This window comes from Falco biarmicus, chromosome 3 (assembly GCF_023638135.1).
Source record: "Falco biarmicus isolate bFalBia1 chromosome 3, bFalBia1.pri, whole genome shotgun sequence".
In the NCBI taxonomy this organism is placed as follows: domain Eukaryota; kingdom Metazoa; phylum Chordata; class Aves; order Falconiformes; family Falconidae; genus Falco; species Falco biarmicus.
Genome location: NC_079290.1, coordinates 117297104 through 117868577, shown reverse-complemented (window position 1 = coordinate 117868577; position 571474 = coordinate 117297104). Strand labels below are relative to the sequence as shown.

The 571474-nt window shown below is 47.6% G+C and overlaps 4 protein-coding genes across 5 annotated transcripts; 2 read left to right on the top strand and 2 right to left on the bottom strand.

Annotated features, from left to right (window-relative positions):
• Positions 1-158172: 158172 nt before the first annotated feature.
• C3H1orf94 (chromosome 3 C1orf94 homolog) lies at positions 158173-162648 on the bottom strand. The gene is made up of 5 exons (XM_056333080.1): positions 162195-162648; positions 161112-161278; positions 159981-160055; positions 159401-159585; positions 158173-158707 (listed from the first exon to the last, which is right to left on the bottom strand). Exons 1-5 carry the CDS (start codon positions 162607-162609, stop codon positions 158680-158682), a joined length of 870 nt encoding a protein of 289 aa, XP_056189055.1. The 5' UTR covers positions 162610-162648; the 3' UTR covers positions 158173-158679.
• An 8693-nt stretch (positions 162649-171341) lies between these two features.
• On the top strand, positions 171342-477297 carry CSMD2 (CUB and Sushi multiple domains 2). The gene is made up of 71 exons (XM_056332990.1): positions 171342-171721; positions 200175-200391; positions 217484-217596; positions 250013-250207; positions 256986-257193; positions 305565-305677; positions 311956-312033; positions 319140-319227; positions 320435-320559; positions 323165-323286; positions 329270-329373; positions 334537-334649; positions 342507-342689; positions 354572-354898; positions 357099-357293; positions 359908-360046; positions 360751-360938; positions 361303-361491; positions 361749-361865; positions 367712-367927; positions 370249-370437; positions 374861-375030; positions 376675-376831; positions 377207-377398; positions 378723-378849; positions 384682-384884; positions 386757-386948; positions 389579-389717; positions 390183-390370; positions 397558-397752; positions 398631-398747; positions 401499-401612; positions 401754-401849; positions 403937-404140; positions 404738-404862; positions 409023-409119; positions 410109-410213; positions 413985-414103; positions 414196-414265; positions 416564-416680; positions 417623-417832; positions 419485-419673; positions 422345-422522; positions 424243-424388; positions 428198-428278; positions 429078-429191; positions 430987-431175; positions 432223-432369; positions 433302-433490; positions 438840-439025; positions 439555-439749; positions 441119-441292; positions 442307-442480; positions 445155-445328; positions 446135-446323; positions 448895-449068; positions 451304-451486; positions 457783-457959; positions 458787-458966; positions 460194-460367; positions 461520-461693; positions 464752-464825; positions 466652-466763; positions 468693-468872; positions 469429-469494; positions 470083-470244; positions 470795-470907; positions 471645-471732; positions 472776-472914; positions 473473-473649; positions 474162-477297. Exons 1-70 carry the CDS (start codon positions 171565-171567, stop codon positions 473630-473632), a joined length of 10794 nt encoding a protein of 3597 aa, XP_056188965.1. The 5' UTR covers positions 171342-171564; the 3' UTR covers positions 473633-473649; positions 474162-477297.
• A 55444-nt stretch (positions 477298-532741) lies between these two features.
• Positions 532742-547378, bottom strand: COL9A2 (collagen type IX alpha 2 chain). The gene is made up of 32 exons (XM_056332094.1): positions 547200-547378; positions 545255-545329; positions 544390-544425; positions 544233-544295; positions 542808-542861; positions 542522-542557; positions 542269-542292; positions 542069-542122; positions 541683-541736; positions 541428-541475; positions 541073-541129; positions 540531-540584; positions 540169-540222; positions 539418-539471; positions 539147-539200; positions 539006-539059; positions 538767-538820; positions 538501-538554; positions 538170-538223; positions 537945-537989; positions 537717-537770; positions 537287-537340; positions 537155-537208; positions 536439-536510; positions 536310-536345; positions 536062-536106; positions 535805-535837; positions 535341-535487; positions 534706-534760; positions 534440-534628; positions 534169-534246; positions 532742-533542 (listed from the first exon to the last, which is right to left on the bottom strand). Exons 1-32 carry the CDS (start codon positions 547269-547271, stop codon positions 533337-533339), a joined length of 2073 nt encoding a protein of 690 aa, XP_056188069.1. The 5' UTR covers positions 547272-547378; the 3' UTR covers positions 532742-533336.
• A 3284-nt stretch (positions 547379-550662) lies between these two features.
• On the top strand, positions 550663-569890 carry SMAP2 (small ArfGAP2). Of its 2 annotated transcripts, none has more exons than XM_056332098.1 (10): positions 550663-550843; positions 564169-564302; positions 564875-564960; positions 565826-565904; positions 566275-566361; positions 566821-566902; positions 567398-567498; positions 567616-567781; positions 568043-568365; positions 568752-569890. In XM_056332098.1, the coding sequence occupies exons 1-10, from the start codon at positions 550741-550743 to the stop codon at positions 568875-568877; spliced, it is 1287 nt and encodes a 428-aa protein (XP_056188073.1). In that variant the 5' UTR covers positions 550663-550740; the 3' UTR covers positions 568878-569890. The 2 variants fall into 2 exon arrangements, with proteins under 2 accessions (XP_056188073.1, XP_056188074.1); XM_056332099.1 differs by lacking the exon at positions 550663-550843 and adding an exon at positions 558156-558178.
• Positions 569891-571474: the final 1584 nt, after the last annotated feature.

Genomic DNA, 571474 nt, shown 5'->3' with positions numbered 1-571474 from the left:
TGCACATCCGATGGGAAGAGCTGAGCAGGACCCTCCTCTCCCCCGCTGCAAGAGCTTTGTGCCTCCGGAACGGGGGCTTTGCTGTGTCCACACCAGCCAAGAAAAGCCTTTCCCAGAGCTACGTAAGAGGTTGTACCCAGTGCCCCACCAGTTCCCTGTGTCGCGGGGACGGGACCTGAGCTGGGGTCCCATCCCCATTTCGCCACCATCACCCCCCGCAGCAACCACGGCTCATCTCCTGGATGTTGCCTCTCTCTCCCACTGCCTTCTCCAAACCCCAGGGTGATCCTCCTGCAACACGAGCCATGGGTCGCCCTCGGAGGTAACGACTGCTACTGCTTCTCGTCACGGGCTCGTGCTTTGCAGGTTTTCTGCTTTGGTGCATAACCACCCGTGTGGACACAATGCCAACTAGAACTGCTTACAGACAGGATGATGCCAATTAGAACTACTTACAAACAGGACGGGGGGATTTCTAATTATTAAAAAGCTTTAGCGCTTTAAAAAAGCTACAACAAGAGAGTGAAAAAGACTTAATCAGTTTTACTTTGGAGTTGCCTCAAATTTGTAATTCAATCAAACCTCCCATAGCAGTAAGGATGTCTCTCTGATACTCACAGGAGCTTTCCAGGGGCTATAATCTCTGAGAGATTTATTCATACTCTCTGTATTAGCTTAAGACTATTTTGGAAGAAACATCTCTCCCTCCCTCCCATCAGCAGAGCTCCAGAGAAGATATTAATATTGAAGATATTAATACTGAAACAATTCAATTACCATGACTTGGGGAGAACACGGGTCCTGGGGAAAGGGCTGCGCCGTGCCAGCCCTCTCCTGCCCTGACAGCTCCAAGCTGTTGTTCTGCGACAGTTTACTGAAAAATTGAACAAAGCCATTGAAGACCACTAGAGGAGGGAGCCCGCCTCCCTCTCCTTAAAAAATACCAGCTTGGGGTATTGCGCTGCTATTTGTAAGACTTGAGGTCCCGGTGAGAGCCCAGGTAAGATCAGGGCTTCCCAGTGCCAGCTCCACAGCATCCTGCCCCCCGAAGAGCCCTGCCGACCCCTGCTCACTGCCCTGCCCCTTCCCCCAGCCCCTGCCCCCTCCCCGCTCAAGCTCTTCCTCCTGCTCCTGTAACCCCAAGCTCCCAACACCAAATCTAGGCAGCACTCTCATCTGTCAGGGCTGTCTGAATAGGCACATGGCTTTGAAGGTGCTTAGAAAAGCCAGTCTTGAAATCCTGCTTCCCAGCCCTGGCTTGCAGCCCCCCGTAAGGACAGCTCCAGCACCTCAGCCATCAGCAGCACTTTGCAGAAAGCAGTTGGACCAAGGCTGGGAGGAGGAGGAGGAGGAGGAGCAGGAGACCACTTCAGGGAGAAGGATGGGGAGTACTTTGCACTTCAAAGGACACATCATCTCCTTGCTTCACAAGATCACAAGGAAGAAGGAATAGCAAGGCTGGAGGATAGATTAACCTTCCTTCTCCCTCCTGCTTCCTTGTTCTACCCAATCCATCCTTCACACAGCAGCTAATTAAACACGAAACAAGAAGCGAGGGTGCTGAGCCTCATCAGCTCCAGCTGTACGTGCCGTAATTCTGCTTCTCCAGCCTTGCAGCAGGAAATACTTCGGTGCCGATGGTGCCGCAGAGAGAACCACAGCCTGGTCCACAGAGGGGCCGGCACAGGCCTGCCCACGCACCCTCGCAGGCAGCGGTGTGAGCCCACCAAACCGCTCTGCCCTCCCTTCCTTCGGTGATGCCAAGCTGAGAATCCCTCCCGTTGGGTTCAGCGCTGTTATCTGTGATTGCACCAAGCATAAGAACACAGTCACGGCAATCGAATTAAAGCCCATCACCCCTGCCTGACGCTAGTGCAAGAGATGAATGTGGAGCTGCCTTCTGGATAAGAGGCTTGCTCAGGACCTGAGCTGGATCCCAGCGGGGTCTCTCACTGCTACATGACACAGTGTAATTCCCCACTGCCAGGCAGCGTCAACATGATAAGCCCAACAAATGACCCCGCATCGCCGAGGAGAAAAGCCTCTGGCAGCGGGAGGGCAGCTCAGTCCCTAAGACACACCACGTGCTGACATCTTCTGTAATCAAGGGATGTTCGCCAGTGTTGATTTTTGCTAATGAGTTCACTGCTGCAGGCTGAGACCCGACAAGCTCATTGGAAAAGAATCCTGAAATTCTATATAGCTCCCAGCTCCACTGAAAAAGGAGTCAGAAGGGGCATGAAATCAAACTGATGGCAGAGAAGAGGGATCAGATTTTGAAATGGGAAGGAGTCAGACACCCAGCTGTCACACTCAGCTGTAGGTCTCTATCCATATATCCAGATCTGTGACATCTATAGCTCTCGATATCAACAACCGTATATGAAAGCGCGAGAGAACTTTGAAAGAAAAATAACATCGCTGTGACGAGAACGTTTTATCTGGCTCTCTGGCTCTCAGGGGCAGCAGGCTGAAAGCTGTGATATGTGCAGAGAAACTGCCAGCAGAGGGGAGGAAGGCACCAACAAGGGAGTATGTATTTTCCCTGAGGACACTTATATTTCCAGCTTGCCAGTTCCAGCGAACGCCTGCTGCATGCATGTGCATATGCACAGGTTAAAATGTACCTTCGGAACAATCCCCTCGCAGAGGGGCAAACCCACCTTGCCAACGCAGCCAGGCTCAAGGTGCCCCCAAAACACAGCTCAGGGTGGGCACAGCCTGGCGAGAAAACGAGCTGGGAGCCTGCTGCAAGCTGCTGCTCTGCCCCGTGCCTGCGGTGGAACCGGCGCCTTCCTCCCACCGCGCTGCATGTCACTGAGACATGCAACGCTTCTGTTGCAAAAAGGGGCTGCTCCTTCCAGCCTCGCAGGCAGCAACAGAAGCTGCACGCTTGGGGAAGGGCCAAGACGCCATTTACTGCCAGGCAATACAGACTTTGTGACTGTCAATATCTATTTTTAACCTAATGATACATCCGTTCCATTCATTTCACTGATGGGACCTCATCAGGGGATTATTGCAGCAAATTCAAACCCGAACGCACACCGCTGGCTTGAGCTGGCCAGGGATGCTCTCCGCGTTCTCTGCAACACTAGCCCGGAGGGCCTGACCTCCCCTCTCACTTTGTGACTCAGAGAAAGTGGAATAAAAAGACTTGGCAAAGTGGGACAAAAACCTTCAGAAGAGGAACAGTTCCCTTTTGAACGTGTGTGAAGCACAATGCATTGTTACTTATCAGAGAGACTCAAGAATACAACTTGCTGCTCCCCACACCGACACTTCAAGGTGTTTATTGTCAGAGGCAGCTCTGCAGAAACGAGCCGCCTCTACCACGCCGGATTTCACTTGCTTATAAGAAAAGCAGAAGGTTTTTTTCTATTACTGCCATCCGGCCCATTTGCTCCAATTCGAAGCCTTGCTCTCCCTCCCTTCAACACCAATTCTCACACATTTATGAAACAGCAGCTCCTGGATGAGGCAGCTGCTCCTCGCCTGTTGAACCACCCCCCTCCTTGCCTAAACAGGCAGGAGAGAGGCAAAGGGTGCCGGAGCGCCTTGTCCCCAGACCACAGACAACCATTATACAAAGATGCTACAGCCCTTCCTACCCAGCCCTGGTTCCTTGATAGCCCTGCAAGTGTTAGTGCGCCGAAAGGAGTGCAGGGAATCCACCTGCACCCTCGGGAGCAAGCAGGAACGCGCAGTTTCCCTGCTGGAGCTTTTCCCAGTTGTCGGCTGGGCTGCAATGGCCAGGGCTGGCTCCCGGCCGCACGCATCCCTTCCCCGTGCTGGCCCCGCTGCTGGACCCTGTGCCCCGACTCCCAGCACCCCGGGGGAGGACCAGCCTCCCGGCTTCCACCTGCACCTCGTGCTCGTTTTCTGCGCAGTTTTGCTCAGAAACCAGAAATCAGAGGCCAGGGGAGAGCAGAGCTCCAACAGCTGGAACTCACCACCCGCATTTGGGAACCAGTGCCGTCATCTGTGAAGGGACTGAGGTGATGAGCAGCTCCTGTGAGACAGGTCAGTGTCTGCATGCATCTGAACACTGCTCTGTCACCCCCAAAAAAGACACTTGCACGGGAACAAACTTAAGCAGAAGGTGCAAAGCAATTGGTTCGCCTGTTTTGCTCTTTTAGCTACTGGCCCAGCAGTACCTGGATTTTAATTCACCCAAGAAAGCATCCCTCGGGGGCGTTCCTCTTGTTCTTTCTTTGTTAGCTTTTAATATAACACTTCCACACCGAAGTCCTAGCTTTTTATTACAGTTCCTATGTGCCATTCACAAGGAAATATTTCCATACCTACATGTACCAAGGCGGCGGATAAATGCAGGTACAGATAGGGAGGCAGATGGACAATCTGCTCAGCTCATGCAGGTTGCAGGAAGGCTGCTGACGGGGTACCAAGGTAAGGGGAAGGATGCCAGTAGGAACTCGGAGGGTAGATGCCTCCCTCTGTTGCCAGGTTTGGAAGAAAGGGGCTAAAGCCGAAGCTGAACACCAGAAACACAAGAGACGTTCACCTCTTGGCACTGCCTAAGCTTTACGGCGTGCTGAGGTGAGCCCTCCAAACAGGTCACATCCCCTCGGAGGTCTGGCACATCTGATCACTGCCTAATGAATGTCACACCACATGATGGCTAAAAATCAAAAATTAAGAACAATACTTTTTTCCAGCCGATGTGGCATTTGTACTGACAGAGGCTTCCATAACCAATGTCAACTTTTCTAGGAAATACCTAAGTAAGAATTTGCGACACATGAAAATCTCAAAAATGCACTTGCTATTGCTAAGGTTTCCCAGCTTTTGTCCACTTCACAGGAATAACCAGGTTTTCTTTTTTGTATGCTAAAAACTTGTTACAACGCTGAGCGGGGCTTTCTAAGGGCTATCTAGATACGAAGAGTACATGAAGTCTGACTACACATCCGTCCTGTCTGAAGCCGAGCGTGCTCGTGCTCAGAGCAGCAGGACTGGCAGCTGATCGAGGGACGGAAAAGCCCCTTGGGTCCACGCTTGCTTGGCCATGGCTCTGCAGCTCCTTAGGGAGAGCTCTTTATTCACCAGCTTTGCAAACACAGAGGTGGGGGTAATTTTAAGGCAGTAGAATGACCTCGGAAAAGACAACTGGCGTGACTTGACTGGCACAGGAACGAGGGACCGAGCGGCATTAACAACAGGAAATTGCACAGAGAACAAGCCTGCAGAAACAGGCAATCCTCGTGTCCCATTGCAACGGGGGATTAAGCGTGCACGTAGATAGGGGATAAATATGCAGATCTGATCCCAAAACCAAAAATTTACTTAAAATCAGTCTCACTGTCTTCACTCCTCCTGTATGTGCATTGCTTCTTGCAGCCACCTTGAAGGCATCCGCTCCTACCTGCAAGGTGCTTGCTGCTTTCCACCCAGCACACGTGGAGAATCCCCGCCAGGAGGAAGGGCAGCACTGTCATCATCAGCCTCTCCAGCACTGCAGTGCTTTCTGTGCGCCCCGCTGGAAAGGAGCACTGGCACCCTCTGGGAGCTTCCCAGGCAGGGCAAAGCTTCCTCAGGAACAAAGCGTTTTGTGTCTTACCTGCAAGTTAGAGCCCTCTCCCTGAGCTTCTCCAACACGAAGCAGTGGGGCATTGCCAGCAAACACCCCAAACCATGTGGAACCGTACTCCACCGATGGTGCCCAGTTTTCCCCTGGAGAAACCCTTGATGAACCACAGGCCCAGCCGTACTCCTGAAAGATGCCCTGACATCGCAGTGATGAAAGTGCATCCCCTGCAGGGAACAGACCTTTCTGTTTTGCAGAAAATAGCTGTTGTCAGCCTTGAACACCCACAAGGCCGGTGTCTTCAGTTCACAAAGTCCTCCCAAGGTTTTCACTAAAACTGTTTCAAAGAGAAAAATCTGATATTGTTCTCAGGTTGGTTTGATCTTGTCCTTCATGGGCCTTGAAGGTGAATTCACCCTACCTGAGTCTGTCTTTACAACGCAATTATCAGCCCATTCTAATGAAATTCACCCCAAGCCGAGAGCCAGCGTGAAGCTTCTCATCCACAGCCAGGTTGTTCAGTTCTGTGCAGGGGCCGTGAGTGAAATTCAGCCTTTTCACCACTTCACAGGTCAATTCAAGCTATGGATGTGAAATCCTTTTGTGAACATCAGTAAACATTTGCCTGCTCAATTAGACAACTCTGTAGTCATCCCCTTGTTCATAGGGGGGCAAAGTTTCCTGTGGTGACTAACAAATAGCTCGCCTTGTTTTCCCTGTGCCTCCCGGCTGTTAATGGTCCGAAGCCTCCCCAGCCAAGCAACAACCCAGAATTACGGGGAGAGAGCTGGTTTTTCTGAAAGTCCTGGCTCTGGACAGCTGTCCACTTCTGACTGTGATCAATCGCTTTACTCTCTGGTGAGGTTTCCTCTCCTTTCCAGGGGTACTGAGTAAACAAAGCTCTAACCAGCTAACACTTTGAAAACGCATGCCCCAAATTTTTAACTTCTCGCTGTTCAAAAAACTGGCTCTGGGGATGTATGTGAACTTGCCCCTCGCTGTCCTGCAATGCCTTGAAGATGCCAAGCATTGCTTCTGAGCTGGAAGGAAATTAATTACCGAATAATTGACACTATGTGGCCGCCCTGCCGCAGCACTGGCTGTTTGGGAGGTGCTCGCAGCAGCCCGCGAGGTGTGCTGGTGGTGGACCACCCTTCCCTGCCCCTGGCTGACCACAGTGGGGGGCTTCAGTGGAGGCTGGAAGAGATAACAGCAGCGAGATAAAGCTGGCACTGCCTGAGAAACAATAGCTCAAAACCAGCCCTTGATTGAGGAACAATGTACATTGCAATCCGCGTGGCAGGCAGCCACATCTCTATTTCGCTCAGCATCTCCATACAGCCCATTTCACTTGGACAGCATGGAGAAATAAGCAATTAGAGCCCTAATCAATAACATCCACAGCCCTCCCTGCTTCCAGCTACTTAATTGGCATCCCAGAGTCAAGGGGAAGGTGAAACTAGGTCTTTGAAAGCAAACGGAGGAAGAATCCCAGGGTGCTGGATTTAACAAAGCACAAACAAATCCCAGAGCAGGATGTTCTGCTTCAAACCTGAGGTCTGTTCGATACCAGCAGACGGGGGAGCGATGGGAGGGAGGTACAGCACAGTGCTTCTGGTGAGGATAAATGCTCCCCATCCAAAGCTGGCCAAGTGTGCTACACCTGAAGTACCCTCCCCTCCACGGGTGCCCACAAATACAATTTTGTAGCATTCCCTGGGGATGCTTCCAGGCCCTACAGCACCTCCTGTCAACCGGCTGCAACCTTGGCCCTTGTAAAAGCGCAGAATGCATCTGCCTGCAAGGATGCAGCTGGCTGCTGCAACCGGACGCATCTGCCAGGCCGGTCTGAGCTCTGTCATCAGCCTCCCCCTGGTGCTGTGCATCCCCTGACATCTGAGCACCTACGTACTCTCGTGCCATCATTACAGAAGGGCCGTGTCATATCCACTCTGACGTTCGCCCGGACATGCGGCACGCAGGCTCCTTCCCTCGCCTACCATCAGCAATAGCTGAAACTGGGGAAGAGTCCAGGCAGGATTGAATCCACACCCACTCACTAACCATTCCCAGCGCTGCTCTCCTCTCCTCAGTCACCGTCATCAGAGAAGGCAACTAGGGGACCCCCATGCCAAGCCACCTCACCCCCCTTCAAACGCCCCTCAGCTCCTCCCAGCCCCAGATAACCATGCTGACTCCTGACCCAAATTTTCCAAAATAGTCTGCATATGGAAGCGAAAACAAGTCTGGAAGGTTTCGCCTTTGAGGTCGTTTACTAAATCGTAATAGTCCATAAATGACTGATTTAACAAGAGCTATACTGCCTTGAAACCATTACCTGTAGAGTTCAAGAGCGTATTTTTCTTCTCTTGACAGAAGAGATAGAAAAAGAAACACTGCACCACCCCTAAAAGCTACAGTTCTCTCCAGAATTGTTGTGGATTCATACCAAGAGACCTAGGTCTTTTACCAGGATTGCATTTTTCCCATGAAGATGACAATTGGACTGAATTGTCTGTAGAGAAAACAGGGCGTGGAAAAATCTGGCTTGACACTCGGCTATGCAAGATGTGTTTCTGTAAAGCATTTAATGCTTCATCCTAATGTGTGCTCCAGCCTGCTCCGGCTCCGCGCGTTAGGTATGCACTCACGTGGAGCATAACAGATGAGCTTGAAGACTTTAACGACCAACGGGTCAGATCCCCATCCTCCATAAACCGCCTGATTTCCACGGAAAGCCAGGCCAGCTTGTTCCAGCTGAGGATACATCCCCAGCTTTCCTAGCGAAGCATTAAATCGCAGCAGTGTCCTCAGGCACCCCGAACCAGCGCTCTTCCCAGTAGCAGCAGTGGGATGGAGATGCCACGTTGATCGGTGATGTCTTGCTTTGCCCCTTCCCTTGCCTTCAATTGTCCCATCATCGAGTGCCCAGGGCTGACGTTAAGCAACAGCATAACCCTCCCTACCCCCCCTGCTCCCCCCGCCCCCGCCATGCTGCAGCCTCAGCTCGAGTGCGAACGGGTCAGGGTCAGATGCATCGCTCTGCTTAGCTTGTCACCGTAGACTCCACCTGGGAGATAAACAGGCAGAAATTAGAGGCAGATAGGAAAAAAAAATCTTAATATATCAAGTTGCTAGAGGGAGGCAGCTTCAGAGGGCCCGTGAGACAGAACGTCAGCAGCAGCCCCTGGGTACACACTCAACCCGTGCGTGGCAGAGCCTGAGTGGGCTTAGCTCTGCTGGAGGCACCTCGACAGCTGGGTCTGACATAGCTCCACAAGCTCCTCCAGGACGAGGGTAGACCAAAGTCCATGAAGCGGACTGAGGGTGGCAGGGGTCACTCACACCAGTGCTTTTGGAGCTGACGGCAGCACAAGGAGGTTTGCTGTTGCACAGGGAGGTTTGCTTTGCACGAGGAGGTTTGCTTTGCATGAGGAGGTTTGCTGTTCCATGATTGCACGAGGAGGTTTGCTGTTCCATGAGGTTTTCTGTTGCACAAGGAGGTTTTCTGTTGCACGAGGAGGTTTGCTGTTGCACGAGGAGGTTTGCTTTGCACGAGGAGGTTTGCTGTTGCATGAGGAGGTTTGCTTTGCACAAGGAGGTTCGCTTTGCATGAAGGGGTTTGCTGTTGCACAAGAAGGTTTACTGTTGCGCTAGGAGGTTTGCTGTTGCACAAGGAGGTTTGTTTTGCACGAGGAGGTTTGCTTTGCATGAGGGGGTTTGCTGTTCCATGATTGCATGAGGTTTGCTGTCCCATGAGGAGGTTTGCTGTTGCATGAGGAGGTTTGCTGTTGCACGAGGAGGTTTGCTGTTGCACAAGAAGGTTTGCTGTTGCATGAGGAGGTTTGTTTTGCACGAGGAGGTTTGCTTTGCACGAGGAGGTTTGCTGTCACTGGGCTGAACACAGAGGGTGAGAAACTGCCAGGGTGCCGAGCAGCACAGTGTGGGAAACGGGAGCCACGCTACGAGGTGCTGCTGGAGGAGGAGTTTCCTCCATCAAGGCTGCAAACTGTCTGAAGCAGCTAATGGGTTATTTTAATACAATATGGGAGGCAAGACGAGATTAATCCACGTCCTGCCATGGTCACACAGTGAGACACTGGCAGACTGGGAAGAGAACAAAGTTTTCCAAATCCTTACAGCTCCCCTAAGCCTTAAACTACAATCCCGGCTAACCAGGTACCACAAAACCTGCCCGTCCCCACCACTCTCCCTCCTGCAAAACTTCACATTTCGGAAGAAGAAATTGTTTATCGTTGCGCTTATTGTACAAACCAGTATGATTTATTTAAACATTTGCCAATAAACGCCAGAATGGAAGGCTGTTTTTCCAGCTTCCCCGCAGTGGAGTACTAGAGGAAACAATAACAGGTCCTGTGATGGTTACTGCGGGACTTCTCCTGCCAATTACACTGAGTTACAAGTTTCAGTTACAGGATATAAAATAATTAATTTCATAAGGTCCAAAAAGAATTGCTTGCTCTGTATGAAGAATCTTCTTCCTCTGGCTTTCTACGCTAACATGAGCTATAATGATTGGAGTTTAAAAAAATGCTATGCAGCCTCCACGTAGCAGAGTATTTAATTGCTTTCCCTGCTTGCCACAATATTAATAACAAAGACGGGTCAGCAGGGTCATAAAAACCAGGTGAACCCTGTGGCAGGAACAGGACTTTTGTTCAGAAGAGCACTGCATGAAAACAAAGTGCATTTAGCAAAAGCTTTGGGAAACTTGTCATATAAGCTTTAGCTTAATGAAAATAAAAATCAAATTAAAAATCTGCAAATTCTTCCTTGGGATTTTCCAAGTGATGAGATTTAATTAAAAGCAAACAAGGGAAAAAAAAAAAAAAAAAAGCACGTAGCATTGTATGGACTAGAAGAATAATTTTTTATTATTTTAAAATTGCATTTTATAATTTTTAATTGCATTCAGGTCAGTGTGCAGAGACTGGAAGGAAAAAAAGGAGCAGGGTGCCCTGGTGGGGTAACACAGGGTGCTCTGGCGGGGTAACTTTTCTCTCAGAGCATCATCCGCAAGCCTGGCTGGAACAGTTTGAGGTATCACTTCAGACTGGAGTAGCCCCCTCCTGCCCCTCAGGTGTAACTGGGCTGGAAGGGGGATGAGGGCTGGGACCCAGGGAGACAAGCCACTGGGAGGAACAGGGGACATGGTCCTCCCCGCTGACACGGTTCCAGCCGGCCGCCACACCGGCCAGAGGGTTTGGGCATCACCTGATGGAGCACAGCAGCGTCCCCGTGCAGCAGGGAGGTGCTTCAGCCCCAGCACACGCTTGTGCAGTTGAAGGCTGTATCACAAAGCACAAGCACAAGCAGGAAGAAATAAAATTGCCTGATTGTTGAATGACGCCCCACCACCACCACCACTGGATGCGTACTCTTTATACATATATGCACTGCAAAAGCAACTCCTACAGAAACAAATAAAAGAACCCCCAGAACCCCAGCTGAGTACTTTCAGCCCTCGATAAAGATCTGAACTGCGTAGATGAAGGACCAGATTACATTTTGGGTCCAAGCTAGGTTGCATTTGCTTCTAAAGCCAAAAAATAAGCTCTTATTCCAAAACCACAGGATAAACAGAAGCCTTTCCATCATCATGGAGCATTCTTCAGTTTGATGTTCCTTTCAGAGCACAGTCCCTCTCATGCATAAATGCCATGGTAGGATAAGGATTCAGGAGTGGCGGGTTAATGTAATAATGTTTTGCAAAATGAGAAAAATAATCAAATAAACCCTCGAATGGAAATGCTGGCATTCATTCCCAACAGTGCAGTGTCAAATAAGGAGATTATAATTACCTCTAAGCCTCACAACAGCAAATGCACTTTCCTGGGGGAGTTTTACCTCCATAAATTAAAAATATCCTAATTTACAAGTATTGGCTCCATTAAAACCTACAGAACTACTGCCACAATCCTGCACACCGTAAAGCCCTATAATCCCACACCCAGACCTCGCAGCGCTTGCGTGTGGTCCTTCCAGCTGATGAGAAGTACGAGCTCTGTACTCAAGTGCAATTAATTCTCCCACCTCCAGCCCAGGCGGGGTACGCTAGGCAGGAATGAGAGATGACCACAGGTATTACGCAAACCCTCCAACGGAGGGTCTCCAAGCATATTTCAGAAAACAAGATAATAACCCCCCTCGCAACAGACACCCACAATCCCCCCTGAAGACGAGACACGTTATTTTCTGCAGGGTTCTGCATCTCAGCTCAGCTGCTGGTTTTGCTCCTTAGTGAGACACAACGGAACGGTGACAATACATGTCAGTGCTATTTTTTGATTGCTTCATTTCTTTTGTGCAACCAAAGGTGCAGGATCCCAGCCTGCCCCTTGTCCCCCACCGTGTGTGGTGACAGCCCGGAGCCAGCGGGGAGCTCGGCACTCTCATGGATTGCTGACCCTGTGCTTTGACTGTCGGAAAAAGCTGATGGGTCCAGAATCCTTCTGGACAGGTTGCACATGGATCTAGATACCACTTTTGGCATTGAGGCTTTCCAGCAACAGTTCCCACCCTGCCGCTGCCCTGTAGTGCTCAGCAATCCCCCAAACAAGTGATTTCCTTTCTAAAAAATAACAAACAACTATATCACGTGCCTTTAAAATCGGGGCTGTGGAATTAAACAACAGAACCCCAGCAAAACAGAACCATCTGCCTGTTCCTTGCTCCTTCCCCAGAAAGAAGCCACTTCTGCCGTGCTGTCCCCAAAATGGGAAGTTTAGAAGAGGCAGAACGAGGGGTGCAACACGGACCCCTGGAGAGGTTCAGCATCCTGCCTCCGACCGCATCCTGCCGTCTGGGAGGAGCTGCTTTGGATTACCTTACCATCCACCCATCAGACCTTGGCACTAGCAGAAAGGATCTCCAGATAGCTCAGCTGATTCACACGATGGTATTTTCCTAAGAAACCATTCGATGAATATTTTATTTTGCTGGGCCCTGAGGGAAGACACTGGGATCTACCTACAGACTCCAGAACTTCAGGAAGAACTTGCAAATAATTGAGTGGCTCCTCCTTCTCCTTTGACTCAGCCGCGCTAATATATTTGCATTTACAATGGCTTTTTGCTAATTCCATTTAATGACAGTGCCAGGGTGTGCTTCCAGGCCCTGACACCCCTTCAGCCTCCGGAGTTTCCAAGAGGGGCTGGCTCTTTTATTTGCAAAACTGCAAACGCCCCTGAAGAGGTTTGAGTCATCTGTTAGTCAGCTCCTTGCCGCACACGCCAGGTGCAGCGCAGCATGCGAGCCAGGAGGTCAGCAGCCTGCAGAAAATGAGATGTTCTGTAGGAAAGAGAATACACTGCCATAGCAGGAAGGGCTGAGACTCAAGGCACGAAGAGCCCTTGCAGAGGTTACTTCGTTTAAAGGCAGAGCGCACCAGCCATCAGCAACGTGTGCGGGGAGGCAAGGCTTGCTACCTCGGCTGGCAACGGGCTTGCACAGCCCCGAGGAAGGGGCTCAACATTGTGCCCCCACCTCCAGAAGCCCCAGTGGGAAGCCCTGATGGTGTTGGGCAGCTGATGGTGCAGCAGGACCCCACGGGATCCCTCCTCTTGCTGCTGCGCCAGAAAACCGTTGCAGCTGCCTCGCTGCGCTTACAGATGCTAGGAGACGAGAAAGGCTGAAACGGGGGAGTGGGAAAGATCCACAAGTTTTCAGGCTCAAAATGAGTACTTTTTACAAAAGCCTATGGGAAGGTGCTCCAGGTGGAAGGAGCGGCAGAGCAGAAAGGTCTTGCAACCGGGAACAAGTGGAAACCAGCCTTAGAGAGACAGCATGGAGATAAGAGCCCAGCACAGGCTTCGTTACTGGCATTGATTTTACATGGAAAGTGTTTAGCTATGATTGCAGCAGGTGTCGGAACAAACCCCTTCAATTAGATCAAGGCCTTGAGAGACTTTACAGAGGGGATGATAAAATCAAGAGAGCCATTTCATGCCAGACCCGTTTGAATCTGGCTCTGCTGGGCCCCGAGCCCTCACAGATCTCGGCTCATCCAACCTGTGCTGTGTTTTATTCAAGGTCAATGTGCTCGTTCCTACTGCGTTTCTCCTTTGCCGCAGAATTTCCACCATTTAGAAAATAATCAGCTGTAGCAACACTTCTATTGCCCCAGCTTTCTTCCTTATTACTGCTTCTTCATTTCTTTAAGTCTTCAGGCATCTGACAAATAAAAATACTGCCTTTTTCCACAGATCTCTGTGTCCTACACCCACCAACAAGCTAAAATAACCATTTTTTTAAACATTAAAACAAAAGTTTAAGCAAATAGCATTTTTCTAGATGCCTGTTCACACTCCACAGTATGAAATTAATTCCAGAGAGAGTCTTGCTGAACTCCAAGGCCTGACAAACTTTTCATTCTGTAATCATTTTTCAGAGGAAGGCAAAACAAAATACATAAAACAGACAAATGGAAATATCACTAATCCCATCATGGCCGCAGAGGAAAGGGTAATAAAGAGAAATATGACAGAGTGGAATTTTTCGGCAATGACTCTGCTCAAGTTCTTTATCTCCTGAGCTTTCCAGATTACTTCCAGACCCTGGGGGAAGGCCAGGCAGCCCCCCCGATGGCAGGGGAAGATCCGGTTGGGTTTTTTTTCCCCCCACCCATTGCACTTTGCATTTCAGAAGCCGAGCAACGAAAGCATGGAGCAGTGGCAGGAGCTGTCAACACCACCAACACGTGCAGGTTTTTTTAATTGCAGGAAGGTTTTTGTTAATATAGGCGAAGGATGGTCAACTTCAACGGGCAAGGAAAATTTGACGAGCATCAAAAGCCACCATGCTGAGTATCCGGGCTTGCTCGGCAGGCCAGGTCTGTGTGACACTGACCTGCCACCAAACCGTGCACCGTACTACTGGACGTAAACATATGCTTAACTGTAAGCAAAATGCTGAAACGCTTTGACAAATTGAGGCTCTGCAGAAAGAATATAATCTATCCTTTCCTAACACAGACTCATTAAACATTATCGATTCAACAACCATGAACCACCAATAAATCAGTCCTGCAATTATGCCGTGCCCATCTCTACAGTGAAGCGACTGGATTTTCTCGCTCAAGTCTGTGGCCAGCAGATGCACTAAGTTGCAAAACACCGACAGGCCCCAGCACCCCCCAGAAAACCAAACCCCAACCCCACAAGCTAGTTTTATGAGTCCCAACCCTGCCAGCAAACCTCCCATATCCACCAGTTATAGCGAGGGGGGAAAAAAAGGAAAAACATTCTTCTCTATGCCCCCCACCCTGCCACCCAGGCATCACCTACAAGATCAACCAGACCTTTATCTGAGTGTTTGGTATCTTTCTTCGGGGAAGAACTCAAGGGATCCAGCAAAGAAAAGCCATTTTTAATTTTATTTCTTTGTTTTAAGTCATGTTTATTTAAAAATATTTGTCTCAGTGGTTAAAACCCAACTGTTTCACCTGTTGCAAAGGAGAAAAAGTAGTAACACTTGCTCTGGAAAGTAGCTAAAAACCTCCCGTGAGTCCAAATGATTTATTCTCTCTGTGGTCCCTCAGACTCCTCTTCTATTAAAAAATGGGTGAAGTTTAGCCCTCTGAAAATTAATTGCTGACAACTTTCTCCTATGATGTATATCTCCAGAGGTTTTGTTGGCAACTGATAGTTGCTGCTCCGCACATCTGTACTAAATACTGTCTGCTGGCCATAAATCCCGCCTGCTCCCTTGAGTCATGTATGCCTCTCGTCCCATATATATTCCGAATGGAAATGAAAGCCAGCTGGAGAGACGGGGGGAGAGGGGAATTAACCAGGCAGGCAGCCATCTCACAGCCAGCTACAGAAACCCAGCGCTCTGCCGTGCCTTCAGCTAACAAGCAAGGCTAAGCAGAGAGACAGCAAGAGCTTATTGATGGTGTGGGATGACCGTCAGAAAGCCCAAACAATAAAATCACTTCAATTACTGCTTCATGCACGCAGGTTAAACCTCCCCCAGCTTTCACCACCACCGTTTCAGTTCTTCCCCTCTTCTCCCCTCCCCTTCATGCTAATAGCCAAAAGGAAAAGCTATTTTTGATGCAGAAGGGAAGGAAAAAATCAGCAATGCCATCACCAAGCAAAAGCTCTTAAATTCCAAGCTCAGAAAGCTCAAAACTCCTTTTGTTCTTTTGAACAAGACAGGAAAAGGAGTCATGCATGAAAAATGGAACAAGGAATCCGTATTTATATCCACAAAGCCAAGGCAAAGGCGCAGCTACTTGATAATGGCTTTCCTGCCACCAGTCATGGAGATCGCAAAGGGAAGGATAAAAGCAGGGCATGACCTAACCAGCTCAGCTCATGCAGAGTAAGCATCTTGCACCTCTCATCTGAGATGTGTTATTTGGCAAGCACAGTCCTTGTTGGCTTGATGGGAATCTCATGAGCTTGAAAGAAACCTAGGGTCTAAAGATCTTTGGCATCTGGGAGTGGGAACAGCATCCATCACACCTATAGATTTTTAGCTAGCCCACAACTATCATTCCAATTTTCTTTCTTGTTAACAGTCGATACGATACTTCTGCAAGTAAGGAGAAACCAGCAAGGTGCACATCAGAATGCCTGGCTATGCTTCAGATTGTCATTTTTGACACGGCTAGTCTGAGTTGTTAGTTTTGATCTTCTCGTTCCACCTCCAGGAGAGCTGGCAGCTTCACTGCAGTCACCCATTTCAGAAGGGAAGCGCTGCTCTCATTTCGCTGCGGAGCAGCCAGCACTAACTTGCACGTCCACCGTGTTACAATTCCTTCTCCATCACCCATCCTGCAGATGCAAACCAGGACTAAACAGTTTTCATCGCTGAGTTTATTTTAAGGATAATATTTTGCTCTCAAGTAGGATTCTTCTTCCAGAAAGCAGACGCAATGAGGACATGAAACAGCAGGGAAGAAGAGTTGCTTAGTGTATGAACAGGAATAATAATATTAAAATGAGTAATGGAAAACTTAAGCAGAATATTAGGGTAAATATCTACCATGGAGCATCACTGTGCTCTGTCAGTTTCTTATGCGGAAAAACCTCCTCGGCACGGCAAAAGCATCAGTCCTGTGCTGCTCTGGAGAGCGTCAAGTCCCACCCAAAGCCAGTGGGTTTGGTCAATCCAACAGCCATGACCAGTAGCTATGGATGACTTGCAGCCACTCCACCATCTCCCCAGCCCACGGGTCAACCCATGACGTCCCTGTTTTCAGGGCTGAGGGGACAGAGGGAGTCCAAGTCTCATTTTCCCGTTCCCTCTCCACGGACAATCAGTGGCCCTGGTTTGTAAGGTGAACAGCTCCTTGCTTCTCACCCACAAACTCCACAATGTTTTTTCCAGTAACAGTTGCCCCGGGAATAGAAACCAGACACATTTGTGCAGAAAGAATGACAAGGATTAAGTTTTGTTTTATGTTTCCTTCCTCTCAGGTAATCTTTATGCCAGGAAGAGATGCAGATCCATAAGGAGCGGAATACGACTCCACAATAAAACAACAATAGGTAGGATCAAGCCGTTTTAGAAGCAATAGCAATTTTACAAAGAAAAAAAACAACTTAAGATATAAATAGTTATAGCAGGAGCACATACCAAGGAAGCATATGGTACAGTCTATTTTACTAATTAGTTTTCAGACCCAGTTGTGGAAATTAGAGGTGATAAACAGCACTTCTCTTTTAGGACCTAAAAATGTTTGAAAAACTATAAGAGAGTTGAGTAATTGCAGGAGAATATTCATAAAGAGATGTAAAGTCACTAACTATTTCAGTACGGTATACTTTTTACTCCTTTAAGGAGTAAGAAGCAATAGCCTACATTCCTTCACATATGAACGATTATAATTCATCTCATCCTGATTTTAAAATAGCAATTTTAGCGGTTTGGTTTTTTTTAATAAAATATTTATTGTCTTCTTTTGTCCCCACATGCTGCCCAGCGATGTTCTCTGACGTATGCTCTCACACTGGCCAGGCATGAGCTTGGGAGGTTCACAGCCATCCTGTCCCCCCCAGACAAGACACCCAATTCCCAATCATCCGTATCTGGAGGCACACAGCACATTTCATCCCGTCTCTGATCGCCTCACAAGTATTAATCAATCCCCAGCTCCCGTTTTGGTAGAGCAGATAAAACAAGACGTTAGTCTTCCCATTTGTATCTAGGATCACAGATGGGATGTGACCGAGCAGTAGAGCTCACAACCCAACCCGGTCTCCCGACCATCCATTATTCGGCGAGGGTAAGCGATAGGCGGTGTCAAAGCTCTCTCCCCCAAATTCATTGCTGTGCCTGGTAGCTTAACTCTGCAAAAAGGCAAGAGGGAACAGAATTGTTCAGAACGCTCCTTTTCCAGCCGGAATGCGCACAGCTCTTCGTGGGTTTAGTGCCCACCGACAGAACTTCCTGCAACCTGCCCAAAATGACCAAAACAGCATTTTCAGGGCAAAAGTCTGCAGCTGTGCATGGAGAGAATTTATTTCCTTTTATATTGGAATAGGCAGCATAAAAAGAACTGGTTTGGCATTAGCAAAGAAAGGCATTTAGAGTAACTCCGAAACAAAGAATGGGTTTCTTTCCTGGTGGATCACGAAACACTACAGGGAAAATAGGACTGCCACGAGGAACAAAGCTAAATCTAAAGACTCTTCATAAAAATGGCAGCTCCGTCCCCCCCGCAGTGCTAGCATTAAGCCATCTCCAGCCCCTCTGGCTGCAAACCGCCCAGCAAAGCTCTGCAGCACATGTCACAGCAGCCTTGGCGCTCGGGGCACGAGAGGGGAATGGCCTTGGATCCCTTCAGGCAATTTGTTGCATTTCAAAGAGAAGAAACTGTACAAAAAATAAAGAAAAAAAAATCAATGATCCTAACTTGAAAAATGGTCACAAGTCACAAATCCCACCACAGAAGCTGGGCTCAGTCTCCCCTCCCTCTCCCCACTGACAGGGGTGCTGAGCTCCCCTGATCCAAACCTGTTTTAAAGAAACCCAGAGTAAACCCGGCTGGCTTCAGCACGCAGCACCCTGCTTTTGCCATGCTTAAGACTAGGAAAACACAGACGGACCAGGACTGCCATCTCCTCTCTCTGGAGCCCTGGGCAGAGCATCCACACCAGGATGCCCACGGGGCAGCAGCACAGGGGATGCTCTTTGCCCAGCTGAGTCACTACACCAGAGACTTAAGAAACAGGCTGTCCCTCTGCTACCCAAAGCGGCTGCAGCTCTCAGCCCGTATTACTCTGCATTACCCTGTGCAGAGACGCTCCTTCCCTGCAGCAATATTCCCTAGACCAAGAGGAACATCTGCCAAAATATTTCCACAGCCCTTCCAACAAGCATTCATGAGCCATTCTGGCACAAACGTGCACCTGGATTTGTTTCTGTGAAACCATTTCTTTTTAAACCCAGCAGGACTGAACAGCTGTATTTTATAGGGTTTAAGCTTTATTGGTAGTAGTGGATTTATTTAATTGCACCGTGGCAAGAGCACAGTTATGTTTCTCACCTCACGCTAAGAAAGGGCCAGAACTGTCCTGGTGTCACTGGGCATATGCCCCAGTCCATAGGCAGAGCTGGTGACCTTACACACGTGCTCTCCTTTATTAATTACCCACAGTAAGTAGGGGATTAACCCCAGCTGCTTCTCCCACTCTCTTCCCCCGGGTGCTCCTGCAGATTAAGGAGAAAGGTACAGCTGGTTTATGGCCACCCAGCCAGGGTGCTGTGCCTACACCAGCACCGAGGGACCGGGCAGGACCACAGCGGGTCACAGGGAGAGATGCCACCTCTCTAGTTAGAAGTTAAACATTGCAACTATGGAGCAAGAGTAATAAAATACCAGATGGAAGCGAGAGATTAAAGGGGCAATATTGCAGACAGCTGTTTCCAGCAAGCACAGCACCAGGAGAAGTTACTCAGCACCTTTGGTCTGGGTCAGGAGGGACCTGTAATTTCACTGGAAGCCCAGTGCCCCCCCTGCTGCAGTCCTGCGATGAAGGTACCTAGGCAACACCCATGTGTTAGCAGAGCAGCCCAGCTTCACTCTTTCGGATGCTCCTGGGAAGCCCACCTGGCCCACCAAACACAGCACAGCCCTCTGAACTGCCGGGCCTCCAGCTGAGAGAGAGACGGCACGTGAAAGCAAAGCGTCTTACTGTGGCAGAAGTGCTGCAGCCCCAAGGACAGCACCGGCCAGGAGGCTCCAGCTGGGTGGCAGTGCCAGGGATTTGAAGTGGTGGTGGGCAGTCACCCCGTGGGCTTCAGTCTCAGCCCCTGCCCGTGTTCCCCTTACCTTCAGTCTTGCTGCAGACTCTGGTCCACCACACAGGCAGCTCTTCCAGCCTCACCGACCCCTCCGCTACCTGGTGGCAAGAGCCCAAACCAGCCTCTTGCCCCATCCGTGGAGAGGACAGCAGGTCTATTTACAGAATAACTGATTGCATCTGTCTTCATACCCCCCTTTCCTATTACATCATGTCTAGGGCTTGATTTCAATCACAGACCTATTTTCACACACAGCTCTGGCTATTTTTAGGGCTAAGTAAGTAAATGGCTCATAAATAGCTTCTTGATTCATAACAGTTGATATTGCTATTACATGCCTCACTTCTCTGAAACTTTTCTACTCCCCTGGTGTCTGTGTCACACCACAGTTTGCCCCGAAGTGGTTTATAACGAGGGAAGTCTAGTTCTAGTGAAAGGGATAAAGAAGAACAGGTTTCTGCAAATTGCCTCAGCAAACAGTCTAACATGCACTTAGACATGCACATTAGGGGTACTGGGTGACAACTTAATTTCACACTGGTCATGATTAGACCCAGTAGGAAAATTGATTTCTCTTACTCCATTGCCCATATTCCAGTTCAGAGCAAACCACCAAAACTTTTCACAAGAGCAAAATTTTAGAGAGAAATTAAATTCAATTGACACAGCTTTTTCCCCCCCTTCTTTCTTTTTCTTTAGCTAATCAAAAACATCCTCCTAATTATAAGAGTATGCAAATAGGAGAGTGAAAATACAACTGCTGCCTTCTCTTTATGCTTCCCACCTGGACAGCTTTACAGCACCGCTCAGCCCAGGAGAGGATGTTCTGCTCGATAAAGGGGTGTGGAATAATCTCCTGCAGGGTTATGAACCGAGAGCAGCATGAAACAGGGGTGGGGGAAGGAAGGAGCTGTGGGCAGCCCTCACAAATATGAATAAAAATCACAAACAAACGCTTCGTGCAAGGCAAGCAGCACGAGGGCTGGCTGGGAGCCAGCACGCTTAACGCTGGCTCGTGCTGCACGAGTTCCCACCTGGGAAACAGGGATAACCAGCCTGACCCCCAAAACAGGGTGAGATCTGCCTCCTGTAACCCCAAGACTTTCAGGGGACTTTAAAAAAGCTTTAAACACTGAAAAAGACAACAAGCAGCGGCCAGGCCGGGAAAACAAACTTATTAATAATGGGGACAGAAAGAATCCTGCAGCATGATTTTGCTGCTCCGCGCCACACATTTGTTTTGAGTTAATCTTATTTGCTTTCTGAGGGTTTCTTCAGGCATTCAATAAACGGAACATAAAAGCGGTGACAGGTTCATCAGGTGCCTTGTACCAGCAGGAAAATCCTGGTCTGTCAATAAAACGATCAAATGCTCCCACCGCAAGAATATTTTGTGCAAACTCCCCAGTGCAAGCCGCTTCCACCTTTCAGGGTGCTTTCCGTCTCATCGCTAGCAGAGGGGGTCCCCTGGGTGCCCCCCCCCCCCCCCCACAAGCTGGGTACACTTTGTGGGGGGCTGAGTCCTCCCCACCTGCGGGGGTCTGCTGGCGTGGGGTGCTGCAGCAGAGCAAAGCTCAGGACCCCTCAGCTGCCCCATGATTTTTCATAATTCACCAGATCAGACTGACATTGTGTCACAAGTCGCGCTTAATGTGGGACAGTGCACCACAGAGAAAATAAAAAATAAAAAAATGTCGAGGACACGAAGTTTCTAGCAACATTTTCGGGACTGCATGAAGTACACAGACAACTGCTATTATGTCTCACCTAAGCTCCCTGTCCCAGAAAAAGAAGTTATCGACAACTTCCCAGATGACAACTTTATTTGTGTGTTTATTATTAAATATAGAGAGCTCTCCCAGAGAGGTGGCAAGTGGCACTTTATTTGGCATCCTTCTTAAGCTGAGAAGGATTGCTCTATAGTTTGCAACTTACTGTAGATGTTTGCTTGTCAGTGAGGGCTACAGACCTATTTCAATTAGAAGTGGAGCGAGGCGCTGACAGCTGAAGTGAGCTGCTTTAAAAAGAAGTGCTGAGAAGAGCCTGGAATGGGGTTTAAGTTTCTAAAATAGTCCCATGTTTTATATCAAAGGGAAATAGGAACATCCTTCAATTGCATTTTACACAGTTACCAAAGGACAATGGACTAAAAGCCAGAAGGTTTAGAATAACTCCACTTTGTATTAACTCTCCTCCAGGATGTTTGTTTTATCAGCGAGACGCCTAAGGCTCCTCACACTCACGTCTTCAAGGAGCACAGATCCCCGTCCTCCCCTCCAACTTCCAGAACCACAGCACAGGGAAAGGGGAGAAGAAAATTCTTTTGATTTAATACACTTAAAACTAAATTTAGCATTTGGAGGAACAGCTGCTCTTTTGAGTGGACAAGAAGGTAAAAATTGAGCCCTGGGCTTCCCTGCCCAGCATCCTAAGTGGAACGGGAGGAATGTCATCTAGTGCTCTCATTGCTGCACAATCCACTGACCACAAGCAAGGTCAGCACCCCAGCAGCAGATCCCGGGCTGTGGACCACAGCTGAGTTTGTGCCTGCCAGTTTGGTCACAGCTGCTTCTGCAAAAGCATTTTGCCACAGCTCTCCAAGTACAATCTAATTGAAACATAAAACCACACTTCCTTTTTTTTTTTTTTATAGCATATACAAATATTGTTTCTCCTACTGGAACATTTGAACATTTGGTGGATCAATAATTCTTCTATCAGATAATTGAAACATGCCTCTTGATTTACACTAATGCACTTGTTAAGCAATAAGTAATCAGGCTGTGGGCAGGTCTGCATTGCTGAAGCACGGATTTGATTAATGGTCTTGCAAGAAGGTGAGGGGCAGCTGGGTCCAGTTCAGCCCTGCTGGGCTCTGCTGGGATGGCTGTACCTACCCGTGCATCAGGGCTCGTTGGGGCAACAAGGTAAAGTGGGTTTAAAGGGTTATTTATTTAAAAGGTTATTCTCTCAAACACTTCAGGCATCCCCCAGTGACCCAAGCACCCCAAAGGAGTGTCCTTCAGGCAGGGGTCCTGCTGAGCCCCCCTTGGTGGTGGCAGCTGCTGAGGAGCGACTCTGGTGACAGAGATGGGGCAGGTCCCGTGCCAGGGGTGCCAGTGGGCACCCGCAGCCTGCGAGCTCCTGCCCCAGCTGGGGGTCCTCACCCAGAGCCACAGCGCGAAGGCAGCCCAGGCACAGCAGCAAGGACAGCCCGGGGGAGGCGTTTTACAGGCACGAACCGCGTGTGCTGCCAAGTCCCAGCGCTAAGCCAAACTATTTGGTTCATCAAAGAGAAATACTTTGGCATTGATTTGAGGTGAATTAGGCTGTGAATGCCAGGCTCCCTGAGTCTCCGTGCTACCGCACACATCTCCAGCGTTGCATCGGGGGGGTGTGTGGGGGTGTGTGCTCTGCAGCACAAATGCTGTTCCAGGTGTAGCAGCTTAGCCCTAGCTCAGTTCTTGTGCACGGGAGGGATCTTGGTGCAGTTCTCATCGACCGATACGTCATTCCTGGCTCAAACTTTATTGAAAAGTTCAGCTCGATTGTACTTTCTTGAAACTTAAGCCCCAATCAATGCATGAGAAGTCAGCCAGCCTTCAGCCTAGTTTTGTTCCAGCACAAGCAGGATTAATTCCCATCGGATGGGAAGCAGCAGGATCTGTCTGGCACTCATTAGTGCATTACTCAGCTCCTCGAGGAGCAAACCTCATGTGCCATTTTTGGTCAGAACTGCCTGACAAGTCATCCCAAGTTCCTCCGGGGAAGTCATAAAGGTAGGATTTTTGCTCACTAGAAGAGGTGGTTGGGAACCCGATGCTCCGAGGAGTGCCCGATTTGCCGCAACAGGAAACCAAACCTGCCAGATAAGTTCAGGAAAGGGAGCTGGCTGGCTGAGTCACTTGCAGCGTGAGCAAGAGACTTCAAAGGCTGTGCCTGGGAGGCTCTGGCAAGCACATCTACATAAACAAGGTTGCTAAGATCAGCTCCAAAGAGCCACTCGGGCTGTGCGGTTTCATACAAGCCTTCCCTTTCCCTTGTTTTACCCAGCAGCTCGCCTGTAATCAAATTGGATAATGGAGTAAATCCCTTCAATGATGCTTGTTAGAGCAGAGGACTGGTGACCTGCAGCACGCAGCTCGCCCCTCTGCCTGCGAGCACTGCCTCTCCTCCAGCAGAACACACACAACCTCGCCAACGCCGCCACGCAACCCCGTACGGAGCACAGGCTGGCAGCTGGGGGAAAAGGGAGGACAGGGACATCATTTTCCTGCCCTCTGACTAATGATGCGCTAACGCGCCGAAGCGTTCAGGTGAAGCTGCCGAGCGGTCATGGGAAGCATAATTAATCCCTTGCTTATTAAAGCCTGTGGCATCTTAAAGATCTGCTGACAACATTCCGTAAGCAGCGCTGGCGAGTTGTGCCCCCAGCCCCTCATCACAGCTTACCCCATGGAGAAGGCAGCAAAGAGCCTGACCCGTGAGCCGTGTTTTTTTTAATAAAAACAGCGCGGGTTTGAGAGAGGCGGCAGAGATGGCGAGTAACACCAGCGGAGGGGCCAGCCACCCCACCTGAGGGAGAGAACCGAAAAACGCATCCCTCAGATATCATTTGGGCCAGCTTAGTTTAAAGGCTTTTCAGTACTTCATACTCCCCTCCCCTCCTTTTCTTTCTAAGCGAGGAAAGGAAGGGGATTCACCTTTTTGCTTTCTGGTCAGCTCTGCCAGAAGCCCAGTGCTCCCTTCTCCCCCATCCCCGCAGGGACCTCAGCCCAGTGCAGCAGCAGGTCGCATAGCCCCGAGGGTCGTTGTCAGAGCAGCACAGATCTCCTCCGCTCATCCACTTGTCTAGAAGCCCTTGAAGAAGCATCTGTGCGCTCACAACTCGGTATAAGAAGGTGGGAGAAAACACCTCAAGCGAAGCTGGATAAATAGAGCCGGGGGAGAGTCAGAGCAAGCCACACGGCAAGCCCCGCGTGCAGCCACCAGCATCATGCAGGCAGCCTCCGTACACCCACAGCACGAAAAGCCCACCCCAGCATCCACCTCACCTCCAGGCATTTCTCTCTCTTTTCTGTTCAACAAACTCAAAGTGCCTTTTTATTTTTCTTAAACCCTGCTCAAGCCACATTAAGTCCTCTGTACCATTTCCAGAGCACATGGAACAGGAGCCTTACCCCCCGCCTGCCCAGCTCCACAGCTCTCCCTCAAGGATAGGGCTGCCCACCCATCCCAGGGTGCCCCAGCATCAGCCCCCCTGGGCACAGAGAGCCCCAGCTCTGCTGGGCATCCCTGGAAGAACCCAGATCTTCCCAGCACAGCAGGGACTGAGCAACTGCACCAGCTTAGAGAGTCTTCACCTGATGCTAAAGCTCAGCTGGACACATTTATTTCAGTCTAGGTCAACCGATTTAGAATATTCTTAAGCCTAATTGTGCAAAAAAAAAATCTAAAAAGAGAAAGTTTGCTTGTGCTTCAGTGACCAGCTACTGTGAGTAGACAGGGCCAGGGGATCTCTTTACGTTACTTGCTTCACATCAACTGCAAGTAAATGCATCGACATTTCCTCAAGAGTAGACCAGAAGTCAGGAAAACCCCCACAGCCACAGAAAAAGGTGGGAAGATCCTGGCTAGGGGTGCAGGCTTTATGGCTCAGCAAGGAATGAGGGAGGGTATTGTGACAATTAAAAATGGAGAGAGCTGGAAAGGCCACACTAGGGCACAGGTCCCGGAGTTAACCACACATCTTTTAACGCAGAAATCTGCATGCATAAGTGAGCTACTCTCAGGAATCACTGGGAGTGTGGCACGGCCAGCCACAGCCTTCCCGGGAGCATCCTTCGGTGCTCTGCCAGCGGGGAGAGGTGGCTGCTGGAGAGGGGAGGAGACAGCAAAGTCCCTCCCCCTTAATGAAGAACCATCAACATTAATTGATGCTAATCTCAGTCGAGACCTGCAAGTGGATCAGCTGAGCTGGAACACGCTGACTTGAAATGATCCCACACTGATGCACCCTCTCACAGGGTGGCCCCAAACCAGTGGTGACACTGTGGTGGCAAAGGCACCCACTGCACGTGCCACCTGGGCAGCCACCCACAGCCGGGACCGATCCGGCAGGCACAGGGGGATCAAACGAAGCAGATGGGCTGTACTGGGCTGGGAAGCAGCCCACGTGCCACCAGTTCCTGCCATGACTTGTTTTTTTAAAACCAGCTGCCCTCAGGCATGTCCTTGACTCATTAAAACGCCTCTCCAGTGAGCAAACGCCAGGCAGTGATTAACACCCTCCAGCTGCAGCAGGGGCCGCACCTTGCCCTCCGGGACCCTCAGTGATTTTCCTTTGGGGTCTCTAAACATGGCCACTTCTCTTGGCATTCGTCCCTGGTGATGGCATGGGTGAGCTTCCTCTTGCCCGTCTCCCAGATGCTCCACACTGATCCGAAGCCTCCGAATGTCAGGGCCGGTCTCTGGCAGAGCTCGAGAGGAGGCTGATTGTGCTTCAGCTGCTCAAATCTTGCAGAAGGCTAAATGAACTCCAGTTACATCTCACCTTAATGGCTCCTGCAGAGCTTTGCAGGGATGCAGAACAGCTGGAAATGAAGAACGTGCTGTTACTGCCCTGCTTCCACATCTCTGTGCTGTAAAAAGTCACAGAGAGAACAAAAGAAGCTGCAAAAGTGGCTCTGCGCCAGGCACAGGGCTCCAGTGCCCGCTCCACAATCCCTAAGCACCAGCCCACCTGGATGAGTTTACAAAAATACCCCCAGGCATCCAACTTGCAGATAGAACTTGGTGTCCCTTTTTTTCTGGATGTTCTGTGTCTGTCCCTTCCTCTTTACTTCGCTGACTAAGTTTCTGAAGTGATACTTACAGGAGTTACTCATAAAATGAACAAGGGGTTTCAGAGTATAACACAAAATTGCTTTTATCTACTGCACGCAATGATAAATCAGGCAGCTGCGCTGCTGACTCTCTGGGAAAATCCACCTCCAGAAAGTCTCCACTAAGTTTCCTAACGCATTCAGAGAAAGCTGCTGGGAGGGAGGGAGATGAGAGCGGGGTCAGGAAGAGCTGCCTGATTTCAAATATGTCCCAGAGCAACTGTTCTCAGCTTGTTTGCTAATCTCTTGTGACCAATCGTTGAACCAAATCTTGTTTCCTGGACAGAGAAGCAAGAAATAGAGAAGGCAAAAAAGAAAAGGGCAACACTTCACCAATAAATAGGACATCAATTAAACAAAAGAGCATTCACCTGCACAAACAGCTCAGGGAAGAGCCATCGATTCTTCCACCTGACAGTCTGGACTTGGTTAGCACATGCCCGGTTTTACTGTGATCCCCTGGGAGATAAAAGTGTCTGAAATCCTCAGCAAGAAAAGGACAGGTTTCCTGATGTGGTCACAGTGTGTCTCCTTTTAATTTTATCTATTTATTTATTTATTTAGATAAAGAGAAAACAACTGTCACTGAGGCTTGAAAATGTATTTGATGAGAAAAATCTAAGGGACGACTGCAGCAGCTAGCAGACCAGATCCCAAGTCTCCGTTCCTGCCTCATCTTGTCTGGCTTCGAGAAGCTAGCACAGATCACCTGGAAATTTAGCAACTTCCAGGATTTCAAAGCACTTAGTGCTTGTGGGAGAACTATTACTCCTCCGATTTTTATTGAAAAAGAGAAATTGTGACTTTCTTAAAGGAGATGACTTGCCCAAGAACAAGTGGAGAGCCTGTCCCCTCCGCCCTCCCGCTGTCCGACAGCTAACGCCCCAGCATGCCGGCGCGATGCTCGGCAGCTCTTGCCAGCTTTGCCCGGCCGCATTGCCGAGATGGGTGCTGGGAGTGCCAAGCAGGAGCAGCTCCCTGCTCCAGAGCTCCCGCTCCTACCTGCTCCAGCTAAGCAAAAATTCATCCATCTTTGAGCGTGGGCTTTTGGAGCTTTCACAGGAGAGAGTGACACAGTTTAAATGAAGAGTAAGTGCCTGGCTGCAGACAGACCCTTGCTGAAACTGGCTGTAGCTGCTGATGGCAGGCTCTGATCCCAGCTGCTGTGCGACCTTCATTCTGGACCATAAACCACTCTGGGGCAAGCCTGTCTCTCTCTACATGCCTACAGCAACACTCACAGCACATGTCATCCCATTCCCAGCATGCGATGATACGAATAGCAAATTGACAGATAGGCGCATAATCAGTACGCGTGGATTTAAATTGTATTCCTGGGCCGGTTCCAAAACACAGGTGGTGATTTCTGGACACTGGATACATTATCTGTAGAAAAGCAAAAATTACAGTGATCAGGAAGAAAGGAGTATTATCATCCTTCCATCATTCCCACTCCGAAAAAACTCAACAGGTCAGCTGCTTCTAAGCCCGCCCTGATCAATCACTGCAAATGCTAAAAGCATTTATAAGATGTCCTCCTTTGAGCCATTTGTCAAGTGGAATCTGGCAGGTTTTAGTCCTTTTATTAGTTCTGCTTGTGAAAGAAATTCACTCGAAGCCAATGCTTAATGCAGTGAGAAAGCAGTACATATTTCTACGGGAGGGAGAGCCATTACTCAGCCGAGTGCGGAGATACCAAGGGGCTTTAGCAAAGTACTGGGCTGGAAAAGAGAGGGTCCCCCACGCCTCGCCGTGCCATCCTGAGCGCACATTCCTTTATGTCTGCACTTCAGTCTCAGCCTGAAACATATGGGAAGTGGAAAGAAATAAAAAGCCTGGGTGTGTGGTGGAAGGGAGCCCAGAGCAAGCCCAGCACACCCGCCTGCGAGCTGGACCGGCTGGGGAACCCAACAGGCAGGAGCAAACCTGGATGGAGAGGGGTGACACGGGGGCACTGCCCAGCGCCCAGCTCTGTGCGATGGGGTAGCGCAGCACAGAGACGGCGTCTCGTCGTGCTGAACGCTGCACGCAAGGATGGAAGAGTCTCGGGCACCTCACGGGTTTTTTAGCGGGGTATGAGCCCCCGCAGACTGCCTGCCCCGCTGGTGCGGCTGCTCCCACCGAGTGCTGTGCCCAGCCACAGCCCCCTAGTGCAGGATCAGCCGTACCTAAACCACCTCTAATGTGCTTTTAGCCTGGAGAGCTAAGGCACGAAAGGATTAAGAGAACTGTCCAGAGACCACACAGAGGAGTGCATGTTAAATTTGGGAACTGAACTTTCATCTCCTAAAAATCTTTCTGGATCAGCGCTCGGTGCCTTGCGTTGAGCCTTTGCCAGTCGCGCAGCAGCTGCTTTAGGGCCGGTGCTTTCTACTCCCAGGTATTTATACAGTGCCTGGCTCAGAGGAGCACTAGTGCTCCTGCAAAACTAGCTTTTTATAACCTCCAAAATTAGTATCACCGGACAAACAGTGGGAGAGGAGGAATACAAATTGGACACAACCCGCCCGGGACTGTTCTCTGCTCCCTCCCTCCTTGCAGCACTCTCATTATTTTCCAGCAAGGGCAGTCGTCTTTTTCTCTCTCTCGCTTGTCAGGATCAGATGACATTTGAGTTGTGCTGATGAGACCTACCAGGGTGAGACACATGTTTGTGGTCGCTTTGGGCAGCCAGCTGCCAAGGCCTTTAACTGTTCCCTTTTGATTTTCCTCCGGAGTCAGCCTCTCTGCCTCCCTGGCAATTTGAGTCACGCTACCCGGTGCTGTGCCTTTCAGGATCCGTGTGAGAGCGTAGGCTGCTCTCTCCTCAGCCCGTCTCTCTTCCTTGAAGGAAAGGGGCTGATGTTTTTTTCTGGGGGAACAGAGGTGCCGGGTAAGGGATGGCTGTGGGTGGCATTGCTTCGAGGAGAGCTGCTCTGCCGGGTTCCTGCTGTCCTGCCGCACAGTGCATCTCTTTGGAAGACAGCCATCCTCAGCTGGCTCTGTCCCATCGGTTCCATTTCCAGCTGTGGAGCTCTCCTGATTAACGCCAGCCAGGGATGTGGCCCACAATATCTCTTTCTGACCTAACGTACATGAGAACATTGTTGAGATGAGCTTCAGGCACAGAAGCCGTGACTCGCGGTGTCACCCTTGCGAAGCGCCGCTTGCCCCGGTAGCGCTTTCTGCGGTGATTAACTGGGCAGGTCCCGTGGGGCTGAGCGAGCATGGCGAAGGACACTGCACAGGAGCAAGGCTGCAAAAATCAGCTCCCTGGCTCTGGTCCAGCAAAGCACTTGGAACAGTGCTTAAAATCAAATGCCTTCCAAGCTGCCATCAATCACCAAATTCACAGTTCTTAAGTGAGCCGCTTGCTCACGCATCCCGGATCACTGCGACATCCCAGTGGTGCTTCTGTAATGTGGGAATCCGCAGCCACAAACGCTTTGGGCCTGGTTTTGTTCCGCTTTGTGTGTTCCCCAACAATTTATATCAGTGCATAAATCAGAAATAAACTCTCAAGAAAAAAATTCTCATTTGACAGAAACGGTTCATATTCGTTTTGCAGGAGCATAAATGACGACACAAGATGTAGGATGGAGGAAGTTTGATGAGCATCCTTAGGGGAGAGATCCTAGATTGCTTAATCAAATGGATCTGGATACACTGTCTTTGCTGGAAGTGTGACCAGGTCACATACCCTGTGACCCAAGAGAGAGGTGAACATTAAAATAAAAAAGATAAACCCACAACATTTGGGCACAGCGAGCAGGCAGACCTAGCAGGCAGGCACACACACCCCATAGAGGGCAGGCAGCATCTTGCAGTGACCACAGACGTGTCAGCACCTGAAGCGTTTTGAAAGGGAAGCCCCTCTAGGCAGCACAGAGGATGCAGCAGGCTCCCAGCTCAACCCTCTCCCAGGGCTGGCTCCGACACCCAGCACTGACCACCTCTGCCACCCCTCTCCCAGCTCGTCCCTCTCCCCGGCCAGCTCCGACACCCAGCACTGACCACCTCTGCCACCCCTCTCCCAGCTCGTCCCTCTCCCCGGCCAGCTCCGACACCCAGCACTGACCACCTCTGCCACCCCTCTCCCAGCTCATCCCTTCCCAGAGCTGAGAACAGAGCGCAGTTAACCCCTTGCTATGACCCCACAACATTTTCCTTATGTCCACCCAGCTCTGTACTTCCCAGAAAATGCAAAGAAATTTAACGATAAAATAAAATCCACTCTTGGACATTGCTATGTCAACACTGATGTGTGTCACAGACTGAGGCCAGCTTGTTTTTTCCAATATAAAGCACCGCTCCCAGCCTGCGAATGATTTCTGAACTGTAGTTGTTCTCATTAGTAAGAAACATTTAGGTCAATTACAACAGCGTGCTGGTTACTACAGTTACTATTATTAATCGTATTCGATTACACATTTGCAGCTATTAAATACAGTATCTCCAGAGTGCCGGTGTAGCCTTTTAACTCAGCAGAAAACAATGAAAAATATTTAATGCAGAGAAATGGCCAGGTGATGCAAGGCTAAAATCCATGCTAGCCCCATGCATCATTTATCTTCTCTCTGCATGTGCCTGGCTGATCCAGCACACAAGAGACACAAAGGATTTGTTTTCCTTCATCATCTTTTCTCTCTGGACCAAAGTCCTCTTTCCTCAGTGGTCCTGTGCCCGCCGTGGCTGCTCGACTCCCCATGTTCACCATTATCACAAGCACATGGTCAACATCTCAGGAGGGCAGGACAGGTGATTATCTTGGTCAGAGCTGTCCAGAGAAGGAAAATGCTGCTTTGTGGAGGCTTCTGGCATTCTGCAGCGTGGCTCCATCCCCATTAGGAATGAAAACTCAGACTTTCAAAAAAATCAAAAAACTCAGAAAAATAAAGCCCAGGGATAGCTTGTTTAGGGAAGGCTCCAGTGCCTGCTTTCCCATGGCTGCAAGGGCTCTTGCATTCACTCCCACAGAGCCAGGGCATTACAAAAAATAATAAAAAAAAAAAAAATTCAATTTGAAGAAGTATTTCCGTGTCCTACAATGTTGAATTGCTATTGGCAAAGGAAATGTTTTCATGATTCAACATGTAAAAGTAGCCTTGGAGGAATGCAGATTGTCTTTTCCCTCTGCAAACGTTTGATCATCCCAATAAACCAGCAGCCCCACCTTTTCCACCAGCTCCGTAAATCACAGAGAATGGAAACAACAGGTTTATAGTTGTCATGATGATCGTTACTGAAGGATTTTATAGTGTACTGGAGAGATGGGGGTGCTTGTTTATAGGCACGAGGTGCCTTCTGAAGGACTGTGGGACTCTGTAAAACTCAACTTGCTGCTTAAGTTTCTGGTTTAAAAAGGAAATTATTCCTCTGATTCAGCCTCCACCTCGGTGATGATTACGTTCGCTGATGCTCCAGCCTTCCCAGGCAGCTCTGCTCAGCGAGAGGCTGAGCCAGCGGCTCTCGGGACGAGCACAGTGGTCACGGCAGGCACTGCTTTGCAGTCCTCACGCTAATAACTGCACGAGTATTGCATGGGCTGGCGCTCCTAAAGCACCCCCAAGCCCCCATGGGTCACATCCCCGTAAGGCTCTGATCTCTGCTTCTGCATTTGGTACTGCTAATTATTACTACTGATTAGGATTTGAGCTTACAGCAAAGATCCAGGCTATGTTATACAAGTCCTGGATCATACTCAGACTAGGAGGGACCTTTTGGCCAGAAGCATTTATCTACCACGTACCATTCCTGGGAGAGCCAGACAGTCATCTGCCACGTGCTCTATGTCCCCAGGACCACCTGAGACACCAGTGACCCTTGGCAAGACGATGACCCCTTCCCAGGCTGGTACCCCTGGCAGTGGCCGCCCCCCTCACGTTTGCATCGCCTTATGTATGCTGCAATATCATGTACCTACGGTTTACGTTCAGCTTTAAAACCTCCAAGGAGATGCTGTCTGCTGCCCTGTATTGTAAATAAGGCCAGGGAACGTTGGGCCAGAATGCATGGCAGTAATTTTGAGTCTAAATGCTCTTTCAAAAGCCTCTTTTCTCCCAGACCGATGCTGACACAACCCACCGGAGTCTGTGTTCACGGGACAGCAACGAGCGAGCGGAGCCGGAGCAGCAAGCAGGGGACATTTCATGGGTGCATCTCTTTGAGCTAACGCTATTCCCACCACCATTTCTCACCCTTCTGGGCATAGGAGCTCTGTATTCCTCTACCGTAACATCTAAGGGGTTGATGACTAATTAGCATTTCACCCTCTGGAATGACTCTGTACAGTGAAGTATCCATATCTTAACGCTTGGACATGACTTTCCTTTTATTGGAAATCTCCTGTTCTGTTTTATGGCCAGCTCTGCAGGCTAACTGACAATAAAGCAAGAGGAGGAGGAATGTTTCGAGAGGTGCTGAGCAGCTCTGACTTCTGCCAACTCAGCACTACACAAGAAAGCACTCAGCATCTGGCAGGATTGAGCTTCTGCGTATTTTTTTCAAAACCCTCCCCTTTTTTTTTTTTTTTTACAGTATAAATTAAGTTTAATACCAGAGCAAGTGTGGAAGGCTGCTCAAGGCAGAGCGAGCTAATGAGCTGAGCACTGTACTGCAAGAGCAACTTCCCTGTCCACCTCGTCTCTTTCCTTTCTTGCATTTTAATACTTGATCTTTTCTAAAAATAGCCACAATTCTTAGCCCTTTTAATATGGTCTTCATAAGAAGAAGTTCTTAAAAGATCTTTGAAAGCTTTGCTTTGGATTTAATAAGCTGGACAAAATGGTCATCCCAGCAACTAGGCTGGGAACAGAAACAGCCAGCTCCTGGTACAGGACCGATTGCATAGCACTGGGCTGAATACAAACATGTCCCAACTGCCTAGAGGATAATACCAAACACAGCTGCTTCAGTAAAATAATGAAGATAATAAATCAGGTGCCTATTTAGCACCTTTTTCACAGTAGCTGTTCTCCATCTTCCACCAGAAAGGAAAGAAATAGGGGAGGAAAAACAAACAAAAAAAGATAGATTGAAGTTGAACTGAGACATAGGAACAGTGCAAAAGCATTTCAAACCGAGACTTATGAGAAGCACGCTGGCTGGTTTCCCCCTGATTCATTAATAACAGCTTTGCATTAGGAAGGTGTCGCTGCAAATGTGATTTGGTTTCACACATTACAGGTTCTCCTCCCAGTAGCCAGATGCAGGCAGTTGGGTTCTCTGACTGGTTTCGCACTGGTGTGATGTCCCAGGCTTGTGGCTGGGCTGCCTGGGGGAACCAGCACGGTACCTGAACCAACACCCTGGGCTAGTTCTGAGCTCGGTTTAACAGCATTACACCTATTTGCAGTATCTGTGTATTGTTGCGAGACACAAATCCGGAGATAGGGTGCTGAGAAGGCATACAAGTGACTCAGGCTCATGGAAACAAATGCCTTAGAAAGAAGACTGCGAAAAGATTAATCTCTCTAAGTTATCAGGAGGAAATTCAAAAGATAATTTGATTATAGTGCACAAGCACTTTCTCAGGAAGAAACCAGCAGATACCGAGGGCTCTTTAATCTAGCAGAAATGAGTGTAGAGAGAATCTCTTCGTGGAAATTAAAGGCAGCCAAATTTGCATTCAAAATAATGCTTGTGTTTTTTTAAATGGGGTAATGAATCACTGGAACAACCTGGGAGTGGTAGACTCTCCATCAGCTGGTGCCTCTCAGCCTAGACTTGGGTCTCTTTGAAAGATACTTTTTTGCAGGGAAAAACAATTTTCACAGCTTTGCCTGTGAGAGAAACCAGATAAGAGATCTCCAATCCACTGCCAACAGCAAGGATTACCTTAACCTAGGTGTTGGGGTGCTCTGGACCCACCTGGCTGTATCTGGGGCAGAGGAGACGTTCACACAGTTCTTTCTGTCCGCAGAGCTGTGGGAAACTACTCACAGCTGGGGAGCAAAGAAAAAAAAATAAAAATCACCGCTGCTCCCTCCAGACGAGGAGAGCTCATGGAAAGTAGTTCCCATTTTTTGTGGGTATTGTTTTGGTGCATTGTTAAAAGCAGTCCTGTTCATGATGCTCGTACTTGGTACGGTATTGCTCAGGAATGGAGGCAGCTTTCCAACAGATTATTGCTCTCCGCAGCAAATTAGCAGCTTGAGTTTGGATGTTCACTGACAGGAATATCTTTGCATCCTTTATGTACTCCCTGAGTGGCTTCCCCCTGAATCCAGATATCACATCATTTGTTTAACTTACTGAATGAAGTAATTAATACTAGGGAGTTCTGACTGCTTGGCAGAATATACTGTTACAGCTAACAAATTTTACGTCTTTAGGCTTCACAGCAGAATTTGATTTAATTTGTCCCAAGGTTAAGAAAGACAGAGGAAATGTGATGGCTCCAGATCACAAATTCACTGCAATTTATCATCTTCGCCATGTGGCATGGACAGACACCACTTCCAGGTTAAGATGGTAGAAGTTTACTCAATCGTTTTTGCTTTAAACTTGCATTCATCCATTATCAGACACTGTACGTCCAAAACACACTGTGTCTCCCAGCCACTGGCAAAGGGAGCAAACACTGCATGCAATTATCCCCAGAACTGGCACGTCTTCCCTGCCTTTCGGATGACTGTTCCCAAAATTTTGGGATTAACTAGTTAAGCCATACACAATCACAAGGAAAAGTAGGGGAACATCTTAACCAGCCTTTTCCCCTAAAGAGTTCTGTTTAAACTGCATTTTAAAAAGTTAGGAAATTCAATAAAATGTTTTGATTTTTTTTTTCTTCTGCTGCTGAAAGCTAAGATAGGGAACATGTAGCACAGTGGCTGTTTCTTAATCACACCTAGGTTGTTGGTGTGGATAACACACTTCTGTGGTCAGAGTTCCTTTCTTAAATAACAAAACCAATGGAATAATTTCTCCACTTCACTATAAGCTGATGTTTGCAATGGAGAAAATACAGCTATACAGAGGAGCTTCCCCCGATTCCCAGTGTCACAGCCTTGCAGAGCACGACACGTTTGGTCTCACCACAGAATTATCTTTAGGACTTAAACAGTGCCCTTCCCTCAGCAATGGATTTGGGAGCAACGAGGCTTTTAGAGCCTGAAAAAACTAGCACAGCAGCGGCCTGGACAAGATCTCATGGAGCAAAGAGAAGGAACCAAGAGGTTTCTACCTGGTGAGCTGAATCCCTGCGCAATGGGTCGCACTCCGTTCCCGAAGCATGGACTACGGCAGTGGAACAACAGCTTCCACGAGAACACGTATGAGGCTGCAGCTCGTGAATGGCATTATGCAGCAATTATGTCCCCAAAGAGCTCCCAGATGTGCTGTGAATGTGGTAACAAAATGTCCCAGTTTATGGCATTTTCTCCCTTTCTCTCTCTTTCTTCTGTCATTGTCCTTTAGGAAGTGAACATGAAGAATAAAGCTTTATTTTTAGAAACAAGTCTAGGCCCTAAAAAGAGAGAAAATTAAGTGCAGAGATTTCCTAGCCATCAGGAAATTGCATACTGCAGGCCAGCTCAAGCATCCCTGCTGGCACAGACCCACTGCCCCCGTCTCGGAGGAGCTGGGGCTGTCCCCATCGGAGCAGCAGTGTGAAATCCAGGGAAGTGGACACGACGGGAGGGCAGCCCTTCCGCACGTTTACCCTCCTCTCCGCTCATATGACTGAGAGCTGAATGTGACTCTTCCTTATCTATATGACAAACGCTTAAATTAGCCTAGTTGTCTTGTCAGTGATGCACAGAATACCTTGAAGGGTACCAACCACTGACGAGATCTTCCTAAAGGTTAATTCCATTTTGAGGGCTGATTTCTGTTTCGGGTTTCCACTGTGGTTTCCCCAAATGGTTCCGTACATGAATCTCTGAATCAGACAGAGGCATTTGTTGTTATTCTAGGTCAGCAAGAAGGCGGGGGAGAAAACGAGATGAAAGTATTATTATATGTATGACAAAGTCATGTGAAGTTGTTTAAGAAGCTGGGAGAACTTGGATTATGGAGATCACAGATTCTAATGCAAAACCTAGGCTAATGTCACTGGTCTTGAAAATATTCTAAGACATGGGGCTGGACTCTTCACTTTCTCTTCTCTCTCCTGGTCAAGTTGTCTGGGACTCACTTTGATCTTGCCTGGATGCCCTCAGTGAGGTACCAAAGCACCATGTTTATGTCACCGTTAGTGGTCCCCCAACCTGGCCACTCCGGATTTTGCAACAAAAGAACAGGCATATTTCATCAGGAATAGCAGCTCTGTAATTCATAAGTCGTACTGGAGCCAGCGAGGGCATGTGTCCAGGATTCTGACTCTAATTACTTATGCTGTCCTGCTCAGGCAGTTCCTAACACGATTTATGTTAAAGATGACAAAAATTGATTATTGTTGATCACTTAAAATAACTGTCTTTGTAAGCCCCTAACAGTTTAAATCTAAGAGCATACAAGGGAGGGTCCAAGTCCTCAGCAGAAACACAAGCCCTTTGGTCGAGTTGGGGACACAGCAGACCATTTACTGCATCTTTGTATCGATGTGGTATTTTATTTTAAACTGTGTAAAAAAAAATAAAAATAACGAAACCCAACAGGGCAGGAACCTAAATTCTGAAACCCAATGTAAAAGTCAGATTCGGTGGTTCTCAGGGTGACGCTGAGGGGTTTTGTGGGGAGGGGAAGGGTGGTCAGAGATGGGTTCTCTTGCTGGCCTTTGTGTCTCACTGGTTTTCATCTTCCACATCCTGCAGCGCTTCTTTAGTCTGTCCTTCACCATCACCCTGCATGTCTGAAGTCCATAGTGTCAGATTATCACCTAACAACTGGATGGGAAGTATAGAGTCCTTATAGCTTTCCTCACTCAGTGTATCCAGTTCTGCAACAGCATCATCGCCAGCTGCTTTTGCCACCCTGCAGGCACGATGTCGTAATGCCAACACTCCGTAATGCCTACGGGTAAGGCTCTTCCCCATCGTGGCTGAGGCTGATGCTCACGGTGGCTGTGTGTGCTGTTCCCCATCATGTCTTGCACAAATTGCCTCCCTGCTTCTTGATCTTTTTATCTTACTTAGTTCTTGTGTCTCATAATATTTAGAGGCTCTTTGGGATACAAATAGTTTTGAATTGTGGATACAACCACCTAGAACAAGGAGGGCTTGGGTCCTCAGTCCAAATAATAAATGATAGTTAATATAGTCCAGGCATGACTAGCCAGTTTCTACCTAAAAATGTCAATAAAGCAGGGCCATATTGATGCAAAGAAACATAAAATGTGAACTCCTTCAACACATGCACTTATTTGTCTCAGTTTGTGAGGCTAGGAAGGAAAGAGCTGTTAGCAGTGAATAGTATTTTATTAGCATCATAAACCCCAAGAGCAAAGTTTGTGTCACACAGAACTGCACATGCATTTGAAGGCTTAATTTATGTTCCTGACTCCTCTTTTTTTTTTTTCTTTTTTTTTTTCTTTCCTCCTTCTCGTTTTTCAAAGAGGGGCATAACATAATTTAAAATAAAGACTAAAAGACTCCGAAGACACTTTTGGGTGAAAAGGATGTTTATGCAAAAGGTAAACCTACATCCTACTGAAATCCTGTCAGTTAGAAAGGGTTCGGTAGCAACAGTATATTAATCTATACTGCAGAGGTACATGGAAGCTTCAGAAAAAATACAGTTTCGCATACACCAAGTTCTGAGCAAACAGCATCCTGAAATGCCAGCAACCTTGAAAGGCAAAGCCCAGAAGGAAGAGACAGATGGAGGTGAAGTGACTCGCTGAGGAACTCCAACAAATTAGCAGCAGAAAATGAGTGAGAATAGAGAAGAAAGCACGGCTTTTGTCGGCTTTCCCCGACGGTGGGTTTCAGCGATAAAGAAGCAGATCTGCAGCTGGTGCAAAGCCGCACTGGCAGGAGACACACACTGACCTTCAGCAGCTCTGGCCAGATCCCACTCGCAGCGCTGCAAAGACCCATCTCCACTGAAAAGAACCCAACATTAACGGTCAAAAGTCCTTTGTTCTTACAGTCCCACAGTGTTTCCCTTCCATTTGGCCCTTTCAGAGATGGGTCAGGTTTCTGGTGATGCTAGGAAAGAGTTACTGCAAGACAATTGCAATCAACTATTGTTAATCAGCAAGTTACAGCTTTCCACACATTACAAAGCTTTTAACTACCAGCTGCTTATTCTGGTATATTTATGTGGTAACAATTCTGCAGAGCAAGTTCTATGCTTATTACAGAGCTGTTAAGTCCCTGTAAATATGGCTTTAATGACCAACAGGCGTTTATTTAAGATTCTGTAGCCTGCCTGTTAAGGTGAAGTGAAATTAGACATGTAGGTGAGTGCTGTAGGCACAGCACTAGAAGTTTTATGACAAAAGAAATAGGCTGCACAAGTAGCTGTGAAAAAGCTGTTCTGCAGGGTACAGGATAAAACCAAGCAGCATGGTGCGAGTTTTGCAGCAGACTGTGACTTGCTACCTATTGAGCAGTAAAAGTATTTGTGGCTCTGAACAGTGAGGTGAGGTGAGGTAAATCTCGTATGTCACAGCATAAACACAAAGGCTTTGGGAGCCCAGGAACAGCCTTTGCTGGTAAAAATATTCCCCTGCTCTGGAGGAAGGTCTGTGTAAGCACACACAGCTGGAGCTCTGCGTTGGTGTGGAGCAAGGGGGGAAGGTGTGGAACAAGGTTTGGGGAGCAGACCCAACGCAGCGTGACTCTTCGGGGTTCCCTAAGCAGAGCCAAGTGATGGCTGACTGCAGGGCAAAACCACCCTGAAGAACAGGCTGAAGCCCCCATTAAGGCTTCATGATGCTCTTAATTACTGGCTTCGTGTTGGTGCCTAGGGAATCCCCTGCCCTTTCCACCAAGCTCTTGAAGCCCCCGTGCTGTGCCGTTGGCGCATGACAGTTGCGGCCACAGAGATTTTACTTTTGAGGGCAGCACGGCAAAGACGGTTTTAAGATGTGATGTGCGGAACGCCACAGGTGGCTTCCCGAAAGTTAATGGTAGACACCTTCAAGGCACAGTGAGTTGCACATCATTTGCATGGCCACCAAACTGGGCGGAAATAAAACTAGCGGATTCACCAGTTCATAGACTGGCTTGGGTTGGGGGGGATCTTAAAGCCCACCCAGTTCCAGCCCCCTGCCCCGGGCAGGGACACCTTCCACTGGACCAGGCTGCTCCAAGTCCCGTCCAACCTGGCCTTGGACACTGCCAGGGATGGGGCACCCACAGCAGCTCCTGTCTCTCCTTCTGAAGGAGAAAATTGAAATTTACTTGTCCTGGAAGGGTTGCAGGAAAAGGAAATGAAAAAGGATTATTCTACTTTTCTTCCACCTTGAAACTGCAACTATTGCTCCATATAAATACCGCGCTGTAGGAAAGGATCACCTCTTTCATTGCCCCCCATCTTGGCAATTTCAACTTTTTATTTTTTCCTCTCTTTTACTTCACAGCTTTTAACCTTGCCCAATTGTCCCTTTAAATAATAATTAACTCCCTTGTTCAGCCAGGGAAGTGTTTTAAAGCTCTAGCAATTTTATTTTCTTTATGACGGCACAGGAGATGATGGGAGGGAAAAATTAAATCAGAAGGTTGCTCAAGAGTTGCCCCTCTAGAAAATCCATTCGCTGCCTCTCCCTGGTGAGAGTGCCGCTGCCAGATCCATAGGGCAATCCTGCAGTAACCAGCAGTGTTTACACAATAATTAACTGAAAGAGAGGAGAAAGAAGAAAATAAACAAGTAGGCAAGGCTGTTAGGCTGCACACTCCAAGAACACTTTCTCCCAACAGACCCACGTCTTGAGTCGTGAAAGTACACAGTGCTTCAGCGCAACAAAACGACACCCGCCACTGGGTGACCCAGAAAAAATGACAAATAATGAAGTTGTCTCCCCAGCGCATCGGGGCTGAATTGAACGCAGAGTGCTCTGCAGCCTCAAATGCAGGACAAGGGTGGAAAAACCCAAGAGCCACGTAGAACAATAAGTGAAAGAGTACTTATTTTAATTATAAACTGGACCAAATAAATCGGAAATTCAATTACAGTGCCATTCACCAACAAGAAATTCAAAATGCTTAGGGTATTAGTTGCACAAATTAAGTGTAGGAGATAACAGGATTTGTGGGGAGCAATCCTGTACCCTACTTGTAATGAAAACATTGAGGTCTGAAGTGAGGCAGAGTGCATTGGGTATGGTCTGAGATATTCTCATGCTCATTGAGCTTGTGAGAAACAGAAGTAGCAAAATATTCTTGCAGAGCATTTTTCTCATTAAAAATTGCTCACTAAAATATCTGAATTCTGGAAAAGGCAGACCTGCTCTACTATAAAAGTACTTCTGTGGTTGACAATTAGTATTGACAGAAAACAAAATAGCCTCACCTTCAACGGCCAAGGGACCGCAGCTTGTTTTAGGCACTCCTGTCCCTAGGGAACGTAGATTCTGCCCACCTACATTACATGGATGGAAACCCCTGGGCTAGGAAAGGATGTCTCGGGTTTGGCATGACTGAAACTAAGAGTAAGATCTAAACTCCTGAGCTCCTGCTGGTTCATAGCTCACTGCCTCCAGATAACCCCATGAGCCACAGGTTATTAAATCACATCCCTTCACGCTTCTCCTAAAGGGTCAATATCCTGAGTCTCATCTTTCTGACCTAACCTCATATGAATAATGCACAAGCTACCGGTGGGTCAGTTGCTTACTGGACTGTGGCCAGCCAGAGGGCTCTTTCTGCAGATCAAAAGCCAATCAAGTTCATTTCAATATTTATTTTTAATCCTCTATTCTGAAATTATAAATATGTAATGCTACGCCCTTACCAGAAAAGCAAAGCAAAGCAAAAGCAGAGCAGGGACTGGACCAGACAGACTGACTCTTTCGCACTAATTTGTGCCCAGGCGTACGCAGCTCCTTCACCCTCATTAATATGCGTCAATGAACACAGCTTATTTATTCGAGTCCTCCCAGCGCCTGCAAGGACAGAGGTCAGCGCCCAGGAGCACAAAGCAGACACAAAGGCAGGTTTCATTCCCGAAGGCTTTTCACTGAGGTTAAATCTTCTGGCCATATACAAATATTCAGTAGTAACATCATGGCTCTGACGATGCCCAATTACCGTGAGGCCTCTCCAGCTCAGACCCGGCCTTCCCCACACCCCGCGATCCTGACCTGCAGGACCACATACACCCCCGACGTACCCATCAAATGCTGGAGGATTCCCAGCAGCTCCATCCTACCGAAGATTTTGGTGGTTTAATACCCATTTACCGCAGCAAAGCCTCTCAGCCTTCTTTGCAGTGAACCCCCACCCACCTGCCCATTTTCCACACGCCTGAAGATGAGAGGTGGGAACAAAGCCAAACAGGGATGCTCACGGATGCAGCACCATAGGGCTGCACGGCCCCGGAGGTTTGCTGGCAATCAGATCCTGCCTACCTGGGAAGGAGCGAGGAGGAGAGCGATGGATTAAAGAGATATAAATGATTTAAAGACGTGTAAGATTGAGCTGAATGGTAACTTAAGAGTTTTCCTAAAACCCACCTGCTGGCTTCCCTAATCATGATTTAAAGACAGGCACCCGATTCCTAACGAACAATGTGAGGAAGAAAGGCTTTTTGATGGAGATTCTGTTTTCCAGGGAGAACCATTTAATAAGTTTCACTCAGGAAGTCTCTGTTCCCAATAAAGACTTAACAAAGTTAATTAGACTAAACAGTAATTATCGTGTCTCTTCATTGTTCAATTATCTTGCTGAACTGGTGTTTCCTGATTAATTTTCTGATTAAAATGTATTAAACTGAAAAGCACTCGCAAACACGAGATGACAGGCTCTCTGCCGCGCGGCAGGATCTCCGGAGGTCAGGAAGGCAGGACCAGCCAGCACCCACCCCATGCAGCATCCCGGCTCCGCGTGCCGAGGGGCCCCATCCAGCACGCTCCTCACGTGCCACGTGCTCCCTCCTCCGCTTTGGGATCCACCAGCGCTTTGCTGCTGCGTTCCTCCTTGACGTGTCTCCCAGTTGCCGTCCTACCCCTCCACCACTTTACCTTTCCCCGAGGTTTCCCCAGCACGAGCAAGGCACGGTGGTTTCACGAGCTACCGTGCGCACGCAGAACCATGGCGCAGCCCAGCACCGCTCTGGATCTGTGCGGCTTCTTGGCAGCAGCTGTAAGGCAGTGCCACGCAGCCTGGGCTGCAGCACGGGATGGAGGTCTCGTAGCCACGCAAATGGTTTCAAAGTCCAATTCATCCCTTCCATCAGCTCCTGGAGTTTGGGCTCCCTGAGCTGCCTCGTCGCTGGCTGGCTCAGGCGGCTGCCTTTGCTCTGCAGAAGGCGCCAGGGGCACACGCCGTGCTCTCCTCTCGAGCCAAGTCTTTGGGTCTGGTACTGCATCCCCTCTTCCTTCAACCATTGCTCTGCACGTCTCTGGAGGAGCTCAGCTCGCCTCTCACCCACCACATTCAGCATCCCAGTCTGCCTAAACTTGTCCTAAGCAAGGTCACACCCTGCATCCCTCCATCAAATTCTCCTGATGGGACCAACTTACTTCCAACAATGACCTCAAAGATAATTCCAACCCACCGCATTTTACCAACAGCAGAAGACATCTTCACAACTGGCACTTATAAGCCACAACAGCATTGTCGTCCAGAGGGACTGCTTTAGTATTCACTCTCAGCAATCCAGTAATCACTGGCATTTTCAGCCCCTAATACTATTTGCATATCTTTCATAAGACAAATCAGAAAGGGGGATTAATTTTTCTTTCTTCACTTTAATATCACCTGTGGCTGGGAGGAAACAAATTCATTGCCTCCTTCCCCAAATCCTTGTGATTAGGTTATTAGAGCCCAAGACTTATTATAAATTATTGAAAGGACACAGCTGAGCCCAAATCCCACAGAGGGCTCTTTTTGTCTTCCATAATGCCGGCAATTCTTGATTAACTCCCATCTAGCACGAGGCAGGAAAGATGAGAGACATCTCAGAAGCTCTGAGTAGTTCAGCTCTGAATGACATAGGCGCTGTGATGCACAGTTGTGCATGGGAATCGGTGGGCTCCCAGCAGACGATCCAGGAGGCACAAAGGAAGTTTCTTCCCTTCCTGCTTGTCCTTTTGGAACTGGAACACAAGGCTCGTCGCTGCTGCTGGGACCGACTCGGCTGCTGACGGAGCATGCGCAGGGCCAGCAGCCATCCCTGCTCCCCTCGTCCTGAACAGCTTTCACTTGGACGTTCATTCTTAGTCCTAAGAAAGCCATTTATATGGATACGGAATAACAGCACTGGTGTTTCATGTTTTCCCCTGCACGATGCCTTGTTTGGTCTATTTTAAGTCATACTGATAAAGACTAAAGATTAGATTCTGATCAGGAGTTAACTTTGTTTATGATGTACTAAGCCTCTGAAAAGAGCTGCAGCTCCGCTAAGAATAAGTATCTATCTGAGAGCTAACAGCTTACACCCCCAGATAAAACCCAGTCAGAAAAAGCATTTACAACAGCTTCATCAAACACAATTATGCTGAAGCCGTTTTTACAAACATCTGACATCCGCCACTGGTTTAGATTCATTCCAAAGGCCAAGACAAAAAAATTGAACTCTAATAGCCCAAGTAGTTTTGTTAGTTTGTTTGTTGTTGTTTTGTTTGGTGGTTGTTTTTTTTTCCCCCAAAAAATAATCGTATAATCACAGGTAATGAATCAAAGTGCTCCCTGGCTCCTAAGCTATGATTTGGCAAACAACTACAATTATAAACCCCAAACCTAATGACTGCATTTTAACGTAGCCCTGCGCTTAGTAGCTTACAGTAACATTTATCCTGTATCAGGCTGAAAGGAGATGTCCACAGGGAGTTAGCTGTGAAATGTTTGATTTCAAAAGCCTGCGGCAAGTTGATTCATGTCTATTTAATTTTTCCTGGCAGTTTCACTGGAATATTGTATATAAATCAAATAAAAGGCTAGCAGCAGAGACATACCAAGTTGTGGAAATACTGTATGATTTTAATTAAACTACATACACAAATCAGGCAGTAGTGAAGGTGGGAGAGGGAAGAGAGAGAATTGTATCATCTTGGATAAACCAATATTTTTGTGCAGAAAAACAAATAAGCATTTACTGTGAAAACTCTGATTTCAAAAGCAGCATTTTGTCATTGTGCTGGTATTCATAATCAGTTTAAATCTGGAAGAAACCACGCTTGAGCACAGAAAAAAATGCAGCCTGGAACCGAAGTTAATTAGACTGTATGAGCTCTGCCTTGCTCGCCCTTTACTTACTGTTCAACTTTACGGGCTCTATCGGGCAGAGTTTACTCTCTGACGGTCCTGCTGTAAAGCCGTTAGCAGTAACCAGCATCCTGCTGACGGTCACAAGGCCACCTTCTGCACTGTCCTTCACAGCCATCAGCCATCTAGGGGAGAACCTGCAGACCCCCCTGTGCAAAGAACTGATCCACCCACGGCCACCTTCTGCGCCCGTGGTGGGTCACGCTGACGTCGGTGGCATCCAACAGCACGGCTGGACGCAGCCGCAAAGCAGACAGCCTAGCAAATGGGACAATAATACGGAAGGCATATTATTTCTGCTAAAGGGCAGGATTTCTGGAAGAAAGCCCTAGTAAAACTATTTTTGCTCTTTGCAGCCATGGGACTTGCACCTGAAGATTCAGTGGCAGCACTGAAGCTTTAGTGATTTCCATACAGATGGAGGATGATCCATTAACCAGAGGGCTCTAGAAAATGCAGGAGTGTTGCTCCACCTTAAGTTCCTAATTGCGGAAGCCATTAAGCAGTCGACATTTACTTTCCCCTCTCTCCACACCCTGCAAAGCGGAGAAACAGCTACGCCTAATAAACAACAGGCAGTGCAAGGATAAACACATGCGATATCAGGCACTGAGATAATGGAGTCTATAAATACCTTGGATAGATAGGCATCTCCTTCCCATCTAAAGACCAGGGAAAGACAAAAGTTGTCTGCTTTGACAAATGAAGTAACGCAGCAAATAGCGTTGAACAATTAAATCATTGCCTTGAATTGATAAGTTGCGCTCAGGCTTAAAATATGTCGGTGCTAAACCGGGTTACAATAATTCCTTTGTGTTTCCACCTAAGTACTGCGGCAACCGCTGACATCAGAGGCGAGCTGTGCCAGGCCCTGCAGGAGGCAGTGGGTAGGAAAGCTGCCGTCCCACCTTCTCTAGCCTCAACAGACAAGACAGAACAAGCATCGGCTGATGCTGAGGCCGCGAGAGCAGAAGCCGTGTGTCACCGCGTAGGTCACAGCTGTAGCTCCCTCCTGGGGCTTCCCTGGTGACTCACGCCGTCTCCTTCGGAGACCTGCACCCAGCCCCTTGGATCCTGACCACTCCAGGCAGGGATCCGCAGCCATTCCGCACATCCACTCAAAGACATCTCTCGTGGAACAGGGGCCCATTAGCTCCAATTAAAGCTACAATCTCCCAAATCCCAGGAGGTTCTGCGGTGTTGAAGCTGTAATGAATTTTGCAGAGTTTTTTCTCCTTTTCCCCACCTCAATCACTCTCAACTCCAGGGCATGAATAAAACAACGGCGTGTTGCCTGGTGATCGCTGTTGTGTTTTCCTTTAACAAATGCAGTTGGGGAAGGAATCGGTTGTTTAAAGAAGACTGCCAAGGGGCTGAGGTTCTGCAAATGCAAGACACTCCAGAGGCTGCGTGCAGCCTGTCCTAGGAACGTGTCTGTGAGGGTCCTCGGAGCCCACCAGCTCCATCCCACGGCACAGCACACTTTGCAACCCCGGTGCACGTCTCCCCATGTACTGTGGCACGGGAAGGGAGCAGAGGCCATGGCTGTGCTGTGCAAGGTGCTTCACCACCTTTTACAGCAAAAAAAAATAGGACTGTAAAAAAGGAAAAGGCTCTCAATAAAAAGCATGCTGTTTGGAGCTGAGAAGGTTTTTTTCTTACTCTAAGTGAAGCAAGCCCATCCCCCAGAACGCTTCTAGTTGGTGATATGAAGTGGAGTCAAGGTTATCTTCCAGGATAGGTTTGCTTCTGTCAGAAAGAGAAACTCTTCCAGCTTTTCCTTCTCTGCAGCACTATGGATACAGGCAGGCATTTTTAAAAGAATGCAGAAGCTCCTGCCCTGCCTTTGAAAGCCCACTCGAGTCTTCTCCTGTGGAAGCACGCAGGCCCAGAAGGAATGCATGAAAGTATTCAAAGACACAGTCCATTCAGAACCCAACGCAGCATGGGTTTCTGGAGCGGCTGAGCACCTCTCACATTCTCTTCTTGGGCCAATTACATGCTGGTCTGAAAGTAGCAACTCCAGCACCGCTACTCCAGATGTAGAGCGAAGGCGATAAGCAAGAAATTGGACTTGGATTCTATTCCTTGTGCCTTCTGAAGTGAGTCATGCTGTGAACTGCCTTGAATGAAAGGGTCTTGCTTCCTGACCCGCATTTGGGCTATGCCCTGCCACTTCTCTTAATTGCCTACTTAGTTTGCAAACTGCACTTTGGGAGGCTGTCTCTGCCTTCACACGATGCAAAGAGCAGTCTCGGCTCTAGCCTTTAGATAATGCAGCAATACAGAAAAATAGCAGAACTAAATACTCTCAGAAGGTATTTACTCTGCCAGTCTAATGACGCTGCTTTGTATAGGGACGATGGACTTAAATACAGATACTGGGACACCGTACTGTTGTGCTTTGGTGAGGAAGGGAAAAACCAGGACAAGTTGCACTACTCCAGGTCCAACCTGATCCCAGCCAGAGGAGCCATTAACAACTGGAATACTTCAGTAAGAAACAAAACCTCAAGGAATAAAAGTTCTTGGTGTATTTAACGATGCACCAGCCTCCGGTGTATGTAAAGAGCAAGGCAATTAATAAGGTATATTTAGCATGCTAAGCCGAGGTGTGCTGCTCCCACAGCTGCTGAAATACAGCAATTTAAATAACATTTATTTTAAAGATCAGCCTGGCTGTGACTACAGCTGGTGAGTTCTGTTTGCCGCTCTGCAAATACCAGGGGCACTTGCTGGCTGCTGCATGGGTCCCGCAGACAGCTGCAGCTCTGGGCTGGGGGGCGGCTGCAGCACAGAGAGGAGGGTTGGGATGCTGTTGAACCAGCCCGTGCCTTGGGAGAAACCGTTGAGACCTCAGGGGCTGTTACCTGGTTTGTGCAGCCTGAAAACATGAAGGGAGCAAATGGTGCCCACTGCTCAGTTCCCATCCTGATTCAAAACCAAGAAAAGGAGATGCCTTTTCAAAAGAAAAAAAAATAATAATTAAACTGAGGTTCTCCAAGCCATAGGATGCCATGGATGCTAAAGTTTTCATGGTTTCATAAAACAACTTGTTAAACTTTGTGGAACAGAAAGCCTACCAAGAACACAGACTTGCAAAGCAATATTGTAATTCAGATGTTCAATGCCAGATACCTGAATAAAGAATAAAAAAACCCCAACAACCAAAGCATTTAAAGACCTGTGAAACTCTCTGATTAAATCCTTCTATTGCCACACCAATTGTGTCACAGCATCCCAGAAAGCATTAGACACCCTGTGCAGAGACTGCTCTGTAATGCAAAGCCCTGACTTCTAGTATGAGTATGACCTTTCCAAGCATAAATAATTTAAATGGTGGGGAATATTGATACAGAGAACAAGAATAGCCAGAATTATAATTAAGCAACAATAAAAGTTTGGGACAGGATAGCAAACTTCATATTTTAGCATTGAAAAGATGCTCTAATTACGAAGGCTTAAAGCAAAACCTCCTTGAGCGAGATACTCCACTAGCCCCGACTCCCACACCCCCGGCAAGCAGCCGAGTTGGGGCCAAGAGACGAGCATGCTTCTGCCTGAAAAGTCCCACTTTTTACCTCTGAAGCAACGATACCACTTGGCCCACAGAGAAAGCAAACACCCTGACCGCTGCTCTGAGTCAGTGCAGAAATACCACATCCATAACGTTTTCCAGTATGTACCGCTAGGGAGGGACCACAGAGACATTTACCTCTTCAGCAGCTTGAGCCAAACCTCTTCAGATGCTGTTTATAAAAGAGTTATTTTTTAACTTTTATTAATTAAGTATTATTAGTTTTTATGAGAACCACTAAAAAAATCAGTAGTTGGGACTATGGCTGTCTTTGAACAGATAAAATGTTTTTACTGCCTTTGAACTCACTCCCTGACTATTCCCAGCCTGTGGCCACCCAGTTTGCCCCAAGGTGCCTGGCATTCAAGTCTCAGGGATAAAAGAAGCTGGTTAAAAAACAAAATTAACATCCTGCATAGAAGGCTGGATTGCAAACTGAATCAAAGGAGAAAATAAAGACCTGAGCTAAGCAAAATCTGTATGCAGATGATTAGTTAAACTTCCAAGACCTGACATTAAGGTTTTGGAAGGAAAACATTTGGGAATCACGTAGAGAGCCTGACTCCAAAGCCACAGAAAGGTTTGGAAAATGCATCTCGTGTGGGGTTTTTATTACAATTTTAGAAGTGTCAGTTTACTGCAGGACCTTGGGTGTAACTGAGGGGCGACCTGTCCTTCAGTTAGTCCTAAAAGCAAAGGAGGGGGACCCACTCTTGATGGAAATGGTGAAAATCCCTGAATGCTCGTTTTTTTTCCTGTTGGCACTTACACAGCCCGGCGCCTGCAGCCGGCGGGACGGGGTTTGACGAGCCTGGCTCCCAGTGACACCCTCCAAAACACGATCCCCAGTGACCCAGAGGAAGCCGTGGTCCCACCATCCCTGCTCTGCCAAGGGCAAGTGGATCTCTTTCTAAGCAACTTCTGGAAACCAACATTCGTTGCTCTCAGGCTTCACGGGCAGCTGACAACAGGGAGGTACAGACCCAGCCAAGCGTGCGCACGGCTTTCACAGCAAGCCAACACTCACAAATACTTCCCCCCCCTTCCCCTGGAAATATTTTTCCCAACTCTCCCCTGCGCTAATAAACAGTTATTTTTCTCGTGATAAAATCAGCCCTGCAGCACCGGCTATGGCAACTCACTGCTGACCTCGGCCCTCTGCTCCCTAAGATCTAACAAAACTGTCAGAGGGCCTTAGAAATGGTAACAAAACATCTGTTTCCTTTATAGCAGCTGCCACCTGGGTAACGCAGCCAAAGCCAAAGCTCCCCTGACCCGAACGCTACCGGCCTGCGGGAACCGCAGCCCTTCTAATGGCAGCTGGAAGGACTTGGCACTTCTACAGCTTCCAAAGTGCCCTGCAACCCCACAGCGGCCCCACAACCCCAGCACGTAGAGATGTTCCTTTTGGAGGAAGGGATGCTGTGGGGATGGCTTCTCCTGGCCTGGGGAGGGCCTGCAGGCGCCCCGGCCCCGCCGCAGCCTTCCTCCCGCTGCCATGGTCTCCAGGGCTGATGGGTTCCTGGGCGCCTTCCTCATGCTGCCAGCCCTGGGGCAACTCACAAGATGGCTTCACCTAGCCATGCCCCTTCGTTCTGCCATCCCTTACACCCTCAGACCCTTACACCCGGCAGGATGCAGCCCTCTCCCCAGAGGGGAGACACCGAGGCCACGGTGCCCGATCCTGCCCACGGGCACAGAGCCAGGCTGTAGCCAGCCGAAAGACAGACAGACAGTGACTCAGGGCTGAATCACACCTGAAGGTCTTTATTCACTGACTCAGGCGACAGCGAGTCCAGCTCACTCCCTGTGAGCACAATCTCTGTTCAGGGCTTAGGAAGAGCCAGGATGAGCCCGGGCACCAAGTGACGGCGGTGACACACTTTGCCTCCCAGCCCCGGCTGACTGCTGCTGCTGTCACCAGCTCTGCGGCTGCTGGGCACTTGCTGCTGCCCTTCCATCTGAGATAATTTAATCTCTGGTGGATAACTGATCAGCAGCAAGGAGAGAAAAGAGACCATTTGGATTATAGGAATTAAAGCTTTAGAAAGGGGTAAGATAAGAAAAAGGAAAAAAAAAGGAAAGAGACGCACCATTCTGAGGCAAACAAAAGACATGAGATTAAACAAACAATGCATCCCAAAACTTTTCTTTGCAGTGCTCTGACAGATACAGACAGCAGACTCAATTAATTAATTGTGTCCCGGTACAGCCGCATGAGTCACCATATGCGAGTGTTGACAAAACAATCTTTTTTTTTTGGTTTTTTTTTTGTTGTGTGGCAAGTTGCAAACTGCACAAATCATCAGCTCTGTCTAAAGCTGAAACCCAACATGTTTTACTTCCTTCTCCTGCTCCTGTAATAGAGCAGACAAACGTGCGAGGTGTAAGGCTATTGGGGGGAGCAGATCTGACAGCAGCTTGGGTCTGGAGCCACTGGAAATCACTCTTTGCAGAATTTAGGGTTTGATGTAGGTGAGAATCCACAAGATCAAAGAGGCATTTGAGAGGAAGCTGCTGTGGGAAGCTCATGAGATATGGTCACCTCCCTCTTCCTCATTCAGCATGAGGCTGTAGCGGTGGCTTTGTCACCCTCATAGCCAAGGAGAGGCTGGCAGAATGGCCACAGGCTTGAGGACCACAGCAAAGCATCCTTGGGACTGGACTCCGCAGGGCTGGTGGCCTGGCACAAACCTGGCAGAGCAGGAGCTGCACTCAGGAGAGAGGGAATGCCAGCCCAGCTGCACCGGGGAATGCACACTCAGTCCTTCCTTGTGTTGGCTTTCTGATTTTCCACAAACACTGAATTTACTCATTGTATTTTCTATATTGATATCCATTAACAATTGCACTTGAAATGGATGAAAAAAAAAATAATTCTACAGCAAAGCCAAGGAAGCCTCTTGGAGATAGTCCAGACCGGCAGAGCTGAGTTAAAAATGCAAATGCAGAGTGACTCTTCTGGGGTTAGGCCAGACATAAATCCATGATAGCTCTATTAAAGTTGCTCCCAGTTCCCACTACAGACAAGGAGACTTGCTTCATTTCTGGGGCTGATCCAGAATTTACTCCAGCTGAATAGAAAACCGTCCCCTCCAGACCAAAGTCCTCTGAAGTCTTTGCACACCGTCTCTGTGCATCACGTGTGCAGCTCTCCCCCTTCCTTTGTATTTTTTGTTTCAAATGAAAGAAACGGTCAATTTGACACCCAGTCAAGCCATTAGCCTCACCTGGCAGGGACCACAGAAGCCAGCTCGAACACCCGTCAGGACCACACAAACACCTTTAACTGCAATTAGACGGGTGGTGGCAGGAGAAGTGCTGGAGCTGTAAATACTCATCTTGCCTCCAGAGCCTCCTTTACTAAAGGTCATTTGAGATTAGATAAACAGGCTGTCACTGACACCGAATGATCCCGCCTGCGTTTTGAGGGTATTGTAAGACACGGGTTTAATGGACCCAGACTGTACAGGTGATTCACCGGCACAGTCAGTCTCTCCGTAATGAATTCCCTTCCAACTCCTGGCCTCTTCCCTCCAGGAATCCCCCGAACATCTTTAATTTAAAACTGCCATAATCTATTCCCCTTCTGCTACCTCTTGAAGTTGATTTCCTCCTTGGCACTTTGCAGTCATGACATCTTCACTGCACTAGCTGCTTCTTTTGTTTAGCTGGCTTTTGGATGAGGAGCCGCAGGCCTCCGTTACTGCTCTGTTCCTCCCTCCTGTCAAGGTACTTACCGGGATTGCTTTGGAATTTTCTGCCTCTTCCCTAACTCAATGACACAGAAACTGCTGCTAGAGACCAGCACGTTCCCATCTAGCCCAAGCATTGCTGAGTGTAGGGTCTCGCCGTACAACGGGAAATTAAGCAATAATAAAAAATACCCGCCAAAAATACTCAGCTACAAGAAAAATCACTCCTGTCCTATGGGATATTTTAGTGCCTAATTATGGTACCCAGACTTCACAGTGTTGGCTTCAATGACGGGCACATAAACCTTAAACAGACCGGTGGAGACTCTCCCTTACAGGCACCAGGCCCATGAATCCCGGTCTCACCACCGACTTCCAGTCCCGCTTCCACACCATGCTAAGCAGCCCTTCCTTCTGCAAAGGTGTTTCCCATCCCACAGGAACTTCCAAAATCAGGAAAATAAAATGTTTTCTTTGGTCTTTCTTTTGACAGGGTCAGGGAGAGGATGACAGAAGACAGTCGTGAATCCAGTGCAACTGGAAATGTTTAAACACGATTTGGGAAGAGAAATGGATGGCTTCCAGGTCACGGAGGAGGACTTGGGACTAACGCTGAATTTTAGCCCTTACATTGTTAGTCCTTCCATTCAGGTCAGTCACTGCCATGCCAAATTGCAGCTCTTTTTTGGCACAGTCCACTTTTCCTTCCTCATGTCTTTAATGACAACATACTCACAGGACTCTTGAACTTCAGCTCTCCAGCAGACGAGCAGCACGCCAGAACTGCAGCTCCCCATCCATGTCCCAGCAGGGGCCCAGGGCTCTTGTTTTGCTCCGATAATCCAAGGTGCCTACTCCAGCTCTATACCTAATGTGGCGTGTGTCTTCAGGAGATTATTTGAAGTGGTTATTTTTATGCCTAGAACCTTCAAAGGCAGACTTATTAAGTGTATTTAAAAGGAAGAACTGGTCCAGATAAAGCTGGGATGTAATTAGTTACAAGCTACTGTACTTTGATGACAAAGCAGCATTTAGCATGTGGACTGTTCGGCAGCAGGCTCTGTAGGGTGTGCTAATTACTGATAGCAGCCACAGCGAGGGGAAGCCTGACACTTCTCTGATAAAGCAGAGCCTTCTATAGCTCGACGGCTTGGGTTTAGCTCGTGGTGTTTAACTCTCAGCCAAAGCCTGGACTTTGGCACGCGGCTCCCCACAATTAACCGTGTTCTTGAAAGCGCGGAGAGAGGGAACAAAACCCGAAACTTATCAAGTAGGTCGAGGGAGGTCAGCTTACACCCTGGGATCCTGGCTGGTAGCAGCAGCACGGTGGGGAAAAGAAATTCATTTTGTTCTCCCAAGGAACCTGCTCTCTTTCTTGATGTAGCATCTTTCTGGCTCAGAGCGTTCACCTAGCTAAGCACTCGCAAGGGCTGGAGATTCGTCACCAGCCTGTGAAGTTACATTAGATTTGTCTCAGCCTCACTGACATCAGGAGGAGACTTTCAGAGGCTTGAAATGGGTTTGGCTCTGGCCATAAACAAGACAATGTTCCCTGGCCCAAGGGAAGATAGATCACAAATTGCAGACAAGTGGGAAGGAGAAGAGGGATGGATCTGCAAGGCAGAGAGATGGGCTTCTGGTAGGAAGCACAGAAGGCTTTTGGGGTGGGGGAGGATTCAAAAGCAAGTAACTGGAGTCACTGTAAAAGTGGTTTGATAAAGACTGCAGAAGTGCTGAACATCTGGGGGACACCGAGCTGTCTGGAGAGGGAGACAGCGCGAGCTGAGAGCCACAAAACCAAAGGCAGTAACCACGCAGAAGTGTCTCAGCGCTGCTCCTCGACCTCTCAGAAACACTGCAAAGGAGCGTGGCAACAGCAAAACTAGTGTGTCTGTCACCACGTCAGCTGCCAGCCTGCTCCTGACAGATGGGCAGCTCATAGCAAATGAGCCCTCACCATCCTCTGCGCCTCCTCAACCCAGCATCCGTGTCAGCGCCGCCACTGCCACCAGCCACCTCCCTCCCTGCCGCAGGCTCCAGCCTGCCCTGGTCCTGCCTCGCTGATCTGCAGGTAAGGCAGCAGGAGCCAGAGCCCCCAGCAGGAGATGCAAGGTGACCTGGAAAGGGAAGAGAAGAGCACAACCTCCTGAAACCCCTTCACTTTCAGAAGGACCCCGCAAACATCATGCAATCATGTGGAAATGGATCCACCGCTCACCTTACAAAATGCAGGTGTGTATTAAATGGGAGGAAAACTATGTCAGGTAGACAAAAGAGCATTTCATGAACCAAGAAATCAAAATCCCCCAAGCTCCGCTAAAAACAAAAAATTAAGGCACCCCTGTCAGGATCGATGGGACTGCAGTGAGTTCCCAGGCAGGGCAAATGGCATCCCAAGCTCAGAGCTCTGCTCTCCAGGCTAATGACAGCGGGGTGATAAAACAAAATTATATTTCTATTCTGATGCTAGGGTGATTTTTTTCCATTTATCAAAGTGATGGGCTTTCATTACATTTTTGATAGTTTTGAGCTTGTTTGGTCCCCCTGGGAGGACCTGAGGGTCTAAGGCATCTCTTATTACTCAGCTTTATGTCTTCAGAGCGTGCCTTCTCCCTGTCTCTCTCAAAGTTGCTATCTCTTAAATCCAACTTTCCATACGAGCAGGTAGCACCTGGACAGACTGCCTTGCAGACACTGACATGCCAGCTTTTCATCCAAGAGACAAGGCCAAAACCATGAGCTGAAAGAACACAGGATAGATCCAGGGACCCCAGTGTCACTGTGCTGGTTTAGACTGGGCAAGGAACTGAATCGTGCAGGGGGCGGATGTCCATGTGCAGACAGGAGAATCCAAAACCACAATTCTCCTCTATCACATCCACCTTGTGGCAACACAAGGGCAGGGTAACACTATTTACACACAGTGGCCCTTCAGAAGAGAAGCTCAAGAGTGGGGCTGAGAGACCAGCAGGGCTGGAATGGGAACTTTCTGACTAAGCAGCAGAACACGGAATTTCACCTGAGGCTCATTTTTCATAGGAGCACTTGTGTGGACCAACGCCTGGTGTTTCTGTGTTGCTTACTCCATCGCTCGCACATTTCTAAGAAGATACGTTGTCCATAATGTCTTTTTGAGTTCCTTAAAACCAATTACCTTCTTTCAGACTCTGTTCCTAAAGAATCTGTATTGTTGCTATCACTGATGAATGTACAATTAACTCACTGACCTAAAGCTGGGACAACAGATCTCTCAACACCGGGAGCCTGTCAGCCACAGACAGGGCAGGAGCCGGTAATTTCTCTTGCCACGCTAGGGATGTGGTACCAGAACGACCAATCTCAGCAGCACAGGGTGGAAGAGGTAAATGAAAACCATTTCCATATTTATTGACAAATTTAATTTACAATCTGAGTTTCCACTTTGGAGAGAATATGTTTTCTCTGCAAACGTATCAGTCTTTAGCAGTCAGCCCAGCAATAATGATCTCTGCGCCTGCTGACACTTTGACACGGGTACGGCAAATTTATATGTAACACTTCTGAAAGAAAATGTTATTAAAATTCACCGTTTAGGAGTAAGCTGTAAATTAACTGTTACTGAGCAGACATATGTGTGCATATGTATGTTTTTTTCCATCAGTGTTTGGTTAAACGCCTGTCCGGCTGAGCCCTGCATTCTCCCTTGGAGTCTGACAGGCATTTGACTCCCTCACTCTCCTGGTGTTGAAGTGAGTGAGAAAAAAAAAAGGGGGGGGGGGGGGGGGAGAAGAACGTTCTAGCAGGTTTCATCTGACAATATTAAAGCTCTTGAAAAGTAACAATTAATTCTAAGACAAAAGCCCCTTGGTGAAAGGCGGGAGAATTATTGCTTCCATCTCACAACTGCCCAAGGGTTGGAGCCCAGAGGCAATTAGTGAGATGGAAGATCCCGCAGGAACAAAACGCTCCGAGAAAGAAGCAGCCTGGGAAAACACAATCCCAGCAGTCGTGTTAAACCCTATGCTGTTCTAGATGACTCTGCCATGCCATCACATTACATCCTTATGATGCACCCTAGAAAAACAAAGCAACGCCCTTCTGAACCAACCTACAACCATCCCAGCACGCCCAGGCACAGGGCAGCAAGTGAACTGTCACCGCCAGTAAGTCATTTTAAATGACCCACGGCCAGAAATTCTCTTAATGCTGTAAGGCAAAATATTTGTGAGCAACCTTGTGAACACGCCAGTGCCTGGTGTAAGCTGTCCCACACCAACAAAACGCCAGGAGCACAAGTCTGTGGTCAGGATGTGACAGACTGGGGGGAAGCGGGAGAAAGGGCTGCCAGGCAAGTTCTGCTCCTGCCTCATTCCCTGTGAAAACAGCATTCCAGATGTCACAATGGGATGCTTTTTTTTCAGAAAGCCTTTCCTCTCCACCTACTTTTGGACTCCTGCAGTAAAAAACCACTTTCACCCTTGTGCTTACAAAGAAAACACAGGAACAGAACTCCTCAAGGCAAAAGAAAAAAAAAAAACACAAAAAGAAAACAAAGAATCCCTTTTGTTCAGTTTAACTGTCTTGATGTATGCTTGCTTCACGATTGCAGGACTGGTCCGTTATGTTTTCATTTTTTTTAATAGTTGAATTGTGATGCCAACAAGGACACAGGATAAATGAGGTTTGTTTTTTCTTAATATCATAGATGGGTCTTCAGCTGTATAAACTGGCACTGTTCCTCTGAAGTTGTCAGAGCCAAATGACGCTTACTCAGGGTCTGGCTTTGTGACAAAAATATCTTTTTAATTTCCATCTTACTTCAGGAAGAGCCTTAAAAATGCCCCTTTCTACCCATATGCTGCAGTCCCAGCAGAATGTTTACAGCTTTGCTTGCAGCCCTGGCTAATAGCCATCACATTTCTAGGAGATGAATACAATACTCCAGGTTGTAACGATAGCTGGAAAAGCTGGGGCTACGTGGGGCAAACCCCCGTGGGTCTGTTCTCCAGGCACACAGCCCACTGCACCCTCCTGACACGCAGGGGGACCATAACTGCTCCTCTCCAAGCTCTGTACTCTGATGGGGCTGGAGGGACCTACCCACACACTCAATCTATTATTTCCCTTAACTGAGAAAAAGATGCATCATATGTATTTTAGCAAGAAAACAATTATCAGGTAACCCTGGAACCTATTATTTGTTTTGTATCAGTATTCATTTAGTTGTCTCTTTGATGACTGGCCATGCAGCAAATGTAAGAGGCAAAACTTAAACCTATCAGGAGATTAATGACAGGCTCCAGTGGAACAGATGTATATGAATAGCAAATTAGGCCACTGAAAGCTTCCTATAAAAGTAATGACAAGGGGCTTTGCAGCAGCAGAATATACTAGCAGAGAGGGAAAGGCTGCAAGTTACACGGCTGAGGCCCTCATCTCCCTTTGGCTGGAGCTGCCCTGCCGTATCTGAGGCAGCAAGATTTTACAGGTGATCAGTTCCAAAATCTGCTAAAATGGTCACAAGAAACAGCTGTTTGGGGAGGGGGAGAGGAGGGTGCACCCTAGGGGAAGCCAGGAGCACCCAGGGGCCCATAAGCTGGTCGCTCCTGCTTACCAGCAGCCCCCCCCCCACCTTCAAAGCAGGGAGCTCCTGGCAGCAGGGAGCACATCCCAGCTGAGCTCAGCCTTGCTCTTCCCTCAGCTGAGGCACAGAAGTTGCCTCCCCACGGACTGGAAGCGTTGTACTCATCTGTTGCAGTGGAAAAAGTGGTTTTCCCTACAACCGATGCAGCACATGGATAGAAATCTGATTTTGATGGGTTTTGTTGTGCAAAAGTCCTGAAATGAAGCATATTGATCACAGACGCCTTTTGGAACCAGAAGTTTCTTCTCCACCTCATCCCCATTAAAAAGTAAAGTTATTTGGTATTTTTTTTATCTCCACAGAGGATCTAAAATTGCAAAAAAAAATAGAAAAAAATCTGTGCTCTAGTAAGAGGAAGGAGACCACAGCAAGCTCTTGGTCTGGGGAGGGATGGAGGGAGGCACACATTCCATAAATAAAGAGGAAAGGGAAAAAGCACTTCAGGTGAGCAAAGAGGTACAAGCAGCTTCCAGCTTGTAGAATACACTCAGCCTGCAATAGCTACAAGATAAGCTATCCGGAGTGTCAGAAGGCAACTTTAAATGTATTTCAGGGAACTCATGGGAAATGCACTGTGGGTAATCACACTGTCCAGAGAAGATGAAATTGGTAGGAGCAGGGATGTCCAAATCTCTGCCTTTTCAGCTCATTGCTAGAGGCATTGACTGCATGAAACCAAGCAGATGAATTTTAACAGCCTCCCTAAATCCACACGCACACTATGTCCATCTCTGAGCGCTGCCTACAGAAAGTACAAACCTTCCTGGGAGATGAACTAGCCAATATTCTGTACCTCGGTCTAGACAAGTTAATATTTCCCCTCGGAGGATATGGTTTAGAAAGGCATGAACCAAAATGGCAGGACTAAACAAAATTGTTGCTGCCTGGTAGACTACCACAGTTAAGTGATTTGATCTCCACAAAGGCAGCAAATCAAAGCACAAAATACCAGAAATCACTTCCGAGAGCCCTCCCTCAAGTCTTTTTGTGTCTCAGAAAGGATAAGACTCTTCCCTTTTCTTCTGGAGCATTGCCTGTAGGGTAAGTGCTCCCACAGACTTGTACCATCGCAATTTCCTTTGTGTGTAAACATTCACAAGCATGTGCAACGCTTCAAAGCCCTGGTACACCCACTGAGCACAGCTTGAGATTCAAATCCACAGACCTTATATATAAGGGTTTTAATATAGATGTGTATACACATATGTATATGGCTCAGAGGTGCAAAAACAGGCAAACGCCCTCTTTTGCCCTGTATCTCTCAGGCAGGGGTGTGAATTTATCGCACGAGTCAGACGTTATCACACCCCACTGCCACTAGCCAGCACCTCCAAGGGCGCTGGGGCAGCCTGCCATACGAGCAGAGTTTTTTTCTTTTCTTTCTCCTTCTTAGACTGAGTCTTCAGAAACTGAATGTTGACAGCGTGGAAAGTGAGTGAGCATGGGAAGAAGAAAATAGCGAGTCCTCGCTTCACCCGTAAATATGACATCAGAGGCTTTATTTGCAGGCCCAGTAACTTCAGCCCCACGTGTCCCAAACGCACACAGAATGCGACAGCATCAATACCCTCACAGCCCGAGCATCTCTGCAGCAAAGGCAGAGGCACAGGACAGATGTTTGTACATCCTTCCATTCCCTCTCTGCTTAATTCACACATTAAGAGAACGGGTTTACATCTCCCTTCTTGTGCTAGGAATGAGAGGAGAAAAAGAGACTTCTCAGTCTGGCAACACAGCTCTCAGAGAGATGAGCTGTCAGGATGGGAAATGTCACCAGGTGCTAGGCTGCCTTTACCAAGCCATGACACGGGGGAGAAGGGACATCTCTGCTCTCTGATCTGCCATCGTAGATCTGGAGCAACTCTTCTGAAGCCACAGCGGTGCAGGGCATGGCCAGTCCCGGCAGTCCCAGCACAAATCCCCGCTGACTTGCAGAGCCATTGAAGAGTTTTCACCCTTAGCCCCCAGGGATTAGGGAGGGAGGAGAGTCCATGAGCACTTCTACTTTTGCTACAAACAAAGCCACAACCTTTTTAGCCCCAGCGGATGAAAACAAAGGCTACAGACATCTTCATCGCTGCTGTGCTTCCTCAGTCATTTACAACCCAGAAAACAAAAAAGCAAATCTAAAGTTTTTACTGACAGTTTAAAACCAGAAGTGTTATCTCCTCTGTTCGACCTCGCAGGTCTCTGCTAACAGCCAGAACCCACCTACCGTGCAGCCACCAGTGGCTGATAACGCTGCAACTGGAAGAGCTGAAACCAGAGCCGGGGAGAGGGGGACGCCACAGGGAAGGCATCACGCCTCCATCACACCTTCAGCCAGAGTGGGACAAGCACCGGCATGTGCAGGATGGGCAGCACCAGGCCTGGAGATGCCCAGTTCCCCTCCTCCACGTGTTCTCATCCAGCTAGAGCCCAGCCCCTGGCCTTGCTGCCCGCACCCCCAGCCCCACAATGCGCTGGGGTCTGTGCACCGCAGCTGCACCGGGCCATGCTCCAGGAGGAGGGTGTATATGCTCCAGCACCATCTGCTGGTTTTTTTTCTATTAACAAGTAAATGACACATAGATGACATCCTTGCACCAGCCAGCCCACTCTGAGTGATGTACATGTGCCTGTCTGTCCCGGAACCGGGCAGGTATTTTCCTGTGAAAAACAAGGGGGTTTGATAAATAAGGTATTTTACATAGGCAAATGTCACTGCTCATCTGTATTTTTCAGCGTGGGGTACTCCCAAGTGAAAAGCAACTGCTCATTCTGAATTGTATTTTTACTTCGCTGCTGCTTGAGAAATATAAAATGAAATATTTTGATTATCTGGAAAAGCAATAAAGGGAGAGTGTTTGGCAGGAAGCGTTTACTGAATCTGACCCAAATTCACAAACAGCTTTGCCTCCTCCCACTCAGAAACTGCATTTCTCAGTGAGTAAACTCTTTGTTACACAAATTACCCAGGTTTGCTGGTGACACTGCAGAAACACATGCTCCAAGCAAGAGTTCAGCCTGCTGGCTCTTGCTAGGCAAAACAAAGGTTTTCATTTGGGATTAATTCTCCTGGAGCTAAAGAGGGGGAGGGGAGGAAGGAAACATTTTTCAGTCATTTCTTGTTCGGCATCAGGAGGTCTGCCTGCAGCTAAACATATAGGTTTGTGCTTGTTCTCCTTCCCTGAGGGTCACTGACCGTGGCTAAGCCAATGCATCACACCAAACCACATTCTTTTCCCTCAATCCTTCTTAGTGGATGAATTAAAAAAAAAAAAAAAATCCAGAACCCAGATGTTGAAACTGAAGAGAAAGTTCAATTTACATTTCAGTGCATCTCCTGAATGCTGCCACAGGCTGAACCTGCGTACGATACCGCAGTCTCCAGTCAGGAGATTTATGGTTAGACTGGAGGTAAAACTTTGCAACTCTCAGGATACTCGAGCACAGTAACAAATCACTGAGGGACAGCCCAGCCCAGAGGCTGAGAATCATTCAGGTAACAAAGTCTACCCGCTTCCCTCTGGGGCAACATCATATGAACCCTTTTCTCTTCAAGCATGCCCATATTTTATTTACCATTTCACCTTTACACAGGGAGGTCCTACATTTTCCACAACAGGAAATTTTTAAGAATACGTTAGACGAGGAACCATCGAAAATGACCTGTGATCCCTGGAGCTTCACTGGTTTACACTGACTGAAGGTCCAATTCTGAACCTCCGTTCTCCGCTACTCCGCACAGTGTTCATTATACCCAGCTGGAGAAACTAGAATAGCAGTGTTTTCACACGCTTAGATGTCAGTGACCACAGGAGATACTGTGGAGTAGAAAATCAGGTCAAGAGCCAGGACTCTGGATAAATAAAGTCACTCCGTAGGAGGATACCTCAAAAGAAAACCTAGTGTGCTGTCACCGCAGGAACCAACCGTTCTATACGTGGTACCCATTCCTTCTTCCCTTTATTCGCTGGTAGGAAACACTGCCCATAGAGAAGTCTTGCCTTTCATCTGAGGCGAAACTGAGATCTTCACACATCACAGGAGACTTCACATGCAAGAGGGATGAATGAGATAAGAAAAAAAGTAGATGGACCTAAACAGATAGATTCTATATTGGCATTAAAAGTCACACCTCGTTTTTCATCCAGTCCTACCTGTAAAGTACTTCTGACGAAATCTGTTAAATGCGAGTTGTTCCTATGTTAACCCATGTTAGTAAAATTTTCTTTTGTAGACAAGACTGCAGATAGCAATCAGTAACCTCTCTGCTCAATTCTTCCTTCACAGCCCTTCTTTTTAGAATGAATAAAGAAGAGCTAGTAGGAACAGGAAAAAAATGGGTTGATATATTTTGCCATTAAACCAGAGCCAGGCTTCAGGTTATCGTAAAAGATGTTACCCGGTGAAAAGCGCATCTCACTACTACACATTTATAGCGCTGCTGCTGTATATAAAATCCACTAGGTTTAAAAGGCAAAACTAGATTACTCTGTCCTAATAAATATTGATCACCTTACAAGTCCTTGTTTTAAAGTCCTTAATTAAACACAATACCCAACTTTGCCTGTTTCCCAGTAGATTAGAATCGATAGTTTATCATTAATGCAGTCCAGCAAAAAGAGCGCGGTCCTCAGCTGCTGTAAATTGTCCACACTGGGCTGTCACCCTGTTACATCTGCATGACAGGGGATCTAACAAGCCCAAGTGAGATCAAGACCCCGCTGTGCCCGGCACCGAGCAGTGCCATAGAGCTGTGTCTGCTCCAACAAGCAGAGGGAGGAGGAGGAGGAAAACACCAAGGGCTGTTCAAGAAGGCAGTTGCAGAACCAGACCTTTGGGTACCCGACCAGGGCACTTGCCACTACGCAGATGAATCCTTGGCAGCTGGCTTGGTAAGCTCCCAAGGACAGAGGCAGGACAGCAAGCAGGGAGGGAGATTTTTCCACAGCCCCGTCCCACTGCTCCTTTGTCACTAGGAACAGGTCCAGGCACTTGTTTCACCCGCATCTGTATCTCTTTAGCCTTTTGTCTGAGTGGAAGGAATCAGCGCTTCGGCGCTGTTTGACAGTATATATTACAGGTGTTGTCATGGCAATGATTTATGCAAGAATTAGTCACTGCAGCACTTCTACAATAGACTGAAGAACAATAGGAAAACCTGTACATTTTGAAGTTCCTGTAGCACGCAGGTTGAGGGTTGGGGAAAAGAGATTAGATTCCTTGCACCCCTCTGATTCCAGCAATGACATTTAAACAGCTCAGGGAAAAGTCAGTGCCTAATCACAGGTGTTATTAATAGCAATCTGACAATAACCCAAACTTCATATTAAACTCTGCTAGGCGTTGCAATTGTATATTCACTGCTGGCCCATTTCTGAATTAATCGGGGATTGAGTAACAACTGGAGCAGAGAAGAAATTATTACATTTGCATTGTTACATAATGAGGAAAGAATCGCAGTTTACTGACAGTGGGGTGGTTTATCCCACGGGCCCCGCTGCTGTCAAAAGTTCTGCCGACTGTTACAAGCCATGGATCCATTGCTAGGTTACTAAGCTCTAGCAAAACCAAAATAAACCCCACCAAAACCCAAACACTCAAAACTATAAGAAAGGAAAAGGTTCCAAAAAATGAGCACTCGGAAGCTAGGAAACTCCAGTGCTGAAACTGAACCTGAATTCCCACTTTGTTATCAATTATTAGAATATGATTGTTTAATTGAAGGATCGTGTATTGGCTCATATATCTAAGTTTTGGCAAAGGCATGGAGGAAGTTCAAGCAGGGCTGTCACTCAACTTTAATAAGAAGCAGGGCTTCTGCTTCTCACTGCAATAAAGAGAGTCATTCCTCTCTCTCCTGCGCTAATATACCTCCATCCCCACCAAGGCTCCCTGAATTAAGGGCAATTATCCTCATTGTTCCCATCTCTTCAGAATCAGCTCTGAGATTTACAATTGCCCAGGTCAGACCAGAAGTAAGCTTGACTGAAGAAATGAAAAGGTTGTTTGGAGCAGAGTTGGAACATCTGCATCTCTCAGTCTTTCTGCTCTGGTCTCAGGGACTTAAGGTCATCTTGTCCTCTTAATACCTGGAGCCTCAAATGCAATTTTCCTGTTTTCCTTACAGGTTTTGAATGGAGCCTCATGGCCCTGTCAACAGTGTTACTTTCAAGCTCACTTTACTGATTAACAACCGCTTTGGCCAAAAGGGAGAGTAAGCCCAAGAGATCCAACTGTCATTTTCCTGCCCACCGTCACCCACACTTCTACCTATCACCGTCACTTCACAAGACCACGTAATGCAATTACTTCCATGCTTTTCCTTCTTCAATTTCATGTGCTGGCTGGCAGTAAATCTTCACTAATTTCTTATTCGTTTTTAACATATGCATCGTCACATGGTTTTACCATCAAACTCAGCAGTTAAGCCCAGTGAAAGCATCAGAGTCACAGAATGGATCTGTCCAAATTATATCCGTTTGTGTGGATGGGTTTAGAGGATAAGAGATCCATACTGCCCACTACGGCTTCAGTAAAAGGTATTTTTCTCTGGTTGCTTTTAACTTGTTTCCCTTGGATCTTTCTGAAATAAAAGTGCAATTGCTAGCATGAGGAACCAGGCAGGGAGTGGCCAAGCTTTGCCAAGTTAAAGCTCTGAGCAAGGGAAAGCGAACAGGGTCTGTCCTTATTCTCCTTTACTCTTCAAGCCTTCCGTACCATTCCACATTTACAGGAGTGCTTCATGGCCTCCCAATTTAACTCCAGACAGGAGGAAAAAAAATAATAGGAACAGCAAAGCAGCTGCTGGGACTTCAGGGATCTTGATGTTTCATGGTAAACGTGACAAGCATTGAAGATGGGTGGAATGCCCTTTCTCTAGGAAGTCCCCAGCTCCAGGCATTTCACACTTGCAAGAAGAAAAAAACCACAAGGATTTTGGAAGAAATATTTTGATATGTGGCACATGGAGATCTAAGCTTGGAAGAATTTAAACCAGCACTTAGCATCCCTGCATTCTGACAGGCTTCCCAGTTCTGGTCATTTAGTTCAACTTTACTATCTAACACATCTCTTGAGCATGTAAATACTTGAGCTGCACCGAATGCTGCTGTGCTGGAGCTGTACAATAACCAGCAGTAAGAACCCTATGCAGCACGAAGGAATTCACATTAGAGCTGGATGGAGAATGACTATTGCATTTAGCAGAGAAAATGTTTTTACTTCTGCGTGAAATGGAGCAGGCACTGCCATCCTGAGGAGCACCATATGGGACACGAGAGCTGGAAGCCAGAACTCATGCGCTTCCAGGCTTTCAGCAAGTTGAGTTGCTGGGCAGGTGCTCCAGCTCTAAAGCAGATCTAGGTAGGATAAAACTGCCAAGCAGGCTGCATTCGATAACTGCCTTAATTCCTCCAGAATCAAAATCACACTGTTTCTGCAAACAAATTTGACAAATTGGCAAATTCTGAGGGAAAACAGAACAGCATCACTTTGCAGAAAAGTTACTGCTGAGCTCTACTCACAGCCTAGAATCCAGCTCCAGTAAAAAACCAAACATATCAGCGCCACTTCAACTCCAAAGTCAAATCAGCTGTAAAAAACACTGCAAAAAAAAAAAATAGCAGGCAAGATTTTATTCAGTGGAAGGTATAATTCCACCCATGTCAAAAAATGCTATGCTAATTTGTGCCAGCTGAGATCTAGCTCCCTATATTTTCCATTTTTTACACATTTTATTTTGCCTTTCTAACCCCAGCTCTCCTGCCAGCAGTGACTGTAGGCAGCACGGACTGGGCAGCCAGAACTGCCAGCCTGACCTGTGGCAAACCTGCCTGAACGAGCCTGGCAGCAAACCTGATGGGCCATGCTAATTGCAGCTAATTGTTAAGACTGGATGTTCCCAGGTTTTCCCCCTGACTAACTGTTTAACATCTTGTATTTGCTCAGGATGGATTTGAATTTGGAAAGTAGATACTTATGGAATCCTCCACTTCCCTGCAGCTGTCACGCTTACAGTCACCCGCCTCAGAATTTGTCCTCTTCCACTCGGAGGGAATGGCCTTTTTCCAGAAAACTAGTCCCATTCCTGCCAAACAAATTGAAATTTTAGCCTTCTGGACCACAAATTCCTTTCTCAGCCTTATTCTGCCCCAGTGGGGAGCACGGAAACCTCCCACCCTGCTCCACAGCTTAGCAGTCATCATTTTCCCCACCTGCAGCAATGCAGCACCTGCCAGCGAGCCCCTCTCCGGCACCTGGGAAGGGACTCGTACTCCAGAGTGGATGCAGCAGCTGCTGCCCAGCAGGCTGGGCTAGTGATGCCCTGGCAGCACCTGATCACTTGGCTAAGCACAGCGCTCCGAGCTCCCTCCCTGCAAAGCTTTTCTCTTCCATGGCTGCTACGGAAGAGGCTGGACATGGCTCCGAGGTCTCTACCAGGCTCGCACAGCCAAATGTAACTGCTCCCAGCTCAGTTGTGCCCATAGCTGTCGATGCATTGCTAACCAACAGCTGATCTCAGGAGGCAATGCTTCAGAGATTTCCCTGCATTCCACCTGCACAGCTGGCATGTAACAGCTTTTTACTTGCCTGGGCTGACTGCAAAAAAACCCTGACAGCCCATGGAATAGCACCAGTACAGCTCTGTGCACCAGTACAGTCTTTACTCAGCCCTTCCTGCACTGCACTGCCAGCTCTTTTCCGCAGAAAGAAGAAAGCAGTTGTTTGCTCTTGCATGTTCGGACCTAAAACCTGGGACAGCCCTGTCCTGTGTGGCTGTATCCTTCCTCTTGTAATCTGCTCGAGAGTTATGTCCTGCAATGCTCAATTAACGGCTTTGCTCTTCCTCCTTTCTGCTGCATGACTACTCATCTGAAACACTGCTAACCTTTAATTTATTGGAGTGGATGCTTCCAGACCTGCAGTTCAAGGACTTGTGTCAAGGTACTCAACTTTTTAACTGATAACGCAGTTTTGCTCATACAAATATCTCGGCTGGGCGAATGAAGGGTAAGCACCCAAGGAGAAAAGCGTTCCCCAGATACCGGCCCGGATCTGAGGAACATACTTGCTGCAAAGTTAACATGTGCGCCTGGGCTATGGATGTATAACAGCTTTTCTAACAGTACTGCTCTGAATTACCTCAGCAACTCCTGCCCCTTCCAAAAAACCCAGCCTCCTTCTGCAGCTACACCCCGAGAAATGCACCCTTTCCCCCTGCACACATGCTCACTGACACAAAACAGCAATCAGTTGATTAGCTCCAACACAGCCTGGACTCGATGATCTAAACGATTCTGTATTTCTCAGGAGGGAATAAAGAGAGCACTTGATATCACAGCCCAGTTCCTGACCTTCGCAAAGCTACATCAGGCTGAAGAGCTGGCTCTGCAACCCCGAGCACACCAACTGCTGCAGAGCAGGGACACAAACACCATCTGACAAACACAGCTGTGCTCAGCTGCAGAAAGGAAGGAACTTCAGCATCAGCCTCTTCCGTAACTGTCTCTTTCCTACCAATAGCCCCTGCAACCAGCTGGGTAGACATTTGTTCATCTACGCAAACAAGTAGCCAAGCAGTCGGGAAGCAGCCACTGGAAAGCAGAAGAAAGGCAGGTTTGGCTGAAAAGTCTGGAGGCTGGTGGAGTTTCATCTCGTGCCTGGAAACCTGCAGCCCTGGACATGCCTAAGCACACAGACGCGGCACAGCTGCAAGCAGCACAGCTGGGGGAGAAGATTTAACATGCACAAATAAGAAGTTCTATTATTTTTTTTTTTCTCCTGGGCAGCTTTGAGAGAAGGCTTGTGGCAACACCTCGATGTGGTAATTGTGATGCAAGAAACAAAAGGAACTTAGTATAGAAACAAGACAAACTTAAATCCCTTCATACAATGACTAGGAAGCTGCTTCCAGGGAGCTTCAGTCCCCCTTGTTCTCTCATTTTGACACTGTCGCATCCACATTACGTGACAAAGCGACAGCTTTGAAAAAAGGCTGGCAAAAAGAGAGCCCTCATGCAGCAATTTCCTGATGAAAACGCTGTGTCTCTAGATCACTGATTAACTCAAGCCAAAGGCTGTAGAGACAAATATCAAAGGGCAGAAATGGTGAAAAGTTCTCTCCAGAGCTCACGAGAGCTGCCGCCGTGGGTACCTGCCTCTGGGCACAGGCGGCTCGGAGCCAGCCGACACACAGCAGTGCTGCCGAGCTCGTATACTCTGCTTGCAGAAGGGCTTATTCCATAAAGCCTCGCCTTGCACTAACACAGCTACATGCAGCTGGTTCAGAGCTGGTTCACGGCATCCAGGTCGCTGCATAAGAGGGTTCACCACTGTGGGACACACAGGTCGCTCCCCTGTCTTGGAGTGAGAAAGACAGCTGTCGGCATGAAAAAAGCAGGGCTACTTGCAGGGGGAAAATGTATTTACCTTTCCTTCTCCAAGAAGTCTGTCTAATGTAATCTGTATAGAGGATTCAAAATTACACATGCAATAGAGAGATAATTACATTCATCCTAATGGCTTCAACTGGTCTGGCAACACATGCTGGCATAAGACCAGAAAGTTACAGCAGCAAGGTGATTAGGGACAGGTAACAGCTAAAAATATAGCGTGAGATTAATTAATAATTGATGGTGTAGGTAGAACACTGCAGAAAGTATAATTAATGCTGAACAAACTTGATATAACTCTGTCTTGTTAAAAGGCTAATAAAATGTTTCAGTGCTCTCCAGAATCTGTGCTTTAAAAACTCATGGGATCAGACCATCCGATAATGTACATCTGGATAGCTCTGCTGACTTCAGCAGAGAGACGCTGGTTTGTCACCTCAGGTTTGACACCTAAGTCACGCTGTGGCAGTTCCTGACCACATTTCACATGGAAGCCTGTACGTATGTTTGCACACAGGTATGCGCACACGCTCACAGTGTACCTACGGGTGGCCCTTCATTCTCAGAGTACGGTTTCATCCAGGTAGTCTTTTGCAAACCTTCCAAACTGCAACGTACTGTAGAAATACACATATTAAAGTCATGAAACTTACTACTTAATGACTGGAGCTGCTGCTAAGTGATTCGAGTTGTCCAAAAATAGCCATTGTAACAAGTTACAGAACCTGAGCCCTGAATCCCCAGGTGAGTAAGGAGCAACTCACTGACTGTAATCGCTGGATGCTGGATAGTCAGAACCAGTGTTCACAGCTGCCTGTAGCAGGATCTCCAAAGTTCACAAGAACCATCAGGCAGAAGACTACTCCATTTGCCTATGAACTTTTTTCAGTGCCAGGAATCCTCTTATCCCCACATCATTTGCAGCGTTGGTCATGCTGGCTAATATCCCCAAGCTGCAACAAATACCTGAACAGCAGTAAAATCTAAAGTCCCAAGAATCAACATCATCCCATTGAGATCAAAGAGGCTGAGCTGTTTTGTTCAGATCACACAATGGAAGAAAAAAGAGCATCTATGACTAATGTTCAATATGAAGCTCTTATTCAAATACTAGACCAGCATAAAACCGCTGAAGAGCTGCCATGATCCAGAAAACAGCTGTGAAGCACTCACCTTTACGTGTGAATGCACTTACGTAGGTGCGGTGCATAGAGCTTGTCTTTCAAGGAGGTGACACACACAGAAGAATCACAAGGAGAGAGAACCAGGCCCCCACCCTCAGCATCAATACCAGGAGCTCTTCCCTCTCTGTGTTAATCCCAAGACTAATAACCAGGTTGATCGCCTGCCCTGGCTCCTGCCTGTGCCATCACTCAGGAATCAGAACTGCCATGATCACTCCCCAACTCCAAATCTTGTTAAAAATTATTCCAGACCCCAAGTCTGGGCTTTTAAGAATCTTCAAAGAGTGAGCCTGATAGTTTAATTTTCTAAAGCCTGTTCCTAGCCCTAACAAGTTCAACAGAAGCCCAGCTTAGTCCTGAACTCTCTCCCTGCCTTGGCTTTAAAGGGAGCCCAGAGCCACCAGGTGACACATTGCCCAGCTACACGGGCTGCCCAAAGCCAGCTGCAATTAATATTAACTAATTTACTGCGGTAGCTCAAGACAACTGGCACACAGGACTCCTTAGTCCTTCCCACCAGTGACTTTGCTCTGCCCTTGAAGGGACCAACACACACCTCACAAGGCCAGCATGAGGATTAATTAGGTAGTATTTGCAAAGTGCTTTGAACATGAAAAACTCAAGCTCCTGTGTCTCTGTTTACACATCTGTAAAGTAAGTATCATAATACCTACCCTAGAGGGTTGATAGTAAGCTTATTTATTTTGTTTGCAAAGCACTCTGAGATCCCAGATGAAAAATACTGCTGCAACATCGAGTGTTATTGTGATTAGACAGGCACACACTAGAAACTTCTTGGCCAGCTCTAGATTCCAGGAATAAAAGCGGGGAAAATCAAGGGCCAGCTCTCAATCCAAGGCTGGCTTCTTTGGGCTCTCTGTGTTTTATCCGTGAATCAGTGAAGGAAGAAGTGATGAAGTAGATTTGTTTTAACCGTGGTGGCGGAGGAGGGTTCCAGCCAGCACCGGTGACGGGTTACTTGTACCGCTGTAGCACCAAGGCTGATTAAACTGGCACCCACACATGTGTTTTGGAGGACTCCTAGCAAAACAGCAAGGAAAGCATTTTCAAACCCCATTTGCAGTTACTTCCTGGGAACAGTGCAGCATGTGAACCACAAGGCTTTATTTTAATCACCATAAACTAATGGATGTTTGAAGGTGTTTGCTTTCATCACGGGCATTGCCATGCGCCTTCAAGCTCCCAAGGCAATCAGTGATAAAGCTAACCGCGGGAGGGCAATGGCTGCCTCTTGTTCTTGCTTAGAAGTGAAATGCATCTTCTTTCTGGAGACATCTCGCCCCACCAAATTCTCCTCTGCTCGGCATAATGAGGGCATCACTCTTTGCAGGTAGTTTTTGAAGTAGCTAATTATGCTGTGCTGTGGGAAGCTGCTGCACATTCCTCATGTTCTGGGTGATCCAAGAGAGTTTAACTAGGAATAATGGGACAAAACTGTGCACAGAATATATTAGGCTGAGCATCAGGCAAAACCTTCTAGCAGGGATGCATACGCATTAGGTGGCATCTGATGAGAAACAGGAAAGGCATCATTTTAAACTGGACAGGGGACAGCAGCAGTAAGTGAACAATCCCCCATGGGTGTAATAGCTCTTACTAATCTCTTACGGGACCTAATACTGGGACATCTCTCTCTCTGAAGAGAGAGGAGAGAAAACAAAGAAATAAGGAGCCCTTTACCAAACTGAAAATGTGCAAGCAGTACAGCTAGTTGCTAGGAGTAAGAGGCAAACTAATCATGAAATGACAGCCTGGAATGGAAGAGTTTAACCACGCTTGGAAATAGAAGACAACGAACACGCCACGTGTTAACTAGCTAGGGCAGAGGACCAAGAAATGGCCTTGCCTCATCTTACTCCAAAAGCCCCAGGGGCAGAGAAGGAGCAGGCACATGGAAGAATTGACCTGAACTCCCCACCTCCTGCTCCACAGGGAGGAACCTTGTTGCGCCCTCACAGGAGGACTCCTTTTCACATTACTGTAAGGTCTTGTAACCTAGGGCTTGGAAAAGGCACTAGGAGCAATCCAGTTAAATTAAGAGAAAGTGAGACACACTGTCTTTCAAGTCCTAACAAGCGTAGATAGCAAAGCATGCAGAAGAGTTCATGAGTTTGTGTCCAAGCTTCATGCTCCACCCCTTTCCCAATGCAGACACACCTGCAGAACAAGGCCAGTGAGGAAGGAACATCCATCTACCTGTTGATATCTTTTCCACATTCTCCTGATTATGTATGGAAGAAAACCTTTTTTTTCCCGCCCTGAACTTTTTTCTCCTTCAGGTCGTAACACTTTATTCCAAGCTAAACACTAAAAACTGTCAGGAATTCACCACTGTTTTAACTGCTAATAAGCAGAAAATATATTCTAGCATATGTGCTCCTCTTCTCCCCTGCACTAATACCCTCGACAGTCTCTTTTACAGCCTTTTAACACTTAACAGAGCCAAGTCATGCCTCAGACAACTTGACCTGTGCTTGTTTTTTGCAGGTCGTTCTGATCTGCACTTGAATGCAACTGTTTTTCAAGTCAGTCCTTCAAGTCTCAAAATAATGCAGTTCTCCAGGGCAGCCCACCAGACGCAGTCAGATGAATTTTACGATGAGATTCCAGCAGGGCTGGGTCTAATCAGCAAATCAGGACTTTGCTTCCTAAGGCTTTTCGGTTGTCTGTTTGTTTAACATGAAAGAGAGAACAACCCACTTGAATAACACAGGGTTAGGAAGGATAAACCTGACCAGCGCATTTTAACAATCTCAGAGCCATAAACCAGTATCAAGAACATCAGTGAGCTCCAGGCAAGTACCGCACCATCAAAGCCTGGGGATCCCTGCTCACAGGCTGAGGATGCAGCAGGAAGGGAGCCCGAGGTGCCCTGCCTTCCTGCATCCCTGGGAGGCCCACCAAGAAACGGGGAGCTGTGGGTTCAGTGCTGTACACAGCTACACAAAAAGCTCTGCCACAAAGAAATACCACCGTTCAGGGTCTCCCTCCTCTGACTGAGCTGCCTGACAGTGTGACGCTTACGTATTCCCCGGGACTTTTAATACCTGTTCTCGTTCTCTATCATACATGATGGTTCACAAGTGAAAGACACACGTAATAGAGTAGGATCACATCAGCTTTGCTCCCTTTTGAGGCCAAGCTAAAAACACGAGGGCACGAACAGGCTGAACCATGCTCTGTGCAGTGGGTCACTTCCCCACAGCAGGGCCTACAAGGCTCCCTAATGAGTAACCACAGCAGGAATAAAAAAAGATACATCCCCACGCTGAATCCCAGTACCCTGCAGCATATGACCACCCCTACCTACTTGATCTGAGCATCACCTATCACTCCCTACCCCAGGGAGGAAGGAGGGTATGAGTCTGTGAGCGAACAGAATAGGTTATTTTCATGTTGTATGCGTTTCAGGCTTTGCCTGAGGCACTCAAAGACAGTCTGCAAAGCTGTCTGGAATCCCTTGGTGTTTGTTAGCAGCTGTCGGTCCCAGCAAGTGGCAGTGATAATGAAGAATTTAAGTGGAAGAGCAAATTTAAAAAAAAACACCCAAAACACAAAAACCCACGCGCGCACACACACCCCCCCCACCCCCCAAACCTGGCAGGAAGTTTCCCAGCAGTAGAGCTAGCTCCACAAAACTTCAGGTAGCACTGGGTTTTGAATCCCCATCCTCCAGGGTCGTGGTCCCAGCACAGAATAGAGCTGCATCCAGATCCTCGGCTCTAGCAGCTCCCAGCTTTGCAGGAAGGTAGAAGCGTCAGTTTTCAGCAAAGGAAGGCTGAAGGTGCCTGACCTCAACCCCAGAGCCTCTTGCCCCAGCTGGACCCAGATGGGAGAGGTCCCCTCTTAGATTAAGAACTGCTGCAAGAGCAGCATGACTTGTCTCTATAGAAAAAGAGCTGTGTTTAAAGGCTAGAGGGGAATACAAAAAAAAAATATAAATCAAAGACAGTGACGTTGTTCTTCCCCTATTACATCTGACCAGTCTATTGGTCATTCTTGGTATTTCTTGGTCATGTATGGTATTTCTTCTCACAACACCCTCAGCGAGAGGAGATGACAATAGGAAACGGATACTCGGAACGTCTTGTATTACTTAACAGCAATATTCAGGCAGCCTAAATCCCCACATGCTCATGCCGCGTCTTCTGTCAGCTGTCCCCAGTTTTCATGAGCACCTTCCCCAGAGGAACCCGAACCTGGTGCTCTGGCTTGAGCCCAGGACACACCAGCGACCAGGGGCAGGGCATGGCACACCAGCCACTAGCCTCTCCTTCCCCACGAGCCTCTCAGTGCATTTTCAAGATACCACTTTGGATAAACTTCCTTGGACAGGATCATAAATTCTGTCCAAATAAAAATTAATGATACTAATAATGAAAAGAACCCACAAATCTTCAGTGAAACCAATGAGTATTTTGGGAGACAAATGACTCTATTACCAAGGCTATCGGAGAAGCCCTGAACCATAGCCACAGCAAGTACAAAGCAGTGGTGCTCCCTGAAGCTAAGGGAACAGTGCCAGTTTGCTTCCCCAGAAGACCTAAGCCCCTTTTGAGTTTTTTTTAAAAAGAAGCCTTCGGTGCCTGTACATGGTCTTTGCTTGTCCCCTGTCATTATAAACGACAATAAGTAATCACTGCTGTTACAGACAAGGCAACCAACGTTATATGATTTGCTTCATATTGTACAATCAACAGGAGATAAACAGAATCCGAATCTGCCTTGCAAGGCTGCGCTAGGGCCAGTTGCCCTAATGTGTACTCTCCAGTCTTCACTGTGCAGGGACCAGGACCACCACACAGCAACAACTTTTATTGCAGAACACAACATCTGGCTGCAGCTGCATCTCCATCGCAGCATGCACTGTAGCTCCAAAAGCTTCCTCTGAAGTGGGGGGAAGGCAGGGGAGAGAGCCAGAGAAATCACCATCCCTTTCTCCTCATTGCCCTTTCTCCAAATAAAGTCACTAGAGTGACACGTGAGACACAAAAGCAATTTCTATCGTTACAAATAAAATCTTCCCTATGTGCAACGTCCCAGTAACTTAATACATCAATGGCCTCACCTGCTTGCTTGTAGTCTGCCATGGAAATAGGGCTCTGGATCCAACCTCCCCGCTCTGCTCCCTGGTGCACAGAATTATGTAAAACGGCCTCTTTGAGATACCTGTAGCTGCCACTTTTGGCTACTCTGAAGTGAACCCCTTGATTGTACAGAAATTGACAGGCAGGCTGAGTGACAGGTGATTGGCAGAGTAATTGAAGCAATGTCCCTTCGGTGATGAAGGGATCCTGTAGCATCTGTATTATCTTGAAGGTCTCTGCTATCCAATCTTCTCTCTTGCTCGCTGGCTGGATACAGCTCTTCAGCGCCCAAACAACCCAAATAGGAAGACAAGTGACGAGCAAAACCCTAAAGCCCCATCACACAGCAGGGGTGCGAGCAGCTATCCCAGCATGGCAGACCCGGGCAGCGCTGCAGCGTGATGTAAAAATACGTATGTTAAAGTATGGTCTCAAAAATAACCTGTTGAGCACACGCTTATAAATCTAAGTAAACCAAGAGAGATAAAATCTGTACATATTTGCACATATACTTACGCACAGCATACGTGGCTGTGCAGAGCTCAGCATCCCGATGCAGCAGAGCTGTGCATTCCTATGGTAGATATGATTCCTATGGACGGATAGCCTTTAATCCGGTGAGGATCCAGCTCTCCCCAGGAGAAGAGTCAGCCCTTGTTTCTAACGGTGAGGTCTCTCGTCTGAGAAGCCCCAAAGGCTTTCTCACACCAGACCACACACACTTTGCAGGAGCCCGCAGGCTCATGCTGTATGCCATGGTGGATTCAGAGGCACTAAGGGGCTTTTGAGTGCAGCCCCCTGCCAAGCCAGCAGCAGAAGACGAAAGCCACGTCCCCTCCCCAGCGGAGCTTTCAAAGCCTTCCTCCATCTACCCCAGCTGGAGGGAGGGCTGCAGGACTGAGGGCTTCTGTGACACTATTAAAAATATAAATGAAAATAGCCCCTGAGCTCATCCATTTTCAGACTAGCTAATTTGTCCCCAGGGACTGGCTGGAGGGGAAGGGGGGAAGGAATCAGCACTCTCTCTTCTGTTATAAAAATAACAAAAAGTGATGAATGACCCTCACCGCTCAGGATGGGAAGAAGCAGCTTTTTTCAGCCTGAGATAAATTACTCCTGTCACAGCAGGTAGCGTAGCGATTTACCCACAATATACCCAGGCCAGCTCCTCGACGACCTGGCTTTACCAGCCTCGCTTATCTCATCTCCAAAGATTTTGTCTTGTTTAAAATCAAAATGAGACCAATTGGGGAACAAGAGGCGAGGCTGCATCTGCTCACAGTGGCAGGCAGGCCGGCCAGGGGTGCGTTTACATCATCAGCCTGTGCTTTCCGTTAAGAGTAGACATAGGGAGCTTGTAAAGGAACCTATTCGCAGCGCACAAAGACAACAGACTCCATCACTCCTACCAAACCTTCGCCCCTCCACACATTCCTAAGCGCCATCTATTGGCATTTCTTCCTGTTAACTTTCTGCTAACCCGTACGCAGACAGAAGCGTTCTCTTTACAGGCAGTAACTAGAAAATTGTGACTCAGATGGAAAACCTAACAGCACACAGGAGACACACAAGCCCAACAGCACTCAGTGCTGGGTTTGAAAAGGGCTGGCTGTTGTTTTTTTATTATTATTATTTAATTTTGTATTTCTGATTGCCCGTGGAATGCCCGTTACCTGCCAGGCATCTAACCCCACACAGAAGCTAATAGATTCATTTATTCAGGACAGGGAATTGATAGATTTAGTTTGATTTTCTTTTCATAAGCCTTCCTCCCTGAGCTCCATTTCTCTTTTCATTAATGTGCTGATGGAGGAATAAACTTTTGACTCTGAGGATCAGACCTGTCAAACAGAATCTCCTCTGCTCCCCAGGAAGGGAAGGTAGCTGGGGTGGAGGGGGGCTCCTGCTTAAGGAAGGAGGCTCGGCTGGTAATTTTAAGGAAAATTGCTGCAGCCAATACTAAGCATGCTGAGTATCATTTCCTTAGTTCTCCAGCCACTTCTTCCATGGGAGGTTTAGTTGTTCATCTGCAGCGTCTAACACAACACGCCGCAAAATCCCTCTCAGGAACAGAAACGCGCCCTAAGGGAGTGAGAGGACAGACACAGAGTGGGGAAAAAAGGCATGAAAAAAATAGAGATTCAGGCAAATATATATGTGAGAAGGGGAAGCCAAGCCTTATAGGAAGAAAAATTGCAAGAAAATGTAACTAAAGAATTGAAAGTATCTTGTGATATGGTTAGTAACACCCTAAAAGAGACTAACCTGGACCCGAGTCCACCCTCGGTCACTCCTTTGTGATTGTGCTTGCTGGGCATGGGTGAGCTTTCCTTGGGCCTTATATATGTGAGCAACAAAAAGCACAGTCTAATTCTTCCATTTTGTATAAAAGCATAGCGTTTCCCCATACTTACGCCTGCACACAGCCCCTGCTTCTGCACACATTCATAGATCCATTCAACACAAAGCTGTTTTCTTTGCATGCATATATGCATGTTACGTCGACATAAACACAAAACACACGTACATTATATCTCTAGATCTTCCTTACCCACAAATACACCGTGCAGGTGAGGCATATATCTAAGGGAGATTATTCATACACATGAAGTCATTCCCATCCCCCCTCTACCCATCTTCCACCATGCCTCATCACGGAGGTGGAAGACCCCTAGCAGAAAACCCACTCAGCTCACCCTTAAGAAACCAGCTCTTCCCCCTTGGTCCCCTTTCTTGTTCCAGTTTAACAACTTTAAGGCCAGATGACAAACACGATGCAAGCAGAGGCCAAGCTCTGATCCGTAGCATTTGCCAATGGAGTAACCTGCCCTTTTTCACTCTTCAATTTAACTTTGGGTCTTCCCATCGCTGTGCTGTAAAGGGAAAGGATTCAAAGCACCCCCCCGAAGGGTACAGGCTGGATAGCACCTGGCACTGTAGTCCTGCAAATGAGAGCAGCACTGGGTTTATCCACACAAATAAGAAAAATCCCTAGAAAGTCTGGAGTTCAGTCCTGAGTCACTGCCGTAAATCTAGGCAACTAATGCAAGGCTGAACCAAATCACTAACAAAATAATAATTTGGGGGCTGGAGACTACTCCTGCACAGGAGCTGCAAGACCCAAGCAGGGAGGACAACAGAACCCCACAGACGCACCAAGGAGCTCGTGGAAGGATGCGCATGTGATTTGAAATCACATTTCTAGTGAAGACAAATCCTTCTGACCAGAGTGAAACGTAATGCCCCAAGCATGACAGGGAAGGTGTTAAATCCTGTGTAAATATGGTGTGTGAAATGCCACAACATCAGATGGGGTTTCAATCACTTTGCTAATTACGTTCTCTGCCAGTTTGCTCTTTGTCATATTCCATGTTGGTGCAGACTAGGACAGAGCTGTGCTTCAGAAAGCAATGCAGAATTTTTAGACTTGAGTGGAAAATTTGCCAGAAGCTGTACTGTCAGAAGGAGGGGGGAATAGCATATTATATACCACCATTACTATAAGTAGTTATTTTTCATAGTCATAAATCATAAATCCTACTTGGGGCTTATGGAGATGGACAAGCAGCAGAAAGCAAAGAACAAGTTTGTTGTGTCAATGAGCTGTTAAGTAACAATGGATGGAGCACACTGACATTTTACTGACAAAACCTTGCAGTATTTCCCCCAGCGCTAAATTTTTTTGTGTAAATTTGACTTCTTAGCTGGCCCTGCTTTATGAGCACACCAGTGCAGCTGCTTCATCTTGGAGCTCGCTTGTGTGTAAGGGGGTTACGGTCCCAGTGTACGCTTTGCAAGCCTCAGCGAGCTGCGTTGGTTTGATGCCAGTTTTAGCTGTACTTGGAATGGGCAACGCTGAAAGTAGCTCAGATCCAACTGCACCACGATGAAGCTACTTGCATGAAGCGTTATATGCAGGAGTGGCAGGCGTGAATTAATCCCTTGATTTCCTACACCAGCTTTTCCCTCTGAGCAAGACCATGGCTACAGCGATCACAGGAACCAAGAGAGACATGATAATCATTTCACGGCCCATCTACTGCCTCCTTGGTTCACCACAAGGAGACTTGTCTGGAACTTTAAAAATAGAGGTGTGCTTCTGACTTTCCCAGGGTCTTCCAGGGTTTGCATGCAAGGAGTAAATATGCTCATATAGCGTGATACTCTGTCTATCACATACCAGAGACCTTCCTCCATACTAACGCCTGTTTGAACAAGAGCAGTCTCTCCAAAAATTATTTGAACTTGACAGAAAAAGTCTGTACTCACAGAGTCCATTACGGTCCTTGGTCAGTTGTTCTAGTAGTTAATTATCCTCAGAAGCAAAAATATGTACTTTCTTGGTTTCAATTTCTCTCAGCTGAGCTCCTTACCGCTGGACTTACTCTTGTTTTATCCCAGGAAAGTAGAAAGAAAATTAGCTTTATTGACTTACAGCAAGTTACTCTTCATTTATTCCAGGTATACACAAAGAGAATCAGCCCCACTGGAGTTACTGCTGATTTACAATAGGTAAGTAGGTACACAATTACTTCTGGTGATTTACAGCCGAGTTACCTGTTATTTATTCTAGGTATTTAAGGGTATATCCACATGGGGGCCCTAAGGAAAATTAAACCAAATTAATTTTAAAGTAGATTAGTTAAACTGTGTTAGACCATGACACAAACTCTCCTCTTCAGAATTAAAGAGGCCTTAATTCATTTTAGTTCATCTTAACTCTTTCCCCAGCGAGAAGGAACTCAGCCCAAGTGGTGGTACTGGGGAATTACAATGACCGAGAAGGAGGAAAATTAGCCCCACGCATCTGAGAAGCGATCACTGCTGCTTTACACCAGGAATGTGAGAGTAAGTCTCACTGACCTCAGCGGTACAAAACCTCTGACTTGCACTAGAGAGTCCGTACGCACGGAACAGGTTGAAAGAGCACAGAAAGTAATCACGATCTTTATTAATTCTACTCGGCTCATTCCCAGTGCCCCTTGCCAGCCCTTCTGCTGCCCCAGCCTGCTCCAAAGCGGCTATTCCAGAGATGGGAAAAGATGGGACACTTTAGATAAAGTTTGTTGAAAAAGTTCTCTGATTTAGCTGCTTGTTCTCTCCTCCCACAGCTTGAGCTTTTATCAGAGGGAGCACAAAGCCGAAGAAGAGACCCTGCACAAGCATTTTGGTACAGTGCGGGCTAGAGCAGCAGCTGCGGGGCTGGGGGCTCCAGGAGAGGCAGCTACGAGCCTCCCACACCCGCACAGACTCCCAGCCACGGACCAGTCCTTAACTCTGGTGGCCCTGGGAAAGGACGCGATGTCTCAGGCAGGCCCCTTGCAGAAGGGACTAGGTGGGCTACAAGGGCTCTCCAGCAACACCCCAGCGGAGAACAAGCCCGTCTGATGTGCCCAGGTTTCCTCGCAGAGGCTTGCTCTCCATAGCAAAGGCTCGTCTCCCAGCCCTTTGCAGGAAGGCAGTGCCACCCTAGGGATGAAGGCAGAGATGGGACATCCAGGAGAGACAGCCTTAGCTTCCAGCTGAGTCAGAAGCAGCACAGAATTGACCATGGAAAACCTCTGTTCTCTTTGATCTTTCCCTCTCCCACACCCTCTTTACTCCTTTAATCTTCCTTGCTCCATGTCCTCCTCTGTCCTTCCTTTTTACTCCCATACAATGCTCCTCTTCAAGCTCTCTGCCACCTCAGCTCACACATGTTCTCCCTTGCACAAGACAGCAACATCTCTCCCTTTCTCCTTCACTTACTCTGCTTTTCTCTTACATCCCATCTTTTCTCTGTGACCTTTTCCCTCTCGCTGGTGCTCTCCCAAGCATGCCCAGGAAGACAGCTAGCAGTGCAAAAAGCTGGAGGAGGTGCCCACAGTTTTCAAGCAAAAATACTTAGGCTGGTTCCCAGCCACAGGACCAGCCTGCCTAGATGAAAGATGAAGGGAGACAGAGAAGCACACACGAATGCATCCCCAATAAAGCCACAGTTACTGCCAAACAGGGAAGCAACCTTTTCCAGAATAAAAAGAGCAAAGCATCCAGCTGTCATTAGCTATAGGCATTTAAAGCATTTATGAACTTCTCTATCAATCACCAGGCTGGAATGTGACTTTTGGAAAGGGACTGACTATTTACAGGTGACAAAAAGCTTTCTCATGGCCTTTTCTTCCCTTTGTTTGATGAGCAGTCGCCTCGTGGCTGAAGGGGCTCGGTTTCCTACACCAATTATGTTTGCAAGCTCGTAACCGGCGTGCTCGGCTGGGCTACGCTGGGGCTACCAGCGATGACCCGTGTGGGTGCTACAAGACAAGACATCAGAGCTCCTCATCAGAGCTGATCAGTTATGGCTTTATGGGAGCCTCATTAATGGCTTGTGGGTTTCACAGACTCACTATAATTGTTCAATCATTGTAAAGTTATGAATTCCAAATGATCAGGTATTAATTAAAGTTTCTCTTTTGATTTCATGGCAAGAATCCATCTGGGAGCTTGGCAGGTCTGATGAGGGAACACTGACATACCAAAGCAAGGGCAGACTACCTACGGCTACGCAGAAGATGGGCACCCAGGGATGCTTAGCACAGCTGTTTGCATAAGACTTCAGTTTGGTACGTACTCATACAGTCCACTTGGGACGGTACTCTGAAAAAAAAGAGGAGGTTTAAAGACTGCAAGAAGGTTTGGGTTGGTTGGTTTTTTTTTTTGCCTTTTACAATAACCTGCAAGTGTACATTGCTCACACAAAGTCAAGCAAAGCAAAGCTCTCAAGTGCGTGCAATTCTAAGGACACAGCAGTGCAATCACTGCTATAGATAAAAATCAAACAAGGTATTCCCAAATCTAAGACTATCGCAACTTTGATGATACACGTTAATTTTTTGCTTTCAGATACTGGTATAACATTATTTTATGAGAAACTCAGCCCTCAAAAGAACAAAAATTCAGCTTCCCATCCTTTGGCCTTTGAAGAAAATCTTGTAAATGTGACTCTAGTGTAAATGTTCAAAATTCAGTAGTTGAAAGAGGAGAGGTCCCTGTTGGAGGCAGGATGACCTGCATTTTAAAGGGTGCTGTCTAGCTGGGACAAACTTTGAATGTAAGGACTAGTCCAGTCACACTGCGTATAAGACCTGAATTTAAATTCAACTCAAGCGCTTGGAGTTCAAGGAACTTGTCAACTTCATATTAAGTCGAGACTGCAGTTCAGGACATTTGGATACAAAGGGTAACCATGCAGTGCTGTCATACCCTCTATCTGCACAGCAGCTACACAAGGCATCCACAGCTCTTCCCGATGCTTCCAGCAGTATAAATAATAACACAAAACTCCATTGCCCTCAAACACAAGAGGTCTGGCTGAAATGCAGCCTCTGTAGTCAAAACCTGGTGTTCCAAGTGCTTGCCTTGAGACAAGTGGAGGCCAAGCAGACTAAAGGAGAGTGTCAATATTACAAAGACCATGAAAAAAATAGGTAGAAAAATTCAACAATAGGTAGGTCTTGGTCTGCACTGTTGAACAGGGGTGAATTTCACCTTCAGTGAATTACAGCACAGCTGAACTGTGTTGGTTTTTTTTTTTTTTTTAATATACAGCTTAATTGCAATCTAAATGCAGTAGAGCCCAGCAGAAACAGAGCAGCCCGGCAGTATCTCTTCACATTAGCTACTGGGTTATGAGCAAGGGAGACATTTATTGCCCCATACATTCCCAGGATAATCACTTAACTGACTCAGCCCATGCACCATACTTCCTAGATAATGTGCTACAGCATCACTTATTAGCCCAGCTGTACCTTGGGAGCAGCTTTGAAACTGTAGAGGCAAGTAGTACATGGAGTCCTAGGTGCTGCAGCCTGCTCAGTGCAGGCCATCCAGAGGAGGAGGAGGAGCAAAAACTCCTTAAACAGAAAGAATATAAAGTTTGGGGTTTTTTTTCGAAGGCGCAAATGAGATTGGCAAGGCCCAATTCCTGCTACATTTTAATGAGACTTAAGTACTTAAGCTGCTCAGGAAATTGCTACTGACAATAGATGCACCATAGGTTTCACGTGTACCCAGTGGCACGGATGTTTGCAAACCAGAAAAAGCAGCAGCTGCCCTGGCTCAATAAATACTCTTTTCTTTCACACCCCACCATGGACTGCATGCCTCCAAGGATTCTCAGGACTTGTTGGATGCAAATCTCTGAACTACCCACCAAAACTCTTAGATTTACCTTCTGCTCTGCTGCCAGCTCACTAGAGACCCGGTTGAACTGTATTCACCACGCTCAACCAGTTTTCCCCATGAGGACAACAGTCTAGGCTCTGGAAGCACCGTTCTGCTGTTATAGGCGGCTGCAGATCATTGTCAATCTCTAAAGAGCTGATAACCTAAATACTGTTAGCTTCCACAGGAGGAACACACAGGCCTAACCCTTAGCTTGGATGAGACTACATCTTAACCAGGTCCCAGAGAGCACCATAGATGGTCATCAGCAAGTAGAAATAAGACAGTCAACGGTGGACACAACTAAAGCGGCCAAACAGGCATCAACACGAGCGTCCTGGAAGCGTTCACCACTGATACTCCATGGCACTACTCAGGTGCACAACAAAACCGAGCCCTTGCTTGGGGGGCATCAGTCTGCGTAGACCTGAGAGCCAAAAGGAGAAGAGACAAAACCAATCACCCAACATCATAAAGGTCAGACAGATGCAAGAGGGCAGGTATCTTCCCCGCTGGTCCAGGCTCCTCTGATCAGAGTAAAAACAAAGCATTCCAAACATGACACGCACCAACATGACATGGTATTTACATCATGCAGAGGATTGATTATATTCTTCCCCCTCATCCTAAAAGCATTTGGCATCCTCCCTCCAGGACACTTTCCTCCAAGCTCCAGAAACCTGTTCCTCATTCAGTACTTCTGGAAATCGATCATCCCACTGTCCCATGCTCCACTCATCACGTGTTGGTTGTGACCAGCTTCCTCGTCTCTGTCTGGTGTCTCTCCCCAGCACGAAGAGGATGCTCTTTGCCTGGCATTAGGAGGTATCCATTCAGCCACACTCAGACATAATTAATCCGGGTGAGTATCAAGAGAAAAGGCAGACATAATTACACAGCCATGCTTGAGAGTTAACCCTGTGTTAATTGATTACACAAAGCTTCCTCTGTGAAGAGCATGGCTGCAGAGTTTGCTGCCACCTCCACCTTTTACAGAGCTGCTGTTGTGATTCCTTTCACCTTGAGAGGGGATTATGACAAGGATTGTCTTTGGCACAAGTCTTGTTAAGAAATAGGAAATAAACGGGGGAAAATTAATCTCAAAAGCCTAATGAATATTATCAGCATGATTCCCTAGTAAGGGTCAACAGAAAAGCTGGATACACTTACCCTGCTACCCCTGTTAGAAGGCGACAGTGCTGGGAGAGCCTGGATTCTGCGGCGCTGGGGGCTGCGCAGCCTGGGACCGCATGGCAGCCCCTGCCCTCGGCTGCCTGTTGTGATGCACTGGCTCAGCACCTGAAGTCCTGGGTACCACTGGCTGCGGGCAGCGCTGAGTACCAGCACGGAACCAGCCCTGTAAGGCACCCGGGTGTGTAAGTGGAGCTGGGGAGCAGAGAAGGTCACAGGCTACTGGCTGAATAGCTCAGAGCACAAGGCTGGACCCAGGTTGTATCGGGGAAGGACAAGCCACCCTGCCACCTGCTTAACAGAAAGGCTGAGGGGTACCAGGGGATTCAAACTGTGTTTCTTATGGGGCAGACACATCACAGGCAGATGCCACTCGCACTCGTGCCCCCCGCCGTCCCAAGCAGTCGCAGGGATGTGATGCAGGAGCTCACGCAAGGTGGGTCTGGTCCCACCTGCAGCCCTGCAGGGTCTGTCCAAGCAGAACACCGTGCACAGAGGGGTCAGTCCCAAGGCCTGGGCAACCCCCACGGGCTACGTGAGCCCTCCAGAGGAGACTTCTGTTCAGGGTAGCTGGTCGTTATTTTCTTTCAATTTCTAGGAGAGGGAAGGCTGCCATACCAGTGGAAAACAACCCCATCTTTTCCTCCTGAGTTTGCTGCTGTAAGGAGCTCTCCAGGAGAGGCAGTGTGTGCTGCTGTTTCACCTGGCAGCTCTCCATCCTGGCCCGACCTGCCCCCCTAGGGCTATCTCCCAGGCCCATTACTGTCCTGGCAAATCTGACGGCTCTTCAATGAGGAAACCTTTGTTCTGCCACCAGAATTGTTTATTTTCTCCAGAAGCTGTGTGATAAATCAACCTGACATCCCAGCCACCACGAAGCCTCCTCAGCTATAAGTAGTTTTGCGCAAAGTTTTGTCTGCACTGCTTGGTACATTCTCAACATTTAACTCCTATTTACAATAGTGACTTGAGCAAGATGAGATTGAGGAGGGTGACACTAACATCTCCCACCTTCTCCCCATTCACTTAAAGCCGGGAAATCCATCCTGTCTGTAACATCACAGCCCTTCACAGTACCTTCCAGGATCACACCAGAAGCACAGCCAACACAAGATGCATGTTTGAACTCCGAGATCCTAATTACAAATCTCAGCCACCCCCGTGCCCCCAGGAACTCCGAGCAACATTCCCAACTGACACAGGTCGATGCGGGACTGCAAGGAAAGCGCTCTGACTGGAGCTGGAGAGAAATCCAGACCACTAACCACAGCTTCTTGGTTCCCACTTTGGACAAGAGCTGTAAGGTAACTGCTCGTGTCCCGTGTGGAGATAAACATCAGAGAATTTCTAAAGAGGATCACACTAGAACATAAAGGCTGTCCAAGCTCTGCACGCTGCAAACACCATGAGCTACAGCTAGAAATGCTTATATACTTTATTTCTTGTTGGATTTTCTTCCATTATAACACGGGGGAGCAAGCTAAATTATACCAGCAACCTGAATTTAAACCACCCTAAATATATCACAAGAACACAAAGAGCCCAATCCATGCTTCAGGGCCCCAGACACTGTCCTGGTACAAATAGCCATAACCAAAAGGTTGTTGCATCACCATCCCTTGCTCAGAGATGCTAAGCTCTCAATGTTCTAAGAGACACTTGTGCAAATTTTAAAATCTAGGCTAGGCACAAGATGGAAGTGTCTTGGTATAGGTGTTAGTACTTACATGGTTCCACCTGCAATTTCAAAAAAGTACATATTTTCTCAGTAAATCAGCAGCTCTGAGTTCGCACAATCCCTTAATCCCTGGGTGGAAGATCCCCATTATCTGTCCAGTACAAGGCACATTATTAACGGATTATGTTTGCAGCAGGTAAAGGTCATTTTTAATGCTTTTAATGATTTTAAAATGGATTTTCCTTTCAGATTTACTATTTTCAAGAAGCTTGGCTGTGAAAACGCTACCCAGTAAGTAATATGCATTAAAAGGGAGAGATTCAACTTGTTCCGTTCTCCAAAACAGAGCTTAGAAGGGATAAATTGTAATGTATGGTTGCCCGGTGGAGATTTAGAAGCCAGTCTGGGCAGAAAATACAGGCCAGATATTCTAAGAACCTCCAAAATTAAAAACTTACCTTTAAAGAGCAAGATTATATACTTTAACTGTCCTCTGAGTACGTAACAACTGGCTTTGGATGGACAAATACCATCTTTGGCTACACAAATATCACAGGGCATCATTTATTTGGTCTCTTTGCATAAATTTCGCTGGAAAGTACAAACACCTTCCTGCCCAGCCGTGTGATTCAATTACATGGTGTTTGTTCATGCCGTGGACAGGAAAATACTTCTTAAACCTCCCTACACATAGATATTCTCAAAGCATGATCCATGCACAAAGTTTTCTGATAGAGTCTCTTTTGAAACGTGGCTCCGCTCTGCCAACGCAAGAGTTGACACTGACCAAAGTGATACAGGAATTCTTCCCCAGCTTCTTCCCATTTTTACCTCCTTTGTTCTCCTCTATTTTTGGACCACTGCATGGCACAGCCTTCTCTCAGCAACCCAGAACGGTGGCAGGACAGGAAAATCAACAGGAATCTAGGCTGAAAAGGAAGCTAGGGTTGCAAAGATCTGCTACTGTCACCGCTGATTCTGAACTTGCCACCTTGAGAGGTGACACCCTGTGGGTCCAGTGCAATCGGTGAAAGAAGCCTGGAAGGCACGAGAGCTCCACGAGGCAGTGCCAGGTGCCTTACGATACGTTTGGTCAGATAATTTCTGGGCACCAAACAGGGCTGGCTGGCCACGGGTCCCTCTCCCTTTCCGGACACACATCACAGCAGCACGCTGTGGAACATCAGGTGTCCCAGGTCCGATCTGAAATCCCTATGAGCACACAGGTAGCTCCAGTGCTGACCTTGGGGGAATCTGGTCCGCCCCTCCTAGGAGCTGTCCCCAGCTACCGACTGCTCTGGCTTTGAAGATTCCCTCAAGAGCAGAAGTGACAAACAGCAGCTCTTCATCAACAGTCACTGAGATGAAATGTCTCATTATCAAATATGATCCTTTTCAGGTTCTCACACGAGCCGTTAAATTGGAAGCACTGAAGCACTTTGCTTCATATGATATTTGATTTCTGTTTTCATTCTTTAATATTATTATTTAAACTTTAAGCCCAGCAATGGCACTTCTAAATAAAAGAGAGACAATCACAGCTTTATTATCAGGCTCCATACAGCTCCCCCAAATTGCATTTGTTCTTTCAAGTGTCCCCAGTCTTTTTCCCTGTATTGTATAGCATCCCTGCCTCTCCAACGTGATAATAGGAACTGCATCGTTGATGAGGAACCCTTCGGCTCCTCATTAATGCTGAGAAGCCAGAGAGGCATTAGATGTGCAGCCAGAGTGACCCAGCTCTCGACGACAAGGAACAGCCAGGTACTTGTTTAGACTCATAACGTTGCACTTCAGCTCATCTCCTGTCACACCCACACAGCAAAAATCTCAGCAGGGACTTTATACCCAAGAGCCAGCATTTCCCTCCTCCTAAAGAGTCTAAGCTTGACAGGCCAGGCCATCGCAGCCAGTCACGGCAGGCACACCGCAAACATCTTTCAAGAAACATCACATTCTGTCCTGAGACCTCAGCTAAGGTCAGAGCAAGCTCAGCCACCCCGAATGCACAGGCTGTAAAAATACTGCTTACCATATGGTTACACACACAGACCTTCATGCAAATGCAAATACTTGTCATTTTAAGAAGTCACGCTAATGCAACACACTGTCTAAGAAAAAAACCTCGGGGAAGTAACAGGTGTCTCCACTAAACCCAAAATCAAGTGTCAGTTCCTCAGTGGGATGGTGCTGTCATTCTCTCCATAGCTTTACCTTCCAGGTAGATCACAGCAGCCGCCGCACCGCATTGCCTTCCCACTCGGTGGGGAAAATGGCAGGTTGCCGCAGTCCATAGCTATTCTGCACGGTCTTGTCTGTCCTAGAGAATCAACTTGTCTGATCTGACCAAAGGCAAAACTCTTTGGCCAGAAGCCAGTCTCCAGTGCAAAGCCAGAATAATCCACTGAAAGAAGTGAAAATACACCGGAGGAGCTGACATCAGCATCTGGCCCAGGCCACTCAGCAGTTACTCGGCACATGATGATTTTATGAACGTGGCATTTTATCTTAGCAATCACGTTTGCCCGGCACTCGGACGTTTCAGTTGCAAGCCATAGTTTCCAGCAGCACAGCATCGTGGGACATGTTACAGGGTTGATATATGAGCAGTTGGAAGATTTTTCACTCCAAAACAAATGCAGCTGTTTAGGGCTCCTCAGCAGATGATGCTCGAAGTTGTCTGTGTCACCTAGCATCTTTCTTTGCAAATCACCTATTGCACAGACGTATGTGTGCAAACATGCGCGCACACATCACATGCAAGCCCGCAGAGCACAGAGCGGATGTTCTAAGAGCTTGTCAAGATCTGAGAATTTTTTGTAACCACTTAGGTGTAGTGGTGTAAGCAGCTAGCACATGACAGCTGTCATTGTGATCAACACCAAGAACAGGAGACAGACCTTCACAGCCAGCGGCATGAGTCGGTACTCATCATGCACAGCCACGTGCATAAAATCAGATTCAGAGGAGATCAGGCCAGAAAGCTGCTGAGGCAAGCTACACCGGTGTTAAAACGTGCACTGCGTTAGCATGGGATTTTCTACAGCTTCTGCAGTGGAGGTCTGCACCAGCACAGCAAATAGAGGTGCAATTCCAGGTCTGCCCTGAAGCTCACAGCGGGCCAACGCGAAGCATCCCAACAGCAGAGCTCTTACACAGACTGCCCTGCGAGGCCATCACGAAACCAGTTCCAGGTTTTTTGACCTTGGGCCCAGCTCTTTGCAAGACTCTGCTGCCAATCTTCCAAACACAAGGTTTGCATCAAGAGAGCAATGCGGTTCCATTGATTCCACCCAACCTCCCACAGCCTGAGCAGGTATTCTGCACGGGGTGTGTGCTTTCTGTGGTTCTACATGCAATTAGTGACTTGTACAAAAGGCTGAAGCTGGCTTTGCTATGATTAGTCTAAGGAGGAGCTGCAGGTGAAGGACTAGACCGTCATGCAGCATGAGCTTATGTACCTTAAACTTGTGACTGACTAATATTAATTCCTGGGGACCTGGCCAAGCACAGTACTAAAGATCCAAGTTTTGCAGAACTCAGGACAGTTTAGATTGCATTTTTCCCAAGCTCACACCAAGCCACACTCTCAGATCATGAGAAAACCATGCCATTGCTAAGTTGCCAGACTTCCTTATCCCCCAGAAAAGAAGCTTCCCAATTTCATGGTCTTTCAAGGAAAGAGAAAGTAACCTTGGAATGGCAGGGAATGAATTAGAACACCAGCATCCACAGCCTGAGCACAGGATCATTAGTCATTGTTTTTCCTTCTGATTTTCCCCAAGCTATTTTGTTTGTATATATCAAAACATGACTGATTACACTCTGGAAAAGCAAAGATTCTATTCAACTTTCCCAACATAAATTACAATTAATAGCCAGTTTTACTTTAAGGCAGTTGTTTCTAAAGATTCTTTCAAATACTATTTGAATGCTGTGCAATAAGGAAGCGTCTGACCCTGCAGCAACGTTGTCTGCCCTTGGCTCTCACAGATGGCCAGCAGGAAACCAAAGTAGTCAGCACCTTGCAGAAAAAGCCCAGAAAAACATCAGTGGACTTCATCGAGCGGCATGGTAACCTCCCTTCTGCTGCTTGACTGATTCACTTTGTCCCAGGCATGCAACACCATATGCTGCTGAGCTCCACAAGCACCTTCACAGGGTTTCGCCAGCGTATTTTATACCAGCACTTGCGTTTCAGCTGATCCCTCTCTTACTTCAGGGCAAGATGGACAAATCAGCCCAGGATGAGGCCCATAGCATTCAACTGGGTGGTTAACATAATCGCTGCATTACCACTATCATTTAATCATTAATTCAAAATACTTCATAATAGCTTTGATAAGTGCTTTGAAATAGGGGAACTTCAAAATGTGGAGAAGTCACATCCTACTATTCACTTATTTTCTATTATTCATAACTAAATCATCCAGTATCAGGGGTAGCTGTACGCCTTTTAAGTGGCAAGTGTTTTAAAGCAAGTAACCCCTTCCATTTGTTTTGATTATTTTTTTTCAAACAGTACATAAAAATACCATAATGCATCAAGTCTGCACAACTGTTCTATGGACTATTACACACTTTAAACTACCCCTGAGATGAGGCATAATTTGAACAAAAAGAGCTTTCTAAAATAAAATCATTCTGCGTCTAGATAGCATCTTCTTGCTCTCCCTGTGCTTCACAAACTCAAATAACTTTCTGTAATATTCCTTTTGATTGCAAACTAAATGAAGAACAGCCTTTAATGACCACCAGACGCTGAAGCACTGGGACTGCCTGACTAGTACAGTGCAGCCAGTCAGGAAAAGATTCTTTAAAGTTCTTCATCTCCCCCGTGGTGACATCCACCTCCCACAGGACAGTCACACGCAGAAACCTGGACATTTGGAAACCTGGACAAGGCTCTCTTGTAAGGCTGGTCCCTGCATGCGCTGAACAAAAATTCAGTGTCCATGGTGCCTGTAACTAGAAATCCAGCCACAGGATGCAGAATTTAAAAAAAGGCCACTAGTGCTGCTGCTCAGAACCATTATCTGTTGTTAATGAACATGTTGGGGTGGTAGGTTTCTCAGATAGGTCCTAAAGGACGTTTGTGAATAATGCATGGTGGCTTCTCTCTGTCCTAGCCAGATAGCTCAGGGCATTACACATAGCAATTATTAAGCAGTTTGCTGTAACAATTTAAGTTATAATGGTAAATAAACATTAGCAATGTTACAGGCCAGATCAGAGAGTCACAGTTATTTACCCCTAACTGCAGATTTTGGCCTTTTAAGTTTATTTACAATGTCAACTGTGTCCTGAAACAAATGACAGCCACTCAGTTCTGCAGGCACCCTCTCTATCCTGAATCCATTACTCAAGTCAGACAGCAGGAGTCAAAAATCATCACATTTCCTGGCAATTGAAAAGTTACATAACAAATTTGTTTATCTCCAACTCCTATATTTGGCAAACAACCCCTGCTTCGTAGATGCCAGGCAGTAAGGTTAGAGCAGAGAGAGAGGCACCCTTGTGCAGCGAGTGACAGGCGACGTTACGACACTGAGAACGGGACCGATCCTGCTGCCTCATAACCAGGCTTCACCCCGCTGCGGGTACGTCACCGCCGCACATATATTATTTCTTTACTTGGAAGCTGTAAGATAGGGATGTCTGGGTGGGCAAGGGGCTGACTCCTTCAGCAAGGTTGCTGGGAATGACACACTGGACACAGCAAGCGCAGACCCCCAAGTCAGCTTTCTCATGTTTCCTTTCCAAAACCTGAGGATTTTCAGCGGGCTGGGAACAGCTGCGGACTCACTGCCTGTGTTCACCTGACCTGATTACTTTTTTGTTTTTCCCCTCTTGTTTTTTGTTTTTTTTTTTTTCTTTCCCCCAGATTGCTGTTGCAGCAAAGCGTAAGGGGAAAAAATAAAGCTGTTAGGGTTCTGGTTTCTCAGCAGCCCCCTCCTGACTGGAGATACCTGTTCCTATGCCGGTTGGGTTTACTGGATAGAAGAATCTTCCCTGTAGAAAAGGAGATCTCCCATCTCCAATTGTGACCTCCTGAAACAGCATGATCGCCCTTTTCACCAACAATCACAGACACCCCTCAAGTCTGAACCTCAGACCTAGCTGTAGAAGGCATCACGGTGAGATAAAGGACATTAAAGGCAGGTGAACATCCTCTTGCTTCCCTGAGCAGCACAGCCAGAGAGAGGCAGGAGTCAGACTGGTGGTCACTGCTGGTCAGCAAAAGGCTTGGCGGCACATAAAAACATAGGGGAAAACAGGAGGAGTCTCAACAATATTTCACTTGGAGACACAAAGTACTCCCAGCAGCCCTGCCTTCATCCCATCCGCGCCATAGGAAGAGAAATAAAGCAGGATGCATCTCCATTCATCCAAGGCAGGCAGACACAGGCACAGTGCAGAGAGGTCTCTCAAAATGATCCCTTCTGTTTGGAGAGCAGCCTTAAAGAGATTTTTCTAACCCAGGGATAGTGAACAAATCTGTATTTGTACATTGCAGAGCCAAAGAACCAACCCTAGATGCTATCTATAACAAACACTGCCAAACAACATTCAAAGCCTATCAGTTGCTGCAGCCAAGATGTGCTGGCTGGGTCCACCGTGTCACACTCAGGCCCATCTGAATTGGCTTGAATAACCCTCTTGATAGACAAGAGCAGGAGAAGGAAAAGGAGAAACTGCCTCACAGTTTGGCCTGAAACAGCAATGGATCTACAGCCTTATTATGCAAAACACAAGCAGAGAAAAAAATTAAGTCAAAAGGGGAAGAAAATTGTTTCTGTTGGTGCCAGCATCATTCAATAAAAGCAGCTTTTTCCTTCCCTGCAGCAGTCATTTTGCTGTTGAGCTGTGTTTTGTCTCTTCCCCTGACCAGTTGCCCCCCTCTGCATTTTGCTTTGGATAAAAACTTAGAAAAGAAAGTTCAGCCAGCAAGCACCAGCACAGTCCATCACCTCGCAGCATCCCATTCACACATCTCGCTGCTCACTGGGGCAGCTCATGGACTACCTAATGAGAACGAAGCCTTGCTCTGCTGTGCGCTCGACCAAAGTCTTCTTCCCCAGGCTTTTTTCCCCCTACTGGTTTTCAGGGGCTGGAAAGTTTGTTGTGATGCTGCTGCTGTTTAAAGGACAAGGAACACAAGAAACTGAAGGGGAATATCATTTGCTGCCGAGTCGTATTTAACGCTCGACTAACAGTCCACGCTGTCTTTGCAGAGCTGGATCTGACCTGCTCAGAATATTCTTTCAGGGGTTCAGAAAGAAGGAAGCAAGCTCCCCGTTTTTCCCCAGCAGCCTTCCCTAATTGCTTAAACACTCAGCCTGAATCATTTGCTCTTCTTTTGCATCTCCAAACCATCCAAAGAACCTGGATGCTTCACAAGAGATTTTATCACCACCATACCTGAACAGAACATCAGGCTGCGTGAGAAATCCTTTGGAGTATTTTAGGTTAGTGAAGACCAGAATGAATTGAACTGTAGAGATCTATACTTAGATTAGGTATATACGGACTAGGTCCATAACCTGTGCAGGTTTAGTGAACATATCCCACCTGTGAAGTTAGCTTTGTACCTCCAGTGGGAGGCTTTTTGGATCCTATGTTACATTTTGGCCAGCATTTTCCTGCCCTTCAGGCAAAGCTGTTAAGGTCTGGGCACTCAAAGGACTGTCAACAAGCATTACCATCAGTGTTACGTAGGTGAGAACTGAAATATCTTTTCCCTATACCTTAGAGTTTATCAACTTCTTTTTTTGCAAGACTTGCAAGTTTCTCTTCCTATTTATCATTTCAACCTCACAGACCCTTCAGCCCTGTTTCCCCTACATATTTACTTTGAAATAAACAATACTGAGCAATAATGCAACATCTCAAGCTCAATGTTTCATGACCAACCATCACATGGCATGCACATATTTGGTGGCAGTAAGAGATGCTCATGTAATGCCGTCGCTTTCCCGACAGCTCTGTATTTAAAAATGGTTTTATGCCTAGGCAGATGTAAATTTGGCAGAAGTCAGTTCTCCATCATATGTTGATGAAACTGAAAGAGATGTTTCACATATAAACACAGCACAGCTTACTATGAACGCTTCTTTCCTATAAAAACATAGGGTAGCTATTTGTCTGTGTAGTCTTCCTTTCTTTACTCACCTGGTAACTTTGCTTGACACAAACCGACTTAAACCAGAGCTATTTTTGGAGGATGTTATAATAAGTACTGGTTTCTGCAGCACCAGCTCATTTGCTGTTTCACTAATTGTATCTGTTTAGACCTCTGGTTCAGGAAGCCTGGCCAGTCTATGCAGTACTAATACTCTTCCTCATGCCCAACACCAGTAGTCCCTGCAGTTTGAGGAATTTATCAACAACCCAGTATTGCCTTTTTGTTCCTCTGCTGCTTGCTGTGCTCTCTTCTTTATGGCCACTTTCATCCCATTTCTCTGCCAGCTGTGATCCTCTCCCCAGATGAAAAAACGGAGAATGAATTTGCTGTCCATAGGACTGTTGTGACTCCCCATTAGACATCTTTGAATGCGACTTCCATTCACGCATTTAACGCCCACCATAAGTAAAGCTTAATGACTTGCTGCAGTTGCATTAATAAACTTCCCGGGTTGGTGCGTGTCAAGTTTTCAGAATAATGCATGGGATTGGCATAGGAGGTATAATCCTAGCACAGCATGTGATTAACAACTGTTATCACTGCTACGAAAACAGGAACTTTGGTGAGTAATTATCGAGCTAATAGAGACACTGGGTGTCTCAGCAGGAGAAGATAAAGTGCTACACTGGCACTTCGAAAGTAGAAGCCTATCTAAAAGCAGCACATGCTGGAGCCCTGCACCCACGGGGAGCACGTAGAGACCCACTTCACCACCACAGCGGACCATCTAACGCCTGTGCACGCAGCTAGGATTCAGCTATCTAGTGCTGGTTAGTGGTGCGCCCACTGATAGCTCGGTACCAGCAGTCATAGAGTCTAGTTCTCAGCCCGAAGGTCATCTGCAGTCTTAATTATGCTTAGCGGTTCCTGGCTGATCCTCCACAGCCCCAGCCTTCCCTGTCTCCATCCCCAAGAGCCATTCTAGCCTTTCACATCCTGCTCTGAGTTGTTATTCCAAACCCTTCTGGTTCCAGCCCATTGAAGTAAAGATTTAGTGATTTATAACAGTTAAAGTCTAGCCCCCAAGGCTCAGGCCACTGTTAATTACAAATCTCTTCCTGGGATTAGCCATGTCTATACAAACGGACACACTTTTACTGATGATCCCCGAGCGACATTGCCCAGGTGCTGCAGGTAAGGCTGCAGTTTGGGAAAGAGCATCCCTTGGGTGCAGGGGGCTCATTTACAGGGCTGCAGCATGAAACCTTCCAGACACCTTCGGTCATTCTACAATTTTTTGATTTACCACTTAAAAATGGTGATACCTTTTCTTTTTTGAAGCACAAGGAGAAGGGAAAGCTAGAATAAGACATGCACCAACACATGGGAAAAGAGAGCCTCTGGGTTAGGGAAAAAATAATTTTTTAAAAAATAATCAATAATTGCCATGTCAGTATGACCCGTTCTCTAAGAATGAATGTTCAGTGACCTTAATGTCATTTAAAAACGTATGTGTACTGTCTCTGCCACCGATTCAATGTTCAAAAGCTTGAAATCTTGTTTTCCTTGTGTGTTCAAGTCCTAAGAGAGGAAGGACAGATTGAGCTACTCCTTACCCTGACCACGGTACATAATTTATCAAAAATAATTACTCCTTTTTCCTTACAACTGCTTTGAAGGTTCTCTACATCATGTCACAATGAGCACAAAAAGAGACCATTTTTAAACACAACCTTGATGAGAGTTGCACCAAGATGCGAGAAATCAAAGCCTAAATCAAACCGAAATGCTCTCATTATGTAACTTTTGATTGGCAGCAGCGGCAGGGAGGCAGTTTTGGTTGATTTTTGTTTCGTTTGGGTCGGGGGTGGGGAGTGGGGGTTGAGTTTGAGGGCTCGTGGTTATTTTGCATGTGATTTGGATTAGTTACTACCTTGCTCAGGTCCATTTATTTTCTTGGGTTTTGTTGTATGCCAGCCTCTAAGAGCCAGTTTGATTATTGTTTGTTTGGGAGGGGAGGGGTAAAGCTGGATGATTACATTTGCATTTCTTGCACTGCAAGGAAGTGTCTCATTGCAAAGAAAAACCTCTATCCGCATCTCCTGGATTCATACCAGCTTAACGAAGATCACACCCTACCCAGATTTTTCAGAGGTAATAAAGATGCCTGCCAAAAATCTAGAGATCAGACTGTGTTATTCCCTGCAACACTGACCACTAAAACCATTCCAGCAGCAAAATTCTAGTTTTTACCATAAAGCTGGAGGGAAAATTTTCAATCTCTGCTTGTGCTTTTGTGAAAATGAAAGTGTCAAAAGAGAAATCTCCTAAAATCTAAGCACTCCATTTTAAGTTTTGACATAAAACTTTGCTGGCACTTACCTCTGCCTCCTGTGATCAGCTGGTGTAGGAAGCAACATGGTATGACTTCAAGGTAATAAATACTATTTCAGCTGTTTTCATGCTTGACCTAACTACCCTTCTCTCTACTACTGCAATCATACTAATAAAGAACAAAAAGGGTTATGCAATCAAGGCATCTTTTACCTTCTCCAGACTTGCAGGACAATTAAATTGGAGCAAAAACAAACAAGGAGAAGCTGCTCTCCTCACTTGCACGATTTCCTGCACCTTGGTCCCATGAGAGCAGCACATCCAGCCATTCCTTCACAGACACAAGGCTTCTGCTTTCCTTGCACTCACAAAACGCACAACCTGTTCAATAAACTCCAACTCAGGCTGCAGATGCCAGCTGTATATTAACCACCATCAGCCTGCAGTATCGCTAACACCGCCATAGATTTGCTTCCCCTTAACCAGCCACTTTATCACCCAGCTTGAACAGTGCTATTCAAACTGCGCTGATAGCATTACTGGACTGGTAATACACAACTGGACAATTTCAACCTGTTCTTTGATGTGTAATGCTATGATACTTCCTGAACTTTGCAGAATGCACGGGGAGTATAACGTATTGCTCTCCAATTGTATGATAATAATATAAAACATCCTATTTTTACATTTATTTCAAACAGCTGCTGAATTGTAGAGGCAACAATATTTATGAAAGCAACCCAAGGAGATGAAATAATTTTATCATCTGTCTTTTGAAGAGCAGATTTTTTTGGTGGGTTTTCCCCCCCCTCAAATATCTAGACAGTTCCTGCAGACTGCAAAATACTCTGTTTCTGTCAAGTTTTCGACAAACCTCTTGATGACACCCTCCCCCCTGCCAAAAGCCATTCTCCCTCCTTTATTTTCTCCCCTCTTTTATAGCGTTTGCTGAAGTAAAAGCACATTATCAGTAATAGGGATTGCACATGATGGAATCTGATTGATAGGCTGTAATAAACAATATTATAATTCAACCAGTGGCTCCGATAAGGTAATCTGATATATCAGAAGTGCAAGAAAGAAGAGGAAATATCTGCAGTAAATGATTGTAGCTTTTGGCTATATTGCTTTTTTCTTCCACGCATCTAGCATAGAGATTGTGGCAGAGAACTGAGGTACAAAGCTACTTACATTTGAAGGATATACACATCCATCACACATACATTTTGAAGAAGCTACAGTAATATTTTTAATACGTCCATCACCATTAAAGTGCATCACGAATGGAGGCTGGAGTGCTTCTAAAGTTTGGTAAGGGACAGCGATGATGGTCAGTGTTAGGATGGCACATGGTGGCTCCGCTGTGGGGACCGCCAAGGCTACAGGAGATGGGGCTGTGCCACTGTCACCCCCTCCGGAGCGCAGCCCCAGAAGGACCCAACCAGCACCCCCCCTCAAAGGGTCCCCTTCCAGCAGGATGATAGGAATAATAAACTGCTTTCACTTGAAGCCTTTTCATGTTTCTCAAAAATATTCAAACCAGACATGACTTTTCAGTGGTGAAGTAATTTCTTAATGGAAAAAGCAGGTAATTAGCACAGCTGGAGCCTTTCTATCCTGTAGACAGTACAGTGGTAACAGAACCTCCATTTTGAACTTCAGGGAAAGCAAAGTCAGCTCAGCTCTCCACTAAGTCATGCCTTCTCATTCTGCCGCTCCTCTTCAGGTGAAATAAATACAAAGCTCTCACTATCAAATCCTGTTGGATGTTTTAAAAATAAACCTTCTCCCTACTCCGTTCTGACTGAAATCAGCAGTGGCACATAACACTCAATTTTTGCAAAGCAACATTAGCTTCAAATATGTTAGTGAATATTAAAACAAAAAAATACACCTAATTTGAGCAAGGACAGAACACACTATTCCCCTTGTCACAAAGAACAGTAAAGATGCTTTCTCCCTCCTTCTTACGTGTCTACTGTTTCCGCTTGACTTGTCCCTTTTCTGTAGTCACTCAAGATATCTGCACAGTTCATTCTTCCCTCAAGCACAAGTGCTTTTTGACTTCAGGCATCCTGAGTGCAGTAGGCAAACACCTTTGCCTTCACAAATACAGAGCAAGCCTCTGCTCCGAGGCTACGGTCCCAACAAATACCCAGCAAGGCAGAAGACCTGTTCTTGCCCCTCAGAGGGGCATTGGAAAGACTAACTTCAAAGCCTTGTTCGAGTCCATGCTCACCCAGAAATTTCACTAGCCAAATCCTCCGTCTCTTCTCTCTCTGTTTACTGTTCTCCCATTTCAGCTCTTCCTGAGGTTCAGGACCTGACACGGTTGTGAGCAGGGGAAGAAGCCAGTGGTGCTACACAACTGCACGATCTGGCAGATGTGGGAAGAAAACATCTTTTGCCCAGGCTTGACTGCACTGCAGGTCAAATGTATGTACAGTTGGTGTAATTTAAAGACCGACCCTGAATCCAAGCTTCTCGCACACTGCTGCCTCACACTGCAGCTGTAGCCCAAATCTCATGATGCTTTTTTTGAGAACAAAACAGTAACATTTCATCAAATTATACCACTTATCAAACTGCCTTGGTAAATGGTCCTTACCACCCAGAGGTGTTGAGATGATCATCCAAAGTTACTGGAGAAGCTCAAACCCCACAGCTGTAGAACGCAGCGTTCTCCTCTTTTAGGGAATGTGTTCCTTCAGCATGTAACTCTGCACACAACAGTTTGCCTGCAACCCCCCCTCCATGCATTGGCATGTATTTTATTTACTACACAGGCACATTTTGATCTGCTTGCTTATTATAAATTCTAAAACCATCAGACCCAGCTGGACATCCTAGTGTCTTCTGCCAAGACAGTAATATGCTGGCCTCCCATGTTCCCTAATTGGGGAGGCACAGCTATCCTTATTAACCTCATTATTTCGCTCAGGAGGGATTTCATCCATGTTCTTTTCTTCAGAGACTACAGTATAGCACATGTTCCTTATTCCCAATGCAGTTGCTGAAAACGAACTTAGGGTTTCTGGTAATAAAGAAGTCTCTTTTCATTGCTCCTCCATTTTCACTACTTGCTTGATTTATATTGGATTCCTCTGGAAATTCAGTTTACTGTCCTGTCTGCACTCCCACTCCTGCTGTACTGGGCTGTAGGGATTTTTCCATTCTACTTTGGAAGTCAAATGGCAGAATCAGTTTCATGGGGGAGCCCCATAAATACATGCCCTGTGCTTGAAAATCAGTTCAAAGCGCATGGAAAAAGAACTGGACGGGAAGGGCAGGATGAAGAAGCAGAAGGTGGGAAGAGCATTGTGGCTCACAGCTGCACAAAGGCAACGGCAGAGCCAGGGTCCCACACTGGTTGACTGCACGACTGGAAACGCCTCGCACCAAACCTGCTCATGGTAAAGGGAAAGCAGCAAAACCAAAATGACTTCTTTGTCAAACCTACCCCATTAGTCAAATCAGTACTTTGCTTCCCTCGTGTTTTCCTAAACCATTCATCACAGCGCCTTTATACTGCGGCTGCTGGGTTACTGACTGCCCTCAGCTGCCAAACTTGAGGAAACTTCATTATGAACGAAGCAGAGCTCACAAAACAAGATAGCACACAAATACAAAAAACAAGGTGGAAGGAAAGCAGATCCTAAAAATCACCGATTCTTCTCATCTAATATCTTCCTTTATTTCTTTTCGAAGACATTTTCTGCCAAAAAGTAATAATGAAAGCAAATATATACTCCAGACCAGATGCATCCATTCTATTTCTCTGGGAGATTTCTTGGGTGAATCTCAAAAATAAATAACCATATATACATTGTTCTGCTATAATGACTCTGTAGAACACAACTACTCCTTTTAATTCATCGGCTTTTCTTATGCTTTGATATTCTGCAGTCTGATCAAGCAGCTAAAGACAAAGCTACATAGTGTCTGCTACTTCAATACTCATAGTTACCTCTTTTCACTGCAGCACCAAGATAATTTCAGAAACAAAACCATACTGATCTGGATACTTTGCAGGACCTGCGAGCTTCATTAGGAGCTGCCATTGGGAACAGAACAGTATTATCCTCATTTTACAGATGGAAAACAGAAGCAAAGGGATACTTGTCACATGCATATTTTAGGTTCAAAAGTAGATTAGAATTTAACCTGCTTCTGAGCTAGACAAGCACATGTCAGCTAGATATATTTTAGCTGAACATGGGGAGGAAGATGAGGGTGGACCTCTCTGAAGCATTCTGCTTCACGCTAAGTCCATCTTTACAAGAAAGATGTCCATGAATGCTTTTGTGTACCTTAAGTCTGGGAAGGCAGAAACACCGTGAGACTCTCAAAGATGGAGCTGTCCAGTTCCGAACATTGGGGGCAGGTGGACACGCTGCCTGAGTGACCACTTTCAGGCTCAGGCTGTCTTTCTACAGTGCAGACTCCCACAGTCTGGGCCACAGCGTGTGGCAGTGGCAACGAGCACACAGGGCCAGCTGAGGAGCCACTTGGATCTTTAGTGATACTTCTTCTGCCCTAAACCTGCGCATCTCTAGAAAACAAAAGGCAAAAGACTGTGGTCCAGATGCAACATCTTAAAGAGAAAATAGCTACAGTTGTGTGGAATAGGATGGCTGTTTGAAAGACATCTGTTTTTTGAATATAAACCCGATCTTTATTTCTGCTTTAAAGTGCCCATAAAACCTTAAGGATCCATGAAAGGCTAGAATAAATGCAACAGACCCTTCTATAGCGTATGCAGAAGGATTTTTTCAAAGTGCATTTTTAATTATTAAAGTCATGAAAGTAGCGTATTTATCACTGCAGCAACATCCTCTCACCACAAGGATGTTTTGGGGTATGTAGCAAAAGGCCATTTTAGGTGCAACCTAATTTTCCTCCTTGAAGGAGGCAAGCCCTTTCACTGAAAGGAAAGAAATTCCACCAGTGAATCAGCTCATTATGTTGTGCAATTTAAAAAGGTTTCCTAAAGGGTGAACCAGGGCAGTAAAGGACTCATGATAACAACAACAAAAAAACCCACAAAACAGACTTTTCCAGAAAGCAGCAGTAGCCTTAAGGAAAGGTTTGCATCCCTGAAAACGATTAAGCATCACAGAGGACAGCTAGCACTCACCAAATTACTCAGCTGCACATCTGGGGCTGGCAGGAGACTTGCACTCAGAGCAAGCTGTTCCCATAAGCAGAGGAAAAACACAACCTGGTTTCTTACAGGTCCGTCTCATTTCCCCTAATCTTCCCACTGCAGCAATCACAACTTAATGACACCTAATCAAGCAAAAGCCAGTGTCCTGGTTAGACTGGAGCAGCCTTGCAGGTCTGGACACCACTGGTCTGTCATCCCACAGTAGCTCAGCCAGCTCAGCAGCAGAGAATGCAATGTAGCAACCACAAAAAAAGGCAACCTATAATAATTTAAGAATCAGTAGCAAGTCTCACCTCTTATTCAATAAATTTAGACCAAACAACACCCGGCAGAGCCTTATCACCTGTGTCAGCAAGACTGAGGCCGGCACAGGAACCTTCACCTTTGCGGTACGGGTACTTCCATAGCCTTGTGTAGGTGGGCCCTTAAGCCTCTTGGTTCCTCTAACTATAAAATAAGAACAACAACAGTTTTCATCTACAGGAGGTAGAGTGAGTATAATTTAATTGAACTCTAGAAGATGTTCACATCTGCTGATAATGAAATTCAGCTGAGTTTCAGTAAGCAGCTAGATGTGCCCAAGGAAGCCCAGGGATTCCACGGCAAAGAAGCCAGAATTTCAAAGCCTGACTGCCCAGTTCAAGACTTTAAATGGAATATTAGTTTTCCTCTCTTTTAATAAAAGAGAGGAAAAAAATACATTTACCAGGCTGAAAAAACACATAGAAAACTAAAGCCAAAATGACACAGACTTCCCAAACAGGCAAGAAATAAAAAATTTAAACCACCATTCCCTGAAATGCAACTTGTTCCTGGACAGACAGAATAAGGGAGGGGGCGCATACTCAACCCCCAGAACACCAAACATAGCAAAGCACTTCCCTGCTCAAAAGGGTTCATTGAACTCATTTATGCATAATGCAAGTTACAGCTTCCAAATGAATTTGGTATAAATATTTCACATGACACTACAACAAGCTTTGTGCAGAGAGCCTAGAAGATGTGGGGGGGGTTTGTTTGCCATGGTTTTGGGAGAATCAATTTGAATTGATCAGTTTCCACAGTCAAAGTGGCCGTGCTGTTTGTGTGCACCTGTTGTTGATAGAGCCACTGCTGTTGCTTTAGTTGAGCTGTTAAACTGTGGAAATGGAAATGGCTTGTTTTTCGCCTGCACAAGTCACAGAGAGCAGTCACTTTCTTCACATCATCTAAAGGAACATGCATACAATTTTGTAGAACGTTAAGCGCTGGAGAAGCTTCTGAAGTAACTGAGGACTTGATCTGAAACACCGCTGAGAAGTCTCAGGACCATAAGGAACGAGACCACGAGTGCTTTTATTTATTTTGTAGGATGTTCTTTACCCAGGAGGCCCTGAAAGCCCCTGCCAAGATCTGACTCTCCCCTACGGCTGTGTACTAGTGGTCTCCCTCAGATGGTGCCAGACCCCCTCCCATTACGTGTATTACAGTAATGACTAGAAACTGCAACAGAAATCAGGTCCTGCTACACTTCGTACAGGCTTCCAGTGACAATCCTGGTCCTCTGGACGTTACAGTCTTAGTGATACAGATGAGAGCAGGATGAAGAGACCTTCAGTTACCCAGCTACAGCAGCTAGAGGACCAAAGCATTCAGACCTGCTGCTGCCACTTGTTCCATCCAAGCACAACCTGTTAAAATTAAAAGCTGTTGTCTCTGCAACTTACATAGAACTTAATAAACCACCTATTTCTAAACTAACAGTTCAGCTCTCTTTGCTACGTGCTCAGAGTCTGGGAGTGTCACTGGAGATACCAACTGATCTTCAGGGTCTTCACTGGGCTGGAAGGGCTCACACACAGAGCATAGGTGCACACACAAGTACAGACCAGTGACAAATTCCTTGCTTCTGCCATTGAGCCAGAGCCAAGCAACAAATCAGCAACAAAGCCAGGACAAAAGTCACAAGAGTCCTTCAGTTCTCATCCTCTTGTATTTCCTAGAACACACTTCCCTCCAAGCCTTATTAAATATAATTGCTTAAACAAGGACAGCTATTTTTACATTTCAATTTGTCTTGGCAAGAGTCTAAGCAAAGAAACACGAACAAAAGGAACCTGTCTTCAGCTGATCATAATGCTATCAAATTAAAAGTTTATGTTCTTTAAACACAGCAATGCCTGTCTTTGATGACTCCAAAAAAACGTGGTTTGACAAGGGAAAACGCAGAGTGTGTTAGCAGGAGTGGAGGTGGAAGCCAGGTGCATCAAAAGTAGTGAAACAAGCAGGAAGCTAATGAATATGAAGGCTTTGACTTCGTTGAGTGGGATGTGATTTGTCATACTCAAAAGCATTGTTTCCATATGGGAACAACAGAATCTTTCAAGGGTGATGAAAAGATGAGATTCACCACAGACTATCAACCTGAACCAGGAGTTGCAACTAAACTCATCATACGGCTATTATTTCAAATAATAAGTTTCCTCTGGATTTCTTGTCACTTTTCTACCTGTCCATTACACAGCAAAAACTACTACAATTTGTTCCCAACAGATAACTGCGTCCCAAAGCCTTTGGAAAAGAGTGAGGAGTGGTTAACTACTGGAAACAACTCAGCTAGGAGCGCGGCTGACTTGCCCTCACATGAAGTCTCTCAATCACTGCCTGCATCAGCGAGAGATTTACTGGATGGGGCAGCAGACACCATCCTGATGCAGTAATTGCTGAATGCTGCATTATGCTAGCTGTCAGATGAGACGATCTTGTAGTTCATTCTGGCCCTAAAATTCTCAGACTCCTACACACTCTGTGGCATCATTTCCCAAGATGCATGTGCTAAAATTAGGAAAAAAAGGTGTTCTGATACGAATACACCCTCAAGGCAGGCTAATTTCAGAAACCGTAGCAACTTACTATGAAAACATTTTGGTCCGGAAATTTTATGAGATTCCAAACATCTTACACATTTGTTACTGTATGGGCAAGAAATACAGACTTGTCCTTTCAGTTTCATCAGCTGATGCTACAAATGGTAGAGAACAGTGAGAGCTGTAGCAGGGAGGCAGTTCAAACCTTGCTACAATTTTGGAAGTACTGGGGTTCCTGTCATGCCCCTACTAGAGGTTTAGGTCTACTCATATTCCAGGTGAACCACCTTTACCAAGCTATACTTCATGCATTCCACAGCTCGTTTGAATTGTCTCCCCCTAACAGCCAAAGAAATAAATAAAACCAAGACTGACAAAATAGAAACCACCTCAAAAGACAAGCACCCTTCCCTGGAAACAACCTCATTTCCTTCTCCTCTCATTTATTACAAACTTTTTTTTTATTGCAGCACCACACTTAGAAGAGAAAAGAAAAGGCTTTTTTTATGTTGCTGCCGAGTTCCTCTGCTGCCCACAGGCTCTCTCCATATGCAAATAATTGAGAAAGAGCCTACAGACATCGTAATTAATGGCGCTAAGGACTCCTTCCAGTATACACGTAGTCACACCAGTTCTTGCAGCAGCTCTCAGGGCTCCAGCAGCCTTCATAAAACCAAACCACACATGGATTATGCCAATAAATCATAAGCCTGGCTTGCGCTCTACACTGCTGTGATGCAACATCTCCAGCAGCAACGCCTGGAGAATACTTCGACAGGGCATGCATCATCTCCCAGAGGTGTTGGGTTTGCCAGGGCATCTCCCTTAAGCTCTTCTCAGGGAAAGAGACACCCCACTGCATCCCAGGAGGGAGAACAACAGCTCAAGAACATCACGATACCCACACAGACTGCCTGACCAGTTCAGGCACACAACAGAAGGAGCACAGCTTGTCTCTAGGATGCCTGTTTGAAAGTAGTCTCTCAATTAAACCAATTTTGGTTTCTGCCTGTAAAGTGAACAAAATTGCTAAGATGAAATCAAAGAAGAATTAACATGAAGCACACAGAAGAAATTTCCATCCATAACATACCTCTTTCATTCTCTGTATCTGCCTAATTAAGGAAGCGCCAACGAAATCTTTTCAAAAAACACAGCACAAAAACAATGAAGTGATTTCAGTTTGTAAGGAAGTGGGATGCAATTAGCATATGAACATCAAAATGTTTCTGCAATCTCCATTAGCTATGTGTTGTCTATATCTGCTTAGATTCCTACTTTTTTTTCCCCTTCTCTTTTTTTCCAATTCTATTTATTTCCTACCCTTCAACTAAAGGCCAGTGTTCAAATAATCAACAGCAGGAAAACTGTTCAAGGGGGTACTCCCAAGCAGTACAAAACCATACTGGATGGTACATGAGAGTTACTGGCCACTGCCTCAGTGTCACCAAAGACAGATGCACTTTCATCAGGTCCATTTTCAACATAATCCTCCTCTCGCTGTCTCAGGTCTGACTTCAGCCTTTGCAGCCACAATTCAGGTGAGGACAAACCACCGACGATGAGCGTTTAGAACTGCAGTGCTCTGGTTAAAGGGACAGAACATGAACATCACACAGACATATGACTGTACCCCTGGTAACGCAACCCTAGTCATAGCAATAACGAGGCCATTTCAACAACCTCAGCTCTACGGTCTACTCTCTTCATGTCTCTAGGATTTCTAAAGCAATATTACTCCCAAGCTCCCGCTTATGTACCACATTAGCGGGCAATGTGGGAGATGTTCTGAAGATAGAACTGGGGCCCCATGATTTAGCGCCATTGAAACTGGTGCGCAGAAACCCTGGAGCACAGAGTACGGTTCAGGTAACAGCCAGAACAGGGAGAGGCGAATAAATATGTCACTATAAAGGCCTAGAAATACTGTCAACAGAAACAGACCCAGAGTTCAATGTAGGGTTGAGAAATGGCTATTTCTACTGAAACCTGTTAAAGACAACAGCTCAATGGGGTTTTGGTTTTCATGCCCTGGGACGAGTGACCTTCTGATGCAGCGTGACAGATACGAAGGGGCTCTCCTGGGAACGGCCTCCGGCTGGGTGACTGGGGGTTGCACACAACCCGTTCGCTCAGCCCGTGGCTGCAGTCCTGTGCCTGCTTTGAGAAAGAGTGGCCGGCTCAGGCCGAAGAAGCTCAAATGTGCAATTATGCTGTAGCCTGTTATTTATCAGCTCATTAAATAATCAATAGTTGCCTTGTGAGGCAGCTTCCTGTTTCCTCTCTATCTCATTCTGCACTATCTTTGCTACTCTAAAGCAAAGGAGGACACTTCTTTTAGTTTAATTTGGCACATGTGCCCCCCCAGGCCCCGATGTTTTAACTCGGGACACGCCAGATGGAAGGATGCTGACTGCTATGCTGAGAAGTTAATAAACATTTCCCTCCAGACACCTGGGTTAATTTCTCTTTTCTCTACAAATTAAGAACATTTCTTCTGCCCTGTCCACCACATCCCCTGGTCAATTCACTGACTCATTCGGATCCTCTCAGGTCACGTTTAAACAGTTCCTTTGTGCAGCTAGACTCCCTTGCCGCCTCCTACATGCCTCAGTGCCAGTGGCCGGGACATAATTTCTCATGCACGTGCTTTGCATGGTGCCTGGACCACCCAGTCTTGATAGCCCACGTGCCCCCACATCTGCCCAACTTACATTTTAACGTCAATAACTGCTTACTTCAGACAAAGGAAATAATGCTGCGCAGACGTCCAGGAGGTTTAAAAAAAAAGGTCTTTTAGTGTTAAAACGATGTAGCTGAAACTAAAGAAACAACTCCATTAGTACCAGCAGCTGGCTAATACAATTCTTATAAAGGTGAAGTGAATAGAGTTTCTCCCGCTCTCTGAAGGCTGCAAAGACAATCCACCTTAATGAAGAGGCACTGGAAAGCAATTCAAAGCCCACGCAGCCCTGAAGTGGCAGAACTCTGCAAGTGAGTTTCAGCCTGGGTGTGCTGCCATCTGAGCTCAGAACTATTCCTGCTCTCAGCAACCCCTCATCTCTCATTTTCTGACCCTTGCTGTTTCCTCTAGCTCTCTTCTGCTCCACAGCATGTTGCTAAAGTGTCAGGGGCTGTGAATCTGTGCCTTTACAGCTCTTTCATGGAAGGGGTTTCCCCTCTTCCCCAGTCATAGCCATAGGGAAGGTCATTTCTGCCTTAGCTGTGGTACATGTCTGAAAGAAGGTTAATAAATATTTATAGGCCTAAATGCTCAGAGGTGCAAACAATAAAGTCTTTTGCAAATGTCACAGAATGTGGTAGAGTCTATGCAGATCTCTGAATGCTACCCAACAGCGTGGGCAGATTCTGCTTTTGCCAACGCAAAGAAAGAACATTAACTGCGCTGACTTGCACGGGCTCCTTACCTGCTTCATAGGAAAGTATCTTCCATAGACCAAGCTCCTACTCTAAACATCAAAGGAACAGTCTCTTACAAGCCCTTTGGCCAATTCAGCTACCACTGTTACTTGTAACAGAGCAGCTCCAAAGGAATATGAACAACTCCAGCAGGACGCCACTGCGCACTGCGTGCACGTAACCAGGCAAGTCTCAGTCCCAATCAGCTTGCAAACTACAGAAGCAAAAAGGCTGGCGCTGCTTCATTTTGCTAACAAGGCAAGTGACTCGCCCAAAGTCACACAGGGCCTTGTACCTGGGCTGTATCTCAATCACAGTATTTCACACACATATTCACATTTAAGCAGATTTGATAACACACCAACTGCCACATCTATTGCTTAAGTTTTGGCTACTGAAATATCGTTCTGTATCTCCTGTTAAGCATCGCACTGTGCAATCCATGCATGCTCAAAAGCACTTTGTACTGCTGGAGAAGGTACTGTGGAATCAAGAAGGCACTGTTCCTTCCATCTATCAGAGAACTGAAACAGCACATCCCCAAAATTGCAGGGTGTGGCATTAACTTTATTTGAACTTGTCATTTGGGGAATGGAGGTCTCAATTCAAATATGGAAAATCACAGACACTGCAAAGGACAATGGTGGCTGTACAAACAGAAATAAATAATAAAAAAAAAGAGACAGAGAAATTGCAGTTATTCAGTGAACAAGCCAAAAAGAAAAATCTGTGACCTGACAAGCGACCTCTTTCAGGCTATTGTGTTCTCCGAGAGCTTCAAGTGTTTGCGCTAAGGCTTAAATAGTTACTAGATTCATGGCCCACTTTGCACAGAAAAAAAATACAGTAATTTCTTGTTTTGTGCATTAATGAAAAAGGGAGAAATCAATCCGATCAGCTTTGGGAAGGAATTTTTAATGCAACATACAATAATGTGCTGTCACTTTGTGAAGACGAGCCATAAATAACATGGGAAAATATGCAAAATCCTATTCGCACTTGTTTGCATCTTAGTCCATGTGCAGAACCATTGTTGACATTAAGAGATTCATTGTTTCCAAACTGTATGTCCTGGGGCTTTTGAAATGGAGGACTTCTAAATTACTGCCAATTAATTGCACTATTTGCATTCCTGGTAGATCTGAAATGAGATTTAGTTACTGTGCTTTTAAATGAAGAGAACAAGTGTTGCAGCCTCTTTTTGTCCCCCATCCCCCCCCAACTTATGCATGCCATTTATTTTAATTATTTAAACTCATTTGAAGCTCACGCTAAACAACATACTTCTCAATAAATGACATAAGTGCTCAGAAACTGCTTACAGTGTTGGCCTCCCGTGCCAAATGGTGCTGTCCTGACTGCAGTCCAAGAAGCCCTACTAGTAAAATATAATTTCAGCAAGCATATTAAGTTTTTTCTGTGAATTTCCAGGAGCTGTCCCCAGTGCCAGAAGGGGCTAAAAGGGGTGGGGAGTGGGTGAGAGTGCCATTTACACGAAACAGAGTTGCCTCAATTACTCGTGCTAAGCATTAGTTAATAAACCACTTGTGATGACTCCCTGACATTTGAGAGGTACCCTCAGATCTGAGTATGTGCCACAGAGCCTGCAACAATCCCTGTCGGCAGCGCATGGTACAGCCACACCAGGTCTGCGTGGCAGGCAGCTCAGGGGGGTGGGGGGGGGTGTCTGCCCCGAAACATGCAGATGTAAACTTGATCTACAACCACAAATACAGGAGATCCGCATGCTGCACTGGGCTCTATCGATTTGGGTGTGACATCTGTGGGAACTGATCACTGAAATGGTACCCAGGGAAGATTTGGCATCCTGGATCCTGATCATCAGCCACATTCACCATCCTGCCTCTTGATCACTGCCAATACCTAGAGGCCAACCTCCCTCATGTAATTCCCATGTCCCAGAGAACAGGCCCCATGCTAAAAACTAGCATCCCATGCAGCAGCCTGACCCAGGGGAAGTGGATGCAGAACGTACCCCATATTGCAGAACATTAAGAGACACAAAAGTGGTGATGGACACGGGGATGCATCTGACATTTGGACTATGGTCCAGAGCTCCATGAAGCCCAACAAAGAGTTCCTGTTGCACTGAGGAGCTAGAGAGAGCCCAGGCAACATAATCCCAAAAGCCATAATCCTCTATAAAAACCAGACAGAAACATTCAGAATTCCGTTAGGTCATTACCCCCCTCCTCAAAGTCAATTCCAGAATTTGCCGTAGAAGTTCCTTCCGAACACACAGGTCCTACACTCTCTACCTTTGGCACGGCATTCGGAGCAGTGGCAGACCAGGGGTCCTTGCTGTAGTACTACAGTGGTGTTGCTTGTTTTGAGGCTTCTTTTGTTGTTCTTTCTAAGCTCACTTTTGGAAAAAAGCCAGCACGATTTGCTTCTTGGGCAGAGAATATAGAATTACCGTAAATTATATTGAAAAATTAGATTCATTCACCGCTGTGATAATTGATCTCCCAATCTGTCTCGGAGAGTTAGCAGCTGGTAAGAAAATAAAATGCAATTTAAATTTTTATTTATTTTAAAAAACCCACTTTAATCCCAAGTGGGATGACAAATAAGGGGAAGAGGAGAGAGCAAGTTTTTTATTTGCCAGTCCTAATATTAAATACTGATGTTAAGAAAAAGCCAGAGATGATTGTACAGGTATTTGAGAAATTCACAGTACATTGGCATTAAGCACCACATGCACTGCAGGTGGGTTTTATACCCTCACAAATAATTATGTGCAATTGTACCTCAGCACTACAAAAAAGGGATTATGGACAAGGACTTGCATTGTGTAGAAGCTCTCGGGCTGTCACACTGTTAGAATAACTGGTGTTGATGTTGCCAAACAAGTATCCCACGAATGGCTCCAGGAATTCAACTCCTCTATAACTGGGCCCATCAAATTACTGGCAAGTTTTGACTGTTCCATTCAGGCCCCCCTAAAGAGAAGAATCAGACCCAAAACCTGGCATTCACGGATGTTGTTCTCATTAGCCTCTACTATGTCAGTGCGTGTTTAGATCACATCACACATCACAGATGGAGACAGGATTTGATTTCTACATTAAGATTAGCTTCAAGGAAATGCATTTTTATCTGCTGGGAGTAGAAGGAAAGAACTCCATAATTCACAATAACCCAATAACTTACAAAGTGATCAGCCAAACAGTGTTTTCAGGTGGTTGAAAAATGTCATGCTGTCATCAGTAATAAAATAAGAATGATAATCCTCTTCCCTGGCTAAAGTGGACCATCAGGAGCGAAGGAATGGACATGTCATTAGAAATCCAAGATAATGGTGTAAGGATGATGGGAAGATCATGGCTGGAGCCAGCTCAGTCTGGCAGCCCCATTTGAAAACAACAGATAAGCACAATAAGCTCTTAATAGTTGTCAGCCCTTGAACATACAATATGGAGCATCTTTTACATTATTCTCCTCAGTCCCTCATGGGGATAAGTAGCAGTGACATGTGGAAGAATCTGGCACTTAAAGGAAGGTTTTGGAGAGACACGGTTCTCCACTCAGCACATCAGCGGAGAAAACAGAAGGCCTGACCCTGACATTCAGTTCAGTAAGTTAGACTGAAATGATTTCACCCATAATTCATGACTATTAGAGGAGTATAATTCATCCCTGCTGTACTAGAGGCTTTGATACACCATGAAGCAAATTATTAGCTAGAAAGCTTATCTTTTCCTTATTACAAGTGTAAATAACATCATAGAAATCAAAAAGGGCACACAGACCCCCAACTTAATCAGCAGTATCATTAAAATTAAACCTAACTGTGCTGCTGGAAAGGTTTAATCAGTTTCAGAATTTTTGTTTTTTCTTTTTTTTTTTTTTTCCCCACAGTTGTCCCAGTGCTGAGGCATTTGCACAGACTATCAGTGGGGTAGAGCAACAAGAAGCATTCACATAGCTTGTAAAACACCCACAGCACACCAAGGCAAGCCAAGTGTATTTCTCTGTTCTCTACCAATCTTCATCTCCAGAACGAAACTGCCACCTTACTTGCATGATCATCCCTTTCTGGTTACAGTATTGTTACTGTAGTTCGGTAGGTTAAGATAATTTTTATTATTATTCCCATTATTTCTGATTTGCATACTAATAGTATCTAGGAGTTTAAGTCTCAATTAGGAACCCACACAGCCAAGAGATACACAATTCATTCAGAGGTTGTAAATGTGTTGAAGTACTTAAGATTCACAATGAAGGGCAACTCATCATACGACAATATATTTTCTTCTTATTAGTTTTATGTCATTGAAAGGCTCCATAGCGGTTGGTTAAGTTGATGCACGTTACTTGATAGGTTGACTGCTTTTTATTGTTACGGGTTTTATACTTCAATCATACAAAGTTGCCCAGGGCCTTATGGCAAGCCCTTTTTCTTCTATAAAAATCAAGTAAAATTAAATAATAAAGGTTGGTCCATCAACACCTCTCCAACAAGCTGTTCTTCACCATCACTTTGGATGGAACGAGCCCTGCAAAACTGCTACAATAACACTGAATTAATCAAGCCAGTCCTGAGCAAGAGCAGCAATGAGTGGGCTAAACAGGGGAATTAATTACTGCCTGAAAAAACTCACATCGCTTGAAACCACGCCATCACCATCGCACATCCTGCGTTCTTATCCTAAAGTTCCCAGTTCCACTCTGCACCTTCTCTGTACCTTTGGAAAAATCCTGTTGTGCCTCCAACCCACAGTTTTCCCTTTGCCTGTGAGGCTTCTCAGAACGCAAGGCTGTGACTGCCAGTGCAAATGTGGCCATGAAAACAGGACCCTCATATCCAAAGACAACACTAAGGTCTTAACAACAGACACTACAAATACTAACAGTAAAGAGGAGCTCTGCCTGGGTAAGGACAGAGATCTTGTTCTGCTTATTTATGAGGTTTTATTAATGGTGTCACCAGGTTATTCAGACATGATTTCAGTGCTCATGCTTTGTCTCCCAGTACACTGACACTCACCACCTAAGCAGCATCTGACATGCACGAGGTTTTCTCCTCTCCCTTACTGTACTCAAGGTGGCTGCAGCAACAGCCTGAGGGTAATTATCCAGCAAGGTCACTGCACCATGGAGTGCAGGAAAAAAAGTAGTAATTTCTCACTCTACTATTGCTATAAGGCCACAGGGTTAAACAATTGATGAAAAGCCTCTGTGAGCTGTTTCCCCCTTTCCCCTTGCAGACCCTCATGCATTTATGGATTCTGTATCCTTCACAAGCTGGAGAGCGTTTGGATAATGTGTATTACATCTTGGGGAGGTAATAAATTGGCAGCATAATACAAGATGCATCAGCATGACTACAGCTCACCATCATATGACAGATGTGAAGAAGGAAGAAACGGAGTAAGAAAGCTTCTGAAAATTTATGTGTAACGGCCACTAAGCAAAGAAACCAGGCTTCAGGTGAAATCATACTGCAATTTATCTCTAACTAGCATTACAGCACAAGGAGGCTCCAATACCGGAAAGCATTTAAGTACCACCTTCACTGTACACAACCACTGCTTCCAAAGGCATCGGAGTGAGCCACATCCCTGGGACCAGGGGCTCCACTTTATTTGCAGATAGAAGAGCTGTTGCCTCCTCCCACCAACCATCTCTGAAGCACTTTAAAAATGCTGACAAACAGCACACCTCCGGCTAAGCAAGAAGTAGGTATGGCTGGCCTGGAGCAGCACAGACATGTCATAACAGCAGCTCCTCTGAGGTTTCTGGTTGGATTTTGGCACCCTACATGCTGTGGGCAAAGAAAATGATCCAAGCATTGGTGTGCTTACCCACACCCCTCTGATCATTAGCTCTGAACAGAATTCAAAGAAGGTTTCTTAATCATTACTTATTACTATGGTAACATCAGGCAGTCAAACAGGATTATGCAAAGTCCTACATATGGGTGAGGGAGAGACATCTCCTGTCACTGAACCCCTCAAGGCTGAACAGGTAAGTCAGGAAGTCAGGGAAGGGGAGAGGAAAGAAAATCTAGCCCAGGCTTTTTCCCCGGTAATTAGCAACTCAACAATTAATATTGCAGAACCACCTAGAAGCCAAAAAAATCTTTCAGTGAACTCCTGGGCTTGGTGCTGTAAAAAACACAGGGGAGGAAGACAGCTTTGATGAATAAATTTAATTGCAAATAAACCACAGAGCAAGAAAGTTCAAAGTCATCTATTTAAGGTACGCGTAAGTAGCACAAACTACCATAACCAAAGCAAGATGTGTGAGCACGTGGAATGTGAGTGGTGCCACAGTAACCACTCACACTTAAGACCTCATCTTAAAATAAATGTTCGTTTACTCATTCCTGAAATAAAAGAGAAGGAAGTTACCCCAAATCACACATCACGCCAGCTGACACCACTGATTTCGCCACATGGGTGAGCCCTTAAAACCTAACCTCAGGGAGGGTACTCTCCCTGGGGTGTACATTTATGTAAGCACAAAAGTCAATCTACTGCTGTTATTTCCGGGCCCTGTTTTACACCACAGCCTCCAGGCAGCACTTACTTGTTGCACTTGGGGGGGGGGGGGGAAGGGGAAATAAAAATCCTTTTATATCATTACAAGAAAATGAGATAATTACTCAGCAGGTAAAACAGAACATATAGGAAAGGACTGTTCTCATCATCACTCCTTGAAGCATCTTGTCTATATTATTAGGAAATGATGTATTTGTGCCAGGCTAATTCACACGGACTGTAATTTCAGGACATAAATTACCCCATCACATGTACTCAGTACAGAGGAACAGCAGCAGAGGTGTTAAATGTTTAAATAAATTCTGTTAACATTGTTGGAAGCACACCCCAGCAGCAGGGGAGACAGCGGCTTATGAAGGGAGACAGCCTGGGCACAGAAAGTGGGAAGCGCAGGGCTTTGAGGTGGAACACCCAGCTGAGAATTGCTCATTTGCAAAGCACCTGTAAAAACACAAGGGCTCGGAGACCAGAGCCCCTTTGTCAAATTTGGCCACAATCATTCACAGGTTTCAAAGCAATTGGGAACGCAGCAGAGCTGCTCCTACAAACACATTCTGCCTTTGGACAAACCTCCTGTTACACAGCGATAATGAGCCCATAAGTCTCATTAATTTCCACGAGTCATACTGACCCACAAACCAGGGCCAAGGGGTTCTAAGCAACACGTGCTCCCACCCTACTGTGAAGGCAGGCTCTGGCAAAGCAAGACTGTTAGGTATAGGCACCCCTTTATTACCACTAATTTATAAGTCTACATTTATTTACTGGGTTGCATACTAAGGAGTTGCCAAGTGCAGATATACATATCTATTTATTACAGAAAGCTATACCCTAAAACATTCCAGGTTACCTCTTGGAACTTATTCATAGGTCCTGTCATAGGGAGAATAGTTTAATGGTGCAAGAAATACGTATATAAAAAGCTGTATACATTCTGCTTTCCTGGTGACAGAGATATTATGGTCCATCAAGTAAGAAAATTAATTTAGTGTATGTGAAGGAGGAGAGAAGCAAAGGAGAATTCCCCTTGTGAAACTCAGTATCCAAGCACCAAGCCCCTCTTATCTACTACCATTGCACAGCTTCCAAGAGTTTTCTAGAGTGGCCAAAACATCTACACAAAGTGTGTAAAAGGCCCTGGGAAGGATGGGACAGCATCTCTTCTCCCTCAGGGTGGAAAGTCAAATAGGTTTTTTTTCCTTGCATACCTGCTACCCACCCCAACATAATTAAGTGCAGGGACTTCATTTTCATCTGCCTAAAATAAAAAAAAAAAAAAAAAAAAAAGACAACAAATGTTGCATTCCTCCCTGCTACTTCACCATCAGAACACAGGCTTTGTACTCATGCTCTAAACACACAGGGATTATCTCCATCTGCCTTGGATCTTTATTTTGAAGATGGTTCACTTCCTTCAGCTATTTCTCACTATCCCCTTCAAAGCACATTTGGATGCCACGAACCCTTATCAAACAGCTCTGTCACTAGTGGTGCTTTAACAGTCCCAAGCCAGAAAGAACATCTGTAGACTGCAATCTAAATCATAGACGGCACGAAGACTAAGGGGGTGGGTCTGCATTCTCCCTTGCCTCAGACATCATCTCCTAGGACCCTCTCAGATTACCCATGTGGGCATGCCACAGTATTCCTGTACTCAGCATCACCCGTTCCTAAATTCTGAGGCACAGCATCAGTATAAGAATCCTCTGGATCCAATATCAAAAGCCCTTTGCCATTGGGTACAGTGATACCTGGCTTTGTTCAGCAGCGGAATGGCACGAAGAGGGGGTACTGCTGCATTTCAAGTGTCCCATTCACCATGGCAAGGGTCATCATCAGAGAAATTCAGAGGCACCAAAGAGGACAGCTCTGTCAGCAGCTTCTTTAAGCAGCCTTCCTGGCCTTCATGGATAGCTTTGGAACAAGATATAATATCGAAGCAGCACCGAGGGTGAACAGCAGCAATTTTTAAACAAACCCTCAGCTGCCCCTACGTTGCCTTTAGCATTTCTTAGACCCATTCTAACTCTGTTCAAACATCAGTACTTTGAGCAGGGAGCATAACAGGGGATGACAATCTGTGGCTTTGCATAACAAAAACATCACTTACTTGAGCAGTGGGGGAGGGAATCTCTTTAGGAAACCAGATAATCCAGAAACTAGTGCTAATAAGTTATTGACTTTCCTACAGTTCTTCCAGTACCAGCTGATGGCTTCCGGTAATCACTTTGCTTCCATATTCACAGAGTCCAGCTGTGTCTCTTCGAGGAGCTCATTTATGGCAGCTTACGATAATGTGATATTTTAGCAGTGTCAGCTTTTGCGCAAGATATAAAAATCCTTCGATTTATTGCCCCTTACTCCCAGCGCACACAAAAAAGGGAAAGAAACCCATAAAAGTGTGTCTCATTCACATTTAGGTTGAACATGGCTCCTCTTTCCTGTTCTCCCTGCGTCTGTATCAAGTTCCCTGCCAAGCACAGAGGAACCACATGCCCTTTCTGCTCTGTTAGAACCGTTTAGCTTTTGTAATGCTCTGCCAGGAAGCATAGCTGAAGTACGGATGCAGCAGGCAGGATGCTAGCCTAAGAGCTGTGAAGCGTTACTTCTGCTCCTGTCTCTGACACCAACCTGCTCTCCGTCCTGGTCAAGTCACATCCCTGAATTTATGATTCTGAGCACAAATGGTCAGATCTACATGGCACTACACCACACAACTGCAGCTGGAGCTGACATACCACAGAGGCTTTAAATTAGCTAGCTTGAGCACAGCTAGCACATTAGTGTTTGGAAGCATCGGTTCTAAGATTTACTTGGGTGATATTCAGGGCAATTATCCAAGCTGCACTCCACTTTAGCATAACAACTGTTAGCAGGTGAGATTCAAGCAGCAGTCGCCTAATTGCACTGCAGACTGCAAATTTTTCAGGACCTGAAGTCTCTCTTACACTGCGTTTCCAAAGCACCTGGCATAACAACATGTTGATCCAAAAAGGATTTTCAGGCAAATATCTGATACTAATTAAAAAGATGAGCAAGACAGACCTTCAGCTCTATAAATCAACATCCCCTGCCACTACCATACAGTCAACTTACACCAGCTGAGTATCTATTCCTTACTAGTGACACTTCTAACACCAGAGAGACCTGCTCACAGGTAAAAAAAAAACCCACATGCACTCCTTGCACCAGCTAAAACAAGTTTTGTAAGCATGGCTAGTGGAGAACACACTGAGCATTCTTTGGGCTAGTGACACTCGTGCCACATGCACTAGTGGCACTTGGAAAGCACCTGTGTAACTTCAGAAAATCAAGAAAGATTTTATAAGCACCAAAGAGGTTCAGAGAGCATGACATCTGCCCTGCTAACTTCAGCACATTCATCTCCACCCAGTTTAAGTCCAATGTTTTTCTGCCTTTGGCACAGCTGATTTAGGAAAACAGAAAGACTTGTACATCAGTGCTTTCCATAAATCCTGCCTAAACAATCAAAGCTAGGCCCTTTTGCTCTTAAAAGCCCAAATTTTCTGAAGTAGTGAAGGAAGTTTCTTGATACAATGGTAATAGAGAAAAGGGGGACAGGGAAGATTTTCTGGAGTTGGGAGGGGAAGAAGAGAATATTTTTTTCCCCCCTTAACTGAAGCAGCTTTGATTGCTAAGCTAAAACACTGCAGGGACTCCAGGAGGATCAGATCCTGTCAAAGGTTCGTATTTCATGGCTGATCTTTCAAAGGTTAGGGCAGCACATTTACTAAGAGATAGAATGATAACTTTGTCCTTCAGACTAAAATAACAGAGCTGAACATATTTTCATTCAAACAAGAGAAGAATTTATATGATAAAGGGTAAGTGGCTGTGGATGTGTGCATTGGAGGAGAAGCAGAATACAAAATCCACAAAACATCCCTACAAGGATCACAGAAGATATTCTGCGCCCCAGAGTATGTACTCAGGAGCTGGGCACTGTTTAACCTACTGGGATAAGGGATACAAAAAGCTAGAGCAGGGAGAGCTGTACCCGGTTCTGAGACATGGCAACTACTACACTGCAGTGCAGGGGAAGGGGCTTCAAAGTACGGTGTATGCAGGACAAGCTGGAGGAGGAAGAACTGATCTACCCAAAACCTCAAATCATTCCATCTCAGTGAGAACAGCAGGGGAGAAATCAATAACCCGAGCAAGAAACTGTAATAACAACTGACATTTATACAGCATCAGATACCCAGGTGTCCCCAAACACTTGACAGATATTACAAGCTGAACTGATTTACAAGCAGGGGATCTGGCTCCTTGCAGAACATCGATTGCCACACCAAAGTGAAGGAACTCCTGTGGATTTTGTGGCAAGCTTCACCCATCACTCCATTACAGGGCATATATGGAAGGTCAGAGCATCCGGACATCTCACACAATTTAGCATGGAAATTCCCATCACCATAGAGAAGGCATCTCACATTCAGGGGAGGCAAATGTTTGTTTAGTATGGTTGGACAGAAAGCATCCAAATATTGCAAGGATAAGACTCATAGGCATCTTTGCGGTGTTCTACTCACCTTGTAATCTCCTCAGTCCTTCACATCAGGAGTCCACGTTACACATCACTCTGCTTTATATTAGACAGGAAACTATTTCAAGCGGCCCCTAGCCATGGATTTGTCTTTGGCACAGATGCTCAGCAGAGGCAAGAATGACATTTCAAACAGGGAGTTTCCTTGTCTTTGCCTCAGCCTTGCTTTTTTTTTTTTTTCTTTTTTTACACAAAGAGGAAAAATGTAAGTGGGAGAGGACGTGAGAGTGCGATTCAAAGGCCCAGTCTACAAAAAACCTCAACACTTTTTGTAGCTAAAAAGGAAAGCAAAGGTCCAATGGCACTAACAGCTCTAGGGTCCCGAATGCCTGTTAGGCTTGAGGCACTCTGACTTTTCACAGCTTCTGCAAATTCACATGACATTGTCTGCCTGCAGCAGGCAATGACTTGCTTACACTGGAGTCCAAACGGGTCCAGCAATAACAAGGAACTGTTAGAAGCCTTTATAATGCAGAAAGATCTGATGAGCGAGACATGAATCGGGCTCAATGTCAAGAGGAAAGGGCTGCTACTAAGGATACTCAGCCTGCTTCACATCTCACTTCCTCAAGGGTTAATTCACTTCAGAGCAGAAGGTTTATTACAGGAGCTCACAGAAGACAGAGCCGCTGTGCCAGGTGCTGTAAGTTACACATAGGGAGAGGCTCATACCCAACGTATGGAGTCCCACGCCTCTAAGACATTGCACCACTCCCTTCTCTCCCCTTGCACTGCACAGGCACTGCTTTACAGAGGGACTTCAATTTAATATCTAACATACAAACACTACATTTCTACCTTTTCTTCAAACCCAAGCTGATGCAACTATTCAGTTCTAATAACAATGTAAACATATGGGGATTTTTCTATTATTATTATTATTAAAAAATTCCTTGAATTTTTCATGTGTTTTCCATCTTGTGTTTTCCTCCTCAAGGCATCCTACCGTACTGCACAACGAGCGTAGGAGGAAGAAAATGAAGCCAGTGCAATGAGCGAGCTGGGCTGTGAATACCAGCAGAATCACTCTCTGCACTCAGAAGCAGCACAACTGCCTTATGCAACACAGAGCCCCAGGAAAGACAGCGGTGTCTGCAACTTTTCACTACTTTTCCCTTCCCTGAATGGATACTCTTTTTGAATCCCCAAGTTTATCTTCCTCCCTGACCCTTAAGACATCCCATATTGTAGCTTAAGTTAGCACAGCACCAATTTCATTTGACACCAGCTGTAGAATCAGTTCTTTCGACAGTTACCTGTCAACTTCTTTCGGCAGAGGCAACTGCTCCTTCTATAGATTGCTGATTTTCAAATTAAATATGGAGAAAGGTGGGAAGTATTGTGTGGGGAGGCCAAAAGAAAAGCAAACCCAACAGACATCCAAACTTTTTAAAGGACTTCCTGAATTCCCACTTCACATTTCTCCCTCTGAACATCAGCGGTGATGATCATTTCTGCCACTCTGGAATGCGTGACAATTCCTCTGCTATTTCGATAAGCCCCAGGAGAAGAGCGGAGGATGGATTTGCATGCAACCGCTGCAAAGTTTCTCCTTTCACTACAGCTTGCAAATCACAAAAAAGCAGCTCAATGGGAGGTTGTTGAGACTGATACGACAGAAAACACTCCTCCTTTCAGGCAATGGATATGCTTTCAGGCCTTAGGTAGTTTCAAATAAAGAGAAAAATTCTTCTAAAGTCTTCAGTAATACTTCTTTCAGAGTCAGTTTCAATCCATTAACGTAATCACTTTGGGTTTCCAACTGCAACTAAGAGTTTGCAGCAAATGAAAACACTGGGAACAACCCTGAGGAAATCGGAGTGGGAAAATACTGTGCAAAGAATGTAATCTACCAGGGGCTTGCAGCTAGCCCCTGCAAAGTCTGAAGGATATCGGAGTGGAACTTTTTCGGCTATACCTGCTGCTGGTTTTCCGATTACTGTTTATGTTCTTGCCATACTTGAGCTCCCTGGATATAAACAAACCTGGATTAAGTTTTCTAGTATCATATACAAGTAATTGTGGGAGGAAATTAAAATCTCACTGGTATATGTTCAGCATTGCGAAAGTGACTTTGCCAGGCCTAACAAGTATAATTAGTTCCACTGAGAAGCTTCTCAGTTCTACATGGGAACGCTAGAGCTTGGTTAAACACCTATCACGACATTGTTTCCCTACCCAGATTTTTTGGTTGCACAGCCTGGGTCACTCAACAGGCTTTTTCCAACTTGCCAGTCACACAGTAGCAGCCCCTAAACCCCGAAGAGCACACAGAACCATTTTTGCCTGCTCCCAGTACCCAGAACAGGGTCGGGGTGATGGCACATGCTCTCATATTAAAAGCTCTGAACACAAGAGACATTATAAAGAAAATGCAGCGTGGAACCTGATGAAGAGCCACATAAAGGCACATAGATGGCAAGCATTATGCAGTCTTGTCCCACGTGCTAACTTTACACAGCATTAACTGCAGGACTTAGGGGCGAGGTGGTGGCAGTGACCGTATGCACTCTCCATCTGCTCCAGATAGCCTGAATTCTGGGTTATTTGCTCCTCAGTAGTGTGGTCTCTCCAGTTGCTACATGAGACCAAGAGAGCTGCTATCACTCACGCTCCCCAAAGCCCTGGCAGTAAACACTGCCACTCTGAGAGGATTTACTAGAAACACACCAGTCCCCAAATCCCACTTGTTAAAGTTTATTGATATGGCAAATCTCTTGTGCAAAGGTAACTTGTTGTAGCAACAGTTTGTCAAGCTTTTATCTTCACAAGTTTTATATTCTCCTACCCCCAGACCTGTCATCTCCCATAATGGAGCTGCTTAGCGAGATGTCAGAGGCAAGCGGCCTCCGCCAAGGTTATCTACAGAGCTCCAATAACACACCAACCTCCTTCTCCTGTTCTCGCCAAGCACCTAGCCTGCTTCCCTCCAACGTTGTGCATACATTGCAGATAGTTTTGTATCTTATTTTAAAATGAACCGAAAACATGTTACAAACAAATCTACTGCCAAACAAACTCCATAGTCTGTGGCACAGACTGCGCGTGACATATCTATCCTTGGCAGAAAGTTAGGATGCAATCTTCAACAGTTTTGATCAAGCCTTCTTTTTCTTACATGTTATGAATTTAGTTTCAGAAGACGACAGTTCATGGACACTTGCCTAAATCCAAGTGTATTTTGACTGCACCGCATTTACGACAATTGTTCAGCTTCTGGTACCCAAAGACAGCACTGCAGCGGGCAGTGGCATCCACTTATGAGCAACTGGTACAAAGAGATTATGAACCAAATAACCCATGCAAACACCCCAGGAACATAACCCATCCAGATGATGATGAGTTCCTGTGAAGCCCCATTACCACCAGTTACTCATGCTAAAAGGGCAAAGCCACACACCTTCCTGTGCACTTTATTCACCTTGCCAGGCAAAAAAGACATTAGAAACATCTTACCTTTGGTGCACCTGCTTTGCCCCCATCCACTGAGCTTGGAGTAGTATTATAGCAACACTGCACCAAGCACTGAAAAATCTGAAGCACTCAAACCTTTTCAAGGCTCAAAACCTTTTCAAAGCTTCAACAGAGAGTTTAATAGCCCAGAGTAACACTTTAAGCCAAGGCTGCTGTGTGAACTGCAGGAACCAGAGCAATTCTTAAAATTCTGAAGTGCTACTGACAACACTGCAGTTCTAACAGCACAAGTGACCTTGTCACAGCACACACCCTCTCATCTCACAATGGTGGAACCAAGTAGAAGACAAAGGAGATGCATTACTTGCTGAACATGTGCTCCAACAATCCTTTCTCCGAAGTTTTTCTACTTATCACAGAATAAGAAAACCATTCATATAAACCAAGGTCCTTCTCAAGCAGTAACGTTAAAATGACCTATTCTGAATAAGCCCAAGCAAGATCTAAATTTAGATTCAAATTTGGGCTTCTCCAGTAACTTCAGGCACTTCAGTGCCAGTTCTGTCTTGCCCTCATATTATTTTTTCATCTGAGAGGTAGCTCCTCTGCAGTATTTCCTGACTTGTACTCAGTGAAAGGCATAAGTTTTATTGCCTCTAGAAACACATTACTACATTGCTAAGTTAAAAGCATCCAGCATTAAACCAAAAATCCCAATCAAAAAGTGCACATACAAGGCACCTTGTAATCCACTGTCCTATACCTTGCATCTCCACTTCTTTACCTCAATAAAAGCCTGAAGACAGCAGAGCATCTGTCAGAACTCCAGCATTTAAGTCCCTTTTCCCCCAGCTTTCCTTATACAGTTCAGCATCAATCCACAACGGCAAAACAGAAATCATTACCTTATCCTTCAACATATCTGTTTCCTAGACTTCTACAACTGCCTTCACTTACAGAGAGCTGCAAATTTTGTATGGAGTCTCTCTCCATCCTCTTTCCTAGTGAAAAGACTCCATAGTTTTCAATCCCAGATAAGCTGCTTCATTACTTTCACAAGGAACAGGTGATCTTCACCCTGTCACCTGGCCCTACTTCTCACAGCCTCTTATTTCAGCAGAAGCACCTTGGGTTAATTACGAACAGAGTGACAGTAAAGACAGAGAAATAATCTAAGCCCAAGGTCAAAGAGGCTTTTTGTGCTACAGACCTTGTTGATAACACAGTAATACTATCCTGCTTTGCTAGTAATTCACACAAGTATGGACTATGGGAGGTTTTAGGCCAAGAAAGAAGCCAATGCTAAGTTTCCTGATACTGCAAACTGTTTAGGAAGTGTAATTGTGCTAAACCTAGAAGCTCAGGAAGGATGAGATTCACTGCAACCTAACACTAGTGTTTTTCTGAACACAGTATGCATTTTCAATCTGGCTTCTGGTTCCAACTCCTTGCCCTGCCCAGGGCACAACAAAGCCCTGCTTACCCACCTTGGCAGAGAGGCTAAGAAGCCCAGTGATGGCTGAACTAGCATAAAATTATCCTATAGTCCTTCCTAAAGCTTTAGCCTTGCTATCACTTTTCTGTGGAATTGCATCAGGAAAAAAATAATTCCCCATTCCACAGTTCAGCTATTTACTGTGTGTTCAACCAACTTTTAATCAGAATACCATACAGCTTGCAGCTAAACACCTGAAAACAGCTGAAGCTTTTTATAGCTCTGCTGTTACCATTGTCAACCAAATTTGTAACCTCAAACAACTAAACCAGGTCATTTTGACAAGAACTATTTCCCATGAAACTACATGGACTGTCATTTGCTATATTCAATACATGTGAAAGGTACAACGTCTCAGTCCTGTTTTAGAGAGAAGAAAGCTGGGCACAGACATTAAACAATACAGAATAATGTTTCCCAGGAAAGAGGCAGCAGATCTGGAAATTGAATCTTGGTTCTGTTTCTGCCCAGCTCTGTGCTTAAGCAGCAATATCTCTGGCCTTCCAATGCACTCGTCTCTATGTATTTTAAAGCAACCACATTTAAGACCATATGTATGGCAAAAGACCAATCTTTGTTTTCTTGTGTGTTGTAATAATAATGTAACAGACACATGATACAGTGAAATGGTTGCTCTGTTGTAAATCAGTCTACTGTAACTGTGAGCCAGTCAATATTTATCTGCTACTTTATTCTACACCAGTCCACAACTCAAAATTCCCCAGCACAAAAGCAGACAGAGTGGTTAATACCAAACACCAAGAAAACAGAAATGGTTATATGCAAAACACCTCCCATAAAGTTTGATACTGCTGGAGTGGCAACAGGAGCAGTTCGCTGTGTAAAGCGCAGGGAAATTAGAAACAGAGCTGCCTAGTTACAAAAATCTGATTAGACTACCATCCGTCTTAATGCTACGCTCCTTAAGGTAGGAAATTTTATTTGCTATGGAACTATGCAATGTATTCAGACAGTGCAGCTGTTTAGTACTGCTTAAAGCCATCAAGAGAACAACAGAGGACTTGAGCGGGTCTCCCAGAGGTTTCTCTTGGGTGGTCAAGGCCTGAGGAAGCTTACAGTAGAGCTGGTAACTACCATTTTAACCAGAGCTTCTACATGCAGAAAGCGCTAGTGCCTCCCACATAGCTTGTTACGGACATACCGATTTTGCATCGCACCTGTATGTACTACCCCTCCCAGAGGGGAAATGCATTCCCTGCTCACTATAACAGCCTGTAGCTTTGACATAAACCTCCCAGCTGCTGGACGCAAGCTGTTAGGAAAAGCAAGACATTCTTGTAAGCAGGAGAACCAGTAAGATCTGTACCTACATCTCATGGCTGACTACTCCTTTTGCCCATGGCAGGCTTGTCCACGAGGTCTTTCTCCCACGAGGGATCCCCCCCAAAAGGGGGAGCTCCATATCAGGGGATACAGATGCCTGCTCTCTTCTACCACACCTGTTTCCAGGGTCCTGTTAGCAAGAGGATTCTCTTCCGTACTTCCACTCTTCAGAGGAATTTCAACAGAAGTAGCCATACAAGCACACAGACACCTTTTGTTTCACAAACGTATTTACACCTAATTCAATTGTAACCTCTAACAGGCATGTGTTCCTGGCACAAGAGATCAGAACTAGAATCTTAACACAGGGTCTAACTTAATACCTTTCCTTCCTTTTCTTTCTCTCTGTTTTTTTAATCTTTTCTAGCTCCACACTATATTTCTTTCCTGCAAACACCCAATTTAGACCACATCAGGAGGAGCTAACAAAAAGGGCTTCACAGTCTTGTCAGCAAATTACAGAAAACCCTCTCATTCAAGTTTATCCAGTTGGAAACGGAAGTAATTGATGTGAACTTGAAAAACATATGATGTGGAGGGGGAGGGGGGACCAGGGAAGCTTCTCACCAGCATTGTTGTTCCACCCAGCTTGCACCTCAGCCAGCCACACAGGGCTCGTTAATCAGTAGCTCTATTATCACCTTCCTTTCCTGCGTTTACTTCAGGCACAAAAGCCACCAAGAGGGTAGCTGAAACAAGAACAAGGTGTAAATATGCACGTGCTGCCATCTCTTGTTTGCACTGGTACCTGAAATGAAGCTGCAGTGAACGGAAAACAAAATATTCAATTAGGACAGTGGATGGTGACTCTGCTTGCCCGAGCATGGCTGTTGTCTGGGGAGGACTGGAATGAGGTACATGTTCTCCCTCTCTAGTTCACAGCCTTCTCTTTTGACAGCCAGAGCTTCATTTTGAAAGGCAGGAGCAGCAGGGAAGACAGATGTGCAAGGGGGCACCTCTGTTTAGCAGTGGCAGCTCTTGAGGGCTGAGATGCACTACTACATGTTGATCATCAGAGCTTGAAGCACGAAACGTGTCTAAGTAAGGGTATCCAGCCTGTAGCTGCATCGTTAACATCTGCTACGTTGCAGTCAGGAGATGCTAGCAAGAAGTCACAGCACAGGAGTCTTGACATTCCCTCCAGATCTCCCAGGTCAAAACCTGATTCTGAGCCATAGCAGCAAATCTGAGCCCATTTGCTCAAGATGTACAAAAGCCTGAACACGTGGGATAACGTTCTGACATTTCCTTCATGCAGTTTTCTGCCATCTTATTAAAACCGGAATTAACCTGCACAATTGCCATTTTTTGTACCCGAAAACCAACCTATATACAGCCCTGATCAATTAAACAGTGTTACAGATGTGTAAAGCAAATTATTAAAAAATATAGTTGGATGCTATTATTTATGTTGTGGCAGAGACCCCAGGTGAGTTCAGAGTCCAAACATAACTGGTGTTGCACATGTTCCATTTCAATTAAATACTGTAATAGGGAGACCAGCCTAAAGCTAGAGGGAGCCAAATTAAGAAACTGCAAGAAAAATACAAATAAAATGCATCACACATTCATTTAAGTGAGGTTCAGAGGAACTTGGCTGGCTGGTCCTCTGGGCAGTGCTCTCTGTTATCAAGGAATGAGGCAATCTATCCTCACCAGAGAAAGACCCTCTGAAATTGACATTTTCTCCTGACACCATGGCCAGCCATGACTTTTGCTGAGGGGGAGGGAACAAATCCTGGAGCTCTACCACCACCATCTCCAATGAACCCTCACAGGTTTGTCTGAAACTGTATAGAAGAGCTGAGAACTGAACTCAAGCAACTGCTCTTCAACCCGAAGAATGTACAACTTGTCTGCAACAGCAAGGTGACGGGTCACATGAAGCCATCAGTAGAAACTCTTTGGCAAGGACATTTTCCAGGTAGATTTTTAATTTCGGAAAGGAAAAAAAAAAAAGGAAGGCACTAGAAGCTCTCTGTTGCCTGGCCAATGCAATTACTGGACATCACTTTCTAAAGGCAGCTCATTTAAGAGTCCAAGAAACCAGTCTCTCAGACTTGGAAATAATTGCTTTTCCTCCCCAGCTCCGGATTATGGAGTCCTGCATCAAATCAGATAAATAAAACAACACAGTTCAAACTCCACACCCACAGTGCCAATAAAGCTGCAATGTTTTGCCTTGGGATCGAGCCATTCAGCATGGGAAGCTATATCTACAAAAGATGACATTGATTTGGGGAGAAATATATTTGGAACAGTGGAAACATGACACTATAATATCCGCCTCTCCTTTTCTTTTAAATTAAAAAAAACCCCAAAACCCACAACCCTTTCCTTAGATTCCTCTCCCTGCCAAAAGATGAGACAAGTTGAAGCCAATTTTATAGCATCCCAGTGAATATTTCCAAGATGAGTGTTTCCATAAGCTAATTGGTGCCCCTTATCATGGAATTAAAAGGCAAATGGATTAAAGGCGATTGAGCATCATCACTTTCATTATCACCCTTTCCCTAAAGATATCTCAGACTTCTAACTCCTTTGACACTTAGGCTTTTAGACAGGTTGCCTGCTGGCCCTGACGCATTTTCATCACAGGAAGAGACCTCAAAGAAAGGTCCAAAGAATGGAAGAGGGCAGAAGGGACAGCTGGAAAGGCAGTACCTGTGATGAATGGGTCCAGAGGTAGTCAGCAATGCAGCATTAAAGCACCCTTGGAGCATGCTCCCACCAGCCTGCACCCAGCCTCCATCCCCTGCCTCCCCCCATCTTTGTAACCCAGAACATGGGTCTATTGAGCCCACAGCCTCGGTCCACTTGTACTTGCCACACACTTCACCGCTGCTTTCTGGCTGGTTCGTTGCTAAATCCCATGCTACGATTTCTGTTAGCTTCCAAGCCAACATACTGGATGCTGAACAGACCAGCATCTCTGCTACCCAAAAAACATGACTGGCTGAACATTGTTTAAGTAGGACAGACACAATCATCTGACGCAAACTATGTAAGCTTCACTTTGCAATAATCTCCAAAATATAGCTGAAGGATCCCTGGGGTTTTTTTCGTTTAAAACCTGAAAAGTTTCAGTTTAAAAACTGAAGAGACTGACATATGCAGAAGATGAAAAATTAATCTGCCCTTTCCTTTTGTCACAGCTATTCCACCTATCTAGAGTCACCAAGATTTTTTTTCCTTCAGGTCCCCCCTGCCCCCATTTGTATTCTGCCTTTTTTCTGTGGCTGACTTTTCATTCCAAGCAAAACCAAAGCCACCCAAGATACCAGCACTGAACAGCTGCTTGCTTGCTTACTTAACAGCCCAAGTGTGGATTGGCACCTCTTACAAACACTGCCAAAGAGAACAATTTGTTACTCATCTGTAAGGTTCCCAAGGAAGCCTTCCTGACCGACATGTAACTTTCCCCCTTTACCTTCCACAGAGGAAAAAAACAAGACAAAACAACTACTGCAGACACCTTCCCATTTATTGTCACTTCCTCTAGCAGTGTGCAGGGCGCACTGAGGACTGCTGTGAATAATTACGTGCATTGGGAAGAATTTTCTGCCTTTGCTACCCAGACTCAGGCACCAGCCACTGCACAACAAACTAAATGGGATTGTTGGTCTGTTCTGGTAATGGCATCTCCTTTGGGAAGGCTGTCAGTGCTAATAAGAGTCCATAATGAACACACAAGTCTTTGAAGCAGGCTTGACTAGTGATCGCAAGGAATGGCAGTCATCCTGAGCTCAGGTTTAATTCCCTCCCACACATGGCTTTTGTTAGCTTGCTGTTTACAGCTTAACATTATTGACATCATAAATGTTGAATCATGAGGCTGAAATGAAAAGAAAGGATTTCTGCTTTGCTTGTGGTTCCCTCCTTTGCTGCATACCTCTCTCCTCCCCTGCTTTGGTTGCATACCTCATTCAGCTTATGTGACACGTTTAAGTCTCAGAGGGATGAAAGCTATGGCAACAGGAGTTGTGCATCTAATCCCTGATGCAGAGTGCTAAAAACATAACATGCAGCATCACATTTCCTATTCACAAGATCGTTCATGTTTTCATTCACGTTAAACTTGGGAGAGAAGTTACAGAAATTCTGTATAAGGGGAAAAACTCAGGGCAGCAGGTCCCTCATGGGATCAGGGCACTTGGTTTATAATGCTGAAGCAGGTTCATGGGGGCAGGTGGAAACGGGGCTCATGCCTGGAAGCACGGTAGCAGCCTGGAAGCATAACAAGAAACGGCATAGCCAGTAGAAGTGTCTGGAAGTTGCTAAGGTCTTGCTTATTGTATTTTTGTTCTAAATCACTATTTCTGCTCATGTGTAGAGGTTGCCAATTCAGTATCACACACCTGGCCAACACTCTCTAAAATGTTACTTGCTTCAGCTGCTCTCACATGCTAGCTACCACCTGAAGCAACACCCTCAGGTGACAATGCCACCAGCTGCCACAGCTGGGACAGACGCCCTCACCCACAGCTAAGAAACAGCTGCTCCACCAAGGACCAGACCCAAAGAGCTTGCTGGGCACAGAGCACTGGCCACCAAGCCCCAGCTCAGTACTGCTACCACCACCAGGAGCCGGGCAGGAACTCCACAGAACACTTACAGTTTCTGGAGAGCCCCTCTGTTCTCTTTCCACTTGGCAGAAGTGGTGTGGGCCCACCTCTCCTGTCTTCAGTAACCAGGATGGTTCCACCTGCCCCATGTGAGCTCTCGCTTCGTGCGCCCGGTGAAAGCACAGCACAGGCTGCCAGCTAGCTGTGGAACACCAGAAGCCCACTCTGGCCAGACCAGGAGAATCCTGCCAACAAAAAATGATGAATTAGACAAGCAGTTTGAAATACCTGAACACTACAAGCATTTAAAAAAAAAACAAACCACCACCACCAACAAAAAATAACAACAAAAAACCCAAACCTTGAGCATGCTCACCATTCAGCTCTGTACTGGGAATTAATAGATTCACAGTTTCCAATCTGTGGGCTGAAAAGCTGCTACTGATGAATGAATTTTTGCAGCTTAAAGGAAGTGCAGGGCCTGCTCTGGGAGCGCACCCAGGCCAGGACCCCCCCCAGCCTGCAGCACAGCCATAATGGTGACGCACAGGCCCAACCTCGGCACCCACCTGAGGGAGCTTCTCCCTGAGGGAGGCTCAGCCGCCCCGGGAGGGCAGAGCCAGCACCCCGGGCCTACAGGATGAGTGATAACATGGAGGCCTTGCGGGGCTGCCAGCTCTAAAAGGCCCCCTGCCCTTCCCCCCGGCCTCACTTCCCGGCCACGGATCCAGGCCTCGGTGCCAGCCAGGTGCCGGCAGGCCGCGGGGGGCGGGATTAAAGCACAAGCCTTTTGTAATTAGAGACAGGTTTGAGTAGAGGGCAGCTAAGGAGGAAAATATCAGAACAGCTGTGCTAATAAATAATTTTTAAAAAGTTTTCCTGTTAAGGAAAGAAGTAAAGCTTTGAGGCGGCAGCGTCAGGGGCCGCCTCAGTGAGGCCCCCCCGCCCCACCTCCGCGGCTGCCCCGGCCCACCTGCGGGGGGCGGCTGGACCCTGGGTGGGCTGGGCCGGGCCCTGAGTGACTGGGGTGGGCCGGGCCGGGCCGGGCCTGGGCACCTCGGGTGGGCCGCGGCCGGGCCCTGACTGTCTGGGTGGGCCGGGCCGGGCCCTGAGTGACTCGGGTGGGCCGCGGCCGGGCTTGAGTGACTGCGGTGGGCCAGGGCGGGCCGAGCCTGAGTGACTGGGAGGGCCCTCCCGCCTAAAGGAGAGACGGGAAGGGAGAGGAAGAAGCTCTGTGGTGGTGGGTGCTGGGGGGCTGCTAGTCACACCCCTGCTAGTAGGTGGGGTAACTCCAGAAGAGTTGGAGTGTTGAGCTGGTATGAAGCAACACTGTAAGCTTAGCAGGGGATAGTCCCAGCAGTTCTTCTGAAGCTTAAAGGTATGTTTTATGCACTATTTTTACTTTGGCGTAGTTGGTTGTTGTTTTTTTTTTATTATTATTATTTTTTTCTCTGGTGCTGGTCCCTGTGGTAGCTGCTTGTAGCAGCCCTGTTGTCCTACAGTGCCATTCCTGTGAGCAGGTTCCTCGCCTCTTGCTTGAGGTTGTTATACCTCGTGGGGAGGTCTGTAGTCATTTATGTATGCGGTGTGTTTTCTTTGGAAAACCAGTAACTTAATAATGAAAATCATCCGTGTCACCTCAAGCTGTGCAGTCACATCTTCTGGCCTCGGGTGTGTTCGTGATGCAGGAGCGAATTCAGAGCAGTGGGGGACTCCTGAGGAGCCTGGTCTGCTCCTGGCCTTGCTGAGCAAGTACCTGCTTGCGCAGCCCCGGCCCTGGCCAGCCTCCCGGCTCTGCTGGAAGGCGCTTCTTTTCTCTGCTGCTCTTGAACGGTGGCCAGGGATGCCTCACTCACTAGAGTAGATTACAGGGTTGTTAGTATGCATGCACCGTGGCACCCTCTCCAAACATGCACCCCAAGTGTTAATAAGCAAAGTAAACAGCACAAGCCTCCACGTCGAGCTGCTGAAACTCTTAATAACCAAAACCTTTCCGAGTTAATGTTTGCCATCAAAACAATGTGCTGACTGTGGCTCTTACTCTTTCTTTCTCCCCCTGCCCCCCTCCAGTCTAATTGATGAACCGGTGATGCTGTTATTTGCTTACAGCCAATATTCCAGTGCTGTTCATTCATCGTACATAGTTTTAACTTGATAAATGCTGTATCTTTTTGCTTACAGTGTGAGTCTTGTCTCAGCCTGCAGGGCAAATGCCTGTCTGTTGGTGGCAAAAGTTAATAAAGAGTTAACGAGGAAGAACAATAGACTTGTCTCATCTCTTGGAGGGGAGCACAAAGACAGGCCCTCTAAAAATCCCCTGGATGCATAATGGGGTCATTGCAGTTTTTCTGAGGACATCTTTTCTGTGCCCTGAATGAGGAGCACAATCGTTCACCATTAAAATTAGTGAGAGGTGAGGGTATTGATGTGGGCTCTAAATCAATGCTGAGCAAACACAACACACAGAGCAAATCTTCTCTTAGCTGTGTGAAGTGCTTCCTGGCAGTGCAAGGGAAACAGGACAGAAGTGGCCATGCTGGTACTATTTGGTAATAAACGTTAAACTGGAGTTGGATGTGAAAAAAACACCTAATGCTGATATAGTCTTTATAATTTTCTGTATTGAGATGTTGCTTGCCTTAATTCCAGTTTTGACTGGACAGCTGGAAGAGAAGGGAAGTTCTTCCACTTTAAATGGGAAATAAAGCCAGCAGTGCAGTTTGTCTTACTCCGGTGGTAGAAACTTGGGGGGAGGAAATTGTGAACATCTGAAAGAATCCCTGATGAACATTTCAGTTTGCGTAGAAACATGCAAATAAGATGGGTTTTGAAGCCATATGGAGAATCCCACTTTGTTCAAGCTGCATCTGAACATCTGCTGGTCACCTTTTATGGCTAAAATCATAGATTACCAGCATCATGTTTCTTTTGTGTATTTTGCAGTCTTGCTGTTCTCTATGTAAGTGGTGTATTTCTGTTTATATCCAGTGCACCACAGGCACTCCTGGAATAAATAGGTTTACAAATATATATGAAAATTTTCAAAAGAACTGGTGTCACATAGAAATACATTCCAATAAAGATCATAATGGCATCTTCAAAGAAAGCTTAAACAATTCATTTGTGAACAGAAATCAGACTTGGGAGAAGTGTAGGCACTCGTGCATGTTTCAAAGGCACTTAAAACAAGGACAGTTATGATTAAGGTGAATGATGAGGGACAAGGCTCTCTTCCTGAGGCAGTCTCTGTTACAAAGCTGACTTGGGCTGTAAGCAAAGTAAGCAATGGCTAGGGCTTGTGGGGTGGTCCCTTGCAGGAGTGGTTTGTCTTGCCTGGCCCTTAGTCTTTGGGTCAGGAAAACAAAATTTTACTTATGCTACTGATAAGCTTTGAATTAGCTCTGTATGGTCATTTAACAAGTGTCAGGATTTGTCTGGGTAGGGATTATTGCAGGTACTGCATGGCAAGGTACTCTAGACTGTATATTTGCAAACAGCTCTGTGTGGGCTGTCTTTCGGAGTAGGGTGGAAATAATTTGGTTAGTTTACCTGTGTAGGTGAGGCCAAAAATGTGCAACTTGCTTCCTGCTGATGGCAGAGAAGTGCTCTGTGTAATTCAGACTGTAGTATGTTTGACAGCTTGCATACATTGTGAAGACCTCTCCCAAATTTTCAGGTGATGAGGCTGTAGTGAGCAAAATGGGCTGGCTTCCTTTACGCGGACTGTTTGAACCTTTTGTTAGATGAAGTCTATACTTGTGACTGAGATGTTTGTAGCTGCACAAACCTGGCAATGCATCTGTAGACAATGAAAGTACTAAATACAGAAAAGCATCTCTTCTTCCTGGTACATGTTGGTCCTGGGAGAATCCATTCGAGGAAGCTTCATTAATCAAGAGAACCCCCAACCAGTCTGAAGATACTTTAATGGAATACTTACAGCTAATGTAACAAGACATATTCAACCCAGAAAATATGAACTAAATCCAGACATGGGAATTAACTGAGAGTATATGAGGTAACTTAATTATTTACCTAATTCTGTGCTTTGGATGTACCTGGGGGCTCTCACTGTTTCCCCATAAGCAAAGAGCAGCTTTGAGTCTGCGTAGCATTTACTTTAGTTTGAGTGAAATGAGAATAAATATAGCAACAGAATTAAAAGCTTTACTAGAGAGCAGGTGTGCTGATGTCCTCTTTAACATGCCACGTTAATTTGGCCTGCAGCAATTGCAGCTGCCCTCGCTGAAGTGGAGAATCTTGAAAATATAAAGGTGCAAGAGCAAGAAGGCAGTCTCTGGGAGGTATTTCCCATTAGTATTTTTTAGCGGTTTGGTTATTTTGATGCAGTTTTGATTTTAAAGGGGTTGCTGAACAGTTGTACTCAGGCTACTTCAAAGCAACACTCAGAAAAGGAAGGTTCTTTCTTCTCATGTCCTAGAGGAGGTGAGGGAGAGGCTGTTTGGGCAGTGATCATGATCTACAGCTGAGTGTCTCCTCATGTGTCTGCTATTGCCAGCACTGCTGTGATACAGGATGATTTTTATTCTATGTTGGGAGTCTCTGAGCAAATTAAGCTTAGGAAACCTCAGTCCACCCCTAACATCTGTTGTGGGGCAGTCCTGTTTATTGACTCTTATGAGGACTTTGTCCAGCACTGTGGTCCCTGGTTCTGATTTACACTTTGAAAATCAGTAGAAAACTGTGTAAGTACTGAAGTGCAGCTTTTGAGGGAAGCCAGACCAGTTGTGCTTGCAGGAAAAAGAGGGTGATGAAGGATACTTTCTTATCTTCTGGTAGGAACCAAAACTACTGGTCAAAATCTTGTTGAAACCTAATAAAAGATCGCTTATTTTATTAAGATACTTTATTAAGGTGTTTTAAGAAACCTTTTACTGTTCCAAGACGAATTATTTAAGCTGGAATCTGGCACTGGGGAGAGGTGTTGGTTGTTTTTTGGCTTTGTTCTTCCTGACCGTGTCTGTTATCTACACTGGTCAGTGAAAGAGACCTTTATTTCTGTTGCATGTTATTCCTTGCGTTGTAGCTCTTTAGGCTAGAGTTTATTTCCAAAGAGCATTGTTCTGGATAAAGGTGCAGAAGGGCTTTTGTCTCTTTTGTTGTGATGAGTAATTAGAGCAGTAATACACCGTGAGAAGGGGTTTCTTGGGAAGTGCAAAGGGTAGGAGAAGCATTTCTGCTTAAGCAGAGAAGAGGAGGGGTATCAGAAAAGAGGTAAGCTTTGTTTACCGGCTCCTGAGCAGAGGTGATGGATATGAGTAGTGAAAAGTTCAGCAATGATAGACTTGTTAAAAGTTGCCCTTGACTGCTTACAGGCATAATTTTAATTTAAATGTAATAAAAACCTAAAAGGGAAAATTAAGATGCGGAAAGCAGTTAAAAACCCTGTCTGAAGACATCTGCAAAATGGTTTTATTCCAAGCAAATACAAGAAAACTGTTTGGGTTTTTTATTGTCAAAACAATAATAGTGCCTCCATTTATACAATGCATTTACAACCAAATCTTTTTCATAGATTACTTCCAAAACAGCACAAAAGTTGATTTATTTTTAAACCCTGTCCTCATAACCCTTTTCTTCCCAGCGGCATAGTGTCTCTTCATCGTGGCAGTGAGCTATCAGAGCTGAGCACAAGGTTATGTAGCAAGTGGGGGGCCTGTTTGGTTGGGTCAAAAGAAAGCAGGGACTCCACTTCTGCTCATTAGCCGGTTTCCCTTTGTGCTGAGCCCAGTGGCAATGCTCTGATGTGAAACCATTCACTCCGTGGGGCCCAGTGTAACACAAGTTAGATTAAGGGTGAGGGAGGCTTGTTCTGCTCAAGGTACCCTTTATGTCGGTTGGTGTGTTTTTCTTTTTTTCTAGGCAGCTCCTTTTCCAGCTGTTTTAGTCTTTTCCCAATCCATGTTACATCCAGATGCTATGTGCTCTTGGCGTTCACAACTCCTGTAGTCATTTCAGCATAGATGGATCATTAGGAGGTCTCTGGATTCCACTTCACTTGACTTCCCTAGCAGGCCTGAAAATGATCTGCTTGCTGCTGTTGCAGTGGAGACAAAAGCAGAGGTATCTGTTTCCCATAGTAAACCCTCTAAAAATCCCACTGCTCTCTCCAGCGGGTAAAGAATACTTCTGCTGTGACAAAAGTCACATAGACACAACCCTATTCAGATCTTAGGATCTGGCAATATTTTGAAAGGTTAGCTGGCATAATCATTGGGGTGGGGAAATTGAAGCATATGAGCTCTCTCAGCTGTGCATGGGTAAATCCTGTTGACTTCAGCTGGAGATGTAAGGCCACAGGCTCAGCTGTGCACAGTAGAAAGGATTTTGTGTGTAGCTGTGAAATGGCCACTGCTCTAAGGATCTGGATTTTTCTGTCCTCTTCTGTGATGGGAGGTCAGAGCACTGTGAAATAAGGTTTTTCTGTTCTGTTTGTTTGGACTGTCTTGGCTTTCTGCTCAGATTTGTAAATGGGAATGAACGAGAAGGTTCTTGATGTGGGGAGGAGCAAAAGAAGCATAAAAGGTACAGGTGGGAGTCGGAGATAAAGTCAGTGTAGTTGCAATACATCAGGGAGCCTGATCTTCCTTGGCCCTCGCTTGTGCTAAGTCTTGTACAGTAGGTCAAGCCTGACTCCTGGGGACTCATCAGATGGCATCAGGGGACTGGACTGGACCGAGAGGCTTTATAGTATCGGTGTCTTGTAGCTCGGAACATAAGGACAAATAACCTTCCAGCTGTGTGATCACCTTGTAGACAAATCAAGACAAGAAGGGCAAGTTGAAGGTTGCCAGCACAATGAGAAACAAAGCAGTTGTGGTGTGTCAGACCACGCAAACAAAAAGTTAGTCCTGAACGATTCAGACATGAGAGGCTATAGCAGGTATGCTGCCAGTTCTTGGGTACCTGTTTTAATTCCTTGGGTGTCTGCTGTACATCTCTGCCAGCCCGAGGGAACAGCTGGCTGGATGAGCAGTGGTTGTATGCCTAATGTCAGGAAAGCAAATCAATGGCAGAACCTAAAACTAGAATCCCCAAGAATCCTGACTTCAAGCTTTGTGCTTGAAAGGCAGGAGTTGCATCTTTCCCTGGGTGAGGAACTTGAAACCTACAGCTAATTAATAACTGCTATAAAATAGTGCTTTAGTCTAAAAATGCTGACAGAGAATTTAATGCACCTTATGGAGGGCAGGGGGTTACAGCTTAATTAATAAGTTTTAGAATGTCTGTAATCCTTGGACAAAGGGCTCTGTGTAGATGTAATATGCAACGACTACTACTAATGAAAGCTGTTCTAGTTTTGTATGGACTGGGGACATGAGGTCCTTCTTAAAAGAGAATTGCTGTGGTGATGCTTTTTTAAAAGGGAGGGACTAGGAACCTGGCTTATGATGTGGTCACAGTCAAGCCAAAAGACTCAAAGACCTCTGCCGCCTCCGGCGTATGTGAGACTTGGGCTTTTGAGCCTCTTTCCCTGCTGCTTGAGAGTGATCAAACTACTATAGCTGTCAGCCTGTGTCTGTTATTTTCAGCCCCTCAGTTAACTGCCAGTTGGTTGATGTGCATTTGTTACTAAATAGTATGAGCTTAATCTGTGAGAGTGGCTTTACTGCACTAGTGCAACGTGCTAGCAGCATATGCGCGGTTAAAACTTCAGCTGATCAAGCAGTACCTCATCCGTGGCTGTCCACATACAGCTTTGTCATCTGGTGGCCTGATGGCAATGACAGGTTTGAGTTACAGGAGGCCTCCTGTGGCCTGCTGTGACATCAGCAAGGATGTTGTGGAGACCTGATGCTTCATAACCTTGTGTTGGGCAAGTGTGAAGGACGTGAGCTGCTGCTGACCTGGCTGGGGAGCTGCCTTCCTCCTTGGGCAGCTACCTCTCTGCGCTGAGGTGCGGTGATTTGGGTCACCAAGAGATGTCTGTTGGTGCTGGCATAAACAGCGCAGGGGCTTAGGACCTCTCTGCAGAGGAGCTCTTCTGCAGCACCATTGATGTTAACATCTGTGCTGCTCAAGGAGCTCTCATGCTGCACATCATAAAGGCTGCTTTTTATCCTCTCTGTTCCCTGGCTGGGGGGTATTAAGTCATGTCACTTCACCCCAGCATGGTGGCCTATTTGTCCCAGCTGAGGCTGGCTGCCCTGCTGCCTGGATTTGAAGGAAGCTGGCTCTGAGCATCGTTCGCTTAACTCTGAGTACATCTTCCCCACTGAGCTAGAGCAGAGAGAGATCACGCAAACCTGAAGCTTTATATCCCTGCTGCCTCCTGCAAGTGACGCTTGGCAGCTACTTTGAAAGCTAGAGGGACAGAAAGATTTGGGGGTGGCTGTCTTCCCGAGATCCCCGTCCTCTGCAGGGTTAGTGCTGTGAGCATGGGGTGCCTCTTGGAGCTGCTTGGAGAACAGTGGGAAGTGACAGAACTTCCCAGAGCTCCTCGCTGGGGCTAGGCAGGAGCATATGGGCCTCGCATGCATGGGTTGTCTCTGTCTGTTGTTGGAGTAATTGCTCATCTGGCTAAAAGCCATTCCAATTCAGATGTTGAAAAGAAGCTGCTGGTGACACTTTCCAGGTTTCAGTCCTCCCTCTCTCACCACCTCCTTGCTGTCCTAATTAAATTTAATATTAAAGTAAAACATTAAAGTCATTATCATAGAGCTTTAATCTGACACACAAGCCTCCTTCTAATTTGTGAGCTTATTAGCAAGGCAAAACAAATAGAAATGAGTTTATGGAGGCTAGAGTGTTTGAGGAATCAGCATTTTGAGGATGGGGCTATTCTTTAAGTGAGCGCGTGCTCCGCTGAGTGGACTTGGCAGCATGATGATGTCTAAAACTGGCATTTTAACAGCATCGCGCATAGCAGTGCCAAATGTGGCAGTTGTACTCGTTTGTGCTCTGGGAGTGTGCAATGCCAATCCAAGAGCTGGGATTCCCTGTTATCCTTCCAACATCTGAGATTTTCTTAATGTATATTTGAATTTGACTTGTGGGTTTTTTGAGCCTTTTAACTCTTTGCATCTCTTCCCTGCAATTGTGAGGATTTTAGTCTGTCCTGCTCAATGAAAGCAGTAATCATTTGATTAGAGGAACTGAGGCTTCCAATAAAACAGAAGGAGCACAGTCAGCTGTAGGGATAGTTGTCTTTCTCCTGCACACATCTTGTATAGTCACTCTGCCACCAACTCCTCAAAAAGACCTTTCAAATGGCACTGAGGCTTATCAGAAAAAAAGGACTGCACAACCTGTGAGGTCGGAATTGCTCTGTTTTTGTCAGTGGTGTAGGAGTAAGCTGCTCCCTTCAAAGCAGCAGTCAAGCCAAAGGCTTTATCAGGATATTGGGTGATCCTTCAGGAAAGCATTTCGCTGTGTGCTAACTTTGAGCCTTCCTGACTGTCTCTCAAAGAATTGTAGAGACAAGACTACTGTCATGTTAATTCCAGGTACTGCTGCCTGCCCTTCAAATGCAGGGAGGAAGCCTGGGGGAGTAAAGGAATGAGGACCCTGCCACGACTCCCTGAAGTCTTGAACAAATGGCGTGTTCTGTGCTGTTTGGTGTTTAATTTTAGAGTGGAGGTGATGGTGCTTTTCCTGTCTCAGAGGGTTAAACGCTTGCGGTGATTAACGGTTTGAGTACCACACGATTTACATGATTCAAAGGAAGGCTTGTACCTTGTTTTACCTACATAACATTTAACTCTTGTGTAAAACCGCTCTGATTATTGGCTGTAAAGGTGCTAATGCTATGAATGACTTGGTACTACTAGTTTTGATTCATGCCATTCTACCTGACTTGTATATTAGACTGAGAATAACTAAAGGGTGGAAGAATTGCTGTGTATTTTACAGGAGCATGCAGCATTCCTGCAGTCAGAACAGTTATAAGGACTAAGGAACTGCAAATCACTTCCAGCTTAATTTACAAAATAAGGCCTTGCTGTGTAGGTTTCGCTGGCTTGAGAGCTATTTTAAGACCTGAAGTTTGGAGTAGAAGTTCAGTTGCAGGTGTGTTGAGAGGTTCACTAGATCTTTGGACAGGCTGGGGACCAGTAGGTCTAACTTTCTGGTTCAGGGGAGTCTAAAATGTTTGGCTCTGAATTTTCATAGGTTTGTCCTTCTGTATCACAATCCAGAAAAGATGAAATACTGAGGTTTTATATGGAATAGATGTTGTTATTTAGCCTTATGTTGCAGTGGGCATGTAGTGGAACTGAGCTACGGTGTTCACAGGGTACTGCAGTAGCTGGTGTGAATCTAAACATCATACTGTCTTGTAAAGAAAAAATGAACTCTCCAGGAAAGTGGATTTTTTTTCTTTTTGAAAACTTTGATAACAATTCCTGCTGAAAATAATGAAAAAAAAAAAAAAAAGCCCACCCAAACCACCCCAGAACGAGTAGCAAACCTATTTTTGGGGTGAATATCTGCTTCACCAGCCCCTCTGACTCTATGAAGACTTGGCCATGCTATCACTCAGGTTCAGGCAAGAAAAGGTAACACTTTTTTAGAAGGCAAAAACTTGAGCAGTAGTTTTGCATTTGCTTGATGAATCTTCTCAGCATATGTTCAATGCTTGGATGAATGAGTTATTTAAGTGTATTTGAAGGTTATGACAGACACCTGTAAACAGACAGATATTGATAAAATGTCATTTGGAACCAGCTATCTGCCTTTCTTGCAATCCAATTACTACTGATGGCGAACAGCCCAGAACTAGCAGCAAAGTGCATTAACCAAACCGTGATGGGCAGGCTGTCCTTAGAGGGAACATGATGAGGGCCTTATTTACCTCTTGCTTTGATGTAACTCCAGGAGTTAATAGAGTTATTTGCAATTTACACCAGAGCAAAACAGGACTGACTCCAGATGTGTATCTATAGGCTTATTGTGGACTTATTAATGTACAATATATCAGCTAAATGGTGCTAAGGCTGGTAGCTGAAGGGTCCGGTCTTACCTGCTCCTGCAATCATCCTTCTGTAAGGCTTGCTCCAAACAAGGCAGTTCACCATGGAAGAAAATTCCTTGGTTTTTGCTGCACTGTAAGTCATGCAGAGAGAGCAGAAGTGCCTATAGCTGTGTGTTCTTCACTATATACACATGAAAAAAACCTGTGAGACTGTGCTCTTGATCAGGGTGCTGCCGCCTTTGAGTGAAGTCAAACATAAACAGATGTGGTCATTAACAACTGAATTCTTCTGCTTACTAGCTCTCAAAGATCTCCTCAAAGCTTGTGGATAGGGTTGTTTTCTGCTGTGGTGTGAATCGCTTGTGGTGACTGTAGTGTTTAGATACACTGGAACTACTAACATACTTCTTAATAGGAAACAGACGTTGGAAGTTTTCTCAAAAAACTCTTCTTAACCTCTTAGTATTCTTGGAGGAAGCTCTCATTCTGGTTATCTTTCTCCAAGCTGGAGAGTAATATAACATGAATGGAAGTGGTACTGTTGTACAATTCTCTAGTTAGGTTGAAGTCCAGAGCTGTCCGCAAAGAAATAATTATCTGGTGGTAGTCTTAGCTTTCAGAGAAGTGAAACAAAAAAGACAAGGTTAATGGAAGTTGCGTTGCATCTGGATTGCTCTTATTTCCTATTTTATAAGCTTCTGTTCCATGCAGGTGCTTGGCTTATATCTTCATGCTGTCAATAAACCCAATGTGTTTGAGCAGACAGGATTAATGCAGATTTTATGGCTATATTTAGAAGTAATTAAGCTATCATCAGTTAGAAGGGTGGGGAGAGATGTGATGGTTATTCATACTGATTGAATATTCTATTGATAGAGATACTTATTAACCCTAAACATGTCTTTCCATCATACTGCAGGTCTCAAATAAGAAAAAAGGAACCCTTGAAATTCAGACAGAGGGAGACAGAATTCAAGTGGAGAAATGAGCTGGGTGGGGAGTAGCAAGCTGGCCAGTAAGACAGACTGCTGATGTTGGCTGACTGGCACTGCAACAGGAGCTACACAACATGAGATGCAGAAGTGCTAGTGGAGTGGAGTAGGCAGCTCGGTGACGGGTTTCTTTTGCTGATGGCATACGTGTTCAGTGTGTCTAGAACTGGGGGTGCACGTTAACTTTCCTTCCTGAGCAAGCAATGAACGTACCCGCTCAGAGCTAACTTCTGGGTTTTTTTGTCAGAGACATGAAGGGGAGGGAATAGCCTGTTAGTGAGTGATCTCTGCCTTATAAGCATGCAAGATCAAAATGCTCCCTCTCTGATTGATGGTAATTAGGCTAAGGAGCCATGAGGCAGGAGGAGCCCAGTGAAGAGCGAAGTGCTGGTCACAGTACAATTTCATCTCATCTTTTAAAGACTCTGCCCTGCACTCTCTGCTCTTATTGCATTTCCTGAACAGAGATTTCATTTCAGATAGTGCACCCAGTGCTTCACACTTTTAGGAGCATTTATAAAATGGAATTACCAGAAATAATCATGGTAATTAACATATAGAGTTATAAGGAGGAAGATTAATTACAAAGCTGTAATTCATCTGCAAAATATAAACCATGAGGAAAACTTGAATAGGTTAGCAGCAGTGAGGTACACTTAGGAGAACTGTGCACCGAAGGAATTCAGCCTGTGCTGCTGCACGGACTGAGCTGCCTGGGGAGAAGAAACTGAGGCACTGAGAGGGAAAGTGACTGTTCTTTGTTAAACAGAAAATCAGACAGATGGAAATGGGACTGGAAAGATGTGACTCTACTCCTTGCTGTGAACAGGGGACAGAAATCCTTTTTCATTATACTGAGTGTTTTCTGCTTGAGAATTTTTAAAAGTTGCACAGGAAATCAGTGGCGTTGCTGAGAAGTGAATGTTTCCTGGACTCGTGTCTGGAGCAGTGTACTCCATCGTGACTTTCAGCACTGCCCATCAGTTTACACCAGCAGAGAAGCTGCCTGGTTTGATACAAGTCTACTGAATAGCTCTATGATATTTTTATGAAGGAAGGAGGGTCTGGGAGGTGATGGTAGACTATGGAATGCTGTTCACTTCAGGGCAGGGGTTTCTGGTTTATTACAATGATTGTAGGGGAGGGCTGATTCCTACAACTAATTGCCTTTTTTTTTTCTGGAGATGCAAGCAGTTGATAATGACAGTAATTAACACTGTAGAAACAAGGTCAAACCCAAGAACATTACCCACTAAAAGTCACTTTCCCGAAAGTCATGTCAAAATTGTTGCCTTGGAGTAGCTTTAAAAAAAAAAAAAAAAAAAAAAAAAGAAAAAAAAGAGGCAACTGATGATGAGCTGTTTGAATTATGTAAATGCTCAGATATCCATGGGGTTTGACCTTTTTGCAGATGTAATTTAGCATTCAAGACACTGTCATCTTGCTGCCAAAGTCAAATTAGATGCTTGCTACTGCAATTGATAGCTGATAGCCGATCTCCTTCAAGAACAGGCAGTACAGAAAGGCAGCCGATGCTATTTGCTACAGGAATGGGAAGCTGAATTTTTAAATATAAAGTGGTTGAAGAGTTTTGGATCCAATTCAGATGAGCAATATGCTTTTATAAATCCATGCACCTGGTTCTTCAGGTCATTATACCCAGTTTTATGCATCTGCAGTCCTCTAAGATGGCTCTGGGCTTAGTAGCTATCCAGGATTGTCTCACCTTGGGCTTGCTTCATAGCAGCAGAATGGCTCTGGGTCAGACCTCCTAGCTACAGGAATAAGAGACAGTGACAGCATAGCCACACTGTTGTTTCTAACTAGCAGTCAGAGATGGAAGGAGTCCTAACCCAAGTGAGAGCTTTCTGTAAGATGCTTTTGGCATCACATCACGTGATGCCAAAGACTGTCCGGCTCCCAGCACAGGTGCAAAAATGGCTTCTGTGCCTGAAGCACAGGGGAGTGATACAGATGAAGTGCTAAGCTCTGTGCAGTCCAAAATCTATACAAACTACTGATGTCCATAGCATGCGGGTTAATGTACCTGTGTAAACCTCGCCATCTCCATTTGTCAACCTGGTCCCATCCACGCTAGCAATAAAAAAAACAAGCAAAAAAACCTCCCTTCTGTTCTGCTGAGCGTTTGGCTGCTTGCCGGAGGTTGCTCCTGTTCCCAGTGTGCCAGGTGGCTGAGCCAATTGCCTTCCCACCAGGTTTGATCCAAATAGCCTCATCGGCCTCCCTTCATACTGAATCAGTGTCTGCTATAGCAAGTAGAAATGACTCTGAAGAAACACCTGTTCTTTCTGGCCCTCATTTAACCACAGCAGCTGAAAAAAAACCCCTCCTTTGGAGCTGGAGGCAGGTAGTTCACTTTAACTCTTTCAAATTGGCCTGGTCTGCAGCCCTGCTAAGGCATTTTTCTTTTTGCTAATATCGAAAAGGCTTCACTGAGGTTGTGGTTGCACAGTAATGCTTCCTGGCTGGAACAAAGCTGTCCCAAGACTTGTGATCCTTCCCTAGCTTCTGTGCAGTAGCTGAGAGCAGTTTGGGTTTAGATGTACATCTGTCCTTTGTATCAGTAAAGCTCTGCTGCTTGCACAGAAAAATACAGGCAGCAGAGAAAATAGAGGCAGCAGAAGCTGGCTCCTAGCTGCCTGTCGTGCATGATTGGAAATGCGCTTGCTACTGTTTGTCATAGGTATACAAAGGACAACCAAAATGCCGATCTTCAACAGAGCAGTTGCAGTGGTTTCCTGTGAGCCTGTGCAAATTAGCAAATGACTCTAAAAGAGCAGCAATGAAAAATTAGGGTGACTGTTTCTCTGTGACTAGGCTGAGAAGAACACTGCAGGCTGCTGTTAGCATTTCTCTTCAGCCTTAGCCCAGTAATTTCCCTGAAGTTGCTTGGTATTTCCACAGGAACAAATGAGAGCAAAAGCTGGCTGCAGATTCCTGCTTGTAATTGCTCCTCTGTTGTTGCCAAGAGTTAACTTCTAATCTGGTGCAAATTGTTACTGTTCAAGTGCTTTCCACCTTGTGCCTTCAGTGCAGCTTTCTACCCAAAACCGGCAGGGAATTTGGCTGGCGTGTTTTATTACACTAAATCCTCTTCCGTTTCTGAAGGGTTGTTTTTTGGGGTGGGGGGTGCTGTAGCCTTACCTTCTAAATTTGGCTCATGTACTCTGAATAAGAGCACTTCACTGGATCAGCTGTGTTGCCTTTACTGTTTAATGGTTCACTTCAAATGCAGGTTTTGTATTTCATGCTTCATTATTTTTTCTTTCCCATTGTGTGACCATTTGTAAACTGAAGGTGAGTTGCATGATGTATTTTGCCCAGGCACGCAAAGAGGACAAATATTGATGATAACTTGAAAACTCCTTTCCCCCCTTTGATACGTTTGTAATGTTTGAGTGGCTTTTACATACCAAGATCTGACACTCCTTGCAGCTGAGCTAATCTCACTGCATTTCAAAGTGGAGTTTGGGGAATTTTACCCTGTGTCCCTGTCCTCTGGCACAGGAGTCCCGGAGTGGCAGCTTTAGTGGAGGGATGTTTTCAGAGAGGCATCCCTCTGGTAAATGATTCTGCCCATCCCTGCTGCTGTGATCAGAGGAGGGAAGGAGCATGTGAGCTGTCCTGAAGCTGGAGGTGACTGTCCTAGCTGAATGAATCTTTGATGTTGGGACTGCAAGAGTTTCGTGTATGTCTTGAGAATGTGTAGGAAGTGGAGGGTCTAAAACTGCCGGTGTGTGAGCTTCACTGTAGGAAGGCAGTGTCGTACCACAACTGCCGTCTCCTGAAGGACTGTATTTGAGTTGTTGAGAAATCTGCTGATTTTTTTTGGGTGAACATTTGCATTTCTTTCTTAGCAGTAATGGCTGCTGAGGCACCATGAACCTCTCCAGCTGACGTTAAGTAGGATAGTACAATAATCATCAATATTTAACTATTAATAAAGGGACTTTCGTGTTTGGGGAGTGTTTCAAATGAGCCAGGCTTCAAAGGTGTAAACTCTTGTGTCATCTTTCATGCTTTCTGGTGTTTTTCACTCATTGTGGATTTAAAGAGACTCATGTTCAAGGCTCTTTCCCACGTGCTGGATTTCAATAAATACTTTTTTGAAAGTTAAATTGAAACTGTGCCTCCACTTTTAAAAGCAAGAAGCCTGTCTTCCTAGAGGGAGGGAAAGAGTAATTTCCGTATACATAAGCTGTTGATATCAATGATGTGCTCAAGAGAATAGATGGTCCTTGTGTGCATACAATCACGGATAGAAATGGGCTTTAAAAGGGAGATGATTGCATCCATAACTCCATGTGTGAATTAGTTTGTCCCTTGGCAAGAAGTTACGCAGTGCTGCCAAGTTACAGCTTGCATGGTGAGCATAATGACAGTCTGTGCTGTTTGAGGGATCCCAGCTCCCGGGGAGGTTTTCCAGAAAGGCCAGTAAGCCTTCAGCCTGGCAATGCTGCAGGAAGGTACTGGCAGAGCTGGGGTGGGGGGCAGGTTAACGCTGCTGTACTGGCCAGATACCGTTCTTCAGCTACCCAAGAAAGAATCTACGTACCCTCCCTGCTCGTGAACCCAGAAGTCTCAAGGCACGCACTCTCATAGATGCTGTGATAACACAGTGTTCTTGGAACGTATTAACTTGTCCTGACAAAAAGCCATTAGCCAGACAGGCAAGACTGTGTCTTACCCTGTAGCTGTGCCTGCAAAGCAGAGGCAGAATAATTTTTGCTCATTAAAAACAAACATTCGAGAGCAGCGCTGCCTCCCCTCTGCTCAGATGGTCTGTCCAGCACGGAGAGAAAGAAAATGCTAACCCACTGGAAAAAACAAATGTGCATTTGGGTTTTTTCTCTCTCTGCCAGAGTAAGCAAATTAAGGATGCTCCTAGCTTGACATCTACACTACATCTACTCACGTATCTGGAGGTCTGAAGCCTTATTTATGGATAAAATAATTTTGTATATATTAGATTTTGCTGTTGTTAGCTGGCCCAGTCAGATGGGCCTTTGGAAAAGAATGTTCTGGAGGGGACAAGAAGCTTTTTTCCCCACTCCTTGGTGACTGGCCACCCTGCGCTCTGTGGCAGTAGATCAGTGTGCCAGTAAATTTCTGTTTATTAGCTTAGCTGCAAAGAACTTGTGTGACTTCAAACGAACCAAGCGCCTCTCGGCGAGTCTGCTTCTCCCTGCTGTAGGAACAGGGAGGTACGCTTGTTTCTGAGGTCTGTGAAGGCTGAGCTCTGGACAGTCTTGGTCACTGCCCTTTAATTGATATCAGAGCAGTGTCCTGTCGTCTTTAAACTGCATTGTAACACTCTGGTAGATTGGCCAGAAGCTAGAAAGGACTGCTTTAATCTAGACTCTTCATTCTTCCACAGTCTCATGTTGATCAAGCGGCGAGTGTCTCTTGAGTTTGCTTTTTGATGAAGATTCAAGTGGTGGCATGTTTCTGGAGCAAATAACTGGGAAAGAGCAGACTGAAAGCCTAAATAGCCACAGGAGGCAAATGATGAATTTGATCATGATAAATTCCAGCTTGCATTGTATTGGGTAGCTTGGTATCTCTCCAGTGAGGGTGGAGAAATGAAATTCTGTCAGTCAGCCACGCTGTAGTGATGCTTGTGACTTGCGTATACTGTGAGCGGAGAGTAAAGGTCAAACAGGTGAAGAACAGTTTCATCTATTTGCAAAATGTCTGTGAAGAGAATCTGAGGGGAAGTATGCCATGTGCTTTCCCAAGTTTATTCACCTACTTCTAATAACTAATGGGTGAGATTTACCGATGTGTAAATTTAACGGCGTAGACACTTAAATTAGTAATTTGCTTTCTTTTAATCCAAGTCATCTTGTTAGTGCAGCTTTTGTTGCAGAACATATTTTATGAAAATTTGTGGTCATAGTACTCCTTCAGTCCGAAAAACCTCTGCTTTGGAGATGGATTTAATGTGGACCTGAGCCTGTGCTTGGTCAGACGTCCAAGGTGAGTCTCTTCCATCGGAGTCCCTGCAGAATGGTCCCAGCCTGATGATGAGACATGAATTCTCCCACCACGTGCTGCCTGTGTGATACCTCTTCTCAGCCCTTCTCACAGCTCCCGGCCCTTCCCCTCTGCAGCGCACTGCGTGGTGCTGCTCAGAATGTGGCCTCTCTGCGTATAGCTGGGGATGCTGAAGTGTTTGGGGGCTGTGGTGTTTTTTTCTTGCTGTGGTAATTATAACTGTCAGGAGTGACAGTTAGCTTCGCATTGGCTTTCTCCCCACTAAGTCAATTCTCTCTGATGCAATCAGTTGCTTACTACACTGTAATAACCTACTTTGTTTCCTGTGGATTTGCAGCTGAATTGCTTGCAAACAATGACACGGAAAAATGTGATCGTCTTCATCTACTGTTGTTTGTCTTGCCCCCTTTTCCCATAGACATGGCCCTTGGTTTTGTAATTTAAGAGCAAGACATCTTTGAAAACAGTTGGTCAGAAGATCTATTGGCATTTAAAATATATACATTCCTTATCACTGCTGTTACTGATACTGTTAGTAATTTGTATAGAATAATTATCAGGACCTCAAAGTCCTGAGAAAAAGCCCTTTTTATTTTAAGTACTGGGTAAATGTACTGAAAACATGCCTGCCTCTGCCAATAGCCGGCATCCAGTGACTGGGGGAGAAAGTACAAAATTTGCTGTGCAGAGCACAGGAGTCCCCGAGTGGCAGCTTTAGTGGAGGGATGTTTTCAGAGAGGCATCCCTCTGGTAAATGATTCTGCCCATCCCTGCTGCTGTGGTCAGAGGAGGGAAGGAGCATGTGAGCTGTCCTGAAGCTGGAGGTGACTGTCCTAGCTGAATGAATCCTATGTTGGGACTGCAAGAGTTTCGTGTATGTCTTGAGAACGTATAGGAGGTGTAGAGTCTAAAATTGCCGCTGTGTGAGCTGACTTACACCACACCTACGTTTTTCCTGTTACCCTCCTAGCTTTTTCTAAGAGTATCAGGCTCCATGAGTGGTAATTTCAGTGAAATATCTTTTGGAAGTGATTTCCCCACTCCCCCCCCCCCATTTTTACAAGATGCTTCTATCTCAGTGAATGGCTCGACTTCAGCTTGCAGAATATGGAAGGGAAAGTACTAAAGTCAATAAATTCTTCATTTGCACACAATTTAGTCCCAAGTTGATAACTGGCATGCTTCTGAGAGTGAGGCAAAGAATGGCTGTAGCAGAGAAGTCATTTAAAAAAAGAAAAGCTCACAAAAATGAAATGCTATTTACAGGACTCTGTGCCTGTGGTTAATAAATAGTCATTCATGAAATCGCACAATAAAATCTAACTGCATTGTCAGCTCTGTCAGAATGACATTGAAATGTGCAAGTGATGTACAGCAGGTTCAGGTTACACCTTGGGACTTAACAATATTTTAGGTAAAATTAGGCTTTGTTTTTCCTCTTTTAAACAGAAGGTAAATACAGGCTGGAGCAAAGGAAAGATTGTAGCAGTATTTCTTATACTGACAAAATCAAGTTAATTAAGACTCTAACTATTCTGTTCTTTCTGGCAGAAGGATCTAGCCAGTTATCATGATTTCTTTTTACTAGTATAAGCTGTATCTCTGTTAGGCGGGTTCACTAAGAGGTTGTTTCAGCAAGCCTGTAAACCGAAGACCACAGCTAGCCCAAACCTGAAATTCAGAAGTGTCCTGACACTTTATGGCAATTGTGCTGTAGGATACCTGTACGGCTTTGTAGCTCTTGTTTGTCCCTAGCTTTTGTGGGATGATGTAAATGCTACTCAAAGTCAGTGTGAATCGAAGGGGGCTTTGGTGGTTGTAAATGAAGCCAGTGTCACCACTTGGCCCTAAACTGGCAGCAATACCCTTCAGTGTTCAGCTTGGTAAGTGGGTGCTGGCACAGGGACCTGAGGAGTTCCTGTATGCTAAATAAGTGCTCAGGAAATTATTTCTTTCACGCTTTCTTGTGTTCGCATTTACTAGGTTTTGGCCAAACACCACTTTTAGTAAATTAACATTTTAATCAAAGGTAAAATTGAACGGAGTGACTCTAATTGTCTTAGTGTGGGGCATCTTGATCACAAAGGCTTTTCCTCACTTGATGAGGTGGATGACTCTTGCGTTTTTGGCTTTGGTATTCTTGGTTTTCTCAGCCCACTCTATAAAACATTTCTACACTTTCACTTTGTAAAAGGGTATTACAGTTTGTTCTTGCCATAATGTGTTTATTTTTTGCTTCCTTCTAGCAGATGTTAAGCAATTAGAAAACATGGCAGAACAACATATTTATACAAATGAAAGGAAGTAAGGAATAAATGCTCTGAATATTATACTTCCTAATAGGATTAATTCAGTAGCGTACAAATGGTGAAGCACAGCCAGAGCAGCAAGTGAGCATTTATCAGTTGCTTGTGTAATGTGTAAGAAATCTTACTGAGGTAGGGAAGTAACTGAACGCACCCACCTCCTGAATCTCAATTTTAAGCACATACAAGTGAGTGGCAGAACGCATCCATTGGAAAAGGATGAGTGGGTAACAGATTGTATAGAATGGTTAAAAAAAGCCCACAGAGGTAAAGTGGTAAGACCAGCTGACCTGTTTTTTTTCTGAGCTTACCTTTCCATTGCCTACAGTGATGTCACACTGTCTCGTGAAGCTTTTTTGCTCCTCGAGGCTTGTGCCTATTCAGATGTGCTTTACTGTAAAACTAATATCTTACTGATGTGTACGTTAAGAGTTATTAGCAGTCTGAGCTAGTTCTTTTTCACGTGTAGCCAAACTTTTCAATCTTTCAATTCTAGGCCCTGGAAGGGAAGTCTTAGAGCAGGCGTGGATCCTGTGCTGAGCACAATGGAGGGGTGAGCTGGGGGAGGGAAGCTGAGACAGTCAGCCCTTCAGCCTCCTACTGCTACAAAAGGTGTGATGCAGTCTGTTGCAATCTGTTTACAATGTGTTAGAACTCATGGGTGTTACAGTGAGCTGCTGGAGTAAACCTGTGTATGAGCAATTTTAGCAAGGAAAGAGGTCATTCAGTTAAAGAGCTCTGGAGAGAAACCTAAAGAGCAGAGAGGGTTTGGAAGAGTGTCTGCAGCCTGTATAGGTTTGTGTCACTTCAGAGTTGTGTGTTTGCGTTAGTGTTGTGTGCTAGCTGAAGTCTTGGGAAAGACTTTGTGACAAAGGCAGTTTCCTGGCTTGGGAAGAGTAACGTAGCAGTTGCTGCCAGAACAAATCCGGGAATACTGCAGTCCATCTCCCTATCCCAGAGCTGTGCCAGTGTCTGTGAAGATGTGCAGAGAACTGGAATGCTTAAGTGCCCATGATTAAAAAACCGCTCTTCATTTTTTGGAATCCATGTCAGGTTCTTCATAACCAGTGGCAAGAAAGTTCTAACAGTTTCTCATTAATGCAAGAAACAGGCATCAAAATCTTTCTTTATGGGCCAGGAGTTTGAAGTGAAGCCGGTAGTAAGCTTTCAACTGAAATTCATCTGCTTCCATTTGAACAAATGAACTAGAGAAAATAAGAGCATTAGAGTTGTATTGATAGCACTGAATTCTGCATGAAAAGTAGGGCTTGAATTAGAAACCTACTATTTCTATTACAGAAGATGCTATAGGAAATAGGTGGACAAACCACTGAACTATTAATCCCTAACTGATTTGCCTTTAAGAAAAATACCTAGTCTTGTTTTAATTTTAAAAAGCCCCCAAACCAAGCCAGTGTTCCCCAATTAATTGCAGCCTTTGGTAAAATGCTTGTGGGAGAATGTGTGCCTAGTTTAGTTAACTGTTCCCTAAACAGGCAGATTGCAAGACCTGTGGGGGGAAATTGCACAGAGAGGGTAGAAGTTGGTCTGAACAGTCACATGGGCAATGAAGTCTAATAGCAATGGCAGTGAATGTTTGGAAAGGGATGCTTTGGTGAACAGTTGGTCTCCTTTTTGTTAAGAAAACATGCCATATAAACATGAATAACTTCTATGTGCAATAAACTATCTAGTCAATCCCTTTGCCCAAGGCAGGGTCAGCTCTACCTGTGTCAACCATGTATACATCATCTAGGCAGATGTTTCATGTAACATTGATCCCGCCTTAGGGTAGGAGATGGACTAAGTGACCTTTGTAGTTTTCTTCTAGCCTTATATTCTGTGTCTGTCCGAATGCTGAAGCAGAGAGCTCCATAGATCATGCCAAAAAGAACAGGAAAGCACAGTGTGAAACATTAAAATATATATAGACTGCTTCCTGCTGTTCGCTTCCTCAGCAGGGTACTTCCCTCATCCCAGGAGACAAAATCTGCTCTCAGAGGTGAGAGAGGAGTGCGTGTTCAATAAGACACTTCATTCCTGATGAGCTCTGCTTTTGCAGAAGCATCTGTGAAAGATTAACAGGGGCATGTTTCTGAGAGGTGAATATGAAAAGGAGATTAAAGTCACATGCCAGCACATTGGATTTGTTCCTAAGTATGTTTCTACTAACCTTGGGCTGTGCCTAACCATAGCGTTCTGCCAGATGGATTTACCTGGTAAATAGCATAGACACCCCCCATGCAATTGCTGTTAAATTGATAAATACAGACTTCATGTAGTCTACTCCCTACTAAGAGATCCTAATAGTACAATGTACTTATCAATGTCTATCTTTGCAAGACAGTTTTTTTTGAGCATAGTATATAAAGCACAGCTGAGAGACTGAAGGAATTTGACGTGGAAACTGGCTTCTGGTTCATCAACATAAATGAGCCATCTCAAACACGTAAGCCTTACCACTTGTGGCATTCTTAAGGATACGGGTTCAGAATTTCATGTTTATTTGTTATATGCTAGACCTGCCACATGTTAAATCGCAGCACAATATCTCTTGGTAGCGTTCTTGAGTCTTGTTCCCAGAGGAAAGAAATTCAGTTCATCAACAGTAGTTGGGCATTTTCTTTGGAAGCTTTCCATCCAGATAACACGACTCAATTGGCAGCTTGCAAAAGCTGGGATGGGTGTGCTTATGCTGAATCACAGGGAAGTCTTGGAGATTGAGAGGAAGTAGGATGGTGGGAGAATAATAAAAAATGAGGTAGTGTTGGATTTTGGTGGGCCTGGGGCTATGCAGAGGGATGCTTCTTGAACTGTTAATTAAGAGGTAGAAACAGTTGAAGAGGCTAAGCAGAGGAAGGCTGTCCCTGTTGAAGGGTGAATAGTGAGCAGCGATGTTCTTCACGTAAAGTTTCACACAAGTTGTCTGGCCTTGGAGATGCTAGTAATGCATCTCCTAGTTCTTGGGATGGGCTGCATCTTAGTGCAGAGCAGGGGTTTCTGGCCAAGTCCCCCCCTCCTCTAGACACCGCTGCTGCAGTCCATAGGCTGCCTGGTACTCTGCTGCTTTAGTAGCATCTGCTGGACTTGGGTGCTGCGGTGAGCCCAGGCTGTGAGGGTGGTGGTGGAGCACTGACAAGGTGTGCTAGCCGGAGAGCTTTCTCCCTCAAAGACAGGCCTGCCTGTATGAGACATCTGGGTTTTTTATATTCTTTCTTAGCTAGTTCATTTGAGCTTTTAAGCTTAGAGACGGTTTCTTATCTTGGAATTATCCCCCCTCCGCTCCTGTAGGCTCTGAACTACGGTAATCTCACACGTTAGCAAAAGAATAAACTTTTTAGCCTAGAATAATTGTATTCTCTATCAGTGACAGAATCTATTTTGGTTTTTTCTCCTTTTAAATAGAAATTTTATACGGTAGAAAACTTTTTAATTCTCTTCTGCAAGCTACATATAAAATATAACAGATAGGCAAAAATGTATTATTAAAGCTATCTATTTTTCTTGGCATTCCTGTAATTTAATAAACTGCTTGAGCTCTATTTCTACAGTTTATGACATCACAAGAATAAAACCCATCCTTTGATTAATAGCTATTCAATCAATCCCCCTTCCTCACATTATCTTAAGTTTAATGGACTTGGGAACCATGCAAGCTAATTTTGTAAAAGTTTGTTTTGGGTAGCTGGACTAAATTACTTGGGTAAAACTGCAGTGGTAGCAACACAAGCTGTGTGAGACTTTTGGAAGAAAGCAAGAGAGAGGCTGTTTTTGTGCCTGCAGATGAAGATGGTTCTCCCTCCAAAATAGTATTGCAGCTCTGGGTATCTGCAGCTCCTACAAATGTCTGTTGCATCCTCCAGTTGATTCTGTCTTTAGCAGAGCAGCAAGGGTAGGATTTTTACCCGGGAGGGAGGTGATCTTCAGCACACCTTTTTATTAGTCAGTGAGGCGTTCTGCAAATCTGATCAGCAGGGCAATACAAGGGCATATTTGAAAGGGGAAAAACTGTGTCTAAAGTCAGTAATGGCAATGGCTTCTGGCCCATTCTGGCAGGTAATGAACACAACCAGCCGTTCTAGAGAACCTGATAATGCTGATGTGGTTTTGCATACTAAAAATCAATGCCAGTTATTGTATGTGTAAACAAATACTTTCATGATACAGAGTTTTTGTAAAGTAATATAAATTGCAAAAATGGTTCACTTCCTCCTTTACAGTGAGGGAAGATGACCTAGGGCAAAAGAGAGGAATTATATTTTGCTATGATTAAGCAAAACAATAGCAGCAGATAGATAAGGAGTTTTTAGAACCCCAGATACAAGGTTTCCATTTTCACTGTCATCCCATCTGTAAGTAATTGGGATCAATAGAACTTGAACATGAATCTTCAGATTTTTAAAGGACGTCAGGTAAGCTTAGACTATTTGAAAACACTTTTGAGGAGACTGATGCTAAAGAAGGAGAAGGAGGGGAAACAGCATGCTCAGCTAGGCCCTGGGTTTCTGACTCTTATAAGCATGATCAGTCTTGAAATAGGGCAGCATTTGCCTGTATGTGTCAGTCCTTTGAAAAGCTGTATGACGCTTGTGTTGGGACTTGGGTCAAAAGCAGTAAGTCTGGCTTAGGACATGGGAGCAGCTCCTGATAATAATCCAGGTAGGAGTTCGGTATGGTGGTGGCAGATCGATGCTCACTGCACTTTCAGGTTTGGTAAAGCTCTGAAGGTCTGCCTGGACCAGAGGTGCGGCTAGGCGGACTCCACCATCACCACTGCCATGCTGGGCCTGGAGTTTCCATCCTCGCTGTGTTGCAATATGAGGCTTTCAAAGACAGAACAGTGTAACAGATTATTTTTGACATTCATAACTAGTTTTGGTTGGTTGATTGCCTGAGAAGGGTCCAGTTGAGTATAGGCCACAATAGGGCTTCTACATCTATTCTTTTCTGAGATTTATTAAAGCACTGTGTAAATCTGCTGTCTACAACTTTTGTGGATATGTGGAAGAATAGGACCATTAAGAATGTGTCTTGGACTAAATCTGTAAATGGTGAAGAATCAGCAAGATTAAAATTGAACTGACCCTTTTTAAGAGGGGTTGCTCTTCTGAGACTTGTGTTAAACACATGCAAGAAGGGCACCGTAGGTTCATAGCCATGCTGTGTCATGGATGACCTTTACTCCCAACAAGCTCTCTCTGTGGCACTGAATGTTACCTGGAGTAATCTTACAGTAAGTGCCATGTTACGAGACTTCAAGGATCTTGGAACAAATCCCTTGAGCCAAGGCAGCACAGATGTTTTGCCTGGGTTTTGGTTACTCAGCAAGTGAGCTGAATGCAGAAAGGGAGGCAAATTTTCTGTCAGGAGCCAATGCGGCTTGTTTAGAGCAAAGGACTAACACTGATCCTTCTGCTCTTTCTTCCCAGACTTGCTGCTGAGAGCACAGACTCTGCAAGTCAGAAGAGCCTTTATATTTGAGATTCCTGGTTGGCGAGGCTGGGAGCAGTGATGCTCCTCCGCTAGGATATAGTAGTGCTGCTTCAGCCTTGTGCATGGAAGCCGGGGGCAGAAAATGCAGCCCCGCTCCCATCATCATCATGGACCATTTGATATGCCGGAGTGAGATGGATATTCAGGTCCCCTGATGATACTCTGGCTGCTGAAGCATCTCATGGTCTGTCCCACCCTTAGCCTCATAATCCTTTTCCTGGGAAAAGAGCTATTGCAACCACTATAATGAGGGAGAAATCGGGGTACTGTAGGCATAATCTTACTTCGGTCATGCTACAACTGCGTATAAGACAAGGGTCTTGAAACTGGCTTAGCATGCTGGTATCTGAAATGTTCCTAATTTCCCCTTTTCTCAGTTCTTCTCCTTGCTCATATTGACCGTTTGAGCTATAGAGTGCTCTAGAAAATAACCAGCTGTTTCGTTAAGTGGATTTGGTCTATCCTTCAAGCTGACAGGCGATTTTTATTATGTACTATTACTTAATGAACTCTTTTGTGGCAAATGTAATTCAATACAGATTCTGATTCCCAGTTTGTCATTAGTCCTTTTATAAAGGAAGAAAAATGGAAAAGGACTTGATTCCTTTATCTTGTTATGCTAATTGCATTAGGAATATTGGAGAAAAACAGCCAGTGGATTTAACTGTAGGAAAATCTAAGCTTCTATTTTACTTAAGAAAATGGGAATTTACTGGGGCAGAACATACCTGACTTTAGCCAAAGCAAATTCTGATCCAAGTTTAGGGTTTGAAAAACCTAAGTAAATAATTATATTGTTCTGTAAAATTCTTTTTGAAAGGAAGCCTGTAACAGCTATGGTAGAAGATATGTAGTGTTGCAACAGCAACTCGGGACAAACTCAGGACTAAGTTATGGAAGAAATAAGGGTTTGGCTGGAAAGTTGCGTATGACATCCAGTAGTAGTGGTATGTCCTGGAAAGGTGTTGCAAAAAGGGTCAAGCTAGAGGGAAAGTATACGTGAATTTTGTACCCTCTAGATTCTGGTTTGTGTTCCTGAGTATTTGTTTGACTGCCTGTAGCTAGTGGTCCTTAAACTGCATGGATGAAATCTTTGAGCACTTACTTCCTAGAATTCAGCTTTTTAATTTGTAAAATGGGGATAACTTCCTTTCCTACCTCTTACAGAGGTTTGGGAGAAGTGTGCTGTGAAAGGGGCTGGAACAGTGGATTTCCAAGTAGGAGCAAAAAGCTCTTGAAAACTGGAATACTTCTGCAGCTATACATGGGGCCCACACCCACATCTTGCATAATGAGAAAGAAATAGAAATATTGACAAGCATCTTCGTTGGGTATCTTTGATTTTGTGCTGAAAACAAGCATTTTGGGTAGAAAAACGATGCCATCTGCCTTAGTGTGCTAGTGTTCCTGACAGAGGGATACAGCTGTGGTTTACACCGCTTGTGCCTTAATGATCTTTCAGCCCCATTCCTGACAGGACTCTGGAGGTAGCTCATCTTTGCATCTTGGCTAATCTTCAGTTCCCTGATTTCTAGCCTGAACTGTGGTACAATAGTGGTATGTCTGGCTCAGGTTGCTTATCTCCAACAAATCGAGTGTTGGTGGAATGATATAGGTGGTCTCTGTACTAGTGTCCCCTTTTCTTCGGATATGAGATGCATTGGAACTGTGAGATCGTTGTTGCCGATAGTGCTGGGAGTTCGTAAACAGTACATGGGCTTTGGCTTTGATTTCTTCTGGCTGCCTTGGTATTACTTTAACAGTCTTTCAGATTGTGTTATGTTGTCAGCCTGTCACCTTACCCACAAGGCAAGGAGAGTGAAGAACGTTGATGCTTTGTGGAAACACTAGAGGTTCCTAATTGCTTGTCTGGCTTTTCTTAGTTGAAATTTTGGCCTACAGCGGTATGTAGAGAAAACAGGGCTAGTTGGCACATCTTGCCAAAGCATGGATTTCTTATTATAAATTGTCCTAGATCACCTCGGCCATCTGGGTAACCCAAAATAGATGTTGATGCAGTGTGGAAAGAGGAACACTGAGGAGCAGACTAGTTATAATGTGCAAAATGTTACCTGAAGCATCGCTGTAAAATTGTTTATCAACCTTAAGGGAGTAAACATACCCTGTGAATTCTTTACTAGCTACAGCTAAGTCTATACAACTAGGTTGTATTATTTACATTAAATACAATTAAAGGGAAGGAGGAGCTAATTTTTTAAAAGTGACAGGATTATTGTTGTTTACCAGGAGAGAAAAAAAAGCTGGTATTTATGTACCTGGGGCCAAGTCTAAAGCTCGGTTAATGGAAGAGTGCTCCATTTTTTGCTTGTACTGTGAGCTGCTATTCAAGCCTGTCCTCTTAGAAAGAGCTTTGCCCACAGAGGTTAAGCATATTTGGTGCTTTCGGCTCCTCCAGGAATGCGTGGTGCTTTATATTTCTTAGGACCTATAACTATTTGTGAAATACACAGGCTTTTGTTAAACAGTGTAAAAGAGTTAGTTTCAAATCTTGACTTGTATGGGTGCAATATCCTTCTTAAGTGAAGTATAAGTACGTCTCCTTGAATGTAAAAGCAGACTGACTTGCATACTACTGGGTATAGGGCTGGATGATTGCAAACTGTCAGATCTTTGTGACTGACACCTTATTCACTAGTTTTAAGGCTGGGAGAGACTTTTGTGATAATTTGTTCTGACGTGTATCATGCAGGCTGTAGAATCCTATCTAATCACTCTTCTACTTCCAAACCAGCAAAGTGTGGCTGAAATGGAGCAGACAGATTGCCACAGCCATTCTCTAGAGATGCCTTGCTGCTCTCCCTTTGCAGGAATGGTGCCGGCTCCAGACAAAGCAGAAGGTATTTTGCAGGGGCAAAGGCTCATTGTCAAAAGTTAGACACTTGAAATTCCTGAGTTAAATAACCAAGGGAATATAGTTAAGCAGGATTCTCCATACAAGCTATATGGCTTGATCTTCTTTACTATTAAGAGTCAAATTAGCATCTGGATTAGCATTTGAGGTAATAAGACAGGAACATGTCATGCATGGAGCTGCACCACTCAGCTGTTGAATGTGTTTGTCTTAATCTCACTTTGAATATACAGCTGAAGTTACTATCTCTGAAATTTGTGGCCAGGACTCTTCTATCAACCATCTTTATTGCACCAACACTCAACTCTAAGCAGCTCAGGCATCTGTCATATATAAACATTTTTTATTATTTGTCTCAGTCTTCCAAAACAAAAAATGCCCCTTCTTATTCTGTCATCCTAAAAAAAAGTATTTCAGTTGAATTGTCATGCAGCTGTTTCTTACCCTATAAATCATAGGGGATTGTTCTAGATGGGAATGTTCACATTGGGGAAAACATGAAATCTGTATAGGACCATAGAACCTATAATAAATAGACAGTAGGTTTTCCTTTGAATGCTAGGATAGGAAAACTTGGTTCACTTAAAATTTTACATAGCACTTGCTGGAAGGTAGTTGAGGTTAGTTGTCACAGATCTCCAGGTACAGAACTAAACCTAAAACAGAAAATGTAAGTTAGTCAAGCTTTAGGAGATTACATCTAACTTCAAATTAATTGTTCTTCCTAATAATGGAGCTCTTGGAAGCATTTATATGTGCTTTTTTTTTTTTTTTTTAATGTGTAATCTGGTTTCTGGGAAGGTGATCTGGGGGGGGGGGGGGGGGAAGTATATGCTATTCCTGTCTGTCCCATAAGCATTGAACAGAAGATGATATATAGAACTTGAATCTCCAGAGATCATTTTACCAGATTTTGCCATTATTTTAGCAACCTCGGAATATGTTGATTTTAACTACAGTTTTCATAAGAAGGTATCACAATGAATCCTTTAATTTCATTCTGACAGTGTTAAAATATTTTTGGTTTCTAGCCTGTTGAAGCATTTTCTTTTTAAGTTAAAGGTGTTTATACTTTTGATCCGTAATATTGATTGGAAGTTGTAGGTGGCATCTTGTATAGCACAGTGTTTCAGCTTCATTCACCCAAAACTAATTACTTTGGTTTTGTGTAAAAGTTTTAGAATTTAGGCCTTATAGTAAAATCTTGTATTTTGTTCAGGTTTGGAATTTAGTGAGACTGTAACTGGGAAACCCACTGTGGATTAAGTCTTTAGCTCTGCGCAGGTTCACTGTCCTTAACTCTCCTTAAAGTACTGAAAAAAATAGAAAGCAAATCTGCATCGCCATACCCATAGGAAAGAGAAAATGGATTCTGGATCCCATCGCCTGCCATTGGTGGTAGCTCCTGGATGTTGCTGGATGTTGGCGGTAGGGTCATCTGCTGGTATGGATAACCAGGCTGAACCAGAGGGATGTAGTTCAACACTGGACTGTAAGGTGGCTGGAAAACGTGCTGTGGGCTGTATAGAGCTACCTGGGGAGGAAAAAGAAAGAACATAGATTAAACAAAAAAAAAAAAGTGGGACGGGAATACTGACAAGGTAGTAGCCCCATAAATGGAAATTGGAGTTGTTGAAAATATTTTTTTCAGACACACATAGTGGTCTCTGCCAATTTCGTACAAAACTAGAGTGCAAGCAATAAATGTTTTCAGTTAGAGGCTCAAGGCCATCTCCTGAGCTCTTGGGAGTGCACGGTGCTCCAGCACACTGTATGAACTTTATACCGGTTCAGCATCTTGTCCCCAAATCTATTTTTGCAGTGGCACCAATGTCAATCTGGGCACTTGACAAAGTGCTCTGACTTATCTATTGTGCTTAGCATCTGTGTTCTGCAAATTAAAGCATATTCATAACCATTTAAACACACCTGTCTTGAATACCATCCAAGGAAAGGGTGCAGAGCTTGCTGATACGGCATCCTTGCGCTCTGGTGATGTGGACCCTGTTAAGCATACGTAAAGCATGATTTTTTTTAAAACAATCTGAATTGGTCCATTAATTACTTTTGTATAAGCTTCTTAGGGGTATTTTATGCTCAAAGAAACCAGGTTGGGATAAGTATTTTTTAGCTTTGGGCAAACTTCTCTTTGTCTCCTTAATCTGAGACCTCTGGAATAGGAATCTGCTTTCCACTCTGTAGCTCTGTTCTGCCTGGGGAAAAATTCATGTGTTTCTGCTATGCTAAGTAAGTATCTGTTGTGCTAACTAATCATTGACTTAATGGAAAAAGGGAAAATTCTTGGACTGTAAACTTCTGAGGGAGCTCAGTCTGGCAAAACACGTGTGCTCTGGGTTGTGTGTCTTCACCCTCTTTCTTTTTTATAGCAGGCTGCTGACAACTTTTGACAGCTTGTAGGATGAACTGAGTCCTGCTATAGAACCATAGCTTTGTTTCTGGTATTATTTTTGTGGATTGCTTTTTTTAGTGGACTCAAAGGAAACTAGGGGAGCATAGCCCATAGAAAACCATGGCTACATGGCTTTCCCAGTATTCGTTCTTTTATTTCTTTCAACTTGAGTATTGGACTTCTTCCTAATCTTAGTTGGCTTTTTTACTTTGCTGTGAGGTCCTGTTAGACTAGACTAAGTGGTATCCCAGTCTGTAAACAGGGAGTTACATTAAGTATTTGTAATAAATTATTATGTCAAAGTATTTGTAAATACAAGATAAAATATTTGTAAGTACAAGATAAAAATGGAAACTAATGAAGCCTGAGAGAGGTCAGCATTCAGTATCTGTGTCAATAATACATCATCCTTTGATATCATCACAACCATCTCGGAGGACTACATTATGTGTCCTGTTAAAGCTTTGTTTGTGACCCCAAAGCCACTTCGTGTAACTTACTGTAGTAGAATAGCAATCTGGTTTCTTGCTTTACCCTACAAATCAGAAAGCAGCTGTCAAAATAGCAGCAGGTGGTGCCCTGTGTCTGTCAATATAGACCTGGGGATGTTCTACTATCTTCTCACAAAATGAGGGTCTAGTTTATGTTACCTGAAACTGTGGAAAAAAGTTTGAGCGGTTGGTAAAGATGGAAAATGGAGGGAAGCTCGGGCTCTGCCGCACTGGCTGATGTAACGCTGTGGTCAGTGAAGTAGTAGAAAAGCCTGAAGTACTTGCATTGTATTCAGCTTTTTTTTTATCCAGTGCTGTAGTAGTTACTGCAAAACAAAACAAGGTTAAAGATATTAAGAAACATGCACTCTGTGGAACATTTACAATTAAGAGGACATGATTTGCCTGTAAAGCAAAATCTGTTTAAGATATCAGTTACTTTTGCAGGCTGTAGTTCTGTACCACAGCAACCCAAACTCAACAATTAGCAGTTCAAATTCACTTGTAGGGCCGTTAAACTCTGACCCACAGGACCTGGAATAAAGCTAATGACCTGAGCCATAAGAATGAATGAAATTGTAAGACCAGAACAAGAACCTTTACCCAAAGTTCAAAACTCTGAGATAACAATCAGCTTCTCTGTTGTAGTAGCCTTAAGTCTCCAGACAGATAAATCTAATCTAGAAATTTAAACAGTAGATCTGAATATACCATTGTTTTTGTCTATTCTAAGATCCTTAAAGGAACATAGTTATGAATACTCTGTGAAAATCAGGTTCTTTTTAAATGTCTCACAAACAGAACCCCAAAATCATGACGCTATAAAAAACCCCACCACCCTGCCAAAAACTCCAACTACTCAAAACCTAAAGAACCCCCAAAACCCCAACAACACAAAACCCCTCCACCCCAAACCCAAAAAACCAGCTCCTAGAAAATACTGACCAAACAGAAATGGTCATGACCTTCCTATATGTACTGTATTCCAGCGTGTGAGAAGGACATTGGGTAGGTGCTAGTTAGAGGGGAGATACCAACATCCTAGTGTAGCACGAGAATTCTTGAATGGAAATGATTAGTTCAGTCTCTTACACAGGGCTTGGAAAGGACATCACCATGGAGCAAACGATGCAGTGATGCCAGACCAGCTCCTGCCACGTGCTTTTCAACAGCTTTGAGTTTTACACTTTGGTTTTCCCGTGATTCCCAGCTGATGTTCAAGGACCATGCCCAGCTCCATACCTGGATTCTTTGTGACTGCATCAGAATAGGTTTTGGGGCAAATCTCAGTGGATGGTAGGAGCTGCTGCTTCTGTCCTGGAGCTTGACTTTCTGCTGTTGTTGTTAATGACACAGTTGTACTACTGTTGGCAGAGCTGGACGTGCTGTTCTGTATTAACTCCTTCACTTCCTTTGTTTCCTCGGCTGTTACCTGATTGTCTGCACCTTTGGCAGGGTCTGTGTGTTTCAGCAGAAATGGCAACTCCAGCTTGCTGCCCTCCACGCTGTGAGCGCCTGTCATGCTGCCACCCTCCAGCCCCTTGGAATTCTTCTGGGAATTTACTGAATACAGAAGGCTGGGGATCGTGGGTTTAGCAGAAAGCTGAGCATTACAGAGAGCTCTTAATTTCATCTCCCTTTCTCTGTTTCCAATCATTGCTTTGTATATACTTTCGAGTCCCTCTGGTTCATCTAGCAAGTAGTTGCTGTAAGAAAATAGAATATGGCTGCTGTTAAAAGAGGTTTGACTTAAGATTGAGCTCTGCTTGACTCCTCCTAAACCCTGCATTTCTATCTCATTAGTGTTCTATGTAAAACTCAAGCATTCCTTCTTAACCAGAATAAAATTTCATAATTTCATCTTTGATACTGTTCTTTTCCAAGAACCACATAAAGGGGGGAGGGGAAATATCTTAACTTAGTTAATGCATTTATCCAAGAATGACTAAAGCAAAGTTGGATGATAGCATTATAGGTGTGAAAAGAATCATTATAGAATATATGCTTAAAAATATTTGTGGGTCAAAATATATTTTGATTGTAAACAAAAATCTAAGGGTTTTTTGTGTCAAACAAGGTGATTCTTTGCAGGCACTGGGTGTGAATGAGGTAAACAAGCTTCGAGGTGGGTTACACTTGCCACGAGGAAGAACTAAATGGCCCCCTGTGCCATTGCATTAGAGCAGTTGGTAATAATTAAGTTCCCTCACAACAGTTTGTGGAGGAGCCTTACCCGCACAGTTAAGCCCTGTGGTGGTTTTCATCTTGTTTGTCAAAAATTGTAAAATTAACTCAATGATTCTGGATGTGAAAAATAGTTTTCTGGTTTGTGCCTTGAATCCCAGTGTCCCTAATGGGAGAGACCTTGTTTGTTCTCCAGGCTCCAGCTTTGCATGGTTTCAACCTTCAAGACTCAGTGGACCCTTAAATCTTTGCAGGGTGAGGGCCTGAGTTTCCTTGGACTGACTGGTCATTACGATTCCCTTATCCCCTCTAGGGCTTTAACAGAGCTGGGTGTTGTATTTGTAACTCATCAACCATTTCTGATATAGGGAGATAAGACTGTCAGATTATTTAATTGTAGGGTGCATCACAAGGCACCTCTATAGCCCCCCAAGGTCTTCTGGGACCTTACTGTGGGGCTGCTGTCAAAGCTGAACAATTTTGTCTTTTAAGGCACACCTAAGTACCTATAATGGTTACCTGCCCAAAATACTGATTAGTGCCGATTGTGGTCACCTACTCAAAACTCTGATTTAAATTCCAGTTTGCTCTTTCACATCCAGATATGTTCGATCACTTTATTATCACTTTACTCCTCTTAGTTTGATAAAAGACTGATGCTTTGTGCAGACACTATTTCGATACATATATGGTTCATAAACAGCTAAAATTAGGAAATTCTAAATTGTAAATGTATCTAATTATCTCTAATCATAGGATTACTATAATTAGTATGGTGCTGCTTCCCTCCTATTTTTAAAGAACATAGATATTCTCTTTACCAAAAACCTCAACAGATTTATACTGTAGATATGAAAATAGAAAATCGTTAGGCTATTTCTGACTACGGCTTATTTCACACAAGTTTTTGCCTCCCCTTTCAGTGGGATTCCTGTCTCTGGTGGCTTCACAGGCTGCAGCCTTGGTTCTGCAACTTCTCACTCAAATCTTGTACTGCTCAAATCTTGCAGGTTTTTTGGCTCCACTCTTGCTACCTTGCAGAACCTGTTGATATTTGTGCTCTGACTGTAGTTGGAGAGACTTAAAAGTTGAGGTGGCTACTATGCTGCTTGTCTCTTTCTTGGACTTAAATGTTAGGTTACTGGAATCCCTGTATTTGGATGTGTTTGAAGATGCTGCATGTCGTGTTGCTAGCTCTGATGCTTGCCTGTGAAGCTTTGTCCTCTTCTCCTGGAAGATTGTAAGCTCCTTGTGTGGTAAATAGTGACCCCCTCAACAAACGAGGTTCCTCCTGTCACCACCTGCTCTGGGTGTTCTTAATAACTTGCTCTTCTCTATCCAGATGCTCCAGAATGAAACGAGGAAGGTGAAACTTGTTGTTTGTTCAAAAGATTCCAGGTGCGTTTTCAAATGAGCATACTAGCAATTTGCATAAGTCAGTATTTTAAAATAATTAAGGATTGCTAAACTGAGCAAGGTCATGTGGTATCATTTTGGCCACTTGATGCTATGGCAGCTGGTGAATTGGGTAACACCTTTATTGACAGTTGGTATATACTGAAAGGCTTTTCTTAATCGGTCTTTCTGTAAGTCTTTCAGGAGTAATAGAGGTGGCCGAGGTAGGGTATGGAAGCTTCTACCTCAGAGGTAAAAACCAGACCTAGGGCTGTCTCACCTGAACTGCTTCCATTTTAAAGCAGTTCATTGAGTTCTGTACAGTAATTTGGTTTTAGCACTTCAGTTTGGCTGTTGTTGGAAGGTTCAATGACTCTGATCCCAGTTGCTCGAAGACCCCAATGTACTCTGCTGTACAAGTGTGTGTGCAGAGAGCACTTCTGTTCTGAAGAGCCTGCTAGCTAATTACGGGAAAACGTTGCTGAGAAATGGCCAGATGAATTGCCAAAGGTAACTCAGCTCAGTAGTTGAACAAGGAGTAGAGGATCGTTATTTTGAACCCAGTGATAGTCCTTTAGCCACTGGACTTTGCAGCCTTTATAATTTCATCTAAACTGAAGTTGCTGAGCTTGTCTAAGGTCCTTGTGGTTGTGTCTTGGCTGCTGCCTTCATTCCAGGGGTCCTAAAGTTCACAACCTCCCACTAAAGCAGCAAAAAGGAAACTATTTTCATCTGCTGGCTCTGCCCAGTTGCACTGGCTTCAGGGTAATTGCAGGTTGAGTGGGCTAGAAATCATGTCTGTTAGGCTGGCCTTGCTGCAGTAGACTTATTGCTGAAGACCAGATCTATATTCCTGTAAGAGTAAAATACGTTGCTGAAGAATGTAGTTAAGATTGTTAGTGGTTCATAGTTCTTCACTGGTGTGTGTAGTGCCTTTTTTCCTAAGACTTCTTAGCAACTGGCAGGACCAAAATATGTGGTTAACTGAGCATGTGCTAATTGTAAAGATATTTCAGCTGTATAATTTAATCTACTGCTATAGGCAACTCCTTGGGCTTCACTGGTTATTCTTGATTTAGCTGGTTTTCCTCTTCCTGCATTTATTCTGGAGACTCTTATGGTTTTAGCTTCTTTAGGACATGGAGGAGAAAGGAAAGGAGCCAGGAGTCCAAGATGTAATTCCTAGGTTTCTACCTGACATAGTGTTAGGTAATTCCCCTTCTGTGCCTCAGTGTCTTCATCTGTAAAATCATCAGTTTCCTCAAGTGTGAAGTTATTTTTTCAAAAAGGTGAAATAACTGTTTACGCTTTTGTGTACTAGGCAAGATGGGCCATGTTTGCATGATGTTTTGTTTGGACTTTAAGAGCTGGACGTGTACTAATGCTTGCTGATTGTTTGCTGGTTTTATAAATTTTACTTTTTCTCTTTTGGGAGCATAGAGTAAATATTATCCTATTAATCTGAAGAGCCTGCTTCCTTCTCTGACTGTTATTTGTCCTGTGAAACATGATTTGGCATAAATTTTTCTGTGCTAAATCCAGCCTTTCTTTGTAAAGATCAGCTGTTTACAGTAGCTTCCTTATAACACTTTAATTTTCGATTTTGCTCCTTTTGAATGCTGCTTTCACTTCCCTGTAAATATTTTGATGTGTGTACGGTTGTTTTTTCTTTTAAATGTTGTGGGGAAGCAAATGCAGCAGCTGCTTATGGTGCTTCAGAATTTGAAGTAGCTAGACTTCATGGGACAGGAAATTTTCTTTGGGGAAAAAAAAAAAAAAAGAATATCGTGGAAAAAGTGGGAATAGTTTGCCTCAACGGGAGGCTGTCAGACAGCAGTTGGTGTACACTGTGCCCCGGGCTTTCAATTTGATGGGTTACAGGAGTCTGGTTTGGGAAGGTGTGAAAAGGGAAGCAGCAGCCGCCTTCGCTGGAGCTTGGGCGATGCTCGAAGGTCCCTTACCTGCTCGGGGAGTCGATGCGGTGTTTTTGAAAGGTCGTGGACAGCTCGGAGCAGAGGGTGTGCTGCAGTGGCGGCACCAGCACCACCGGCGTGTGCAGCCTGTCAGAGAGCACTTGAACCCGTTTCCAGATCTCGTGGCAGGCCTTGTCCAGGCTGTCCTGGGGAGTGTCCTCATGGATCCAGGTGTGCCTAGGGAAAGGGCCCAGGGGGAACTGACCCTCAGATATGACGACAGGAGTTGGAGCCATGTTCGTACCAGGGAGCATCTTGCGGGCTCTGGGCGCTCACCGATGGACTGTCTCCCTGGAGGAGGCGGTTTGTGTTGGTAACGCAGAGCCATGGCAACCGCGCGGCCTGGCAGCTGGGCAGGGTGACGACTGGCAACGGCCACTGGGCTCCCAGCAGCAGCCATGGAAATGGCAGCGGTGCGGCCTTGTCCAGGCCTGGAAAGGTTGGGTCTGGGGAGATTCTTTGTGATTCCCAGAGTGAGATTAAGACACAAACGAGGTCAAATGCCGTAAAGGAAAGAAGTTTAATGGTACTCGCATAGAGGCAGGAAATGTAGAGAAAGAGAGGAAAAATAAAGTAAAGAAAGGTGCAGTAGCTACCACCGCACGGAGCTGGGGGTCCCGTCAGCCCGGATCGACTTCACGTCAGGTGTGGAATTCCACCCGGTGCTGGTTGTCACAGTTCTTTTACAGATGTTTGAGAGCTGTTCACCCAAAAGTCTGTGCTCCTTCCAAGGACTGTTTTGCATAGCCTCACCCCTCACTCAGTACGGGTGCTTGCACCACTGCTGTCTTTTCAGAGAATTTTTCATCCTCTGAGGTCTGGGCGTACTTGCTGGGGTGAGGGTACAAAACAGGAGATGCGTGGGTTTTGTGGTCGAACAGATGCAGCGGTGTCTGGGTAAACATCTGTGGTTCACCGAAGCAAGATGTAGACAAGCTCTCTACAGGGTCTCAGTGTTGGTTTGCAGTCAGCCAGCAATGTTGAGACAGATAGCACAGTCCCAATGACGTCCTTCACAGGCCTTCCACAGGGTTGGGAGTGTTCCCCAGCGTAAAACTCTAAAGAACTCGGGTCGTCGCCAGGCAGCGGTCCCTGCCTCCCCGTGGCTGGGCTCTGTGCCGCTTCCCGGGTGTCTGCCGGCGGCCGAGCCCCGTGGAGTGCACCCAGCACTGTCCCTCCGGGCCTCCTGCCTCCTCCTGCCCTCGGTCCCTCATCTTTCAGTGACGCCAGATGAGGGGCAGGGGCTTTGTGTGTGGGAGGTAGTACAGGCAGGAGGGGCGCCCCTGCCCATTTACTCTTACTTTTCCACAGCCCCAAAAGGAGAAGCTACATCCCTGTCCGAGGCCCATCTAGCGACACGTTCCATGTCTGCTCGAGCGATCTGTGTCCCTGAAACTCTTCGTGGCCCACTCCAGATCCCCCATCGCGGCGAGTGGCACAAAGCCTGCTTAGCTGGGCCCGCAGCGCTGCTGCTGCAGTGTTTCTAGTCGTGAGCACTTCCATGCTTCCAGAAGCACGGTGGTGCTTCTGCCCCGCTGTCATGGAGGGCAAAAATACTTCTTGCCACTTTGTAAGCCCTGCCACTGCCGTGGAAAAAGAACTCATTTTCAGTTTTGGAGCTTGCATATTTTTTCAGCATCAGGGCTATAGAATTTTGCTCTGTGTACTGTTTCTTTTCAGCATCCTCTGTGGCATTTTGGGTGCTGGGCTATAAAACTCGATTCAGTTATGAAAATATAAGACATATTAAATATAAGGGAGGTGCAAACCTTCAGATATAACAGCTGTGTATTGAATTCTTTGCTACCAAAATCATTACTCTGTACACTAAGATCTTGGCTCTGTACTGATCTCCTTTCAGATAATCCAGAGCTGGACTCTCCTGTCATGTAAGTTAAATAGTGACTGCAGTTTCTTGCTGATAGAGGTATTATTCATAGCTACCTCTCTCTCAACTCATGGTTATGCCTGGGTAAATGCTCTTTTCCCCCCAATAGTGATAATACATGATTAAGAGAATAAACCAAATAAATTGTGGGGCATTTAGAAGGATGTTTTGGGGTTTTTTTTCCCCCATACCAAAGTACTAATTATGGTACTTAAAATTTTAGGGAATGTGATGGTGCTCCTAGTGTGAATACCTTCTGTGGTTCCTCCTATCACCAGAGTGGTTGTATTTGCGAGCAGCCAGGGTACTGTCTGCATTCTTTGGAGCATGATGCATGTAGGAGAGAGGAGGGAGAGACAAAGAACCCTGTGGATGTGGCTTTGTGTCAAAACCTGAGGGAAAACCAGGTTTTGGCACTCTGTTTAATAAGTCCTTGATTTTTGTCAGAGTCTGTTTCCCTTCCTCCAGGGAGGTACTGTGACGACTTGGTTCAAACCTGTGAATTGCTCTGGGCTCCATGGATTAAACTGAAACTCAGGGATGCTGCAATCGCTGTTGTTTTGTTTTGGAGGAATCACAAAACAGATCAGACTCTTTTGGCATGGAGGGTGAGGTACTGTGTGATAAGTGGAGTATCAAAATGTTGGCTAAGTGTCTGCAGAGAGGTGGAAGGGCGTGAAGTCTGAAGGCAACGGACTCCTTTCAGCCCGGGCTCTGACTGCGGGTGGCAGTGCAGAGCAGAATTTGTCTCCTGGTGGGTGCTTGCACTGAAGAGAAGATTTTTAGTAGAGAGGCAATTTTGCAAGGTGAGAAGCGAAGTGAGTGGTAGGGGTTAGAAATGGCCTGTTAACCAGAACCCGCACACGCTTCCCCATTGGAGATGGGTTGTAATCAAAGAAGCAGGCGTTTGCAGTGATGGTTTCTGCTGTATTCATCGGTCTTGTCCATTTAACAAATAAATGCAGTATTTTTTGGAGGGAGTTAGACCCCAAAACTTAGTGGTTTTGAGAAGGAAACTTACTTGGGAGGAAACCCTTGATTTGAAATAGATACGATTTTATTAACCAGGAATAAAGTGAGTTTATATCTCCTCAATGACTTTATTATGCCTGTGGATTGTTCTTGATGCAGGGCTAGCTGACTTTGGCTCAGCCGATACCGTGCGGGTGTGCAGCAACCAAGTCACATCTTCAGCTGAATGCAATATTGGGATGGGGGGGATGCTTGGAGGTGAATAGCTGTATAAGGGAAAGCCAATGTATGGAGCCGTGAAGTGTGGTACCCTGTTCTCTGATCCTTTTATATTTGGATCTGTGCCTTTGAACAATAAGGTCTCTTTGAATAGGATACTGCAGTTTAAACAGACATAAAGCAACTCTTTCATGTAACAGCCCGGGTTGCCTTGGCTCTTGGCATCGGTTCACAATGTAGGCAGTGGAAGGATTGAAATGCAGAGGGGACACAGGGAAAGTGAGTGAGAAAGAGGATTGATTTGAGGGTGGAGGGACAGATTTGCAAGCCCTCGATATAATTTGTTTTTGAGCTGTCAAATAAGCTCATTCAAGGCAACCGGAACAAGACTGAAGAAGGGGGTTTTGCAGCAAGAAACTGCAGCAAATGCAAAACGCTCGGGCAGGGGGATGGGTGGCGAGTGGAGCCGCCCGCCTTGGCTAGTGCACGGCTGGGCGAGCCGGGCTGCTGGAGCGGCCCCGGCCCCCCCGGGCTGCCCCCGCCCGCGCGGGGAGCGAAGGGGGGGTGGGGTAGGGCTGGAGGGGGGGCTCGGGCGGCTGAGCACCCCCAGCTCCGCAGGCAGGACGGCGGGTCGGGGCGAGGGGCTGCTCCTTGGCTGTCAAAAGGGAAACGGCGAAGTAGGTTCTGGCCGAGAAGGCGGGGGGGGGGGGGGGGGGGGGGGGGCGGAATAGTCGAGGTTTTTTTGTGGTTTTTTTTTTTTTTTTTAAAGCTTTGCTGTCATATTCGAGGTTTTTTTTTTTCTTGTCCATAGGATCTGAGCATCATTACCAAGATAATTAAGTTCCTGAATGTGGTTTTAGCGGACTGCATTTTTCCCCCCATCTTGCACGCAGCTACAGGGACAAATGTACTAATAGATGGTTTTTTTGTTTTTTTTTTTTTTTTAAAAAAAAGGGGGGGGGGGGCGTGGAGAAATACTGCTCTCGCCAGCCCTGCGAAGGGGTAACAACACTACAGCCAAGCGTGCCTGGTGGCTTGGAGGGGGCACAGCCATCCCCACCTTCACCCGAACCAGTCCCACCAGTGCCAGGGTATCGCTCTTGCTGGGGATCCGACAAGTCACAGGCTGGGGAAGGGGAGGGTGGCTGTTTTGTGATCTCTCGGATTTGTAACCATTTCCTTCATCACAAAAATTGTGTCAATATCATCAAGTTGTTTACAGAGGCGGGGGGGGGGGGGCACTCTGGGAGGCTGCATTGCTCTGGCAGATGTCTTAATAGCAGAGATGCTACGGGTGTGCGTATGTATGCACACTGTGCTGTGGTCCATGCACAACAGGGGGCTGTGGGACTTATTCCTGTACAAGAAACGTGTAGTGTGCATTAAAAAGAAATACAATGCTAAAGCGTAATTTGTGGTTTGTAGGTTCTGGTGGGGTGGGTGCTGGTGGGAGGATTGTGCTGGGTTTGGGGAAGCAAAACTGAGGCAGATCTATTCGGTGGCTGCACAGTAGCCCCTCACCACACCGCCTGTACCCTCTCCCCTCCGCAGCGTTCAGTGAAGAGGAGGACAAAGATATGGGAACGATTAATCAACTGGCTAATAAAAAAGTATAAATCCCTGAGGACTGTGTGCTGCTAATGCCGAGGAGCTGGCTCTGAGACAGCCACCGGGAGGGACGAGCCAGCCCTCCTCTCCTTTCCTTGCCTCTCCTCTCCCCGAGCTGCTGCCACACTTGGTTCATTCCAGCTGCAGAAGCTCAGAGCCTTCCATGCGGTGGGATTTTTTTCTGAGCTGAAAAAATAAAATAAAATAAAAAATAAATCACAAGCCTGACCTGCTTTTTTCCCTCCCTCTTTCCTTTCTCCTCTTCATCCAGCCAAGCTGAGGACTATCCCAATTGCTAAGGGGAAGAAAAAGGGGGCAAAACCCACCACCACCAACCAACCCCCAGCACGCCCCATTCCTGCTGCCCTTTGACATGCAACCTTCCTTGAGATGGGACAAGCCGGGATGCAGCTGTGGCTTTGGAAGGAACTGGGGAAAATTTGGGATCTTTGCTCTCATGATGGTGGAAGTGAGCTCCTGGAGCCGGGTGCTGCTGCTCTCCGTGGGGCTGCTGGCTGTCTCGGTGACTGGTAAGTGTAATGGAGAAAGCTGGCAACTTTAGGAGGATTTTTTGTCCTACTCCTTAGATCAAAGGACCACTGTTAATCTCCTCGGGGTGGGGTGGGGGGGGGTGGGGGGGATATGACACTCTGTGTGTGTGCATGCACTTCTGTGTCAGCACATGCTTCCCTGTAGTGTTCAATAAGGAGTATATTTTCTTCAGACCTTTGTAGCTTCGTACAAGATAGTTTTCCTCTGTATCCTCTGGGAGCAACAATTTTAAGCAATGGGGTGATAAAAGGTGGCTTTATTTGATCTCCTTCCCCTTCTTTCGTGGGTCAAATCATTTGGGCACAGTTGCTGTATAATATGCAAGATGACTCTGAAAAATGCCATCACGGTTTCCCCTTCTGTCTTTGCCTTGCATCTTAACTCAATATTTCAGTACCCCGGTATCTGCCCATAGCTGATGAAATAGATGTAGGGTACCTTGCCTGAAGATGGAAGCACTTTTCTCTTATTTCTCCTACCTTTCAAGTTGATTATCTCTTCATACGAGCTCTTTGGCCTCAGCATCATTTTTTTTGTGAAATACGTGCTTATTGACTTGAAAGATAGCAAAAGATAACTAGAATTTGGGGGGAGTTTGCCTATGTCTCCTCCCTAGTTTCCACAACTGCCCTTGTGGCAAAATCATATCTATGGACTGAAGTTTATTTCTGGTGTAAACAGCAAATATTTAGGGACTGTCCTTATGTGTGTGTAGGAGGGGAAAGAGTGGGAGAGCTGTGTTTGGCTGTGTCTTCTTTCAGCACTGTGCAGTGCCCTGATTTCCAAGAGTTTCTAAGTAACGTTTGTCTTGTCTGCTGTATCTTAGGCTAGAGGAATGCGTGTGTGTGTGTTGATGTGCATGAGAGCTTCTTGGGGTTTGGATTTTTTTTTTAAACTTTTGTTATCTGCAACACAACACTGATTTTATTATGTAAGGCAAATTTCCTCTAAGGAGATTCAGAGTAAGTATTAACTGTTCCTCCTGAGTACTCTTGCAGTGGACCCGAAGAGTTTTGCCAACTGGAAGTATCTCTTAGAAGAGGGTATAAAACCACCCAAACAAGCTACAAGTCCTAGTTAAGGATGAATATTTGATGAATATTTTTCCTTTCTTCAGCAAGAGCATTTAGCCTGTACACAAGAGAGAACCGTTCCAGCAGCTTCTGTTGCGTTTTTCTTACACACGTAGACCAATGTAGAGATACCTAAATAGATGATTTACTATAGCAGGGTTTACAGATTCTTTTTTTTTTTCTTTTAAGCTCTCTGTAGCTTGTTCATGCTAGATCTTCCAGGCTTCTCTTTATCTGCTTGTTCAGTATATAAGCCTTTCTTCTCAGGCCCCTAGGTCCCTTTTCTCTGCATGTAGAGTGCTGTCTGTTCTGGATCCTTCACCCAGACGTTGGTGCTCTATATTGTTTTTCTTTTTTGCAGGTGATCTGCTCACAGCTTTTTAGACCAGACCTCAGGTGTGTGTTATTTGCATCAGAGCTAGAGGCATTGGTCAATAGCTCCTCTTTCCTAGCTTTTTTTTAAAAAAAAAAAAAACAAAAAAAAAAACCAAAACCCCAACCAAAATAACGCAACCCAAACCAAATTCTGAAATCCCAGTAATGATCTTTTTTGTCAAAGCAAGACAACAACTTTGAAATCGGTGGCATACTGCTGGATATCCAGAACGGAATGCGTGTATACAGAGTGAGTGCACCCACCCTTTGCAGAGTTCATGGTGGTTTTGGGGTGTAATCCCGGAAAGTCAGTGTAGTCGGGGCTGGGACTTCTAGTACCTTCGCTGAGCAAATCATGAACCTCCGTAGAACAAAGTTCCTGAAGAGGCTTCAGTTCTAACCTCGCCTGTTCCGAGGGTTTGTGCAGGTAGTAATAACCAGGAGTACCCATAGTGTGGCAGTAGAGCTGTACATGTAAAACTATCAGTTAGTAGTTCTGGCCGTCTTAAAAATAAAAAGGGAAAGAAAACCTACTGGTATCACATCAGCTGTGCTATGTCAGTAGTCCTGTTGCCCAATAATGTCCTTCTGAAAAAAAAACCTGGCACAAAGCATGTGCTTCCTTCAGATGCTACTGTGAAGGCAGGAGAATGTAGCTTCTGTTTGTGCAAAGAACTGACAGAGCTGTAGGGAAGGTGGTGCTTTGTGATCTGCTGAAGCTTATTGTGTATGTGGGGAGTAGGGGGAGAGGAAGCGGTTCGTGTAGTTTCCCCTTTCGGTTTTAAGGGTGCAGTAATGATGTGACAGTGTTTTAAGATAGGCAGAGGGCACTAAATTGGTCTTAGCAAGTTAATTGTGATCCGTGAGTGGCCTCTCAGAGTATGTGTGGTGATTCTGAAATTGTATTTCTTGGTTGTCAAAACAGGTGGGAACAGGAATGGTATTCCTGGGTAATTAGCTATGCATGAGCACCAGAAGGTGCATTTGGGGAATGTATTGGATATACACATGTGCACTTTTTTTGGAAGGCCTGTTATAAAGGGTGTCTTGACACCATTATTTACACACTGCTTTGCCAGTCAGCATCTTGTTTTGTCCTGGATTATAGAAAGATACATTTTTGAAACGTAGTCTAATCAATTTAGACCATTGTAATTTTCTTTCCTTCTTTTTTTTTTTTTATGGAAAATAGTTTTTGGCAGAATCTTCCTCTGAAGAGTGGAGGAGGGGGAAGCTGTTTATGAATTTTGATGTATGTGTATGTATTTATGTTGTAAATCATCCTTTTATTTTGTTCTGTTGTCTTAAATCTCTACAGGATGAAGAATGATTCAGGGGTACTTACTGTGCCAGGGAAGGAATGTCAGTGTGAAATACTCAGTGATTTGAGTATGGTTTTTTTAAGGGGTAAGGGTGCAAGATATTAACTCTCTGAAGTGGTAGATAGATGAGTGTGGTTTTGTTTTTTGGGTTGTTGTGTGTGTGTGTGTGTGTGTTTTTTTTTTTTTTTTGAAATAGGAGGAAGGTAATAGTCACCAGCTAGATTACATTTGATTGTGGCATACGATGAAACTACAGTATTTTATGGCAATAGCTGAGCATATCGTTTTGATCTGAGTCCTACTATTACTGAAGCAGTGGGGATATGGGTGCTAAATGGAATGAATGATTCTTATGTACTCATTCATGTCTTGCTATTGCCTTTTGTTACTGGAAAGGAGTTATTTATGGAAAACATCTAGAGGGTGCGGATGTTTAGAGGGTACGGCTCTTCTGCTTAGGCTTAGTCTGGCTTCTTGGCCCTTAGGTTGGGAACACAGGAAGGCAGCAATTTGCTGTACCTGCCTCACTGTCCTTGTTACTGGGAGAGAGAGTACGTGACCTAGTCCATAGGTTTTCAGCACTTCACAGTGGGGTAACGTAGGTGATGCTCAGATGGATGGGAATAAGGCCAATCCTTCCCCCTCCATGTGTCTCTACATAATGAATCTGGGCTACCACGTGGCCCTTAGGTCTGTCTGGAGTGTAGTGCATGTACGTACTTACCTCCTCCCACGGGTGTGCACACTTGTAAGTTCTCAGTGAAGAACATTCAAATTCAGCATGCTTTCCTCCGTGGAAGTATAAGGCTATAATGATGGGTAGAGAAGGGTGGGGGAAGAGGAGCTCTTACTAGAAAGAACTTGCTAGGAAGACCGCTGCGCAGTAGTTGGGACTCTGCTTGGAGCCTTGGATGTTTGGGTCACAGTTCATAGAATTGTTTCGGTTGGAAAAGACCTTTACGATCAAGTCCAGCTGTTAAGGTAGCCCTGCCAAGTCCACCATGCTGCGGCACCATCACGCTGCGGCACTGTAGGCAAGCAATTGCACTTCTGTCCTCTTGTTCTTTGTATTGATTTCATCATTTGGGGTACGGGAGCCTTTCCTTTGCTGTGCAATTGTTTGCTGCCTCTCGCTCTGATTTTATTTTTCTTTTTGTTTTTGTCATAGTCTCCCTGTGCTGCTGAAGAACATCTAAGCTCAAGCTTTCCTTGCCACTTAGCTCAGTCTCTGTCATGTCAGATACCTCCTAGGGAAATTTTGTATTCAGCTGGTTGATGGGTCCCAGCTGAGCCAGCCCACAGTGGTACAGAGGTGGATGTCTGTTCATCTCAGTGGCTGCCTTCCAAACGTCTACGAGTTTCTGTCAAAAGAAGGCGCTTGTCAAAATGGGTGTGGGGAATGTGATCCAGGCAATCTGCCATAGATCCCAGTGGATATGCATTTTGCCAGGGCAATTTAGGGCTTAGGGTGTAGTTGATCACATGAGCATTTGTAGCATCCCTGCTATAGAGAATACATTTTCCTATGCAGAAGTGGCTGTGACTTGATTAATCTACTTTCAGGGACAAGTGAAGAGTGATTCTTCCCCCCAGTTTGCTGTTAACCACTTGCACCTGTGCTCCAGGGATTTGCAACTGCTGAATTATTGTGTGGTGCTTGCTGCCTTGCTCTGGTTCCTGAGAGGCCAGTTGTTTGAGAAATGCCAAATTTCACAGCTGTGCTTGTTGCTTATGTTCCTGTTGATGCTCCCCCCTCTCTTAGCTCCTACTTACATTTGGCATGGATCTTGACCAGAGGAAATTGTTATGATAATGTTGAGGGTTAGACAGGTTTGAGGGAAGGTCAGGCAGCCTAACCAGTACTGGATTTAAACTTGAGGTTTTTTGTTAGTTCTGTGCAGCTAACCTTTTAACCTGTCACTGCAACTAAGTTTAAGAGGCTTATTGTGTAAGGGATAGCTGGTGTGAAGACTTTGGGGAGAAAGCTGCAATAGATGTCTCTGTGTCCATAGTATCACAAGAGAATTCTTGCTAACTCCTTTTTTTATCAAAAGTGTTCTGAGACATAGGGCTGGAGTAACTTTTCATAGGCTTTAGTGAAATTACAACAAAGGTATGTTTAGGTGAGTGGCTTTTAAATGATACCTCTTTGCTATCTTATATGTTTTTAGGCATTAGGAAGTTCAGAAATACAATGTATAGGCCTAGGTTTGAATTAGCCTTTGCCCAGAAAATATAGCAAATTCAGATGGAAGGGGAAAGATGAGATTGACTTTAAAGGGCTACCAAAAATAAAATTGAGTAACAAAGATTCTGTATTGCTTGACTTGGTAAGTCCAGCATCGGGTTGTCTATTTGATACATACAGCAGCCAAAAATGTCAGAGGTAGCGTAATCACGTGTTGGCTCTCATATCCAAATGCAGCCCCCGTGGGTGCAGGTGAAAGATGGGAAGGCTGATAGCATCAGACTTTAAAGGCGTTTACAACCAGGTAAGTTTTTTGCTCCACCCAGAAAGACTGGCTATGAGAACAGAGATGACCTCATCAATCCTGTGTGTTAACTGGGGTTTTGTAGTCTAGCTCAATATTTTAATGGAGTCTGTATATTGCTGCTTATGGAAATGTCTCCTTTAAACATATTTATTGCGAACTACAATATGTGCACTTAATACTTGTCACCTAGATGTTACAGTGCATAAAACCAGCCAATGAGGCTGGTACGATGCCATCCAATACCTTTGGTGTAACCTGTTTCAGAGTAGAGGCAAACATAGAATTAAAGAGCTTTCCTAATAAAGTGCTTTTTTAACCTGTATCAGTGGTAAATCCAGAGTGCTGAGGGGGCGGTGGAAGTGCCAGGGGAAATACTGCTGCTGCCTGCTCAGTATCTCTTCAAGCGTCGGGCCACAAGCCGTGTACGAGTCCCTAAGGAGTGCCTCTGGGATGGAAAGCAACTGGCTCTACTGAGTGACTTGCACAAGGTCATTTTGGGAATTCGTGGCAGAGCTGCAAACGTTGGTCTCGGCCTTAAACACAAGATCACTTTTCCTGCTTTGTTTCTTAATTTTTTTTTTGCAAAGGAGCATAGAGGTAAGGTGGTTTCAATGTGACTATAGGGTTATTTCTGAGGCCTCCTGTGGTGTGTGAGTGCCTGCTTTGAGAAGTAGGCCCTTGCATTGCTTTCAAAGAAATCAAGATACAGAGATTAAAAAAAGTGATAGTAGCACCCACAGTTTCCGTGTTTACACAGTGTTTCTGGAGGAGTGAAGTACAGTGCAATTATGGAAATCAATGTACTTTGCTTGCAATAAACACGATGCAGTGCAGTAATCTGCAAAATATATGTGTTTCTGCCATGCCATGCAGTGGCAAACTGATCTGATAGTGGTTAATGTATAATTGGGAAAATCCCATCGATTAAAGAAATCAAATTAACTCTGTTTCAGTCTCTTTGCTGCTGCCATGGACACAGCCAGCTAGAATGGAGACAGTATGCTGGAGGGAGCTTGTATGTAATTTATTTTTTTTTTTAATACCTCCCTTGCATGAAAGTGGGAAAGGGGGTTGTTTTGGGTGTGGTTTCCCCCCCTCTTTATTTGACTTCACGGTGAACAGGTTGGTGTTTGTTCTTTGCAGTGTCAGGCAACGATGGTTGCAGTAATTCTCCATCCTTACAAGGTACAGGTATCACCACTGTAATAATAAACTAACTGCCTGTTTTTTGTGTGCACGCTGCTGTCTGCTGGATGGAGAGAGAAGTGGGGACTATGTCAGAGCCCTGCTAGTGATAGTAATTTCTGAAAGGTCAAAATAGTTGTGGAGTAGGGACATCTGATGCTCTGTGATTTTTCACTGGAAGGGAAGGGTCTTGCAACTGTGCGGCCTGGAGCGGCTCTGGTTGCCAGGGAGATGTGTAATAGGGGAGGAATTAAACAAAGCTTTAAAAGCTCCTTCCCCATTACTGACTGCAAAAATCTACTCGAAAATGAACTGGTGGCCTACGTTTAGGGGAAGTGGGTATTCAGAGAGCTGAAGGAAGGGGAACATGACTTGCAGAGACACCTGTGCAACGTGTTGTTAGTGTATTCATGGTATGGAGTGCTCAACAGCTTCATGAGCAGTGGTCCTTAAGAGTCTAGTGCAGTGTAAACATACAGCTGGAGGCAGCCCTTGCCTGGAAAAATGTACAATCTAAACTCTTGACAGGTATTGGATATAATTCTGGAGTGTTGGAGAATTGTGACAATAGGTGGAGAGGTGCTTTCTGCCCACGCTGTTGGAGGTCTGCTGCTTAAGCCAGGTTTGGCTAAGGACAATACAGAAGAAAGGCAACCAGTGTCACCAGAAAACAGCTTTATACTTGTACATATATCAGCCTGGCATTGATGAGAGTGCTGCTGTGCAGGACTCGGGCTGGATCTGCAGCCAAGTTCTCGTAAAAGCCTGGTACCTCAACTCACACTGGCATCTGGGCTTCTTCCTTAGTCCCGGTGACCTCTGAAGGCAGCTCTTTCTCTCTGTAACCAGAAGGCAATTAACAGCATCCTATGCCCTGCTGGCAAATTTTTTCTTCCTTCCATCAAAGTAAGGAGGCATTGCTGTTCTGCTTCATTGTTAGCCCTGTGAGAGAAGGCACTGGGCAGAAACAGTCTGTGCCCGAAGATGTTTTGCTGTGAGCACGGGGAAGTCAGGAGGCAGAACCAGATGCAGAAAGGCTTCCCCAAGGTCGTGCAGCAGGTTGCTGGTGGAGCTAGGAATGCACCAGGTCGTCTCACTCCTGAGTGTTACTGCGTGCTAAACAGCAGCACAGAAATCCCGTGCTGTTGCTGCGAAGAGAGGTGTTTTTGAGATGCTTTCTCTGCAGATGAGGTCTGAGCTGTATCTGTGCTAGTGGATGTCAAGGCATTTTACAGTAGTTACACTGAAACAGAACAATTTCTCAATCCATTTATCAAAATGTCTGCAGTTCCCATTTCAAAGCAGATAAAACAACAATGAATAGCCAATAAATGTATCTTTATCCAGAACATTTTAAAACAAAAAGAAAGAGAAGATTGGTTCTTTTGGCCTCTGGCTTGCACTAGCATTCTGAAATGTTAAGTCTATTCTGTCCTAATGAAATGGCTTTATTTGGGTTCCATCCACCTGCCTTAGTGCCACCAACATTTCTTTCAGTGTGAAGAACTTGGCTGCTTCTCAGTTGTTGGTTTAGTGGGGTGCAGACCAACAGGCAGTTTCACCGAACCATGGTCACAGCCTGATAGTCCTGGCCCCGTCAGTGCCCAGAGCCAGTCGTGTTGGAAAGTGCAAGAAGTACTGAAATAAGGCAAGAAGGATGAGTTAATCACAACTAGAGAATTAACCACAACTGGGGATTTTCTGGTTCAGCACGCTCCTGTTACTTGCACACTCTCTTGACTCACAAAAGTCATTAAAACCCAGTTCTTGCTGTTTTCTATGGCTGTTGGCACTTACAAATCCTTGAGGGTGTGAGCCGTAGTCATTCCGTTTCACCTCCCCGTCTGTAAAATGGGGATAAGTAGAATTTGCAAAATCCTGAAATGATTTACAGATTTATTCTGCAGAGTGATCTTTGGATGTTTGTGAAAAGCTTTCAGCAGATACAAATTGCACTAGGTTGATTAGCTACACAAGTTTTATGCTCTTGGTTTTCTCCCTTGATTGCCTGGAGTGAATTCAACCATTTCATGTACAATTTGGGATTAATTGTGAATGACATTGAGGTGAAAGTTGTCTGTCTGCTGCTGAACTTCAAGAAGTATTAATGGCAAAAAAAGTCAGGAATATAACCCAATGCAGTTTCTGTTCTAGCAAGGATTTGCACAGGTTGCTCGGCTCCTTCTGTAATTCAGCTGTTATCACTTACACCGTTTCTATATGTTTATATTTGCATTTGTGCCTTTTAGCAAAAGACTGCAGCGCAGCTTTTAAAAGCGGAGTGTACTCCAGTATGGATGGGAAGGTAGGAGACTTGTAGCAGACTGAGAACTTGCCAGAAACATCAGGAAACTGGATGCTGGTCATTAGCAGAAGCAGAGTATTAGCAGAAAGGTTGGTCTGGGTCTTCAGATTATAATCTGCCGTGGAGTCTGGCTTGAAAGCTGTTGCTTAAATTGTGTGAGCTTCAGCTTCTTGTCTAGAGAGTGGAAGAATAGTACTGTCTAATGGATTTTGAAGATGAATGGCTCAAGGATGGCAGAGATCAAATAGAGAACTTTTCCTAATTATGGTGCCTGTTATTTATCAGCAGTTTATCATTTTTTTTTTTTTTTTTTTTGTTAAACTAGTGAAAGCAGAGTTTGAAATCTTCTTTTTTATGGCAGCTATGTCATTGCTTTTGGAGCCAGAGAGCCTGAGCTTATTGCCTGTAAGAACAAGATGAGTAGTTTTCCTTAACGTCTGAGTTGGCTTTTCATTCGCACAAAGTTTGCTGAAGAACTTTACAGTGGGGAGTGTTGTGTAATGGCTTACATGTTGTTACTGCTCTCCCCTTATCCTGCCGTTGTTAACGGGTGGGGGTGGGGGTGTGTGTTCCCAAAGACTTGGGATGTGTGGCCGGTAAGGTGGACTTTCTTTCTTAGATCTAGGTGAAACGAGCAATGCTAGCTGGCGATTTAAGCGTCTTGCAGAAAAGCTGGTCTTGCAGTTTGGAAAGGTAAGGATGTACTGGGTCTGTTTCTGCTCCCCAGCCCTGCCTCTTTCATGTTTCTGTAACTGCATTGTCAGCTGGATTCTTCCCTTTTCTCATTGCTGTGGGGCAAAGGAAGGATCTGGTCCTTTAATAGACATTTGATCTGACATTGGTGAGCGGTTAAAGCCAAGCTGGAGGTACAGAAAATGGAAGCTCATTTCTTCTGTAACAAAAGCACAGTTTAATGTTCCTTTCCCATTTGATACACTGAATAATAATATTGAGAAAACCAGATCTCCTCTCAGAGGAAATCTCCTTCAGAAGGATAGTGAAGCCTGGTGCTTTTCCAAAGCCAGTGCCATTTCTAAAGATGCTGCTTGCATTGTGCAGCATATTGTTTATATCCTTCTATTGTTGCTTTGTCTCCATTAGGGAAAGGTTAGGCACTGATTGTGGACACAGGACATCTGTCAGCAACCGTCCTGGGATGTTTTCATTAAAGTTAAGCACCACTTGGAGAAGGACTCAGTCTGTTAATATTAAAATAATACCCACCTGCTGCAATAATAAGCTTTTGAAGTATAGGGAATTTGTCCCTGATGGTGTTGGGGCTTTTTTTCTGGTGTTGGGTTTAACAGATACCCTCAGGAGGCAGCAGTCCTGGAGTGAGAGAGGGATGATCTGTCACTCACATGCTGTCCCCTCTGCAGGGTTACTGCCTCCTCTGAGGGCTCCATTCACTTTCTACAGGCTGTGGTGGCGTGGAAATCATATAGCTTTTCAAAAGATGGTGAAGTAGCTGGATTGGAGTTTCTGTACTTCGGTAGGGTGCTTTAGTGAAAATGCATTAAAAATCCTGTCAGGCGCTCGTGTGCTGAGGGAAGGGCGTGTGGAACGAATGGTCCCCACACTGTAGATAGTATCTTCCTTAAGACCTAGAGCTAAAGCACAGTGAAACTGTTGTGGCTTTGAGTGAAGTTCTTCGTCTTGATCGTGAAGACAGATAATCTGCTATCTTACCTTGATCTATGAGAAACCAAGTCATCTTCTTTCAGTAGCACATGCAGCGCTGGTTTCCTTACCTTGGCAAGATTTAAGATACAAGAGATGATGCCTGCGCTGCCCGTGCTGCTGTTACCTCTTTGTAAACAGCTGGATCAGTTCTAACTGAAAGGAGTAATCTTGAGAAGAGCAAGTTCATTTCACTGGATTTGAAGTGTTCTAGAAAATAATGTTTTATGGGAGGGTCTGTCATTTGTTCCTGCTAAGTACTGTGACAGTCATAAATTACAGAACGAATTACAACTTTTTTTTTTGCCTGGGGATCTAACACTGAGGGCTACAGTGGGGAGTTTTTGCCCTTTTTTTCCGTAAGTGCAGTTAGCAAATGAGACTTTTTACAAAAAAATACCCGATTTGAACCTACAAGTCGATTCAGTTCACCCCTTATTAGCTCTTTGATTGAGAGCTGTGTAGATTGAAGAAGAAATGTATTGATCTGCTTTTGGGATTGAAAACTAAGATTAAGTAGAATATGTCTAAGGGTGAAAATGAGGTTTTAATTGAATGGAGGAGGTGAAAGAAAAATAGAATAGTACAATATAATGTTAATGGTAATGGAAATAAGTTCTGGGTTTCTTTGTTAGTTACACATAGCTGGAGGTCATGGGATACAGGAACTGTGTGGAAGTGACTTGGACTTTGCACGTGAGTGGATTGATCCACTGCAGTTAGTGAGAATATTTGTGCACAAGTTGTGGCAGATTGGTAGCTAGCATGAGAATTTTTCTAAATTGGATCAGAACGTGATAAAAATAAGTCTGGTTTTGTAGTATCAGAGCATCCATCAGTTGCCAGGATTGTTAGGACATTTATCATTGGAACAGAGCTGGTAGCTTTCAGTGAAGAATTTAGGTTTTGCTGTTCTATATGTGAAATTCCTGTGTAAAGGGACTGAAAATTTCAATGTGATTGAAATATTTTACTTTTTCCGTGGATAATCTGTTAGAAACCTTTTTGTAACTATTTATTTTCTAGGGCATGTGGCTGTTGTTTGTCCCATTGGGTGAACAGAATTGTTAACTTTTCTGTGTGCTGTCACCTTCTGGTGACTTTCATTGATTGCTCAAGGTGACAAGCAGGCATTAGCTAATAAAGATCAAGTGCAGTAATACTTCAAGGAAGTGAATATGAAAGTGCTGTTAATGGAATCAAGTAAAAATTGGATTTATATCCCAACAAAAATTCCCGAGAGAAATTGCTTTCTGTTTGCCTTTTTTTGTAATTCAAATACAATAATACAAGTACAAGCTTTATAATACAAATGCCTGGCAGGGTGTTGGAAGATCTCAAAGCACTCGTAAACGCACAGTACATTTCTCTTCAGAGAGCGTGGTTAAATGAGAACTGTGATAGAAGTGTGAAGGGCTTTTAATAAGTGGGGTCTCTGCTTATTCAGGATATTTTTCTTTAATATGTATAGCTGAAGGTAGAAGGTTCTGGTCACTGTAGTCACAGCTAATTTGCTCGTTACGGCATTAGCTGGATATTTGAAATCACTTCTTCTGTGTCATCTTCTACAGAACTTCTGTCTCCTTTCTGTTCTGAGCCCTCGGTGCTAAAAAGGGACGGTGGCCTCCCTGCAACTGCCAAAAGGGTATAGTAGACTTAGTGTAATTTCTGTGCTTTCCATGTAGTTACAAATGCATGAAAATACAACCAGATTAATCTATTGGAGTTTAAAGATACACGCTAGGAACTGAAACCTGGTGAGGAGTAGAAAAAAAATCCTTGCACCCCCCTCTGAGCTTAGGGCTAACTTCTAAAGAAGCTATATCCACAGTATTCTCTTTAAAGTGTCAGTTCTCCATCGGTGTAGTGATGAAATTGTTACTGCTGTGAGAATTTTGAGGACTGAGGTGTTATAATTTATTAGCAAGATGAGACTTGTAGCTGGGTCAAAGATGTCTCTCAGGGCAAGTTCCATTCTTATTGGCCTTGAGGGAGCACTGAACTTCAGAGGGACACACGGCTTCATGGCTAATAATGGCAAATGAAGTTGCAGCTACCTTTGTCTTCTCATGATGACATACGTCTGGTACAGGGGGAATAGAGGCTAATAATGAAAACTTATGAGAAAAATCTTTAAATTAGGCTTTCACTGTGATTAGCGAGGTGGGTTTCACCTTGAACATTACTTCACCTTTCTTACATTTTTTTTTTTTTTTGAGCTGGAGGAGTCCTGGAATCACAGAATGGTTTGGGTTGGAGGGGACCTTATGGACCACTCACTTCAAACCACGGGCAGGGACACCTTCCACTAGCCCAGGCTGCCCCAAGCCCCGTCCAGCCTGGCCTTGAGCCCTGCCAGGGATGGGGCACCCACAGCTGCTCTGGGAACCTGTGCCAGCGCCTCACCGCCCTCATAGTGAATAAACTGTAGTTGTTGCTCTGTCTTTGAACTATAGTTAGTGAGTCCTAACACCTGAGATGAAAATGAGTTTGAGCACGGTGGATAAGCTATTTAAATGCAAATATTCTGTTAGTGGAAAATAATTGAAATACAAATTGAAAAATTTGTTTTGGAGATAATAATTAGCACCTTATAAATGAGACTGAATAAAAATGGTGCTTATGAATGGAGTCCATTTGCAGGGGTTTGTACAGAAGTTTTTCATCAAATTAGCTTCTCTCTTCTGAGTGTTCATTTCGGTTGTGAGTTGAGATGAACTGTCAGGTGAAACCTAAAACCTGTGGGCAATGGATAAAATCTGAGATTCACAAGATTCACGTATCGGGAGTTACAGACATAGCAGAAAACCGTGCCAACCCTGTGTCATTTTCACAGATGTCTGGACTGGAGGTGGGGAAAAGTTAAACCTTCACTGTGTTCATGATGCAGGTGCAGAGAGAAAATAAGAGTAAAATTTTAAGAAGCTTTTGAATAATCCTGAATGTTTTCATTGAGCCTTGGACTCCCAGGGCAAGATTTTCAAGGATGTTTAGATGCCTAAGTAAGTGTGTACTTGCCCAGTAGGGTTTTATAAGAGGATACGTTAGCTGCAGAACTCAGGTGCATTTACAAAGGCTACAAGGCATCTGTCTAAGGTTCTTGGGTTATAAAAAAAATATCTGTGTAAACGTGGTCTACTTAAGTTCCTTTTGAAAAGGGACTCATGGTCCTGAGGTGAACTTTCATTTTGGTTTTGTGAAATCTTGCATAAAGGAGTAGCTTAATCTCTTTGAAACCTTGCCATGAGTCTAGGGTCAAATCGAGGCCTCCCAAGTTCCAGTTTAGTGCCTTAACCATGTGTTAAACTGTATTTTTTTTTTTTTTTTTTAGACTGACTCTTGGTTTTAGGTAGAAAGTGGGTAAGCTTGCATGGTGTTCTCCTGTGACCAGAGTAGGATGCAGCACTTCTCCGGCTCCTGTTAAAATGTGATGTATGAGCACTTGGAAGGAGACTGACGGTGGGATTCAATTAAAGAGTATTGGGGCAAGTGAGAAGCCATGAAGGGAAGTCACGGGGAAAACCCAGCAAGGCTGTTACGCTAGAGACAGCATGGGAAGAATATGCATTAATTGGTTAATGCTTGTGAAGTGCTTTGAAGATGGAAATAGCTATATAAGTGCTTGATATTATTATTATGCTGACAATGGCTATGTAGAAGAGTTGTGGTGCTAAGGGAGCAGTCAAAATTGATTAAGAGACAATTTTGAAAGAGAAAGTTTTGAAGGGAGAAAATTACATCCCTTGAGAAGAGGCCATTCTGGCTGAATATTGGGATAACTGTGTTACTTCTCCAAGCTGAGCAAATGATTTTAAGTAATGGACGGTCTGCACAAGATCCCCAGTTTCATCAGGAATTACGTAGCTGTGAAGTCTTGCAAATAATTACAGTTCTTTAGGTTGCTAATGAATGGCTGCTGGTGAGAGGTGAAATTATTGCAAGCATTAGGAAACCCGGCTGTTTAGGCTTGAGGTGTGTGAAGGTCACGGAGTGTTTAGTTTGAAACCTAACTTGTGAAACCCAGTTCCACTAAGAGGAATCTGAAACCCCCGGAATTTCTGGATTATGAATTGCAAAAGCTTTAGTATATGTGTAGGCAACTCCAATGGATTTTCCAGCCGAGATGAGAAATAAGTCATAGCAACTCTTACGGCACTGAGGAACCCTTGTTGGGATGATTGGAGTGGTCTGATGTCCTTTATGCAGGAGGCATTCAAATTGAAACGGGTTGAGGTTGGCAAGGGGATGACCGGAGGAATGGAGGATGTATCTTAGAAGGGTGAAAGCACAGGGTTCATTTATTTTGGCAAACAGAATTGCAAGGGGGTCTAATGATTCTGTAGAAATACATCAAGGCCAGGTAAAAACACAACAGGGAGGAGGACTGTAAGTTGACCAAAAATGTTGGTATGAAAACAAATGGGTGTACACTGGGCACAAATTAACTTTAGCTTGGAAACTAGAATAACTTTAGAATCCTCAGACCAGTAAGGTTCTAACAAAAATCTTCCCGTGTGATGTACAGGAGTGAAAAGCTAACATATTTCAAAATAGGATTACATGGTGTGATTGCCAGTCCTGGAAGGAGACAGTATGTAATGAACAGGACTACTTTAGCTTCAACTTCTTCTGTGTGTGTATATATATGTATGAACACACATGCGTATATATACTTTATAGTGCAATTTGTAGTCACTCGCTGTACCTCTGCATTTTTCAAACTGATGATTATAATAGTGAATGTGATTACAGAAAACAGACTCGAGAAACTTGAACCAGTGAAGAATGCTCAAAACTTTGTTTGCTGGAGACTTTGAGCACAGGCCCAGCTGTTGATCGGTGTGTTTAAAACTCAGTAAGCTTAGAAGTTGGACTTGTGAATGTTTGCCTTCAGTTGATGTTCTTGCTTCTTGCCCAACCTGTCTGAACCAGGCACACCATAACACTTGTCTGAATGTCTCATGTCTGGAAGCAGAGACCATACTTTCTTACTAAGTTTTTTGCACATCTTCTATTTCATTAATTCCCCTTTGGTGTGAAATTTTGAACTCTGCTGATATTAGTGATCACTATAGACATGGCTTTAAGTTTCTGCCAGAGAATTTCAGTATTCAAACATACTTAATGGACCCAGTCAATCTGTCAGGTACAGCATGGGGGCACATCCAGTGTGCCACCGATGCAATTCATGGTAAGCTCCAGCAGGAATTGTCCAGTGTCAATCAATGGCATGGCAAGGAAGCTGTTAACTGAAACTGAAGTGTTCAGCTGTGCTCTAAGGACAGGATTGTGGTTTTTTGCATCCTTTGATTATACCTTTACTCATATGTCTTGGTATTTTTGCAGCCTGTCTCTGAGGTATTCAACATCAGTACTGTGTTGAAAGGGGAGTAGCAGGACTGTGTGTTTGACTTATGCAGTAGCATTGGCCATGACAATATATACAGTGACTTCTGCGTTATCCCAGTCACTTGTAAGAAATGAGCCTGGGGTCTTGTCTCCGCACAGGTCTGTGGGGGATGGCGGGTGGTTTCAGAGGGTTGCATCCCTGATGACTGGGTAGCGGAGGACACCTCAAGGTGACTCACAAGCCAAGTGGGTATGGAACTGCTGATCAGCTGTTGATGTAGATGACTGGCCCGAGGAGCACAGGAGTTGTGTAGGCCCTTTTTACACCTATTTTGCCTGGCAGGGCATGGTAGCTGGGGGAGAAGAGGGCAGAGGTACTGTAGGTACGCTTTTGTTTCCATGTGCTGAATGGCAGTATTGCCTGGTGATGCTGGGAATCTCCCTCATCCTAGTGCAGAAACTTCTCCTTGTTTCAGCAGGTGTTACAAGGATGAAACATGTACTTTTAAGTGGATCTGGCTAATGTACTCTGGGATATTCTGGTTAAGATTTGTTGCGGGTAAGTGGTGAGCAGCCTGTCAGGCAAAGGGATAGACCCCCTTCCTATCTGAATGTTTCTATAAGTGCTTGTTCGTTTATCTGCTCTTTGTATTAATGACTCATCGTGGCTCTAACCTTTATTCTGAGTTTTCAATTACTGCTGTTGAAGAAGCATCCTGTACTTCTAGTCCTGGAGGTGGCCTTAAATTGTGTCATCTGGATAAAATACTTGATTCCAAGCAGATGGATGAGAGCTTGTCTGTTCTGTGTCTAGTGCTGGAGAGAAGAGGCCACATCCTGTGTCCTGGAGATATGTGGGAACACCTGCAGCCTTGGCTTTGCTTAAAACGTTATTACTCATCACAGAGTCCTGTTGCTAAGATGCCCTAGGTCAAAATTCAGGTCCAAATTGTGTGTATTAGGCTCATCGCTGAGAGTAGGCACACCTTGCTTGCTTTGATCTGGGGATGTCGCTTCTTTTTCCTTGTCTCCTGCTGCCTCTTCCAGACCACTTTGCTTAGCTTCCTGCAATGCCCAGTATTCAGCAGAAAACCCAACCAGTTGGTGCTGCTGAATATCAAATGTTGTGAAGGCAGGGAAGGGAAATGAATTGTGACTTTTTGCAAAGCCATGCAGTAGAAAGCTTGTCTGCAATATTGCCAAACTCTATTAACTAGTTGTTTAGCACTCAAAGAAATTTTGATGTATATATTAAAATCAAAGGTTGTTTCTTTTCCCTCCACCTTCTTTTCGCGTTAAGGCTGCCCTGTGATGAAGCTACAGTTGAGCTGTTGCATGTGTGCCCTTGCCTAGCAACTGGCCTAGCAACGTCACAGCATCGCAGCAAACCCAGTGCCGGGGATGGAGCCGCTGGCTGTCAGGGAGCTGGTCAGAATGGTAATTTGTGATGAAAGATATTAGAGCCTCTTTTCATGAGGCTGGCAGAGCCTTGTTCTTAATTTCTTGACCTTCAGGCTTCCTTGAATACCTACAGAGAGCTTTCTGCCACTGCCCTGCAAAAATCAGATGAGCTAAATGTTGCCTGGTAGCTAAACCTTTATATCATGTGCAGTGCTTTGACACCTTTTTTTTTGTTAGTCTTGCAGCCAAGTCACATTGCCTTGCACTTGGGGTGGGGTAAAATATGTGCCTGTGAACAATTCCTGTAACACAGCCAAGGCACCGTAATTCCAACTGAATCTGGAGCTACCAAGTGTAACACCCTTCTGCAGTAACAGAGGGGCAAGGCTTAAAATGTGTACATCTGCCCTAGGAAATGAATCTGCTTCTCTTAGCAGCAGCTCTGGGGCAGAAGCCTGAGAGTATGCATAAAGCATAGCGTTTGTGGCTGCTTACTTTGTTTTTCAAGTGTTTAAAGCTCTTGTCTCTTTCTAGGGTGTTCAGCTTGGAGGCTTTTTACTTGATTGGGGTTTTCAAAATCTTAATGTGTGAGTTACTTTGGCCAAGGTTCCTTTAAAGCCCCAGTGAGATAAGTTGACAACAGCTTGTGAAGTGCAATGGAAGAATGAATGTCCTTCATTCTAATGCAAACACGGGACGTGAAATGAAGTACTGCTTGTCACTTTTGTCATAGGAGAGCTGTGCATGTAGTTAGAACAGGGTACAGCAAGGAACCCCAAGGTGAATTGGCTGGTTTGGCCTGCCCAGTGAAAGCTTACGGCAGTGGGCATTGGGCCCTGCAGCAGCTGTGTGAATCCTGAACGTGTCTGGATACATGTACTGGACAGGTGAAAGAGTCCGTCCCTTGCTGATGGCTCCGAGTGCATTGTTCGTGCAAGACTCATGCCTGCTACCTCACAAGGTTGTGTTTTCCTTGTCAGCAGTACAGCAATTCACTGGGGTTTTTATGCTCATCTGGGATGGGGTGGTCAGTTCACGCTGAAGAATGCTGATGGCAGGGACAGAAGAGTGAGTACCTTCTGTAACCAGGCTTGTTTCTGGTGTGGCTTTGGAGTCAGCAGGCATGTTCAGTGTAGTGCAGTAAAGCGTGTGAGATTCTTCTCCTCCTGGCATTGACAGTGCTGCTGTTTCCATGTGGCACAGTGCTCTGGAGAAGCCAGCTTGACTCCCGTTAGGATACAGCTGTGTTAGCACTGTGGTGTGTTCAGGCTGCAGGCAGGGATGATGTTTTGGATGATGCTGCTTCTGGACACCACTGCCGGGCTGAGACTTCCCTGCTGCTAGGAACGATTGTTCCACTGCAGGCTCGGCAGCTCTGTTGCAGCTCTGGATGTATGTCTTGCTGATATTGTCTGTTAACTGATTCCCTGACGCTTATGTTGCAGCAGCCTAGCATGAGTTACAGGCTAGGCTCTTTAGTCTGGCTCCACATATGCTCCAGATCCTCCCGTATTCCCTGTGAATGGTGATGTGTAAGACTTGTGTGGTAAGTGGAGCTCAGCAGCTGAACTTGGCATGTTTCCTGAGGTAAGTGCAGCTCCTTTTCCAGGTGCTTCTCTTTCAAATCCGAGGAAAAGTATGCCAGCTCCCCAAAGGGTTAGAGGGGAGCAGCGTGATGCTTTTGCAGAGAAAGCACAGCCTGGAGGGGTGTGGGGTGTGAGGTGTTCCTGATTCCGTGTCCAGCACTAACTGCAAATGCCTCACCCAGCCTTCGGATTTACATGATATTTGCTGTATGGGATGGAGCGGGAAGAAACACAGGTCTTCAGTTTGCATGAGAAATCTTGTTCTTGAGTCCTCTAGTCGGGTTTCAAACAGGTAAAAGGAGCTGCTGATGGGGCAGATCTTCCCTGGTAACTATGCTGATAACGCTGAACTCAGCTTAAAGCAGGGTGAGCTGTAGTATGTTTGGCCTCGCTGACAAAAGTCCTATGCTTTGTTCATTAAAACGTTTAGGGGTTTCTTTCTTTCTATGTATCCCCCTTGCATCAACAAACTCTGCTTGCTTGACTAAACACAATCTCTGTAGGTCAGTAGAGCGTGGAAACAATCTTTTTTTTTTTTTTTTTGTTGCAGTCAGAACAGGCAGACCCCATTTCATGACTTTGTTCCATGCACGCATGTTCCAGGAGCCTTCTAGATGATGCAGTCAATGTGGTCTTTGTCACCATGTTTTCAAGGAAGATGGTAAAAACAGATTTAGCGAAAACATACTGATGCATTCTGTATTGTGGAGTAATTAGTAATTTTAAATTCCTGGTCAGTCTTGGCCAGGCAGAGTTTTCTTTGTTGTGCACGTTTGAAATGTTTACTACCATTGTATCGTTGTTACCCACTGGATGTTGGATCTGGTGGTGTCTGAAGTGGTTTGCCTGCCTGCCCCTCTCCAGCTAGCTGCCTGCCTGCCAATAAAATGCAGTATTTAAGATTGCTGCTGTAAATGGGAAAATGTATTCATTGATGTGTCTTGAACACGGACTTCTCGAATATTTACTCCAGTACTAATTATATTAAAAAGAATGTGTTACCAGGGATTTTCTAGATGCTTATTAAAATAACTCCAAAGTAATATTTTTAATATCTTCTATTAGTCCTTAAGCCCTCCTGCCTCCCCTCCTAACAGTAAAATAAAGGGAAACCATCTCCCTTTCTCCTCACTATGTGCAAGTCTTTACTTGCAAATGCTTGTCCCGTCTTCTAGCTTGCTTTGATTCTCTTTAGAAGGTTAGCTTTACAGATGGTGAAGTGGCCTATAAATCTCCAGGAGTGTTTGGGAAAGCCACCATGACACTGTAATGTCTCTGTGATAACCCAACAGGAGCGTGTGCTGGGGTATTCACTGCAGAACAGCTCGAGTTCTTACCAGCTACACAGCAGGTAGTGGGATTTGATTATTTTTTTTTTTTATCTTCCCTTTGATACCAGTCATTTTATTCAAACAAAAAATGTGATGAGGGTCTTGAAGACTGAAGTACCTTCTGTTTCCAGGTCATTGCAGGGTAGGAGTGCAGCAGGCTGGCAGGAGACAGCCTGTGTCAGGTCAGCATGCCATGCTGCTCTCCCTCTGTTAAGAACAGAGGACTTGAGCCTCAAGGGAAAATCTGGCAGCTGCTATTATGACCAGTGTGCTCACTTAGGCAATTTCTAGCTCAACCAAACGAGGCATTGCTTTCCAGCAGCTGAAGTCTCTGGCCTCTCAGCATGTCAGGGGACTGCAGTGCAGCTGTAAGACAGGACATATGTGCAGTGTCATGTTCTTGTGATGCCGGGTTCTGTCCTGCAACGGCTTTTGATATTACCTGAAACTGGACGTTTCCTGTCCAGCATCTTCAAACTCCGTTGACCCTGCTGTTGGAAGTATGTGCCCTTTCAAGGCTCATTCACAAAATACAAAACTAAAGTATAACAAAGCAGAAAAGACCCTCTTCAGAGGAGAAGGGCGTAGAGGAGGGAATGTGCCAGTGGGGGTGACAGTTGGCATCCCGGCCGTATGGAGGAGGCAGTGTTCTGCTCGGGGCTGGGCTTAGCTGCAACACTCTGTCCCGTTTTTGACTTTACGCTTCAGGACAGGTAGGGAGAGTCCAGAACCTCGCTGGGGGTTCAGAAACACCATTGAACAGGGAAGCATTGAACAGGTTGGGTTCATTTGTTTTACAGTAGTGCTTTCTGAACATGTTTGGATCTGTTGCCCCCAACATTTCCAGTGTTAGGCGTCTTTATTTCTGTGTAGGCTGTTACTGTATTTCTAGAGAATTGAAAAGAATAGACGCAAGGTCATTTTCCTTTCTTGCCTTTCAGATGCCCGCAGGCATTATGTGCTGCAGGTTGATAAATCACTTGTCTCAGGAGGAGAGGGCTGGGGAGAATAAACTGTTCTTTGAGTCCAGTGTAGGTAGGAGAAAATGCCGTGGTCTAAAGTAATAACAGGATGAATCTGGGCCAGATGTTAAGAAAATGGAGAGCTATGATGCTTTTTGTACAGGTTCTTCCTAATCTGAAATGTTACATTTCCAACCTATCTTAGAAATGAACACGATCAGAGTAGTGTGGCAGCGTGTGAGGATGGTGCAATGAAAGCTGGAAGTTTCCAACTTCTCTCTTTGCAAGTCTTTGTACTTTTCAGCTGTAAGGTTGCTTGGTTGGAGCTTTTGCTGGGGAACTCCAAGGTCAGCAATGTGACTAGGAACCCCAAATATGTATAGGAAATTTGCATAATTTTCCAAGACAAATTTTTTGGTTGGGAGAGGAAGGGAGGGAACACGTGGGAAAAACTAAAAACGCTATTACAGCATCTTCACTCCACCATCCTCTTTTTTTTTTTTTTTTTTTTTTTTTTTTTTTTGTTCCTCTCTCGCTGCTTGGGAAGCCCTTAAAATTGAATTGTTATGCTAACGTTGGAACAATGCCGAAGTGTAACAGATCTCTGCAATAACAGCCTAAAAGCCCGGGTAGCGCTAAAATGGACAAAGTGATGACAGAGTGGGAGTGAAAGACTGTTGGAATGGAAGGGAAGTAATGTCTCTCTCCAGAGAACTGGGGGTGACTAAGTTGGTTTCAGGAATGACATGTTTGATTTGCAGTATCACAGTATTGTGCCATCCTGCTGAAAACTCACAGACTGCTTTTGATTTGAGGTGGATGTTATAATTCTTTCTGGACTTGGCAGTAATGGCATGAGCTGGATTCGGATAAAATGCATGTTCTTTGCCCTTGCATTCTTCAGTTTATCACTCCATGTGTTCAGAGAGAAAAGGCACTGGCTGAGATGTAAATCATCCCCTTGATGATGATCTCGGATCCACTGGCTTTTGATTAAAAGTTATAGTTAATGGAATGTCTCTGAATTATTTATTACCCAGAAGGCTTTGATATAAGACTGTAGGTTAAGTTAAAACTATGAAAAGGTGAATACTTAGGGAAACAAGGCCTAGATTTATGAAGCGTAAAGGTACTTTCCTTGTTTGTTCACTAAAATTGTGTGAGCAAGAGTGTCAAAGCTAGGCTATGGGTAAACCTTTTTTAGCGATTGTAATGATTTAGAAGACTGCTATGTAAGAAAGCATAACTGGTTGCTGATAAACAATTCAAAACAGTAAACACTGGAGAAAGGAACACTTTTCCTACTTAGATGAGTTCTTAAAGATGAACTGTTCGATACAAGGGGTGCGATTTTAGTATGTTATTTTTGGGAAGAAGGTTGTGAGAAGACCTGTGTGAAGAAGCTGAAGGTTTCCCAACCCACTTTTGACACCCCCTGTTTGGAACAGGGATTGTGCCTTCATGTGAGGGGACTGTCCAGTGGGGACCTGGGGTGTTGGTCCTGTGCTGTGGCATATACCCAGTTGTGTGAGAAGCTGCACGAGTCTTGTGTGGTTTCACATGTATCATCCCGCAAAGAAAGCTGGGGCACTTCTGCCCTGAGTTTGGCTGGTTTTGCTGTCTCATCCCCAAGCTCTGCCCTGCTCGTCAGAGCCTCCAGATGTGCTCTCAGGGGACGCTGACAGCTGATGTCAGCATTTTGAGTGCTGGTTCGGAGTTGGAGTAGAGTGTCTTGCTTTGAAGAACTTTACTGTCCAGAGTCCTTTACCTTCATTGCATAATGTAAATAAAGAAAAAAAAAGAGAAGTTGGTGATGTATGGGCAGGATTTGCCCCTAGTGTTTTAGGTCAGGATGCAATGTGTTTGTGTGTCTGCAGGATGTGGATTTCATTTTTCTTGAGGAAAGATTTTTTTTTTTTATGTTCATCTGTTTCATTGACTAGGCTAGAACAACACGAAATAGAAACATTTGTGCCTAAGTAATAATAACTAAAGAAAATGACAATACCAAAAACTACTGCATTAAGGAGAAGACAGTCATGTATCACCAATAGATGATACTGTTGAGAGCAAGTCAGTGTATATGATTTGATTTTCTTCCTTTTGAATTGTGCAGTGACCATACATCAGTTGGCTAAATTAGATTTCTTTTCTGCTGAGAAACAAAGTGCATCAACTTATATTTTAGGAAGCACTTCAGAAATAAATTCTGTTTCTCTCTCTAAAGTATTGCTTCCTTAGATATTAAAATGATGTAAATCAACATAGTTAAAATGCTCCCTTGATTTACACCACCATGGATCTGTCCTGGTATGTGGAAGGAATTGCAGGTAGGTGGAAGGTGATGGGTGATGTTTTGTACCCATATCCTTCGCACTTGTAATGTCAGGCAATGCCTTTGTTTGTTTTAGCTTCTGACAACTTGGTGAAAATTTGTAGTGACAGAACTTGAATGCGAGTTTATCTGAGTCTGTAGAGCTGCTGAAATTCAATGTCAAGTGATGAAACTTAGACCCAGCCAGGGGCTTGAAGGGTACAGCAGCTGAGGCAGCTCGCTCCTGCAGGGGAGTGTTGCTTATTTGAAGGAAATAGCAAAATGCTGTTGCTGGGAAGGTGCTTGAATGATTGAGTCTCCTCTTTTGTAAATGTAACCTGGTTTGGTTTGATCCATGTGCGGTGGTCATCACGGCTGTCAGTCCTGAGACTTGGAAGACCTGAGAACCAGTTAATGCTGCCCACAGTGTAGTTACTGAGGGATGAACTGGTTCTGCTTCGGAACTTGGCTAGCCATGTGGCGTTAGGCTAAAGCTGGACTGACTGCCGCAAGAATGGTCCCACACTCGTGTCTAAACAACTTGAGATACACAGTGTAAATAAGCCTCCTGCTAGCTTCTGTCTCCGGTCGTGTAGCTTGTACTGTCAAAAGAAACTCTTGCTTTTTGAGTACTAGAACATTCTTCCCGCTCTCCTGGTGGCAGGAGGCTGATTGATACCCAGAATGAAGCCGGGGGGGGGTGGGGGTTGCAGCCTTCCCACTTAAGCAAGAGGCAGCTGGAGCTGTACGCCGCTGATATTTATTTTTTGCTTAAGTGTCCAGTCATGTTAAGTTTTGTGGCATGTGGATTAACTGTATATTATAAAGTGCTGCAGGCAGCCCATATTTCTGTTAGAAATGCAGTTCTTCTATGAGCATATTGCAAAGTAAATATTTCATCTTTTTCCTTGTGCATATGAGCCAGAAGTGAAGCTGATTAGCCTGTTTACGTTGTTCAAGCAGTGTGTATTTCACAAAACAAGCGGCGTAGGTGGAAACTGGTAAAGCTGAGTTTTAAGCTCTGTCATTAAGGAAATGGTTGTGCCCCCTGGATGAAGACGTTTTTCTGCAGAGCCCCAAGTCCTCCACAAATGTGGGTTTCCTTGGGCTGTGGGGTTTTTTTTCCTTCACCTTAGACTGTGATCCCTTTGGAGAAAGGCCCTGTCCGCTGAACAGTGCCAAGTATGATAATGCCTTCATCCTTGTCTGGAAACTTGAAGTGCTACTGCAATAAAATTACAGTAATGCATTCATTAAAAAGATATACTCTCGTAATAAACCACTTTCCAGAATTGAAAATAGCAGGCTGCATTGGCAGGGTACGAGTTGGAATGAACTCCGTTCTCAGACCGGTCATCTCCATCATAAAATAGGACATGTGCCCACAAATGTGTATCCACTGATGAGTTTGATGTTGATGTTATACCTTCAGAAAGTGTAAGTCTGTGAATAATAGTAGTAGAAGCTGAAATATCTGCATAAACATTTACACTGCCCCACTGAGCCTTATGGTGAATGACATCTCATCCTGCAGCCTTGGGCGTTTTCTTCTCTCATTCACTGTTGTAGCTTGTGGATAGAGTGGCAAATTGAGAGGGGGAGATGCAGCCATCCTGGAAGGGTTGTAATTCCTCCCATGCCAGGGCTGCTGCTGATTAACCTACAGCGGGTGCCAAGGTGCTGGTCCCTGGGTACAGGGTCATTGCTGCCGTTCCTTGTGGTCACCCCAGTCTGAGCTGGGATAAAGGGCACGGCAGGTCACTGGTCTGTGGGGGAAGCTGCTGCATTCCTGTGACTTGAGGTAAGGTCTGTGGAGGTGCCTCGTGCCAGACTTCTGGGGGTTGGAGAGAATATGCCGGAAATTTTGGAAGAATGTTGTCTGCTGTCAAGTACGAATTCACCTGGAACTTGATAGCACAGACACCGGCAGGGACCTTTCATACCTTTCAACTTACTCATGCTCCTGGGTCAAAGGGGTAAAGAGAATTGTTTTTGCAAGTCTTCAGTGGAGAAACGGAATGTCTCCTTGTCATGTACTTCAGATTTTTAGATAAGGTTTTGTCAGTAAAGCCTGAACTTAACTACCTTAAACCTGAAAGCAAATTACAGTATATGCATAAATTCTCCTGGGCTTCCTGGATCTCTCTCCTGTGCCTGCTGACTTTTTCCAGCAGTGTCCAATGTAAATGAAGTTCCCTACTATTACAGTTGATGGAGAATATATTGCTTTCCAGTTTGTCAGCTTCTGGAAAACTAATTTTTGTTTGCAATAAGCAATTTTCTTTTAGCTGTGTCCACAGCACGTCTTGGTCAAAATAATGAACATGCAAATATTTCAGTAGATGGATTTGATATGTCATAAAACTGTGTCCTATTTTCTATTCATTTTTTTCTTCAGCTAGGTTGTAAGGTTATGTGCGTTTTTCTGGCCTTTGATTGAGTCACTAATTATGCAAGGATGGCATGAATTTATATTGAACTTAAGCTTGTTGCCTTTCCTATGACCTTGGAAGTGTTTAGAATATGGTGTCTCTGACCTTGACTTTATTTTCTGAACTTCATGCAGCTTCAGTAGCTTTTATACCGTCAGGAAATGGAGAGATACAGCCTCTTTAATTTCCCAATTTCCTTAAATTGTTCTGATGACATTTACTTATGATTAAAATAAAAAATGTGCAGTAGAGACAGATTCAATATCCCCACATTGCCTATTGAGTGCCAGTCTGGTTGAAGAAAAGAGGATGTGATTGAATTTTAGAGAACTGAAGCTTATGGATCTTTGGCAGTCTCCAAGTTATTAAACCAAACTGGGCCTAATTTTACCACTCTGTGATAACGGTAATATTCCCAGCTCTGCGCAGCTTTCTGGCACCGAGCTAATACATCCTTTCAGTGAACCTTACAAATAAATGGAACTAAAGTGGAGGAGGGAGGTAGATTTCACTCTTGTATGTATTATGTATTGACAAAATGCACTGAGAGAGGCAGATGCCAGGTGCTGTAGAAATGCAAAGTACTTTACGCTGCCCTTGCTAACGAGTTATGTGCCTAGCTCCGTTTTGGTCCCTGGTGGATTATGGGGCTGTCCTAACTCTCATTGGTATAATAAACGTGATACAGAAAGATTCCCTGGGTAGTAAATGTGATTGACCATTTTATATTCATAAAGCTGTGAACTTCGTCTTGCGGAGGGAAGTTCCACTAAGCATTTTTGCACCAAAGTAGGTCAATCTAATTATAATTGGCTGTAATGAGCACTACTCTGCAGTTCTTTACCTGTAGCTGGTTGGCACTCAGAAGTGCAAATGCCATTGCCGCCTTTGAAAAAAAAGCAATGAGAAATCAAAGAAGTAATTTCTAATCTAATTCATTTCAACTTGAAAGCCTCGGTTATCTGCATAAGCAGGGGCAAACAATCCAGCTTTGGTAAGAAAAGACAGAGCAAATGCAGGCAGCAGTGATCAGCAGCTCTGATGCTGGCTGTAGGATGAAGGTGAAAATCTGCTTTTGGTCTCGCCACAGTTGCCTTTGCAGACTGTCTGGAATTTAGCTTTGGTGTGGAGGAGTTATTCCATTAAAGCCAGTAGGAGTTACACTAGTTTGTTTGGAGTGAATTTCTCTTTGTGTCTCAAAAGACATTTGGATAAAGCAGCAGTGAGGAGAGAGGAAAACGCTAAGGAGAATTTGTCATTTGGGCTGTTCCCAAAACATATTTATGTACCTGTTTCCCCAGAGAGAAGAAAATCTCATCTATCTAAAAATTGTACATCCTGGCAGTTAATCTTTATCTTTGGGATGGAGTGTTGCAGGTACTGCCTTGGGGAAGGACAATTGATTTCGCGGAGGTGTGAGGTATTTAGCTGCTGGGTGCAGGAAAAGGTGGATCTCAAAGTTGTAGCTCTCCAGCACCTCCTTAGAAATACTGACTGGAAGACATTTGCTATGTCTTGCTTGCACAAGGAGCGGAAAACTTGTGGCAGTGGCCAAGAGAAAACAGAGCGGCCTGAGAAGGCTGGGTCTGGCCAGCAGGTTTTTTTTCTGCTATACCTGCATCAGGTCTAAGAGGAGCACGTGCGTTTCTGACGATGGCCGCTCTGGGCTGCAGTCCATGTTGCTTTGCAGTGGTGCAGTTGCCAGTTCGGGGTGTGCAGACGGGAACATGCCTCTTCCTTACGGCAGCCTGCACGGCAAGGCCCTGGAGAAAAACCATCGGCTCTTCTCCCTGCTAGGAGGTAGTTTCAGGTTGGTGAGCAATGCTTACCTGAGAGAATGTGGATGGGGGTGGTGGGGAAGAACTGCCATTCTAAGAAGTTGCAAACATACAGGGTTTCTCTTTGGTTTTTTATTCCAAATAACTATTCAGATACGGTTTGTTAAAGCCTTTGAACTGTCCTGCTTTTTCTGGAGTCAGGACAACTTTAACTTCTGATCTTTTGCCGTTCACTTTTCATGCAGTCTTGACCAGACGGGCTACTCGTTTGGTGACTCGGTTCCTCGCTGTGTATGGTGCCCATTACAGGTTTTGGCCTTCCAGGGTGAGGGGTGGTCTGTGTCCCTTGGCACAGCTGAGCCCTGAGCTTCTGTCTCTTACTCAAGTGTAACTAAGGGTAACGGAGGTGGTCAGTTTTGGCATTGTTAGTGTTTTGTGGCCTCTGAACCCCTCATGCCTGAGGCACCCGGCATGGCCAGGCATTCTTGAAACGTGTTGAATCCCAAAATGCAGTGTGTGGTGAAGGCTTTACTGGACTTTGTTGTGGGCTGTGATGGGATGGGTGAGTAGGCATCATTTTTTCTGTTAGTCAGCAGCTGTGTAATCCAGCTGTTACAAGCCCATTACATTTACAGCTACAGGGAGCAGTGCCCAAGAGATGAGTATCTGAGGTCCAAGTTCCTGCGGGGAGGACTTCAGATTTTTGCCTTTATCTGTTCCCTGGGATCACAAACTGAGAAGAAATTCAGTGGAAAGAATCATGTATGATCTGTTTTGATGGTGAAGATATGAAATGTTTCTCCTACAACGTTTGATTTGTACTTTTGTCTTTTCTCTTGACAGCCCAGAACTGCAGTCATGTTTTGCAGGGCCCCAACGGGACAATACAGAGTCCAGGGTTTCCGTATGGATATCCAAATTATGCAAACTGCACATGGACAATCACTGCCGAGGAGCAGAACAGGATACAACTTGTTTTCCAGTCCTTTGCATTAGAGGAAGATTTTGATGTGTTATCTATCTACGATGGACTGCCTCAGCAGGGGAATCTGAGAACAAGGTACGTTGTTTGTAACAGTGATGTTTATAAACATGTTCCCATTTCTGCCACTGGGATTAAATCTAGGTTGGATGTTTATGCTGCAATAGACTGGGACTGCTTCTTCATGAGCAGTTCTTATACTTGCTTTGCTTTCTTATCTCTGATAAGGTCTGAAATGTTTCTCTGAACGCCTGACAGTAGTGATTTATCAAGAGTCATTCTAGACATCCAGAGAAGTTAGTTAGAAAATGAAGCAAGAGGAAAGCAGAGCTAACTTGCGGAGGACCTTCCCTCAATCCAAAAGAGATTCTCGGAGCGGGAGGATGGATAATGGGTTTCAGTCTATAGCTCTGCCGTTGGATAATTCCCTAACTTGGTCTGTTCACCAGCTGGACAGGGGTGATATTCTCTCACGTCTGACTAAGCTGTTGGATCTTTAGGGGTAAGTAGTTATCGAATAACATGGTTTGGTATGAAGATTTTCCATGGATTCCAGTCTCTGGGACTTTCAGGTACCATCCTGGCATTAACAAAAAGCTAAATGAGAGGCTGACTTTGAAAAAAAAAAAAATGTATTCCTGTGGTAGCAAGTGTTACATGACACGTCAGACCTCTGCATTTGAAGGAGTCATGATCTTGGACCACCAGATCAGAGGCATAGATGAAATCAGCTGGGTGACTTGACGTGACTGCTGTTCAATGTAGTGTCCGATTGCAGCTGAAGTCTGACAGTAATATATTACAAAACGTAATGGAAACAGTGGCAGCATCCAGTGTGAGAATTCCTAGTAAGAATGCTGTGGTCATGAACAGTCCTGGAAATTAATTTTACTTCAGACCACTTCAGGACAGATCCTTTAACCTTAGTGTCTTGTCTAACCCAACCAGAAAAGAAACACTGGTAAAAATTAGCTCTTCATATAGATGATTTCAGTTATGCAAATGAATCATATCTTCATCTTGTAACTCTGCTTGAGAATCATCTTAATTATGGGACCTCATAATTTAATCAGAAGGTAGCATAGTGCTTTGCTTTGGGTATTATGTGAAGGCTGCCTACGTCTGGTATAAAATTCTGCTCAGGAAACTGTACGCTGAGTAGTCAGTGCTCCTATTGCCCTGAGAAGTCCCCTGGCAAATTGCTTCACTCATCAGTGGTGCCAGAGATTTCCTTTTGCCTCTAGATGTCAGTGGGAGGTTCTGCTGAAGAAGCAAAATATGTGAATGAAATGAATTCAGAATTAGGGTCGTGGTGGAGTAAATTAGTAAGATGCTGATCACAGGTTGCATCCAAGTATTGCTCTGAGCTACCTGTAAGCACGATACGATTATAGATAGAAGTGGCAGAAAGGGCATCTTCCTGCGGTTGACCGGTACAACAAAACTCTGAGATACATCTTCAGTACTGTCCTGATAGTTTGTAGCCCTGCACTAGTGGAAGGTGAGGAGACAAATAAGGTCCTTCCTCTGCATTGCTGGTGAACTTCATGTGCAGCTGGGGTAGGTGAGTGTTAAGTTGTGGGATGAAACTCTAATGAGGAGCTAAGGTGCTCAGGAAATGGGGTCTATCTAGTACAATACAGGAAAGTGAAATAGGTGTGTGGGGGGAAAGGTATTGAGGAGGCTTCCTAGAGGTCTGAAAGCACTTAGGACTTGCAAGAGCCCATATCTCACTTAATTTTGTATGATGGACGCTTGCATTCTTCCCCTGGTGTTTCTAGGTTAGCGACTTCAACACCTGGAGCTTGCTCCTCTGTGCTGTTTGGTGTCTCGCTTTGATCAGCTTATATGTTTTTGTACATCAATCTTGCCTCGTTAAACTCTGTAGCTGTTGCCCAACATTTGGTTTTTCTTTTTTCTTCTTTCTCCCTTTTCTTTTTTTCCTGTGGCTATCAATTTTCTTTTTTTCTCAGACTGCTTTCCAAATGTACTCAATTCATCATCGAAATGCAGCACTCTAAGATGGATGACCATGCGTCATTCATCAAAGCTCATGCTACCAGGAGGCGGGCCAAAATAAGCTGTAAGCAAGTGTAAAAGAAGGAAAAAAACCAACTAAACATGCTTCTGTAGAGAAGGTAGCTGTTTTGTTTGGTGTCTTCAAGGCTGACCAACAAAAAGGTTAATGAAGAGGAATTGTATCTCTGCTTCTCCCATTCTCGAGCTTGTGTTGTTGAGCATCACTGATGTCTTTCAGCAGGTCATGCCTGCTTGCCTGGGAGAAGAGAATGATCTTGCTGTTGATAATTGCTTGTGCTGAGGGGTGGAGAATGGTTAGCTGTCTCAGCACGCTGCTGTTCCGTTTAATGGAATATATTCCTGAGAGCCTCCCTGGCCTGATGTGTCACAGTGTCATCTCTCTGTGTTTCTAGGAAGGGGTTAATAATTGTGTTCATTGTGTGCTGACAAACACCCTGTTGTCTTGCAATTTAATGTGGTGTGAAAGTTCCCTAATAGAATAAGAGCAGACTTAATCCAATGAGACATTTGCTAATAAACTGCTTTACTATATATTAGGGAATTTGCGTTGCGCGTTTGTGATGAGTATGTGAATATTAAACGCGTTTCTGTGTCTTAATTTAGACATCCAGGGCTGTTGTCATCTTTCAGTTCCATGACTTTGCTTTGTTTGCTAAAATCAGAGCTTGTTTCTGAGTCCTTGCTCCTTCAGCTTCTCTCAAATAACTCGTTTTTCCCCGACGCTGCACGCTGCCTTTCAGCAGGGACCACTTAAGAGAATCTTCTTCGAAACCTGAGAACAGTGACGGCTGCGGGTCTGGCTGTCCCTTGGCTTGAGTAGGCGAGCTGTGTATTTTCATGAGTTCAGATGAGATTTGTAACTTCCCTTCGGTGCCTGTCTCTGGCTTTCCCTTCTCTTAAGTGGTGTTTGTGCTCATTCCACCAGACCAAACTCTCCCAAGTGCTCATCCTTCAAGTTCCTAACTATTCTGTACTGCCAGTGGGATCAGAGGGGATGCATGTGGAGACCTGATCTGAAAACTGCAGCTACTCAAGAATAGTCTTTTTGCAAATTCCCATTGTGCTTTGCTGATTGTGTCATTGTGAAGAGGATGCTCCAATCAGGTTGGTTTCCTGATTGGTTTCCCACTGTGCTGGGCTTAGAAGCTCAGCAGAGACCTGACTAAAATTTGAATATTTGGAGTTATTTATGGATCTAAGATTGCTATGGGATTTGGGAGACTCTCTGCACCTTTTTGTGTCAGACTGTTATGTGACATAACCAGACAGTAGTTAACAAGAAAGCCACATGATATCTTCAAGCTTTTTCATCTGCTGCTGATAATTTGCAGGATGCTTTTAATGTGAGAATCTTAGATTAGTTGCTAATTTACTTATTTGAAGTTTCAGGCTTGCACTCAGATCCCGGTCATTTCTTATCTAATATATCTGGTCATTTCATACCAAATTCTGTTTTCCTGAAGGGTGCCATTGAATTAACAATCAAAATAGGACTGGTGGATTTAGAAAGTCAGGCTCCAAAGATGTTTAAAACTACTTTGGAAAGCCCAAGGGCCAGAATATGTAATCTTTTTTTATCAGGAGAGATTGCTTGCTTGCACACATGCTGAACAACGCTGGGGTAACGTCTGTGATCTTACAACCGTGGGCTTTCCTTCCTGTGTGATGTGGGTAAGCAACTGCCCTGTCCTCTGGTCTACCTTCCCTGTTCAAAGGAAATGTTTCAATGATACTGAATTTATTTGGCGAAGAAAACGTTCGTTTGAGCCAGTGTATTAAGAAAAAGCCTTCATTATCCCCAGAACTATAGCAGTGCGGTCTGCACTTTCACAGAAGTTACTAGGAGGTGTATATTTACAAAGCTGTGAGGAACTGCCCCATTCTGATCCCGAGGAAGTGTTGAAAGGTTCGAGATGTCTGCAAATCACTACTGCGATAGCTTCATACCTAAAGCAAAGCAAAGATCTATACTGCCTTTAGCTCACTGTCAATAACTTGTTTTCTAGCTCATGTCTCCATGTTATGCACAGTGTCTTCTGTTAAAGTTGCTGTTCTTATTAGAGATACTCATCCTTCTTCCCTGACGAATGACCAAAGAGTTCAGAGGAGGATTGCCGTCGATACGCTGTGTATGCAGTTAGAAGCCATGCCATCTCTTTGGCCATATTTAATTGACTGAAAGATTAAGTATTTTGTTTGAACTTCAAATTATGTGATACTAGTGATAAGAGTTGAATTATCTACTGGGGTGACCTATTTACAGATACAACAGGAACACCTGTATGTTGCCTCTTTCTCCTTGATAACCTTTTAATTACTTTTTGAAGAATTGGACTGGGTGACTTGTACTTAATTACCGATCAAGAGAACAAAGCTTTTGATCTTAAAAACAATGGAAGGGGAGGAGGAGATAAAGGGAACAGGGAAGGGGAGAGTTCTCCCCCTATGTGCCATATGTTCTTGCTTGCAGAATTGCAAACCTGCGTTAAAATAACATTCTGGAGCTCTGGCTTCACAGGTACTGCTTTTGCTGGGTTCAGTACTGTTAAAGAAGTTCCTGGAGAAATAGCATTTGCCGTCTGGGCATACGCAGAATTTACATTAGGATTTTGCGTTGTCACCTTTGGTCCTGTGGCATATTCCTTTGTAGCTACCTCATGTCTCCAAGGTGACTACAGTTCTTTTTACTAAGGATAAAGATAAATAAAATGGAGGGCCGGCTAAATCCTTTTGTCATCTTTAGTGAACTTCAGAATCCTACCTCCCTTTTCCATTTAGCAGAATCTTTTGTCACTTCACATTAACTCCACAGGGACAAAACACAACAAAAAAAACCACCTGAATTTGTGTTCTCTGCTTTGTAGAATAAAATACTTTTTTTTTTTCTTCCTGGTAAGATACTTGTTTGAGCCGCTCCAGCAGCATTAGGGCTTTTTGCCAGTGGCCCTGTCCCTTTGTTCTGACTAAGTGCTAAGTATTTAAACTTTTTGTGAGATAATTGATGGGACTGGGTCTGAAAATCCAGGAAAGTTGTAGGAGTTAATGCAACTGCATCTAGGGCTGTTTGGTTTTGAGAGGCTGTATTCAACTTTCCCATACTTACTAGGAGCGTGTGCATCAGGATGAGTGAGAGAAGCTGATGATTGAGTTGGGGTGGGAGCTTTTTTTCTGCTACCGTGCTGAATCCAGTCAGCTTAGGAGGCCTGACTCTGATCTTTTGGCAGGTGGAGACGTAAGGTGATGGAATAGCTTTGGTCCTGATTTAAGGGTTAAAATAGCTGCTCTCTCCCAACATTTCACGTCCTGTGCAAACACAACTTGTCTGCGCCAAGGCCTGCTGCTGCGTTGTGTCCTGTACCAGTATCTGGTGGAATAGGCTCTTGCTGAAAATTAGAACCTTTTATTCATGGCCAATGAATAAAATATTAATTGGGGAAGTAGTTTCCTGGCTGGCCGTGTCTCTACATTCAGTCTGAACTACAGAATTGCTTCCAGGTATGGCTCTCTGCTGCTGCGGTTGGTACAGGGGTTGTCTGTTCCCGGGCCTTAAGGTGTTGCTGTTACTCAAATAAAACCAATTTTGAAAACAAAGTATTGTTTTCCCTTCTGAACTGCTGATTAACCATGTTTCCAGGTAAAATCCAGTAGCAAACCCTCGACAGTGACTCTTGCTGCATATTAAGGTATGCTAATTGTATTAAGAGTAGAAAGATTTTCTGTAATTGGACAACATCTAATAGATTTTAATTAAGACTCTGCACTGGAACGGCCTGCTTTTGATAGATCTGTGAGCACTGAATGTCATCAGTAGTCGAGGCGGGGTTTAAACAGGTGAACTCAAGTAGCGTGTGGAAGTTCTGGGGAGGCTCAGAGTGTCCTTGGTCTTCCATGCCCCACTTCATGCGACTGGTGGAGGCCTCCTGCTCCTCTGCTGGTGAGCTGTGGGGGGAGGGAAGAGGAGCTGCCCATGAAGTGCCCACCTGTAGGACCTTGCTGGTGTGTCTGCTGGCCGCTGGAGCCCCATGTGCAGCGTGCTGAGACAGCAGACTGGAGTTTTACTGGGCTCCACTGTTAACCTCTTGTAGCATTACGTGTTACACTCCCCTCCTCAGCTTTTCCTCTTGCAGTTTATCCGCACTTTTAGGGCTTTGCTTTTAATTATACGAAGTAATTGCTGAAGCCCAGGATCATCCGTTCTTCCCTAGATCCCTCTAGGCGATGGGTTTACTTCAGGTGGACTTCCAACAGTGGTGCCAAGCCTGTTAGACAGCAGTAGGGGGTTGTGGAGTCTGAACGTGATCTGATGTACAATCACCGTAGACCCCACGGTCCTCACTTCTACAGCGTTCCAGATGCATGGTGAGATCTTTAATAGCTTTTGTGGGGTTGCTCCTTTTCCTTATCAAAGATGGGTAATGATAAAGACAGTAGCTGCTGGTGCTCTCCTAATAACTGTTCTATACAGAGAAAGTTTTACCATCTTTTTACACGTGTATGTATGCGGTGTTTAAAGCAATATGGTCACAGGCGTTTTTAGCCATCTTGAGTTGTTTATTTTAGACAGAGCTGCTTTTATTCTTTTAGCAGGAGTGGCAATTTACAAAAGCAGTGGGTGAGCTTTTAGGGTCAGGCCGAGTGAGATTAGATTTTTTTTTTTTTTTGTTTAGCAGTGGAGGGAGAGAAATTGAACTAACCCGTGGCCCTTGCATGGTGCTTCTCATTTCTAGCTTACAGTGCTTCGAGAAGGGACAGGTCTGCTGTATCGCTGTCGAAGGGAGGAAGCAGCACAGGGAAGTTCAGCGAGTTGCCCTAAGCGGCGCAGTGAGTTATTAGCTGTTAGCTGCTAGTTATTGAACTTGGGTTGCCTGACTGCTGTGTTACTGCAGAACTGCATGACAAGGTAACTCTAGTCCGATGCCGCTTGCGTAAGAAGCTGTACAAAAAAACCTCTGGACTTTATTAGTACAGAATCAGGTCTTCAAAAATGATTGCGCTTTGGTCAATAGATATTGACATCAGTTAGCATAAAGTTGGCCACTTTTTTTCACTGATAATGAGTGTCAGCCTCCCATGAAGAGGATGCTGCGAGCAGTGCGGCAAAGCGATGGATGTGCAGAGGTGGTGGTACCAGCGGCACTGGGCAGAGCACAGAGTGTATGCTGGTGGCCCCTCACAAGAGAAGTCTTAGTCCAGTTTTGACCCCAGGAGCTGCTTGGCTCAGTGGCACTGGGCAAATTATTTACTTTGGTTTTCCCATCTGTAAAATGACAGAATGTTTTATTTTTGCATTTACATTTGTAAATTTGTAAATTTGCTTTACATTTGTAAAGCTCAAAAGCTCCTAGTTGGAGGGTCCGTGTGCCATATTGGGGGAAGAGAATTGAAGCACAAAACCAAGTTCACAGCCATGCCTTTGAATCCATTTTCCCGAAGGGAGGAAAAATGTATGCGCTTTCATGTTCTATTGAATGTAGTAAATCTTTAGGTCGAGAAGTTTTTGTAACTATAAAGTCTGACCTTGAGAGTTTCTCAGGCAAAGCACCTGTTTAGACAGTGTGTATTTCTCTTTTATCAAAATTAATGAAAGTCTACAGGAGATGATACAATCTTACTAGATCGTTGAAGATACAATGAAATTGTGGATTGCTATTACTTGCAGTCTCAAATAGAAAATTGACAAATCCTCGGTGCCCGTGGACTCTAATTCATTATGCTCCTGTTGGGCGGCGGAGGGTGGCCTGGCTCCTTCTAGACTATTCAGAATAGGATTTTGGTGTGCTGCAAGAGCAACTGCTGACATCTGGTCTTTTTTCTTAATAAAGAATATAATTGTCTGTTTGTGAGTTTGTAGTTGTTTGGAAAATTTAAGTCTGCTGCTGTCCAAAGATGCAGTAATAGCCCTTGCATTTTTAGAGATGTTTATAATATTTAGCGTTACAGCTGATTAGAGCTGCTATAATAAAATAAAAAGTTTTGGAGGGAGAAATATTTTCATTAGAACTGTTTAGTAACTTTTGTCACTGATCCGTTTGTAAATTGAAGGGCGAAATGCTGTTGTTCTAGTGGTTTTATATAATATTTTTTGTAAGCTATTGAAATCGGGTCCTTTTGCTATGCAGGTGTGTGGCAAGACATCCTCACGCTGAAGTTGTTCCCCGTTCATGTACGTGTGGCAGGGGAGGAGTATGGAAACAGAATGAAGTGCCTAGCTCCAGTGCAAGCAGTAGCGCTGATGCTGCTGGCTTTGAAACCAGTGCTTTTCACCTCTAGTGCATTGTGTGTTACTGAGCTCTCCTGCTAAACATCAGCAGACAGCAATACTTTTATCCTGGTTCTGCTCAATATTCAGCGTTCACACAAGGTGCAAGTGAATGGACGATTACATATGACATGAATCAATATTACAGTCTTCTTGGATAAATCTTCGTTGGCAGGAACACTGGTATTTGATTCATTTTATCATACAACATACCCAAAAATAAAGTTTTGTATTAACCTGTATTTTGACAACCCTGGCTATGGGAGGACAACTTGGATTGTTTCTTTGTTCCATTTGGGTGCTTCTTTTTAACTCTTAGCTTTATAGAAAGTAAGCTTCTACTGTTTCCTTCTCACCTGTTGCCATTAAGTTTTGTTTTATTATGTGTTATTATAAATTAAACTCTTAAGGAATGAGCATTGGCATACCTGTGTTATGTTTGGAAGTGAGACTTGAGCTTCTATGGAAATCACCGAGATGGATCACAGCCCGGGACTTGCCTGATGCTGCAGCTTAATGCTCACTTGGGGGAAGTAAAGATTCTCTTAAGTCTGATGACTAAAGTCTAGTTCAAATCCGGGTTTTGTATGCATAAAGAATGAAAGGGGCGCACAGATGAGGCCTGGATTCACTCTGCATGTCAGCTTTGGCTCTGTACATTTGTATAGATTTTACCTTCTTGAGGTTTAGATAGAGAAAACAGGAGGAACAGTAAAAGCACATATACTAAGGAAGTCATAACTGAAGTTTTTGCTTGCTTGTGTCGCCTATTACAGTACTGGAAAGTAACGGGAGCTTCTATCTTCAGTTCCGTGGTACTGGTTTGCCATAAATCTACTGCTTGGTGCTTTTCAGCTGGGAATCTCCATGTGCTCTGATGGAGGGAAGACCAGTGGGTGGTCAGAAATGTATACGGCAGGGACTGGGGTGCAGAAGGAGCCTGGGGTTCGGAGGATTGCCTAAAGCTTTTCGGCAGGCTAGTGGCATACCTGGGGGTGTAGCCATGCAGTTGACTCCCAGTTTCAAAAGCTGCCTCCTGGGTGAACAAGCTCGAATGAGTTAGAAGGTGGCATTTCTGTTGGGAATGCTTCTGGCCTGAGAACTCTTGCATTTACTCTGCCTTTCTTGCATTTAAAGCGGTTTTGAACGCTCATGTCTATCGAAATGTAAAGTTCTTTAGGCGGCAGGACACTTTTGCTCAGCATGCAGCAGGAGAGTTAACGTCACTAAAGGTCTGGTGTGAATTTTGGGGTATTTGCAATGCCTGTGGTATGGCGATACTTTCTTGCTGTTCACCAGTCGCACTGTGTTTAGCACTAAGCCTTGTGTGATTTACAGGGGGGTTCAAGAACTTATTTTTCCCATTTACTAGATTTCACGCCCCTGATTTCTTTTTTTTTTCTTTTTAAGAAACCCAGAAATAACCTAAAACTGCCAAGTTTTGAATTGACACTACTGAGCTTTCCTTGGTTTATATCCAAACTTGTCTTTGTTTACTCAGAATATCAGCTCAGATTTGCCAAGAGGTTAATGAAATTTGGTGAACTTTTCTGTGAATTTGTGTTTTTCTTTTTTGGTTTTTAATAATGCAACTAAGAATATAGATGCTAAGGTTCGTCAGATATCTGCTTGCATCTCACTGATACCTGAGAAAGTACAGGAAAAATGAGCATGGAAGGGACATGATAAAAATAATAAATCTTAATTCCATGGTCTTCCTACTCTATTGCACTGTATGGAAAATTAAATTTATTGAAATTTGATGCTTAGCACCTGTTCCCAGCTTGAGCCATGAAGGCCTCATATATTTTAGACCTCTTTGCTGGCTTTAGGCTCTATAAATAACATTTTTCTAGTAGGAATAGACCCAAACCCCATTTTAAACTAGCAAAGAAATCCATCCAGGCTGGAATTTATGAGCCCGGTGACTGTCCCTGGAGACTGTGTTAGTTAATGAAGCCTTTGTGGGTGTCAGGTAAGCAAAGGACTCTTGTGCCTTGATGAATTATACCTGGCTTGGGGGAGGGGGGGAGAAAGTGCAGTTGATTCCTAAGCCATGCTGGCACGGGGGGCTGCGTTGCGTGAGGTTAGATTGAGAACTGTTTGCAAAGTGTTGGATTGATTTCCTGAAAAAAAAAAAAGATACAAATGTGTAGGTGTCGTATATGTCATCGTGAGCAAGTTTAAGGGGCAGAGGCAGCTTTTGTTTCCCTAATGCATGTTACCGTCTTGGTAAGAAAAATATATAGTAATACATGTCAGAGCCAATGGATTATATTATTTCAGAAGCAACTTAATTATCAAACAGCTGGGCAGAGGGGAGGGTTGGAAGGTAATGTGGGATAAAATGGGACATGTGGCGTTGGTTGACAGTGGAGTAGCTTGGTGAAATATGAACAGAGAATATGCAAGGAGTTACTGCTGCTTGCAGCATGCCTCTGAAGATAATTGTTCAGGATCTGTTCGTAGCTTGACTTAAAAATAAAAACAGCTTGGTTTTGAGCATATATCATTCCAACAAGTTGAGTAAATCCAAATGTGAACTGATACAGTTTTTCTTACATCATTACAGTACCCTTTTAAGCTGTCTGAGTCTTTTTTTTTTTGGTCCAGAGCATCATTTAAGCCTTACAGGGATTAAAATCAAAGGACAGCTGTCTGTAACACCAGTGAGTTCTGCCTTGCAGACAAAACTGGCTTTTAAGTGTCTGCAGCATGCATGAGCTGGAAGTATTCTCAGATTATGCTCTGCTTGGTTTATTGATGATTAATGAGAACATTCACAGTACCAGTTATTCTGCCAATATAGTTTTGTGTTTTTTTTTTTTAAAAAGCTCACATCTTATTGTAACTCCTTGTTTTGTTGATAAATACAGAGAGAAAGAGAGAAAAACTAACAGGACCACTGAGGAAAAAAAATTCTGAACCAGACAAGCCTGTGGAAATGCTAGCAGAGAGTTAGCTGCCTCCTTGGGTGTGCCTTTCATCCATGCTTATTGAAAGTGGGGGGAAAAGATCTGCACAGTTCTCCCTGCTGAAAATAGAAGGGATAAGATGTGTGGAAGGGGCCGAGGCAGCAGCAGCCTGTGGTACACCCACAGGGGATGAGCGAGGTGGAGGCGTACTGGGGCACTGGGAGGAGGAGGAGGAGGCTGTAGGAGCTGTAATGACACTGGAGCAGGTGGGACAGCAGCGAGGTGGCGGAGAAAGCCCTCCTGGAGTCAGGGCTACCACTGAATTTTGCAGACAATGATATGTGACAAACAAAGACCTGTCAGCTTTAATTTTACTGCAAATATTCAAGTCCGTGTGCCTAGGGCATCAGCGGGTCGCTTTTTTGCCAGGTTTGTACAGTAGAATTTGAAATGCACAGTGGTTCTCTTGGGATTTGGCCCATGATTTGGAGGAGACGTTAAACTTCTTCAGGATGAAAGATGATATCTAAAACTGATTTCTAAAACTAAGATATTAATAGGAATGACATGATGTTTTGTTCCCTGTTAGACGACTATACCCCACACCCACCAGCAACTGTGTCTTTAAAGAAAAAATCTGCTACCTGTAACGAGGTCCGAGACGAGATGGATTGCTGTGGGTAAATTCCCTCATCTCTTGCATTTGTTCTCTTAGTCTTGATCTACATTCCATCAGGCAGCCTGAGAGGAGGACACTTGTGAGCGACCACTAACTTTGCATGTGGCTGTTTCCAGTTTCCCCTAAGACATTTAATTTTTAAACATACATACATACGTACGTATTTCTGATGGTGTTCTGCCTGCAGCAACTGGTGTACGATGCTTACACATCCTTTTCATCAACATTGAGAAAGTTGCAAGTAGTAATTCTCACTCATAGCTGTTTTTCAGAGGAAAGGCTGAGCATACAGCTGGCCTTTCACTGAAGCCAGTGAGTTTCTTGATTTCTGTGCGCATGAGCCAGCCATCTAGCTGAATAAGGCATATAAAACTTGATTGAAAGGCAACTGGAGGTTACTGGGCTCTTTCTGTTGGCCCTGGTTGAAAATGGATTAGCTGAATACTTCGTGAATGCACTTTTCCCATGACTTCAGGTTGACTTGCTGCCTTGTTAGCTGGGTGCACAGCATGCAAGGCGCTCACCGGCTCCTTCCAGAGACCCCTCCGCTCCCACTCTGAGCCGTTGTTTTCTCAACGAGTCCCTTAGACCTGACTTGGCTCGACTGTTGTCCTGGGATAGTGCAAGGGTGTCAGATTAGTACTTAACAGAACGATGTCATTTAAACTGTATATAGTGAAGAGTGTGGTTCATTTGGTGGGAAATTTTCTTTAATAGGTGCCTTTAAATTACATGCAGGAAAAAAATCACTGAAGTATGGTGTAGTGTAATTTAATGCTGGGTTAAACGATGCAATCCAGTGCATTTTCATTAGATGTTCTGAGACACTTCTCTAGCATTTATGCTTTAAAGGCTGTTGGATTGCCAGCTGCAATAACTATTTTGATTGCAGCCTGAGCTGATGGTGGGCATCCTACCAGAAAAATAATGTGCTGTGTTTTAATTATGGCACCTGCACTCCAAAACGGGAGCCTGCGTCACAGTTTATGATGCAGTTGTACTTGATACAGTGGAACAGTATAATATGCAACAGATGGAGGTGAGAGCATTTGCAACAGGACAGAAAGGTGGGCTGTCCTGGCTGACTGTTCCTTTCCTAGGGCAAGAGAAGTGTTCAGTTGTGGGTTGAACCTGCTGCGCCCAGCAGTCAGTGGGTCTCTGGTGCTCAGCGGGACAATTTGCCACTGGGGAAGGACTTTGTGGCATTAGGGAGGATGGTGGTAGGTCACGGAGGCGAGCTCGGTGAGGAGTGGAGAGCAGCACCCCTAGAACCCAGCGTATGATCCTTGAGCCTCAGCACCTGCTGGTGTGCTGGGAGGCACTGGTGCTCGTGGCGCTATGGAGAACCTGTGAAGGGATGGTGGTTACAAGAGCAGCTATTTTTTACTGACCCTGGTTCTAGCAAAGCTGTTCTGCAAACGTGGAGCCATGCACCAGAAATATTGCCATGTCGGTGGCAAACCCGAGGTGAAGAATGAAGAGGGATGCAAAGAGAGGAGAGGATTTCTGTGCTGATGTGTTTTGGTATATTGATTTTTGCCGTACTGTGAAGCAAGGGCAAGCTTATGAAGTGGTATTTCTGGCACTGGTTTAGTTTGGTGCCTCGCAGTAGGAGCAGAATTAAGCCAATGAAAAACACATTGAAAATCTCACACAATCAGTGTTGGCTCCGAGCAACTTAAGGGGATAATCACTCAATAATCCATTTGGCCAGAGGTACAGAAGAAATGGAAGATGATTTTTTTTTTTTTGTGTGTGTGTGTGTGCTGTTATTACTGCCCTCACCTTCTTGTTATGGCCCTTAATAAAAACAAGAAGCAGAGTTTGTTGCTTTTCTTTCTCATTAGCATATATATATATTTTATTGCTACACTAAATAACAGCGATGTCAGAATTGCTGCTTCCTGCGTGAGGCTGTAGGGGAATGGTTTCATGTTCTGTCTGCCATCAGGTTGATTCCTGTGCTTTAAATTTGCCTGGGGTGCAGGTTTAGGGAGGAAGGCAGGAGGACAGTTTACCAGCCAGGTCAAAACGAGGCAGGGTGCCTTGCCAAGCTTTTGGCTGTCCTGGGTCTTTGGAACAGGAGCACTGAGGTTTTACGGGAGTGATTTGAGCATGAGCCTGGTTAAATTATTGTTTCTTAAAGAGGATGCTGCCTGTGCTCCTGCTTGGAGAAGAGGACATCAGAAAATTTTTAATTCTGTGCGTTTCTGAAGGCCTAAGAGGAGGAATACCTTTCATTTTGACCGAAACTGCTTCCAGTGAGGAATGGGAGGAATTCAGTCCCATTTCCAGTGCAGGTTTTCACTGCACACGCAGATACAGAAATTAGTGGCCTAGACGGTAGGAGTTGCTACATAGAATTTTTTTTTTTTTTCTTTTTGAAGCAGTATTTCCTGCTTCCTTCTGAACAAGTATGGTTTTAGCGTTAATGGGGCACTTTTCATCATCTGTGGGCAGAAAGGCTGTTTGATCTGAAGGGGAAGACAGTGTTTGGTCACTGTCTGTGCAGGCAGGCAGCCCATTTTCTTCTGCTTGCTCCAGGGACACTTGATAGACACAAATGAACCTCTGAAGTTAAGGGCCTGGAGAGATGGATGGGTTTATTAATTTTTAGAGGTTCAGGAAGCCCAGAGGTTCCCATGAAAATTGTGTCTTCAGTCAATGTGGAATCTGTAGAAAGACTGAGAACAAACCCTCACTTACAATTTCATGCCCTTATGCACAGGCTATCCTTTTCTTTTAAGGCCCTGTAACTAGAAAATACGAATACATGCTTGAGGGCAGTGTTGTTCCAGGTAGCAGTTATTTCCCACTGACTCCTATGGGACATGTGCAGTTGCTTACAGGTAAACAGATGTATAAATGTTGCCTGGAATTAAAAGAAACACCTGTGAAGCGAGGTCCTCTTGGTACATAGACTGTGAACAGAATCTGTGATGCAGGAAGCTTAGTGCAGAGGGAACAGATCTATTTTGGATATAAAAAGCACAGCCTATCGTTAACTAATTCCTAGATAATGATAAAGCAGTGCATGGTGATTAGAGGAAGAAAAACTGACAGGTTCTGCTGTCCATTGTGTGTTTTTATTAAACTGGTCCATGCCTTGCCTGGATTTTTTGAGTGCATGAAGGTTTCAGTAGAACAGTTTAATTAAACTGCAAAATAAATTAATAAAAACTATGGCGCTTTTCCTCAGTTCTGTGCATGATAAAACTATCTTGGACCTTAAAACATCCTGGAACCTTTTATTTTTTAATAAACAGGAGCAATTGTCCTTCCAGCTTGTACAGACAACGGATTTTATGCTGACAGCCAGTACGTACTTCTCTGCTGACATAAAATTTGACTTCCATAATTGACTGGGAACTGTGTGAACTTTGCCAGTTTGGAAATTTTGCTTTAATAAGGTTCTCAGGCAGCGCATGTCAGCTTTCATTTGTCAGAGTTAAATCTATTTTAAATAATTTTTAGGCTTACTAAATTAAGGCTAGAGGAAGAACTGCAGGGAAGTACAATCGCTGTCTCTGGAAGTTGCCAGGGGCTGGTGGCTGCTCGAAGGAGAAATTGCTTGGGCTGGGAACTGCAGTGTGCTGGTACCCGAGCCCATGGTCAGGGAGAGGGTGGTGGCCCCCAGAATTAAAGATCTGATTTTTGTTCTGTGGGTGCTTTTTTCATTCCATGTAATATACGAGGAGAGGAGATACTCTGAATCAAACACAGGCTTACAGATATTTCTTAAGAGGTCAGAGTGCTTCGTGTCACGAGTAATCTTTTGCGCTTTCTGTAAGAAAGGCTAGCTGCTGTATAAAAAGATGTGGGATAAACCTCTGAGGATGTAAGAAGCTTCAAACTGCCTTACTGTAGCCGGTTTATCTCATGCTACTTCATTGCAGACTCGTAGAACGGTTTGGGTTGGAAGGGACCTTGAAGATCATCTGGTTCCCGGCTTGAACACTCTTGATCTCAAATGAGACCTCGTGGCAGTGAGCGCCTTTGGTTGCTGCTGCTTCTGTGGTTTTGTAAAGGTCTGGGTTTAGGACAGTTAGCAGGCAAGGGGGATTGCATCTGAATTTGTCCTTGATAACGGCAGGCAAGAATCTAATACGAGAGATTTACATAAGGAACATTTGTTTTAAAGCAATTATGTAAATCACCGTAGCCGGGTGTAAGGCGAAGGCTTGTAAGGTATAAAACTGTAATTGTTTGTGAGAAATGTACATTAGCTGTTCTTGGGCTATGTCAACACAGTATCGGGACTTGGTGTTTGGAATCTCATAATGCGGGTTTAAAATCCTTACTGAACAGACTTTTGTAATAAAATTAACAGCTGTCGTTTAGCTCTAGGAGCGCGGGTGGGAGGGCAGGACACCTGGGTGAGGGGCTTCTGCAGTGCTGGGTTTGGTCTGTTCGCTAGACTTGTCCCGTTTCTCTATAGTTCTTTCTACCCTGACCGGTGGGCACGTGTCTGTGTTCTAGGCAGTTCCTGCAGTACATCTGCTAGATCGTCTTCTGCAAATGATTTCGTGTCCCTGCGCTTTGATTTCCTCACCGAGTGAAGAGGTGTTAACCATTGCAATCTTCGCTGTGGCACATATTAGGTAGCAGGATGAAAAGTGCCATCCTTGGGATTGTTCTCGCAGGGACAGTTGGGTGGGGGTTGGGGAGGATTCCTGGAAACTTCAAACCTTATCCATTGTACAATACAGAACAAATACTCTGAAGACAGCCACCTTGATGGGCTTTAATTGGGGCATCAGTTTTTTTTGCCTGTTCTCTTATGCTATTTTAGGTTGTGTTCGATTTAATATAGCTTGTATAATGTTTCAGACCCTTACCTGATACTCTTACTCCGAGGTTTTCAAAACACGTTACAGGCATTTTTGAATAATGTCTTGGGCTCACACAACAACCTTTAAATATTGCTTCCATTTCATGGACAGGGAAAGTTTCTCTGAAGGGCTCGGTGACTGCTCTGAGATCACAGGGCTGGGGTTAGCAGAGCACTGCAGAGCCAGTGTTGTTACTGAACGAGGTGTGAAGCAGATTGACCCTATTTGAAACCAGCTTACAAAGAACTACATTAGTAGTTACTCTGGTAAGCCAGAAGGTGTTAAAAGCCCAGGATTTGTTGAAGCTGTACCGGTTTGTTTCCTTCAGCTCTGATGCTCCCTGCTTCAGGCTGTGGTGTGTACTGGCCGGAGTGGCATCTCTCGGATTTGCTATCGGGTCAAAGGCAGAAGTGGTGAGTGTAACCTTCCTCTTGATTTCTTCCAGGTTAACGGGTTTCCAGCTGCCTGCTCCTATTGTGAGTACAGGGGTTGTGCTGTCCTTGTGGCTTGTGAGTGATTACGCAGTCAGTGCTCAAGGCTTCCAGGCTAACTATGAAGGTAAGTCTGCTCAGTTCAGTAATTGTCTTGAATTGTATCTGCATTTGGCTTGTGGCAGGATGCAAAATGAAGGTGCAGAGTTTTCCACCGGGATATATACGTATGCAGACACTTAATCCAAGACAGGAGTGTCTGATTCTTGTATAATTTGATCCATTTCTACAGAATACTGAATTCAAATTGCTGGTTCCTTTCAAGTGAAATGTAATTTTTCCTCTCGGCATCTGTGCTCAAAACCTCTTTGAAGGCTTATTCTAACAGCAAAGCTGGAGTGACTGAGAAGGAGGGGTAATGTGGGATTTGTGGAGTGTGCAGGGTTGCAGCAAGCGCAGCGCCCTGCATAGTCACTGGGATTTACAGCTGAGACACTGGGGACTGTGGAGCAGTGCATAGGATGCTCAGATTACTGCATTTTTCTTTTATAGTCTCTTTGCTTATGCATTGTTTTTCTTTACCGTGCACCTTCCTCCCCAAGTACGTAAATTCGCCTCCTGTGTTTCTGTTCATAAATAATGGCCAGTGGTTGGTGGTTGTAGAAGTAAAGGATTCCATGTGAAGGCTTGGTGGCTTCAGAAAATCTTGGACAGTGGAAGTCTCAGATACGTGAAAGAGCTGTTCATAGTAGCAGGCAGGTCACGGCTGTGATATGACCTGGTACTGCTGGGTAAATGGCATTAAACCCTGTTAAAATTCAAGTTACGTTTATGTTGATTATTGCACCTAGGATGCTGTTTGTGTCTGCATAAATGTTCTTTGGAGTCTGTGGAAGTTCCTCGGCCTTAATGATATTTTTTGCTGATAAGTACTACTGGCCAATTACCCAATGCATTAAACCAAGCAGGTGCCTTCATTTAGATGATGTGGAAGTCTCTCAACATTTTCTGCACTTGACAATTGTTCAGGGGAGCTCTGTTTAAATACCCTCTAATTTCTGATTAAAACCTTTGCTCTGCCTGGAGGCGCCACTGGCATTAAGACTTTTTTTTTATTAGTCTGGAAGTGATCAGTGTGTGAGCAGGTGTTGCGTACGGCTAGGCGACGGTGTTAAAGTTCATCGCAGTCGGAGACCACCTCTGTTTGTTTGCTGGGTAAGTGCCTGCTGGGGATGCTGGTGGTGTGTGCTGGCTGGCAGGACAGGCGAGCACAGCAGCGTGGTGAGGAAAGGCAGATCCTGGTGCCCGTTGGCAAAACCTCTGCTAGAACATATGTCAGTTGCTGTGTCTCGTGGAGATGACAGTACGTTACTCCCAAATTGTGTGATAGAGGACATGTAGCTGGTTTTGTAATTTCTTGACATTTAGAGTTCATTTTTTTGGCATTTACACACAATTACTTGCACACTTGTAAATGTTTTGTTACTTTGATGCAGCTGGTGATGTTGAACAAAGGCTTGTTCCAGGGCTGCCCTTTAGTCACGTGTATTTTAGATTACCTGAAGTTTGACTGGTGATTAGGAGGCTTTCAAGCAGGTAACTTGAGTGCATCTCTAGGGGGGAAAAAAGAAATGTACTTAAAACTTAATCTGAGCCACTGAGTGACCCAGGGCACTGGTGTAAGAGGGTGACCCAGGGCGCTGGTGTAAATGAAAGCTTCATTTTGAGGAAGAGAGGGGCAAACTTGCTGGAAGTGCTGCTCTGAGCCTGCCTCCAAACAAGCTGCTTGCTTGCCGTTTGGATTGCTGTTAACTAAGACTGAAGAAGGAGATAAGTGTGTTTTTTGATCAAAGGGACACGCTGCTGCTGTATTGCTGTTTCAGTTCATTGGTAATCTACAACTCGGTGAATAGCTTGTGATTCGATAATTCATGTTTAAAGACAGAACAATGCATTGGAGTCCTTGCAGTAAATGATTCCTTTATGATCTGCTATCAAAGCATGCTCATTATTCTCTTCCTCTCTTTAAGCAATCATTGGGAAAAGCACCAAAAGAAACAGAATTTTAAAATTGGAACAAAAGATCTCAGGAACTCTTTTTAAAGGAGGACAGGAAGAAAGTATGTAGTTGGAGGCATCAAAGTGACACAAAAACGTTGTGCTTACACTGATTCCTGCTCTGCCCTGATCCTCTGGGAAATACATAAATTGAGGTTGGCTTTATCCAAGTTAACATCTTCCTAGCTTATCTAGTTAGTATGATGCCTGCACAATAAGATCTCTTACAAGCAATTTCTTGAAAACAACAGACGTCTGCTCGTACCTGTTTGTATGTTTCTTAATTTCTGGTTGTTTCAGGACACATGGTTCAGCTGTACATTTCACTGGCTAAAAAAGGGAGAGTTTGCACGCAGTGGCGGTGGAATCTATTAAATAACATTTCTGCTATGAGAAGTTAGAGATGCTTTAATAACAGATAGGCAGAGTGAGTTTCTGAAAGTCTGCAGAGCTTTTTTTCAAGCCCCAGGTAAGCCAGGTGCCAGCGGTGGCCGTGGAAACAGAGGAATAGCCAGCTCCAGGGCTACTGGGCTGTGATGCTTCCTTCTTGACCTCACGGTTTTCTGACTTCATTATATGTTACTGTGCCTGGCTGCTAGATCTTCCTTAATCCTCTTTTCCTCATTGTCCGACTTGCTCATCTTTCTTCATTTGGTTTGGTGTGTGTTGCCATCTTGTTTCTGTCTGCTCTCATTGTCTGATTCTTCATGTTCTCTCATCTCATACTGTTTGTTGTGATTTTCCTCTAGAAGCTAAAAATTGTTTCAAAGCTCAGGAAACAGCGGGGATAATTCCTCCGTGATTCTGCTGTGGAATAGAAGCTGCTGTTGTCCTTCCCCAGCCCAGCCATCTCTCGAGGAGCGGGCACGGCTGCGACTGAGGACGATGCTGCTGAGGCTGGAGCATCTCTGGGTTTAAGGCACCGGGTCACAACCTCGGAGATCTGATTTCTCTTCCCAGTTGTGGCGCAGATGGTTCTGCGTGGTCTCACGTTGGCTCTGTAGTCTGGGTTCCCAGCTTCCCAGCTGCAAAACCAGGTCCGAATGGCTCCTTGTCCTACGTGCCATTAGGAATTTGCCTTCATGAACCCACGCAGAGCATTCAGGAGCTACTCTATGGCATTGTGGCTGTGGGGAAACCTGCAGCAATAGCGCAGTTTGAGAGGGGACGTGGTTAGATTGTCATGAGTAACTGTTGTTATGTGGATGATCTGGAAAAATAAATGGGGGAAACCATTGCAGGATGGCTGGGAGTGAAAAATTGTCAGCTTTTTCATGCTGAATTGGAAGAACAGAAAATTTCATTTCCATTTAAGTATAATATTTTGATCTGAAGGTTATTTTTTTTAGTTAAGAAATTCTTTTGCTAAATACAAGCAGTTTTTATGAAGCTCAGTTTCAGAACGTATAATTTAGAAAATATTTAAATTAAGTGCTTTCATGCTTTTAGCATCCTTAAGTTTGTTTGTGTTTCCCTGTTCAACTGTCCCTTGAATTCAACATGATTTCACAATTAGCCTTGTTCACCCTCAGACTGTGGGATTATTTTTTTTCCTTTTTTAAGACTAAATGATTCTTCTCAAAAATCCTAACGAGCTGTTGTAGAGTCTTGCATTTCATTTCCACTGCAGGAGAATTTTGAAGTAGAAACAGCTATAAATAATCTAAGTTAGAATTTTACTGGGGCGTGAATCTTGACGGTCTCATCTTGTGAAAAATACTCCTGAAGATTTAATGACCAAAAATGACCAATGCTTCCATTTATTGCTTCCCCTGAAAGATGTGTGAAGCTAATAAAGGCACATGCCTAGACTACAATGTGGAATTAATTACAATCAGTGCTGCCGCACACCTGATGAATACACAGTCAGTTGACATTTAAAATAAATTGGGCAAGTCTTTTACTATAAGAGGAAAATTGATATAAATTCCACATCATTTCCTCAATAATGCTAATAACAGTTCATGATGAATAGCAGGTGGTTTTTTAGTTTACTAATGTAGATATAAAATAAAATCACATTATTATTATTTGTAAACCATTATATCTTGGCTGCCTTGTTAGTCCAGAGGGTATGAAAAATAGAAAGGGATTTAAGGAGAGACATCCAAACCTCCTCTTTATTGTACGTGAGTACAGAGCAGTTCTACAAACTGCTGAGGCTGATGAGCTTAATGATGCTCGAGGCTCCACTGGTCTTTCTTTCTGAGGCTCTTGAGCATTCGTTGAACACTAAGCAAGCAGCCAGGGCCTGGGTGTCTGGCATAAAGTGTCTTTCTGCTCCGGTGGTGTGTGTTACAGCTGCTGCCAGGACTGGGGGTGCTGTGGCAGCTGGCAGGGACAGGGTGCCTGTGCAGGGGTTTCATCCTGGCTGCACAGGATGGGGCTGAGGAGGAGAACGGTGCACTGGGCCCCTTATGCTGGCCTTGGACCCACGGCTGGATCTTGCGCTCGGGATGCAGACAAAAGAAGCAGCAGACAAGGAGGGAGGAGGACAGGTAGCACCAAGGGGAGATGCTGAAGCAGAGGAAGGACCAGTGGCTGGCTGAGTTTCGGGAACACAGCAGGCTGAAAACGGTTTTATTCTCCATCTCAAGGGGGGTAGCTGCTATTTCCTTAGCCTGCTAGCCAGGTGTTTCCTTCACCTGCAGAAATCCGTCAGAGGCACAGTGCTCTCTCTTGAGACTTGTCCTGCTGCGGCTAGGGCAGCGTTGTCTGGGGGATTTCTAGCAGGAACGGAAGGAATTGGATTCTTGTGTTAACTTGGTCCTGCTGTATTGATGTTCTCAACTCTCAGTTTTGCCCTGTGCCTCGGTTTCTCTCTCAAATAGGATTGTATTTTTGTTCCTGGTGCTTGTGTTCTAACAAGGGAGGTGCTGTATGAAAGAAGAGCGATGTAATGATGTTGAATACCTTTTTTAGGAATCCTCGTCTATGTAACTTCCAGAGTTTTAATGTTAATTTTTTTTTTTTAATTTCTCCCTCCAAAAGCAAAGCTCAGTTAGAAACCTCCGGAGAGAACGATGGTGTTTTGGACTCTGGACTCTGCTGCAGAAGCAGTGCTGTGTGATGCAGCAAGATTGAACATTAGGTGAAGATTCCTTCCCAAGACATCGAGTTTGATTACAGCTGCAACAAATTTGATAGCTGCAAACACTGAGTGCCTGATTGAAAAGAAACAATTATGCCTAGAAGAACACTGCTTATTTTAAGAAATTAGAAGCATTTAAATACAGAGGGAAACAGCCCCAAGTAAATGGTGCTGTTTTCCTTCATAATAAATACCCTCCTCTTTCTCAAGCACAAATAACTCATTCTGTAGAGGGTTCTTTGTGAAGTTGTGCATACATATTTAGAAAATACAATTAAAAACTGGTTCCTGGCCCTCCTTGACCGTTCCTTTTGCTAAACCCAAATGAGGTTTCCTGATCCGGTGCTGCTCTGTGGATGTGCTGCCGCTGTGCACCAGCTGTGAAACTGCTTTGTGTCTCAGTTTTCCCATCTGTCATTTGACTTTACAGTAACAGTTGCCCCGTTAATGGAAGACAGACAGATCAGTTTGAGCGCTCTCTGTCTTTGGAAATAGAGTGTTCAAGATTTTTGTGAAAGCAGGTAACTGTCCAGATCAGCTTCTGATTGTGAAGACCAACACTGTCCTTGAGGGCAAAAATCTCCTACAAAAAACCGGGGATTCCCCCAGGCCTTGGGCAATGGGCCTTTTTTTGGAAGTCCTCTGACAAACTGGGAAATGATGATCCCATTTTTCGACTGAAAGAGTGGAGGAATTTGGATACACAAACCAGTCGTTTTCTGAAAATAAGTTCTTCAATGTAAAAGTCTGGGAAGAGTTTCTGAAGAATTGGCTCTAATTTGCTTGTGCTGTGGGTACGACTTGGGCTGTGATGGTTTGGATGAGGTTCACTGGGCTGCAGGAAAGTTCTTGAGTAACAGTTCAGGTTTCAGTCCTGCCTGCTTGCAGCTGACACTGGGGGCCAAAGCTGTTACGGGGACTAGAGAGTCTCTAAGGCTTCAGGAGATGCTGGAGTGAAAGGGTGGTAAACCAGCTGGGAGCAGCCTCCCAGAGATGGTGTGTGGGCTGTCTGTCGTTACGTGGGGACTCGTGCTTGTCCAGCGGCTGCTCAAAGCATGTTCTCCGTCTGTGTAAATAAATTCAGGCTAGTACTGAATAGGCGAAAATTTTTAAAGCCATAATCGAATGTGCTTTTTATGCCAATTTGCCTTCTGAGCGAGCACCATATTGGGTTCATTTAAAGATCCAGCTGCGTCCCAATTCTCTCAGTACCTAAATCATAACTTGAACACACGGGGTTCTTGGTAAATTTACGGGCTTGATGCTTTTCTCCTTTTTCAAACCAAAACAGAGCAATGTGAATCCTGAGTTGCAGCAATGTACAGATTAACCCTTGTTCTGCTGGCAGTGGGAAGGATGAAAGCTCCGAGTCTTGCTCTGCTGCTCCTTTTTCTCTGGAAGTTGCTTTGTTTATCTGATGATTCAATCTCTGCAAGAGATGATTTAATGTATTCAAAATCAAAATGGCTTTGCAGTTGGGTGCGTGGATCTGGATGCCAGAGTGTATTGACTTTTTAACAGCTACTTTTACTTTGGTCTACTGAGTATTGGGCACGCTGACTGTGTGGCATAAAGCTTTCAAGGATGTGCAATACTTTTCAGGACATCATTGTTATAATAGACGTAGTTCTTTACCTCCCGTTCAGTCAGCTGCTTCTACAATTTTTGCCACTTCATCCTTACCAGCTGTGCTCAATGTACCTTCCCTTAGTGGTTCTTTTCTTCTTCTTCTTTTTTTTTTTTTTTTTTTTTTTTTTTTTTTAAACTATGCCTCCTAATTTTAGTATCAGTTGTGACCTGAGGAAGATTTAGCTTTGTCTCCCTCCTCCTGCTGTGTCTCACAAGCTGAGTTAGGGTGATGCTGGAGTCGGTGCTTGGATGGGAGACCTCCCTGGGAAATCTCGTGATGCTGGTGGGAGGTACGTTTGGTGAGTCAGCACGTAGTACCGAGTTAGTAGTGAATCTAGTGGCATTGCATGTTTCCTTTAAAAAGAATGAAGAAAATTCCTATTGGGCTGAGGAATGTGGTAACAGTCGGTGCTGGTTTGCTTCTGCAGGTGCTTTCTTTAGCTTCAGGTGCTCAATCCAAGTGGCTTGGTGTCTGTGACTATTAAAGGGTGTGTACCAAATTTGAGTGTGAGTCTAGCGTACTGATGTTGTCTTCACATTTAGACAATATTTATTGTTTTAAAATTTCTTCTGAGTTTCAGGTGAAGTGCTCCGTATTGGACTGTACTGCTTGACATTCTGCTTCAATGGTGGTTGTAACTGGTGAAATGATTCCTAAATACGCAGATGGCCAGAGCTCCATGCTGAACCCACCCTGTTACTTTTCATTATTAGAGAGCTGTGCTCAAGGATTGAAGTTTTTAATTAAAAGAAGTTTGTAGCCCCTACAGTTCAGATAACGCTATGGACAAGAACAGCCTGGGAAGCCATAAAATGGTGGTTCTCTGAATGTGGCAACACTTCAAAATGCCCCTTTGTCTCTAAGAGGCTTTAACACTGTAACTTTTGAGATGTTCATTACTGCTTTAAAGTAATTGACAGGAGATGACTGCATGGACTTGCATAGTTGGATTGTTCCTTTCGGCATTTTTCAGCTGTCTCTGGTCTGTTTGCAAACAGGGAAACCCGGCTATGGTTCATACTGCTATCCGGGAGCAGCCGCCTGAACTCCAGCATCTTCTGTGATGATGGTACAGAATGACATTACCAGTCTGGAAACATGCTGATGGAATTAGTTGTGTTGAACTGATGACAAAATATTAATGTCAAGACTTCTGTGCTCATTATATAGTATTCTTTTTATAGGTAATTTGTTCAAAGTTATAATTAATCTTAAGTTTTAGAAAACTTCCCATCTGTTGTATTGTGGAACTGCAGAACCTAAAAACCTTCCCAAAGAGATTAAGTTCTGATTGTTGCAGATTATGTGGAGTGCTGTAAAGAGAAATTGCCCATATTTTGTCTGTAGGCCCAACATACGAAGCAATGAAACAGCAGAGTACAGTAGCAGGTGACCCGTGAGTTTTCATCTAATCCTATATACCAAAAATTGTTTTATTAGTTTATTTTGCTCTGGTAACTTGCTTAGAGCATTCAAACCAGCCAAAGAGATCAGCAGCTGAGATCCTAAATTGGCTCTGGTGGCCTCGTGCACTTCTTAATAATACCTATTGTCACAGTATCTTGCTGATAATGTTTGTATCTTAACAGGTTTCTGGGCGAGTTGACTTGTTTTGAGTCACATTGCTGTTTCCAAACGACTCTAAAAGCAGGAACTGCGCAGATTGCATTTGAACATTGATATTCCTGTGTCTGAAACATCCCAATCCATTTTAATACGCGGGGATTAAAAAAGCATGATTGATCACAATGAACATCATGCCTGAAAGAAAGGATGGGAACAGAAATCGGGCGTTACCCCTTGTCTTGTCAAGCAGCAATAAACTTGGAGGGAAGCGGAAAGAGCCGGAGTCTTGCTGGAAGAGGGAGGCAGTGCAGCGGCGCTGGTGATAAATAGCTGAAGGGTAACACAGCTCTGCAGCAGCTTTGCTTACTGCTCCTCTCTGCTGGAACATCAGGCATGATTTCACTGTGACAGAGCGTGGTGGGGAGGTGAGGAGCAGGAGAACACTGTGCACCGCTGTGTTTGCTGCTCTCATTTTAGGGTTCATAACACTACGCTTAGGAACGTGTACGTAGAGCTGTCAAAGCTGTGCCAAACCGTGCAGCTGTTCAGTCAGCACTTTAATTCGCTTCTTGTTTGCAAGGTATTACTATTTGGACTACATGATAAACCAAGATACCAAATAAGCAGTAAGGCAACGCAGTATTGTCAATAATATTGAGTGACAGGATTGTTTTACACAGTGTAGTGTCTGGAAGAGAAGTAGTTTTATAATTAGATTTAAAGCAGAGCATTGGATTGGTTCTGTCTCCAAGTAAGTGTTTTCTACCTAACGTGAAAGAAATTTGGTTGGCAGTAAATTTGCCTATCATATGGTTTCAGAATTTTTTTTATGGCTGCTCTTTGGAATTTTTCCACCATATCGCAGCTCTGTAGCTGTGTCCCTGTTTATCATCAGCTGTTTGCAATGTGCAGCTACTCTTTCATTTAACGTACCATATGCATATTGGAAGCAAGTGATTTTTGCACAGTCAGCTGTTGTGTTCAGTCACATGTTGGAGTGACGGATCCAAACTTGATGAGACAAATAGTGAAGTATCTGGCTGGTGGGAGTCAGTCACCTCTTAAGTGCTTTTTAGTCTTTAGATCCCAGATTAGCCTGAAGTCCTGCTGTGCTTCTTGCTGCCCTTTGCTCCTGGCCCGTGCTAGCGCTGGAAGAACTGCTGTTGGCCTGACAGTGAACATGTACCTTTGATGTCTTAGCTGTGACGTTCAGAAAAAAACCCAAAACAACCAACCAAAAAAGACTACTTCAGAATTTGTTAGTGGTTTAGACAAGAGCAGTTGTTTTATGAACAACTTTTAAAGGGCAAAAAGCCACCTGAGAAATCTGAAGTTGGCTTGTGAACCCTTTATTGCTATTTATTTCCAGTAATCTATATTTGTTTACTCCTTTTTGTTCCATAGAGGAAACTTCTCATGGTCAGAAGCATATTCCAGTCATTAGTGGCATTTCAGCCTTGAAAGGGAAATGAACGGCAAATTGGCACGACAGTGGTGACTCAATTATTTTTCGCAGCCTTGGCAGGAACCGGTGCAAGTGCTGCTCAGTCTGATGCCTGCAGATGATGCCCAATAAATTTGCTGAAGACAAATCAAGCAAATAAGCCAGGTGTTTGCCCCTTGCCGTGTTTATGAGCTCGGTGCTACATCAGGTAGTCAGGTGCTTGTAAAACAAACCTCGATTAGTAGGTGAAGGAGATAAAGGTATATAGCTGTGCTGGCCACTCTTTCCCTGGGTGGTGTGGCTGGGGATGCTCGTGCTTTTTTATGAATGGGCACTTCTTCAGGCAGGGAGAGCGTTCAGGTGCAAATACCTCCCGGTGCGTAAAGCTGAAATGAGCTCTGGTGCTCACTTTGAGTAGTGAGTGCCCCTCGGGAGTGCTCAAGGTCAAGTGCTGGTGTGGCTGGCTGGTGCGGCTGCTGGTGCCATTTGTAGCGTTGGGTAAAAGCAGCAAAAGCACCGAGCTCTGGGCCCTGCTGACATGCGCAGAAGCTGCATCTGCATGAGGGGAAATACCTTAAAAGCTCCGCATCAGTCGGTTGTCTTGTCTGTACCGGTTGTTTTCTCTGTACTTGATCTGCTGTCAGTCAGGGTGAGGCCGTGAGGGGCAGAGAGGTTCTGGGCCAGACCCTCAGCTGGTGTAAATTGTGTTTGCTCTGATTTCAATGCATCTTCTTGGTGCAGTCCCTTAATTCCAGAGCATTTCTGGAGCTGAGCGCCCATCAGGGTGGGAAAGCTAACCTGGAGCATGTGGGTTTGGGGGTTCGGTGGATCTGCTGTAGGTGGATGATGCCTGTAGCAGTGGGGAGGCTGCAGGCTGGGCTTTTGCTGGACCATTTGTTTGCCTACGCTGATCATGCAGCTCCTTGTGGCAGTGCTTGTGTTCCAAGAAGCTTGCGGTGTTAGCACTGGAGAGCCTGTGCTCCTTGGTAGGACATCTCGTGCTGTGACAGCCTGGAGTCACCGCTCCGTAAATGTTAATGCAGGCGAGGTGCCGTTGCAGCGTCGGTTCGTGTCACGAATACAGGAGCAGGGGTTGGTGGCGGTGGATACGCTGCTCTGAATTCCTCTTGCTGCCTGTGTATGTTAATATTGTTCAAACAAGGGTTAGGGGAAAAGCTTGTGCTAAAGACTGGGTGGGTTTTGGGTGTCCTTACTGACTGACTTGCCCTCTGATGCCAGCAAACCCGGCGGAGCTGTTGCAGTGGATGCTGTGGGCAGATGCGTTGCTTTCCGCCGTGACTTCTTATGGAAGCAACTCCCTGGGGAAGGAAGAGTCAACCTTCCTATTCTTTTTCTTTTTAGCTATACAAAAGATTTTTATTACTTAAATGAGCTCCCAGCAAGTCTGCCTTAATATACTACTAATTGATTCTAAGACTTGAAAGCAGCAAGGCTTATTAGCATTTGCTGACTCAGCTAGAACCCTCCTCGCATGCTAGAGGATGGTGTGAGATATTGACCCTTGTTGCTGCAGCGCTAAATGAAGTTGAGGGAATATTAAGTGTCTCATACTGGCATTTGTTTTGCATATGCAAATGAGATCAATCAGTGCAGATGCAGGAGAGCAGGCATGCTAATGATTTGCAAATAGGATGGAGCATTAAGCGTTTAAACAAACATCAAGTGACACTTGCTAAGCTACAATACGGGGACCCTTTGCTGTCAAGGAGGTCCCACTGCTACTCCCTGGCAGTACAGCTGCTCCGATCAGCCCATTTGAGAGGAGAGCATACGGAAGTAACGTAGCAAACACGAAGGAATTTACAAGATTATAATATTGCTTCTGCTTTCGTGGCATTTGGAAATGGAGGGCGGTTTGTGCTGGAGGTGCGCTTGCCTGACCTGTGGGTTGCTGTATGTGACTGGACCCGGTGAAAGGTGTTGAAAATCAGTACCTGAAGATGTCAGCGCAGCAGTGCGAGGGCATGTCATGAAGGACTCTCATTGTGGTGGGTTTTTTTTTCTGAAAACCTTCATTTTCCTGCCTTCTTGCCCCTTTTTTCTTTCGCATATAATAGAGAAACATTTCTTTTCAATCAAGGAATCTATTTGCAGAACATGTAGTTGTTAGATGTGTTTGGTTTTGTTTCAGCATACATTTCCATAAAAAGTCACCACTAATGAGCTGTGCGAAAATTGCAGACTTACTGCCAAGCCAATTTGGTTAAAAGGCTTGTCCGTCCTTCATTGCCATTTGGATCCTTACGCACACGCAATGTGCTCGAGCAGGTACAGCCATGGTAGCTATAAAAAGGAAGGTGAGATGCTGAGGGTAGTGTCACATCTCCAAAAAATTCCTTGTTGCTACTCATGTGCGGCTACTATTCTTTTTTTCTATCTCTGTATGTTGGCTTCCCAGCTGCCTCATCAGTGGACCAAGGCTGTGAGAATTAAGACAGATATTCCCCAAAGCTGTGGAGTTTCTTTTCATGGTTAGAATTGGCTGATCCGGCTGCTAATTATAGCCATGTTAAGGAGGTTTTTGGTCAGTTTGTCTTCCAGATCAACGGCCATTGAAATTCTGTTAACTTTCAAAGTCTGAATCCTGGGCTTTCATTTCCCACATTGGAGAGTGTTGTAAGTCATCCGACCTGAGTCCTAGTCTCCAATCTTAATTGTTGGCCCATCCCGTGTTCCCTCTGTGGAATGACATTTCCAAGGGTCCACAGTCACCATCTGAGCCAGTTTCTGTGTTCTTCAGGTCGGGGCTCCTCACTGTATGCCTATATCTGCTTGCATTCCGAGAGGTTGTTATGTTTATTGGATTTTATTATGTTTTCATTTGCTTTTAGGATGTTGTACAGAACTCTGTGCACCTTGGCAGGGGAAGGAGCTATTTATAACTACAGGTTTTATCATTTTGGGCTTCTGATGTGACCGGGGGTTTGAATACTAGTTCAGTCCTGGAGCTGCTGGTAGAAATCCACCAGCCTGGGAAATGTTTCTTGTGCCGCAGGATTCACTAATGAACTTTTGGAGGTCACTGTCTCTAAATCTAGATTTAGATCTAAAATCTAAATCTAAAAAGTTTATAGAATCTATGTTTGTGTGTAAAGAAAGGAACACTGGGGCTGGTCCTCAGCTGGAGGGATCAGCTTGTGTCTGCACCATCTGGGGCTTCAGCAAGCATCTTCTTCATCTTAAACTTCTTGATTTAGGCACATAAATAAATCTTTCATCTGATACATGGATGAGTTATACTTCAGAGGAAGAAGTGTGCGTGGATTGCTGAAAATACAGACTAAAGCTATCTGTATGCAGCATTTTAAATGGGAAGAATTAGCCTTAAGCTCCGGTTTCCATTAGCAGAACCCCAGTTGCTTTTGGTTATGTAGGCAAAGCAATTACTGCAGGAGGAGAGGAGGCGGTTTGGCTGGCCGGTGTTGCTTTTAGTGGCTTGCTGTGAACTGGGCTGACCGTTCATAGCAGAGCTGGCTGGGAAACAGCAGTTTGCAGAGGCACCGAAAGGAATCCTGCTTGGCTGAGTAACAGAACCTATCCCACAACATCCTCTGACACGCGCAGATTGGATCTAAGCTCCTGTGAGACATCTCCTCTCAATACATTCAAATCCACCTAGCCTGGATGGTAATTCCTTCCCCTTTTCTTTACCTGGTGGTATTTCTTTCCAGTGTTGAGATTAAAATGTCATCTGTCTGGAGTAGAACCTGACTATAAATAAATAAATAACTTCTAAGCAGTTTGCTGGGGCTCACCTTATTGGAAGAGCCCTGCTGTATCTCTAGGTTAAGCTTTGAATTGCTGGTGACTCCTGGAGGCTTCTTGGAAGAAAAAAAAAAAAAAAAAGTGGAAGGACCCCCCAGCCCCTCTTCAGGTGATGGGAACGCAGAGCAGCAGGAGGGATTTCATGGTGGAGGACAGAGGTGTTCTCCCCTGGGTGTTCATAGAGCTGAGCGACGTTGAGCAGAAGCGTCATGTTTGGGCTGGGGGACTGATCTGGCACAAGGAGGTCGGTGTTCAGGTCTGTCAGCTCTGCTCTCGCCCTGACCCTCGGCAGGAACGGGGGTGATTCTTAGCCTTGTACTCCTCTGCTCTGACCTCTTCCCGCCTTTGCTGTATCGCTTCGCTTTGGTCTTTTTGTCACTCCTGTGTGCACAGAACTTGCGAACTAGGTGGTGTCATATAGGTGTCCCTTGTGCATCTGAAGAGCTCTTCAAGCACTTGTCCTGTCAGCTGAGGAACAGGACAGGATTCTCCTGTTGTGCAGCCACCTGAGCTGCCCTTGGCAAGGCAGAGAGGTCGAGAGCTACAGCAGATGGTATGAAAAGGGGCTATACGTTTGTACCAGGCTACACAAATAATGCATCTTCGGGAAAGCTTAAGTAACAAAAGGCTACTACTCTGTACAGTGTACCTTTTGGGTTAGGGTTTTGATCAGCTCAAGCGGAGTGAATCTATCTTAATTCAAATGAAATGAGTATTTAATTAACTTTATCTCTGCTTCCAGAAGTGAACGCGCATGCTACGTGGTGATCTGTGTCTCTGATTACCATGCGTTCTCACCTTGAATAATACTTTGATGAAGAAAGCAGTATGATTAGCTGTCAGCCATTTAAGATGTGTAAAAAAAAACAAACCAAAAAAAAAACAACAACCCCCCCCCCAAAACCCAAAAAAACCCACAAACCCAAAAAACCCCAACAAAACAACCAAAAATAAAAGTCCCTCCTCCTTCAAAACACATCCCTTTGTGCAGGCTGTGTTCAACTGAAATCAGTAATTTTCAAACCTGGGAGCATGGGGCCATTCCAGCTGTGTGCAGCTGGGAGGGTATGGGCTGCTCTTTGCTTGGACGCAGTGGTCCCTTCGGTAGAGGCACTCGGAATTCAGTCTCCAAAGCTGAATAGAGCTTAAAGGAAAATCAAGTTGTAGTTCTGGCCACGATGCGTGTTAAGGGATCAGTGTGGCAAAAAGTCCTTTGCTCTTCGACTCTGCTTTGAGTTAGTGAGTCCCCAAATCACAGTCAAACACTGACTGCTGCGGCTGAGCCCGGCAAAACCGCCGGTATGGGAGGGCGCTTGGTAACGATCTTGGGGTTTGCCTTGTGATGCTGGTCCTGGTCCCTGCTGGGGCTTTCCAGCAGCTCTAGTGGTGCACAGAGTAATTCTTCGCTTCTGTAATACTAATTTTTCTGTTCCCTGACTCGAACCCAGCTGTTTTGTATCGCGCTGTACAAAAGCTGTTCATGCAGATGCAAGCTATGTTGAGAGCGGTTCGGCTCCCTATATATAAATAAAAAGGGTGTATGCGTGCATGTGTAAGAAGGTTTTTTTTCCTGGTTTTGTTTTTTTTTTTAATATTTTTTTATTTTATTTCCCAAGTATCAACTGCGTTTACAATTCTTGCTATTCATTACTGTATCTAAAAAATGGGTAGGGGAAAAGGCATTTACTTGAATGTGCTTGCAGCTCGTGCGTCTGGAAAATGCCCCATCCAGCTATTTGAGGCTGAGGAAAAGCAGCGATGCTTCATTCAGAGCATGAGCTGCTGCTGCTGTGAGGAGACTATTGACAACAGGTTTAGGGAGGTAGCAGGAGACAGCGCCTGCAACGCTGTCAATATCTAGATGAAAACGTACTTTTACATGGATATCTGCATCCAGATCAGGGATGACTCAGTATTTGGGGTGTTGGGGGCTGTGTTCAGGGAGACTCGGAGCGTGTAACCGATGCAGAAAGTGCAAATTGGTTCTTTCCCCCAGTATTAGCAATGGTGAGATGAAATGCTGTTTAAAGAAGGGGGAGAACTGGGGGGAGGAGGGAGTGTCATCTGTCTGAGTTGGTTATCATTCTGTTTATTATGGGCTGATGTGTCTGGAGATTAAATGGCTGGAGCATTATCTCATTTGATCTGTTGTGTGTTTGTTTTTTTTTTTTTAATCAGCTGTCACTTTCAGCAGCATCTTCTCAGGTGGGGAAGGTCACCATAGCTTTATGCTCTTGAATCTTCTGTATAAACCCTGTCGTGTTACTAGAGAGGAAAAACAATGATTATTCAAGCTCAGAAAGGCTCAGTGATATTGTTATTAAGAATAGGGTCTGTCAATCAGTAATCCCTGAAATGTAGAGCAAAATAAACAGGGCTTGGCTTGCTTTCACCTTGTGGAAGTACGAGTAGATCTGACCCATGTTTCTTTGTAGCTCTGCCGTACCGAGCCTCGGGAAGTGCAGTTTTTCTCTAGATGATAGTGATGCCTGCTATAAAATAATGGGCAGTCCAACAATTAAGAATAAAATGGAATGGAAAAGCTGAACTAAACGTACTCCAGATTAAAATATATAGGGAAAATGATTCAACCTACTTCATTTACCAGATAGCTCTGGTCAATGAGAAATACTTTGGTGGAAAAATGAGAAACTCACAGAAAATAGTAAAATTCAATATAAAGAGTCTGCCCTCCCTGATTTTATATGGAAAAACTGCAACAGGTTCCAATTTGTTCCTGAAAATTGGCTTTTACACATTCTCTTTTGTACCGGGAGTATTTAATCCCTAATGATTGTCTAATAATTCTGCATTTTTACTGCAAAAACTTTAATTACTTAACGGTGCATAATGATTAGATATGTTGGTCTGATATGACCAATGCCCACTTGAAAAGAATGAAACAAGACTGTCTCTCTCAGAGAATTAGACCAGATTCTAATGTAAAGTATCGTGCACGTTTGAGCCATATTTTGTGGAGGGAGCTTAAACGACGGGAGCACCGAATGTCCTCGTGCAGGTAGTGCGAAAGCAGATCCAAACTTTTTGGAGAACTGCCCCGTGTAAACTTTACAGGCCTATCTCTGTGCATCCTGAAACTCCTAACATCAGATTACCGGCTATCCAGATAGCGCTTGCTAAAGAGGATGCTTTTGGAAAACTTTTTTTTTTTCTTTTTTCTGGGCAGTGAATGTAATTATGCCAAATGTAGCTGGTCATGGATTTGGAAATGGATGATTTCAGTTGAAGTTCCTGATTTGCATCGTTGCAGGCCCAGCCCAGCGCTGCAATATGCTGTGTAAACTTCATTATAAGAGAAATCATTTAGCTTCTAAGAGTTAAGTGTATGACCTTTAATTTATGCAGTAGATGGAAAGTAAATTGTGTTACGGCATTTATTTCCTTAAGTGTAAATTTTTATTAGCTGTGTCTGAATACCCCTGTCATAAAATTAATCATTTTGTTTTTAGATTGGTTTCCAAAAGATGGAAGGAATGCAGTTATGCCCTGTGTGTGGCCTCATAATTTTTAAACCCAGTATTTCAACTAAATTTAATAGTGATGAAGTGGTGTAAAAGAATATTCGTGTCCTGTGAATTTTACATTAAAAACAACGCCACAAAAAAAACCACCACAGCCATGACCAGTTTGGAAAGATGAAGCTTTTTTTTTAACTAGTAGGAAAAATAGATCTGCCAGCATCTGAAAGCTCAGCTTCATGTGATGGTATCCTGAGGTTTGACAGTCAGAGGAGGTAAGAAACCACCTCTGCTTTGGAAGCCCCCCAAAAAAACCCAACCCAAAAAACCCAAACACCAAACCCCATTGAAGAGCACTTTGTATGATTTGATCTTTTCCTCATTTATTCAACAGCTTCATCCATTCCTTAATACACAGGCTTGTCTGGTGCTTTGCCTTGAGGGACAGCAAATGCATTTTGCCTATATTTCTGTGCTGGCAAAGACTGAGTAAAAATAATCAAGTGGCTACACGTGAATATTGACCAGTAAATATAAATTACGCTCCTGGAAGGTGGCTGGTGTGCACAGACTGTGGCACTCTCACCCGTGCGGTTATAAGCAGTCTGAGAGGTCTTGTGGTTTTTGTGTTGTTTTTTGGTTTTTTTTTTTAAGATTTAGCTCACACCAAAGCAAATGAATTGTAGAAGGATGGATAACATCATGAATGTGCTTTCTCTGAGGTCATCTGCTTGCTTTGATCAGCTCATAGATGTTATTTTCTTCAGGCTGACACAGCTGCGATAGTCACTTGATTATTCTTGTTATTTGCATGAAAATTATAGCTAGTTACTTGATAAAGTCACGGTGACTGCCTTCTGCCCCCGGGGAAGTGCTGTGCTGTGCTTTATCTTGGAAATTTCACAGTCGGAGATCTCATCTGCAAGGATATAACTGAACCGTTGGTCTTACTCCTCTTTGCTTCTCTCACCGGAGCCTCCCTCCGCCCTGATTGACAGACCAGGTCTTTGAAAATAACTTTCACTCAAAGGATTAACTCGCACTGTTTTCATGCGCTTTGCGTACAGCTCTTCAGACTTGACTTTCAGTTCTTTCTAGCCAGGAGGAGTCTCTCACGACAGCCCCGTTGTGCTTTTGCAGCAGAGAGGTACCATCCAAGTGGGTCAGGTGGGATGCACCGGACTCCTCTTCCCTACGTTTTTGGTGCTGGATTTTCCCCCCAGAGGCTGTAGCTGTCCCTTCCCAACTTTTCCACTGGTTTCAAGGCCAAAGCAGTTCAACACGCAGCTTTTATTTAAAATTAATAAAGGAACTTAACCGTTCTAGCTATGAGAAGCGTTTCATAGCATTGGTGTACATCCAAGTGTTTCTTCTCTGATGGGTCAGATTTTCATACCCAGGTATTTTTGTATTAGGAGACACTGAATTCAGATGACGAATCACATGCTGTTAGTGTATTTCAGACTGGGAAAAAGACAATCTGATTCATTCCAAATAGATCTTTCTGCCAAAGAGATATAAATACACACTGCTTCTTCAATATTGTGGTCTCCATTCTTGATAATAAGCAATTGGGAATGGAGGGTGGGGGATTTGGCAGTTGTGCTGCCACTTCCATAAACAGCGGGGATGGGATGGCTGCATATTTTCAGCTTAGCACAAAAAGGCTGAAGAAAAGAAAGAGGGTGGGTATAAAAAGCAGAAAACCATGGGTTCCAACTGATCCATTAGAGCTCATTGCTGCAAGAAGTGGCTAGTTTCTGAGCGTTTTTTCTTTTGTTATTTCTGTCTGATGGTTTTTAAGATTAGTCTTTCAAATACGTATTTATGGTCCGTGTCACATCTGAAATATAACTAGTGTACTTCTCTGTTAGGATTGATAACTTTCTTCTGTGCCCTGTTGGAGATGCTTCTGTGTAAATGGTATCTCCTACTTGCTTGATGAAGAACACATTGATTTCATGATTTTCCTTGCCCTTACAGAGGAAGAAAATTTACAAGAATTTTTTTTTTTTTACTCTTTTATTTCCATATGTACTTAGATCTCTTCTCTGTAAGCAAAGGTGATATGTTTTTATGTGACTGTGTGTTTGACTGAAGACCATCTGTAGTTGAAGATGCAAGTGGCTGTCCGTTTATCTTCTGAACGTGGGAATGTCTGATGGTTCAGCTTTCTCCTGACCCCTCTATCCCTTTTAGATCGTTTGCTTTTTCTGCTCAGCCCGAGCACTCGCTGCTGGAGCTTTCTTTTCAGTGCTGTCATTAAATTCCATGTATTTTCACCTCCTGCAGACTAATCACTTCAGATCTTACGCTTCATCCATCTTGGCTAGAGCTCAGAAATGTCTGAGACTGGGCATTTGGAATGGTCCTGGATTTTAATAGAATAGATCCTGTAGTTTGGCATCCAGTGAACTCTTGTTTGATATTAAAAATTACATAAGCCCCGCTCACTAAGAAAACAGACTGTATTTGATGCACAAGAGTTTCCGTAGTCCTAATGGAAGTGACATAAAGGTGATTCCAAAATTATCTTGTAGGTCTGTAGAAAAGAGAGCAGTTTGTTCTACATGCTGCGTCAGAAATGTTGTACGTACATTTTTCAGCGTCTTGGACAAAGATCCAGGTCCCAGACTCTCCTGAAGTGAATCTTGCAGACATTTTGTTATGGTTTTTTTCAGTTCTGTAAACTAACGCAGGGTAACCTTTATGCTAATTAAAATTTCTTACAATCGTGGATCTTGCTTTTATCCTGTTCTTCCCATGCCAACCTCTCATCCTATAAAATTAGACCAGCCTTGCAGGAACATGCAGTGGGAGGAAAATGAGTTTGTGCTAGCATATTTCATGTAGTAATCTCATTAGCAGTTAGCTCTGTTATGGATACGTGACCAAGTTGTCCGCATGCGCTTTCTTTATGCATTTGTCCTAAACTATCTTCCAGCATCTTCATCTCTTGTTCTTTTTAATGATGGTGGGTGCATGTTGGTGTCCTCCTGAGCTGGTAGCCTCAGGTGGCTGGTAGGTAAGAAAATCAGTGGAAACAAAAACTTTAATGGAAGTTAGTTTTCCTGTTCCAGGTATTTAATTATGTATGAGCAGATTCTCAGTGCGCAAACCAGCTGTAATTTTTATGTTTTATAGAAAAATCTGTATTGCTGAAAGTGCATTGGACCAAAGTGCAAGGAACCCTGGTGCAACTTGTGTGTACGGAAATGATGGCTGTTAATTCTCCCTGGAATTTTTGTCCCAGTTTTTTGTCTCGGGCTATAGTGCTGGAAGTCAGTGAGTGTCTTAGCTAAAAGGAGGACTATCACAATCTGCTGTTTAGAAATCAAATTAAAATGAGAACTTCAGAGCTTGTAAAAGGGTGGCTGGTATTCTTCTGAGACTGTAGGTTGCAATGAAAGCACGCAGGCTGTGCTACCCCTTAAACAGATCTTTTTATGGCATTTCTGGCGCAAGTGAAGAATCCGTTATCAGAAATCCCATGAGAACTAATGCTAAACAGACTTCCAGCCTGGCTGACCAGTCCCCTGAGCTGCAGGTAATGCCTGAATGATGCTTTGAACATATAAAATATTATATAAATGCCACATGTTGTTAAGCTTTCTGTTACGTCTCTGTACTGTGGAATATATCCAATTTCACTTGAGCCTCGGGTAGCTTTTCAGTGCTAGTAAACTTTGTCATGGCTCAAATTCTACCAGACAGCGGTCTGTAATCCTAGCGAGAGCAAAACTGACTGCTGGCTTGCCTGTGCCACTCACCCCTGGAAGGGTGTTGGGCCAAGCCCAGCTGAGGCTCCTTGCTCTGGTTCCAGAGCCCCCGGGAGCCGCGGGGCTGGGAGCCACTGGGAGCCCTGGGGTGGGTGAAAGAGGCAGAGGAAAACCTATGAGTTGAAGGGGGGTTGGAAGCCTTTGATCAAGAGAATAGATTTTTCTGGTTGGAGGCAAAGATCTGGTAGACCTTAGATGATCTGGTGGAAAATGATCCTTTCTGGAAGAAGCGGGCAGTGATTTGGACAGGAGGGGGTGGGGGTTCTTGGGTGAAAGTGCTAGCCTGTGGGGCAAGGATGCCGTAAGAACCAACGGCATGAATGTACTTGCCTTTGGCAGATGAGAAACTGAGGTGGGATGGGGTTGAATGGCAGGTGTAATCCTCTAACTGGGAAAGTATGTTTATTCTGGCTTATGAAATGCTTTTTTTTTTTTTTTTCCCCTCTTGTATTCTTTAGTTATTTAATCCATGCGTAGGTGTCCCATAACAAAACATTGCACAAAACCTGTGATGTATTTATTGGTGCTGTCGCGGGCAGCAAGCCTTGTTCCGAGGACTCCCTTTCCAGAGTTTGCAAGAAGGGAGATGCACCTTTTGCCTCTGTGGCAATTGCCTGGTGAAGCCGGAAAGAATCGTGCTGCAGGACAACATCAAATTCCTTCTGGTCTTCTACCGTGTAATGCTGGTTTCCTTCTGAGTTGTGGCACACCAATTTCCCTGATTTCAGTGAAGCCTTTCGGTATTTACAGAAGCGGGTGGATGGATGTCTTCAAACATCACTAGAAGTTTTCCATTTAATCCGCTGTAAGCGATGCGAGGTGTGCAGTCCAGCATCTCTCCTGGGGTCACGGCAGTGTGGAGTTGCTTATTTCAAGACAGTTTACGAGATGTTGAAGCTGTCTGGAAAGCTTCAAGTGTTGCAGCGTACAAAGCTGCACTTAAAAATACTCCAGTGGAGACTAACAAAAGTGTTTGCACCGGGGAGTTCATTACCGAAAGGTTACTTATATAACTTTCTCCTTCCTTTGTGAGATGCCTGTAACTTTTATCAAGTAAATCATATCTTTTAATGTCTTTTAAGATGTGAATGTCTTTTAAGATGTCAGCAGGATACAGGACTGAGAAATGGCCGTAATCCTGAATGTGTGGCAGTTGCTTTGTGAGAATGGGAAGGTTTAATCTGCAGCCAAAGTAGCCTTTCTCGCCTACTGCTCTGATCCTTAGCTTGCATAAGCCACAGCCTGCTGTGCTGCTTTGGAATTTATTTAATAGCTCAGTTGTTTGGACATGATTAAAAATATAATGAATGGAATGAAGCAGTAATAAGATGAACAGCTCATAAAGGGTTTTAGTCTAAAAATACCTGTTTCGGCTCAGGTAGTATAATGAAGACGGTGGTGGCAGTCACAGAGAAGTCCACTGCATGAATCTCTTGCAAGTTTTAGCGAGCTATTGCTGAGTGGGAGGCTCGTGTGTCACCTTGCTCTAGTTGATCTTCTACAGATCATAGCGGGTCCTATTTTTGCTGCTGGTGTTGCTTTGACTCCCTAGCGTTTCCTCTCTCAGTGCCTTGTGCATAGCTCCGGAGAAAAGAGGTTTTAGTTTTTTTTAGATGGGATTGCATGTCTAATAGGTGCTGTGTAAGTTATTTCCAGTGTGAGCACTCAAAGAGGTTGAGCTTCCATGCTTTGCCTGCTTGCAGGGTTCAAGAGCTGAAGACTGTTTAGATTAAGATTTAGTGTTTTCTTAATAGAAAATGTTCAAGGCATAAACTGCTGACAGAAGCTGAGTAGTATTCTCTTCTGTGGCAGACAGGTTAAGGGAACTGTCTTAACAAACAGGTTTTGTTTCTTTGCCTTCCTCTCAGTAGCAGTAGCATCTGCAGTAGAGAATGCAAGGTTGGGTGGGTGAGTGTGGCTGTTTCTCGCACTTCCCCACCTGAAGTTTAAGTAGGGTTTGTATCTTTGCCCTTAGAGGGTAGATTTGTGTTGCATATAAACAGCGTAATTAAAGTAGCACGGAAAAATGGAAGAGGAAAAAAAATATTTTTGAACTATGTAATGTTGAAATAGCGAAGCGCACCTTTTTTCCTCCTTGTTATTTGCATGTGGAAACCCAACGTGGTATTTTTGTGGTTGCATTTCAGCTCTTTCAACGTGACCTTTCTCAGTGTAGAGTTGTGTTATCAAAGCCCAAACGTTCAGCTTTTAGATCAGTGTTGTGAAATCTACGCAACGCCTAGGTTTGTCCCATGTAGTGGAGCAAGATTCAGGCCAGTTCCGAGATCTTGAGGTATCTGCTTTGTCCTGGTTTAGTTCCAGTCCTTGCTATTCACGGGCTGTGAGTGTCCTTTAAAGCAAAGCCGTGTCTTGTTTCCATGACAATATTTATACAATAGATGGCTTTGTTGTAGCATGTATATATGGATTTTTCATTTGTAACGTCTCTTTGCATCAATTCCTGGTATATTTAAGGTCTCCTTGAAGTATTGGAATCATCATGCTATTCTAGATAGAACTTAAATGAGCATTTCTGGATTGACAGAGTCCTAACCTTTGAGCAAAGCTTCACAGCATCTTGTCTGGCGAGAGAAGAGTACACGAGGTGACTTTTTTTTTCCATTTTGCTGATGAGTCACATGGAAGGACAGGAACATTCATGGCTTAATAGGTGGTGTCTCCAGCGTTCCCTGCATCCCCCCATCTAGTTTTCTTCAACTAGAAGCTGGGTTTTGTTTGGGGCTGTGTACTCATGCTGATGATTGTGGCAGGTTTTTTCATCAGTGAAGGATGGCCAGCAGCCACTCCAGCTGGAGACGTGCTAAGTGGGTGGCTGGACATTTCTCTTTCCCTCTCCAATCCGTGAGTCAGTGCCAAGGTCTCCAAGGTGGAGGTTAGTGATCTAAACGGGCAGGCAGGCTGCAAGTGCCCCTGTAGGGCTCGTCTTGCATGGCTTGGCAGTGTGAGAGGCGTACAGAGCAACCCAGCCACGTCTCGTCTCAAAAGTGGACGGAAATACACCCACGTCCTCCAGGCTACATGCGCAGAAGTGACAGGCAAGTCACCTTCCGACTTGAATTGGAGGTGTTTACTTCAAGTGACTAGTCTTTATATCACACGCAAAAGAACTCCTCGCTGGAAGGATGCGGGGCATTTTTATTGATGTGCTTTGGTTCTGCGGGCACCTGGTGGTTCTGTAACGAGCCGATGGATCTGGAAGCAGCAGATGTTCTCCTGGTGGCGGTGACAAGGGGACCGCAGGGGGGCTGTGCTGCAGGCTCCCCCTCAACGCCCAAGTGTCCACCAGCACTAGGTGGGGTCACCTGTGCTTCTGCTTGGCTGGATCGTGGAAAGCTCCACGGACGGTGATTCTGCGGGGTCTCGGGGAAGCCCATCAGCACGTTGTACTTCCCTTCTACTGAAGGGTGTTTTCTGGATCCCCGCTCTGAACTCTCTAAGTTAGGATTTTTGGCAGCTGCTTTTCTTTTTATTTTCCTTTTTAAAAAAAACACACCAAACCCTAGTCTTATGGGCATTTCCCCTCTCACCCTCCCTGCCTGCCTTAACCTTAGCTTGCATAAATGTCCTTTTAATGTCCATCACAGGTTGGGATGTATGAAAGAAAAGATAGGGCAGGTCTGAGCACCCAGATCCACTTCATCTACCTTTTAAGCAACAGACGAGGACTTGAAATCAGAGTAAGGTCCCTGAAATCAGAATAAGCTCTTGCTTCAGGATGTATTCAGGCATTGGGGAGATCCCATGTGGGGCTAAAAACTTGTTCGCTGAGATGAGTGCATGTTATTGCATAGCTTGCAAAACTTGCCACAAGCATCATTTTGCAAGATAGGCACTGGTGAATTCAGGAACCAGGACTGAGCCCTAGGCATGCTTTTATGACATAATTAGATTACTTTTGCTTTGTTTTCAGCGAGGAGGATAAAATTACCTTCTAGATTTATTTATTTTTTTTTAATCCATTATGACCGCAAATTAATAATGAATCTGTAGTGCCAGAAGCAGAAGACGACCTAATTGCTACGGTAGCTCAGTGGACTCTTTCCGTGGCACCGTGGCTGAAACGTGTTTGCTTTCTGGGTATTGATAGGAGGTGCCCGCGCTGCGAGCTCAGCATTCCTGGTTGCTTTTACTATTGACCGTTGTATTCGATGGTGTATATATAGCATTTCTCCTTGCCTGATCTCAAGGGCGCTTCCCCACAAACTGTGTGATATCAGGGATTAGTTCATGTGCTGCTCCCTAAGGGTGATGTCCCACTCAGTTATGCCTATGGTATTGGCCGTGATGTGGGATCGAGTAACCAAGCTTCCTAAAGGAGGTACAGCAAAGCTAACTGTAAGAGGGAATAAATTAGGAGGAATACATTATGCAGGCAGATGAGAAAGGAAAACAAAGTCGTTTGTCCGTGCGTCGTGGGAGTGAGCCAGACCTTCTGTGGTTTGGGTGGAAGCTGAAGCAACTGGAATCTGTGAGTTAATGGAGTTTCTGGCCCTGCTTCTGAGAGAACGGGTTACTCGTGGTTTAACCTCGGTACTTTTGGGCGCTAACTCCGGCAGTCTTGCTTGAGAAGATGGGTGGGCTGCTGCTTGGAGCGGGAGCGTGGGGTGTGATCCCCCGCGGCCCCTCCAAAGGCTTCTGAAAGCCAGGAGTGAGGGGTGGGGGAGAAGTGTGGAAGCCGCTAGAAGAAAGAAAATCCAGCTGCCTGTGATGCTGGTGGGAAGATTTGGCAGGTCCGTGTGTCTGGGCACAGGGATCAGGCAGTGCTGTAGGTGAGACCCGAGGAGCACCAGCAGCGCTGGGATCCCCGCGGGCTCGGGCTGCTGCCCTGTGCTTTGCTACCTGCTGCTTCCAGAGAAGCAGCTGAAAAAAAACTAGGCATGATGTGTTGTGGTGAATGCCTGCCTTCTGCTGAGAAATATTTATTAAAACAAATGTAGTTGGCTACGATTTCTGTTTCTGGGTAATCAGCCAATAGCTAGAGAAGATCAATAAGCGGATAAACAATGTGGTCTCTAAAGTTGGACGTGTTTTTTTTTTTAAAGAACAAAGAGCGTTCCCTGGCCAGGGACACTCTCCAGCAAAATGCAGAGCGGATCAACACTGGCACCCAGTGTCTAGATGGATTCAGTTCGAATCAGGGTTTCTACATCTGACACCCTTTTTTCACACGGATCCTTGGCTTTCTGTCTTGGTGTGCACAGTGGAGCGAGCTGCTTCATCTGGGACGGCACCCGAACACTCTGGAGCTGCAGTTTTAATTCTGCTTTCGCTTGGTTCCTGCAGTTGTCTTCTGGTGCTGATAACCACTGCAGTATTGCTTTTCTTGGCTTGTCTTTTATGTTACAAAAAGATGCAGGTCTTTGTTTCCCTTGGAATGGTTAACCTCAGTTCAGGGAGGAAGATGGAGTAAAAGTAAAAAGTAAAACCACCCTCCTCCCTGGGGAAGTTTTTTTTTTTCCCCAAGTTACTCTGCAGCTGTTGAATGCCAGTTCAATGAAGCCTTTAAACATACACTTAAATCCATTCCTGCTAAGCAAAACACTTAACCACATACTTTAAATTAAGCTGTGTTCAACTGTTGTGGCACTGAAAAGCAGCAGGACTAGAGCTAAAAGACAAAGCACGTTCTCAAGTACCTCGCTGATTAGGCTGCTGATGCAGGAGAGCATCCCAGGCTGGGATGGGATGTGAGGACCACTGGTTCTGGAAAGCGAGCATCTACTGGTGTCCGAGCATCTGCCAGTCTGATGTTGTTCTTCTGGGCCTGGCAAAAGGTTTCTGTAGCCAGGCTTCAGTATCTGTATCTTCATTCTAGCCAGGCTTCCTCTACTGTGCTCAGCAAGTAACAACATTTACTTGAAAGTATAAAGAAAAAATGAGTGGTGTAAAGTCCTGAATGTTAAGGATCCCTGCTCGCTGCATCTCTGAAGATAGGAGGGATTGTTTGTTGCTGTATCTCCTGTGATGTTACTGCTTTCATGTTTTGAATCTTTTGCTATTTCTGTAGTGGGATTACTAAATCAAATCTAAAGTAATCCTCTCTCAGCTCGCATGGTACTCTTGGAAGTTTCACTGAAGTTGCTGTAGCACATTTCCAGGAAGGTAAATTGAAAACTGAAAATGAATTTTGAAAAAAGCCCTAGAACTACTACCACAAAGATGATGGATGGTGAACCATTCTGGTCTGTTATTATCCAAAAGTAACTATCTGGCTGTTTTTTAGTGAACAAAGAAATATTAGAGGGGAAAAAATAGTTTCCATTTAGCTTTATCTTTGGCTGTGCTGGAAATGAATCATGACATAAAAAAGGATAAAATGGAATGAAAAAGACACCATTTATTTCCTTTTCTGTAGCACACACTGGACACTTATTCTGAAGGTCAAAACTCTGCTGAACGAAAACAGATTGCACTAAAACACTGGTGAAAGATATTTGAGAGTCATGGCGTATCCCTGTGGTACTTGGCCTAAAAGTTATGGATGAGGAGGGGAGAGGACACCGGTCTGCGTGGATCTCCCCGTCCCGCTGGCGCTGGCATTTGTGCCGGCCAAAGGCGCGCTGTCGTGCACCGGTGTTGGGGTTGCGTTCCGACGCTGTGACGGCAGTCTTGGAGGTGTCCTCTTAAAGAATCCGTTTCTTGCCTTGAATTTCTAGGAAGGCAACAAATACAGTGCGGATTGTCTTAGCGAAATACCACCCTGCCCAGCCTGGATCTCTAGCAGCAGAGACCTTTCTGTTTATTCCCTTGGAAGTCAAGACGTCAACTGCCGCTGCATTCTGGAACTGCAGGAAAAGGGAAGGCAGCTGAACAAAGCGTCGTGGAGATTAATTTGGAAATGAGCGTGCGGTGACGACTGAGCCAAGTAGTTTAGGTCAATGGTTTTGTTATTTTGCTTGGTCTGTGTAGCATCCTTTCGTTGGGATTTATAAATTATTCCTGCTGTAATAACTGTATTCAGGAGCTATAAGTGCCTGCTCTGGCATGGCTTGCTTGCTTTTCTTTTTTATTGGGAAAGAAAATTAGTTGGGAATGAGGAGATAATGTATGGCCTCATATCATGAAAGTTGCACTCCTTGATAAGATTTCAAGGTTAGAACAATGATAGCATTGAAATATCTGTCGTAAACTACCACAGATAATTCAAGCAATAAAAATGCTTCTTTTAGCTATGTAAATAGGGTAATAGACCAGAATGCAGTATCTAGATGTATTAAATGTTGGGGTTATTTTATATTCGAACAATATAAACAGAGAAAATGGAGCTGAAGATTAATTTGAATAGGAAACAGGGAAGGTTTTTCTTCAGCATGGTGAGCAAAATAGGGGTGGGTTTGAGATGATTCTCTTTGAAAGTACCTGAACTGGGGAGGTAGCTCAAATGTGATGAGCAAGAAGAGGAAAAATCTCCCTGCTTTTTTCTTCCTTTTTTTTTTTTTTTTTTTTTTTTTTTTTTTTTTTTTTTTTTTTCCCTGCTGTCAAAAAGAGCTATGGGGTTTTAGGAAAGGCTGATGTCATTAGGCTGAATGCATTTTGATGGTGGGATGCTGTCCAAGGATGCGTTGAGTCACATCTAATGACTTAAAAACTACTAATTAATTTGGAATGAACTGGAACAAGGAGACATGGCTTGACAAGTGCTAGGCTTTGAAAGCTGCTGATTTTGAAAGCTTCCAGCGTAGTGATCATGGGCAAGGGGTCGAGCAAAGCTGGGAACAGCCTGGCGAGCCTGTTGAAAAGGGCAGAAAGAAATGGGGGTAAAGAAGTCAGGGAATGGTGTGAAGCTTCTGATGCAGACCAACAATTCTGGTAGCTCTCTGGCTACTCTTTAGCAGCTCACAGGAGGAATGGATGGTGGAAACTTCTCAAATCTGTTGTTTCTATTTCAAATTTGTGTTCAGTTCGGTTTCAAGCAGCATGCTATGAAATCTGAGGCACCTCGGGTCTTGCACAGATAGATCTAGCGCCGTGAGGGGAACGCATCTTTGTTACTCTGCAACACCTGTGCGGCACACGCGTTCTTGGGTGATGCTCCCAGGATAAAGAGGGGAATTGGTGGAGATTTGTGGGTTCCAAAAGATGGGGCAAAAGGGGCCCAAACTGAAAAGCAAGAGAAAACAAAAAAGCAGAGAAAGATGGGAGTTAAGCAGAAGGGAGTTAAGTTGGGCAGAGGCTGGTCTTGTGCCCTACGGGTTTCCTTTTGCTGAATAAGTGGATTTGAAGGATAGATTGCAAACTGCAGAAAGTGGGAGAGTTCTAGGATTTGGTGGGTTTATTCCTGACTGTTTTCCATGTCCTGACACTTCCTAGTTTCTTGCTGAAAAGATGCCATTTCTGCCTTGCTCTCAGATCATCCTATCCCACGTTGCCTCTTAAGACAGTTGTAGTTCTCACCTAATTCCTCTCCAGAGGTTCTGGCCAGATTCTGTTTGTGTCTGTGCTGGCAATTAACACCACGATTATGATTCTTCTACTGCATCGTCTTGGGGAGTGAACTCTCCGGGGCAGTATATCTGAATGGTGCTTGGGACAGTGATGGTTGAGGTATGTTGATGAGCTCTCCAGGTGCAACTGCAATAGAATAATCCTATTTCCTTTCCTCTGTCATAAAATAAGATAACGGTTTGGCAGCTGTTCAAATCAAGACAAATAAAATAAACTGCTCTAAATTCATCATGGAAAGAAACAGACTAAGCTACAAAATGACTAACAGGACCTTCTATTCATCTGTACAAATCTGGTCTGTGGCTGCATTCATTTCCATACAATCACTGGAAAATATTATGTTGATTGCCGGGAACAAAGCTTTTATGGGGAGGAAAAAAAAAATAAATCCGTGCTACTAATCTACAGTGGAATTGGTAAATGGGTAAGACAAAGCTTTAATAATATTATTCTGTGCGACATCTGATGTAAATAATACAGTTCTATTAATCTCTCAAGCAATCAGAGAGTCTGGCTGTTAGAGGCAGCCAAGTATGAGCAATAATATTATCTCTTCTCGAGAATGTTGGAGTAGAATCACAAATCCATCGCTGTGAAAGCAGTTGCTGCACCAGCTTAGGGAGTCACACTCGGCAGCGAAACGGGCACAGGCTTCCAGCTGGGATTTTGCGGGGACGTCTCCAGCCCCTGCACCCCAGCAGCCTGGGCGCACCCTGCAGCCAGCCGGTGGGGCTTGGGGAAGCCGCGCTTTCTCAGGAAGCATCCATGCTGTGTCCCGTGACTCCTTTTGCTCCCTCTGTAGGGGACGGTGTACTTCCTCACCTCCTGGTAGGGTCTGAGCAAGCTCATCTCCTGCACAAGTGCCTCAAGAGCGTGGCTGACAGCGGATCCTCGTGCAGGCTGCTTGCACTGCACCAGCTCTGGCCGTAGCTCTGGCCTCTCTGGAAGCAGTTCCTTCAGTCCACGAGGCAGCAATCTGAAGAAGTGCTGGTCTTCTGCAGATGTGCTCGGTGGTATTTTTAAAAAGTGAAAAAAATCATACTCAATCCGCATTGCTTCCTGCAGCAACCCCACTGAATCCAATGCAAAGAGTTAATGTTTCCTCCCCCCGAAAGCATGTGTGCGTTGTCTGTCCTGTAACAAGATATTAGTTAAGGCAGCCAAATGAAGCAGAATTTTTAAATGAGATCCTGTTTTTCAAGTATGATTTTAAGATATGATGCAGGTCAGGGTTGTCTGATTCTTCACGGTTCATTAAGTAGAGAGCAGCTAGTGTTAGAGATTGACTTTTAAAAATGATAGATTTTTATTTATAGCAGAGTTCTAGTCATTAATTTTAAAGGATGGAAGCATAAAAGCAGGAATGGGTTCATTTTTTAAAAAAGTGACACTGGTAATTTAATTAAATTGGGGCTTAGAGTATCATTACAGAAAATGAAACATTAGTTCTACACTGCTTTTCAAGCCATCTGATGTATTTGATAGCATCCCTCCGCTTACAAAACCTGTATGGTCATTAATATTTCTATGTGGAAGTTGCTGCTGAACTTCCCGGCATCTGGGAAGGCTGTAAATGGTATTTTGGAGGAGGGAGCAAGGGGAAGCTACCTTGTCCGTCAGAGCTTGTACCTGCCCCCCATTGCTGCGCAGTCAACGGCTGCACGGGGGAGCGGAGCCCAGGGCTGCATCCCTGGGATGCTGGCTCTGCTCTGCTGGGGCTCTGGGTATCACAGCTCCCCTGCACACAGACGTGTGCCCAGAGCTTGCGATCACAGCAGAACCCCCCCCAAAACCGAAGCAACGCAGGAATTGAAATGTATGTGCTATTAAGATTAATCAAATTCAAGGTGGTAAGGTTGCATTTAATCTCGAAGCGTGTTAACTAGACAACAAGGTGGTCTGTCTGGATGCAGGAAGCCTAATCCTGTATTCATTACAGATTAGTCTTTAATTTCCCTTGCTGTGAGGGATGCTGCCTGCTATCTGCTGCAGGGAGCCCGCTTAGGGTACCGAGCTCCGCTCCGCAGGCAGAGCGGGGGCCATCCCAAATCCCGACCTGCAGGACAGACAGGCAGTGTGTCTGCATTGCTGTTGGGGATTTATGTTTCATTTCACATGCTTACGCACAATTTTGGTTGTATTTTATTGTGCTGTGTGCCGTGTACGCTAGCATATAATTTTCCTTTTAATCTTCCTCTTTTCCTTGGCAGAGCTGCAGACTAAACCTCCCTTTGCTCATATAAATTCATCTGGTTTTGTTCATGCCCCTGACAAAATTGTTTCCAATGATAAACCGTCACTTCAGCTTTGAATGACCATGTTTTCCTTCCTCTCATGTTTCAGCTTTAATGAAAAACTACTATAATACAAGATGCTGCACAAGGGCCTGATTCGCATTTGATTAAGTCATTTGTCGCCTGGGTTGTGTATGTCGGGTTTTACACTGGGTTCTAAACCCATCATTTGAGTGGATCATTTTGGAGTGGCTGATGGGAATCCGTGGAGTTTTACTTAAATTCTCTGAAACTGCTGCACAGAGGCACTGGTTAAGAATTTGCTAGCATTTTCTCTGCAGCTTTTCCATCTTCTATTCAAGTATCCCATATTCTTTTTGATGCAAACTTTTGTTGGACTGTTGCCTTCGGTGGAGCTGGGTCCCACTGCATTGTTCAGAGTTCGGTTTGATGAATATGTGTGAAATCCAGATTAAACACACAGCGCAATGAAGTGTAAATCCTGGTGGGCTGAAATGTTGCTCATTTTGTTTAGGAGATAGTTGCTAATTACAGGGTTTGCCATCTTCTGTGTGGTTCTAAAGTATAATGCAACTCTGCTTACGTTGCAGGGGCCTTCGAGGTGCCCAGGGAAGGTCTGTTGGAAAAAAGTTATTTCAAACAGGGATGTAATCTTTGGATTCTAATCAACTGCAATTGCGTTAAGGAGCTGCACGGTGTGGCATGGCAAAGAGGGATGCTTTGGTCAGGGAAGAGAGGATCTTGTTTCTGACTCATTAGCTTGGGGGGAGTGATTTTTGTTTCCTTGTTGTATCTACTTGGTACAAATGGTAATTAAATGCAAATCCTAACTGGCCTTGATGTGTTCTGTTGGGGTAAGTTCTGGGGTTATTTGCTTTTTCCATTTTAAGTGATGCATTTCCTTTGAGAGGAGCCCTCCCTCGGGATCCTTCACCTGACTGCTCTGTTACGATGCCCTGTCCCTAACCAGAAGCACCTTTCTTTGGCAGTTCTACCGAGTCATACGTGCGGAAATCCAGGAAGGCTGCAGAATGGGATTCAGCAAGGGACGACCTTCAGCATCGGGGACAAAGTGAGATACAGCTGTAATCCGGGTTTCTTTCTGGAAGGCCACGCGTTGCTCACGTGCCATGCCAACTCGGAAAACAGTGCTTCCTGGGATTTTCCTCTCCCCTTCTGCAGAGGTAAAGTGTCCTCTCTCCTCTGGAACAAGGCACAATGCAACAGGATTTAATGAGCTGTTTGGGGTTGGGAATAACGTCACGGGCTGTAAGCTTGATTTAAAAAAGGTGAAAGCTAAACATGATGTAGTTAATATTGAGGTTCCTTTTTATTGGATTCCTTAAAACTGCCAGGGTTTGGGTGAATAATAGGAAGTTTATGAAGTGCTCAAAGTATTCAAAATGCTACCCAGCTACTTTAACTTCAATTTCTTTGTCTAAAGTGGCGGGGGGGGGGGGGGGGGGGGGGGGGGGGCAGGCGTGTTATCCATAAGATAGGGCATCCACCCAAGATCATGCCTGTTTTCGAGATCAAACACTAGAAAACAAGACTGGATTTTCTGCGTTCTGCAATGTCGAGCTGGCTTCCCCCGTGGCACGTTCCGCGGTGATGCTGGTGTGGGCTGTGGCAGTGGGGCTGGCAGCCTCGGGCAGGGAATGCTGGATGGGAGGTAAAATCCAGCCTGTGTCTGAGAAGGCTGGCCAGCCTTCCTGCAAGCCCTTTTGGGGCAGGGAGAGATTCCTTTATCAGTACAGAGATCTTCTTGCTAATTCCCTGGGACCACAAGGGACTCGAGAGTCTGTAAATGTACAAGTGTCTGTGGTGTTACACCAAAATAGTTGCTGTTACTTTGAAGTCTTTTCCCCTCAATTCCTTGTGTACTTCAGCAGAGCATCTTATATTGATTCTTTTTATTGACTCTGCTTGTGCAATCAATCAGCAGTTCTAAGCTGTAGCATAAATCTTGCATTTAAAGTGAGCAAATTTTGTTTGCTTGGTGTGTTTTTAATGCTTGCCTGAATCAGTTACGCAGCAGTAATATGTGCTGCTTGGGGTATTTCTTTGTACGCTTACCTATTGTTTTGGGGCCAAGGGCTTTATACTGCTGAAGGAGGGGGTCATACAGCCAGACTGACCCTGGAGAGGGACCGCTATCATTGCCAGTTTAGTTTGATTAATTACGGTCCTTTGCTTTTTCTTCAGATTGGGACTCTCATAATTTTTTTTTTTTAATTTTTCTTTTGTATTTCACTGGAAATGTGTGCAGAAAAAACATTCGCTGCAGTTCAACCTTGAGTGTATGCGATGCAATACCCTTCTTAGAAGGGAAGGAAATTATTTGCATCAGTGGACCAGTGTTTCTTCCAGTCTGACAGGATTTCTCTGATACTGCCTTTGCCCAAAGGAAGGCTGCTATCTGCTTGCTCTGCTATTACTCAGACATTTGTGTACTAGACCCCAACAAGGGAGGGATTAACCTCTGACCCCAACAAATGTTGAAGTTGAGGGTTGACAGCGTTGCAATTTGTGATCTTTGCTGCAGAGAAAAGACCCTTTTTGCATTTTTGTCTTGAACTGTCAAACCCACTTTTAATTTTAACACTACCCTTTCAGTCTTGAGTCCAGCAATGATGATGGTGGCATCTGATACACTTCAGAAGGGAGGAATAAAAAATCCTGTGGTGCTTGCACCAGTGTTGTATGAATTGCTCTGGCAGCAAAATAATGTGCTTATTCAGGTGCACTTGCGTAGCAGTGTGCCTGCAGGTTCCTGGAGGGAACTGCTCCTTTTTAATAGATTGGGGCCCTGATCCTTCAAGACTTTACCTCGAATAAAGCCAAAACATTTTTTTGGAGACAGGAACCAGAAATCTTCTCATGTAACATTTATCTCTTATTATTCTAGGAAACTAGGAAGTAGCAAAGTCAGCCTGCAAATTGACTTGTGGAATTTGAAACCCAGCTGCACTCCTACTATAAGGAGGCTTTTGGTAATCAGTAATTTGTACTTGGTTGATAAACTGGTGATACAGGCCTGAGTTCCTGCAAGGGGCAAAACGATTTGCCGATTGACAAACAGGTTTACGCCTTCATTTGTAGGGAAAATAGTGTTTTCAAAACTCTTGCCTGAAGAAGAATATCTTTTTCCCCCGAGAGATAAAAGATCTGTGTGGCCTATGTAGCTTATAATTAAATAGTATTGGCTTACTGGTAGTTGTCACCTGAAAGTTTATTCAATGTGTTTGCACATGTTCTTTTATTTTCTAATATGAGTTGGAGGTGGGGTCATGCTGCTGTGTCAGATCCAAACAAATAAAGATGAAAAGTGCCTTCTAGCTGAGCTGGCGTTAAAATCTCAGGGGCAGCGATCTTGGGAATAGGCTTATCCAATGTCGCTGCGAAGGGCAGTGTTTGGTTTGGGGACTCTGCCCTTTCCTTCTTCCCCTCCTCTCCAGCACAGTGACAGGTGTGAGACAAGTGTTGAGAACAGTGTGAGTTTCTACCATGCTAATCGATACTCCCTTTTGGTTTCTTCATGCTCTTTTCTTTGTGCTGGTCGTCTACTTTGTAATATCCTTTTCGATGTATTGGTAGCCTTGTCTCTGTTCCAGTGTTCGTGTAGTGAAATAATCGAAGATGCAAAGAAATGCATGGTAGAAAAAACCAAGAAACAAAGATGTTTGCGGGGGTGTGCCAGGACCGCAAGGCTTTGAAGGAAAGGAGTGCTGCAGCGTAGCAGCTTTATCTTCATAGGATTTGTCTGCACTACCTTTACCCAACTCTCAGTTTTAGAAGTACAGGGCTTTTTTATTTATTTATTTATGTATTTATTTATTTATTTATTTATTAATTGAGGACAAGTGTAATCTCACTAAGAAAGGAAAGGAGGAAGGAATTCCAGATGCAGAAGGAATGGCTCGGAGAAATGTGTCTCTGCAGAGCCGGTGAGAGTAGCTAGTGCTGCGGCTCGCCAGTGGTTTTGAAAGCACAGTTATATCAAAATTGATTCTTGGACTCTGAGCTAAAAGAGACTATAAATTCAGTCCGCACAGACTCTGCTCGGGGTGAGTTATGTTTCTTGCTTACGTGGCCGGAAGGTTTAAAATTGCAGTGATCTCATTCAGGGAGCACCAAAGCAACAGAAGTGACATCTCCATGCTGATCGGCGAAGCAGGAGCGCGCAGAACTGGGTGGCAGCTGTGGCTGCCCAGCAGAGGAGCTGGGCTGTGCCTGGCGGACCATGTGTAACCGGGAAATTCGCCTGGAGGACTGAGAGTCCTCAGCGAGTCTGGGTCAGACTGTAAAACCTGGGCTAAGCTGACATTTATCCCAGCTATAATAATGTGTGTCAGAAATATCTGGGATGGTTTCCTCGTTGCATCTTGGTTTTTTGGACACGCTTTCTGCACAATTGTTCTGTATTCACAGAACAAACCAAGACCTTTATCTTAATCTAAATGGGGCCTTAAGCCCAGTCCTGCCAGTCTAGCTGGGTTTTTTATCTTGACGGTGCACTGGAGGCAAAACCCCTGTGGACTCGGAATGCTGTCTTCTGTTACGCTGTAGCCACAGAAGGAACAACCCTCGCTGGGGTCATTTAATTTCAAATAAAGCAAAATGGTGCATTTGAAGCACCAAAACAGTATCTGGAAACATCTGAATCTGTTCTGTAAAGCTCTTTCATGCATGCGGAGAGAAGTCTTGCCCAGGTTGTTTGCTGAATTTAAGTAGAACTGATAGGTTTATGATTCTGGTAGGCAGTTGAGTAAAAATTTAGTAAGCCAGCTGAGAAGTTGAGAACATTTGTGAAGCTACGTTTTTAAGCATATCAAATATGCATAATCTCATTAAAAGTGGTCTATCTTCCTAACTCACACAGCTGCTTAGACTGCACTGTGCCCAAAATAATTGAAGGGCTGTTCAAGAAGATTTTAGAAGATTGTAGGATATATTTACACAGTAACAACCTCTACAAACTTAGGAGAGTGTGTATTTAGAAATGGATAGGAAGAATACATTTTCCATTAAATGCCTTTTGCAATGAAAAAATTTCAAGGAATTAAAAACTCCCCTTCAATTTAAAAAAAAAAAAAAAAAGAAGAAGAAGCCAAAATCACCATACCTTTGGCTGGATCTTCAGCTACTCTAAGTTAGTGTTCAAGGAAAAATTTACGCAGACATGAGTGGCCCAACTCTGAGTTGTGATTAAAGCAAGCTCTAGCGGTACCCACGTCTGTGTAAATTTCTCCTTTAAAATTAGGTTAGTCCTGTAAAAAAAAAAAATAAATTATATATAGTCCCGTTGTTTAAGAAATCTAATTATAGCATTGAGTCAAAATTCTTGAGCGTATTCGCTGTCGCCTCCTGCATTCCTTCTAGTATGACAGCAGCTTTCATGGACCAGATCAGGCTCTGATGGTGAACGTGGCTGAGAACTTGACATTAGGAGCTGCTTCTTTGAAAACGCTGTGTTTGCTGTTGGGGGGTGTGTGTTCAAGGGGTCTGCGTAGACCTGAGCTGCACGAATGCATGGTCGTAGTGAGGAGCAAGCGTTTGGTCAAGAGCTGCTGTGCCCTTGACCCCGCGGGGTTCGCATCCAGCGGCTGGGTTGCTTGAGGATGTCTCGTGGTAGCGGTGTGGGACCTTATTTGCAAAGATGCTTGGAATGGTGCCCAGGGCCAGCAGCAGCAAACAATGATGTTTTAACACATCGTGCAGGAGGTAGCTGCCCCTCTGGAGGTAAGTCTGTCTTAAGGATAAATTGCCTCTTCAGATCCCCGTGTGTTGCTGAAGCAGCTGATGACCTTGCTCTTGCTCTCTCTTGCTGCTGGGCGTGTGGTCTGAGTTCGCTGACCCAGAATCTTATTTGCATCTGTTTCTCTCTAGCATCTGCAAGGGCACTTACTCATGAGAAATTACATTTGAACATACCAGTAAACTGGTGAATTGTGCTTATCCTCTCAGGCTAGGATCCATTCATCCTCTAAAAAGCATTTGCATTCTGCCTGACGGGGGAGGGGGGTGGTGGGGGGGGGTTGAAGTAGCCCTTTTACTTTTTTCGTAGACCTCCTTTGGAGGTCCCACTGTGAATCTTGTGGATGATGCCTTGAAGTTTGAAGGGTTTTCTGGTGCTTGGACTAGACGAGAGATCTTTCAGCCTAAATTTATTGAGGATTCTAACTGTACTTCAGTGTCTGTGAATAACTTAAATTCACTGACATTATAACTGCAGCAGGTACACAACTTTGTGGTAAGAGAATACCAGGAATAGAGCGTTGTGTTGGGATTTCAGTGGCCTTTTTCAGTCCTAGTTTTGACTGCTGGAATAGTCCAGAAGCAGTTGCATGTGTGCCTACAGGTGTGGGGATTTTTATCCTATTTTTTTCTGTCTTGCTGGGAGCTCCGCCGTAACGAGCGATGTGCCATCCCCGACTGAGCACAGCAGTGGTTGGAGGCTCAAAGGTGCCGGTGCAACCTGCGCGGCGTGTTAATGCCACACGAACAAGACGTTCTAGCCTGGGGTGTTCCTATCGCCGGCGCTTGCCATCCGTCACTGGGAAGCCTGTGCCCGCCCGTACCTTCTGCTTGCTCGGGTGGCTGGCTGGGCTGGGACAGCAGATGGCTGGGGGAGAGAAAAGCTGGCATGTGTATTTGTCTGACTTTGTCTTTCAAGTTTCATCAGTTAGAGGCTGCGGGTTTCAGCTCTGCTGAGAAGACCTGATAGCACAAGTTCCCAAGTCCTGAACGGGTCTAAAAGCTGAAGGGTCCTCCCGAGCAGCCCTGCAGCGCCATCCTGCCCTTTCCTTAGGTGCCAACGACCCATCGCACTTAACTCCTGCTCTCACCTGTGTTAAATTTCAGTTCGGAAGGGTTTTTTTTTAAAAAACATTTGTAATGAAAATAAGTGTTCGTGATGTAAAGCCCCAAGCTCCTTGACTAAAGCATCTGAAATGCTCAGTAATACATGTTGTAAAGTTAACAGGCTTTTCTTAGCAGCTTTCCAAATAAATGCTGAGCTGATGCTGCATGTACATGAGCAGTGAGCTGCCCCGGTGCTGGTTAATTCTTGGTTTCCTTTATCTTCCTGCCCATGTTTTCTTTAGATCCCCCTCCTTTAATTGCTCTAACGGCTCCTGCTGCTAAAAGTCAGGTTGTAAAAATGAAGGAACCTGCAGCAAAGTTGAAATCCAGTGTATGACCAGGCAAATGCCCAGGAAATGTCCTTGCTAGGTTTCTGAACAAAGCCTTAAATTTTTACCACTATGGTTTTGGTAACCACATACTTCCTTAAGAAACCAGAGTCAACGAAGACCCGTGAGGCAGGGTGTGTGGGAGCTCCACTCCTTTTCTGTTAAATACAGTGTTTGTACTCTTAAGTCTTGTTCTCCCGGGATGTTGGGGGTGTTTCTGTGGCTGATGAAGGTGCTGAGATCTACGTGAGGTGGAGACCAGCCTCTCCCCGCTGTGACGTGAGGTTTGCAAAACCCTCTCGGTCGCTGCCTTCCTGCTGGTTTTCCTCCAGCTTGGCTGGCTGTACGGATGGGAGGAAGCTTGTGGGAAACACCGGGGGAGGATCCTGCTCAGGAATAAAACAGAAAACTTGGCCAAGAGCATGTGAGGAAAGAGTGTCTTGACAGCGAGAGACATTACACCGAGAGCTGCCTCCCCAGGGAGGTGGTGGAAACTGTCACTTGGGGGTGTTTAGAGCGAGACTAAACAAATCACGAGTAAGTGTACGGTGGGGAATAAGCTGGCACTTGCCAGGGGACACTGGCTGACCTAATAGGATTTTGCATCCCGCAAGGTATTTGTCTCTTAATAATAGTATGTAGTAAAACACATCCTGACAAAAGCAATGGGTGTTTTAAAGCTTTGCTTTGAATTGGGGCTCGTTCTTTTTTTTTGGTGTACTGCTTTGCGCATTCCAACAAAATCTGGTAACTTGCGTTCTCTTTCCAGCTGATGATGCTTGTGGAGGGACTTTGCGGGGACAGAGCGGCATTATCTCAAGCCCTCATTTTCCTTTGGAGTACGGCAATAACGCGGACTGCACGTGGACTATCCTTGCTGAACCTGGAGACACTATTGCTCTGGTTTTCATGGATTTTCAGCTGGAAGATGGATACGATGTTTTAGAAGTTGCTGGAACGGAGGGATCTTCGCTCTGGTATGTTGCTGCTGGCCATACTTTGTTGTGGTCTGTACAGTCGTGTCGTACCTGCTGGTGTTTGTGTGCGCAGATCCAGACTTCACAGGGTGTTGGGAGTGAAGAGGGTTTGTGCCAGAATGAGGGTAGTTCCTGGTTATCCCCAGGCAAAGGTTGTTGCTGCCTTCTAATGAAACTCCCTGGGATGCTTTTTATTTGCTTGGTAAACTTTGCAGTGGCTGTCGTCTACTTTAAATCATATTCTCTGCAATAAGATTTCAAAGTTTAGCCGGTTAGAAGAAATAAAGAATTAAAAAAAAAAAAAAAAAAAACTCGCCGCGGAAGACCCAATACTTCAAAACCCAGGAAACCCTGCTCAAACCTTGTTTTTCCTGAATTGTTTTCTGATTATTGCTAAATATGTTGCTGACAGGTAGACTTTACTGTTAATGAACTTTGGGCAAATGTTTCTAGAGACAGTTTGTCCTTTAGACAGAAGACTGCGTATAGAATTTCAATACCTCTACCATCCCGTCGTTAGAGCACTGCTTTCAGAAATATTGCTTTTATGTATAATAAATGCCACACTGATATTTTTTTTTTCCCTCTGGATATAAAAGAGCTACCCAAATGATCAGTGCGGTGTAGTCTGAAGTGAGAGCTTCCAGAAGGAACGTGATGTATTGCTTATGTTGCTTTTATAGCAAAGGACACCTCTGCCTCTAGTCGATCTAGACCCCGTGATCTTCTGCACTGTGGTTGCACTCAACAAATGGTTAAATGTCCTAACTAGCAGCAAATGGAAGGGAGTAGTCTTAAACCCAACATCCCTCCAGAAGGGAAGAATTAAGCGTTTGAAATAATTAGGTGTTGCCTGGGATTATCAGCAGGAAGTTAAATTACGATTATTTATGAGGATTGTGTCACAGCCACAAATAACATTCATTTAAGTGATTTATACTTGCCTGGCAATTATGGGGGAATAGGATTTGAATGTCTAGAACGTATTGATGTGAGAGAACTTGCCATTTACCATGTACCAGTTGTTTACTGTTCCCAGGACCCCTTTGAAAATTAGATGTTGCTGTTTCGTGGAAAAAACCCCTTGTTTATTAGCATGCATTAATATTTTAGGGCACTGTTAGTTTTTAGCCATTACGTACTGCAGTGAGGATCAGTCATCTGTGGTGTGTGGTAAAGATGAATGTCGCTAGTTAAGAAACATTATTCAGCCTGGAGTTGTTGCCACTGCAGCGCTGTGTCTTGTCATATCAAAAATAAAACAATGCCTGTCAGAGTGAACTGCTAGGGAAAAAAAAAATTAATAAACTCCCCATAAATACAGCATGGTAGACCTTTAAAAATGGCAAATGTGTCTTAGAAAATTAAGCCCTTTGACTTTCAGTAGCACATGTACGTGCACATGGATTCTTTTTAAAAAAGGAAATCTAGTGGCTATGGAGTTTTGAAGGTAGTGTGTTTTACAGACACGGGTTGGGGGGCCTTGTCAGAGGGAATAATGATGCATTTGCTTTCCTCCTTCCCCCTTGCCCCCCAGGTGCCCATGTGCTGCATCTTTAATGATGCCTTTCTTCCAAATGGATTTTCACTGGGAGTTGGATGAACTCTGTGAGCTGTAGCAGCAGTGGACTCCCGTTTGAATCGGCTGGTGGAGCAGCCCAGGCGAGCTGCGCTGTGTTAATGAGTGAAACAGGTCACAAACATGCGTTGCAGCCAGAAGAAGCTGTTCCTGCCTTGCGAGGTTCATCCTGCATTTTATAGTCCCATGAAATACACATGGGCGAGATAAACACGGCAGTCAATTCAAAGGGATCTCATTTAGTATTCTTGAGAAGGAAACTTTTCAGTCCCGTAAGCAGAATTACAAAGAGTCTTGTTTTGAATTGCATTTTTCAAAGCCAGCCTTCACAACTCAAAGCTTGATAATTAAATTCAGATGACTCATTTTTCCCATTTTTTAATAATTTTTGCCCGTAGGGGGAAAAAAGTGGAGCTCCTATCTCCTCTTTAAACATGTTGATATGATTCAGCTTGAAAATATAGCTAAAACCCTTCCCCCCCCCCCGGCGGGCCCCCCCCCGAAAACCTAGTTTTAATTATTTGTAATGTGGCAGAGAGACTAATGGCCAAATAAACCATTCTATTGAAGTATCTTGCAGCTAAATATTTCATTTCCTAAGCATTATAAATAGTTTTAATCTTGTCCAGAGATGTACTCCAAAAAAAAAAAACCCAACCAAAACTAAATTTCATCTGGAGTATAATTCATATGTATTTTCAAGCTATGGAATGTTATCTGACGGTGGTGTTTACGAGACCACAGCAGCAGTACAGCTCGGCGCAGCAAGCAGGCTTACTAAAAATCTCCTGTGTTGTCATTTACCCTCCCCTCTTTAAAAATAGATGCTGCTTTGCTTTTTTACGAGCCGGCTTCCCTTAACCCTCCTGCCTTGGGCGGTCGCCCCGGCTGCATCGGCCGTGCTGCACACTGATCTCGGCGCGCACAGCTGCTCCCTGGGGGAATCCCCTGACGGGTTGCGTTTGGTCCTTGACCTGTTGGATGCGAATCCTGCAGTAAAGTCTTGAAAGGGAAAGGGCATCGCAGGTCTAAGCATCCATACGTCAAGCCGAGCAATAGAGCTGAGTAGCTATTTGAGACATATTAATAAAATAACACATTTACAGCTCTTCTAACCGCTATCGTGGTTTCTCTCAGGAGAGCTTGGGCCTAGATTTCCTTGACAGGTGAGAAATAAAACTCTACTGAGCGGAGAAGAGGAAGGGAAGAAAAGTAGCAGTGTGAAAAAGAGCCTGTCAGATTGGAAAGGACAATGGGGGGGTCTCCAGGCTAAAAAGAAAAATGGGAAGGATGGCAGTAGCTGCCCTGTTCTCCTCGGAGGTTAGCTGGAGTGGCCATCCTTATCACATCCGTATCACATCCGTACCACATCCCTTCTTTACAAGGATGCACTGGAACAGGAGCAGGATACGGAGTAACGTGGTCTCTTGCATCGTTATCTCCAGACTTTTTCTTGTCTTCAAGGCTTGGGGTTCTTTCCCCCCTTATTTTCTACTAGCTCTGAGGGATCTGAAAGAATTAAGGGAATTCTTCTCTATAATTACATGTAAAAGAAGAAAACCCCTGCAAGCAGCTTGGGCTGCAGCCCTTAAGGGGACTGAGCTCTGCTGATCATGTGCTTTGTGTCAGCGTCTGCTCAGAGCAGACTAAATCCCTTGGCTAACACTTCTCAGGAATATCTGCTGATTATGGCTGTCGTGGTGCCCACTTTAAAGCTTTTTCCGATGGCAAGCATCCCCGTGGGTGCTCAGCTACGCTGAAAATACCGAAGCGTTTCAAGCTGAGCACCTAAACCATCCCAAGACTGTGATGATAAGGAAGCCTCCAAGCTGGTCCTGGCTGGCACTGAGCCTGCTCTGGGGCAGATGCCTCCCAGCCTCAGCTTCCCTTTAACAGCTCGGGGGTTGCTCTGAAGCTTTGGGTAGGGCTCGACTTGGGTTAAAATATTGTCTTTGATCCCCTGCCTGTTCTTCCGTGAGTCCTTAGAGAAGTTTCTTGGGGGATGCCTGGGGTGACAGGATGGGGACTCCAGCAGGGGCGGTGGGAGCCTGGGTACCGCTGCTCGAGACTGGTGGCCGTACCCTCCTGTTGTACCTCCAGCATCCATGTCCCCCCTGAAGGTTTGGAGGAGGGAGCAGCGTGCGGTGCAGCAATTGCGTGGCTGCGCTCTGAGCACGCTTCAGAGGGGGTAACTTTTTACTTCGCCTGTGGTGGAAGAGGTCTGGATTTCCCGTGTTTGTGCCTGGCTGCTGCAGTTCAAGTACATGCAGACAATGAAAATGGGGTTGTCTGTCTCTTACACTTGTTTCTGTCATCTGTTTAGATCTCACCTAGCTGGTCTGGGACCTGTATCTAATATTAGGTGTAATGACTTGGATTACAATTATTAAAGCATTATGGTGCCATTGTCAGAGAAGGTGGTGATGGAGGGGATGACTAATAATCCAATTTATTTGTGTGTGTTTACAGGGATTGACTAAGATCAAGTGTGCATTTTGCTGGGTATGATGCAGGTATTTAAAAAAGAAGGTTTTTGCAGCCATTCCAATACAGCTGAAGCAGGCAGGATAGGTAAAGATCAAAGCCTAGTTCACAGGCTATGCAGAGCCGCCTGCAACAAAGTTCCTCTAGAGCAGGGATCTTCAAAGTTGTGGAAACGTAGGAAGACAGTCTAATATTTGCCATATAAAAAGTTTATTTTATGCTGTTGATTTGGAAGACCAGGCGATAGTGGAGATGCTGCAAGCTTCAGCCCATCTGCTGGCCGGGTCAGTGGCTAGCGATAGCCTTTCCCCCCAGATGATGTGTGGCGCTCCATGGCTGTTCGTTCCACTGATGAAACTAGAAACCTCTGCTCCTGCCAGATGAATTAATTCTATGAGGTAAATCTTAACAAGTATCTCGTTTGTCTGTGACAGCCTGTCTGGCATGTTTTGAAGTTCATTAGATGTTTCTAATTTTCCGATGGGAAGTTTACTTTGAGGTGCAGATGACTTCTTTAATAATGAAGCTTTTCAAATCTTTCATAGCTATGTTGTGTTTTGCAGCTGTGTATGGTAGGTTATCAGAGTCCAAATTGGTCAGAGGGACTGGGATTTTAGTTGGGAAAGGTGCTCCTGTTGCTGTTACATAGTCATGTGGTGTTTTTTCAGATCAAAAAATACTTCCGTATGTGAAGGGTCAGAACCTTTTTGAGTTGTTCTTTAGCCTTGTATTAGGTTCTAGTGTAGCAATTAACCTCTTGCCCTCCGTAACCTTATTTCACATAATCTTTTTGCTTGAACCAGGCTGCAACAGAACGTTACCTGCCAAAACACCTCATAGTCCTGCACTGAGAAGTTGCATGTTGACCTGGGAATATGATTTGCTTTTGTATTCCTTCATTTGCCACTAGATCCTTGGGTTTCTGTCCAAATGTTGAGCCTGCTTAGCCTGACCTATAAAATCCCACCCTAACTTGGGAATGGAAAGTGCTACGGCTGCTTTTCGATTTCCTCGGAGCAATCCAGGCTGTGTCCACCCTTCTGAATGACAAACCAGTAATGGTGCATTTCCTCTTGAACTTAATTAGTTTTCTTTATTGCAACTTTTACTGAATGTGGCTACATTTTTTTAAAAAATTCACGTGCTTATCTTCAAAAGAAATGAAGCTGCCACCCACTCCCTTATTTATTTATTATTATTATTTTTAAATCGGGTTCACGGACCTTTAGAAACTGCTTTCTCCTCAACTTCCTTAATTCTGTATTTTGTTCTGAGACGACATGAACACATACTGAATTGCTGTATTAATGCAGAGTCTTGGGTCGGTGGTATCTTTCTTCCCGATGATCCTTCTCTTGACTTAATTATTCCACGTTCTGGAACACAAGTCTTATTTCAGCAGGGGGGGGTTGCATCATCTGTCAAGTTGCCCCTCTGCTGCCCTCCCACTCTTTGAGCCTTCCCCAGTCCTTTCCCCCGTGAAACATTTCCCCCCTTCCTGTTAATCCCATGCGAAGCAAATGCCGTGGGAGAAGCAAGGCTGCAAGTAACTGCCAAATCGATGGAGTTTATTCCTGTCTGAATGGTTCCTCCTCTTCAGTGTCTCATCTTCATTTTGCCTTTTCAGCCTTGGAGCTATGTTTTGCATGTCTGTCTTGCACAGATGTTTTCCCTCTCCTCCTTAGAGCTGTTTTTGCACTGAGTTTTGGTAGAATTTGGGTTTAGCTTTGTCTCTTGGTTTCCTAGAAGTGAGGGAGCATGCCTTAACGTGTACGTGTGTGCTATTTGGCATTGCTTTTCTAGCACAGCTGTGCCTGATGTGAAGGCAACGCAGGCATCTTGCTCTGCTTCAGCTCTCCTGGAAGGAGAACTGAGGACCTCTGAGTTCAAGGTTCCTCTGGTTAATTCTGCAATATCTTCTTTTCTGGAGCTGAGCCCAGGGGAGAACCCTTTTGGACATCAGCCCTTTCTGGGAAAGGATTTCCTAAGTTTTCTCTTGCTGCGTTTCTGCGGGGAGTTGAGTTAGAGGGAATGATGGTTGGGAGAGTCACCTGTTTCAGCAGCTCCTCTTAACTGACTTCATTTCTTTCCTTGTCATTATCTGCAGTTGACCCTTCCCTCCTCACTAGCCTTGGCCATCTGCTGAGTGGTTTCTAATACTCATTAAAGTTCTCCTATATGAGATCGGCTTTGTGCTTCCCTCTTGATGCCAGTTATTTTGCGCCACCGGCCAGGCTAATCTGTTCGCACATCTTCTGCTCTACCCTTAAGAGATGAGAGTACCGGTGTCCTTGAAGGTGGCTGGTTCAGATGATGATAATGTTGGTGGTGAAAAACTCTTCCCTGTATGTGCTTCTAATGAACCAACCTATTTTCTTTATATCAAAGCAGCTTCTGATCCTTGGGTAGCTGTTGCGGAGCTTTCAGCCTGTATTTTCATCTCAGACCTCAGTCGACGCCTGCTGAAGTCGAGGGGCAGGCTTTGGCCGCAGAGGGCTGCCGAGTCAGGCTTTGGCGCGTTGGCACTCGCTGCCGTGCGTTCTTCTGGCTGTATTGCAGCTCGGGAGCCCTGGGTCTCCCGCTGACGTCGCTGCCGCTTACACCGATGCTGCTCCCGCTCCGGGTTAGTGCTGTTTGCATGGTCTGGGGGTGCCGGCTGGGGTGAAACTCTCATGCCCCAGACCTGCGTGGGAGCCTGGAAGGGGTCCTCCCCCCCTGCTCCCCTGCAGCTGCCTGGTTCTTTGCAGTGGTTCTGTAGACCAGATTCCCTGGTGACTGCTTTAAAATGATTTTCAGCTCACACTTGCCACTTTTTGAATTCTTTCCAGTCAGTAATTGCTTTTATTTGCAAGTTGACAAGCATTAGCCTGCCCTGGTGCATGCGTGAGGCTGAAGGCTTGAAGATTATTGTGTGTCTTGAAATAACTTATCCCATCGCTAGTTAAAGCCTAGATAATGCAAGTGTGAAAGTTTTCTTTTCCTGTGCGATTAATTAAGCTTCCGTATTGTAAGAGCTAGTTAACTAATGGATACTTTATCTGTAATACTTAGATGTTTTTCTTCCATGGTAATATTTTCCATAGGACAGGGAATGAATAAAAAATGCGTATGAAGTGGCTTTTGAAATACTTATTTAAATGTCAGTTACATCTTTGTTGGGATCTGGCGAATAGCCTTCTGTAGTGACTGGTATGGTTGGGCTTTTTCTTTCTTCCTAAGCATTATAGTGCTTTTAATTGGAAAAATATTCTACAAAGGCTTTAGGCTGCAAAATACTGCTTTGGTGGGAAATAGTCATTGGGAGCCCTCGGTTCCTGGTGGTGGCTGTGAGGGAGAGCTGATTGCTTCCCTCCTGGATGCGAATGATCCGGGAGTGTATTGATGGCTGGTTTGAAGTTAAAGGATTGGTGATGCTTTGTGGTTTCTATAATACGTTATTATAGAATATACAATATATAGTATTGCACATTGTCCTAGAGCTCCTTGGCCAGTTGTACCGCAGAAATAACTGGGAAATTCTGGAAGAAAGGGCCGATCAGGGTAAGATGTTAAAAGATGCTCTGTGGTTTGTGCGTGTGTTTCTGGTAGGGAAGGGAAGATCTCGACTGTACCCCGGCTGAGGAGGAGAAGAAGAAGAAGAAGAAGAGTGTGCAGATTACGTTAGCTCTCATCAGCTCAGGACGTAGCTGACAGCGTGTGCAAGACCTTCCCGAGGTCACTCAGCGGCAGAACTCCCCTTCCCTTGCTCCGGCTGCCCGCCCCGCTCCTGGGAGGCGTGAGCTGGGTGCTTCCGAAAGCCTGAGCTGCGCTGCTGCCAGCAGCCTGCCAGGGAGGGAGGCTTCGGTGACAAATTACACCGAAAGGGTCTCACGACCTCTCCCACTCATGTTTCATTCAATAAAACATGATTAGATTTCGTATACCACTTCCTGGCTAATCTTATTTTTCCATGCATTAATATGATTAATTCTGTTTGCTAGATAGTAGAGAGCTTTTCATGAATATTCAGGCTAGCTTTTTAAGCCAACGAAGAAGATGCTTTTAGGCTGAAAATTACCCTGATCATGTTTTAATTGTCCTTTTTATCCCAATTTGTCCTTTGTTGCTGGTCACCTCTGAGGCAGAGAGAACCCGATGTGGAGGCTCCTGCTCCTCAAGGGATGAGGTGCAGGAAGGCCTGTGGGTGTGTGGAAAATCCTTGAGGGTTACTAAATGAAGAAAGTAATATTCAGCTATTTCTGTCCTAGATGCAAGCATGCATTGGAAGTAAAAAAGACAGGCTTGTTTGCAAGAGCGCTCAATACCTGCAAACTAAGGAATTTTTTTGAAAGACAGACCTCGTGAAAATTAGTATAACACAACGGGCTGAAAGCTGAAAAAAATATTGGTAATCTCAAGAGTACCTTCTGGATGTAACCCAGAAATCTAAGTGACCATTTAGATTGTAAAATGGTGAATAATACTTCTATTTGGCAGGGGAAGGAGACTGTACGTAAGTGCAAATGATGTCACAGGTTGTAAAAAGTTGGACACCTGGGGTCCTCTTTGAAACACCGTGTCTCCTCTTCCACTGTTAGTGTGGGACACTGAGCTTCCCCAGGAGAGGCAAGGGTTTGGATGAATAGGTGTTGGTGGGAAAGACGACGGACTTGACTTCAAGGTCCTTCTATGAGATGTCTTTGCCTTTCCATGGCGGTTTTTTGGGGGTTTTTTTGTGTGTGTTCAGAAAAGGGTTCATGTCATTTTCGGTGCAGGGCTTCGCCGCCGTTGAAGCTGCCGGGGGATGTGCAGATGCAGCGGGGTCTGCCTGTGCAGAGTATTCCCTCTGTCCTCCACAGCTGCATTTACGTGTCAGAATCCGTCTGCCAGAGCTGATAATAGTCGTGTTTTACACCGCTCACCCTTATCTACAACTTCCAAGTGCAAGTGCGGAGGCAGCTCTGCAGCTGTTCTCATCCTCTCAGAGGCCTCTTTCTTTGGGGGTTCCTTTGTGGGCCCGTTCAGGGGTGCTTGCTTATATTTACAAGTTGTGTTAAGGAGTTTAAGTACTTTGTTTTCAGATGTCACTTGTTTTACGAAACACATTTCAAATGGTCTTTGCCTGCTGGGTTTCCTTCCTGAGGTTCCCTGCAGCTGCTGCTCGTGTGAAAGTGGGGGTTTGCTCACCTGCGTTCAGATTCTGCAGCTGATAGATGTCTTTTGGTGCTGAATTCATCCTTTGTGTTTAAATTTTTTTTTTTTGCATGTCTAATGCTAACATATCTCATTTCCTGTGATTAAACTACAACTCCCTTCTAATTTGCATTACACGCTAATTTATTGAAGCTGGGCAAGAATGGCATTTAGCATGGCTTGTATAAACTCAAGCTGTGGAGAAGCGTCATTTATTCTTTGGTAATTTTCAGGTCACGGGCATCTCTTCAACCTGATCTTTCCACTTGTCTCTAGAAATATTGAAGTGCATAAAATACAGGGAAGAAATACCTATAGAGCGCCTGCTTTAGGAGACGTTTGGTGGCTGCTGAGAGTAATGCAAAGTACGTGTGTGTTAATTTCTGCTTTTTAGAGAAAGTGTAGCCCTCCAGCAAGATAGACGGGTGGGATCAGCACCTTCCAGTCGTGACAAATTGCAGCAGGGAAATGTAAGTGGCCCCTGCTCATTCACACTTGAGCAGCTCCACCGTCCTTCCCTGGGTATTCTTAGAAGCAGGCTGAGACGGGGAGTAGATGTGAAGGGAGGAAAATTTCAGTGTTTCAAAGATTAGAGGAACACAAATGTGTTTTGTTACACTTGCTCTCAACAGGACAGATTAAATAAAAGTGTTACTACAGCCATAGAAATGGAAGAACTATTCCGGTGAAGAATGAGAAAGTGTGTTTTCACAGCTGGTCTGTTGTATTTGTTAAAATATATCTCTGTATCTGCGACATGTCTTGACAAATACGATGGAGCACAAAAACCCCATATTTATAATTTTAGGTTAGCCAATCTTTGGCAATTTAATAGCTGTAGTGCAGTCCTGGAGTCCTCTTGTCCTTGAGTAACAACCTTTCAGCAAAAGTGGGAAAAACCAGCTTCTGTTCCTGTGATTTGTTTACTGCTGGCCGGACCTGCTGCTCCTTCAAAAAATAAAGATGCTCCGGCCAGGATCAGGAGCGGATGGGATAAGCAGGAGAGTGCAGAGGCTATTTTCCATTCCAGATCCGTGCGATGCTTCTGGGAGCGGGCTGTGCGTGGAGGGGCTCCTGAAGTCAGAAGTGGATTTTCAGAAAGGGAGCTGGAAGCAAAAAGCGTTGGCGAAAGGGCTGATAGCAGCTCCGTGCCGGGTAGCGCAGGATCTGCTCGTGAAGTGCTGTCTGAGGTCGAAGGTGTGGAAACTTGAACTGTGGAAACTCATTCTCAGGGTGAGATGTTCCTGCCGAGGGTTCAATGGCTCTTCAAGAAGTTAGTCCAAAACCTGGTGCCGAGCTCAGGGGACAAAGAATGAGCTGATAGGCAGAAATGTGAATGATTTCTGTTGTGGGACAGAAGAAGAAAATAATGAGTTCTGTGAGTTTTCTTGCACCTGGGTTATCTGCGCTTCCCAGTGCTTCCCAGTCCAGTGGTTTCTTTCTGCACAGGGATGGGGTTTGGCACGGGGACGATTTTCTGTCTCGCATGCTCCTTGATGTTTTCCTGTCTTGCATGCTCCTTGACTCCAGCACGGGCTGCAAATCTGGTAATATCAGTTATTAAATACAGACACTTAATCTGAAGTATCTTGCCTCTTCACGTCTCCGCTGTCTTGCATGGAGATCTGATCAGCCTTCCCAAAGCCCAGGTGGGGGCAGGAAATGATGTTTCTGGATTTGTGTGGCTACTGTGTTTTGCTGCTGCTTCTTGGTGGCGTTTTGTTTTGTTCATGGCAGGTTGTGATCTCTTCAGCTCCTGCTGAGTTTATTTTTGACAGCCTTGGCTGTTTTACAGTGTGGATGTTTGGATTCTTCTTCACAGGGACCTTTCTTGCGGCTGGATTTGTAGCAGGGATCAGGAAGATGCCAGGGCACCAGTAAATATCAGAGGATTAGTAATAGACAAAATGCTGTCAACAGCCAACATCTAACGACCGTCTCCCTGGGTGCAGCTAGCTGGAGTTTTCCAAGGCTCTGGAAAACCAGAGGCGTTACAGTGCTCTGCTGATGTGGTTTTGTGTAAAGGGCGATTCCTGCCTTGTGGAAGTCCAAAAAGGCAAAACGGGAGCAGCTCCCCCCCTGCGCCGCAGCGGCCCACCGACCTGTCCGTGTCAGCAACGTGTCAGGAGCTGCTTTTCCACCAGAGACCTGAAAACTCAATCAGCTTTTCCCACGCTTTTAAAATAGGCATTTTTAGTTTGATACTGCCCGGTTGGGGCGCAGGGGGAATACCCATCTCCGCCTGCTTACCTTTGTCTTCATTCTACACTTTCTCTATTAATTTTTATAATCATCTCTTAAATGATGGAGCCGCTCAAATTAGCTCTTTTAGTCAGAATTACCTGCATTAAAGATCTCCCTTAAAAAGGCAGGCATAAAAGTAATTAATTGCTTCAATTATAATAATGTGGCTTAGCTTCTGGCTTTCTGTTAGAAAAACCTGTTTTTGATAAGTCAGCTGTTCTTAAAAGGGGGGGCGGGGGGGGAAGTACTTCAGGCTGGAATCTGGCATGAAGGAATTTTGAAATAAGGTTGTTCGCTCTGTAATGTAACAGAATAAATTAACACCATTGATCCTGGAGCGGTGCCCGGTGCTCCAAACAGCCTGATGGTCAGGGCAGTGCTCTTTTTTTTTTTTTTTTTTTTTTTTTTTTTTCTCTCCTACCCCCCCCCCCCCCCCCCCCCCCCCCCAGTCACAGACACTTTGTGTGACTTTAGAAACCAACGGGGTATTTGTTCAAAGCCTCAAAGCCACCCTGGAATTTCTGGAGCCTGGAAGAAAGTCAAAGGGAAAGGAGAATGAAAGGAAAGTCTTGACAGACGTTTCAAAGCCAGCCCATGTGGTGTTGGATGCTGGGTGCTGAAAACTGACTTGGTGTGGGTGGCTGAGGTCCCAGGGGGGTGGTGGCAGCAGGGATGGGTTGACCAAGCACTTAATTCAAGCCTGCTGCCTTTTATCCGAGGAACTTGGGGTGGCTGCTCTTGTTGTGGTTACCGGTGGGCTGTGGGAGGTGGATCCTGACGGTCAGAGCAGCCGGTGTGAAAAGCTCAGGCAGTGCCGTCCGCGCCGCTCGACGTGAGGACGGTCACTGCAGGTGGAGGAAAGCTCACGGTAAAAAAAACAACTTCTGGTCTTTTTAAACACAGGTAATGCACGCTGTGATTTCAGCTTCGCCTCCAGTTTAGAAAAGAGAAAGCTTGTCAGCATCTGTATTGTCACATCTCTAAAAATAGACAGTTTTAAAACTGTTTCTGTTTAAGCAGGAAGGTCTGTATATTGCTGCTCAATATCTGTCTGCTCTGCCCCCACTGCCCGCCAACAAGAAACTTCTAAAAGTAGAAAGGACCTCAAGTACCCATCATCCAAAGCATGTTGTCATTGATTTATTATTTTTTTTAATCTTAGACCTCTTAAGGAACTACAGATTTTTAGCATGAAATTAATATATTGGAATTTTTGTGGGAAGAATAAGATGCTCGTTAAATTTCGCAACCCTGGAATGTGTATAAAGCAGAGCTTGCAATTAAAATTAATTTTGAAGCAAGTTAGCGGAAGTTTTGTTAATGTTTAACATCTTTAAGGGTGCCGTTCTTTGTAAAATTTGGACTAATTGAGTCCAAAGGGACGAAATAATAGGTTCTGCATTTGCTGTGGATGTTAGCTCTTGCTTTGCTTTTGGTGCTTTTCCTCTTTCTTTATACAAGTTCTGATTTTAATAAGTTGCCAAAAAAGTAAGTGTTTTGCTTTTTATGCCAAATTATCAAGAAACCATGTTTTGAAATCTCTGAAAGACTGCAAGGAGTTTTTGGTAAGGACTTGACGCTTGCTTACCTCCGCTGACTCCACAGCGTTTGCAGCTGTGAAGTTCAGGAGATTTCAAATTGGATGTTTTTAAATTTTCCTTCTAAACATTCCGTTAAGACAGCTTGCATCTGGACGTGTAGAAGTCTGGGGTGGACTGGAGGCTGTATCCTGACATCCACCCCGAAGTGCTCATTGTTTCATTAACTGAGACATAAACCAGTCTGAAACATTTGGAATTGTGAACTTCGTGTTTGTTCCTCTCCTAAACATTTTTTTCCCGGGATTCTTTTCTTAAGCATTTTTATAGGTAGCAATAAAAGTAATGGAAGCTATTTCTGAGTATGTGGTTGCCATAATAAATCTGAGACCAGAAACAGACCTCAGCAGAGCTTTGAAACGCCCTTTGGCTTGCAGGTTAGAAGATGCTGGAGTTTGCAGAGTTAGTGGTTTGTAAGGCTTTTCCCAGCAAAGTCGTATTGAACTGAAGTTTAATACATTCAAGCGAGAATATCTGTAACAGGCTGCAGGCTCTGCCATGCCTCTAACGCTATAAACAATGTAGGGCTTGGAATGGGTTCTTAATGGCACTGTATTGATTGAAAGGGTAGAAAGTTCATCTAAGCTGTGGGTAGTTCTGGTAATTTCTTTGCGAGTTTGAGTGCTGTGTAGCTGTAATTGCTGCACCGAGCTTTGACTTAAAAGCAGCAATGCTAATGAACCCGTTACCATACGTTGCTGCTTTGGGTGGTCATGCTGCAAGGTGTCTTTGTACCACGTGGTGGGTCAGTCCTTCAGATGCCTTGGCTCGTTTGGCATTGAACTCCTGCGAGGGAGGTGCTCAGGTCCTCCTAAGTCGGTGGGATTTCACAAAACGAAGGGCTGGCTGCAGCCCAGGTTGTTGCTTACCTGCAGCCTGTGCTGGTGCGTGGGGCTGCCCCCGCCTGGGGCAGTGCTCTGCGCTTCCCTGGGAACCCTGACGTTCCTGTCCCCTTGTTTCTCCAGCCTGCTGAGGTTCCTCGGGATGGCAGGGCACCCATCTGGCGTGGCAGCTGCCCCCCAAGTTTTGTGTTGGCCGTGGGCTTGCTGAGCCTGTGCTCCATCCCATCACCACATCGCTGACGAAGGTACGGAGCAGCATCGGCCCCATGTTAACGGCTGGGTCAAGGTGGATTATTATTATTTTTTTCCCAATAGAAAGTGGACTCAATATCTGCTGCCTTTCTGCTGTCATAGGCTGTTTAATGTCAGACCAAAGCCTGTGTTTCAGGATTTTTTATCTGATGAAACACTTGGAAATACAGAACAATAGGCAGCATGGAGGAGTCGGCTCCGGTGACACGATTCACATCAGTTGAGGAGATTGAGCAGAAAAGATGCAGGTTGATCTCCTCGGAGAATCTGGAAGAGGCAGAGGAACTGCAAAGAGCACCTAGAAGGTAGGTTTAAAAAATAAAACATAATGAAGTAAAGCCCACCGGCAGTGCTTTCAAGTAGTCAACAGTTTCTGCAGTTGGAAGACTTCACGTTGCGTTAAGGTCACGCACGTAGGCTTTTTATTAAAAAAGGGACGTTTTGCCCTTGTAGGTTCTTATTCCACTTCTGGGCAACTTGGCTGCTTGCTCAGGTGTTACAAGCCTCTTCATCTTCCCGAGGAAGCACGTTGATCAGCGCTGCCGGCATCGGCTGCTGGAAGGGACTGGCCCAAGGTCCCGCAGCAAAGCGGGGGCTCGGTCCCACCGAGGACAGAGCTGCTGGGAATGCAGCGAGGAAGGGTTAATGTGTTTGCTTTGTCTTAGCTGTGTTGGATGTGAGGCCGCGTTTCATTCAGCATCGGCATGAAGCTGAGCAGCTACTCTTCATTGATTTCTCCGGGAGTTGGATCATCCTGGGATTCCCCACCTGAAAGCGTAAGCCTGGCTGAAACCAAGTGGGTGGTGTGTCGTTCCCTTCATGCACGTGTAATAGCATCCTCTACTACTAGTAGTATTCATGTGCCCAGAAGAGGAATTAATACCTTCATCCCCCTGATCTAGCCAATATGGTGGATCATCCAATAAATTAATTAGAAGTAATAGGCAGTTGTGAGATAACGGCTTTACCATCCCTCTCTCGGTCAAGTCCTCTTTTACAAGTAACCACTGGGACTCTGCAGCTGACGTTTAATTGCCAGTTGCTGTTGAGTAAGTTCTTGGGTGTCTTGTAGGTTCCCAGGTAAGTATTCATATCTTTAATTTATTAATTGACTTAAACTTCAGTGAGTACTTTTTTTATTATTTGCTGTTCTAGGAAGCATAAAACTTTTTGCGGTGAAAGTGATGGAAAATAGACTTTGGCAAATCAAGCAATGTATCTTGCTGGTGGTTGTGGTCTCCTAAATGGTAGTCTGATGAAATATTTATTTTTCATGTAGAAAAAAAGATAATATTTTAACCATATTTTGCACGTCAGTGTTCTGTGGTATTTTATGCATAGTATCACGCCCCTAGAGAATTGCAAGTCTTATCTGTCTGCCCAAATGAACACACCTGCTGTGGTTTTATGTGAGGTTAGGAAGAGCACAAGCAAATATTTATTTTATCAATCTAAATGATGAATTCCGCGAAAGACAAAATTGGCTCTGTCAAACTGCTGCTCAAATTGCGCTTAGCACCTGCTTTTTTTTGGTAACTATTAGCAAATAAAAGAAACAGATGGGTTTGCCATTCGGTGGGAGTGGCACCCTTTTGAAGACCTGTTTTATTATCTTCACTGGAATGTGGAATGAGGATTCCGTCTCCCCAAGAACTGCAAGGTCAGCGGGCATCATCTGTGCTGAACACATTCCCTTGGGGTGGGGGGGAATGGGGGAAGCTCTTAAAACTGTAGTAGCCAGCATCCGCAAAGCAGGGCTCTGCTGTGCTAAGCGTTGTACTGGCATGCAGAGGATGAGTTTGTTACTGCAGTGATTTGTGATCTAAATCAAAGTTAACAAGGGTGGCAGGATGTACTGCCTCTCTCTCAAATCTGTACAGATGGGTATGTGCTCTGTAATGCTCAATCTGTGCTTTGTTGTAAGATGGGCTTAAAAGAAGCAAGCTGTTGCTCTCTTTACTACAGTCCTGGTAGGTTGTGGTTGTTTTTTTTGGGTTTTTTTGCTTCTAGAAACTGGTGTCTTTTTTGGTCACGTTAAAATCGAACTGTGGAGAAAAGCAGTTATTGATTCTGTAAAACAAAAAGATTCTTTGCTAGCCATTTAACGAGCAAAGAACGCTTCCAGTTTCTGATTTTCGTAGGAGTGTTTAGGCTATAACGTCTCAATTAACTCATGACAGGGCCCTTTCTACAAAGTCTCAAAGTCATAAAGTATTAATCTGTTCCTGACTAAGCGGAGTTTACGGGGAGGTCTCTGCCAGGCTTGCCTGATGTCAGGCTGCCGTGCATTGTTCTATTAAACACACCGAGGGATGCCAAATCTTTTTAGCCGTGCGTCTTTTTAGGGGTGCAAACCACACAAGCCCCAAACAAGTACATTGAAAGGCTCAGCTCCTCACTACAACGTCTGGAAAGAATTGCGATGTTTTGTTTTCTGAGGATTGTTTTGCTGCTAGTCCCCACCTGTGTGACACATCCAGTGCATCAGTTAGCTTCCGTGAACACGATTTCTCGTGGTTGTGTTACACAGCAGATAAGGCAAGGGTGTAGAAGTATTGCTGCAGAGAACATCTATTAAATAAATCAGCTATTCAGAAATATTCGTAGTGCTTCCACTACTACTGCTGCAATACAAGAGGTTCTGGACTATGTCTTCTACACACACAGGAGAAAATTGCTGGCGTAAGGAGAGTGAAGGCGAGATGGGGGAGGTAGGATGAAGTGCTGTTGTTGCCATTTAACACGTAAAAGAGGGAATATCTACAGTGATAGACTTGATGTCAGCAGCAGTGCGAGCGTAGCATCCACGTCTTCTTACAAATCCTTTATGCTTCTGTGCTCAGATTACAGAGTGGTTGGGGGTGTGTGAGGGTGTGTTTTGTTGGGGTATTTTTACGACAGTAGGGGCATAGTGATATTTTGGCTTTGGGGTTTGCTTGTTTGGTCAGACTTTGAAGTCTGACCCGAGCGTGATGTGTCTGGTACCATGTGTGGAAGTGCCGCTGTGGCTGCAGTGTCAGATCTGTGTTTGCTCCTGCTCAGAGCAGAGGGAAGCAGATTCCTGAAGGCTTTGGCTAAAGATCTAACTCTTCTGGCTATTCTCTTCCACTCTGAAATTCAGACCCTTTGATGCCCCCCCATCGGGGTGACAGGGAAAGCAAGCCCTGTCCCTCTCTGTCCGCTACCCAGATGGATCCATTTAGCTGGCTTGTAGGGAAGGTAGTCCAGCTAATTTTCTCCCGCAGAATTTACAAGGTGTTCTTTACTCATCTTTCCCTCTGCAGTGACAACACAGGTAGCATGGCAATAAAAATTATGTTCCTAGGTCTGTTATAATGTCATTAATACTAGTTTTGAGTACATGAGTGCGCAGAAGCTTGCAGTGAGCCTAAATTGTTCCAATACTGAAAGAAACCATAGGCGTCAGTTGGTTTCTTTGCATGCTTTCACTACAGTGTGGAAAGCGGGTGAAGGAGCCTACCCCAGGCCTCTTGGACATCTTACCCCCATGATAACTGTATTAATTCTTCACACACACCCCTTTCTCCATCAGTTGCCCATAGGCTCTTCAAAGACCGTAGCTTCCCTGCTGCTACTGGAAGGCACCACCAAAAGTGTCAATTTTTCATTGTTAATGCTCAGCTCTAACAATTATTTCCATCTGTAGTCTATACACCGTTCGCGTGAAATCAGATACAGGTGAAAAACTGCCGATTTCAAGCGTGCCGTTTTCCAGACTCTCCTGTTCCCTCTCAGTCCAAGATTTCCCGCTGCAGATAACGGGGAATTTATTGTATATTTTGAGCTGGCAGTCAGAGTTGTCCTTCAGCCTCTCAGGCTGCGTGTCAGCCGAAAAGGCTGGCAGAAATAGCCGTAGTGGGGGTTTATTGGCGTGTGTGTTTGCAAAGACGTGTGTGTTTGCAAAGACGTGTGTGTTTTGAGGCAGCGCTGCAGGTATTTGAAGACATTCCTCATGAACAGACTGCGATGTGCTAAATTGAGTGGAACCTGTGTGCCAACTTCACAGAGCATGATTTTGCTTGAATGCCAGTTGTTTATGAAGTATTCAGGTTGAGGAATGGAAGACACAAAGATGTCATTAAAAGTATAATTGGATGGGTAATATTGGACCTTTTTGATGCATCTTTTTTTAACCACTTTGGATTTGTAATGTGCCAAAAATAGGTGCGCAGTCTGCTGTGACCATCACTAGTACAGCTGGGAATAGATTTTAATTGATGGATGCTGTCAAGATGTTAGCGGCCAATGCAGTCATGAGAACCATTAAAATGATATTTCTTGTCACTGCTCACTTAAACACTCCGCTACCAAGTCATAGCAGAGTATTTTTTATTTATTTATTTTTTACTTAATGCTGTCAGCATTTGTACTGATTGCTTACTAGGGGGTGTATCCTGGGTGTTTTAAGTTTCCCAGCAGTGAGAGCTGCTGACCACCAACTTCATCTCCAGGTATTACAGTAGATGGTGCTAAGACCCTGACAAAACCCAGGCTGTGGACTAAGGGACAAGCACATCTTTGGAGTCTAGTTTGCTTGTGACTTTCTGAGCTGCAGCGTTCCCCTTGCTGTGCACAGGAGGTAGGAAGGTGGCATTTAACGACGGCTCTCTGGTGTGGTATGCTCCGTCATGGGTAATGTGGAAATGTTCTGGAGTGCTGCTTTCGTTGAGTATTTCACTGTTTCCTTTTGCATGTGTGCAGTATGTATGGTGGAGGAACTGGGTTTGAAGCCTTGGGTTGAGAGGGAGACTGGGTAAACCTTAGCCTGGAATGAAATTTTACATTCAGGAAAACTGGCTGGTAAACCTGGAACAAGGACACGTGGGCAAAGGGAGCAGCAGCTTCATACACAAGGCAGCATTTAAGCATGGACACTTTCCCTGCTCTCTCCTCCTAATATTTTGCTTTTAAAAAAATATAGAGAGAGAAATTTGAAGAGCTTAGGAGCAGGGAGCAGAGTGACAAGGCTGTGCTCGTGGATCAGGCAAGCTGGTGGAGCTCTGGGCTTCTACGAGACGCAGGGAGAAAAGGCTTCAGAGAGCCTCAGAAGCAATTGACCTGCTCTCCAAAGCGCGGAGCTTTCACAGATGGCATTACAAGCCCGATAACCTCTTGGCCAAGCAGTGCTTGCTGGTTATTTCGCTTTAGCTGCAAAATACCGTGAGTCATCAGCCTTTCTGTAACAGACCTGGTCTTCTGGATCAAATTTAGGCTTGTTTGAGCCAAAAGAGGTGCTGCCCCCTGTGTCAAAATGGGGGCTCTTTCTTTGGGAACCTGCAGGAAGGTTGTGGTCAAGAGGAGAAACCTCTCTATGAACCAGCTGGCGGTTGTCCAGCGGGTTCAGGAACCTGTGCAGGTTCTGGGTCTGAGTTTGTCCACCTTCCCCAGGCTTCCCTCTGACTGCAGAGAGTTAGCCGTTATACCCGTCCTCGGAGCGGGCACTGCTGTCCCTTCCAAATGATGCTGCTCTCCATAAGTTTGAAAGTTGAAACCCAAAACTTCTTTCCATTGTTTAGATCGCTTGTGTAGGAGGACCCCTGCATCTCCATGTTCCGTGTTAGTTACACCAGGGTCAAAACCCACCGGTGAATCTCACGGGAAGGTAGGTGCTTCCACTAGAGGCAATTGGCAGCAGCTCCTCTCCACTCCCAAACCTTGCCAGGGTTGGGGACCAAGTGTGGTTGTGGAGATGACCCATCCTACCCACCACTGTGCAGACATTGTCCTTGCGCGAAGCTGCGTACACAAGCTGGGAGCAGGATGCTGTGTGTCCCACAGCCGCCTCCTGCCGAAGCAGGTCAGAGGGTTTGAGCTTGAGCCGCTCACTGGTGCAGGGCGGCAGTAGAACGTGCTCTGTCCTACCTACCTTGTCGTCTCTGGGGCATGGGTGGTGTGTGCTGTGGAGAGGACCCACAGGCCGAGCGGGCCACCAGCTAATGAGCCCCGGCACGATGGAGCGCCTCGTGCTTCCCCCAAGGCAAGTCTGTGTTATTGGTTGCCCCTCAGGCTCCAGGACCTGCTGAGTTAGAGGAGCAGAATTCCTCTTTTGTGGAAGGAGCGTGTTTTAACTCGTGATTTGGAGGGGAGAGCAGGCGGAGAAGACTCATGGCTGTTTTCTTTGTGGATAAGCATGAAACATCTATCTCTAGCCCGCACAATCCTTCCTGTTGCCATCAATATGGAGCCAACTATATTAATACTGAATTATTGCCCTGTCTAAAAAAATCACGGTTATCTAGCATTTGCAATTATTTTATTTGGGCTTACGAACTCTGCTGAAACTTCACAAGGAGCTGCAGTTGCAGAAATGATGAGATGAAATTGCAGAGGGTCACGGTCTTATCAGCAAAGCAGCCCATCAAAGTCTTCATTTCCTCCTTTGTGCCTGGATATTTTTTTCCCTGCGGTGAGCTCCTTGCCTGCCTGTTTGTGGCTCGTGCCCTGACCTGCGCCGTTCTCTTGGGTGTTTTTCCTCCTCAGCTGTGCGGCCTGTTCTTTGTACCTTTCTTTGTTGTCTTCTGGCTGTTTGTGCCACATTTTCCCCAACTTCTTGACTGTTTTCACCGCTGTCCACCTTGGATTTGATTTCTGAAGCTCTGGACGATGCTGTGCCATGAAGAGGAAGAAGGGAGGCAGTGGCTGCTTCGCTGTAGGGAAGCCGAGTCTTCTCCTCTGCTGCCTCCTCTGCCTTAGCCTTGTTCTCCTCGGAGCACCCAACTTTCTCACCTTTGGGTGCTTTTCCATCACCTCATACTTCCTTCTCTTCCTCACGGACGTGGCTTTCCGTGTTCCCGAGCGGCTTTTGGCCGCCTTGCTGCTGGGCACAGGCTGGATGGAGATGTTCAGCAGCAGGTACCTGGTGTGGGTCACTGCCCGGGGGCTGACGGGCAGCCTGAGCTGCAGTGGGGCTGAGCGCGGTGGGGCTGAGCGCGGCTGCTGCCGCTCCTTTCTGGAACGGAGGTTCTTCTTCAGCATGGTGGTGAGGAGGCGGAGGAGGAGGCAGCTGGGCCGGCTGGCGTGGTGGCTACTGAAGCGCACTGGAGTGTGCGGGGGTGGGGGGTGGGGATGGCTTTGGGGTGCGGTTATGATGTGGAGTTTACAGAGCCAATGGGGCGACAGCTTTGGGGTGTGGTTATGACGCAGCATTTGCTGAGCCAATGGGGTGACGGCTTTGGGGTGCAGGTGTGATGCGCGGTTCGCCGAGCCAATGGGGCGACGGCTCTGGGGTGCGATTGTGACGCGGAGTTCTCTGAGCCAATCGTTTGGGGCCAGCTCCGCTTCCTGTAACCCTATTGGCTGGAGGGTTAGGATGAGGTCATAGCGGCGATGACGTAATAGCTCTTGGCTGGACCGGGCGCTGGGGTTTATCTCTGTTGAACCACACACCGTGCGTTACACCGAGGAGATGACTGGATGCCTCTAATTTTTTGCCATGATAAAATGCGAAGCTGCTGTTCGCTGCTGAGCGGTGGCAGCTCATAATGGGAAAATGGTTTAGTAGCAGCCCTAAAAATAATCGTATGTGACAGCTGTTCCTTGGTTCCTGTCAGGATAACTACTGTTATTTAAATGTGCGGCTCTTGAACTACGTGTCTAATTTATTTGGGTGGACTTTTCATTAATTTGAAAGGTTCCGAGGGTTTAAAAGCTTTCATTAATTACATTTTAGGAAATGAAAAATGTAAGACTGTTCTGCAGGTGTGTGGGGGAGTAAAAGAAAGAAATTTCCCGTGTTTTGTTTGCTTGGGTTTGAAAGGTTAGAGCAGTTGTCCCCAGGAGATGGCTGGCTTTTTTGTCCTACTCAGAAGTCTCGTGATTAAGAACAGGACTATGAATAAAACAAATGGAAATTTTGTCCATTCATTGTAAGTATGAGGTGATTTATTGACGTTCCCGGCAGCGTTAAATATTCAGATGTAGTTGATTGCATAAGTATTAAATTATGAAACAGCCCCGACTTCTGTAGGACTTTCCGAAAGGTAAAGGTGGGGGAGCGGATGGCTGGAAGTAAGGAGCCATCCCTGTATTACACATGGATAACTTTTTTTTTAATTGCATAAGTCTGTTGCAACTAGTAGGACTTCTGTAATTGCTGGGCTGTTTAATTATGTCAGAATTAGGGGCAGATGACTTGTCGGGCTATGGAGAAGGTGGTGGCAAAGCCAAGCCTGGATGCCGTCCTTCAGTGTGGTGGCACTTCTGTGCTCATCCCTTCCCCCTCGGTGTTTACTCCCAGTTGTTTTCAAGTGACCCCACGACAGCAGATAAAATTGGAACAAACTCAGCCTGTTTGTAGTACCATAAGGCTCGTTCCTTTCATGTCACGGCTCCTTTTTGCTTTCTCTGAGTGGAGAGGGTGATTTGCATTCCATTTATCTACCCCGCTTTCCCTTCCATTGTTTCTTTTGCTCTCAGAAGAGAACCTGCATTTGTGATTATTCTGGGGCAATGAAATAATTTCATTACAGCATTCAGAGGTCTCTTCAGCAGGTGCTTTATTATCTCAATAATTCAGCCTAAGAGACTTTCAGATTCCCCAATTCCCAGAGTTCAGGAGCTACAAATAAAACTCTTCAGCTTTTTTCCCTGACTTGGTTTATTTAGCCTCATTTATCTGCGTTCTTTCCAGATCTTCCCCAGGAATTTCATTTAAATGTGGAATTGATGATATTCTGTAAAATTGCCTTAAGGAGTGCATTGTGTTAAAATGCACATGAGACAGCGTGTGTCCCGCTTGGTTTAGGTCATTTATAAAATTCACTTTGAATTGAGCCCATTAATCTGAACTCCGTAGAATGTTTGCTCATGTCCCTGAATTACCTACATAATTCATCAAAATAGGCCAACTCTGTTCAGATAAATCTTGGGATTGGTGTGCTGGAATAAACACAGGTCAGTGCCGGCGTGGGGACACAACCATCCGTCTTGTCCCTCTCTTCTCCAGCGCGGAGAGGTGTAGCAGGGTTTAATACGCTGCCGCTTCCGTGGGGCCCCTGCGGGCAAATATACTATAATGAAGTGGCTTTATTACGGTAACTTCCCTTAGTATAGAGGGTTTTCAGGTGGAAAAGTAATGGTTAAGAGCAAATTATTTGCAGGCGGGAGAGCCTGGCTTCGGGTGCGCCTGTGGCCGCTGCTCTTCTCCCCGGGGTCTGATGACAAAACCTTTTCCTCCTGGGCGTATCGAGCATCTGCCCTCCGCTACACAGCGTGGTTTTTAGAACCTTAGAGAGGCTGAGGGGCTCAGAGCCCTGGGAAGCGTGCCGGGGGGTGCCGGCGGAGCCAGGAGCCCTGTGGACCCGGCGGGGGCTTGCTCGCTGTGGAAAGCCAACGGAGCAGGCTTGTTGCTCCATCCTGACTTGAGCTGAAAAGGTCAAGTTATTGGCGAAGTCTGATGGAAGAGCAAAGTTTTCGGTGCCTGCTCGATCCAGCCAGTGTCATCCTCCGGAGCAGAGCCTGGGACTGAAGGCTGTGCCCTTGCTGAGCGTGGGGGGGATGGCGAAGCCCGGCTGGTTCTCCTGCTCCCGAGCGCAGAGGCAGCGGATTCCTGGTCGTCTGCAACTCATCCCTCAGAGCTGGAGCAGTGCTCCCCTGGGAAAGCAAAGCATCCCTTCCCTTCCAGTGCTCCATCCAGTTATCTGATGAGTTTATAGGGAGTTAGAACTTAAAAATGACTGTCCCTTCCCGATAACGCAGCACGGTACGTCAGCTTCGTGTTGCTGAGGGAAACTCCAGTGCAATAGGAGAGATACTCCGTGCCTTACTAAGCTTCCAGTCTTTATTTTCACCTGACAGCGTTTACCTAAAAGCTCTGCTCTATCTCTGTTAGCAACCTCACTTTTTATTTCAGGATAAATTTCTTTCAGGGCCCTGGGACATGGAAGCTTCCTGGTTGTTGCGTTCCTGATGGGCAGTTCTTGCCTTCCTCCTGGTTGTGAGCATCCCTACGGTCCTGGGCAGTGCCTGCGGGTCAGCAGGCTGAAGGGGCTCGGGGGGAGGACATAAAGGTGCACCAAAAGGGTGTCATGTAGCTTGGAAAAAAAAACCCAAAACCAAACCAAAAACCAACCAACCAAACAAAAAAACCCCAAACAAACACCAAAAACCAAAACAAAAACCCAGAAGACTTAATTAGGGCATTTTCCAAACAAAAGATAATTTCACCCTAGGTAAAATATCGGAGCTTTCTTACGCTGCTCTTGTTTCAGCATCTCACCTTGAAGCTGGTATTTGGTGGTTTTGCTGCTTCTTAGTGGTGTGTGGCTGGGAAGCAGTTGGGGTGTAAGGCGGCACCGTTCTTGCAGGAATTCCTTTGGGTATCACTGAGGTTGTGGATGCTGCTAGTATAAAGCATGTTTTTGCAAAGTAGGTGGGATTTTTAAGCCTTCAACAATAGCGTTGTTTTCCTTTCCTTCGAAGGGCAATTGTCATGCTTGTAGTGGCAGGTGGGTGTTCTGTTGGCTCACTCTGCTCATCAGAAAGGAATAATTCATCCTGAATTCCCTCGGTCGAGTTTTTTTAGCATGTGCATTCGGCACATGAGTATAGCCAGCACACGAAATGAGATTCTCATGCTTCAAACCCCTTTTGAGTGCACTTTGCTCCAAGCTGCTCCTCCCTGCAGCTCGGCTACTGGGATAATCCGGTGGAAGCTGCTTTGACTAATGATCACAAACATCTCCAAGGTAAATGTGTTTCTGTCCTTATGCACTTGTGCATAGATTTCTCAAATAATTTAAGGGAAAGTCTGGGGACGAACCCCTGCACGCCGGTACGGAGTGTTTTATATGTCTCCTGGTGTAAAACGGTGGTTTTCAGAGCAGTCAGGAGACTGCAGAGTGGTTGGGGTGGGGGTGTTTGTTTTCTTGTGTGCATAAATGTGAAGGCATGCTGAAATTGTTCCTTAAAGTGGATTTTTGTCCGTTTTTCTAACTGAACCTGAACGAGGCCTCTGGCTGTTTCAAGGTGCCTGCTTAGTGTCATTATCTACTCAGTGCAGTAGGTAGAAACGTGTCCTGAGACTGCAGACGCTTAATAATGAAGAAAAGATTTTGCTGTCAGTCCTGGCAGGAGAAAATTTTTGTTGGGGACCTGTTCAGGTTTCCAGTGAAAAGCAGAATGTTATCAAGTTTGCATGTAACACAAATGTTTTTTCATTGGGAAAAAAAAATACAAAACCAAACAAAACCCTTACAGACTTCAGCCACTGAAATGGCTCGCTCACCTAACACCTTACCTCTGCCTATTAGCTAATGAGTGTTGATTAAGGTATGAAATTGGTTCCAATTTCCCATGGTGCGTGAAAATTTCATGCCGGAAGGAATAATGTAAAAGACAACACAGGAAAATTAACCAAAGCAGAAGACTCTACATGAACTGCAATTAATGTAAAGGTAAACCTGTTGCCGGAGTGCTTCCAGCAGCGCTCAAAGTTGCTGCCTCATCAGTGGTAATCTTTGTAATATGCATTAGCTGTTAATTTGAAATAACAATTTTTTACTGTTTCTTTAAAAAAAACCTGAAAGTCTGACCAGCCCCTTGACAGAAACTATCAAGACACAAAAAAAGCAGGAAGATGAGAAAAATGTCACTGCTCGTAATGATGTTAATTATAAGTTAAATGAATGTTGACATTTTGAGAGTTCAGCTGAAAAGATCAGACACGCGCTAAGGTGTAGAGGATCTATGTAAAGTATGATGTAGGGAGAAGAAAAGTTGTGTAATGGCTGAAAGCTTACCATTTATGTAAGGGCAGAAGAAAGTAAGAGGTTTGGCGCTGCGTGTCTTTGTTGGCTCTTGTAATTATACCGTGTGAATCTGGAGATATAAAGGCTTCATCTCTTGGAGCCTTTCTTGGGCATTCTGGTTTGCGATTGCAGAAAAAGGTCCCAACCAGGTAACGTTATCTTAAAAGTCGTAAAGTAAATAGAAGCGATATCTTACCTTTCATCATCTGATGACATTTTGGTCAACGTTTTGCATTTATTGGAGCTACAGGTATTCCCGGCTGTATAAAGCTAAGGTCAAAGACTTCATTGGAATGGCTCCCTTTTTAGCTGACGTGCACATAGGTCCTCCTAGCAAAATATTCATGCAGAAGCTATTTCTGTGGTGGCAAATATTGCTGCCTTCCCTGGTGCACAGAAGTTAGCCAAGCAGCTGGGGATAGGACCCGTTCTTGCCACTTCTGCTCTTTTCTTCTTTTGTTCAGGTGAAGCGCTTTCACTCCACTCTTTTTGAAAGCGGCAGCGATCATCATCATGCCTTAATTCCAGACTCTGGGAGACTTGATGTCTGGCTTTTGCAAGCTGGAGCAAGGAGTACTTACCCTCAGGAACACGTGAAATGTGTCCATGAAATGTGCTGGCACGCTTGCCATCAGCAGCGCCGAGGGTCATCGCAGGTGTTTTTCCAAGGGATAGCCTTTATTGCTTTTTTTTTTTTTTTAGTGTCCTTTCTCCTGCCATAAAATCAGGAGAGTGGGCTGGTCCCGTCGCAGCTGGGGGGGGGGGGGGGCGGCTGTTTAAGTGCGGGGTGCTGGTGGTTGAAGGGTTTTAAGACCTCGAGCTGCCAGACTGTCAGAATGCAAAGCGCTGGTGCTGGGCTCGCAGCGGACGTTGGTGCTGCAATGCACCACCTCTCCGACGACATCGCAGGCAGAGCATCTCCTCAGGTGCCTCGTCCCCGACCTCCTAACTCTGTACATGAGCCCAGTGTGTCCCCTTCGCATGCCCTGCGCGGTGTGTGCCTTCAGCCCCCCTCCTCCCCCCCCGTTGGTGTCCTGCCTCTGGCAAGCAGAGGTGACTGGGAGGAGAATGGTCTCTCATGTGCTGAATTGGCTTTCAAGATGCTGCTAAAAGATGCCAGATCTTCAGCTGCATGTCATAAACTATTTATTTTCTCCATAATTCACACTATGTTGCCTTTTATTTCTGGTCCTTTTTAATATGAGTAGTTACTCATGTTTTCCACTTTAATGCAATTATACTATACTTTGCCTTTTCTCTATTCCAGGTAGCTGACAAGCTTGTTCAGCCATTACATGGTATTAAATGAAGTAATTGCAATATTAAGTTCTTTCTTCCATGCCGTAAAAAAAAATGCTATTAAAGAGTAACTGCATGATACCGCGTAGAGAATTGGGTTTTAGGCGGAAAGCTCTGTAGCCGCGTTTTATTGTTATTGACCCCCCCCGGGTGCCTGGGGGAAGGTAGCAAGGGCTCTCCTGATCTTCTGACCCCTGCATCTCTGCTCCGACCAAGGAGTCAATGGAGGAGGGTCTTCACACGGCCTGGCTGGCATCAGCTGGGATGTAGGCGTTGACTTCAGTGAGAACTGAACAATTCATGTCCCCCAAATAGGTACATTTGGCTGATGCCCAGATGACGGTGTTATGAAGCTCTTTCCCCTTTTTACCCTGGGTTAATTTGTGGGAATATACCCGTTTTACTGCGTTCTCTTGGCGGCGTCACCGAGGACATCATCTTGTCAGGTTATTACTGGGATCGCAAATGCTCCTGACTGTCCCCCGTTCTCTGCGTCGGCCAACATGAAGCCGTCGGGTGAGGTGACATGCTCAGACGTGAAGCCGGTCGCTCGCTTTATCGTCGCGATGACGTGGCTGCCGGCGCTGGGGCAGCTCAGCCGTGGGCTGGCGCCGCCTGTGCTTTGTCAGGAGCCTTTTGCTGCCTTCGCTTGAGACACAGCTTCTCTTCACGTGAAGTACAGCTCCGCTGGGTCATACGGGGAAAAATAAAGGACAGGCTGCAAAGCCGTCTTGTAAGTGAGGGGAAAGGGATAGCGTGGAACTGATAAGCAGTTTATTTTACAGGAATTATTTAAATGGCCTATGTAAATGCTGAAGAGCTGAAGTGCTGTGCTTCCCCAGATAAGATGCTGGTGGGTAAGATAACAAAAGTTCAAGGAGTACTGATCTCCGGAATATTTCTTGATAGCAGTTGTGTACGCTGCCTGTTCTTCCTTGATAGTGAGATCACCTCCCTCTCATGCCCGCTGTGGTTTGTATTTTATATTTTGGTAATATTTATCATCAAAACAGACAAAATGCTGCTGCCATCCCTGCCTTGATTTTTTTTTTTTTTAAATGCACCTGTTATTTGTTCTTACTACAGTCTTTCGGTTCATGAAAGTGAGTCCTCCAGGGGAACAAAGCGAGGGTGTGTAATTTAATCTTGCAGCTGTAAAAATCCATTCCTGGTTGTACTTATTGATAATTTAACTGTGACACAGCAAATATTAAATATATCAACTGCACTTTAATGGAGTTACCATAACGAAGTTTGATGTATACCAACAAGTAGAGGAAATTGCTTGAAGTTTGTACATCTTATGAACAACTTTGACAATCGGGTTTGTTTCCCAGTTATTCTCTTATATTGATATTTCCCCTCTGCCCCAGCATCACTCAGATTTACTTTGTTTTTAACAATTGCCTTCTCTGTAGTACTTTCACCTACAGTTGGCCAAGGCTCCATTACACAATACCGGTTTTGTTTTAAGAAAAGAAAAACTAACAAGAGGTGAAAGACCTGGAATGGATCAATTTTGGAACAGACATAATATCTAGAGAGAAGGAAAAAATACCAGTAATGCAGGGTGGATTTCTTCCAAGGAATTTCTAGGGCAGAGCTAGAACGTACCTCTGTGGTTGGGGTCTTGTCATCAGCTGGTTTCAGGAGTTCAGATGAAATCTTTGGGTACTGGGAGGAGATCTAGGATTCTTGTTGTTAGAAAAGGAGCAGAAATTATCACTTGCAACAGAACCAAAACAAAGCTTTGATGTTTTCATCTGTCGGGCTTATGTCTAGGTACCTCGTGAAATTGGTACCTTGGGGTACCTGTATGGGAGGGTGTGCTTGTACGACTGGGTGAGTAAAGATAGAGACTTTTTAAGCATATGGAGGAATTGCAAGCTTGGATGGCTGGCGCTGCGTGTGGTACCTTGGAAATCTAGACATCAGGCGAGCGGGATCTTTCAAGGCGTCCCTGATCACTGGTCCTAATCTGACGCTACCAAGTGGCAGTTCCAGCAGGTTGGCTCTCGTGCGATCTCCAGTCGGTCGGGTGATGCTGGGGAGTAACCCCTGTATCGATGGTGGCGAGTCCCGTTGGAAGGTGGCCACTGCAGATCTTTCCCTCCTCGATGCCCTGCCGCCTCCCCGCCATCGCTGTCGGACATCGGGGTTCCCTGCGGGGATGGTTTTTTGCTGTAGCCCAGGGACAAGGTGCTGGATGTTATCCTTCATATTTGTTATGTTATGGATAATATAATAATGGTATGGATGATATAATTAATTTAGACTTAAGGCAACATTTAGCCAACCTTAACACGTGTTCTGTGAAGCTTTTCCCCATTCAGGAAGTTTTTCCGTGCGGTGTGTGGCGGGACTTTACTGGAAGAGAGGGGGATGGGAAGTGGGTATGGAATCGCGTTAGTGGAGATGTTTGGCCTTTGCTCCCCCTTCCCGGGGTGTCCTGCCTACTACCAGTGGTTGCTGGTTAGTTGGGCTCAGGCAGATTTGCAGCAGATGCCCTTAGTGGATGTGCTGGTGCCGGTCTGCAGCCCTGCCAGCAGCACGGTGCTGAGCCCCGTGCTGAGCCCTGTGCTTCCTACGAGCATCCTACACCCCGGGGCCGCACAGGGGTCCCTCTCCGCGCCTCATCCCTCGCCTGATAACCCTGAGACAGTCCGTAAGGTAGGGAATGCACAACACAGGTTTGTGAGGTTTTGTTGGTTTTGTGGTTTTTTCTTTTTTTCTTTTATTTTTTTTTTCCCGGAGTCTTTTATATCCTGGTACTATAGGACTCTGGGAAAAAGAATGGCTTTTCTCCCAGACAGATAGCAGCTGTTCCTGGCAGAGGCTGCTGTGGGATCCATGCCAATTAAATCTCTGTTACTCTCTCTGTCCAACTCTAGAACAGACACAAGCGAAATCCATTGATATTGAGCAGACAGCATGAAACAACCTAAATTAACAAATCCTTCTCCCTCCTCCAAATTCTTGACTGAGCACAGTATTTTATAAACATCAGATGCTTTTCACAGGACCGTTGCATGGTTGTACTGTATATTCTGTACATAAATTTTAGAAGTCACTTAATTGGTTCACTGCTACTGCACAGCTTGTTATAAACCATTTCTGTGACCTTGGCTGATTCAATTCCTACTTTTCTTGTTTTGCCTGTGGAGGATGTGAATTCTGTGGGGACACAGCAGGTTGTGTCATTGCCATTCACTCACGGCCTGTAGCCATGGGGTCTGTTGGGATGGACCATCTAGATTGTATTAGGAATTGCTCATATGATGGAGGTTTTTATGATAATTTTGCAATGTTTTCTTAAATACAGCCGATTCAGCAAGTCAAATAACTTCTGCAGGCGTTGAATTTTCAAGGGCTGAGATCTGGGTTTAGGGCTGTGATTTGCATGATAAAATGATACCAGCAACAACCCGGTTGTCGGTGTTTTCCAACGTCCATCAAGACTTTCTTTTTTTCTTCAAAACCCGCTCATGGCTTTGAGTACTCGGGCTAATAAATACTGCAACAACAGCATCCAGCCCTTTCTTCCTCTTGAAGCTAATACCATAACGTCTTTGACAAGAACGATGCGGCACAGCAGTAAAACTTTTGATCTTTCTTAAGATGGGAGTGTTGCGTGTGACGACCGTAGGCTGGCCAGTCCTGAGAACAAATGCCCCATTTATCAGTGGAGCTGATGTGCGGAGAGCAAAAATAAAGCAAGACCAGCAGGTGCCCGGCAAAGCCCCGTGTGTTGGGATTTCTGAAGGACAAATCGGTCCTTTCTAGGGCCGGGTGAGGGCTGGAGTGCTCCCCAGTGAGGGGTGGCCTCTTGTCCGAGGAGGCAGCGGACATCACTGGTGACTGGGTTAACCAAACTGTGAGTATCTTGCTGGCTAAAGGTGGGAGTACGGCGGCAGGTGGCATTTAAAATGAACTTGTTTTCCTTTTCTGAAAGCTTTCACCAAGGGGATGCCTGAAGTGGCTACTACTGAGTTATTGGATGTGCTGGTGCGTTAAGGTGGACGCTGGAGCCCTCGCTTTGCTGGTGAGAATGTGCCGCTTGATCCTCAGAAACAAGTATTTACTTGGATCGAATGTTAGGAATTCTCTCAACAACCAACTATTTTGTTCACCAGCCCCTTGAAAACGGATTTTTTTAAATAATTCACCAGAAAGGATAGGAACAGGCTTGTTTTATGCTCTTCTGCTCCAATTATTCAGTTGCTTGCTAAGTAAATAGACACGATGCTGCATGTGCCTTTTCACAACACCGCTGTTGACAGGAGGAGCTAAAGCCGTTAATGTGGGATTGGGAAAGAAAGTGTTGGGGTGAGCAAAGAGGGAAAACGAGCCTCATTTCTTCCCTAGCTTCGTTGACTGCACGTTACTGAAGGGGCTTTCTTGTCTCGGCGGCTGGATTACAATAAAGCTCAAGCATCAGTCGATCAGTGAACGCGATCTCAGAGCATCCCGCACGGTTGAAGGAGGGAACTCATTTTCTTTCTGCAGAGGCAATGGGAGCAAGGCGGAATTCAGTGCAAAAATGGGAACTGACTTCACAATTTTTTTGCCTTGACTGGTAGCTGGCACCTCTCACAGGGCTTCCGACATCCCAGCAAAATAAGTATTTATTACTTCGTAGGTCTCTCGCTGAATAGCGTGGTGTAAAATGACAACGTCAAACCAAGTCAAGGATCTGCTTCATTATGAGAGATTTCCCTGCAATAATACTATATATTATACCTCTGTAGTCACTGTAGAAATTACCAGGGGGACCACTCTGCACAAACGACTGCTGCTTCAACATCATCATTACTGAATCTTTGCTCCCTCATAAAAATTCCTCTCAGTGATTCCACAGATAATCTTTTTTGTTGCCTGTCTTTTATTTATTAATGTAGCCGAGCAGTGACAGTGCTACCCTTCTGGAGAGGAGAAAGGAGGTCTGGAAAAGACTGGCTTTTTGTAAGGGTAGGATTGATGTGCTCGGGGGAGAAGGGAAGAGGGAGCCGAGGGGAGCTGGGGTGAAAGGAGCCTTCATGCCTGATGCTACATGGAGCCAAGCTGGGTCACAGGTGAGTGGAAAGGGCTGATGTAGTTGAGGGCATTGGTAAATTGTGAGGAGCTCCTGAAATGTTCAGCATTCATATGCTGAACTGATCTATTCTTCAGCCCCTCGTCTCTGGGCAAATGCAGTTCTGCACCTAGAAGAAGCTGGGGAGAGAAATATTTTGTATACTATCCAAAATACAGGAAGCATGAGAACAAATAAATCGGTGTGTATATACGACTCTTCCAGAACAAGGTCTTACCCCAGGCACGTCTAGACTTTTAAGCAGATTGCACATGAGGAAAAAAAAACCAAAACAAACCAACAACCAAAAAAAACAAACCACCAGATCGGGGCTTGGGGACCTGGGCTCTGGGCCATCAGCCTGGCGTGTCACCTTGGCCGCTTCCCCTTTCGGTGCCGTGGGTAATTACATACTGACCCCTTCTGTGTAAGAGAGAGAGATTTACCGATGGGCTGTCTGGGGAAGATAGAGTGCTCCCGGGCCAGTTTTCTGGGAACTGTGCCTAGCTTTTGTTTAATTTTTGCCCAATCCCAAGCACCTTGATCAGAGGATAGGAGTATCAGAAATTAATAAGGTAAACATGTTCACGGTTGGAAACAATCCTTATCTGTATCTTTTTCTCCTCCGTTCTGCTCCTTTTGAATGAGATCCAATGTTTGACTTAACACTGGATTTCCTGCCTTTTATAGCTCTCACTCAGAGCTTTAATAATATTTGATATCTCTCTCTTTTTCTGAAGTTTTAATATACAGGACATGTATATTTCAGTTTTATGAATCTTCAGGGAGGCCTCATTTACTGACTCTGCTTGAATGACCTTGGAGAGTAATTTAGGTGTGTTTTTTTTTTTCTACCACTGCCCCTGCAACCACCCTGTGGGCGTAAAATATTAACAGTTGATGCTGGAGATGGAGGCATTTTCACTTTTAATAGGAAGGTGCAAAAGGGGTTCTCCTAAGACAAAGGGGGGTTACTGGAATGTGCTGCCTTCACCGTATCGGTGCTATATCCACCGTGACGTGTGGATTTAGTTGTATTTTCAGTTTCTACTGCTGTTAATCACGGTTCTTGCTGTAACTCTGGCATGCTCTTATTGCGGGGGCGTAGGTACGTTGTGTGTGCTCCTCCTGACAGTGGTGTGCTGCTGCTGAACTGGTTTGCCATTAAGTTTTCAAATTGAATGACCTGCAGTTTTCTTTCGAGGGGCTTGTGGCTGAAAAGCTGAGTCCTGGCCCTGTAAGTCACCGAGCCTTGTCTGTCTGAGAGCATCTTCCCTTGGGTCCCAGGGACCGGGCAGAGGAGAGCGTGAAATGACCCCAGGGTGGGTGCCTCGGCGTTCTTCTGCTCAGTGATGGCTTACCATACGGTGCTTGGCCAAGATCAGGAGTCATTTCTGTTAAATACTCATCAGATAAGGCCATGATCTGAAGACAATTAAATGGTGTATTTGGGGAACTTGGGAGCAGTCCTCTGGCAGCTCCTGTGCCTCCCCGATGCTGTCGGCTCCGCACGGTGGGGGTGGGAGATGGGGCAATCTCACAGCCCGGTGCCCGTGCTGGTGTCCAGAGGAAGGTGCCGTGGGCTCAGTGGGAGGAAAATGAAGATAATCACTTCTTTTCCAGCTCCAGTCCTTTTAAGTTGGCCGTAGTACGGAATATCTTTATTCCTTCCAGACTTAAGACAGAAAACAACGCAAACTCATCACGCAGCACTGTCCTGTCTGGATGTTCTCCTCCTGCCTTAAGCGTGCAGCAAAACAAGCACATCTTTATTCCATCTTTTACACCAAAGTTGCTCTTGTACATCTGTTAACTGAGATGCCAGAACTCCACCATTGTGTAATAAGCCTGCCACACACGCACTTTGTGTTGAAGATGCTAAGGCTGAGCTCTGAAATACTGGTTACTGCTAATGGACCTGTTTTCATTTGACCTTCTTATACTGCCTGATTTCAAGGACATTCTTAGTCTCTTTTTTTGGTTTGTTTTTGTTTTGTTTTGGTTTTTTCCCCTAGTATTGAGGAGGGTATTTTTACATGGTTTCCCATCTGAGCGCAGGGGCTTGTAACTGTCAGGTAGAGAGTTAATTATTTCTAAAGCTTAAGTTTTGGCAGCTTAAGTTCAGCACGAAAGTCATTTTTGTGATTGAGTAAGCCATTCCAGGAGGCTAATGTCTAAGGACAAACCTTCACTGCTGCTGTTAGAGGGGAGCAGGTAAGTTTGGTTTGTGCACTGCGGCGTGCGCTGCTCGTGCCGCGGGTGGTTCTCGGGAGGTTTCTTCCTCTCTTGCTCCCTTTACTTCTGGCACAAGAGCGTGCCTAGGAAAAAGAGAGTGGAAGCAACTTTTTTTTTTTTTCCTTAATGGAAAGGGTTCTGCTCGTTCTTCCTGAATGAAAAGGTTGAGCAAATATGCAAGGGGTCGGTGGGAGAGCTGCGGCGATGTGACAAAACGGAGCAGCTCCTTTGCAAGTGCCCTGGAGTCTACCTCATCCATCAACCAAAGTACTTTTCACAAAGGAAAAATAAAGAGCAAACTTTTCCTTTTATATCTAGAATCTGTCTGTATTCAGAAATTGGGGAGTTTAATTTAAAAGAAGAAAAAAAATATATCCCAATTTCCAGCAAACCTCTTCAAGCTTTACAGACAGGTTTTTCAGACTTGTTGTATTGTTTGCTAATGGGATATATATAATTTTGCAGCAGCTGTCGCATGTGGAGGGATTGCCAGTTCTGAATAAATGTAAGATTGGAAATAAATTCCCAGAAAGGCGGCTAACAAGGTCTGGAAAAGAAAATTGCCATGGAGATGAATGTAAAAGATGATGAAGGCAGACACAGTCACTATATAAACATGCATGGCTATACCAGGGAGGAAGGGAAACTACTTTCTCTTGGTAGTAGCTGAAGGTTAGAACAAGAAACTATTCCATACCTGTCATGGTAATTTTTAAGCAATGGAGGAGGCTGCTAAACGACCATGTTGAATCACTGTCAGATAGAGATGTTCAAGAGAGAAGAGGGTTGTGCGCTACTTTGGAGGAGGCTGAGGGATGCTCTCTGTACTTTCTAGCCTTGGCATGTGATCCTGTGCTGCCGAGCGTAAATGAGAGGCAGGCTTTGGTCCGCTATTCAAAATTATGAGATGCAGCTGATTTACATGATGGAGCAGACTGCAGCTTGTTCTCAGCCAGCTCTGCATGAGCAGTGATAAACCCTTGGTTTTGTCTCTTGTAAAACACCCTTGGAACATCAATCTACAGTCTGGTCAAAAAGCTGCTGAAGCTGATGGCAATCCTGCCTCAATGCATGGCTTGGTCAGGTTGTGTCTGGGGTCTGGGCATCATGGCAAAAGAAATCCTGGGGGCTGAGTAGGAATCCAGGGATGAGCATGAGGGCTGGCACTGGGGGGTGGTGGGTGATGCTGGGTGCTGGAAAGGGCTGAGAGCGGTGCTGTGTTCCAGGGTGCCATGACACTCGCTGCTCTCTGGAGGGGACAGAAGGTGGCCGTCGCTGAAAGAATTTAGAAGAGGTTTGAGGCTGGAGTTTAGAGACAAAGTGGCTTCTGTGGGTTGGGTTGAAAGCCATCATGTGGCTTTTCTTCTTTTTTGGACTTCATGCTGAATTAATATCTAGAGTAAATAAGCAGATGGTTCTGCTGAAGTCTTTTCAACCAAAAAGTGTCACCCTGCTGCAGTTGGAAGTTAAAAAGGAGAACAGTCTTGACCGTGACAGCAGACAGAACAGTTTTGAGCTAAAAAGATGGGAAATGTAGTTGCTGGATGTAAATACCTAGAAGTACAGAAGTTGTGAACCAAGTTCCGTCTTTCAATATGCTTTTTATAACAAGGCAGCACTTTTTCGTGGTCTTAGCAAGAGCCAAGAACTCAGTACAGTAAAAGAGCACCATGTAAGCAGTCTGTGTAGGCTGTAACTTTTGGCCAGGAGGGATGTTGCCATCACTCCAGCTTCGTGTATGCTTCGAAATGATCAAAATAAAATAAAAAAAATATATAAAACCTTCAACGTCTTCTGAGCTGATGGAGATGGAGCGGGGGAGGGCAGGACGTACTGTTCCCTAGGCTGTACGGTGCTGCTCTCATAAATCAGTGACCAGTTCTGGAGGAACCGGTGGGAAGGATCGGGGGACGGAGCTGCTGGGGACGTGCTGGAACCCCAGGGCCGTTCATCACTTGATTAGTTCAGACTTTTTCCTGGAGGCAGCAGCCATTAGACCTGGCTTGCACCTTTCTCAGGGGGCTTTACCACCTCACCTTGTCACACAGCCCGTCAGTTCCCTTCATCTTGAAAAGGGAGGCAGAAGCAGCGTGCCTGCGAAGACGTGTTCCAGCGTTTGGCTCGTTTGCACGCTGTTATTTCTTATCAGCGTTAAGTTGGAGACTCATGTAGAAACTCTGGTCGCAGGCACATCCCTTTGTGCTAAATGTGAAGCCAGAAAATAAGGCTTTGCTTCGGAGAACTTGCAGTTTCTGGTTCCTTTCTTCCTGAGGCTGCTTTGCATTCTGTTGTAATTTCCACAGCCGTGACTGCTGTAATTTTAGCGTGTCTTCATGGAGCTGTCAGTAACGTAAGGTTCAGTGTGCAAATCTTGTTTTCTCCTAGTTTCTGTGGTATTTTTTTCCCCTACACTGTAGAAGAGCCTCTGTAGAAGCTACAAAAATATATGAAAAAAAAAGACAGAAAAATAGTCTTCGGAGATGGCACGTGGGCTGGTTTGGTGCCAGCCGATGACATATGTCTCACGGTGGTGTCTGATAGATGACTTGTGGCTAAAATCTTGAATGTGGTGGTAAACCTTGTAAGCATCCTTTGGGACTTCAGAGACGTCACGGTCTTTTACATCCCTTCACCTCTTTTTCTAAAGATGCTGTTTCTTGAAGAGCCTGATAGGATATCGGAGCAGACTTGGATATGTCCCTTTTTTCTTTTGAATGCCTAACTAATACTTGACGAAAGGATATCCACAAGTAGAACATACTGTGAATGGTGCCAGGCTCTAAAACAGAGTTCCTAGGAGAAAACAGGACAGTCGTGAACCTCTGTGTCTGGTCTGAATACGGCCGAGCTTCAATTCAGTTGTCACTTAAGCTTAGCATCTTCCGTGCTTAGTGTGACACGGTAAAGTAGGGGGGTGGTGGGGGGTGTCAGTTCGGTCAGGTTTGTGTCTTTAAAAACCAGGGTGAGGTGGCCCAACTGTGCTCCAGTTCCCAAAGGAAGTAACTGCTGTGCCTAGTGAGCTGGGAAACTGGGATGTGGAAATTCAGAGGATCATTTAGGTTGGAAAAGGCCTTCAGGACCATAAAGTCCAACCATTAACCCAGGAGTGCCCAGTCCACCACTAACCCGTGCCTCTACACTGTGTGGTTTTGGAATACCTCCAGGGATGGCAATCCCACCACCTCCCTGGGCAGCCTGTTCCAATGCTTGATCACCCTTCCAGTGAAGAAATTTTTCCTAATATTCCATCTAGAAGAAAATTAAAATTGTCTTTCAACTTCTTGGACTCAGTCTGCAGAATTTTGTGGGGTAGGTGTTGTGAAAGTGTGCCCTAGGACTTTCCAGCCTAATCCATAAAGAGTCCAAGTTTAATGGAACTTAAGTGCACTGTTAGACTGACAAAGACGCGAGTGTATATCTCTCTGCACGCAGGGGTGGCAATGGTTGTTATTTATCTAGTAATAAATATAGTCTCTCTTGTTATCAACTCATCTAACTGCACTGAGAAAAGACAATCTCTGTAGCACTGATAGTAAGGCAGAAAGGGTTTAGAGAAAATTGTAATAAAGCTGTAGCAGATTTCTTTGGGGGATTTGCAATGCAGCATTAGTAAGCTTCAATTGCATTAGCCATTCCTCTGTTGTGTTGAATTAGTGTTTGTTTTCTCCTGAATAGAATAAATATAATCATATTTGTTACCTTTTTTTTTTTTTTTTTTGGGTATGACTACAGCCAAATACTGTTTCCGTAGTGAAAGCATTAGGGTAGGTATTTCACGGAATAAAACACACCAGTTTCAGCGACATGGTCTCCTCTTTCGGTCCGGCGCATCGTGGCTGATGGGGCTCCGCTGTAAGCACACAGTTGTGCTGTCAGTTGCATGAGTTCCACCCGTCAGGTGAGTTCCACCCATTCAAGCACTCTGCAGTGAGGGTGGGTCTCTTTGAGGACCCTTTTACTTTGGGGGAGTGGGGTAGGGGGTGTCCCTCCTTTTCCCATCCACAAGAAACCTGCAGGATCGACCTGTGGGCAGTGCCGTGCCAGCCACGGCCAGCTGTGTTGTTTGGGGGGGAAAAGCCTTTTCCCCTTAATAATTTTTGATGTGACTGGCCCTTGGAGGGGCCCCAGCGACAGAGGGTGGGAGGTTTTTTATATTTTTCTTGCTTCTGGGATGTGGCTGGCCCAGCCCTGCCGTGCAGAAGCGAGCCCGTGTTCTGCACTTGGTCCCTCGCTTTAGCCTGTGGCGGAGCACAGGGATCCCCCTTTCCTCCAGCCTGTCACCGGGGGGGGCGTCTGAAAGATTTCAGAGTTATTCCGACATCTTCAGTTTTGAAGTTTAAACCCGATGTATGACTTTAGTCACGCTTTGCAGTGCTTTACCATTGCCTTTATGCACCGTCTGCATTTCGCTCGTTGCTGCAGCGAGTGGCAAGTAAAGTTCAGCCTTCGGGTTGAAGAGGATTTTACTCTGAAAGTGAAAATCTAAATTCTGTTAGTGCTGTGAAAGCAAAGTATCTGCCTGCAAGGTGAGCCCTTTGCTCTTTTTGCATTTAACATGTGTGGCTATGTTGCATACGTGTCTATATGGATGTAATACTCCGTCTATATCAATTACATGTGAGAAACCAATTCTCTGTAGAGCGTGGATATGTGCATAAGTAACAGATAAATTTATAAAAATTCCTTGGTGACCATTTTACCTGTTGAATTGCTCTATTGTGACAGTTTCAGAAATGCATGTGGACTAATTAATCATTTCTTTCATTAAAGTGACCATAATTAATCTAGCATAGGGATCCAAGAGAATTCAGACTAATGAGAGACTAAAATAATTTTGAAACATTTCATAGGTTAGGGAAAACAGCAGCAAAATTAGATTGTCAGATCCCCTGTATAGTGTGAATTAGTCTGGTTTTGTCTCCGATGGAGCTGCATTGCCTCGAATCAGCTGGGGATCTGGTTGACACTCCTTTAAAGATGTCACTTAAAAAATGAAGAATTAAGAACTTAAGTGTAAAGGTTCCTGGGAAGAAGAAGGGAAAAAAAAAAAAAGAGGTATCAATTTGGTTTAAGCCAGCAAATTTATCTGGGAGCTGGCAGTAATTAAAGTTGATGTTAACGACTGAAGTTTTGCAGCTGCATGGAATCACTTTCATCTTTCGATGGAAGGCAAAAAAAAAAAGGGGGGGGGGGGGGGGGGGGTTAGGGGAGGGCTAAGCAAGCTGCGAGTGGTAAATTAATCAGCTTTCCCTTCCAGCAGCGGCTTCTGGAAGGAGCGAAGGCAGGTCCCACGCTAACTGGAAGGCATTGGGAGCGATTTGTTGCTCTTAAAGCTAAAGCTGAATTCTGTTGTCACAAGATCAGTGGGGCTCCGCTGGGAGAGCGAGAAGGTGGCGGAGGGCTCGGGGCCAGAAGTGCTGTGACCTGGTGACATCGGGGGAGGGGTTCACCCTTGGGCTGCACCCAGGAGCTAAGGCTGAGGTGAGATGGAATCACGGGAATTCTTGAACGGATACCACAGCCCTGGGTCGGGGTGGTGGCCTTTGCTGGACCGGGTCCATTTTTGAGCACATCTCTCGTCTTCTGTCATTTCCAATAACTGTCAGCTGGTCTGGTGTCACCAGGTTCGTGGGGGTTTGTAGGGTCACAGCATCTCTGAATGTGCCAAGAAGGTCTCCACGCTTCTGTTCCTAAAATCCCTTGTACGCTTAAGTGAAATGTCATTCCTCTTGGAAAAGGAGGAGAACGCTGGCTCTCTTGCAGACAACAACTTATGTAGCTCTGCCCTTGGGGTCAGGGTGGCCCGTGAGCCCCACGGTGGGTCTTTGAGACCTGAGCGATCGACCCTGAGCCAAAGTTGACGTCTTGAGGAGCCTCCTAACCAAGAAGCGAAAGGAGAGGGCTTTGGAGCCTTGAAGGGGGTACGGGCTTCGTTTGATGACAAGACACAAACCTGACTGGTCCAAGAAGTTCATCGATTTCAAACTGGTGGGTTTTTTGGTTTGTTTCGTTGTTTGGTTTTTTTTTCATAGGGTGCTTCACAGTCGGGAATCCCTGGGGATTTACACGCCGGCAGGCTGACGCTCGCAAAGACGTGGGGAGCCGTGGGGAGCGGCTCTCCCGCTGCAGCGTCTGAGCATCTCCTGGGCTTGTGTAACTGTGCTGCTGAACCAGACTTAAGATGCAGGGTGTTCTTTCCATCCCTGCAGCGTTTAGCGAGGAACAATAACTTGATCTAATTATTCATTTTCCTTGTAGAAGTCCATTGTGATGGGATGTCTCCTGCGACCGAAAAATGAGGTCTAGAGGTGCTTAAGTATACTTTGTTTAAGAGAGTAGACATGCTCAAGTAAGATGTTCAGAATTAATGGTACAGCTCTCATGATAATTTGAGTAGAGGTTTGGATGAAAAGTTAAAAATACAGGTGAAGTGAATAATAATACACGGAGATATCAAGAGCTTCTGCAATATGTCCCCTAGTTGTACTGGAAGGAAAATTAATCTCTGAATAGTCAGAACGCTTCAGTGTAATAAAGACCATCAAGAGCTGCAAAGCTGCTGGGGCCTGAGCTGGCATCAGTCTGTACCTCGAACAGTTCTGGTTAAACCAAGCACCCACAGCCCGAAATTTAAGGTGTTTGTGTATTTTTTTTTTTCTTGTTCTACTACCAGGTGTGCATGCTCTTCTCTTTAAATCTCTATTGACCATGACTGTCAGGTGGTGTTAAGCACTATATTGACTAAAGCAGATCTCAGTTTGGGTTAAAAAGCAGGAAAAGGTGCAGCTGTGCTGTGGGAAGATGCAGTATCAGATGGTTTCCCCCACGTTAGTGTTGGAGGCTCTAGGGGGACCCCATGTCTGTCAGGGACTGGCCGATGCTACTGGTCATCAGCAGGTTGGTGGTTAGATGGCCATGTGCCGAGGGGATGTAGGAAGGTGGCGTTAAATAGTGGCCCTGTACTTGCTGCTGAGAAATCCCAGCTGGGAAGTGGGCAGCCTGGTGCATGGTGTTGTCGGAGCAGGGAGCAAGGCTCATCCCGAGTCCTTTCCAGTAAAGCATGAAGAGCGCAGCGATGCTCCGGTGTTCTTGCAAGTGCTTGTGCTTGGACGTGCCCGTGCAAATCAAGGATTCATGGTCTTCTGAAAAAATCTAAGCAAGAGCAGGTGCTATAATAAAAGTCTTTATTCTAGAGTGATGAGGCTGTTGGAAAATGCAACACGCATCTTTGCTGAATCTGAAAAGGTCAGAGTGTAACTCCCTGTGCTGAGCTAATACTGGTGTGACCTTGGAATTGTAACCTCCTCCTTCGGGGGCTCAGCTTGTTCTGTGTTAAGAGTGAACCAAAAGAAGAATAGTTAAGGGTGGTGGTGGGGGAAAGGCAGCCCCAGTGACTTTGTCTTTTATTTATTGGGGCTCGCTGAAGCTAGTGTTTGACTACATCCTCCCTCTGGGCAGCCCAGGACACACGTGTGCCTTCCAAGTTCGTGCTTAAATCCATTATTTCAGAATAAATCACTTGAAGTAATGTGATTTCAAGTGCAGTTCTTACCTTTGGTTGTGACCTTCGACTCCACACTCTCCTACGGTCGGTTTGTGCAGCATCCATGCAATGAGATGCTCATTGTTTCTGGGTTCCTTAAGTACTGCGCTCAAATTCGTGGTAATCAAATTTCAGGGTAGTTAAAATTGGATCTTCTGTCTGCAAATATCTCCTTCCACTATTCTGCGGCTTCTAGCTCACTTGCTGACATTTTATTGATTTTTTTTTTTTTCTTTTCTTTTCTTCCTCTCCATGTGGAACCAAATTAAAGCCAGGAATTGGGATTGTAAATAGATAATGGTGCGTGAATGCAGATTAATCGGTGCCATCCATGTACAGTAATACTAACTGTGCCAAGGGAGGAATGGCTGAGTGACTGGCGTAAATATTAAATGCCTGAATCCAATGTGAAATACAAGAGCAAGAAAAGAAATAAAGAAAATAGTTGAGAAAGCCACACTTCACTGCTTTTGCTCAAAAGAGGAGTTTTGATACCATTAACCTTTCTGTATTACGCAGCAAAGGAATTGGAGGAGCTGCGTGTAATGCAGAGGCTTCAGTTTCACTTCAGGAAAGGATGCCTTAATGCTCTGGTTTAAAAACAATATTGGGAAGTATTTGGGATAAAATCTGTTGCTTGAGAGGTATTTTTCACAGGCCATCTAGCCTTGCAGACGGCGTGCCGGGCTGGGGGCTGGGGTGAGGGTTCAGAGCCATGCTGGCAAAGGAAAAGACTGGTTTTTTTGGGGGGAAGTGGAATTTTGTGATTCTGCTGGTGCTGCAGGGGTTGCTGGCTGAGCAGGTGGCGTGGGCTGGAGGAGGGAGCTGCTGGAGGAGTGTGGTGGGGGTTACGGCCGAGTATCGGCGTGGTTTTGTTTTCTTGGGTGGGTTGGTTTGTTTTGCTGGAAGTGCAGGTGATCAGGAAGGTAAATACATCCAGTGCCTGGTACAGTGGCAGGAGAACTGGGCGCAGGGCACCGGGGCTCAGCCCGCGGCAGGAAGACCCCTCATTCCAAAATCCAAAAACCTCCCTCCCTGGCTCTTCTAAAACTTGCAATCACGGGAATTCTTGTCTTCTTGGTATGTTGGGTCTCTTCTGACATAGTCCTCCGTGCCACGCAGCTACAACAAACACGTGGGACTTGAATCCTCATCCCAAACGTACGTACAATCTGTCCCGCTGACCTCGTTCAGCGGTGGGGTGACCCAGCTGCCCCCACAGCAGGCTGAGTGCGGTGTTTATATTTTTTTTCCCCTCTTCATTCAGAGATGAAACTGGTCGTTCACGTTCAAAGCTGTTGATGTGGAGCGTTCACCAGCGGCGGTGGGGAGCTGGGAGCCTGCTGTCCTCAAAGCGCCCAGTGTCTCTCTATCAGAGGACCGCGATGTAAAAAACTAAAATCTCTTCTCTCTCCGCTGTGCATAGGATGAGCTTAAATTGCAGGAGAAGAGAAGGCAGGCTTAGACATCAAGAAAAAAAAAATACTGTTTTTTTAAATCCTCCCTACCATAGAGTTTTCCCGAGGTTTCAAGCAATTACAAAAGTTCCCGTTGTCCCAGCGCTGATTTCTGCGCGCTGGTTGCTTGACATTGGTGTTGAAGACACTTGAAACTTGATCAAAGTCATTCAATATCTTACAGAGTCTGAAGTTAGGCACCTTCTCAGGGGTTCTTGTCCTTGTGCAAAGTGTTTGGTGTGCTTTGAAGGGTCAGTTTTGCTTTCAGGGTCTTCTCATGGCTAGAGCACAAGCCAGAGCATCCTGAAACATGGTCCTTGCGGGGCCGGGCTGAAACAACTTTCGGAGGAAGGATGTTCTCCCAATCCCCAGTCACCAGGCGGGGAGACAGAGCAAAGAGCCTGATCCTTCCCAGCCTTGCTGGCCTCAGCATCCTCTCCAGATGCTCCAGACTCAGAAAGGCACGGCTGCAGGAATGATTTTTGAGTGGAAGCACGGTTACATCTCTTTCACAAGTGATTCCAGGATTAAAAAAATGCTTAATGTAAAATGGGTACCAAATTCCCATCAGTGAGTAATGGTTATTGATTTTACTTAAAAAATAGTTCTTACATTGCTACTTAGTCATTCCAAAGCCTTAGATTTCAGTTAACATGTTGCCGTATTCAGGAAGTTGAATATTTAATAAAGTGATTCATATCTCCTGGTGATGGCAGCAAGAAAGCGGGGGGGGAGGGAGGGAAATGGACATTACAAAGGCTTGGTAAGTTTTTCAAATTGCTGATAGATTTATTTTTTTAAAAAAAAGTGGGGAAAAAGAAGGAAAAGCCTGGAATACTGAAAAATACAGTGGCAGAGGTCCAGAAGAGAAGGGCTTTTATTTACATGACTCACTGGACTATTAGAAATTCAATCTCTTATTGGGCTAATGGTGGGTGCTGAGAATTCCGAGCACATAATGTAGTACAAAAGTGTGCTGGGGAATGTGGAAAGGCGTTCCAGCTTCTTTTAATTAGCTCTGTGCATTTCCAAGTCTCTGTAAGGTGGCTCCTCCTTTTTCTCGAAGCCAGCGCAGCAGCGCTGGGTTTATAAAGAAAAATAATGTGACCTTGAGAAGTTGGCAGCGCCACCGTTGCGTACTCCGTGTCACGGTGCAGTCAGCATCCTCCCCAGGAGCTTGTCGCAGCCTTTGCCGCCGGCCTTTTTGTCTTGGGCTGCTGTCGCTCTGCCCGTGGGTTTAGCGGTGCTAATTGGTGCTGCCCGGCGTTATCCCTGCGTGCAGACGAGCCGTGGTGGCTCCTGCAGGAGACTTGAGATGTTCCTCTGGCGTTTGCGATTGCTCTCGACTCTCGCCTGCTGAGCATCTTTCCCATTTCATTGGAGATTCATCAAGAGCAGCCAGGGCATTTGCATTCAAAGACCATGCAGCTGCTTCAGTTCAACTGTGTTTATCTGTAATTAAATATTCCATTATCAATTAACTATTAATGCTTCCTAACGATTATTTGAAACCTGTGGGAGCCTTATGGGGAAAAGCTAGTGGTTATCTGCAGGTGAGCGTTGATGATTTGCATTAAATGCCTCGCTTGAGCCACGGTATTCCTTATCCATCAGAATATTTTTTGCCCCTGACCCATCCGGTGGGAAGGAACCTTGGTCCTGGCATCGCCCACCAGCAGAGGCAGTGGTGGCAGTGGGGGGGGTGCGCTGGAAGACTGGGATGCTCTGTCCCTGGTTGGGGAGGGTGGCTTGCCAGCTGGCTGGACCCTGCCAAGGTGCAGGAATTTGGAATGAAAGCCTGTGCCTTCTAGCATGTTCCCTCCTGCAGCGGTTTGGCTTTTTCTCCACTCAGTGCTCCACACGTGGAGGTTTACAACTGCTGTGCGGCTGGGGGGAGCAGTACCATTCACACATTACATTTTATATTTCCATCATATGGAGTTTTCCTTCCTTGGGAGTATACGTGGGGGCTCGGGGCTCAGTGCCTGTACAGAGCCTGAAATCATATCTCCGCAAGCAATTAAGCTAATCAAAAAGACCTTTGTGTTCTGCAACTAATTCTATTCTATTAACAGGAATCATTTTCTTTTTTTTAAAAAAAAATCCACTTCCAAAATCCATGCTTCCGCCTGTTGCCCAGTGCATTTCCACGTGCTTGTCCCAGTGATCCCACCAGGATTCCTGCCGCTCGGTGAAGGCGCTGGGGCGGCGAGGGAAGCACCTTCGTGCTCTGCCATCGTGTTTTAGCTGTTCCTTCCATCCAAAAATCCGAGCCGGCTGCTGCTGGCCGGCAGGACCTGGGCTCTAAACTCATTCCAAATAACCTGGCGTTAACAGGGAGCTGCTTGACTTCCAAAATGAGAGAACAGGGAGATAAAAGGGAGAAGAGGGAGTCTGTTAGGCTGGAACCCTCGAGAATAGAGTCTTTTTGTGTGCTGAGAGTTTGAGCGGTGGTGTGTATGGAAATGAGGACCTGATAGTGATTTCTTGGCTGATTTAGTCCTTTCAAGAAGCTGTCAATGTCTTAAGCAAATGACATATGGTGCTGATGAAAATTTACATGCAGGAAATTCAGGGAACCATTTTCCTTCACCCTAAATCTTCTGTATTTTTTTTATAGCAGTGTGAAGTGGGTACGAAGCACTATGGTTGTGATTGATTATTTTTCTCTCCTCTTGCTTTTGCCTTCAGTAGTTATTTGTGCTGTTGCAAAGGTAGCAGGAGGGTGCAAGCCATTCATTTGTCTAATTGATTTTCGAAGTGTTAATGCACTCGGTTGGTGAAATTCTAGCACTTCATGTTGTGGGATCCTTGGAAGTTAATAGCAGGCTACTCGCATCCCTAAAACATATGTGTAAGTAGATTGCTAGTCTGCAGGCTAGTGAATCCGCTCCTCCAAAGTATGTGCATATTAAAAAATAGGGTGGGGGGACAGAAGAGTGAAATTCTACCTCATTCAGGCAGGTTAATTTTATTGTTCTCTAGTTTTTATATCAGGCGATTGAATTACTTGGCTCTCCACAGTTATGAAAGTAAAATTTGGCTCTGCATACCTGAAGATTATTTATGAGAAGTTTGACTATTGATTCAGAACAAATAATAAAACAGCCTTTGGGGGTAAGAGTATTAAGTTTAAACACGTTGTCATAACAACCAGCCATAGTAACTTTCTCAGAATTGGTTTGAGGCATCCCATGTTTGCCATCAGCCCCAGATATGTTTGTTTCAACTCAGTTATTTGAAAAAGTTTCAAATTAATTTGGTTCTGCTGTCTTTGAGTTATCCAAGGATGGCACAACGCCCTACAGAACCCATTTTTATTACACCTTGTATTTCAAAAGGGTCTGCAAGATTGAGATGAAAATAATCAATAGAGAAATGATCAGGAGCAGTCTTAAACAGTTTTATAGCGTAAAGAATGTTTTCATCATGCTTTGTAATTATGCAGAATTCAGCCACAGGATAACACCAGGTTTAAAGGCTGTACTGTAGGTGGCAGAGATGGATTAGTTATGCAGCGCAATCATCCCTGCTATTTCATTAACTAGTAGAGCAGGATTACATTGCAGTTCCTCTACCATTAATAAATGTGCTGCCAAGCACCATCCTGGCTCCCTGCCGCATGCCTTGGAAAGAGGTAAATTCACCTTTGGAGGTGTTAGTGGAGCAGAGGGCTTTTATAATATTTTCTGGGCTATCGATTCTGCTGTTGAAAATGTGTAGTAATAAAATCTGAAGTAGCCTTTTGAATGGGATAGATTTCCAGGATCCTTTTACCTTCACGTAAAAAAGCATAGGTATTGGAATGCCAGTAATTTTTAAATAAGTGACAGTCCATGATTAAAAATGTAAATGGGCTTTCATTAACAATAATAGGATTCCGTAATAGCTTTTGTCATGGTAGTGTTGTTCTCCCTACCACGGTTAATGTTTCCATTATATACCTCAGTTCAAGAGGGCTGTGACTTAAGTAAACATTGTTCCAGACTGAGACCTGGCATGTGACAACTCAGCCAAGAATTATGATCGGGAGTTTAATAAAGCAAACAGCATAATATTTAAAAAAATAATAAAAAAAGTGTATAAAGAGGTATGAAGGAAACAGTTGCTGAAGGACTACTAATGGGCTGTGGAGCTTTCCACCTCATGTTTGATGGCTGTAATCTTCTGCAGGTTGGGATGGATCATAAATAATTGCTTCTTGCTGGCTATTCCCAGTAAAAAAATCGTTCTTGCAATGCTTTCTCTTTGTCAGTTAAAACAAACATTATTTTTTTTTTTTTAAACTGGGTTAACCAAATATGAAGATGGGAACTGAATAAGCTTGAGACTCAAGCTCATCTTGCATACCTTGGCTGTAGCGTGTCCCCTGAGATGATTTTGTCATTTCTGCATGATACTAATGAGATACAAAAGGTGACGGAACCGTGAGGCGCTGTTACTCTGGGGAAACACGTAGCGCTTCTCTAGCTCGGAGCCGTTCTGTACCTTCCACACGTTCTTGGCGAGGTAGGAGAGGGCTGGAGCCTCCAGGCTGTCCAGCTGGGCCCATCCCGTTTGTCTGGTGAGCCTCCAGCTCAGCCCCCCATATGTATCCTTTGCCTGAGGAGGAAGGACTGGAAACGCCGGGAATTAACAACCGTGTAACCGTTGGATGGGAAGGCAAGGCAGGGAGCGCAGGCACAGGAGCATCCGCGGGGTGCAGGGATGCATCCCTGGGGCCTGCGGTACTCGCTCAGGATTTCCTGTGTTCCTGTAGGAGGAGGTATTTGGGGTATCATTTACAATCATACTAACGTTTGGCTGTTACTGGTTGGTTTCTTGCAGGTTTACTGGGATGAATTTGCCTGCCCCGGTTATCAGCAGTAAAAACTGGCTGCGGCTTCACTTCACATCAGATGGCAACCACAGGCAGAAGGGATTCAGTGCCCAGTATCAAGGTAAACGCTCACTGGCCTGTCTCGCTATTCACAGTGTGTGTTTAGCCAATTTTATTTTTTTTTCCCCCCGAGGAACCTACAGTTAACTTCCTGCATGATCCCCTTCTGTATCCTGTTAACATCAATTTTTCCAGCGGGGTCTCTAAGCGTTGCCATGTGCAGAACTGCTGTTGGGAGTACCACAGGGAGATTCATTTGCACTGTGTGCTTCCTTAGGAGCGGTTCCTGTACCCGCTGCTGGCAGCGTGTGGGATGTGGGGATACAGGCAGGGTGCCCCCGGGCCGAGGGTGGTCTTAGGGTCTCACAGAGATTGCGCTGCCGTTACACCCCGCTGAAGCGAGAGGTAACTGAGTCTGTTTTGAATGAGGTGTAAACCGCTCCGGGTTCACCGGGCATCCCTGGAAGGGTGGATTTCAGTTTGGGGTCCTTAAGATGCTGTTGAGGGAGAGGAGATGCTCCGGCAGAGGAGTTGGGATGCTGTGGTGCTCCACGGTGTGCGGGCAGCCCCGGTGACCCATTCGGTGCGTCCTGTTGGGGCCGAACACTCGCCAGGGCGGGTTCCTCAGAGCTGTCCTCTCGGGGATGCTGAAGAACTTGGAAGGACTTTGTGGGCGCAGGGGAGTTGCATTGCTTCAGGCAGTGGCGCTGGAGGCAGGATCAGGGAGAGGGAAAACAAAGCGGGGAAGGGGCAGGGATGGCACCCAGTTCCTCGCCCGCCCTCCAGGTTTGTGTCGGCGTGCTGCAGAGCTCCCCTCAAAAGCAAGGAGGATGGCTGTGGTGAGGAGGGTGCCGTAGCCCTGGACTAACAGGAACGAAGAGAGAGGGAGCTGAGTTTCCTTGGATAGATCTACAAACTCGCCCCGTTCGTTTGTTCCCTGTTCCTTTAGCCCGAGCTGTGCTCTCCTGGCCTCCATGTGGGCTCCGTGAATCACCATTGTAACTTAACTTCCCTTGCTTTCCTTTAACATATAAATGACTTCAAATTATAAGAAAAAAGCCCCCTTTGTTTTTCCGGGGTAACACAAATGACTGCACGCAGCTGATGGCTTTTTGATACGACATTTTCCTTTGCTGTCATGATTGCTGCTTTCTATTAAAACACCTGTCTGAATCATCCTTTTTTCTTAAATAGAAAAGTACAGATTAATGTTATAATTTCCTCTGATTAGATAAATGTCAGGGGGTTCTAATCTAGCACACTCTTTGGAAGCTGTTTTGTTCGATATAATGAACTGTGCTTTTGTGTTTTGAGTGTTTCAAAGATCAACTTAAAAATGTGCTCTTGAAATGGCATTGAAGCTGGACCTCTGTCGAGCTGGCAGAGGGAATCTGGCGCTCGTTGTTCACGCACTTGCTGGGTTTTATGGAGTTTGTCAGGTCCCTTCTATCTGTTGGGGAAGGTTTCAATACTTAAAACAGAAACAAAGCGAACCCACCCCCACCCCCGGTATAAAGGCAGGGTATTGGCAGTCAGTGGAATCTGTGTCTGTACAACGTTCAAGGTGCCAGTGCAACTGCAAAAACCTCTTAACCCTTTTCATAAGAACGTAACCATGCTTGGACAGAAGTATTTTAATGGAGAGAAACGCATACAAAGTAGGATATGTAACGCCATATAAAACAGAGCAACTAAAATGTGTTTTTCAGCAGTAGAGATGAAGCAGACCCCGGGGTTGTCCAAGAGGAAGAAGAGAGGGTTAGGGTGAATCGAAGTTGTCGTCTGTTTTCCAAAGACATCTGTATACATCATTGATTAACATTCTGTGTCCTCTGAGACAGTACTAGGCGTTGCTGATAATCTATAAGAAAATCATTTCCCTTCCAGCTTGTTTAACGTTGATACCTAGTTTAGCAGAACGCCGCCTTTGTATCTTCTATTTCAGCTCTTTCTAATCCACACCCTGATTTGGATATATCTTTATGAATGTAAAGGCAAGGTTAGATATAATCACCCTGTATACAGCTTTTCTTTGTTAATACAGTAAATTGGTTGCCTTCCAGGGAGAGTTAAAATATTTTCCCCTTTCTTTTTCCCTTTTATGTAAGGGGAATCTTGTGTTCTTGCAAATACTTGCTTCCCTACGCCCTCTAGGCTTATGAAAGGAGCTGTAGAGAAACTGGTGCATCAGTCTTTGGGGTTTGTTGTTGTTGTTGTTGTTTCTTCCTGCCACTTCTGCCTTCCCAAAAAGGTGCCGTCTACCTGCAGGTCTTAAGAAAATAAGGTAGACGTGCCTTAGCGGGGAGAAGTGACAGCACAGCCAGGTATCCCCTGTCATCCCCTTCATCAGCATAGCAACGAGGTAATGAAAAAGCTGCTGAATTTAAAATGGTGCTGAACAGGTCTACAGAATGGTGTAGCCCATCTCTCTCTGCACATTTTGTTACAGAAGCTGGATCCCAAATTGCTTTTTAGTTGATTGTTACCAACACATAATTGCATCTTTGATTGATCTCCCCACCCCGTTCCCTTCCCCTTCCATCTTCCATCCTCAGGCGGAGAGCGGGTCGCGGGTGGGTGTCAGCCCGTGGCGCAGCACGGGGAACCCGCAGACCTCTCCCTTCCCTGACGGTCCGAGGAGCTGCCTGTTGCACGCGCTGCGCCACAGAAACGGCTTTTAAGGACGTGTATATATCTAGAAATACGCACGCCTAATTTTTAACGGATCTGCCAGTCTTCCTGTTGGATCACGTCTTACAAAGGGGTTACAGCATGTGCTGTGCAACCTGTTGAGTCTCCTGGGCGATGCTCAGGGAGAGGCAGAGCCAGGAAAATCCCGGTCCTTGTTGCAGGCTCTTGATTCCTAAAGAACTGCTGCTTCGGCCAGCTGATGGAGGGCATAAATGATGAGTTTCAAAATTGTTGCATCAAGGGTGTTTCTCTTCACCTGCAGCTTGAGTAAGGATCCCTGTAAGCAACCTGCCGTTGTGTCCCAGAGGATGCTAAAACGCCCCAGCAGGAGGAAAAAAGATTCAGACAAGTCTGTGTTTAATACCAAACCCCTAGCAAGGCGAACAGAGGTTCATAGAATAGATTTTTGCTGAAATGCTGTTTTCCAAATTAAAAATAAATAAATGTCTCCTTAAATTCTCATTTAGAGCAATGTGAAACGATTTCAAAGAAACATCCCAGACTACCTGCTTGCTGGAAAAGCTTTGTAATGTCATCTTTCAAATTTGACAGGACACTGAGTATTCCATTAGAATCTATCAGATACACGTGAGCAGCAAAACCCTCCAGAAAATAGAGGAATTTCTGTTCATGCAATTATCCTGATACAGTCCTTTGTAGTCCTGTTCCACATTCAAATTTATAAACAAAATAGGTTTTCATATACCAGATTTTTGAGGGCATAGAGTAGGAGAATTGTTCTTACTAATTTTTTTTTATAAAAAGGAAATGATACTGTATTCTGACTTGTTCTCATCTAGGGTAATTTGTACAGCTTGACTTCCATCATTACGTTTCCATGTCGCAAACAAAATGAAGGATTAAAAGGAGAGTATGTAGTGATATCTCTTTATCAATTATCATTGAAATAGACACGATGCAATTAGGGGAGTAAATACTTCATGGGTATTGCATCTTCATCTCCGCATTTTAGGCCTGGTCCTTAGTAACGAAGGTTTGGTTTCTGCTGCTTGTTTTGATTGCTGTTGGGTTTTTTGGAGCTAGGCTTTCCATTAGTCACAAATTTGGAGTGGGGTTCTGCTGGCTGGGTGGTGAAAGCAGGAATGAATATGGGTGAACCTTTGTTATCGGGTGCGTCCTTTAAAAATTGGCCGTGTTTGGCCAGGCTGAGGTGTGTTGCAGCTCTGAGCTCCCCATGCTGATTTTGGGATGTTCAGCAGCCCTGTGGTGCAGTTGGGCAGCTGGCGCACCCTGATAAGTGCTGACCCTCCCAGGGACGCGTTATCCTGTGCACGGTGTCGGCATCGATACCCACGTGCACAGAGCATGCGCCAGGGACTGGAAAGCTTTGCTCATCTTTGAAGGCTCCAGGCTTCCTTTATCACACAGAACTTGATGGTCCTGTGCTTTTCTGTGGGTGGCTAGGAGAAACATTCACTGGTAATTGTATCAAGTAACTTGCAACGGGAAGATGCAGAGAATATAAAAATGGAAATTATTTTTATAAAGCTGCTCTCTCACTGATGGTGCCCCAGAGCACTTTACAGAGCAATGAATTAGCTACTGCAAAGTCACGAGCCATTGTGCATCCTGCAGTCGCTCAGATTTAGCCCTGGATGCTTGGGCTTGATTGTATTTTATTGACTGGGAGGGAACATCGGCTGTGACCACGAGGTTATCCCTGTACTTGCTTGGAAAGTGCCAGAGAATCGGGAACGGCGGCGTTACGGAGGATGAGCAGAAGGGGACCTGCTCGGCGCTTTATCCCGGTGGCGTGGTAGATGTGACCCCCTCTGTCACACAGCCAAAAGGCTGCAGAGCGCGTTCGTGTTTTAAAGCTGTCGCTGTTCCCGTCGAGACAGAAAGAGGTTTCAAAATTTCCCCCCCAACATTAGATTTGGTGGCCCTGTGGGTCTTCTGTTGGTCCCTTGACGGTGCAGTTGTTGAGAGGCTCGATGTCGGCGTCATCAGTCCGTGACCTGGAGAAATACGTGGCTGTCAGGGGCATTGGGAAACCTGCTGCATTTCTCCTTGTGGATTTACAGTAAAAAAGAAACAAGTGTGTGATAATTTGCTTTGAAAGTGGCATACTGCTAATTATTTTTCCCTTCTTTAAAAAAATAAAAAAAAAATAAAAAAAAGAAGCACACACACACCCCCCCCAACAGATTAAAGACACAGTACTGGTAAGAAAGATGTGAACAACACGAGCTTTTTTTCATCGAGGTTTTTTAAGCTAATGTGGACCTCAGTTTGAAGTTAGAGCTGCTTTATTTAAGGAGAAAGCAAAAAGCTGTAGCCAAATGATCAACAAAAAGCTCCAAGCTAGCGTCGAGCTCAGAAAAGCACTGCCTTAGGTAAGCTTCAAGGAATAATACTTGACATCTCCCTGTCTGAAGCTCCTGCAGACAGATGTTATAAACAGATTTTTATTTTTTTTTTAAGCAAAAAACCAAAAAGCATGATTAAAAAAAGCTTGTTAGTTGTATCGGTAATTTTTCTTGACAACGTTGTCTTAAAAATGTGCTAATTTAGGGATGAAAGTATGACAAGATAAAGAAAAAGAAAAGAACATTTCTCCGTAGATAAGGACTGGCTCGTTGGAGAAGGGATCCCATAAAGTGATTTGGGCATCGTGCTTTCTGCTGTGAAGTTGTTCTTTAACCACGTTAACTTCAAATAACGCCAGTAAAAAAATTCTGCTGTGTGTTAGGCAAAAATAGCTGTGTCTGTGCTGCAGGGAGCCGTTGCCTCTCTCTCTCGCTCCCGGTATCCAGATGGTTTTGCCAGTGTGGGGTTTGTGCAGAACCCTCTGGTGTAGTGAGCGCCTCGGCGGCAGCCAAGTCCAGATAATAAAAACAAGGAGCTGCTCAGTTACGCGGGGGATTTTCATATCGAGAAGGACGGGGCTCTCTTGGGGATGGATGGATGGATGGATGGATGGATGGATGGATGGATGGATGGATGGATGGGGATCTTGTTGCAACCCTCGTGGTTTCTCGTTTTCTGGGTGAGGAGCAGAGTGGGGAGGTGAATGGTCACACCGGGAGCTCTGGTAGCCACTGTGCAGCATCTCTACTTGTGCCTGTGGCTATGAGTAGTGGGTCTGTGCGCTCACGCTTCTCTTTGCCAGTAACGTGGTTTTACTGTGGCCCTTTTCCCTGGGATTTTACTGCCGTTTTGAGCCTACCGTTAGGCAGATCGTGATTACGGTTGGTAGGTTATGGGGTGTTCACGTGGGGCACAGTATTCCCGCAGAAGCGGAGAATGGCTTCGCTCCATAACGCGTTCATTGAAGAACTGCTGCAGTCAAACCGGGTGAAACCAAGCTGCCCTTTTCCCCCAGAGCTTCCCTTTTGCCTGTTTCCCGTTTTTTATCCTGTTAAGCAAAATGCCGTGGTTACAGAGGGGTGAGGAGCTGTGTTCGGCTGGGGTCGGCTTGGCTCGGATCCCCAGGGACACCAGCCCAGACCTAACACGGCTCCGAGGGGCAGGATAAGCTGTCCGGGCTGTAAGGGGAAGACACAGGGTATCCTGCAGCATGGGTGGGTGGTTTACAACTGTTGCTTCATTTTCTTTTTAAATAATCCCTAATGCTTAGCTAAATCTTTCCCTTGTCTCTGCTTTGTTTTAAATCTGTCCCTGTAGTCAAAAAGCAAGTTGAACTGAAGTCCAGAGGGGTGAAGCTAATGCCCAGCAAGGACAATAACCAGAAGACATCAGTGTGTAAGTTTTTTGGCTGCTCCTTACGCTGTCTTTTGTATAATGGTCTCCTTGAACATTTCATTTGACTTTCCAGTAATCTCTAAAACTTCGTCACTCTTAAAAGTTTTAATGCTTTTCCCTCTCCTCCCTCTGCATTACTGCATCACTTCCAGTGCTCTATTCACAAGCATATACTAACTTGTTGAAGTGGGAATGGAGGGGATCGGTGTGTGTGCATTTAATATATACTGTATGCTTTCTGCTCGATGATGGACTGGGGTTCATGATTTCTGTTGGGTTTTAGCGTGGAAAGTGTCAAACTGTAAACAGTTTTGAAAACTGCATTGATGCTACTGCTGTAAAATTAGGAGTTAGGGATAAGCAACCCCACCGAAAAAGACCTAGCAGGAAATCTGCAGAGGCAATGGCAGCCTCTCTCTTTTTCTCTTTGCATTTTATTTAATTGTCCCTGAAGAAAAATGATACCGCTGCTGTGCAAGAGCTTGTAATACTGATTTTTATGGTCTCCTTGTTAGTTACTCACTTTCAGCGTGTCTAGGGGTTGATATGTTGGAGGTGTGCTCAGAATGTCACCTGGTCACTGCTGTGTTTTCCTCTTGCAGGAGGGGAAGCCGTTAGGTCTGTTCCTCTTTGCCTTTTAGGTCCTTTTCAAATCAGAAGCAGGACCCGTAGTTCTTTATGCCTGACTGTGGACGGACCACTAGGCTCCTAACGGGACTTATTAATAATATTGAACAGGAGGGATCAGCATTAACTCAAGTTTATGTTTTATATGTATTCGAACAGGAGCAGAACCTAGCATTTTTTTAAATACCTTTTTAGAGGAGAAGAGGCGATTGCTCATTTTGTTGCATAGACCATTACACCCATCAAAGAGGTACCGTTTGGACATTTCCCTCGTCTGAATTTTGGATGCCAAATTCACTTAAGAAAAAAGGATGAATTGAATGTAAAGCATTGCTCACTGTCGGTCTGAAATGAGAATGGCTCGCTTCTAGGCCCAAATGAGAGTGCTTATAAGTCTCACATTTTTCAGAAGCAAAGCCCAACAAGGTAACAAAATAGCAGGGTATAAGTTGCCCAAAACCTTCAGAGCAGAAAACGGTAGGACGTGTTTTGAGGAAATGAATTCAGTTTTAAGAAAGTCCCTGTATGCAACATGTTTCTGGTTGTATGATGTTTCTTGCCGAGAAGAATTTAATTGTAATAAACATTTCAGCTCACTTAACTAAGGGTGAAGCTCTGTTGGAAGGTACCACGGTCTTTGATTGTGTGGGCACCGGAGAGAAAAGGATGTGTTTGGAGTGGGATGTCTGCTGCCTGGGGTGTGGGGGAGGGAGTCTTGGCTGAGTGGAAGACGTTAGCCTGGTTCGGAGTCATTAGTTTACTGTCTGTAAGTATCCCGGTGTTGGGAATATATAGGGTTCCCATTTCTCCTTCCTGGGAACGTGAGGCTGCTTCCCTAATGACCGCTGTCAGCTCTGGCCGTGCCCAGGGCTCGGGGGAAGGTGGGGGCTGAGCGAGAGACAGCGGCTGAACTCCCCTTGCTGGGCTGTCCTGCTCTGTCCCAGTCGAGCTCCACTTTTGAGGGCAAAAACGTAGGAAGTTCTTGTTGCTTCTGCCCGCTTTATCCTCACCCAACGGGGAGCAGGCTTCAGTCTTCAAAGCTGTCAATTCAGCATCTTGTGTAGTGCTAATCTTGTCCTATTTGATAAGGCAAAACAGAGCATAGGGAGGCAGCTTAGCCTGAAAGCTATTAAGCTGTAATAATATAGATGGTGATAGTTCCGTGGCCCAAATTCCTTTCCCTTACCAGCATGGTGCTTGCCACAACCCTTGTGCCTTCAGCTCCTTCCCTGTGCGCTGCTCTTAGCAAGGTCTGGATTGTAAACCCAGATTAAGCTCTATCTCCCACAGCCTTCTGCTGTCACACTTCTGTTACAGTACATTTTCAACTTCAGAAATGCTGATTCCGGAGAAGATGTCTCCAGAAAATGGTTCATTTTCAGAAAATGGAGCCCAAGAGGTTATCTTCTTTTTTTTTTTTTTTTCTTCTTTCCCCTTGCTTTTTTGATTTGCATGGCTAGCCATGCCCCTTCTTCTCTCAAACTTTCATGAGCTTCTGAGTCTGCGTATGCATCAGAGGTAATTATACAGGTGGGACAGGCTGATTAAAGACCTGTGAAGTTTGCTAGTGGTGCTCTTATTTCATCTGACTCGAATATCGGAAATTTAGAAACCTCTGTGTCTCTTGGTAATAGCTAGAGCTGTGCCATGCTTTATTTTCAAAGGCTTTCTTCCTAGCCATGTTTTTCTGGTGCTCTTTGCACATCCTAAAATTCTCCCTTGAAGAATCTGTGGCGGTGTAGAGCAGCTTGCAGCCATGTCCTTACCACCCTGCAGGTCTGCCAGGAGGTTTCTGGTGGGCTGGCTGGACGCTGTGGTTAGCTGCCAGATCCTAACTGTCCAGATTAAAGCCCGTGTGTTTCATCTGTTGGAGTAGAGGCGACACATATCCACGGAACAGCACGTGGTACTATTGCAGGAAAATAATGTGTAGAAATATGAAATTTGGGGGGGAGGTGCTAACTGTGTTCAGTCACAAACGTGTTTATTGAAATGGAAATCAAGTGCCTCGTACTGTTCATCATCCCTAAAATGATTTGGACGTTTTGCTTTAATCATTTTTTTTGGAGGAAAAATAATACAGCTCCTGAGGATAAGATAGAAGAAACAGTTTTACATTTTAAATTGCGCTTAGGAGATTGTTTCTTTTACTGTACGCAGCATGTAAATGTGAGTATTCCAAGTCACACAGTGGGAAAAGCGTGGTGCTTTGCTTTTACAAAACAACATCAGAGCCGCTTCTCTGACCTTTGAATGAGGCATCCCTGAAAACGCGCTGCTGGATATCTTGGAAGCGCTTGTACGAAGTAGCGCAAGTTCTGTGTATGTTCAGATTTGTCAAAGCCTATTTTAAATGCACGAACGCCAAGTAATTTTGGAGGTGTTGATCAGTTGTAGGTCTCAGCCAAGTGTACGGAAGCTTCTAGATCCTCAGCATTGCAGCAAGCCTGCTTTCTGCATGGGGTGCTGAGCTGCGAGTGGTTGTATCTGGGTCCGGGCTGAACCGCGGCAGCACGGAGCGAGTGCAGAGCCGCAGAGGAGCAGCCCTGGGTCTCTAGCACTCCAGCTCTGAAAGAAGCTGCCTTGGCTTTAAGTAGGGCAAAACACAGTCTTGGCAAATGGTATTTAAAATCTGAAAGCCTGTAAACGTTTTTGAACCCGTCTATTTTTCCGAGCTAGCCTGAGATAGCGACAAGATGTGGAATTACAGGGTCAGAATTCCCCAAGCAAAAGATTTCCAGCTGGAAGTTGTCGTGACCAGCCCAAGTCTGTACCCTTTTCACGCTGGCGTTTGGCCAGACGGGTGAGCGGGGTAACATCGGGATCGGCACCACTGAGGTTCTGGAGATGCTGGATGAAGGACGCGGAGGGGCAGCGAGCCACTGACTGGGGTGGTAGCTCTCCCGTTCGTAGGGCTGAGTTTTGTAACCCATTAACCAGAAGGTTCCGTGGAGTAACTGCCAGCCTTAACGTGCTCTTAAAGATTAACCCTTTTAAAACTTACTAATTGCTGCTACAGTCCTTCCCTCCCCACCCCCCCGTGGCAGTAGAAAAGCCCACTTGTTTTCACTGTATTTCTCATGCTGAGAAATGTGGAGCCTTTGTAAAATCTTTTTAGATGCTGCTTTATTTCCTAGTTAATATTTTACATCCCTAAATTCAATAAAAAGCTGTCCCTCGGGAACCTATCGATGAACTTTCTTTAATAATGTGGTGAGATACAGAGAACTAAAGAAGGTTCTCAGTTCTTCTAACAGATGGAGTAAATTACTGTGTCAAACAAAGCGGTCGTCACTGTCTGTTCCTGAATGCGCAATGGCAAGGTAGTTGCTGAAAAAAAAAATCAGGAGGAGAATGAAGGGGCGGAAAACTAGTTGCATGGTTTGGGGGAGAGACTCCTTCAGCCTATAATGTAGAAACTGAACAGTTCATCACAGTTTGAGACCTATTGTTTTTCTAGTAACCTTGAAGAATTCATTTTGGAGCGCTGCAGCCCAGACGTAGATCAGTCAGACCTGCAGGAGGATGAGCGCAGTACTGACAGCAAGTTCTCAGCATAACAAATATGGCTTATGTGGGTTATATTCCTGTGCGTGTGTTTAAAACAAAACGTAGAAGAACAAAAGTTTCTGTAAGTGACCATCTAACCCATCTTCTCCTTTTCTTTTGCTCTCCTTCACGTTTACCAGTAAAATATCCCAGCTATCGTGCTACGGAGTTACGTTTCCTTTCCACCCTGCTCTGTTTGATCTTACCTGCTCTCTGGTTTATCAACACGGGTTATACAGAGATGAACAAAATGCTAGCTAACAAGAGAAGAAATGTTACTGGTAACCAACAACCTGCCTGTGGGTTTTGCTGGTCCTCTGTAGCCTTGCTTCCTCCCAGAGCTTGGCATCGGAGGCTTCCAGGTTCACTGCCAGCTGCTACGGGACGTAATTGATGGATGTGATACAGGGCAGAGGGAAGTAACCCAGGCATAAAAGATGTCTGGATAGTCCTTTGACCACGGGAGAAAAATTGGGCTGTGGAAAGGCAATCTGGTAATCCGCTCTGCAGGGAAGAGCGTGCAGGTCTTTGGATGGAGAGATGTCTCTAGAAGCTGGGTTTGCGCACGCGGACGTGGTGGGCATCGCTCCTTTAGTGTGCTTTTGCTCTGGGGAAGGTGTAGAAGCGAGATGAGAAATCTTAGCGCTTTTCCTTCAGTACCATACGGGCTGGTGACGTCCAGCCCTAGTTTGTACGCTCTATTCTAAGCGTTAATTTTACTTTGGAGACATCTGTATGCGTGGTCACCGTGTTTGCGTGGGTAGGTAGTGATCTGAGAAGCCCTAGGGACGACGGTGTCACCGGTGTCCTTTGTGCAGCTGACCTTGCGTTTCTCAGACTCAGCGTGTGATTTCAAGCACTAGCAGAGGGGCCCTGGGAAGCCGGGGATTTCCTTTGGGTCACCAAATGATTTTTGCATTTTGGAGACCTGCTGGAGGCGCCGGCTCCTGGCGCAGGGTTTTGTCGTGGCCGCTTCAGTTATTGGGGCGCTGATGCTGGAAGTCCCGGAGCTGAATCCCCGCTCTGGGCAGGGGCTCCCTGCCGTCTGGCTCTGGTGTACGTTCAGCATCAGAACCCGTGACGGCTGGCAGCAAAGCTTTGTAGCTACAAAACGCAGCTATCAAAAGGTAGTGTGTGCCGCTTTCATGCTGCTGTCACTTGCCGGTGTCTCTGTCCTGGTGACTGAGCTTAACGCAAGGTTATGAATATGCAGAAGAGGGAAATCAGTCTCCCAGGAGCCTGGTTCCCTGCGAGCCCTGTGTCTGTTGCTCTTGTGCCCTCAAACACACGGAGGAGAGCGTGGAGCACCGAAGCGGCACTCCGAGACCCCGAGCAGCGGCAGGGCCGGCCCCGAGCCATCCTGCGGGTGCTGGGCTCCAGCACCCTGGGGTGGGGTGGGAAGCGGGGGGCGGGAGACCGGGAGGCACAAAGGCCCTCGCCGAATGGAAGGGCACAAGGTGAGACGTTGTGCCTGCAGCCGATGTCAGAAGCTGTCACATTTCCAGCGTAGGCAGCTGGTGCGGGTGCTGGGGTGAGCGCCCCGTCCCAGCAGAGAGCTCCCTCCGTCCTTTTAGGAACAGCGTTCCGTCTTCCACCTGTAGTGCCTCACTCCGCAAGGTCTAATTACCCAATTAATAATTTCCATATTTGATGGTCTTGCCTTCCTGTGTGTTCACGCTGCGCAGTCTGTGTTTGTGTAGCTACTCCACGTGTTTATCCTCCCATGTCAATATTGACACGCACACGGCTCCATCGCTCTCACTGCTCCGTGCCGTGCACACCTCGCGCTGTCTCTCGTGAGAAACATGCTTTTGTCACCGCACCATCATCCATTTGGCGGCGGTCTTCGGGGCGCTGTGCTAACGTAGCGTCTGCTGAAATACAGCAGAGCTTTTTCCTTGAACCGAGCGAGAGGTAGAGGTAGAACGGACGCGCGCTGGGTTCAGACTCATCGCTTCGCTGCTTCAGCATCCTTGCCAAGAAATGTCGCCTTTTCCTTGGGTCCTTCCCTTAGCGATTCAAGAAAACCGAGTCACATAAAACTGAGGCAGCTCCGTGACGAAATCATCCCTCTGCCCCCCATCATTGTGCGTTTTGGGAGTTGCTGGAATGCAAAATTGGAATCGGTGTGTTGCCAGAGCTCATCTCGTCCTTGTCAGGAGCCCCCTCCCCCGCCCCCCAGGTTGTATCCCCCCCAGGTCAGTGCCTGACTGCTTGTTTGTGCCGTTTGACGGGCTGGAGAGGGAAGGTGGAGATGGGGAGGTAGGGAACGAAGTTTGAAGGTGTTTATTCAGTGCTGATCACCACTTCATAGATTTCATGTTTGTTGGCAGTTACATTAAGGTTGCTCCATAAAATTTTTCATATCCAAACTAAATTACTTGCTTTATAATGCTAGACTTGCATTTCCCTCTCCTTTCTCCCTTTTGTTCTGTGCTTGGTTTTTCCCCTGGTATCATACACCTGCCTCTTCATTGAGTTGTTTTCTTTCCCTGGCACCACTCAGGTGGGTTTGGGGGGGCGGTAGGCTGTCACCTTGTGGTGTCACAGGTGGCCCGTTTTAATCACAGGCTGTGGAAATGGGCTGGCTTAGTCGGTGTCATTTTGCAGAACAAAAAAAACCTCTTTTCAGAGGTACTTCTGTAGTGGAACGGAGGGAAAACTGTGTCCCTAGCTGGCATTTCCTAGAAAACACTTTGGTGTATAAACCGAGCTGAAATGATTCCAGTTACATTTGTTTCCCAAGCTGTTTTGGTTTTGGTGGGGGTGTTTTTGGTTTTGGGTTGTTTTTTTTTTCCTAAACAAAATGGAATATGTTCAGGTTTTCGAGCTACCGATTGCCATTTTTCTCTCCACATCCACCAAGACAGTTGATGAAAGAATGTTTCTTTTGCTATTCTGTCTCTGTATGTGCTGTTTTTGCTTTGTAGTAACTCAGGTTGGTGTGTCCCAGGGACATAATATGTGTCCAGACCCTGGGATTCCAGAGAGAGGCAAAAGAATAGGCAACGATTTTAGGTAAGAACCTTTTATGTGTGTGTTTCTGCATGCCGCAAAGCTACCCTCGATAACCATTGTGTGTGCTCCTTGGCATTCTGGAGTCTGTTTTTAGAGACCATCTGCACACCTCTAAATGTGTTCTCTCAGAAAAGCTTGCCGAGACTAGTGATTGTAAAAGAACAAGTGTGTGTAAACGTGCCCATGTGTGTTTGGGAGACCGTGTCCCAGATGAGGCTCTGCAATGATCTCTCTTTCAGAGCATTTCTCTTATCACAACACGGGCGTTTAGCCAGGCTTGTATAATCCATGTTTGTTGTCATTCCCCGCTCCAGTTAAGTGCAGAAAGAACTGCCTTAAACAGCACCAAAAAAAATATATTTAAAAAAATATTAAAAAATCACTTTTCAAATTAGCTTCAGTCACAGCATGGCCCTGCCCCTGGTGAATTTGAGGTGACTTCCCAAAGCGCTGGCACAGTTCCTTGTCAATAAGTATATGTGGTGCTAGATAATTGTTTTCTTATAAAGTTTAAAACAATGCTGCTGTTCCCTTCTGGTTGCTAGCGTTTACAGTGTGCAGGAATGAATCAGCCTGCTGTTAGCAATGGGGAATCGATATTTAATCTTATTTCACTGTTGATAGCCGTTTTGTTCACAAAAAGTGTCTTGCAGCTTAGCCTGAGTCTATCAAATTTTCCTGAAATCCAGAAAACGGATCGGAGGGTTGAGGGTGGAGGAAAGGGAATTCCCAATAGTCCCTAAATGCCATGGGATAAATCCTGAGCTGCTTGCTGTAAACTGGCACGGTGTTGCTTCAGTGGAGAAGGCAGCATTGGCTTAAATCAGCAGAGGAGCTGAAGCCAAAGTGTTAGAATAAAGAAAAAAAAAATAAATTTAGTAGTAGATAAAGAATTTTTTTTTTTTTTTCTTTATGAGAATGCTGAGCATGTCATCTCTGGGGGCTGAGCCTGTGCTCCCACATGGAATAAAATTCCCGCTGAAGTTGCATGGGAAGGTTCAGCTCTGTCCGTGCACTGTCACCCCCAAGGCAAGCGAGCGCGTGGGGCAGCCTCTGCCCCTCACCCGCTTCGGCTGTTGCCTGCAGGGCTGGGGAACTCCCTCTGCTCCCAGTTTGGAGAATCGCTGGGGTAGTAACGAGCAAGTGACGAACCTGTTGCTGCAGCGTGGTCTCGGTTGCTAACGTCCCCCTCTGTTCTGCCTGCTAGGTTAGGCTCCAGCATCCAGTTCACCTGCAACGAGGGCTATGATTTACAAGGGTCCAAAAGCATCACCTGTAAGAGAGTGAGCGACATAATTGTGGCATGGAGTGACCACAGGCCGGTGTGCAGAGGTGAGAAGACCAAAAAATTTTTTCCTGAGTTATTAGGACTAACGACAGCATCCATCTCCTTAATGTCCCCGTCGTGCATCACCCACTCTGTCCTCGTTTGTCACCGCTCAGGGGGTCCGGACCCACCGCCTGCTGCCTGGCTGTACAGATCTGTGTTCAAACCCCTCCTCGGGCAAGGGGCACGGCAGGGAGTACCCCCCCCCCCCCCGCCTCGAGGGGAGAGCCCCCCTGGATGCTCGCAGCCTGCTGGGAAGGTGCAGCCCTGTCCCACCGTGTGCTCAGCACCGCGCTGGGTGCACATGTGCCCTTGGCAGTGGCGCTGTGGGCTCGTCAGCTCCCTGCTCAGCAGTCCATGGGATCTTTATTAATAGTTTTCCAATGATCCTTCTTGTTTTCTGGCCGAGCACGAGAGTGTCATACGAGTTTAAATTTCCAGTCTTTTCTACACAAGCCTGAGAAAGAAACCTTTGCTTGGTTCTCATGCAATATTTTTTTTTGGATTCTGGAGATTTGGGTTTGAAGAAAAACACCTGTTCCTGTGCATAGCAGTACTAGTAAAGCTGTTTCCATTAACTACGGAGCCCCATCAGCTATTAGCTCTGCACCACACGGGTGACATCGGTGTCCTTCATACCCGTGTACTGTGTCCTCACCTCTGAGCAACGCTTTTTGCTCCCTTCTGGTCTCTTTATTGCAGGGATTCCTTTTAATGGGATGAGGAGGAGAGGGGAGGAAAGGTGAAAGCCTGAAACAAAATCTGGAAAAGCTAAGATGGAGGGAGATACTTCTACGTGGAACCTGCTGCTAGTAGGCAGCAATATAGGATTACTTGGACTGTGGTTCCCTGCCAGCATTATCCTGATTATCCCGTGGCCCAGCCATGAGCCATCAGTGAATGAAGTTGTTTTTCAGCGGGGAAAACACTAATGCCCATTTCGCCCTTGGCCATTTTGTTTTCATTCCGTCTCTCTCTAAGAAGTCGCATGCATAATTGTGATACTTGTAATGCTAATAATGAACAACTTGTAATATTTTTAATTAAATCCCTCTAAAGCTCTTAAAGTCATAAATTAGTATTTTTTCAGTTCTTTTTTCTTTAATTTCATCTACGGAGTTTTTCAAGGCTTTGGAATCCCATCTAATTCTTGAAACAAGCCTAGAATAAATTGAATCACTGTAAGAGGATATTTGGCATAAATATGTGACACTATAAAGGAAATTTATGGTGTCCTCTTGCAGGAGATAAGAAAGGATTTGCCTGCATTATTCTGATTCTATGAATCAACTTAATTTTTTTTTTTAACTGCTAACTTTTGCGGTTGTTTTCTTTTTAAAAAGTTTTCCATCTGTTTCTTATTCCATCTTTATACTGCTTTTTTTTTTTTTTTTCCCTCCCTGTTTGTTCTTTTTGTTATTGGGTCAAATAACAGAAATCGGGGTCCCTGCTGAGCCAGCTTTTAACCCCCTGGTCTGTGTAATTTCTAATCCCCAGTGCTCAAACCTCTCCCTGCTGTTGGGAAACTGTTCTTCAGCTTCCCCATCTGCAGTGGGTTCCCTCTGGGAGACGGGCAGGCTCTCCGAATCCCTTTGCGCTCCTGTTGCCCGCTTGTAAAATGGGAATAATGGTGGGAGTAAGAGGATTTACCTTATTTCTGTAAGGTAGGGTGCAATGACTCCAGGATGGGGTCACACAGGAGGGATGGGGCATGGATAGATGCGCTCTGCTCTTTCCTGAGCAGCTTCTCAGCGTTCCTGTGTGACCACCTCTGCAGTCAGACAGTTTGGCCAGGAGACCGTTTTCCACACCCTACTGCTATTTGGGGGGGGGCGGGGGGGGGGGGGGGGGGGGCAGAGAACCGCTTTGCAGATGCCACGTGTGCAAATAAGGTTCCTTTGAGATTGGGGATATATTAATTTTGAGGATCCACCACCACAGCAGAGGCAGTTCCATGACCAAGGATGCTGTTCTTCACATGTTCTGGGTAGATCCTACATCCAAGGAATACCACAGGCTGAGATTGCCCTGCTTAAGCATTTCTTAGTTTCTACTTTACCCAAGATGTGTTTAAGATGCAAAATTGAGCTGCCATCCTGGGTTGGAGTCCCCAGTCATATTGAAATGAACTCAGCCCTTACCAAATAAATACTTGCTGTGCAGTATTTTTATTTTTCTTTGACCTGCAGTGAAGGAAATAAGACATTGAAAAGCAACTGCATCTTAGCTGGCATCTTCTGCTGTTGGTTTCACTGTATGGACACCAAAGTGTTTCTGTGAGGGCTTGAATGTAGTAAAAAAATAAATGCGATCAGTCTGAGCACTAGAGAATGAGTGGTTGTTGGTGGGTCTGGTGGTCCATCTGTTTGGTAGCCCTTGGAAACACCCCACTTATCTGCTCATCACGGAGAAATCCTTCCTCTCTGTTACATGGAATAAAAGGAACCTTTTGGCTAGTGAAAACAGCACAGAGCAGCAAGGTTTAATTCTCCCCCGCTTCCGTAACGTCTACATCTCTGCTTCTTTCTCCTCCTCAAACAACGAATGCAGTGTGCATCCCAAAGGGAAAGAGACCTCCCTCCCACATCTGTCTTGTTTTCCTCTCCACAGCTAGGATGTGTGACATGTACCTCCGTGGTCCCAGCGGCGTGATAACTTCTCCCAACTACCCCGTACAATACGATAACAATGCCTACTGCGTGTGGGTCATCACTGCGCTCAATCCAGCCAAGGTAGGTCTCGGAGATGCGTCTCCATGTCATTATTTCGGTGCCTTAGTTGAACTGTTGTACAGCTGTGCTTCAGGGAGGACTAGGCTCTGATATTTAGCTGTCCAGGTTTCTGTTTCTAACGTTGGTACCTCCTTCTCCCCCCCTGCAGACTTCTTCCCTGCATTTCTCCAACCGCCTTTAAAGACCGCAACACATCACATTCCATCTCTGCTGAAAATCCATTTTGTTAAAGGATGTAATTAAAAGTGAACGTAATTATTTTTAATGGAAAACCTCTTTGATATCTTGGCGTGAATGGCGGTGAAATGCCAAACAGCTTAGCAAAGCATCTCATTAAGGCAGCTCGCAGTCGGGCCGGGGAGGCTGTGCCAGGAATGCTGATTTATTTTTTTTTTTCCCTTCCTTTTGGCTGGTGGCTGGCCCCTCACCAATGGGGGTTGCAGCCCCCCGAGGGTGAGTGAGGAGGGGAGGTATTGGTTCTACCTACCGCTATTTATGCGGTGCTGCAAATTTACCAGCAAGTCCTTTCTGTGCTTGCTGAGGCTTGGAAGAAGAGGAGGGTGGTGGGTTTTTTTGTCCCCGCTGGTCTGCGTATCTGATTCAAGTCTGATTGTTGATCGTGGAGAGAGCAAGGCTTCGCTGCCTGGGCCTTTGTCAGATCAAGTCCTTTTGTTTTCCGCTGGCTCGGGGAGGGCAATGTTCAGTGCCTCGCCGCCTTCTCCAGCCCTGCAAGTTCAGCCTGTTCCTCTCCGCCAGATCCGTGTGGGAACATCAGGACAAAAATTACTTCGTTGTGGAGCTCAAAATGCACTTTTTGAGGTCTTGTTCACTCTCCTCTGCTCTTAGACAATGGGTTTCATTCTTTTTAGTATCTGGATTCCAACTGACGTCATCCCCATTAGCTCGTGAGCAAATGGTGCGCGCCGAGCACTGAGCTCGTACGTTGCTCCGTCAGTTATCCTGGGTCCTTGCCTCGAGGCAGTCCTGTGTCCTGGCACTCCGCCTGCTGCCGCTGATCCGAGGTAGGCGTTCCACAAACATGTTAGTATCCCAGGGTCTCATCTTTTGCTGGAAATTCTTATGGTCTGCAGAAACGCTGGGAAGCGCCCGCAGTGGTAGCTGCCACCGGTGGGATGTCCCTCTGGAGCACTTGGTGGCAGGGCAGCTGGCGCTGGCTGAAGAGCCTCTTGAGTTCTGCTTCCCTCTCCTCCTTGACCTCCGCTCAAGCCTTTAATAAGTGCAGATCACTGGTGGATTATGATTTTAATGAGGAGTGTTCCTACGTTCCCGTTTCAAGATGAGTTTGTGTTTGAGGGGCTGTCGTCGTCAGCCGGCCGTTTCATCCCGTGGATGCCTGGGTGGGCTGCTCAGGAGCACGGGAATGACCCAGATTCTGGGAAAGCGGGGTGAGGAATCAGGGTACTTCCTCGGTGCTGATCTATTTGGAGTGATTTGCTGGTTAATCAGACCCAGGACGTTCTCCTTCATCAGGGTAATGTGCAAGTGGAGAACAGACCACATCTAACAGCAGCGATTGCTGCTCAGGTGTCAGCTGTGTCCTGCACACCCCTGGGTGCACATCGCCTGTGCATGGGCAGGCTGTTGGCTCCATCAGCCTCTGGGGCTGTGGTGTGGCTGTCAGACTTACCCTTACTTTTGTCCATCTTTGTCTTTCAAAGATCAGAAAAACCCAGGTTTTGGGTGTAAAAAACAGTCTTCTGTGTTTGGGAAGAATCTGTAGTGAGCTAGATGTAGGCTGCCCTGGGTGTTGTGTAGGTTAACACTTCCAGTTGGGTTTTCTGTTACAAATTACGATTGAAGAGATTGCCAAGAGTCACTGTGTCCACTGTTTTATTGACCCTTTGTCACCCTGCTTTCGTGTTGAGTATTTTGAGTCTGATCTTCAGCTCTGATGATCTGCTTTTCTGCCTGCCTCGTGCACAAACTTGTTCTGCTTCTTCTTCAGCGGTGTGATAGAACAAGCTTCTCCTGTTGTCAGCCTCCTGGGCAGGCAGTCTCCACTTTTCGAAACCATAGTCTTTGTGAACTTTGACTTACGGAAGGGTTCTCCTCTCCCGCTGCTTAGGTTCTTCCTCAGCTTTTAAACCTGAGTGATAATGAATTCTCGATTAGAAAACAGGATCTGCAAGTCCTGATCCTCAGCTTGCATCAAATCATCCAGGAGATTGAAATTGGTGAAACCCATTAATTTCAATACTTACCGATTCAATAGGACAAGAAAAGGTGGTTTGCGCTCCACGGGTCACGACACCGTAGACTGTGAAGAGGTGCAGGGTGAAGAGCACAAGTGGAACACGGATGGATTGGCCAGATCAGCAGCTTGTATTAGCTGTGTAAAGAGACTGCCATCTTCGTTTTCTTTGAAGCGGTAGTACTTAATTAGCAATATCGGTTTAGAAAGGGTTTCTGGGTTCGGGGTGTTTCATCCTGGACGCGTAGGTTGCAGTAGAGAGAAACTCCCCATCTCTTGGGAGCAGGGAGGGCTGAGGGGGAACGCGGGGATGGTTTGGGAAAGCCGCTGCCGTGCCTGCCGGTTCCCCGCGCGGCGCTTCGCTTGCTTCTCTTCGTCTGAGCGGCTGTCGGGAGCTGCAGCCTGATGCCCTTCCTCCGGCGGGGGCTCCACGCGGTCCCTGCAGCCCCTTCGGGCACTCCTCGGGAAGCTTGGAAACCAGCCCATTGCCCTTTGCGTCTTCTGCTCTTAAATCAATTCATTAAGGCTCCGGAAAGCAGAGTCGTGCAGACCAGGTCATATCTGAGCAGTGAAGATACAAGATGGCCAGTGAATTCGCTGCCGTGGGGGGGGTTCTTTCGCCCGGCAGACCTCTCCCGAGGCTGGCTGTGTGTGCTACCGCAGCAGCTCACCTGTGCATGACCCAGTATAGCACTGGGAGCTGCTGGGATGTGCGTTCTGGTGCCAGGTGGGTCACTGGTATTCCTGTCTCACCAGTCGTGTCGTGCAGCCTCTGGGAAGTACACGTGAACCTCTCGCTGGCTTAAAGCATGGCCCCAGTTAGAAACGGGGTGCTAAACTGGGGAATTCATCGCTCTGACTCACGTCGCCTTTGTGAGCAAAGGGGATGATCTCATCATCGCACATTCCCCAGCATGGGTGAAGGAAGGATTGGAGATGAATTAATTAAAATGCCTGTAAAATACTTTGAAGATAAAAAGCATTATGGGCCTGAGCTGAAGCCTGCTGAAGTCGGTGGTAATCTTTTTATTGACTTGAGTGGTCTTTGGATCAGGTCCTGTTATATGAAGCTTTTAATATGAGCGATGGGAAAACCACCGAGCTGAATTTAGAACTCATTTGCAAGTCATCTGTTCTATATTTGGAAAAGGACTGCGAGCCAGATTCACTGAGCTACATAATCCCCTCGAAGTTTGCTCAGAAACCTACATAAACAGTATTAAAGGCATAGTGCTTTTCAGTTGACAGCTTGGAATGATTTCCTATACGGAGCGGGGCATCAAACCTGTTTGCGGGATTCGGCATCTAGAGGCTTCTCGCTGGTCCCCAGTACCGTGGGAATCTGTTTCAACCGCGGTGGAAAAACAAATCGCTTGGGAGCCCAGAAATGCATATGATAATTGGCGAATTTGCATCAAAACTATTTCTGAACCTTCTTGACATAATGGATGCTACTGGTTGACACTTCTCCTGGGGTTATTCTCACCTGGAGCCTGGCGAGCCAAATAAAGCTCCGTCCAAGCGTCTTGTATGGTCGGTGGAGAGAGATGGGCCCCTCCAGGGGATGATTCATCCCGAACGAAGATAGATGCTTGGGACCTGGGGAGAAGGGGGGATGAGTAATGTGAGCTTGTAAAGCATCTGAATATCACTGTAAGAGGTGCTGTTCTCCACGGAGAGAATTACTGTGGGTTTTTCCTACGTGCGTGACTGCGCTGCAAATCACTTTGCAGTCCAGAGCCTTAAGAATCGGGTGTCATACTACAGCCTATTTTCTTGACTTTTCTAATTGCTTCCTGTCACTTCAGCAGTTTAAAATTGAGGGTTTGTGTCATCTGTGTATTTGTGTGTGCTGGTAGGTCTCTTGTTCAATGAATCATTAAATAATTTTCAGCTTTCAGGCCAAAAAGAAAATAGGAAAGTGGATAAACAAATATTGTCTTCAGCATCCTGTTCCTGTGCCACAAGGTTATAGTCTTCAGTATACTAGAATGTAATTAGTTATTTAATTAGGGTCAGACTTCTTAGAATGCAGTTTACTTGAATGACTGATTTAACTAATGATGTGTGCCATTTTACAGCACCGTGTTCTTTTTATTAATTACATTATTCCATCATTACATGGTTTAGTAATAATCTGCACAGGTTAATATTTTGGTACTACCACAAAATTAATGGTTCCAGACTTCCATGAAGTGTCACACAGGCTCCGTTTCACGATCCTGGGGCTTTTTGGTAAAACCCTATTTTCCGAGTGTCACGGCTGAGATACCTAATTTGCTTTTCTGTGCATTTTAAAAGTATTAATTGCATTTCTATGTAGAAGGCAGTAGCACAGGACACTTCAGTCTGAGCTATATATACACTCACTGTTTTTTAAGGAACGTTCAAGCCATTCAATGTCTGAGTAATCGGTGTTTTCTTAAGGGGGTGAAGTTGGGTGACTTGACAGAAGAAGGTTGTCAGCTTCCCAGACAGTCCATACAAGCCTCGATGAGACCGCAGGGCACACTCACCTTTAATAAAGCACAGTTAATTATTGCTTTGGGGTTTAACTTTGGGACTTTTATCGCTCTGTGATTGCACACCTACTGAAGTGTTTGCAGGAGATGCTGCTGTTATAAAAGGCAAGAATTTCCAAGGGGAGGATTTTCATTTTCCTGTGCCTTGCTTCCTTGCCCCAAGTCAGAAGGTGCAGGGTGGCATCACGTCTCCGTGATCCTTGGCACACACGTAGGTCCTTCTCATTCATTACTCTTGATAACCTCTGTGTTGTGTGAAATAGCAAAGAGTAGCGTGAAAACAAATTTCTGGTAGCTTAGGCTGTTCAAAGTTAGGAAATGTGTTATGTTTACAGGCACTCATACAAAGGTCTGGGTGCATCCAAGTGTTTATGTGCTTTCCTGGATTCACTCAGTTAAAAAGTTCCAAGCAACAAAGTTCCCATTGGTTTATTTGTATATTGATTGTATATGTGGTTGTAAAGCACATCGGTAAAATAAGTTCCCTTCCTTTTCTGTGGGCTCGCCCTGTCCAAGGCTGGAATAAGGACCTTTGTCCCCTAGGTCACGTGGTAATTTTAAGTGATTTGAAAATAGGGATTTAAAAAGCAGCTAAGAGACTTGGAACACAAACCTCTCGACTTCTGTGGGACTTCTGCTCCTACATGATATGTCGAGGCTGCATAAATCAAGTGGGGGTGGAAGGTTTGGATAGAGCAGGAGAGAAATCACAGGAAGGAAACAGCTGTGGGCAGGTGGGATGACGACTGTGTTTGCAGGCAGCTTGAGAAGTTTCCTGGAGCTACCCCAGCGGTAATTCAGGTAAATTCTTTCTTGGTCTGACAGAAGCGTCTGAAAACCAGGGGGAACCTTCTGAGCAACACAGAGCAAAAGAGAGACTCTCTAACGGGCTGCCTGTGTGCCCGTTCAAATCCATCACCATCGTCTCGGGTTTGTGAAAGAATTGGTAGCGGTACCTGGTGGAAAAAAAAGCATGCTGCAATCCCAACACACATATCTTTATCAATAAAGTCATCTAGAAAATCAATAGATAAAGCAGAAAAATCTGAGTGGTAATTTCAGTAAGAGCTCAATCTGTCTGGAAAGAAGTGCTATAAAAAGTGAGGACGGTCACCTTTGGTGATGTCCTGAAGATATTAATGCTCTTATAAATTGCTTCTCGATAGACAAACAGATAAATAAACAAGACAAGAGGATCTGCTGGCTACCTTGGCAGTTGACTCATATTAATGTGCTGCATCTTTGCCAGGTTATCAAACTCACCTTTGAAGAATTTGAACTAGAAAGAGGATATGACACTCTGACAGTGGGTGATGGAGGACAAGTCGGAGACCAGAAAACTGTGCTTTACGTGTAAGTAGCACGTCCTTTGTCCCTGTGAGAAATCCACACCTCAGCTGTGCCTGGAGAGATGTCACCAGTGGGTTTGGGTGCGGGGGTCCCAGCTGGCGGAGCTGGCTGTTCTTGGGGTGCTCTGCCCTCGTCGCCTTCTCTTAGGCTGCCGCTGACGGAAGGGTTTTTGCCTCCTTGCTTCACTTCCCTGCCTTTGTCGGGGCCCCTGGGGGAGGCTGAGGCTGTCCAGGAGCTGGGGGAGCAGGATTAAAGCTCAGCTACAAGAGAAGATGCAAATCGGGCAGAAAGCGGGGACAGTCGGGATCCCTCTCCCCCGTGCTGTCCTCCTTGTGCGGCCGTTGTTAATGGTGCAAAGTGGCTGTAAATCCATTATTTTCGGGTGACATCCTGAGCGTTTTACACCCGGTGTGCACCCGTGTAAACGGTGACGCACGCTTCTGGAAGGCTGAGGGTTCATCCCCTTCTGTTTATATCCCTTCGTTTGTAGATAGGATGTTCCATGGAGGTTCCTTCAGTCGAAAGAAACGTTGATAGTCCTACGTTCCTTCCGGATGTTCCTATATCAATGTCTCCTACCTAAATATATTTGGGTTTTTGCTGGGTTTGGGTTGTTTTGGTGATTTTTTTTTTTTTTTTTTTTGGGGGGGGGGGGAGTGGTTGCTTGGGGCTGGTTTCTTTTTTTCTGATTTTAATTCCAAAGAAAGGACATTGGATCAGTACAGGGCTAGTCCAGCTGTGCTGAAGGAAGCGATGAAATCTCCGATGCTGCCAGTTTGTAGAAGAAAGGATTGCCGTGTTGTCAGGCTATCGTTTGTAAAAGCTGCGGAGCCCGAGTGCTCTGTGTTGCAGTGCAGCTAATACAAGGAGTAAAGGGGAACTGGCTCTGGACTGGCCATCGCCATCCCACCCTCAGGGCTGAGGAGCTGGAGGTGGGTCTGGCTTAGGCTGGAGGGAGTGTGTCAGCCCAGGAGCTGTGGGTTGCTACACCGAGGGCGAGGGATTTCCCTGACCCACGTGTTTTATGGGATGTCACCATCGTTTTGTGGTGCCTGCGGTTTTCCAGGCTCTCTTGAGGTCGGTGGGAGCTCTTGGCTCCTCCGAGGAGAGCGTGTCCTCGTGTGTTGGCACCGCCAGGTTTGGATGGAGGGTGGCCCTGAGCACACACAGGGAGGTTTTTCTCCTTTAAACTTTCTCTCCGAATTTTAGGTTTACATACAGCGTGCTTCACTCCAAATCCACGCCGTGCTGGGGAGGGGGGGTTGTAGTGGAAATGGACCCCTGTGTATCATAGGGGTGAGTCAGGATCTTTTACAACAGCCTCTAGAAAATGCCACCATTGAAAAAGAGTGAGCCTTGATCATCTCTCAGAGGGCCGTTTATTCTCATTAACCTGCTGATGTTAATGACTTATGTTTGCCCCTCCTCTGATAAAGTCTTTCTGTTCCTTGTTTGAAGGGTCGGTGAGAAATCAATTTGTGTGTCATTCAGACGTAATTGTGTATCATTCGTGATATCATATATCGTGATATAGCAATGATTCTGCTGTAGGTTCTCTGAATCATTAAAGTGAAATACCCTGTAGCTTTAGGGAGATCCAGAATACCCTGTAGCTGTGGGGAGATTAAAAAATTAAAACCTGTGGGAGGTGTGCTATACATCGGAGCACTTTGGGAGATGTGTCTCCCTCCCAGCATGCCGGTTGCGTGCCGCAAGCATGCCGTTAGCAGGTACCGCCGTGCCACGGGGGGTGGAGGTGCAGAGCAAGGCACGGGTGACACGTGGCACTGGGCTAGTGCAGCGGGGTGCTGCTGGCGTGGACGGCGTGACTTCAGGGCGGCTTTGAGCACCTGCAGGTATTTTGCTCCATATCCTGGAGCTCGGCTGCGCCCCGGGACGGTGCTGGGGTCCGGAGCGCTTCAGGAAGCCTGGCTGCTCGCCGCCCTGGGGTCTCGTTTGCCGCTTGGGAGCGAGGAGGTAAGGCGGTGGTGGCTGTCAAAGTCTCACACGGCTTGGGGGAACTTGCCAAGCCAGATGCTGGGGCAGGAGGAGGGAAAAGTCACCCTGACTCTTGGGGGGAGTATTTGGAGCAGTGAACGGGGTGCTGGAACCCAAGGCCACCAGCTTTAAGTGTCTTGACTTGCAAGTCTCCCTTCTTTTCTGTCTAATCACCTTATGCAAGAGCAAACGACTCCCCAAAAGCTGCTCTAGCAAAGCGCTCGTACTCTTCCCAGCTAGCAGAGAGCGTTTCATGTTCTGCGGTTTTCTTAATTCTTCCTCCTCCCTTGTTTTTCTACGTGAATCAGCCTCCCACTCCGTTTTCCGTTATCTTAATGTTTGCCTCTTTCCAAGACCTCTCCTTCTCCGAGGTTCGTTTTCCCATACGTTTCTGTTCCGAATGTGAACACCGGTGATACTTAGGTCAGCAACTCTAACCTGCGATGTATATAAATGTGAGGTCTGTTTATTGCAAAAGTGTTTGTAATTAAAGTGTCACAGAACATTTCACAGCTGATTGGTCAAAATGTGCAAATTACTGCCAGGGGAGTAGTTTGTAATAACTTGCTGAAATGATTTCTCATTCCATCCCTTTCTGTTTGTCTAAAGCCCGTGAAGATTTTCCTCAATTTGATTTTAATCATTCCACATTTTCTCACTCTGTATTAGCTACTCAACACCTTGCTAGTGCAATTTTGGAATATCTTGAGCCTGTCTGCAAAAGGTGTAGTGTCTTGGTATCTTCTCTCTTGGCAGGAGAACTTTCTGTTAAATTGCTGATGCTGAATCCAGACAGGGAAATTTATTTATTTTTGATCTGGGAGGGTAAGTGGAAAACTAATGAAATGTGAGAGAGTTGTGAAGACCGTAGAAATACTCCCTTCGTAATGAACGTGGTGGACAACTTTTCTCAGCATTTGCTGCCCTCTTACCCACTGTCGGTATTGGATGCATCCACTGGACACGAGCTGTACTTTTTTTGGAGGAATCGACGTGCAGAAACCTCACCCTGTTAAAGGCAGGAGTTCCAGTTTTATTACTGCTCTTGATTTATTCTCGGATGTTGAAGAGGAACTGGGTCCTGCCGCCTTCCAACTGCAGAAAGACGTTTGAATCCGCCTGCGTGGCAGCGGGCGCTGTCCCAGGCTGAGGTGTGAAGGACCATTTGTTTCCAGTCTCACTCGCATCCCTGCGAGATGCATCTCGGAGAACATAACAGATTGTTAGGCTGAGCTTTCCGACTGGCAGAGAGGATTTTATTCCCTAAAGTAACAAGCCCCCAAATCAATCATTCAGCTTGTTACAGTAGAGTGGGAAAGCATGCAAAAACCTTTGAAGTGCCTTTTTCTGAAGGTTTTTCTTGTGGTATGTTCCTCATTCCTGCCCGTCTGCTGCTTAAATAACTTGAGGAGAATCAACAATAGCACTTCATCTGCCTCTCCCATCAAACTCTCTGGATGCAAAACAGTCATTAAAACAAGATTACTTCTTAATTTGCCGGCACCTTGGGCTCAACAGAATTTCTGATGCAGGTCAAAGCAGGAACAGAGCAAAGGTGGGGGCAGAACTGGGAGGTTTTGATGGGCTTGGGAGACATGAATGGGATTTCAGGGAAAAACACCCCTCAGATTCCACGGCCAGAGCTCAAGCAGTGGCTGGTTTCGGACGTTACCGTAGTCTCCGGTGCGTATGCGGTGAGAAGTTCTCCGGGATGGGGAGGAGAGTTGTGTGTCCGGTGGAGTTGGTCCCATCCATGTTAGATCCCTGGAAGGGTCTTGGAGAGAACCTGGCGCTCAGCATGTGGCCGGCGTTCAGGAGGGCGTTCAGGAGCGGTAAAGCAGCACAGCCCTTGAAGCAGGCGTTTGACTTCGCTCTCGGCACACAGGCGCTGGCAGCTCGGCCGTACCGCCTCTGGTTTCCCGGGAAGCTGGGAATGGCAGCAAGGATGCCCGGAGGCTGCGAGTTACGTTTCCTCACAGGATGGTATCAACACACAGCTGCTGGGTGTGTTCCCTTGCAGCGTTGGGTTCAATAATTCTGCCTGGAGAGCTTGGGGATCAATTTTATCAAGAAACCTTTCAGGTGCTGCTGTCGTGCTTGAGAACGGCGCCAGGCAGAAGCCATGCCCATCCATATGTATGTATTTAGATTTAAGCAAACACTACGGGGAAAAATAAACACCTATCCACTCACAGCAGTTGCATTGAAGGTGATTTATAAATTTATCACAATGATACCTTGGCAGCCGTAGTATAATAACGTTTAACGCTGCCGCTGAGACGGGCAACGTGACACTACGGACGCTGTGACCATCCCTTCCCACCGTGACTCCATAGGGAAGGGCGGGAGCCGCGGTCGGAGCGGGCGCTTGGGGTGGGGGATAAAACTCTAAAGCCGTGTTGAACCGCAACAAGGTGATTAATCCCAAAGGCTGAATGAGAGCCGCGCACGGCTCATAAATACGGATATATTGGTGACATTTTTCTAAATCTCTTCAGCTCTCCTAAGAGTCTCCTTGAAGGGTAGGCAATGTCCTGAGCATCCCGTACCGCCTGGATTAGTAGCAATTTTCAAGGGCTCACAGGGCATTCAGCAGATTTGAGGCTCGTGCCTTGTCTTCCAGGGTTTGTTTTTTTGGGGTGGTTTTTTTTGTTTTGGTTTGGTTTTTTGACATTGTTGTGAAAACTTGTCTGTGAGGATAGAAATGTCGCCGAGAATGTGTTGAAGGTAATTTTTTTTTGTAATGCTAGCAAATACTCTACAGGCAGTTAAGAGGATTCAGTCACCAGTATGGGTTCTGGGAATTTCATTTGTTTGCTTACGTTTTGCTTCAGTGAGGAAGGAAATTATTACTACTGATGCTGGATAATACATTGTAATAATGGTACTAAATTGTAATTATTATAGCGCTGGTAGTAATAGCGACCCTTAACTGTGGTAGAAGGCTCCCTGTTTAGGTAGGATGCACAAACATACCGAGAGGCTCATCAGTCTTGAAAATCTATCAGATTTTTGGACAGTGTTCTGTTTTGGGGTTATCCTTAATTGTGTCGGTGTTGCTCTCATTATTTTCTGCTCCCCCAGGGGCATACGCAGCCTTTATTTTGGTGGGATAATAAGTTTGGGGAGATGTACAGGCTGTTTACTTGTTCTTATTTATTTTTACAGCTTGACAGGTACCACAGTTCCCGATCTCATCGTTAGCACGCACCACCAGATGTGGCTCCTCTTCCAGACAGACAGTGTCAGCAATTTGCTGGGATTCAAAGCAACGTATGAAGGTAATCCAGGCATCTCTCTCACTCTTAGAATTTAGCTGTTTTCAAGGGACCAGGGATGAGATGGGTACAGCTGTTTGGGAGAAAAAGAGGCTTCTCTAAATATATTGAAGCTCTGCAGATATTTTTTTTTTCCTTAAAACTGAAGCTTTGCTGCAGTAAGAACAGCTTTTCCATGAAAGCAGACGGAGTGGGTAATGTTTCTTTGCCGTTTCATCTGCTTTGTTGGAAAAGAGTTGGTGAATCTCAGCTGCTGGCAACAGGCTGCGTCTGCGGGAGAAAGTGTGATCAAGTAATCAATGGTTCCAGTCGATCAGTGGAACTTTAAACTTGGGGTAGTCTGGAGTCTTGCAAGTGAAAGAAAAGTTAATGCTGGGATTTTTCAGAAGGAACTCATGAAATGCTTTAGGACATGAATGCTGAAGTCTGTCTTAAGCTGCTGTGTTTGCTGGTGTCGTTGGTATTTACAGGTTTAGAGGAAGGGTGATGGAAAAGTGTTCCTCCTCACTCACCTGAGTGACTGGTGATTCTGGCTGAAGCTTTTCTGAGATTCTTGGTTGAGTTGGTTTTAGATTTTTCCAGGAATCTCCTTCTTGTGTCTCCACATTGGATGTGAGCGCCTAGGGTGCTTAGCACCCTCTGCAGCACCGCTCTGGAGAACGTGCTCTGCATCCCCCATCAGTGCCTCGTGCCTGCGGAGGGGGAGCTCGTTTCACAGGAACATTTCCACTTCCCTGTCAGCTTCTTTTTGGTATTGTTGTCATCTTTAATCTCTTCGAAAAGCACTTGAATGCCTTTCTGTTTTCTCTGTGACCTGCTGCTGCCAGGGAAGGCTTACTCTTTTGTCTCTGACACCTAAAAGTAGGCGCATAAATCTTCATCGAGGTATGGGGGCTGCTCCTGAAGTGCCTGAGTACCAGCAGCTTCCACCGACATCAGCACTAACATTGAAATCTTGCTTTCAAGGGCCCTAAATGCACATTAGCGTTCATTCATTTTTAACAGCGTTTCTCTGGGACTTGCCCTCGTGTGTTCAGGCCAGGACTTGCCCATCGTGGTGCTGATGATGTGACACTGAAGTAACCGCAGTTTTGGGAGCCTGAAGGGACCTGACCTACCCGAAAACGTGGCTGGGGTGAATGCCAGCGTGTCCAGGCAGGCTGAGCAGTGCCCGGGAGCGGGGACTGGGTCATGATGCTGGAGTATTTACAGCATTACAGGACCAGGTCAGCAGAAAAGTCGTGGAGGGACGTGGATAAGAGATAATGGAATTGAAAGGAGGAGAAGGCAGATCTAGCCTGATAGTCTAGGGAGCATCTTAATGGTGCTATTTCAGTCTCACTGGCTGGGAGGGGAAGCTCACTGTCTGCAGGAGCTGCCATGTCTGTCTCCTGCCACGTTTGGCTGCGATTGATCCTTGGCAGCCTGGCGGAGCATGCTGCTGCACCCCTGCCCGCCAGCTGTGGGGGCTGAAAGCGCTCCGCAGCCTTGTGAATCTCATCCAAAGAGCGATGCAGATATATTTTTTCAGCCTCTTGATACATCTGATGTTTACCCTGTAGCGTAGCACATAAAGCTGCAAAGCACATGATACAGGGACTTCCTTACGCTGTTGTTCATCTTCTGTGAACTTTGGATCTATAAGGAGCGTGACTTTGTCCTCCTCTGGCTCGCCTGGATGTTTTTGGGAGTTTGATCTATAGCAAGGCTGAGCTGCTCCTGCTCCCTGTGCCCTCACCGGGCGGTTTGGGGATCACCGTTATCATTCCTGCTTTGGAGTCCTGTCGTATGGAACTTCCAGTGTCAAATGTTCTTCTCCCTTCCCTGCTCACCAGCTTTACCCTGCACAGCTGCCGCCTATTCTGCCGTGCTCTTCTATGCCTGTGGTGTCCTAGGGAAGGAAGGGAAAAAAAAAAAGAAAAAAAAAAAGGAATATTCTGGCGCTGCTGCTGCTGAACGCTGAAGGAGGAACCCTTGCCTGGGGGGTGTCTGTCCTTTGCAGGTGTTAGAAGCAGAGCCTACGCTCTGCTGATCGTTCATATCTTTTTTTTTTTTTCCTGTTTCTGGGCATCTTTGCAGGTTTTGTACAGCAGCTACTGACCTTGCACAAGGGCTTTGTGCATGAACAAAGCAAATCCGCTCCATGCCCAAAGCACAGGTCCATACTGGTACTATCCAGAGGTTTTAGTTTTTGCAAATGCTTGGAGTTACAAAGCAAAGAGACATTTAAGTAAGAGGCAATTAGCACTTGCCAAATACGTTATGAAATTATATGCAACTTACTAACAAGTTTCCGTATCAGTTTTATGGCCACACGTCTTCCTAATTGTGAAAGGAAAATTACGGCTAATGGAGCTATATAAACTCAAGACCAAAAATCTGCCTGGTAGAAGGGCCGAGTATTGCTTATAGAGTATGTTTAAATAGCCATCTATCCTAAAACATCTAAGTTTTAGTGTACGTTTTAAGCGTAATGCCATCATAAAGCCTGTTGCTAGTGCTGAAACAGTTATGCCCAAGAGATTTATTGATGCAGAGATTCAAGGACCTGTTGGAAGGAACGTGCTGAGGAGGGCAATATGCCGTCAGATTCTTAATGCGCAGGGTGCCGGGGAGGGGGAAGCCAACCAGGTCCTCGTGCTTTCCAGGAGAAATATGTAAAAAATATAATATATATATATTCAACTCCAGGAAGAATGTGCAAAACACAAGGTATCTGGATTCGGGTGTTTCCAGATCTTCACACTGCAAGACTGGATGCGTTTGGAGCAAATGCTCGGTGGGTGTAAATCAGTGCGACAGCATTGATTTTCAATTAAGCCATGTCAGTCTTTACCAGCTGAGGATCTGGCTCATTAATGTTCATGAAGATTACTTCTAAATCTCCAATGTCTCAACTGCAGCCAGTTTATCCTTTTAAACAGGCATTCTCTCATAATAGTGAACGATGTTTTTGGACTTCCAGGGCTTGTCAGAAGAAATTTGTATTAAGCTCCACTTTGGTGGAAAAGTCTTTTTCTTTCTCACCACCATAGCGAGCTGATTGATACCGCAATTTAGTGCTTGACTTGTGGGAGGGCTTACAGCCTCCTGGGGTCCTGGGCCTTATCTTCTCCCTTCTTTCCTTTAATCTGGGATGTCTTGTTCTGAAAGTACCTTCCCCTTGGAGCCGCTGCTTTCCGCAGCCGTCAGGATGGTGGTGTGAAATTTCCCGGGTCAACCCCTTGTAACGGTTGGGAACAAATAATTCCTCCGGGTAACATTTTCAAAGGTTTTTGAGTAATTTAGGGTTCGTTGAGGATTCAGACTTGCATAATCTCATCTGGAGTTCCATTCCCCGTCGGAGGATTGATGGGACTGAAGATGCTTGGTCCTCCTCGCAGGGGAAGTGTTGGGGAAAAAGTCTTCCCGTTACCGATGAGCTTGAGGTTCTTACAAGCAACAGTATAAAAGTAAATCAGCACTTGAAAATTCTGTGGTAAGAGACAGAAATATTAAACCATGGAAAAACAGAACAAAGCCGGCTTTTAATTTAGCCTTGCATTTATGTATCATTCATGTAAAGTAATAATTTAAAATCAGAACTAGGTTCCTAGACGCACGCTAATCTCGGTTGGATTTCTGTCGGAAGCTGGTTCGTTTGGGTAGCGCTGACTAAGGTCTGTGTCCCGAACCACCAGCATGCTGCAGGCAGGGGATGATTAAACAATATTTATTGTTGCTGAAACGCTGACTAAGTGTTTGGTCTGAGGAGCTTAGCTTTAGAGCCGAAATGTAGCCCCGCGGTGCTAAGAGGCTTAGGGAGCTCTGCAGAGCTGGAGCCTGAAGATTTCCTCTGCTGACCTTTCTGGGTTTAATCAAACCGGCTGGTGTTTGGTCGGGGGAGCTCGCTGGGTGGCCACGTCGGGGGGTACATGTGTGATACGCGAGTACGGAACTCTGCAGGGACGCCTGCGTGCAAGCTGCGCGTAAGGGTGTGCGTACACATTACCTGTGTCGAATTGAGAGCGATCAATACCGTCTTCACTTGCCTGATCCTAGGGGACTTGAGGGGAAAAAAATACATCTGCAGGTAGTGCTGCTGCTGGGCAGGGTTAGCTTTCGAAGCTGAGCTCCTGCTCCCTGGCGTGGAGCGCTGCCTTCGGATTTCTCCAGTGAAATGCTCCCAGGTTTCACCGAGAAGCCCGGATAACATGCAGGTGGCTTTCATTAATTACATTATTTTATTTAGGTTCCACGTTGCCTAAGCCCCCAGTATTGTTGGTGGTGGAAGTCTCTCAGAAAACTTCAGTGTTTTGCTCTTTCCTGCTCTCTTTTCCATTAAATGTATTGACTCATGTCATAAAACATGCTGCAGCACTGCTGACCCAACAGACGGGAAGGCTTTTAGCTTATGATGGGTTGACCTCAAGTGCTCTCCGGGTCATGTTACTTGTATTTAAGTCTTGTATAAACCGTAGTGGGAGCGATTTGCCGTTATGCCACAGGGTTTTAATGAGGCTGCTGGATTCGGTTTCTGCATTCGCCCTGCAGCGGTGGTTTTAGATGGGAAGGATGTGGCAAAGACACGCAGAAATGGCTTTTCCTTCTTAGTTGATCTCCTCCTGCTCATGGGGTTTCCTCTCTAGATCCTTTTTATGTCATCACTGGGATCGACAAAAAGAACTAGGCAATACAAGCACCCTGGTCCTGGTTCCTTCAGGTACGGGCGGAAAGCTTACAGCGTTCCATAGTTTCAGCAAAGTTAATATATGTACAAATTAATGTGTGTGAGGCTAAATATTTTCTGGAGGGTCTTTTCTGACTGGGGGTAATGTTTGTGTGATTTCCACACCTATAGCCTCGAAGTGCTTACAGGTCCCACACCTTGTGGATATTTTTTCCCCGAAACCGAACTTTTCCTAGCACAGTGCTTGCAGCTGCAAAATCCTCTTCTTTTCCTCCAGAGCCAGGTCAGGCAGGAGCAGGAATTCCCCCAGAACTCCAGGAAAAGTGTGGCCTCAGTTTTGGGCTGCGGTGCAGCGGTGTGAGGGAACAGCGAGGTTCTCGCTCTCCTGAGTCACCCTGGCAGCGTGGGCAGCCACCGCGGTGCTGAGCCAAGGGACCCGGTTTCTCCACCCACAGCCAGAAGACAAATAGCATAAATAGCTGGTGAAACATCTTCTGTTCGAAAATGCTGTTTTGTCAAAATCTTATCTGCATGATATCATATTTGATGGGGAAGATAAAGATTCATGTCGACTTGTTTCATTTAAATAATGTCAAAACACTTGATTTAGATGTTCTTGTTTAGTTTTGACTTTTATTATTCTAATGTGAAAACGATTTTACTTAAACATTCATCAGAATAAATGTTTCAATCTTATTGAAGTAACATGTTTTGATATCTCTGAATCGCTCTTTTTGGGGGGATTTCTGCCCTGCTACATATTTAGTGAATTTTACTATGTAGGAAAAGAGATGTAGGAACCGGGGGATTTTCTCAGGACAGAAATCCCGTTTTCTGCCCTCCCTAATGCAATGAGAAGCGCTAGCTTTGGTTGCTTGCCGCTAACAAGGAGACCACGTGCGCGGTGGGAAGTGTGAGCTCTAATTCTTCGTTTCTCTCCCATTCCTAAGCCTGTGGTTTCACTCTGTGGCAATGTTCCAGCTGGGCTGGTGCGGCGTGCTCGAGTGATTGAGGAACCTAGGGTTCACTGAGGATTCAGGCTCCCATGCTCTCACCTGCAGTGCCATTCCTCATCGGTGGATTGATGGGACTGAGGATGCTTGGTCCCCTTACAGAAGCTCACACGTAGGGGGGACCACACAGTCGGTGCCTCGAGAGCATCTCGGGCACCTTTATTCTTTCTTAGCAGAGGGTCGAAAGGGATTTCTTTTTCTTTGCTCAGCTGCATTTTTTCCCGAGTATCTGGTAGCCTGAGCATGTCCTTGTTGTAAAAAGCAGCATATGCTGCACGCTGGAGCTCTCTGGCTGCTGCTGGAGCTGCTTAGCATCTCTGCGGAGGTCCCGTGGCCACCATCCCTCTGGGGCCGGTGCGGAGGGGAGCTCCTCCAGGCAAATAGCAAAAATTTTGCCTAATGGCAAAACTCTCGTGGGCTTTAGGAGCCGGGGCTCCCTCTCCGGAGTGAGCTGCGGGCCGGAACGTGTGTGTCTGTTGAGGAGTTTTGTTGTTTCCGGGTGGAAGCGCAGGAGCCTGGCAAGGACAGGGAGGTGACTGAACACTTTGCTCCCACCGAGATGGAAGCCACGCTGTGTCGCTCTGGCCATCTCTTCAAACAAGGAACAAACAGCGCGGTGGCACCGGGGTGTTCAACGTTCCCTTCCCCGGGGCACCCAGTGCCGCCGGTGTCGGTGGCAGCGGGGATGGGGGCGCTGGGGGAAGGCGGCCGAGGCAGCGTGCCCGCGGCGGCGCCTGCTGCTCCTGCATTTCAAGTCTTCAAGGTGTGGGGAGGGAAGGAATGCCAGAGATGAATTTTTAAAGGCTGTTGACTTGCAGCAGAAGGCACTACCAGTTTTCCCGTGCCTGTCAGGACACGATACGTGTTTAAAATATGCATGCTACCCTTTGATCTTGTTGCTGTTTCTTGAGTTTTAAAGCTGAATTTTTTTTTTCATCGTTTGCACGATTTGATTCCTGCTTTTTTTTTTTTTGAGAGTAACGTACAGTTCAACACTATCTTGTTGTCCAAACTGTTCTATTTTGTCCCTTCTTTGCAAGTACAAATCTGAAACATTTGGATTTTCCAAGTTGGCAGGGAAATACGTAAATCTTGGCAAGCTGTTTTCACTAACAGGGAAAAAAAAGACACCTATTTCATGAAAACTATCATATTAATATATATTAAATTATTTTTGGAACGCTTCATTATGTGGCAGTGACTTTTTAGTTCCAGGTGCATACAGCAGTAGCAGAAGCTAGGTGCCTTGTTTGTGACTTCTATTCAAAATACACCTGTCTCTAAGTTGCCTGGAGTCAGAATAATAATGAGGTGCTTGTTGTTATTCAAACCAAATTGGAATATTAGATGGCGTAATGCAAATCTCAGATTATGCCGTTTTCCTCTGTAAAGAAACTGTCATAAAAGAAGTTTCCAATTTGGTGTAAGAAATTGAAAATGGGGAGAAAAGACAGCGAGGCTGATCGCAGATGATGGGGATAAAACCAGGAGGACGTGAACGATGAGATGCATGTGAAGCAGGGAAACAGTGTGGGAGCGCTCGGCAGGCTGAGGAGGAATGAGGTTTTGTAGCTAAATGTGACACAGGGCAGGGGTATGAATTTGAAATGAAATTTTACGGAGCCGAAGGTAACAGATAGCAGTGTGCTGTATTTACGTGAAGTCAAAATACCTGCGCGGCAAGAGGTAACCTCTGCGTTCCCCTGCAGTATGGTGGCGGCTTCGGGACCAGACGCGGAGATGGGAACGGGGGCAGGAAGGGGAAGACGGCAGACGTGGAATGGCGCTAAGGCATCCCAGCGGCGTGCCCTCGGCCGGAGGAGCCGAAGGATGCTCCCGTGGAGGGAGACGCGGTCCGTCTGCCTCAGCAGAAGTCCCTGGAGCAGGGGCAGGGGAGGATCTCCTCGGGTCTCGCTGTGTTCTTCAGTGGGCTGGGATTATCTGGAGGATGAGGAAGCGGTCAGGGGAGGTTTTTAGGAGGGTCTTTCGGTGGCACTGGTAAAACTGGCATGTTGGGATGCTGTCGGCTGCGCTCTGCGTCGCTGCTGACCCCCTCCCGTGAGACGGTGGGGGAGGCCAGGATGCCGTGTGACGGCAGGGATCCCACCAGCTCAGCGTCGGAGCCTTCCCCCGTGCAACTTCTGTTTTCTTTTTTTTTTCTTTTTTCTTTTTTTCCAGAGATTGACCAAGGGAGCTGCGGTGATCCTGGGATCCCAGCCTACGGCAGGAGAGAAGGATCCACGTTTCGCCACGGGGACAGCTTGAAGTTTGAGTGCCAGCCTGCCTTTGAGTTGAAGGGACAGAAAACAATTACCTGCCAAAAGAGTAGCCAGTGGTCTGCTCAGAAACCAGTTTGTGTTTGTAAGTCAGTGAGGAGTCGGCTCTAACCCATCATCCTTGTGTGGTGAGGTGGTCGTGTAAACCGTGTGTGCGTGCGCTGTGCTTGGTACCCAGGGCAGGGCACGTTCTCCTGGCGGCAGAGATGGCACCAAGCTGCTGCTGGGCTTAACCAAAGCCACGGGGAGGGTTTGGTTGGGCTTTTCTCTCAGCAGGGAAGGGATGCGCAGCGGGGACCAGCATCCAGACAGACGTTTGGGCTCGCACCGGGACCACGAGCTCTCTCTGCTCTGCCCCCCTGCCCTCTCGCTGTGCGGGTTCGCATCCCTTCTGGAGAGAAAGTAGGGCTTTCGTGTCCGAGGCAGGAGGCATGGACACGGACACAAAAAAATACAACAATTTAAAACTTGATTCTATTTTGGGGCATTTAATTTTCCTTCGTTATCTGACGATATTCAGGCTCCCTGCTGCTGGACCTCATTTTTTAATTTGTTGCATGAGTTCTCAGCAGAAGGATATTATGCTCTCAGTAGTGACCAAGGATAAAATTTCCAGTTGTAAATGGAAGTTAGATGCACAGTCCCCACTGGGTTTTAATGGTTTCGCTGTCCTTTAAAGATGCATTGGGCAATCTGCTTGATTATATTGACCGAACCTTCGCTCACAAACAATGTTATATTTGGACATTACTAAAACTTGCAAAAGTATCTGTATTTTCCCCAGTTGGTTATGAGCAAAATCTTTTTTTTTTTTTTGTTTCACCTCTGCTTAGCTGGGTACGTTAATGTCTGTACTTTTGAAGTGATGCTCTAGCGTTGGGGAATGAGATGGATCCTAACAAAAAAAATAGGAAAGGACAATCCAGCTGAGCAACACAGAGAGGACAGAAGTGTGGTGAAAACAGATAGAGAGGAAACAGAACTGATAATTTTTACAGGGTGGGTTCGCTGTGCAGATAAATAGGTGTGCTGGGGTTCGATGCCGCAGTACAAAATATTTTTTGTTTGTGGTGTGGCAGGAGCTGATCCGTGCCCAAGAGTTGACACAGCTGGCGGGGAGCAAACCTTGTCACTTCGGAGCTGAATCTGGGATCTTCAGCAGCTGTGGGAGAAGCGAGGGGGAGGTTTAGCCTTCCTACGTTGGCAATTTATGGGAGAATGTGGGAAGACGGTTTAAATAAGTGCCTTTCTTTTTTCAAAGGCTAATTTCATCTCCCAGCATTTGAGAAATGTCTATTTGGGGAAAGGAAGCAATTACTTTGAGTTTTGCCTTTGCCAGATGCCCTGACTCCCTTCCTACTTGGTTTTCTCTGCAAGCAAATCAGCTAAAGATGCTGATGAGGAAAATTGAATTTTCCTGGTTAGCTTTGAAGCAGGAGAAATTAGGCCGTTTCTGTGCTCAGGGTCAGAAGTTGTTTGGTTTTTTGTTTCCAGGTAGTACAGATGAGTTTGAACAGCAGGTGCTTCGGCTGAGGTTCTTGCAGATAGTTCACACTGAGACTAAACCCATAGTTTGTGCCCAGGGTTGGATCATAGCAGTATAGAAAAGAGATTTACCAGTAAAGTAGGATTATTTTTTTGTAGGTAGATACTGAAATCAAGCCCTAATCGGCAGTTCGTGCAAAGCGTGGCACAGGCATGAATCTTTCAGTTGAAATAATTCCATTGTGTTCTGTTCTCTGTGGCCCTCCAGCTTTGGCAATTGATGAATCAACAAGGCAACATGTACATAGCGGAAAAAGTGTTTCATAGCCCTCTCCCCACCTTTACTCGCCTGCCTTTATTCTAGACAGCATCATATTAGCGTGCATGAATCGGAAGCGGCTGCATGACAAAATGTGTAACCTGGCATGAAATCTGTCAGGGGATTAGTAAAAAACCCTCTGTAAATGTTGGGAGACCATTAGATGTATTGGGCGTGAGGTGGGGAAGTAAGGTAACCTGATTTATGTGCCGCTAGTTGGAATATGCAAACAATTCAGTGCTTCTGATTCTGGTTGCAAACGCGTGACAAATGCAGGCGGAGATTAAACAGCGCGCTATGGTGCATCCTGCTGTCCTGAGCAAATGATTTATGAGCAGACAGAATTTATTGTGGAGAACTCATTTCCTGGGGCTTCGATGACAAAGCAACGCAAACCATTTAAGTAATGCATCTGCTTATTGCAGCGGGTTCTTAATTCGTGACTGTCTGTGCCTTCACGATAACAGACCCTCCATCTTCATCCTCTTTGTTGTCGTGGCATCCCTTAACCGGCCAGGGTGAAGCACGTAGGGCGCTTGAGAAACTCTGCAAGCCCTTGGTAGCGCTTGCCCTCCACAAACCCCTTGCTAAGCGAGTTCCCCCTCGCCTTGCTGTATATGTGCAGATTTATTTTTTTTTTTCTCATGAGCTGAGATACCTCAAACAACTGGAGCCTGGAGCGCTGCAGCCGGGTGCAGGAACACGGTCAGTCCAGCTGTCTGCTCGGAGCTTGGGCTCTGCTTCGGTGCAATGTGGGTGTCTGGGTGCCGGTGGTGACTGGGTGCCGGTGGTGACTGGGTGCTGAAGACCTCTCGTTCTTCCTATTCCACAGCACCTCGTAGTGCTCAAATCAGCTTCATAGTTCCCGGTTTTTGTTTGGATACTTGCATTTTCCAAGTTACAAAGGCTGAGGCAGTTCTGTAACCCAGGCTAACCTGAGCCGTAGCTTTCGTGCGGAGCTACGAAGGGGTACCAAGAGCTGCTTCAGTTATCCCGAAGTCTTGAAGGGCAGCAACGTGGGCTTCGGAGGTGTCCTGCAGATAAATGTTACCTAAGGAAAACCATTGTGCTACTTTGATGAAGTTTGTGCTCTGATGGTAGGAACTCATAAGGGATGTAATACTCAAACTGGAGTCTACAGTTACCTGTGGCAGAGGAGATTATTAAGCCTATGAGCGGGGAACCAGCCCATAATTGCAGCTATAACGGGAAGCCGGTGAGTTGTTCAGTTACTGCAGTGAGAATGATGATGAAAGTCTGGATGGACCTAGTCGGGGAGCAGGGCGTTTCAGTAGTGCCATAACTTTCAAATTCATGGTTGGAATTACTGTTTAAACATAGTCATGTGTAGTAGGGAGAAACTCATTACCCGATTTTATGTGGACTATTGCAACAGAGAGCCCCACTACAAAACATTTTCTATGACCAAAGATTTGTTTCACGAGGTTTATGTTTCCTTGCAACAGACGGGGGGGGGGGACTGACACCCCCTCTGCGGGGGGAGGGTGCGCCCAGGGGTTTTCTGCAGCAGTTCAGTCTCATGAGGTGCTTTGCTACCCTTCTCCAGCAGCTTCGCTCCCCTCCTCCTCCTCCTCCTGCCTGCAGCCCTGCCCTGGTGGGTCTGTCACCTACAACTCCTGAGTTTTCAGTCCTGCACCTACAGCTGGAGGGTTGCCTTGCGCCAATCAGCGCCGTCATCTGACGTGGTAGATAATTATGCCGTAAACTATCCTGACAATATACGTCATTTGTAACCATCTCACTCAACAAAGGCAAAGCTTTTGCCTTGTTCTAACTGTCCTCTGGGTCGCAGTTGCTCTGGGAGGGGAATTTCTGAAAACAACATATTTTCAGATACAAGTTTAGTTCGTTGATCTCAGACTGGCAAACTGCGAGTTTTCCGGACCCGTCGTGTTCTGAAGGTAACGAACACAGAGAAGTGAAGCGGTGCCTATGTTCTGCTTGCAGTGCATCAAGCAGACTTGGGGGAGGAGGTTTCTGCCCTGAACTGAGGGGTATTTTTTTGGCGTCGCTTGACTGCAACTCCACAGAGGCTGGCGATACATATGTGCGCCCGTGTACGTATGTATATATCCGTGTGTGCATTTAAGTGGAGGGGCTGCGATGTGAGCTGTGCTGTTTCAGAGTACTCCTGGACTCCTTCTTGAGCTGATCGCTGTTACAGGGCTTTTGGTCTTGCTTTAGGATCCTCATTAGTTTCCAGTGACTTGCTTTTTGTTGTGTTATCATAAGCTCTCTTTGCATTACAGACCTGCTTGGAGCGGTAGGCATGCATAATATTCCTCTAAACAGAGCAGAAGGCATTTCCCAAAGCATTTCCAATTGAAATTATGTTAAATTGTGTGTGGTGTTCTCTGGCTTTGGAGCAGATGTTACGCTTTCTTCCCTTCTTGTTCCCTTGAAAGCCCCAACCGCAGCCCATTTCCCCGCACCCATTGCTCACGGGTGCTGGGACGTGCCGGCATGCGGGGCAGAAGCAGCGCTGCGCCCGTGAACGCTGCAGAGCTGGGCTGCCTTGCTGCAAACGGTGCGTTGGCTCTCTCAGACCGAACTGAGCATCCTTTGCGTTGCTGGGAGATGCCTTTGAGTTGGCTCCAGCAACAGCTCAGCTAGGCCCAGGGCACGCAGTCGCCCCACGCACCCCTTCGGAGGGGTTACCATCCTGGGGGTTTCCCCAGTCTTTTGACCGTCTGCTTTTCCTTAATAGCAGGATAAAATCTCTCTTCTCCTTAGTGGTAATTACTCCTGGGTTTTTGTTAATCCCGTATTGGCCTATTATACCTGCTGAATAATCTTTGTAAAGATTGCAGGCTTTAGCTCTGAGCTGATGGCGAGCGTTTTGCGTGCACAAACATTCAGGATTAGCAGCTGCATGTGCAAAGTGCAGTAGGTATTTTTCCCAGCAACATACGGAACAGAACCATGTGATTTTATTTTACTTGACAGTGTCTTCACTTCGTTCTAAATTAAGTTGGCCGTTGGCCGTTGTTTTCTTTTTCTTTCTTTCTTCTCTTTTCCTGCCCACTGTTCTCAGCAACCTGTGGGACTTCCCTACAAAGAGTAATTTTGATAAAAGTGTGTCTCTTAATTTAGCAATGAGAAAAGCATCGTTTGCCTTTTTAAAAATAATAGCTTTTTAACAGAGAGAGTAGTTGACCCTTGGAGCAGCCTACTGAAGGCAGTGATGGATTCTCCATACCTAAACATTCATAAATTGAGTTTGGATACTCCTTTATGGAGATCTGTAGGAACCAGGAATTGTTTTATCGTCTGTATTAAGGAGGCAGATGGTTAAGATGATTGGAATGATTCTTTATTGTCCAATAATTCTTTAATCAGAAATTCCAGAAAGATTTCCTTAAAGCAGTTGATACTTCTGTCATTATAAGGGAGGGTTTTTTTTTTTACTTTAGAACTGTAGCATTGGCTCTCGCTCTTCTGATGAAACCTGGTCCTTTGTGTGCTCTTCATATTATTTCTTTTATTCTTAATTCCTCTTCCTTTTTGCACTGCTGATGGAACAGTTGATGTTAACTCACAAAATGTTTCTCCCTCCTGCTGTAAACAGGTTTTCTAGCTAATATTGGACTTGTTTATCTGCTGGTAGATGCCGTTGCTTTTAGTGGATTTTGGAAGAAACGTAGGGATTCTATTAATTTTTATTTCCAAGCTGTTTTGCCATGTTGGGGGGGTTTATTGTTTGATTGATGCTTTTATGAAGCACCCTGATACAATTTCCAGATCTAATGGCAGAGAGAGACGGTAATTATCGCTGCCAGACGAGCTGGGAGAGGGCACTGGTCGCTAACCTTCACCTACCCAAACGTGTCCGCTCTGACCTCCGCCAAGCAGCCGGTCGCATCCCGGGTTCGTGCGGCTGGAAGCTGCCGAGAAACGGGCTGGCTGCCCGGGGAGCCACATCCCGGGGCTTGGATGGTTGCTGCATTTGTGCAACAGATGGGTGTCCTTCAGGACCCTTTACCACCTTGTGCTGGCCCTTGATCGGGGTTGGCTTCAGAGCAGCACATCGGCGGGGAAATGCTCCTTATCTTCAGCCCGGTCCCCTGAGCCGCCGGGATCCAGTCTGTCCCTGGCAGGAAGGGAAGCAAATTAAATGAAGGCAGGATTACCGTGATCTCTGTATGCATGTGGGATTTGTAGCTTTTGTTAACAACCTTGTTTCATGGTTGCAGCCATGTAAGACCATTCCCTTCTTAATTTTAAGCAGGGCGCTTTCCCTCGAAGCCCCTGTTCTGCATTGCAGTTTATGAAAGTGCCGCGATGTAAATGTTTGCTTAAGTAGACGTGGATGCTGAAGTGCTGTGCTAGGCAGGAATGCACTTAAGCACCTTCTTAATGACAATGAATGGGGGTTTAATTGTCCCCCATGAACTACCCAGGCATTGTTTTGGTGGAACCCAGATGAAAGTTTTCCGTGTCCCTCTCTGTGACTTTATAAGAGGGCTGCTTAACCGGTCCCTTCTGCTCCTCCTTGAGAGCTGTCGCAAATGAGCTGTGCGCCTTCCAGCACGCCACAACGCCGAGTTTCCCTTGGGGTCTCCATCTGAGGAAAACTGACATCCCCCTGGATCAGACCAGAGCCTGTTTGCTCCTCGGTGTTACTTTTCCAGTGAGTTCTTTCTAGCAGTCGTAAAGCCAGAGGGAATTCTCCTCCTGCGAGCTGCTGCTCCGTGTGTTCTCCTGGTTTCCAACGGGTTGTTAGGGGCTCGGGGGTCCGCTGCGGACCGCCTGGGTCAGCGGGGAGGTTGCAGGGTGGGGTGAGGGGGGTGGGTGATCCAGCAGATGTGGCCAGCTCTCACGTGCTCCGCAGGGATGCTTCTGCTGCAGAGGGAGCAGAGCTTGTGGGGGGGACCCAGGGGGGGTGCTGGGCCCCGTGGCAGCGCAGGCGGCTCACCAGAGCTGCTCTCAGCGCTCCTCGGTGGGATGCTGTGCGTTGGGTTCTCTCCATGCTTGTTATTTTCCTGCTTGAATCAGTCGAACTGTTACCCTGATAGGGTTTCATGCTGCTATAAACGAGCTGTCCTCTGCCAAGGCATCTGTCCCCGTTCCTGACAGCAATCGCTTAGCGTGGCAGGTCGCTTCTCTTTACATGAATCTGAATCTGAAATGATGCTCACTGGTTTTATCAGGTGAGGAGGTTGTCCCTGTCCCCTTTCTATATCCAGAAAACGGGACTGTGGTGTATGTTCCGTTGCCACCTTCCATCTGCTCTGCAGAGGAGTCCCCTCGCCCCTGCCTTGTCGTACCTGAACGCTTTACGTGTGGGGTTGGGGTTCGAGAAAGCTGCAATGGGACATTTCCAGTTTGCAGGTGGAGTTGATGTGTGGCAAGTTTATCCCTCAGGCTCTTTCTCTTGCTCCGCCCGAGCTTCGCTTCGCGTGTGGTTGAACCTGCTGGCGCCGCCTCTGCTGCACTTCATCACCAGTGTGCAGCTGCCCTCGCCCCCCGGCCGTGACACGCTTCGGGGGCGCCTCAGCCGCCGGGTGCTCCGGCACTCATCCTTCCTGCGCGCGGTGTGCCGAGACCGTGGGACGGTGTGGAGAGGCAGGTCCTGGCCGGCGGCGTGAGCAGCTCCCAGCTGCAGGAGATGGATGCGTTGCAGCAGTTGGCAGCCGGCGCTGAGCGCTGCAGCGGAGGGAGGATGCTGGGCTAAACCCCGGAGGAGCAGAAAGGAGAAGGTACATAACAAGAGCACTGCACCACTTTGGGGCTTTTGCCAAAAAGCAGCAATTAGGCTTCTGTCGCCTTGTGGATGCTGCCACCGATTCCCGAGGGAGAGTGCAGGGAGGGGGGGGAGTTCTGCTGAAAATAAATAAGCACACGGGAAAGGAGCTCGTCTTCGTGCAGAAGCCTTGGAGCACCTCCGGAATGACAGATGGCTGCAGAAACCCTGGCAGACAAGCAGCCCAACACTGTCCTAGCGTGGAGCAGCGTCTTCCAGTAAGTTTAAGAAAATTCCTCCTAGTGACCCGACCGCTGCTTCTGCTCTGTGTGGGTAGGAGGGAAACCAACTTTCGTGTCGTAGCGCTCTGTCGTGTGGAGGGTCCTCTACCATCTATGTTAAGTTCACAGCTGATATTTTCTTTCAAGATCTGGTACCCAAAACCTCCCTATTTTTCCTTCTTTTTAATATACCTGCTCAGCCGCGTGCTGGCGGTGACAACTGCTCCATCAGACCAAGCCGAAGAGTTTGTTGCTCTGAAACACACACACACACACCAAAAGTTTTCCCAGTTACTCTTTGCTCTAGAGCCCTTCCCTCGCCTCCCGCTTGCCTTCCCAGTGCCTCAGGGTTTTAAGAAGGAAAAACGTGTTGTGGTGCAGATGTGTTTATGGAAAGAACAGATACAGAAAGTGGGAAATACAAAATGTATTTTGTATTTTGCGGTGCCCGGAGCTTCCAGCATTGTTAGCTCTTTGGGCTGTACACTTCCCCGAGCGAGACGTGCCACTTAGTAACCAGGCTCCTGCTGAGGTCCTATTTTTCCAGTCCATCACCAAGCTATGCCCGGAGGAGGGATCCTTTTGAAAAGGAAAGGTAGGGCAGAAAGCCTGTTACTGTCTTTAAGCTCTCTCCCAAGTGGTGAGAGGCTGCGGGAATGATACCGAAAAGCTGAGCAAGAAGTCAGGATTTTCTTTTTATTGTTTCCATGGAGACTGAAATTATTACAGTGGTTTCATGCTTGGGTTTCGGCTCCTGAACGGGGTGCCTTTCCCATTCCCGTGCCTTGCAGGGGTGCCCTCTCCCCGGGATCAGCCCTGGATTCAGGCAGCGGCGGGGGCCACCGGGCACGCCTGGCAGCAGAAGCGAGATGGTCTGTGAGGAGGCAGGAGCTTTTGAAGGCAGAAGAGAAGCAAGTTGTGTTTTGGCTGACCAGGCAAACGCAGAAATTGCTCCTGGCTGGCTGCAGAGGCGAGCAGCCGTGCTGCTGCACCGCGGGCGCGTGCCTCCGTGCTCCGCTGAGCCGCGAGCATCGCACGCGTGGGGCTGTACGTCCCACCCGACGTTCTAAGACAAGAAGCAAAGAGCGATTTCCTCACCACTTTACTCCTCCGAGGGCAGAATCTCGATGTTTGTGATGACTTGAGTAAATACCTTGTACTCAGTAGTGGTGTGGGTCTCGTCGGCTTTGGTAGGTGCTCTGCTTCTGCTGAGTTTTGTTGTGGGTTTTTTCTGCTGTACTTAACACAGAGATTTTTCTTATTGCTTTTGCAGTACTTGATCGGTCATAATAATTATTGACAAAGATCAGTATAGGGTTATAAATTCAGACCTGTGCTGTGCACACAATGAAACATCCTCGCGTAACATTTAAGAACAACGGTAATAAATACTAATTTCCACCTCAATTTCTTGATCATAAATATTAATTTCAGTCTCTGAGGCCCAAGGCCTCAGACGTTGCTAACTCGGCGATCCTGACGGACAGGCAGCCGGCGGCAGGGCTGGCCTCTGTCTGTCATATTTCCAGGGACCGGTGGCTCCTCGGGGACACTTTGTCCCCGACTGTCTCGGATGCACAAAGCAGTACGAGGCAGGTAACGCTCAGCTGTCCTCTGCCTTTCTTGGGGGCCATCATCTTCGTTCTGGTAGTGCGTTTCGCTGTCTGTGACATATTTTTAATCACCTTCTGCTTTTATCCAAGTGCCCGGCAAAGCCCTTCTGAGAAAGCAGAGAGGCTGACGTGGATCCCGCTGCCAGCCAGTGCAGCCCCAGGCCAAAACCCCCCTTCCATGCTGAAGACAGACCTCTCCTGCTTAAAAAGATACAGAAAATCTTCCTGTCACAGACACTGTGATCTTGTTAACAAATCTTCTGGATCAGCTGTGGCTTCCTGGGTAGGATGTGCTGCGCTGGGAGGCGATGCCGAGCTCCCCGTTGCACCGAGCAGATTTTGTGGTACCCTGCCCCGGCCATGGGATCTGGATGTGTGGGACAGTGGCCTCTGTCCCCCAGCCAGCACCTTGGCCGTCTGCGACACTTGTTATTTCATGGAAAGTCAAATATGTCATTTACTTCCCTGCAGCGGAGACCTTTGGGCGGTTGTTTTGTTGTTGTTGTGTTGGTTTTTTTTTTATCTGTTACTTTTTAATCTGTCATTTTGTTTTATCTAGCCAAGGTTAATTTTATATTCTTGCCTCACTCTGCTTTGCTTTCATTTGTCAGCAAGTTCTTTGTTCTTATTTCCTGAAATGAGCCAGCAGCGCTGTGCCGTAATAGCTGCGCTAGCAACTGCACCTCTCTGTTGCTGGCGGTGTGATGCTGTAGGTCCTGTATGAATGCTAATTTACCACCTCAGATTTAAAATTTTTCATGAGATACCTAGCTCCTGTGAGGGGTTCCTACTGCTGAGATGTTTCTCTATATGTGAATGCATTTGTTTTCAATAAGTATTTCTAGGCAGATTATACCAAGATGATGCTGACAGAACTATTTGACAGCATCCCTTGATATTTCAGCATCTAGTAAAGAACCGAAATCCTGAGGATATTTTGCAGTTTGTTTTCTCTTTAATCTGTTCTCTTTGTTGCTGAGAGCAGGAAATAGATTGTGTAGCTCTTAGCCTTGATAACGTCATGGCAACGTCCATCTTATTTGATCTGAAACCATTAAGTGTTGAAGGAAGACAGAGGGAAAATAACAAAGGGAGGGTGAGCATTGAACCAAATAATTGCATAAATGCCAAACTAAAACCAGTCTCATCCTGTGTGCGAAGTCCTTTTCCCAGGAATTAGTGAGATATATGTTCCAAGTAATGGATTTTACCAAGGGGGGTGGTGGGGGAAAAGATGAGTAAAGCATCCATACGTAAAATAGTGAAAGCCATGGGGTAGGTACCACTTAAAAGACAGCCTTGCTTTTTCAAATTAATGGACCTTGTCAGCTGAAATACAGTATATATTGAAAACCCTGGAGAGCTAAAGATGTTTTTTTTCATATGCACTCTTCCCCTCAACTTCATTTTAAGACCAGTTTTACTTATTTTCATGGGAATGGCAGTCCGGTTTGATGCCTCTCTTTGATAACACGCTAGCCCAGCAGAAGTCAGTGATTTATTTCCAATGGGAAGGGGATCGTCCCCTACACCTGGGCTGCAGGTCCCAGCCTGCCAACCCTTGCTCCGAGTTGTCCCAAGCTCCTGGCACTTGGAGTAGGCTTGGGAAGGTTCTTGGAAGCTGTTCCTCGCCCAGCGCAGCAAAGTCACTACCGAAACCAAACGGCAGCCTTCGTTTTTCAGGGCTTGTTTGGCACAGGTCTGAACAGCTGCCCAAGGAGGTAGAGAAAGGCAAATTGACTGACGGCTCCTTTGCAAAGGGGTTGACTGTACTGGTCAAATATTTAATGCAAATAAATTAAGTACTTAATAGGACGGGCATAGTCTGAATGCAAGGAGTTTAAGTGCAGTGGGACTGCCCGGGTGCAGTCGCATCGGTTGAGGCATGGCTGAAAAGTGCATTTAGCAAAGGGCAAGGCGAGCCAGACGTGCAGTTTTCCTTAAGCAAATCCTGAAAAGTCTGTGCTGCACTCAGAATTGCTGGGATACGGATAGCGGGAGAGGAGCCTGGAGGTCTGCGTGAGCCAACAGCACAGTTGATTCCTTACCGCGGGTTTTGTGGGATGCGCAGGTTTGTAGCCACGATGGAAGATGATGCTACAAAGCCTGACTGGTTGAATGCTAAATTTACGCTGCGCTAGCTGCAGTCACGCATTTGGCTCTAGTGTGGCTTTCTCTCTGAGAGGTGCAGGAGAATTCACCTGCAAAATACCAAATCCTCACCCACCTGAGTGACGTTTTCTTGCCGCGGTAAAAGAAACGTGTGCTGCGTGGCGCAGAGCGTGCTGCTGGAAAAGGTGCTGTGCCGGGCTGGGGAATGGCAACCCAACAACAGCCGGGGCTGGAGGCTGCTTTGGAGGCACTCCTTCCCCCTGGAAATAAATCACTGACATCTAGCAGTGAATGGAGCACTGAGCCCTTCTTTTCCTTAATGTCTCTGAGAAGCAAAGCCATCGGGAATTTGCAGGAATCACCCAGCCCAGGGGCTAAGGGGGAGGGGGAAACGTGGCGGAGCAGCTTGTGGGAACACCGTGCTGCATGATTGATGGTGATTTCTTATTGCAGTTTCCTGCTTTTTCAACTTCACCACCCCATCTGGGATTGTGCTGTCACCAAATTACCCGGAAGAATACGGAAGCAGCTTGCACTGCGTTTGGTTAATTATAGCTAAACCCGAGAGCCGCATTCACTTGGCTTTCAATGATTTTGACGTGGAGCCCCAGTTTGATTTCCTAGCCGTGAAGGACGGTGGCACTGCTGAATCTCCAGTGCTGGGGACCTTCTCGGGAAACCAGATCCCCTCCTCCCTGACCAGCAGCGGTCACGTAGCCAGACTGGAGTTCCAGACCGACCACTCCATGGAGAAGAGGGGCTTCAACATAACCTTCACCAGTAAGTGCCCAATCCTTCTTTCTGCTTTTCGTTTCAAACTCTGATTTCTTGTTGGAGACTAGCAGGCAAGAGCTTGATCCTGCTAAAACCATTGCTGTTCCAGAGTAAGCCTGAAAATTAGGGATCGCTTTGGATTTGCAGTTGGGAAATCGAGGATTGGTGTCGAGCTTAGAGCTGGTTGCACAGGTTCTTCCTGGCTGTAAGTTTGTGTTGGCCGGTGGGGGTGAGGGAAACCAGTTTGGCCCTGGTTTATCTGTCCACGGAGCAGCCCGGGATCTCCCGTCAGCCCGCAGCTCGCTGTGTGGTGGGGGTTTAACCCCATTCTGGAGGTGCGGACAGCTCGGTGCACATCAGGAAGAGCTCTTAGGTCTTGGATGGTTGGGTTCGTCAGGCAGCACTGTCTTTGTCAGCGGACACGTGAAAGCATGCAAGGCTTGCAAGATAAAGGAAAATACGTAGCAATGTCTTACAATCGAAAGCCTTGAAAGCCCTGCAGATAGTTTTGGGCCTCACGTTAAGTCCAGTCTTCAAATCTCAAATGAATGCTACGGTAATTTTATCCTCGTATTGTCCTATAATTTTCTAAAGAGCGTTATTAAACCTATTCAGCAGAACTGATAAATGACTTTGTTGTAATAGCCTTTAGTGGCACAGCTAAATTAATAGCCTTTCTAGCTATGATTGCAAATCCTCTATTTAAAACTAAAACTAACTAAATAAATAAAAATAAACTGGAGGTCTTATGGAATCGCTTGCCACACTACCGCAGGCTGGAGGCTCATCCGATGGAGTAGCTCGGGTATGGTGGCATCACGTAGCCGGGACCGAGACACCTCGTCCAGAAACGCGGGTGCTCTCCGCCAGCACGCAGCTCCCAGCCCTGACCCACCTGCGTTGGGAGTTGCGGCCGTCCCCTGTAGGAAGACACTTTTAAAAGCAGATTTTTGTTGTTGTAAATGGCTCTTTACGTATGCGTGAGTTAATCTGTTCTGACTGCTTTAACTACCAAAAGGGAGCTCCCGAGTCTCTCGGAGACCTTGCCATCCCTCCCTTCAGTTTAGGGATGAGAGAGGAGACGATGTAGCGCTGCCAGGGATGGATACGGAGCATGAGGAACAGATGCAGCCTGTGTTTTCCCCCTCAGCAGTGCACATAACAAGATATTATAAGAGTAACAACGCTTTGTCAGAAATCCAGAACTCGTATGAATTTGGTCAGGTGCATTAAAGATACTAAAAGCATGTGTGTGTAATTAATCTGGAGGCTTTAATCATTAATACACTGCTCATCTCTGAAGACCACCTCCCAGCAGATGAAGATACAGCACATAATTATGCACTTAATGGGGAGTTAAGGCTATAGGCTTGCTTTCTGGTTGTTGGCCAGCCTGGTTTCTAGCTGCTGGCAAAGGGCAGGGCTTTAAACAGCCGTGGGGCTGCAAGTCCACGTGCGGCTTTGCAACACCTAGAAAGGCAATTGCTGCGAGTCCTTTGTTTCGTCCTAGGAACGATGACAAGCGAGGTCAGGGGCTACGTGGCAGTCGGTCACAGAGCGTGCTGAGAGGACCCTTACTTTTAACTGCAGAGCCTTAAAGCTTTCATTTTGTCTCATTAATGGTTAATTTACGTTCCCTCTATGCAGATGCATGCACTGCGGAATCTTTAGAAATCTTCCTCCGTTATGAGTATTTGTGTGTTTTCATGCTTGAGAGATGGTTAAGGAGATCATTTTGTTCTGCAGGCTCATTTCTGGCCCCTGTTCCTGCTTCATCTCAGCACCCCCTGGATGCAAACGGTTTTAATCTCATCTTTTAATCCCTGTAATTCCTCTGTCAGGTTGCAAATGAGCACTTGCAGTAGGGGGAGGGAACAGAAAAACCTCAGTGACTTCAGCCAGCTGGGAAGCCGAGTGGTGGGGACACATACCTGGTGCCTTAGCCGTTTAGAGAAGCGGTGGCGACGGGACTTCTGCCACAGGTGGCTCGTCCGTGTGGGGGACAGTAGCCTTGCTGGGCCAGGTTCAAGCCCAGGCTGTTTAGTCTTCCCTGTGAGGAAGGTCCAGGGGCGAGAATAAGTGCTGCCTACACAGAAAACCCACGAAAATATTAATTCCCAAGTTTGTGGTCCAACGTACTTAATTCTGAATTGGACAGAGGAGGGGGAAACAAGTTACTCACTGTTCTCTTTTCGTTCCTTCTTAGCCTTCAGGCATAACGAGTGCCCTGATCCTGGCGTGCCGGTGAACGGGAAGCGCTTTGGGGACAGCCTGCAGCTCGGCAGCTCGGTGTCCTTCCTGTGCGACGAGGGCTTCATTCGGACCCACGGCTCAGAAACCATCACCTGCATCCTGAAGGAAGGCAATGTGGTCTGGAACAATGCAGTGCTCAGATGTGAAGGTACCGTTTGACCGTCCTTCCTACTAGTCTGCACGGGCAGCCTGGAGGGAGGGCGAGCCCCTGGTGTTTGCAGCCTTTTGGGAAAAAGGATAAGAGTCCTGTTTAGGTTCCAGTCAGATAACCCGTAGCGATGGTGTATGGCGTTGGCTCTGTAGGAAGCCGTTTGCCATCATATGGGCGGAGGCATTTGTTGCTTAGAGCCAAAGGACTGTTGGACTTCAGTTCTTACCCTCAGCTTCTCCATTACGGCTTTTACAAATCGCTGGAAGGTGTCATCTGCACAGAAGAGTTTGCTTAGGGGAAGGTACCAGTCCAGTCATCACTGAGCACTGAACTTGGTTTGTTTCCTATTTTTGTGTGAAATGAACACTGGGGATTATTTTCATTAGCCGAGTTCTGGTTGCAACAGGTATTTTTTCTAATGACAATAATAAAAGGCTTTGATTGACTGATGACTAAAAGCTTCCCTGCTACTCTTGTCACAAAGGGAATTAAAGAACAGAGGATGGAAGGTACAGGGCGATATTTCTTCTCTCCTGATTTTTGATACATGTAAAATCTGTAGAATTATGAAGGAGGCAAAAGGTACAGATCTTTGCTGTGAAAAGCGAACTCGCAGCTGCAAACGTTGGTACACGTACACGTACCGTCAGCGTGTCTTTGTCAGCGTGGTGCATCAGTCCTGTCTCATGGACGCTGGCAGTCGAGAGCCAGAAATTTGGCATTTACATCCCTTTGCCACGACGGCTGTGATAGCCCACCCAGCAATCTGGGGGGTGGGCTGAACGAAAGGCTTTGACACAGATTTCAGAGCTTTTTTTCCTAACCCTTTAAAGCTTCTACTGTGGAAAAAAAGAAGTGAAGAAGGAGCTCATTAGAAGTGAAAAGTCTCCCTTTGCCCTCTGTTCTCAGGAAAGCGATGCCCTGCACTGGTATTTACAGCAATTGGAATAATAAGTACTGTGCTATTGAGAAATAGTACTGGAATAGTGAGAAATAATGTCAGTAGTTGGTCATGCATTGTTCAAGCGGATGAGCAGCAGCAATCGCGCAATCTAGTCCTTTGTCTTTCAGACTAGAAGAGGAAGGTGTCAGTTGTGCTCAATAACTTTTATATAGTAAGCTGGGCTTTTTAGTGCTCTTGTATAATTTTTCTTTTGGAAGCAGCTGACAATAAGATGTCTGTAGGTTTGACGATTCAAGGTTTCCATTACTTTCACAAGCACGAGCCTTTAAGTTTATGTATTTTTAAGCGTAGAAGGGAAACATATATGAGCTAATACACTTTTAATCAACTCTTAGCTTCGGAAGCTTTGATAACCTTACACCATTAACTTGGGCTTTTTTCCTCTGTGATCACAGTGGTGATTTCTTTGACTCACCCTTCAGTATGCACTCAGTTAAGTGTACGTTTTAATTAGCCTTTTTAAACAAGGAGGAAGTATATAGATCTAAAGTACTGTGCAGTGCTTGGAAAAATTAATGGGAAAGAAGGAGACCTAAAAGAAGAGTTGAAAGACTGATAGAAGTCCTGGCAGGAAATTCTGTAGTTTTGGGGTAGAAAGGAGCTTCTTGTTCAAAAATAATTGGTTTGGATCCAGTTGAGATCAATTGACTTTCATCTGGCATCCTTCAGATGAGCAGCGAGGGGGTTTAGGCTCAGACGTACGTAGGTGACCCGCACCGGTGGCTTAGCAGGACATGAAGAAGCACCTGGGTGATGAATCCTGCAAAGTGCTGAGCAGGGGGAGCGCAAACTCACAGAAGCAGACGCACTTTTCCATCCAATTTCATTTTTTAGAGGACAATACACTGCAGTTATTTAGGGTTATAGGATTTTATACCTCTGGTCCATCAGATCTAGTATCCTTTTTCCAGAAAAGATAATAATATGCCTTCAGCTTCTGCTGGTGGCACAAGGGACCACAATGTGGAATAAACGCCATAGTCTTGTGATGTCCCTGGTGGTAGAAAAGACATGACTCAATTACCACAGATATGAAAGATTTTCTGCTACCTGCCGCTACTGAAATGCAAACTGACCTTGCAGTTTTCTCTGCTTTTATATCTAATAATTATTATTATACCTTGTCCCCTTAGAGCCACTGCACAAGGTCAGGCTACTGACTCCCACAGAGACAGCAGCAGGCTGCTACGTCCTCAGTTTAAGCTGAAAAGGCCATTTCTCACCAGCTGGTGTTGTTCTTCCATCTGGTTCTGTATATCTGTATATATACAGAATTATACACAGCTGTATATATACATATAGAGAAGCGGTGATGATGTGACTTCTGCCACGGGCTGACTCGTCGGTGGGGGGACAGCAGCTTTGCTGGGCCAGGTTCAAGCCCATGCTCTTTACCTTCCCTGTGAGGAAGGTCTAGGGGTGAGAATAAGTGCTGTCTAAATAGAATGGTAAATAAATATAAATATATATATATTTATAAATCTGTATATATACAGTTACACACACCTGTATAACACGCGAGAAACAAAAGTGCATGAGAGCTCTTGCCTGGCGGGCCAGTGCTGCCTGGCGGGGGAGTATGTCCCACCGTGCCGCTGCTTGCCATGATGCTCTTCGCCTGAACTGTGCCATTCTGCTTGTCCCCAGCGCCCTGCGGGGGCCACCTGACAGCGCCCAGCGGAACCATCCTGTCCCCCGGCTGGCCTGGCTTCTACAAGGACTCGCTGAGCTGCGCGTGGGTCATAGAAGCCCAGCCGGGCTACCCCATCAAGATCACGTTTGACAGGTGCTCACCCTGGGCTTCTCAAAAGGTTCTGGTTTGGGGTTGTTTGCGGTGGTTCCAGCAGCGTTGGGTTGTGGCCACCCCCGGAGGAAAAGGGTACGAGCTGCTCAGTTGTGTTTGCCAGCGAGGAGCTCTCCTTCTTTTTGTTTATTTATTTTTTTTAATTGACTCCTGGCAAGGCATTACAATTCACCTAACATTCGAGAAGAAATCATGGAAAACAGTCTTTTTTTTTTTTTTTTTTTCTTTCCCCTTCTTCTCTTGACTAACGCCTGCTAATTAGCAGGGCTGTTTTAGGCAGGCATGGGAGATGTTTTGGGGGGCTGCGCTCCCCCATGCTCAGCCTGCCAGGGAGCAGCACCAGGGAGGATCTGGCCCTGGGTCTGGCTGTCGGAGCAGGGCTGTGCTTTCCCCGAGCCTGGGGCTGTGTCCGAGAGCTGAGCTGAGTGTTCAAGCAGCGGAAGATGCTTGTTGCTGCAAAGACTTTTTGGTGTCAGCAGATGAAGCGGGTGAAGGATCAGAAAGAAACAGAAGCGCGTAGGGGGGGATGCCATGTTCTCAGTACGATGCTCAGGCAGTAGAAGCAGAACCCGCGTGTTGCCCGGTGGCCTGTGCTGCCTCCTGGGTGTTAGAGCATGCTCAGCACCGCGACGAAGCAGAATTAGCACTGCTGTTTTTTCACAGACATATTCTTGCGTCCCTTTCAGATTTAAGACGGAGGTGAATTACGACACCCTGGAGGTGCGAGATGGCCGGTCTTACTCCTCCCCGCTGATAGGTGTCTATGATGGGACTCAGGTGCCCCAGTTCCTCATCAGCACCAGCAACTACCTCTACCTCCTCTTCACCACTGACAAAAGCCACTCGGACATAGGCTTTCAGATCCGATATGAAAGTAAGTGCAAGTCACCAATGTCATTACGCGCTCTCCGGCACGCGGTGCCCTCGCTCAGGGGTCTCACCCTTCCCTTTGCCAGCGACCGGGGGGCGTGAAGCTGCTGCCAGGGAAGTAGCAGGTTCTGGTTTCTGACCCTTCTTGGTTATAATAGAGATTTTAGGTTTTATTTTAGCATCTACAGACTATTGCTGATTTTAGGAAGCGGAGTTGTGTCCCCCTGTCCGTTTCACCCTCTGCCTTTGGGGATGACCAGTACGGCTTTGCCTGCGCTCAGAGGGGGAGCAGAGCTTTCCCCCAGGCTCGTGGCTGCACCCGCAGCAGCCTCCCAGTGCTCTGACACGGGTGGGTTTGTTTGCCATAGCTGTGAAGCTCCAGTCGGACCATTGCTTGGATCCGGGCATCCCGGTGAACGGCCAGCGTCATGGGAATGATTTCTACGTGGGAGCACTGGTGACGTTCAGCTGCGATTCAGGCTACACCCTGAGTGACAGCGAAGCCCTGGAGTGTGAGCCGAACTTCCAGTGGAGCCGGCCGCTGCCCAGCTGCGAGGGTGAGAAGTGCAGGTTGCAGCTGCAGGAGGTGGCAGACGCTTCGTTTGCACGTCTGCTGCAAAAGCAAAGCTGCAATTGTAAAGCTGGCGATGCCGCTTGATCTGTGCATTTTGTTTGGCTTTGATGGGTTGGGCTTTGTTTTGACTTTCAGAAGAACTGATGTTCTTCCAGCTGCTGATAGGGTTTGAATTATTTAATTCTAATTCTTTCTTTTTTTTTTTTTCTTTTTTTTTTTTTTTTTTATTTCCTCACCCAGCCCTTTGTGGAGGTTACATTCATGGTTCCAGTGGTACCATCTTATCCCCAGGCTTCCCTGATTTTTATCCAAATAACTTGAACTGCACGTGGACAATAGAAACATCACATGGGAAAGGTGAGAAACCTTTAGCTTGGAGTGGGTTTAGAGATGGACTGAGGGATGGTGGTCAGTGGGAGACAAGCACTCCCCGTGTGCACCAGGAGCTCGTCTGTCCGTGATGACGGGTACCCACGTGCTTGGCCAGTTGCCGTCCTTGCTGCCACCCAAACATTGCCTCTGGACATGATGCAGAGAGTTTTTTGGTGTTACATCTCTTAATCGTTTTACAGTGGAGAGGATTAAGAGGGAAAGGTGGTCCTGTCACCCCCCAGATCTGCGAGCCTGTGCTGGGTGTTATTTTCTGTTTCAGACCTTTAAGCGTTATCCTCTGGGAAGGTGGTTGGGTACCTGGCATTGCCACTAGTGTCACCCAGGGGAAAGGGGAGCTGCCACCAACACACTGCAGTAGCGTTTAGTACTTGATAGTACTTTCTGCCTTATTTTTCTCTGCGGTGCTGGATCACTATCTCTGTAACATTTTACCGACAGCGAAGTGGAAGCGCATAGTAAATCATTTCCAGACACAGGACAGAACTCGGGCTCTTGGTTCCCAGCTCTGTCCTATTTCTTCATCTCTCGTTTCCCCGCTAGCCTGGGGTATTGCCAGCACAGAGGCAAAGTGCAGACCTGTTCAGCCCAATCTCCTGCGCACACAGGCCAACCTTGTGTCTTGGGGGAAAATTTGAAGCAAATGTATCATTTGCAATTAGAGAGCAAGTTGTATGCACGAGGGCAGGAGGTAATTTCACCTGATCCAGTCTGTATCTGCCTGAGGTAAGCACAAAGGGTATAAATCCTTTATGTAACTTTATATAACGGTCTCGTCGTAGCGGATACGAGCATGACTGGAGCCATCATCAGCCAATTTTGCAAATACCATTTGTATTACAGCGAATAAACTTGTCAATGAACTGCACAGTGCATTAAGGGAACCATCGCATGCTGTGAAAAGTATTCTGTTGAGTAGCAGCAATCCACTCTTCATTAATCCACTGTGCCTCGGATGCAGCTCTCTGACGAGACACCGCATTATCCTGTAGCCAAGCTGAGCACCACGCAGCAAACAGGCACGCTTTTAGATGAGAAAGTGCAACTCTGATGGCCTGTGGGCTTTTATGCCAGCATCAGAAGAAAGTCTTCTAAGCAAGCTAAGCAAGGCTTGAAAAAACACGGGGTATTTTTAAATAGTAGGGATACGTCTGCGTAAGTGTTGGGGCTTTTTGTCACCTGTCCTGTAAAAGATGCTGCTGTGGCTATTCAGTAGTGCAGGGAACAGTGCAGCCCTTACAGCCGTTCAGTGTGATGCAGTTCTGGATCATCAAAAGAATTCAGCCCTGGATCTGAGCATCCTGGATCTGAGCATCCTGGACCGGACCGTGTCACCGTGTCCGTCACACTGACACAAGCTGGGTGTTCGGCTCTTGGCAAAGCTGGTCCTACCTTCAGCGGTCTGAAGCCTGTCAGCTTTTTCCAAAATTCTGGCCTTGGCTGCAGATGATGGAGATTAGAAAACCAAACTGTGAGCTGCTCTGTAAATCCAGCTAGCTGTAGTGAAAACTTGGAGGCCTTTTAGGCAAGAGCTTTGGCTCTTCTTACCGATCAGGTTGTGCTGGGTAGGCGAGGGTGAGATTCCGAGCAAAGAAGTTGAGTGTTTGGTGTAGAAGAATCTCTCACCTTCATGAAAGGAGTGTGTTCGTACTGTGTTCCGTTCGATCCCTCCCTCTCCTTACCCTGCTGGTATCCTTCCTTCAGGGCTGTTCTCCAGGAGCTCGTTAGAAGTGAGCTGCGGTGCACGGTGGGGTCCCTCTCCCTGCAGGTGCCCTTGAGCCACAGCAGCGTGGCAGAGCCCCCCTGCTGGCACGTGGGGGGCTTTCTGGGCTGCGAGGGTGCAGGGAACCTCCACATCCAGGTAAGGGTTAGGGTGAGAGGAGATGATAGATGGAGGACGTAGTTACAACAAGCTGGCACGTGGCCACCTTGCGTGTCAGGAAAGCCCTGTAGTCCGGGGGGTTGGCTGGTTGCCGGTGCGATGGAAGGAGACGAGCAAAGAAAACGTCCTTTTCCCTGATGTTTTCTGGAAGATGTTGGAATGTGTTTGGATGCTGGGCCGTGCTGGTGGGAGCGTGCGTACTCGTACCTACACATCTTTTCTCTTGCAACAACGTTCTGTCTCGGTGATTGACTTCCCCGGCTGTCACTGTGTGAAACCGCTGTGCCTTGCAGCAAGCTTCTCCCAGCTCTTTTCAGCATTCCTGCAACGTTTCTTCTCGTTCTTCAGCAAAGAGCAGCGGAACAGTGTGATACTGAGGCAGAGCGGTAGCCACTAAAATGGAATCAATTTAGTCCTGGGAAAACAGAACAGGATTTTTTCAAAAATAGGAGTAACCGAAGCCGGTTTGGGGTAATGGCATCAGCAGCGCACATGCAGTGCGGAGCCGTCCCCCTCTGCTGTGTCCTTGCCCTTCGGCTCCCTGTTCCTGGGGACCACCGCGTGCATCCGTGATCACCCGGTAAATTTGGTGCTTGCTAAACCCGGCAGCTGTAACAATACTGCTGTGAGAAGGGGATGTATTTACACGACCTAACGTTCCCCGTTGTACCTGATTTTCCTTGTTCTGGTTTGACGTTTCCCACGCCTTTACCAACGCCGGGCTCGTGGCGCTGCCCCAGGACTGGGAAATCTTTGGGTTCCTATAAACCAGACTGGAGCAGGGCTGGTACCCCCAGCCCCCCAGGCTGTTCCTTGCCCCCCAGTCCCCCGGGCTGTTCCCCCGAGCCGGTGGCGGAGCAGGAAAGCTCGGCATCATAAAACCCACTCTCCAAGTTATTCACTCCCAGATCTTTATGAACATCTCACACGTGGCCAGCACACGAGTCCCCTAATTGAAACAAGTTGGTTGTTATAATAGTTATTTTTATGTGACTGCAGACACTGATTTACTTTATGGACTCACGAGCTGTACAATTTGAGTTTAAAAGCAGCTTAATTTTAAAGGTATTTAAGCACTTAAAGAGAGACTATTATTTTTAATCTAAGGACTTCAAAGTGATTTCTTTTCCCTATAATTTGTTTGGCTGTTTCTTTCACAGAGAATGGGGAAAAAAAACCCCAACCCTGCATTTGCAGAGACATTTTGTGCCACTGTAAATTTCAGACCACAGCAAAGGTTTAATCAGAGTCACAAATCCTTTAAAATGAGTTTATAATTTGCCGTTATGGCTCCAGGTACACAGCCCTTAACCAGCTCTGCTGCTGGAGAGACCTCGTGCCTTGGGATGGGAGTTGTTATCCTAAAAATCCTGGAGCTGGGGGCTGTCCTGCTGGATCTGGGAACTGGATAGTGCCGGTGTTCCTCTGGCGGCGTGCCAATTTCGGGCGAGTGATAGCGTTGCTGTTGCTTGGATCAGGTTTTGTAAAACCGAGGGTATAAATCTGCTGTCAGCTGATAACCAGGGAACGCTTAAGGCGTTTTGCATTCGTTGCATCTCCCCAAGTTTTCAGGAAAAACCAGGCGATATCTATTTTCAATTGACTGTACTGTTGGTAAGAATAATAAACGTTGGGAAACCGTTGGGTTTCCTGCCTCGGTGGAGTTTTGCGGGGGGAAGAGCGGAGCTAAACGTTCTCTGCCAAGCTCCATGTAGTATTTATCTGGATGTAAGGAGGGAATTGTCAAAGTCGAGACTGCTCTTGGTCATCGCTGAGCGGTGGGTCACGCAAACAGTTCTGCCCGGGACGCGGGGGGTCGGCACAATGAAATGAGCTGCTGTGAGGGGATGAAGATGAGGAGGGAGGAGGGCAGCTGAGATGCCACTGTGTGCCCTGCTTCTTCCCAGTCCAGTGATCCCTGTGGGAACGGCTTTGTGTTGGTTCCCAGCCTCTCTGACCTTCATTTCTTGGAAGGGAACTACTTGCTTGTGACCAGTAAACCTTCAAAAAGAAATTGAATAGACATAAGGATAAATGGAATATTCAGAGTTATAATTTGATGCTGACAAAAACCTGTTGGGATGGATATTAAATCTCATGCTCCAGAGCTTTAATCAATCTCTAGGTTGGTCTCATCCTGATCTCCAGAAATTAATGGGGAATGGGGAGCAAGGAGGAGATTATTCCTCTGATCCTTATTTACAGATTTCCTGGGCTTGCTTTTGAAGCAGCTGATGCTGTGCTTTGGCAGAGATGGGATGCGGAGCAGGGCAGCCCTGGGGTCTCGCCAGGCTGGCGGTCTCTGTGGTGCTAATCGGTGGCTTAAATGAGATAACCTGGTCGTGCCGCTGGCCGCTCCTGGGGCGTGCGAGGAGGTAGGGACGTAGCTGTGACTAACGAGGGGCAGATTACAGCTCTTGTGCTTGCCCGGAGGAGCCTGTTCCTCTGCAAATAGCCCTGTTGAGTTCAGCGGGGTTATGAGTAGCGTAAAGCCCGAATCAGCATGAGCTGGGGCTGGGGGGGCTGCCCTTCGATGCTCGGAAGATCTTCGGATGAAAGAAGCCATATAAATGCAAAGAGGCTTTTTTATTGCTAGGCATCGCTTTAGCTTGTTAACTTCGTGCGACGATAATGTGACAGGGGTTCTGATAGAAGATCCTGCTTTGCTTTGCAGCCTGAAAGCTGTCGCTGCCATTTTTTGTTTTTCAAAGATGGAATTATTTTCCGGAGAGTAAGTGCTTCTAATTGCATTTGAATTCCAGCATGAAAAATCACCTAGCTAGAGGCTTTTGCAAAACCCTGAAGTACTTACTGTTTTGTGTCGGTAGGTGTGAAGGATACTTTAAGTAACCCTTTACTCCTTTCTTGTTCATTTACAAATGCAGCAAGGTCACAGCCTTCTCACCGGAATGTTTCAAATTGTTGAAATTGAATTTGGAAGAAGGGACAAACGGGTTTCCCTGTATTTGTCTCTTCTTTCTGTGGGTGGATCTGTTGTGGTTTTTATTTTTGGCGGTACAATATGGAGTGTAGGATCCTCTTCGCTTCCAGGGTCCATTCGAGCTAGCGGGAGCTGGGCTGAGCACCCTGACCCTGCGTGCCTGGCACGCGGCTGCACACGCACATCCCACCGGGTGCCGGGGGGGGGGGGGGGCAGCAGGTCCTGGGGGTGGGTCACGAGCAGGGAAGGGACAGCAGGAGCACAGGGCAGGGCTGGGTGCTGGAGTGCTGCTGGCCGTGCCATGGTGTGTACTGGGAGGGGGGTACGGCCCTTACGGGGGACACACACCTGAAGCGAGCCGCCTGTGGCTGGGGAAACACAGGGCTGTCCGTGCCCGACCGGGGACCAGCAGCCAGTCCCACCGCAGGGGGAACAGGAGGTCCCTGCAGTCACACCGCTGACAGACTTCATCTCCTAGAAAAGCCTCTCTGACCTTGATACTTGGCTTAAGCCCTGTTTTCCTAGGTGCGAATTCCTTCCAGAACATACTTGTTTTTGTTGTTTTCAAATCCTCGCGACTACAGCTTTTGCTGCTTTTGCTATCTATGGAAAGGTCAACGCTTTTAAAATAAAATACTCCTCTAAGCTGGCAGGCTCGGTCCTTTCTGCTGCTGATCCGTCCCTTCAGCGAGCCTGTGTCACCTCTGTTCCTGCGATACAAAGGCACAGGAGCTGAAGATCTTAAACGCTTTTCCCTCTTCTGGGCCGTGTACCGTACCCTTGTTTTGTTTCTTCCAACTATTATCATTTTTAACATCAATGGGTCTGTGGTTTACAGGGTGCTTTTCCTTCTCAGTTGGGCTGCTTTTACTGGGAAGCAGGGAATCGATACTGGGATTCTCAGGGAGAGGAGAGGGGCTTTGGCTCTGGGATGAAGGGGTGCCCTGTGGACACGGTGGGCTGAAGACGTCCCTTTTTCCTCCCCCGCAGGTGTGTTCTTCACCTTTCATACCTTTCACTTGGAGAATGGCCACGACTACCTCCTCATCACGGAAAACACCAGCTTTGCTCAGCCCCTGAAGCAGCTGACAGGCTCCCGGCTCCCTGCCCCACTTAGTGCAGGGCTCTTCGGAAACTTCTCCGCTCAAATCCGCTTCATCTCAGACTTCTCCATGTCCTATGAGGGTTTCAACATCACCTTCTCAGGTAAGGACAGGCGGTGGGTAAAGGTTGCATTCTTTCCCTTTCTTTCCAACTTTTCTACAAATCTTGGGAATAACTTTCTGTTGATGCCGTGGAGTGTGATCGGGTCACTGATGGTCACTCCTTTTGTTACCCCAGTAAATTATTCTGGCATTAAACCACAGCATGTCCCAAGAAATATTCTCCTGCAGTCCCCGTATCACCAGATCTAGCCATTTTGTCTGCCTTGAGCCCCAGTAGATTACTGGATTGAATCCCCTGGAATTAAATCCCATTACAGACATGCTTGTTGCTTTCTCCCTCCTCACCCGATCAACATCTCTGCTCTGTTTATGGACCAAGGCTCCACATTTTTGGGGGTATGCTGTCCCTCTTTCTTCCAGATACCTACATTCCTCTTTTTATTAGAGGAAAATCACTGCGGTAGGTACAGCGTTTCCAGCATGGGAAGCTGGGACAGATGGGGTCTTTTGGAAGGCAACGCTGAGCAATCTGGACTTCTTGGATAAGGAGCAAGGCAGAGCTGGTCACTCCCGTTGTCCGTCTGGTCTCTCTTTTTTCCTTTAGTTTGTTGCTCCACGTGGACGGTCACCAAGTGACCCAGCCTCTGCAGCTGGCTTCAGATGTAACACGTGCCTCGTGTGGCTTAGCCCAGGTTTCCCTGATCCCACTGGCATCGCTGGGGAGCTGGAAACAGTAATTCCTCTTGCTGGGCAAGCTCTAATGGACCCTCTGTAACAGCAGATGGAGGCAGACCTCCTGGCACACATAGCAGGGCATCCAGGGATGCAGGATTTTGCTGAGGTCAGCAGCCCTTCTCACCCCTGCTGGGCTGTGCGAGACAGCTTCTGCCCCCAGAACGCCCAGTAAACCAGTTCAGCCCTGCACTTACTAAGCCAAGCCACTCCTGCTGCTGCCTTCGACAGCGATGATACAGAATGTTCCTTTCTTCAAATGAAAGTCTGGATTTTCAGAAGTTGTCAATGAAAAGCGGCGTATGCGTGATGCTCTGGGAGAGCGAGCCCAAGGGGGGCAGGTCTGCCTGTGCAGAGGGGGTCGTCACACCCACAGATGACGGCTGCGCGTGGGGGAGCTCTGGTGGAAGTGCACGAGGTGTTTAACTCTGTCCTTTAACCCAAAGTCCTGCAGATGGCTGCTGAGGTGCTTGCCGGCGCACACATTTCAGAAAATGTAATCTTTACTGCCTGAGCGCCCCGACAAGCCGCTCCGTAAAACAATCAGTTTTACAACCAGAAGCTTATTGTGTTGGTGCTGTTCTTTTCTGTATCTCAGCGTACCTTTTAGTCTGAGGGCAGCAGCTGCAAATTTGGTTTGCTGGCGTGGAAGAGAAATGACCGTTATCGTTGCGGAGCTTGATGCTGATATGGTCTGTCTTTGACAGAGCTATTGCCGTAGACGCAGATAAAAACCTGCCGCGCTGAGAACGGGTTTCCAGTGCCTTTGTTCTGGCCTCTGAAGTTGAGGATTCACATCTGAAACCAGTCTGAAAGTTTCCAATTAACTTTTGTTTTGATGAGGGGAAAAATAGCTTTATGCCATTAAAAAGACTGCTTCTGAGTGTAACTGTTATTTTCAATGTAGCTGGAGACTTCTTTCCTATCTTGGAAGATGAAAATGGGAGTCAGTTGTGGGTTTAGCTTCTTCTAGATGATCTGTGTTGTGGGTTTAGCTTCTTCTAGATGATCTGTGTTAGATACTTCGTACTTTGTGGGTCAGTTATTTTTCAAAAGGAACCCTCAAAAGAGGTTTCCTTCAAACCATGTTGTGGTCGAAGACGTGCATTTGGCTACTAGCCAGAATGCTACATGACCTTTCATTTAGCAACGGCTTAAGTGTTCTCTTGCGTTCCCCAAGCAAGATGCGGCGTTCATTCATTTTCAGGATTAGTAATGTAGAGGCAGCAGAAATCCCATCCGGATCAATTCATCTTCATTTGACTAAACCAGAGGGAGAATGACAAATTTCCGTTGTGTTTTGTCACTACTGATGTCATTTTCATGTTCGCCTGACAACGGTGACAGCGAACGAGACCTGTTGTGCTTTGAGTTGGTGTAAATCAGGATCCTGGTGACGCCCTGGGGGGTTGTGTACTGGGCGTGAAGCCCGAGTTGGTCTTCGTAGCTCAGATGGGATGTACATCTTGCATGGATGCTTGCTTTGCAGAGCTTCACCACGGCTGGGTCAAAATGTAGAGCTCCCTCCTCATCCTCATGCTCAGGGGCTGGGGTGCCTACCCTCACCGCGGAGAACGGGCCATGAGGTGTCACCCCGCCATCCCGTAAATGTCCGTTTGTCCCCTGTAGAATACGATTTGGAGCCCTGTGACGAGCCGGAGGTCCCAGCCTACAGCATCAGAAAGGGGCTGCAGTTCGGCGTGGGGGATGTCCTCACTTTTTCCTGCTTCCCGGGCTACCGGCTGGAGGGCGCATCCCGCATCACCTGCCTCGGGGGGAGACGGCGTGTGTGGAGTTCGCCTCTGCCAAGGTGTGTTGGTAGGTGGTCATGTGCTTTCATTTTGCTTGGCTGGTTACCCTCTGCTGGATGGTGTCGGTGGGCAGGGATGGGCGGCATCCCCCAGGACGGCATCTTTCAGCTCACGGGGTGGTTGGGGCAGGGGTGGGGGGAGAGGGAGCTGGAATGAGCTTTTCAGCCCTGCTGCTGTGTGTGGGGAGGGGAGGGGTGGGCAGAAGAGCTGCAGTCCTCTCCCAAGATGGAGCACACCAAGTGCAGCACAGATGGGGTCACACACACCGGCAGAAGCCCCCCTGCAGCCCACCCGCGGCGCTCGCTCCAGCCCCAGTGGCTGTACAAGCGAACGCATCGCGAGCCATGGGAGAGCTGTCGTCCCTTTGGGGGGGGTAAGGCCATCCTCCCTTCGGATCCGTGCTGTAGCGTGCAATGGTCCAGGCATGTGAAAGCTGCTTCTGGGTGGGTGATCTTAAGCAGCACAAATTCCACACTAGTATGGATGTGTCCGGGACACACACCCCCAGCTTTTAGCTTTCTCGTGTCCTCCAGAGGTTTCTCGCACCTTACACCTTTCGCTTCCTCTCCTCCTAGCTATGGCAAGTCCTTTTTGCAATGCCTCCGGCCATTACTTATACCAATAAATAAAGCTAAGGCCAGAGGAGGGGAAGAGTTCGTCTGTAGCACCGAGCTGGTTTCTGGCTGTCGTCCCTGATGCAGCAGGGCCACGGACACCCTGGTGTGGCCAGGGCTGCCCAGCACCCCCCCTTGCCCAGCACCCCCCCTTGCCCAGCACCCCCCCCTTGCCCAGCACCCCCCCCTGCCCAGCACCCCCCCCTGCCCAGCACCCTCCAAGCCTTACGGTCAGCCTAAAACCTCACAAGTGGCAACGTGCTACGGGAAGGAAGCAGAAAGGAAGAAGGATGCTTCAGGCCTTTGCAGAAAGATGTAATGTGTTTTTTTGTGGTACAGTTCAGCAATTAGGAAACTGTTCAGTGCTGCGCTGCTGCCTGGCTCACCCAGAGCCACGAGGGATCCGTTCCAATTCGGCAGACCAGGTCTCTTACCTGTTTTCACTCTGGCAAAGCCTGCCAGGTAGATTTTCCTGCTCTGTGTTCGTGACCTTTGAGGGCCATTGCAGAGAGCATCCCAGCAAGAGCCAGTTTATTTTCTTGACTGCTGAGTCGTGCCATGCTGCATGCATTTCCCAGCACTGCTCAATGCTTAGGTCACAGGCTGCATCATCCTGCTGTGACAAGCCGCCTCTTCAGGGCATGAATAATAATCAGGTTGCAGAGAAAGCTAATCAGGGGAATAGAAATCAGAAAGAATCATAACCAGGCTTTAAACTTGATCCTCAGACATCATCACTAAGTGGGCGCACTGGCTTCCATTTCCCAGCTCTGTGCTGCAGCTGGCTTTGAATGGGCAGGTTGGTTTGATCATGATGGGCCAAATTCACCGTCTGGTGGTTTGCACAGAGCTCTGGTGGCAGGGTGACAGCTTCGTCTGCGCTGTCCCTGCTGCATGCTCAGCTCTGTGTGCTCGCCCTGGCTACCCACGGATACTGGAGACCTGGCTGTTTAGATCACAGGAGATTCAATTTCGTTTGTCAGACAACCCAGGCACTTTGTTTTCAGTTCGTCTTCTAGAGGTGGGTCTGGAGAGACACGAGAGCGGTTTGTTCCGCTGGCCAACCCCTCTCTCCAGGGTAGGAATGCTCCCCATGGACTGCTGCTTCAGCCCAGAGCCCATCTGGTGATCATCCAGCATCATCCCTGGGTGATCTGTGCTAAAGCAAACGTCCTGCTTTTCCTATGCTACAAGAGAGGAGAAGAAAGTCACCTCCAAAGGACCTGCTTTCGGGTTATCTGCCGGTAGAGGGTCACCTCCCAAAGGACCTCCTCTTGGGGTATCTGCTGGGAGGAGGTCACCCCCAAAAGACCTCCTCTTGGTGTATCTGCTGGGAGGAGGTCACCCCCAAAAGACCTCCTCTCGGGGTATCTGCTGGGAGAAGGTCACCCCCAAAAGACCTCCTCTTGGTGTATCTGCTGGGAGAAGGTCACCCCCAAAAGACCTCCTCTTGGTGTATCTGCTGGGAGAAGGTCACCCCCAAAAGACCTCCTCTTGGTGTATCTGCTGGGAGAAGGTCACCCCCAAAAGACCTCCTCTTGGTGTATCTGCTGGGAGGAGGTCACCTCCAAAGGACCTCCTCTCGGGGTATCTGCTGCTGCTTCCTTACTTAACCCTCGTGCTCTGTTGCGGGCTCAGCAGCGGTGGCAGTCAGTGCAGAAAGTTGCATGTGCACCGTGATGGTTCCCCTTGGCTCCAGCAGCTTTGTGTGCTGCGCAGGACTGGTGGAGGCGCGCAGAGCTGGCTGCTCGGGAGGGCTGTTGTCAGGGCAAGTCGGAGTGACGCTCCCCAGCTGTGCGTGCAAAGCACCGCAACTCCAAGGAACAGGGAGCCAGTGTTCTACAGCTGAAATTCTTTCAGGGTAAATAGGCTGAGAAGTACCGACTCGGGGTTTGCTCCTCTGGGAGCTAATCAGGGAGAAACCCAAAGTCCTGAGCCCGTGGTGGTTGCAAGGCAGATGTACACGTGTTGCGTAGGCGTGTAGCAAACCGGCCGCGGTGGTGCCGGCTGACATCGGGCACTCGGCAAGGCAGCAGGCTTCCTCCTCCTCCTCCTCCTCCTGGGACATCCTTTGGATGCCATTTTGCAGGGGAGCCCTCAAGCTGTGCGTGGGCCTTGTGGACTTTTGCTTCTTCCCCGTGATGCCAGCAGGCGAGAGCTCCGTTTGCCGTCGTGCCGTCAGCTCGGCGCTGTCACGGCAGCCCTGCTTCTTGCACCCAGATGTGCTTGGCTGTCTGCTCACCACTTTGCGTAGAGAAGACGTGCCTGTAGCCGTCCTCTTCCACTAAGCAGAAGTGAGTCTTCTACTCACTGTGGCATGTTCATACGAGAGAGAGATTGTGTCCTTAAAAGCTTGCAATTAAAATGCATAAACCACAGAGGCGAGGGATGGGTGTTGCTGTTTTCTGGAAGCATTAAACTGTGATCTCCTGACATCCAAGGCAGGTTGAACCTCTGAAGCTGCCATCCTTTTCCTTCTCTAAAGAGGATCGTTCTGCCAAGTTTTGAGCCACGCAAATTTTCTAACTTCGAATTTGGCTCAAAATCAAATGTTGTTCGCACTACGCAGACTAGAAAAGGAAGCAGAGCTGGTGAAGGAGAAGTCTTACTAGAAGAGCGTAGTGGAACAGGGACAGACTGCAGGTTGGAGTGAATAGCAAGAGGGAAATGACTCTTCCTTCCTCTCCTTATTTCCTCCCTTCCTTTATTTCCTTCTTTCTGAAATCCTCGCCCTTTATGACCTGTTGTAGGAAGTCTCAGGGCAGGGGGAAGCAATTACAGTGACATTAACTACCCTGCCCCTGCGAGAGGGGTACAGGGGCTCCCATGTCATCTCCGCTGTCCCCAGCCCCTTGTCCTTCCCACGAGAAGGGTCGGGGTTTCGTCTATGCCACAGCAAAACCTGAGCCCACTGGGCTTTGTTGAGTGACATTTTGGGAGGAAACGAAGATATGTGAATTGGAGCTTATTTCCGAAATGGACAGGCAAAAGGCTCCCTGGTTTTCTGTCATTTGCTGATGGGAACGGATGTCATTGTTAGCTGCAAAGCTGGGAAGAAAGCTCCCCTTGCAGGGAGCAAGGGACAGGGGGTACTTTTATATCATCAAATGATGAACTGGAGAGCTGAGGGCAGCATTAACAGCAAATAAGGTCAACCGTTGCCCTTTTAGCTTTTAGAAAATGGTTTTGTGAAACACGTTGAAATTCAGAGTTATCTTTGTCATTTGGAATTATTTGGAAGTTTCACTGAGCGTATCTTTCTGCACTAAGAGCTCTGGCACTTGCCAGGCATGGGTACCAGCGGTTGGTGCTGAGCTGTGCTGACTGTTCAATGAACACCCTGATTTTTATGTACCATGTATAAGATGAGCTTTGTAGAAATCTGGAAAAGATTTCAATATACTAATTTTTTTTTTTTTTTTTTTTTTTTGCTTCTGGTCCATGAATCGGGAAGGAACATAAACACAGACACTGTTTCGAGCCAGTGGTGGCTTTCGAGGGATTTGGGGATGTTTTTCTGAATCGGGTCCCGAGATAGCATTTGAGCATTTGAGCTTTCTGTGACTCAGTTTCCCTGTCTGTATAAGGGGAGGCTGTTATTCTCCTGTAAGGCACCCAAGGTTTACTGATGATAGAAACGCGATTAAGTACTGTTTTGTTTACTGGCTGCACTCGGAAAGAGAGTCCATGGATGCATTAGCAGATGGGTAGGGGAAGGAGTGAGCATCCGTGGCTGTTTGGAGGCATCACCTGCATGTGTTGTATGGCCAGGCTATGCATGTGGTTATTAAAATGTGGTTTTGTGTCTTTATATAGCTGAATGTGGTTCTTCTGTAACTGGAACCCAAGGTGTTCTGCTGTCCCCCAACTATCCAATAAACTATAACAACAACCATGAGTGCATCTACTCCATCCAGACCCAGCCAGGAAAGGGGATCCAGCTGAAAGCCAGGACTTTTGAACTGGAGGCAGGAGATGTCCTGAAGGTAATTCTTCTGTCTCTAGCGATGAAGTGCTACCATGCTGCTCGTGAGAGCAAGACCTGCAAGGAAAGCGATGTTCTAAGCTTTTAATGGAGTTAGCTGAGACCTGACCTCTGGAAAATGCCACCAAGCCCAGACAGTGCCGTGGTAGTCCCTGGAAGAGACCCCTGCTAGGACCACGAGTGGCCAGGAGTGGCTGCTTTGTTACGTGCAACCACTTGCCATGGCGGTTTTGAGGACGGCAGCACCATTCCCACAGACCAGACTGAACTTCAGGCAGGGCAGCTGGGCTAAAATATTGTCTGTGTGTATCCCTCTAAGGTCGGAGCGAGGCACCAGATGCGATCCATCTGTGCCTTCTAGCCCAGGGACACCGTCTGATCGGCGTGTGTCACTGCTGGCCTTGGTTTGCTGTGCCTAAAGCACAGTGTGTCACTGTAGGGGTTCAGCACCTCTGAACTTCAGCGGCTCGTAGCAGTCCTTGGCAGCAGCACGAAGGCGATAGCGAATGTCCCCACGCTTCAGCCTGGCTGCGGATTTGAGGCTTCAGTCTGCAGGTGGATGCATAAACAAATCCTGTATCCGTTAAAAATGTGGATATGTTTCTGTACTGCTGCGTCTTCTGCTGTGAGGTCTTCCCTGAGATGCAGAGATCTGTTGGCATGCCAGGGGTTCTCCCTTTGTAGCTAAACTTCAGTTCTTACCTGCCCAGTTGTACAGGGGGAACTGTTAACACATGAGGAAGCGTGAGGTGGTTAGCATTATTTTTGTGTTTTTAAGAATCAAGGCTGCTTTGTCCCCCAAACGGTTTTATTTAAATGCAGAACTCCAAGCTCAAGCTCTTCAGCTTTCCCATACTCGGTCTTATTTTAATCTGCATTTACCAGTTTCAGGATTCTATATAGGAGGAGACAAATCCAGGCTGAGTTTCTGTTAACCACGAAGAAATGGTTTTGTAGGAGGCATTAATATTACAAGATGTGTGCTGCTGTGCTAAGCCATCTTCCCAGAGAACGCCTCTGTCCTTATTTAAGTGCCATACTTCTGCGCTGCGAGATAGGTGTAATCCACATATTTTCAGCTCACAAATGACTGGAAAGAGAGAGATTTTCAGCTAATGCAAAGAATATACTCGTCGTGAAAAAAAATTTTGTTCTCTCAACAGATTTGTCATCAACTTCTCATCTGCTCACGACAGAAGTTACTATCAGTCTCTGCTAGTGAGAAGTTGCTTTTTACCCTCATAGAGAATCATGCTATCTAAAAGAAAGAAAAAGAGAAAAAGCACCACTATTTGTGTTTTTCTTAAATAATAGCAGGGTCAAGGCACATCTATGAGTCACTGTAGGGAGAAAATGTTTTTCCTGGTAGCGGTGCTGCACCCTTGGAAGAGAATTTAGTTCAGAAAACGCGGCTGTGAGTGCAGCCTAAGCTCGGGTGTTTGGAGGAGGATACGCATCCCCCAGGTCACAAATCCTGCTCCTCAGATGAGCGGCATCATGAAGTCTCAGCAGGTCAGACTCTTAGTTGGGATTAATTTCACTGGTTTCAAAGGAACTGTCCCTATTTGCACTTACGGATGATTTGGTCCCTGAAGTAGCAAATAAAATACGATGATTCCCAGTGTGTGTTTCTTGTTTCCCCCAGGTCTACGATGGCAGCAATAGCTCTGCTCGCCTGCTGGGCTCCTTTAGCCGCTCTGAAATGCTCGGCACCAGCATAAACAGCACTTCCAGCAGCATGTGGCTCGAGTTTATCACCAATAGTGAAAACACAAGTAAAGGCTTTGAGCTGCAGTTTTCCAGTAAGTCTTAGGCAAGGTGGGAATCGAGGTGTAGCGGTGTATTGTTGTGTTACAGTTGCACGACCGGCGGCAACAATCCTTTCCATAAAGATCTTGTCATCTAAAATGGGATTGGGAGTGCGGGAGAGGATTGTGTCTGCAAACCCTTTCTGTTGTGAATGAGGCAACGGTGATACAGAAACTTTGGATCAAAGCCGAGTTACCAGATTTCTGGGATCTTGTTCAAATAGTAATTAAAAAAATACAGATTTTCAGTACAGTGTTTTTCTCTCCAGCAAAAGAAGAAAATATTAATGTGATCTTCTGACTGCTGATGTTAATATCTTCTGACTGCTAAATACCTGATGCAAACAGATGCCGTTTCCCCCGCTCCAGGTTTTGAACTCATTAAATGTGAGGACCCTGGCATCCCACAGTTTGGCTACAAGGTGCACGACGAGGGACACTTTGCTGGCAGCTCCGTGTCCTTCAGCTGTGACCCGGGCTACACGCTGCGAGGCAGCAGGGTGCTGGTCTGCCTGACAGGGGAGCGGCGAGCTTGGGATCAACCCCTGCCGACCTGCGTAGGTGAGACACCTCTGGCTTTTCAGACGTCCTCTCACAAGTGCTCTGCATCTGGGCATCACGCTCAGCACCCTCTCTTCCTCCTTTGCTAACACATACGATGTTAGTTCTGGCCCTGACTGCACCCATCTACAGTACTGAGGACCCTGCTGAGGGTGCTGCGTAAGGCGTCTTCAGATCGAGAGCACTGGTCTCTGCCCAGCTTTTACAAGAGGTCTTAACCTGAAACACTGTGCTCTGAGCACACGTTTGACAAAGGTTTCTTGCAAGGGGACTTGCTGCTCTTCCAGTCCTTGTCCTTTCACTTGAATGTGTGGAACAGCGGCGCTTTCTGATACTGGCAGACATCAGCGTGTGTCCAGGCATCTGGCAGTTCAAAGTCTTGTTCGTGTGAGAGCTACATGACATCTGATCCCAGATTCCGAGACATTTTAATTCCCTCCATCTTTTCTTAGCCAAGTCCCGCGCTCCCTTTTACCTGTAGCTCTCCTCTTGCTTGGAAAATTCTGCTACTAACTTTTGTGTGTCTAAACAAAGCGCTCTTGGTCTGTTCCTTCACAACTTCATGATTATTTAGCATGTCCAGGACGTGGTGAAGCTCCTGCAGACTTCATCCTCTGAGAGGTCTCAACAGCCAGCAGGCTGCTGTCATGGTTATAAGTGATGTGCTCAGACGTTGGCACTCTGTATTCTCCCGTGAGCTAGGACCATTCTTTATGTGGTAACTCTCTGCTGAATTTTAGCCTTAATTATTGAGGTAAAAAGACCAATTTCTGTGATTTATGCGTCTTAACCTTTACCCTCTTTGCTATACATACGTTATATATGAATGGTTGTGTCTGAGCACGTGGAAACTTAGAGAATTGTAATGGATACGGTATGAAAATATATGCAAAATTCTCACGTTCCTTTGAAGTTCATTTAGCAGGTACATACATATGCTGGCTTCTTCATTTTGTCACACGGATGAGTCATTTTGCAGATACAAGCAGAAGAATCGAGCTCTTTCACCCCACGTGTGTGCACCGGGGAAAGCAGGATGCTGGCAGGCTCTGCCCTCACTCACTACGAGTTAAAAAGGTGGAGGGAAGCTTTGACAGCATGTCAGATGTCAGGAACGAGCACAGAAGTGCAGAGTTATGCTGATAACTCAGTCTTTTAGCTGAATTAAATCACTCTCTTCATCTTTGTTTTGTAGGTTCTAAGTATCTCTTTGAAACGGCAAGAAATACTCCCTGTTGTATTCGTAGGATGAGATTTGCATTGTTGCCAAGCAAGAATCGTAGTATGTCATGAATCTTCTCACTAAGCCGTATGTTTCTTTCAGCCGAGTGTGGGGGTACTATCAAAGGAGAGTCGTCGGGACGGATCCTGTCTCCCGGCTACCCAACGCCCTACGATCACAATCTGAATTGTATTTGGACCATAGAGGCAGAAGCCGGTTGCACCATCGGGTGAGTTGGGCCAGGTTCTCGTAGCTGGGTTTTTCTTTCCATGTACAGCTTATTTTTCCAGAAGCCCATCCCTAATTCCGTCAGGCGGGTAGCGGGGATACCCTGTCACTTCGCGAGTCCCCAGCAAAGGAGCAGGTGCTGGTTTGTCCCCTTGCTGGGTCAGGAGCGGTGTCACGTCTCCTTTCCCTGAAGCTTTTTAGCCCCGTATGGCCTCTGCCTGTAACAGCTCTGGTGCCCTGGGGGGTGACACCAAGTGACAGTGCCGTTGCCGCCTGTGGTACGACTGTATTAAAATAACATCCGAGAGGTTTTACCTGCGTCTGCAGTGTAAGTGATTTTCACCCCTTTCCTTACCGGGATGCATTCAGAAACAAACCTTTTCCACCAGATTAACATGGAATTTCCCAACAATGTTTAACACGTGTCCAAGCGGCATAATCCCGAAGTAAGGAAGGAATACGTATAAAGCTGCTTGGATGGTTGCAGCCCAGGAAAGGATAATGGAAGTGATGGGTTTGGTTTGTCTCCCATTGGCGTTGCCAGAGAAAATTAACGCTGAAGGGGGATGCGCTTTGCCACGTTACGTGTGCGAGGGTCCTTCAGAGGTGAGTTGGCAGCTGGAAAACGGAGACCACAGCACTTAGCCTTCGCCTTCTAATTGCATTGTTTTGTTTTTGTTTTACTAATAAATAGAACATATACAACGTGATTATCCTCCCAAAGGAAAGACTCAGGATGGTTTCTCAACATCTGGTCTGTGCAGAGACCCAAGACTGTGTTCTCCTTCTGCTCCTCTGACTTCTCTCAGTGTCCTGTTGACACTTTCCTGTTAGAAAATGGCAGTTTGAAATTTAATTTGTTTAGAAGTGAATTTGGCAGTTAGGTAAGCACGGTATTGCGAACATTTGGCTCATAAAGTTAGTGCAGCCACCAGCAGAATCCAGGCAGTTCCCTGCTCTCTGGTCCTTCATCCGTGATCCCTGCTGCTTACCCACTGTTCCCACGCTGAAGTTTGCCCAAGCCCTGCCAAACCGTTGCGGCACGCTGCCCTGTGTGTACCTACACGCTTCAGTCCAGTACAGCCAGCTCTGACAGAAACCTGAAGTGTATTGGCAAACAGAGTTTTTGCTGAGTGATGGGACTTGAGGGGGAGAAATGTAGATTATAAGGTCTGTTCAACAACAGTCCTCTTCTCCCACGACCTCCTGTCGTGATTTCTAGTGCTTGGTAGCTGTGTGTCGGCCCCGTTTCTGGGCTGACCTGAGGTCTGCGGCTGTTCCAGCTCTGTGCTCCTTCGTTCTTGGTGCCCTTTTATCTCCACCGGAGCTTCCTTGCTGCATCAGCACTCAGCATCTCTTCAGCGGAGACTGTTACATTGAGCTCTGTGGTGCGTTTAGTTGATGGATTTGTGCTGGCGATGGATTTGGTCCAGTATTTTCATTTTTACTTAATGCAGAAATTTCCTCCATTACCTCTGCTCTTCGGTGTGGTTCAATAATGGATGGTTTCTGGTATGAACAGAGGAGAAGGAGCATAGCCGATGCAGCTTAATTCCTGTACAGGCAACTTCCAGTTGTCTCATCTTTTTTTTATTCTCCTGTAAAAGATTCTGAGGAATCTGAAGATTTTTGTAGGACAAAGCAGAGAGGAGAGGTCCCCTCTTCTCTCCCCACCTCCAGAAGCATCCGAGCCCGCCTCAGCAGGTCAGCTTGGCTCTCGCACGCCGTCCCTGCCGCCTTCCCCGGCAGCGCTCGGGCGGGCAGAGCTGGGGGGTTGCATTTGCAGGAGCTGCCAGAGGCTCGGAAGGGGCCAAGGCTGACATGGAGTGATGCCAGGCAGCACCATGGGCAATACACCTTGCGACCCACCCCCCCACCCCACCCCCACGTCATCAGAGATGAGAGCTCCCTTCTTCTGTTCCTTTCTTCAGCAGCTCAGACAGAACAGATGATCTCTGGGTAGTTGAGAGAGCACATTTTCAGCAACTTCATTTTTATGGTAATCCATTGGAAAAAATAATCCTCTTCACGCATGATACAATTGTATAATGCTCTCATTTATAACTTACATTAAAATTAATCACCAGAGCTTTTTTTTTGAATAAAGCTGTATCTGCACGGAACGAGGGGAAGGAGAGAAAGAAAGAAAAATTAGTCTGCACATTATTTCCATGGAAGTTGAAGGGTTGGACTTCAAGAGAGGATTCATTTTGTGCGTGTGCAAACACGCGCGTGCCTAAAATTACATCTAAAATGACTTGGCTTATCTGAGGCTCGGGAGAGAAGGAAGCAGAAGTGGGAGGGTATGAAATGAATGAAACTTGCCTTCAAGTGCTGCTCGCAGAGCTGAGAGGAGGGGATATATGCAGTTAGAAGTGGCAGTGGCATTTTATTGTAGAGCGGTGGTCTCGGTGTCATAAAAGAATTTCTTGATATTGCTAATCCTTGTTCAATGGGTGCTGTATTGACAGGTGCCATTTTTCCGTCTCATCTAGAAATAGGAAGGAGAGTATTGGGATGTTCCCGTTCGCTTCTGTGGAGGTTTTTAGGGACGTAACGCTTCATAGCTGTGAAATTTGGGAAGCAGCAGGCAGCCCTGCAGCACCATTAGCCTCAGCCCTGCGGCGCTGGTGCAGGTGCTGCGGGCGTTCAGTGCCGCGGCCAGCTCCAGATGGGAGCCCAGCCTCCTGCGCAGCGGAGCCAAGGTGGGGCAGCCGGAGCTTGGGTGGGAATCGCCAGCAGCAAGAGCCTCAGGTTGCTCGGTGAGGTTGTGGGGATGCTTGCCGAAGAGCTGGGGCTGAATGGCTCGTCAACCGTGATGCAGATTGTCAGTGCAGGGCTGGTCTCTCCTGCTCTCTGCTCCTGGCTAAGCTGAGACAACTTTCCCTCTATCACATAAAAATATATCTCTCCAGAATTCCTAATTTTCTTTTTTCTGCGTTTTCATGCATGCAATTGCAGAAAATTGCAGAGTGCAAGAATTAAACCCTCTTCCCCTCCATTGTCTGCTAAACCAATGTCTCTGTCTTGTCTTAAATGAAGCCCTACTGGGAACAGAACTAAGCTGATAGAAAAAACGTATTGTTTGGTCACAGATATGCCGAAGGAAGAGATTGATTTGCCCCAGAGCATGCCACTTTTCTTAATAAAATCAACTGTCCCGATAGACTCCTGAACCAACTGGCACTGGACAGCCTGTGCCCTGCCCCTGTGTTGTCGTGGTTATTTCCTCGTGGTGAAGCCTTGTCTGCATGCTGTTTCTTTAAAATAAAAATAAAAAAATGAAAGGTGTGACCTCTGTAGGCAGCCTTGGTCCCCTTGGCAGCTTGGAGCCAGCGGCGAGCTCTCCCAGGCGGTGGCAGCCCCAGAGTGTCCCCCCACCCCAGGTCAGTCCCCAGCAGCATCTCCCCGTTTCTGAGGTCTCCAGCAATGGGTTTTCTCTGGCAGTTTTGGCTAACTAGAACCAATTTGCCTGAGAACAAACGTCATCAGGCCAGCACACCTGTGGAGAACACCTCTGCTAGGATCCATTCTTCTTTTCCTCAAGCCTGGCTTTTTTTCTCTTTGCTCAAGGTCTCTGCTGGGTAGATTTATGATACAGCTCTTTTGGTTTCTGTTGGATTCTGTGGACACCATTTTGTTGCTGAGTACATTGTGGTGGGATTATTTTTTTAATTTTTTTTGCCTTTTTTCCCCCCTTTTTATGGTTCTGCCTGATTTATTTATGTTTTCCCCGGATAAATAGGAAAGCAGCCAAGGGAATGCTTCCTCCTTTTCCTTCGCCGGCTGTCAGGATTTTAAGCACAGCACCTGATTGTTTTATTTTTTGCAGATTTTTCTCGGTGCCGTTTATAGATTTCTGTCCCCGTTTCAAACCGGCGTGCCTGGAGTGACCCAGTGGTAGCCTGGTTTCGTTGTATCAGATTGTATTTCCCCCAGTGATAATGTGGCAATGAAAAACGGAGGCAATTAAATACCTTCTCTTTGGTCGGCATCATAAGTGCAGGAGTGAAAGGGACCGAGCCCTGATGTATCGCAGCCTTTAGCTGATAACTCCCTTGGGTGGGACAATAATCACGGCAGTATCTTAGGCTTAGATGGTACTTCTGATCTTGAAAGATCCCAAAACTCCGTGCAAAGCCTGGACCCATCTGCTGGGCACCCTCCCACAGCAGAGGTTGGTGTGGTGGGGAGGAGTGCAGTGATAGCCCCCCCAGCCCAGGGTGGGAAGAGAGGAGCATCCCGCCAGGGTTGATGCTGTCCTGTCCCAGAGTGCCACCACTTCTCCTGGACACAGAGGGGACTTCTGCTCGTGTCCCATCCCTTGAGGTCCATCATCGCTGGTACTGGAGTGAACTCCCTTGCCACGATGATCCCTGCCAGCATCTTGGGCTTTCCCTGGGGAATTTTCTGTAGAAGTTCCAAACGGGCACAGCCCTGGTGTAGTTTAAAAGCAGAAGACGAGCTCCAAGGACCACTGCTGCAGGCGGTTCAGGACAAAGGAGCGTTTGCTGCATACGCTGCGGGCCTTGCAGCCCTCTCTCCAGGGCAGACAAAATTACAAAATACACAGAGTAAGGAAATGAAATCTGCATTCAGAGCATTGTCATAGATACCTCGTTGAGAGCACAGGGTAATTTCATTGCCAGTTTCTTAATCTCTGTTTTCTCTCTGTTCCCTTCCTGGTGTGGGTTTTGGAGAGCTGGCTCATGCTGCCTCACTTTTTCTTTATTTCTTGCTGAAGTTATTCTGTTAACTGATCTAGATACGGTTTTGCAATATCCAGAGTGGTGTAAAACATATCAAAATCCTCAGAGGTGCTGCAGTCCAGCATTCAGAATTCACACCCCGCTGTTTGCACACCCTGTTCTGCCCCTTTTTATTAACCTCTGGGGCAATTAACACCCTGGTAAGGGTTTCTTTTCCAGCATGATGCTGTTTTAATTAAGAGTGGTGTTGGTTGTTTCCTTTCCATTTTTTTCCCCCCAGTACACAAGATTAGCTTGGTGCCAGAAGCAAATTCTTTGATCTGAGTGCTGGTAACAAAAATCAATGCGTTTTTATCAGTAGATGCTGGCTCCTGACCATAAGCTGTTCCTTGCAGGGCACCAAGGAAGGGAAAAGGACAGCCAAGGTTGTTGCTGTGTGCAGCGTAGGGACAGTGCGTGAATTAGATGAATATATGTAAGTTGCCTGAAGGGACCCCAGCACATTTTCTAATTCTGTTTCGAGTAAGTTTCTCAATACTTCTGTGTTTTTCTGTTGATAACAGATCGATAGTGAAACTCTGGACAACCCCCCGGTCCTCCCCGTCACAGCCCCTGCACCTCACTGCTGCAGGTTTCCTATGTGTCCTTGACTCAGCCTTTTGTCTGTGTGACGGCTACTCATTGCAATGTCCGAGCATCTTCGGTGTAAAACCAACTGTGATATTCTTGCTAGGGACATTTCCGCTGCCCACAGTGGACTTCTGGACCTTTAACTTGTTCCTCAAAATTTTAGGAGAGATTAGTAGTTTTGTTTGGTCAGGAGAGAACACCCAGAAAGGACCCAACTTTTTGCAAAACATTAGTGTCTGTGACTCAGTTGGTTTTTTATTTATGGCTGTGTTTTATTAGGGAGGCATGCAACTAAGGTGTCTGGGGGTTTAGAGACCGAGTTTTCTAGAGGGCTAGAGTACTTGGCCCAAGCTGAGCTGCAGATAACGGGAGAGAACGCATTCCTTGTGGGCCACGCTGCCTTGTGTTGGTGCCAGTCACGTTCCTGATGCTTTCAGAAAAAATAAAAAGGCAGAGCCTTTGTGGTCTGACTTCCAGTTCCTTTTGCCCCACAGGCTCCACTTCATGGTTTTCCACACTGAGGAGTTCCACGATGTGCTGAGGATCTGGGACGGTCCGGTGGAGAACGGCATCCTCCTGAAGGAGATGAGCGGATCCAGCTTACCCAGCGATGTCCACAGTACTTTCAACTCTGTCATCTTGCAGTTCAACACCGATTTCTTCACAAGCAAGCAGGGCTTTGCTGTGCAGTTTTCAGGTAGGCTTTACCTTGTGTCCTCAGCGTTGTCCAAACCCAAGCTTTGCTGAAAAGTGATTCCAGGTCTGTCTACAAGTACTGATGGCGAGCAGATGGTATTGTGTTGAACGTGGTAGCAGGAGCTGTGCGGTCTACCAGCTTCCAGCTAAAACACGAAGTGTCTTCCACCTTTGGGTGCAGTCTCTGCAAATAGAGAAAAACTCTTGTATTTTATCCTTGCAATGCAGGTGAATTCTGTGCTCCCCTCCACTACGGTCACCTTCACAGTGGTGAACTTGGCAGCAAGATGCAGAGCAGTACGTTGTGGAATACATGAGGAATTACAGATATTTTCCACCACGTTCCCACAGGTCCCATAGAGGCACCGTTATGCAGGCAACTTCCTTCAGGCATTCCGAGAGCAGTTGGTCAGTGGTCTCTGAAAACCCAGTCTATTTAAAATCCCTAAAATTGGATCCCCTGGGATGAAGATCACAAAAAGCTCTGTTGGCTGTAGGGGATGTCATTGTACGCAGCAGCACTACGTGTAATGCAACTGCAGTCTGTCATTGACAAAGTCCTGGCCGTTGTTACCTAAGACTCAGGCTTGCAAACGCATTAATTTCAATCGTGTTAGGGTAATGTATGTCAGCATTCACATGGAGGTTTCCAGGATGCAGGTCTTCACTGACATGTCCAGTAACCGACCAACAGATGCCTGTTTTGGAGACGGTAGTAAAGAGGGAGGCTGCTGGGTGAATGGTGGTAGGACCTTCGTGGGGCTCAGACACATCTCAGCATCAGAGCTCATTGTGTCTCTCCCAAGCTTTTGCCCAGAGGTTTCTGTTGAGGCTGCCTTGCGTAGTTGAGAGTAGGCCAGCTCTTCGGGAAGAGTTTGTGGTGGGTACAAGAGCTTTTGGGATGACCACAGGAGAGCTTTGTGTCACCCAGCAGAGCTCTGCCGTCCTCCTCCTTTGCCAGGCTTGTGTCTCAGCCTGTCAGGAAGGACCAGACTGGGCTGGCAACTCGCTTATCTTCAGTTGCGCAGAGAGAGAGGGATTTCCTCTGGCTCTGCTAGGAGCAGCTTTCTCCAAACTGCCTAGGTGTAACAGACTCTCATCAACTTAGTAGGAAATAAGCTCTGCTCCCCTGCCTGACACGGAGCTGGGCTGTATTGAATGCTCCTGCTCAAAGCCGTTGTTCACGAGGTGTGACTAAGTAGTCAGACCTAAGCTCAGAAGTACACAGTTTTGGATCTTGTGAACGTGAATGATCTATATAAGCTTGCAAAACCTCTATGGCTCTAGGACTTCCCTTGGCGTTCAGTAGTGGCGGTGTTGACAGCCCTTGCGCTCAGCTGTGCTGCCTGCCCCCAGCTGGGAAGGAGCTGAGGGGGTCATCTCGTGCCTCAAAGGGACGTGGCAGCGAGACACGTGCGTTTCTAAAAGGTCAGGCTTGATGCTTCACAGGGCTAAAGGCTAAATTGCTCTGCCAGTCAAGGGAAGTGAAAAGTGCTAGTGGATTAGTTTATTTTGCAGCATGTGTCTGACACAGGAATCTATAAAAATGCCGTGTAAGATCAGTGGATGTCTGGACTTATTAAGTAAACATGCATGTGCACAATTATACATCAAACTTGCACTCTGTGTAGTGCACTTGAACTTGCCATTCCCCAGAGCCTTTACCAGCTGGAGTGGCAGATGCTCAGTGCAAAGTAAAAACCAGTTTTTGAGTGTGTGGCAACTTGAAGGGATACTGAAGGAGGAAGAGAGATGGAGAATGCAGTCCTCGCTTGGGTGTCCGTTGAAGGACAGAGTCTAAGTACAGCCAGTGCTGTAAGCCTGTATTAAACATAAATCTGTATATTAAATGTATGTATTCAATATTCTTCAGTTTCCACTGCTACTTCCTGCAATGACCCAGGAATTCCCCAGAATGGGAGCCGGAGCGGTGACAGCAAAGAGGCTGGTGACTCCATCATCTTCCAGTGTAATCCAGGATACGCTCTGCAAGGGGAAGCCAAAATCACCTGCGTGCAGATTGAGAACAGATTCTTCTGGCAACCAGACCCTCCCTCCTGCACAGGTATGAAGGTGGGAGGATGAACATCCATCCTCCCATTGCACTGGCTTCCCTGCCCCGTGTCACTGCAAGGCTTCTGTATCCAAAGGGGACGAGTCCCACCTGGGTTGAAGAGATGTATGACAACGTCTCAGGTAGCTTCCTCATAGAACTACTTTTTGAGGTTTATCCCCGGAGCATCTGGGACAATGAGAATCTAGTTCATGCTGGAAGCTCTCAGGACATACTGTAATGTAAGTGATGATATTTAACCTGACAAGTCAAAATTAAAGGCTTCTTTAAAACTCAGGTTGGTAGAGAGGATTGGGGTCATGGGTGAATAATTTCTGCATGAGGAGACAGCAAATTCTGTCATGAGAAAGAGCTATCTGACATTTTCTTTGAGATCGTAAAGTAATAAAAGAAGCTCATAAAAATGATTCTTTTTAATATGTCCAGAACACATAAAAATAGTCATGCTAAGCACATTGCTAAGAGCAATAAACATCAAATTGGCTGGCCAATTAAATGCTAGCCGCAAATTACTTACCTGTAACCTTCATTCCTGTTCATGCACTGTTATCCCAAGCAAGCAAAATCAATTAATTCTGTTTCTAACTTCTGATTTAATACCAGCTAGGAAACTTCTACAGCCTGCACAGGATTTATGCTCCCTGCAGGATGACTTGGTTTCTGAATGACTAGCTCGATGATCTAGTGTGGCACCCTTTCAGCGTGATAGAGACAGTCGTTTTCGTCTTCCCGCAGCTAGAACTAAATCATATTGTTGCATGTCATGCCCATCTTGTCATTCTCCTAGCGAGTTTTCTTTCACACCAGACGCTGGGCTCTCGGTCCTCTTCAGAGGAATGTAGCTGGTGCCTTAATCTTGGTGTGGGATGAATTCCTATGGGTCGTTTCCAGTTTGACACGGGATATTGTCTTGGGTCCTTTTTGAACAGGAGTCTGGCTGTCTTGGTTTAGGAGTCGCTGCTTTCAGCTTTTCGCAGAGCTTATGTCTTGCTCGTTCCTTCTATTCAGCGACCAAGTATTTGGAGGAATAACCAGTGGCCAGAGAATCTCAGTTTTATAGTAACTGTGTTACAGACTGTCTAGTTAGAGCTGAATTGGAAAACGGGGTTTAATTTAGGGCTTGGATTTTATGTTTGTATTTAACATTTCAAATATCTTTCCACGTCTTCATTGTACGGCTTCGGGAGTCCCTGAACAGTGTGGGCTGAACTGGAACCTCACAGCTGAAACAGCCCCCAGAGGTTTGGGGCATTTGAAGTCTGGATGCTGGTGCACCTCCAAACAGCTATGGCTTGGACCAGTTTCAGGTTTAAATCCTTTGGAGACTATGGGTTGGATTTTCAAAGAAATCAGAGGGTATTGAACAGTCATCTCCCCTGGGCTTTTCAAAAACGAGTCTGTATGGAATCACGGAACTGCTTGTGTTGGAAGGGACCTTAAAGATCATCTAGTTTCCAACCCTGCTGCCATGGGCAGGGACACCACGTATCTCCTTTAGTTTTACCATGTATATACTTTAGTTTCTTCTGAGTTTTCCCCTGACTTTACAATCTGGAAGAGGAATGCACCCTAAAGGTTGAGGTAAACGGAGACAGAATAGATGCTTGTGGTTCGTGCAGGTTATTTGTGCGTGACCTTCAGCTAAACTCTTCGCTGTCTGTGCTGTGGTTGCCTTGTCCCTTCCAGAAGGGTACCGGTTCTCGGTGCCTGCAGAGCCTGCGATGGGACTTGGCTGAAGAAGCTGCTCTGGGGCCTTGGAGAAGGCTCTCTGCTTCAGTCCCTGCTGCGATCCTTGCAGAACGGCCCCACTACATTCTACCTCACACCTGGAGGTTCTTGTGTATTTATAAAAGCCCACAGGATAAAGACACACACTGGCTCCTTCCTGGAAGATCCTTCCAAGCTGCGTTCAGTCATGCCTGTGCTAGTCCATCTCCCGCTCGCTGTTTGCCGTGCCGTGGGCTGGTTGGTGTCAGCCACCCGGGGGGAAGGCGGGCTGTGCTCCCCCCTCTCACCCCATCCCAAACCTGGGAGGACGGGGCTGAGCAACGGGGGCAGTCGAGGAGCATCAGCTCTCATGAAGAGACTGCAGAAGGGCTTGACAGTAATCAATCAGTCATGAGTATTTGCTACAGTAGAAATATATGCAGGCGTTTTCAGCCTGAAAAAAGTAATAATTGATTTTTCAATCAAGTTAGCATTTAATGTGTTGGTAACTGTAATAAAGACGAACAAGCCATTAGTCCCAGACAGCATGTTTTCACTTACTTAGCAACTATCTAGACTTTGACCAGGAGTTGCCTAAATAAATGGAACAGAGAAGCATAAAGCATCTCTCCTCCCGGTTGCTTGCTTAGATAGATAGCTTATGAAGTTTGCAGGAGCATCTATAGCTCTGTGTGTGTGTGTGTGTGTGTACACGAACACCCTCTGGAATAACAGCCCTCATCTCCATAAGGGCCACTGCAGACCCTTGTGATACATATCTGACATGTGCCAGCCTTGCACGCCGCCTCCCTCTCCCCTTGTCTATCCATATCTCTCCTTCTCCCTCCCTTCTTCTACTGTTTTCCGAGTTGCTCTTAAGACAAAGCCTCACCCCTTTGCTTGATTTCCTTCAGCTCCCTGTGGAGGCATCTTGACAGGACCGGCAGGAGTGATCTTGTCCCCGCAGTACCCGGAGCCCTACCCGCCGGGGAAGGAGTGTGACTGGAAGCTGACCGTCTCCCCCGACTATGTCATTGCCCTGGTGTTTAACACGTACGTAGCGGGGAGCTCCTAGCTTCCCCTTCGGTGCCTGCCCATGGGGACAGGGAGGGGGTGGCAGCGGTGGGGTGCTGACTGGGTGAACTGGGTCCGCGTGTGGGTCCGTTCCTGTCTGAAGGAACCAAACCGAACCTGGTAGGACTGGCCCGTAGTCCTGGGTAACCTTTTCCCAGATGTTACCTGAATTTGGGGAAGGTACACAAATTTCAGCAGCAGCTCCTCTTTGCTATGACATGGGTTTGACAGAACATAACCATGCAGCAGCACTGGCTCGTGGTGCTGTGGTTGTGCTCTGGGCTGCATCACCAGCCCCGGGTTCCTGACGTCTGGAACGGAGGCAGAAATGTCCTGTGCTTAGCTGAGGAGCAATTCTGGGGCAGCAGCAGTCCCTCGGCTGTGTAGTTGTACAGCCCAGCAAGACCACAGCCTGCTCCAAGCACCCTTCCTTTGGTCTTGCAGCTTCAGTTTGGAGCCTGGCTATGATTTCCTTCATATCTATGATGGCCCCGATTCACTCAGTCCCCTGATCGGAAGCTTTTACGGCTCCCAGATACCCGAGAGGATAGAGAGCAGCAGTAACAACCTCTTCCTCGCTTTCCGAAGTGATGCATCGGTCAGCAACGCTGGATTTGTCATTGACTACACAGGTAAGAGCTGTCTGGGGGTGCCCCTGCCCCAGCTGACTCAGCAAATACACGAGATGTTACCTGCACTTATTCTCAGGTTAAACCACCAGGCTGGACCAAGTGGAAAAGGCTCTAGACACTGTGGAATCTCTTTTCAGGCAGTTTTGCTGCCTTCCTGGAAGGGAAAATTGGGAGTTGAAGAGAGGGGATCCTGCAGGCAGGCAGAAGAGCCAGGGTACATAAAGTAGATATAAGCAGCGTTAAACGGGCTGAGAGTCACGTGTGGCTGCTTCTGTGCAGGGCTTTCATTAACAGAGAAGAGTTTTTACGGTTTGGGGGTTTTTTTGTTCTTTCTTTAAAGAAAACCAAGGGAGGTTCCCAGAGAGTAGTTATTTATGTACAGGCTGTAGTCTGTATAATCTATCTTGCTCCACACTGCATTTAAGTAACTCTGACTTTTAGTGAGGAGAACATGCTGCTTCATTGCAATTTGAGCTTTCAGCATACTAGGGAGTGCTGAACTGTTAACTGGTTATTAGGCGTGCTCCGCATTGCCATGGTAAGATTTATTCTTAGTGACAAGAGCGGCTCTGTCCAAGAAAAGGAGGTGCAGGCGTACATATCCAACATGGGATCTGGGTTTGAATCCTTGATCCTGACGTTCAGGAGTGTACCAGATGACTGGGTGGCTGTATCGAGAGGCAGGGATCGTGGAGGTGGATGCTCAGCTCTCTTGAGTCAGTGGAGCTGTCCTGAAATCTGTGCATTTTGCTTCACTTCAGATTTGAAAGCATCTACTGAAAAATTTGCTGATAATTAGTAAGACGAACAGAACAGTTCGCAGGTATCTGTGCTATGAGAGCAGTGGCTTCTTTTCCTTGCTTGCTTGAGGAGGAGGTAAAACACTGGAATGGTGAGAGACAGGGACAGGGGTGAGAGCTTTGCCTGAGTGCTTTTAGCTGTCACTGGAGTGAGCTGAGAAGTGACAGACCTGGCACTGCTATTCTGGGAGATGGGGGGGGGGGGAAAGGGAGGCTTTGGCAGGTATGTTCCTTGTTTGTACGTCGGGTAGGTGGAAGAATGAAGTTGTTACAAACCGTAGTAAAAAACGCGCTCTGAAAAGCTGGATCCGATGAGCTGGGATTATGCAGAATGGAGAGAAGGCTTAAAAACTGGGGGGGGAAAAAACAGAAACAAAAAATTCTTCCAGCCTGCTCTGGCCTATATAGACTAGTTTGCAGCGTGAGAACAAAGCATTGATGGCTTCAGATGCACTGGCTGCAAGCCACTGTGAAAGCACGGCTGTGCAACCACAGCATAGGCTGTGAAACGGGCTGCTGGACCGCGTTGGCTCAACTTTGTGCTGCGGGAGCAGCGACAGCGTGTGCTGGAGAGCTGATGGGTGCTGCTGCTGCGCCGTCAGCGCTGCTGCTGCTTCCTCTGTGTGCTCGGGCAATTCTCTCTTCCTAGATCCTATCTCTGGGCTGCGGTTCCTGCTTTTGAATCTACCTGACCGGTGGTTAAATGACAGTGAAGTGACAATTCTTATTAGTTTGTGCTGAGCAGATGAATGTCCCTCTAGTAAAGTTATGAAACAGTAAGACAAAGACAATTAGCGCTGCTGAAGATGCACGAGATCAATTTTTTTCTGCTCTCATTAGAACTGATTGTACTAAAAGTGAAGTCCGAGGTTTTTTCTTTTCTGCTTTATTTTTGGGCAGCCAGAAAGTATTTAAGAAATTAAATCTCTTTAAATTATGGTGGTTGTGTGGTGCATTTTTCTCCTAAACACTCCTACATACTTCCCACAAAGCCTACATACTTCCCACGTGTTAGTCACGCCTACATACTTCCCACAAAGCCAGACTGCTGGGAGAAAAGACCGAGGCTTTAAGTTTGCTCATTAATTTCCCCACGCTTTAAAAGGAACCTGGGATTCAAGTCTGAGAAGCGGCAGAAAAAAAGAACTTTGGGGGATGGAAGGAGGAAGAAAAGAAATGCAGGAGGGAGCATGTGTGAAAGAAAATCAAATAGCGAGCTCGGCTCCTTGCCAGCCTGGAATCCCAAGTACAGTTCAAAGACACCGGCTTCTCTCAGCCATCCCATTGTGTTTGGCCAGTGCTGCAGCCCGGGCGGGCTTCTGCCCCTATAGCTCCCTAAATACTGTATATCACCTGTGTCAGCTGTATGGGGGATACTCTGAATTACCGGGGGCTTTGTAGTCCTCTTCTGGTGATGTTTGGGGGGGCGGGGGGAAGGCGAAGCAGCCATCTGTCAGTGCCTTCTTAAAATCCTGCATCTTCTCTGGGACTGGGACCGTTGTGCTAGCCTGCAGCTATGGTGTGTCGGGTGAATTTCAAACAGCCTCAGCACTTCATCTGAAATTGTTTCAGGGGCAATGGCTCTTCCAGAGGAAGTTGTCCTCTGGGGCCATGAAGAATGGAGAGAACAGAGGCGAGAAGAATGAATTTGGCTTTGATTATGCCAGTTTTTGCATAGAGCATGACAGCGAGGGGGAAGTGGGAATGCAGCAATGCCATAGAAAGGTGTCTGAGGGCAGATCTGCAGCCCGGCGGTTTCCCAGTTTTGCTGCACAGATAGGCTACACCAGCAGGATTTCCGATAGATGAACACATGCCTTCTGCTTTGCACCCATCATGCAGTCAGCTGTGCAGCAGGATGAAAAATCAAGGTTACCAGCATAGCAACCTGAAGTGTGCTTTCCCCATGCATTTGCGGAGGTTTGGGTTGCTGCCTGCATAAAGCCTTGGGCTGGTTCAGAGGGTCAGGTGAAACTTCAGTGCAATAGTTTGGGGATTCAGCTGGGGAGGAATTTATTCTTTGGAATGACTGAGCAGTAGTAAATAGATTTTGGGTTGGTTCATGAAAAGGAAGGCGTGCTTTGCTCAGGCATCCTGTTGAAGGTCTGTTGAAGTTATCACAATCCTTAAAAAGTGCTTGTTTGCAACACCGGCTTAGTTAGTGTTGTGATTTCTGTGAATTTTTTCTGTGAAAGTTTGCAGATCCACGTGAGCCCAAGTGTTAGCCTGCCAGCGCCAAAGCGTGATAAGTTCTTGCTTACAAAATAGGGAAGGGTTAGGAAACAAAAACTTAAACACAGGGAAGGGATGGCTTGTGATACACCTCAAATTTATTTCTCCTTCCAGTTGTTGCTTAATTTTTTTAACAAAATATGGGTTTTAACTCACTATCTCTGCATGTGTTATCTTTTGAACCAAGATAATATTTGTGTGTGTTAGTTATACTTGGGAGACTCCTGGCTGCAGAACAACACTGGATTCCAGAGCTGTTCCCAGTCAGTTTGAAAGACCCCTTGGTATGAGGGTGCCACTGCCCGAAAATGCCAGCAGAGACTCTGAAATTTGGCTGGGGATGAATGTCTAAGGTGAAGCTTATCTTTTCTCATTGGGAAATCAACCGAATTCTAGTAATCACTGCATTGCAACATCTCACAAACCACAGATTTTATTAAGAATGCATTTTATATATTCATACACTTACATTTTTAAATGGAGACCGCACTTTGTAAGCAATGTAAAGGGCAGGCTAGTTGTCTGGAGAACCTTTTCCCAAATTATTCCCTTCCCTTACATTTTGTGAGTGCTGGGGACATGTTGTCACGAGCACAGAGGTGGGTCCGACTCCATCCGTCGCTGCCTCCAGCTGGGCGACTTACCCTGCTGGGCTGGTGCTGAATGGGACCCGGGGTGCACACGTGGGTTTGGCTCCTCATGCTTGGGGCAGGGAGTGGGAAGGAATTTCCAGGTCGGATGCTCCGAAGCAGGAGGTTTTCTCACGCTTTTTAGTGCTTCCTGTTTCTGTTGTGGGCCAGAAGTGAAGAGGCGTGAAATTGAAAGCAAATGAAGCAAAACTGATTAATTTTCACCCTTCCAAAGGAATGAATAAAAAACCCTAAACCCCAAGCCCTATTTCAAATCCCTTATTATTTCACTAGAACTATTTTGCCCATCCTGAGCTTATAAACATATATTCAGCATTACTTACGGGTTATTTAAGGTGGAAATTCCCCGCAGAAACACTCTTCTGCAAAATCTGTTGCAAAGCAAGCTGTTTAAAAATACCCAGCACCGGTTTTCTGTTAAAACGGGCAGAAATGGGAGATGATGCTTGACCCTAGAACAACATGCATTTGAAAACCAGATCTTTTGGAATATTTTGGGAAAGAGAGTGTGTTTGGGGCGGGGGAGGGGACAGCCCAGCTGCTCAGGGTGCCAAGGCTACACCTGGCCTTGAAGATCCTGATGGGATTTGTCTTGTCTTCAGGATGTGATGATGACTGTTGTGGCAAACTGTCTTCTAGACGATTTCTCTTGGGGTTGTGTTAAGGCTTAACTCTTAATAAAGGCTTGCAGACGTTTACAGACATGGAGTTTGTGATGCCCTTCTCCGACAACAGCTCTCCAGCAAAGCTGTTCCCGAACGTGCAGGTGAAAGCCTGACCTCCTGGTCCAGGAGCTTATGCGGGCTTTGAGTTTTCCTTGGGAAAGGAGGGGTGGGAAGCGCAGAAAATTCTGCTTTCTTTGGACTAATGAACCTGTTCTCATGGCTTTTTTTTTTTTTTTTTTTTGTCTTGACTCTTTTCAAAACATTTGGCAGCCTGAATCCATGTTAATTGGGACATCAGGGTAAAGTCCTTGATTTCTGAAGTGGCTGCGTGCAAATAAAACATGAATTCTAAATGGGTGAGCCACGCTGTACTCACTTCATAGCCTGATAAATCAAAAGCTGGGGAAGCTGTGGCTTGCCCACATCTCTCCACGAGGCTTTCGCAGTCACCACACAACCAAACGCTTCCTTAAAGCTGAGCTCCTTGCCTGCCTTTGTAGCCTGCTGCTGGGGATCATCGGGGCGGAGGCTCGTTCGGCTGGAGATACGTGTGGGACTGGTGTGTCAGGATGCATCATCCTCTGGGGTGAGCGGTGTCCCTGAAGGCACAGCCCCTCAAGGGAACAGAAACAGTCAAGAATGAGGAAGACACAACCAAAGCAGCGGGGCTATTGCTCAGCAGTCCGCCACCACCCTTTTTTCAGCAGTCGGCGGAGTGACTTGAGCAACGAATGTCAAGATTTTTCAAAGTGGGAGCAGAGGCTGAGATCAAGCACATGGCTGAGGGATCTGACAGCTGGGTAGGAGGGTGATTGACAGGTTGAAGCCACATCAACTTGTTAGATGAAAGGCAGTGAGACTGTTCAAAACAACAAGAGAGGCATAAAGTGGTCAGAAGGAAGCTGGTGGATGCGGCTTTTGTATGAAGGGGTCTAGAAGTGAATATTAGCAATTCAAAGAAATAAAGGCTTGTGGAGTGAAAAAAAAAAATATTTTGGAAAGGTAGATGAAGCATTTATACTTGCAGATGGCTTTTGTGCTACCATGGACTCTGGGCTGTGCCACTGCACCACTCTTCTTCGATGCAGGGGCTGACCGATGCCCGGGAGCAGTTTGTTGCCTCTGTGGGCTGTGGTGACTGGTCTGCCCAGGGCTATTCCATCGTCTGGTGTAATGCTAAAGAGACGGCTGGTGTCTCATAAGGGTAAATGAGGAGGGGATGTGTTCATCCGAGCTGGCCGGAGCGCCAAGGGCTTTGCTTTCCAGTGCTGTGGTTGGAACAAGCTTTTTTGGTCCTCGGCATAGTGAAGCTTTCTCTTTTGTGTCGAGCAGGTATCTCAGCAGGACCTACCATCAGATCACACGGAGGAAATAACGGAGTAAAAATGTTTGCTGGAATTCTAGTCTTAGAAACCCAATCTTCTCCATCTGCATATCGGAGCTCTCTTTTGAGTGCTGCGGCAATCACACATCAAGGCACACGTGTGTGTCTTCCCAGGACCAGATAAACTGGAGCATCCTGTTACTTGGCTGGGAAATGGGGCTGTTCGAAGGACAAGTGGCTTGTCCAGAGAGCTCGTGCAGCAAGGCACCACAGACACAGCAGAGAACCCAGGGCTTCGTGATTTAAAGTTTGGTGATACAAGTGTGTGATGGTCTGTGGGGAGCACTGAGGGGTGACCAGCCTTTGGCTCCCAAAATGGGGAACTGGTGTTCTAGGGAAAAACGGTGGCCTCACTTCTGTGGTTCAGGGTAGCTGTTTCTGGTGGGATCATTTCCCATCCTTTTGTGCCCTGTTTACCTGGATCATTAGCTAGTGATACAGCTGTTGTGCGAAGGAAACCGTAGAGCTAATCCTGTTTTTCACTGCAAACAAAGAAACAAAAGCAAGATCTGGGGGCTTTACTGTTTTCTATTTCTGCCTCCACCCCTTCCCCAAATACTGAAAGCCTGTGATTTAATGCTTAAACACATCATAATTGTTCACAGACCCACTGCTCTCAGAAAAGCCCTCATCTTTAATGAGCAATTTCCAAATGACAAAAGAGCAGGATTAATCAAAGCCTCTAATTATATTTCATGCAGGAGAAAAAAAAAAAAAAAAAAAACGCAAAAGAAGAAAAAAGCCCTTCAGAAGAAGAAGGAAAAAAATATCCAAGTCCTGACAGCTCTGTAGTCTTTACTGGAATTTTCATATGTAAATGGGGTTTTTAACTCTGCAGGGCATAGTGAACAGAGAGAAAAATGTCTTCATTTTGTCTAACTACTTGTAATCATTTTGCCATAATTGCAGCCATGCTGCACATCTGGAGAATCAACCAGCTAGCACATGGCACTATGTATTTCCATGGTGAGAGCAGACAGCTCTTAGATACAGGAATGATAGGTGCCAAGGAGCTAACGCGAACAGATGTAGCGTATCTGAAATACTTTGCATGTTCGGTCTGTGTTTATATGCCCTGGTTTGCAAAGTTCCTTGCAGCCCGTCCCCTGTGCAAGAAGGGAGAGCCAGTGCAGATAGTTAAATCAAAGCTTTGCCTCGTGCATTGGATTTTGGGTACTGGCAGGAATGCGTGTGAACCAAAGCCTTCCTTCTTCCAGCATGCTTGTACTGGAGCTGAGCATCAGAGAAGGCTCTGGACCAGAATCTGACCTGTACAATTCCCCAGCTTCAGCAGCAGGAGTGAATGTTTGAAACCTAAACTCTGCGCATGGTACCAGTCTTCATGATACGCTTGAGTGAGGTTGCCAGCTGAGAAAAGCCAAAACCATGCCGTTCACCAAAATTTTAGAGTTAGCTGTATCGAACCTGTAAAGATCTTGGCAATTCTGTCTTGCAGAAAATCCCCGGGAGTCGTGCTTCGACCCTGGTTCCATTAAGAATGGCACACGAGTGGGCACGGATCTGAAGCTGGGATCTACGATCACCTACTACTGCGACGGGGGCTATGACATTGAAGGGGGCTCCACGCTGACGTGCATAATGGGAGGGGATGGAAAACCCACGTGGAACAAACCTCGACCTACCTGTACAGGTGAGGCTCGGGGGGGAAAAGGGGAGTAGAGAGCGATCTGCCTATTGCCAGATACTTCAGCACCTTATCCTAATGAAAAGCTTAACATCACTTTTCCATAGAGCTGCTTGCAGAGGGGATTTTTCATAGTGTTTCATTATAATCCATTTTTTTAACAGCCAGAGGTCGGGAAGACCTGACTTTTATGAGGTTTCTTTTGAGAGAGACAGAAAACTGGGCACAAAAGGTGATGTGTGTGACAAATCCCGTGTCCCTAGTGCAGGGCAGGATTTAGGGAGCCACTGCAACATTTGCTTAACTTCATCCCTGCTAATCAGAGTCCTGAAACCTGTGGTTTCCTGAGCAGGGCCAGAGTTACTGAGAAAATAAAAGATTTTTATTTTTTTTTTTCATAGGGGTTCTGTAGTTTGGTTTGTTTTCTGGCTTAACGAGAACATGGTTTAAACGGTGGGTTTGCGGTCAGACCTTCTTCGTCTGAGAAGTGAGTCAAGAGATAGCTGTCAGTCCGTGGTGACGGGGAGAATGACATCCCTGGCTTGGCAAGGCGCTGGCGGGGAGGACGGCATTCCCGCTGGAGCCGGGCTTCTGCCACGGAGAAAGGGCGAAGGGAGTGGAGCTCATTCCGACCGGTCCTGAGCGCTGAGTCGGGTGGAGAGCTGTGCAAATCACGCGTTAGCCTACACCCCACGCACGGCATCCCTGAGCCTTACCACGGTCTCCATAATGAAATGTGAAGTAGGCATGAGCTCGGGTTAGGATAAGTCTGATTTTTCTTAAAAGAACTTGCAGCGAGGGCTGCGCTGCCTGAAGTGGGCAGGGGTCCCGGGCAGGCTGCGGCGGGGGCGCGCTCGGCGAGCTCTCCTTCATTTCTCTCACAGCACCCTGTGGTGGGCAGTACACAGGCTCGGACGGCGTCGTCCTCTCTCCAAATTATCCCCAGAACTACACCAGCGGACAAGTCTGCCTGTACTTCATCGTTGTGCCGAAGGACTACGGTATGGGTTGTGGGGGGTGTTTGGAAATCTGTCCTGCTGTCTGTGCAACTCTCTCGTTTGGTTTGTTTGTTGTTGTTTGAACAAAGCCATAGAATAAGTGCTTATATAAATGGAGATAAGAGAGACTGGGAAATAGTAAGTGGTGCTGTGGGATGCTATTTATACTTTGTGGTAGTCGGTAAGGGTGATGGGAATTTTGTGAATTTCAAAATCTATCAAAAATTAGAGGGCAAAAAAACCCCCAACCTAACAAAACCCACCATCTTGTGATTCCTCTTCCAGTTCCTGCACTATATGCAGTCATGCAGAGTTGAGAAATCAGCAAAAAGTAATTCATGGTGATTAATGCTAGCAGCAGACTCAGAGGACCTGCAAGAGTACAAAACGTATTTACCATAAACACATGCTAACTCTGCCGCTAAATAATCTGTGCAGAAAAGCACATCGGTGTATGGGTTTGTGGATGTGCAGCTATAGTACTTATGACTAATTTTTATTTTTAAATAACACGTAAACTAAATTTTAAACCAGATCCAATTAAATGGGCTGTCATTCTTTTATAGACTCTGATGCTGCTTAATTTTGGTCAGAGCTGGAATACGGGAGTGATCAATGTTGAAGAAACCTCTGAGGCAGCTAGCTGGATATTAGTATTGGTTAACATATTTTCTTGTTTGAAGGGAATTTAAAGTTCTTAAAGAGCAGTGGCACTGACAGCTCTGGCAGGTGAAGGTGTCTAAATTCTGTTATTTGATTCTGTTTCTCCGTGCATCGTATCGATCCAGCCAGTCCCTGTGGTCTTTTCAGTTGTTTGTGATTTCCTTTGCTAAGATAGCAAGGTGTGAAACGAGGATCCCGTGTTCAGACATCAGTTATAAGCTCCTTTCACTGAAATCGCCCTTTTGCCTGTGCGCATCTCAGGTCCATCTGAGCTCCTGGATCTAACTGATGAAATACTGCCTCTTAACCTCTTTTTCTAGAGCTGATCTTGATATTGTCTTAAGAAACACAATAACTAGAGGGCTAGGGGGGCTTGATGTGCAAGCCTGACTTTTGCCTGCGGTAGGATGATGGCTAAATTAGTTTCTCTTCTCCACCTGCTACCTTTCAATAGCTTCATTAAAAACAAGCAGGGAAACCCGTAGTAGTGAATGTTATGCATTTCCCATCTCCTTTGCTTCTCGGATTCTGCGTAAGCAGGCATCAGGGTGTGCTGTCGTCACTTTTCCAGTGTTCCTAACATCAAAGCTGTGTGGAAACCTGAATGTGCAGGAAAGAAATGTCGTAGCTTGGTGGATGATGAATTTCACAGCAAGGGACCTCTCAGCTTGTGAGTCTGCAATTGGGCACTTAGAACTGGAAAATGCAAAGCTAGGAGAAGAGACAAAGTGGAGGGAAAAAAATCTTCTAAGTGCAGATTTGGGAGAAAAAAACCGTATTGTATTCTGAAAAATAAAGATAAATAACCGAAGTCTCTTGGCTCAAGCTGAAAAAAAATGCTCTGCTCATCTCATTATTATTTTCTCCCTTTCATAAGCTCTGCCTACTCCTGGGTGCATTTACAATGTCTGCAGTAAGACCCAGGGCACTGCGCGGCTCCCTCGTTAGCAGTCTCTGTTAATAAAATGGCGAGTGTCCTCTCTCCTTAGCAGTCATCCTCCCTGACCAGAGAGGTTCCATCTAGAAACCAAATTCTTCAGGACGGGGATTCTTTTATTCAGGTTTTGTACGATGCATAACCCGATGGGAGCTTGCTTCCTGCCAGGGGTTTGGTACAAATAATAAATAATAATTATCCATTGGTGAAATTATATACCTTGTGTTATGTAGGCAGGCGAATGGGATGATTCATAGAAGAATCCCGTTTGGCCTATGAATCAGTGTTAAGGCGCACTGGCAAGGGAACACGGGGGAGGCTGGTTGCTGCTTCTGTTATGTCTACTTTGCGGATAAATAAAGGGCTCCCATCTTCCAGGCCTGTCAGTCAGGCCCTTTATAGCTTTGCCAAACTCCTGAAATAAAAGCAGCCCAAGTGCCTGGGCACTCCTGGTGATGCCGAAAAACCTCGGAATGAAGATTTTTTTTTGTGTACTTTTAGCAGCAAGGTATTTATTTTCTGCGCAGGGGAGGAGGTGGTTCACACCACAGAAACTCGCCCCGAAGCACAGGTGTGAAACAGGCTAATTTATACATTTGACATACATGATGGCAACATCTTTTCATACGTTATTCATGTAATTGCAACATCTCATTGCATATTAATGATGGGCAGAGTCTAGGCGGGGCCTGGGTGAGTTTAGGCGGAGTATTCTCTTGGCATCCATTTTGAGAGGGTCGTTCCGGCCTTCGGCCTCGCTCAGGTGGTCTTCCTCAGAGCGCTGCACTTTGCAGCTTTCTTTCATCAGTGACCCTGCCAGGATCTTGTACATGAATCTTGGCTTGCTACCATTTTTTTCTATTGATGTGTCTAACTCTACCTAATTTATAATTTCTAGTACCTGGTACAGCGATTTCCAACAGTGGCTGAGGCCTGGGTGCAGTGAGCAAGAACAGGGTGATTCGGCACTACACGCTGTGGTTCCTCAGGAACCAAGTCAAGCGATCTTGTAAGGCAGGACAGAACTTTTACCTGAGACTTTTCTCAGGTGGATCTTTAGGTTTTTAGGCCTTTTTCACCGGCCCTGGCTGCTTAGGGGTGGCAGCGCAGGGCATCCCACCGCCCGCCCTGACCTGCGCTCCCTCTCCCCGCAGTGGTCTTCGGGCAGTTCGCCTTCTTCCAGACCGTGCTCAACGATGTCATCGAAGTCCACGATGGCCCCAACCAGCAGTCCCGGCTTCTCAGCTCCCTCTCAGGCTCTCATACAGGTAGGGAAGGTGTCCCTGTGGCTGCTGGGCAAAGCAAACTAAAAATGCAGCCTGGTGTTTAGCACCTTGCCCTGCGCCGCCCGCCTGTGTCGCTAATGCCATACTCTCCATCTCCTGGTTTCTCTCTTTCTCCTCATCTAGGTGAATCATTGCCATTAGCTACCACCAACCAGATTCTTATCAAATTTACTTCCAAGGGTCAGTCTACAGCCAAAGGTTTTCATTTTGTCTACCAAGGTGAGTACAGGCGTGTTCTGCGGATGTCCTCAGGTTGGTCCCCAGAGAACGGTCAGAACCTCGGTGATGTCCTGATGTGTCCTGACCTGCTTTTGGCACCTGTGGGTCCTTGCACACTTTCTGGCCTAACGGGAAATACCACGGAAGATTTAAGATTCTATTTTGGCAGCGGTGAACTTGCAGGGCTCCTGTAGGTACTTCATATTCAGACCTTCCGTTTTCACTTGGCCTCAACCCTCGCGCGTCCTAGGATTAGTATCAGAAGTATCTCATTGAATCATGCCCTGAGTACACAGCGAGTTCTGAAGTTTTCTACCCAAGCAATTTCTCCCACTGGTGTTTTCGCACATTTCTCAGTGTAAGCAGCTGAACGCTTGTCTGGCAGCTCGGCAAAATCCTTCCTCCCTGCATGTCACAGGCTCAGGTCTCCTGCTGTCAAACTTTCACCCCTTGATCCTTTCGGTAACAGCTTGCATTGCATCAGGCAAGTCCCACTCGGAGATTTTAAAGTAGTAAACAGAAAGTGATGCGCAGAGTAGTGGGAAAACAGAAGGACTCGCTCACCCACGTGCTCTGTGTAGTTACCCGTGGCTCAGCCAGGCTCTGGCATGTGCATTGCCGTGAGGCGGTGGCAGCAGCACGGGCAACCTCTGCCTGCTCCGGGGGCAAAGCGAAGCGTGCTTTAGGTTTTATAGGACCCAGAGATCGGCTCTCTTGAATTTCTGTCCAATTATTGTAGTTCTGATAGTAATCTTCAAAAATTTCAGCAAAGCAAAGGTTTTGATGAAATCGGTGAAGATCACCTCCTCACTACCGCATGCTAATTATCAGCTGCACGCTCGTCAGTGATTACTGCACGGAAGGCAAGAGTAACTGAAAGAGCCAGCCCTGGTTTTGATCTGCCTGGCCAGGCTCTAATGACGTTTACTCTCATTTTTACACATATGATCTCCCCCTCCCCGAGCCTCCCCCATGCAGCGAGGCGCGTGTGCGGCGAGTCGCCCCACGGCGGGGGAGTGGGCAGCGTGATGGGAGCAGCCTGGCGAGCACAGGGGCACAGTTCTCCCCACGGTTTGGTCGAGGCTGAGCACCCGCTCGTCAGTCACCAGCCACCGAGCAGGGCTGCAGCGCCATATTGGCTATCTTGGTTTTGCCCGAAGTAACGCATTGTCATAAGTGGCTCCTCTCTGCTTCCACGTCCCCCTCCCCTGACCACTGGCACACTTCGGCCTCTTGCCAATCACCTCGCGTGATGCCTTTGGCAGTGGGTTTGACATTCACCTCGCTGAATGAAATCAAAATCAAACAATACAGCTAATGTGCTCATCATCTCCGTGTTTTTCCAATCCCAGCAACTCAGGCATTAAACACTGATGAATTGTAAAGCAACTCAGAGAGATGAATTGATTTCTTCCTCAGCAACAAGATTTCTTTGACTCATTTTCCCCCTTGCTTCCCTGTCAGCCTCTCTGTTCCCTTCGACTGGGAGCTTCTTGTTCCCAGTATGGAGCAGGAATGCAGGCAATTTCAACAGCTGGCGATGCAGCAACGCAACTTAAATTCCCCTTTTCTTTTTTTAACCTTTCTCATCATGAAGAAGACTGATTAAATTTCCTGTCCTTTATAGTAATGAGGCCAAGTAAGCCAAGAAACCTAAAGGGTTTTCCGCTGAGGCTGTAGCAGTATATGGCAAACAGGTTTTGGGAAGTCACTGCTGAATGCCTTGGTTTCCCTGTTTAGAAGTGACCTTTCTGATGCAATGGTCATTTTTCGGAAGGCAAACAGTCTCCTCTTAGGAAGCACGCGTGGTTCTGTAGTGACCTAGCTGCTTTTATTTCAATTAGCACTTGAATTGTCAGAAGTTTGAGTGAAATGTTATTTCTTTTTCTTCTCGATCATCATGTTTGGGTTCAGCCTGTCTTTGGGGTTTAGGTATAATCAATTCCTTTGTTTTGGTTTCAACGGATCTTTAATTTGGCACTTAATATTTCCAAAATATGTCCTCTAACCGTTTTTTTTTTTTTATTTTCTCTTTTTGCTTTGCAACCACTCACTGGCCTGCTGGTTCCTGCTGCCTGCCATGCCAGCGGTTCCTCGGACCAGTGCCACCCAGTGCAGCTCAGTGCCAGAGCCCCGCTATGGCCGGCGGCTGGGCAGCGATTTTGCGGTGGGAGCAGTGGTGCGGTTCGAGTGCAGCGCTGGCTACGCGCTCCAGGGCTCCCGCAGCATCGAGTGCCTCACCATGCCCGGGGCGCTGGCTCAGTGGAACGTTTCGGTACCCACCTGTGTCGGTAGGTAACTACGGAGGAAAAAAGGCAAAACAATTCAGCAGTTTGTGCTAGAAAAATTAAAGACGCTATTTGGAATGAGTAAAAAAAACCCACCAAACACAAAAGCTAAAAAAAAAAAAACCAACAAAACCCTAAAACACCAGTGAAACAACAACAAAATCATTTCTTACCTCTTACATACAAAAGCCAGGCTTGCCTGTGAAGAAGGGCAGTTAACCCCACATGTCAGGGAAGGGACCTTCTGATCCTTTGTGAACTTTTTGAATGAGTATTGACTCGTGAGATCCAGGACAGCATCTAGAATTAATTACATCTGTCTGAAAGCTGCTTTCAGCTCCTTTGGAGGAGAGCAGTTCCTAAAGCACCATCCTGGTGGGCTGTTGTAGCCAACTTTCCCCACACCCAAGGACTGTACACTCCTTGCGTCAGAAGTTGTATGAGAGTCACTGAAAAGAGGTTTATTCATACAGATCTAATCCTCAAACCGTGAGCCAACTCTGCCTGCTTTTGTGTCTGTGGATAGATGCTTGAAAGAGAATATTTTTTTGTATAAAGCCAAGTCTTTCCGCTTTCCAACAGCTACTTTGCTTGTTTCAGTGCCATGCGGTGGAAATTTGACTGAACGCAAAGGAACCATCCTGTCCCCTGGCTTCCCTGAGACGTACCTGAATAGCCTCAACTGCGTGTGGAAGATAACGGTTCCCGAAGGAGCAGGGATACAGGTACGGGGCTCCTGGCTGGCTGCAGCACGGGATGGAGAGGAGAAGGCATGGTACCCAGTGCACTTAGAGGCCACGTGTTATGAAGTTGCCGCTCCTCACAGGAAAAAGATGGGTTGAACGTGTAATTCTCTAGAATCAGACATTCGTTTACACTGTGACTGCCAAAAGTGGGTAATACTTCAATGTATTTTTTGCCTCCTGGAGGCACTCTCTGTGGGAAATCAGCTGGAGCTACGTGGCTGTTCTGGTGTAACAAAATAATTGCGGTATTTTGGGCATATATCTTTATACTGCTTAATTATGCAATGTTGAAAGCAATGTAAGCGACACCGAGGAAGAGTTGCTTGCTCGGAGTGCCTGCGTGGATTTGTTATGCCAGCAGAGTTGCGGCGCTATGATTATACAATTACAGCTTTGCTGTTCATTGTCTCCAGGTAAATGAGCTCTCTCTTCAGGTCTTTTTGTGGTCCTTATCATTTCTCTGCAGAAATCGTCCTGCAAGCTAGAGGGTGTTGAGAATTAAGCCCAACATCAGAGACCAAACCTTAGATAAAGTTCCCATTCAGCACACACGTGCCTTGTCCTCACGGAAGGCATCTTGCCGTGTGTTGCGCTGACATTGCTTGATGCACAGGAGATGGATTCTTTAACAGGTCCATTCATTCCACAGGCCTCATTATCAGAGGGTTTCTTTTTTCTTTCTACCACTTTGTCTGCGAAGGTTTTGTTCCTGAAGTGCTTTTATTTCTCCATCATGTACTTGGCTAATGGATTTGTAGGTGCGTTCTTCCCTCTCCGCAGCGCTCCCGGCTGTTGGCACACAGCAGTCGTGTTTATCTCAAGGGTTTTATTGAAACATCATCTCTGCCTTGCTGGATTACAGTCCTGCTCTCCCAGATGGGGGTTCTGGGACCCACCATCAGAACGCAGCACCAAAACCTGGGTGGACAGGGCTGGTGGGAGCAGCGCTTGGGGGCTTTTGCAGCAAAACAGGACAAGCCGGGGGAAATATTTTGAGCCCTCTGTGTCCAGTCTGACAAATTCTGCTCCCCTCTTTGGTTTCAAAGCCGTCTGAAAGAGTGTTTTCAAAAGCTGCAGAGCTCACTGTCAGTACTTCCCTGTTCATCTGAAATTTTAGCTGCTCCCAAAATCCCCCGGTGACAAGAAAGATCCATTTTGCTCAGCCAAACATCTGAACAGTTGAGGCAGTTGGCGAGTTGCTGGGGACTCCTGGGAGCAGGAGGTGATAATTCACTTAATTTTTAAAGCGATATAAATAGATGCCTGTATTCTGCGCTGCCACGTCCTGAATACAAACCCTCGCTGCCACTTCTCAGCCCTTGGAGGTCTTTTTGCCCGGCGGTTATGCTTAGAGGAAAGCGCGTATCGCATTGGGCTGTTAGAAGCGTGTCTCTTCTAAGTTTCCCACTTTTTTGGTTGTGCCAACGCAGCGCTCTGGCGTGTGAAACTGGAAAACATAAGGCAAAGTGTTTTAAAGGCTTGGTGGCTGTGGTTTTTTGAGCCCCTTTCCTGCTGGATGTGATCCCTTGCGAGGGAAATAAATATTTTGGGGTGTAACACAGAAGGCAGGCAAATGAAAAAGCGTGTCCCCTGGCTGAGCTCTGCCCCTGCAGTTGTTAGGTCTAGAGTGGGAATTTTTCCAGCAGGAAAAAATTTTTCAGTCTGACCCCTTCCTCTGGTGCTCAGCGAGAGCCAGTGTGGCTCCGCAGCGGTGCTGCCATCTCTGCTCCCGGTGTGGGGGATGCGATGCCATCGGCGTGCTGGCCCGGCCGCCCCTCGGCTCTGCCCCGAGACACAGCCCGCTGGCGACAGCATCACCTTGTGACACCGGGATGTCCACTGGAAGTCTTCTAGTGGGAAAAAAGGCATCGTGGAAGGTCTTGGACCTCGGGGAGTAAAAGAGCGGCCATGAAGCCCTGCACAGCCCAGAGGCAGGGTGATGGCCGCGGTGGCTGTTTACCTGCCCCGCTCACATGGGCTCTGCTCCCCTGGTCACCCGCTTCTGTGCACGAGATGTTCTGTGTTATTAGATACTAATTTAAGCATCAGTTTACCCTCATTTTGTACAACAATTAAAGGTTAAACAACTGTAAATCAGAGGAGGAGGTGAAATTAAAGCTTTCTTGGTAGCGGCGAGTCACTAGCAGGATTTTTATGTAATCAGTGTACGAGCTAGCACTTCTGCTATGAATTATTCATTCCTGTAGCAAACCTTCCTGAGTGAATTAATTTATATACATGGCAGTAAATAGATGCAGATCCCTTGTGAATCCACATGTCAGACTAGAATTAGGACCTTAAAAATGTTTATTCCGTTAAGCTGGGGTGGAGGGAAGAGAATAAATAATTTAGAAAATTTAAGAGCAAACAAAATGCACATTCTCAATCCAGGTTCTCTTGCAGTAATGCAAATGACAATAGGGGTGTAATTACGCAGGCTGAGGGGTATCGACTTGGTCAGTGTAATCAGTAATGGCTCTGCAGGGGTCACTGCAATTTCTGCTAGATGAACACCACTTTTTTTTTTTTTTTTCTGGGGGGGGGTCCAAACTTTGCAGGAACTTTATAGCCTGCTTTATTATTCAGAATAAATCAAGGAGGAAAAAGGTTAAACCGGCACAAATAATGGGGGTTGATTTTATTTTTTTAGTATTATTATTTTTTATTTTAATGTGCATCGTTTATGTTTAGCAGGGCGAAGGCAAGCAGGGTATTGGGAGTGGGTGAGTAAAGCCAGGATAAGAAGACTGCAGGAATAAGGGGGGGAGGGGTGGGTGGGTGGGTGCATGGGTACGTGTGGGTGGGTGGGTGCAGTCAAGGTGTGCAGGGCGCTGAAATCCTTTGGCAGTGCTCAGTCCAGCGAACGCGTCCTGCCGAGCGCGGTGCTTCAGGGAGTCATTCCGCTGAACTCCGCGGGACCCCGGCAGATCAGAAGCATTAGGCTTAGCAGGAGATCTTTGTCCAAAGAGCCCTCAAAGAGCGGAGGCTCCGCAGTGAGCAGATGTGTGAAGGCTGGAGATAAAGGGGGGTCCACCTGCCGGAATGGCCAATGTTCTGGCGTTCTCCCCAATCCTACCGGCAGCAGTGCCGAACCACTGCAGCTTCTGCTGCATGCCAAGAAATGCAGCCTTTTATTTGGAGCCAAGTCTTACGAGTCATTTGTGCTCCTGATTTGTCTCTAAGGGTCCTTTTTTGAGGTTGTTGGCCTAGCAATTTAATTTGAGGTACCCAGTGTTTGAAAATTTCATCTCAAGCTTACAGATTAAAGCTGGGGTTTTTTTCTGCTGCTGTTGGCTTTCTCTCGGGTTTGCTGTCCGACTCGCTCAGGCAGTTCACCACACCTGATCTACAGCACAGTTTATTTTCCTTAATGGGACACCGAATACTTCGAACTGCCAGCGTTTAGGAATAAAAGCAGACTCCATTTTAATGGTAATCAAGGAAAACAAATCTGTGCAATTACATGTAGATCTTTGCTCGAGTGTAAGAGCTGCTTTTCAGTGTATATGCAGATTTATCAGATCTCAGGATGTTACTCATTTGAGGAATGCATTGATGTTCTAACAAACAGAGTCAAGTGGCCGACCTGAGCCTCCAAACCTCATGGGGCATGGCAGAGAAAGGTGGGAAATTTGAAAATGCGACTTCAGTGATTTGACTAAAAGCTGAGAAAAAAAAGGCAGCGGCAAGAACTTCATTAGATCAAAAAAAACCTTGTGGTTTAATGCGGGTTTCTTTGTTTTTAGTTCAGTTCTTGGGTTGCCAGTGGTTGCCTTCATTTGAAAGCGTTGCAAAAGTCTTCAGGGATTTCTCAAAACAGAGAAAAAAAAAAAAAAAGGCTCCAAATCTCCGCTGCTGTAAATTAGCTGTGAAAATACAGGAGCTCTCCCTTTGCAGCAGCAAAAGACAGCACCCCTGACTCAGAAGTGTGGGGTTTGCAGGGACACAGCTGTGTAACCCAGGTGGTGGTACTCAGAGGCAATAGGTCTCCAAGTTTTGCCAGCACAGATAAATAGCACTGCTGACTTACGGCCCCAGGGTGTGTTGCTGCCCTCATTAGCGGCCCTTTCATCGGTGCTGTTGTGGTTTATTAGCCTGATGCAGGAGTTGTACTGTTACTTCTGTTTTTTTCTCTCCAGATCCAGGTGATCAGTTTTGTTACTGAGCAGAACTGGGATTCCCTGGAAGTGTTTGACGGAGGAGATAACACCGCCACCATGCTGGGCAGTTTCTCCGGTACGTGTTCAGCATCGTGTTCGGTGAAGCCCGCCGGCACGTGCTTCATTCCTGCTCACATCGGCTGGACTTCAGCACGTACATAAAATTAAGCGTATATTTAAGTGCTTCAAAAACTTGGAACAGATTTAAGTGCGTCGTTAGAGGGAATCACATGCTTTGCTGAACTGGGAATGGGGCTGCTGTCCTCCTGCATGAAATGTTGATAGAGAGCCTTAAAGGCAAAACCAAGGGGTGAGGTTTGGGGTTGTTTTTTTTTCACAAGACCCCACAGCCTGGAGGTGGGAGTTGCGCAGCGGTGCCGGGCTGTGTGGGGTTAGCTCGGAGCACAGTGCTCGGCGGGTTAACCTCTCCGAGTTGCACCAAAATGGATGAAGGGCTACAAAACAGCCTTTCTTGTGCCTGACAGTGGGGCCAGTGGCTTTTAGCAGAGCAGGGAGCAGCCGGCAGCCCAAGAGCATTGTAAAGCTTTCAACTAGCAGAGCCACTTGCAAGCCGATGGCCCCGGTTCTTGCTTATCTAATGACCAGATATCTTCAAAGCGCTCTGAGGTTTCTGAGGAGAAGGGTCGTGCGTAAAGACCTGCCGACTCCGCGCCCGGCTCTGCCTTTGGGATAGCACTGCCTTGACCTGGTGCTGCAGCAGCTCCCAAGCGGGGAGGCAGGAGAAGGAATCCCGACTTTGCGGGGCACCTGAGCTCCACCCACGCTGTTTCTCATCCTGGTTCCCTTCTCGACGCTTTTAGTCTGTCTGGTCTGTAAGTGGTAAAACTTCACATGATTAAATTCACCAGTAGACTTTGAAAAGGCCATTGCGGAGAAGCCTTGGGTATTTCTCAATTGGCCTCATTAGAACCTGATCAAAACCAACAGAGCTTGTTAAGTTAAAGGACTTTCTGTTCTCAGCCTCTTCTGTAGCTAGTCTCCGAGGACACGGAGGAGGAAAAAAGAATCCTCTTCAGTATCTTTGTGCACCTCTTGTTTTCCCAGGAACTACAGTGCCTGCGCTGCTGAACAGCACTTCAAACCAGCTCTATCTGCATTTCTATTCGGATATCAGCGTCTCTGCTGCCGGCTTTCACCTGGAATACAAAAGTAAGAGCATCTCAGCCTTGATCTCGCAGTTCCTCTGAGCAGTGGGGAGATGGTTACAGAGCCGTAGCCTTGTAGGAGTGGAAGCTGCTTAGTGGGGAAGGGGCGGTGAGCTTTGAGGATCATGCTTATGTGGTTCCCCGCTCTTAAGCTGCGGAGAGGGGGTGACCATGAAGTGGAGAATAGATGCAGCAGAGGTGACATGGGGTCATGGGGTGCCCCTCGTCTTGCTGCTGATGCACTTTGCAGCACTTGTTTGGTTTCTGTGTTGTAGCGCAGGAGGAGCTGTGGAGGCCAAAATGTTAAAAATTCATGGAGAGTTGGCCTGTTCAACGCAGTGCTGTCATCTTTGCTCGGGAAGTGCCTAAAATGATGCTTGCCAGAGTTTGGGAGGGACTGCCTGCTCTTTGCATTCCGTATCGGTCATCGCTGGAAACAGCGTGCAGGGCTAGAGAGAGATCCATAGGATAATTTGGGTTGGAAGGGACCGCAGAGGTCATCTCATTGAACCTCCTGCTGAAAGCAGGGTCGGGTACGAGACAAAACTAGATTACTCACTTTACGCATCTTTATGCAGTCTGTGCTTGGAAAAACTCCAAGGGTGGAGACTGCAGAAACACTCCGGGCAGCCTTTCATCAGAGGATGCTGCTGCAGCCCCCCGCCTCTTCCTGGTGCTCCTCTGCTGAGCTCCGTCTGCCTTATCAACGCTTTTCTTATGCTGTGGGGCACAAAACTGGGCACAATATTTTAGGTGTTGAGTAGAGTGGGGTTAGTCACCTCCCTCCGTCTGCTGGCCGTGCTCTTGTCCGCGCAGCCCAGGGCAGCGTCGGCTGCCTCTGCTGCCAGGGCACACAGCTAGATCCTCGTTCAGCTCATCTGCTGGCATGGCATCGCCCTCTGCTTGGTGTTTAGAGATGCAGTGCCCAGACGCTGGAGAGCATCTTACTTCCCATGTGGTGGATACGAATGCGTGGCCACCCTCCTTTTGCAGGCTCCAACTCAGGGAGGCGCCTTGGCATGAGCTGAATGGGAAGCTTGGAGATGATGTTCCAAAGGAGGCACTGCCCAAAGCATGGGCACCTGCTGCTTTCTCCCTCTCTGGTGTGTTGGACAGTTTGGTGGCTTCCTCCATTACAGATCGTGCCAGCACCTCAGGAGAATGGCAGCGTGTTGCTTCCAGCAGGTCTCATGCATTCAGTTCTTGGGTATCCAGACCTGAGAATATCATTATATATGATGATATACTGAGACAATATTTAAAAACAATAAAAATTCTCAGTAGTAAGAGAGCAAACCTGGCTAAAACTGGAAGACAAGGCAAGGAAGAGAGTCTCTTGCGAAAGGGCTGCCAGGTTTGGATAAGGATGCCAAAAATTCATTCTCCCCCACGTCTGTGTGTTGATTCCTGCTATTGAAGCAGATGTCCGTTCAGGAAAGGTGTGCTACAGCCAAGCTGCAGCGGGTCGCAGTGATGGTGGCTCTTATCTCACCGACGGTGCTGTACCGGGGGCCTGAATTATTCACACACAGTCCAGCAGCGGCACAGACAGTGTACGAGCAAGCAGGTGCAGAATGGCAGCTCTCAGCTCTATCCAGCGCATCTAAATCGAATGTTTAGCTAGCAGTCAGGAAAGCAAGCAGGCTAGTGCATTTGCAGCGTACTAAAGACGCGGGTGCGACACGGCCAGGAGCCAGTCTGGTCTTTATGCAGCTCTCGGGAGACTGGTTAATACATGGTGATGGTCTGGCTGTGTTCCTGCATCAGTAGCGGTGATGGGGAGCTGATGAGAGATGTGCTGGGACTGCTGCCTCTCTTCACGCAGTCTGCCTTGGGGCAATGCAAACATAATTGTTTCTTGCTGGACACCGTGTCTCGTAATTGGTTCTGATCACAAATCTTGTGTTTGTCTCTGAAGCCAACCAATATTCTGTTTATTATTTTTTTCCAAAGCAGCAAATAAGATTTGAAAGTGCATTTCATTTCATAAAGCGTCCACAGAAATGGCATAGCTGTTTGACTGCAGAGACGGTGTGCTTTTAGAGGGCCAGCTAGTACTAAGCTTTCCAGGTTTTAGTGGGTTTGCAGGTTGAAACCTTGCATATTAATGGATCCAGCAAGATTATTGCAACCAACAAGACTGGGGAGAGGAGGCGTGTGCCAAGTTGCTCCCTGGGAGCTGGAGAAGTGGATGTTCGTTTAGAAATTCTCTTGCTGTGACTGTTTCTTCTCCATTTCTGTTTCATTAAGTTCTTTGAGGATCCTATTACCCCTCTGCAACAATCCTGTGCAGGTTTTTCATGAGGCTTGGGATTATCAGACTTGTTTGGTTGCTGAGAAAATTAATTGGTGTCGATTTTCAGGGCAGCTGTAAATACTACATTTTTTGCTTTGCTTGTACAAGTAGAATGCCATGGCTCTGAGCCTCAGGTTTTGTCATTGTTCGGTGCAAGGAAGTTTTGGGAGGCGAACTAAAACACCACTTTGTTGCCTCTCACTGGATTCCTCAAGCAGAGCTCCTATCTCTCCATGCTCAAAAGCCAAAATGGAGCAAGAACAATTTAGGACCGACTGAAACTCAGCGCCCACTGATCTGAATGGGAAATTATTTAAAGCTATTTTCTTTATCGGCTCTTTGAAGGTCAGGGAGATGTGGGGAGGGACTACATGTTTCCTTGCTGGGAAGCATGGTTCGGGTGTCGGGAGAGGAGTCAGCAGCTCCTCTCCCTTTTTTTCGCCTGCTTTCAGCTGGGTCTGCAGAGTTTAAGCGGAGTGTTAGCCCTTGCAGTGATGCAGAAGGTTATCTTTTAGTGGCAGCTGCCAGCGCTCAGAGCGAGGGGAGGTGCTGGCAGGCAGCAGAGCCGCGGTGGGCACGAGGTGATGCAGGCACCTGTCTTCGTTTTATCGCTGTTGGGTGTTGCAGGAGGATGAGGGGATGGCATGTGTGTAAGGGAGAGCACGTCACTCGACCTCGGGGATTGTTAATGGGGTTTGCAGCAGGATATTCCCAGTTGCACACGTAGCTCAGATGGAAATGGGAGAAACGGGACTGAGTGAGCTTTGTGTAGCCTGTTCTGCAGGCACCGTCAGGGACCAGCCGCGCTTACTGCTGCTGCTATCTCATGGTAAATTCAATCTGTCATTGAAAACAGGAAGAATAGGGTCGGAGGATGAAACCGTGCTGCTTCTACCCAGAAAGGGACAAATTACATACCATGTGCCCTTGGTACCGCCAGCGAGGGGAAGCAGGTAGTCCTCCCTCACATCCTCTCCAGTCTCCCATCAGATGCTGCCTGGGTGGTGAAGGCACCTACGGCGCAACACGAATATGGACCTCAGGTGGGGAGGGGTCCCAGTTTGGTTCATGAGCAGGTGGGAGTGAGTCGGTCTTTGCTTGGCGATGGATGTGCTGGTGCCAGTGCAGCTCTTCTGTCAAGGCATTAGGGTTCAGCTCAAAAACATTTTCGGCCATGAATCACAAAGTGATTTGTGATGCCTTCGTAGGTGAAAAGAAACATGTTGTAGGTAAAGTGAGAGTGCTAGGTGCAGATAGCTCTGAGTCCTGGCCAGCCCTGTAACACAGGGAATACTGCGTCATCAGGGTGTCTTTGTGGAGAATCCAAGAATCCCCCCCACCCCCGGTGTCTGCGGTGGAGGTGGCTGGTCAGCAAGGGGATGGGATAAAATGAAGGGGGGCGTGTTCCCATTCCTCCTGCCTTCAGCGCAGCCCCCAGCCCCGCTCCCTGGAGCACTCACCTCGCTCTTGCCTTCCCAGCCGTCGGTCTGTCCAGCTGCCCGGAGCCCCCTGTTCCTGGGAATGGCCTGAAGGTTGGTGAACGCTACTTAGTGAACGACGTCGTCTCTTTCCAGTGTGAACCAGGCTATGCGCTGCAGGTACTGAATGTTTTCCAGCCAAAAGGATGACAGCAAACGTCTAGAATACGGGGAGGCTCTCCAAACGATGTGTCTTGTTTTCCTTCCTCCAGGGCCACTCTCACATCTCCTGCATGCCAGGCACTGTCCGCCGCTGGAATTACCCACCGCCGCTTTGCATCGGTAGGACTCTTGGTATTTTGTACCTAGCAGATATTTATAGCACTTCTCAACAACAAAAAAAAAATAGTCAAGGTCTAAGTTAGAGAAATGCAAGTTTGTTCTGGAAATGAGAGGCAGTGTGGAAAAATTTGCATTTCTTTTGCAGGGGGAATTTCAATGGAAAAGTCCCTGTGGGCTGCCCAGAATGCTTGATTTTGAATGTTTAAAATGTGGCTGTAGTATAAAATGTAAAATATAAAAAAAGGTTTCCTCAACAAAAAGTCATTCAAGAGGGACAACCTAAGACTTCTTTATACTGTAAGTAGGTTGGTTTTATGGGTTGAGGGTTTTTTTCCATCTTAAGTGAGATCTTAAGACTGTGGTTTATTTTGATGAAATGCATCTTGATATCACTAAATCTGCATCTTGTGCTGGAGCCTGGGTACCTCCCAGCCTCTCTGAACTGCAGCACTTGGTGCCTTGCTGTCCCCACTTTGATGTCTAGCGGGTCCTATGTGACCTTGCCGGTGTAGCCCCTTGCCTGTGACACCCTCTGAGGAGCAGGGCTGGGAATGCCGAGTGTTTTGGCCCTTCAGGGAAAAGCACTGGACAGTCGATCCACGCCAGGAAAGAAGTAAGCCCTGCGAGAAGAGGCACAGAGGTGAAGGGAACTTGCTGGAGTTTTTTGATTATTTTCAATATTTTGCTTTTAGCAAGTCTAGGTGTTTAATATTCATACTGCACATTTTACAGCTCTGAGAGAGACATTTATGCATTTAATAGCTTTAGTTAACAGTTATTTCAGGCTCCTGCTGTTCTAGCTTACATCATTTTGCTTTAAAGTAATTATAAGAGCTAACAGTTCTTTCATCCGATGATCTGCAGGCCGGGAATAAATAGAGAGGCATTTGCAGCAGGATAACTGAGCTAAAGGACCCACGCCTGTGGGACTGGCTCTGAGTGAAGTCAGAAGCCCTTCAGCTCAGCTTTAGAGTGGGGAGATCCCAGCACGGAGGAGGATCCCAGTATTATCACCTAGCTAGTGCCTAGCTGAGCAACTACAAGTTGCAAGTTTTCTTCTTTTAACAAGTATGGGTCTCCCAGTGCAGCAGGATTTGGCCTGGCTGGGCTGTGCCGGCTCAGCATCCTCACGGTATGAGCACCAGGTGTCATACTGAATTCAGGTGTCTGGGTTTGGACGGTCGTGCCCAAGCGCGGTGGTCATCCAAATGCAGGGAGGCATAAACATGGCGCTCATCGTGAGTGACCATCATCTCTTCGAGGGATGCCACAGCATCCCATGCTGACAGCCCTGAGGGTCGTTGTCCTCTGCTAATCACGTGCCCTGATGTGTCTAAACAGTGTCCAGAGCGCCGCTGGCTGCCAGCCCCCCGGGACCCCGGGCTTCGGTTGCTGCCCTGCTCAGAGAACAGCTTGCTTCCCTGGCAAAGCATGCTGATTTGCTTTGGTCTACTTCGTCCAGATGCTTGACTTCTAAATAATTTAGAAGTAGTTCTATTAAAGAGCCATTAAGAGGAAAAAGAAAGAGAAACCTTCTGGGAGAAACCTTGTTAGTAGCAAGTACACACATAATGAGATACCGGACAAAAGGAATCTGTACCTTCACTGTCAGAACGTGTTAGGAGACCGCCTGGGTGTATTTGGCTGGCTGGTGTTACCGTAACAAGGTAGAGGTCACCCAGATAAGCATGAAAAGATGCTATCTGTATTTAAATTTTACGCGATGCCTTTTGTAAACATATTTTGCACTGTCATCTGTGGCTCGCTTCTTCATAGGGAATTTACTTCAATCAGTGTGCAAACACTCTGTTCTATATTTATCAGTAATTGCCCAGAGATTGACAAGTATAGCAGTCAAGGTAGATCAGTTAACTAGAAAAAGAAGTAACGGGAACTGGAATCAAAATAGAATCGGTCTGTTTCTTCACAGTAATTTTTTTTTTAGGTGGTTAAAAATTCAAACAAGTGCTGTGTGGATGATAGGTGCTGGTACGATGGCTGTGAGCAGAACAGAGTGGCCGGCTCCTCGCTCACAGCTCAGATCTGTCTCTCCCACTGTGATTGCCCAAACTGGATCTGTGGGCCAGGCTTTTATCTCCAGAGGGCAGGAGAAAGGCACATGCATTAGTAATGTGGCCACGCAGTGCCTCGCAAACTTTATGCTAATTTCATAGGAGGCTTTCCTTTCTCTCTTCTTAGTTTTTAATTGCTTTATTTCCCATGCAGCTGGCCGGCCATGGCCATCATCCAGAGAAGACCCTTAAGTGATCCTGACCATTAACACTGTCGATTTTACAGCCCAGTGTGGAGGAACGGCAGAAGAGATGGAAGGAGTGCTCCTGAGCCCGGGGTTCCCAGGGAATTATCCAAGCAACCTGGACTGCACATGGAGGATATTGCTGCCGGTGGGGTTCGGTGAGACAGATGGGTTTGGTTTGGTGCTATCACAAAAGATGTGGTGGGGAGATCCTGTCCCTGTTCAGTTTGTGCTGGATGCCAAGTGCCACGATGACTTACAGAAACTGCTGTTTGACCTCCTGATCACACTTGCCATTAAAGATGCATTTATAGGGTGCTATGAAATGATAGATATTTTTTCAGAAGGTGATGCCAGGACACTGTGGAATGTAACAGGTTGATCCAGATTTGTGGGCATGCCTCCGAATCGGCTGTAAGACCCTCTTTTAGTGTGTATCTCCCCATCTTAACTACTCACGTTTGTAATAGCCGTAGAACATCACCAGTTCATCAGTCTTTAGAAATGGAACAGGTGACCAGAGCTTGTGTCAGATTATGTCCTGCCTCAGCTGGAGTTCGTGCAGGCATCAGCACATTCGGAATTAGGCTCTCCCCAGCCCTTGGTAAAGAGAGAAATTTGCCCATCTCCAGCTCAGCTTTTCTCGAGGCCAGCCCCATCAGGGTGCCTGATTGCCAGGAGGTGGAAGTGTTGCATGTCTGGAAGAAGTGCTGAGTCTCCCGGTTTCCTGAATTAACTCTCCTCCTCCGGCTGTAGCTGCCGTGTGCTGCTGGGGAAACAGCCCGCCAGGGTGCTCAACGCATCCTGCCATCTGAGCCGGCCACGCTCCCTTTGGCGAGGGGTGATCCCTGTCGCTCTGTGCCTGCCTTCCTAGTTCCTCGGGTGTCAGGCAGAGGGAGGGGTGTGCACAGGAGCTCCAGCAGCGTGAACCTGCAGGTGTTAATAGCCTGAGCTTGTCTGAAACTACCGGCACCCTCTGCCTCCAGCAGGGTAAATGTACTGCTGATGCCCGGGGTATACTGGGCATCACTGGGCGAGCGGTGCTGATGTGCTGAGGCTCGGGTGTAGCTTTAGAGGCACTGTTCATTCCTCCTCTCCAGGTGCTCACATCCAGTTCCTAAACTTCTCCACTGAGCCGAACCATGACTTTGTCGAAATCCGCAATGGGCCGTACGACACCAGTAACATCATCGGGCGGTTCAGCGGCACTGAAATCCCAGGCTCCCTCCTGTCGACGTCTCATGAAACCACCGTGTACTTCCACAGCGACCACTCCCAGAACAAGCCAGGCTTCAAGCTGGAATACCAAGGTAAGGAGGCTGGAGAAGGCACTGCAGTGGGACAATCCTGTCCCCAGGTGCTGATGGAGAGGGCAGTGGAGGGAGGGGAGGCATCACGGTTGTTGCTATTCTGTTGAATTAATTCCATGAGGACTTAATCCAAATGAGTGGAAAGGTGTTACATGAAGGCCATGCTTAATCCTAATAACTGGGATCTGTTCACCCGGACTTATGCCTACGGCAAATAACGAATGTTCCTAGAATGCTTTGTGACAGCAAAATGCCTTTGAATTAATTCTGGCCAGATTCACATAGAACTTGGCTCTGTTGAGTGTCATGTGCAAAGAGAGGAGCCCTCAGCTGCCATGCATTTGCTGCGGAATTCTGCGGTGGTTTTCAGTCTCCACTGAAGTCCAAAGGCATTGTTTGCTGCAGCCCAGCCTTGTGCTGGGCAGGCTGGTGGGGGACCAGCTGAGCAAAGAGCCAAGGAATGTAACGGTGGGGCTGCCACGGATACCTGGAGTGAGAGGAGAGAAAGAAGTTTTATTAAAATCAAAAGATGCCCTCGAGCATAGTTTTTGGAGATGATGGAGGAATGGAGGTGCCTTCTCACCCAGCCAGAGTCCTTGGGCAGCTCCCCAGTTTTGAGCATGGTGTCTTCTGAGCAGCAGCCACCCCGAACTCTGAAGGCAGTGCCCCGAGGTCCTGGCAGTGCCCCGAGGTCCTGGCAGTGCCCTGTCTCTTTGTGGATTTGCTGCTCTTTGAAGGTGCTGGGTCAGGGCTGCCTATGTTAGTCTGCCCTGGTGAAAGAGAAGGAGAACATGAACTTCTGGCCCTGCTCGATCCGCAGCTCTGCCGTAATGAATGTCTTTGCAAAACCTTTGGTCTCCTCTGTCCACCTGTCCGTGGCATATGGGAGTGTGAAATGGCAAAGGATGCCAGGGGCAGGTCGTGTATTTCATACCGAATACAATTCAGATGGGCTTTGCTGCACAGGAGCCAAGTGGTCCAGCTAGTGCCTGGGAGAGAGATGGGAGGAGTGGGAAAGGTGGAGCGTGTGTCCCCAGCCACGTGATGTAGCCAAGGACTGACAAAGGGCTGACTCCCCAGAAACAGCAATAAAAGCCGCTACTCATACTTAATTGAAAACATTAATTTTGTCTTGGCTGTCCTGTTCGCGCACCATATAATTCATGCGCCGCTGCACAATTTAGGAAGGAATGTGCTCTGTGAGGCACTCTGGGTAATCTCATGGAAATTGCTATGCAAATTAGCTCTAGCAAGGCTGCCCAATAATTTATAATGCCAGGTGGAACATGTTAACCAATTGACTTGCGTTCGTCATCAGCGTTGTTCGTGTTTTGTTGGAAAACAAGGCAGATTTCCCAATTAGAAGCGAAGTGCGGGGTGACTGGGTGAATATGGGCTCGGAGGCGCCAGCGGGCCGGGGCAGACCCTGGCGCTCACGTCTGAGGCTCCTGCGAAGCTGGATTTTCCCTCAGCCTCCATGCAGACGTGTGCATGGTTCATTAAAATTTATCTCCTTCAATTAAGTCATTGTATGAGGAGGAATTAGCCAAGCAGTGCGGTGGGTGTACCGTTCCTGCTTTTTTGAGAAAATACCAAGTATGAAACATTCCTCCTTATGTTTGGTGGGGTTGTTTTTTTTTTTCTTTCTCCAGCCTACGAGCTGCAGGAATGCCCTGACCCTGAACCTTTTGCTAACGGCGTTGTAAGAGGAGCCGGTTACAACGTTGGCCAGTCCATCTCGTTTGAGTGCCTACCGGGCTACCAGCTGATCGGCCACCCTGTCCTGACCTGTCAGCACGGCACCAACAGGAACTGGGACCACCCGCTGCCCAGGTGTGAAGGTATGGCTCTGGGCTCACCCCGGCAGCACCCCCACGGGCATCTCAGAGGGGGAGAAGGAGCTTGAACTCCTCGTTCTGGCCACCTTTGGGATCGTTTGGTAATGGGGCTGAAAGTGTCTCTGGAAACAAAAGCATCACTGGAGGATGTGCGCTTTGAGGTGCTGAGGCATGTTCTCCGTGAGTTGATGGTCAACATATTTCAGCCTGGTCAAAGCCAACAGTTTAAAAAACGGTTTAAAACCAAGGTGTGGTTTTTGAGGTGGCGTGTTTAAATCTCACGCGATGGCTGAGCCCTGTCGCTAGCTGTCCCTTGCACTGCTAGTGCCAGTAGGAGCTGCACTTCCAGCACGGCACGGTCCAGGGCTGTTGCAAGAATATTTGTCTGCTTTATTTCTTCCGCAACGCTCAGCTTCCATTCATTTAGCGTGGGGAAATAGAAATGGTGTCTGGTAAAAGACCCTTGCAGCTCTGGGGACTCTTGGTGTGGGAAGATTGTGTCCCTGCCCAGTTTCTGTAGTGTGGCGGCAGTGGCATCTCCAAAATGATCCAGGTGGGAATTCTTCAGGCACGGTCTCCTTTCTGAAGAGCCTGTATGCTAGGAGGGCCCTGCAGGCTCAACGGCTGGGTCTGCATTCTACACACCGAAGCTCAAATGACCAAATTCTCTATTCAAACCCCACCATGGCTGTTCCAGCCTTTCATCCTTTGTGGCCAGTGGGCTGAGTGGTGTGTGGTTTATTTCAGAAGGTTTCCAGGTGAACCCTTAAGAAGTTCAAGACTGCTTGTTGAAGATTTCTCACCACGTTTCCCAGGAGCGCTGACCTTTCTCCCAGCCTCCTTACAGCCCTTGCTCTGCAAGAACTGTGCACTGGGGAAAGAGAGAGAGGGGTGATATTTTTCCTCTTTTAAGTCCTTGAACCCCAGAGAACAAAAAGCATAAAGAACCAAATCCTCAGCTGCTCTTTCAGTGACCCCAGCGATGCACCAGAGATGTGGGTTACCTGGGAAAGTGTCCTGTGCTCAGCCGGGTGCTGCTGGCGCGGCGGGGAGCTGCTGGGAGCAGGATCGTGCCTTTATCTGCCTCAGGCATCAGCTCTGGCAGCTGCAACCATCCAATTCTTCCTTCATTATTGTTTTTTAAAGTAGCTTTCTTGCTCTGCCGCGCTTCCGATAGCAGAGGGGGGTGAGGGGTTAGGTGCGTTGTGGACCTTTTGCAGCTTTTCTCCGTGCGCACGCCTGGTGGGCTGTTAGTGCTGTTAAAGTCAACGCAGAGCATCCCTCTTGTAGCTGTTGCCTTAAATGGTCCATTTTTGCATAGCAGCAAGCAGTGAGGACTTGCTGCCTTGGGCTAACTGCCTCACCTTTCCCAGGCAGGTCACATCTGAAAGCCCTTTTAATTAAAAGAGAAGCTGTAATTCTGGAATAAATGCATAGAGGCCAAGGTTTCCAGCACCACTCCGGGGATTTTTGTTTTTTTCCAGCCATCAGCAGGCTGCCTGCTGCTTTGCAGGGCAGAAAGGAACTTGGGCCCCAAGGTTTCTTGGGTGTTTGTTTGGGAAAGCGAGCGTATGGAGTTACATAAATACACATGCTTTTCGCAGCTTGGCGGACCACGTGAGTAAGCAGAGCAGAACCAGACGGGGAATAGACGGAGCTTGGCTCTACCCTCACATCTGGCACATCACATCTGGGCCAGGGTGGCACAAGTCTGTGGAGCTGCTCCTGCACGAAAAGGGGTGTGTGTTGCTACGCATGAGCGTAGCGCTGAGCCTGAATTGTTGTGTGGGGAGGGAGGACGTGTTCGCCTAAGCCAAGGGCTGGGTTAATGCAGCTACGCAGCTTCTGGAGCAGAGCTGGCTCAGGCAGGGGACACTGCGCTTAACCCTGTGCCTGCAGTTGTTGCAGGCTGCCAGTAACACGCTGCAGATGTGTGATCGTCATTTCAAATGAACTTCCACACCAGGGAGGCCCAGAAGCTGTACGTGAGACTTTCAGACCTGGGGACATGCTGTGGCCCTCCTGCATACATCCAGCAGGACGTCTGTCGTCTTTCTGTCCCTCTTTTTCGCTGCCCAGGCTTTCTAATTGCTTTGCAAGTTCATTTGGACCTGGGAGATACCTCATGCAGTAGAACTGTCACCTTGATTAATGAATTGGATGCCGCTGTCATACAAATCATCATTTCCCCCCTGCTCAGAGGTACTCGGTGAGCAGCCAGCTGCTCGGCGGTTCTGGTCCAGCCCGTGCTGTATGAACAAGTGGATGGATTTGCCCACTAGTGTGATCTCGTCAGGAGCTGTATTTTCCATGCATGGGTGCAGACAGCTGGTGGAGCCCAAAGATTCTTACTAGGGCAAAAGATAGTTTATTTGCACACCTGGTTGTCACATCTGTACAAAACACCCTGGCAGTCTCCTTTCAGCTCTGAAGCACTTAATAAATTTATAGTAATGGGATTAAGTTGAAAACGTTAGATGTAGTCATGACAGATACGAATTAATCAAGGCAAACCAGGCCAGGATTTTGGGGCTGGATCCTCCGGTATCCAGAATTGCTATCTTTTTATCCAAAATATTGAAAGAAAAATGGGAAATGGAGGATCTTTAAGAGTTATTGTTTTGGTGGGAGGTATTTCTTCATTAGTTTCGTGTTTCTGTCTGATTCCCTGCAGTGCCCTGTGGGGGGAACATCACCACCCAGAACGGTACGGTTTACTCTCCTGGCTTCCCCAACCAGTACCCCAATTCCCAGGACTGCGCTTGGCTTCTCACAGTGCCGGTGGGCTATGGAATCCACCTCAACTTCACCCTGCTGCAGACAGAGCCCTACAATGATTTCATCACTGTTTGGTGGGTACAGCAAAGGTGTGAGGAATGACTGGAGTTGCTGCTAAGGCTCCATTTCAGAAAGATGCTCTTGCTGATAAATAGAGCACCAGTTGCCATGGTGTGTGGGTAGTGCTATGTTTGAGAGTAGGAGCATCCTCCGGGGACACTGGGATGAGGATTTGAATTTTTTTTAACTCTGGGTGCTTGGTAGAGCCTTTAGATTAAGGACCATGTGCTGCAAGTGGCTAGCAAAACGGACAAGGTGACCGTCTCCAAACACTGCTGATGTAACATTCCTGAGAAATGCAGGCAGGGAGTGCAAGGTCAGTGAAGGGAACGATCCCTGGCTGACTAGGCTGCTCGTGCCAAGCGATGGAAGTGTCATCCTTTGGGTCTGGAGGGCAGTCTGGATGGGAATCCTTAGCCTCCGTGGTACATTTGCCTCGATGGTGTGCAGCTCACAAGGAGCGGTCCCACCCTTGGCCGTACGGCAGCACCTGTCAGACCTTGCAGATCTTCCTTGCCATTGATTTCTGTGGTCATCAGCAATTAAAAATGAAGCAGCCCATCAGAACCCCGCAGCACCTGGGCTTGGCAGCCACTGGTTTGGCACCGTGGGCAGGGGCTGAGCGGCTGGGGGGGCGCAGGCTGGTGTCCCAGTTGCGGCGGGAGGGTGTTGGGTGGCAGAGCCTCGCTTGTCCTGCTGGGTGCCTTCACCAGCCTGTCCCTGCATCTCCAAAATGCTCTGCTGAATGGAATAAGGAGCCACCTCTTGGGAAGCTTAGGGGGCTTTGCAGAGGGCACTTTATGAATGGTAAATGGGGTCTTTATCTCCAAGCTGAATTTAGTTGAAATGAATCTTGTTCGAACTGGTGTAATAGGAGTTGCCTTTCACTTCTGATTTCTCTGATAGACATCTTTATGGGGCTTGTTGTTTTTTTTCCCCTTTTGCACTTTATGGCTACCTGCCTGTGGATAGAGGCTGAATGAAGAAAAAGCCATTGATAAAATCATCTACATTTACCGATGTCCTCTTTTGGTTTTTCTTTTGCCATCAGAGATGCGCAGCCCTACCATCCAAGCTGCTCTCCCAGGCTGCAGAGGCAGCGCTGGGATGGCATTAGGCACCAGCCCTGGCTGTGACCCTCAGCTGCCTTTTAAATAGCAGCAAGTGGGAGCTCTGACCTCTGATGTAAAGTGGGCACAGCTCTGCTGCAGTTAATGAAGTGGCACTGATTGCTTCACCCCAGGAGTCTTGCAGGCTGGGATCTTCTTTTCCTATTTGGAGAAGGGAAGAGAAATGATCTATTACCAACTTCAGTCAGCCAAGGGAGCACACATAGCTGCCCTGGCTAAAGAGCTTGTTGCACTCAGTATCTGACTTGCAAAATATCTCGATGTCTGTTGTGCCAACAGGGAGTGAAACTCCTTGGGAAAGCTGGCTGTACCTCTTCAAGTTCTGAAGTTAAAAATGAAGTTGGTGTTTTGTAATCGTCTACTGAGTGAGCACTGCACTGCCAGAAGAGGTTATCCTGATTAGGATGGAGTGGGGAGGGGGGCAAGGGGTCCAGGTCAGCTACCAAGGGAGCTGCTGAGACTGGAACACAGAGGTAGAAAAGGGAGGACAAGGAAGGAAGAGCATGCACGAGTTCCTGTGCGTGCAGTGTAGGAGGTTGGTTGTTGCTGGGATTAAGGACGTGTAATAATGCTCTTTCCTTGTGTTTCTGACATATGATTTTAGGGATGGTCCACAGCAAACAGCCCCACAGCTCGGTGTGTTCACTGGCAACTCTGCTAAGAAATCAGCCCAAAGCTCTTCCAACCAGGTCCTGATGAAATTCCACAGTGATGCAGCCAACGGAGGGATTTTTGCCATTTATTTCTACGGTCTGTATTGTTTGCTGAGCAGCACGAGCTTTACACCCGCCTGTGGGATGTGGCGGGGCACGGGCCAGCTGTGGCTTGTGGGGAGGACTGGCTGTGGGGAAAAGATGTGAAAAAACGTGCTTTTACCTGAAGTCTTCCACAAAGGGCCCAGTGTTAGACGTTTGAGATTGAAGGTCGCTTATGCGATCAAGCGCTGGCAAGCGGTCATGCGCCCCGTGCAGATGTGGATACCCATCTGTAACGTGGTGATCGTTCAAGCACAGATCAGTTCCCTGCAAGCTAACAGCCACGCCAGCCCTACACCTCTCTCAAGGTGATGCCTGTAAATATTGTCCTCTCCGTGGCAGATCCCGTTATGGATAGCTCTGCTTTGTCCACCCAAAAGTCCCCGTCCCCGCGGTGCTGGCTGGATGTGGTATTGCTTTTCCAATGCTGTGCTAAACCAACTGGGCCATATTGGTGGCTAGTTTGAAATGGCAGCTGTGTTCCAGCTGAGGGGTGACTTCATTCCTCTGGGGAGGAAAAGGATTCCCATAAATCCCTGAATTACCTGGGGATTCTTTGGTGCGAGTGCAGCTCACGCTAAGAGCAGCGTCAGGTATTACATTGAAATGAGACCTTGTGCTTTCTACCACGAAACAAGAGCCCAACTTTAAATCGGATTAGCTAACAGGTTCCTACAGCGGTGCTGGGATTTGGGAAAATACAGATGGAGACCTCCTCTTGCTGGGGTAATTTGCTGGCAACAACGTTCAACAAAGCCTTGGTGTGAATTACAGGACGGATCTGTGCAGAATGCCTTAGCTTATGTTCAGTTCCGAAAGGCAAGTATTATACAGCTAGGCTGAATTTAAAGAATGTTCGCTGGGTTTTGGAGGGAATTGGTTTACTGCTGCAAAACACTGTGAGATTTATATTGCCAGACAATGGTGCGTATATAACAGTTATGCAAAAAATTATGGTTTAGGCAGTTTGGCTCAGAAACGAGCAGTATGTAAACACTGCTGCACTTCAGCGAGTGCTTCCTTTTGTAATATGAATTAGATCGTATCATTGCTATGGTTAGAGCCCATCAGCATATGTTGCCGTTCTCTAATCTTGATAGCACTTTATGCTGAAGTTTCTTTAGCTTATGGTTTATGTGGGGTGTAAAGCCACTCGCAGGCACGAGGGGTCTGGAGCTGGTGTTGGTAGGAGCTGGGGCAGCCGTTCATTCCCCGTGAACCAGCTGGGCACTCTGGCAACTGCTTGGCCTTTTATTAGTGTCATTTACTGGCTCATTGCTTCCTTTATACGTGGGGCTTTAGCATAAAGCCTAACCCCAAGGATGGAAGCGACTGAGGTGGTTGCCTCCAGGGTGAGACGTTTCCACTCTTTCCCAGGCTCTGGCTCTGCACGTGGTGCCTTGCACGCCACAAGAGGTGTGGGAAAAAGGGGGAAGTTTTCACACCGGGCTCAGGCAGTGCAGTCAGTTAAATCTTTGTCATCACCCTTTGGGGTGTAACTGCAGGAAAAGCGATTTCCTCAGGATTTTCAGCAACGTGTATTTTCATTTCTGTGTCTGCGTGCTGGCAGATCTGGGACATAGGAGACATCCTCCTTCAGCTTTAAATTGTATTTTCCCGTACAGAGATGATCAGAACCGTGTCAAGAGAACCGTTGCCCTTTTAAATGGTTGCAAAGAAACGTTTCCTTAGGGTGGAGGAAGGGAAACAAAAGAATGATTCCCAGAGCTTAAAGATTCAATAGCATCCCTTGAAAAATGATGATGTTGCACCTATTATTAAATGGGTTAGTTCAGGTGCCAGCAGGAGCTGATGTGTGAGTGTGATGGGAGCGGGTTTTATGGCACAGTAACTCAAGGGGGTCCCAGTGTGGTTTCAAGGACGGGACTCTGTTTTGTCCTGGTGAGAACAAATGGATGTGCTGTTGAAAAGAGCTTTACCAGTGCTGTATCACCCCTATGCTGAAGCCATCTTAATCACACCTCTGTATTGAAATATGGCCCATTAAGGAGAGGAGATTAATGCTGTGAATGCTGGGTTATCTTTCCACTTCAATAGGTGCTGTCAAGCACTTTTTAAATAGCATTTAATATAAATTTTTGTTATGCTTTCCTTTCCTTCTTCCCCCACTGTCAAACATCTGTTTTGAAAGATTGGAAATAAGGGTGTTCCCTCCTGGGATGGCTCTTTGCTGTGCAGCAGGATCCTTCCCTGCTGCCTCCCGGCTCCCGCTCCCATCCCACACGTGGGCTCTCCTGGCTCCTTTGCTCATCCATTCTCTGTGCTGCCAAGGTGGGTTGCAAGGAAGGGGCTGACTGTCCGAATTACAGAGCTGGCCCTTTCCCGTGACCCCCCACCACCCCCACACGCTCGCCCCTAGTTGAGTTGAGCTCACTGTAGTAGCCCATGGCTGGTTTTTCCTCCCCCTTGCACGCACGGGGTGTGTAAGCCCACCCCTCACATTAACAGCAGCCCCTGCATTCCCTCCAGCCTGCTCCCCAGACCTCCAAACATCACGTTTTTCCACGCACCTCTTGGAAAATATTGTCCTACCCTGGATTAGGGCGTAAGGAACCTGGGGCAAGACGATGGGGCATCTGCTTCTGTACATGAGTATTTAAGCATCATTAGAAGCCTCATTAAGGTTGCTGCAAGGACTGCCAGCCTTGCTGCGGTGTGAAGAGTTCAACATTGTGGAGTTAGTAAGAATTAATATTCAGTGGCAGCTTGAGCTCCTGTATCTTAAATTAAAGGGCTGATATAAATTTCAGAGGAAGTTATGCTTGTCCAGGGTCAGGTGCAGGGGGAGCAAAGATGCAGAGAAGTGCTGAGCAAATAGCAGAAAATGTCTTCCATTAATATTCATTTAGTTCCCAGTACCATATTTTCAATTTAACAGTGTTCATAGCTCCTGTGTGTTTATTTTCATAAGCAGTGCAGTGCTCAAGCCTTATGCACCCACATGCTTGTCAGCAGTGCATTTCTTTAGCTGATCTTGAATTTTTGGTGGAAAATGGGCTGTTTGCAATGTATTCGGTCAGGTGCGTGAGCCGTAAGGAATTATTTTGGCGCATCAACAGGATTTCTTTTTCCCGTTTAGCTACATAGTACTCCTGAAAAAAACACCTAATTCAGCAAAGAGTGCAAGGTCTGCCTGTTGTGCCTTCCATGAGGCACTGACAGTAACCTTGCATAGGTTACGTTGTGAACTGCAAGCTACGTATAGGATTTGCAGTTGAAAACACTAGCACTCCTGCAATTATTTGCAGAAGAAATTAACGAATAATTCCAAGTTTTTGAAAAAAAAAAAAATCAGTGAGTTTTGTGAGTTCTGTTTGAGGACAGGCGCTAAGGATGAAATTCTCTGAATAATTGTTGTGATCTGCTTGGTGCTGGAGCAGTCTGAGGCTCTGCCTGTCATGAGGTGGACCTGATTCCACTGAGGTCACCAGCGTCTTCTCCCCTACTGTCCCAAAAGGTGCTGGTAACGTTGCCTGGCATCAGCACCCATCATCCAGACGGACTGACCGGAGATGCTGTCCGGGCACCTGCATCTCCACTGACTGACAACAATGTGTTTCCTATTAGGTGTAAAAAAACTGGAACAAGCTGCTTTGGGGGACCCATACCTGGATCCATCTCTGTAGGGTTTGGAGGGGGAAAGGGCTGGTTGCACTTTTGCCGATTCCTGCTACTTGTGGAGAGGGAGGATTTGCGCTGATGTCCGTGGTGCTTAGCACCGAGATGGCTGTGGCTGCCTTCACCCCCAGCCTAACTTCTGCTACTCTTCCTTTGCTCTTCCAGCCTACCAGCTCTTCAGATGTCAGCCTCCGACCATCGTTCCCAACGCAGAAATCATCACCGAGAACGAAGAATTTAACATAGGTAGCCTCTCCCGGGCCTCCTAGCCCTCCGTTCCCCCTCGCCAGCTGCTGGCAGTGCCCCCAGGAAGACCCACAGGTCCTGTCACCCCATATCTGGGGGATCAGGAGACCTCTTCCCATGGGTGACTGCGTGGGGAGCTGCACAGGACCTTGCTCAGCACCTGATATTCACAAGGAGTCAAACTGATCTGATTGTCCTGAGGCTTTTCCTCTCTGTTAGTACAGCAGAAGTGCTTTGGCTTTTGTGAGAGCCCCGAGCTTGTTCAGAAACATTCTGAAATCTTTGCCACGATAATGGTTTTCAGGCGTTTCAAACAAAGATTTGTGTGAAAGCTTAGAGGCCGTTACTCTTTCCTTTGAGAACTTTTCACCCATATTGACTGTGCTTTTTGTATTTTATTTTATTTTTTTTGCTGTGGCTCACGGTTACATCCACATTTTAAGTGTGTCTGCAGCCAGCGAAGTAGCTGTGATTTTTTTTTTTTATTTTTTTTTAAAAGCAGCTTTTCTCGCTGTTTGCTCTCTTTGAGGAAAGTCTCTACCTGAAATAGCTTGCACAAATCATAATAGTCTCAGCAGCATGACAGCAGTTTATCCCGACTGAGACTCCAGCATGCCTTTCTATGCCTTTTATTTCTGCATCTACGCCTTTTATTTCTGCACGGTCGTGCCCGAGCTGGATGGCAGAGGCACAGCCGAGAGGTCTCTGCCCCCTGTGGTACCCCCTTCCCAGGGCACGGCTCAGTCTGCATGAATTGATGCTTCTCTCAGATCAAGGTGGTTTCTGTTTCTGTCTGTAGGTGACATAGTGAGGTACAGATGCCTTCCTGGCTTTACCTTGATTGGAAATGAAATCCTGACCTGCAAACTGGGCACTCACCTGCAGTTCGAAGGACCTCCCCCAACATGTGAAGGTAAAGCTGGGGTGCCCAGGGTGGCAGCCGAAGCCCCCCTGCTCACAGACTGCTGCAAAGCAGGGGGGCTCGTAAGGGAGGGAGCAAGCTGGGTGGCACTGGAGGAGGTCTCCTTGCACATGTTGCATCTGTGGGGCTAACTCTCACATCTCCAGGGTCCCAATAGTGCAAAATCACCCATCAGGACCTGGTGAGGAGGGTCAGGAGACATCACCATGCAGGGAAAGGCTGTTCTCCCGACCCGCCTCGCAGGCTGTGCCATGCACCGTGTGCACTGTGGCTGGGCTCGAGCAGCAACCTGCGAATAACAGTGAGATATTTGCTGCGTAACTCATTGCCACAGCTCCCTAATAAATGATGGGGAAAGTTCCTGCACCCCCTTTGCTGGCTCCAGGGATTTTGTGGGGTCTCTGCGTTGTCTGGGGGGCAGGGGGGTTGCCTCACAGGAGGGACCTCTGGCTTATTCCCCATTCTGGAGGGCACTTCCAGCTTGTGGAGCTGAGCAGAGGTCTGACAGCGTGTGTCTGACTGCATCCCTGAAGTCATTATAACAGTCACCCAAACATCCTTATCCTGGGAAGGGGGGAGGAATTCGGCACTGATGGTTTGCCAGTGACACAGGAACAGCAGAAGGAAGAGCAGGGCTGCAGCGAAGCGAGCTCCTCCAGCGAGGCAATCCCGTGAGGAGCAGCTTCCCTATTAGTGCCACAGAATGTATTACATGGGAGACAAATGAAAGCCCCGAGCATGCTGCGTTGTACACCTTGCTGCTGCGCAGGAGGGATCCCAGAGATGTTTCCATCCTGCCACGTTCCCCTATTTATCCTCTGGATTCCTGCTGGTACTTTTGTTCACTCCAGCCGCGATTATTTCATCTCCTTCATTCCCTCCTATCTGAACATTTTTACCATATAATGGGATATTTTTCTATAGCTTTATTCTCTCTGAAATAGCATGAACTGAAGGAGAGAAAGGGAGGTCATTCAATTATTTACTGATGGTTCTTAGCCTGGGGGTAAAGGGACTGCTTAAATTACATCTGGCCACCAATTTATAGAGGTCAAAAAATCACTGATGGGATTAAGGATTTGGAAAGAATACACTGTTCTTTCTGGATAGTTCTGGCTGTTTTCTATTAATATAAGTACAGCATTTGCACTGGGCTTTAGTGACAATTATGAATAAATAAAAATCTCTTTCTTTTTACACTTTTTGCTCACTTTGTGTGTTTGCCTCCTCTTCTGGGGTGTATTGGCTGGCCTTTATGTTTAGCATTTTCAGCTGGATTTAGTATTTCCACAAGCTGAATGGGGTGTAGTGATTCTAGAAAGACTTCTGAAGTCCTAGTTAACAGCTCGGTGGGTGACCTGGGAGAAGCCTGTGGCTGCATACCTTGTTCTGACCCAGGCAATAAAGCTTCCAGGGATTCCCAGGGAGTGCTTTGTAACTTGAGAGTGGTTGCTCGGTTGCAGCGCTGTTCGTTTCGGAAGAGATGTGAAACGATGCAAAGACATTTGTAATTGTTTGTTTGCATTGTTGCTTTTCATCCCTTCCTTTCAATGTGGCAATTGCTGGGATTTGTGGAAACGCAGCACGCTTTGTTCGGAGCCTACATCAGGGTCTGGGGATTCTCTGCGAGCCAAAGGGTCCAAGTGGATGTATGTGGGTGGGAGCTGGGCTCTGTCTTGGCTTAGCGTGTCAGGACAGACCTTCTTGGCCATAGCATCTTGTGTTTTCTTCCTCTGCAGAACAGGAAAACTCATTTTTTATTGTCTGTCCTTCCCGTTCCCTGCAGTGCACTGTCCGATGAACGAGGTTTTGACAGACTCCACCGGTGTGATCCTCAGCCAGAGCTTCCTGGGAAGTTACCCTCACTTCCAGACCTGTTCGTGGGTGGTGAAGGTGGAGCCTGGGTATAACATCTCCCTCACCATCGAGTACTTCCTGAGTGAGAAGCAGTATGATGAGTTCGAAATCTTCGATGGTAAGAGAGTCACCCCTTTGCCCAGAGGTTGTAGCGAGGTGGGGTCGATCCCCTCTCCCAAGTAACAAGCGATAGGAAAAGAGGAGCAGCCTCAAGTCGTGCCAGGGGAGGCTTAGATTGGGTATTAGGAAAAGTTTCTTTACCAAAAGTGTTGTCAGGCATTGGAAGGAGCTGCCCAGGGATGTGGTGGAGTCACCATCCCTGGAGGTGTTTAAAAGACGTGCAGATGCTTAGGGACAGGGTTTAGTGGTGGGTTTGGCAGTGCTGGGTTAATGGTTGGACTCGGTGATCTTAAAGGTCTTTTCTAACCTGAACGATTCTGTGATTCTATGACTTGCTTAGCAGCTGAGGGGAAAAGGAAAAAGCAGCAGTTTGGATAGCTCTTAATCGCTGTTCCCAGAGCGCTCGGGGATGGCTTTCCACCACTGCACCTACAGCCTTCTCCTGGACTTGGAGAAAGCTCCTTCTAAGACTCATTGATTCTCTGCATAAGAAAATATCAATGGTTTGGTTTTTGGGTTTTTTTTTTTTGCTAGATGGAAAGTATTTTTCAAAGGGAAAGGAGTTAGAAAACTCCCGGGATAAATTGTAGCAGACATTGCTGGGAAGGGACGAGTTGGGAAGGTGGGAATTCTCATCCCTGAAGCCCACGCAGCCCAGATTTTCTACACCCCTGAGCTCTCGTGACCTGATTGGGGATCTGTCGGTACTCACGGCGAAGCAGCCTTGTAACTACACGCCGAACACAAACGCTGCACTGATGCTCCTGTGGTCACGCGTGGGGCGTGCTGCCTGGAGCAAAATCCCAGCCTTGCTGCTGTCAGCTGGGCTGGATCTGCCGTCGGTTCCCCAGGAGCCAGGTGTCTGCGCGGGAGCTCGTGTTCACAAAAGAGCCCTGAGCGTGAGCGGCTGTACCCGGACTCACAACGAAAGCTGCCGTGCTACAGTTCCACAACATGCCCGCTCCTTCTGCGCGCCCTGGCACGTAAGACCTGTGAGTAGCTGCATGGCAGCCCTGACTTTTCCTTGTTCCCTCCTTCCTTACAGGTCCCTCTGGCCAGAGTCCGCTGCTCCTGTCGCTGAGTGGGAACTACTCTGCCCCTCTGACCGTCACCAGCAGTGGGAACAAAGTCTATCTCCGTTGGTCCTCTGATCACACCTACAGCAGAAAAGGCTTCAAAATCCGCTACTCCGGTGAGTAGGCAGCAGGGGCGAGGTGCTCGGCCAAGGGCACGGCCGTCTCTTCAGCCAAAGATCGCCACAAAATTGCTGCAGAGGGGCATAGGCCATCTGTGTCGGCAGAAGCTGCCAAAGCCCGGGAAGGCGCAGAAAGCTGGGCTGGTTCTGCACTGGTGAGGCTGGGGGAGGCAGGTTCCTTTCCAGGAGAAACCTTGAAGCTCTGGCTGGTTTCTCAACCCCTCTTAAAAATCAGAACCAGAATATATAACTGTAGACCACATGGCTTGGGGTGAACGGAACCCATCCCATGCAGTTCACAGTAAAGATTGCCGTGTTAATTACTGTGTCCTTGCCACAAGGCCATTTGGAGATGTTTGAAAATGAACATCACTAAGAACATGTGTTTAGGAGCTGCTTGGTGCACGAGACACAACTTACACGCAACTGATGGTGTTACAGCATTTGCAATGAACTGGTTGAACCATCCCGTGCACCTGCTCGGGCATTGTGCCACTGCTCCCATGGGATCCCGACCGGGGAGCCTGGGCTGCTCGATCAGCACAAAACTGCTGCTGGCTGCTGAATGTTTGCGGAGAATTCCTTAAAATGAATCACTGTGGTTTGGAACTTAGCAAATCTTAATTAATGGAAGTTATAAAACTGAGCTGAAAAGTTGCCAGTGTGTCATAAATAAATAATTACTTTACTCTGTAAATGAATTAAGTAATATTTAATTATCAGAAATTAGTCTTTATTTCTAGAGCTGAGTGAAACTTGGACACTAGCCCTGCGTTCTTTCCCCCCTTTGAGTTTTATTTATCCATCACAAGTTCTTGTACAGCCTTAGGTTATGGGAAGCGTGGTGTCATTCCCGAGAATAGGAAGAGAATTTCTCTTGACGTTGCCCATCCAGTGACTGATTTATTCACTTCTGCCCTTCTTCCCAGCTCCTTACTGTAGCCTCCCGCAGCCGCCGGCCCACGGGCTCATCCTCAGCCAGACGGGTCTGCACCCTGGCAGCACGCTCCGCTTCGGCTGCGACGCGGGCTACCGTCTTGTCGGCCACAGCACCACCACCTGCTCCCAGCACCCTCAGGGCTACTTCCACTGGAACGAAGCGATCCCTCTGTGCCAAGGTGAGAGCAGGCAGACGGAGCGTTATGAGGATCTGGGAAGTCCTGGGAAGGACTAAGGAAAACGTGGTAAAAATAAAAACTGACTGTAATTGCTCCAGTTCCCTGTTGAGAACAGGCTTGGAGCTGCAGGCCGGCAGCGATGGGTGCTCCTCTCCTCTCCATGTCCTTGGGAATAGGTGGGCAGGGAGGGAAGGGAGTAACTGGGAGCGCTCGGGATGGGGGAGAAAAAAATTAGCTGTGTGAAGGCAGCTGCTGTAGAAGTGTTGGAACTGCCAGTAAAGACACAGCCAAGCCTTGGTTAAGGACAGGAGAGCCATTGCCTGGAAGAATCTGGAAAAACTGGCAGGAGCATGGGTCCTGCTGAGCTTTTGTAACTGGAATGTCTCTCAACAGGGGATGAGAAATGTCTTGAGATTCAGGTGGTGCCCCGTTTCTCTTGGCTTCATATAAGCTTTAGGCATGTAGTTGTTCTTTCCACATTTCCTCCTAATTAACTGTAATCTTCATGACATATACTTAGCACAGGGCTCCTTCCAGGCGTGGGAGTGGAGGGGAAGACAGGGCAGCGTGCCCCGGGGGGCTTTGCTTCGGCGCTGTTTCGTCTCCCTCGCTGTGTTCGCTTTCTGATTGCACCTCTTCCTCAGCCCGCCAATCATCCCTGTTCCTTTGTGTGGATGAAATGCCCATCTTTATTCTGATGAAGCCTTTCAATGCCTTTGAACATTCATCCATGTTCCAAGGGGACCAAGCACGGGGGATTGATACTGCATTGACTTCCCTGGAAACTAGCCAGAAAACAGAGACAGCACAGGCAAAATCTCATTGCACTGTCTGCATTGTTGTCCGGTCCAAGCCATAAGGAAAAAACAAGATTATTTAGTGTGGGAGGCACCAAAGAGCCTTGAAAAAATCCTTTCTGTGCTCCCAAATCACTTAGTCGCTTTGGAAATTGCGCGAGGGTGCAAACAGTCCTGTCGCCGAAGGGTGGTTTTGTGCTGCGGGTGCTTATATCCACTTGGAGCCCTCCCAAGGCTTGTATTTATTTAAAGGTGAGTGGAACGCAGTAAACCAAGACCCTGCTACCCAGTCCCGTTGGCAAGGGTGAACTGGGAAACTGGGCACAAGCTCAGATAGCGATGGAGCCTCCGTGATAACAGACAGGTGCAAACACCGAGTGCTGGAATGAGCAGATGAACAGCACGAGGGGCTGTCATGGCAACTGTGCCTCCTGCATCCTTAGCCCAGTGCGAGGAATTCTCTGATGTAGTGCATCTTTTTTGAGGGAAATGGTGTAATCAAGAATAGGTACAAATGCAGCTAAGTTTTTATTGCCCTGGTATGCTGGAATGCCATCTGAGCCTGGTGTTCAGCTCCAAAATCTGTTTCCTTCCAAAAATGGTGATGGTGTGTGGGGTTTTAAACATGGAGGTGGGGAGGAGATAAGAGAGAAGGTGTGTGGGGAGGTTGGGAGAGGGTGCTCTTGGATGAGGGATGACCTGACAGCGGTGTGATTCAAAGCAGAAACAAGTCCCTGAGCACCAGTTCCCAGGCCACCAGGGAGGGAGTCAGAGCCAGACCACCCACCCATGGCCTGGGGGTGCAGGGGGCTCCTGTGGTGTTGCTGAGCACGCCAGGGCTGTGCCGTGGGACGGAGGGGTGTGGGAAGGAGGTTTGCCATGGGAGCTACATGAGAAGCACTAAACCCACTCTGTGCCATTCTGGTTCAGCTGAAGGCATTCCATGCCCGGAGCTCCATCGTGATCCCAGTCCACAGCAGTCACCAGCAGAGAAAGAATTCGGGGGGCAGTTCTAAGCATTTCAGAAGGCTCGTGCTCCGATTTCCCTTGTGGAGCTCGGGGGGGTGGGGGGTGTCCACTGACCACACAGAGAGCAGCTTAGTCAGGATCTTGGAGCTCAGTGTCCCTCTGGAAGAGCCTGGCTCTCCAGCGAGGAGGACAGCTCGCTGGTGGTGTTAGATCCAGAAGCTGAAATAGCCCCTTTTGGAAAGTCACCCTCCTCTCGCTGCTTCCCCATATCTACATCAGGAATCTTAATACTGCCCCATGGTTATCAGGTGCCTTGAGAGGGATGCGGGAGGTGAGTGAGCGGCAGCGGGTGGGAGCTGTAGGAGAATTCATGGTGGAGCAGCTCCCCCCCCCGGCTCCAGCAGCTGATAGCCAGGGCTGGCTGCGCTTTTCTTGCCTGCTTCAGCTACATAAAATCCAACTGTCTTTTTTTTTTTTTTTTTTTTTTTTTTTTCTCCTTTCCCCTTCACATTGCTCTCAAAGCCAACTGGCATCCTTTTGTTTTGGGCCGTACTCCATTTCTCATCCTTTCTGGTGGCCAGGAGCGCGTGGCAGAGGTTGGAAAATTCGATTCGTAACACTACATAAATTGCTCACACAGCCAGCAGTGGCAGGAGGAGGGGAATTGGGGTGCCCATAAACACATGGTCTAGTTAACAAATGACATTTCCCATAGCTCCTTTCTGCCAGTGCATAATCCTCTTCCCCTTCCCAATCCCCTCTGAATAATCTTTACTACGTGCTCACTCCTAGCTGACATTTATGGAAGCAGCAGAGAATATTCTGCAGGGAACAATCTTGCGTTGGCACAATGGGGGAGAACACAAGATGATCTAATACGCCTTTTCTGTCTCTGCTGCCTATTTTTAAGCTGCTTTGTTTTTGGAATCCCAGCTGCAGATTTGCTTTCATAGCCTCTGTCCCTTTCCCTCGCACATCATCTTCCTGCAGGCAGAGTTTGTGTACCTCTGAACCCCCATAAGTGCTTCTCCTCCTTCTTCCCAGGACCACGCTCTCCATGGGTCTCCAAGCCAGATGCTGGTTTGCTTTCCCCTCGAACACCCACTCTTTTGTCACCTCTTAATTCCAGTGGATTGCAGTGCCCACAGAGTCTCAGAAATGCTTTTTGGAGCAGATGGCAAGTTTATTGCCACCTCAAAAATCAAGCTTCTCTGCTTCCTGAAGGGCTCTAAATACAAACTTGCTAATACACATTCTGCTCCAGGATGCTGAATTTGCGGAGAGGGAAGGATCCTGCCACAAGGGCAGGGCTGCAGAGGTTGCAGCCCCAGTTGGCTTTCCCTGTCCAAGTCTTTGTTGTAGCCCAACCATCTGCAGGTGAAGAGGGTTAAGTGGGGTTTTTTATTATTTCTCGTGGCTTAATGACATTTTTAATTAACTGCGTCTGGCCCAGAAGCACTGTGTTATTGCTAAGTTTTGTATCAGGGCAGGATTTACACAGCGGAGAGACTCCAAATGATCAGTCTGACCACTTGAGAGGCGGGCAGGGGGCTTGCCGGGAGGAGGAGGAGGCAGTAAGTCATCGTCATCCTCCCCCTGCGCAGAGAGGCAAAGGCCAGCGCTCGCTGAGCGGGAGCGCGGTGGCCCTGGTCTCTCTTCACTCGGGTGTCCCTCCCTGCAGCTGCTGTGACTCAGTTTCCTGGTGGCAGATAGAGGTGATGAGTTTTGGCGAAGTATCAGGGTGCAGAAGAGGATTGAACAGAGGAAGGAGAAGGTTTTGCTGGGGGCAGCGGCCTGGGAAGGGGGGCAGCTTTCTCCCCAGCCTCTTGTGTTGGGTGCAACATCAGAAAGTCATAATGTGAGAACTGCCGGGTGCAAGAGAAAGAGCAGGACTTGCCAGGTCCCCTCTTCTTTTGCCTCAGAACGAAATTGGTATTCAGCGTGGCTGCTTGTCTAGACACCCAGCCTTGTGCGGAGATTCGCCAAGCTTCTTAGCTCGATGAAGTGACATACGTGTGATTATCATTTCAACCAGGGATCTGCCTGATCGTGCTAATACGAGCCTGCTGAATTACTCACACTTATTAGCAACACCAGCTTCTGCAAGGTGCTGTGTAATTGTGCTCCAGGCTGGGGCTCTGGCTGACTCGTGTAGCAATAGTGGGATGAAAGCATCTTGGACTTTCAGCGGTAGGAAATCTCTGGTGGTTGTGCTGATGCTGTGTACGGTAAGCTTGGTCTCTCCTTTCCAGTGCCCAGTGGAGTCCGTGTCACCAGCAGGCGAGTTTTCTAAGGTTGCTGATTTTCTAGCCCTCGTTTGTGTGCAGAGGGAATAACAGAATGGGGAATGTGTGTTGAAGTGTCAGCATGTGGCCCAGGAGACATAGGCTCAGCCTCCAGTTCATGCATTAGCTGGGCAGGAACAGCTCGGGCTGCTCCGGGGAGGAATGGATTTCCTTTAGAGTATTTTTAAAATGCAGACAGCTCTTTGGGTTAGGTGTTGGCCTCCGTATTGGTGCTTGCCAGCAGGCTCTGCTTGTCCTGGTGCCCCACAGGGGCTGGTGGCACCCCGCTGGCTGGTGGCCTCGCCGTGGCAGCGCTGCAGGTCCCAGGCTGCTCTTCCCCCTTGGCATCCCACGCCTGTCCGGGCAGGTGGGCTGCCCATCTCCAGCCCCAGCAAGATGGGCTTCCCCTGGATCCAGGACTCGGAGAGGGATGGGAACCTGCGCGGTGGTTCTGGAGGCAGGTCAGGTTTGGGGTTTGGTTCCCCAGCTCTTCTGAAGGCTGATGGAGGAAACCAGATTTGAGTGTCAGACTCCCGGTGCCGGTGTTCCCAGCTGTAGGGAAGAGGGTAGCCAGGCTTGTCGCGTCTCGTGAAACTCTTGCAGCATAAATGAACATGAGTCTGGTCTGTCTGTATTCGGCTGTCGCTCATCTTTCTGCCACCTGCCTGTCCCCTTTCTTGCCCTGTTTGGCCGCTCTCCTGGCCGCAGAGCTGAGGATTTCGGCAGGAGCGGTGCAGAGCATCTTCTCCGAAGTGCTGCCATCTTGAGCAGCCATTTGGCATTGTGCCTGTTAACAATTTTTTTTATTTCCCCTGAATTCCCCCCCTTACCTTCTCAGCCATAATGCTAAATTTAGCCTTCCTTCTGCCACAACATAATTACACAATTTGCTGCCTTATGTAATCCAGAAGTGCTGTTGGAAAAGGGTTTCAGCTTGTTGCTGCTGTCGGATGTAAATACAAAACATTATTGCTATCTAATCCTTCATCTCTGTGTGAAAACTTTTGAATGCTGTGTTGATACATTTTGTGTTACAGATATTATAGAAAGTAGGAGCGAGAGCCTCTTCCAGTAGAAACTGGTATTCAGCATTCGCTTTGCTGTTACCACACCGATGGACGGTCTGATCCTCGGTGAAAGTGGGAATTCGCTGCAGCTTCTGGGATTCACCAGGGGGCTGGAGCTTCTGTTAAATGGGAGAGCTGCGATCTGGGCTTTCAGCTCATCACGAATCGATGACAAAATTGGAAGCTGACTGATTTCGCGGCTGTGGTGGTGTTTTTTTCCCCCTTTCTCAGCTCTCTCCTGTGGAGTTCCCAGAGCCCCGAGGAACGGCGTTGTCTTTGGGAAGGAGTACACAGTGGGAACGAAAGCCGTGTACCAGTGCAACCAGGGCTTCCAGCTGCAGCCCGGCGAGGAGCCCAGCACCGAGTGCCTGCAGGCAGGGCAGTGGAGCAACGGCAACCAGCCCCCGCAGTGCGTGGGTGAGTGTTTGCAGCAAGTCCTATGGGGAATTCGGGAAGTCCCTTCAATAATGCCTTCCAGCTCTACCCTGGGCAGCTTTGCCTCACGGGTGCACTCTTTAGGACACCAGGTTTGTAACCCTGCATAACTTGGGTCTGATGTCCCGTCCCCTCTCGTGGTGTCTTGCTTCCCCACCCAAAATTTCTTGGATGCTTTGTATAAGAAGGAACAACCCATCCTATGGAGGATATCCTTTGAACTGATTCCCCCTTCGTCAGGCATGGCTCTGACACCATCAGCCTTGATCGGATGTTTTGTGGGACACAAAAAAAAAAAAAAAAAAAAAAAAGGGAAAAGCAGTGTTCCTGGAAGGCTTACTAAAATAAACAAGCTTTATGTTTGCTTTAGGAAAACACCCATAAACCAGAGATGCTAATACTGGCCCCCTCATTAAAAAGCCAACACGCTTGCTGAAATGCCCTGGAGTTAAACACTTATTAATGTCTTTATCGCATTTCTTTTCCCTGACTCACCACCTCTGTTTTTCAGCTGTCACCTGTCCCGATATCAACAGCATTGCAGTTGAGCACGGGCGGTGGCGGCTGACCTACGAGATCCAGTACCACTACAACGCCCAGCTCATGCTCATCTGTGACCCCGGCTACTACTACACGGGCCAGCGGGTCATCAGGTGCCAAGCCAACGGCAAGTGGAGCATAGGCGAGCCGATGCCGACCTGTAAAAGTAAGAGCAGCGAAGCTCCGGAGCCGCGCCAGGGCCAGCCACCCTTGCAGGGAATGGGGGTGCTGTTTGCCGGCCGATGGGTGTGCAAGCTCTGCTGTGGGCGTGCAAACGTGCCACGGTCCTGGCTGCTCTCGGCAGCATCCGAGAGCACGGCTGTGGGACCGCTGTGGTGGAAGGGAGTTTGGATGCAGGGAGAGGTCATCTGTTGATCTTGGGGTTTGGTTTATTCTAAACAGTTCTGTGAGAGCTCAAGCCCGTTAGCTCGTCTGTTGCTGGGGGGGTCCGAGCAGCTTCACTGTCACTGGTGCCAGGTGCTCTGAAGTTTGCTTTTAAGAAAGATGATGATAAATTCTGATTTGAAACCTCACCTCTTCCCATTGTATGCAAATGCCAAGTTTACGAGGGTAACAGTGTCACCTGTAAATCAAAAACACTCTCGGCAAACAAGCAGCTCGCTCAGTTCTGACACGACTGCTCTGCTTTGGATCTTTTCTTTTGTCAAAGGTGGGTTTTTTCACTGTAAGTGCAGATAGAGACGGAAAAATTTCTTCTTCAGAATGGCAGCTTTCCCTTCCCTCCTGTGTCCCTTTGTTTCTAGAGATGGAACTGCCAGCTTCGGTGACAGATGTAGTCTTACCCCTGCTAGCTCTTCAGCCAGATCCAGGAGCATGAGCCTGACCTCGTTTTATTTCTTCAGCGTTATTGCCACCTAAATTCAAATGACAGGATCTTGGCAATGCACTAAGGTCAGGAGCACCCAGCGTGAGTCTCTAGATTTCTTGCTGAGTGCGAAAGCTCCAGAGGGTTTGCAGATCTTTAAGTTAGATAAAATAACGAGCTGAATTTTGCATTTGCACGGGCTCCTGGCCAGGCTCCGGCTGCACCCCACCAACCAGCCTTTCATCGGGGTGTCCTCTGTGGGTCTGATCTTTAGACATCAGCTCTGTCCTGGAGGTTCTGGTGTGAGGGAAAGCTGGGTGTCACTTTTTAATTGGAGATCTTGTGCCGTTTTGTGGCTTTTCTGGAAATCAGGCTTCCAGGCTGTATCTAGCAACGGGTTAATAATAGAAATAATAAGAGAAATACTAGAAATATTCCTATGTGAAAAACTTCTACAGTTTCTTCCTAGCCGGTCTTACCTTTAGTACTTCCCTCACGTCCTGAAGCATAAATATTAATAGCACTTATTTTTGTCACCTCGTGTAACGCGACTCTGAATTGTTGTTAGCCGTGTAACTATTTAATAATCTTTCCTCCTCATTTCTGACTTCATTAATAACTCGTGGTGGTAAGCATCGTGGAGAGTGTTTCTATACCAGACACCGCTCCCCGCCTGTTGTCGCTCACTGTGCTTTGGGATCTCTTCTAGTCATCTCGTGCGGAGAGCTGCCGACCCCGCCGAACGGGAACAAGATCGGCACGTTGACCAGCTACGGGGCCACAGCCATCTTCTCCTGCAACACTGGCTACACCCTGGTCGGGTCCCGCGTGCGGGAGTGCATGGCCAACGGGCTCTGGAGCGGAGCAGAAGTGCGATGTCTGGGTAGGTGTGGAGCATCCCCTCGGGTGTTTGTCGGGAAAGCTTCTCGGTTGCCTTTCAGGAAGGAGTAGGAATTTTAGATGTTGATTCAAGAGAGGGCCCGAGCAGGGATTCGGTGCTACTGGTGTTACAGATCTGCTAATAAGTTAGAATTGACTTTATTTGATTTTATAAAATAATTTGGAATAAGAAATATATTTTAATGAAACTTGTAGTTGCACAGCAAAAGCTGCTATGTAAATCCTTTGTACAGCTCTGTACCAAGGCTAGAAGAATGGGCCAGAATCATTGTTTAAAACTTAGGTAACAAATTTGGGATTTTACAGATTCCTTTGTATTTGACTAGTCTTCTGTATGTAGAAAGTGTATTGAAATGTCAGAATATAGAATTAATGGGAACTGGGGAGGGTCGACTGGAACAACTTGTAGTTACCTGCCAAGAAACCGTGAACTTTAGTAAAAGGCAATTCTGGCAGGGGGAGATCGCGACCACCGACTCATGTACCACCTACCCAAATGGTACCCCAGACCCATTTCTGGACCTTTCTAACCTTTACTGCGCAGAATCGGATATGGGAGGAGAGTATGTTAATGATTTCCAGGAAATACTATGATTATGCATGAATACTTAATGAATATGCATGAATAAGTTCTATATGAGGTGTCTTGAGTTTGAAGCTTGGTGTGCGCTGATCGTGAGAGGACTCGCTCACGCACCCGGCCGTCAGTAAAGAAGCGTCTGCTTATCTGCATCACATTGGTGTCGATAAGTTCTTCATTCAGAGATTTCGGTAACACTGGTGTGTAAAAAGAAATTAGACTTTGATTCCTTACGGCTCAGTACGTGTGTTTTGAAATTGGAGAGGAGAGCTTTAAAAACAATACGTTGGTTTTTACTGCTGCTCTGGGGCTGTTTATGACTGCTGGGTGTGGAACCGAGATCCACCCAGAGCATCGGGGTGGCGCGCGATGCCTTCCCCGTGAGCTCTCGGTGACCCCCCTGTCTCCCTCCTGCAGCGGGGCACTGCGGGGTGCCCAGCCCCATTGTCAACGGGCAGATCAACGGGGAGAACTACAACTACCGTGGCAGCGTGGTTTATCAGTGCAGCCCCGGCTTCCGCCTCATCGGCATGTCGGTGCGGATCTGCCAGCAGGATCACCGCTGGTCTGGGAAGACGCCTGTCTGTGTGCGTAAGTATGTTGTCAGATTTCTTTAGCCCTGGTGACGCTCAGAGGATGAGAGCACGTGTAAAGCCGTTGTGCAGAGTTTACACGCCCGAGCTGGGTACAGCTGCTTTGCACACGCACATGGCGAGCGTGCTGCACAAGCATCCCGGGGTTCGCGCAGGAGAGCTGTGGCATGGCAGGAGTGGCGAAGCTTTGCTGCTTCGGCAATTCCACTTTGGTGCTTTTCATACGCGGAATTTCTTAACGGGGGAGCCCAGTTAAGGTGTGATTTCTGGGGGGACCAGCCTTTATCAGGGTGCGGGGGGGCTAAAGGCAGATACAGCCCCGCCAGGCACACCGCGGTTGTCACCGTCTTTGAGACCTGTGCCGGAGGAAAGTTAGTCTCTCTCCTCCTCTGATCCACATTCACAAGTCACCTTGTACAACCTGCTCATTTATCTTTCCAGTAAATAAGCTAATTAAGTAAGCCTCTGGAGCTCTAAGGTGTTAATAAGTTTAAGCATCTTCTTATCAATGGACAGTGCAATCCGGCTATTTCATATCGTGATTCTCCAGTTGTTTGCTTTCAATCTCTCCTGCCTGCTTTAGAGCTCTGTGTGCTGAGGCACAATAGTAACGGCAAGATACGAAGTGAGGAATGACCTATCAGCGAATATGCAGATTCCAGCCTAAAAATACGAAACAGACTGAAGCTGTCAAGGTTAGCAATGACTCCAAGATTTGGAGGATGGCTGTGATTCTGCCTGAGCATCTTCAGAAAAGAATTATTGGAAAGGCTGGTTTTGGGTCCGTAGATCGTTTTGAATTTACTCTTGTGTCTGAGGATGCTCTGTTGGAAAAGTTTTAATTCATTTTTGCCTGCCAAGTATATACTTACTAACCTTGAATCAGAAAATCATATTGATGGAGGTCCTCCAGCTGTCAGGCAGATTTATGGAAATGCAGGATTTTCTAAACATCCATTTTCATGGCTCATCTTGTTTCTTCCAGGAGGGACCAAACCCATTAGAACAAAGCAGGTTGAACGTTGCTCGTCCGTATGTGTCTTCTGACTACTGAACCAGCACAGGGCGGGTTCCTGAGCAATTTGTCTCTGCTTTGTGCCAGCTTCTGACTCTGGTGCCTGAAAGCCCCCCAAGCCTTCGTGCTTGCACCTGTAAGGGTGTCTCATACGCAGAAGTTGGCTTTGAAGTTATTACACTAGGCCTTACAGATAACATAAATCTGATGTCTTTAAAGGAGAGCACTGTTGGGCTCTGAAATTAGGTGCCTTGAGGCTTTATTGCTTCTGAAGCAGCTCAGGGCACATTATAATTTCCTATTGTCCTGATACTTTCTCTCTAAACCTGCTGCGGTTGCTTCCTCTGTGTGAACGGGTCTTTTTTGATCCGTGCCAACTGTGGGGAGCCTTTTTTTTTTTTTTTTTTTTATCTGGGACGGAATCCATCACTTGTTTCAAAACATGTATAATCATATTCAGAAGCACCTCAGAGAATCTGACATCTGCTTCCTGCAGCACCGAAAGGCTACCTTGCTTCATATTTTTCAGACCTGTACCTGTCACCAGCTTGCATAAGGAATAAATTCCCATCCCTGTGGTATAGTCCAGCCCTGGCAGTCAAATGTTATGGATCTTTTGTGAGAATTTCATCTTCCCCTCTAGCTTCGGGCTTTGGCAGCTGTACTGCTAAACTGCTGGACTTTTGCTGATGGATGATTACCCTCTTTCAGCATGACAATAATCAATATTGCTTTGTCCTCAGCTGTCGGAAGATGTCGCATTCCTTAAGCAGCCAAAGAAACGCTGCGTGGCATATCCTGACATTTCTTTTTGCGCAGTGGAACTGGCTGCTGTGCTCACAGCGAAGGTCCCTGGGCATCGCTCGCAGCAGGGGCTGCGTCTGCCCTGTGTCGCCCGCCTCTGCCAAGGTGCCACGGAGTGGTCCAGGCAGAAGGATTTTGAATGTCAGGGCTGTCTGTGCTGACTGCTGCTCCAGGTTTTGCCTCTGCACCTTCCCCCAGCGCTGGTGGAGCAGCTCAGACCCTTTACCCTTTTACCTTGTTGCTACCATCAGCCACAGGAACAAGAGCTACACAGAATTCCTCATTTCAGGGATTTAGAAATAAAGGTGTGTCGTCTTCCCCCCCAAATTTCCCCAGCTTAAAGCAGGACAATTTAAGCTTTCTGGACCATATGCTAGAAACCTGATCTTTCTTCTGTTTTTCCTCTCTCTTAACTATCCCTCCAGATGTAACTTCATAGCGCAGTGAGCATACATCTGACGTACACCAGGAAGGGAGAGGAAAACATCAGGTTTCATGACTCTGTGTGTGATGCCCAGGGTAATGTAAGGCAATAGATTAATAGCAGTAGCTGGGGTTTTTGAAGAGGAGCTCTAGGGATTTACGGTGTAAGTCAGTAGGATGCTGGCACTCAGCTGCTTAGAGAGCGGTTCAGAGAATTTCTTATGCCAGTAAAACGAACAAAGGTACTGGCTGTGCTCTCCACTTGATTCAGTATTTCAACAGTGCTGGCTGCAAATCTTTACGTGTTGGTGTGGGTTTCAGGGTTGACGTGGGCGTTTTATGGTCTCCTTCCTTGGGAACTTTTTTTTTCCAGTGGTTCATCCACTTTCTTCCAGGCAAAAAAAGTAATCGCTCCGATTTCTAATTGTAGCCATCACTTGCGGCCACCCTGGCAACCCTGCCAACGGCTTGACGCAAGGGAGTCAGTTCAATCTGAACGATGTGGCTAAGTTTGTGTGCAACACTGGGTACCACCTGGAAGGAGCATCCCAGTCCCAGTGCTTGGCCAATGGACAGTGGAGCAGCACCCTGCCCACCTGCCGCGGTGAGTCCTCTGCCCCCCTGCTCTATGTGATTTGTCTGCGCCTTCCTCGCTGGTTACTCTGGGTTCCTAAGATCTTGCTGTCAGAAATCCATGTAAAGCAAATCTTGCGGTTCCTCAGGAACATACGAGTGATGTTTGAGCTCCAAGGACCTGGGTAGATCGCATGCAACAAACCCGATTTGTCTCTTGGACTCCACTCAAAGTTGTTAACGGACCCTGCCCAGCCCTACATCCTCCAAGACATTGAAGTGTGTGTTGTAAGTGGGGAGGACACAAGAAAATACCAGGCCAGACCCATAGCAGAGGTCAACCTGGTACCCCTAGACCAGCTCATGCAAACCAAACGCCACGGTCTTTGTGCAGAGCCCTTTCTCCTTCGAGGCTGCCCTTCTTCTGCTGGTATTAGCACTCAAGTTCACTTATCAAATTCCCATCCCCTCCCTGCACTCCCTTCCTCTGTACTCCCTTAATCCAGCATCTCTGTGAATACTGTTGCTGTGTTGGTCAAGGAATCGGTTATTCTCATGTATGATGTGAGATGGTTTGGGGCCGGAGAGCAAGGCGCTGCTGCTAGTCCTCGCGTGGCAAGGCGAGAGCCTGCAGCATTGCCTATAAGGATTTTTTCTATTTCTACCCTATACAATCTTAAAAAAAAAAAAAAAAGACTGGGGAAAAAAACCCTTTTAAATTGTGGAAGATGTGATTTGCAGTTTTTCCCCCTTTTCCTGCTCGTTTTTGGAGAATCCTTTGTTCTTTGTTACACCCTTTGTTTTGTTTTGTTTTGTTTTTTTGTTGTTTGTTTGCAGTTGTAAACTGTACTGACCCTGGGCACCTGGAAAACAGCATCCGTCAAGTGCAGCCAAGTGGTCCTCACAGATTCAGCTTTGGAACAACTGTCTCATATCAGTGCAGCCATGGATATTACTTATTGGGTACACATGTCCTTACCTGTCAGGGGGATGGCACTTGGGACCGTGCCCTCCCACAGTGTCTTTGTAAGTTCTTAATAATACCCATCCACCACAGGCTTTCATCCCATGTAGTTCTCTGTTGCTTAGCTGAATGGTTGTGTAAAAAGTCTGGATCCAAAGCCCTCTGTAATCCATGGGAATCCTTCCATCAGCTTCACTGGCCTCTGGATCCTGCCCGCTGAAGGGGAATTTGTGGTCTGAGAAGAGAAATCCTGGTAGACAGAGGTGGTTTCCCTCTGCAGGGGAAGGTGGCTCCCCCTGGGTTTTACTGGTTCTCTGCAGCTCCAGCAAAAGTGTTGCAGGTAGAGAAGGGCAGCAAAACCTGTGCAACACAGATCTTCTTAGGAAGCGGCGTGCAATTAGCCAGGCTGAGGACGAGCATATTTAACACCGCTGGGGCATGGCTGAGTTTCCATACACCCACTCATCCCCGCGGCTTTGAGGGAGGGAAATGACAATGCGATGGGGAAATAAATGCAGGTTTTATTCTGCTGTAGCGCAGGTGCTAAAGAGGATTTGCTTCTTGACCCTTGCTTTATGTTCCTCCTCCTTTCTTACAGTATCCTGGCCCTTTCTGCCGCTGTGGTTTGCAGAGAGAATTGGGGGGTTCTGGGCAATGGTTTGGCTTGAGGTGTCTTTGCAAAGACACAAAAACTCATGGTGGCCTCACACTGCAGGAGTAGTACCTGGTCCAGGAGATCTCCCTGCATTGTATGAAGGGTGTCAGTGGGGGTGTCCCCAGCTTACACTGGGGGGAGCCAAGGTCCAGAGTGCCTTTCCAGGTGACGTAGGGCTGCCCAGTGACAGGAGCAGACCCCTGGCAGACACAGCTAGAACATCCTTTTGCAGACATAACGAGTAGCATAACGAATGGCGGGGGCAGTCAGAGATGGAGCTCCTTACATTCAAATCAGCTTAGCTGTTCCAAAGCCATGATTGTTTCTGGTTTTGTTTTGGTTTTTTTCTTGTATTATCCTTCGACACCTAGTCATACAAAGCAGGTTTGGGCACATTTTCCTTTCCTTTTGTTAGCAGCATGCCACCTCCTCACACTTGCAGCACCCTGCACAGGCCATGGGGAATTGACAAGTGATAACGGTGGGGTGCCGCAGCCGCAGGGGCTCCGAGGGGGTAGTTACCTTGGAAAACCTGGCAGCCCGATATCTCAGGCTCCCTCAGTCCACAGCTTTCCAACTAAGTAAAAGGGATCTCCTTCCTTAAAATGCTGACCATCCCTTGACTTGGAGGATTTGTGGGCACTCCCAAAACTTTGGACACTGAGGTCAGTTTTAAGACTGATCATTTGGATTCATGGGCTTAACAGTTTTTAAAAAAAAAAGACATTTTTGCATGTCTTTGTTTTCTGCGTGTTGAACTTCAGATGTGCTCAGTGCTGAAACTCATACTCCTGTAAAGTGTTTACAGCTGGGTACCTAAAATTACTAGGCACTTTCTAAAACACAAATTAAGGAGGTTGATGCCAGACAAGCTTGGGTTGCAAATGTTGTCTCATGCCTGTTCCTGCGGAGGGAGTAAAACAGGGCTGATCCCCTTTGAGGCGTATGATGGCAAGTCCAGTAAATACACGGGAGCAGAGCCTGACGCATCAGAAGAAACAGTCTTCATACCGTGTACATAAATCCTTTAAAAACCTCCATCCCACCACAGGTTTTAAGCTTAGCTGAGTCTGCTGGAGTATCTGTTATTAAATTGTTAGTTACAGTGTGAGTTTAAGTATTACCTATCAAACCCATTTCCTTGCAAAGCGTCCTTGGTTTTAGTCACAGCTCTGCACCAGTGTATTTCAACGCCCACGTGCCCAAACATACGCGTGCTCTCCTTTTTATTGAAACATACATCATGTTTTCTACCTAATGCCACTATTGGTATTTTTAGACTGTAGCAGAGGGAGATAAGATATCCATTACGGATGCTTTCCTTCAGAAACCGAGTGGTGCATGGCGCTGAGCATCCTCATCCAAACCTGTCTAATAACCCCTGGATCTGCCACTGTATTTGTCAACAGCCTCCCTGTCTCCACTCTGATTGCTAAGCTAAAGTAAACCTATTAATTATTGTTAGCAGCGGGTTTTTACTAGCAATGGTCGAGTGAGCAGTGCTCGGAATCTGCTGGGATAATTTGCTCAGGTGTGACATGGCATCGATTGCAGCTCTGTGTCGCAGGACCTGGCGCTGCCGAGGGTGGGTGGGGGTGAGGGTGTGCATGGAAATACTCCTGTGTAAGAAGGGATGAGCCTTTCCAAGGAACCTGCAGAATGCCTGTCAGCATCAAGACTAGACATTTATGCACAAACCCTTGGCAGCTCTTACAGGATGAGCTCGTGTGCCCCAGCAGGAGACCGATGCAAGGTCTGCTATGCACAGCTGCACCGTGGCGTGAGTCCCTGGGCGTTCGGTGGGCTCTGGGGCAGATGAGTGGGTTTAAGCTGCCAAGGTCCCATGCAGCAACCTCAAATGTGTGCAGTATGGCCTCAAACAGTGCAGTACTTTGCTGTGTCCCTGCTGTACCTGCCTGTGTATGAGCATCACGGGCAGTTCCCTCCTGGTTGAAGCTTTTGCATCTGTCTCTTACAGTGGTCTCCTGCGGCCACCCCGGCTCACCCCCCCAAGCTCAGATCTCAGGGGACAAGTACACCGTTGGCTCCGTGGTGCGGTACAGCTGCCTCGGGAAGCGGATGCTGATCGGCAACTCCACTCGCATGTGCCAGCTGGATGGGCACTGGAGCGGCTCCTTGCCGCACTGCTCAGGTGAGGTGGGCTTCGGGCAGGAGGGGATGGGGCAGTCCAGTCCTCCCACTTCCATCCTCTGAGAGGGCAACCCGATGTGCTTTGCTGAACCAGAGAAATACACATGCTACAGCGGGGGATTGTGGAAGACTCTGAAAATCACTGCGTCTCAGCTCTCCAGTCTCCTGCAACTTGGATGATAAGCTCTGGCACAGAGTAAACCGCTCGGCTGGCAAGACGAGAAATAAATCACTGCAGCAAATGTTTGTGGTGGGAGGTGGACTACAGCCTGCTGCTTTACAGTTTTCTCCGTGCAGAGGCTGTATAGGATGAACATGTCTTATGCAAAGTTGGATCCTTGCATCCTATCTGCAGCATCTGACCCTCTTTCTCATGCGTCCTGGTAAAAGAAGTCCGTGAGGCCCCTTTCCAGGGCCTGACATCTGCTGTTACGACACCACAGCGGTCCTAGGTCTGCACAAGGCAAGTGCAAGCTGGTACAGTCAGTTTTCACATCATCAGCATCTCCACTGAGAGCGCTTTGGCAACAGAAGTCCATCCCCACTCCCATGCCAGAGTGAGAAGGGTCTTGCACTGAAAACATCCTGATAAGCAAAAAAGTCCCTGACGAGACGAGACTTGGGTCCAAGGTGATGGGGGATGCAGTGAGTTGTGTTTGCCAAGCCTTCCTGAAACCAGGGAGCTGGGACCTCAGCCCATGGCCTCCAGCAGCAGGCAGGATGCTGTGCAAAGCCCTCCCCATGCCAGCCCGTCACTTGGTCCTTGGAGAGCACAGAGGCAGCCAAAGTAAGAAGTTAGCTGTAGCAAAGCGTTTGGGACACGTGTTAATTTTTAATTATGCCACTTAGATTTAGCAGCTCCACTTGACCAAGTTTAACCTCTGCTTTGGAAGGCAAAAAGAAATCAAGTGGAGTCATCCTCCTATTCAGAAGCCATATCTGCAGAGTTCTTGATCTGTAGCTACTTGGAAGGGTTTTCTGCTCTAATTCGTGCCTCTTCCCCGTGTGGTTTCCACTGTCTCTCCTGTCATCTGTGTGGGTGGATTTTTTGAAACATTTAGTGCGACTCTGACTGGTTCCTACGGACATCTGTTGGGTGTGATTTTTCTGAATGGCTCCATGGAGGCAGCTTGAGACCAAGGCTGATGGCCTTGGATGAGCCCTCTCTGTTTGGGGACCGGGCAAATGCCCACTACCTCCGAACCATGATTTTCCACCCAGGGGCTTGGGGGAAAAGCTCCTGTTTAACACCAAACTGGGGCGGTACGCCTACAGAAGCAGCGAAGAGGCAGAACACAGCTTGGCTCATCTCCTGCCAAAGGTTCTCTGCTGCGTGCGGAGGATCCCTGCGGCGCCACAAGATGAGACAGAAAGACTTTGATATCGGTTAACACGTGAAAGAAAATGCTGAACCTGGGAGCGTTCTCCTCCTTCTCTTTCCGTGCAAGATGATGAATGCACTCATTATGGTTTATATTACACATAAGGCTGCAAAGGCTGTACCTGCAGCAAGGCACAGAAGGCCTGGGAGCTGGGAACTTCATTGCTAGCTGCAGGAGCGAAATCGTCTTTCCTGGCTTGGGGGTGGATGTGTTTACACAGATCATTAGCGGAGAAAGCCAAGAACAGGCAATACACGGTGTGAGCCCGTGTCAGGCTGCGAGGAGGCGGGCATTTCTCCAGCCTGCTCTGGAGAACCCCTGCGAGGCATCTGCTACAGCTGCTCCCTTCCTCCTGTCCCCCTGCCTTACAGCCGGCAGCTCCAAGCCTTCCCAACTTGTACAGGCGGGTGTTTCTCAGCTGGATCCCTCCCCGCCTCCGTGCTCCAAACCCAACAGCTTCTTGTTCTGCAAATACAATCGGGCATGCTGAGGTGGCTCGGAGCATGTCGTAATTTCTGCTTGGAGGGAAACCATCCACATGACTGATGCTGGCAACCGAGCTGCTGTCTGCTGGAGCAGCTGCCGCAGGAAGCGGCTGCAGCTGCCAAGGGCTCCATCTTGAGATGCAGGAGTTATGGCCGTGGTTTGCAACCAGCTTAAAACCAGTGGGCTCCCAGAGTTGGGGGACATCTCGTCTGGCATCTCCCCGCTCTGCTGATAGCCAGAGTTAAACAGAGTCAGCCACACAACGCAGATCGGTGTGCCGGCCCCCCGAACGCGTGCAGTGGCGAGGGAAGAAGGGCCGTACCCTATGAGTTGCTTACTCTGCTGATACCGTGCTCTCTTCTCCACAGGAGGCAGTCAGGGGATGTGCGGTGACCCGGGGATCCCGTCCCACGGCATTGGGCTGGGAGATGACTTTGATGTCGGCAGCGTGGTCCGGTTCAGCTGCGAGCCCGGTTACATGCTCCGGGGCTCATCCGAGAGGACCTGCCAAGCCAACGGCTCCTGGAGCGGCACGCAGCCGGAATGCGAAGGTACTTTGCCAGCTCCGCATCCTCTCCCACGTCATGCCAAGCCTGCAGTGATGTCTCCAGAAGCAAGGCAGGGAAGGTTGTTGCAACACTGCGGCAGGGACAGCTGCCCAGCCAGCCCTTCCCTCTGCTTTAGTCACCAGGGACAGTCTGGTGCTGCAAGAAATAATACTCATGTTCCCTGTTTCCTCCAAGTAGTGCATGCACGGCAAGGACCCTCAGGTCCCCCCTTCCCAAACACCTGCAGGTCATGTCTCGTAGGAGGGTTTTTCCTCACTGGAGGATGAGTATCGCCTTTTTGCATGCCCAGCTCTGCTCTGCTGTGCAGGCTGCACCGGTATGGTATAAAGTGTTTCGGGTTGTTGAGGTTCATGCCAACATCTGGATTGAGGTATAGAGTAGGAAGAGCCTTTGGGATCTGGTCCTCGCTCCCAGCCATCCCCCAAGAGTGTCGCTCCCAGGCTTGCTGTCCGTGTCTCCTCAGCTGCATCACGTACCCAGCTCGGTGGTCAGAAATGCCCCCTTTGGGCAGAACGCCTGTGGGTACCGCTGATGCATTCAGTGCTGCTTTGGTGAGGAAATGCAGCAGAATGAGAAATGTCAATAGCTTCAAACCCCCGTTAAAGCTGGAACTGGCACATGCGAGAGTCATTTACATTAAGTAGAAACACAAAATGCAAATTATAATCCAGTAAGCATATTTTCATATTTGAAAACCCCAAACCCCTGATTTTTCCATTTGAAGGAGTCAAGTAAGACCCTCTAATCCAATCTAATAAACCCCCAGCCGCATTCTTCGAGCTGTGCTGCTCACTGCTGATGTTTTATAAAAGTGTTTAAAAATCAATTGGGAAATGAACAAAAGCCAAAATGAGGCAGGATACCAACTGCAAGGAGACCTGGGCAAGTGCTGCTCTCCAGCTGGTTTGAAAGCCAAAAGCTCAGAGAGAGTTTGTAAATGAATTGGAAATTTATTCCAAATTGATGGAGCTCTTGATTGAAAAGACACTGAATCATGTTATTAATACACTCAGGTCTTGGGGTTTTTTTTCATTCTCTGGTTGGTGTTTTTTTTTTCTTGCGGTGGAAAGGCTCTGTTCATTAATCTTAGGATAAATAACCCATCAGGTTCCAGCGGCACCAAAATGCGGATCCGTGGCAGCTTTTTTTTCGTAGTTTATGAATAATAATAACATTTTGCCTGTAATGTAGTCATTTAATGTTAAGTGCTGACTGGCCAATATAGGAAAGTCATTTACAGTGATGAGCAGTGTGCTGTGTCTCCGTCATTTGTATTCACAGCCAGTTGCAAGCGCTACAAGGTGTTCTTCTGACTGCGCTTTGAATGCTATATTCCACTCGCTGGAAACGGTATTTATAGGAGAGGGAGAGAAGAGATTAATTTTGGGATTTAATTCAGGGCAAATCAAGATGAGGGCCAATGCTTGGAAGGAGCGGGCATCTCGACGCTGCCGTGGAAAAGCTCCGGCGCGGCAGCAGAGCTGCTCGGCACCTCCGCGGCACATTAGCTCTCTGCCTCAGCCACTTGTTCGCTGCTCTCAGCCACCAAAATTGAGCAAAATCGAGCCTGACGGGGCTTCGCAGGTCACCAGCACTAGCCTGCCCAGGGAATTCAATGCAAATTGCTCTCCAGACGAGCTGCTAGGTGAGCACGGAGGGTCTCAGCCCGTTCAGCAGGAGCAGGGAGCCCGCTGCAGAGGAGCATGTAAGTGCGTGGAGGTCCCGAGGACACCATGCAAATCCTACAGCATAAATAGAAGGAAAGGAGAGAGGAGCTGATATCTCCATTCCAGAGAGAGAGAGCAAGCTGCTGTAATAGGTTCAATGACAAAGCGTCTCCTTGACTTTGAAGTCAAGGGGTGGGTATTCAACCGTCGATGCTTTCCTGCGCCGGCTCTGGTCCGCGGAGGGATGTGCGCGGCCGGCGGGAGCACAGAGCTTCGCAGAGGGTCACCTTGAAACTCATCGGCTCTTAATCCCAATACCTGTCACCCACTAGAACTTTTTCAAAGAAAATCGAAGGAATAGGGAGGCAGGAAGAAGTCACAACTGATTTTTTTTCTTTTTTTACAAAATGCACAAATGGTTTGGATTTAAATGAAGTGCAGGGACTCCTGGGACTTCTGCTTCAGCCTGTGCTATGTAGCTCCAGGTTTTCTGTCCCTGGTAAGAGCAGCTTCCCTGGATTTCCAAAATCGCTGATTTCAGGCCTCATTTAGCTTTAATTTCCAGCAAGTTTTTAAAGTGTAAACGGAATTTTATATTCTTTTTTTCCCTTCTTCTCCTTCCTGATGCCCTGGCTGTGTTGGCAGAGGAGTGTTGCAGGAGGGAGCTCATCAGTCGGACTCTGCCACACGCTCCTTCCTTCCCTTAGAAGTTGAGCAGAATATTTGCTTGTATAATGTTTATTGATTCCCCAAGTGAATTAAAGCCGCATCCAAAATGAGATGGGGGCTCTGGCTGCTCTTTGGCAGTTTCAGTAGACAGAAACATGTTTATTTTAAGTGATAACACTGGGAAAAGAAAGTTTTGTCTCATGCCCACTTGACTGCTGAGGACATGGGAGGTGGCAGGGCTGGGATTCGGGTCTAGGCTGCTTTTTTTCTTTCTGTTAGGTGGGTTATGGGTTACTGGTTAAATTGAACGGCATGAAAATTACCAGCCCTGAAGCAAAGGCTTTGGGACTGCAAAGGCTCTCAGCTGTGTCTTATTCCAGCAGGAGGTTTTGCCTGATGTGTCAGGCGTCATTAGGAGAGCGTTTCAGCCGGGCGGTCAGATGGCAGCAGAGCCCAAAAGAAGTACGGACGGTTAGAAAGATTAGGTCAGAGGAGGGGGAACACGCGAAGGACGCTGTATCCACGCACCACCTCGAGTGTAGTCAGACATGCACCGATAGCAGTCATCAGCCCTCAGCTTTCCCTCACTTCTGAAGAGCAGGGCTTGCTGCTCCTCACAGAAAAGTACCTTCTCTTGGCACTGGCTGCCAGAAAAGCCCTGAAACAAGCCCCTCTCGGAGTGTTCGGGGAGGTATTTGCTGCGTAGGGCTAGGGGAACTGGAATGTATAGTAAGTCCGAGCCCTTGCCCTGCTCTGGAGGATGCTGCTTTGGCTAACGGTGGTACATGTTGGGGCGGGGGGAGCTTGGTGGCCTCATCTGATCATGCTCTGAGCATCAGTGGCTTCATGCACAGCTATGCCAGCTCTGAGCCCAGGGCCTGACCAGAGAAACTCCCTTCTCCCAGCAGCTTCTCGCTGTAAAACACATAGGAAAAAGCAAAGGAAGGCAAGGGGGGAATCTTAATAAGCTTTTCAGAAAAAGGATGCATGGATTGGCATCAAATTAATTATTACTGAGCTCTGGAGCACCTCTGAGCCTTGTGAAGTTTTATATAGCAGAGGCCACTTCGTAGCATACAGAAGCTTCCCAGCTGCCCCCACCCCAGGAACAATGGGATGGTGGGGAACGGGCTCTGGCTGTCATCAGGAGTCAAGGCAGACACTGCCGTCCCTGCTGTCACCGCTCGCGGGCTGCCCCAGCACACATGCACCGCATGCATCCTCAAAAATCAGAATTGCTTCCTCGCTGGGAGGAGGAGCTGGGGAAGGCTGTCGCAGCGGCAGCAGCACATGCAGCCCATGGTCATCCCCGTCTCAGCCAGCTGCTGGCTCCGAAACCCACTCGGGTTCGGTAACAGCAGCTGGAAGAGCGGGCAGGGAACACAGGAGCAGGGCAGCGTGCCCTTGGCTGCCTTCCAGCTCCACATTGGGGCGAGTAACTGAGTTTTCGGGAAGGCTCAGAAGCACATTTTTAAGTCCTCGGTCCTTGCTGTGCCGTCTCGTGTTATACTTCGCGAGGAGCTTGGAGCCTGCCATGCTGAGCTCACCCCATCCCGCTGCTTGGAAAACCTTGTGCTGCGGGTGGGCTTTGGAGATGTGCAGGTACTCGGTGGGAATGGAGTTGATGGCTCAAAAAGGACTTCATAAAAATCACCGTAGGAACAAAATCTTCTTTGATAAAGCAACAAACCCAGAACCCCCGAAGTGGGGAGTTCCGAAACAGCCTGTGCATCCCAGGGATGTTTGGGATGCTGCAGGAGCAGTGGCGGGCTTTGGCCTTGCAGGGTTGCCCCGCAGTGCTCAGCACCCTGGCAGGGTCCGTGCTGGTGGCCGCCAGAGTGGGCTGGGAGTCGGGGTGCTTGGGTCTTTGGCACAAACAGGGAGCCGTGTGCTGGTGGCGGGGTGAAGGGTCTGGATCCTGGGTTCGTCGGTTGTATCTTCTGCAACGTGGGAGAACCCCAGTCCTGGGTGGGAGGCGCGGGGTGAGCTGGCTCTCGGCACCCCTCGCACTCCTTGCTGCGGCGGAGAGTCAGACCCTTCTGGTCGTATCGGCCATTTCAGCTGAGCATCATCCCTTGAAACATTTCCCAGGTAAAGAAGCAGCAACTCTGAAGAAATTTCCATCTGATGCAGCTGCTTTTCAGGTTATTGTCTTGAATTTTGACTTTGGTTTAAAGGCGATTGGGTTTGAGATTCTTAAGGGAGATGCGAGTGGGTATGACTATGGGGATTCTGGGCTTTTCAGGATTTATACTCTGTTCAAAAACCAGAGCCAAAGCCGAGTTTTCTTCTGGGGCCTAATTCATTTTACACCTCTCACTGAAGCTAAAGGGAATTATTTACCCGCTTACTGCTCACTTGCATGATTAGATCCTATTTGTATTTAAATTACTATTTCAAAAGTTCAAACTTTTCATTCTTACATTTACAGCTTCCTTTATATCTAGCCTATACGGGTCACAGCTGATGCACGCTGCGATTAAACCGTTTCCATGAGTCGCCTTGCAGTCACAAAAATAATATTTTTGGGTCATCTGTGTGTGTTTGGCCACGTGCGTAGGTGGAGGAGGTTGGGCAGGAGAGAACAGCTGATGTATGGGCAGGCAGTGAAATAGTAGTTTCGAGCTTTTTCTGAGATGATAGGATCTGACTTTTATCCCAGCATCTCTTGGAAATGACACCGTGTATCACAGAGACGTTGGCTGCATGAGAAATCGGTAACGAGAGCGCACCTCAGCTGAGTTTAGTGCCATGCAGAGTTTCTGTGCACGCAGTCCGGAATGGTTATTAGTTTCCTCCTGTCAAACAGATATGCCTCCAACAAGCTCCTTTGTTAACAGGCTGTCAGCAAACTAAGCAACGAGGCAGAGGAAGACTTCTCTCCTTGCGCTGGTGGCTGGTGCTGGGAGCTGGAGTTGCGTTTCTGGGGTCCCAGGGCAGGAGCGGGTCACCTTGTGTATGCACCCACTGATGCTCTTGCAGAGGTTGTGGCACGATGCAGGGAAGAGGTGGGAGCAAGGAATTTCCTTGTCAAAGAGCTGGGATTTGTGGTGTAAGCTTTTCCTTAATTCATGTGATTTTCTTTCGTGTCCTGTAATTTTCAGGGTAAATGAGGGCTGGCTGCAATTATTGCAGGTGCTTATTTGGTCATGACAGGGCTTCGTGCGCCACTGTTCGCTCTGACGCCTTTTTATTGCCGTGGTGCTGAGGTACTTCAGACATAAAACTTGGGCACTGACAAACCTGTAATTGTATTCCCACAATATTCTCCTTCCTCTGAGAGCATAATTGGATATAGCTGGGCAGTGAGCAATGCCGGAGCGGGAGAGCAGCGGGCTCCCTTGCTGCTTTTGTTCCTTTTTGTTCTGCAAAGTTGTTGGCTTCCCAAAGGGAAGCAAAGCTCAGGTCTGGGCTTCCAAATTCCTGGAAGATGGTGGGCACAGTCTGCTTTGTTAAGCTGTAGGACCAGCTGGGAGATTGAGAGCTGGGATAAGGTCCTGCAAAAACCAGAGAGGAGTTCTTCCTTCAGCCTGGAGGAGCAGCGGGAGGGGGATGCTGGCAGGCTGGGCGTCTGCCCAGAGGGGAAGGGGGATCTGCTGTGTCGAGCACAGACTGCCTGCAGAGACGGAGGTTTTTCTCAATCACCTGCCAGGGCCGCTGCCCCACAGCCTTGGGACGCGGTGCCTGGCAAAGCAGAGCCCTTGCTCCCAGCCGGGGAGTGGTGCTTGGGATCCTGTTGGATCGATGCAGCTGATTTCCCACGGAACAGCCTGTTCTGTCTGAGCTGATCCAGGGGCTTTGCAGCAAATCTTCTCTTTATTGAGAACAGTCGGTTGCAGGACGAAACCCTTGGGTTTGGTCTGGTATTCTGGGGGGATGTTGTTTGTGTTGTGGTGCTGGTGGTGGGTTTTTATATTTTAACTATGTCGTTTTACTTTCTAGTTATATCCTGTGGAAATCCAGGAACCCCCAGCAACGCGAGGGTTATATTTAACGACGGCTTGATTTTCTCCAGTTCCATCATATACCAGTGTCGGGAAGGCTATTACTCCACAGGAGTGCTGAGCAGGCACTGCACGGTGAACGGGACCTGGACTGGGACCAGTCCGGAGTGTACAGGTGAGCGCAGGGCTGGATTCCTGGAAGATGAGTTGAAGGATGCTGCCAGGCTCTGGGGATGGGTTGTCAGGGCGTGTTGGAGGCTCGCTGTAGATGTGCGCATGCACACACACACACACGCTGCGCTGTGCGGAGAAACTCAGCTCAACCGCCTTGTGGCAGCGTCAGCCGCTCAGCCTGCAATCCCTGCAAGGACCTAATGGAAAACTCTTGTTTGGAGTTTGTTTTTTCCAGTTGGATGAAGGGAGCTCGGTGATAATTTCATAAGTAGATGTCAGCCAGCCCGCAGGGGCTCTCCGGGGCTGCTTCTGCAGGCGAGCGTGCCGGCAGCGGGATGTGGTGGGCAGAGCCCCTCTGCAGGAGCCCCTCGGTGGATGCGCCACGTTTCCTTACGGCTCCCACCCGCAGGTGCCAGGAACGGGGATGAGGCCACCGTGGTCCTGCAGAAGAGACCATAACTAGGGTAAAGCGAGGAGGGGGTGCCGTGGGCACACTGGCTTCCACCTAGCCCAGATCTGACCCAGGTTTTCTTTAAAGTTTAATGTGTGTTAATACTTCTTGCAAGGTCTTAATGTATCGTTAAGATTGCTGCTCGCTCTGCTGCGTAGAAACAAAGTTTTCTCCACGTGCCGGAGCCCAGCCTGCTCCGTAGCTCTCCCAAGCCTCTGTGCTGCAGATGCTCCTTCTCCACCGTTAGTTTTCCTGTGTTGAAAAACACTCAGGACCATCAGGTTGCTGGTTCTTGCAGATCCAGAAGTGTGAGACAAGGGATGGTCAGCCAGAAACGCTTCATAATTATTTTTTGTTTGTTTGTTTTCTGTTGGCAGTGATCAACTGCGGTGACCCCGGTGTGCCAGCCAACGGCATTAGGCTGGGCAGTGATTTCACCTACAATCGAACAGTGGTGTTCCAGTGCACGCCTGGCTACATGATGGAGTCAGACAGGGCATCTTCTCTAACCTGCACGAAAGACCGAACCTGGAATGGCACCAAACCCGCCTGCAAGGGTAAGACTGGTTGCTGTAAATATTGGAGGATACACGTTTTGCAGGCCACAAACTTTTTTGTAATTTGTGGCAATGTAATAGGCAGCAACGAGCCTCCCCGGGGGGGGAGGGGGGGGGGGGTGTCTCAGTCCTGTCGTTCAGTCTGTCCCCTGTAAACACAGGCACTTCCACAATTTTAGCAATGTAGCATGAACACCTTGCTGTCTTCAGGCTTGTATATCATCACAATAAGCCTGGGAGGGAGACAATTGCTGTTATCCCCGTAGTAGAGAATTAAAAATGAAGCACAAAGAGTGAAGCAACTTACTCTTCGCAAAAACTCAGATCAAACTCGAATTAAATATTATGTTTTGCAAGCATGCACTTTTTGGCACCATCTAGAAGTCTGAAAAATGTTTCTTCCAACTCCTTTCATTATTTCTCCGTTCTAAGATTGCCTCTGTAGTTAGGAGATAGGAAAAGGAAATAATAGAGCAGTTGCAGGACAGGCTGGATTCTTCTGCGAGTGTTTTACTCACCCACCAAGTGTAGATAAGGCTTGTATCAGCATCTGTGTACTTCTTCAGCAGTCTGGAAAATTTAGCTGTCATGATTCTGATATAAATACAGACCACACAGAAACTTCCAAATACACTTCAGTTGCTTCTGAGGCTATAAAGAGCAATTCTCACACTCCTTTTGTTCTCTCAACTGAGCTAATGTTGCAGGAATAATAGAGAATGTGGCCAGAGTCTCGTTTGGAGGCCGGGCTGATTTGCATGAGCTTAGCATCTTTCCCAGTGCTCCCCTGAGCTGAAAAGCAAAGCGCTGCAAAAATGTCATATTGAAACACCCTAGAGTGGATGAAATACAGACTGGTTGTTGATTCAACTGCTAAGCTGAAACTCAGCTAGGTTGTCCAGAATGTTTGAATCTTTGAGGGAATTTCAGGTGAGTTTTCACACTCAGTCAGGGTGGGTTCTTACCTTCCGTGGGAAACGAACACTGACTCAGAAATCTCACTTTGAGACTTGGGATGTGGTTAACTCCAAACTTCAAAGTAAAATGTTGGGGTTTACAGCTGCAGGCACAGCTGGGAAGGTTTGCACAGCCCCCTGCTAGCCCAGTCCCAGGAGATGCTCTTCAAGAGCAGAACACGACTTTGATCCGACACGAATTTGCTTGTTAATGGAAATAACTATGCTGAAGAGTTGAGAGAACTTGAGCATGCTTTTGTTTCTCGTTCAGCTATCATCTGTAAATCCCCGCAAGCCATCCCCAACGGGAAAGTTGTGGGCTCGGACTTCAGCTGGGGGTCCAGCGTGAGCTATGCCTGCCTGGAGGGGTACCAGCTCTCCCTGCCTGCCGTGCTGACCTGCGAGGGCAATGGGACTTGGAGCGGGGAAATTCCCCAGTGCTTTCGTGAGTAGGCAGCCATCCATGTGTTCATGCATGAATGGGGTGGAGGAGTCTGCTTAAAACCCAGTTGTTCAGTGCTCCCTCTCTCCAGCATCTCTGGTCTCCGTGCCGTTGATGTTAGTGCTAACTCTGCCTTGCCTGACAGCATCCCAGGGGTACGGCTGGACCATTCTCAGTCTGTGGGAAGTTAAATATCTGGTTGCTGTGCTTCCTACCCCTGAGCCCAAGGGAGGGCTTGCATTAGCTGAAGGCAGTGGGAGTTTTGCATGGCAGGAGGAAAGATGACGATGCTTAGCGTGCCTGCAGCCAAAAGCCTGAACGCGCTCCCCACCTCCGGCAGCAGCCACATGGCTGGGGGTCTTGGTTGTAGTAGTGGCCACGGGGATGCAGGCAGTCACTCCACCTCCTGTAATGAAGGTGTGTGGGCACGTCTGAAGATCTTGCATGTTCCTGTCCACAAGCGTCTTTAAAACAGGCTCTTCCTCCGTGTGTATCCCCAGGGATTCAAGCCTCTGCAGTCAGGGCTCTTGAAACTGCCAAAGGCTGTAGGAAAAAAACCTTTGGCCAAGGGCACTGTGGTGCTGCAGGAGGAGTTAGGGATATTTTGTGAAGGCAGAACTTTGGCTGGGTGAAAACCTGTGTGCCTGATACAATAGCTAATGCAAAAAAAATTAGTTAAAAGTCTCATAATGATAAAGGCAGATTTGAGTTTCTTTTCTAGGCTGGATGGCTGGCAGCTGCACAATAGCCATTTTCATATTAAATCATACAAAGCCCTCACCGTGTTCTTTGCACCTTTCCCTGGATCTTGTATAATTAGCGGGCTTTCTGTGTGACCATATAGCAATTTGACATCGTGCAATTAGAGATACATTTTAAAGCTAAGCATGCTGTTAGGGGGAAAAAAAAAAAAAGAAAAAAAGAAAAGATGGGGGAGAAGGTGGAAGTTAATTAACGGCAATTGACAAAAAGAGAGAATTACAAGGAAAGTAGCCAGCAACGCCTTCTACCACTGCTAATTCCCTAGTCAATCACAGAGTTTGATGGCAGGGAGTGGTAAGGTTTGGGCCATTAATAGACCCATCTTTAGCTTATTAACATGGCTTGCTCTTGAGGAGGTTCATCGCAATCCACTTGTCTCTCCGCCTGTTGCAGCCGTGTTCTGCGGTGACCCGGGGATACCCGCTCAAGGCAGGAGGGAGGACAGAGGCTTCACCTACCGTTCCTCCGTCTCCTTCTCCTGCTTAGCCCCGCTCGTGCTGGTGGGATCGGCCCGGAGGTTCTGCCAGTCCGATGGGACGTGGAGCGGGACCCAGCCCAGCTGCATAGGTAAGGGGAGACTCCGTCTTGCACCTACGGGCGAAGAGCTTTGAGCGGTCACCTGGCTTTTCCGTTGGTAGCAAAGCTGGCTTTCTTTCCCGGGTTGGTAGAAACGAGCGCTTTGCTGCCCTGCAAATCAGAATATATAGGGATCGTGCTTTGGGTTTGTACGGACTAGCTGGTGGTAAGCAACCCATCTTCTTCTCTTGCTCTTTGCTGCCTGGCCCCATCATTCCTGCCCCTGATGGTGGTCAATGCATGGTGCGCCCAAGGAGGGCTATCCCCATCCCCCCATTACTGCTCCTCAGCACTGTGCTTGGGCTGCTGGTGGGCCCGAAGGAAAATTCCTCTGCAGAACTTCCAGGTTAATATTTACAACCTGGGCCATAAGGATTGAGGGCTGGGGAGGGGGATGGAGGCGCCTGCGGGGGGTTGCACCACCCAGATGTCCCAAAGGCTGGTGCTGCCCACGTTACCTCTGGGGCTGGGGACCACAGCACTTGTGCCCTGTGCCGTGCTAAGGCTGCTGCATCCCTGCCAACATCGCATCATCGTCTTGGCACAGTGCTGGGCTTCGGGCTCTGTGCTGCTTCCAGGCTTCCTTCCTCGGGGACCTCCAGCCCAACACGCTGCTCCGTGGAGGGGCACAGTGTCGTCATCAGTGATGGGCCTGAAAATGCAATTTGACTGCAGAGAGCAGCCGTGGGCTTTTAGCTCTGCTGCTCACAGAAACTGCAGCAAACCAGAGTGCTGCCTAAAGGGTGCACAGGAGAGCCCTTATGTTCTCTGCTGCCTTTGAATTACATCCAGAAGAGCAACTCCTGGAAGTGTGGAAGTGCTGTATACAGAGAGCAAAATCCTATAGATCGCTTTGCCTAGCTGCGGTGTTGGGATTCAGGCTCAAATACCCGCCTGTTCTTCAGGTGCCCATTTTCTGGGGCTTCCAGAACCCTTTGAAACCTCTGGGAGGTGTGTAATCATAATTAGTCACAGTATTCTTCACCTCTTTAAAACTCCGGCTACCTTCTCGAACTCTGGGGCTCCCGTGGTGATAAACTGCAGGGGCTGTGTGCTGTTACCATAACTGCCTGAACACCACCATCATCACCTTATGAGGGCATCGGGGGCAGAGACAGATCCTGGGCTGTTTTCCACAATTTTCAGTTATTCCAGCTACATCTGAAATGCCTCACCAGTTCTAGTAACGCAAAATGACTCGTGGCTTGAACCTCCAAGTTTCCTCTTGATTTCACCAGGAGCTTTCTTGCGTATGGAGAGTTGGGAGCACCTGCCTACTGTTGGAAATTTCGGCTTTAAATGCTTCAGCACTTTCTTGCAAATCCTTGTCCAGGATCCTTCCTATCAGACATGTGTGGCACCCAGCCCTCCAGGGCCATCCGTGATCGAACCCAGCAAATGCAGCTCTTCACGCTGCTGCTGAAACGTGCTTAGAATTTGCCTGCCCAAAACAAACCACGAGAAGGGAGAAGACTTGTGTGTCTACAAAACCTTAACCCAGAACGCCAGTTTCTGACACAAGCAGCCGAACCCAAAGTACTGTATTTATTGGGATTTCACCCATTTCTGAGATTCCTTAGATTGCCAGTGCCACAGACCCCCCAGATGGAGCCAGGAGACCGAGGCGCTGCCATCCATCACCTGCTACCTCATCCAGTGATGGGGCTCTTTATTTATTTATTTTAGACACTGATTTATCTGCAGGCTCCCGTGGAAACTGCATCAGTGATAAATGACGAAAGCTCAGCAGAACCGAACGACGGAAAATGAATTAGCTCGTGCGCTGCAGCCCCAAATGGGCCACGTTTTGTATCCCTTGTTTAGTTACCGCCGCTCTGAGGACCTGGGGACGACACCAACGAGTGCAATAATGTTTCAGCGTGAAGAGACCGATTAGTCAGATCGAAAGGAAGAAAGGCATAAACAGCCATGCCATTAGGTACAGAAGTTGTGCTCCATGGCCCTGTAGCTGCAGGCTGTAGTGACAGGCCACCTCTGTCCCACTGTGCTGGGTTGTGGAGGCTTTTCGTGGCTATTTCTTGACTTGCACAATGCTGTTCGTTGGGGTATGTCAGGGAAGTGCAGAGATGGATTTGCTGTGCTGTTTATGCTTCTCCTAATGATGTTGAGCAAGTTGAAGAAAGAAGGCTGGGAGTCCAGAGCAGGCTCTCATCTCATTGCACTGAAATCCTGCGATGCTCCAGCTCCCCGGTGACGTAGCTACCCTGGCCGGGTACCTGAGCACCCCTGTGGCCAACACTGCGCCTTCACTCAATGCAGTGCTCCCAAGGAGCAGGGAACCTGCTGCTGCTGAACTGCCCTTGAGACAGGAGCTGCATGTTGCCTTTGCTCCGTTTGGGATGCTGATATTAAAGTGGTGCATCTCTGCCTTAATTCCGCCAGTGCCCTGCCACTGCCGACACGCTGGGAAAAAGTCGTGATAGATGCTACAAGGGTAGCAGCAGATCATTCCTACTGAACTGTGTGCGTTCATCTAGATGGATTGAGACCGAACAAGATGTAAAGAGAGATTATGTATCTGAGATGCATTAAAATTTCCAGCCCCCGCCTATCACCACGAAACAGTGAGGTTCCAGGGTGAGCGTGCGAGTGACGGCTGAGCAGAGCCCACAAGGGCAGAGGCGCTGGCTCAGGGCACAGAAGAGACTGGTGTGACAGTGGCCCTCGGTGCAGGGGTGGCCAGTGGAAGCCGAGGGCACAGCACTGGTGAGCCGGGTGCTTCGCTCATCACGTCTACAACAGGGGAAGGGAAGGGAGCTGGCCCTGACGTAAGATTTATGTTCTTGCATTTGCTCGTGGCTGATAGAGTGCCTCTGGTTAGTATACGTTGCAACAGTCAGGGATTTAAGAAACAAAAAAATCCGTGTGTTTTTCCTTGTTGCTATGTATTCCTTCTGTAGCAGAATATTTCTGTCTCGTTGCAAAGGCACAGCACGGTCTTTCTGTGCAGAGAGCAGGGAAGGCAGAGCTCTGACGGGGCTTCCACAACCGCTCCTTTAAAACACCGTCTCTGTTCTTTTCTTTTAAGACCCCAGCCTCACGACGTGCGCAGACCCCGGTGTGCCTCTTTTTGGGATGCAGAACAACTCCCAGGGCTATCAGGTACTGTCATGGCAGCAGGGTCCCCTCGGCTGCCCCCCGGTACTTGCTGGGATTATTCCGTGTCTGATTGTAATGGGGATGAACGTGTCCTCCCGTGAGCAGGACATCCCGGCGTGCTGCATTAGACCTCAGAGTGCGTTTGTATGGGATTAACCAGCAACGCATTATTTATGATATTAATTACAGTGCTAATTAATAGTTATTAGTGTAATTAGTATTCACACGGGAGGCATCGTTTCCATTAATTTTCAGACCAAATTCTGTAGGTGGTTTTCATAATCGCACCTTCCATACAGTATGAAATCAGTGGAAAGGAGAGGAGGAAAAAAACCGAAGGAATTCCCCGGGGTGCTCCATCTCCAGCCTCCGCTGCCGTCCCAGTGGATGCCCGTTCCCTGCTGCGACGGGGCTAGGATAGTGGATTCCACGCAGCCACTCCTGCCAGAGTGGCTCTTTTGGGTTTGCTGCTAATTAGCTATCTTAATCCTGGGGTTTAGCGTATTCATTCTAGTTTTTAATGAATGCTGAGACACTGTAGGTCAGCCTGAGAGCCGCACGCTGCAGGGGACAAGGTGGTGGCTGGAGCAGAGTGCTGCGGGGCTATGCTGCCTCTGGATGTGGTACCCTGGGGGTCCCCGGGAGCACCCATGGGGTACAGCCCGGCCGCAGGGACAGCCAGGAGGTGGCCCGCACAGTACAGCCTTGCTAGGGAGGATGGGGAGGGTGTTCAAAGCTTTGCTTGGCAATTTTATTCCAGGATATTTTGGTTTTAAAGCAAATCCAGTTGGGATAACGGGGCACGAGCTCCATTGTGGGATGAAATAATGGTCATTTGGTGGAAATCAATTGCAAAAAATGCGGATAGTCTGCAAAAAGCATGCCGCAAAAATGTCGAAAAGTCAGGTTTGGGTTTTGTGATCCTCTTTGCTGTTCACAATCCGAATTGGCATTTGTAACGGGGCTGCAGGACATTTGTTGATGCTGGTTATACTGAATATCCCTTTTGGCAAAAATCTCAGCCCATTCTGACAGCACCTGTGTTTGATGCTGGCTTTGGTTGTGTTTTAAAGACAAAGCAGCCTCGCCTCTATCACTAAAAGCAGCAACCCCCTGCACAGCTACGGGCTGCAGCTTCCCAGGGGCTCCGAGAGCTTTCTCAACACCAGGGCAGTGAGGGCAGAAAGCAGGTGACTGCCCTCTCCAGCGTATAGAAGATGGAAAATGATGGGATTTTTGGTATTAAAAGTATGGGTGAATCCCATTGCACTGGGAAGTTCAGCGTTTTATCTCCTGTGGTAACAGTGTTAAAGGAAAAATTCACGCAGCTGTGGGTACCACTGGGCTTGCTTTAATCACAGCTCAGAATTGAGGGGCAAAGAGCAAAGGGATGCATCGCAGCTTATATACCCTTATCAAATCATTAGCTGATGTCTGAAGTTTTTAGAAGTTTCCTTTAGTCTCGTCAGTTCTGTGAATCCATCACCTGACTCTGTCCCAGTTGATCCATCTATTCGGTTCCAGGCTCCGCCTGGGTTCCAGGCTCCTCCTCGGATCGTAGTCTTCTTTCTGCCTGCTTTAACTCACACAATCCTTCAAGCACGCTTAGTCTTTGGATATTCATCTATATTAATTTTTATAAAAACGGAGAGCACTTGCGTACACCAATTGATCATCTATTGTTTCTTTAGTCTCCCGCTGATTAGCTTGACTAAGTTTTAAACCAGCCTTGGATTAGGGCTATACAAGGGCCAAGACCTGGTTCTGCCAGTTGGCAGCTTCAGCACTTTAAATTTCTTAATTCAAAATACATTTTCTTTAATAAACAGGTGGGAAGCATCATCTTTTTCAAGTGCCAGAAGGGGTACCTGCTGCAGGGCTCCACTACCAGGACCTGCCTGCCCAACCTGACGTGGAGCGGCGTGCAGCCGGATTGTGTCCGTAAGTCTCGGGAGAGGTTTTGACAAAGGAAACCGGTGCCTTTGCCCAAGCTTCAACTTGTCGCCTTGTTTTGTCGCTGTGCTTCACTGTGCCAGCTCTGAAGAGCTGGTAATTTGGGGAGGTGGGGGTGTGTGGGGCTCTGATCATACATATTCTTGAAGAAAAGGGAGATCACACAATTCCTTCTCTCCTGACATGACTACATCAGCAGCCGCTCCTGATTTCAGATGATTTTTTTTTTCACTTGTCCCTTCCTCAGAGACACAGTTTCAGGTGAGACTTTGTTTTGTGCTTCCAAAACCGCATTTGATGGTGGCAACGTGAGCTCGCACTCCAGGGACCGATGTTTAACATTTAGCCAGAAGGGCTCTCCGGCAGAGCAGTGTTTCTCCTCATCTCTAAAAACATTTTGCTCTTTCTTTTAAGCTGTCTATCATCTTTTCCTTGCTACACCAGAAGGAGCTCAGTTTAATGTATTTGAGTGGTAATATCCACCATGACCTCTGTATCATAAGTATTAAAAAGCTTTTTCCTCTCCCTTGTGAGGTTTTTCGGCTAACAAACCCTGTAGGTGCTTGTTCTGCGAGCAGCCCGACCAGGGCACCTGCCTTAAAAGCTCTTACACATAGCATCAGGGGAGGTGGGGGGGGGTGCTCTGGATGGAGCTGCCCATCCCTGCTGCTCTGGGTGCTGGCAGTGCATCCCTGGGTGCCCAGGCTCTCTGCCGGACGGGAAGGCTGCAGGGATGCCGCTGTGGCTCTGTGTGGGGTTTTGCTCCTGGTGCATGGAAATACAAGATGGTTTTGGCTTCCCCGTGGTGGCCAGGAGTGCTGAGTTGTTTATCTCCTGTTGTAACCGTGGTAAAGGAAAAATTGGCGCAGACGTGGGTACCACTAGGCTGTAGGTTCTGTGTAAAGCCGCCTCTGTCCGCGGCACGGAGCTGGATGCGGTTCCAGCTAATGAGAGCTGAGCTGCCACGACCCCATGGGGCTGGGGGCTCATGGCCGGGGGTCCCAGACCATGTGAGTTGGGGTCGGTCTCTCAGCTTCCTGCGTTTTGCATCTCATCCTCTGTAAAATGAGGATGAAGATTATACCTCCTGAAGGCTGCTGAGGATTTGTTTTCATTCATGAGCAGTTGGAGAGCCACAGAAAGGGCAAATTTACAGTGTGGGTGAGAGGGAGCGTCCCAGCTCGGTGATTTATTCATTTTGTGTCGTAACTTCTCAAGGGAAGCGGTGACACATTTACAGCAGGACCTCGTAGAGCGGTGCGGGCTCTGGTGGCAGGGAGCTGGACAAGCTCAGCTTCCATTTCTGTGGCCAAATCCTGAAAGTTATTGAGTAATTTTAGGCTTTTATGACTCACACGCTTCTGAGGACTTACCGAGTGATCCGATGGACAGGTAGGTGCAAGTTACTGGGAGGACAGTGGTCCTGGGAAGAGAGATTATACAAAACCAGCACTGCAGTGCACTCACTGGAATCACTGGCTTAACTGCCTTTGCAGGACATCAAGACCCGGTCAATTTTCAGTCCACAAAGAAGCCTGGGACATGGTTCTGGTGCTGGAGTGCAAAGGAAGAAGGTGTCTTCAGCATCATCTGGCTTTGGCTTTTTTCCCTTAAAAGCTAGGGATGGCAGAGCCTGATTTTCAGTTGATGGAAGCTGGGGCCGAGCAAAGGATCCCCTGAGAGCTTTAGCCAGACAGAGTGATCTAGCCAGCGAAGCACGGGAAGCAGTCTCATTAATTCATCCAGCTGGGGAAAATCTAGGCGTGACATAGTCTCCCTCAGTGAGCGAAGAAAGCTTTTGCTGAAAAAAGCTCTTCTAAGAGATTTCTGTCCCTGCTGACATCATGGCATCACTTTTCTGCCATTCGGTGTACAACTGGATGGTGTCTCTCATATCTGTTTCCTTGTGCTTTTCAGCTCACCACTGTAAGCAGCCGGAGACCCCCTCCCACGCCAACATCGGAGCCCTGGATTTGCCATCTCTGGGCTACACCTTGATCTATTCCTGCCAGAGCGGGTACTATCTCACCGGAGGATCTGAGCATCGAACCTGCAAAGCAGACGGCAGCTGGACGGGGAAACCCCCCATTTGCCTCGGTAAAAGCTCTGAGCAATGCGCCGCGGGTTTCACCTTTGCCTGCACCTCCGTGGAGGGGAGCGTTGCAGCCCCGGAGAGCCAGTGCTGCTCCTGGAGCTGCACCAGTACACCAGGAACCGTGTGGCTGCCTGGCTGTGGGGCTCACAGGGTCCTGTGCAGCTCCAGGGGCTGTGATAGCTAGGGGGGGGTCTGCCTGATGGTTTGGATCCAGAAGCATCTGCACAAGATTTTTCTTTACGCCATCCACCGTTTAGCCACCTGAGAGGCTTAGATCAGGAACACGGGATGGTCTGTTCTTGAAACAGAGCTGGTAGCTTCTCTGGACGCTGTGGTTTGGAGCAGCTGGCAGGGGAGGACAGCAAAATGAAGCTTCGTGCTGTTTGCCATGGGCTGGGCAGGAACCTGTCCCAAGCCCCCACACGCAGGGATGCGCAGCCACGTCACCCGTGTGAGCGATGCCAGCCGAAGGCTGTCCTCTACTCGCACCAGCACAAGTGTCTCAACAGCGTCAGGCACGGCAATACTGACGGGCTGATGTTTGCCCCTCTCTTCCAGCTGATGTCCGCCCCAGCGGGAGGCCGGTCGGCACCGCGCGGGACCCGCCGCTCGCCAAGGTGTCAGGTACCGTCACAGCGCTCGCTCTTCTGTGGGATGCGTTAGGACCAGACCTGGACCTTACTAGGTCCATCTCCTCCCATCTCTTCCCCAGGGCAGCCAGAAACCCGGCTGTTCCTTGCAGCACCACGTGCTGAACGCAGCCCACGTGCACCATCCTCTTCATGCTCCACTGGAGATGGGTGGGAGCCCTAAGGGAGCTGGGTACCAGCACCCACTTCAGGGCACTCCAGAGATGCAAGCCCTCTGAGATGTGTTACATCAGAGCTTTTTTTTAAAAAAAAAAAAAAAAAAAAAAAAAAAAGGGTTTGGTAGCTTTTCCTAAGTAATTGTTTTCAGGGTTGGTTTGTTTTTAAAACTTTGGTGGCATTTTTTGTCAAAACAACAAAATTAAAGTCATCAGCTTGTTTGTTCTCCTTGGCTTTGTACTCAGTGATGGTAACACAGAGGGTGGGTGGGATTGGAGATATTTAAATACGTATTTGTGAATTCAAAGAAAGAATGGAATGTGCTCTATTTTGATTTCTAAAAAAAATGGAAATAAACGGCAATGCTCTTGTTTTTCAATGCATCCCAAATTGCTGTGCTTTCTAGTGCCTGCTGATGTGTTTGCAAGGAATTCCCTTTGGAAAGGCTCCTACGAATACATGGGGAAAAAGCAGCCTGCGATGCTGTCTGTCACTAGCTTTGACCCCACCACCAGTAAAGTCAACGCCACTTTGATAGACCACAGTGGCGTGGAGCTCCAGGTGTCTGGTAAGGGAGACAGCGTGCTCGTTTGTAGGGATTTACACTCGTCCTGTGCGGTACCGCAGAGCAAGGGGCTGCGTGCTCTGCTCCATGAGTGATGTTGATGCTCTGATTAAAGTCTCTGGTCTTTGATTGGACCAAGACAAACAAAATCATGTGCCTGAGTTTGCTCGGACTCTACCCGAAAGGTAGCTCAGCCCAGCCCATCGTCGGGGGTGGTGGGCTTGTAGTTTAAGATAAAACAATATTAAATGATGTGAGTGCTCCTTGTCCCTGCCCTCCCTGGAGCACCAGGGTGTTACTGATCCAGCAGCGTCACCTCGGTGTTACCAGTCAGGTCTTTTCCCATGAGCAAGATGCCTTTAACATCTGGGGCGGGGGGGGGTGGGGATTGTGCGCCCATGGTGTGTTTCCCCGTGCATCCCACTGATGGGGTTGGGAGAAGTTGTTCGCTCTAAGGTGATGTGGTGACTTCTCTCCTCTCTCAGGTAGGAATTTAATTACTTCAAACTCAGAGTCATTGTGATCAAAAGATTAAAAGCCACTTATTTTTCAGGCATTTACAAGAAGGAAGACGTGCACCTGCTTCTCCAGGTTTATCAAATAACGGGGCCGGTGGAGATCTTTGTCAACAAGTTCAAAAATGATAAATGGGCTCTAGATGGACACGTAAGTGCTGGGGCACCTCGTACACAAAGCGTACCCACACCACTCCTCTCATTGCTGTCACAACCCTGGCTTTTCTCTTGCTGAAGCTGAGGGGATAACTCCCGTAGCTGGTGGCAAGATGAGGTTGCTATCCTCCAGTGACCTGCTTGCTGGAAGGAGACACAGGGCACTCTTCCAGCACATGAGATAACGTTACACGGCAGTCAGCTCTTCCATGCTCCCTTGCAGCTGTATGGGGTTTTGGTTTTTTATTGCCCTCTGGTTTGAAGCCTGTAAGTTTTCCAGATAACACTAAAGGAGAAACCAACATCATTACTTCCATTTTAACATTTGATGTCTGTTAAACACGGAGCTAGAAGAGCTTATCTTCCCTTATGGAATCAACTTCTCAGCTCAGTTTCTGTGTCTGGTAACTTCCCATGCCCTGAGAGATCTACTGGAGCTTAGAAGAAACTTGGGTCTGATTGACCCATGGCCAGCTGTAGCCCAGAGCCCTCACCATCCCTGTTGAATCAGCAGTGTGTTCTATAGTTTATTGCCAATGTTTCTTTTTTTCCTTCCTTTGAGACGTGAGAATCTTAAAAAGTCATTGAACAGTTAGAAAACATCGTGATTTTCTGGGGAATTGAATCAGATGAATCCGGCATGGCCCTGGAAGAGGCTGTGATAAGATGGGTGCTCAAATCCCAGGACAAATTTGGACAAATCTGTTGATGTGTGCTCTCCTGTCATCACAGGTCTCGTCAGAGTCTTCAAGCGGCACGTTTGTGTACCAGGGCTTTGTGCGTGGCAAAGGCTTCGGGCAGTTTGGCCTTCAGAGACTTGGTAAACCTCCTCTGGTTGCCACTTTTCCCCTTGCAAGCTGGATTTGGGTGGTAGGGGAGGTTTTCAAACAGGGAACGTTTCTCCTGTCCCTCTGGCTTGTAATTTTCAGCCTGCTGGGCCAGATCTTTATAGCTGGTTTTAAACCGTCGGGTTTAAGCTAACCCTTCCCAGCTGCTCTCCACACAGCGTTTGTGAGAGCTGGGAACCCCAAAACCAACCCCTGGGGTGAAGTGCCCTCATGGGGGCACTTCCATCCTGCATCCCACTCCTTCCTCACCCCCGTTCCTCCCCATGCGGGATGGACGCACAGCTCTGCCCTGCCTTGTGCTGAAATACCAAACACATTGAACACAGAATATTCTGGCAATGGGGGCGAAACCCACCCTCAGTGTAAGGTTTGTGGGAGGCGAAGAACACAACAACAGGATTTTGCATTTGGGAACAAAGCGAGGCATTTAAATGCATGGTTTGCTGTTAAGGCAAAGGCTTCGGAGCCACAAATAGCAGCTGGAAACTTTTTTCCTCCGCGTTGCCAGATGTCTGACCTAAAAGCCCAAGTCCCATTGCTACCACAAAAAGTGGCCTCCCTCTCACTTTGGGAAATCACAGAGACACTTGAGAGCTTAAACCACCCACGTTCTAAGCTCCTAAACATCTCTTAATGTGGCTTGAGCTCTTCAGTCTCTTAGGATTTTTGGAATCTGACCCTGGACTCTTATCACCTTTATGGAGAATTAGATGCTCCTTATTGCAGCCTTTGAAAGTCTCCCTTAAAGCTTGACTTTAAGCATCCAAGTTTGAGCACTGTGGTAAGATAAATCTATTTACAACTCTCTTTAATTGCAGTGCTAAATAAATGATGATGTCTAAGCTAGGCTAGATCTCCAAACAATTCTTCTTGCAGCTCAGCAGCTTTTGATTACCTTTTACAGCAACACTTCTAACCATCTTATTCCGTTGATGAGGATATAACCTGTAACTCAAGCAAACCCCACTTTCCCACAACGTTGTTTTGAAATGTGTTTACTTCTGCTGTGTTTCAGACGTCAGCATGATGGAAAATGATCCAGAATCAATAGGACACCATTTTGCATCAAACAGCAGTTCTGTGGCAGCTGCCATTCTTGTGCCTTTCATAGCCCTGATTATTGCAGGGTTTGTGCTTTATCTCTACAAACACAGGTAGGTTGCAGGCATGAGGCGAGTAGCTGAAACAAAGTCAGGGGGCTGGCAGAAATATTTGAGCTTCACTTAAAAGCAATCCCCCCTAGATCTGATTTCTCATTTAATTCAGAAGGTGAAAAAATAATGGAGCGAGCATGCATGGCGGGGCGAGGGTGTTAGGAGAAGCGAGCGTTGAGGGCTTTTATGACCATTAATAAGATTTGTGGCAACATTAAGTAGGATAAGGCAAAGTAAATTTAATATTTCAGCGTTCAGGCTGGCTTTGCATATGTTGTAAGTTAGTGATTTCTCCTGATCAATGTATGGCTGTGGAAATGTTGCTGCCCTGCAAAGTGTTGTGCAGGCTGGCGGCTCGGCAGAGGGAGCAAAGCCCGGGGAGCTGTCGCTGCTGCGGATCTATAGCACGATTTTTCTGTAGGACCCTTCTGCCTTATTGCTGTTCACCCTCTTCAAAAGCAGCTCTTCCCCTCCCACTGACTTCTTGCCAGGGCTGTACAGCTGCCTGCCGCAGGAGTAGCTCTGACCTGGCTGGATTTTCTCTCCGACACCCCGCAGGAGAAGACCCAAAGTCCCATTCAATGGCTATGCGGGCCACGAGAACACCAACGTCCGAGCGACGTTTGAAAATCCGATGTACGACCGAAACCTGCAGCCCACGGACATCATGGCCAACGAGACGGAGTTCACAGTCAGCACGGTGTGCACAGCCGTATAGCACCCGGCCCCTCCGCGGTGAGTGGGCAGAAAGGGGACGCGAGAGCGGGATGCTGCCCCCCCCTTTCCTCCTGGTTGGGACTTTGTAAATGCTGTATGGAAGTGGTGGTTCAAAGGAGCACCCAGGGTGGTCCAGGAGATCGTCTCTGCCCAGGGCAAGACCCAAACCAGCATCCCTCAGTCTCAGGTGCTTGCTGCCAGTCGGGGCATGGCCTCCTGGGGACCGGTGACAAAGCAAATCCCAAGAGCCCTGTGGTGGGGGCAGTCAGCAGGTGAAGGAAGGAGTCTTTGGTGTGACTCCAGACAGGGTGTTTTGCACCCTCAGAGGATAAAGCAAAGGGGTTAAGACTTTTACTGCACAGGCACAGAGAAAGAACAAGTGTCATGAAAGTATCCTGTGGGTAGAGCACTTCTAGACGGGAACGTTCCCAGTTTGAGACGACAAAGCCATTAGCAGACTTTCCCAGCGTTTCCGTGTATATTAACAAGCTGTTTGCTTTTCTCTCGCCCCTCCTTTCCCATTGTCCCAGATTCCTCCGGGGTCGGTGTCTAGTGGATGATTGTGTTTCATTTCACTAGTCTCCATCCATTCCCTCCCCATCTCCCTCCTCCCAACTTCGTTGAGGCTGTGGAGAAGCTGCTACACCTCGTTGGACTTTGCGTTAACTCCTGAGAGACCGCAGGGGTGTCCTCTCGTCGTCCTCACCCGTCCTCTCCACCCTGCCGTGGATAACGAAGCCAACCAAAGGTCCGCTCTGGCACAGCTCGTCTCTCCCACCCTGCCAGTGGGGCTCAGCCCAGCAGGAGGACCTGGGGAAGTGGAGGGCCGGGGAGGCGAGGCAATGGGCAGGCTTTGACAACCTGCTCTTGGTGGTGTGTTCCTGGAGGGAGCAGTTGGGGTGTGCGGGGTCCCACCAGCTTCCCCCTGCTTTGGGAAGAGCTCGGACAACAGAGAGGTAAAAGCAGGTTGCACCACACAAGGTGCTGGTTAGGGTTCATGGAAGATACCGGTACGGGACAGGATGAGTACTTGCTTTGTCCTTATTCGGTTTCGTGGGTTATTTCTTTGTTGTTTTTTTCTAAGCCAGGGCTTTTGCAGAGGAAGAGTTTTCACATGGGACCTTTTCAGTGAGAAAAGCAGAATTGCGCAAGCTTTTCTCCTCTTCCCCCTATTTAAGTATCCTTTGGGCATTTTTGCTGGGTTCTTTCTGCCCCGTGTTCGTTTCAGGCAGCTCTCGGGGCTGGTAGGGAGATGTCCCCCCAGCCCCAGCCCTCTCCCAGCAGCTGCCAGTTTTAGCTGTGTCCAGACACCCTCAACAGGAAATTGCTGACGGACACAAAGGGACAAAAACCCCTTTAAAAAGAACTCTTAACAAATACTGGTTTCCCCCAGTTGCGTTCAAAAGCCTTTGCCCTTTCCATATTGATCCTCCAAATGGCAATGCAATAAGAGTTTTAATTTCTATCCAAAGCTGTTCCCTTTATTTCCCAGAGGCAGAAAGGTTGCCTTGGCTTTCAGGAGAGCAGATAAGACGGCTTGACATTTTTCCTCCCTTAGAAGAGAACGATGCTTTTGTGATGACACTGTCCTCCTCTAATAAAGAGGAGAGCTGCTTTTGTTGATTCGGGGTTTAGTCTGTTTGGTTTGAGTCACCGTTTCTTAGGCCAGGCTGGAGTCGAGGAACGCAACAGTGCCATCGCACCGGCTGCCGGTCGGGTGAAATCCCGCTGACGTGCGTGTCGGCGAAGCAGCTGCTCCTCGCAGAAAGCTCGAAGGGAAAATGGGATTAAAACAAATGGGGTGGCGTTTACATCCGTGCTTGCATCCAAACGCTGGCTTTCCCCCTACCTAATGTCAGCTGAGGTTTTGCCTAATGCAAACCACAGGGTAGTTTTGGGTTTTTTTTCTGTTTTGTTTATCCTTTTACTCCGTGTGTGTGCGCGTGTGTCTGTATATAAATATATATTATTTTTTTTACTTCTGTCTCTTATTCAGTGCTCTTAGGGTAAGCAGCGTCCTACAGCCTAATGGCTGAACAGCCAGCCTGCCAAAAAATGCCATCTCTGCTCTCCAAAGCACGCAAAGGTGCTCCGATTTATTCCTGAGAGGTGGGTGCAAGCGCATGGGTGAGCTGGAGCCCTGCTCCAGCATGGATGGGACCTGCTCCGGCACGGACGGGAGCTGGCGCGGCGCTGCCCGGTGGCCGTGGGCACGCAGGTGGCTCAGGGCCAGTGCCGGCCCATGTGCTGCAGCAAGGTGTGACCCCAGCTCATGCCAAATACAGGTGGGTGGGTGGGTTCACCTTCCAGCTGGTTATGGGACTAAATGCCTTGGGGTAGGCAGGCTGGCAGCAGTGCCTGCTCCGCTCTGGGCACCTCCAGCCTGCAGGAGATGTACCCCAGAGCAAGCTGAAGGGTAGGTGAGGAGACCCCAGCCAGGCTGCAGTGGGGTCTGGGGCCGAGGCATGTCTCCCCTCCATCAGTTGAGCGGCTGCGGTGAAGGCGCAGGGAGCTTCCTCCCGTTTACACCGGTGTAATGAGACCCAGATACCTCCCTGGCTCCTTGGCTTGCAAGTAGGCAGCTAGTTCCCAGCTCCAGCGCTGCTCTCCTGGCCCGCATCTTGCCCCGAGGTCCCTTCCAACCTAAATTATGCTGCAGCTCGCACCCTTGGCCAGACCCACAGCCCGTCCTCCTGGCCGTCGTCCATCCCCCATAACACAGCCGAGGGGTCAGGCTCCCTCGCCGAGCGCATCCCGAAGGATGACGCTGAACCGTTCTGCTGTAGCTGCTGCGCTAGTGCCAACAGCGGCAGTGTCCCGGCTCCTCTTCCAGTACCCAAATCCCAAACATCCAGCACCATCCCGCAACAGCAGGACTTGAATCTTCCCAGGCTCCTATCACTGAGCTCAAGAAAAACCTCTCCCAGCTGCGACCGGTGCCGAGCCCTGGGCACGCAGCGAGGAGGCGCAGGGATGCACACACAGGCACGCAGAGCCCGCGGTTGCTTTCAGACCTTGCTGAATCCCGCTCATCCCGTGGGATGGCCAGGAGAAACTTGTATCAAGGTGGGTAAAATGAACCCGAGGGGTTTGAACACCCAAGGCAGGGAGAAGGGGGGGGCTCTACTGAAACAAGACTTGCTGCTTTCAACCCATTAAGTACCATTTTCTGCTGTTGCCCAAGCAACAAAAGAAGTGGAGGGGGTGTTGTCCCATTTTTTTGCAAGCTGGCTGGGACCCGATACATGACATTCTCCATTCTTGTGCCCAGAGGACTTGCATTATGTCAAAAAAAAAAAAAAAAAAAAAAAAAAAGGAAAAAAAAAAAACAGAAAAAAGAAAAAAAAAGAAAAAATCCCTCTTTTGTACAGAGATATATTTTTATGAATCAAAAGTTTGTACAGTTAAAAAACACAATGTAAATGTTTTTTCATTATTGTAGTAAACAGTAGTGGAAGATCAGCTTTTTTTTGTAAATGTAATAAAATGTATAAATATGGTTTACATAAAAGTGTAAATATGTAATCTATACATACACTTGGCTTGTCTGCAGTATATACAATTTAATTTATCTGTCTCTGTATATGAGGCTTTTCATTGTGTTCAGGCATACTTTACCGAATTTGAAAGCTATTTTAAATTTTTGACTTAAAATAAAATATAAATTTTTGCATTGCTTTTCTTACATTTCCTGGTGCCTTTTTCGTGAGCTGCCAGAGGTTTCTCCTAGGATGCCCTGGATGCCGCCCTGCACGCACACACGCGCAGGGACAAGCCTGCACCCCCCGGGCTGACCCTCGCTCCACAGATGCTCAGCTGCACGTCCCGGCTCTCAGGAAGGCACAGGTAAATGATGGAGGACTCGGGCAAGAGCAAACCCCTTTCCCCATCGCCACGCTTTGCCCTCCCGCCCCAGGATGCCCACCCCACGTGGTGCCCTGGGAAGGCAGCCCCCACCCGGGGGCGGACCACCGGGATGCGGTCTGTGCTGCGTGGCCGGCAGCAGGCTCACCCACAGGGACTAAACCAAGCCAACATCTGGCTGCTGGCCCTTGCGGTGCCCTCCTGTCTTCCCACTTGCTCTGCGCTAATGGGATGTGACGTTATTCCAGCTGTGGTCCCACCCCTCCAGCTGGGAATGATGCTTGGGCTGCTGTGGAGCTCAGGGATCCTCTGTCACAGCAGATGAGCAGAGCCCCCTTGAAAACAGGTACTTCCACTAGAGCTTCAAAGACACAAACAAAACCTTTGAAATTCTGCTTTATTGCTCAGCATTGCTACCGAAAAAGGGCACAACTGCCCAAAGTGAGACCAGCTGCCGGTAATGGCTCTCTTGATCCAGGTTTGGGGCTGAATTCACGTTGCTTTTTAAGTGGGAAATTAATTTGGCAGAGAATTTTCTAGTTGGAAAGGGACATCGAATATGTTGTTACATGTCTCTTGTCACACTTTCTGAGAGTATCTGAGATTGCTGCATTTTTCAGTGACAAATAGGCACATTTTCTAGATTCCTCAGTGGAGTTTGTCGACATGTTTTTGCTCTGACCTGTATTAAGCCTCGTTGTAGGGGCCCCACACCGGTGGTTTTGCTGATGCAACGTTGGCTCAAGTATAACATCGTTGTCAGCAGCCTACGGTAGGGGTCACCTTGCTGCAGCCCAAATAAAAAGCATCGGCTTCTGGTGATAGTCAGAAGGGAGCCTAAAGCATCCCATGGACATCCCTCCACAGCTCCATGCCCAGCGTGCCAAGGGCTCCTGGTGGCTCTGTGCTTCCCGAGGTCAGGAAGGTGGGATGATGCTGCTTAGAGTGACACCAATGGGTGACAACCATGTGCCCCGGTGCCCGTTCCTTCTCCCCATCTCTGGCTGGAACTCGAAATAAAATATTTGGAAGCTTAAAAGCCAAGGCTGTAAAATGAGACATCTGCAACAGGGCAAAACTTTAATCTCTTCAAGCTCTAGAGAAAGGTGCAGCCAGACAACAAATTAGTCATTTAATTGCTGTGGCAATCAGCCTGCAAGAAAGAGCTCCATGCCCCTGCCAGAGTGGCGCAGTCGGGCGTCCTTGGGACCCGCGTTAAAAAGCTGCTTGTTGAGTTACGGCGGCTGCCCCGTGAGACATTCCCGCTGCTCCGCCTGGTCCGTGCGGGCGGTGGTACCTCCCCAGCTGCCAGGGCAGGGCCAGCAGCATCCTTGCTCCAGCCCGAGTCTACGTGGGCCAGGAAATAACTACTTGTTGCTGCCCCCTCCCAGAGTGCGGAGCTAATTCCTCTCTATATGCAGAATTGATTATTTTGCTTTTCCAGCAAGTTTTTATCAGGCCTAGTCAGCTCTGTCAAGGGAGGCAGAAAAACTGTGCCCAGCGTGGAGCTGTGTGCAGCAGGATATTGGGGACCATTCTGTGCAGTGGGAGGTGGGATAACGGGAACCGTTCTGTGCAGTGGGAGGTGGGATAACAGGGTCTGCAGACACCCCCACCCTCTTCTTGCGCTCCATCAAAGCCCTGCACTCTAGGGTGTTCCTAGTCCAGGATGCCCCAATTTGCTTTAATGAGGTTACATTCTCTGCTGAAAGCCTCCTCTCTTCCCCTTGCTGATGACTGACTGCAATTAGCTTGTGTCTCAGCACTTATTGACAAAATTTGTTTAAAAAAAAAGGGCGTTGCATGGTCTTTGATGTCCTGCTACTGCTTCTGCTCTGCCCACGCCGGCTGCGCTGGTGCGAGTTTGATGCTCTCTCTGTGGCTTTCACGTTGCCTTTTATTTGTCTCTTCCAGATCACAGACACTTTATCTTTTTTGGTCTCATTCCCTTCTCAGCTGGCCTCGGCTGGTTTACTTTGTAATAAGGTCAGCAGGGAAGGCGGTGGGATGGAGCCGAGTTTTTTTCCGGGAGCTTTCCACAGGCTGTGCCCCGTGTCAGGCTCTGCTGGACTTTGGTGTGACTCATTCATGGCACAACGAGCCCGAGATGTGTGTTGCTTTGGATTTGGGGGCAGTGGTAGCGTTCCTGTTGGATCGATAAGGACGCTGACGAAGGAAAGATGGTTACAACCTCTTGGAGCTCTGCAGGGCTTTGCCAGTAGGTTATTGTCGGTCCTTTCTGCTTGTAGTTCACAGAGGTGCCGTGGGGAGAGGCTGGACCCGGCTGCAGGCACCGCTCGTGGCTTTTGGGTGTTCAGTGCTACTGGCAGAGATGATAGTTCTTCAGTTTCCGAGCATCGTGTTGCCACTGGGGTCTTCTGCAAAGGGATTTTGGGTCCTTCTTAAAGGCGCATCCTCTTGGGCTCTCGCCAGCATCCTCTGCCTGCAGACAGGGACCGTGGGGCTGCTTAGCCCTGGGTCCCGTAACACTAGGCACGGCGTGGATGTCACTGCCTCGATGCCCAGCGGTGTCATGTGTAACCCCTGATACAGCCAGTCACGAAGGAAACGACAGAACACAAAGTTGCTTGGAAAAACAAATGTCCCAGCGGGAGGGGGCTGTGAAGCCTTCCCATCTCCCAGGGCACCCCAGCCCTCTGCAGACAGTCCCCTGAGAAATAAATAACACTTAAACCACATTGGCACATCTAACCCCTTCCAGCAGGTACTAATTTAACCAGCACAATAAGCATTTACAGAGCTAATTAACAGCAATTTATAGCAGCGTTTTGTAAATGAGTGATTAACTCTTCGGGGTGTCCCATACATACGATCCACCCACAGCTCCGACTCCCTTTGCTTCTTGGCAGAACTTAGACTGAAGAAAGAAAATATTGCACTAATTGTTTCAATTAGATAAAGCAGCCACTCTGCCCCCTGTGTAGTTCAGCCTCCAGCCTTGCTCCGCGCGGGGGGGCCGTGGTGGTATGTATTCATTTTATTGATGGGTGCCGCTGGTTCTGGGGGTCCGTAGATGTGTCACTGCATGCCTGCATCCCCGTCAGCATCCCTCTGCACGAGCATCAGGGCAAGGAGCAGGGCAGGGCTCTTCTTCCTCGCCCCACGCCGATGTGCCAGGAGGAAGGAGGGGGCCTCCCCGGCAGTGCCGCGGGGTGAATGACTGCACAGCGCTCGGCAGAGCACCTGGAAATGTGACTGGAGGAAGGAAGATAGCAAGTGAGGTGAGTAATGAAATTCTGGAATAATGAACTGCAGCGGTAAATCAGCTGGCAGTGAGGAGCAGGCGCTGGAGGGCTGGGGGTGGGCTTCGTGTACCAGACGTCGGGGCTGAGGCTGGCCGGGTGATGGGGGCTTTGGGGGGGCTGTGGCCACACGTTGCCACCCCATGCGAGAGCTGGCCAAGGCTGTGGCTCTGCCCTGTGCTCCGTGTGCTTTTTCCTCGCCTTTGCCCGTGTGCTTTTTTCCTCATCTTTGCCTCCATCCTGGTAACCATCCACACGACCAGACTGTCACAATCTGGACCAGTGTGTTCTGTCTCTGCTGGCTTGTGGTTTCACAACACACGTAGGTTTGTGGTCAAACAATTTGATGCTAATGCTGTTGATGAATTTACTCCCAAGCCAGCTTATCCAGGGAGACCTGCAGCTTCTTGGAGAGAGGGTCAAAGTGTTGTGTCCATCCATTTGAGAGAAAAGGGAAACCCCTGAGCTTACGTTGATGAGCCAGGCAGCTCAGGGATCCAGGAGGTGGGAGGTGTAAGCCAACAGTGAGAGCCCACAAGCATCACTGCATCCTTGGCTGAGCTGATACCCATCCCGCTCCCTGCACAGCAGCCCCCATCTGCCCTCCCCTCCCCTGTGGGGCAGGTCGGTTCCTCCCCTGATCATCCCAGATAAATGTGTTCATGCTGATGAGGAGTGCCTGACACGATTTAAAGGCCAGGGAGAGCTTTTGATTGATTTTAATGGGATTTCAATTAGACCCTGCAGCTGAAATCTAACCCTGTGCGGGCTCTGGGCTTGGTCAGTCCATGTAAGAGACAGAGTTGAAAAAGGTTTTGTGGGTCGTGTCTGTCTAATGACCACTTACATGTGAGATAAACTGCAGCCCTAATGTTGCCTAATTACTCAAGTGACATTAAGTTTAGATTGATCTGGTTTTCCTCATCAATTTTTAAATTCCATTATAAGGATCCTGCTTTGTACTTTGCTCTCTCCAGGCTACTCGCGCTCTTTATCTCCCACAAATGAGGAATTGAACATATTCCTGAAAACTGTTAAAGCAGAAATCCTTGCAGAGGCTAATGTGGTGTTGGGGTGTTGGTGTGGAGCAGTGCCGGGGTATTTGGGAAGCTGGATGAAAGGCGCCGTGGTGGTCCCCGCAGTCAGGTCACGATGTAGGATGCAAGAGATGACACCACTGGCGGGCGGGCTTGGACCACATGTCAAATTGGAGTCAAGAGCTGTAGCTGATGGCTACAATCCCCCAGAAAATCATGGCATTTTCTGACTGTTCAACAACTTTTTAAAGTTCCCGGTGGCTCCTCTGGCTTCTGGCAGAGCAGATGCAGCTCAATATCTCCGTGGAGCCCCCTCCCCAGCCTTGCCTTCCCTGGGCAGCTGCTGCCCGCAGCCTCCGCGGGCACCTCGCTTTTGCCAGCAAAAACTTTGTTCACAGACCAGGCTAAGGAATAATCCACAAGGAATAATTTACAGCTGATTTACCTCCCTTTCTCTTTCAAAAGAATACCCAGCAGCAGGTTGCAGTTTCCTTTAACTCTTTTGCTGTTGAGAGGAGCTGATAAATATGTTTAAGTCATGATCAGGTCTGGCTCTGCTAGATTTAGTTACTGGCCCTGTGTTAACAAAACATGTTTTCTGCTGTGGCCAGAGCAGGTTCGCTGGGTGCTGTTTCCGTGCCCTCACTGGATTACCACAAAACTACCCCCACTGCGAGTATCCTCGGTACAGCTTGTTTGGAAAACAGTCAGTAGTAAATCCATCTTGATTCTTCCTGGTAGTCAGGGGGGGTTAATGTCTGGTTTCCCCCTGAGTCAAGTGGCTGTTCCTGAAAAGGCACGTCAAGCCCAGGGTCACACGTTACCATGTGCAGAGAAACAGCGACGGGGTTTGATGCGTGACCTGCTGCCGAGTGTGTAGCCTGGCCCATGGAGTTTGCAGGTTGAAATGGAAGTTTTCACACCTCCGGGACTGACCGCCGAGACCTTCGGGCTCGGTGTGACACTGGTGCCGCCGGGCTGCTGGGTACTATGGGGGAGGCACTGGGCTCCCTGCGGACGGGCTGGTTCCCGAGACACTGCTCTCTCCCCTCGGCAGCTTTAGCATCCAGGTGCAGGCTCTGCCTGCTGCCACATCCTTTCACAAGCGAGGTGGCTCTGCCCGAACCTGTCGGTTCCAACAGGACAGTCCCCCCGGAGGGCTAAATCGCCACGTCTCTGAGCGCAGCCTTCCTGGTTGCCTTGCCACAGCTGGGTGTCCTCCAGCAAAGTGCCCAGCCGCCCTCTCTTTGGCTCATCTCCTAAAGGTTGGAAACAATCGGCTTTTTGAGCGTGGTGACAGCGATAGAATAATCCTCATACTACTAAAATTAAAGGGCTTTCTGAGAGGGGGACTAATCCTCGGTCTGCTGGGGTGGTAACAGTAGAGATGGAGATCATGTAGGAGCTGTGGGATGGCTGCTGCAGGTCAGCTCTCCTCGTCCTCACGCCTTCCCTTGCAGGGTGGGGAGGTGGCCTCGGTTGTCCAAGACGCATAAAAACCAGGTAGCACTGCTCCGCCGTGGGATCCAGAGCTCAGCTGGGCACTTGAACCCTCTCAGAGCCTGTGGGAGCTACGGGAGCTTCCCTGGACGTCGAGGCTCTCATTTGCAACGCGACCTGGGCAGGCTAGGAGAGGCGAGCATGGCTTTCCCAGGCTCGAGAGCTTTCTGAAATTTTGTAGCTGCCCGAGGTTTTGCACCTGCACATTTGGGTGCTCTTGGCTGGGGGATTCGAAAACCTCAGAAGAGGTTGGTGTGGAAAACCTCCTTGTAAAGAGCCTTTGAAGCCATGGTTTGGGGGCTGGGGGCAGTCACTCGGAAAAGTTTCTAGACTGATTGGGGAGGCTGGGAAAGTGGGGACCGTGAGGGACTTGCCAAAGGGATACAGCAAGCCGGCAGCAAAGTCAGAAGTAGTTCCTGGCACTTGAGTTGCGGTGGATGATGCCGTGTCCTCTGGAGCTACACCGGGGTTGGGATAAACACACGGAGTTTTATCTCCTAGGAAGGTGCTGAGATTGTACAAATTCCTCCCATCCCCATCTGAACAGACGAGTGATATAAAATCCATCACAGGCACCTGTTAGATGAGCAGCAGTCACAGTAAATCTGCACCTAAATGAAAAACCCGAGTATGACATATTTTTGTATTATTTAACTGAGATTTTGCATCTTGGAGGGAGGAGGGGCGCAGCAGCCAGGGTGCTGCTTTTCTGCAGAAATGTTCCAAGCACTAAAAGGAGAATTTATAGTTAGCGCTAGGGGGGGAAATGCATAATTCATTTCTCAGGCTTTAGAAGGCCAAAAAAAGAGGGGGAAGAAATAAAAGTGGCATTTCATTTGTACTTGCACTGTGAGCTACAGACAATCCCCCCCCCAGCCTGCCCAGCTGGGCTGTGGGGGAGGGAAGCATCTCCCTGCCGGGGAGTCAGGCAGAGCTGGAATTCAGCATCACGGTGCAGGTGTGTTTCGGAGCGGGGAAGGGGCTGGGTTATTTGTGGCTGTGAGTAATGGCACCTGAAAATCCTGTAGAGGGAGGTGAGAATAACTGGGACGTTATTCTCACCTTATAACTTCACTTATAGGCTTCACCCGCTGCCTGCAGAAGGGGAATCCTTCAGCCAGCCTTGGCAGCGCCGTGTCCTCATTAGCCAAATAGGTGTGAAGTGCTTGGATTTAAGATGCTGTATGACAGTAAAGTGCTATTAGTGTGTAAAAGAAGCTGGTTTCATTATTCCAGTAAAGAGAAAAATATCCCCCTCGTAGACAGGTGAGATAATGAATCATTACCATCTTACTATTACATTTCATATGCCAGGGCTGTGCACGTACCCTGGTTAGGGACCATCCACGGCCTTTATCAGCCAGCCCCTGACAGCAGCAGCTTGGCTCCTCTGCCAGCCTCGGCATCCCCTCTGCAGCACCGATGGCGCTGGGGGTCCCCCGGGGACCTTTGCACAGAACCAGGGAGCACCAGAGCCACAAGCAAATCCTTTCCGTGCCAGGAGTGGCTGTTCCCCTGCACAGAAAACTTGGGGTTGTTCCCAAAGAAAACAGAAAATAACAGCTGGGTCATTCCCAAAGCTTTTCCCGACCAGCTGCTGGAAGACAGCTTGAAACCCTCAGCACAGCGGTTTTTCTTTCCCAAACTTGTGCCAGTCTTCCTGTGCTCTGAGATTCACGTTGTAGCCTGCCCTTTATTAGTGAAAAATCCTCAGTAGGTTATACACTAGCAAAACCAAACCGCCAAACCATCAGAGAAAAAACAAAGACAGGTTTGGAAAGGTAGGATTCAGGGATGGTGACCCATGGAAGTGGGTGTGCTGAAGGATGCTGGGGGCGCCCAGCTGGGATGGAGCATCAGCAGCCAGAAAACTGAAGCTCCAGCATTTGGTGCTTTCAGATGCTGCTTTTTTTTTTTTTTTGCTTTTTTTTTTTTTTTTTTCATCTTCTTTCACTTCTTATTTCTTCTCTGCTGCTGTCCCAGTTTGATGTACCTTTGCTTAGTGCTGGGCTGGGAGCTGAGCCAAGGGGAAGAGCTGTCTTTTGCAGCTGGCATCAATATTGGTCCTTGGATAACGGCTGGCAAATGCACTTGCCTGAACTGACCAGAGGATAATATTTTTTTTCCCTTCCTTTCTAGAAGTTGAAAGTATCAGTTTGTGATGAGAGAATTCAGCTTCTATTAATCCCAGAGCCTCGATTCTGCTCTCTAAATTCAGCATTAATAGCAGGATCTTTGCAAAACTTTGTAAAAAGTCAGCTTTTCTCTTTTAGGATGCCGCAGGGTTTGCCCAGACCCATCGGGCTTCTGCACCCTGGTGCTGGGGAGAGGGTGGGATCACTCTGCTTGCCCAGGCTCCTGGGGGAATTTCAACCTACAAAGGACCCTTCCTCATTCCCTGGGACCCTTCAAGCTCTCCTGAGGGGCAGGAAATCCTCCTGGAAATGCCCACAGATACAGGACTATTAAAAGTAGGTTTGCTGAATTGAAGATGCTCTTTACTTTTTGCTCTTTTATCAAACTACTTTATATTCTTATTACTGTATTGACATCCTTCTCCCCCACTCCAATCTAGTTAATTTTCAACTGTTAATCAGGCAAAGCACTGTGGCATGCTCTTCTGTAATTAAAGAATTAAAGCCATACCTGAAGAATGCAGACGTGATGGCAAAATTAAATTATTTAAATAAAGCCAGGCCATTAATTATGCATGTCCTTCAATCTTTCGTCTCTTGATAAGCTCCAGCAGCTTTTGGAAGGGGAAAAAAAAGAAGTTTAAAAGTCTGTGTGAATTAATGAAGCATGAGAAGCTGGGATGGGGTACAGGGACCACCGTGTAAATGCAGTTTGCAGTGGGGGTGGATTTCTTCGTGGTCAGACCGGTCGTAGCCCCTGGGTGGCTCTCGGTGGAAAGGATGGTGGTAGCTGTGGACCAGTGAAGTGGTTTTGGGGGGCTACCACAAAAAGCCTGAACTTCCAGCCTTCGCCCTCTTTGCAGGCAGTGGAGGCCTCTTCTCTGAGCATCTCTCCAGGCTTGGCTCCTGTAAGCCACAGCAGAAAAACAGCCACAAACCAGGCTCTGGGAGATGCAGCTTGAAATAAATGATGTGCCAGCAGTAGATCTGAGGAAAGACGCCGGGAACCCAAGCGAGCGGTGGGGAGGGATGAGTGGCCAGGTGTTTCTCTCGTTCCTAGGTGCCGATGCAGGTCACTCCTGGCAGCCTGGGCAGATGTCTGCTCCCGCTTAGGGACTCCAGGCTGTGGTCCTGGGGGGGCGAGAGGTGGCTTTGATCCACGGATGGATCGTGCAGGGATCTTTGATCCACAGCCCAGCCTCCAGATGGAGCCGAGGGCTGCAGGAGCAGTGCCAGGTCCTGGCTGCTGGCCTGGCTCCAGGGCCACTTCTCAAGAGCATGGATCCAGGAACGGATAGCTGGGCACGGATGGTGGCCTCCATCCCAGAGCAGACATCTGCCAACAGTAAGGAATGGTCTTCACATGTGGAAAAATTGATTTCTGGCCACAAGTTCTTCTGAACTGGTGTGATGCTCTGTAGCCACAACCGGCTGGCTGCTAGCCATTCCCCTCGGCCGCGGTTGCTGTCAGCTCCTGTGGTGGGGCAAGGGGGAACAAATTAAATGCTTTATTTCTGTTCTGAGCAAAACAAGCTGGAGGACAGTTCACTGTTCCCTTCTTTTACCACCTCTCTAGAGAAGCAGGAAGCTTTGTGCTTTAGAGAATCCCGTCCCTTCCAGACCCATCCAGCCTGAAGATGTTCCTGCCTGGCCCTGAGGTGCAGCCTATAACAAAATCCTGCAGGGATTTAATTATTTAATTTTTTTTACCTGTATCCAAAGCAGCTCATTCTGGCTCTGGAGCCAGGGCTCGGGACTCCAGAGCAGCTGTGCCTTTGCATGTCGACTCCTGTCCTCCACCAGACAGGGAACATATTTTGCTTGATTATTTCATTAATCCCTTTAATTATTTCATAACGCTTTTGTTATCTGGTTAGGAAGAGCAGATCCTCACCCACACCCGCAGGGGTGCCCAGCCTGGTTCCCTTGGCAGTTTGATACATCAGCACCAGTAACCAGGAACGACAGAGATGAAGCACGGGTGCTTACAAACCGGCCTGAAGCTTTAAGAAGGAATTTGTGAGCAGTCACAACCTCTTTGGTACCACCGGTGAGTATCTCCATGCAGCAAGTGGCAGTTGCCAGCAGCCTGAGTGAAAACGCCTTGCTGTTCCCAGGAGGGACCTGGCTTTTTTGAAGTGGCCCCAGGACTGTCCCCTGGCTGGGGACAAGGTCAGCCATCCATGCCACCCACACCAGTGCTGCTGTAACCATGGGGACAGAGTCCTGCTTGCTCAGGCAGAGGGGAAAGTGGTTTAAGATGTGTTGGTTTACACCTAAAGGCGCAAAGGATGACACCAACTCATCACAGCTCCTGCTCCACCCAGCTGTCAGGGCCCATCGTGGTGGGACCAGCCATCATCTTCACCGCAGCAGCCAGGTACCTCCCGCTCTCTGGTGTGTGTGCAGGTGTTTTACCTTGCAAGTCCCATGTGTTCACCCGTGGGACATCCAACACCATCCAAACAAGCCGCTGAGCAGAAGCTGGTGCTGTCTCTGTGGCCTTGGCTAGTGCAGATTAAGCAGCCACCAGTGAATCTCCACTGAGGAGGCAAAATAGCAGGGACACTGCTGGAATTCTTGCTTTATTGCATTTTGTATTAATTAGCAACAATTACATCCTGTTATTAAGAATGAAAAATTGGGCAAGGGGAATGCTGCAGCTGAGATTCCAGATATCAAATTAGGAAGCTTCAGCACTCGGGAGTCAGAATTAGGCGTCACAAAATAATTACGTTATTTTGGCTGGCCTTAGAGGGGCTGAGCCCCTCGGGCAGTGGAATCGCACCCAGGCCCATCCCCAGTGTGTTACAGGGCCCCCTGCACCGGCAGGGATGGCAGCCCCTCTGGTCTGACTCCATCTCTCCTTAAAAACGCTCTCTCAGAGAACCAAGAGGTTCTGGGGCATTAATTGCTGATGGGGACAGGAAGGAGGAAGGGGAGGTTATTCCACAGGACAGGATTTTTTTCGTCTTCCCATCATTAGGACAACCAGGGGAGTATATCCCTGCTTACAAGTGCTGGACCAGCAGAGCACGACACCCTTTTTCCCTGGGCTGTTGTGCTTGGCTTCCCTCCCTTCGCTTGCTAACTGCAGCCTTACTCCTGCACCGGCTAGCGCCCTGCCAGCACAGCGGTCTGCAATAAATATGTCAATAACAATCTGAAATCATCAGGTCGTGATGCCCTTGGACTGGCTTTATTGAGTGAGATGAGTTGAAATATTTATACGCGATAGCTGCGCTGGTAGGAAAAGAGTAATAGAATGGAAGGAGGCTATTAATGTTTGACAAACAGATTTACTTGGATGTAATCAAATTGCAACATATGCTTGGGAGGGGGGAAAAATCAACAATTTTAACGAATTGCAGTGCAGACATGGTTTGTGGTAGCCAGCCCGTAACTGTATTTTGTAGCAGTTTCTACTGAAAGACAACATTTATAGCAATCACATTATCGCTTACAAAATTAAATGATGCTTTTTTTTTTTTTTCTTTGGTAATAGGCACAGTAATTCTCTCTGCTTTGGTCGTGAGGACGGTGTTTTGTACAAGCGGCTCGGTGTTTGTGTTGGTCTGAACACGGGACTGGCTTTGGGAGCCGGCAGGCTCAGCCCTGCTGTGCAGCGGGGGTAACGAGCACTGCCTCAGTGCTCCCCATTAGCTTAAAGATTTTTTAGGATGCTGGCCAAGATCGGCCCTGGGCCGCAAGGTGTGAGAAATGATGGCAAAACCCCTCTTAACTGCGCTGCTGATGTGGGCTTTGGCAGCAGGCAGGGGTGCGGGGGCCGTGGCCATGGAGCTCTTGGCTAGGCAGTGGTACACACTCGTCTCAGGGAGTGTTTAAGTCCCCTGTAGCTGCTGCTTTTTGCATATATCGATGCTTAAGCATGTGGGTAACTTCTGCCCGTGCTTCCCTGGATTCCTTAAGGCAGCCAGGACCCATAGATCAAGCAACCTGTTGTGTGAGAGGGGGCTGGGGAGATGCATTTCCAAGGGATGCTGGGCTCCTGACCCGAAATGCATCTGCAGTCTTATCTGCCTACTGATGTCTGTCATGGGCTTTCAGGAAAAAAACATATTCGGGAGGACCTCACAGGTTTTCTCCATGCTGAAATGCTGCCTCTTTCCCTGTTTCATGGTAAAATACAGCCCCGAGCTCTGCCCTGGGTCTGCTGGGCAGCACAGGGACAGCACTGAAGTGCAGCGGGGTGACAAATACCACAGGCGATGACAGGGAAAGGCTCCTTACCTTTCTGAATCTGGCACAGCTGATGGACTCAACCCAGGGAGAGAAAAATATAGTGTCACATTCCCACTCAGAAGGGGAGAATTAGGGCAGGGGAGAACAAGCTGGAGGGGATATTTTTCTATGTCATCCTAAAAAGCATGTCTGTGGTCATTGAAGGGCTGCCTGGGGGCGGCTGTGTGGTACCCTGCTGCCAGCTGGGCTCTGCGGCGGTGACAAGAATATGAGGATGCTCTGAGCTGCACTGGCTGTCACCGAGCAAACAACACCTGGGACGTGCAGCTTGTTCTTCGGCTTTCGTTGGGGAGGGAGGAGTGGCAAACACCCCCACTGCTCGTTTCACACCAGATTTACATAGTTCACTTACTAAAACCGCTTTTAATATTGCATATAGAGAAATCTTACTTAAGTGGCTGTTCTCAGGGAGGCTTTGTTCAACATCTGGCTTTGGGGAATTAGCTCCTGTAGCCTGGTTATTTCCCCAGCTTTAGCGATGAAGTGATGGCATGGGTTTTTTTGGAGGCTGTGGGTAAAAAAGAGAAAGAAAGAGGGTGCTGGAAAGAGAAGGGAGAGTTTTGGCTCTGTGCAGCTCCCAGATGTGCTCAAAGTCACAGCATGAGGCAGGAGAAGCACATGCAAGAGGGTGCTTGGAATGGTCGGAGGTGCTGGAAGAGTTGGAGATACGGAAGATGCTGACTTTTCCTTTTCCACCAGCAGACCTCCTGCCTCCAGAAGCAGGTGTCTTAGGTAGAGGCTAGACCCAAAGACTAATTTGAATCAGCCAAAGCAAATTGCTAGAGCGATCCCAGGTGGGTTTGAGACAGCAGATCGCCACCACTGAGCAAGTCATCCCGAGCTGTGCCCTAGCTTCACCTTGGCCCGCTTGCCTTTCTCAATAATTTATGACAGGTGACAATACAGCAGAATTATTTAAATGGTGGCTCTCTCTTCCCTTCTACCTTGTATTATCTATCTTATTTTCTGTTTCCATGTGTTATTCATAAAGCTTTTCATGTCAGGTTGTTTGCCAGCCAGCTGACGGGGAAGCCTGTGGAGGCAGGCAGGTTTGTTCTGCATAAAAGACCATAAATAATCTGAAAACTGCCAAGCGGTAGCACATTTCAGGGACTTGTGCTTAATACTGGGAGACTTCCTGCAGCATCACCTTATATTTGCAGCCACTGGCAGCTAACTTTGGGGTCTTTTCCACTGCACCAGCTCATTTTCTCCTCTGTTAGTTCTCTCTGCAAATTAAAGGACAGGGAAGGTGATGTTCTAATAGCATCTTAGTATCTTTTCAATAGACCCCCCGGGAGAAGTTCATTTCTGATCAGAGGCATCAGCATAAAACCCCCTTAGAGGGTGAATAGGCGCTATGCAGGGAGCAGTGAATTCCTTCTGCTGTCATCCAGCTGTACAGAACGCTTCAAAACAGGGAATAATACAAGCCCTTTGATCTACTGGTGAAAAAAGTCCTGCAATTTAGCTCTTGACAAGAAAATCTAATTTGTTTTTAGCAGAAGAAAGCCATTATCCCACTGCAGGAGAGAGGCAGAAAAGCAGCTGCAAGGGGGATGCTGGGAACAGTCAGTCCCCTTGGTGGGACCTGGACCAGAACCAGGAGGGGAAAACTTTTTGTAGAGGCACCCCTTCTGCAGAGCACTTTGGGCTGAAAGGGAGAGGCCAGGCTGGGTGCTGGGGATCCTGGGGCAGGACGGGAACAACCTGCAGCTCCTCAGCAGGCACCGTGTGCCTGGGCATTGCCGCGGCTCCTGCGGTGCCAGGAGCAGCTGCAGGGGAAGGGATTTCCCCCAGCCCCTACTTTGGCATCCAGCTGGCGACCGACCACATCCACCCTCCGTCCCGGGTTCCTCCAGTCCCACTGTGCCATAGGAAAGGGTCTCTGCAGTCTGTTTTCTTTGCTTCTTTTTTTTTTTTTTTTTTCCCTGTGAACTTATTCTTGGTGCTTAAGAATAAAAACTCCAACCCCACAGTTCCAAGAGGGAAAAGCTTCATGCAAAACGCATCTACCCCCTCCCGAGCTCTCTGAATAGAAATACATACATCTGAGATTCCACTTTTTTGTCAGAAAAACCATTACCCAGAGGGAAGATACGCATCAGCAGGAGACTAAGTATTGTGCTTCCACACCCAGCCTCCTCCCACATCACCGCTCCCTTGTTTGGGCTGGCAGGAGCAATGCTCCAGGCTCATGATCCCCAGCATCCCACAGCCATGGGTCAGGCTTCTTTGTGCAGGGGGGTGTTTACTGCGTTGGGGAAGGGGTGGGCAGCACCTGAACACTTGTATTCTGCAGCCCTGCTCCCCCTTAGGGTTGTGGTTTTCTAGGGAGCTGGTTTAGCAGCAGAGTTGCTGGGGTTATAGGAGGGGATGCTGAAGGATGGAGCTATCCAGGATCTTGGGCAAAGCCATGGGGGTAGAGAGCCTGAGCATCCCTGAGTGATGGAGCTATCCAGGATCTTGGGATAGAGAGCCTGAAAATCCCTGAGCGTGCTTCTGCCTTGAGCACATCTTTCTTTTCAAAGAGGAGTTGAGAAGGAAACGGTTTCTGTTGGGGCGAAGGGCAATGTTTAATAGGCGGCCCTGGATGATCTGGGGAGGGCACAGGAGAGCAGGATCTGGCCCTGCACACAGCCCTGCTTGCAGAGGTGAAGTTCAGCCGGACTCAGGGCATGAAGGAGCTTGTAGCAAAGCTCATTCTCTTGAAACCCATGAACTAACCCAGGCTGTGTGTGCGAGCGAGCTGGCAGTTCGTGATTGCCCGAAATCCTGAATAGCTTTGGGTTTCTTTTAAATCAAATTGTGAATGAGCAACTGCTCTAACTAGGAATACATGGAGGCTTCATTAGGAGGAGAGCAGACTTTATTTTATCTGGACAGCTATCTGATCAGGACGGTTGGAGGAGTCAGCTATCGCGCTGTGCAGCAAACAGAGCTTTCTGCTAAATCCCTTATTCTTTCTTCCTTTGGGCAAAAACAGACAGAACTTCATTTTCTGGCAATTACGCTGAACGGAGAGCAATAAATAACCCCAGCAGCAATGCTGAGAAGGAGGGATGGAGGAATAACAACACCCCATGTATGCTTGCTCCTGAAAGCGTGCAAGAAAAGCAAGAGCAGAAGCTTGACACACCAAATAACCACAATTGCTGGCAGATTTATGGATCCCACCATGATATAGAGAGGATCTGAAGCTGGGCAGGGCATAACGTAATAAATCAGGCAAAACCAACAACCCACATGCTGCCTGCTTCCTTGTGGCAGGTTGCTGTAGGCGTCTATTAAAAATTAACAAAAAGCGTTGAGGACTGGCTGCGCTCATTGGCAGTGTAAAGATAAGGCAATTGGTGTGTTAATGTGCAAAATGAAATAGAGAAATAGAAGTTTCTTGCAAATGAGAACACCTGCTTCTACTCAGGTAATTTAATGAGATTTTACCCTTGACTTCATCCAAATTAGATGAGAATCACCACTGTATTAAGTGATGGCAATTTAATATGTACGATTAGGTTACGCAACTTTGTATTTTAGGCCAAATCCTGTTTCTGGCTCCCCACAGAAGATGCTGAGTGAGGCCACGAGGGCACAGAGAGGCTGCGGGCCATTCGCCGCTTGAAAGGTGAGAAGCTACAGTTTGCAGGAACTTTGAGATTTAAAGAGATTTTTCCACTATAAGGGCAAATTATCTTTTCGGTCCTTCCCTCCTGCCGGCGCTAGCCCAGCCCTTACTCTACAGCAGTGGCTGTGCTGGAGCATCCGACAGGTTTCCCTTTCCCTGCTGCCCCATTCCTGGGTGGGAGATGCTGGGGGGCGAGTGGCTGGCCCCAGGCTGCCAGCCCCCGCGCTGGGAGCGGGGCTGGGGCTGCAGGGAGGGCTCTGGCAGTGCGTTGGCACCAAGGTGCCACAGCCAAGTCCAGCTGAGAAGCCTCTCGGGGGAGAAAATGAACACCCAGAGCTGCCTTCCACCAAGGAGCTGCTGGATAGAGCGATAAAACAGCGTAAACTTCGAACTTGCAAGTGTGATAAAAAAACCTGGCTGTCTTTGAGAGAAGGGGTGTGGAATTTAGCTATATGTTCTGTATATGAAAGCAAACCACGATCACGAGCAGAGCTGTGCTCTCCAAACTGCAGCTGTAGTCCCTCAAGCCAGCCCCGGTTCCCACGTTCTCCACCATGTGCTACAGTGTGATGCTGATTAATTCCTTTTTTCCTTTCTTTTCTTCCCCTTGCAAATGGTGACCTGAGCTGGCTTTGCAGCAGCGGTGCAAGTGGCTGTGTCATGTCACTGTCCCCCAAATTGGGCAATCTCCCAGCAAGAATCTTTTATTAACCGCTGTGATGGGTAGCGAAGCCCAGTGGGGGTCGGGGAGCTGAAAACTAATCCTTCTGCCTTCTCCCTTGTGTCCTCTTATCCAGAGCATCATCAGATGAACAATGTCAGGTCCCCAAAGGTGGCTGGCAGCCTTGCAGAGTGTCTCTGCTGGCCAGTGGTCCCCAGGGCTGGGGAGGTGTGTAGCATGAGCCCAGCCGAGGTGGGTTCCAGGGGTGGCCACGGTGCTTTTGATGACCCCATCCGTATTCAGGTCGGGAGGTGGTGGTGGTTACCGGTAGCACCGATGGGCCTTTTGCACCGGTGACTTATCACTGCTGGAGCAGGGCACGGGATGCAGTTTGGAACGGAGCAAAAAGGTTTCTTTTGGCCATGTCTGTCCCTGCTGCGGAGAACAGAAGGAAACCAGATGGACCAGGGGGAGAGAGCAGGGGAATGGCAGCCCTCGGGCTGCTCTGCCCCAGGCAGAGAGGAGGAGAAAGTCCTCATCCTGTCCTCGTCACCTCCCCAGCCACGCACCTTGCTGGCTGGTCCCCAAGCCCCTCCGTGAAGTGGATGATGGAGGTGGGACTGCCACCGCAGCCCCCAGCCCAGCGATAGGCGGGTGCTGTCACAACAAGTGTCTGAGCTGCTGCTTGTTAGCTGGGTTAAAGAGGCAGCTGAATGCATTAGTGCTCCGTCTGCCTCCATCCCTCGTTAATTCCCTCTCCTGCCTCCCGCCGCTGTGTGCCTTAATGCTTGTTACGTTCCCCGAGCATCCCAGAAATGCCTGAACCCATCTCTTTCACAGCAAAGTAATTAGGACAAATGCTTTGTGGTTTTATATCCGCCAAAGGGCTTGGTGGTGGTTATGATTCCTTATCAGGTTCATCCCAGCGGTCCCAGCCAAGAGTGTGGCCGCGCGGTGCTGGGATAGGGAGAGGGGATGCTCCCTGCGCCCTTCACGGGGAGTCTTTCTGGGGAAAACCAGCAGGAAAAGGGCAGGAGAGGGGAAAGAAGCATGAAATGACCCACCCATGGTGACAGGGCAGGGCAGGCAGGGAGCCCGCGGTGGACCAAGATGCCCCATGCGCTGTGCCGGGTCCTCTATCCCATGGCTGGAGCAGGGATGGGGGCTCCAGGTCAACCTCTCCCCCCGCAGCCATCACCCTGGCCTCGGGGCGTGCAGCGTACCTTTCCTCAGGGTCACCTCCTCTTTGCCCTGATGGCAGCAGTGGGAAAGGTGGGACCCTGGGGATTCAACAGGGATTCGGAATGGCGGAGAGGCGCCTTCCCTGCGGCAGGCATGCTGTGCCGCCCACCGAGTGCTGGTAAGTTCTTGGCTTCAAAGTGAAGTTGCAAAATAAATCCAGATTTCTTATTCAGGGAGTTAATCACTTGAGCTCATCCTCTTATCTCCGGTTCATAGGTGTGTGTGGGCACGCATCCATACATGCTTTCAAAGGAAAAATAATTATTGAAGAGATAAAGCTTTCATTATTTTTAATAGCATCAGGTCCACCCGTTGAGTTATTACAGTAATAAAAACTAATTAGATCCCTGGTGATATGTTCCCCCTGTGCACACTGCCTGCCTACCTTATCGATTGTTATTATAAAAACACATAACTGTATATCAGATCATTGGTAATAATGGGTGAGCCTTTTCCACTGGCGGATAAAACAAAGCGCGTATTTCATATCAATAACTGTTTACTCTTATTTAAAAAGCTGAAGGGAAAAGCCCCGATGTATTTGGCAGCTGTAGCTATTTGCTGATGTACAACCCATCAGGGGTCTCTTTCCTCCCCTCCCCACGGAGCTGGCAGTGCCCGGTGCGGGCTCAGTTACACCAGAGCTTGCTGCAAACACCTCTCGTCTTTGCGAAAAAGTCTGTGTCAGAAGCAAACAAATCAAAACACAGATTTTGAAGGTGTCAAAACATTTTCGGTTAGATTTTTGAAGTTTGTAGTTTTCAGTTTGATTCGTATTTTTGCACTTAGGAATGTTCTGTGGTGTGCCGTGGTTCCTTTAAAAAAACAATTTAAAGCAAAACAATTCGTTTGAGGTTGAAAAAAAATGTTTCGTTTATTCTCACCAGCTCTCTAAGACATCTCTAATTTTTTAAACATTTTTTTTTTCTTCCTACTTTCTAAAAAATATTTCCAGATTTGAAAGCACCAAAAAAATCAATTACTCACCTAGCCCAATTCGTAACACACGTTCCCTGCTGATAAATGCAGGCAATGGTGCCTGCCAAGTACAACTGCTGAAAACCTACTAATTACCAGTGCCGGCATGGTAATCTCCAGCAGTACAGGACTGTGTCATCTAATTAAAGCCCTGCGCTGCCGGGATGTTTGGCTGCCCGGTTTCCAGCCTTATCAGATGGATGCAGCGCCTGGGCCAGAGGAGAAGACGAGCGATTACAACACCCCAGACGCAAAAGCCAAAGCAAATTTACTGTAGTGATACGACACGGGCATGTTCCAGCACTGGGGGAAAGGCGGGTGGTAACGCGTTACTGGCTTGGATATGTAAAAAGAAGCTTTAAACGCTTCTGTGTGGCTAATGCTGACGCAATATTATTTTTACTGTTATCTCTGCGCATGCCGCGCTGGAGATGGATATATATATAACTCCCTATGAATGTGTAGGCTTCTTAAACTGACAGCAGAATATAATTAGCCCAGTTAGACTTTGGCCATGACCCAAGTTGAACCTTCCAATGAAAAAGCAGTGGCACCACTGGTCCTGGCTTAAAAATCCGTTTTCACAGGCTCTCCTCAAGCGAGACCAAGGCTCGCTGCAAATGCCCGGTGCCGTGTGCAGGTCCGCCTTGGCTGGCCCGCTTGATTTTATGTATAGATGTGTGCATATAGGTATAATTTTATGGTTTAGTATGCATATAGGAAAACACATCCCCTGTGTGCCGAGGTGGGACTGGCTCCAGCAGCCCCCTGCCCTGCCGGCACACGTGGGTGCTGCCGGCACCTTATCAGCACCGAGCAGAGGTGGTGGCTGCCGCCTTCAGATGCTGCACGGACAACCGCTATGGAGTGTCTGCTGCTACACTCTGCAGAAGAAGGGAGCGCCTGGGTACCGGGAGCCTGGCTGCCCATGATGGATGTGTCACTGGGAGAGTTGTTATCCCTGCTCTGGGCATGGGGGGGTTGCTGGTGGTGTTTGGGGTGTTGGCTGTGGTGATGGTGGATGTCGTGCCTTTGCTCCTGGTTGGCGTGGTGCAGGATCTAAGCAGGGCTGGACCCATGGTGCTGGGTAAATGTGAGAAACGTGGGTTCCTGCAACCCCCGGTGTCTCGGGACCTGCCCACGGGTCCGCTCTGCCCATCGCTCTTCACCCTGCTAGTTTGCTGTGCTCGCAGATAAAAAGTGAGCAGCTTTTCTGGGTGTTACTTCTGATTTATCTCGACACGAGGAGCGGTGCGGGGATGGGAGTGGGGGGTCTTGGTCCTGCTCAGCTGCAGCAGTTTCCATCACTCCCTTCAGCTTCCGGCTCCCAGTGAACGCCCTCAGGAGCCAGCACCTCTGCTACTGCCAAAAAAGCCTCTGGTTGCAAACGGGGGTTTTGGTTTTGTTGCATATTCAGTTTGGGGTTTCATTTGGGTTTAGCACCAAGGCCGGCCCTGCCAGCAGTGACACCGGGCAGGTTCTTCGCTCCTGTGTCTGGAGGGGGCATCAAAAATCTGAAAACCCTGTTTTAATGAGAAGCTGCTTTTTTTTTTTTTTTTTTTTTTTTTTTTTGCTAAAGAAAGCTGGGACTTTAATTATCCCATAGCATTACACTGACAAGGCACCAGGCCTCAGCAGATCTGGGTGATAATTAGACCTGTTGGCTCTCCAGTGGAGGAGAACAGTAATTTTCGAGCGCAGTGCTTCTGTGCATCCTCTAAGGAAAGCACAATCATTCAGAAATGGAAGTTTGACAGGATGCCAGTTTTAATACACCCATTGAAATGTTTTCTTGTCAACAGTGGTACAGCCACATGTCCATCATGAGATTTTTCCTCTAGAAACTTCTTTGGCAGAGAAGAAACCACGAGGAATTTCCTCTCTTCATTGGATTTGTTTGGGGTTTTCTGCTCTTTGGTTTGGGATTGATTTATTTATTTATTAATTGTGGATTTCCTTTAAAAAGGGACATCAAGCAGAGAAAAGGGAAGATGCTTCTGAATCCCTCCTGTGTAGATGTCCTCATTACGGCTAACGATCTTTGGAGTCCTTCCTTTGGGGAATGATGGGCTGGGCAGCAGAGCCTGCTTTGGGAGCGATGGGGAGGCAGGAGGAGGATGGATTTTGGCACCTCTCCGGCTGCTGCCGCCTCTGCAGCCCAGCCCAGCCCTGCTGCTGGCTCACACGGCTCAGCAAAGCAGCTGCTCAGTTGTCCTGCATGTGCTGAATTCGGTGGCACGTCTCTTAGCTGCTTTGCTGAATCTGGGGTAAGAAAGTGCTTCGGAGGCTGCTTCCCACTTGCTTTCACAAGACTCAGATTTGCTGAGCCTGTCATACGTTGCTCTGAACATATAAGGGGGCTCTAAGGTGGGTGTAAATTACATTTTTGGTCAGCGGATGGCCCCTTAGCACTGCCAGCACTGCACAAAGTCGTGCTAGCATCGCAGAGCACCAGGTGCCCACCATCACCGGTCCCCAGACGATAGTAAAGTGGCTGCCGGTGTGTTTCCATCTCCATCTCCACAAAGCACAGACTTTTCAAGCCAGCCCTGTCCTGCCCGAAGCCACAGTGGGTGAGAGCATCCCACCAGCATCCTTACAGGGCAGCCCCGGGGGGGCGGGGTACGGGTATCACGGAGGCTCCGGCAGTTACATTAGCAATTTGGGGGAGCACAGCACACATTGAATGTTTCTTTTCAAAAATGAAAGACCTTTGGGCTGAGTTTTCCCTTTTGAAAAGGGACTTAGGTCAAAAATCTCAACAGTATATTGCGCTTAATGCCCACACGGCGGCCAGATATCTGCAAGCCCTGAGCCTGGTGCTAATGGATGTCACGGGGCATTAGGCACTGCTGGAGAGCACGCTAGGAAATCTCCTGGGAGTTTAGGTGCTTAAAGATCTTTAAGAGATAAATGTTATGATTTATTGAAACACAGAGGAAGGGACTTAGCACTTGTCTAGGCTACTTTAAGGTAGAAATCTTCCCTTGCATCTAAGTCTCCCTTGCTGCAGTTTAACCTGACGAATGCTTGTCTTACCAAAAATGGCCAGGGAGAACAGTGAATTAATTCCCTTCCTCTTCCCAGCTCCCAGCCGTGACAGTCCCTGAGTCTTTTTCCAGATCTTTCCCCTCCAGGCAAGCAGTGCTCAGTGCCTCCTCAACCCCTCGGCTATCTGGAAAACAAAACCCTTGGGGTTTCTGGAAGTGCATAAACCCACATCCCACTTGCTGTAGGAAATGGCCGATAAGGCCCTCGTGGGCTCTAAAAACCACCCCGGCGCTTTGCAGCTGGCTGGGCTTTGCCGTGGGACTTCAGAGCATCCTCTGAGTCCCTTTCACCCGTCTGGGATTCCTCTCCCCCGTGGAAGGGCTGCCGCAGGGTAGGGATCTGCCGCTCGCTCCCGTTCCTGTTCCACGCAGCGATGCCCCTGGCGCTGGGCTGAACGCATTGAAGTGCTGTTAAAGCACCGGGGATCGGTGCTGGATGCGGGTGCTGAGCTAGAGATAACAGAGCCGGTGTGTGCTGACCTGTGGGCTTAACCCCCAGCCTCGCCACTCTCAGGGCTCCCGCTATCAGGATTGGTGATACGCAAGTCTGTGAAAACCCTCTCAGGAGGGGAGAGGGGAATCGATTTCACACCGATCAGCTCGGTTTTTCTCCGGAGAGTTATCCTAATAGCATCTGTCTTCTCTGGCTGGATTCAATTTCTTTCCCTGCTCCCACGTTTAAATGGCCTGCAAAGCGGGATGCACATCTAGCGCCAGCTCCCTGCATGTTTTAATTCTCCCGGTGTGCAGCAGCAAATGAGCATTTTTTCTTTTTAATGAGTAAATGCCGGGATGGCAGAGGATGCTGCTGCACGGGCTACCATCCGCTGCCACGGATTGTCCAGGAGGAAATTAAAGCCACGGGCTTTGCTGCATTTCTTTCTTCTGCTGCCAGAAATGGCGGCAAAGCAGCTTCATTGCGAGCTTGGTTCCTGAACGAGGAAGGAGGTTTAATCACGTATGTGCAAAAGATATCCCCCCACGGCGAGTGTGCCAGGACGGCCGTGCTGCAGAGCATCCCTCCCCTCGCTGCGGGAGAAGGCTGGATTTGCACGGGACACGAGACACCCATCGCCCCTGCAACGTGAGGCAGAGCACAATCCTCCCTGTATCTCTTCCCAGTATAACACCACCTGTCTCACAAAAGTATCGTCAGGATTAATTTATATTTACACAAAGCCTGACAATCCCTGGTGGTAGAGCAGCAGGTGACTGCAAAGAAATGATTTGAAGGCAAAAATCACTGCTCGGTTTTTATAAGCAACGTTTCCCCGGATTGTCCAGGGACTTCAGAGCCCAGCGAGCAGCAGGTGATATCCGTAGTGACCTCCCCCAAAATAATTTTCCTCCTAACTCTTGGCAAAAGCCAGCTCCTAGCGATGCTCTCAACCACATCACTGCAGAGGGACGAGCTGTGGCCAGGCTCGCAGAGTCGCTCTTGCAGGTCATGTGAAAACATCGGGTGCCGACTCACATTTGGGGTAATTCTTTCCAAAACAAAGCAATTCCTACGCAACGGGCATTACGCAAATGGTTTTGCTGCCAAGGCAGAGAGAGACCTAAAAACGAAAGAAGGGAAAAAAGTCTTTTGTAAAGAAGAGGCTATTTAATTGCCTGCATCTTTTTGGTTGGTTTTGGTTTTTGGTTTGGTTTTTTTTTTTTCTTTTTTAATTCAAGAAAATTAAAAATGGAAGCTTGGAAGATCTGGGTGATTGATGATAGTGCTGGAGTGGTGCTGAGCTGTTCAGCCCTGCCCAGAGAGCTCCGGGAGCAGCTGGCACAGTCCAGGGATGTCCGAGGGAATGCTGGCTGTGCTCCTGTGCCCTGCTTGCTTGCTTTTCATCTGAAATCCTGTATCCTGCGAGTGAGCCATAATTCATCCAGTTCTTCACCCTTGCAGCAGCTTGGCTCCTTATTTATATTATATATTAGTTTTAAAAGTTTCACTCAGGAAATCAGAAAATAATCTTCCTGAAGGTTCACGTACTTCAAAGTTAGACAATATAGTATCTATATAGCCGTGGGTTTCCACAGGGGTGATGTTGAGCCTTTGGTCACTTTAATGGGGGTGCCAGCTCTTGGAAACTGAGCTCTCCAGCAGTATTATTTCTTTTCTTAGGTATAGTTCATGCACTTCGTAGAAGTAATTCACATATGGTAAGGGGTATGCGGTCTACAGGGCAGAAATCAACAGTTTGACAGCTTCTGCCATCCTATTACCAAAGCCTGATTTCCTCTGTAAAACTCTTTGTCACCTATAAACGACGAGAGCTAGAATAAGAAGTGGGTATTGCCGTTATATAGCTGCAGGCTGTTTGTCCAAGCTATCTGTTGAATACTTATAAATCGCAAAGACATTTGCATAAATAATTCACGTGCCCACACAAAAATGTGCTGGGAGGAGGAAAAAGATGACGGCTGCTCTGCGGTGAGTGTGGCACCCATCGTGCCGTCCCTGCCCGGCTGGCTGGAGCCCCTTGCACCCAGCTGACACCCAAAGAGGGGATGCGGGGGCTCATCCTGAGCACCCTAGGGAATGCTTGTGGAGAAACGTGCTCAGGCTGTGCCAAGGACTGATGGCTGCTCCCGGCCGTGCCTGCGAGCAGTTCCCAAGCCCCGATTCCCCTCTTCCCCCTGGGGGACATCCCAGCAGCACTTCTTATAGCCCAGTTGCAGCAGTTCTGCTTCAGAGCCTCTATTAATCCTAGGGGGTTCTATTTTTTACACCTGTAACTAGTAGGAACATAGGTGAGTTAATTGAATCAAGCTTGATGTAAGTTTCTTCTTTATTTCTGATAATTTTTTTTTCTGATAATTTATTTCTGATACTACTTCTTAATTTGCCTCTCCGTGCTTGGGAGTTGGTCACATCGCTGTGGGTCTGCGTGCTGGCAGCTGGGCAGCGGAACGGGCAGCAGGGATAGGGGACCTGGGGGACCCCCCCTGCCCTGGCAGCCACAGCTCCTCCCAGGGCCTGTCACATTCATCTGTCTCCTTTTATAATCATGAGCAATAGTGTTTTCTCTCTTCACCCCGCTCCTGGCAGGACCGACGTATGAGAACACCGGAGACCTCGTAAATCTTGGTTACTGTCCTCACCAGCCAGCGCGGTAAAGGGACTGGCTGCCACAGCCCGAAGCGCTGCTCCGTGGACGTGACTTGGGCAAGTCCCCGCAGGGACATTCACCCCAGCTGGTGACCACAGCGGTGGGGCAGAGCACGCAACCCACATGCATGTCCTTTAGCCCCTAGAGAATCCTGCTCCTTGGGCACAGGTAAGGAAACAGAAACCTTGACAGCCCATTAGGGCATCCAATTTGCTCTTTCTCAGCCATCAGATTTAGGGTTTGTTTTCTTCATCACAGCACATCTCTACTTTGGTGCTTGCAGAGGCGGTTTCGGAGGCTGTTTTCCGTGACAGCTCCTCTGCTCTGCAGCTCCTGCAGCTCGCTCATTCCCATGCTGCGGTTTCAAATGCTCTTCTGAAATCCAGGAGCATCACGGTGCTGTCAGTCCTGCTCCAGGGCTCCCCAGCCCGTTGACTCCCGACCTTCCTCCAGCCCACCAGCTCAAGCACACGCAGCATCCTCCTTGTAACTTTTTTTCTGGTTTGGAGGTGAAGCGTGGGCGAGGGAGGCGGAGGTGCTGTCTAGAAACAAGCGCAGCGCCATGGATAGTGGCTGGACCAACATCCATTTTTTCACCTGCTCCATCATCCCTGCAGACCCTGGTGCTGCAGCAAAGCCGTGCTCAGACCCTGCAAGAAAGAGCTGTGGGTGCCTCTGGAACCCCCGGCGATGCCCAGCCCAGACTCCCTTGCCCAAAGGGAAGAGGTGAAGATTCCCTTTGGCAAAAGTGCTGGGCCTGGGGTGCAGCAGAGGCAGCTTTGCTTTCTGCCACTGGCTCTTTGCAGCATCATTTGCGATGCTTCCCAGGAGCAGTTGGTGGTGGCTCCAGGTCACCCACGTGCATTCCTGCTTTCTGCAAGGCCTGCGTGCTTACCCGAGACCTACGCAGCCTTCGGAATCCTGCCAGCAAGCTCAGTCCCTGGTTTCCCTCCTCCCGCACGGCAGGTTTGTCCCTTTGGGTCACTTACTTTTTGCAGCAGGGTCTTCCCTTGCCTGTGACAGCCCCAACACAGGGCATCTGTCAGCCCCCGCTGCTGAGCACCACTGGCTCCATAACAAATACTCCCAAGGCTGGGAATGTTTTAGTGTGCCAGGTGAACGGCATCTCCAGAGAAGCCTCGCTGGGTTGTTTTCCAGCCTTCTGTTCCCTAACTCATTTCCATTTGTCACTTGCTGCATTTGTGGCTCCCGCTGCACGTTGGGGCCGGGTACCCCTCTGCACACCCGGTGTGGGGCTGGGAGGTGGCAGCCGTCTCGCCGTGCGCAGGAGCATCCCCAGCACAGGGAGCCTGGCCAGCCGTGCCCTCGCCCCACCTCCAGCAGCAGGGAGGGAAGATTTCACAGCCTGGTTTATGGTGGCTACTAAAACTAAATGTGCCATTTCCCTCCCTGGGAAACAGAACATGAAAAAATGAGCTGAATAACAGTGTTTTCTATTTCATCTTCTGTGGGGGCAGTGGGAATGAATTATTTAACAGGCACGTGGTGATGAGGAGCCAGACACCATGGGGACCACGGTGACATGAAGCATGAAAGGGTGATGGCAGAAGAGGACAGGATCCCCGGTGTCCCCCGGCGTGGTCGGTTGTACCCCATCCCTTCGGGTCGTGCTCTCGCCCAGCACAGCCGCGAGTGCTGGAGGCAGCTGCATGTCCCCAGCTGCGCCTGGGAGCCGGGGCTCTGCTGCCCACCCTGCGGCTACTCCATCTCTGCCTAAAGATGTTGGATAAAACCACAGCAGCACAGAAAGAGCAGGCAGAAAGCATCCTTCTGTGCTGCCCCAGCCCATCGGCATGAAGCAAGGAGAGGCACCCCTGGGTGCTGGTTTTCCCTCTGGACAGAGGTTCCCACAGCTGGCACAGCTCAGCCCAAAGTCATTTGCAGCCACAGCACAGACCCCATTGCTCGCCCTGTGCATGGAGCTGGAGCTTCAACCCAGCACCTTCCGGGAAGAAAAAGGATGATAGCAGCGGCACAGCAGCCGGGAGAGCGAGCTGGCAGGTGCGGAAGCAAAGGTCTTTGGAAAAACTTTGCATACTTAATTGGTCTCAGTTCAGAGTCCGGCCACCAGTCATCAAAAGCCTCCGCAGTCTGGCTTTTTAATGAGGGATTTTCATATATTAACACTTCATTAAGTCTGTAGCCAAGTCATTTTTAGGGCCATTTAAAATGCACGTGCCGCGTGGCCCTGACTCTCGCCTGGCTTCTTACAATAATAGTTGGTGCAGCCCATCGTCCCCCGCTGTGCCTCCACCACCAGCTGTGGGGAGCTGGGAGCAGAGCTGCGGTGACGGGGGTGCAGATGTGAGCACGAGGTGAAGCAGATGAGGATGTGCAGACAAGAGCTCGGCAGCTTCATCTCCAGGTTGGTGGCTCCGGGTATCACCACTCCACGTCCCCCAGCCCCATCAATGCTGGGGGCTGCTCGGGCACAGCGGGGGCTCTGGCAAAAGCCCTGCCTCCCCAAAAGGCTCTTGCACATGCTCTTGAGTTGAAGCTGTGGACTGAAGGGCCCCAGGAACCAGATGAAGAACAGCTGAGGGCTTCACCATGAGCATCGCATGTGATCCCCAGCACCTGCATCACTGCAGTGACTGGAGCAGCGCCCTCGCTGCTTTTGCCGCCTGCAGCAATGGGTGCCGAGAGATCCGTGCCCCGCTGTTAATAGCTGGCTTGTTCCAAACATTCATGAGATGTTTTTAATTAGAAGTTTTGTATTTTAAAATAAATCCCCGAAAGCTAAAACTTACTCAGAAAACAACCATCTGTCATCCTAAAATAATACGAGCCACAGTAGAAACAAGCCATGGAAAACTCCCTGAGTAATGGCTGTGTGTACAGTAAAGTACAAGCAGGAAAGCAAAAGACTGAAACAGTGGTTCCCCCCAGCTGTTATTTACTATTACTCTTTTTATAAATTAAATATAACTGTATGTTAGCCCTTCAGCCTGCAGATGGAGAGATAAGAGTATGTACAGGCAGGGGCATGCTGCGTCCAAGAATTACTCTCAGGAAATATTGCTCCATTTGCCCTTTTAAACAGTCATTTCAGCTTATTACTGAGCACATCACTGTGGCTTCTTAGAAATCCTTCACCAATGCAGCAGTCCTTGGCCTCTTTCCCATTAAAGGATTGCAGCGCACATCAACAGGGTTATTAAATTAAGCCTCAAAAATTGGAGGGGCGTGTTTGCACCTTCCAGAGAGGACTAAGGTTAGCAGAAGGTTGAGTGGAAGAGGCAGCAAGAGGGCACCGAAGGTGAGCCCTGCGCTCCAGCCAAACCCCAGGGCAGTGGTCCCCTCTACGCTCTACCCAGGGGCTGGCGAGTCCTGCAGTCTTGTCTGAGTAGGTCCAGGGAACCTGATGTTTTCCCTGCGGCTGCCTCATTGCTGCAGCTTTTTCATGACAAAGGAATGGTGCCAAAATCTACCTGTAATATTTCCATCCCCTGGCCTCGTCCTGCTGCCTCAGCTCCCAACATGCGTGGCACCATCATGGTAAGAAACGTAATTTAGGTGATGGATGGGCACTGCTCGATTCCTGTAATATCCTCATGAAAATTTTAAACAGTGCAGATTACCTTACTATACATAGCTGCCTGCTCTGGGCACCCCTTGTGCGGCAGGGGACCCTCCTGAAAGGCTGGAGGGGTCGTCCGTACAGGCATGAAACTGGTCTTTCTGGTAAGAAGGCAGAAGGAAAGGAGCTGGGCTGTACTGGGACAAGGCTCTTGTGTTTTCAGGGAGAGGATGCCGGCTGGCAGGGCCAGACGTCGGTAACGCCAAGCTCGGGCACAGCTGCCCATGGTGTTGGTGCATGAGGCAAGGCAGGTTTTCCTGATGCTGCAGGGAGGTGAATCTGCCAGTAAGCAGCTTTGCAGTATTAGTGAGGCTAATTCTTTCGCTGGGCAGGAGCATTGTATTTCAATACTGCAAAGAAGGTATAATACCTTTTCCCAGACTTAGGAAGGTAATTCCAATGACCCCAACCCAGACACGGATCAGTGTTAATAATAACTTCCTAACATACACCGAGTATGAGGACACCCTGCAGATGCCCTGAAGCATGAGGTCAGGCAGGTTTGTGATCCCAGTATCCAACCCTTCCCTTACCCGGACTGTCGAGCACCGCGGTGTAGTATAGCCAGCCCAGGAGAGCGTTAACCGTGGTGAGGGATGGGAGCTGTCAGCATGTCTTTGGCTCCTGCTCCTCCGCAGCCTGCTGCATAGGGAAGCGGAGGCACCCGCGTGCTTCCTGGGACCCGTACCGTGTCTGTGCACAAATGCACACACGAGCTGGATTTCGGCTCCTCCATCCCCTGACCAGCAATTTCTACTCACTGCTGTGAAGCTGATGGCACTGAGTGGCTCTAAATAGGTTTGTCCCCAGGACGCCTGCTTGGCTAGTCAAGGGCTCTGTCTGAAAGGCGAGCCAGCCTTCCCAGGTCATTCTCAGCCATTTTCCAGCTGCAGAGAAGTAACAGGCAGCAAATTAGTCAGCAGTGTATTAGGAATAGATTTTGTGGGAAGAGAAAGGGAGAGTGATGCAATCCATCCCCTGTGCCACTTGCAGGAGGTGTTTGCTGGGCTCAGCCTGAGCAGAGCCAGGCTTCCCAGTGCAGAGCATTTGACAGATACTAAAAGAAGAGTCAAATCCCTTTGATTTTTAAATGTCTGGGTCTTGATCCCATAACGCTGTCTGCGCTGCCTGGGAGAAGCCACCCGCATTGAGCGATCTTCATTTACATGTTGTAACAGTGATTTATTCGCCATAAAAGCCGTCTCTGCCTCCTCTGCCTGCTGTCTCCGCCATGCCCCAGTTCCTCTGCTGAAGCCCTGCCACGAGCTCGCTTTCACCCTCCTGTGCCTCCTTCGCAAGGGGGAAGGGAACAGTGCCAGCCCATCTTTACAAAAATCCTTGGGATTTATAGCTGTCAGCATCACCAGATCCATCATTTCTCCTCCAGTGATGTGTGCTGCATAAATAGACTGGAAGATGGGAAGAGTGGAGCAGTGAAGCTGGTTGTTCTCCCCCGCAGAACTGAGACTATTCAGCCCCTTCCCCATCCCCAGGAGCTGAAGACCACGAGCTCCTGGGCTCATCTTGCCCAGATCCCCCTGACCTTCGGGCTCTGCTGCAGCCTGGATGAGTGCGGCCAGATGGACACACGGCTCTCCGGACCGGCAAGCTCTCCAGACCATCTCCAGACCCTGGTGATGCCGAGGGTGCAGGCAGCTCGTGGGAAAGACACCAGCTCTGCAAGGGAGAGAAAGGCAGAAGTGGGGAGGATATACAGGAGGAGCAGCTCATCAAAAGTACCCTGCAAGTTTGCTCGGAGCCCATACAAACAGCCAAACCCAGGCTGCTGAGGGGTGCGTGCTTTGGGGGGTGAGTGTCCCCCCACAAGTGAAGGACTGGAGCCTCGGAATACGCTGAAGGTTGTGCTGCTGGGGCATTATTGATGAGCCTCCCTGGAGGAGCTGGGACCGCTTCCCTGGCTCAGTGTCTGGGCACTGCAGCGCAGAAATGATTGAGCATCCCAAAGTCCAACCTGCAAGGGAATAACTCTCTTTTAGTTCAGACCCTAAAGAGACTTAATAACTAACTGAGCTTCTGCAGAGGAGGTGCCCTGCCTGCCTTGCCTCGCTGCATTATCAGATGCCCCGTCCCGCTGTACCTCAGTGCCCAGGGAGAGCCCACAGCACCTTGATTACACAGTCATTACTAATTAACAGTTTTGCTCGTGCTTGAATGCTGTGATGGAGGCACGGCTCATGCACACAGCTAGGTATTGCCCTTCTCCAGAGGAGCCACGCTTTAAACAGGCAAGATAGAGCAAGAAGGGAAACTGAGGCACAGAGCTATGAAAAGGGTAACCTAAACCAGCAGCAGCGCTAACTTATCTTCCGAAGCCGATGCCTCTCCAAGAAGCCAGCGTGACCTTCGAGGAGTCTTCCTGCCTCGCTCTTTGCCTTTGCACCGCCGCGCAGGGCAGGAGGTGATGCCCTGCTCATCACCATGCTGACAAGAGGAAGAATCACCCCTTCCCCGTGAAGAGCAAGGCATCGCCGTCTGCGACAGCTCTGCTGCAGATCTAGTTAGACCCCAAACTTTCCTCTGAGTTGGTAAATCTCCTGCTCTCGCTGCCCATAATCTTCCTGCTGATTACTCCAGCGGCACCACTGCTGAGGAGTGAGGGAAGGCTTAAGCAGGCAGGGACTGCAGCCCTACACATTTAATCAGATTGTTTTGACCAGATTTGCTTTTTAAAGCCTCAGAACTTCAGTGGGGCTTTTTTATGTTGAACCTCTCCCTGTGCAGACACCGGATTGTTTCTGGCCAGCTGAAAACCTTCTGCTACATGAAGTAATTTTCTGTTAGAGAAGCTTTTGCAGTGGAAAACGTGGCTCATCGGTAAAATCAAGCCAACGGGATTGTAGCTATTGATTTTTTCCCCACTTCTACCACTATTCAGCTGCCTAGAAAACATTGCTGTAGCAAATGATAGTCACTTTGGGGCAGCCTTGTAATTGCAGGAGCTCAGCAGACAGTGTACCTGCATGTAACCTTGTTGTCCTACCAGCAAAATTTTCAAAAAATTGAAAGAAACTGTTTAAAATCTGTGTACAGACACCACAAAAAAAGAGCCAACTAGCCACGCACAGGCCTGCACTCTGGCCGAGGCTGTACGGGTCAAGAACGATGAAGTCTCCTTCCTTGTGGTTTTTAAACAAGAAGTTGCCAAACACAGCCGTCCCGGGGAGTCAGGACTATAATCCCTGGGGATGCATCTGTACGGCCAGGAAGGGATGTAATTGCGCTGCAGACAGGGTTGAGCTTGCTTTAACCTGGAGTGCTGGGGGCTGGGACACAGGGTCAGCTGAGCGGGGGGCTTCGTAAGCTGCCAAGGTCAGCTCTTCCATGGGCGCATGCTCCATGACCCACCCGCGCAAGGCGAAAGGGGCTAAGGCACGCGGGGAAAGCGCATGAGCACACGCATTAACGCCACTGTGCCACACTGCCAGCAGCTGAAGCGCTGCGGTGGGCAGCCGTGCAACATGTTGCAGCTTGACCTTGGCTCTGACCTGCTCGGTCCCGCTGGGAAACAGCTGCCGCTGAAATCCCACAAGATCCTGCCTTCGGAAAGCTGCTCTCTGCTGTTTCATCATCTCCTTCTCCACGCTCCTCAGCAGCAGCACGGGCTCCCCTCTGCCGGCAGCTCGCCCCATGCCAGCCCTGCCTGGCACACCAGTGAGCCAAGGTGTGTCAAGCAGGGACCGCTGGAAAAAAAGCATCTACATCGCAAAGTGCCGGCTCCCTCCAGCAGCGTTCCTCAGAGCGAAGCCATGAGCTCTGCCCAGCCTGAGCATTTGGCGCGGGACGCCCGATGAGCGCAGCACCTAACGACGCTGCGCCGAACTAATGGGGAGAGATGGTTTTGGAGCAGGATTGTGCTGCCAAATTGGAGCTGGGCTGTGGTGACCTCCTTCGGAAAGCCCCTGCTAAACAGATGGGAGCAAAATTATGTTGGCAGCATAGGATGATTTAAAGATAACTGCATTCAGATTTTGTCTCCAGCCCAAAGAGATGACAACGGTGAGTGACAGAGCTGCCAGGATTTGAGGTCGATGCAGGGTAAATGGCAACCAAGGCCCAGAAATCCTGTACCCTGGGAACTGGGTTTCTTGTGAACCCCTCCCCAGTGCCGGGCTGCCTCGCAGCATCCCGGACCCTCCTCTGCCCCCTCCCCTCATCAGTGCAACAGCTGCCCCGCTGGGATAAGCCCCTTCCAGCATCTGCTGAGTCTCAGCGTCTGGTAGCTAATTAGCTCTACAGCAAGCCATCATTAGGAGGCCCAATCAACGTTATTTCATTTATAAACAGGAAACAGCTGTCCCTTTCTTTGCCATACAGAGCTAATTTTAAAGTGCATTAACCCCTTTGGGGAGAGGGGCTCCTGCAATCTGACCTTGGGTGCTGTGGGGCTGCGTTACGCTCGTACTTGTCCGGTGCCTCCGAAAGCTTTTGGATGCAGCACATCCCCACAGCACATCCTCGTTTCAGCACAGACGTCACCACCTGGGTCCACGTGAGCTGTGGCCAGGGGGACAGAGAGGAACTCTGGAACCTTCCCCCGCGCTGGAGCCCCACAGGAGGGTTACACAGCAGAGGATGTTTTCCTAACCCTTGGAAACATCTCCACATTGCGGTTTAGAGAGACCTTTGGGTAAGAATTACCCAGGGCGTGGGCACTGGCTTCCCAGGGAAAACAGATAACGAATTTTGCAGCTGGGTCAGAGGGGAAGAGTCTGACCCTGCAGCCAAGCTGTCCCAGAGTTAACTCCGACGGGCCCCGCGCAGCCAGGAGAGCAGCAGCAGAGGCACGGCGTGAGCTGCAACGAGCCATCCATCACCGTCTCCAGCAATTTGTCCTGTGTCTTGGAGCTGTCACGGACCTCATCGGCTCCTGCAGCTCACCAGCCCACGTGCTGCTGGTGCCTGCCAAGCAGAAAGGACATCAGGAATAAGCCTGCCATGGCTTTCCAGGGCACATTACAGATGCCCCAGAAGGGCAAAGATCCCAGTTTTCTTTTCACGCCGTGGCATCACGGCTGATTTTGCCTTCATTTAGGATCTGCTGCCCACAGAGGTGGAAACATCTCCTGCGGCACTTTGCCCTGCGCTGAGCCTAGCTGCAGGAGGGATGGAGCCGGCTGGATGCACAGCGCTGTGACCATCCTTGGAGCTGCCTGGGTGGAATCCTTGCGACCTTGCGATGGAGATGGCTCACACCGCTCAGACATCCCTCCTCTGGCAAGTCAGCACCTCCCAGATGACAGGGAAGGTGAGCTGTGCAGAGGAGGTGGCTGGACCGTGGCATTTTGCCTTCTAAATGGAAAAGAATTGATTGTTGTCCCACTGCAGCTCAGCTGGAAGCTTCACCAGCCTCCTCAGTGCCTGATTTTCTGTACCCCGTGCTTAAAGCAGAGAGAAATTGGCTTCATCATATAGTTTCTACCCACCACCCTCAGTGGTTGGTCCAGTTTAAGGCACCTGAAGACTATCATAGCCTTGCAATGAGCTGTTTAAAACAAACTCCTGGACTGTCCTTCTGCTCTGGGAGCTTGTTTCCCCTCCACCTTCACAGAGCCAGCCGGGAGCGAGCAGCGCTGCAGGGACCCACACTGCTGGGGGGGCTCAGCGCGGGGCACGGTGGAGCCGATGCACATGGTGAGAGTGGGGGTGAGCCCGATGTCGGGGTGCCTGGCCGAGGCAGGTGAAACCCTGGGTGTGCTGCACCCATCAGCCGCTCTGGGCAGGAGCGATGGGAACGCACCTCGGCTGCTTTCCAGGTGAGATGGAGCATGGATCCCATGTGGGAAAATTCGGCAGTTTGCCGGTGCGGAGATTAACATTCAGCAGCGCAGGCAGCGGCAGTGAGCTGGGGTTATTCCTAACGCATAAACACCATCTGCACCCTCGGAGCGGGGCCCAGCGCCTCTCGCAGCGGCACAGGTTGCGGCACCTGCTTGGAGAAGCTCGCAACATGGGTGATGCCCTTGAAATCCTGCCCTGCCACCTCCAGGTCTGCCCAGAGCAGAGGAGAAACCAGCTGGATAAAAGAGAGAAACAGGGAGTGAGTGGAGGGGAAGGATGAGCTGGGAGCCCATCAGCCCCTGGAGATGCTGTCATGGGGGCCAGTGTGCTGGACCACGCCAGGCACTGGTGTTCCTCCATTGCTGGTGTCGGGGGGGCTGCGCAGGCTTAGCTGAAAGGCTTTGGCATTAGTGTCCAGCCCAAGAAAGTCCATTTTTACATCCCATTTGAGGTATTCTCCCAGGTTCCCAAAGGGCCTTTCTGAGAAAAATTTAAAAAAATTTATGTATTTACAGGGAATATCAGACAGGACAAATTTTTCTGCCTTTTTCCCATTTATCACCCTGAAGATAAAAGCTTGTGGCCTCCTTAGCCTACATTCACATGCCGGGATCTTTTACTTTTCTTTTTTTTTTCTTCTAACCTAGTTACATTCCCATAAATGTAGTCTGGCCTGGAGGTATTAAAGATGTAGTGAGCGGCAATGCAGCCCGCACGCTCCCAGCTTGGCGGCGGGGGCTGGGCTTTGGGAAGAGCCTGGTGGATGGCGGGAAGCCGGTATACTGGGATTCAATGGGAAAAAACAGGGGGATTCAATGACGAAGCCAGAGGGGACAGGGATGTTTTATTTGAATGTCTGAGAACAAAAATGAAATGCAACGATGATTTGCAGAATGGAGAAATTAGGAATGGGGAAGGGAAAAACTAAGAGAGTGGATGGAGGCGGTGGGCATCGCTGTCTGGGGGCTTTGGCAGAGCCTTAATTAAATTAGGGCTCTTTATAATATAATAACCAACTTTCTTCCCAATCACTCGTAGTTTATTCATGCGTTGCTCATTATTTTTGGAAACCCTCCACTTTTCCCCCCTCAAAAGGCACTTTGCTTGAAATGTTAATTATCACCTGAGCTCCGGGTGCCGGCTGGGGCTCCGATCCCTGTAGCGAGGCTGTTCGAACTCTGCCACCGCCGCCTTCCAAGGCTTTGGTATTACACGGAACTTCTTCCATCGCCATTAGCATATGCAGTAATTTATACAGGGTTTTTAATTGAATACTCAGACCTCGGGGTCACGTAGGGAAATCGAACACTACCAGGAGTGGCTTCAGCTCCTGAAATGCCTGGGGGTGGGTGCAGCATGGAGGGTGGCAGGGGGTGAGCTCAACCCAAGGAAGATGCTGATGGCTTTAGGAAGGAGAATGGTACCCGTGGGGGTCAGGAGGGTCCCCACTTGCCCATGATGGGGCAGTTCCTGGCCAAGAAGGGGAAAGAGGAGAGCGAGCATCTCCAGCTGCATTGGGGAAACTGAGGCATGGAAAAAATTTAAAGCAGCTTAACACAGGCTACCTGTCTGTGGCTGTTCTGTTTTTCCCTAAAGACCCCCGAGTGCTGGCTCTGATTTGTTTCCGTGGTGTGTTTAGCATCATTCTGGGAAACGCGGAAATAATAATAACTATTAAAGGTAATAATATGCAATGATCTGATGACTCATGGGTTAACTCTCACTCACAGACAATTATTCCCAGAATGTAAAACATTTTAACAATATTAATGGTGAAAAAGAAATGGTGGCCCTTTTGTAGGGATTTTTTTGTTTTAAACTTCCGTTAATTCTTTGTTCAATTTGATGCATATTCAAAATGGTGTAAGAGGGGCCCTCACTGTTTCAATTAGCATTAATGCACAATTATTTTTCTCCATATTTATGCTGCTCTTGCAGGGCATGGTTTTGGTTGTTTCTGGGAAGGGGGGGGGGTGTTGATATTTGTATGTTAATTCAGCATTTAGAATATCCTTCTCCCCAAACTGTTTGCATGGTGATAACGTATAATGAGAGGGAGAGAGATTTATGGCTAAAAGACTAGAGGAAGAAAAGGGCTGCCTATCAAAGCAGGAGATAAATCCTGGCTTTTACCAGATCATAAGATATAATTGCATCTAACACAGAGATTGCACAGAATCAATTCATTCCTCAGCACTGTTTACTGCCGGGAATTTGCAGCAAATAAACCAGCCTTAAAAATGTCTCGACCCTGCGGCACGGTGGTGTTTCCTCGCCGTGCTGGGGCTGGGATGAGCGCCCTGGCCACGGGCTGTGCCGCCCTGCCCTGCCGCTGCCGGGGGTCTCACCCCCATCCTGCACCCGTGGGTGCCGCACTGCTCTGCTCTGAGATGCGTGATGGGGACAAACTGGCTGCCAAAGAGCTCCTTGGGAGCTTGGGGGTTTGTGACACCTCTGCGCGCTGGGATGGGAATGGGGGGATCTCCGTGCGCAGTTGTTTTGCCTGGAGGAGATATTAAATTTTGAAGTGCTGGTAGTCACCTCCCTCCCACGCAGCGGGGCGAGTGGGAGACTGAAACGAGCTTCCCCCATCCCTTATCTTTAGAGATACAAAACCTTGATTTTGAAACACCTCTTTTTTTTCTTTATTCCTTTGAAATATTTTTTTCTTTATTCTTTTACAACACTTTTTAAATTTTATTCTTTTTTAAAACTTCTTATTTCTTTATTCTTTTTGAATGCTTCTTTTCCTCTATTCCTTTAAAGTACTACTTACTTTTTAAAATGTGGGTTTTTTTCCTTAGCCCTTCTGCATCCCAACGTAAGGACATCGGGGTACAGAGGAGGGTGCCTCGGTGGCAAAGCCAAGTGTCCAGCCCTCGGTCCACAGCAGGGTACCAGCGCAGAGCGAGGGGCTGGTGCAGGATCCCACCCGCAGCTCAGCACCGTGAGGCTTCCCAGGCTTCAGCAGTGATGAACCTCCCCCCCATTCCCTTCCCATCAGCTGCTAAAGAAGTCTTTTACTTTTTTTGAGCAAAGAGACAGACGAAGGCTCTGGGGAGTGGCACAGGCGAGCGCGGTGCATCAATCTTCCCACGGCCCCTTTGCAGCGGTGCTGGCTGGGCGGGAGGGAGCTGAGCCCAATTGATGCTTGTTAGCCATGCTTTAAAAGGAAAATAGTTTACAGCTTCCACTCGGGGAGGGAGATGAGCCTGCTGTTCTCTTCTTTAGAGGTGGGAAAAGGGCTGGTGTGGAGATGGGGAAAAGCTTGTGCTAGCGGGGCTGCAGCCGAGGGACGAGCTGCTGGCACCCGGGGTCCGTGTGCTCTGCTCCTCGGTAGGGAGGCTGCTGCAGGTCTTGCGGGTCTGGGGGAGAGGGGCTGGGATCTGCTCCCCGCTGCCTTCCACTCGCCTCTCCTTTCTGCTCCAGAGAAGGGGGGATTGCGAACCATCGGGCCGTTTCAGCCGGGCAGGAGCCGAGGATGCTCCCACGGAGGGGCTGCACAGCATCCCTGTGGTCCACCAGTGCACGGCTCTTGGTGAGCCCGTCGCCAGGCTCAGGGATGCTCCAGCCTTTGCCTCTCCTCCTGCGCTGAGCCCACCCCAGCACCCAGCAAGGACTGGGGATGGGACAAAGCAGGAAGAGTTGCAGAGGGGTCTGCTTTATTCCCCAGTTTAGGGGCTGAACGTGCTGCAGAATTCCCTGAACAGAGCCATAAAAGCAAGCCAGAAAACCCCTCCCTTTCCCACTCGGTTCCATAAATCACACGTTGATTCAGGGCCCTCTCAGCCATGAGCTGGCGGCTGGGAAAGCCTGACCTGTAATAAATGCAGCAGCAGCGATCCCTCTCCCTGCGGCGCGGGTTTATGGAGGCACGTGTTGGGGAGGGGGATGCTTGGGTGACCTGGTTACTTTGGGTGAACTCCTCATCTGCCTCACCAAAACCATCACGAAATCTGCTCAAGGAGCTGGTGCTCCACATACCCCTTAGTTCCCTGCGAGTCACCCGTTGCCTCTGATGTAGGCTGCATTTTAATTGCGGTTTCAGTCCCTTACTGTTAACTCCTATTTGTACACCAGGGGGAACAAGCCTCGGTACAAACCTTGGCTTGCTGTTGAGGGTGCTGCCATAATTAGCACCACTGAAATATTTCTGCTGGGCTCCAGTTCACCTCAGCTGCTGCATGGTTCTGAGTAAGTACATGAATCCAACTGGGCAGCTGTTCTCTGGGTCTCAAAGCTGGAAAAAAGGAGGAAAGAAGGAAAAGCCGAGTGGCAGCATCTGCCTGTGGCTGGGGAACCTCCCGACGAGCTGCAGACAGTGCTAATGAAAGGGAAATAATTACAAAATTATACCTTTCTGGCAGATATTTAGGGCTTGTGAACGATGATGGTAAATGGAGCGGGTAATGTCCCATCCACTGAGTCTGGAGCCAGCAGCTCCGACTGCGGTTATGGCAAGGGTGGGTAAAAAGCAGAGCCAGGATTCTCCAAGGAAGGTGCCAACGTGCAGAAACGCTGAGTCCTGATCCTGCATTTGGCCTTGGGCCAAACCATTGCCGAACTTCAGAGAGGGCTCCTGCAGCCAGCAAGGAGATGGAGGATTTAAGACCTAATTTCCCATTAAATGCGTACAAGCTAAAAAGGGCCAAGGGGATTTCTAATGCCAAAGAACATCTGCAACGGCGAGATGAAGAGTTAGGGACAAAGATATTTATAGATTAATTTATTTTGGCTCCTTTTAAGAGCTTCGGAGGCATCCTTTTGTCCCCTAAGAGCTGGTTTCTGTCAAAGGCAAAAAGCTCCAGCAAGGCAGGGGCAAGAGCGGAGCTGAGCAAGGACCCGGCTGCGCTGGGGAGCCCGGGGTGTCCTGGGCTGCTCTCCTGGGGCTCAGGGAACGTTATTTAAACTGAAGAGCGCGAACCAGCACTGAAAAAGCAGCAAGACAGACCCTGGGGTGCAAACACAGAAGGTTTCAGCCTAACCTCCAGACCATGGTCCCAGCAACCAATATTTGCCCTCTAATTGCTGATTTTTCCCTTCCCAAGAGCCAAGCGATGACATTATTCCTTCAGGCGAGCAGCAGGAGCTCATGGCTCGAGCTCTGAAGAGCTGGAGGTTCAAACCTCATCCTTAGCTCATTAGAGTCCCTCAAGCAGAAGATATTTAAATATTGGGACCCTACTGTTCCAAGCTTACAGGGAGGTGTATATTAAAGCTTCCCTTATTCCCTAACCTGCCGTTGTAAGTCACATCAGCTCAGCTCAATTTCCTTGCACCTTGTGTTATGATGGGGAGTAAAATACACCCTGGAGAGAGCGTGTCCGGCACTGGGGACACCGCACAAGGGCAAGTCACCAACCCAGCTGCAGGCACGGGGGATACACAGCTCGGTCTGAAAGCAAACATGAAAATACAGCAATTTTAGGAAGTAGCCAACAATCTTTTAGTAAGTTAAAAACGCAGTTGTGAGTGTTCTTCTGGTTCTGAATTTTGTCGAACATCTCTCATCGCTTGGGAAAGATCCTGATGACAAGAGCTCATGCGCCTGCCATGCGGGCTCCTAATTTCATAGTTCACTGTATTAGAAAATAGGAGGAGGATTTGAAAAAAAGGAAGAAGTAGTTTAAAACACCTCACAGCTCTTTATGGCAGAGCAGACCTGGGTCCTGAGTCGCAGCAGATGTGGGAGCGAGACGTGCATGCAGAGATACATGCCACAGATGCATTTATTTTAGGATACGCTTAGCATTAATGCACACACGTATGTTTGGGGGCTGAATACAGTTGTAGGAAAACTGAATACAGTTGTAGGGCACCGTCAGGTTGGGAAGGGGGTTACTGTCCCCGCAGCCCCCATTCCAGGTCACGGAGCTGCAGGGCACACGTGTGCACACACATCCCCTGTGCGAGCCTGACTGATGGTGCCCAGCTGCTGCTCTTTGATGCCTTTTCCAACAAGCCTGCCCCACATTGGCAAACCTTGGCCATCATCATCATCACCCAGACCCTGCCCGAAAAGTTCCTTGGCTGTGACGGCCACGGGGCAGCGCACAGTCCCTGCATTTGCTGATGAACCGTTGTATAAAGCGTCGTGTTGCCCTGCACATCAAGCATCTCCCACAGCACCTACCAGAGCAGGATCCCAGATGCCGTGCTCATCCTTGCCACGCAATGATGCACAGCCGGCAAACACCAATCCATATTCATGTCTATTCATGCATATGGATATATAAGCAGCTATGTCCTAAATGCACGCGGGGGTGTATATAGGGGTCGGTCTGCGTGTTTCCCAGGGATCTGTAGGCTTGTGTGAGTGCGCAGCTGAGAAAAGCTGCTGCAGTCACAGGTGCGCATTTGCAAAGCTGTCCATACCTATATACCTACATGCACATTTTTAACGTCTACAGGGACTCGAGGCTTACAGCTCTTACACAGGCAAGTTACAACGTTCTGGGCTGCTTTTGTAAGATGAAGAGACTAAGAAATAGTGCTCCTCACCAAAGCCCATTGAAAATCCCACATCTTTGGGAGATATCCATTCCTTTCTGCCTTGCTCTCTCCGCAGTGTTTGAATTTCACAGGCACCTGAAGAGGCACTGTAAGCGGATGGGGAAAAATAAAGTAAAGCAAGATCGATACAGAGCAGTCGGTGCAATTCATGTACATAAGAATGGACTCTGCATCTCTCTCATTCTGTATATTTTTCTGACAAGTCCCACAATATGAAGGAGACGGGTATTTCCCACCTGTTCAGTGACTTGCTGTGAGCAGTATCGTAATGGCACCCAAAGGGCTTTGGCTCAGACCGTTGTGTCTTACCAGGGAGGGGGAACGGGGAGCAGGGGCTGTAAATCCCTCCTGTGATGGGGATCTGGGGACAGGCTGGAGCCCTCCATGGTGGCAGGCTGGGGTGCTGGTCAGCTGCAAGCACCTGCTTACCTCCATTGCTACTATTTCTCCTAAATAAAAAGAGGTGCTGAGCCAGCTCTCCCATCTCCATACCAATGTCCGAGGAAAACTGGGGGGTGAGAGGGCTATTTAGCTCAAAGCAGGGAGGCAAGAGACCTAAAGGGCTGCTGCAAAGACCAGAGGGAGCTGCTGTTCCCCACCCCCATGCTGGGATGGGAAGAAATCACAACAAAGGGAGGATAGTAAGAAAACCCTGGCTGTGGGAAGAGTGAAGATGCTCTGAAGGCTTCCCCAGGGTGCCAGACAGCATCTCAGGGCTTGTCTACGCAGCAACAGCAGGAGCATGCATCTCGAAAAAGCCGTGTGATTTTTAAGGCAGATGAATTCAGCTGGGTTTTGGCTGGAAGCTGGAGGAGGTGGAGAAAGAAATTCCTTTGCAAAGGAATTCCAACCTTTAAGCTCGCCAGCGCTGAAGGGTGCCAGCCCAGGGTACACAGCCCCACGCGTGGCTGCTCCACACCGCCCGTCCCAGCCCCACCGCCGGCCTCGGCTGCATAGAATCATAAAATCGTTGAGGTTGGAAAAGACCTTTGAAATGATCAAGTCCAACCGTTAAGTAGGCCTGGTCCCCCCCCTAGTGTCAGAGCGACGGGGGAGCCCGGGCACACGCTGGCACCAGCTCTGCCTGCAGCAGCGAGGGTGATCACAGGATCGCAGAATCGTTTCGGCTGGAAAAGATCTTTCAGATCATCGAGTCCAACCGTTAACCCAGTTGGTTAACTGCCAAGCCCACCACTAAACCCTGTCCCTAAGTGCAACATCTGCACGTCTTTTAAACACCTCCAGGGATGGTGACTCCACCACATCCCTGGGCAGCCTGTTCCAGCGCTTGACAACACTTTTGGTGAAGAAATTTTTCTTAATATCCCACCTAAACCTCCCCTGGTGCAACTTGAGGCCGTTTTCTCTCAGCCTAAATATCAGCAGATGAGCCTCAAGTGCCATTTTCAAGTTACTTGAAATACAATGTTCAATCATAAACAGACCACAGACCTTTTCCTCTAATAAACAGCAGGAAATTTCCAAGGGATTGGTTGTGCCGTAGCTCCAGCCGCCTATAAAAATCTACAGGAACAAGTAGTTTGTTGCAGTGCTACTAGATCAGTAAGTTGAAGTAGTGAGTACACAAGCTCCTATTTCTGCCCTGAGTGTGCTTTGGGGCTCTATTTTAGACCAGACTCTTAGACCTAATGGCTCTTTACACGCATGGATCGAAGGGGCACTCGTTAGTTCAGACCCAGCTGCCCCCAGGTCATGCTCCAGGCTTCATCCCTTCCAGCTGTCCATCATCTGCAGCATCAGAAATAGAAGAGGAGGGGGTTGCTCAGCTGTGTTTGCAGCGTCTGAGAGCTTGGCGGGGGAAGGAAAAGCAAGCCAGAAAACTCCTGCGACCAGAAAATACCCTTTTTCTCCTCTTTTTCCCCTCCCAAACTGATAACATGCCCACCCAGCCCTGGAAGGAAGGTGTAGGTGAGCTCCCTGCAGGGGGAATCCGGCCACCAGCCAGATCGGTGCAGCGTGCCGGGCTGCCCTGGGCAGACAATAGGGAATTTAGTCCGGTTTTCCACAGCTTGCAGGAGGACGGATGATACCTGATCTAGCATAAAGCTGTCATACACACATAGCCTATCAAAACTGCCTGAGCAAATATGAACTGGCAGAGTGAATTTATACTGGATCAGTGTGTTATGTCATATAGCCACAGAGGCTTTTTATCTGGTGCTAGAAGCCCTGAAGCTGGATTTACAGTGCCATGAAACCCTGTGCCTGCTCTCTAGAGATAGGGAGTCAGTTTATCCCAGGAGGAGCAGAGCACCTTTCAATCCATCTTTATGCAAAGATGGATTTTTATGGGAAGTATTATATTTCTCCTTTCTTATAATGCTGTTGACACAGTTTGTTTCGATTTTGACTTGCCTCACCCACGCCAACGTGCAGCGGCGCAGACACAGGCACGACAAGTGCTGAGTTTGCACCAGTATTTATGTACATGCAAATCTCTTCACTTTGAGGCAAGCCGTGAAAATCCGTCTCTATCTTGAGCCAAATCCTTAGAAAAAAAAAAAATTCTTACGTATCCCGGGGTCGCCCCAAGCACCTTTGGCCGTTGTGTGTCTGAAATGTGGGCTTTGCGGATGATGCATCCAAGATTTAATGCCATGCAAGCAGTAAATAAATAAATAAAGGAAGGGGAGTTAATGCAAAATGTTAGTGTTTCTCAGACTACAAAGTGGAAAATACCGACTTGAAATAAGCAAGAGATTTGCAGAGCTAGGCTTGGAAGGAAAGCTGGCTGAAGAGCCGGCAGAGATGACGTGGTGCCTTTGAAGATGCTCCCTTGGCAATAGGAGCTCAGCAACCTGCAGGAACGCACATGTCAGGCCAGAGGTGATGGAGAAATGGACCGATGGAGCGGTGAGCTGCCATCAGCAGACAGACAAGAATAAACAAGGAGAGGTGCCTGTTCCTTTGGACTTCCCTAATATTTTGTGCCTTTTGGTCTTGACCACTGCAATCAAGCTTTTTGCAGCATCCCTGGGTACTCACTACTCCTTCTGCCAGCACACACACACGTCTTTTCTCCCAGCACAGCCTGTAGCAGACCCTGGGGTTTCAAAGTGACCCCCTGGGCCACAAAGAAGGAAGAAGCGAGACAATCGGATGTGATTGCAACCCCTGGGAGAATCTAGGCTCTTGACGCAGAACTCATCCAGGGAAAGCAAGGCTAAAGCATCCTTCCTTCTTTTTAATGGGAGAATCTATGGGAGTTTCCAACAGCCCATGAACTCCAGAGCTGCCACAAAGGTTGCAGGCAGGACCAAGCCCCTGGATGCTGCAGATGACCCAGCGTTACGTGCTCCCTGGTCCTCTGATTTCTCAGCAGCCAGCAGGAAGCTGGTGAGCACCGGGCTGGGGTGGGAAGGCTCCAGCTTAGGAATTTCTTTCTGCCAAGGATATTTCCATGGTGGTCTCAGAGTCTTGGTGGGTGGCAGCAAGTCCCTGGGTGTATCTGCAGCAGGATGCTGGGTCTGGGGAGCTGCTCCCACCCCACCAGCAGGCACTGCCTCTATAGCTTGCTTTAACAGCATCACGGGGAGGGTTTCTCCCAGCAGACAGAGACCAAGGCAGCAGCTTTAGCAATCAGCAACAGGGGTCTCCTTGCAGGAGTAGAGCTGCAGGACCTTGCTTTTGACATGAGCAGGGAACACAGGGTTTCTTGGTGCTTCGAGAGCTGCTGTTGCCTTGAAAAGAGAGAGAAAAAGGGGAATTGCTGGCACTATTTGCAGCTTGAGCGGTTTTTCTCTTGCAAATCATAATTACCCTCATTAAATCCATCACTACAGGAATGGAGACACAAGATGAGTAATACAGACGAAAAGATTCAAGCCCAGATTCAGGGTCTCATAAAGCCCAGGCAATGGCAGGGCCCTGATGCGAGGGAGGATCGGGGTCATCAGCAGAACAGCCTTTAAGAGGACCCCTGCCACCCCGAGACCTTCCAGCAGAACCAGAGGCAAAGCCGCTGCCTACTGACTGAGCTGCTCGTTCTCCTCCCTAATCCCACCATTGCGCAGGAAAACCTGGGGGCAGCCTGCCTGTGTACCACAGGGAAGGGGCTCTCCCATCGCACCCCTATTATTATTGCACTTCTATTATTATTATTTATTATTATTATTGCGTTCCTGTTATTGCTCACCTGCTATTGCACCTGCAGTAAAGCCGGGGCTGTCACTTGCAAAGCTCCCGCAGAGAGATTTTAGTGGAAGGTGTTTCCAAACCCCAGTAAACAGGTCCCTAATAACTTCCCAACACACTCTTAACAGACCATAATTCTGTTTTTAAACTGCAATCAAATCCTTTCGTTCAGGCAGTAGTTTCAAATGTGGCTGGTAAATACAGCATAGTGGGTTTGCGTGGCAAGGGTTTGGTAGCCAGGAGGGATACGGGGGTGGCTTCTGTCAGAAGTTGCTAGAAGCTTCTCCCATGCCCAATGAAGCCCGTGCCAGCTGGCTCCTGGCCGGACCTACCGCTGGCCAAGGCTGAGCCCATCAGCAACTCTGGGATAATGGATTTAAGAAGGGGGGAAAAAACCTGTGCAACTGCAGCAGGAGGGAGGAGTGGGAATAAGTGAGGGCACAGCCCTGCAGACCCCCGGGCCAGGGCAGGAGGGGGCAGGGGGGCTCCTGGCCCTGGAGCAGAGGTTCCCTGGCAGCCTGCGGGAAGCCCCCAGCGAGGCAGGCTGTGCCCCCAGCCCACAGGGGAGCAGACATCCCCCCCCAGCCCATGCAGGACCCCACGCCGGGACAGGGGGTGCCTAAAGGAGCTGTGACCCATGGGCAGCCTGTGCTGGAGCAGCTGCTGGCAGGACCCATGGCCCGTGGGGAGAGGGTGCTGGGCTGGGGCAGGGATGGGGACCCCGTGGGGACCCGTGCGGGAGCAGGCTGTGCCTGGGGGGCTGCGCCCATGGGAGGGACCCACGCTGGGGCAGGGGGAGAGGATGAGGAGGAAGGAGCGGCAGAGACAGCGTGTGGGGGACTGAGCACAGCCCCAGCCCCAGCACCACTCAGCGGGAAGAGGGAGAGACATCGGGGTGAAGTGAAGCCTGGGAAGAAGGGAAGGGCAGGGGGGAGGTGGTTTTAAGATTTAGTTTTATTTCTCATTATTCTACTCTGATTTGATTGGAAATCAACTAATTTCCCCAAGTCGAGCCTGTTTTGCCCATGACAGGAATTGGTGAGTGATGTCTCCTGGTCCTCATCTCGACGCACACACCTTTCGGGACACCTTCCCTCCCCTCTCCAGCCGAGGAGGGTGGTGATAGCACAGCCTTGGGGGGCAGCCACCACCCAGCCAGGGTCAGCCCACCACATGCCAGGATTCTCCGAGGCATCCCACCTCTGAGGCTTGAGCTGCTTGCAGCTGCTCTTTGCAGCTTTGAGATGTAATGACCGTTTCATCTGATAGTCCCGCGCTTCCATAATACCCTCTCTCTGCTGATAGCTGCTCTCAACCAGTGACATCTCCTTCCCCGGGGGAAAGTCACCATCCCAGCTGGTCCTGGGGCTCCAGCACAGCTCCAGGCTGCAGAAAGCGCTGGTCTGTGGGATGCAGAGGGCCAGGACTTGCCGCTCCCCAGCAGAAAGGCAGCATGAGAAGCAAGAGAAAAATTTACTAGTGAGGACAATTTGGAAATCTGGGTGTGTTTGGGATGGAAATACATTGTGAAGGGCAACAGAGGCTGTTGAGAGACATCCAAAGGGCGTTCTATCAACTGTGCAGTCATTAGCTCTCTGCCCATCAGTGATATTTCTAAGCCAGTCCTCACCGGGGGACCTAAACTGCTTCGGCATGGAGGTGACAAAGGATGCCTGCCGTGGCTGCCCGACGTTCCTGCATCCGACAGGTGATGCCTCCCGATTTATTGCTGAGCTCAGCAAGGCTGCTGCGGGTCCCACCACCCGATATCACCCCAGTCCTCACCTCGAAGCAGCAGCTGGGTAAAAGCTAGGTGGTGCCTTTCCTTCTTGGTGTTAGAAATGTGTTTCTTTTGGAAAACATACAGAGGGAAATGAAAGCTGACATGACCTTGATGGAATTATTAAGGCTATTGATCGGGCTGGGAGTTCAGCGTTGCTAATTCCATCAATAATAAATATGATATTGCAACAGTCAGGCCCCATGATTGATGGTTCGTCTATGGGTTTAATAACGTTTGCCTCTCTACAGCACCCTTCATTTGTGGATCTCAAAGTGCTTTGGGAACGTTAATGAATGGGTGCTTGCAATCACAAGGTGATGTGCCCAGCATCGGTCCTGAAGGATGTTGATGGATCTACTCCCATGGGCACCGCTCCTGCTAGAGACCAGACCAAGAGGCAGTTAAAAGCTGCTTTCGCCTGTCATAAGCCGGTGACTGGTGAGAATTGTTCCCATTTAATGAAAATCCCCCTTTGTTGGTGTAATTCACAGTTGTACCCATTGCATTGATTGCTGTCTTGTACAGCATGTGCAGCTGGAGCAAAGCCAGCACGTGGCTTTGAGTCCTCTGCAAGCGTGACTCCACCGATGACATCTCTGCAGGAGCTTTTGGTGGGGACCGACTTCAAAGAAGCAAAATCTGATTCTGCCAAGCGCCTGTACCAAAAGCTCAGGTCCAGCCACCTTTGCATGTGGTGGATGCCAGCAGCCCCACACCAAACCCCGTGCCAGCTCCAGTCACCCCAGGTCTCAAAGCATTCAAGGAGCACGGGGAGCCCTCACATGCCTGCATGCCCACAAGAGATTTGGGCACAGAGCATAAAGCAGCTCAGCAGCAGCACCCAGGACCCCTGTCACTCCTGGCCAGGCAGCTTTGCTCCCCTCAAAGTGTGTCCTGACCCCAGCCAGGCTCAGTCCTGCCCTTTCCCCCCTGTCCTCACCTCTGTGTCCCCATTCCCCTCACCAAAATTCCCTGTCGGAGCATACAAGCTGCAGGATGACGCCTCCAGCCTGGCCGAAATTGCCTGTGACCCCAAGCCACAGAATATAGCACTGGTGGGAAGAGAGACGAGAAATTCAGAGCTGTAATTAACCCCTGCAAAGAGATATTTTGGTTTCATTTCAGGCTGCGATCCAAAGGGTACCTGAACATGACAGGCACCTGGCTAAATTGCCTTGTTTATTCAAGGCCCAGAATCACACCGTGAAGTTTGTTGTATTGATTTCCTCGTGTTGAACACGACTCTATAAACAACAAATCTGCTGGGGATTTTTCTCTCCTTTTCCTGCAAGAAAGGGAATAAAGGGCAGAAGAGAAAGGAAGGGATGGAGCAGGCACAGAAAAGGCATTTTCAGTGGGCCATAAAAATGGATCTGACACCAGGCTGCCTCCTGACGGGAGCAAAGTTATTGCAATGGAAATCATCTTTTAAGGGAAATGCAAATGGTGCTCAGGAGCCAGAGCCAGAGCCGGGGTGAGCCAGCACCACCGGGGTGAACACAGCACCGCCGCGGGGCTCCCCAGCCTCCCACAAGCCAGCACCCCAGCCCCGCCAGGGCTAAGTCACTTTTTCCTCTGCTTTTCTCCATTTACCACCTTTATCGTACTCCTGAGTCCAGGAAGGCAGATTCTACCCTGAGTCACACCGGAGCAAATCCCACCGGAGCCAGGGAAGGCAGCAGCACCAGCACCAGCATCATCCCCCAGCCCTGCAGCCCCGCAGCAGCGGCAGGGAGGGCAGGATGATGCTCCGTGTGATGCAGATCCAAACAGACGCAGTTTTTGGAGCCAGCACCGCAGCTGTGTCTCCGAGGATTTTTTTCCCTTTGCCGTGCAAGCCCACATCCCGGCAGCATCCCGGTGGAGTAGGCAGGAGCACGGGGATGGGCAGGAGTCCTCGTCTGCGCGCTGCTGGGCTCTGTGGGAGGACGAGCGCAGGAAGGGGCTGAGTGGGCTCGTACCCAGCGATTTGCATTCGCCCAGCAGCAGGCTGTTTACCCAGACTGCGCTTGCATAAATAGAGGCTTCTGCAGCCCATACGTCTGGATATTAAAATACGTATGTTCTACATAAGGGGATTAAATGTTTATGAGCCATTATAAATTTGTGCTTTTCATATTTCATTCGTAGATGCTTTACTGAGCTCGAGCTGGGCTAATAGACCTGTTTCTGATGTGTTTCCCCCTTTTCCTTTCATGGGGCCAGTTTGTCGCTCACACATGGAGTTCTTCTCCTGCCACACACCGTGTGGAGGATGGTATATTCATGTAACTCCGACGTCGCAGGCGGAATACGAGGAAACACAGAGAAAACCTCTTCCAGAGAAGAGGGACTTTGGGTTTTCTCCTTGACTTTCCCTTTCCTGGGAGGACACGCTCCCCATTTAGAAAGCAAGCATGAGAAAGCCCAGGGAATGACCAGCCTGAAGCTAATTACCGGGACTGACGAGTTTCCCTGTGGCACCTGCCAGGGTGGGCAGCACCCACTGCTGCTGCCTCCCCTCCCCAGCTGCATGCACAAGGCTGCTCTGCTATAAATGCAGGTGCTGTGGCTCTGTCCTGTGGTTGGCAGCTTGCACTGGGGACCTGCAGCATCTTTATGGAAAAGTTGTGGGTGTTTGGTGCCTGGAAAGCCTGAGAGCTGGGTCCCCCAGATGCTGAGGGGATGCGGTCGATGCAGCGAGGTGGAGACTTCTCTGTGAGCAGGTAGTGCAGCATGGGGGCACAAAGGGGGGCTGGGGATGGAGGTGGCTGGCCAGAAGCCACCTAAGCACTGAGTGCTAGGGCAGGAGGGAGAGGAAAAGCAGGAGAGAAGTGTGTTTTCCTGCTCTCTGCTGTTTGCTCAGTCAGAGCCAGGGTAGCCTGGCAGCTTGGCCCCATCCCTGGAGCGGGGCTTGGTGTGGTGGCAAGCGGAAGTGCCAGTTTCTCAGCTGAGAGGAGAATGAGGTTGAGAATTAATCCTGCTAATGAGATGTCAGGATTAGTTTGTATGCCCTTGTCACCAGGGCAGGGTGACAGCATGTGAGAGGTACTGAAGGGTCCCCGAGGCAGGCAGCTACTTGATTTTTCCTGGAAGGAACCCAAGTTGCTCACCACCAGTGCTGCTGGGGGCTGTGAGACACCTCTGAGCTCATCCTTGAAGGTTCCCAGGGATGAGGGAGCCGAGGGCTGCAGGCAGGACTTCCACCCATCAGTAGCAGGGTCTCCTCTTGTTTTGGCCGTCAAGACCCAGAGCCCAGTGTCCTGGGACAGCAGTGCTTGGACAAGGATTAGCATCCTGCATCCATCCATCCCCCTGGCCATCCACGCAGCCGGTGGCTTGGGCTGTCCTGCAGCCCCCAGAGGCAGTGCATTTCCAGGTCCCCCAGTGAGACCTTGCCATCAGCAGGTACTGAACAAATTCTTGGGTTTTTCTCTGCTGAACGGAGACTCTTGAACCTTAGGAGACCTGGATGGAAAGCTAGTGCCCTGTGTTTGCTGGCTGCTTCAGGAGGATGAGTAAAAACAGGATTGGTGGCATGTCACAGAGCAAGCAAAAGGCTGAAGCACTAATCCTGACTCTGTGCCTTGGCTGAGGCTTGCAGGTGCTGTTTAGGGGCTGAGGTCATGAGTACACGTGTGGACAAGGGCCAAACATCTAGGAAGGGAGCTGAGGGGCCCTACATCATGGGGGTATCCCAGGCAAGCCCCAGACCCAGCTTCCCCCCCCAAGGCATCGCCCTGCTCCATCCTTCCAGTTGCTTTCTATCAGCATGAAGTAATTAAGTTCATAAGGCATCAGACAATCAGCTAGCAGCCCACAAGACGTTGTGTTTAATCATGTACTAATGGCATGTTCTTGGCAATAATTACAAGATAACAGTGTTTGCAGGCTGTAATCAGAACAATTCTAGTAATTAAATCAGCCTTTTGTCAGCATGCTCCTTCCCCCTTTGCCGGGTGTGGGAGAGCCGTGGCAGGACCCCTCCAAAGGAGGAGGGTGCACCCCAGTGAGCACTGGCCGTGCTGGTGGCCCGTTGGCACCGCTGATTGGAGCCAGAGAGAAATGGGGCTGCTCACGCGGAGGTGGCTGCAGCAGAACCTGTTACCAGCCCCAACCCCCCCCCCCCCCAGGGAGGGCTCGGGGGCTGTGCACCCCTTCTGAGGGCAGGTGGCCATGCCCTGCTCTACCCAAACGTGCCCCTCGGCTGGCCTCAGTTATGTGCAGGGTGGCCCCTCTGCCCCTAAGGGGTCAGTGGCACAGCACCCCCAGCCCCTTCCTCCCCCACCTGCTTGGGGATGCTGCAGGCATCCGCCGCAGGACAGGCACGGAGCGATGGCAGCGGTAAGGGCAGGAATTAATCCCGTGTGTCTTGCCTTCAGCATCCATCCAGCCCCCAACCCACCCTTCCCTCCTGTGCTGTACAGCTGAGCGTTTGCATTCTGTCCAGGCGTGAACCCATGTGCTTCTCCCTCCAGGAAGCCCCTCTCTCACATTCAGGCCCACTCCTGCACCCGCTCACCCACAAACCTTTAATTTGGTCCCTAATAAGATTTCGCAGCCTCATTATACCAGCCAGGCTCACCATTTACATTTAAATGAATGGGCTATTAACAAAGTTAATTCCCTGTGACACCCTATAGCTGTGTCCCTGATCTGGAAGAGTCTTGTCACTTTTTTTGGGTAAAGCCAGTATCCAAATTTGACCTTTTCCTTGGAGAAACAGGATCAGCTTCTCCAGCTGCCTGCATGCCCCTTGGGCATCCTGCTTGTCCTGGCTTGGGGCATCCTGCCCACAAGGCATGGATGGGGCTGGCAGCACCATTCCCTGCAGTAGAGGAGAAATTCATTCCCCCAGGATATTGCTGATGGAGCATGAGCTTCATTTTCCCCCACATGTCCCGGCTGGTCCAACTCCATATCGCACTCTGGGACACAAGCAGCAGAACAAGCCATTTTAAAAATAACTCCCTCATTTTAAGAGGCAAAAACATCAAACAATAATCCAAGAATAAAAATAAGCAGTTTTATGGCTCCTCCAATAATTAACTTAGTTCTCAGCTGTTAATTTACGTACCCAAAGTCCTCTGTTTAATATTCTAATTTGTGGTTAATCATCTATCAAGAGAGAACAAACGGTGATTAGCTCATTTTTACCTCCTTGAGGGTGAGGGAGGCAATTTGGTCTAATCAATGCATTAGCTTGCTCAAGGAAACTTTTCTCCCATTTCCCTGAATTATTCATCTGGCAGCGCTGCCCCTTGCCACGGGCACATGCAGTGGCCTTGTGCCACAGAAATGTTGCTGGGGTGGGATGCGAGGATGATGCCGAGAGGTGGCCGTGGGTAACCAAGCAGGAGGCAATGCCTCCCCTGGGCAACACTCTGCTAGGGATGCCCGGGGGTACAAGGGTGGTCCATGAGATGCTGGATGTCCCCTCTCCCAGCCGCTCGCTGCCGGGGTTCTCTGGCTGCCCGGAGCTGGGCAGGTGGGTTTCTCTCCTCCCGCAGCACACGTGGGCAGGGTCCAGCCAGGATGGAAGGCAGCCGTTCCGCTGCCTCCTGCCAGGGCTGCGCCCCAGCGCTAATAGCACATTCAGCTGCAGCAATGGTGCACGTGGCCCCGGAGTGGAACTAGTGGTGCTTGTCCAAATGCAAACTGCAGCCAGCACCGCCGGCCTCATCAGCCTTGAATGGTAGTAATCAGAGGCTCCCTAATTACTCCAGGCTACAGAAATTGGACTTCCTTCCCCCCACACACCCCCCCACCCCCACCCACCACCACCCCATGGCTTTCAAAGCAGAAGGGAAGAGAATGAAAGCTGTGACTCTCGCAGGAGGTCTCAGCAGGCTTGATGGGGCAAGCGGTGTGAGCCCAAAGGGATCTGCCTTCATCTCTTTTCATTTCTTCCCTTTTGTCTTTCCCGTCACATGAAAGCCATGCGATGATGCTTGACTCCACACCTTCATGTTTCTGGAGCCTTTTGTAGCTGCAGGGATGAGCTCGGGAGCAGGTTCTTAAACCCCTTGAAATAATTTTAGAAGATTCCACACATTTTTGCTTTGACAAGAAGTCATGAGTGGCCATGGCCTGGTCCCTGATAGTTGAGTGACTACAGACGGTGAATAGACTGGGCTGCTCTCAGCTGCTGTGGTTTTTGAGCCCCAAGTCCCTTTGCCTGTCACCACAGGGACAGAGGTGACGGGGCCCTGGGCTGGCTCCCCATGGTCCCATCCACAGGAGAATCCATGATGTCAAATTCAGGCAGGAGCAGGTGGAAGAGAAAAAAGGAAGAGCTCCAGACAGCTGCTTCTTTAGCACTTTTAATTAAAACCTGAGCTTAATCTTCCCAGACACTGGCCTTGCCAGCCTCCGACTCCGAGGCTGCGCAGAGCCCGGCTGTGGCTGCGCTGCCTTGCAGCATCTGCAGGGCAGGGGAGCAGGGATGCGCTGAAGGTCACAGCTGCCCCTTGCTGAGGGGGACCTCGGCCACCACGGCAGCTGGCACCTTTGGGGAGGCTCTGAACACCAGTGGGCTCAGCCAGACCGGTGTCCCTGGCTGTGCTGGAGCACTTGCTCCATCCCATCCCCGTGTTGCCTGGGGATGTGTGTGCTCAGGTGCAAGAGCAAGGAGCCCCTGGGCTTCTTGCAAAGCATCCTGCACCCCCACACACCCCGCCCCGGGCAGCCCAGGACCCTCTGCAGGCACAGCGGCAGCTTCGTCCGCCACAGCCTCTCCTTGCTCCGGGACCACAGCTCAGCTTCCAGCCCTCCTCCTGTCCCATCCCTGCAGCAAACTTCGGCTCCCCTGGTTCCCCCCCTTCTCCTCGTTTCCCCCCCTTCTCCTCTGCGCCCCTCGTTTCCCCCCCTTCCCCTGGTTCCCCCCCTTCTCCTCCACGCCCCTGGTTCACTTCCCCTCTGCATCTTCCCACCCTGCTGTGCTCATCCCAGAGGTGGGGGGGGTAGGGGGTGGGTTTCTCCCTTTCCCCTAATGGCGAGGGGGAGAGCACAGCCCTGTGCGGGGATGGGGGGACCGCCAGGGGTGACAGCCGGGTTTGGTGGCAGTAGCCCGGGGGTGGCTCCCTGGGAATGGAGGATTCAGCGGGCTGCAGCGCCCTCCTGTGGCGGACAAAAATACGGACATGGGTGTGATTCGGGCTGCGCAGCCGGGATGTGGCCCCAGATGTGCTGCACAGCTGGAGGCAGGGGTAAGCCCGGCCCCTGGCTGTCCCCGAAAGGGTTTAATAATCTGAATTCCTCCCTGAAAAGAATGATGATGAATCTCCCCATTTGTCCAGAAATGGAGACAAGTGCTCAACAAGGCTATTCCTTCACCCCTCCTAATAATGATTTGTTATTATTTGGGGCAGAGATTGGATGCTTTCCAGCTGTTTCATTTCCACAGATACTTGGGTTTCAATCTCTCTTGTCTCTGTAATAGCATCCAATCTGCTATTTATTGGATGAATATTTATGAGGGCTCTGATGAAGAGGCAGATTCAGAGCGCGTTTGCCACTCGTTGGAAGCAACTAGTCTGGCCCCTAATTAGTATGCAGCCTTCTTAATTCCTTGATTAAATTCCAGCTTGCAAATAAACATTTGCAATTCACTTCCAAACTTACTTTTTTTTTTTAATGAAGGACTGTCCCCTCAAAGTTAACTGATTGCACGTTAAGTGACAAGGCAGGGGGTTGCAAAGGACACAGAGAAGGTAATTTAAATGGAGGAGGAGTGGAGGATACTTCTGAAGAGTCTGGGGACATGGGGACAGATATAGATCCATGTGGGAAAGCGCTCTGCTACGCAGCGAGGTGTGTAAGGGAAGAGTAGACGGTGCTGGGTCTGCCTGGGCTGGGAGCTGGTCCTTGCCAGGATTAGCCCCCTCCTGCTGAAGCGTGCCCGGTGGGGCTGCGACTTGCGGGTGGTCCCAGGGCTGGTGGCAGCGATGCTCGGTGCCACGGGAGGAACACAGCCAGCGTTTCCCACCGCCACTCCCTGGGATTTGTTACCCTGCCAAGCCGAACATGCTTTGCTAATAAACAAAAATTGATTTTTATTTATCTTACAAAGCGAAGCCCCATTGCTCCCGCCACACAGCTTTAATCCTTTCTGCTGTCGATGGCAATAATGAGAAAGACACCTGCGGATCCTCTTAGAGCCGCAGGCTTCCTTTTTAACTATTAAAAGATCAATACCCTTTGCAAGGCTGCTAATAGTTTTCTGGCCCATTTGATTGCGAGGGGCCTTGGGCCGACTTGGTCTAACTTGAAGGTGCCCGATGCATTTCTGGTAACTTTACCCAGTCTCCAACCCAGGGAGTTCAGGGGCAACAAATTCCTCTGCACATTTGCAGTGGTGCAAGAAGAAGAAAAAAAAAATAATGAGTTTTTGCTTAAGCAACCTATGGAGCAGTTGAAATCATCCTCGAGGATGGGAATGAGCAATTGAGACACCCAATAAGAGCCTTAAAGCAAGAGAAAAGGGAATTTCAGCCCTCAGATAATCCCCCTTCCCAGTATAGTCCTGGTTTAATGCAAAGAAATCAACACATCAGTTCATTGACAATTCATCTAATTTTTATTGTCCATTTTTTAAAAAGTTGGTGGGTCTCTGTTCATAGTTATAAAATAATCCTATTTTACAAAGATTTACAGCTCTGTGAGTGCCCAGCAGTGAAGAAGGCTGGATCTGGTAAGTCTTTTAAATTATCAAAACACAATTTTTGGTTGTTCTTTTTTCTTAAAAAAAAAAAAAAGGAGGGGGGGAAAAAGGAAATGAGCAATGAGCCGATTCAGCACCAAGCAGGACATAACAGTGAGAGGGTTTGTATAAAAGAGAATTTATTTCTTTGGGAAGGGGCACAGGGAGCGGAGGGCGGGCAGGTAATGAACCCCAGCAATGAGGACAGGACTTGGCGTGACCTTTCTTTATTCCTCCCCGTCCCCCCAGCTGTGGCAGGGGGGTGATGCCTACACCAAATTAAATTCCCGAGGCTGCGTTTCCCCTCTGGCAGCTGCCCCAAGCCCAGCACCCTCCCACAGCCGGGATGGGCAGAGGTCGCTCCCTATGGATTTGCAGTTTTCTGGTCTTTTTGCTGCCAGCCCTGGCATGGGTTTGCCAGCCAGGTCTGCTGCAGTGCTGGTGCCTCTTCAGTAGATGGGTCCTTTGACGGCCCCGGGCTCAGTCAGGCGTGCAGCGGCGTACGCCGAGGCTCCCAGGCAGGCGGCCGGCTCGCAGAAGCCCGGCAAGCCAGTGGGACCCGGCAAGCCCGGCCGGCCAGCCTCTCCCGGGGAGCCCGGCAAGCCCCGCTCACCAGCCTTGCCATCCAGCGCGTGGCCAGGGATGCCGGGGAGACCTGCAATGGGAGCGTGGTCCTCAGCAGGTGAGTGGGTGCTGAGCCCAGGCTGTGCCGGGGCAGAGCAGGGGCTGGGATGCAGGGAACGCTGCCAGTGAGGATGGGGATGCGTTAGCGGAGCAGCACGGCAAGTGCTCTTCTCCCAGGCAACAAGCAACAGGACAAGAGGAAAGAGCCTCAAGTCGCACCGTGAGAGATTTAGAATATTAAGAAAAAATTCTTCACTGGAAGGGTAGTGAACAGGCTGCTCAGGGATGGGGTGGGGTCTCCATCCCTGCAGATGTTTAAAAAACATGTAGATGAGGTGCTTAGGGACGTGGTCTATTGATGGACTTGGCAGTGCTGGGGTAATGGTTGGACTTGATGATCTCAAAGGTCTTTTCCAACCTAAATGATTCTAAGCGAGCAATGCCGAGGGGCCAGGAGAGCAGCTGGCAGAGCTGTGGGCAGCGAGGAGGCAGCAAAGGGCGCTGCAGGTCAGAGATGTGCGGGATGAACCCATGCAGGTTTGCAGGGATGGGCCAGAAGCTCCCGAACCACTGCTGGGTTCCTCATCCCACCAAGGGGCGCAGGGCTGTGCTGCCCAGCAGGGACCTGTGGTCCATGCTGGGGGCAGGGGGGCTTACCTGGGATCCCCGGGGGTCCTGGCATGCCTGGGTGGCCACGGCCGGTGTCTCCCCGCTCACCCTTCTCGCCTCGCTTCCCTGCAGGGAAAGAAACCAGGAGGGAAGGACTTGCAGGAGCTGCAGATTGAAACACAGACCCTGCAGAGCTGGGGAGGGGGCTGCCCATGCTCAGGGACTGGGGTGGGGGTCAAGTGTGGCAGGAGGAAGCAGTATCAGCCCCAGGGAGGGTATTTTGTCCGGCATGGTGTGGGTACGACCACCCCCCACCTACCTTTAGGTCCTACGTTGCCGATCTGCCCAGCAGCACCCAGGATGCCGGGGACGCCTCGAGGTCCCATGGGTCCATGTGGGCCTTGCTCACCAGGTGGCCCTGGGGGACCGGGGGGTCCAGGGGGTCCCATGGCACCGACTCCACCCAGGGCAGCTCTCTTGGCACTGACTGCCACCTCTGCCAGCTGCTCTGTAGGGCAGAGAGAGGATGCGGGATGGGACACGGAGGCAGCCACCAGGCCAGCGGTGCCCCACTTGCCCCCTCACCTTGCAGCATCTTCAGGACCACGTCGACGATGTGCTGGTCCCCGGCATCCCGACCCTGCCAGCAGTGAAAGGAGGGACATGCCGTAAAGGGAGATGGCTCCTTCTGTCCCCATCTGCACCCGCAGAGCTGGTCCCATCCTGACCCTCCAGCTCAGAGCACCCCCCTGCACCCAGTGCCACCTTCCCACCCTTCTTCTTTTCCTGCTTGGTCCCAGGACAAGTGCTCCAGCCCCAGCTCACACCATGCCTGGCCATGCTACAACCTGCTCCCAGCGTTAACTTTCTGCAGTCCCATTTTGCAAGTCTAAAAGGAGGGTTCTATGGAAAAATTCTGTCCCCAGGCAGGCTGCAAAGGCACATGTTGGAGGTAAGCCTGCTGCTGCTGCTGTATGCAGTGAGAAATAATTAATTCTTCTTTTCCAGAAAGGCAGGATCGCAGCTCAGCCCTCCTGGAGAGCTCATGGGGGAGCACTGGCAGCTCCTGAGCCAAAGGGCAGCCTTTTCCCAGAGGAATGGGTTGGTAAGAAAAGGTGGGAGGCAATTCACCTGCAGCGCTGAACAAGCCGATGGCAGAGGGGCACTACCTGCGTGGTGCGGGAGGCGCGGAGGGGATGCGGGGTGCTGGGCGTACTCACCGCTATGCCCCGCTGGCCTGGCATCCCCGGCACACCACGCTCCCCAACGAGTCCTCGTGGGCCAGGGGGTCCCGGGTAGCCTCGTACGCCGGGTGCTCCTGCATCCCCCGAGGGGCCGGGGAAGCCGAGCTCGCCCTGGATGCCTTGCTGCAGTGGGGATGAAGAGCGGCATCAGGAGTGGGGAGCTCAGCCCTGCCCTGAGACCCACAAGGCTTCCAGTACCAATCACCGCAGCCAGGCTCTGAACCCCAAAGAGGGTCTGAACCCACATCCAGGGCTGAACGTGGTCACTGAAGCCCTTCTCCAGAGAAAATACTCTCTGAGGCCACCAGTGTGCAGCATGCACCAGCTCCATGGATCACCACTGCCTTGGTCAGGAGGATCACCTCCAGCTGCAGCTCCTGCAGAGCCACCCAGCACAAAGGTATGGGGAGCCCCTCGCCCTCAAGCCCCCCGTCACTCACCTGTCCCTTCGGCCCTGGCTCGCCCGATTCACCCTGGGGACAGAGGACACGAGAAATGCAATGGGGAGACGGCATTAATTTAGAGGTGCAGGTGGGGGGAGGCACAAAGACAAGCCAGGAGTGCAACCGCAGCTGCACTGGGGTGCAGTGCTGCAGTGCCTGGGGCCGTGCTGGGCAGGAGACCCCAGCGTGGGCAGGGACCCCTGTCCAGCCCATGTCCCTCCACCCCAGCCCAGGAACCACCGACAGGGACCCACCTTCTCTCCCTTCAGTCCCGCCAGGCCATGAACACCGGGGTCTCCCTAGAGGCAAGGCAATGAGAAATGAGAACCTTCGCTGCCAGCACCCACCTCCCCCACAGCCGCTTTAACCCCCTTCCCACCCGCTGTGCCCCACCGGGATGCCAGGGGGATTGATGGAGAGTGCATGGTGTCGCTGGGTGTCAGCCCTGTTAGACGTGGGTGTCAGCGATTCCCCACCAATTCACCGAGGGTGATGTACTCACAATGCTGCCTTTGGGGCCGGTTTTCCCTGGGGAGCCCTGGAGAAAGGCAAGGGGGGGTCAGCCCAGCTCAGCGCAGCTTCCCTGAGCTGGACCCCAGAGCAGCCCACCTCCTGCACCGGGAGCAGTCACCTTGTCTCCTTTGACTCCAAGCAAACCTTGGGGTCCTGGGATCCCCGGTGGACCCTGCTCACCCTTCGGCCCCTAGAAATCAAGGTAACGTAGGAAAAAGAGAAAAATGAGTGAGAAGAGGCAGTGGGAAGACCCTCCTCCCCCATCAGGGCATCCTCCCCATGGCAATGAGATGGGTGAGCAGCTCCCCATTGCCTCCAGTGGTCCAGGCTGCCCCACAGCATCCCAACCTGCCCCGAATCCAGCCTCTTGGGGGGATAGCTCAGAAAATGATGAAGGAGCCTCCCCTCCAGCTGTGTCAAGGCAGGGGGCTTCGCCATGGATGGGGCCCCATCCCCCAGGAAGCCAGAGGGACAAAGGTTGCTTTTTGGCCATTTTCCACCCTGGGAAAGCCTCTGAGAGGGGCCAGGCAGCCCCTCACCGGGCTGGGAGGAAATTCCTCTCCCAGCTGGGGCTGCAAACCCAGCATGGCCCTGGGACCGCTAATCCCCACGCTACTTGCCCCATCGGCTAATCCCTCACCCCGGCAGCCAGGCACAGCGGGACGGGCGCGTGACTGACCCCGGCCACGATCAAAGCAAGCGGTCGGTGCAGGCGGTGCCAGCCATGCCCCACTGTCCCCATCCCTCCTCCCCAGCCGCACGCCCGGGGCTGAGCATCCCTGAGCTGTGCCAAGGCGAAGCCCGTTTCCCAGCCCGGCTGCGGGCACAACTCACCGCTTTTCCCTGCTCGCCGGGGGGGCCCACGAGGCCACGCTCGCCCCGGTCACCCTGTGGAGACCCGGGAAGAGAGCAGAGTCAGGGGCAGCTCCTGGCAGTGCCACAAACCCTGCGGTGCCCCGGACTCACCTTCATCCCAGGGACACCCGGCGGTCCCTGCTCACCCCGAGGTCCAGGCTCACCCTAAGAGGGGAGGAAAAAACAAAGAACAACTAAAGCCCCCAGACCAGCTGCTTCTTTTGGATTTGCATGCCGTCATCTGCCCTTCATCCTTCCCCAAGGAACGTGTGGCCCTGTCCTTGTCCCCTGCAGCCACGCCAAGGGCTGCCACTGCACCGCATGGCCAAGGAGGTGCTGGATGCAGGGCTGGATGTGGCCCCAAGGGCTTCCCCCGTGAGGAAGCTGCTGGGGGGGCAGAGGGAGGAGAAAGGGCAGGGGGGTTGAGGGGGAGGATAAAATGCCCAAATCTGCTTTCTGTTTGACAGCAAATAGAGGGGAAAGAGAGAGAGCAACCCCCAGACCGTGCCCGGGAGGAACATGGTGACCCCTCTGTACTTACAATCTGCCCTGGGGCACCGGTGACGCCAGGATGGCCCCGAGCACCCGCTTCACCCTGCAATGAGGAAACAGGGGGTTCAGGGACAGCAAGGACAGGGAGGGGACAGCATGCAGACAAGGCTGTGGGCTTAGGGATGGAGCGTGGAAGCTGCCGCAGCACCGTGTAGGGTGAACAGGGCTGCAGGACGCTGGGAGGGGGTCACTCTGGTCCTGGCTGCCCCAGACCCACCTTGTCTCCTGGGCCACCTTTGCTTCCCGGCTGCCCTGGCAAGCCCTGTAGAAATAAAACCGGGATCAAACCTTGAGCACAGCACCGGAGGCAGCACTCTGCCCTGCGGCAGCATCTGTGCTGGGTGCTGGCCCCACACCCTGGCATCACCCGCAGCTGGGGGTGCACCCCACTGGTAATGGGGGTACCTGCCTGGGTGGGGGGATCCCACCCTCCCATACTCACAGCTTGTCCCCGGTGTCCCGGTGTTCCTGGGCGGCCGGCTTGTCCCATGCCACCCTGCAAGGGACAGGGAGGGTGTTACCATGTGATGGAGAAAGATGCAGAAATGAGGTGTCCATGGGTGGGACAAGGGACTCCTGGTCAAAGGGGGACTCTGCCCTTTACCCCTTGGGGACAGCCACACTCTGCTAGTCAGGAGATGCCACAACAAGGGTGGGGACCTTATGCCACTTGCCATCCCAGTTATTTCCAGCAAGTGCTGGTACAAGGAACATGCCCATTCCCCATTCCCGGTGCAGGCAGCACCCGGCAGCCCCTGCCCGCAGCAGCTCACCTTCGTGCCTGGGATACCTGGGGTCCCATCTTTGCCATCAATGCCCGGGAGACCCTGCAAAAGGGGGAAGAATCGCTCAGTCTGACACCTCCGAGAGGGATTGAAAGGGTCATGGTGGGTGCAAAAAGCTCGTGGTGGGGACACTCCAGCCCTCTGCTGAGCCAGGGTGCAAGGAGGCAGGATGGCCCCAAACAGGACAGAGTGATTTTCCCCTTGCAAGGGGCTCAGCCCTAGATGTGGGTGGGGGTGCCGCTGGCTGTACTTACATTCTCCCCCTTGGGGCCGATGTCTCCTTGGGGGCCCCTGATGCCACGACCACCCTAGAACAGGAGAGAGCCAGCGTTATTATTCCAGCTGCCTTCTTGGTGCAGGATACGGAGCTGGGAGAGGGAGGAGATGCCCACCAAGGGTACCCCAGCAGAGCCCCGCTCCGTGCCAGGGAGTGGGGCAAAAGGGAGCATTGGCATCACACAGCGCTGCCCTCCCCATGGGGTAGGTTACCTACCAGATCTCCCTTCTCACCGGGGTCCCCGGGTGGTCCCCTGGGGCCTTCCCTGCCCTGCAGAGGAGAAAGACAGGGGCTGAGCAGTGAAGTGTGGGGTCCCCCACCTGCCCCACAGCCCGTGGGATGAGGGAGGGCACTCACCGGCCGCCCAGCCGCTCCAATGGTCCCAACCATCCCCTTGTAACCAGCAGGACCCTGCAAAGAAAGCATGGGGTGGGGGTGAATTCGTCCCATCCCAGCCAGGTCTGACCCCACTAGCAAAAGGCAGCATCCAGCTCCCCGGGACGGCCAAACAGCCGCGTTAGTGATGCTCCTGGGAAGCAGCCGCCAGGCTGGGAAGAATCGCCACGGCAGCTGGTCCCCCTGCCCCCAGAGCCAGGCACAGCTGCCCCTGCATCCCACCGGCACTCACCGTCTCGCCCTTGGGTCCCGCCATCCCAGGGTAACCCCTCAAGCCCTGCGGTCCCTGCGGGGAAGGAAACAACAGCCAGTTCAGCTGGAAACAGCCCCAGGAGCAGCCCAGGGGGAAGCCGCAATTAGAGGAAAAGCCGGTACTGGCAATCAGCCGGTTTTGCCAAATGCCAGGTATTGCAGTCCCGCCGCTCGCTCCTAATTCTGCAGCCCCCCACCAGGTGCCTTTCCAGCTGTCGGTTCGATAACAGCAACGGGCCCAAACTGGTGCTGCTTCCCCCACCAAAGCTCTTGGCTTCAAAGCAGTTTTGCCCTTTCCCAGACCGGAGGGGCTCAGCCCCTTAATTGCTTTTCATCTTCTAAACGCTCAGCGAGCTCAAACAGCTTTAATCCCCACACCCCCGCGGTGCGCTGGACATTGCACCCCCCGTTCAGGTGGGGTCAGGGGGGCTCAGTGTACATGAGCAACTTGTCCCTGGCCGATGTGTTATCCATGTTAACATGTGCCAACGACCGAGGTGCTCAGGGATCCATCAGGATGCAGCTTTGCCACCCTCCTGGTGCCAGCTCCATGGCTGGGAGGAGGAAGATGGATGGGATGAAGGTTTCTCTCTGGTCCCAGCAGTGGGTCCCCAGGAGCAGAGACACGCTGGGGTCATATCCCCAAGTGTCTGGGGCCAAGCACAAACTGGCTGCCCCCAGCCCCTGGGGCACGCGGAGGGCAGAGCAGCCAAGAGAAATAAGTATGTTACCGGAGGGCCAGGGATGCCTTGTTCTCCAGAAACGCCAACGTCACCCTTGGGGCCCTGGGGAGGGATGGAGATAAGAGAGGTGAGTGTCGGGGTGGAGCAGGGGTACAAACCACCCTGGGCACCCAAGACCCCCTCAACTGGACTTGGCAGATGGGGACAAGTGTCCCTCCCAGGGAGCCACTGTGGAAAGACCACCCTGCCCACCCTCTGTCTCCCAGCCCTAGAACTCCCTCCTCTCTCCCACCCCTTTCCTTCCTTCCCCCTTGCTCTTCCCAAAGCCCCATGCCCTCCGGTCCAGCCCCACTCCCCCAGAGGCAGGCACACCTGGCTCCTGCCGGGAAGCTGCCGGAGAGGTCACTCACCTGCTTGCCCTGCCTGCCGGGCTCCCCGAGGGCACCGGGGCGGCCTCTGTGTCCCTAGGGACAAAGAGGAAGATCGTGAGCATCCCTGGGCAGAGCAGCAGGGCTGAGGCAGTTCCCTGATGGCCACATCACCCAGAGTCACCCTGCCCACGACGTCCCACCCTGGGGTGCCTGCTGGTGATATGGCAGGGCTCAGCATCCCACAGCTTTAAGGCAGTGCAGTGGGGATGCTCACCGGGTTTAATCCTCCAGGCTTTGCAGCACAGGGAGCCTGGCAGTGGCACGGCAGGGGCTGGGGCTTTGGCACAGGGTCTCGCTCCCCAGGAAGGGGCTGCCAGGAGCTGGGGAGCTGCAGGGAACCTCTCCCATAGCACCTTTGTCCCCAGGGCTCTCTGTGCACACATGTCCTCGTGCTCCCAGGGGAGCACAGCAGCTCCTGAGCTCCCTGTGCCTCCTGGCTGGGGAAGGCTCCTCCACTGAGGCACAGCCCACTGGAGGTGACAGTCCCTGTTGACTCCCTGGCAGCCCCAAGGCTCCCTTACCTTCAGCCCCTGCAGTCCCTGGGGGCCCTTGGGACCTGGTGGGCAGCTGGTCGGGCACTGGTGGGGAAGAAGAACACAGACTGAGTTGGAAAAGGACCCAGAGGCTGCGGAGAAGCCATGCTGGGAGGGACAGGCTCCCACACCACGCAGTGAAGCCGGACTGTGCGGTGACACAAGGGGACCCACTGCTCACAGCACAGTATCGGCTGGGGACCCTGCTCCTCCCCACCCCATCAAGCCCCCAGTTACCAAATGACACTGGTGGCTGCATTTCAGGCCAGGGCAGCACACGTCCTTCCAGTGGCCATTACCCTGCAAAAGCCTGCGGAAGGGACAAGGTAATGGCAGCTCTCACCAAGAAATCAGCGCTGCCTTCCACTCCCTGGATGTGTCCCGCGGGGCCCTGGAGGGAAGGAGACCGTCAGCATCCAGGGGTTAATACCAGCAGTATTTTACAGGAGGGGTGAATGTTACACCTGGGAGGGAAGGGAGCAAGGCACGGGGCAGGAGGTGGGTGCCAGAGCCTGAGTCCCAGCCCCAGCCCGGGGCTGAGCCAGGGTGGAAGCTTCTCCCTCCCACAGAAAATGCTGGTGACTGCGGAGATACTCACAGGTTTCCCTGGAGGGCCTGGGGGACCCCGTGGGCCATCGGGTCCGGGGTCACCCTAAAAAAGAACAATCCCAGAAAAGGAGATTTAGCAGGTGGGAAGGTGGCAGGTACTGCCAGAGCTGGGGTGGAGAAGGGTGACGAAGCACCAGAGACCCAGGCTGTCACAGCAGGAACTGGGGCATCCCCCAGCCATGAGCTAGGAGGGGATGGATGGCATGAGGGGACCTGGCTGCAGGCACAGAGTCCATTGGCCCTGTGTCCCCACTGTAGGACCCCACTCCGACATTATGGGGTCATCCCTGTTTACCCCAGGAGCCCTGAAGTGCGGAGAAGCGGATGCTGGTGTAAGGAGCAGGGGGTTTCCCATGCCCCCTCCTGGCCCCTCACCTTGGGTCCCAGCACTCCAATCTCTCCAGGAAGGCCAACCTGGCCTGGAAGCCCCTTAAAGAGAAGAGAGACATTGACCAGGTGAGAGAGTTCAAGCCCTGAGACCCTCCCTTTGGGGCTGCTGAGATTTGAACTTTTCCAGTGCAACTCCAGGCACGGTCCCTGGCCACCCACCCCAGCCCCACAATCATGGCACTTACGGGTGGTCCTGGCAGCGAAGGACCCTGCAACAAGAAGAAAGACACGGTTGGTCCAAATTGTCCAACTCCCCCAAAACCACCAGCATTCCTGCCCCAAGCAGGGCAATGTCCATGCCACCACCAAGGATGCAGCTTGGGGGGATGGGGTTGGATCCCCACTCCGCTCCCACCCCACTCGTGGGTGCTGAGGGAGTGGGTGCTGGAACCAGGAGCGGGCGCATCACTGGTGCCCACAGGAAAGGCAAATACTCACGGGGAGCCCTGGTGGCCCTGGGAGTCCGGGCTGGCCCTGCCAGGACAGAAGGCGAGAGTCAAGAGCCGAAACAGGAAGGTCTGGCTCTGCCAAGCCCTGATCCGCTGCGAAAATTCATCCCTCCCTGGCCCCAGCCCCAGTGCCCCGCGTTGCCAAACACTCCATCACCCAATTCCTGCATCCGTGCACCCCCTCCACGGTGGCGGGGCTGGTCCCAGCCTGGCCAGGCTCTGGGCAGGGAAGGTGGGAGCCCGGAGCGGCTGCCCCGGAGCAGCCCCTCACTCACTTTAACTCCTGGCCCACCGATGGGCCCTGGCTCCCCTTTCGCTCCCGTCAGGCCCTGCAAGAGGAGAGATGGCAGGAGGTTATCGCCAGCCCTTCTGCTCTCCAGCCAGGCGTTTTTGCTGGGGCTCTTTCCATCATGAGGGGTCAAGGGTTATTAGCAGGGAATTTGTGCGTATCGCTGCTGCGCACATCAGGCAGCAAACCTGGAGATGAAGCCAGTGCCTGGACCCCAGCCCCGATGGCACAGAACCTCGCAGCAATGCTCTGCAGCCCCTGGGAGCTGCCCTGCGCTGAGACCCCACACCGGGGCTCAGCAGGGACCCTGGCACTGCTGGGCACATCCTGCACAGCTGCCCCAGCCCCAGCACGGAGCTTGGCCCATCCGTGACCTCGATTATATCAACTCCAAGTCACTCCCTGGCTCCCCTGTCCCTTGCTCCAGCCAGGCGAGGGCTGCACTCCTGCCAGGTTGGGATCCCTGTGCCTGACGGCTTGAGCATCACTCACGGGCTAACATCTGCACGCTGCCGGGCATGACACGGGTGGAGAGCCCCCCAGCCCCGCTCTGCTCTGCATCCACATTCAAGGGAGCCAACCTCTTTTGCAGGAAGATTAGCCTGGATGAATAATGCATGCTTGTAATGATAGTTATTATTCTATTCATTTATTATTGAAGGATAATTAAACCCCCAAAGATTTATGAAGTGCTGCCCAGAGACTCAAAAGAGGACTCTGTATTTTGGGTTTCCTTTTGATGAGCACCTTCTGGTGCTCACAGGTGCTCACCCGTGCAGCACTGCACTGGGGATGGGGGACAGGCACCCAAACCTCCCCAGGCACCCATCACACAGCCCTGCGTACCCCGGGGCGGGGGAGCGTGGGGCCATGAGCTGGCCCAGCACTGCATCAAGGCAGGGCAAGGGGGCAGCTCAGCCCCCTTTCTACCCACCACCTCTGCCCTGGGCTCTGCTGCTGCTGGGGAAGGGACAGTGGGGAAGTCACTGATGCCACCAATGTGGGTGCCAAGGGGGTGGCTCCGGGGAGGGGAGTGGGACACGGGGTTGCTCCAGATTTACTCTGGGAGAAACAAGAGCTGAACCAGGGCTCAGGGCAGCAGTTGCTGTAAAGGACAAGGAAAAGCTTTTTTGTGCTCAGGGGTGTCGGTGCCGTGCTGTAGCTCTCCTGGCACAGGTCTCACCTGCGTGGGGTGGAGGGGGGGGACACTTTCGGAGCCTGGGCAGTGGGAGAGGGTGGCAGCAGCCCTTTGCGTGCTCTGCCTGTGTTTGCTGTGATTCAGAGGGTGCTTTCAGCTCCCACACCAAAGGATTTTGGCACTTTCTTATGTGCAACAGAAAAGGACCCTGCTGTGACCCGGGGGCTGTGGCCAGGGATGCTGGGGTGGGCGTGGGGGGGGGGTGGTACTTACGTCAATGCCCGGCTTCCCTGGGGATCCGTCTGGACCAGGGGCTCCAGGCTCCCCCTTGACACCCTTTAAAAGAGGAGAGGTGTAGGGGCAGATTGGAAGTTGCTCCTTGAGAAGGAAAGAGACCATTGGGGAGCTGTGGGCAGGCATGGGTACTTACCGGGGACCCAGGGGCTCCAGCAGGGCCTTTGTCACCCTGGGGAAAGAGAAGAAGGCTGTAAAAAGGGGTCTGTCACCCCACAGAGCCAGGCCCGGCAGCACAGAGGGCTCAGGACCCATGTCCCCCATCCACCTCCCCAAGCCAGAGCAAGATGCTGGATCCCCCAACGTGGCAGCCAGGTCAGGATGGGGCCGGCACTGAGAAGAGAGGGTTGTGCTGGGGTTGTGGGAGGGCTGTGGCTGTTCTGGGTATAAATAACACTAAAATAACACCCTGGGCACAAGTCTCAGAGAAAGGGCACTTTCTGCTGGCTCACAGATCTCCCCTCTGTTCAGGCTCCCTCCCCACAGCCCGGGGAGGGTCCGGAGCCACATCGCTGCTCTAAGGACTCCTCACCTGGGTGTCCTGCTCCCCGCCAGCCCCCGGATCCCCCTCCTCACTGGGCATCTCTGGGCTGATCCCTGCACCTAACCCCTCCAGGCATCTCCACTGCCCAGCCACGGGTGCCCCGAGCACCCTGCAACGAAACCTCCCGGTCACTGTGCTCCTCAAAAACCACTTCAGGCCCCATTTCCCAAGGTGGCCAGGAGGCCGGCCACGGGCTGCCATGCTGGGGAGGTGGATGGAGGGTGGTGCAGGAGCTACACTCCCCAGTGCCATCACTCTGCCATCACTTTGCCACTGGCAAAGCCAGGGATGCTCCATCTGCCCCAGCCCAGGAGCAGCACAGTGCGGGAACCGCACGGCATCGGCATCCTCTGCCCTGTGCCGAGCCTCTGCCCCGACACAATGTCCCTCTTTGTGCTGCAGGTCCCCTCCCTCCCCCCCTCCAGCCCGCACAGGTTCCCAGCTGCGCCATACTCACGTCAATGCCATCAGCTCCCGGCACTCCTGGGGGACCAGGGGGCCCTCGCGGGCCGGGCTCTCCCGGTGGCCCTCGCTAAGGGGAAAAAGGGATGGGACCCACGTTCAGGAAGGAGCAGCAGGACCCCAAGAGATGCTGGGGGTCAAGGGGAGCCCAGGGCGCAGCACTTGCCACCAGCACGTGCTTGGGGACCTGCCTCCAGAGAGCTGGGATGGAATGAGCACCCCAAGGCATCAGAGCTCTGCCCCTCCCCACAGGTCGTGCCCCACAGCAAGGGCATGGATGCAGAAATCCAGGATATCTTCCCCCACGCTGCCATAACCAGCACCCCATCCCCTGCCCAGTTTCTACCCCATCGTTCCCCCCTCCTGCCCCGACGGAGCAGGGTCTCGATGGGGCGATGGCAGCGCTTGCAAAGGCCCCTCTCGTCTTGGGGGTACAACCCAGCCCTGGGATTTCGAAGAACACCAGCAGGATTTAGGTGCCTGAAGCTCCAGCACGAAACGGGGACCCTCGAGCCCCTCCGTGAGAGCAGTGCTCCTGCACTGGGCTGGCTCGCTGCCCACAGCACCACTCCACAGCATCACACAAAAGCACCATTCAGCCGGCGGCAGCGGAGCTCCCCGAGCAGCCTGGCCCCAGCTTTGAGGTTTGCTCAGGGCTCCGCAGGAGCGACTTTGCAAAGAAATCTCTGTTATCCTAACGGTGTGTTTGGGGGGAAGAGACTCCAGTCCCAGAGACCGAACCCCTGGTGTTCCTGGAAATGAAAACCAGACAGGCTGGCTGGGGCTGCATGCCTGCGACTCCTCTGTCACTTATTTATTTTAAAGTGAAATATATAAGCATGAGAGGTGTTGCTGGTTTGGTCACAGGACCAGGAAAGCCCCGGCTGCACCTTGGAAGCGAAACCAGTGGTTGGGGTGGGAGCGAGCACCGGTCCCTGGGAGCACCCATGAATGACACCTTTGTGCTGCCCCAATGATTTCCAAATGGTTCCAAATAGTTCCAAGAGCTCCCACGTCCCTCTTGCTCCGACCCGAGCCCACTGCCCCGGCCAGACCCTGCCACCACAAGCCCATGGGCATCCCGGGGGGCTGCTTTAGGAAGGGAGCTGCCCCCACCCCCACCCCAGCTCTCCACAACAAGGCTGTTTGTGCCGGCAGGCAGCTCAGGAGCCACATGAGAAGATTTTTCCAAAAATCTTTCCTGAAAATCTGATTTTTGCAGTTTGCAAGGCAGGGAGATTTTTCCTCTTTACAAATGGGATCCCAGGAGGAGCACCGCCTGCCCCACTCGCATCACTCACCCCAGGAGCAGGGGGACACCTTGCCTTCACTTCTTTCTGATACATCTTCTCCTGCCCATGGGTGAGTCCCGAGAGCCCACCAGGACCCCCAGCCCCTCTGCCGCTGGTGTTCCTCCCTGCTGCCCCTCAGCAAGCCCCCACAGAGCCCCAGGGCAGTCCCTGGAGGGTCAGAACCCCCCTTAGTACTGCTCAGCCCCCCTCAGCCCAGCTCCGCAGCGTGTCCCAGCAAAGCAGAAGAAAATAAGCGTTTTCCTGGTGGTGGGAGGCAGAAGATCTGGCAGCCGCTGGGGAGGGAAGCACCAGAGAGACCCCCATCATTACCCCAAGGGGAAAATAAAGCTCAACTTGTTTAGCTAATAACTCCCAAATTTCAAGGCATGCAGCCCAGCCCTGTCCTTATCCCGGCACAGAGAGGTCCCCAGTGGGTTGGGGCTGTGGGTCCCGGCTGGGGGCTGCTCCCACCCCCCACATTCCTGGGAAAAGTGAAGGAAAGGTGCTGGGGAAATAAGCAGAAAGTCCCAGGGATGCTCAGCACTGCAAGCGAGCATCTGCGACGGGGGAGATGGCGACCATTCCCTCTCCATCCCCTCTCCGTCCCCCAGCCCAGCCCGGCGCAGGGGGTCCAAGCAGAAGACTTACAATCTGGGCCAGGCAAAGGCAGGCGGCATGGAGCAAGAGCCCGAGCTGGAGGATGGGGGAGCAGCCGGCCATGGCGGAGGGGCGGCTGGCACCGAGCGCCGGTGGCCTCCTCTCGCTGCGCTCAGGTACGGCAGCAGCCCCGACTGCAGAGCCGGGCACGGGAGGAGGAGGAGGGGGCTCATTAATATGGAGCAGTGGGATGAGGGCAGGCGAGCAGCCCCAGCCCCCCCGCCCCTGCTCAGGTGAGCCCGTGGCTATTTTGGGCTGGATGGTGCTGGCGGATTTGGCACGTCGGTGGCGGAGGATTGGCACGTCGGGTGGCGGAGGATTTGGCACGACGGCAGCGGGGGATTTGGCACGAGTGGCACAAAGGGGCTTTAATGTAGGCAAGGGGCTGAGAGAAGAGGGGGACAAGCTGGGGGGCTGCTGCTGGACCTGCACAGTGAGACCCCAGCCAGGATGTCTGTGCAGGCACCCCAGGGGCACCAGGGTGTCCCCTGGGATGTCCCCATCGTGATGCCCACACCAGTGCCATGGGGCATCGTGCTGCCCGGGGCTGGGGCTGCGGTTGCCCCCACACCCTGTGATGGGGTGGGCACTGGGAGCTGGTTCCTGCCACCCCGGGGAGGGTCCAGGGGGGGCGGTTCTGACGTGTCTGACCCAATCTCTGCCCTGTGAGCCCCCACGCAGCCCCAGGCAGGGCAGCTGCCCCACTGTGGGTGCTGGGGCACCCCTGAGAAATGGCCCCATGGCCCCAGAGTGGCACGGGGAGGGGAGGGGGGCTACACCAGGGGGTCAACCGGCTGCTCCCCACAGCCCTGGCAGGGCATGAGGCCCCCGTCCATGGGGGGACGGATGCCCCACTCACCACCCCCCAAGCCCAGCTCCCCCCACCTGGCTCAGCCTTTGCTGGCAGCTGCCCCCCCAGCTCGCCGCCCCCCGACTCCCGCTCCCGGGGATGGTGGGGATGATTCATCTTGGCGATTTCTTCCTCCTCCTCACAGAGGGCTTGAAGGCTCCATGATGAGACGCTGAAGTCTGATTCATTGGTATGGGGGGGGGGGGGGGGAGGGGGGGGCAGTGGCCCCCAGGAGCCAGCAGGCTGCCACCTGTACCCCAGTGCAGGTCAGGGGTGGCAGAACAGTGGTCTGCGCCCCATCCAGTGGGCACGGGGCCATCCCAGCACATGGACCAGTTGGGGCTAATGATGCACCGCTCTGGGCTAGTACCCTCTCTCCAGTTCTTCCTCCCACGTGCCAGGTGGGCACAGGGAAGGCCGGGGGGCTCCTGCCCTCCCCACGCCTCCGAGAGGTGGCAGAGGCCCTTCTGAGCTGCGCTTACACCAAAACCTGCTGTTATGAGACAAAAATCCTTATGGCTCGAGGGCTGAATGCACCTTCTTTCAGAGCATCTAAATTTGGATTCCTCAAATTTAGGAATCTGAGACCTCCTTGGAGCTGCTGGGGTGTTTGTGCTGGTGCCTGAGGCGGGCGCATCCCAGCGCTGCCACCGAGCCCAGCACCTTTCTGGGACACGAGTGTCACTTTTTGGAGGAATTATGTAATTTTGAGCGCTGCTTAGATTACTACACAGTGACATTTATTTTTTTTTCCTCCTTTTGATGCCATTGCTCATTTGATTGCAGCTTTTCATGCGTCGCCGTTGCTCAAATTCTCCCCCCAGCACCCCAGCACGGCAGCACCAGGGTTTGGCTTGTCACCTCCATCTTTTTTCTCCCCCACTAATTTTACCGTGGGATCCAACTGGAACATTTGCCCTTGACCAGTACTGTGTCCCCCTCCCCGAGCTGCAGGGTCTGCCCCGCTGCCCCCAGGGTCCCCCTCCTGGGAGGATGGGAGCCCTGGTGGCCTGGTGGTGGGCGGTAGGCGCAGAGCTGTGGGGCAGCCCCCATGCCGCTGTGGGGCCAAGGTGTGGGGCTGAGCCTGGCCTGGGTCCTGATGAAGGTGCAGAGCAGGGACGTCCCCCTATGCCTCCTCCAGGGAGCACCCGCTGCACAGCCCCCCCCAAACCCCCTGCACCCACAGCCCCCCTCCATCCTGAAGCCAGCACCCCAAGCCACCAGCCAGCCAGCACCCCAAAACACCCCAGCAACCTGAACCCCCACACAGTCCCCCCAGACACACAGCCAGCACTTCCAGGCCCCCCAGTCCCCCCAAGCCCCCAGCAGCCCACCCAAGTCTCTCATCCAGCATCCCCAAACCCCCCGCACTTCCAGGCCCCCCAGTCCCCCAAGCCCCCAGCAGCCCACCCAAGTCTCTCATCCAGCATCCCTAAACCCCCAGCCAGCACCCCTGCACCCCCAGCCAGCACCTCCAGACCCCCAGTCCCCCAGCAGCCCCCCCAAGTCCCCCAGCCATCACCTCATACCCCCATCCAGCACCTCTGTATCTCCACCCAGCACCCCTAAATCCCCTATCCCCCCAAACTGCCCCAGCCAGCACCCCTGGACACCCAGCCAGCACCTCCAGACCCCCGATCCCCCAGCAGTCCCCCCAAACCCCCCCAGCCAGCACCCCATACCCCCACCAGCACCCTCAAACCCCCAAGCACCCTGAACCCCCCACCCGCCACCCCTGCACCCCCACCCAGCACCTCCATGCCCCCCAGTCCCCCAAGCCTTCAGAAGACCTCCCAAACTCCCAGGCAGCATCCCAGCACTCCCAGCTAGCCCCCCAAATCCCCTAGTACCCCAAACCACCATCCAGCCCCCCAAATCTCCCAGCTAGTCCCACCAAGTCCCCCAGCACCCCCACCAGCACCCCCAAAACACCCCAACTCCCCCAGCCACCCCTCCAAATCCCCCAGCACCCTGAACCCTCACCCAGCATCCTCCCAGCATCCCCAAAGCCCAACCCCCCAGCCAGTCTTCCAAACCTCCCAGCACCCCAAACCCTCACCCAGCACCCCCACCCCGCACCCCTACGCCGCACCCCACCCCTCCAGTACCCAGCACCCCCAAAGCCCCCCCAACTCTCCCAGCCACCCCTCCAAACCCCCAGCACCCCCAAACCCCCACCCAGTACCCCCAAAGCCCCCTGCTCCCCCAGCCAGCCCTCCAACCCCCCCCAGCACGCCCACCCCCTAGTATCCAGCACCCCCACCTAGCACCCCCAAATACGCCCCAACCCCCCACGCCAGCCCTCCAAATCCCGCAGCACCCCCAAACCCCTCCCCGCACCCCAAGCCCCCCTCGCACCCCTGCACCGCTCAGCCCCCGCCCCGCCCCGCCCCCGCACTGCCCAGGCTCCGCCCCAACCGTGCTCGTCACGTGACCATGCCCATTCATGCCTCCCCTGCCACCCGCCCCTCGTCCTCCGATTGGTTCCCGCGGGCGCTGAGGCTTCTAAGCGAATCAACGGCGAGGGGGAGCGGCGGGGGGAAGGTGTTAAAGCGCGTGCGCTGCAGCCTATTGGCTCATTCCCCCTATTGCCCCGCCTCCGCCGCCGGCCGGAAGCAGGAAGCGGCGGGTGCCCGGGACGGCGGCGCCGTGACCCGCGGGGCGGGCTGCGCCGGCCGCGCCATGACGGGCAAGTCGGTGCGCGACGTGGACCGGTACCAGGCGGTACTGGCCAGCCTGTTGGTGGAGGAGGAGAACAAGTACTGCGCCGACTGCCAGGCCAAAGGTACCGGCGGCCTCCCCGCGGGCCGCGCCGGCTGAGGGGGGCGGCGGGGCCTGGTGGGGCCAGTGGGGCCGGCGCGGTTGTGTCCCCCCCCCGTGCCGGCCTGTGGCGGGGCGCTGCCCCCCCCCGTCCTTCTCCTTACCGCTTGCCGCCGGGGCGAGGAGCTCTCGGCGCCCTCCGGTGTCCCCCCCTCCCGGGGGAGCTGCTGCTGCGGCGGGAGGGGAGGGCGCCCGCTCCGGGAGGGCAGGCCTGGCTGGGCCCTGGGGGGGCAACGGCTCCGCGCTCTGGCCTCCCCCGTGAGGGGGCAGAGAAGGCTTTGGCCGTGCTGTCGAGGGCTGCTGCGGCGGGGCCGGGTGCTTCCAGGGTAGATGTTTCCCCGCTGCTGGAGCAGGCGCTTGGTATTCGGCCGAAAATACGTAAATAAATAAAAAAACCGCCCAGATTTGCCTTTATTTAATTCGCTGTTAGTCGCTGCAGCAGGCTGGGCAGTGCTCCTGGCAGAGAAACCTCTCCGGGTGCCTCTGACCCCGCTCCTGCAGCTCGGCTGTGACTATCCCTCAGCCAGTGAGTGGGAACTGCCCGGGATTTGCTGCTGGCAACTCATCTATCACCTCTCTGCCTGTGCTGGGATGTCGGTATCAAAACACAGAATCGCATCTGGGGACCGCTCTTCTGCAGGAGTCTTGTGTTAAGAGAAACCTGGAAAGCTGGCGTTGCGTAATATTGGAGGGCATTCCTGCCGGAGGAGTAATATCCTGTAATTTAGAGCTGCAATGTGGGCAGCAGATCACGGTTAAAGGATCAGGTAGGAGCAGTATTAGAAGGTGCAGTGTGTAAGGAGAAGAAAGGAACTGGAGCACGCGCCACTGAAAGGATTTCGGGTCCTTGTCCTGTGCTTCCTTTTCTACTTCGTGTTGATTTCAAGGCATGTTGTGATCCTTACCTTTCTTAGAAAGGAGTGGGAGAGGGGTAGAGAGGAAGTCAGGTGTAAATGTTTGCATTCCAGAAGACAAAACAATTTAACAAAACAACTGTTACTTGTTCCAGGGTGATGCAGATATATTTCTGTAGTTTCCTACTGTGAAATGCTTTGCTTTCCTGTAGCACAAGAGTTGAGGTTGGGGCCCATGCCTACCTAAAATCCTATTTTAATGTGCAGTTATGATTTGGAGAGATCTGAACTTGAGGCTTGTTTCCCAATAGCTGCATTAAATGACCTCAGAGCAAGGGCTGTCTTTCTGTGCCCGATTGTAAGTGGGAGTCTTGGTCACCTCAGTATGACCTCTAAAAACTGCAGAGAGCACTGCTGAACAACATTAAAAAGGGTGCTATTAAGATTTGCTTTCAGCTCTGCCCTAAAAAACCCCAAAACGTAGTCGCCTTATTGTAACAACCTGTCTTGGAGATGGTGTGTTTTGAGGCATGGTTCACAACTTGCTTTGGTTGACCATGTAGATTGAACATTGTGATGTTGGCAGAGAGCAGAATGTGCCTCTTGCTTTGCAAATACCTTATCTCTTGGTGCCTAATGCCAGCACCAAGGGCAAAAATAGCTGTCTTTACTGTCTCATGCCTCAAAAGACAAGATACGTACAAAATATGGAAACAAATTCTCCTCACAGTTCCAGGTTCCTTGTTTTGATGTGATTATGTAGCTTCTCCCGTTCACAGTACCTCCTGGAAATGTGGTATTCTGGTTAATACTGCATAAAAAAAAAAAAAATCGAAGTGTGCAGTTCAGCATTCCCACAAAAGCTGGAAGCTGCTTGTGTCTGGGAAGATAGATTCCTTCAGTCATGAAGCGTAGGCTTCTGTTGCACTGAGTTATCTGACAAAATAATTATCCATTATGCTAATGAGATTCGTGGAGATGTGAAATCTCATTCTTGAGGGCAATGTACAGAGATTGTGGCCACGGAGGTTGTATGAGATAAGCTCTCGAGCCCGGGATCTGACTGATAGTTGGTGCCAGTCAAAGCGTGATACTGGGCTGTGTTTTGGTTATTGTGGCTTGATGTGGTGTGCTCCCAGCAAGGCACTGGAACTGGTTTGCAATGGCAGGAAGGGCCTGGTGTTCTTAACCGCTGCTGTAACTGCAACCTTCAGCTTTGCTTATGGAAATGAGCCCCAGGTGTACTTGTGCAGAGTAAAGAGCACATTTTATTTGATATATGGCTTCTTAATAACTAAAACCTCTGCAAGTCTGTGCTAATGAGAGGCCACGTGGTATTTGCTAGCTCCAGGTGGCTTCCCTCAGTGTTTCTAGCACTGCCTGAGAGGATAGCTGCTTTTCTGTACAGCTGATTGTCGCTCTGTTTTAACCGATTGCAAGTCTGGCTATGCTAGTTGAGACGCACAAAGAATGTGCTCGCGTAAAGTCCTGTGAGTAGTAGTTTGCCAAGGTCACGGCTGAAATCTGGTTGCTGTAGCAAATGACGCTGGGGGGGTTAGCTGGTAGTGGCAGGTCTTTATTTCTTATGCCAGCTCCCTCCTTTGTCAGCTCACATTCAGTATCCTAAGGGTTTTTGCATGAGTTTCAGCAAAGTTGAAGGCGGAGTAAGAACCTGGCAGCTCATACAGCACCTATCGAGACAGCTTTACACTAAAACGCTGCCCTTTGACCATCTGGGTTTATGTTGAAGTGACTGAATTCTGTAGTGGTTTGCCGCTTGATCTGAGCGTTTCAAAGCTAGCATGACACATAGGCAGAGGCTGTTCAGATGCCACCCACGCTTCCATTATGCCTGTTCCCAATGACCTAACTACTTGCTGGGTTTCATTACTGTATTTTTTCCACTTCTATATACAGAACTAAACGAGATCACCGTACCTGTTAGTGTGAGCCGCAGCGCTAGTATGTACCTGCTTGATTTCATCCTCTACAGGAATTCTCAGTGTTGGGGGAAAAGTCTGCTTTTCAGGAACATCAGCTCTCTGCTGTTGGCTGCTGGTTGGACTCAGCACTCTGGGACCAGTGTAGTGAACATGCTCTTGTTTATTATGCCATGCTGGTGAACAGTTGGGTATCTTCCATTTCTTCTGCCCTCAAAGTGATTGCTTACGGAGAAGGTGGCCTTCTGTGTTCGTGTTATTATTTGCATTCCATCAGGCAGTGTGTACAAGTGATTCCTAATCCAGCTCGTGCCTTTAAGTGTGATAAGGGAGGAAGACTAGGTTTCTCCAATATATTTTCCTTCCCTCATATAGCTGGGATTCAAGTAGCTTCTGTGGGGCACATCATTCTTCGCAAGGTGTTTCTTCTGACAGGCTGTTGGAGACACTGGTGGCTTCACGTGCTTTCTGTGCGTAGCTTTTCTGGAAGAGCTACACAGAGGAGCCTGAAAGAGCTGCAGAAGCACGAGCCTGATGGCCTCCCTGGACAGCTGTTAATGTCCTGGGTCTGAGCTGCTGGAGGAGGGGGAAAAAAGGACGACGTGGAAACTGGGAAAGAAAGCTCGGGGTGGTTTTTTGCTTCTGCAGCAATAAACGCTGCAGTGGTTAGAGGCTTTTGTTTTGGAGGAAGCTGGGTGAGATCTCTCCCCTGCTTCTTCCTCTTTGTATTGCAGAGTTTCTGTTCAAAGTGTGGGTAAGTGGGGTGATCTGATCAAAAGCAGCTGGACAAGTACCAAGCGGTACATCCTGTGCTGAAGCAGAGTGTGGCTAGACTGCTGCAGTGGAGCTTAGGGGTGAAAACCTGTGTGTCTGAGAGGGGTCTTCATTACATGATCAAAATGGGACTCGGGAGCTCAGTGGCAGCCTTTAGGACATAATCTACCCATGTTGGGCACAAACAGAACAGCAGATTTTTCCCCTTGCAAGCACAGCCAATGGTTTCTTGTCTCAGTGGGTTTCACATGCAGCTCTGAATACTGTCACGATACTGTTATTAATGATCAAAAGCAGCGATCCAGCATGGAGTCCTAGCACCACGTGCAGTGATGCAGCTCTCCCCTTGGGACTGCCCAGCATGGCTAAGGTGGTAGCATGGCTGTCTGCTAACAGCTGGAGAGGTAATTAGCATAATCCTCTTTTTGACAGCCTTTGCTGTACAGATTGCTTGAACAAAACACCTTAAAAGAGAAGCTGTTGATGGGGGGGACCTCTTCTACCAGTGCATGGCGAAGGGCTTTCTGAGGGTGGTTGTGGTTTCGTGTGTGAGGTAGCATGACTGTCAGGCAGTCTGACTGTACTGAGTGTCCATCAGAAGATTCACTGCTGAACATCAGAATTGAGTCTGGAGGCTGAAATTGCAGCGTAGCTGGAGGGATGTGGTGTAATTGGTGCAAGTCGGACTTGACCTAAGCATTCAGGTACCTTCCAGGAGATGGGAAATGTCTTGTGTTGAGTAACACTTATGTTAACTGGATTCTTCTCTGCGTTTCTGACTCTAAAGCTCTGTGCTGAACTTGTGTGAGATACAGCTAATTCTATTTGATTCTCTCCTTCTCCCAAACTCTTCCCCTCTGCTCTTCCAGTCCTATTTATCCAACAGGCTCCTTGGATCCAGTTCCATTGACGTCGGAATGGCAGGTTCCTCCACAGGGAGCACCAGCGAGGACCGCGGTATCTGTCCATCAGTTAAGGTTGCCCTGTGCTCCTCCTGGTTTGTCTGACTCTTCCCTTCATCCTTGTGTCTTGTGAGAACTGTGGGTTCCGTGCTGAAATCAACCCCTTCTTCTAACTTCAGTGGTTAGATGGGAAACCCTTTGTTAAACACAACACCAAGCCAGATCTGATTCTTCAGGCAGTCTTTTCTGAAACAGGGTAGAACTTTGGAAAAAAAAAAAAAACCATAAAAACAACAAACCCAAACTGTAAAGAGGTGGTTAAATATTGGATGGGGAGCAGAAGGAGCAGGTTGAAAATCCTGGGGCTGGGGTAGGTGCAGTTAAGGAGGGATGATTTCCAGTGGAATGGGAGAGTTGGCTTATTACATTTGGTTTAGTCCAGCCAAATGAGTATTAATATAAAACATGTTGTTAATATTCAACAAAAATCTGTTGACTCAACTCTTCCATCAGCAGACTATTGAATTGCAGCTGAGTTTCCTCTTCAGCAAAAGCAATTTCAAGACTTAACTTTTTAAATAGCTGCCTAGAACAACTGCATGTGATGAAGAAATGCTCGTTATGGGAAAACAGAGCAGTGGGTAGCGATGCATAGTTTGCCTGCAGTGGGCTTCAAAAACCAAAGTGGTGGGACTAAAGCTTCTCAGCTTGCCTTAGAAAATCCTGTATTAGGAGAAAGCTCAGGCTTATGTAATGGAAGCTTGCCAGAGCGGGTGCATATGTGCTTGTGTACTTGTTTTAATTCTTAGCTGCAGTCACAATATTCTGCCGTTATCTTAATGAGCCCTGCATTTTTTCTTCTGCTTTCGAACTGTTCTACTCTTCTATCAGGTCTGAAAGGACTATCTTGTGCATAAAGCAGTATTAATTTCAGGTGGGTGTAAATGTTCAGAAACTAGCTTTGTCTGTGAGACTGGCTCATCCCTTAGTGACCTTCATCTGAGAAGCCTGAGCAGTGCTGCCGTGGTCCAGGGCTCTGGCAGGGCGGGAGCGCAGCTCTGTCTAGCTGTGAGCCTGACCCTACCTATACCTGCCTGAAGTAAGTTGTAGGTTCCCACTCAAGCCACAAAGCAAGGGAGGGGGGGTGCAGAAAAAGCATCAGCCTTTCCAGTGGGGGACTTATTCTGGAAGTGGTTTGTGCTTGGGAGAGTTGTAGGAAGATACCCTTTAAGGAAAGAGAGGCAGAGCTCTGAGTCATATAACATGGATGCGTGTCTCTACATCTGCCAGAAATAGGTAACAAAGATAATCCTCTGAGCGGGAGGCATCTCGGCAAACCATGTCAGCTTTAATGGCGTTGTTCTTCTGTACCAGCTCGGTTGACCCACCTGTGGAATGGAGAGCCTGTGTGGCCAGTGGCTGTATAGCAGAGGGTGTAAATTAAGGGTCCAGAGATGGCATGTGATTCTCGGAGCATAGCTGCAACTTTTAGTAAAAGTTTGTTCCTATAGTAACTGCCAGAGGAATTACATAAGGTATCAAACATGTTCAGGAGCTCGTGTGCCAGCCTCTTCAGAAAATGCCTCTGCAGTTTAAAGGTAATTCATCTTTCAAAATGCAAGTAGGTTATCAAAGCCAACTAGAGAATCAAGAATAGCTTTGGTCTCCTTCAGTTGATCCAGAATAGTGATTACTTCATGTGTCCTCGGAAATCTAGGACAAAGTTTGAGCTTTTAAGAGAAACTGTCTTAAGAGCAAAGCTTCATCTGACTGCGAAGCTGGATTTACCTGTGCTACGGTTAGACCTACAATGCCTTGTTAAACTGCTTACCTCTATTTTTGGCAAAACATGTCAGTCCTTCCTGGCCAGGTTACACCCTTATGAATGTCAAGTCATTTTTGGTAACTGATAGTGGAAACCAGTTTACGCCTAGCTCTAGACTGAAGAGATGATCAGTCAAGCAAAAAAGTGGCCCAGGAGCTGAGACTCCTTCCTCTGTTAGGAGCTGTTTTAAGGATTTAGTGACTTCTGCATATCTCCCCAACTCAAATGAGACTGGCAGGCAGAGTCTAAATGCTTTTAACACATGGTGAAGAATTAAAGACATAAGGGATTTGATGGCAGGGAAACTAAGTTGAGTTTTGATGGTGTAAAATAGTAGTGCTAGTGGGAGTTTCCATCCTGCTGCTCTGTTTACATGTGCATTTGGGCACGAGGATGGTGTTTACAAACTACCAAAATTTTTTGCATTTCATGGAATTTCAGGCCTCCTTGAAATCTGCTGCCTTTCCCCTAGTAACTTCCAGGACTGACTAGTGTGTAATTTTGGTCAAAACCTAGTGACCACAGGGAATACATGGATTGTGAAACCTGACTGATTTTTTTTTATCTCTCTAGACTGTGTTGCCATCGGTATTGGTAATGTTAACGAGCCCCCTTGCATGGATTGTCACTATAGCATCTCCTTGAAATTGTCACTTTCACAGTTTATTTGCTGAAGTAATAAGCATCACTTTCTTAAACAGCAGGAAGGATCCACCTTGCTGTTTGCAGCATCTGTTTTAATTTCCTCCACCTTGCTCCATCTGCGTTTGTACAATCGCAGTGCTGCTTCAAAGAACAAGATGGTCGCAGTGATAAGAGGTGCACTGAAGGCTGCTGTGAGCTTACTGCTACTCAAAGTTAGATCAAATGCTGCTGCGTAGCTTCCTTCGAGGCCACGAGACGCTCAGTGTTACGCGTTTCTGGTAAACTGTAGAAGATTCAAAGCCTGTTCCTGAGAGGAAACAGAGCCAGCATCAGTCAGCTTGGTCTGACTTGGCCAGTAAGGTACCTGTAGCAAACATTATGGTTTGGGGAGAATATACTGGTTGCTACTAATGCAGCCAAGAAGATTTTTTAAGGCAAAGCTCCAAGCTGTTGTTGGAGTCTATATTCTCAACCCCCATAGATGCCTCTGGCTCTTCCTTTTTCTTGCTAAGAGTGGTTAAAACCTATAATTAATGCAGCAGTCTTTTACTGGGGGGGGGGGGGGGGGGGGAAAGGGGAAGGCAAAGAAATTCTGAAAGCAGCCCTTGCGTCTTTCGGAGCGGAATGAAGTTGAATTTTTGAACCGCTGAACTACTTGACTAGGTATATATCCTCATCAGACTCCCTTGGAGAGCTTTTTGGCTTTAGCAGCTGTTCCAATGGCTTCCTGAAAACTAATCAAATAGCTTAGCCTGGTACTAAATCTGGGGGGTACAGCGGGTGTTAGCACTTCACAAATCTCAGTGGTAGGTCCGTGAGCCCTGTGTCAGTATGGCCCTGCTCAGGCCATACTCACTAGCCTGTGTTAGTGAGTAAACAGCATAATTTAGAGATCTTGATGCTGAGTTTAACTGTGCTTTTTACTTACTAGCAGAGTTTGCCTCGTTTCCCCAAGCTGTTCTGAATGCTTGACTGTAGAGCACATCTCTGCAGTAAAGAGCAGAGGAAGTTCTTTTGTAAGACAGCCTTTGTCATAGCTTTTCTACGAGTGGAATGAATTTCAGTAAGTCATTAAGCAATCTCTTTCCAGAATAAGGAAGCCACAAGTCAAAGGAAGCTCTTGGATACTTGACTATTTCTTCATTTGGCTCTGGAAAAAATTAGGGCTTTTCAACTTTGACTGGATGAGAAATTTCTAAGTACTGGTGAAGGCTTGTACGAGAGGATGTGCGTGTCATCTCGCAGCGATTATCTGGCTCCAGGGAGGATTTCCCACATCCCCTTCCCCTGTGAGTGCTGAGGGGGTGGCTGTGCGGTGCCATAGTCCCACACATGGAGCAGTGTTAGGGGGGATCAATGGGCTGAGCAGGCACATTTCCCTCTTACAGCTGGGCTTTTGCTGGAGTGCTTGCAGGCAGGGAGCCTGCGAGGCAAACGATTGTTTGCACTAAGAATATTTCATTAGGCTTTGAATAGCCATGCTCTCTCCTTCCTGCCTATGAAAGCATCTATTTTTTCCTGAACCCCCCCCTTCTCAAAAGAGCACTGGCTTTGCAGCCAACTTCTGTTTTATTTTTAAATGCCTTTTGGAGGGTTATTACCAAAGAAACTCGTGTGAGTAGCTTGAGACAAAATTTTAATGCCTGAATAAAGGGTGAGGAGTGAATCCCCTTGGGATTCCTTGATTAAAAATGCCGAGGGTGTGAACTTTCAGCAAAGTGACTGAAGACATGATGTGAAGGGGAACAGCCAGGCTGTGCTGGGGTTGCGAAGGGAATTGGGAGCCTCTCCAGTAAGGGCAGATCATTCAGGCAGTCCTTGCAGGCATTAATGATTCTGGCTTAGATGCTAGCTGAAGCTGCTATGACCAGCTTGGTATGCAGTGTTTATTTTGACAGGCTGGGATATAAAACAGGCTGTGAAACTGTCTCATGGAAGCACTGCCCAGGCAGCTCGGTTTTTCGCACATAGCTTTCTAGTCTCTGCTGGATGGTGGCGCATCCTCACTTGGGAATACGCTCAAATATTCAATGCAGCTTTCTGAAATGAAAACTGACTGAGCAATAGATGCTTTTAAGCTCGTGATCTTCCTGCAACCGCTGCCAGGCTAGGAATATATCCCAGGGTGGTCTCATCTAGCCTTAATATTGTGCCAGAACCAAGTGTATAGCTGGGCTTTCAAATCTGTTTTGATTCTTACTCAAAACTGGTGTTTTCTTTAATCTCACTGTCACCTGCAGATGGTTGGCATTCTCCAGAAAGGATTTGGGCACGTATGAGGTGATGTACAGGGGCATGAGATGCTTAATCAGATCAGAACAAGCTATGCCCAGCTAAGGTTAGTGCCATGTAACTTACTGCGGAAGTTTAAAATTAGTCAAAATACTGAAACCAAAGTGACTGCAGCATTAGGCTTGCACGTCTGATACTGGCTGTCATTGCAGCAAACCCCCAGTTTTGCATATGGGAAGCAAGTTTTCATTTAGCCCTTAAACTCTATAGCAGTCTGGTGGCTTTTAGAACATTAGCAAGAGCATTCATGCGAGGACCACTTTCTTTTATGCCGCTTTCTAGCGGGTTAACAAGCAAAATGCTTCTGTTAGCCTTGTCCTAAAATCTTTTGCATGTGAGTCTCCATGATTAGGTGAAGCCAGAGGGTACTGTGGTCCCTGTGGCATGGCATGCCCTCCTGGGAGCACTTCGTGGTGTCAGGGTGTGCACAGAGGCTGCAAGGGAAGATAGTGCTCTGCTGCAGCCCTAGCAATGCTGATAAGCACCGCTGTGGTATTCTTTAAAGCAACTTACCCACATAAAAACATTTCACCCTTAACTTCCGTGAAGGTGTTTTGCCCCTTCTGTCATCGCTCCGTCGCTGTAGTTTCTGTATACAGTCTTCAGCTTGGCTTAGTTTTGGGGAAGTTAAATGCTGCAACATGTGACCGAACTCTCATCTGTAAATACCACCTGGGTCTTTCTGCAAGTCAGTCACCTTGAAAATAGCATGTGAAACTGTGGGGGAAGCAACTCTATGAAGTTCTCCCCAGCCAGAGCTTCACTGGGCACTTCCTCCTGTGATTTCTAGCGAGAGCTGCTTCGTCGTGCCCTCAAAAGAGGGAAGTGGGAGGCTTGTGTACATTTACATGATAACCCATCCCCCCCTTGCCCACAAAATGAAGTCCTTCATCATAAATAAAATCATAAAAATGCCGTTTTATCTTAAGAGTTGGGTTGCACTGGATACTAGCAAAGCTGAAGGTCAAAACAGAATGTGCTTGGGCTGGTGCTTCTGCATGTTATGTCCAACCTAACCAGGACATCTGAGCTTTGTCCTGCTGCTTCCTTGCTGGCAGCCTGCTTAGGCCAGGCTGTCTTGCTTGGGATACCCTTGCTTTCAGCGAAAGAAACCCTTGTAGTGTTCCTCACCGCCCAAGGCACCAAATGATAATTTTAACGAGCGTGATGTTATTTGGAGTTTGATTCGGGGAGGCAAAACGGATTGCCTCGCACCGCTGCCGACAGGCTGCCGTGCTGCTCAGCACTGATTATTCGAGCAGCAGCTCTTCCCTGTGTTGCGTCTTGCTGTGTCAACCTCTCGCTGCTGTTGAGGCAAGTGGTTCTCTTCTGCAGCTGCTTATCTTAAAGCAGCTTTTCACTCTCGAGGGGTGTAGCTGTATCTTGTTCCTCTTTTTATCACAGTGTGGCTAGAATACAAGGCTGTGTAACTAGGCTAAAAGAATTGCTAGTTATATCCAAAGTATGGAGTGCTTGGATCTGGAATTCAAAATCATACGCCTTGCAGAGCTGCGGAGCTTTGGGCAATATTTTGGAGAACCATCCCAAGTATTGCTCTTGAGTGGCTCTAGAGTCACCACTGTGTCAGAGAACAGACTGCTGAAATTCTGCCATCGGTCTTCTCCCTGGCTCCAAACAAAAACGACCCCCCATCCCCAAACTTCTGGCAAAAACAGCCCCACGTCCCCAGACCTCTGGCGTTTCCTCGAGGCTGCAGACCTGAACATGGCAAGGACACCCAAACCCTGGCTGGAATAAGGGTCAGTGGAGAGAACTACCCTTGGTTGTGTAACAGTGTTATCTCTAAACCAAATGCTAGCTGCTAGGAGGATTTTTGAAAGCCTACGTATTTTTTTTTTAAAAAAAATATTCACAGGCATAACGAAGCTGCTTCAGTATTGGAGTCATCCAGAGCTGGGATCTAAGAGTTGCAGCAGTGGTCAGCTGTTACTCCTGCACTCAGCCCTTCCTATTTCAGATCCTGCATCACAAATAAAGGAACACTAAAGCAGCGTGGCTATAACAGCCTGTACCACTGAGTCATTCTCTTATGTGGCATCGCAGGGTAGGAGGAGGTTGCAGGGGCTTGAGCTAGCACATGTGACAAACCAGTGAGCTGATTACTATAGCCCTGATGTAGTATCTAGCTGACTATTAATCCTTTTAGTCCTATAAAGGCTAAATATATCTAGAGTTTACATCTAACCTTGAATCTCATGCTTAATCCTGCTGGCAGTCTCACGTTATAGCCTTCAGGGTGCATCTTGGGGAGAAGGGCACAAATAAATGAAATGAAGGAGCAGAGTTTTCTGGCTTCAACCTTGGTGTGCTACAGGCGTAACACTGAACAAGCCTTTTGTCCCCACGTCTCACTTTGTCACTGGTGTACTCAGGTGCTGCTGAAAGTACAGGCCCCCGCTTTGCTGCGTTCAGCCCTTGATATTGACAGGTATGGTAAAGGAACCAAGGTATAGGCAGCAGTATGCTCCTGTTAAGGTCTTCACCAAGAGCTGTTCCTAAGCTGGGAAGTGACTTTCACCAGCTTCATTGAATTAGTACCATTCTCCAAGGCCACTCTTAAGTGAAAAAGCAGAATGCAATGGCAGGCCAGGTGACTTTTTTCTTTTTTTTTTTTTTTAAAAAAAAAATCATAACATGAGTTAGCTGGAATAGGTACTTGGAGGTAAGTTAGAGGTTCCATGCCTTTGCCCTGGAAGGGACCATGAGCCACTGATAGCATGAGCGGCACCAAATCCCTCGGGATACTCTAGGCTTCCCCAGTAAATAGGAGTTAAACTGTTAACAACAATCTAGCATATCTAGGAGAGTCAAATACAGCGCTGCTTTTTTAGGGCTTTGAAATTACACTTTCCCCCTCTTCCCCCTCCCACCTCAGCCTCATTAGCTTTGAGGCTTGCTATTTTAGTTATGGCAAGAAAAGACAGAATAACTCTTCATCTGCCACAATGCCTGTAATGCTTAGAAAAAGGGCTAGAAAAAAAGAAAAAATTAGTTTACTGGAGGCTCTTGGGTCCCTTACTCAGGGTGTGGCTGTGCAGTGGCTGCCTGGGCAGCATGGACAGGGATATCTAACCCATGGCGGAAGCTGCCACGGATGATTTGGTTTTAAAACCTGCCTGTCTTGTACTGCAGAGGACTACTTCCAAAGCTGGCTTTCCTTCAGCAGGACTGAGGGTTTCCATGGCCAGGGTCTGTTGGCCCTGGCTGGGAGGGGGGCTGCGCGTGGTGGCAGTGCCTGTGGACCTCCTCGGTAATGCATTTGCTGGGTTTCCTTCAGAGACCTGTTTGCAGTGAGTAAAACTAAGCTTGTTAATCTTTCCCCTGTGGATTGTTTGGGTTTTTTTGACCCTGGCATGATCTCCCTTCTACACCTCGGAGCTGTCCTGCCTGTCTGAAAGCCGCATGCAAGCTGTGAACCTGAGCTGAGCTGTAGAAACTGCGGAGTGAACTGTCCATCGGTCTTGGGCCAGGATTGCAACCTGGGTTCTGCCCCTGGCTCTAGGTTTTTGGTGGCCAAAGTACCGGGTTTTGCTCTGCTCTCCTTACTCAGCTGTAGCCCCCTGCAGAAGACTTGATGTCTTCTTCTGGTCCGTGTGTCAAATGCTGAGTATTTTATGCTGCTTTTCCTAGAGCAGTAGTGAATATTCTGGAACAGATTCCACTGCAGTAAGGTTATCTGAGAAAGATTCTCCATTGCTAAAGCAGGAACACGGGCTTATATTGACATGGCTGTTACATGGGTTTAAGCAAGGTGAAATCGGGGGTTTATAGTGTCTTGACTGTTTGCCTATTCTTCCCTCTTCCTCTTAGACTTGTCTTGCATAGAGCTCTCAAAATGGAAGAGGGAGGCAATGAAATACTAGCTTTAAGTCTAATGATTGGGAGACAATATTTAGACATCCTGCTGATGTCTAATTCCAATGGCTAATCTGGATGAAAATCTAAACGCCTCAGTCCCAGTTCACTTGGTACAGTTTCTCAGTTGCTCAAGGCAACTACAGGTTGACTTGATGTGAAACACTTGTGTTTCTTTGCAGGGCCACGATGGGCATCCTGGAATATCGGTGTATTCATCTGCATTCGTTGTGCTGGGATCCACAGGAACCTAGGAGTTCACATATCCAGGGTAAAGTCCGTCAATCTTGACCAGTGGACACAAGAACAGATACAGGTAATGTGAGCGAAACGTGAACAGGGTTGTTCTGTTAGCGGGGCTTGGTAAACTTGGAAGTCAACAAAGTCTGAATAGGCCAAAGGTGCAGGAAGATGACGCCAAGTTAGGTTAGATCGGGAGGGAAAATGTCATCATTTCAGGCTCTGCAAACATCAGGGTAAAGACAAATGCTCGGCAAGTTTCTGTAAAAATGCCAGTGGCTGCTACTGTCTGGAGCAGGAGCTGCTGCCCACCTGCTCTCCATGAGGTTTCCAGAAATCAAATCCTGAACTTACAGGGTGACTTCAGGTTCCTGATGTGCTGTTTATCTTACCTCTGACTATATATCATGCTGTGGTGCTTAGGACTGGCTGATTGTAAGGGGAGGGGGGATCATGACGACTGCATCAAGGATTCCCAGCTAGAAGGTTTGCACCAAAGGCCTGAAGAGTGGCTTTCAGGTACAGAACAGACTTCAAAAGTCTACACATGTCTTCTAGTTAACACAGACTCTTGCTTGGTAACCTGGCATGCTAGTATGGCTTTAATGTCTGTAAAACAAACAGCTCAAGGATTCTTTTGAATTGCAGTGCATGCAAGAGATGGGAAATGGAAAAGCAAATCGTCTTTACGAAGCCTACCTGCCAGAGAACTTCAGGCGACCTCAAACAGATCAGTATCCTTTCTTCCTCTGCTGCTGGGGAAATGTGGAGTCTTTTCATCTTGTGGCTTTGTAGCTGCTCCTCTTGCACAGGAGGCTTAACTTCACGTGCTGGGGCATCAGCTGTGAGAATGAGCTCCTAGCTAGGCACCCTCTGAGTGTTGCTTCACTTGCAGGCTGCTTGCTTACAGAGTGAGGCAGAAGAGGGCTAAAAGGGTCATTTCTGAGCTGTAGGGGTGGAGAAGGGCAGTGCAAATGTTACAACCTGAAACTGTTGTGTGAGATGCACTGTAGAGTCTGTGGTGAATAGGAGGGTTGACTTTCAGAAGTGCTGAGCATTTAAAATTCTCAGTGGAGACAGATTACAAAGGCGTAACACTTCTGAAAATTTAAGCTGGAACTTTTACCTTTCAGGAGGGTTTCTAGATGCTGGGTGCAATGGGGGTGGTGACATGAATCTAAAGAAACACAGGAGAACCTCTCCGACATTTTTTTGTTTTGTCTTGAGCTGGTGGCTGAGGTGCTTTTGTATGCACAGGATTCATTTCTCCAACCGCTGTGTGATTTGTGTTAATGATATGTATGCTCTGAAGTGATTGCTAAAGTAAATATAAATCAGTGAAGAAAATACACCAGGAATTTAAGCCCTGATTTAATATACCTTTTATAGCACTGCCATGCTTGGAATAACCCAAGGGCAAAAACTGAGTAGCTAAAGTAGTTGGATCCAACACTAAATTATTTTAAGAAAGTTACTGCTGGAAATGCTCTTTAAACAGTCATTAGTTTAGTTACAGCCTGTACCTTGTATCCACATGTCAAATACTACTACGTAAGTCTTCTATTCTTGAATTATTTGTCTTTAACAAGCTGCTTGCAGAGCTGTGGAGAGCTTCATTCGGGATAAATATGAAAAGAAGAAATACATGGACCGAAGTATTGACATCAACGCATTTAGGGTTTGTTTCTAATCACTTCTACAGAAGCTTGAATACATGTTGAGATGCAAGTGTGTGTCTGCCTTATGAGTAAGCGGTGACACTATGAAAATAGACAGTTTAAATGTTTCCTGTATTAGTGACTAAGCTCTTCTCTGAAGCTGATTGCATTCAGTCATTCTGTCAAAAGAATTTAAATTGGAGGGAACCTTTGAAGGCCGTCTTGTCCAACTCCTCAAAGCAGGGCTGTCTTCAAACAGAGGTCTTCAGCTGTATCTTTGAGGTTTTCTTAGATTAGTAACAGCATCATGTAAAGCTCTACATGAACTTTCTCTTTATGTAATGACATGAGTTTTGACCCTCATGTCAGTGGGGTGTTTTTTCCTTACAGAAGGAAAAAGATGACAAATGGAAAAGGAGTAATGAGCCAGTATCAGAAAGAAAACTGGAACCTATCGTCTTTGAGAAGGTGAAAATGGTAAGACCAAAAGACATGGTCATGGATCAATTGTAAAGACTTCTCTCAAGCAGATCAGAGGTAATCCAGCTTGATATGGAAGCATTTTTTCTGGCCTCGGTCATAGCAGTGGATGCATTCGGTCACACTAATGGTAGTAGCTTGTTTTCCTCTGCTCAACCAGATACTAAGCAGATGTGTTCTGCCATGCAGCTCTGAGCAGGTTGGAATCCAGCTACTCCCTGCTTAGCTTTCCAGCTTGAGCAGTTACTTTCTTGCTAGTTTAGAGCATGCTTGAACTTGACGGTGGGTTCCAACATAATGGGACAATAAAACTGTGTAATACTCTGCAGTTGTTTGCTTTGGAAGCACTTATGGCCCCTGGAAAAAGAATTTTAAGGGTTAATCTCATTAAAGCCTCTAAAGTAGCAGAGCAAAATCAGAATTTGAACAAGGCTTCTGATGTTCTTTTTTCCCTAGCCTCAAAAGAAAGAAGAAACGCAGCAGTCTAGAAAAAGTTCCCCTAAATCTACCGAACCAGTAATGGACTTGCTGGGACTTGGTAAGAGCCTTTCCAGCGTCACCACACTGTTACCCTGACCCTGTCCATCTTTGAGCTTGTGAATTTGATGAGCTCTTAGTACTTATTTTCCATCTCAGGTGAAGAATAACTGATAGGAGCCGTAGAGCATTTTGCTTAATTACTCCAGTGCAACTCGAGCATGGTGCTTGACACTGCAGCAGAAAGTTTTCCTTATGTTTTCCTTTATGCTGGTGCAGTGATTGCGCCTGTAGCGTTACAGGAGCGGCTGTGGTGGTCTCCAGACAGCATGGCTCCCAGCTGCTCTGAGGTTAACAGGGCAGTTGTGGCGCAGTACGCTTCTTGGTCCCCAGCCAGTTCCTTCTCAGCACCAGCAGGATGAGCAAAGAGCTGGCAGTGTGTGGCTGCAGCAGGTTAGGGGTCAGGTCACTGGGTTGAGTGGCATGTTGGCAGGGAGGCTGCCCCTCAGCCTGAGGCCATCTGGGTGAGCATCCATCGCGGCTTTGTTTCTCCCAGATGCTCCTGTGACAGCCACGGTTACAAACGGCCGGCCTAGCAGCCTGGAGAAGGATCTTGATCTTTTTGCATCGGTGGGATCAAACTCCGACTCCAGGAAGGTAAGGAGGGAATAACAGTGCTCGACAAAGCCTCGTTAGATGCTGGAATGAGATGATGATCTGTGTCTTCCCCTAGTGCTGAGTGCAGCTGTTGCACTTGTGCTGCCTCTGTCTCAGGTCACTGGCTCTATGCCAACATCTGGAAGTGCTGGTTCTGTTCCCGAAAACCTGAATCTCTTCCCTGAGCCAGGAGGCAAAGGAGAGGAAGCGGGGAAGAAGCAACTCTCTAAGGACTCTATCCTCTCCTTGTACGGCTCTCAGACACCTCAGCTGCCTGCGCAAGGTAACAGCTCTCAGAATAGAGCTGCTGACTGGCAGCGCACTAATTCGGAGTGGGTGGGGTGTCCTGGTAGCTGACAAGCGGAGAAGTGGGAATGTAGGTGGTCCTTCTTGAGAACTGGTGAGTCGCATAATAAGCAGCTTAGTCTGGATGTTTCGGGACCAAGAGAATGTTGTGATAGTCCCAGAGTTAAAGGTTGGCATTTCAGCCCCTGGCAATGAGTGTAGCAGTTCTTGCCTTCATTGCTTCTCTGCCTTTTTCCAGGAGCCATGTTCATGGCCCCAGCTCAGATGGCTTATCCCGCAGCGGCGTATCCTAGCTTTCCAGGAGTAGCCCCCTCCAGCAGCATGATGGGAAGCATGATGGCACCATCGGTGGGAATGATGGCCCAGCCTGGAGCTGCCGGGATGGTGACTCCCATGGCCATACCAGCTGGATACGTGGGTAACGTGCAGGCTGCTGTCATCGGTGTCCCCAATGGGATGATGGCAGCGCAGCAGGCTGGCTACGTGGCTGGCATGGCAGCAGTTCCCCAACCAGTCTATGGTGTGCAGCCAGCACAGCAGCTTCAGTGGAACATCGCTCAGGTGAGGTGTCATCTGCTGGTGACCCGAGGGTGGGGGAGGCACATGTGACTAATCCAACCCTGTTACCTGGAGATTTCAGTGATTCCACAGCCTGGCTCCTGGGGCTGGGTGAGGTTCTGCTGATGCCACAGGCAAACCGAAGGATCACCAAGGGGTGACTTGGTCAGAGGTCTTGGTGCTTGGTGGAGAACAAACATCAGGGCAACGTTAGCTGAAGTGAAAACTTCCTCAGCTGAGCATGCACCTGAGGAGCCAGTGGCTTCACGATAACCCTTCTAAAGAACCTGCTTAAGCCTGGGATGTGGTGGGGATCGTGAGTTTTGCCTCTGCTGTGGGCTGGCGGTGTCCTCGACGTAGCCTTGACTTCCCTCCTCTCCCCTTTGCAGATGACCCAGCAGATGGCTGGGATGAACTTCTATGGAGCTAACGGCGTGATGGGATATGGACAGTCAATGGGTGGAGGAGGTGCCCAGGGAAGCAATCAGTCCCTCAGCACTCAGATGTGGAAATGATCCCTTGCGTTGTGACCATTTTTGCCTTCTGTTCTGTTCTTCAAAACTGCTCCATGAGACATTCAGGGCTTTTTCTTTCTGGCTGGCTGCCCAGCCTGAACCTCCTTCCATCCCCGAGACCCATCTCTGCCTTTTCACTGTCAGACACGGTGAAAACCTCAAGTCATCAGAACGTGAGCTCCCCTGTATTTAGCACAGTCAATGCACTCTTCTGGGGTGGACCCCCTCCTTGCACAAACCTCCACTAATGCTTCTGGGTAGCACTTGGTGTCCTGCTGGGTATCTTAGCAGAGGTGTGACTGAGCGAGTTGGGAAAGCCGTACTTAATACTGCCTGTGGCATCAGGCTGTTTAAAAATCACTTAAACTCTAGTATTAGTAGGGGGTTTGGTTAGCAGAGGGGTGAAAACCTTGTTTGGTGCTGAGGAACTGGATTTTAACCCAAGCCCAGGGGCAAGCAAGCCTTGCTACCTCCTCCCTTGAGTGGAGTTCTCCGGAGCTGAGGCCTCGCTGTGCTTGGCTCGCCAACCCTCATTGGAACCAAAGTCATTTTGAAGACCCCTCTCCCTCCCCCCGTGAGCAAGCAGGATTCTCGCACAGTGTGGGGGCAAGGTGTTTGGAATGTGAAACTTGCACTTCAGAGTGGCTTTTCTGTCTAATATGTGGTATTGATGTATTTAACTTTTAACAATCTAACTGAGAGTTAACTTATCAAGGGGCTGAGAGCCCACTGCAAGTTTTATTACAATTTTAAAATGACTATGGCATCCTAATTTATACTTTTTTCATGGTTTTTTTTGTTTTGTTCCTGTGTAATCCTGGTACATCTTCCTGGCTAGCTTTTGACATTTGAATTCTAGGCATAAGAAGTGGGTGGGTCAGATTTCTTTTCACATCTTCAGTAGAACACAACTGCTTAAACTCATCGGCGTGAGCAAGAAGTCAAGACTTCTGTGGTCTACTTTATCCTGTGTATATGTAAATTCCCAAATAAAATATTGCAGTGAAACCTCAGCTGACTTCTCTTGTTTTTAAACAGCGTAACAGATTGTGTTAAACACTGTCACGGGTGCGAGTTGTTCACTTCAGGTGCCTTTTTGGAGCCTTTCATCCAAATCAGACCTACTCCATCTGCTTTGTAGCAGGGCTGCGTCCCAAATGTCAGGTGAGAACAGTGTTTGCCTGAAAGCGAAGGACTATCAGCATGCAAAGAACCAGGCTCAGCAGAGGCAGAATCAGGTCAGTTGACACTTTTATATACAAGAGAGACTCACAGCTTAGGGGGGTGGGTAAACGCAGCATTCCTGCAGCTCGGGCTGCGGGGATGACTTCAATTATTAACTTCAATTATTAGGGCTGCAGCTTCACACTCGTGTCCAACAAAACCTGACCGAGGCCGATCCGAAAAGGTAAATGTTAAGCTTTAACGAAAAGTGGTAACAGTGAGAACAGGAAAGGCTTGGGGGGGGCGGTTAGGAGTCACCGAAGGGACAGACACAGAGGCCAGTTTTCCTTCGGCTTGTGGGTGGCTGTGTGCAGCTGCAGGGGAGAGGGCTCAGCTGTTTGCGTGAGCCTTGCTCGGATGGTGCTCCACTTGCATATTGATGATGGTATTTCTTTCCTCAAGTCCAAACCTGCTCTTTTCAGAAAAAGAGGGTTTCATTCTCCTCCCTTCTTCCCCAGCATATCTGTTTGGCATGGGGAGGGTTGGCTTTTTTTTTTTAAGCTACACATGGTTTTAGGCTGGGTGTGTTGAGAAGCTCAACTCAAGCACAGGAAAAAGTTTTCAAGCTGGCTTTAATCATCTTCACTTGCTGCCCCAATACTGTACATGCAGGTACAAGCCAATGAAAATGTGAGTAATTCAGTTTTTTTCCTCCTTGGGAAAACTGGCTAAGAATATTTTACAAAATAGCGTGCACCCTCACAGCCATCAGTCCTGCTGCATATAAACCACAAAAATACAAGAGTTTTACATTAAGAAAGACCACACACATATAAAACATCACATAACACAGGTATAAAATTGCCATTTGCTTTTTTTTTTAAATATTACCATTCTCAAGTATCTATCACAAGCCCATCCCCTTGTCTTGAACATGGAACTGGGGCTTAAAGGACCCCCCTAGTTCACCCCTCTGCCGCTTTGATTTTAAGGTGGGGTTTGTTAAACTTATGAATCTGTCATCAAAGCAAAGTTTATCACAACGTAAGTGTGGGCTGGTGAAGGCAGCCAAACGTGTTCACTAATGCAATTACATCCTGGCTTCCAGGAGCATGGAGCTCCCCGGGGTGAGCGTGGTGGTCCTGCACGAGTTCTGCACCTAACTCTCCTTTTCCCCGTAGGTAACGGGCGCACACAGAAAGGCGTCAGGTTGACATGTGCCACTCAAACGGTGAGATACTTGCTACCTTTTTCATTAGAGATGGAAGGCTGGGCTTGTAGTAGCAATTAACTCGTGGAGTTCCGGCAACTTCCCAATCTAATGGGACCCTCTCGGTTTAGGGAATTCTTTTCAATGCAACTTGTTGGGGACTTCAGGGTGGGAAATGTGAAGTAGCATAGAATTCTGTGTCCTTGCTTGCTGTATTGCTTTT

Excerpts from the sequence above, each read along its gene's own strand:
- C3H1orf94 (XM_056333080.1), bottom strand. The coding sequence starts at position 162,609 with ATGATTGGAAACAGAGAAAGGGAGATGAAATTAAGAGCTCTCTGTAAT. Across the intron at positions 161,279-162,194 it reads TGCAGTCACAAAGAATCCAG|TAACTACTACAGCACTGGAT; the intron begins GTATGGAGCTGG and ends TTTGTTTTGCAG. Across the intron at positions 158,708-159,400 it reads CCATTTTCTCTTTCCTATGG|GTTTAGTTCTGTACCTGGAG; the intron begins GTATGGCGATGC and ends TTTCTGTTTTAG.
- CSMD2 (XM_056332990.1), top strand. The coding sequence starts at position 171,565 with ATGCAACCTTCCTTGAGATGGGACAAGCCGGGATGCAGCTGTGGCTTT. Across the intron at positions 439,750-441,118 it reads GCCGATGCCGACCTGTAAAA|TCATCTCGTGCGGAGAGCTG; the intron begins GTAAGAGCAGCG and ends GATCTCTTCTAG. Across the intron at positions 470,908-471,644 it reads AATGGGCTCTAGATGGACAC|GTCTCGTCAGAGTCTTCAAG; the intron begins GTAAGTGCTGGG and ends CTGTCATCACAG.
- COL9A2 (XM_056332094.1), bottom strand. The coding sequence starts at position 547,271 with ATGGCCGGCTGCTCCCCCATCCTCCAGCTCGGGCTCTTGCTCCATGCC. Across the intron at positions 540,585-541,072 it reads AGGGACTGCAGGGGCTGAAG|GGACACAGAGGCCGCCCCGG; the intron begins GTAAGGGAGCCT and ends CTTTGTCCCTAG. Across the intron at positions 537,209-537,286 it reads CGGGTGTCCCTGGGATGAAG|GGTGACCGGGGCGAGCGTGG; the intron begins GTGAGTCCGGGG and ends GGGTCTCCACAG.
- SMAP2 (XM_056332098.1), top strand. The coding sequence starts at position 550,741 with ATGACGGGCAAGTCGGTGCGCGACGTGGACCGGTACCAGGCGGTACTG. Across the intron at positions 567,499-567,615 it reads CAAACTCCGACTCCAGGAAG|GTCACTGGCTCTATGCCAAC; the intron begins GTAAGGAGGGAA and ends CCTCTGTCTCAG. Across the intron at positions 567,782-568,042 it reads ACCTCAGCTGCCTGCGCAAG|GAGCCATGTTCATGGCCCCA; the intron begins GTAACAGCTCTC and ends GCCTTTTTCCAG.